General features: G+C 39.6%; 1 protein-coding gene across 2 annotated transcripts; it reads right to left on the minus strand.

Annotated features, from left to right (window-relative positions):
• Positions 1-24,232: 24,232 nt before the first annotated feature.
• On the minus strand, positions 24,233-467,808 carry NAALADL2 (N-acetylated alpha-linked acidic dipeptidase like 2). 2 transcript variants are annotated; one of them, XM_063306434.1, is made up of 13 exons: positions 467,333-467,808; positions 364,194-364,464; positions 355,290-355,409; positions 317,142-317,292; positions 246,458-246,601; positions 229,139-229,231; positions 228,363-228,568; positions 217,898-218,026; positions 175,748-175,894; positions 128,958-129,053; positions 61,597-61,690; positions 49,642-49,843; positions 24,233-25,719 (listed from the first exon to the last, which is right to left on the minus strand). In XM_063306434.1, the coding sequence occupies exons 1-13, from the start codon at positions 467,806-467,808 to the stop codon at positions 25,521-25,523; spliced, it is 2,328 nt and encodes a 775-aa protein (XP_063162504.1). In that variant the 3' UTR covers positions 24,233-25,520. The 2 variants fall into 2 exon arrangements, with proteins under 2 accessions (XP_063162504.1, XP_063162503.1); XM_063306433.1 differs by having other exon boundaries at positions 229,139-229,234.
• Positions 467,809-576,716: the final 108,908 nt, after the last annotated feature.

Genomic DNA, 576,716 nt, shown 5'->3' on the forward strand with positions numbered 1-576,716 from the left:
TGCCTTAAAACTTGATGGGCCTTGGTTTTGATTGCTACCCTGAGTTATATTGGAATACAACATGCAATTCTGAGCATCTTTTCTGAATGGATCATTTTTATATGTTACTTGTCTTTAACTCTAAAAACATGGCTTTAAAATAATAGAAATAAAATTATTCTGAAGAACTGTATACAAGGAAGAATATAGTCCTGACTTTCCACTGGCTTATTTTGAAGCTACCATTTTTATTTTGCAAGATCAGCAGACTTTCCTGTGCACTTATCTGTTCGTGAGGCTGTTTCTAGATTCCCTGTATTTGGGTGCATATGTGTGTGTAAATGTGTGTGTGTGTTTATGTCAAATTCCATATGGTTAGAAGTGAAGATTAATTTGTTGTTTAAGTTCCTTTCTCTGGCGGGCAAGAAACTGAATCATTTTATTTCAACTGACCTTGTCTTGTTGAGAGATGAATCAATGAATCAAGTTATAAATGGTGTATCATGAAAAAGTGATTTATGCTGGCTCAGTTCAGCTTTGATGTATTTCCTAGGGTCTTCTTTCCTGCTTGAAAGAAGGAAGAAAACAATCCTTTTCTTCTTAAGAATATTAAGATGCCCTTATTCGGCAAAACAAACAAAAGAGGATACTGGCATCATATCCATATCACAAAAGAACTTCTGCTAAAAATATTGCACCGATTAATTATTTCATATTGGACATTTTTTCATAATGCAATGTTATGTACTATGTAGTGCTTCACATTTGAAGACAAAAGTGGATTTCAGAGTGCGCAGGGATGCTCACATAACATCGGACTCCAACTTTCCCTGGAATCAAGCAGCTGTCTAGTGCAATCCCAGGAAAAGGTAGGGTTGGTTTAAGAAACTGAAGATGGCTTTCCACAGGGGATGGCAAATGATGAAATGTTGGTGATGTCATCCCCACGCAAGTGCTGCAATTTACAAATTTGCATCACCCAAGTATGTAAGGGCATCATTTGCATGATGACATTACTGTGCACGTCATTGCAGTTTGCTGTGAATGCTCCTGACAATACCTGGGATGCATAGATTCTGAAGCACCTTTTTGTCTTTGAATCCAAACCACCACAGAGTCCTAATATTATGTCCTATTACATAATAGAGAGCCAGTTTGGTGTAGTGGTTAAAGTACCCAGGCTAGAAACTAGAAGACTGTGAGTTCTAGTCCCACCTTGGGCAGAAAGCCAGTTGGGTGACCTTGGGCCAGTCTCTCTCTCTAAGCTTTAGGAAGAAGGCAATGGCAAACCACTTCTGAAAAACTGCCAAGAAAACTGCAGGGACTTGTTCAGGCAGTCTCCATGAATCAGACACAACAGAACAGATTAAAATAATAATAATAATTACCTTTTAAATTCTATTAAAGTGAAATAGGTCATTATAAAAAACAAGAGCAACTGCTTCTTCCTAAACTTATCTGAGATTATAAAACACATGGATCACTTTAGATAATTAAAAAATCATGAAGTTCCCTTTTTAATTTTAAACATGAAGAGAAAATTTCTTCCCGGATTGAATAGTTTTCTGCATCAGTTTTAGAAATCCCAGGGAAATGTTTTTCTTGTCAAGTTTAGGAAACTGAATTTCTTGGCAACAAATGTCTTATAGTCTGAACCATCTGTTTAAATGCTATTTGCATCTAGTTAGAAGAATCTTAACTGATCTCAAAGAGCTAGGCAGAGTTTGACCTGGTTAGTATTTGGATGAGAGCATACCAAGAAATCTCAGGATTGTAGCCTTGACTGAGAACTTGAAGAAGTCTCAGAAGAAGGCAATGGCAAACCACTTTTACAATTATTATGAGGTAAAGCTACATAGATGTGTCCATAGAATCACCAAGAGCTTATACCAGCTTGAATGAAACTCAACTTTATAGACTGATATTCTTCTCACTATAAGTTAAGAAAAAATAGTCTACTTTATTTCAACAGTTTCTTTTCCTGCAATGCTCTAATGGCATGTTGTAATAATTTCTCATTTGTATGTGCCATAATATCTTTGCTTGGTCAAAGAGAAGATAATTAATCACTTGGCTAAGGTGAAATACAAGAGAAGAGGCTTTGAGCACACTATGACTGGTACCATAGTGAGAGCAACTCTACCGCTGTCTTTAATTCACATCTCCCCTACAGATTTCTAATATTTATTTTAGATTCAAGGAGGTATTCAGATTTCACTCCCATAGCAACTTGGATAACCTGATCTTCAAGCAGACAGGCCCTGATGCACCAGGAGAGCTGATCTCATATGTGATATAGCAAAGCTTAGCAGGGCAAATGCCTTTTTTTTCACTAGTTTTGCACATGAGAATGAAAACAAACATGCAGAGCTTCATAAAGACATTCAAATATGTATATTGGAAGACAAGTAGCAAGGGAACTGTTATCTCACCATTATCAATCAAGCACTCTTTTCCCATCTGCCTGGGACAGAAGAAAAGAAGGGAATTCAAGCAATGTTTCAAGTGTTCACAATCATTTGGTCTATGTGCACGTTTAAGATTGGTAATACATTCTAGAGAACTTCAGATGACAAACTATGTTATAAAAATAGAAAGCCTTACCGAGGCATTTTCCCTCATTATGCGAGCAAACTAAGAACACACAGATATATACAAAAGAGGAATACAGATCAATGGAACAGAAATCCATTCAGTTTGAAATATTGCCTGATGCATCATTGAAATCAGAGCATTTTTACTTCCTCCATCTTCCAAATAGATGATTAGATTACTATTACTCTTCTGTGTAATAGCTGATCCCTCCTTCTTTTCAGCTTAGGACTTCCAATCTAGGTCTGTCCTCATTTATTGTGTGCAGGGCAAATTAAGGAAAGGGATTGGTAGATTCCCTGCTTTTTACCTTCCTTCCTTCCCAAATGTCACCAGCCAGCAGGAACCATCCATCCATCCTTTCCCTTAACTGGACTGGGGCTGGGGAGGAAGTGAGTTGTGACAGATGACTAGCCCCTTGGTTTAGCCAGCTGTCAAAAGTCACTTCAGGTTTTCCACAAGCTCTTGGTCATTGATCACTCTAGTTGGTAGAGGTGGCAGGAGAAGGGAATGTTGGCTCTCACAGAACTGAACCACAGAACTGGAAACTTGGCAGGTCAAAAAACACCCCCTCCATTTTCTTGCACCCTTCCCAGACTGAGGATCAGTTGGGAGGCCTGGGAAGGGTGGCAAGAAATAAGGACTCCATCTTCCAAATCTCCAAATCCCATGGAACTCTCCATGAGATTGGAGACCTGGCTGTTCCCTCTACTTTACCTGCCTCCTTTCCCAGCCTAAAGAATTCTATCTATCTATCTATCTATCTATCTATCTATCTATCTATCTATCTATCTATCTATCTATCTATCTATCAAATTTTGCCACTGCCCATCTCCCCCCAAAGAATATCACAAAGCCCCAAACCACCTGTCAGTGAAGCCCAAGTAATAGCTTACAGATGTTGGGAAGAGTATCTGAGTAGCCCACCAATCCTGACAACTGTTTTTCAGGCTACTCTTAAATATGGTTTGCATGATCTTCGAAAAACATCCTCTTTCATGTGGATAGTACACTAGTGTTTAAAAGTAGTGTGAAAAACATCAGGCAGACAAGGGGTTTTGTTCCATGCAATAGGAAATCTCTCATTTCACTGCACAATTCCCCCCCCCCCCCCATACACACCAGCTTCTGGCAACCTGTCAGCTGTTAAGTGGGCTGTTTTAAGCATGGGTTTAGTTCTGAAAGAGTGGTAAGCCCGTGTTTAAAAGGTGATGATAAACAGGTTACAGACAGAGGAGAGGCTGCATGTGTAATGAGACTCAATCCCTGCCACATTACACAGCACTTACAAACACACCAAAGTTCCACTTCCAGATGTTATCTGACTCTTATCATGTGAATTATGTGAATCCAGACTGCACCCAAAGGAAACCAATTTGGGCTGTTCAGAGACAATATTGCTTTAAAATGTGAATATCTAAGGAAAACATAAGACTGTCTCAGCTATGGGATAGGAATGAGAGGAAGGCAAAGTCATGTGGAAAAGTGTTTTGTGGGAAGGATCCAACTAAGGCTGATACACCTTCTCTATCTTAGGAAAAAATAGGATAGGAAAACTTCAATTGACTAAAGTAGCAGTGGGTAGCAGACATCAGTATTTAGGATCTACCTGGTAATGTCCATAACATAGGGAAGATTGCAACTTGGAATGTGAGAGATATAGGAAATGGTAAAGAGCATGAATTAACAAATTAAATGTATGTTTGTGAAACTAGGAGAAAGAAGAATAATGTAATAGATGTGAATGAAGGTTTGATCTTGTAAGTGGAGTTGATGGATGCAAGTAAGGGATTGAAGATATAGGTTTAATTTTGAATGAAAAGGCTAAAATGTATATTGGAAAGTAGAAAGTTATGGGCATGCGTGAAAGAAGAAATCCATAGACTGATGATAGCTGGATGTTATGCTCCAGTTAAATAGTGGCACTAAAAGAACCAGAGATGGGTTTTGAGAAAGAATATGTAATATTCTGAATCAATTTGATCCAAGGGGAGTAGGGAATGATCCTGCTACATGACATGAATGGATGAATGGGAATGAGATGAGAGAGTAAGAAAAAGTGATTGGCCATTTGAGAGGGAAAAATGAATGAGAATAACTGTTGCGAGTGATTTGGATAGAAATAAAATTCTGTTTTGGAAGTAGGTGAAGAGGATTAAATAAAGAGCCTTCAAGCAGAGTGAATGGAATAAAAAAAAAAAAGTAATGAGATGATTTTAGGAAGTAAGGGAATGTTCAAGGAAGGAATGACAATGATATGTTGAAGAGTGGAATTGAAATGAGTGCTAAATATTAGGGTCAAAATGAAAAAAAATAAGAAAAGGAAATTGTTTATGTGGTGAGAATGTTGGAAAAAATGGTAAAACTGATGGTGTAGATGAGGTGACTGAAGAATGCTAAAGAATGTTAAAAATATAAATATGGTTTGCTCATGAAGTGTTTGTGTGACTTGGATAATTTGTTTGTGAAGATGGCATCTGTACTTGATGATTGGAAGAATGCCATTATTGTTCCTCTGTAGAAAGGTAAAGCAAACAGGAACAAATCCAAAATCAATGAGAGGTGACAGTGAGGAAAATGTGAGAAATGTAGTGTGGCTTCATGCTAGACTGAGTGTACAGCAGATGTGTGTTATTAGCTGGCCACTGAGAAATATATGAGCATGAGACATTTGTTGATTTGGATAAAGTGAATAGGCTTGAATTATGGAATGTTCTGCATGTACAGCAAACCAAAGGTTGGTTATGAATATAATAGGAGCAACATATTATAGAAGTAAATATGTGTGAAAACATTTTCATCTTTTTTTTTTCTTTCTCTTACATTGTTGCACGCCCCCTGGAGCCTGCAGATGGGAGCAAACTACAAAACTGTAAAATAAATAATAAACAGCTCAGAGAAGCCTTTCTTAACCTTTTGATCCTGGAGGAACCCTTGAAATATTGTTCAGGCCTTGGGGAACCCCTGCACAATCAGGCTCAAATACAGGCCAGAAGTTACAAAATTATCATATTCATTTCATGGGTAGGTCTGTATAGATGCGCTAACAGTGTTCTTAAACTAAAACTAAAGAATGAAACTTACCTCTTTAATGTGAAGTTGCCTGAATTTGAAATAATTCTTTAAATAAATCGTTATCTCCAGGGAACCCCTAGTGACCTCTCACAGAACCCTGGTTGAGAAACCCTGGCTTAACACTGAACATAGAGTAAGACAAAACTGTGTGACGTTCCTTTGTTAATTTATTTAAAAATAAATGTATACAGAAAATTTTGGTGATATTAGAGATGTGTTTATTGGGAACATGGATGTCCATGTACTTTTGCATGTAGATGATATTGTGTTGTTGGGCCAACACAACAGAAGCCAAATGATTTACAGTGAATGTAAGGTGCAACAAGGAGAGTGGATCTGAAAATTTATGTAACATAGATCAAGATAGTTGTATCTGATAGAGAAAATTGAGTGAACGTAGAAAAACTAGAGCACAAGTAGGTGCATCTGTATACATTAGCTGAAAGTTCATTAAATATGGCAAAATGGAAGAAGTTTAAAAAAAACACAAATGCCTATAGAAAAGTAAAGAGTAGTATGTAGTCTGTTGCAAGGAATGAATGTTGTTGAAAAGAGAAAAAAATCACTATATATAGGAGTGTATTTCTCCCCACTTTATTATATGGATGTGAGAGTTGGGGATGTTAGCAGAAACAGAAAGTAAGTTGGGTGCAATAGGAATGGGGTACTTAAGAAGTATGTATGGCAAAACAAGGTTAGGGTCAAGAATAAAGAACATGTTGAAAGAATGTGGATTGGATACAAAGGTGAAGGACTTGTACACAATACATGAAAGTATAAATTAGAGAACTCTGCCAAAGCCATTGTATTGTACCAGCTTTTGTAATATTCCTAAAACATACTAAGTTTTAGGAATGTTACAAAGTCTTATACTAGATGAAAAATGTTTTTCCCTGTATCAGTAGTACTTGACTGCCTTTGAGAGGTTCAGATTTAGAGTTTTCCATGCAGCAATGGATTCTGCTATCATAGGCATCTGTTCCCAAGCATGATAATGTCAGAATGATATCACAATATAAACTCTGTCCTTTCATACTTTCACTGTGTCTCACTCAAGTATGTAAGGGGCAGAATATATATTCTGACATCACAATGCATATTTTGTCACTTACCCCATCTTCTCTCTGGTGGATGCCTATGCCTGCTATTCTCTACCTCTACCTGTGTCCCTATGTACACAGCACTAAGTACTAATACTCAGGTTGCCTAAGGGACTGCCTTCTCCCAGTTGTTTCTACCCGTCGAATTCGATCTGGTAGATTGGGCATGCTACGGATCCCCTCAGCCAAAGAACATTGGTTGGCGGGGACTAGAAGGCATGCCTTTTCAGCCATAGCACCTGCCCTCTGGCATATTCTTCCTTCAGGGATGAGGACGTCCCCAACCCTGTTGGCCTTTTGCAAGGCCATGAAGACCTGGTTATGTGCCTGGGCCTGGGGCCCTGAGTGTGGGAATGGCCCCGTTTCTTGGTTGTATTAACATCTTACATTGTTTACTTAGCAGCCATGTATATTTATTTTGGGTTGTAACTGTTTTAATTGTAATTGTTTTATTGTTTTATGGTTTTTATTGTCGTAAGCCGTCCAGAATCACTGGTTGTGATGGGCGGCTATAGAAATTGAAGGAATGAATGAATGAATAAATAAATAACGCCTATAGTCCATGACAATCAGATCAAAGAACTTCTAAACCTTGTGTGAAATCAACAGCATAGTCTGAGTGTAATAGTATCCTCCAGTTTTTATTCCATAGCAACTGATATTATTAAGAAGTACACATCCAAGCCATTCAGAATTACATTCTCCAGAATCCATATTCAGAATTATGTTTCCCAGCTACTGGTATTCAGAGAAACTTCCTTAGTAAGTAGTATTCAGATATGTGCTTGTCACTGAGAGCAAATTCCATTCTGCATTCTACCTCCTGAAAAGTCACCTTGCATTGCAACAGCAGAGTTCACATCATTCCCCCTCCTGAAGTGGAATTTATTTTTCTTTATTGAGGAGTGAAAGTTGCATGAGTGCATTGTTGTGCAGTGATCTTCATTGTATAAATTTATCCTGTACTTGTCAGAGAGGACACGTAAAGAGCAGTCCTGTCCATGTTTATACAGAAATCAATACAGTTTACTCCCAAGCAAAGAATGAAAGAAGCTGTTCACTGCAGTTGGTGCCTGATGTAGGAATACTGCAGCCTTAAATTCAGCACGAGCCAAACCTGCGTACTTAAAATACAGTCATATGGTTTTGAATTACACAGCCAATGGGCGTCATTTCAACAATAAATAATTTTGCTGCCTCATTGTCCAGTGTGTTGTAATGAGATGATTTGGCTTTTTATACCATCTGGGGATTGGGCCCTATTTGCTTTATCAAAAGGGAAACCAGGAAGGCAATTATAACTTTTATCTAGAAGAGGAGTAATTTTAAATTACTTGGATATTATAAGACAAATGAGCATAGCAGAGATTCCAGTTAATTACACTAATTGAAAGGGGTTATCTAGTCCTTGATTATTCTTGCCAGTGGTATAGTTTAAGCAATGAAGCAGGGGAAAAAAATGCAGAGAGAGATAAAAAAAAGTTTGTCAAATGTGGATATTTCCAAAAAGGCTTGTGTTCCTGATAAAGGTTAATCATCCTTGCATTGGCCATGGAGGTCTAAACGCAACTCAAGGGGGAGGTTTACCTGAAGGGCAAGTGTTGATTCCCAGGGTCTTGATCTTTAATCTAAGAAATGCTTAACCACAATTACTTTCTGAGAATTTCTTCTTTTTGTTATTCCAGAGGAATAACAGCAAAAACCCTTTGAGCCAGCAAAGGAAATTTGTATGGTGCAACTAAGGATGTCTGGATTTTGGCATTGGAATTGAGGCTTGAGACCCTGCCTTGGTGCCTGGTGTAGGTCATATTAGTAGACATAATGGAGCAGATGTGGAACAGAAATGTAATAAATAAATGCCTAAAGCTGGACTGGGTCACCTGTAGTGAGCCCTTCTGACCTATTGTGGCATGTCAGATGAGACTGCAGCAAGATAAACATGTCCTACTAACCATGACTTATTTTAACCACAATTCATTGAATAAGCCATGAAGGCTGAGTTTACATATTGTGTTAAGCCCAAACTGAGCATTATATCTGGTGGGATGTGTGGATCCTTCCGATGAATTTGCATGATCTGAAGATCCCAAACTATTCCAGTCCTGAAATGTGTGCTTTTAATTTCCTTGCACTGACCACTACTTAATTGCTTTTTTTAAATATAAGTTTTTTAAAATTTTTAAAAAGAAAGAAAAAAACTAACAAGAGCTAATATTTAGAATGAAGAAAAGAGAGTGAAAAAGAGAGAAGAAAAAGACAAAGCCAAAAGTGCAGGGGAAAAAAAAGAAAATATAAAGAAGTAGCTTTCAATTTTCTTTATAGCAGTTATACAGTAAGTATAGCTACAGTATATACCTATATGTATATAGGCAATGGCAAACCACCCCACTATAGTCTGCCAAGAAAACATCGCAAAAGCAGTGTCCCTCCAAAGGGTCAGACATGACTCGGTGCTGGCACAGGGGACCTTTCACCTTTTCCATACATAGATATAGATGTAAATTAATCTCTTACTCTATTGTTACCACCACTTATCTTCTATCAAGGTTGAATTGAGCCAATTGGGCTTTAGTTTCAATAGTGGAGAACTCTGTTGATTGGACTTTTTTTTTTCTTTTATATTACTTGAGAGATAAATTGACAGCCAGCAGAGATTTCAAGGCAGAGATGCCAGTTCTGTCAACAAGCAACATCTATTTTGTCTTCAGAGTCTTTAAGTGCAGGGCAAAAAATCCTTTGAAATGTAAGAAAGAAAGAAGCACTGAGTATAACATGTTATCTATCTATCTATCATCTATCTGTCTGTTTATCATTATCTATCATCTATCTATCTATCTATCTATCTATCTATCTATCTATCTATCTATCTATATCTATCATCTATCATCTATCATTATCTATCTACATTGTCTGTCTGTTTGTCTGTCTGTCTGTCTGTCTGTCTGTCTGTCTGTCTATCTATCTATCTATCTATCTATCTATCTATCTATCTATCTATCTATCTAAGCTTTATCTATCTATCTATCTACATTATCTATCATCTATCTATCAATCATTATATTTATGTATAGTAGCCACCCATCTCACATAAAAGTAACTCTTTTGGGTGCAACGTAGAAAAACTAGAGCACAAGTAGGTGCATCTGTATACATTAGCTGAAAGTTCATTAAATATGGCAAAATGGAAGAAGTTTAAAAAAAACACAAATGCCTATAGAAAAGTAAAGAGTAGTATGTAGTCTGTTGCAAGGAATGAATGTTGTTGAAAAGAGAAAAAAATCACTATATATAGGAGTGTATTTCTCCCCACTTTATTATATGGATGTGAGAGTTGGGGATGTTAGCAGAAACAGAAAGTAAGTTGGGTGCAATAGGAATGGGGTACTTAAGAAGTATGTATGGCAAAACAAGGTTAGGGTCAAGAATAAAGAACATGTTGAAAGAATGTGGATTGGATACAAAGGTGAAGGACTTGTACACAATACATGAAAGTATAAATTAGAGAACTCTGCCAAAGCCATTGTATTGTACCAGCTTTTGTAATATTCCTAAAACATACTAAGTTTTAGGAATGTTACAAAGCCTTATACTAGATGAAAAATGTTTTTCCCTGTATCAGTAGTACTTGGGGAAACTGCCCCTTCATGCTGACCAAGAGCAATCAACCATTTGGACTTTGGCCTAGTTTATGATAAAGGTTCTTATCTAGCTGCATCATATCATTTCTCTGAGAGACCTTTGCCAAGTCTAAGCCTAGAAGCTAAATTAAGAAAGAGAAAATGAGATTTACCACCTAGACCTGGAGCAGGGCACCTGGAAATTAGTACATAATTAAAATGAGCCAACACCTTGAGAAATTTAAAATGCAATTTATTGATAAACAGGTTGTTAAAATAACACATTTTTTTCAAATCCAGAATAGTAATCAAAGCAGCATACATTATATTCAAATTGTTATGCCAGTTTATTCTCTTGGAGGAAAAAAGTATAATTCAGGACAAAAATATTAATTACAATCAAAACTGCTGTCATTTAATGTATGCAACATTCCAGTTCTCCTTAATATTTGTTTGTGTATGTGTGTAATAAACAACATTGAAATATAAAGCATTGTATAAGGAAAGATATATGCTTTTTAATCAAAATATTGAACCATTTCAATAGACCAGTGTTATATTCTGTTTTATAAAAATACAGAAAGTAATACTTTGCTGAGAAAGCATTTTTTAAACTTCTGATCTCCAGATTCTAAAAAGCCATATTTTAAGTAGTTATAAAAATCAAACTTTCATTGCACATTGTTAAATCTCTTAATTCATTAGTTTCACTATATTGAGTCTATAGTTTCTATAACCAAAACCACATTTAAACTTTAAAATGGCTTGTTTATTAATTTGAGGATGTAGTACAAAACACAAAACATTTCAGCCTTTTATTAATAATTCTACATAGAAATGTGCATAATGCAAATGAGTAATAGCCAAGTATTACTCAACTCCTTTGTATAGACTTCCAAATCATGTGAATGATTTATGGTCATGTTGTAACTAATGATCACTCAACCCAGCATCTAGGATATCTGATTGCAGGTAAAGTACAGGTGGTTCTTGTTTAATGACCATTCAGCGATTGTTTAAACATATGGCAGTCCTGAATGAGTTGTAGTTATGACTGGCCCTCAGATTTCCAGCTGTTGCAGCATCCCCACAGTCACACAATTACAATGTCACAGCAAGCCTCAGCCACATGATTGCAATTTCTGACATTCCCTGCTGGCTTCCCACAAGCAAAGACAATGGAGAAGCCGGCAAGAAGTCAGAAGTCACAGTCATGTGAGGTCCTTGCTTAACGACTTGCATGGTCCTCACTTAATGATGGCAACTGGGACTGCCAGTATTGCCATCACTAAGCAATGCAGTCATGTGATGTTTCACTTTACAACCACATCGCTTAGTGATGGCAATTCCAGTCCCGATTGCCATCATAAACTGAGGCTCACCTGTATTAAAATCCTCATCTCTTTGTATTGGTATATTTACATGGGACAAAATATTGTGGAGAAACCTAGGAGCACATTTCAAATTTCAGATAAAGGGAGAGGAAACTTTGTCAGTATATGGGATAAAAGGTAAGTTTGTCAGCAAAATTCAAATACTTCCTGTAGAGTTTAAATTAATTTCATTTATTATATCTACTGTCTCATTCTCACGAACTGTATGCTAACAGTGAACTCAGATATTGATTTGCGATGGCTAGAAACTACTCTAAAAATACCATAAAGAAACAAGATGTTGATACTAACTTACTTGCATGGACAAGTAGGTTTAGCAGAAGTTAGAAAAAGGAGAGAATTGCCCCCAAGACAGCCCAGTGAGAACTAAGCATGCACACAGGATGGGATATCATGCAAAAGTGTAGAGTTAACAGAAACACAGTAAAGATGCTTGAGGAAAGGGCCTTCCCTAAATGCTCCCTTATTTTCATAGGTGGCCTTCTAATTCAATTCGATACAGTATTCTGCTGCATTTAGTACAACTTAGTTGAATCTGTGCACACAATATGATGCCACTGTACTGGGAATTTGACTAATTATCATTGCACTGTAGCAGTTGTCATATACCAAGTGGGGAAAACAAGGCATTATTTGGAGGGGAGAAAGAACCAAAGTAGAAAAGATTCTGTTTTTAGTAGGATCTCTGTGCTAGGTTAGCCACTTTGTACAAATTACAATATCATGGTTAGAGGCAATATGAGAATGTATCATAAAGTATCATAGCCCATTAAGTAGCTTTCTTTTCCAGCTGTGTATATGGATAAACCAACTAGGAACACAATGACAAGAAATAAGGAAAGTGATGTGCTCATAGTTTCTTGGTTATGTCCATTTTACTGAAAGAAAGAAATGTTTTTCATAAATGTTTCAAACTGTACATATTTCTCTCCTTGTGCAAGACAAATCATGAGAATCTCTCAGGGGAGCAGCATTAATTATTCCTGTATCCCACTGCAGGATACCAATTATATAGCATACAGTATGAATTTATCATGCATTGACTTTCAAAAGGTATAATTAGAAAACCACCATTTTTAATTTTATTCTGTTTTTTGAGGGGAGGGGAGGAAGAAAGAAGAGAGAGAGAGAGAGAGAGAGAGAGAGAGAGAGAGAGAATAATTTTCTTATTGCCCCTCAAGTCCATGAATGCAATCAACTTCTTTTGCTTGACTTCAGGAAGGTTGGAGAGGAATATAATCAACTACCATCCATCTTTCTGACTCTTTGCCCTTAGCTTACATTGGCAGCACAAGCTGGTGTCCTGATAGCCAGGCACTTGCAATCTTCATTTCATGGTGAGCAATGTGATCACTAGTAATCTGATATGTATGGACAATTACAATGAAATATGAAGTATGGTAATCCTTTCTAGAAACTATAGTGTAAAATTTCATATGAGCCAGTTTGGTCTAGTGGTTAAGAGAACGGGCTAGAAACCAGGAGACTGAGAGTTCTAGTTCTGCCTGAGGCATGAAAGCCAGCTGGGTGACCTTGGGCCAGTCACTCTCAGCCCATCTCACCTCACAGGCGTGTTGTTATGAGGAAAATAGGAGGAGGAAGGAGTATTAGGTATGTTTGCCGCCTTGAGTTATTTATAAAAATAATAAAGGTGGGATATAAAATTAAATATATATATATATATATATACTTATGTACATGAATAGAGATAGCTATAGCCTGCCTGCCTGCCTGCCTGCCTGCCTGCCTGCCTGCCTGCCTGCCTGCCTGCCTGCCTTCCTTCCTTCCTTCCTTCCTTCCTTCCTTCCTTCCTTCCTTCCTTCCTTTTTTTGGTCTTCTGTTTTATTGAATAAATAAAAGCACTCCCCCCACCCCAGTAATGGTCTGATGACACAGAGGCAGGGAATAAGAGGTTCCAGACTAATCAAAGACTCAGTTTTTTACATGGACAGAGGCATACTGTATGCAGGATCTAACACTTTCATCAAATTATGAAGGCAGTGTTGCAATGTCACAGTGCAAATTTTGCTGTTCCTACATGCATGCAAGTCACAACATGTGTTCAAAAGTGACAGACCTTGCTGCTTGAATGATTTTCCCTCCTTTGACACACACACACACACACATACACCCATTTCAGTATGTACATGTATGTGTGAGAAAAAAGGAGCAGTCAAATCAGATGAAACCAGATAAGACTGGATGAGCTGCAGAAACAACCCACTTTATCTCTCCCAAGCCTCTCATAAAGAAAAGGAAAATGTGTTTATAAGGGATTCAGTGCATGGTCAGCTGGTAGCCTATGGACTATACCTGGTCATCTTCATTTTCCCACTTTGCAAGCACACCTCCAAGTATGAAATAAGTGCCAATATCCTATGGAGACCAGTGCAAATGTAAACTCTGAAAAATTGATCCATGAGGGTCTCAGAACACCGAAAACATTTAACACACATCTTGTTTCAGTTTTGTTGTTTATTCATTTAGTCGCTTCCGACACTTCGTGACTTCATGGACCAGCCCACGCCAGAGCTTCCTGTCAGTCGTCAACACCACCAGCTCCCCCAGGGACGAGTCCGTCACCTCTAGAATGTCATCCATCCATCTTGCCCTTGGTCGGCCCTTCTTCTTTTTGCCTTCCACTCTCCCTAGCATCAGCATCTTCTCCAGGGTGTCCTGTCTTCTCATTATGTGGCCAAAGTATTTCAGTTTTGCCTTTAATATCATTCCCGCAAGTGAGCAGTCTGGCTTTATTTCCTGGAGGATGGACTGGTTTGATCTTCTTGCAGTCCAAGGCACTCTCAGAATTTTCCTCCAACACCACAGTTCAAAAGCATCGATCTTCCTTCTCTCAGCCTTCCTTATGGTCCAGCTCTCGCAGCCATATGTTACTACGGGGAACACCATTGCTTTAACTATGCTTTGTTGTCAGTGTGATGTCTCTGCTCTTAACTATTTTATCGAGATCTGTCATTGCTCTTCTCCCAAGGACTAAGCGTCTTCTGATTTCCTGACTGCAGTCAGCATCTGCAGTAATCTTCGCACCTAGAAATACAAAGTCTTTCACTGCTTCTACATTTTCTCCCTCTATTTGCCAGTTATCAATCAAGCTGGTTGCCATAATCTTGGTTTTTTTGAGGTTTAGCTGCAAGCCAGCTTTGGCACTTTCTTCTTTCACCTTCATCATAAGGCTCCTCAGTTCCTCTTTGCTTTCAGCCATCAAAGTGGTATCATCTGCATATCTGAGATTGTTAATGTTTCTTCCAGCAATTTTAACTCCAGCCTTGGATTCCTCAAGCCCAGCATGTTGCATGATGTGTTCTGCGTACAAGTTGAATAGGTAGGGTGAGAGGATACAGCCCTGCCATACTCCTTTCCCAATCTTAAACCAGTCCGTTGTTCCGTGGTCTGTTCTTACTGTTGCTACTTGGTCGTTATACAGATTCTTCAGGAGGCAGACAAGATGACTTGGTATCCCCATACCACTAAGAACTTGCCACAGTTTGTTATGGTCCACACAGTCAAAGGCTTTAGAATAGTCAATAAAACAGAAATAATGTTTTTCTGAAACTCCCTGGCCTTTTCCATTATCCAGCAGATATAGGTCAATGTCTTAATGGCATAGTTAAGGCCAAGCTACAAGTGATCTCAAGTGCTCATATTTAAAAGTGTTCTTGAATGAGTTCCTTTCATTTTTTAGAAACAATGCAGAGACTTTTTTTGATATGACAAAGGCCAATTCTTTTCCCCATGTTATTTTCCTGCCAAAATCCTCTCCTGGTAACTCCCATCATCTCTGAAGATGCTGTTTACTGCAAATGCTATCTTTGATGGCAAATAACATCTGGGAAACATTTTAGTTGAGAAATAACAAAAGGAGAGGAAGGTGCATTCCCTTCCCCTGTGGTTCTGATTTTCAATTTCTTCTCCCCAGGGCACTCCCTTTTTTCTGGAAGGAGAGGGGGAAGGAGTATATCAACCAGCTTCTAATATGATTTAAGCACTGTTTCCCTTAACTACTGCCTTGCACCTGTCTTGAGGGTTGTGAATGGGGAACTAGACTCAATGGCTATAACAATAGTTCGTATATCAGTGAAAGTTATGATACCCAATCTCCTCCTTTACATAATACTAAAGCAGCAAAGTTTAACATAAAAATCAAGTCAAAAGCTATCAGTGTCCAGGTGGCTACCCCTTTCAGAGATATGCAAAAGCCAGCTTTGTAAAACCTTTTGTGTTTTCAAAGAAGTAGAATGAACTCCTCTAAACCAGCCAGTGCTCCCAATACAACATTGCAAGCAACCGATCAGATTTACTGCACCTTTGGAATGCTATTACAAAAATTTCATTCTACCCCTTCCATTTAGTGTCTTGCATTCCTACAGTAACCCTATAATAAACAGGCAGTAAAGGAAATCATACCATTGCATTCTATGAAATGAACTTTAGAGTCACTAAAAATGGTTTTCCCAGGACTAGCTCAGTGTGCTAATATCTTTTCATTTCTGCTGATCAAGAGAGGATCACATTATAGACCCTACACCAGTGTTTCTCAACCTTGGCAACTTTCAGATGTGTGAACTTCAACTCCCAGAATTCCCCAGCCAGAATTCTGGGAGTTGAAGTCCATACATCTGAAAGTTGACAAAGTTGAGAAACACTCCCCTACACAGACTCCTCACCCCCAGTAAGATTTGAAGGTAATGTACAATTTAAAGTGGCGAACCTTGCATTTTTGCACTCTGCACTTGGGTTATCTTCTACAACAGCTTTTCTGATGTTGAGTGGGAGGCCCAGCATTTGGTCCTCCAGCCTAGTGAATACAGAAAGGGACTAGCTTTTAAGCTGAAATTGAACATTTTGCATTGCATATTTTGCATATTGTACATTATGTATACAGTATTGGGTCAAGCTACACATTATGCCCAATGTGTAGTACTGCAGTATATTGTGCTCATTCCTTATTCAAAAGGAAGTGTGGGACATCCAGTCTGGAATTCCCCTATGTATTAATAACCTCCTTGCTCTGGATAATGGTATAAATTTGCTACAAAACTTAACAAAGCATTGCTCCTGGAGAGTGTAAGAAATGTAAACAGCAACTACACTCAGCTATTCAATGATATTATCGCTGCTATTTGCCCCCACCCCCATGTTTCCCCACTTCGGCTCACCAATGAAGGAAAGGACCTCTTTAGGCCATATAAGCTCATTTATGAATAACTTCCCATAGAAAGAAATCATATTGAAATTGGAGATACTCTTGTCTCAATAAATATATACAGAATTATGCAATAAATCTACTGTTAAACAAGATGGACAGATTACCAAATTTGGAATCTACATGTTAGAAGCACACTAATTATCTAAAACCTCTACGCTAACATTGTTTATGCAGCTAAGTAGACAGCAATCCTTGCTCCTTGTTATTATTTCTTGGTCTTATATTTTCTTCTGTGTACAGTATTGGGTCACAGTACTTATAGGTAACTTCAGCAAAGGATCGTTACCTTGTCGTGGTGCTGGAGCTTGAGCACCTCAATGATGCCATGAGCTAAACCGTGAAGGGCCACCCAAGACGGGAAGGTCATGACAGAGAGGTCAGACTAAATGCGATCCCTGGGGAAGGTAATGGCAACCCACCTCAGTATTCTTGCCATGAAAACTAAATGGATCAGTACAACCAGAGATATGTCGGTATACCATCGGAAGATGAGACCCCCAGGTCGGAAGATGGTCAAAATGCTACTGGGGAGGAACAGAGGATGAGCTCAACTAGCCCCAGACGTGATGACGCAGCTAGCTCAAAGCCGGAAGGACGGCTAGTGGCCGACGGTGCTGGTGGTGAACGGCGAATCCGATGTTCTAAGGATCAACACACCATCGGAACCTGGAATGTAAGATCTATGAGCCAGGGCAAATTGGATGTGGTTATTGGTGAGATGTCAAGATTAAAGATAGACATTCTGGGCATCAGTGAACTGAAATGGACTGGAATGGGCCACTTCACATCAAATGACCACCAGATCTACTACTGCGGACAAGAGGACCACAGAAGAAATGGAGTAGCCTTCATAATTAATAGTAAAGTGGCTAAAGCAGTGCTTGGATACAACCCAAAAAACGACAGAATGATCTCAATTCGAATTCAGGGCAAGCCATCTAACATCACAGTGATCCAAATATATGCCCCAACCACAAATGCTGAAGAAGCTGAAGTAGAGCGGTTCTATGAGGATCTGCAGCACCTACTGGACAACACGCCTAAAAGAGATGTTATTTTCATCACAGGAGACTGGAATGCTAAGGTGGGCAGTCAAATGACACCTGGAATTACAGGTAAGTATGGCCTGGGAGAACAAAACGAAGCAGGACACAGGCTGATAGAATTTTGCCAAGACAACTCACTCTGCATAACAAACACTCTCTTCCAACAACCTAAGAGACGGCTTTATACATGGACTTCACCAGATGGACAACACCGAAATCAGATTGATTACATCCTTTGCAGCCAAAGGTGGCGGACATCTGTACAGTCGGTAAAAACAAGGCCTGGAGCTGACTGTAGTTCAGATCACGAACTTCTTCTTGCACAATTTAGGATCAGACTAAAGAGATTAGGGAAGACCCACAGATCAGCTAGATATGAGCTCACTAATATTCCTAAGGAATATGCAGTGGAGGTGAAGAATAGATTTAAGGGACTGGACTTAGTAGATAGGGTCCCGGAAGAACTCTGGACAGAAGTTGGCAGCATTGTTCAGGAGGCGGCAACAAAATACATCCCAAAGAAAGAGAAAACCAAGAAGGCAAAATGGCTGTCTGCTGAGACACTAGAAGTAGCCCAAGAAAGAAGGAAAGCAAAAGGCAACAGTGATAGGGGGAGATATGCCCAATTAAATGCAAAATTCCAGAGGTTAGCCAGAAGAGATAAGGAATTATTTTTAAACAAGCAATGCGCGGAAGTGGAAGAAGACAATAGAATAGGAAGGACAAGAGACCTCTTCCAGACAATTAGAAACATTGGAGGTAAATTCCAGGCAAAAATGGGTATGATCAAAAACAAAGATGGCAAGGACCTAACAGAAGAAGAAGAGATCAAGAAAAGGTGGCAAGAATATACGGAAGACCTGTATAGGAAGGATAACAATATCGGGGATAGCTTTGACGGTGTGGTCGGTGAGCTAGAGCCAGACATCCTGAAGAGTGAGGTTGAGTGGGCCTTAAGAAGCATTGCTAATAACAAGGCAACAGGAGACGATGGCATCCCAGCTGAACTGTTCAAAATCTTACAAGATGATGCTGTCATGGTAATGCATGCTATATGCCAGCAAATTTGGAAAACACAAGAATGGCCATCAGACTGGAAAAAATCAACTTATATCCCCATACCAAAAAAGGGAAACACTAAAGAATGTTCAAACTATCGAACAGTGGCACTCATTTCACATGCCAGTAAGGTAATGCTCAAGATCCTGCAAGGTAGACTTCAGCAGTTCATGGAGCGAGAATTGCCAGATGTACAAGCTGGGTTTAGAAAAGGCAGAGGAACTAGAGACCAAATTGCCAATATCCGCTGGATAATGGAAAAAGCCAGGGAGTTTCAGAAAAACATCTATTTCTGTTTATTGACTATTCTAAAGCCTTTGACTGTGTGGACCATAACAAATTGTGGCAAGTTCTTAGTGGTATGGGGATACCAAGTCATCTTGTATGCCTCCTGAAGAATCTGTATAATGACCAAGTAGCAACAGTAAGAACAGACCACGGAACAACAGACTGGTTTAAGATTGGGAAAGGAGTGCGGCAGGGCTGTATACTCTCACCCTACCTATTCAACTTGTATGCAGAACACATCATGCGACAAGCTGGCCTTGAGGAATCCAAGGCTGGAGTTAAAATCTCTGGAAGAAACATTAACAATCTCAGATATGCAGATGATACCACCTTGATGGCTGAAAGTGAAGAGGAACTGAGGAGCCTTATGATGAAGGTGAAAGAAGAAAGTGCAAAAGCTGGTTTGCAGCTAAACCTGAAAAAAAACAAGATTATGGCAACCAGCTTGATTGATAACTGGCAAATAGAGGGAGAAAATGTAGAAGCAGTGAAAGACTTTGTATTCCTAGGTGCAAAGATTACTGCAGATGCTGACTGCAGTCAGGAAATCAGAAGACGCTTAATCCTTGGAAGAAGAGCAATGACAAATCTCGATAAAATAGTTAAGAGCAGAGACATCACACTGACAACAAAGGCCCGCATAGTTAAAGCAATGGTGTTCCCTGTAGTAACATATGGCTGCGAGAGCTGGACCATAAGGAAGGCTGAGCGAAGGAAGATTGATGCTTTTGAACTGTGGTGTTGGAGGAAAATTCTGAGAGTGCCTTGGACTGCAAGAAGATCCAACCAGTCCATCCTCCAGGAAATAAAGCCAGACTGCTCACTTGAGGGAATGATATTAAAGGCAAAACTGAAATACTTTGGCCACATAATGAGAAGACAGGACACCCTGGAGAAGATGCTGATGGTAGGGAGAGTGGAAGGCAAAAGGAAGAGGGGCCGACCAAGGGCAAGATGGATGGATGATATTCTAGAGGTGACGGACTCGTCCCTGGGGGAGCTGGGGGTGTTGACGACCGACAGGAAGCTCTGGCGTGGGCTGGTCCATGAAGTCACGAAGAGTCGGAAGCGACTAAATGAATAAACAACAACAACTTATAGGTAAAAGTCTCCTTTTAGTCAATCTCTAGTGACTACAGAGAAACAGCCAGTCACTTTTTATTTTTTAAAACAATATTGAAGTAGCTTGTTGTTGGTTTTTCCAGGATTTCTCTTTCTCTCTCTCTCCTCACTTCCCTTCCAGCGTTAGATTTCCTGATAGTCTCCCATCCAAGTACTATGCAGGCCATACAAGTTTTTTGAGATCAAAGTCAGCTAGGTGGTATAACCTGCTGTGATGTAATCCATATAGTCCAAAGCAAAAGACTCCTGAGGTCACCTAATCACCAATATCTCCATGAAATCACCAGAAGTCAAGATGAACTTGAATGAGACTTTATCTTTTTATAGGAAAATATATAATTCAGGCTCATTTAAATGCATAATCAGCAGCTTTGGAAATCAAGTAATCAGAAGAAATTAAAAGACAATCAGGAACAGTATAAGTTCAACATCCAAGCAGTAAGTTTTGCCCATAGTAGAAATATTAAAGACAAAGTTCCACAATGGTGGATGCACTGGGCTTCAAAATCTGGACCACTTTATCTGAAGAAAGATCAGTGCAAACAATGACTCCACAACCCTCAAATGTAAAGCCACCTACATACAGAGACAACCATGCTGTCAGTGGCAGGAGGTCAAAACCACCACACTTGCCATCTTGCAGATTTTGGCCTTCCTGAGTGTGGCCATGAGTGGCAGCCTACCAGCAGCTGAATAAATCTTGTTTTCTGCAGGCAGATATGAACTGTGTAACTTATGCTTTGTCCTGAACCATAATGAAGGGTCATCACTGACCCCCAAAGCCAACTCTAGCCACTTGGATTTCAGTGACTGGTTAAAAAAAACAACAACCTTATTTGTCCAGGCCAAATAAGGGTATGGTGAAAAAAAGGTTGAGATTGGCCACTGCACAGCATGATGGAAACTCTGCCTGTTTTTTATGTGCAGAAAAACATAGCTCAGCAATAATCAGTTAGGCACTAGGAATACCCAGAATCCCGTATTTGCTTAAGATAGTGAAAGTGCTAACTGCAGAATGCAAAAGGACTAAGACATAACGTGTTTTTTCAGTCATGGCTAATGGAACGGACCAATTTCAGATGTAGTTTTTTTGACCCTTTGTTTTTCAAGGGTTGTTGTTGTTAGTTGCCGTCGAGTTGTTTACAACTCATGGCGACCCTATGTATAACAGAACGGAATGCTGTTTGGTTCCTGACTGTTCCAATGTTTGCATCCATTGTTGTGGTAACTGGATCAATCCATTGCATTGAAGATCTTCCTCTTTTCCGCTGGCTCTCGACTTTACCAAACATGATGTCCTGTTCAAGCGATTGGTCTTTCCGGATGATGTACCCGAAGTATGAGAGTCTAAGCCTAGTCATCTTCGCCTCTAGGGAACATTCTGGTTGTATTTCTTCTAAAACTGATTTGCTTGTTCTTCTGGCAGTCCATGGTATTTTCAATAATTTTCAAAGGTACCTTGTACTAAAATTCCATTACCATACCTATCCCAACCTATTTCCACACCCATTAATGCATATATGCTGTGACCCATCAGTGAATCAAAGCCAAATTAAATGTATTTAATTTGCATAAGTTTATAAATAGGGGCTATAACGCCTTCTCTCTTGAGGCTTGTCTTTGCTTCCAGCACTGATCAATAAACCAATTTATGCTTAGTGAAGGTGTGCTGATCTCTGGCTTAAACAAAGTTTCCTATGATGGGTGTGTAGGTAGGTAGGTAGGTAGGTATGTTGATAAATACGTTTTTTTTTTCTTATGTCTAAGGATGAAGAACTAAGGAGAGAGGGAGTGAGAGAGAAAGAGATGGGTGTGTGGCTGTTTTTGTGACTGTTCTGGCATAATAAACCATTCTGTGACTGTTCTGATTTTGTGACTGTTCTGTCAAATAAACCATAGATTTTAAGTTTTTCCCTTAAGTCATTCAAAGTAATTTACTATTTATCATGAATTTAGTGCCCAAATCCCAACTCCCTGGTATACTTATTACTTGTCTGACTTGATTGTAGTTTATGTTTTTTATGAGCCCTCTAAAATATTCTGTAAAAATCATGTTAGCTTATTTATTATAATTTTATTTTCATCCACCTTAAACACACAAATATATAAGCCATAAAGTTTCCTGGTTGTTAGGACTATTCATGACTACTTTCGTTTTGCTAGATACTGGCATCCGACTTACGACAGAGTAACAAAGAATGCCTCAGGAATCTGGATGACTGTTCAAGTCTTATTTTAAGGGAAATTTGAATTTATTACCAGTCAATACCAAAATGAATTCAAATGACATTGCCTAATATGATTTAGTAGCATCCTGCTTCATTGATGCCATCCAATAGCCTCAGAGGAGATTTCATTCAAAGCATGCAAACTTGAGGATGATTACTTAGCTGAAAAGACCACTGAAATCAATGGAACTTGCTTCCAAATAACTATGGTTATGAATTGTGCTCAAAGGCTAAGGAAGAGGTACACGATTCTGTTCTGAGTTAAGTGCACCCCTTGATGCATATGTGGTGTGAGGAAGCAGGACAAAAAGTAAATTTAACTTCTTTTCTTTAAATTTAAATGGAGCTTCCCATCCAGGATATTGAAGGTTCCTACCTCACAGAAAATGAAACAAAAGAGATTTTCCTTTAAATTATATTAGAAAGAATGAGGATGTGTTGCTGGCTGATTTTCTGCTTCTCTTTTTTTGCTAGCTGTCTCATTTATCTCTCTTGCACCCTCTCCCTCCAGTTTTCCTGGATTGTTAATAATCCCCTCTTTCCTGGACTCTTAATAATTCCCTCTTGCTTCATGGTGGTACATGTTGTATGTACGACTGTGATATTTATTAGGGATTTAGGGGAGTGGAATGGTAAAGAATATATATTATATATTATATTGCAACACAATATCATTTTAATGTGCACCTTGGTGTATAGTGGGATGACAATAAAAGTTTATCCTATCCTATCCTATATCCTATCCAGTATCCTCTCCTCTCCTCTCCTCTCCTCTATCCTATATCCTATCCTATATCCTATATCCTATCCTATCCTATCCTATCCTATCCTATCCTATCCTATCCTCTCCCCTGTATTCTATTCTATTCTATTCTATTCTATTCTATTCTATTCTATTCTATTCTATTCTATTCTATTCTATTCTACAGTATTCTATTCTATTCTAATTGAACAAGAGTCTCTGGAAAGCCTGTTTCCCCATCAACATGGATCACATATTCAGTTCATTGCTAGTTTAAGTGATGTTTTCTGGGGATAGCCCACACATGACAGGAAATGTTGCTATAGGTTCATGGAATCTTTCATTAAACTTAATAATGCTGTTCAGTGTTCTGGATCTGAAGGGGGGAAAGGTGATTTGAAACATGGGAGTGTGGATTTGGAGCATCCCACCTGTTGTCAGCTTCTTAAGGTAGCTATGTCATTTTTGATTTAAGGAGGTGCCAACCTGTGCAATATCAGCACCCATGCATATTTCAAATCATCCTTCCCCTTGCAAATCCAGACAGCTGCATGAACCTAATATTTAAGTCACATGTAAATAAATAAAGGCATTGGGATGCAATGTTACCTGTCACACAGTATTAAATTGTACATTAGCTTCATATCTTACCACGGGTGAGGAGTCTGTGTAGGGGAGTGTTTCTCAACCTTGGCAACTTTCAGATGTGTGGACTTCAACTCCCAGAATTCCCCAGCGAGAATATACATAGTAAAGCATATACATAGTAATGGCTATGACCTCATTGGGCAAGTACGTGCCTTGATGTCTGTGTTTCTCTGGTTTTGGGGATAGAATGGCGAGGCTACTGTATTTTCAACTGCATCCATTTTAGTAGGTCCTTGAATATTTTGACTCTTTTTACCCATCCCTTACTTTTTCTGGAAGACCTTCAGCAAGATGCCATCAAGAAACAATTTAATTTCAATTTCCTGGTCCATGTAACAGTTATACGTTTCATCTGTAGCTGTCTACAATATCTCATCAGTTTGGTATCCAGTGCATGTTCCTATCTGGCTGTAGTTAGGGATTATATTGTAGATAGATTGCATCACAATTGCTGGTCTGTAATTTTCTTATGGACCTGCACATGAGTAATATGGACACTGTGCATAAACAGTAAGAAAAAATTGTGACTGCTTTTGTTTCCTGTAGGATAACATCATAAGATTTCATTTTTCACTCTGCTTTATCTTGAGTCTTCTACAGGAGATCCAGCTCAATCAAAGTTCACTTGCAAGTCAACAATCAGGTGTTGGTAAATCAGGTGTTCTATGAAATCTGAAAACATCCATGAAAAACCACACATTATCAGATTTCATGGCTTAAATCCACAAATGGGTGGGATTGTTGCTGTTGTTGAACAGAAATCCCCAATGCCACATGGCAAGATATTTTTGAATTAAAGTTTCAGAAATGTTTTTTGCTGCAGAATGGTGACATTTGGCAAATGCTAATCAATGTACTGCATGTTGGCCTTATATTTAAAAACCTGGTAGTCTCATGTGCCAAATAATTGCAAATAAGTGAATAGATGGAAGCTCAGGTGTTCCACATAGGAAGATGATGGAAGTGGGATGGACTGTTCTATGTCTCCTCTGTGTGCAGTTAGAAATGCAGCAGGCTATTACAGGAAAGATAGAGCTCTTCAATCACTTCTACCAGTCACTTGTGTGGAATTATTTTCTAATTATCAAATTGAAAATCTTCCTCATTTGATTCTCTATCTGTCTGTCTATCATCACATATACCTATCCCACCACACACATTCCAAAATAGAAATATACAATAAATTGTCAACAGTGCAAAAGGCTGCTTTAGCATTATCTAGGCATACAATATTGTACCTTGAAAATAGGATTTTCCGATTTTCCTATTAAAAAATTCTCCTTTTTTAAAGTCGAGAAATCAAAGAAAGATTTCAACCTGATATCATTTCAGGTCCAACCCAAAGTCTTCCTCTGGGAAACGTAAACAAAGCTCTTAGTGGTGTGTGTGCAGACGCCAAAAGCTCCTCATTTGCTTCCCACTGAGGTGGCCTCAAAGACCTCAAGTCCTGCCTTGAAACAAACCTGAGCTGAATTGAAACTGTTGAACACTTTTGACAAGACAGCTTGAAGAGTCTCATTTGACTGATGTAGCTTCCAGTGCTCTGCTGCCTCCAGGAGTACTGAAAATTGGTGTGTGCTTTCATCTAGTCGATAAAGGATGTTTCTAAAGAAGAACCAAGGAAAACAGTAAATGCTTGGTTCAAGCAGATGAAAACAGATATATAAAGATCCACCTGAAATCATCAATGATGCCCTCAGGCGGCAGCCATATTTTACAAATTGCAAACATTATCTACTGTTCATACTAACCCTTGGCAAGCTCAGAAGTTGAATGTGTTCATTTTGTCTGATTTCCCAGAATTTTTCCCCTTCATTGTCCCATGAACATGTCTACAAGCATCATCAAGGAGGATGAACTATAAATGACAACATCAGCTCATGACATCCCTCTTGTAGCTAGGAATATCTTCTCCTTGAGAAGAGCATCCTCATCCCAACCTCAACAGATGTTACTCTTCACTGGGATATTTTCTTCCCTTTGTGCAATTTTACTTTGCCATTTCAGAGTGATTTAGCAATGACTTTTTTGAAATAGTCCCTCCTTAAAAGGGGAAACACGTGCCTGAGATAGTGCAACATCTGTAATTTCCATAATGGAGTCATCAGCTAAACTCTTGCACGAGCTTTAATATTTCACCTACAGCTGCATTTTTGTTTAATAAATATCCCATTCAAATTGAAGAGGCAGTTCCTGACAGGTTTTGCTCTTCAGATTTTCTCATTCATGCAGAGGCTAAGTCTGTAACCCATCTGGTATTTCACATGACAAGAGGCAAACATTCAAAAGAATGTTCCATGCAAATAGCTAGCTTGCACACAATGTGATGGAATGAGAGGGCAACCTTGGGGAATAGAGGGAAGAGATGCTGCCTAGGGAATGATCAGATGAAAGGAAGTCCATGACAGGGTAACGGTCTAAGAGAAGAAACTTTCGTGAAACCCACCCTGACCACTCAAGTGATAAATAGGGAGGGTGGGAGTTTTGCAAGAATCTTGCAAAAAGAATTGCAAGATTATTTTAATGTAGCCTTTCAATAAAGTAGAATTAGCTCATCTGGTGATGTTTCCTGTCTGATTTACCTGGAAGGGCTGACACACAGTGTCAAACTGATGTGTCTCATCCTTTTTCCTGTTCAACAAATGGAGCATTGTGTTTTGGTTAGTTATTGTGCATCAGTACTTAAATTCAAACTATTTGGGAGCCATTCTTAAAATCAAGCCAACCTGGACAAGCTTCAGCTAAGTAGACTTCAGCTTCTAGAATTCTCAGTGATACCCAAATTGCCTGATCAAATTTTGATGGTGTGATGTTGATCACATGGGAAAAATCAATGCGACCAGCCCTAATCAATTGGTTATACTATTAGGACAACTTCTGGGGGCATAAGAAAGACTTCCATGAAGCAACTCTTCCATGGTATTCTGCCTGGTTGTTTTTTGTGTTAATAAAATGTCCCAGTCAAGCCCTTCCATAATTACACTTTGAGCAACATTATTTTAAGTACTGCAAAATTAAACATCTTTTTAAAAGCAACCTCTATGCAGAAGGTTTCCACTAGGCATTGTGGTTCTGGATGGCAGCAGGTAATAAATAGTATCTTAAAACAGGTGTAATCATTACTCTAATTAAAGCAGTATGTAAATATCATATAAATCACTACCCAGAGGCATCTTTGGTTGTGAACCAAAGTGTGTGAAGTTGGAAAACAATTAAAATATACCTAAAAGATTGGTGAGCGATCACAGGTAGTGCTTTATCCTCAAACATATAAAAACAGATTTCATAAAGTGAATGGAAAGGGGAAAAAAAATAACAAAAGAAAGCAGCTCAGCCAAGACACTCCATTAGTAATTTAATTACAAGACAAGCCCAGTGGCAACTCCAAATTAGTAATAAAACTGCCAGTGATAGTCACCCAGAAGACTACCAGGGAGTATTTTCTGCAGATTACTATCAGAGCCATCTAATTACCATTTGAAAAAAGTGGGGTTGGCTAACAAAACAAAAAAAAAGTACAGGATAAATGGCAACTTGGGAAGTACACTTTAAAATGGTTCCTTTAGAGCTGCAAAACCAGAAATGGTTACCCCCTAAAAGCACTGAGACTTTCGTAACAGTAGCATTTAAATATTCTGTTGCTTCAAAACTCTTCTTGTATATTGATACACCACTGTAGCAAGATGAGAGAAGAAGTCTAGAATGGGAATGTAAGTTCTGACCTATGGCCAATCCAATAGATTGTCCAATGGAGTGGAAGAAATTTGTTTTGGGTGTTTTTCAATGCAGACTTTTCCCATTTGCAATTTTGGATACATAGCTGGGACTGAAACATAGCAATACTTTGATGGAAATATCCAAATGCTGACATTGAATTCTCCAACTAAGAACATTTGCCCAAAGATATATGTATGCATTGGGAAACTGTCTACCAAATCGTGAGTATTAGTAAAAATGGTTTACAAAACATATTATAGCAGAGAACATGAAAGGCAAAATTGCAAACCTTAAGAGAATTGTATATTTTAAGAGCAATTGTATACCTTAAGAGAAATCCACATAAACAAGCATGTATATATTTTAATGTGCATGTTTACTTTTAAAACAGAAATTGCATACTTATGTGCAAATTTAAGGCTGGAAAAAGCAATTTCATAAAACCAACTGACTGAGGAAAATAAATTCCTGTAAATAAGCCAACTGGATTGGCAAAATACTGATAGAACAGTTTCCTCCACCACAACTATGGGAAACAGCCATGTTTAGGACACATTGGAGTAGCTATGTAGCAAGAATTTTCTCTTCCAATACCTCAGATCTACTCCCCATTCCTCATTTGCCACTTCATCTTCTATAACAGGAGGACAAATTCTGCTCTTGGTTACTCAAAGCAGCCCTATCTAGTGCACTGGGGGTGGCCATTTTTCTTTTTCTTTTTTTAATGTCACAGTGTTAGATGTTAGTGAAACATAGGTACAAAATGATGTTACTTAAGACATATGAGGACCTCTGAAAATGGTCATTGTAAACAAGCATTTTTTTTTTGCATGCAGTGCTGAGAACGTGCTGAAAAAGAGTTGGAGTTTATAGGAAAACTGGCTAATTTTGTCTCAGGTCTAATTTCTAGTTATGGGACATTTTTAAGAAATATTCAGGAATCAAGTTATACCGCAAAGAAAAATTCTGCAAGGGCAAAGGCAAAATTTACTAAAATGATATACAAATCGGGTACACTTTCTAGTGGCAGAGCTGATGAACTTTTGCATGAAAGATAAGCATACACATAAGATAAACTGGAGAGCCAGTCTGGTCTAGTGGTTAAGGCTTCAGGCTAGAAACCAGGAGACTGAGTTCTAGTCCTGCCTTAGCCATGAAAGCTGGCTGGGTGAGCTTGGGCCAGTCCCTCTCTCTCAGCCCAAGAGCCAATCAGGCGTGTTATGAGAGTTCTAGTCCTGCCTTAGCCATGAAAGCTGGCTGGGTGAGCTTGGGCCAGTCCCTCTCTCTCAGCCCAACTCCCCTCACAGGGTTTTGTTGTGGGGAAAATAGGAGGAGGAAGGAGTATTAGTTATGTTCTCCGCCTTGAGTTATTTATAAAAATAATAAAGGTGGGATATTTTTTTTTAAAAAAAACTAAAATAAAATAATGGCCACCTAGCCTTCTTTAAGTACCAGTGACTCCTCAAGGTCTTGCAAAGTGGTCACTTTTAGAATTTCTCTTCAGGGTTATTTTAACTGGAGATGCAGAAAGTGAACATTAGGTTTTCTGCATCACATGATAAATGAGCTACAGGCACTTCAGTATGGATACCTGGAGTGGTTAGATCACTGTACCTCTAAACTTTCTATAATTGTTGTCTACTAGAACAGTACACAGGTCAATGAGGTCAAGAAGTTACTCTGAAACACCCTAAAGCATTACGCTTGCATGGATCAGCCTGTTCCACCTTGATGAGGTCTTTGCCTTATCTTGGGTGTGGTGAACTGCTTTGATGTGGTAAATAGTTTCATGGAGGCATAATGACCCATCTGTTGTGTGATCAGGACAGGGCAATGAGGCATTTAATTTTGTTGTGAAACTCCTGCTTGGCTTTGGTGTATACAGTAAGCATGGCACTTGGTTTTGCTTCAAAAGGGTGCTTTGCTAGAGCCATTGAAAAAGTGAAGCCTTAGAAAATATTGCACAGCCCTACAAAGTACAGCAAGCTTTTATTTTCAGGATGGTTTAACCTTTAGATTTAGTTTAAAAAATAAATCAGGCTGCCAGAAAGTAGCCATTTTTCTTTTTTAATGTTAGATGTTAGTGAAACATAGGTACAAAATGATGTTACTTAAGACCTATGAGGACCTCTGAAAGTGATCAGAAAGTGAGGTTTGCAAATTTAGTGCCCCTTAAAAGTCTCCACCATTGTTGTGAGCAAGATGACTAATCCTGTTGTCTCCCAGTGCTCAAACCTTCAGAAACCCCCTGTCCTGTGGTCTCCTTGTGAGGAGAACCACCCAGAGCATATGTGGGCAATCTCCCATCCTCTCCTTAGCTGGGGAGGTTTCAAGGAACTGGTCTACTCACTGGTTCCTTGACTTTGCCACAGTTGTTGGCTCCACTTACGCAATGCCATCTTCAGTTTGCCATAGCTCCCCCAGAAGTCCTCAGATAGGTTTACATTTCTACCTTCAAGAACTATCAGATGCAGAATGTTGTTATAGTAAAGATGAAAAAAATTGTCATGAGTAAGGATGGCGAGCAGGGGGCTCCCATCCAGACTATCAAGCGCATGCGTAGCACTGATGAATTGTTCAGCCATTCAAAGAGACACAGATCGGGACCGCCTTAACCCTTGGGGGTTATATGTCTGGGTTTTCCCACGCTTCTTCAGTTTGTTAGGATTCCTGTTAAGTACTAGCAATAAATATTAGAGACCAGTTCCTTGTCTCAGTGTGGTTCCTGGCTGTTAGGACATCAATCCTAACAAACTCCTACTCCCATCGAAAGAGGAAGGAACAAGCAATTAAGGAGATACGTTTAGAAATGTCTTCAGAAAACCAAGAAATGCTGCTCGCCATCCTTACTCATGACAAAAATAGCCAGTAGGGAAGACAGCACCATATAACCAGAGACATTGATCTCAGTGAGTGGAAGCCAGTCCTGGTAGGATTTATGTCTTCAAAATAAGGGTGTAAATGTCTCCTCCATACAAACATACATACATATATACATACATAGTCTAGCTTCATATGCAATAATGATATTGTATTTATGGGAAGGGATTGTGTAGAAAAGGCTATGTTGCAAGTTTATATTAGGCTTTCCAAATGATGCTTGGGCTATTGCAAAGACCATAATTTTTTCATTATGTTATTAAAATGACATCAATCCAGTTTCAGTTGACTAATCACTTCATAATATTTCTCTCCAACCTTAACTATTTTGATCACGCAAATATAATACACAGTCACTGTAATCCATTCAGAAAGATTCTTAAAAGGTAAGTGCAATGCATTATTGATGGCACTAATGAAATTACTATACCTATCACTCATCCTTAATGGGTCCATTTTAGCGACACATCATAACAACTTGAAAAGTACAGCATCAAACTGGGAAAATAATTAATATCTCCAGAGAGTAATTCTGAAGAAGATAATTTTTTTTTGCAGGACTGACAAATCAGGCTTAAAAAAATGAAAGGAAAGCAACATACAAAGGGAATTTTATTAAAAGAAGAAAAATAATTATAAGCCATTTATGTGACTGAAAAGTATTATTGTTGATGATCAAAATAATAGTTCTCTTCTCAAAATATTGTCCTTCATTAGCTTAAATGGGGATGGGGTATGACTCGTGAGCTAATCTGTATTGCATCCCATCTTCAATAAATCAGAAAAGGTAATGCCATACTTTTCAAAATGTTCTAACTACAATATTCTATAATATAAGAAATAATTTTATTTTTTATAATTATACTGAGCTATTTTGGAGATTGAGCTGAAGCACAATATATATACAGTATATGCTGTCAAATATAGCAGTTTTTCAGAGGAGAGCAAATCTGAGGCTGACCTTCAGGTAAGTGGATATTGTACTGAAAACACACTGAGTTTCTGCAACAAAACAAAACAAAAACCCTTCTTCAAGATCCCAGAACCTTCTGCTCCTAAATATCTGGACCAGACCAACAGATTTAGATTCATGTCTTGACCCAACAAACTAATTTACTTCAGGAGGACCCATTATAAATAATTACTATTCTGCTTTGTCCTAAGGAAGTTCAGCAACTGATGGGTCAGGCAAACAACAGACATTATGAATACAGCACAGAAGTCAGCCAGATGAACAGTACTGATTGCCATGAAGATAATGGTGGACAACGGTTGAACACAACAGTTACTGTCTTCCCTTAGAGATCAGTATTAATAGCACTAGTGACCAACCAGAAACTCAGTGAAGGTAGCACCAGATGATGTTTTCGTTGTGTTACCAAAGCCACAACATGGATACTAAAGGGCTACATAGCGACACATTTAGTATCACAGCTCATGTGCAAGAGTTAATCTCTGCAATGCAAAATCTTCTGGCTCTGCAAAATAACAATAATAATGTCCCTTTACATATGAAAGACCAGAAGAGTCACATGACCCCTAGGTGAGGCTAAAACATCAGTCATGGCGTGTTCTTTTCCCTGCCTGATATAAAATCAAATTCAAATCAAGACAACCACTGTAAAATTTTAGCTACAAGTTTTTAGCAATTTCTCTGTATTTTAAACTTATGTTTGTGTTCGTTGGCCTGACACCAGAAATAAATAAATATTTTGATTTGATTAAGGGATAAATACTGCCCAAATCCAGAATTTTGGTACGGAATGTCTCTAGTCAAACTTTTAATCCTGCCTCCCCATTAAGTGATTTCATGGATGAAGTCTGCTAAAAACATATCGCTTGTTCTGTCCCTCAAGTAGCACGGGATTGGATCATGTTCCATCAGCTACCATAGTTCACAGCTGATGTTTAAATCAGGCTGTAGGCAGAATTCAATAAACCTAAATAACGAAATCTAAACTAGTTAGGGTACCTAAATAATTCAGCATATTTAATTGGATATGAGAATTCACGAGGATTATTTAAAAGGAATTGAAAGGTTAGGGTTTTAGATTCCAATTTAAAAGCTACTTGCTGAAATGTTTTTTTTCCACTCCATTCAGAGACATTTGTATATCAATGCTAAACAAAATCAATAAATTGCAAATTACTGGAGGATTTGATAGACAATGATTTGACACTGACATGCAGGCTTGCTAATTAGAAGGCAAGCAGCATTGACAGAAACTATATTTGTCCACATTCAAGTATGTTCTTTTTTAAAAAAAAATCGTTCTCCCTCTCCCTGCATCTTTACTTACCCCACTTAATAAAACAAATCAAGTGCCAAAATGCAAGGTTATTAAGATTGTATAATCAGCTTTTTGCTAAATATATATTTGAATACTAACACAAGGCATAAATTGGGTGGTTGTTTGCTAGGCTAATAGCTCTTAGCATATCCTTTGCATTTTATGTCACTGGGGGAAAAGGAAAGGTTATTAAGCTATTAAACAGAAAGAGCAGGAAGGGCTGAAAACCCCTATCCTTATCTGCATGAACTATTTCAGTTGCTCCGAGAACAGGGCATGGAACTTCAGGTTTTCCTCCAGATTACTTGGCTGTTTGAATTTCCTATTAGCATTCAACAAGCTATTTGAGTGTCATTAAAAATGTTACACAATCAGTGCTTCCTATATTATCGACAGATAGTTGGGGCAATGATAAAGTTTCTTTAATGGAGAATATCTTCACAACTGAATCTCAAGCATGTATGTCAAAAACACAGATGAGAAAAAATGGATTTCTCTTTTTTTTTTTTAAATGATGGCCTGCAAAATAGTGTATGATAGGCGCTTATCCCTGAAATAGTCTGGATCTCAGGTAGCATATAATGTAACATAAAAAAAACCATTTCTACAGCCAGTTTGGTCTAGTGGTTAAGGCAACAAGCTAGAAAGCAGGAGACTGTGAGTTCTAGTCCCGCCTTAGGCATGAAAGCCGGCTGGGTGACCTTGGGCCAGTCGCTCTTTCTCAGCCCAAGAGCCAATCAGGCATGTTATGAGAGTTCTAGTCCCTCCTTAGGCATGAAAGCCGGCTGGGTGACCTTGGACCAGTCGCTCTCTCTCAGCCCAAGAGCCAGTCAGGCGTGTTATGAGAGTTCTAGTCCTGCCTTAGGCACGAAAGCTGGCTGGGTGACCTTGGGCCAGTCACTCTCTCTCAGCCCAACCCACCTCACAGGGTTGCTGTTGTGGGGAAAATAGGAGGAGGAAGGAGTATTAGCTATGTTCGCTGTCTTGAGTTATTTATAAAAATAATAAAGGTGGGATGAAAAGAAAGAAAGAAAGAAAGAAAGAAAGAAAGAAAGAAAGAAAGAAAGAAAGAAAGAAAGAAAGAAAGAAAGAAAATATCTGGGTCAGGAACAAAACAAGGCGTACAGTATATCAACTGATGCATTTCTTCTTTGCCACATTCATGGCTAAGGATGGGAAGAATCTGGAATCTTCCATAGTTTGAAGTAAAACATACAGTTTAATATACATTTTAATACACATGTTCAGATTAATCTGTGGATTGGAATATAGTGATTTTTCAGATGGTGGACTTGTCTCATTTGCAATGCTGTTCTTGGCTGAACAATTGTGTACAACATGGCATATTGTGGGCAAGATTGCAAAAAGAATGCATTATTTAATATAAATTGTTAATGACATAACAATGTGCATGTTACAGAAAATTGCACATTTTGTGTTTTTGTTCTTTAGAATGAAGACTGATTAGGAAATTAAATAGAATGGATTTACGACAGAATGACACTGGCTTCACTCCTCTTTCTTTTACTTCATGTCATAATTCCACAGGAACATTGCAAAAACCAATGTACCATGAGGCACAGAATCCCATTTCCTTGAGTTTCTCAGCTTTTTTTTTTAATTCTAGCCCTTATAGCAGCAGGGAAAACATGTCACATTTCAGCAGTTGCTGACCTATAACCCTCAACAACCTAACACAGGAAAAGTTGCTGCTGTTTGCCTTATGACTTTGAATACATACTTGAAAGTATGTTGTAAGTGTCTGCTAAAATCTCAAAACAAGTTGTGCAAATAAGTGAAAACTGAAGAGGATGAACATACAGCAATTGCAATGGTGGCCCATTAGCATCCAAGCCAAGTTCAACACCATGTTATTTTACACAAAGCTTCTTAACAATTTGGGACTGTGCCTGCTAGTACAGACCGAGTTGATTGATAAATTCATCAGAGAAGGTCAGTCCTGTTATCATGCAGTTACTCATGGAGGACCTTCTCTGTGTTGGCATCTGAACTCTGGAATGCTTTCCTTCTCCCTAAAATTCACAAGTTTCCTATTCGGTCCTTTGTTATAGAGAGTAAGGAAGATGACCTTGACAGAAATACACAAGAACCATTACCTAGGCAACGGGGGCTGAAACATTTTTTAAGCCCTGAGAAAGAGATAATATTTGGAAGCATCATGGGGAAACACCTCCCTGATTCACTGGAGCAGTGTTTCTCAACCTTAGCAACTTTAAGATGTCTGGACTTCAACACCCAGAATTTCCAGCCAGCATTCTTAAAGTTGCCAAGGTTGAGAAACACTGCAGTGGAGTATAAAAAGTATGGGGGAGGTACAGCATCACCAGACTTGCAAAATTCTGTTATTATAGCTTATCATAATAAAGTAGTTCTAGTCTTCCTGGAGATCCACCTGAATGGGGCTGATATTTAGGCACCTGGTGAAGACTCATTACTTTACCAAGATCTTTCCTACATGTATATTGAATGAATGGTTTCTGTTTTGCTATTGTTTTCCATTCTCCCCCTTTTAATGAATGTTTTATTTTATTAATTAAAGTTTATTATTGCATTTTATAATTTGACTATAAAAAACTCCATGATGCCTTTTTATGGGAAGTGATACAAGGAATATATTTAATAATCTAATGACTACTGTAAATAGTAATACTGTGGAGCTTTAGATTCAATTTCAGAAAGGTGTTTTGAAGTGTGTATAGGCCATGGGATCTCAGGAAAAGGCTGCTTTAAAGTCCTGTGGACAGATACTATGTTCTTGATCTCACATACCCCAAAATACTTTTTGGAATCAAATCCAAAGCACTGCACAGGACTAAGAAATAGCTGCAGTGGATTACCCCTTGTTAAACCCTCTTTCAGAACTTCTTTATCCCATTTCTTTCTTCCCTATGTCTTCTTCCTAAACACCAAAGGACAGTCTGTACTTCATCCTTATAAGGCATATTCAATCCTTCTTGGGCAACTAGAGTCAGGAGCTTCCTCTCAGAATTATTATAAAATAATGCAAAATTGTGAGTTTCCCCAAACCTGCTAAAATCATATGCTTATATCATTTCTGGTTGGATAAGCAATTACCTTCACATCTGAACTTCAAAAATAAGGTGATGGTAATGTCTTCAGAAGTGGAGAAAGGGGGAGGAAGGATGGTTTTGGTTGCTATATTTTCCCATATTTATCAACATGAATAGGGACGCGGTGGCGCTGCGGGTTAAACCGCTGAGCTGTCGATCGGAAGGTCGGCGGTTCGAAACCGCGCGGCGGGGTGAGCTCCCGTTGTTAATCCCAGCTCCTGCACACCAAGCAGTTCGAAAACATGCCAATGTGAGTAGATTAATTGGTACCGCTTCGGCGGGAAGGTAACGGCGTTCCGTGAGTCATGCTGGCCACATGACCCGGAAGTGTCCTATGGACAACGCCGGCTCCAAGGCTTAGAAACGGAGATGAGCACCGCCCCCTAGAGTCGGACTCGACTGGACTTTACGTCAAGGGAAACCTTTACCTTTACCTATCAACATGAAAGGCAATTCTGCATTGCTTCCAGCTGGTTCTTAAACTAACTTCAGAAATTTCAGTCCAGATTGTAAGGAATTGGCAGTGGGCAAAATTGGTGCTCAGTCCAGACTATGGGCACCACAAGACCTGACTGGTTGTTCTCCTGCTTCTTGTCCTCCATTCACTGGCTGGTTCCTATGTGGACCAGCCTACCAGTTTCTGCCTTTTCCTTTGCCACCAAAATCCTTTTGTGCCAGGTTAAAACTTTCCAATTAGCTATTAACTTTAGATGAAATTTGTTTTGTTTTTAGGCTTCAAGAGTTTCTCATTTTAATAATTCAGCTTGTCTACCGGGAGTATATTGTATCTAGAAGTGATGGACAAAGAGACATCAACAGTGATTGGTTGGAGATGATTGCATATTATTGTGATTATATGCTTGTTTTATTATATTGTGTTTGTATGTTTGTAATAATAGCTATAGTCAAACTCCTATATATTGCCCTAGGATATTTTGGAAGAAGGATGGTCAAGAAATATTTTCAATATAGAAATAAATGTATAACTTCCAGAAAGATGCTATGCAAAATTTTAGTTCTGTTCAAATAGGAATTAGTTCATTGTCTCATCCCCATTTATATTTCCTCATACATATTAATAATTATTAATTTATATTTCATGAGACAAAACCCCAGAAACAGACATAGCCTTCAAGCTTCATTTTGCAGCAGTTATGAATCTGAATTTTGTTGACAACATGTCAACAAAAGCTCCATGTAAATGCCAACATTAGGATGTGCTTAAAGTTGGTTTGATTTTCTATTTTAATATTCATCACTGTTGGCAGAAATAAATTCAGTGCAAGGTCCCTAAGTAATAATGACTAATCTGATAATGCTCTTACAAATGTCTGCTGTGGTTTTGCTCTTTCCTCATTATTCCTAATCATGCTGAATCATACCCTCGCTTAATAAATTTTAGGAAGAAAAAAACTGACGGTAATTTTGTTACAATGACTCAAATTTTATACCTGAAGCAGATGCCAAGAGCATGGAGATGAAAACTGTAATGAAGATTTGCAATTCTTTGTGAAAAATATTATGTTTATGAAAAAAACAGCCTCCTTATTTGTGGACCAGACAGCTATCATGAAATGACATGTGAAACAAAATTAAACTACTCCTGTCTTTTCATGGTTTTCTCTAGTGTTGCTTCTTTACAATGGAAACATTTACAAAGGAAAATGGAAAAGAATCAGTTTTATTTTACATAATTAGTTTATTTCATTATTAATTATACCAATTGATTCCCCACTTGGTGTTATGGATCCTCTAGGTTCTCATTCAAAGATCAGGATCAAAGCAGATGGGAGTCAAGCCATGAGAGGAATCTCTGAGAGTGATGAGCCAGGTACTTCTTGAAGTTCCAGCCAAGCCCTGAAGAGCTGTTAGTTAAGGAACACTGATCTCTTTTAGTCTAGAAGACATTGGAAAGGGCCAGGTCTGATAGCCAGAAGATGATTAAAATGAACAGCTTAGACTTGGTATCTCTTTACATAGGTTGTTTAACAAACCAGAATTCTTTTGAGACAATCATTCTACCTTTTGACTTATGGTTCTACATTCCATGAGTTCTGAGCTCTATAATAAACAGTATATAATATAAAAATAACCTTTTGCTTACAATTTACAAAATGTATTACAATCTTCATCTCTGCTATTCTGTAATTCTGAATGTGCACCCAACATTATTAAAAACAAAAAACAAACTTCTAAAACATTAGGGCAAATAATTTACAAGGTACACAACTTTAGTTCATGCAGAGATTTCCCTCAGAAATCCTGTCTCTGACCCAGGTTTGGATCTAAGACTGGTTTAACTTAAGTCGATATTGCAGTTTAAAACTTGAGTTTTTTCAGACTAATGACTGCTGATAACAGCTTGACTCAGATCCACTCCTGTTTGTTTTTGAAACTACCCATGACTTTACAATTAAGTCCTGAACATCTCCCACTGAAACAACTGTGCAGGCTGGTACAGGCCACCTCTCCATTCATAAAGCACTCAAACCAGTTAACAGTCAAACACAAAATAAAATGAAAGAAAACTGCAGGTAAAATGCAGCTTAGGAAAAAAAAAACAAGCTTAAAAGTCAAGGAGGAAGACTTTGACTTATTTTCTGAAGGTGGTAAGAATGGAATGTAAATACAGTTCCTGAGGAATGTCTTCCATATTCCAACAAGCTGGTTGTCACATATAAAGCGGTACATGGCAAGGTACAGGGTATTTGCTAGACCTCCTCTCTCTGATTGTTTCTGCTCACCTCATCAGCACTGGCACAGTTGACATGCTCAGGTCACTTATTTTGGAAGATGTCACCTTGTTGGACCTAGAGATCATGCCTTCTTTGTTATAGCCAATCTCAATCAATGTAGTTTTAGCCATCATGGGGAGTTGATTTCCTGGTCTGGTCTACCTATTGGGGCTGACAGTAACAGGGGCTCCCCAGAGATCCAGATGGTCCTGACCCTTTTGGCCTTTTGTAAGACATCAAAGTCCTGGATGTTCCCTCAGGCATTTGGGCTAGAAGATTAAACCAGCCCTGTTGGTGGATTTGTTAGACCCGTATATCTTATTATGATTTTTAAAGAGGCCTTCATCCACATGCACAAGAAATGGGGAATTGGGGTATGAGGATATTTGTAAAATAAAGATTTTGTGACCTATTGCAAAATTTTGAGTATTCCCAAATTTGAATATACTGTATATCTCACTCTATACCATCAGGATAAGCAACATCATATCTCAACATCAGAAATGGGGAAAATGTTGGTGGCAGGGGGAGGTAGGGGTGTGTGTGTGTGTGTGTGTGTGTGTGTGTGTAGACTGTTTTCTGGTCTTTGGGAATAAGCCATAGTGGAAAGAAAAGGAATGAAAAATTCTGGAAAAGGGCTTGTGTAAACTGAAGCAATCCACACTGCAGCTATTTGTTAGGCTGTGCGGGGCTTCTGATTTCATTCTAAAAAAGTGCTTTGGCGTGTGTGAGGGTACGGATGTAGCACATCTATTCACGTCTTTAAAACAGCTGCATCTTTTCCTGGGACAACATGGCAGGCTGGGAAGCACATCTAGGTAATCCAAAGTAAAGATGTAGGTGCCATAAGAAGTTGGAGGCAGGTACAAGGTTCCACACACATTCCTTTTGGGAATCGCATCTGAAGCACTGTGAGGCCCTCATGTCTGCCGTGAAATTCATAGAAGATATAGAAAATTCTGGGACATTTCATAGAATAGCAATCAATTTAAAGGGAATACTTCCAGGTTTTTCAGGTTCACAATAACTGCTGCTGATTATCTGGACAAACATTTCAACTCAAACTTTCTCAGAACAATCTTCACTTAGGAGCCTGTGAAGATGGCAGAGAAGCAGGAGGATGTTTTGACTCAGTTCTAACTAGAACCCACATTATATTTTCCTGCAGATATTTATTACTGGAAAAATCAGTAACAGTGGACAAATTACCTTTCACGGAAGCTTGTTTGTAGTTACTGATCTTCTCACTGAGGTATTGGCTACTGATTGTTTCTAAATTTAATGGCTCTATACTGCCACTTACATCAAGCTACTGTAATTAAAAATATTTGCAGTGAAGGATTGTCTTTCACATAGAATGAGTTACTTGGAGACCCTGAAGTTATAAGTATTTTTAAACTATTGATTCTCAAAAGGTCAACATCCTGGCAGAAAGGGTTAGCCATCTGAAGTAGCAAAATAACTTTTAAACAACTAAATTCTCAAGCTGAAATTCCCTAGTGATTCCATAATGCTTGCTAGCAAAAACTAAACCAACAAAAAACCCTGCAATATTTCCTCAAAAAACGTTAGCTAAAATAGCCAGCCATGCAGTCTCAGGCCACAGGCTCTAGAAGACCATCATGGATGAAGACTAGGAAAGAAGTATTTGCCAGTCTTATCAGGAGGCTGTTAACCTGGAACAAAAGGGTGGCAAAAACTCAGAACTGAATATGCAGCCAAGGACTGAAGCCAAGTAAGCAAAACACAAAAGGAGAAAGAGGACACCAGCACGGAGAGTTTTGCAGGAAACAGTTACTGCCAGGCCAGTAAGTGGTGCCATTCCAATCTCAGATATTTCTACACTTATGCATAGTATGGAAAATGGGACCTTAGTTCTCCCATCTGTCGCAAGATGATAAATATAATGTGACTAGGACTACTGAAACCTGATGAGATGATTGGCTCTTAGCACTGGAAGACTCCAAAGGAACAGGCCCAACAGAAAGGGTGGTGTTGTTGTACTGTGTGTTTATTACTAAGATGACCTTGGCTGATCTCCTAAAACTAAGGAGGCCTGGACTTAGTGTTTGGATGACAGTCTACTACACTACCTGTAAATGCCAAAGCATTAGACTAGATTGGGAATTTTAAAAAAAAAATCCTGGGAAACCTCACTGTACAGATGTCCATCTTCTTACTGTTGGACCTTAAAGTACATGGATACTTTAAGTTGAGCCATGCTCAACTCTAACAAGACTTTGGCTTTACCCAGACAGCAGAATGCTCTGGCAAGAAAGGCTCACTTTATGCACACACACAAACACAGAGAGAGAGAGAGAGAGAGAGAAATTTAGGAATCAGAACATGGAAATCCTGTTGAAAATGTTTAGGAAGGATTAAAAAGAGAAAGAAACAAAAGCAATGATGATTTTGTCAGAAGGAAGAACAAGGAACAAGGGTTCTGCTATCCTGGGCATGATCTTCATGAATAGAGAAAAAATCATTGAAGAAATGAAAGTGACTAGAATCCTGGGGAAAGCAATTATGTTATCCTTGAATTTATAATAGCCAGGTGAGGAAAAACTGAGAAGAGTCAGGCCTGTATACTGGACTTTGATGACATTAGAAACAAAAGGAAAGCCAAACCTAGTACAGGTCATTGGGAGAAGACAAGGGAGACCTGATAATAGAGTAGAAGCCTGCTGTTCTACTCCAAATGGCTCCAAGTGCATACAAGAAGAAAACAGAGAGCAAAATACAAGCAAGCAGTAACAAATTAGATAATCATGGCACCAACCAACTGGGCTAGATCCTACACAATCTAACATCTCCAAAATGTTCTCTCCCAGGCCAAAATTTGACTTCATTATGGAAGCTGTTCCACAGGAGAATTGCCAGTATTCTTATCTCCTATTCTGGATCTGCCTTCAGTGGAGCCCTACTGGTCGACATTATGCCGTCATGAAGGAGGGAACTGAAGCTTAGGACAGATGAAGAAGGAATAAGAGATAACATAGCTAAGTTAAACAAATTCAACTCTCCAAGGCCAGATGGATTGCATGCTGGAGTACTATAGAAACTAGCAAAGGTGATCACAGAACCATTCTTGGTAATCATTGAGAACTCCTGGAGGACTGGTGATGTCTTAGAAACTGGAAGGGAGCAAATTATATTTCCATCTTCAAAAAAGGAAAGATTGGGGAAACTATAAATCGGTTAGTTTGATATTTATACTGGGAAAGGTCCTCAAGTCTATTATTAACCAGCACGTTTGTGAGCACTTGAATAGGCATACCACAGTTACCAGGAGCCAGTATGGATTAAATGCAGACAAATCATGTCAGACTAACCTTGTTTCCTTCTTTGAGAGAGTTACTACTTAGTAGATAAGGGAAATGCCCTACACATAGTATACCTGGATCTCAGCAAAGTGTTCAGTAAAGGCCACCATAGTAAAATATGGTCTAGATCAGTGTTTCTGATCTGCTTGGGGATTCTGGGAGCTGAATTCCACACTTCTTAAAGTTGTTGAGGTTGAGAAACACTGGTCTAGATGATTCTTCTGCCAGATGAACTCACAACTGAGTGAATGACTGCACCAAAAGAGTACTCATTAATGGCTCCAGCACTCAGATACATAGAATTATTGATGCTATTATACTCAGCAGTTACTGAATAAGCCTCTTTTCTACAAAGTTTCATCTGTATGCTTAAATTTAGTTTTGCACCATTGTTGTTTTATACTGGTATCAAGAATTTTACAATTCATATTAGCAAAAATATGTGGGAAAATATCTAGGAAAAAAAAATGGAAGAACTATTTGCTTATCAATCCAACCGCCCATGTAGATATGTATATTCAACATAATTTGATTAGTGTTCCATACTAATTTAATTAATTAGTATGGAGTATAAATCAAATCCATTTTACTATCCCCCATCAGTGAAATGTCTTGTTAAAAAAATACAATCCATTACAAAATCTATACTCATTTCTGTCTGCAGCTTTCAGCATATTTTGCATTTATAAAAAAATTCTACTGTATATAGATTTAGCATAAATTCCCAACAGTAGCTATCTTTAACATAAAATACCCAGATGCCATTCCTTCTTACAAATATTTGTCTCAAATAGGTTTTTAAATGTAATGACCTATAATAGGTAACTTTCAAAAATCTATTTTATTTTGCAGATGCATGTTCCATAAACAATTGGATTTGGGGGTAGCTTCCTGAATGGACAAAGAAGAAGCTACTTCCTAGACAATCTTTTGCAGGATTTTATTGACAGTACTAAAACCACATGGTTCACCAGATGTAGCTGCATGTTTATTGTTACTTTTGTAATGGATACATAAGCAGCAGGGGGGTAGATGTGTATTCCTGAGTCTAACTCCTCATTTAGCATATTCCAATCAATAAGCACACAATCTAAGAAGGATATTAATGAGTTGGAAAGCATTAAAGGAGTGTGAGGATAATAAAGCATCTAGGAAATGACAGCATATTTAGTTTGGAGAAAAGACAAATAAAGGGTGAAAGAGATAGTTATCTGTTATATGGATCCTAAAAGCAAAAGAGGAGTGACAACTCATTTAAGCCCAGTAAAGACACTGGTTGAATCAGCAGGAAAATAGGTTTAGTTTCAACATTCAGAAGAAAGTCCTGCTTCTGAGAACAATCCAAAAATTCCCCATGAGGATTTTGAGGAAACATGTCAGTATTTTGATATTTTAGGTGAGGGATAGAGCCCTGAATCTAGATACAGTACATTTTCCCCATTCTACCTGCCTTCTAGAATTTGCCTACTCTCCTTCTGAAGCCATCTAAGCTAACACCCAACATTATGTCTTGTAGCAACCCGCACACTGATTACACACCATGTGAAGAAATTCTTCCTATCAGTTTTAAATCTACTAGTCAGTTTCACTGACTGGTCTCTTTTTCTTTTGCCCAAATATTTCAGGCTAATAGTCAGTGTTTCTCAACTGTTGCTGGCTGGAGAATTCTGGGAGTTGAAGTCCACACAACTTAAAGTTGCTGAGAAACACTGTAATGGGTCCTCATGAAACTATTTTCTATAGCTCTCTCAGCCACACTGTTTAATTCTGGAAGAAGACTCCTGAGGAAAAGCCAGGCCACTTCAACTTCTGTGTTGAGATATCATGATTATCAGTGAAATGAGAACTTCATTGTTAGCTACTATTCATTATGACTTTGTGGAAACAGAGATTATTTTGATCTTGTACTATTCCATGGTTTACTTTTTCCTCTGTTCAGCAAGTTTGGTTACAAAGAGTATAGATGTTTTGCAAAACATCTGCCAAATACCTGATCAATACTTCAGTATGGATCTCCCAACGTCCAGAGAGCCCAAATGCTAAGTAGGTAGAGGAAGGTGGTGCTTAACCCGCAATGTTTCTGGTCCACAAAAGCAAGATTCTACTGAAGGAGCCATGGAAGAACTTCTTATACAAGTTATTTGCTTAAGAAAGGATGGACAAGCTGCTAGTGCAAGCTTTCTGTCAGTTACAAAATAAAGTATTATTGTGACCAGAAATTCAGATGCTTGGCTGCAGGCAAGAGTGATGTCTACTGTTTGCACTTCATAACATTGCTATAGTTCAAATCACAAATAAGAGACAACAGCCAGTAATCTTTTAAGCAAGATGTCCCTCACTATTCCATTGTAATGAATGCCTATTCTAAAACACTATCAGACTCATGAGCAGGAATTCAAAGATACCTGATTTATTAAAGAATAGTATGCAGGATCACAGAGAAAGCTGAGAATGATAAAAGCACGCCAAATTCAAACTAAAAACCCTCGGTGCAAATGAGATCCCTCCCCCCGTAGAATCTTCCCAAGCTCACAATCCCAGGTGCTCCTAACAGCTTCTGATGGTCTGTGGGAAAAGTCCTTGAACAGAGAACATAACCCAAACACATTCTATTGAAATGAACACAGATACAGAGCTTGGTACAAGGTTTCACAGTAGCTCCCTCCCAAACAGAAATGCACGTCAGCGCCATGGCATGTGAAATGTTACGATGTATAAACTACATTGAATCAGTGAACATGACATCCATTTCTTACTAATAGCTTTTTCAAGTGTTCTTGTAGTCACAGAACACAATGTGCTGCATTTCATGAAAAATGTGATATAACTGTTGTAATTTTACACTCTGGAGCTACTGAATGCATACACTGAAGACATGATGAAGTATAAAGTGTTGCAATAATGCATACAGCTATGCATATCACTTCTTGGTTCATTGCTAAGAATAATGCCATCTTCTTAGTATTTGAATTTCAGGTTTTATTCATAGCTTTATTCAGTGGTAGCTGGTATTCACTGGGGCAGAGGGTATGGCAAAATTAAAAGGGACAGTTTGTTCAGCCACAAACTAAGGCATGCAAATTCAAAGCAGGAAGTGGTTGGGTTCACACAACCCTCTTTACTAAGTTAGTGAAAGACCTAGCAGATGTATTGATACAATAAGCTGGGTTAGTGTTAATGTTGGTTTGAATATGTGTAGCTTAGTGTACTATGAGAAACCAAACCCTCAGGCTGGTTTATGGTACAATGTATTGTTTGAAAACAGAAAAAAAAAGTTTAGAATGGTAGAAGGAGTTATGTCTTGATTTATATAACACTAGAAAAGCCTGTATTGGAATTCCATTTAACAATGGCAAAAGCAATTCATTATACTGAAAGACTGTGCTTAAATTTGTCTTCCAAATTCACAAAAAAATTCCCACCAAAAAAAGTTATCTGCCACATCCTTAGGGTCAATTTCTTTCAAATGTTGATGGTGGTATTTGTTTAGTGTGAGATAACAGATGATGCTGTTGCTGCTTCCCCCCCTCCCTCCCCCATTCCATCTCTTTCTAATACTTCTGCAGCCTTCCTGGCTCCGTAGACTTCCTGATTTGAAAAAGACCCATGAGAGGACCCATGTCTTCATGATGTCTTCTTCTGGGACTTAACCAAAGGGTGGAAAGCCAGGAAATGACAGAATACTCTCACACTTGGCTACCTCATAATGAAGAGCAGTGCAAGAACCATAAACTCAACACCTGGGGATTTTTCATCAAACTGAACAAGATTTTCTTGTTCAAGATAATTTTGCCTAAGCAATGTCTGGCATAGCACTGGTGAAAACAGAATGTCAGGCTAGATAGGGTAAAGGTAAAGGTTTCCCTTGACATTAAGTCCAATTGTGTCCATCTCTAGGGGGCGGTGCTCATCTCCGTTTCAAAGCCAAAGAGCCGGCTTTTGTCCGTAGACACTTCCTCCATGGTCATGTGGCTAGCATGACTAAACGGAACACCGTTACCTGCCCGCCGAAGCGGTAACTATTAATCTACTCACATTTGCATGTTTTCAAACTGCTAGGTTGGCAGGAGCTGGGACTAGCAATGGGAGCTCACCCCGTCACACGGATTCGAACCGCCGACCTTCCAATCGGCAAGCTCAGCAGCTCAGCGGTTTAACCCGCAGCGCCACCGCGTCCCACTTCAGGCTAGATAGGTCCTATTTTAATCCACAATCTTATGCTCTGTGGTTCCCAGATAAATTTATTCATACATTATGCTCTCCTGATGATAGTCTCCTCTGTGTCATGTTAACATCTGAACTTGTATGGCTGTGTCTAAGCTGAGCCCAGCTACGTCAGATTCCTAAGATGATCTTGGTAATCTCCAAAATGTAAGGAGGCCTGGACTTAGTGTTTGGATGATAGACCACTGGACTGCTTAAATGCCAAAGCAGTAGGCTAAATTGGGAATTAAAAAAAAAAAATCCTGGAAAACCTCATTATATGGATGTCCATCTCCTTACTGTTGGCAAAAGAATTATATGGATACTTTAAGTTAAGTCAACAAGACTTTGCCTTTATCCAGACAGCAGCATGCTCTGGCAAGACAGGGTCACTTTATTCCTTCTTTTGGGGGTTTTGCAACAGTGGTCTAAAACCTTCTCTTTTTTTTGGTATCCACTCCCATTTTATATCTGAATTACTGTCTGCTTGTTCTTTTGTCTTCTCTGATGACTGCATTGTATTATTGTTTTTATTTTTCTATTAGGCTCTTAACAGTATCATTTAAATGTATAAAAATGCCATCCAAATATTTATCTTTATAAAGAATAGAATAAATTACACTTGTCCTCATGAGATCTTGTTATGGACAGTGGCATATAAACATGAGAAATACATGATCTATGGTCATTCAAGCAGAAAATAATGGGCAGTTCTACTGCTACTATAGAAACCCCTTACTCTGGGGCATCTGAAGTGGATAATTGGAGAACCATCAAATAATATAAGCTGTTATCAGATATTTGAAGGGATATAGATGACACACATACTGATGGTCTCAGAATTAGACCTCTCACTCACACTTTTGCTCTCTATGGTAAAAGGTGAAAGGCCCCCTGTGCAAGCACCGAGTCATGTCTGACCCTTTGGAGGGATGCCGCTTTCACTACGTTATCTTGGCAGACTACAGGGGGGTGGTTTGCCATTGCCTTCCCCAGTTGTCACCTTCCCCAGCAAGCTGGGTACTCATTTTACCAACCTTGGAAGGACGGAAGGCTGAGTTGACCTGAGCTGGCTACCTGAGAGAGAATCCAGCTTCCGCTGGGATCGAACTCCGGTCGTGGGGAAAGTTTCAGTCGCAATACTGCCACCTACCACTCTGCACCGCACAAGGTTCCTTGCTCTCTATACATCTTGTTAATTTGATGTCCTGGGTGTCAGTTGTCAGAATTCATAACCTCCCCAAATTTCAGTGACTGCATTAATTACCCATAAATCCCAACCCATAAATCCCAACTGGGCTAAATAGATTAATGCAGTTATATGGTTCTATCACAGATCATCTCATCCTGTGTTTGGAATCACACACCACATAATAGCTGACAGTCTATCAGAAACAATAATGTTGGTTGCATAACTGGCATGTCAATAATTGTGTCCATTGTCCCAGTCCAGACCAATGCTGGAAAGATGACTGGAACAGTGTGGGCACTGGCCATATGTAGGCTATTGCCATGTTACTTGGGTAATAAACAAAGTAAATCAGACACAGAAGGATGAAATTATGCCTTCTGGTCTGCACGGGAAAATACTGTTACAGCAAATCTAATTATCAGTGCTAAATCAATCTTATCTTTCCTTTCCTTTCCTTTCCTTTCCTTTCCTTTCCTTTCCTTTCCTTTCCTTTCCTTTCCTTTCCTTTCCTTTCCTTTCCTTTCCTTTCCTTCCTTTCCTTTCCTTCCTTTCCTTTCCTCCTCTCCCATTCCCTCCCCCAAATATCTCTTTTTAAGAATTAAAACTAGGGAATCCAGGATGCTAGAAGGAGAAGTTGATGGCCAATGCCATCTGAAAAGCAATCCCTATGCTTTTGTCAATTACAATGACTAAGCTGAAAAATGTAAGTCCCAATGACTATATAGAAGACAGTCATTCTATTGGTTCCCCACACCCCTCGAAGAATATGTGCTTTATTATGAAAATATATTCTATCTTCACAAGGCAGTAAATTATAGTATTTATGGAATCTTAATGATCTAAGCACAGTTGGAGCTTGAAGGTCAAGGCAGCAAACGGCATCCTAAATTTCTGTTTACCAATGAAGCTTTGTATTTATTACAGCACTGTTTTTGCTGCTATAGTTAAAGGTCTGCCAGCGTTTCCATTATAAGCCACTATTTCAGAGGTTTATAACTCACTCATAAATCTCCACTTCGGGACAAAACGCAGTGCAAAACAAGGTTTCCAGTGTGGGAGTGTGGCTTCCCCCCCCCCGCCCTCTCTTTCTTGTTTGCTACAGTATATGGAAATTCTTATTTTTAAAATGTAGAAGCCAATCTGAAATATTCAAGACGCACAATCAGCTGTCACTAGATTCAATGGAATGTACATTTTTCAGAAATAGGAATCCAGGGCTGTTCAATCTGTTTTATGCCATAAGAAGGGAAAGCAAACCAAGTCTACCATTTTTATGCATCATTTCAACATTTATGGACACCTACAAATATTAACGACAGGATATTACAGTACTTTCTCTCCAGAGTTCTTAACAGAAGCTGCCAGATACATTTTGCTATGGATATTGGGCTTCTAAAGCTCTAACATGTTGAGTGGGGGAAACTAGACTGGGTGTGTGTGTTTTGTTTTGTTTTTTTAAATTATAATGACTAGCCATTGTAGCTAAATTGATCTTGTGAATAATACTTGAAAAGATTAGATGACTGCATGGTTAAATGATGTAGATGGCTTTGCTGTAGTAAGGAGACAGGCAATGGGCCATTCATGGGCTCTAACATGAGTGAATATACTTGGACAGTGCAGTCACACCATCCTGGAAAAGATGCAGCTGCTTTACAAAGTTGAGTACATAAGAAAGTATTTGGTCTCTGAAGCACTTTTCCCTCTTCAAATCCAAAGCACTGCACAGTCATACTACTATCACTTTTCATAATGCCTCCCCATCATCTGAGCTGCCATTCTTAGAAAATAATAACAACAACAACAATAATTAATAGCTGCAACCTAGTGGGTGTTTTTACAAAAGTGTGTCCCCTGGAAAAAAAGACCAAAATAAAGTTCCATTGATTTTCTTTGGTGCAATATATCTCAATAAGGGTGTTGTTGTACAGAACTGTGACAAAATTACATGCTAGGTCTCTTTGTTATCAGTTGCATTTCATTTAGTGGTATCTTGTTGAAAGACTGGTACACCAGATGCATAGCAAGGCAGCTGTAGAAGGCAAGCCAAATTACCATACTAGTTGACATAACAATATGAAGTTTTGCTTTTACCTGTAAAAACCTGGAGGAACACCTGAAACTAAGAAGTTTTTCTCAATACTCTGCAATATATCGTTCAACATCCTGATACGGGCAGGAGCTCTTTCCTTTGGGTCATTGGCTGGCCGCATCTCATCTGATTGAAACAACTCTGCACTCTCCCGCAAAGAGTAAGCCATGGACAGCAACTTGCCAGCATTCTGATGGTCATCGGCTAAGAAAGGAATATGATGCAAAAACAGCTTTAGGCTTACTGACATATTAGCTTACTGACTCATTTCATTACAATAATTTTACACAGTAGGGCACAACTCGGCAGGGGCTGACTGTGAGTCTGGGATGCTAAGCTGTCTACATTTGCATTTCTACACAAAGAAGAGGCTGACATTTGGAGCATATGTTGCTTAAGACATCAAGCGTATCTGGGATACTCATTCCAGACTAGTCTAAGCCTAGTATCTAGGCACTTCTTGGTGGTCTCCCATCTAAGTATTAAAGGGAGGTGCCATTCTCTTTCTTGACTACAGCATGGACCATAGTACCAGTAGCTATATAGCTTAGTTTACCTGTGTTAACAAATCTCTCTAAGCCATACCATAATAAACTGCAAGGAAAAATGACAACACATACAAATCTGTACCTATACAATCATTTCTTTTTCTGAATATAGACATTCAGTAGTTAAATAGGAAGCCTAAACCTTCATGGATAAATAATGTTTGATCTGTATATATCTGGAAAGCTTTGTATATATCTGTATATATCTCAAATCAATTTAAACTAGAAGCTTTGCAGTGTAAATATCCATCCATCCATCCATCCATCCATCCATCCACACATATATATATACAATGTGTGTGTGTGTGTATGTGTCTGTGTGTGCGTGCATGTACTCATGCATCATGTATGTATTTAGAGGGAGGGAGGGAGGCAAGGTTTATTCAGGTCATGGGACAGATTCCCTTAACTTCAAATCTATACCGGTTTACCAAGATATAAATTAAATTACCATGAAATAGGGAAGTTTGAATCTGTTTGCTTTAAAAAAACACACACACAACAACCTAAAATCTGCATTAATATTTATATGCATTGTTATGTACAACTTTGTAAATGCTAAACTTATATTTTCTACACAATTCCCCTGAAGTATGCCTTTATATATGCTGTTTTCCTAAATCTGCATATTTTGTATGCATTTTTTTTCTATCTGTTCTTCAGATATAATCATTCTTCTAATATTGTTTCTATCCATTTTCTCATGAACATGGAAGAAAGGAAATAAATAAATAATGTGTAGTTAATCAATATAAGGCCCTTGTACATAAGGTCATTCTTATTATAACCAAGTCGTACTAGTCATACATTTAAAATTTCTTGGATTTCATTGGCCTTTCATATTGCAAAACCCTTACTAATCAGTCATGACTGAATTCTGCAATCTTGGATAAAGTGATCTAGATAGATGTAAAAGGATTGATCTCCACCCCGCTCAAAAAAAAAAATTGGAAGCAATTCCTCTGTTCCCTCTTTTTTCTACCCATTTTATTCCCACAACAAGAACCCTTTGAGGTTGGCTGGGCTTAGAGAGAGTAACTCAACCAAAGTCACCCAGTGAGATTCCACAGCTAAGGATGGATCTGGATCCTTCACTGATGAATCCCAGCACTCATTGATTTTCTTTGGGGAACTGGAAACAGCTATTTTTCACTTTAACTCTGCCAAATTCCCCTGAACTGTCCCCGCCCCCTGCCCCCAAGTCTAAACATCATGGTTCTACTGAGTCAGGGGACTTTGGGAATCACAGAAGGGATGCTGGACCTCAATCTAGACTTTTTGCACCCCTGACTCAGAAGACAGGACTGGACTTGTTTTATATATTAGATTGCAGCCAGAGGTAGTTTAATACTGAATGAAAAATCAACCTCTTTTCTTTAAAATATTCATCAAAGTTGAATTATTCTGGGTATTTCTCTAAGCATACAGACATTGAATTGGTAGATATTAATGTATATTTTTTCACAGAAAAATGAAACGGAAGAGGGAGGAAATGAAGGAGAAACTTAATGAGCAGCTATATCATAAGCCCTAAAGCATAGCTCAATGACTGAGGAAGCAATCTTTTTAATGTAACTTGGGAGGAAATCTGACTGAAATCAATACTATTTCTACAACAGTATGTGTAGGATTCCACTGTCTACCAGTCTAAAGAGAACTAATGTGGTACAGATTCAAATCCACCTTTAACTGTGTAAACTCACAGGGTAACCTTGGGCTAGTCACTGATTTCTCAGACTCACTTACCCTACAGAGCTGTAGTGGTGCTGGAGAATCTAAAGGAAAGGTCCTATTTTCATTGCCTTGATCTTTTGAAGAATATTTGTCATCATCATCATCAAAAGTAGAGAGATTGGTGGGCTCAATTTCACTGAATGTAGTAAAGTGGAGGCTAGACTACCATCTTTAATTTGGATTCCTGTATTTTAGACTTCCATAATTTTTCTCTGTTTTCAATCACTTAGTGAAAGCATTGCATTCCAGACTGACTTCTGCTGAAGTAGAACAATGGTAAACATGAGAAAGAAACCTTATACAGCATGACATGGACATTAACACAAAAGAACAGCTTCTTGATAAAGCAGGAGAGCAATGAGTTATTTGGAAGTCTTTGGGACAGCTAGTTGCTGAAAAGAAAATCCAAAGGTGCAAAAACAGAATTACAGTGGGAACATGGAACATAAGAAGCATCTACCGTGAAAGAAGAAATGAATTGGCTACATAGTGACATCTTAGGCAACAGGAAAATGAGATAGATTGCATTGGACACTTTCAGTCAGAGGATCATACTGTTGTCCAGGACATAAAAAAAAAACAAAAAACAAAAAATGATATAGCAAAGTACTTGGGTACAATGCAGTCAATGACTGAATAATATCAATTAGAGTTTGCAGACAACCCTTTAATATGATTATTATCCAAGTTTATACTTCAGCCAGTGATGAAGAAGAAGAGGAGATTGATGGGTTTTATGATCAAGTTCAATCTGGAATTGACAGAATGTGCAAGCAAGATGTGCTGCTTGTGATGGGAGACTGGAAGGGGAATAGTAAGGAGGAAAACATAGTTGGATTCTGTGACCTAGGAAACAGAAATCAAGCAGGAGAATAACTTTTCAGTTTCTACCAATCCAGTGATTTCTTCATTGCTAGCAAATGCCTATATATGTGGAGAACACAGAAACCAAACTGACTATATTACTGGTACAAGGAGGAGGAAGAGATCAGTTATAACAACAAAGATGTGGCCAGAGGCTGACTGTGGAACAAATAATAAACTGCTCATGTCAGAACTTGAGGTAAATGCTTATGTCAGAAGTCAAGCTAAAGCAGAAGAACAAAGCCAGCTGGTGTCCACAATATGATATTGAGTATGTATCCACCATTTTCAAGAAGAACATCAAGAATTGCTTTGAGGACCTAAACCTTATTGAAAGGGAACCAGAAGAACTATGGAATGAAATCAAACACGATATTAAGGATGAATATGAAAAGACCCAAAGACCAAACTGCCAAAAACCAAGAAACAGAAGAAGGCAAACTGGTTGTCAATACAGATGGTAGAAATTGCTAAGAAGAGAAGGGAAGCTAAAGCCAAGAAAGGCAAAGGTCTCAGGGAGGAACATCACAAAGCATTTCAAACAGCAGTTATAAGAGAAGAGAAGCAATATTTCAACAACTTCTGTAAAGACACTGAAGATGGAAACAGACAAGGAAAGTCTTCCAAAAATATCTCCAAACTCAGAAGGATGCTCAAGCCATTTACTGGATGCCAATAGATAGATAGTAACTAATTCAAAGAAGACCAAAGAAAGATGGAAAGAGTATATTGAAATTATGTATGGTAGAGACGTCTACATCTAAAATAACTTAGAAGATATCCCCTATCTACAAGATCCTCTAGTACTAGAAGATGAAGTTAGCTCAGCCTTCCAGTCATTACCGAGTTGGAAGGCTACAGGAACTGATGAATAACTATACAATTATGACAAGCAACAGACAAATATTAGTAAAGCTTCTAATCAAATGATGTCAGCAAATCTGAAGAATGGTATAGTGGCTGGCAGATTGAAAGAAGTCAATATACATACCAATACAAAAGAAAGGAGACTTAACAGAATGCGCAGACTATCGTACAATATCATCAATCCACATGCTACCTAAGGATCATGCAGATTAGAGCTGTGCGTGGAAAGTAAGATGCCAGATGTTCATGTTGGTTTTAGAAAAGGCCAAGGAACAAGATACATTATTGCTGATGCATGATGGATAATTGAGAAAGCCAGAGAATACAAAAAAGAAGTCAGTATGTGCTGCATCAATTACAGAAAGGCCTTGGTCGTATGGAACGTATGAGGCTGAGGAATGTGCTTAGAAAAATGGGAATCCCAGAGCATAGATTGTCTTTGTGAGAAACCTATACAGAGGACAGAAAACCACAGTCCAGATGGTACACGTTGAAACAGACTGGCTCCCAGTTGGTAAAGGAGTAAGATAAGGCTATATCGTCTCTCCTTATTTATTCAAACTATATATTAAGTATACATTGAAAGAGGCTGGATTGGAAGAAGCATGGTTTTAAAACTAGAGGAAGAAACATCAATAACCTGTACTGATGACACTACTTTCTTATCTGGAAATGTAAATGATCTGCAAGCTCCAATAATGGAAGTTAAGGACCACGGTAAACAAAAAAATGGGACTAAGATTAAACATAAAGAAGACCAAACTGTTGACAAAAGGCATAGCAACCAGCCTTAGTCTATGAGGATATTGAAGTTATATTTACTATCAGTAGTAAAGGAATTGGCATTCAAGAAATATGCCACAGACTAGCAATTGGTAGGGTAGCAATGAAGGCCTTATTCAAAAGCTGTCACATGCTTATACCTACAAAGATCAGACTTGTGCAAGCAATGATATTCCCCATGACACTCTCCGGAAGCTATGTGATGCTTTTGAACTCTGGAAAATACCATGGATAGCCAATAAATCAAATGGGAGAAATGGGAATCCCAGAGCACAGATTATCTTTGTCAGAAACGTATACACAGGACAGAAAACCACAGTCCAGATGGAACACATTGAAACAGACTGGCTCCCGGTTGGTAAAGGAGTAAGATAAGGCTATATCCTCTCTCCTTATTTATTCAAACTATATATTAAGTATATATTGAAAGAGAAATCAAATAGATCATACAACAAATCAAGCCAGAGTTCTCATTCAAGATACAAACGATTGGGCTCAAATCATCACATTTTGTGTACATCATGCTAAGGCCCATAATGAGAAGTTCATAATGTTGGAAAGGCGGAATGAAAGAAAAGGACAACCATAAGCAATGTGGATGTGGATTACAGGAGTGATGGGTGCACAGCTGGAAGAATTGAAGGGCCTGGTTTAGGACAGATCATGGGGTCGCTAGGAGTTAACACAGACTTGATGGCACACAATCTATCAATCTGCTTTAGCTAACTTACCAATCGAAGAGAACTTAGGTAACTTAGGTGGAAAACATTTTACTTATGATATGGCTACCTCAGTTATATTCTAAAAAACAAGCCACCCTTAGTATACAGATGCTTAAGGGCAGAAAACATATTTTACAAGTGTTAAAAATCCATTGTTTCCCATTATAAGAGCAATTGGTTACACAGTGAAATGTTACTGCATTCAATCCAAATCTCTAGAATAAATATCCAGCCAGCATAGTAAGAAGGGCTGTCTAAAAACTAGTTACATGCAGCAATTGCAGTGAAATATTTGCCATATAATTCAGAAATCAACACCATGTTTTTTCCCTGGTTTGTTGTTTATTCATTTAGTTGCTTCCAACTCTTCGTGACTTCATGGACCAGTCCAAGCCAGAGCTTCCTGTTGGTCGTCAACACCCCCAGCTCCCCCAGGGATGAATCCATCACCTCTAGAATATCATCTATCCATCTTGTCCTTGGTCGGCCCCTCTTCCTTTTGCCCTCCACTCTCCCTAGCATCAGCATCTTCTCCAGGGTGTCCTGTCTTCTCATTATGTGGCCAAAGTATTTCAGTTTGGCCTTTAATATCATTCCCTCAAGTGAGCAGTCTGGCTTTATTTCCTGGAGGATGGACTGGTTTGATCTTCTTGCAGTCCAAGGCACTCTCAGAATTTTCCTCCAACACCACAGTTCAAAAGCATCTATCTTCCTTCTCTCAGCCTTCCTTATGGTCCGGCTCTCGCAGCCATATGTTACTACGGGGAACACCATTGCTTTAACTATGCGGACCTTTGTTGTCAGTGTGATGTCTCTGCTCTTAACTATTTGATCGAGATTTGTTATTGCTCTTCTCCCAAGGACTAAGCGTCTTCTGATTTCCTGACTGCAGTCAGCATCTGCAGTCATCTTCGCACCTAGAAATACAAAGTCTTTCACTGCCTCTACATTTTCTCCCTCTATTTGCCAGTTATCAATCAAGCTGGTTGCCATAATCTTGGTTTTTTGGAGCTCACTGACCACACTGTCAAAGCTATCCCCAATATTGTTATCCTTCCTATACAGGTCTTCCGTATATTCTTGCCATCTTTTCTTGATCTCTTCTTCTTCTGTTAGGTCCTTGCCATCTTTGTTTTTGATTATACCCATTTTGGCCTGGAATTTACCTCTGATGTTTCTAATTTTCTGGAAGAGGTCTCTTGTCCTTCCTATTCTATTGTCTTCTTCCACTTCTGCGCATTGCTTGTTTAAAAATAATTCCTTATCTCTTCTGGCTAACCTCTGGAATTTTGCATTTAATTGGGCATATCTCCCCCTATCACTGTTGCCTTTTGCTTTCCTTCTTTCTTGGGCTACTTCTAGTGTCTCAGCAGACAGCCATTTTGCCTTCTTGGTTTTCTCTTTCTTTGGGATGTATTTTGTTGCCGCTTCCTGAACAATGTTGCAAACTTCTGTCCGTAGTTCTTCCGGGACCCTATCTACTAAGTCCAGTCCCTTAAATCAATTCTTCACCTCCACTGCATATCCCTTAGGAATATTAGTGAGCTCATATCTAGCTGATCTGTGGGTCTTCCCTAATCTCTTTAGTCTGATCCTAAATTGTGCAAGAAGAAGTTCGTGATCTGAACTACAGTCAGCTCCAGGCCTTGTTTTTACCGACTGTACAGATGTCCGCCACCTTTGGCTGCAAAGGATGTAGTCAATCTGATTTCGGTGCTGTCCATCTGGTGAAGTCCATGTATAAAGCTGTCTCTTAGGTTGTTGGAAGAGAGTGTTTGTTATGCAGAGTGAGTTGTCTTGGCAAAATTCTATTAGCTTATGTCCTGCTTTGTTTTGTTCTCCCAGGCCATACTTACCTGTAATTCCAGGTGTCATTTGACTGCCCACCTTAGCATTCCAGTCTCCCATGATGAAAATAACATCTCTTTTAGGCATGTTGTCCAGTAGGTGCTGCAGATCCTCATAGAACTGCTCTACTTCAGCTTCTTCAGCATCTGTGGTTGGGGCATATATTTGGATCACTGTGATGTTAGATGGCTTGCCATGAATTCGAATTGAGATCATTCTGTCATTTTTTGGATTGTATCCAAGCACTGCTTTAGCCACTTTACTATTAATAATGAAGGCTACTCCATTTCTTCTGTGGTCCTCTTGTCCACAGTAGTAGATCTGGTGGTCATTTGATGTGAAGTGGCCCATTCCAGTCCATTTCAGTTCACTGACGCCCAAAATGTCTATCTTTAATCTTGACATCTCACCAATAACCACATCCAATTTGCCCTGGCTCATAGATCTTACATTCCAGGTTCCAATGGTGTGTTGATCCTTAGAACATTGGATTCGCCGTTCACCACCAGCACCGTCGGCCGCTAGCTGTCCTTTCGGCTTTGAGCTAGCTGCATCATCACGTCTGGGGCTAGTTGAGCTCATCCTCTGTTCCTCCCCAGTAGCATTTTGACCATCTTCCAACCTGGGGGTCTCATCTTCCAATGGTATACCGGCATCTCTCTGGTTGTACTGATCCATTTAGTTTTTACGGCAAGAATACTGGGGTGGGTTGCCATTACCTTCGCCAGGGATCGCATTTAGTCTGACCTCTCTGTCATGACCTTCCCATATTGGGTGGCCCTTCACGGTTTATCTCCTGGCATCATTGAGGTGCTCAGGCTCCAGCACCATGACAAGGTAACGATCCTTTGCTGAAGTTTTTCCTGGTACCTTTGATTATACTCATTTAACAATTGAAAATAAAACAAATGAGATTATTCATCCTGATTTAGAGAGACATGGCCTAGGAACTGGAATTGTAGGATAATGAAAATGGCTTTCTCTTTAGTGAAATATCATTTGCAACTTGCCCTCATTTTTTCCCCCTTCAAAGTGTTGTTGAAAGTTGTTTAAGCTGATACTGGAAATCATTTCTAAATGGTGTGTCCTACCAGTTTTAGCCCCTGTGATAATTTAAAGGATAACCCACACTTCCTCCTTTCAAGTACTGCAAAATTAAGCTTAATACGTTTGTGAGATTATTAGAACTGTTAAAACAATGCCCCTCACTTCTTGAGATAAAGAAAACTTGGGTTTGGTGACTTCAAAGGAAACACAAGAATCTGGATGTTTCAATGACCACTGTTCTTTGGGATGCAGGCCTTTTATTTCAAAAGTACAGACACATGGGGTTAGGAAATTAGAATAGATCTAAACTGTGATATAACTGAGATTGGTATTTTACAGCTAAGTATGGTTGGGCTTCATAAGTAGTTCCCTGGGACCACCATAGAATCTCAGAGGTACAAGCTAGAGTGCATTTTTTTTAAAAAAAATCCCTATAGTATGCAATGGCAAACCTCTTCCATATTGTTGGCAACCACATCATTCATTTACTTAGCAAGAGTTGAGCTCAACTCAAGGGCATCTTCATCTTTACCTTATATGGCCTATGCGTATATAAGAATATATTATCTTCCATCCCCTCATGGTTTTACACAATTTATCATCCATTTGGCATTGGAACATACACTGAGGAAAAAGCAAGATATAGCCACAAATATTGTAAGCTTTTCAATGTGTAATTTTGATGTCCCACAGTTCAAAGTAGGAGGAAATATGAAGTATTAGTCCATTTCTTAATCTAGAATATATGAATTAGGACATCTTGTTTACAGATATATATATTCCCAAGCATCCTCACTAGTAGACAATCTGTTTTTAATGCAAATGAAATATACCTCTGGTGTTTCAGAGTGAGGGCAGCAAAAATCCCTGTCTGTGATGTTTTTAATTAGTGTAGAATATACTAATCTAGTTCAATCAATGGTCTGATTTTGAACAAGCATTTTCCTATGTATTTCACTTATAGATTTCATGGGATATGTGTGCAAGTTCTAATTTTCAGCTAAAAGATTAATTTCATTTAGCCAATTATTAGTTTTAAAAAGCAAATTGCATTGTTTTTCTCTCTGCTTATCACAAAAAATATTTCTATTGTTAAGTATATAATAGCCTTTGTTGATTTGATCTCAGTTTTCTTTAGCTTTGATTAAAGGTTCATTAGGTTCAGTCACTTGATTTCAAGGAAAAGGGATTGTTTTCTGAGGCTCCTAATACCAATAAAATAAGATTCTTTTGCTCTGCTCTTTCTGCAATTATGTTTAATGAAACCTCTTACAGATGCTTACATCTCCCATTCTCTCAGTTTTCTATGCAGGTTCCTGTTTTGGACTGATTTCACAAAATTAAAGTTGTAAAGCAGTCAGTAGAACATGACTAAGTTTTTAGTACATTAAGGACCCTGAAACATATATTCAAGCAATGTGGATCACTAGGTGACCACCAAGATTGCAACCTCATTATCGTGCAATTTTTAGAAAGTTAAAGCTCGATGCTAGATTATATTATTCATGAAAATTTATTTTCCTTTATCTGCCTGTTTTTTATCTTTACCTTGTGCAATTTGCAATAAGCAACCAAAAGTAAAGTGAGTTGTTGCCCCAGGCCATTCTCTAGAAGAGAAACAATATGTATGTGAAATTAAGCCCAAACTCAGATTAAGCCCAAACCCAGATTAAGAATGCGATTTTTGCTTCCCTTCTGAAATGGTATCCCCAGAATTCCTTATGTACAGAGAAGATAAAAAGTTAATGTCAAGGACAATGCCCTATTATAATCAGGGACACAGATTCCATGAATAACAGCAGCCAGTGCTGATGCCAAATCAAAGTTACAGAGCATTTCCTCAAGGACAATTAATTAGTTGGGATGTCATATAAAGCAAAAGAGCAAAAATAGAGTTATGATCCAGTTTTGTGTAGTGGCTAAGGTACTGGGCTAGAAACCAAGACACTGTGATTTCTAGTCCTCCCTTAAGTATGAAAGTGGACTGGGTGATTTTGGGACAGTTACTCTGTCTGAGCCCCGCCTAGCTCACAGATGTTTTGTTGTGGGGAAAACAGGAAATGGAAGCATTAGGTATGTATGCTGTCTTGAGTTGACTACAAATAAAGGTGGGATAAAAATTAAATAACTAAATAAAAGTGTAGTGTGGACAAGTTCATGATTATGATATTTGATGCATAGTTGGGATTTGTTTTATGCATGTTCTATGTGTGTTTCACTGTTCTCTCCCCCCAAAAATATTTTTGGAACCTGAATACATTCATTCCTCTGGGTATATTTATTGGTCCATAAATAACTCTAGATTTTTTTCCTAGCAAAATGCTTCAAATGTATTAATTTTATTTGAAAGAAATCTTGAGACATGACTTGGTCCTAGCTAATTCTAGCTGACCTTGGCTGATATCAGAAGCTAAGCAGGGTCAGCCTAAGTTAATAGTCAGAGGAAGATCACATGGGAATTCCAGGGCTGATGACTAGTGGGATGTCAAAACAACACAATGGAAGAAGGCAATGGCAAATCTCATCTGGAATGCTGCCAAGAAAATTGCACCGATTCTGTCACTAACAGTCAAGGCTAACTCAGTGGTTAACTTCATTACCTTTACTCAACCCCATGGCAATAAAGGATTGAATGGTAAACCTAAGCCTTTGGTTTAGGTTAAATTAAACTAGGTCAATTAAACTAGGTTTACAATATCTGAACTGCAAAAATCTGGACAATCACTAGAAGGCAGCAGGAAAATACAGAAAACTCTCATTACTTCCATCTAGTAGTCCACTGGAATTTTGCCACAAAAACTGGTAGCTCTCATTAAGCTCAGTCTGAACTTTAGATTTATTTCCAAAAAGACCAGTCCAGGCACTCTAAACACAAAAAGGATCAGTTGTATTATCCTAGGCCTTGGGCCTCTCTTTGGCTTCCTTGAAGAGGAAAGATATTCCCATTTTATCGCCCTCTCATCCTAATGCACAGATCAAGGTCATTCATTTCTAACACAGAGCTTTCAAGAGGTGGATGATAAATCAAGTCGAGCAAATTATTTGGCATTAAATTATCCTGCTTCCTAGTGGCTATAAGAAGAGAGGCAAGTTGGAGTGATCTGCTGCCAATGTGAACTGCAGCAATAAATAAGCAAGATGGCCAGTTTTCAAACTGGGAAAATTACACAGCCTTCAAGAACCATGGAGTTCAATGCCCTGTTTTCTTTTCCTTTTTTCTTCCTATTTGTGACTTCACTGTATGGAAGGGGGAAAAAAACCTGCCTGCAGCCCCTAAAATAATATTTATCATTCCCTGAGATGTTTACAGTAATTATTGCTTAACTGTGTGTATATAAACCATTTATGTTTCTAATAAGTTTGCTAAAAATGATACTTAATTTACCACCAAGACACAAGCACTGACACACAGCACAAAAATATTGGGATTAATAAAATAGACACACAATGTTTGTTTACAGCAAAGAAAAGCAGAAACTTGCCATCTCAAGCAGAGGGAAAGCATTATATTTGCTGAAATTCCTTAGACCATGGCAGAAATTACCTTGAAGGTTCTTCTGAACTTCCAATGCAATATCCAGGGCATTAAAAGGCAAAACTGGCTTGCTAGCAATTTGCAAAATTGCTTCTCCTGTCAGCTGGAAAGAAAAAGAAAAGAAAAAAGAATCAGACAAGCAGATGCATTCTAACATAATCCACTGGGTACTCCCCAACAAATACTGAGCCCCTAAATAAGCAGGACTCCCATTAAGGTATCTGGACTGGCAGATAAGCACTTCAGCCTTAATGATGGATGTTTCACCTGGAATGGAAGGTACTTTTGAAGGCCAGATTATATGGCCTACACAGCTCTATTTTTCAAATGAAGGGACTGCCTGCAGGGCACAAAGGGAACTTTCATTTAAATGGAAGTGCAGCATAGTGTCTCACTGGCTCTTCATGCGTTTCTGCATCCAAATAAGCAGTATAAAACCTTTCTGGGCTATTAAGCAGTATATGGTGGGAGGGGAGGTGGGAGGGTGGGAGGGTGCTCAGGTTTGGATGGAGAGTGTGAGAACACTCACCTCCTGAGTGAGGAGTAGTGGGTGGGGTGCCCCCTGCTGACCAGTGGGAGAAGTCGAGGGGGTGCAGTAAGAGTGGGGGTGGGGGTTGGGATCTGCCAGTGCCAAGAGCATGAGCTGGTACCCTGAGGGGACCCTCCATCACCCCGTGATTGATTGAGTAGCATATGGTTGTGTGAACAAATGGAAGGGTCCCTATTTTTCCCCAGTGATCTCAAGAGTCCAGGAGTGGGGCTAACAGATTTTGAGATTCTGGGGGTTGTAGGGCAGGGCAGGTTATTAAGAGGGTGATGGGTAGGGGATGATATGGGAGCCAGAGGGCAGGTCATCTTAGAGGAAGACACCCCCAGTGTTTGTTACCAGTGGCATGTTCCTGCCCTCTCTGCTTGAACCCAGGCCCCAGACAGCAGACTTGTGGTTGTCCTGACTTTTGGCTGCTGCTTTGTAATGCCAGGTCAATAAATAAACCCCCCCCCCCATATGTGATTTGATCATGGAGGAGGGGGCAGACCTGGCATGCATTACTGAAACCTGGCTGGGGTGAAAGGAGGTATTGCTCTTTTGGAGATATGCCTGGCTGGGTTCTGAGTTTGGTATCAGCTGAGACCTCAGGGCAGGGGAGGAGGGGTGGCTGTTGTCATCCGAGAATCCCTAGTGGCTGTCAGGGGCCCTGCTCCACAAGTGGCCGGGTGTTAGGCTCCCGAGAACAGTTGGGGGTGTTGCTATTGTACCAGCCTACCTGCTACATAGCAACCTCCCTGCCTGAGCTGCTGGAGGCCACCTCGGGTTTGGCAGTGGAGTTCCCCAGACTTATGGTTTTGGGGGACTTCAATCTGCCTTCCCTGGGGTGGGCAACAGAAGCAGCTCAGGAGTTCATGGTCACCATGGAAGCCATGGGCCTGTTCCAGATTATTTGGGACCAACTCGAGACAGTGGCCTCACCTCGGACTTGGTTTTCTTGTCAGAGCAGTGGCAATGTGATCTGAGGGGACAGTTAGATCTATCTCCTTTGTCATGGTCAGATCATGCCCTGGTGGCCTTGAGATTCTCTTATGCCTCCTCCCTCCACAGGGAGGCGGCACCCATTCGATTGGTCCATCCCCGGCAACTGATGGACCCGGTAGGACTTCAGAGGGAGCTGGGGGTTATACCCGAGGACCTGCTGCATGGTCCAGTGGAGGGCCTGGCTGCTGCAGGCCCTGGGGGGCTTGGACAGGATTGCACCTGTGTGGCCTCTCTTGCCCACTCAAACCCAACACTCCCCATGGTTCATGGAGGAGCTGAGGGTTTTGAAGAGAGTTAAGAGACACCTAATGTCCTAACAGTCAGGAACCACACTGAGACAAGGAATAAGTCTCTAGTATTTTATTACTGCTGTGTTAGACAGAAAATCCTAACAAACTGAAGAAGCATGAGAAAACCCATACAGATAAACCCCAAAAGTCAAGGCGGGTCTGTTCTGTGTCTCTTTGAATGACTGCTCAATTCCTCACTACTACACATGCATTTTCCCCCCTGGATAGGGGCCCCCTCCTGCTCACCATCAGTGCTCATGATGCTGGAGGAAGACAAAGCCTGAACTCGACCAAACACAAGCTAGAGCCACGATTAAGGCCTACCTTGTGGTGATAAGAGTGGCAAAGCATCAATACTTCTCTGCTCTTATTGCATCTGCAGAATGCCACCGGGTGGCCCTGTTTAAGATTACCCAATCCCTTTTGGGGAAAGGGAACAGTTCAATCCTGCTGAACCCGAGGAAGTGGACAGGATCCTCCAGACTGTCAATGCCACCACTTGCCAATTAGATCCATGTCCCTCCTGGCTGGTGAAAGCAGCTCGGGGGGTGACATGTGGCTGGGTCCAGGCAATGGTAAATACATCCTTGAGAGAAGGGGTGTTCCCAGCAGCCTTTAAGGAAGCATTGGTACAGCCCCTCCTCAAGACGCCATTGCTGAACCCTACTATACAGGACAATTTTTGCCCAGTGTCCCACCTCCCCTTTTTGGGGAAGGTGGTTGAGAAAGTGGTGGCTTTACAGCTCCAGAGGATCCTGGAGGAAATAGATTATCTAGAACCCTTTCAGTCAGGTTTCAGGCCAGGATATGGGACAGAAACGGCATTGATTGCACTTATGGATGACCTCTGGCAGGAGCAGGATGGAGGCAGTCACCAATCCTTGCTCTTCTTGACCTCTCAGCGGCTTTCAATACCATCAACCATGGTATCCTTCTAGACCAACTTAGGGAGTTGGGGGTGGGTGGTGTGGTTCTGCGCTGGTTCACCTCTTTCCTCCAGGATTGGTCTCAGTTGGTGTTGATAGGGACCGAGAGATCCAGCCCACAGCCATTACTTTGTGGGGTGCTGCAGGGCTTGGTACTCTCTCTGCTCCTTTTTAACATCTACATGAAACCACTGGGCGAGATCATCAGTCACTACAGGGTGAGGTATCATCAATATGCTGATGATACTCAATTATACATCTCCATCCTGGGTGAAGTAAGTCATGCTGTGACCACCCTTTCCGAGTGCCTGCGGGCTGTGGGAGCCTGGATGGGGGACAACAGGTTGCAGCTGAACCTGGGGAAGACGGAGTGGCTGTGGATTAATGGCTCCTCGATTTCTGAGAAATTGTCATCTTTAGTTCTGGATGGGATCACACTGCCCCAGACAGACCCGGTATGTAACTTGGGGTCCTCCTGGACTCATGACAGTCGTGGCTAGGAGGGCCTTTGCGCAACTTTGTGTTGTGTGCCAGTTACACCCCTTCCTGGAGTGAGAGGCCCTTCAAATGGTCACTCATGTGCTGGTTATCTCCCATATAGATTACTGCAATGCGCTCTACATGGGGCTACCCTTGAAGAGTATCCAGAAGCTACAGCTGGTGCAAAATGCAGATGCATGGGCAATCTTAGGTGCTTCAAGATCAGCACATGTTACTCCTTTGCTCCACAAGCTTCATTGGTTGCCAGTAGGCTTCCAGGTTCAATTCAAGGTGTTGGTTACCACCTTTAAAGCCCTATATGACATGCAGCTAGGCTACCTAAGGGACTGTCTCATCCCTACTACATTAACCTGTCCCACCCAGTCATGCAGAGAGGGCATGCTACGGACACCGTCTGCAAGAGAATTCCATCTGGTGGGGTCCAGGAGGTGGGCCTTCTCTGCAACAGCTCCCACCATTTGGAATATCCTTCCCCTGGAAGTGAGGATGGCCCCCTCCCTCCTGGACTTTAGGAAACAATTAAAGACCTGGTTTTGTCACTATGCCTGGGGCAGGAGGGAGAACAGTCACTTCTTCCTTAGAGTGGCTATGTTCAGCTTGCGGGTCATAGAGAATTTTAAGCCAACAGGTTCCTACCATACTTATATTTTATTATGTATTATATTTATTCTATAGTTTTATATGGCTTTTTATAAATGTTTTATTGTAAAATACCCAGAGTCCCTTTTCCGGGGAGATGGGCGGTGATAAATTTGATAAACAAACAAACAAACAAACATGTTTGCATGAGACTCTGAAACATATGATCAGTAGTGCAGGACTTTTCAATGTGCTCACTTGTCAATGTTGTTAAATCCCTGTAGGTTACTGAACTTATAGATATCTTGTTAATTATTCTGCTTCCTTTAAGAAATGTATGTCCTTTGGGCAAAATACCAGACTCAAGGATGTGCAGTAGTTACCTTCTTGTCCCTTGCACTCTCCCCATAGCTAATCCAAGGTCATTGGGTTAGAATAACAATTAACTTCTCAGCACTTCCTACACAACAAAATACATTTGAGAATTTCAAAGAATGTGACTGTAACAATTTCACACTTTGAAGGATACCTATATCTCCTCTCTTGTAGTTGTATCACTTGTAAAGCAATTCTTCTGGGGTCTTGCTAGATGTCTGCATGTTTCAACTGTCTTTGATCAACATTCTATATAAGACCTATATAGAACCTATATTTTATTCTTGACCTACATAAGCCTGAAATGGCCGATAAGCACTTCTTTGGTCTTAGTGCTACTGGTCACCTGACTTTACCTCCAATGTAATGGGTTGCAAAGTGCAACAGATTTTACATATCTTGAAGCTGTCACTGGATGCTGTTTGCTTAAGGAGTAAATCACTGTTTTAATACTGGTATAGCAAATGACAATCTATCCTGATACTGGTACTGGTACCAGTACAACCTGACTCATTCATAGGCTGAGGATCGTCATGAGGACACAGCAGAAAAAAATATATTCCCAAGGCATATTTGTAATATGATTAGCTGCAAATGAAGAATCAAGTGACCCTCAGAAACTTCACTGGTTCAAAAGGCTGCAGCACATGCCTTTGGTCCAGAGTAAGAGAAGAATTAGTTGTTGTTGTTTATTCGTTTAGTCGCTTCCGACTCTTCGTGACTTCATGGACCAGCCCACGCCAGAGCTTCCTGTCGGTCGTCAACACCCCCAGCTCCCCCAGGGACGAGTCCGTCACCTCTAGAATATCATCCATCCATCTTGCCCTTGGTCGGCCCCTCTTCCTTTTGCCTTCCACTCTCCCTAGCATCAGCATCTTCTCCAGGGTGTCCTGTCTTCTCATTATGTGGCCAAAGTATTTCAGTTTTGCCTTTAATATCATTCCCTCAAGTGAGCAGTCTGGCTTGATTTCCTGGAGGACGGACTGGTTTGATCTTCTTGCAGTCCAAGGCACTCTCAGAATTTTCCTCCAACACCACAGTTCAAAAGCATCGATCTTCCTTCGCTCAGCCTTCCTTATGGTCCAGCTCTCGCAGCCATATGTTACTACGGGGAACACCATTGCTTTAACTATGCGGACCTTTGTTGTCAGTGTGATGTCTCTGCTCTTAACTATTTTATCGAGATTTGTCATTGCTCTTCTCCCAAGGTTTAAGCGTCTTCTGATTTCCTGACTGCAGTCAGCATCTGCAGTAATCTTTGCACCTAGAAATACAAAGTCTTTCACTGCTTCTACATTTTCTCCCTCTATTTGCCAGTTATCAATCAAGCTGGTTGCCATAATCTTGGTTTTTTTGAGGTTTAGCTGCAAACCAGCTTTTGCACTTTCTTCTTTCACCTTAATCAAAAGGCTCCTCAGTTCCTCTTCACTTTCAGCCATCAAAGTGGTATCATCTGCATATCTGAGATTGTTAATGTTTCTTCCAGAGATTTTAACTCCAACCTTGGATTCCTCAAGCCCAGCTTGTCGCATGATGTGTTCTGCATACAAGTTGAATAGGTAGGGTGAGAGTATACAGCCCTGCCGTACTCCTTTCCCAATCCTAAACCAGTCAGTTGTTCCGTGGTCTGTTCTTACTGTTGCTACTTGGTCGTTATACAGATTCTTCAGGAGGCAGACAAGATGACTTGGTATCCCCATACCGCTAAGAACTTGCCACAATTTGTTATGGTCCACACAGTCAAAGGCTTTAGAATAGTCAATAAAACAGAAATAGATGTTTTTCTGAAACTCCCTGGCTTTTTCCATTATCCAGCGGATATTGGCAATTTGGTCTCTAGTTCCTCTGCCTTTTCTAAACCCAGCTTGTACATCTGGCAATTCTCGCTCCATGAACTGCTGAAGTCTACCTTGCAGGATCTTGAGCATTACCTTACTGGCATGTGAAATGAGTGCCACTGTTCGATAGTTTGAACATTCTTTAGTGTTTCCCTTTTTTGGTATGGGAATATAAGTTGATTTTTTCCAATCTGATGGCCATTCTTGTGTTTTCCAAATTTGCTGGCATATAGCATGCATTACCTTGACAGCATCATCTTGCAAGATTTTGAACAGTTCCGCTGGGATGCCGTCGTCTCCTGCTGCCTTGTTATTAGCAATGCTTCTTAAGGCCCACTCAACCTCACTCTTCAGGATGTCTGGCTCTAGCTCACTGACCACACCGTCAAAGCTATCCCCGATATTGTTATCCTTCCTATACAGCTCTTCTGTATATTCTTGCCACCTTTTCTTGATCTCTTCTTCTTCTGTTAGGTCCTTGCCATCTTTGTTTTTGATCATACCCAGTTTTGCCTGGAATTTACCTCCAATGTTTCTAATTTTCTGGAAGAGGTCTCTTGTCCTTCCTATTCTGTTGTCTTCTTCCACTTCCGCACATTGCTTGTTTAAAAATAATTCCTTATCTCTTCTGGCTAACCGCTGGAATTTTGCATTTAATTGGGCATATCTCCCCTTATCACTGTTGCCTTTTGCTTTCCTTCTTTCTTGGGCTACTTCTAGTGTCTCAGCAGACAGCCATTTTGCCTTCTTGGTTTTCTTTTTCTTTGGGATGTATTTTGTTGCCGCCTCCTGAACAATGCTGCCAACTTCTGTCCAGAGTTCTTCTGGGACCCTATCTACTAAGTCCAGTCCCTTAAATCTATTCTTCACCTCCACTGCATATTCCTTAGGAATATTAGTGAGCTCATACCTAGCTGATCTGTGGGTCTTCCCTAATCTCTTTAGTCTGATCCTAAATTGTGCAAGAAGAAGTTCGTGATCGGAACTACAGTCAGCTCCAGGCCTTGTTTTTACCGAGTGTACAGATGTCCGCCACCTTTGGCTGCAAAGGATGTAATCAATCTGATTTCGGTGTTGTCCATCTGGTGAAGTCCATGTATAAAGCCTTCTCTTAGGTTGTTGGAAGAGAGTGTTTGTTATGCAGAGTGAATTGTCTTGGCAAAATTCTATCAGCCTATGTCCTGCTTCATTTTGTTCTCCCAGGCCATGCTTACCTGTAATTCGAGGTGTCATTTGACTGCCCACCTTAGCATTCCAGTCTCCTGTGATGAAAATAACATCTCTTTTAGGCGTGTTGTCCAGTAGGTGCTGCAGATCCTCATAGAACTGCTCTACTTCAGCTTCTTCAGCATTTGTGGTTGGGGCGTATATTTGGATCACTGTGATGTTAGATGGCTTGCCCTGAATTCGAATTGAGATCATTCTGTCGTTTTTTGGGTTGTATCCAAGCACTGCTTTAGCCACTTTACTATTAATTATGAAGGCTACTCCATTTCTTCTGTGGTCCTCTTGTCCACAGTAGTAGATCTGGTGGTCATTTGATGTGAAGTGGCCCATTCCAGTCCATTTCAGTTCACTGACGCCCAGAATGTCTATCTTTAATCTTGACATCTCACCAATAACCACATCCAATTTGCCCTGGCTCATAGATCTTACATTCCAGGTTCCAATGGTGTGTTGATCCTTAGAACATCGGATTCGCCGTTCACCACCAGCACCGTCGGCCGCTAGCCGTCCTTTCGGCTTTGAGCTAGCTGCGTCATCACGTCTGGGGCTAGTTGAACTCATCCTCTGTTCCTCCCCAGTAGCATTTTGACCATCTTCCGACCTGGGGGTCTCATCTTCCGATGGTATACCGACATATCTCTGGTTGTACTGATCCATTTAGTTTTCACGGCAAGAATACTGGAGTGGGTTGCCATTACCTTCCCCAGGGATCGCATTTAGTCTGACCTCTCTGTCATGACCTTCCCGTCTTGGGTGGCCCTTCACGGTTTAGCTCATGGCATCATTGAGGTGCTCAAGCTCCAGCACCACGACAAGGTAACGATCCTTTGCTGAAGGAAGAATTAGTTACTTCTCTATAATACACTCAATCCTGTTTAATAACCATTTTGTGATGTCTTCTTGCAAGTTCTTCCCACCTGTTGAGAATGTGTAAGCCGTGATCCAATATCAGGTATTTTTAACAATGGTATCCCATCTTTAGAACATCTTTTCCCAGTCCATATGCTGCTGTCTTTTATGAAATTTAGGCATAAGCTAAAAAAACATTTTTTCTTCTCTGAGACCTTTATTATATGACTCAGGGTTAATTTTGGAGAATCAGTATGTTCTACCTACAGCTGACTTAATGTTCAGTTAATGCTCTTAAAGTTGTTTTTTTCTCCTTTTCTATTGTTTATCTATAAAGAGGGAGATGGAAGAAAGGGAGTGAAGCAGAGAATGTATTTTTTTTTTTTAATCTGTAAGGTGCTCTGAAGTTACATTAAATATAGTTCATGCCTATACACTTTCTCATTGCTAGGAGGAAATAAACTAAAACTCATAAGATGTTTCAAGTTCCTTTGTTTCAGATACTGTAAGTGTTTGGAAGATTCAATTTTGCAAATAGCTCTGCATTATCTGATGTTGGAAAAGGAATATTTTTTTTATAACCTGAACAGATGCAACTAAAACAATATGAGATACCAAGGTTTTCTGGAAAGGAGAGATTATATAGAATGAATATAGAATGAATGAATGAATGAATGAATGAATGAATGAATGAATGAATGAATATACATATACATATACATATACATATACATATACATATACATATACATATACATATACATATACATATATATATATATCAGTTTATGTTTAGGCATGAGGGAATGATATTAAAGGCAAAACTGAAATACTTTGGCCACATAATGAGAAGACAGGACACCCTGGAGAAGATGCTGATGCTAGGGAAGGTGGAAGGCAAAAGGAAGAGGGTTCGACCAAGGGCAAGGTGGGTGGATGATATTCTAGAGGTGACGGACTCACCCCTGGGGGATCTGGGGGTGTTGACAACCAACAGGAAGCTCTGGTGTGGGCTGGTCCATGAAGTCACAAAGAGTTGGAAGCGACTGAATGAATAAACAACAATGTTTAGGCACAGCATGTTCTGTGTTTTGCTAATCTGGGCAGTTTGCAGAACAGCATGGTCTAGTGGATTAAGTGTTGGAGTAGAAGCAAGTTTAAGTCACAGTCAACAAGGAAGGTCACATTCTTTCAGCCTAACCTATCTCACAGTTTGTTATGGGTAAAAGTGGAAGGAATGGTGCTATGTACAGTAGGCTTCCTTGACTTCCTGAATGAAAGACAAGGCATATATTTAATAATTAAATAAAAGCTAGCCATAAAAAGCTGGCCAAAGAGTGGTTTTGTACTTCAAATTAGTGACTTTTTTTATCTGCGTCCTAAATATACTAGTCGTTCAACATATTCCCATTATCATCTTTTAAAACATATTTACAAATGAATAAGTACTATCTTCAATTTCCAAACCTTTTAAGATATTCAAAGTATATTCCCTATCCTCCCTCCATTCTTCCCCTCCACAAAAACACACTAGCAAACACACAACCTTATCACTCGTTTTGGAAGGAACTGAGCCTGTGAGATGAATGCATTTATTGTTGATTACAAGTTTTGTAAGATCAATATAACTGATTCACCACAGAATTCTGTTTATATTTCTGAGCATAATTTTATGTCTCTGGATAGAGATAATAGAACATTTCAGTTTTAAAGCTGATACTGTCTGAGAGAAGGAAGAGTAGGTATCTCCAACAACTACATTTCACTGCATTCAGATTAAAGTGTAGCAAGGGGAAGTCTTACAGTTAAAAGTATTTCTTTGTTTTACATTGTCATTATGTGTGTTAATGGAGTAATTATAGCTTTTATTAAAGCACATGTGTAGAACCTTAACCAGGAGAAATCAATCACAGGGGAGAAAGCTTAGAGGGTTTATTTTGGGTAAGGTGGATAATAATTCTGCAGAAACATACATCAAGTCCACATAATGCAGAAAAGACCACTGTTTTCTTCTTTATAGTCTTACTTTTAGGCTGTGCCATTGAACATTCATGCAAAATGGACAGAGTGCTCAAAAGCTGGCCTTTTGAAACACGTTTAGACATATATTTTGACTGGTGAAATGCCCATTCAGAACTGAATGGCTGAATGTAAGAAGTGATCAATGACTCAGTGATATCATTCTTTCTTTTTCTTTAAAAGAGATGCCTACCCCATTTATTTCCTGCATGGTTCATTGAGGTAAGCGAGGTGCAGTTGGAGAATCAATTATCAGTTGACTATTCTTTCTTATTTATTTAAACTTATTTATTCTCCCCTATGTCATCATTCCCTCTCCACATTGTATCTCTCCTGTTCTTCAGTAAGCATATGGATAATCCCCCTCCCCCAATGAGTAGAACACAGAAGAGAATCATGTGACACCTGCACACTAATCAGATGTGGTTATATGGGAAAGAACAAACAAGGATATGATTGAATCAATAAAAGAAAATACGTGGAGGGAATTTTAGTTAGCATTGAGGATTGAACAAAATGTATTTCCCAAAATCTGTTTATAACAATACACAGTCCTCTGATTTCAAGGTATTATTATTATTATTATTATTATTATTATTATTATTATTTTGATTGGCAAGGCTATCTGGCCAGGATATATCTTTAGGTTTTAAACAGTCAGTGTAACAAAACATTGCATCTGACAGGATACATTTTGGGTCAGCAGAGGGCTCTCTGAGAAAAGACAAGAATAATTTAAAAGCTACTGTGCTCCAGTAGCTAACCGATAGCATAGTGATCCAGTAAAGGTAGATCTTTCTGAAAATCTAGAATTGATCATTTCAGTAAATGCTGGTACCTAATATCAGTTCTTCTCCAAATAGGAAAACCTTTCCTTTATTTTATTCATGATTGAGAAAATATTGATCAGGAAATAAAAATGTTAATGGACAAACTCCTCTATGCTTGAATTGGAAGAAACACCCAGCAAAAAGAAACCTTAAAAAAATTGAGCTGTTAGGTTGCTCTTAAAATCATAAACCTACTTCGAACATTTTTGAGTCTTGTCATGTAGCAGCCTTCAGGAAAACATGAGATGATGACTTAGTTAAGATTGTTTGGAGATAAAGACATACAAATTACTTAAAAGGAAGAGGAAGAGAACTACCCATTTAGCCCTGTACAGAAATTAGATCTATAGAAGGAATTTCAATTTAAATAGAGAGTACAGAGTCGAGGGCACTACTTTATTTCCAACCCTTTCAAGTTGATCAAGAGAGTATAGTAGGCTATTCTTCAGCAGAACACACAAGCCTCCTGGGAAAGCGTCTAAATAAATTTAGTCAAGTGCTTTTACAAGCCCTCTTCAAACCTTCAACAATGAAACATTTGGGACTGCAGCAGGTGGAGTTGAGGACACTTGGAAAAGGTCAGTCCCCACAGCCTCAAGCACCTACAAAGATGACGATATGTACAACAAGAAAAAGCCTCGACTCTGAAAATGTTGCGATAATACCAACTGTACCGATGACAGCCCCTTTGAGATGGTTTAATATCTTGGTTTGTTATTAAAACTATGGATTAAGCAACATTTTGCTGGATTGCTGCTAGGTAGAAGTGTTAAATTTGAATCCTTTATTCCCAAAAACTTCTGATGAATTCATTGAATGCTAGACAGCAGAGAATGGTCACACACAAAAAGCTTTAAACCATCTGCCCAATATGTGGAAATCAGGGGTGAAGGTGAAGCTGACAGTGGGAGCAGAAGTAAATATATATTGGCTGGATGTTCTTGAAACATTCTTAGAAGTAACTTCAAATCCAGGATCTGAAGAAACCTCTTCCCTTGCCTTCTTTAAGAGGTGCACTAATTATGATAAAAGCTTTGTAAGCTTTTATCAGTGGAATCTCTTCTCATATTTTGTCCATCCATCCAATTTTAGAGTCATGTTACCTTGGTTACCACAAACAGATTCCAGAGTGACAGCAGTAGCATAATATTTTTAAACCCTAGCAATTATGCATAATATCGTTCCTATAAATCAGGGTGCCATCATAGTAATGCATGTGGTATTTTGAATTCTTGATTCTTCATAATCCAAAAATGAGTTAAGGAGAAATAACAGTAACAATACAATAGAGAAAAACGAGATGTCAGCTCTCTTAAAATATCTACTACTTGTAAATAAACCATAAGTTAAAAAATAATAGACGAGAAGGTCAACTACCTGACAGATGGCCAAGCATGAAGAAAACAGAATGCACAACAGTTTGGAAATAAATATAAAATCAGTTGTAAATGCTGGGCCTACATCATATACTGTAGCTCTCTTCAGTCATTTTGTAAGCATTCCAGATAAAAGAGAACTGAAAATACATTTACTGCTCCATCATTATATGGACATCATCCGGCTTCTCAAATGGAGGATTATTGTGTGCACATAGATTCCACTATTCATGGAGACTTTTTCTATGAACGAGGACCCCAGGAAAAGCAGGGATAGAAATGACAGCCTCCATAAACAGTCCAATATGCATTTCTCTGGTCTCTCAATGGGTTCTTCAATATCATGCATTCCTCCAGTCCTTGAGTTGACAGAAAACTAGTGGCATATTTTCACTGTCCAATGGCTGAGCTCTAATCTGCCTCAATAACAAGTTTTCCTAATGGTCCTGGCTTTACAGCTTCACTAGGAGACCATTTAAGGTAAGTGATTGGTGCATCCTCTTGGCTTCATTTCCTCTTCTACCCAGCATCACCAAGCCATTCTCATTACTGAGTGATGCCATAGGTTGTGACAAATGTGGGTGGGTGCTTGGCACAGAAGCTTTAGCTGTTTTTCATGTTGCCCAAGTGATAGACTGTCTGTGTGGAACTTGGATACAGTGTGAGGTGGGAAAGAGTTGTCACAACAGATCAAGACAGCTGTCTCCTGGTTTATTCTGGGCTCATCCTCTGCCTCATCAAACTGGCTATTTTGGGCATAGGTTTACCAGTCTTCCAGAAAATCAGTAGACTTTTGTTCAAAAATAGCCTGAGTGATACGTAGTTACAGATGCAATGGAGGGTTGTCAGGAGCATTTGGTGGGAAGGAGGATGGGGAGGGGGCATTCTATTCTGCCTCATCCATGCCCCTTGGTGGTTCCTCAGTTCCCTGGACTTGTTACTCAGCCTAGGAGAAGAATCTGGCAGAACTTTTATCAATGTCACCCTAACTACTAAACATCCCGAAGTGGTAAGTCCTGAAAAGAAACAGCAGTAAAGGCAGAGAGTGGCTACAGCTAAAAGCACCCAAAAATATCCCATGTAGTAAGTAAAAAGGTAATACACACAGTGGAGCTCATTAAGAGCCCCCGCCCCACCCCCAGCATCAAAAAAGTTGGCAAAAATAGTGGAAAATTGGTAATGCACTTATTTGAGATACAGCTAGCAAAATCTAGCTGCCTTTCTTGGTTGAAATCAACTTTCCATTAAAAGCATTACAAGATGCAACTCTTTCAAAAGACCACTAAACATTTTTTAAGGTTTAATTCTCTTTGAGAAGAACACCAGGCCTATACACGTCAGCATTCCATGTCATGCTTGAATGGTACTTTTCACTGCCCTTGTCAGACATCATGAAAGTAGATGCTTCTGTGGAAGGCAGTGGCCGATCTTTCCTGCATCTCAGACCACAATGATAATGGAGGAAGGTTTCTGTCATTTAGAGGGGAGGGGTGTGCTCACAAAACCCAAAAGTGACCAATGGGAACTAGGTAGATCCCAGCCCCTGACCAGGTCATTGTTAACATCATCAGTGAGACATCATAGAATTCTTGGAGAGCAAAACATGCAACAGAAGGGGAAAAAAAACTTTATAACCCAAAAAACTGAAGGAAAATGTAAACTGCCTCCATTATATCTGGGGATGAGATGAAAGCTGTTTCATGGGGAGTTCAGATTCTTTATTACTGTAGTCAAAGACCAAAGATACACAAACACACAGTTGGTAAAATTGCTAAAAACTATAAGCCACAGTAAAACAATATTAATACTAAGTAGTCTCAGTACAGGTTCTATATGCTAAATAACAATATTTAAAGGCATTTAATGAAATTACTTCAACCGTACAGGACAATAGGTATTGGAGACAGAAAGAATTTGAATGCCCCAGAAACATATTTATTAATGGGTGTATATATTGTGCTCAGATATCATTATAAAAATACTGTGTATGAAGAGATGAGCTATGGACAAAGCTGATCTTCATATCAGATTTACCTACATCTCCCTTCTAATACAGCTGTTGATAATGCATTAAAACATGCTGGCATAGCTCTCCTGTCTTTTGAAATTTCAGTTTGACTTAAATATCCAGCTGCACTAGAACTAATAGGCTGACTACCAAGATAAATCCCTCTGGGCAGATGAGTTTGTCCTTCTTGCCCCTCTATCCCTTAGCTCTCCCTTGGCCTGATCATAGCCCATAGCTCAGCCTTTCTAACCTTTTGACCCTGGATGAACCCTTGAAATGTTTTTCAGGCCAAGGGGAACCCCTCACCTTCAGGCTCAAATATAGGCCAGAAGCTATAAAATTATTCTATCTGTTTCATGTGTAGGCTTGTATATATGCATTAACAGTGTTCTTAAACTAAAACTAAAGAATGAAACTTACCTCTTTAATGTGAAGTTGCCAAAATTTGAAATATATATATATATTTAAATAAGAGGGAACCCCTAGTGACCTCTCATGTAACCTAGGGTGCCACGGAACCCTAGTTGAGAAACCCTGCTATAGTTAATAAAGTTTCTTGTGAATATTTGTATTGGTTCAGCCTTTGCATAATAGAACCTCACTGTTTAGCGTAAAATTATCTGCTAAAACTAAAGAAACCAAACCAGCAGAAAAAGAGATTATTTTGACCAATAATTTAAAATGTTAATCCTCATTTCAATTTCTACTGCAATTATACCTGTTTCTTTATGCAGAACCACGTTTGGGACACCATGGTTGGAATATGTTGCCCAAGGCACATCTGGATCAATAAAAAAGTAGGGTTGACCTAGGAGCATTCTGTAATACATAATTTGAGTATGGCCTGATACTGCCAGAGGCATAGAAGATTCTATCCAGATATACTGTATAATACTTCCATCTTATCTAGTTCATGCTCATTGTGTCATGTGGAAATGTCCTCTAAAAACAATTAGCAGGGCATCTTCATGCCACAGTCAGTATATGAGCTTTATGAGGGTTAACAAGAACAATGACAAAGCCGGTGGAACTAGAATCCTGTAGCCCATGTTTTCCTGTAGATTTATTCTCTTTCCAAATCACCGAAGAGAGTTTGTCAAAAAATGCAGCTTGAAAGGTCTCTGCAGGGCAAACAAAAAAGTCAAGATTGGCAACTGTGCCATCAAAGCCTTGCCTCCTTTTTACACATGCCCCATGGAAAAACAAGGTGGATCTTTGCACAACTTTTTGACTCCCTCTGCAGATGCTCCTGTGTAGCTCTCATTCTTTAAACATACTTAAACACCACAGGAGTTCACAGTTATGGGTTTTGTGTATTATTAAGAGCCTCACCAGCACAAATATATACAGTACTACATCAGAGTGAAAAATTGCATCGTTTGGGGACCTTTTCTCCCCTTAAAACTTCTCCATTGAACAAGATTGATACTCTCCTGCCACAGAGAAGGTTTAAGCTAATTCTTGGTTCAGCAGTGACCATAATGCAGCACTGACAAAGATCCTTAATTTGTATGACTAACGTTTCCTTGCAATGTTTTCTCCGACTCAGCAATGGCCAGTGTACATGTAAATAGTGGAAGAGAGCATCAAAGGCCACTTGTGCCTTAAACATGAAAATGTTCTTAGTCCAGGTGGTCTATTAAGTTGACAGGGCAGTTTTGGGGAACAAAACTCAATTGCTTCTCTTTTCTAGTGAAGAAGAAAAAAAAACTTAGGTACTGATACTTCTCTTCCACAGACAAGCTGGGATATATTTAGATAGTTCTATGCATACGGCACATACCGACACGCATATTACATTTTGGAGCATGATCCTATATTAATCTGAATAACAGCATGTTGCATTATGATATTGTCCTATGTAAACATTTATTTGAAGATGAGCAGTCTTCTTCAAGTAACAGAACCAAGAAGCACTAATTGTCTAAAGAAAAGCAGCAGAAAATGTTTTGACCTGCTTGTACAGTTTAGGAAAGTGACATTATTTTCAAGACAATGGAGAAATGTATTTGCCCCTACATATTTTCAGCAGTGGAGGGAATTGCATTTCACTTCAACCAAAGAAGAACATGTCAAAAAAGAGCTGGTTATAATTTTCAGCAGTGCTTTATTTTAAACCACTTGTGAAGTAGATACAGTTGTTGTTTTTTTTCCCAGAATGTCTTGCAAGGCCATGCTACCTGGAGCTTTTTGGCAGCACCAAGTGAAGCCAAAGATTTAAGGTGAGAAGCTGAGCCCCAGCTTAAAATATTTGAAATCCTTAAGGGCCAGATGGAAATAATTTAGTTTGGTCTGTATTTTAAACAAACTAAACCTAATAAACATTCCCAGATGAATATGCTGATCACAAATTGATTGTGCTTCCAAACAACACACTGTAGTTCTCTACTTTTTGTGATCCAACTATTTGCATAGTTTCGATACTGATAACATTGAATGCAAAATGCATATAGCAGGGGAAATTGAGCATAAATATAAATACAATTTTCATACATTTGTGTAGGTGTTTTAATTTATGGAATGATGAAGGAATTAGAACAGACCCATGCTTAAAAATAGGTAAAATTGACATGGTCTGTACATTTACAATTTAAATCTTGTTTATATCAGCACTGTATTGTTTGTATACATTGAGAACTGCATATGCTATTGATTCCTTTTGAAGTATTGTAGCTGTACATTTGTCAGGACCAGGCCTGCCTCTGACTCGGATTCGGTTTCTCTTTCTGAGTCAGAGGAGGAATTAGAAACTTATTGTGCTGGAGTTGGAGAAACAAAACTCCAGCATGACTCAGCAGAGTGGGAAGAATCCACAACACTGATTGGGCAAGATCCGGAGTGGGATTTGAAAACGCCAATCAGTCTGTGCCAGAGACGAGCTGAAAAGTGCGCAGAGGAAAAGGCAGCTAGATTGGCTGCAAGAGACTCCAAACAGGCCAAGGAATGGTATAAAAGGCAGCAGCGCAAACAGTGTGCTGCTGGAGACAACCATTCCTCAGGACCTGCAGCATCAGAAGAAGACTTCTTACTGGCTTCAGAAGCAGCATCTGAGCTCAAAGAGGAAGCAGCTCACAGCTTGACTTCTGAGGGAGGAATCTTCGCACCCACTGCACTTGAGGAATTGGCGTTGCCCGAGCATGGCAGCCAGTGCCTAGCGTCTAGCTTGGAGAGTTCCCATTTCTCTCAGCTGTGCAACTGAGCTGAGGGTTTCCTGCACCATCACCCATCAGCAGTTTATTGTAACTGTGTTTCACAAACCCCTGCAGAATTTGGAGATTGTTGCTCACCTTGCTCAAGATCTGAGTTCGTGGTACACACGGTGCCTCCAGCCAAGTCCAGTGGTATTCTGAGTCCCAAACCTTGTTCCAAGTCTCTTGCCCAGTGAATCCAGCCCAGTCTGGGGCTTCCAGCCGAGTCGAGCAGTATTCCAAGTTCCAAGCCTGGTTCCAAGTTTCCTGCCCAGTGAATCCAGCCTAGCCCAGGGCTTCCAGCTGAGTCCAGCAGTATTCAGAGTTCCAAGCCTTGTTCCCAGTCTCTCGCCCAGTGAATCAAGCCCAGTCCAAGACTTCCAGCCGAGTTGAGCTGAATTCAGTGTTCCAAGCCTTGTTCCAGGTCTCCCATCCAGCAAATCCAGTCCAGTCAGGGGCTTCCAGCCCAGTATCCAGTTCCAAGCTTTGGTCCAGTTCATCTTCTGAGGAGATGCAGTCTAGTCTGGTGATTCCAGCTGAGTCCAGCCTTGTCCTGAGTTCAAATTTTGTGCCTGAGATTTAATGTATTCCTGTTTGTTGATTGTAGCCTTGCCTACAGATTCCTTGAGCCAGCCTTCTGGTGTCATGTTTTACCAGATTGATTCCAGTTCGAGATCTGCTGTCTCCAATGCTCATGTCCCAAGTGGTTCAGCCTTCTTCCAGTTAATATCTAGAGTGATCTTGCTACATTGCTAAATCTTGATTATTCCAGTCTCATTATTCTAAGGACATATTGATTGTAAATAGTTCTTAATAAAGAGTTTAATTGAGAACTGGTTTTGTGCATGATCTGCACAGGACAACATTTAGGTCATGAAACATGTAAAACATATCTTAGATGATTGCTTAGAAGACTGAATAATACAAAATTGCTTTGCCTTTTGATAAGAACTTCTAGGAGAGAAAATCAGATTGTATTTTCATGCATTCTTCCAGACCTAGTAATGTAAAATATAGATCTGCATATATTAAAATCATTCATGATCGAAATATGCACTGCACTTAATATGTAGAAACAATCATTACAGGAACTTCTGGTTGAGAGCCATGATGAGCTAATTGTCCCTTTTTGTAGCAAGGCAGGGTTACAATGGAAATTGGCATGGGATGCAGGATCCTGGTTGCCAAAATGCTCTACAGATTAAGGAGAGATCACTGAGATAGCCCACATGACTCTGCACAGACGCTCCTCATGACTAAACCACAGGAACTGTCGTTTTGCTGTTTGCCTATGGGTCAAATGGCTGGGAGTTGAGGGAGGAACCATCTTCACTCACAGTCATTAACTCAGCCTTTTAAAGGACAATAAGCTTGACTGAGCATCACTTCTTAATCATTTTGATTTTCTTTCCCCGCTGCATTGTTGTTGTTGTTGCTTATTCGTTTAGTCGCTTCCGACTCTTCGTGACTTCATGGACCAGCCCATGCCAGAGCTTCCTGTTGGTCATCAACACCCCCAGCTCCCCCAGGGACGAGTCTGTCACCTCTAGAATATCATCCATCCACCTTGCCCTTGGTCGGCCCCTCTTCCTTTTGCCCTCCACTCTCCCTAGCATCAGCATCTTCTCCAGGGTGTCCTGTCTTCTCATTATGTGGCCAATGTATTTCAGTTTTGCCTTTAATATCATTCCCTCAAGTGAGCAGTCTGGCTTTATTTCCTGGAGGATGGACTGGTTTGATCTTCTTGCAGTCCAAGCCACTCTCAGAATTTTCCTCCAACACCACAGTTCAAAAGCATCGATTTTCCTTCGCTCAGCCTTCCTTATGGTCCAGCTCTCACAGCCATATGTTACTACAGGGAACACCATTGCTTTAATTATGCAGACCTTTGTTGTCAGTGTGATGTCTCTGCTCTTGACTAATTTATCGAGATCTGTCATTGCTCTTCTCCCAAGGATTAAGCGTCTTCTGATTTCCTGACTGCAGTCAGCATCTGCAGTAATCTTCTCACCTAGTCTTTCACTACTTCTACATTTTCTCCCTCTATTTGCCAGTTATCAATCAAGCTGGTTGCCATAATCTTGGTTTTTTTGAGGTTTAGCTGCAAGCCAGCTTTTGCAGTTTCTTCTTTCACCTTCATCATAAGGCTCCACAGTTCCTCTTCGCTTTCAGCCATCAAAGTGGTATCATCTGCATATCTGAGATTGTTAATGTTTCTTCCAGCAATTTTAACTCCAGCCTTGGATTCCTCAAGCCCAGCATGTCACATGATGTGTTCTGCGTACAAGTTGAATAGGTAGGGTGAGAGTATACAGCCCTGCTGTACTCCTTTCCCAATTTTAAACCACTCCGTTGTTCCGTGGTCTGTTCTTACTGTTGCTACTTGGTCGTTATACAGATTCTTCAGGAGGCAGACAAGATGACTTGGTACCCCCATACCGCTAAGAACTTGCCACAATTTGTTATGGTCCACACAGTCAAAGGCTTTAGAATAGTCAATAAAACAGAAATAGATGTTTTTCTGAAGCTCCCTGGCTTTTTCCATTATCCAGCAGATATTGGCAATTTGGTCCCTAGTTCCTCTGCCTTTTCTAAACCCAGCTTGTACATCTGGTAATTCTTACTCCATGAATTGCTGAAGTCTACCTTGCAGGATCTGGAGCATTACCTTACTGGCATGTGAAATGAGTGCCACTGTTCAATAGTTTGAACATTCTTTAGTGTTCCCCTTTTTTGGTATGGGTATATAAGTTGATTTTTTCCAGTCTGATGGCCATTCTTGTATTTTCCAAATTTGCTGGCATATAGCATACATTACCTTGACAGCATCATCTTGCAAGATTTTGAACAGTTCAGCTGGGATGCCGTCGTCTCCTGCTGCCTTGTTATCAGCAATGCTTCTTAAGGCCCATTCAACCTCACTCTTCAGGATGTCTGGCTCTAGCTCACTGACCACACCATCAAAGCTATCCCCGATATTGTTATCCTTCCTATACAGGTCTTCTGTATATTCTTGCCACCTTTTCTTGATCTCTTCCTCTTCTGTTAGGTCCTTGCCATCTTTGTTTTTGATCATACCCATTTTGGCTTGGAATTTACCTCTGATGTTTCTAATTTTCTGGAAGAGTTCTCTTGTCCTTCCTATTCTATTGTCTTCTTCCACTTCCGCGCTTTGCTTGTTTAAAAATAATTCCTTATCTCTTCTGGCTAACCTCTGGAATTTTGCATTTAATTGGGCATATCTCCCTCTATCACTGTTGCCTTTTGCTTTCCTTCTTTCTTGGGCTACTTCTAGTGTCTCAGCAGACAGCCATTTTGCCTTCTTGGTTTTCTCTTTCTTTGGGATGTATTTTGTTGCCGCCTCCTGAACAATGTTGCGAACTTCTGTCCATAGTTCTTCCGGGACCCTATCTACTAAGTTCAGTCCCTTAAATCGATTCTTCACCTCCACTGCATATTCCCTAGGAATATTAGTGAGCTCATATCTAGCTGATCTGTGGGTCTTCCCTAATCTCTTTAGTCTGATCCTAAATTGTGCAAGAAGAAGTTCGTCATCAGAACTACAGTCAGCTCCAGGTCTTGTTTTTATCGACTGTATAGATGTCTGCCACCTTTGGCTGCAAAGGATGTAATCAATCTGATTTTGGTGTTGTCCATCTGGTGAAGTCCATGTATAAAGCCGTCTCTTAGGTTGTTGGAAGAGAGTGTTTGTTATGCAGAGTGAGCTGTCTTTGCAACATTCTATCAGCCTACGTCCTGCTTTGTTTTGTTCTCCCAGGCCATGCTTACCTGTAATTCCAGGTGTCATTTGACTGCCCACCTTAGCATTCCAGTCTCCTGTGATAAAAATAACATCTCTTTTAGGCGTGTTGTCCAGTAGGTGCTGCAGATCCTCATAGAACTGCTCTACTTCAGCTTCTTCAGCATTTGTGGTTGGGGCGTATATTTGGATCACTGTGATGTTAGATGGCTTGCCCTGAATTCGAATTGAGATCATTCTGTCGTTTTTTGGGTTGTATCCAAGCACTGCTTTAGGCACTTTACTATTAATTATGAAGGCTACTCCATTTCTTCTGTGGTCCTCTTGTCCACAGTAGTAGATCTGGTGGTCATTTGATGTGAAGTGGCCCATTCCAGTCCATTTCAGTTCACTGACGCCCAGAATGTCTATCTTTAATCTTGATATCTCACCAATAACCACATCCAATTTGCCCTGGCTCATAGATCTTACATTCCAGGTTCCAATGATGTGTTGATCCTTAGAACATCGGATTCGCCGTTCACCACCAGCACCGTCGGCCGCTAGCTGTCCTTTCGGCTTTGAGCTAGCTGCGTCATCACGTCTGGGGCTAGTTGAGCTCATCCTCTGTTCCTCCCCAGTAGCATTTTGACCATCTTCCGACCTGGGGGTCTCATCTTCCAATGGTATACCAACATATCTCTGGTTGTACTGATCCATTGAGTTTTCACGGCAAGAATACTGGGGTGGGTTGCCATTACCTTCGCCAGGGATCGCATTTAGTCTGACCTCTCTGTCATGACCTTCCCGTCTTGGGTGGCCCTTCATGGTTTAGCTCATGGCATGATTGAGGTGCTCAAGCTCCAGCACCATGACAAGGTAACGATCCTTTGCTGCATTAAAAGTATTAAATCCCTTCAGAACAGCAATTTATACCATATTCACTAGGTGAGTCACCTTTATTTTTGGATTAAACAGCAAAAGGGTCCTTAGAATATGGACTTGTAAATTGAAAAAAATGGATTAAAGTATCAGATGGACTTGGTATCATCATTTCAAATGCCCGCAAAGAGCTTTGAATTAATTAGTAGGAATTTTCTTATGGGAAAAATGGCAATTGTTTTGAGTTTTTTCATGATAAGAGGACCTTGACAGTTGAACACTAGAAGGAGCTAGAGGATAAAGGAAATGGACCAGAAATCTATAATACAAACTTGGGAATATTTGTCTGCCAAGATTTTGACAAATCTGATTTTTTGACAAATCAGATGGATTTCTTGAGAAGATTGACAGAGCATGTTGTAATGAAATTACAGAACAAGAACAAGTTGCAATGGATGATTTTGAAATTACTTTGAAGGAGGACTCAAATGCAACAACTAATGAGAAAAATATGGGCAGACAAATGGAACTGATGGATTCCCAAAAGGAGATGTAAAAATATTGAACCAGGAAACTGACTTGGATGTATGTATGTATGTATAATTTGATATGCAAAAGAACTCTGTTAAGGTTTTGAAGGACTTTATTAGAAGTGGCAAACAAAAGGATAACCGTTACTTATTGGATATACAAAAGAAATCTGCTAAAATCCTGAAAGATTTTTGGCTTGAAACACAGATGAATAGAAGACTAGCTCTGGGACTCTTTTTGAAGGGGTTAAAACACATTTTTAAAAACTCAGGAAAGGAATACAAGGTTTGCTAATTTGACCAGGGCTAAAGGAGAAAATTAGCTACATCTGGTTGCCCTTACTGGACTTTTGCTGACAAAGAACAACTGACGAAGCATCTGGATTTTGTTTTTCTTTTTTTAATTCAATAGATGAGATATGGGGTGAAGAGACATTATGTTGTATTTAGAGAGTGATAAGCTAATAAGATTGTCTTTACTTTCTGGGATGAAGAGGGAAGCTACTTCTTCCTTTTTTTTCCTTTCCTTTCCTTTGTTTCTTTTCTTTTTCTTCATTTTTCACACTTTTTTCCTTTCCTTTTATATTTTTCTATTCATATTTTTTGTAGCCTGTAGGGCTTCCATTCTTTTCATTTATAATTTTTAATAAAATTATTAAAAAAAAAAAAGGAAACAGTCATAACAGGGGGAAGTTCCAAGCTGATATTGGCTGTCTCAAAAAAAGGCCAAGCTAGGTTATTAGTATTTGAATGGGACACTATGAAAAAATCCCAGGGCTGTAGACTAGATTAGGAAATTGAAAAAAATATTGTAGAACAAAGCAATGGTGGCTGACTGGAGTACTGTTGCTAAGAAAGTAATATAGGTGTTTTCATGCAGTAACCATACATCTTGAAAGACTATTTTAGGACATTTATGTAAAAAGCCATGTAAATTAAAATAAATTTCATATCCCCAGTCCCACCCCACTTTAGAAGAAGTTTGGAATGAAAATAGACTTTTTCCTCAGTTCGTTAGTTCGTTCTTTCTTTCTTTCTTTCTTTCTTTCTTTCTTTCTTTCTTTCTTTCTTTCTTTCTTCCTTTCTCTCATATTAGAATTCTGCTCTGCTAATGTGGCTAGTAAAATGGACCAGATTTATACTGGACTACATATCACTAACTCATTTCAGTTGCTGATCTCATCTCCTTTTGTTATCTTAGTTTTACTGTATTCTTATAGTTTGAATTTTGTTGTAAGACATCTTCAGAAGCTTTCCCCATCAGTTGGCTTATAAATCTTTGAGATCAGTAATAGATAAAACAAACTGCAAAAGACTTGTGATCAGGGTATATAAGATCACAGATGTCTCTCCGGCACTGAATGAATATAGAGACAGTCCAGCTATCAATAATGGAAAATATTTCCTTGAAATAATAGCAATATTGTAAGATAGGTGCCACACAGTGAAAATTAAGTCTCTTTTAATTGTCAGACTCTTCACTGAACATTTTTTCTTCCCTTCTATTCATGCATTTCTATTTCTTTTTTTTTTCATTGTGAAACTGCTAATGTAAAGAAGATTTCTTTGATCTCAAAAGAAGAGTTTTCCCTCAGATGAAATTATGGAAATAATTATGTTCGCTTATATTAATTAACAAAGATGTAAACCTGGAGTTAAAAAGAGCTAGGGCAGCAGTTTCTGCTTCCAGTACCTAAAATAACATTTTAATATTGCAATTATGCAGCTGTGAAAAATAAGCCACTAAGGCAGGATTCCCACAGGGATTTTCTGCATGGCACCACTAAAATGCTGCTACCCCAGAAAACTATGCTGGCTAAAATATGTGCTGAGCACACCTCCAGTCCCTATTCTACCTCATCAGTGAAGAAGAGTAGAGATCCTGTCCACAACAGAAATGGAAGGAGGAAAGAGGCAAGTGGTGAACAGATCCTTTGGTGTCAGTACCTGGCAGGAGAAGATTCCCAGGTCTTCCTTCGGTTCTGTGATCCCATGGAGTAATCAAAGGACCCATTCCATGCTACTTCTCTCCCACTTTCTTTACCTACTTGTCCTGGCATCCATGGCAAGAGACGTAGAGGGAAAGAAAAGGCCCATTCCGTCCTTCTCTTCCCACAGCTTTCCTTGCCATGGATGGAAACTCCTCTACTCCTGGGGTAAAGCTCCCAGAACTGCCAGATATTTGGGGGAATATTTCATACAGGTGTTCAGTGGTCTTCAGGAAGGTCAATGGTTGTGTGTTAAGAACTCTCCCCTTGCAGTGTCAGGACAGATTCACCAGAGAGTTGCTGTTTTCTCCTGCAGTACAGCTGCCCGATATCAAGGCTTTGGCCCTTAGTCCCCTGAAGTAAGGCTGACCTTTTATGGTGGAAAGGATGTCCTTTTGGTGCTTAGTGAACTGGCAGAGAAAAGACCTACTTGCCCCCTTCTCTTACCTCCTTCTCCTACTACCCACAGGTAGTATGAAAAGAGGATGAAGGGGTAAGGAAAAAAGGGGAATGGCTTTTTTTCTGCCTGTTCTCCAAACTCACAGAAATATAAGAATCAACAGCAGAAGACTCAGTTCCCATCATCTCTTGGGGAAAGCAAGTCTTTTTGATGGCCATCTTCCCTTCTTTCTCTTCCTGGTTTCCTTGCTGATTGTCATGACTGTAACAGAAGGAGGGTGGCTTATAAGAAAGACAGGATAAACAGAGAAATAGCTAAGTGTACAAACTGAAATTGAATCAGAGGTGTGACATGGCTGCTAAAAAGGAAAAAAAAAGTTTAGAATGTATCAATAGAAGCAAAGTTCCCCCAGTGCAGATAGTAACAGTTCTACTCTATTCCACACTACTTCGTTCTAAACATGAGTACCGTTTCCAGTTCTGGAAATTAGATATTAAGAATTATCAGGATCAAAGAACATCTAGTAAGGGACTAGAAACATACAAGGAGAGACTGTTTGGAGGGGTGATTTAGCCTTGAGAAAAGATGATGAGGGGTGGAATAACCCTTTCGAAGTATCTGAAGAAGATGCATGCCTGCATACATACATTCAAATCTGCACTTTACTCTTAGGTAAAGACAAGGAAGTGTTGTATCCCAATGGTTTTCTTTGGTTTCCCTTCCTGTAGTTTAGCTACACCACGAGTGGGGTGAGGATTTCTCAAGAAGTCTGTCTGGTGGGGAGTGAGGAACTGGATTGTAATGAAGGGTGGTGGTAGCAAAGAGACCTAATTTTCCAGTTGCTGTTCACCTCCAGTTTCAGGTCACTTCAGGGCTGAAGTACTTCATAGGGAGGGGCCGGTTCAACCCTGGCACACCTTATTACAGATGGAATTCCTCAAAGTTGCCAAACTAAATGGCCTATCCTATCAATATTAATAAATCTAACTCTGCAGGCTTCTCAGACTGACAGCTAGCAATGATAGAAGAATCAGTACTTACAATTCTCATTCCCAAAGCTTTTTTTATTAGTTTTCACTCATAGTCTCATGATTTAATCTATTTTAAGGAAAAAATAGAACAGATACAGAAGGGGATTTTATTAAAAAAAAAAAAGCGGGGGGTGGGGAGGCCAATCAAATATAAATTTCCTCATTGAAACTCAGCAGGAATTCCTACATTTATTTTTAGGCAGAAGCAGAAATGCCCAAAAAAGCTCTATGAACAATCATGCCATAATCGGACAAGCTCAAGGTGGGAATAAAAAGACCAATGAGCAGCCAATGAGGGGCTGAAGAGAAAATGCAATATGCAACATGAAGTGTATGCAACTTTCTGGCTGCATTTAAAGTTTGGGAATAAGGGATATAATTAAAATTTAGTGCCAGTGGAATTTGTGGAAAGAGATCAGGAGGGAAAAGAAGTGAAACCAAGTTAGAAAGTCTTCAGGATTGGCACGAAAGAGCAGAAACAAAATTGAAGTGGAAAAGAAAAGTGGAAAATGAGGAAGGGGGATAAAAGGAGGAAGAGGAGGAGATAAGCTGAGGACAGCATGCATCCATGGTAGATGTTTGGCTAGGAAGGCAAATAGGAGACAAGACAAGGAAGCAGAAAACAAGGAAGAGAAAACAAGACTTTATAAAAAGTTTAGGATGAGGAGGGAAATAAAGGATCTTCTGTCTGCAACTACCAGGAGTAGAATGTGCACTTTCAGCAGGAATTTCCCTCTCCTGGGCAGTGAAAGAGGAACAACCTAGAAGCAGGAACTAGGTCGTCCAAGAATGATCAGTGGAGGAAAGCAGTTGGTAGGGCATCATTGAGGAAGCAAAGGAGGAAGCTTAGAAGAGCCAAGACAAGCTTCAGAAATGGAAGAGGACAAGCAGAGTTCAAGTGATGTAGAGATGTGGTTCAAGCAGGAAACACTGAGACAAAAGACCAGGCAGAGATGTTTGGCATGACCAGTTGGGAAAGGTGGTCAGCCTGTTTAACATGCACTGCTACTTTAAGACCACAAACCTCCAATGAGGGGTGAGTTTCAAAGGGATCTTGAGGGAAGTAGGCACATCTTGAGCATAAATGAGTGAGTGCACACACAAAGATGCATGCACAGGGATGGGGACTATTTCCAAATTTCTATTGCATATGAGACAGTTATAGACATAAGAGATGGATCAGCCAGACTGATTTCTGATGAGGTTGCTTATTGTTATTCCTACTCCAATAAAAGAATATAAAAAAGGACATTTTAACAGGCTTTTTCCATCTTAACCATAGTTACTTATTTATTTGCTCCAAAGCCTGCAGGGGACACAGTACTATGGCAGGGTGGAGTCATCCAACATATAGGTTAGCATCTAATCAGTTCCTCAATTAGGTTTTCACTCTTGGGCTGCCCTTTTCTAGGGATGTGTTGCTTTATCTACACCACTAACTCTCAGCATTAATTCATTTGTCTTGCTGGGACTCTGAACATTGTAGTTGCCCACAAATTATGGGATGTTTTTTTCCTGCAGTGGTAAAATCCATTGAACGGTCTGTTTTTTGATTAAATATTGCAGCAGGAATATACTACATTAAAAAGCATACCAGAGAGCCTAGGAATTATCCCTGCTCCAATCTCTGTTCTTACAACATTATGATAGTATGTTCATTTCTGTGTTCCTCATTGATCTAATGCAAGCCAAGAGCCTAGCAACTCAAGCACATCTCCTTGTAGCTCACCTGTTCTCCTGCCTTTGCAGTTTACTAAGTATGTTGTGATTTAACTCCATTATCAGCAGACTGGCCCACCCACCCAAGTCAGCTCAAGGTGAATGGAGCAAAGATTGCTTTCTGTAGCATCACTGCTTCCCCTGCCCCCCTCCCCCCCCCCCCCCCCCCCCGCTTTCAACTAGGACTTCAGTTGCAGGGCCAAAAGAAGGGAAATGCCTTGCCTTTTCTGTTCAAAAGAAGATAAGAAAAGACAGCAGCAGTTTTTGTCCAGTAACTAGTAGCCTGTTTTGCAAAGACTTTGGTCTTCTGAGACATGTAACCAGACTATAATCTGCAAAACACAAGCACAGCACTAAAAATGTCGATTTAAAATAGTGTTTGGTGAATCACAGTTGGGTGTTAGGCTTAGAGAAAAAAGGCTAAACTCAAAGAGTGAGTATAATCAAAGGAATAGGAGGTAAGTTCATCCAAAAAGAAAAGTGAGTCTTCTGGAAGTACAGTTGTGAAGAAAAACCAGGGAAGATTACTTAGTATCCAAAATAAAATCAAAACTCTAATGCAGGCTAATCAATTACAGTATTTCCCGATCCTAAAATTCCGCATTTGATTCTTTCCTTAGTCCTGAACAATTCACATTCCATGTAACCTGGACAGGGCCTTGTTTTCTCTTCTTAGGTAGGGTCAAAGAAAGAAGCCTCTTTGGGGAAGCAGAGTTATGTTTACACAGGAATTTAGCCAAGGGTCCTCCCTGATTTTCCTTATTAGACATAAGCTGTTAGGTTACAGACATTTCTGTATGCCATCTAATCTGAAACAGACCCCTGTGGATTTACCTGGCAAGAGATAGAGACCTATATATTTTTAAAACATATATATTTTTTTAAAAAATATGATACTCTTCCCCCAGGAAAACAAAATGCTGATGGCACTGCAAAAACACAAGCTAAAATTTAAATTGAACATTAAAACTAAAACCAGCACCAAAATTACAGGCCTATAAACAATAATGCACAAGCAAGCAGCACGTTAATTAAAAAGGTTGCATTAATATGTGGGATTATTTATACAGTATGTATATATGTACATATATACATACATACATACATACATACAGTATATCTTAAAATATTAGCATATTAAAACTCCTGGAAAAATAAAAATGTCTTTGCCCAGAAGGGAGGGAGGGAGGGAGGGAGGGAGGGAGGGAGGGAGGGAGGGAGGGAGGGAGGAAGGAAGGAAGGAAGGAAGGAAGGAAGGAAGGAAGGAAGGAAGGAAGGAAGATAATACATGACAAGCATGCCTCACTAGATAGATTACATATTTCAGATCCCATGGGAATCATTGGACACTACCTGAAATCCTCAACATTGGACACTACCTGAAATCCTCTGAAGATGATATTATGGTTCAGATAGGAAACATTCCTTCCGATTCTGTTCTAACACTATCATTATTTTGTACTCTTGAACTTTTCATTCTTTAAGAATCACTGTGGTGTAGGATGTTGCATAGGACTTTGGGGACCCAGTTTCAGTTCGTCTTCAGCCAGGGAAGCTCACTAGATGACCTTGTGCCTATTTTTTTTTTTTAAGTATTTAAATGTACATCCTTCTACACATAAGCAAGAATCCAAGTTCATTTTGAGAAGTGCAGAATAGGTGAGCCACCCAGAGTCATTCTGATTTGGGAGGCATACAAATTTAATAAACAAATAAATAAAGGATAACTAATTCACAAGGTCCTGATGACATCATTATATATAGGAATTAGCATCTAGCAATATAATACTTCTCTAGACTGCATTAGAAAAGTTATTATGTAGTCATTGAAAAGGAAAAACAAAACATTTATGGTAAACAAAGTACAACATACAATATGACTGCTGTATTGCACAACTGAAGTTTTACATTAATGTTCCTGAACCTGATATACCCATTTGGATATATAATGGACTAAGTTCTTACCCAATAAAAGAGCATGTGGAATATGATTAGCCCAACTTCTGTTGCTTCCCCCACAACACTCACACACTGGGCATCACTACTTCTAATTATATCTGCTTTACCTTTTTGACCCAAGAGGTATGCAGAGAAATCTATTTTCATTACTTCCGCTATATATTTTAACTCCCAAAAGTTTAACTTTAAACAACTGAATACAAAAGGCACTGTCAAGACAGAAAAGAGATTAATTCAGCCTAGGAACATTGTGCAATTCTATTGCATTTGCCTAGAAGTAAACACCAGCTATTTCAAGAGGAACTAGGCACAGTAAGAATGCATAATTTTGTAGACTCGCTCACTGATCACTAACTCAACCATTATTCCTTTATTGTGCATTTTCCCTTTAAAATTCCTGATTTACTCCAAAAGCATATATAAATCTAATCCTCCACTGATACCAGTCCAATGCGTAGACAGCCACTTTCTCCTTCTTATTTCCTTCTTTATATTACTCTTACCTATGCAGAATCACAGAACATGAAGCTGAAAGGATCTTTGAGATGTTCTCTTCTGCTTCCCTTATCAATGCAGTATATTAATGCAGAATGCAGCCACAGCGTTCCTGAAAGATGGATGGCCAACCTGTATTTAACAGGTGCTTTTAAATTCTCATTGTACATATTAACAAGTTAGAGAAAGCAAGCACAGAATGCCTTCTTGACTTCTTTCCAACCCCTTTAAAATAGCTCTGCTGTAAATCACACGTTCAGGACAGAAGACAGAATGGGGCTTGGAATGAAAAAATCAGAAACCTTTCAAAGCTCTCTTGTATGGATGAGCTCGGGGAATTTTCTTGATTTTTTTTTAAAGTATTATTCTGCATAGCCAACCCATTGTTTAATGTGATCCTTCTTTCACTGATTTCTCCTGCCACACCAAATTTGGCTGTGTTCTGTTTACTTTCTTTTAAAACTTATCCTGATGAGGACAGACAGACAGAATTCCAAGCCCCTTTACACAATTTCTTGCCAACATTCTGTTGGTTTGTAAAGAATAAAAAGAAAAGTCTAGGTCAGTGTTTCTCATCCTTAGCAACTTTAAGATATGTGGACTTCAACTCCCAGAATTCCATGGCTGGCTGGGGAATTCTGAGACTTGAAGTCCACATTTCTTAAAGTTGCTGAGGTTGAGAAGCACTGGTCTGGATAATTAAACTGATGTTTTGTTTTTTACTAAGGGATGGCATAGTGTATTGGGTTATTATTTTCATTGGTTGATTAAGAATGCCAGTGATCTTGTATTATGGCTCAATTACCTTGAGCTGCCTGTGAATGTTACAGTTCTTGTAGACTCCCTAGTTGGTTCTTGAAATGTTTCGGATAAAAAAAAAAATACAGAAAAAATCTACTCCTGACCCTAAATCTTTTGTTTGATATTATTAGTGGAAAAAAACATAATAAAAAGAACCAAAAATTGGTGGCTTACCTTTAAAGTTGAGCTAGGGTTATGCACATCTTTGGAAGGGGTACATGACTTTGACAAAGGTCCGTGAATTATGAACCTTTGGAAACAGTTTAAATTATGAACCTTTGGAAACAGTTTCATGAAACAATTTGGCCCTTGTATATTTAAACACAAAGTGGCTGCATCACTTCAATGGAAGAAATGGGTTTTCAGATTTTGAAATGCAGCTTTCTATTTAAGACATGGGTTAAGAATGCATTAAGGAAAACCAACCACCCAAATGAATTTATTTGAAAGGTCTGCATACAAATAATTATATAAGATGGGAAATTAGTGCAAAGCTGCATGTAACTAGAAAAAAGTCTATGAAAGTGGTAGACACTGCCGTGTACCATAATGTGCAAAATAAAATTGCTATGAAAATACATATAAAACTTCATGCAGTGCTTTAAGAAACAGTAAGGTGACTTAAATGGGATGAAATTAACGTATGCTTGGCATTATAGAAAATATAACCAATTTACCCACTTCTTGCATGAATGGATTTCTTCATTTCAGAGTCAGACAGAGAAACAATGAAGTTCTCAGTTCTGATTCATTTTCCTTTCAGATAGCAGAAGCACAGTCTGTATAGTTTTCACTAAGGAAGGAGACTATTCTACTAGGTGTCTGGAATAAGATCATGTCTTAAATATGCTTATGTAGTATCTGCATATATCTCATAGTCTTCATAATACTAATTTCTCCTAGTTTGTGCATGTTGCCTGAGAGGTAAGGCATTTAATCACAACAACAATGTTTTTAATCATTCAGTTAATTAAAAGAGATGTGTATCAGCCCCTTAAGGTCAGGATACTGTGTGTGCTAGAGTTGCCAGAAGCAAAAAGGCATCTGGTATCAACCAGCCAAATTAAAGTGCAGCTATTTCATGAAGGGCTAAGTCTTCAAGTATTATGTCTCCAAGGGGGAAAAAAAAATAACTAGTTCATTTCAACTGTGTGTTATTCATATCTGTCTGTTTATATTGCCTTGGATTTTGATGCAGTTTTATAAACAAAACATTTTTAATTGTGCATTGTGTAGAAGGAAGCACAAGATAGTTTGTTCCAAGCCTTTTCATAATGGGATGATCTATTTCATTTTCATTATGCATGTAGCTTTCCATCCTTCTAATGGGAATTTCTTCACACCTCCTCCCAGCAGCTCCCTACACAAGAAAACAGCATTTTTTAAAATCATGTGTGGGGGGCATTTTTTTTTTTTTTAAATTGGCCATCACTTCAGAAGATGACCAAATTGCCCAAGACTTTAGCAAGGTCCCAGTGAGACCACAGAAGGTTCCATTAGACCGATTTGGTTCAGGATCACACATTCATTTCAACAGAGCTTTCACAGAAAGCTTTTCAAGAAGATTGTTCCTAGCATGATTATAATTGGGGTTACAGACTGCAAAAGAAAATACATTTCAAGGAGTTAAGAAAATACAATCTGGAGTTCAACATGTCCTGTTTTAGTCAGATCTCCATCTTCATTTAGTTTAGACTCTACACTAAATGCAAAATGTATCACCATAAACACTGTTCTTTGAATATTTGATGAAGAATCAGTCTAAAGGTACCAACCTGGAGGGAAGCATGCTGAGAATCAATTAAGGTAAGGTCTTTCTCAATAGCAGTAGGAGGTCTGTGGACCCCTTAGAAGTTCTGCCCGCCCCCCCACCCCACCGGCTTGTTTTAAGAAGAAAGTAAAAACATAGTTTTTATATGCAAGCCTTCCCCCCTTAGGGATATGTGATTTTAAGACTGCCACTCAGGCAATCTTTATGATTGTAACTGTGAATTTTATTGCTTGTCAACTCTTGCTGTTTGTAGATGATTTAAGTTAGTATGATGTTTTTAATGTTTCTTAGCATTTGTTATGACTTTATCCATGATGTTTGATTTATCAGTTAGCTGCCATGGACAGATTTCAGTGGGACTGTGTGGGATAAGTGGAAGGTAAAAAAGGAAGAATATCAAATGTGTATCTGTGTACGGTGGGGGGAAAGTGCCATGTGTATGATTGGGACTTGGATATTTTTCCCCTAGTTTTTGAGCCAATTCTTACATTTACTTTAAAACTTTATTTTAGTTGTTGCACTATAGTTTTCCCATGTTTCCTAAGTGAAAATAGCAGGAAACTGCAATACTGATTTTAAACAACAGTGAAAGAGCTCCAGGGATGTGGGAAGGAAGAAGCAGACAGTGGTCATAGGTGAACAGGTTGTTCATTCTAGTTTAGTGTTACATCTGAAAGAGGCCCCTATAAATTGATCTGTGAATTATTGTGCAAACAGAGTTGTGTTCTATTTCTGTTTAAATTGTTTCTACATTTGCATCCATCTCTACAAATCAGCATAGCCAAATTTAAGCGACTCTCTGTCCGCTAATCCTTGTATTACATAATACAAGGACTAGAGGACAGTTTAAGTGACTCTGTGTCCTCTAGCCCAGAGACCCCCTCTTTGGGGGGAGATGGGAGGTAATAGAAATTTGAATAATAAATAAATAAATAAATAATGGGCATGTGTAAAGATACAAGCCATAGCTTTATGTTGCAACTGTCCCATTAATTTAAGCATCAGAAACTCATATTTTACCCCCAAACTCTAAAAACTGACTGTCAAACCCTCATCATTTAGTTCTGCTAGCCTTTTAAAGTTCAGTAATTAGCTCTTTAAAAGGTTATGCTATTTGTTTTCCCCTTTGTTTTCTCCAGCATGTCCTTTTTTTAACAATTGTATCTTGACTCTGTTAAATCTTGTTGATACTCTGTATTTTGTCATATTTAATTGGAGCCTCTGACCCAAGCCATTTTTGCAGTGCTGTTGGTCCCACTGAACTGAAGGAAAATTGTGTAACATAGCATTTTCTAGAGAAGCTCAGTTCCTTTCCCACTTTAATAATAATATTATTATTATTATTATTATTATTAATAATAATAATAATAATGTAACATTTGGTAAAACAGAATACAGCTTTCTTTTTTTCCCCCTTTTTCCTAAAGAAATTAATGCTTCAGGTATTACTTTTCCTCTTGAATCAGAGTATTTTCTATTCTTATGAGAACACCTTATAAATAAGTTATAGTACATTACTAAAAAGTTTGAGAATATGAGAATAAAAGTGAAGTTCCTACTGGAACAGGCCAAAGGCTACAGTATATCTAGTCCAGTATATTATATTTAATTTAATTTAATTTAAAATTTAATTTAATTTAATTTAGGCATCACCAACTCCAACCAATTCTGGGCAGTGTATCAACAATGGACCAGAAACCATTATCCCTAGAACATAATCCTTCCAAACAAGATACCTTAATGAACATATTTATTCAAGGACATATTTGTAATATCAGATAGGTACCTTTATCCATATTCAAAACCCTTATGTACCTTAGCAGGTACCTTTGTATGTATGTAAGAAAATATAAGGAGGAAAAGTTGAGTCCTTGTGAAACTCCAGTCACAAGAAATGGCAGTATTTGGCCAACCTTGGCTGATACCAAAGATGCTATGAAGGATCTTAGATAGCTCATATTCTATGCTCACACTATTACTCCATCTCACAAAGTTAAAATTCCACAGTTCCAGTGATGAAAACTTTGTTCAGCCATGCAAAACTAAATCTGAATTCTGGGATGAAACCTACATGATCAGCAGAAATTTCTGTGATAACTCGAACTTTTTTTTTCACTGTTTGTAGACATGGAGGAGACATAAAAGACTAGAGAAAGAGATTTATGAGAATTTGGGCAGGGAAAATAGAAGCTGGGAGCAATCTAATTTTATTCCTGAAAAATCCTTGGAAGTGCTATATTGTCAATCCCAGGGTATTTGCTAATCTATTTCCAACAAATTGCAAAAGGTCCATTTTGCTGCCATCAAATTCCTTAAGCATCCCTTAGCAATCTCCATGACGGTCACAGGAAAAAAAAACAAAACCGCAGCAGCAACATGATGTAGATGTTGAAAGAATGGAACCTCTGAATATATAACCATCTTAAAATATTATTGCCCTCTGTATTTTTGGTGAATTATTCAAACACTCTTAAATGACATAGGGCCAAAATCATAAAAGAGAAATTATAACAGTGTTCATCAAGCTATCATTGCACAAAATTATGTAGCAAATAAAATCCCATAAAGATTTATGGCAGTGCTCCGTGCTCATTAAAAATAGCAACAGTGAGCTTTCTCTCCCCACTTGGCTTGAGACCACTGCCTTAACCTTAAACGTGTGATATGCTATTGAAAAGCTTTGTTCAACGGCCCTTCCCCCAATCTTGATCCTTGCTGTTTCAAATGACAAGTCATGCCCTCATAGGGTGATATGGCTGTGGAAAGCAAAATAATTATCCAACGGAAGGGACATAATATTTGTTGCATGCTGATGTGCCAGATTATATTTTCATAACATGAGCACCACAAGAGATTATTGAAATATGAGTCCATACAGAACCAGAGTTTCTATCACACATTTCCATGCAGTATGTGACACATTGTTCTGGGCCATGACAGACTGGGGCAAGTGTCACATACTTTGGGGGCTGTATATGGGTTCTTCAGATATTAAACCACTCAGTTTCATGTTGTGTATCTTTCCAATACAGTGTGAGGGATTGTTTTTCTGACAAGCACCACACATCTTGGGAATAAACACTTACGTACAGCTGGCCAAAGCATGAATAAATAGTTATGCATGAGACCTGAACTAAACATGGATGAGAACACCTGCTTTCCTTAATCCTGCTGCCACTTTGGAACTTTCTCTCACCATATTTTTCAGTCTCTTCCCTTCCATACATATGAAATTGGCAGAAGAAGGTTTCCTAGAGAACTGAGATGATTTCTCCAAAAGTCTTTTGAAATGAAGCCAAAGATCTGATGTTGAATTCTGGATAGAATGTCGATCAACCATTATTTCCAAAACAGAAAAAAAAAAAAAAAGATTTGGGAACATAAGATCATGTAAAGTTGCCAATATTTTAACAGAGCTGGTGAGTTTCAAACTCATCTACTGTGGTTGTATGACATTTATAACAAAGACCACCTGAATGTGTTAATTCCTCTTTTTCCCCTTATTTTTTAGGATTCCTTAAAAAATCATTCTGAATAAAGTTTTGTTGGAGTTCATAATGACTCTTGTGTGAAGCTTGAATTTAACACTCTTCTGCCTTAATATGTTCCAAATATCAGTTCAGCAGATTCTCTGCAGGTTCTGTGGAACACAACTCCAGGCCAGATTTCACATTCTGGCCCTACCTTGCTGTCTGCAACAAAACTTGCACTGCTTCACATTGGGAGATCTTGCTGCCCAATTTTAACAGATCTCAGGGGCTGTAAGTAGGCTGCTGGAAGGCTTGTGTAGTCCATGTCCTTTGGAGTGTCTACTTCTGGCATACAGTAGATTGTGGGCTATATGTTAAATTGGGATGTATGGCAGGTTTATCTGTCTCCAAGATGGATTAGGACCTTGAAATTATATCTGATGCCTCCATAATAATAATAATAATAATAATAATAACAACAACAACAACAGTAAGCCCACCACTATTTTCTTTTCTATGGATTTGTTTCAATGCTTCTAACGCCTGAAAAGTACAACTGTGATACACATATATAACAAAGCAATATTAAACTACAATGCTATTGGAAGGGCTTCCCCCGCATTGCAAAAGGCCAGTAAAATACTTCCTTAGACTTATGAACTGGCAGTTAACAAAACCTTGGTCTGTAGCAAACTGATACACAAGGACAAGGATGCTAAGAAGGATGAACCACAGTAAGGCTATAACCTCCATTTCTTGCTTAGAACATGAGTAATGTGGGACAGTTGTCTATCAAGATTTCTTTGCTGGTCCCGCACCTTCCACAAAAGCCAGGTCAACCACTTTTATAGCAGACATCATAGTTTATAATAAAAGCGGTTAGTTTTATAGCAGACAATTATGATGTCTGCTATAAAACTAATAGTTAATGTTTGAAGGACTATCACAATGTGTCTACTGTTGAAAGTTTAAAGCTCCTATTGCCTGATAAACAATTTTTAAAAAGTCTTGTGGGACTTAACAATATAAAGGTAGTCATGAGCCTTCATTCCCAATACATGCTGTCTATACTGCATGTCACCTTTTATCTTATCTTGATTATACAGTACTCATTTTCTCATTGTGCGTTTCCAAATTCCCACCAAGCTTTCACTCTGAATATTGATGGATGAGCTATGCAGTTATGTCTGTCCAGGTAGGTGTAAGACAAATAGCTAAGTAGGCTATGATCTTTGGGCAAATTGCTCTCTGAGAGCACAATATATATCAATGAGTTGTGTCAGCTTTCATATACACACTTGTCAGTTGCATTACTCCAGTGACAAAAGGACAAGTCAGAAGGAGGGCACTGAAGTTGAGGAGAAGGATTCAGTAGTGTCAGGAGAAATTAGTGAAAGATAGCTCAGGAAAAGCATGTGGTAATTCAGCCGAAGTACAGCTGAGGAGGAGGGGCACCACTACAGAAGGCAAAGCTAGTCATACTCGCAAACTACAAAGCACTTACTATGACTTTGGCAGTTGACATTTCCTATTATTAAATAACCTGGTTTTGTTGATTATAGATGACAACTTATTTCTTTCCAAGTGTTTTGATAAGCCCCATGATGGTGCTGTTCACTGCAATTCAGAAACTATCAGCAAGGGCATATTTATTGCAGGTAACATAATGATGCTGCAAACTCTCCAATCATACATTCTATATTGAACACCTGAAAATTATATATAATATTTGCCTCCATGAGTCTTTTCTCACTCCACCTCCAACTAGCACCTTTTATAGGCCCATAGTGGCTTTGTCTGTTATATTGGCACATAATAATTTGAACCAGCTACTAACTGAGGTGTACTTGTAATTGACAATAGTGCTAATGGCCTGCTTGTTTGATGTCTAGTATGCATAGGCAACTGGAAGAACTTTGCTTATGTTACCAGTCAACTATTTCAACCAAGTTGATCCAGCCCTGTGCAAAAGTTTTAATATTTGGCAACCCACTTCTACTGTTTCTTTATAATTGCAGTGGATGAATCCCACACATAGCAGAGGATGCACACATGAACAATGTACCATATGTGCTGGATTTTTCCATAGCTGCATTGGTCTTTCCCCTGGGTATCATAAACCACACATCTTTACTAAAATTGCATGAACTGAAAGAAGTAACATTTTTTTCTTCCTCATTGCTTCAATATCAGATGAACTTAGAATATGACATTACCTTAATGTTATATCATGTAGTGCCAAAAAGCAGTGATTTTGGGTGGAATTAAATTGAAGTAGAATGTCAGTAGTTATCTCCACTTATCTCCTCCTATTATGGTTGATGTAATGGGCAAGTTTGGTCTCCCACTATGATAATCTCCATAGGATGTAGATGTCAGCCTTGTGAGGTGGTCCAGACAAGAAGCACACCCACAAATACTTTGTTGTTGTTTATTCGTTTAGTCGCTTCCGACTCTTCGTGACTTCATGGACCAGCCCACGCCAAAGCATCCTGTCGGTCGTCAACATCCCCAGCTCCCCCAGGGACGAGTCCGTCACCTCTAGAATATCATCCATCCACCTTGCCCTTGGTCGGCCCCTCTTCCTTTTGCCTTCCACTCTCCCTAGCATCAGCATCTTCTCCAGGGTGTCCTGTCTTCACATTATGTGGCCAAAGTATTTCAGTTTGGCCTTTAATACCGTTCCCTCAAGTGAGCAGTCTGGCTTTATTTCCTGGAGGATGGACTGGTTTGATCTTCTTGCAGTCCAAGGCACTCTCAGAATTTTCCTCCAGCACCACAGTTCAAAAGCATCAATCTTCCTTCTCTCAGCCTTCCTTATGGTCCAGCTCTCGCAGCCATATGTTACTACAGGGAACACCATTGCTTTAACGATGCGGGCCTTTGTTGTCAGTGTGATGTCTCTGCTCTTAACTATTTTATCGAGATTTGTCATTGCTCTTCTCCCAAGGATTAAGCGTCTTCTGATTTCCTGACTGCAGTCAGCATCTGCAGTAATCTTCGCACCTAGGAATACAAAGTCTTTCACTGCTTCTACATTTTCTCCCTCTATTTGCCAGTTATCAATCAAGCTGGTTGCCATAATCTTGGTTTTTTTGAGGTTTAGCTGCAAACCAGCTTTTGCACTTTCTTCTTTCACCTTCATCATAAGGCTCCTCAGTTCCTCTTCGCTTTCAGCCATCAAAGTGGTATCATCTGCATATCTGAGATTGTTAATGTTTCTTCCAGCAATTTTAACTCCAGCCTTGGATTCCTCAAGGCCAGCTTGTCGCATGATGTGTTCTGCATACAAGTTGAATAGGTAGGGTGAGAGTATACAGCCCTGCCGTACTCCTTTCCCAATCTTAAACCAGTCCGTTGTTCCGTGGTCTGTTCTTACTGTTGCTACTTAGTCGTTATACAGATTCTTCAGGAGGCAGACAAGATGACTTGGTATCCCCATACCACTAAGAACTTGCCACAATTTGTTATGGTCCACACAGTCAAAGGCTTTAGAATAGTCAATAAAACAGAAATAGATGTTTTTTCTGAAACTCCCTGGCTTTTTCCATTATCCATCGGATATTGGCAATTTGGTCCCTAGTTCCTCTGCCGTTTCTAAACCCAGCTTGTACATCTGGCAACTCTCGCTCCATGAACTGCTGAAGTCTACCTTGCAGGATCTTGAGCATTACCTTACTGGCATGTGAAATGAGTGCCACTGTTCGATAGTTTGAACAGTCTTTAGTGTTTCCCTTTTTTGGTATGGGGATATAAGTTGATTTTTTCCAATCTGATGGCCATTCTTGTGTTTTCCAAATTTGCTGGCATATAGCATGCATTACCTTGACAGCATCATCTTGCAAGATTTTGAACAGTTCAGCTGGGATGCCATCGTCTCCTGCTGCCTTGTTATGAGCAATGCTTCTTAAGGCCCACTCAACCTCACTCTTCAGGATGTCTGGCTCTAGCTCACTGACCACACCGTCAAAGCTATCCCCGATATTGTTATCCTTCCTATACAGGTCTTCTGTATATTCTTGCCACCTTTTCTTGATCTCTTCTTCTTCTGTTAGGTCCTTGCCATCTTTGTTTTTGATCATACCCATTTTTGCCTGGAATTTACCTCTGATGTTTCTAATTTTCTGGAAGAGGTCTCTTGTCCTTCCTATTCTATTGTCTTCTTCCACTTCCGTGCATTGCTTGTTTAAAAATAATTCCTTATCTCTTCTGGCTAACCTCTGGAATTTTGCATTTAATTGGGCATATCTCCCCCTATCACTGTTGCCTTTTGCTTTCCTTCTTTCTTGGGCTACTTCTAGTGTCTCAGCAGACAGCCATTTTGCCTTCTTGGTTTTCTCTTTCTTTGGGATGTATTTTGTTGCCGCCTCCTGAACAATGCTGCCAACTTCTGTCCAGAGTTCTTCCGGGACCCTATCTACTAAGTCCAGTCCCTTAAATCTATTCTTCACCTCCACTGCATATTCCTTAGGAATATTAGTGAGCTCATATCTAGCTGATCTGTGGGTCTTCCCTAATCTCTTTAGTCTGATCCTAAATTGTGCAAGAAGAAGTTCGTGATCTGAACTACAGTCAGCTCCAGGCCTTGTTTTTACCGACTGTACAGATGTCCGCCACCTTTGGCTGCAAAGGATGTAGTCAATCTGATTTCGGTGTTGTCCATCTGGTGAAGTCCATGTATAAAGCCGTCTCTTAGGTTGTTGGAAGAGAGTGTTTGTTATGCAGAGTGAATTGTCTTGGCAAAATTCTATCAGCCTATGTCCTGCTTCATTTTGTTCTCCCAGGCCATACTTACCTGTAATTTGAGGTGTCATTTGACTGCCCACCTTAGCATTCCAGTCTCCTGTGATGAAAATAACATCTCTTTTAGGCGTGTTGTCCAGTAGGTGCTGCAGATCCTCATAGAACTGCTCTACTTCAGCTTCTTCAGCATTTGTGTTTGGGGCGTATATTTGGATCACTGTGATGTTAGATGGCTTGCCCTGAATTCGAATTGAGATCATTCTGTCATTTTTTGGGTTGTATCCAAGCACTGCTTTAGCCACTTGACTATTAATTATGAAAGCTACTCCATTTCTTCTGTGGTCCTCTTGTCCACAGTAGTAGATCTGGTGGTCATTTGATGTGAAGTGGCCCATTCCAGTCCATTTCAGTTCACTGACGCCCAGAATGTCTATCTTTAATCTTGACATCTCACCAATAACCACATCCAATTTGCCCTGGCTCATAGATCTTACATTCCAGGTTCCAATGGTGTGTTGATCCTTAGAACATCGGATTCGCCGTTCACCACCAGCACCGTCGGCCGCTAGCCATCCTTTCGGCTTTGAGCTAGCTGCGTCATCACGTCTGGGGCTAGTTGAGCTCATCCTCTGTTCCTCCCCAGTAGCATTTTGACCATCTTCCGACCTGGGGGTCTCATCTTCTGATGGTATACCGACATATCTCTGGTTGTACTGATCCATTTAGTTTTCACGGCAAGAATACTGGGGTGGGTTGCCATTACCTTCCCCAGGGATCGCATTTAGTCTGACCTCTCTGTCATGACCTTCCTGTCTTGGGTGGCCCTTCATGGTTTAGCTCATGGCATCATTGAGGTGCTCAAGCTCCAGCACCACGACAAGGTAACGATCCTTTGCTGAAGCCACAAATACTAGCTCTATCTTTATTGTAAGGTTACATTAACAGAATATTGCAAGTCTAAAAGTACATCTCTCCCCCCACCCCTTCACCTTTACAGGCCAAGAAACTAGGAGGGTCCCTTCTGAGACATTTGCCATTCCCCCATTCCTTCTCAGCTGCCTCTTCCTTCCATTGCCCTCCCTGCACTCTTCCTCCTGTCTCCCAAGGTCATCCCCACATACCATTACATCAGCAGACTGTAAAGAGTAAGGAAGATGGTCTTGCCAGAGATAGGCCAGATCCATTGCCAAAGCAGTGAGGAGACAAACATGGCTTGAGTCAAAAACAAGAAGAATGCATGCACAAAAGACTCAGGCAGTTACTTCACTAATTCACATGAGTATAACTGGGGATGGGGCAGGAGTAAAGTACAACCACACTTGCAAGATTCTGTTTCTATAGCCAATATTAATAAAAGTAGTTTTAAACATAATGTGGAGCTGATTTCTTGTTTTGTCTACATAGTGGCCTAACAGGGATGCAACTTCTCAATAGGTTTTAGTTCTCATTATTGATGGAAGATGCTTATATTGCCCTCCCTCTGAAATTACAGAGCCTTACCATGGACTGGTTTGCTCTCCCATCCTTATGACTGTATAACCAGTGAATTATCTTATAAACAAACAAAATCAGCCAATAAATAAATTACTTATTTTCTTGCAAATATTTCTGACCTCTACTGCTGGAAAGAAAGGGAATTTTTAAGCAGTTTACAATCTGAATGGCATTAATATGCATTTACAAGGCAGACTGAAAGAACTGCATTAGCAGAAACAGGATGGGAAGAGCTAATTAACTAGATGAGGTTTCAACAACAGATACAAAGAAATGTACTTTCAACAATTACACTTTAAAGCAATGTTTTAGTTTATTACAATGACAAGTATATTGCAATGAAACTTCTTCATTAAAAATTGCACCTTAGGGTCAGTTTGTCTGTGTTGAGGGGGAATTAGAGGGTTATTCATTAATTGCTACTTTAAAGTCTGCATTTAACAAGGCAAAATATCTCTTTTAGGAAACCAAAGTCAGCAAATTGTGCTTTTTTTCCTCCCCAGAGCTTAGAAGGCATACAGTATATTAGTTTCTTGCACTGCAGAAAACTACTGCACTCTGGTGAACAATTTTATTAAGTTCTTATTCATTAAGCTAAGCCATTTATAAACCACTTCTCATATCAAAGATATCTTGAAGCACTATACAAGAAAGTAAAAGCAACTTTAAAAGTACAAAATATAGAAATGTAAAATAATTCAGCATGAATGTATAAGAGGGTGGATGAATGAATGGAAAGATGATAGAAATATAAATATATATGTACGCATGCATATATGCATAAATACAAAAATGACAAATTGCTATATCTGAAAATGTGATGGATTAAGTTTAAGACTAGAAAAGACTAGAAAAATGGGAAATTGTGTGAAACCAGCAATGGCAACTAGATCCATCCATAGTGGGCATTTTTATAAAAGAATTATTTCACATATAAACCTAATTGGTCCTGATTGCACTGCACTGTGCAAGATGAATATGTTTAACTTTAGTGATATATTTGCTATATTTAAGACTGGAACTCAGCCAATTTGGAAAGTCTCATTCCCAATAGAATTTGAGCCTTGACCTTTCCAAATTTAGGACTGCTTATGAAAAGGTTTGCCACTTCTTCCAATCAACCTGTTTTCCAAGCTGGGCTGAAGAGTTATGGCAGAAGGACACCATCACACAATCTCCATGGAAACGTCTCTGTAAGACCTTTTCACCACAGCTACCAAGCATGCTGCCACAGTAGCATCAAAAGTACAAAGAGATCTAGAAAATTCAATTTTCCAAGGCACCTAATTTCATAGTAAAGAGTTAAGGAGTCTGAGAGTTCTACTCTCTTTGTTCACACATTTTTGAATGTTAAAATCCCCTCAGAACACACACACACTTAACATACCAATCAAGGTCTTAATGGACCCTAATTGGTCTCTTCAATTTTACAGTGGTGCTCAAAGTATCTACTCTTAATTTTCTATAGATTAATACAGCAAGTAATAGAAATTTTGCCCATACATAAATAAAGTGTCTCTAAGCCTCTACAAAACTGAAATATTTACTACAAGGGCCCATTAACATTTTCACAAAAAGAACTAGTTTAAAAGAAGTGTGCAAAAACATTTTATGTAAGTAAGAGAGAATCCTAAGGTTTAAAAAATTCCATAAATCTGTATAGAATACAAGTCTTGAATTACCATTTGTATTTTGTTTACATATTTCTAAAAACATGCACACTTCCATCATGAATCCTTTCTGCTGTACCATTTTCCTGATGAAAATCACATTCCTTATGGCTCTGTTGTAACCTTTTTTTAATGCTGCAAATTGCACTTGGGGGTTTAATATCTCATCTTCCTTAGTCTTTATAATGTATTGGTGATGGAAATTACTATTTGCAGGAGGGAAGGAACTGATTTTCTTCTTATTATTGCTACACTTCAAAGACATCAAGATGTAGCTAGCTTTCTGAATTTGAGTAGGAGGAGATGAGCATTAATGGACTTGATGCCTTCTATATGGTGAGAAGTGAAATATGCTGATCCCGGAAGAATTGATTACTCTTTTCTCCCAGGGTAATAAAGAAATTCATATAATGCACATCTAATAAATAATGCTAGAGGTTCAAAGAAAGAAGGGACTGTAAATCTAAAACTTGGCTCCATTTGTTTACAGTGAAAAACCGGCTGCCTTCACCTAAGTAATGATAATGCATGGATGTTAATTTGGCTCCTCATCTACAGCTCAGTGCTAATGAGTATGTAGTTTTACATATGGCTGCATTTCATTGCACTCTTTTGAACCCCCTTTATGAAAAGCTAGCCATGTTCCCTTGCACTTTGAATCATTAGCCAGATTTATAATTTTCATGGTGACAGATTATGACAGATTTCCAAGTATCTGAGTTCTTGATCTTTGAAACTTTACATACATATCTACAACTCATTAGTGATGCAACAATTCATAGTTCCCAGCCTGATGGCAAATTTTTATCAGGGTCATATTTTGAATGGAAGAAAGAGCGAAGGAACAACAGTAGAGGTGTCTATGGGGTCTGATGCTTTCCTCAAAATGATGACTGCAGTGCTGTGTCATTGCACAAGTTCCATGGCATTGTTCTGCAAGCTCCACCCCTTTTCTACATAAGATGACATGTATACAAGAGCTTGCACCACAGCATTACACCCTTTCAGCATTTGCTTCCCCCTACCTGTGAATGCCTCTGGACAATGGCTGGAGCTACTGTGAGCTGTTTGTTCAACAACATCTGGAGGGCCTGTCGGAAAGCATCAGAACAAGAGAAGAGGCCATGTCACCCTCCGATTTATTCTTTTCAGCAAGCTGCCTCTGATTCTTTGAACTAGTAGCCATTAATTGATCTTTCCTTCTAAATTGGTCTGATCTCTCTTCAATGTCTTCTGAGGACCTCGTCATACATTTCCCTGCAACACATGAATTCTCAAAGACAGAACTACATTTATGGTCCTTTTTTACCTCTACATCCTCCAGTTTGTTCTTCCCCCTTTCCACCTCAGTTGTAGATGAAGCTCTGAAAAGAGTTCCTATTCATGTTCAATTGAATGGGACTAGAAGCCTTATTGGGATCATGGTCACTGAAGACCTGTCTACTGAAGTAAAGAAGATACACCCTCCAGTTCTTGACACTCAGCATAGAAAACTCTGAAACTAGCCCATTGCTGAAAAATTCTCCTGCTTTTCTACCAGATTTCATTCCCTTTCATGAAGGACATTTCCATGAAATGTCCACAAATCGAGAAGGGTGTTTTGCAGGGTATTTTAAACATATGAAATAGTGTTTCATTATGCAGTAATCTTTCCTACTGTCTGCAGCTATTATTGCAATAAGTTTCAATTCCATCCCACAGTAAGTCATAGAGAATCCACAAATTGGTAAATGCATGCAGCCAGGGAGGCTTCAGAGTGATGGAAAGATCATGCAAAAGAAAACAACCCTGCCTGAAAGAGAGAAAAAAAAAAAAAGATCCCAAACAACAAAATAAGCTCAAAGATGCTCACAAGACAAATTTACAAGAAATTCTCAAGCATCCTGAGAATAAAGTAGAAGAACAGAAGTTGCTTTTGCAAGGGAAGAAGATTTTGAGAAACCGCAACACAGTTTTTGATCCTGTTGAGGTTTCTCTAGTTATTTTTTTAAGCCGACAGCCTATATTTCTCTATTTTTTCCCACTAAACCAAATATATATTCCACTAGGCCAAATATACATTCCATTATACTTTGAGGCCCTTCAGTTCTCTAAGTCCAGCTTTACTGAACTATGTCCACAATTCCTCTTCCACATGGATTAAAACGGAAGACTCAGTAGACTAAATATGGACTCAAATGGACAAAATCCAGTGGATGCCACCTCCATCTCCTTCCCTATGATGAGTCCTTACACATTCCTTAGAACCCACAAAAGGACTTAGGTAATGATACTTTAACACAACAGCACAACTTGGCTCCTACAAGGTACTTCAAGATGGGTTCCTCCAGCTCTTTGAAATCCATCGAGCTCCTTTGAAATTCACTTTAAAACAGGTCTGTTGCAAAGTCTTCACCTATTAGGGGCACTAAGGGCTGATTTCCTTCCTTCCCTCCTGGAGTATCCAGGAATAAAAAAAAGTAGCAAGCCTCTAATTGTGAATAACAGCTTTACTGCTTGCATTAAAGAAACAAAAACCATACACCTATACAGACAGTATCACACAAGTACAAAAATAACTTCAAACAACAATACACAAACTTTCCTTTTCTGTTTCTCACACGTACACATCAGACTGCGTTGTCTCTTTAAAGGTGCAACACATTTCAAAGGCCCAATACATATTTTAACAAGCTACCCCCATTGCCTTGCAGAATGCCCAAAGCAACAGCCAAGGCAGGAAACAGTTTTCCTACTTTCTTCTGCCTGTGTGTTTGATCCCTCCTTCTAGGTTTCATCTCCTCTATTCTGGCTTGTCTGATCTAGTCCATTTCTCCTCTTGGTTCTTTAAGATTCATTCCTTTGCCAAGCAATTAACTGGGCATTTTCCTTAGTGGTGGAAACCCACCAGATATTCTCTCCCCATTGGTCAGATGTTGTCAGCTGACAAATGCCTTGAAACCTCTCAAGGTGCCCTCCTCTCTGTTAACCACTGGGAGTGGAATTCTGGCTGGGTGGAGTGCTACAAAGAGAAGAGCCTTCTGTCCTCTCCCTTTTGCCTCTTGCTTACTCACAAGTAGTCTTTCTGACTGTCTTGATGCTGAGAGGAAAATTTTTATTACATTGGTTTCTTATCTTTTTTTAGACAGCCTATTTTGAGGGCCATCCATCAACCCATCCATCCTCTCTCTCTTCTTTCCTTTCCCTTTGTTTCTAGCTACTGCCCTGGATCTAGCTGGACCTGTTGGGCAGTATTTCTTTCTGTTCCATTGCCATGGGTTTCCTATACCCACAGCTCCACAGTTTTAGGTGTGGAGTTTTAATCCCAGAGTTTTGCATTCTGCGTCTCAACTTCTTGAGTCAAATCCCACTCTGTCTGGAGGTCCCTAGTTCTATTTTCCCTATTGACTCCAAAATGTTCCCTATTGACTCCAGCAGCCACTTTCTCTTTTCTTTAATCTCTCCCTCTTTTGCTCTCTCCAGAGATTCTTATCCCTGCTTTATCTGAACTTCCTCCAGTTACAGGCTTTGCAACCAGTTTTTACTTTCTTACATGCCCTTCTAGCAAAATCCGACCCATTCACATCAAACTGTTACTTCTTTAATTATTTCTCAACTCTACCGCAACCAACTGGGTTACATTTATAAGCACAAAGTAGCAGCAAAAATGTACTGGATCTCAGTCTATTAGCAATCATCAGAATAGATTACTAATGGTAAAGCATATATCTTTGGTTAAATGCAGTTAAGCAGAGCTATTGAAAACTTCAACTAAAAAATATGTGGGATTTTGACAGGGAGAGAATAACCTAAAGATAATTACAGTTGTAAAGACATTGCTCTTTACAATTCAAATAATCCAGTTCCATACATTAACTATTAATTTAGCCAAGACAAATAATAATAATAATAATAATAATAATAATAATAATAATAATAAATATGAACATATTTGTCATGACCTTGCTTTGACTCAAAAATTATTTTGATTTTCTGACTTCCATCTGATGAAAACCAGCTGTTTTTCATCAGATGGAAGTCAGAAAATCAAAATAAGTTCATACCACAATCCATAAAGTTCATACCATAATCACTGGACTGGAATTAAACAACTCTGGCTCCACCATGGGTTGGCAACCCATACATGACTTTCTCTTTTCTATAGCAACCAGAAACATGGGGAGGTGATCCACAAGAATATAGGAACCTGCTGTATATCTTCACACTATTGGTTTATCCAGTTCAGCATTATCCACACCAGGTATGCCAACCTGTGAGCCCCAAAGACTTATGGCATGGTGCTTAAAGACCTTCCAAAAGATTCTATTAACAGTTATCTTTAATATACCAAGAGGGAAGAAATACCCAAACAGATGAGAACTCACCAAATGAAATGTTATTTGGATATTTTAAATGTGTCTAAGCCATTTCTATGTCTTTGTCATAATTCCACCCATTTCTTGGCTTTGGCCATGCTGCTTTTTAATTAACTACACCTTTCTAGAGGCTCTGAAAGAAATTCTTCTGTCTTACCAGGAGATTCTACTGACTGATCCTGAGACAAACCTTGTGCTCTACCACTGAACTTGTCATGATTGCCTGTGGTCAGGTCAGACAAAATAAAGTGCTTCCTTAACTACAATGTAAGTAACTGATATTATGCACTGTCAAAGGATGAGATGATGACCACCACATACACAGCAAGGTTATTTCCATTTAAAACTTAGAGAAGATGCTGAGGTTTGATAACATCTCCAGGTTTCTGAAGCAGGATGATAAACCATAGATGCATAAACTTTGTCCCTGAGTCTCCCTGCCCAGCCAGATCCATAGATGGGTTCTGTAATGGTCTGATACAGATTCAGTTTGAAAAAAGAGCTCTGAATCAAATCAAATTTGTGAAAGTAATTGATTATTTGGGCTGAAGTAGCAAATCAAATGCTTCAAATCAATTAGGGAATTAGGAAGGTACCTTTTCTGAATTGATCTGAAAAATTAATTGGATCAACCTGATTCAACAAATTGAATCATGTTAATTTGCCAGTTACATTCCAATTGTCAGGTTGGATCAAATCAAAGCCATCTCTAAATCAGGAAGTGACCCATTTGCCTCTAACTAGGTTTCAGTAAGGCCATCCAGATAAGATTGTGAATAAGGCAGGCTTTATTACAGGCAGACCTGGCATTTAGCAGTAACAGCTGAAAGCTAGGGTCTCCAAGAAAATCAAAACCTGGTCTTTGGTTGAGGACAGGTGGCCAGAAATGGGAATTGGGCTCAAATATCCAATCCCTCTTCCCTTCCTGCCCCCCTCGCCTCTCACCATAACTCCATCTTCCCATCACCAGCCTCATTACTGAAGCTTCATCTGAAACCCCAGCTCCCCCCACCTTGGTCCTATTCTCTATCCTAATGCCAGGGGGTTCCCTATTAGTCAACCATCCCAGTCTCTCTCCATTAGCATCCTCATTCCCTCAGTGTCAGCCATCTAGGTAGACCAGATCAAGAAATCAACTCCACAAGAAGGTTAAAGTTATTGAGATTGGTTAGAATAATAACAGAATATTTCAAGTCTTGTTGTGCTGTTCCTCCTCCTCCTTCTTATAGTTCAGTGAATTAGGGAGGCATCTGAGCTGTTTCCAAATGTTATCTGGCTGTTCTGAACTTTAAAAATGCTTCAGCCCCCTTTGTCTAGGCAACTCTTCATATCTCTTTCAAGGTCATCTTCCTTACTCTCTACACTCAGTCAGTTCCATTTGACTCCCCTGAACTAACGCCTTGGTTGCACACAACAGTGAAAATGTTAATTCTGCAGCCACCCTCCCATTCCACCTCCAGCTAATATCCTGGCCCTGCTGTATCCAGGAATGATAGAAGAATCCATCCTCTAATCTTCCATTCACTCCCTTCTGCACCCCACTCTCACTGAGATTAATCAGGAAGACTTTTAGACTCATTGTCTGACATCACTCTCCAAGTTTTTAGAAAGATTCTAGCCTTATGTAGCCTTGGGAGGAAATCTTGTAAATGTAATCAGGGGTATCGTCCCTCACATATAGTCTCTGCAAGTGATTGATAGCTGTTTTTAACCAAATGTATAACTATGATTAACATCAAAGAGTAATGTGAAATGATACTGCAGGAAACTGATGGGGATCCACAGGCATCTATTCTATGTCACAGACTTTGCTAGTACTATTTGGAATTTGGTCCTATTTGCACATCCCAGCATCTCTTGATTTCATTGTGTCTTCTGCAAAATTGTATCCCACTTATCTGACAGTATCTCATCTGTGAAAATACTGCCTTGACATAGGGCTTTTAGACAATGGCTCTGGATACAAACTCTAGCAACCTTATGGTTTAATCTAGCACCCCTAGCAGTTTTCTATAGTGTTAGTGAGATCAGCAATACATCATGCTGGATGATGTGGCCACAATTCATGTAAGTCCTGAGAGAAATTGGCTATTCAGCTGTAAAGACTTCAGGGCATCATTGGAACAACTACTGTTCAAGAGACATATGTCAGTGCATTTTCCAGATGAGGGACTGAGAATGAATTTTGACTTGCTCGATATGGCATCTTGCTCCATTCACGCATTCCCCAATCTTTTATACTACTTTTTCAGCTATAATTATAAGTAGTTCTGAAAAATAATGACATTCATGGATCAATAATATTGACTGATTCTAGATATTATTATCTAGAATAGCATATTCTGTTTCAAAGAATATCATAGGTGAGCTTCCATGAAGACTAAATGTTCACTGTGGGAGAGAATTTGTGGAAGAACAGCATGAAATTGTAGCTGGTCCCAATTGCAAGACCACTGCCTATATTGCATGGAAATAGAGCAATCACTGATGCAGACAGTTCTTGAAATGAAGGAGTAAATGCCACTTGACTATGGTTGGGATGATGGAACATATCAAGTTCTCTCTATTTTTCTTGTTGTGGCCAAGTAGAAGACCCTAATGCACAACCCTCTAAACCCTAGATTATAGATCAGTGGGAGGCAATATAGTGTCCTTAAACATTTTGTGCCTCAACTCCCATCTATCTCAGCCATCATGGGTACTTGAAAAGGACTGTAAGATTTGTTATTCAGCCTTCTGGGAGCATCATGTTATCTATCTCTGGCTCAACAGGGAATAGATAAGCACTGATCTACTTCAAATAGACAATTTGATTTGAAAAGCTAATTTGGTCCAACCATCTGGGACAACATCCTGGTGGTCATGAACTCCTGACCCATCTCTGACATCTTCTAGAGAAGGCAAATTGAAGTCCCTGAGAATAATCAGTCTTGGGAACTCTACTGCAAGCTGCATGATGAGGTCAGGCAGGGAATCTACCCTGCAGCAGAGACAAAAGTGCAAGAGCAGCATTTCCTCATTGCCCCTAGAGCATAGCTTTACTGGTAAGGCCTCATACCTAGTTATCTGTCCCTTGATGCCAACAGTCTCCTGGATGACAACTGCCACTCTACCTCCCCTTTCTTGAGTTCATGGCTGGTACAAAACCCCAAACCAGGATAGGAGTGGTATGACCCTCTTGTTCCTGCTTAATCTTCAGTGGCTTTTGACACCATCTATCATGTTATCCTACTCTGAGGGTTAGGAGTAGGAGGGCACCGTATTGCAGTGGTTCTCTTCCTTCCTGAGGGAATGGTTTCAGTTGATGGTGTGATGGGGAGAGATCAAGCCCTAGTCCCCTTAATCAATGGGGAAGGGTGCTGCAGGGTTTAACATTATCCTCACTCCCATTCAACATCTACAGGAAACTACCAGGTGAGATCATCTGTCAGCATAAGGTCAGATTTCATCAGTGTGGTGTTGACATCCAACTGCACATCTCAACCCCTCACCAAATAAGGGATACTGAAGGAGTGTTGTGTATGTGTCTGGAAGCTGTCCAGAACTGGAAAGGGAGAAACAAATGGAACTCAAACCTAGCAAGAGGGATCCAAGGGCCTACAAATTCCATAGTGGTTCTGATACTAACACTGAATGGGGTTGCACTATCCCAGGCAAATTGGTATACAATTTGGGGTTTCTCTTGGATTCAGAGCTCCTGCTCAATGAGAAGGTGGCAGCTTTGTCAAAAAGGCCTTTGCACAGCTCCATCCTGTGTACCAGTTATGACCTTTCCTGGAAGGGGAGGGATTACACACTTTCACTCATTCCTTAGTCATTAGTGCTATTTATTTATTTATTTATTTATTTATTTATTTGATTGATTTCTATAGCTGCCCATCTCAGCAAGTGACTATGCCCTCTATGTGGTCTCAAGATACCCACAAAATGCCGCTACTTCAAGAGTTGCCCTGATTGGCAGTTGGCTTCTGAGTGCAATTTGAGAGGATGGTTTTCTTACCTTTAAAGCTTTTCATGGTTTAGGACCTAGATATCTACTGAACTACTTACATCTGTCTGTCCAGTAAGGTCCAGTTTTAGGTGGTTACCTTCAGAGTTCATGTAAAGTATGCTTTTTGCTTTTTGTTTTGTTTTTTCCCTTGCTGGTGTCCTTTCCTTTGGAATAGTATTCCCTCCAATGTGTGATCAGCTCATTCCAGCCTCATTAAAAAAAAAAAAGTGTGAAAATTAGGTTGTTGTTCCACCAAACTAAGGGGATTGTATTGTTGAAACTTCCTCTTGGATCAACATACTGTTTTAAACAATTACTGTTAATGCTTTAGTCATGATTCCCAGTTATACAGGATATTATTTTTATTTATTTATTTATTTATTTATTTATGTTTCAAATTTCTATTACCGCCCATCTCTCCCAAAAGGGGGACTCTGGGCAGTAATAGAAATTATTATTATTATTATTAAAATGTGATTTATGTCCTTTTTCAATCCCAATTACAAACTGGGGAGCTGTACACCACTCAGAGTCCTGCAAGCTCTGTAAACAAAGAATCTGTTGGAACAATTATGTGAATCAGTTTTCAATATTCATGTGTAAAGTAACTATAGCAGGCAGTGAATTTTACATTAGCAAACAATGAACTGAGGAGCAATCATAGGACCTTATTTTCTCTTGCATGAAAGAAAGGTAAGTCTGCATCCTCTGTTGGAGGTTTCCACAGCTGCATCATTCTGGAGTGGTAAAGCTAGAAAAGGTGAATGCAGTGAATATATTGAAAAGATTGAACTAGATCTCAAGAATCTCTCTTGAGATTCTCCCTTGAGCCTCTTCAATTATTGTAACCAAAGCCTTTAGGAAAACGTTGTGATCAAGTATCACTTGCCCTGTTCTATATATGTTTCATCTTTAAGTACTTATCAATGTGCTTAACTACTGCTCATTGAAGGCTATAGGGAGTAAAACTATTTTTCTTTAAACCTAACATACTTCCAGATACTTTCCACCTTATGTCCTTGTACCATTTTAATATATACAACGTAATAACCTGGTATGGTAAGAAACTTAGCAAAAAATTGTAAATTTAGCCTCTTCAAGACTAGAACATATAAACAGAGAAAGAGACAGACATTTAGTGCAGAACTTCACTGTATAGTAAATTTATTTTTTTGTTGTTGAAAAACATTTTGTTTTATTTTAATTATGCCTTTATGAATGACTGGCAAAGATGTACGCCAATGTAAATATTCCTTACTGGAATAAAAATGACATTTCAAAGCTCTATTCACTGAAGAACTGCTGTCCTCCCTACCCACATTTCCTCCACCTTAATGCATTTGAGAAACATTCATTTATGAGAAGCTGGAGCTGTTTTACTACCTTATAAAAATATAGGCACTTCTTCAGGACTTTCATATGTCATAAATACAAGCTTGTGTGTTGCTTGTTTCTTAAAAGGAAAAGCAAGAAACATTTTATAAGAGGGGGAAAAAATGGTTAGAATCAATAAGCAAGTGATGGCTGTTCAGACTGTGTACACAGACATTTAGAATTCCTGAAAGGAAACATAAAAAGGCTGAAGCCATTCCCCCATAGATGTGTCCAGCCAAATGTGTGGTGGTACTTAGAGTGCTGATGGAGGCAGAATTAGAATGCACTGTTCTGGTTCCCTCCTATTGGTTATACCTTTCAATAGGAAAGGTGAGTTTGAATAACTATCTCATAAACTAGTTGTACAAATCCATTTTCACCCAGGAAAAACAACATGCCTGTCTCATCTTAAAAAGATAGCAAGGTATTAACAAGGCAGAGCAAGACTTTGGGAATTCTTTCCAACCCTCTCGTAGCAGTAGCTATAGGAGGCAACTGTATTACATTCTGTGCAATGAAGTAATGTGTTGCCTCTGGACGTTTCTGGTCTCCCCCCATGTTGTATCTCTCTGTTTTGTGTTATGTATGCACAGAACTCTAGATTACATGATGGGGATGGAAGAGGGAGGGTCCTTACAATGGAGGAATTGGATTGTATTCCAAACCACTGTTCCACTGCCTGCCCCTTGGGCAGAATTGTAGGGATGCATGGGGGGGGGGTATTTTTGGTTATTGTTTCTCCACAGCACAAACATTTGGATCTGGCCAACTTTTGAATCTGAATTTGTTAAGAGGGGGGTGGTTTCTGCCATATCAAATTTGGTCCCATTCTGTTCCAGTTTGGAGAATTAGCCTGATAAATGTTGAATAGATAGGGCAAGTCCTAAGTCCCTTTGATAATTAATTCCCAACATTCTATTGAGTTGGAAAGAATAAAAAGCAATACAACCTAAAAAGGAACTGTTACACTTGTAATGTTTGGTACTGCACTATATAATGCATTAAACAACTTGTGTATATCTTATTATTCCTGGATCCACAACTGTCTTTTTGTAATACCTTCATACTCATTTATATAACTTCATTGCTAGAATTTTTTGGAGTGGGGTGGCTATAACAAATCAGGAGGAGGAGGAACTGTAAATACATATTTCACAGTAGGGACACTCATTTTTGTCAGACAGAAATCTTTCCATTACTAGCCCAGACCTGCCTTTTAATTCTTTAGTTCCAGCAGGGAGAGACCTATAAAAGAAATCCACCACACATTTCTATGGGAAAGAAATAACAGGACCTTCAAATGGATGAAGCTGGCTCTACCAGTGGACTGAGTGAGATGATTTCTCAGGTAGTAGAACAGGTAGATGAAATTGATGAACAGGTTAGCCAGCCACACTAATCCATTGTCCTGAAAGCTCTTCATAATAGGGGACCACGGAAGAGTCAAAGCAACTTAGAGAAGGTATATTCTCTCATGGCTTCCCCTTAGGAGTTCTCAAAGTGGTTAGCATTGGCTGCTCCAAGAATTGCGTTAGCATCCCTGTAATGCTCTCTGGGCAAAGTTTCAAATCAATCCTCTCTATGATACATTGTTCTGAGGAATCCTTAGAAAAAGGTATCTGGAGAGCTACTCTCGCCCTTATAGCTCATTCCGGTAAGGTTCACTCAGAAGAAATTACTAAAGTCCTGATATGCTTCTGCTAACTCCACATGACAGCAAGAAGGCAATTGCTGCCACTCTTTGGCTCACTTTCAGTAGGCCCTCAAGGAAGGACAATCTGAAAAGGGAGAGCAGCCAGTGATTGGACAAGGCAGAACTACAGTAGGTGGCCCTCCCACCACAAAATGGAGGCAGGTCAACTTGAGTCATCCTTGTTTTTTGTGAGGGCATGGTTACCAACACTGAACCACAATTTTTCACTAAAAATGACTATATAATTGGGGAATCTGCATACCAGAAAGCTTAAGGAAGGGTTAGATGCCTTTTTAAAAGTGTGTGCGGATTGCTGGTTAGTACTTGGAAGGGAGGCCACCTGAGAATTCCAAGGCTGTTGGCTAGACTGGAGAGATGACAAAACATGCTGGAAGAAGACAGTGCTGAACACTGCCAAGCAGACTTTATGGATGCAGTCACTGGGAGTTGAGCTTGACTGAAGGTGTTCTGAGAGATGAAGGGAAGGAGAGAATAGATCTTTAATTTTGTGGAAAACTGCCTAGAATTTCCTAGGGACAAATATTCCCCTTCAATTTCTGGCCTTAAAAATGGTAATAATTATAACAGTAGCCACAATAATGGAAAAAATCCATGCAACCTGTAAGATGAGTTCAATTTAGACTAATTAACACATCTTAATCAGGAGTTATTGATCCACATGCAAAGTCCAAAACATCAAAAACTAGCCTTTCCATGTGATGGGTATGGAGAATATAATAAGCTTGCAACCACTGTGCTGTCACCGTGAATTTGGGCATTTAGATTAATACTAGTAAAGAACTCATCAGTTAAATTAGTTTTGCTTTGTGTAGCTGCAAGTTCCTTTGGCATACCATCTCAAATGTTTCCATTATTGATGAAGTGAAATCAGCTCTGCATCTTCCTCATACTCCATTTCAAGTAAATAAAACTTTATTGAGCCCCCTCTTCCTCTAGGGCAGAGGTCGAATTTTTATTTTTGTAAAGGGCCAGATCCTGCCTCAACTCTGCATCCAAGGGTTTGGATGGCAGGTCTGCAGGCCAAGGAGTATGGCAGCCATTGGATGTCACCAGCTCACCAGCAATGAGGCTGCTGATAGGCCGCTGCCACCACCCAGGACACCCCCCTCAGCCCCTCCCCTTGCCAGGAGAGTTCAGCTGAAGCTTAAGCCTGGTGATCTGCCATCTGCCCACCCATCTGTTCTTAGGTCACGGGCAATACAAAAACAGACAGCAGGCCAGATTTGGCCTGCAGGCCATACTTTGCTGACCCCTCTAGGGAATTATAGTGAAAATCACTGGGCATTAGGTATATCCACACAATCATTTTAGAATTTAGATTGTATGAAGTTTTATGGGGGGGGGACTGTTCTGCTCCAATCTAATCAATAAGAGAAAAAATGTAAGATAGGAATGATCATATGGATCTATATTTTTAGAGCTGTCCACGTTTTGAAAATGAAAGAAGTGCTTCACACCTGGTATGAGCACAGCTACTTTCTACTAGTCATTAAAGCTTCCCATTTTGTTTCAGGCTTCTGGGTAAACCTGAAAAAAAAAAAAAGGAAGGTGTTTAAACAAGTTCACTTGTATGATGATTAAAGCAGTTTTTTTTTTTCCCCTCAGGCTCTCCCAGAAGTCTGAAAAAAAAAAGGCTGCTTTTATGAGTAGCAGAGAGGTGCTATACTTGTGCTGCAAAAAACTATCAACGTTCCAGAAACAATGAAGTTCTTGAAAATAGAGCTTGAAGCAGGTTTCCTCCAGGCATCACAGAGATGTGGCTGCTAGTATAATGATATAATGGGAGTAGCTACCAGATCTGGGTTGTAAAAATCTGGATGACCACTAGATAATAGCAAGCAGTTACAGAAAATGCTAGCTTTTTGATGCTGTCTAGCAGTTGTCTGGATCTTTTCAGTTCAGAACTGGTAGCCTAATCTTGAAGGCCACCAAAGGAATGATGTGAGCAAGTTGCAGGCTGTGGCTCATATACTTAGTCTTAAACCTTCCCTCCTACCTATATGGCTGCTTAAAAAGCCTGTCATTGACTGCTATTAACTATTTCATTCAAGAGTCTCTTTCAAATATGGAAACACTGACTCCAAAATGGGAAATCATTAAAACTGAACTCAGTTTTAATGTTACTTTCAGAAAGTAACTAGGGTTTCTAGGAATCTTCAGGAAAACTACATCCAAAAATGTTCTCTGATAGTTAAGTACTTGGAAAACTATAATAAAACCTCAGTTTAATAGACTTTTTTGGTTTGGACTTCATCCCCATTTAATGGTATTTACAATTGTCCATTAAATTGAGGTTAATAACACCATTAATTACACAAATAACATAAATTTGGTTTTAACAGACATTTGGATTTACTGAACTGCTCCTCCTCATAAGTGGTCCATTAAGAAAGATTTCATTATTCCTTTCTTTTGGGAGTCCAAAATCTGTTGCTGATCATTTCAATAATACTGACCCAAGGGCTTCAAACTTTTTAGACTGCTCCAAACCTAATCTCAATTTACAAGTATGTAAATTTGATGTCTTGCTGAAGTCATAAACTTTCTATAAAAAAAATTAACTCATTGAAATGTAAATGGAACAAGACAAACCATTAAGCAATTTATACAATCAAAGCTTTGACATCAGCTCTCACAAAAATATTTTCTCTAATTAAGATATCAAGCACATGAGTATTCACAGAATATCTGCCTTGCATTGGCAAGGATCCATGCTATTAAAACAAGTTTCTGGCTAACCTTGTTTTTTATGTGAAAGCACCCCCCTTTCCTTCCCAAAGGGGTAAATTTGTGACTAACACTCATAAACCTTCAACAATATTGAAGTATTTAGATAAAATAACAACAATAATAACAACAACAAGTATTTTCACTAGATCCCAGATGAAAGATATCAGGAGAAAACTGATAGGAAGAGTGTAGCAATGTCATTTTCTTTGTTTTGTCAGGGATCACACATTCGTTCTTGCTGTCAATATTAAAGTAGGGTTGTGTAAATCAGCCAAGATTCTTCAAATCTTTTGAGGATGGTGGCTTTAATTTACCAGCTTTTCAGAAATATAATTGGGCTTATATTTTATCAGCTATATCTATGTGGAATGAAAATTTAGCAGAATATCAACCTTTGTTTTGCTGGAACATCCAACTTTGCTGGAAAGTTTTTTATTTACTTCTATTAACATACTGCAAATTCCTTGAGTCAACATACTCAAGGGTGTTTCATTTCTGAGACTGCAAGCAACTAGACATGTTAGGTCATAGATTGGATTTTGATTTTGAGGTCCATCAGCCCTGAATTAACCATTAAGCAAAATAAGCATGTGCTTAGAGGTCCAAGGGAAGGCACCACAGAGTTTTTTCTCCTTGCCTATCATGACAACTCTTTCACTGTCACACAAAACTTTAGTTTTCAGCATGTATTGAATCTTAATGAATCTTGTCACTTAAGCAATGGAAGGACCGAGAGGCACCATGGTTAGGCTGTGCTTACAGCATCAGTTGGCCGTAACTGGCTGTGAAGTCCATGAATGCTTAACTTTATGGAACCATTCTAGTTTAAAAATAGGGAGCAAAATCTTCTATTGGAAACTGTGGGCAGAATCTGGAATAGTTATTTAAATCGATTACTTTGTAATGATTATTTTAAGGATTTTTCTCAACTTCAAATAGAATTTTGCCTCCCTATTTCACAGCAGTGTCAATTTAATTAACTTAAGCACATTTTGATGGCTTAATATGAATCAAAAGCTTTGGCTGCTTCCAAAAATCCTGAAGTACTTTAATCTCTGATGGAGTCAATGTCTGAAAATAAACCCACATCATATTTATATTAAAAACTTAAAAAAAATCAAACTTGGTATTAATGACATTTACAGGTTATGGACTAAATGGAATGTCCAATAATGGAATATCAGTGGTTCCAGGTCTTAAAATTGTCGAATAGGTTTCATTGGTTTTAAGATTAAAATTGATTCATCAAAAGATTCTATTTCAAATACACTGGATGCTCCAAAGAATGTATTTGAATTGATAGACACTGGTGGTGTAAAAATTTTGAGGGGTCATCGACTCAAATGATTTGGTACTGTGAGTCATTGACATGTTCATTGAACAATGTTTTAACATACATAAGTAGATTTATGGATACATATTTTAATGTTAAATACATTAATTTTATGTTAAATTATGTCCCAAAACTTTGGAATCTGATGATTTTTAGGAATTATGCTATACCAGGTGTTGGGTATTGCCAAGAGAAGTATTTGAGAAATTGAAAAAGTAGAATTACTCCTGATTTTAAGGACTGGACTCAAGAGATGTATAATTTATGTTTTTGAAAATAAAGTTTTATCTACTAATCAAAACTGATGCAATGTTTCCCTTTGGTATAGATTTCATGATACTGCAACATGGGATGTTGTCATTTATTCTTTTTAATCTAGAAACTTTTAAATATTGATGAATATTTGATGGATCCTTGATATGTTTTGTTCTTGCTTCTTTTCTTCTGTTTAGTTATTACTTTTTTGCTGTTCTGTATGTGTTTGCTTCTTTTCTTTTTGTGTATTCTTTTTTAAAAACTCATTAAAACAAATACATTTAAAAGATCGTTCAGATTTGATTCATGATTGTGATTTGAATCAATTTGATATGATAATTCATAAGTAAAATAAAATTGCAATCTCTAATAAATCACTTCAGTACTTTGACTCAAAGGTTCAGTTAAAATATCCTTCTCACTGACAAGATTCACACATGATTGTAAGAGAACCAGTTGTGCTTTCATACATAGAAGTGCAAATTTAACTTTCTTTGAACCTTCTATTGCTATTGCTAAGAAAGTAAAAATTATAAATTTGGGGTCTGTGAAATCACAGCAGATTTGTAGAGTTTGATTTAGGTTTGGTCAAAACAAGTTATTTTAAACAGTGGATAGCATGTAATGTGTTTGTGAAGGGTTTTGTTTTGTTGTTAGGAGTAGGGGAATAGTTATTTATTTCTCAAGTATATATGTCATCCCAGTCACAGTCTCCAGGCAACTTACATTTAGGAAATAACACCATAAAAACATATAGTACCTGGCTAAAAGTATAAACTGTATTTAAAAAATCAAAACAAAACAGTGCAGCCATGAAACTTACACCCTATTTTCAAAAGTCCCCAGGAAAAAGGATTGTCTTAACCTTTTTCTAGAAAGTAACATAGAGGATGCCATCTTAACCTCAGGAGGGAGGCTATTCTTTAGGGGCCAGGGGGTCCTTGAGATGATCTCCTTGTGACCCTCTACTATCACCACCCCAGCTTCTTAAGAAGAGGTGATCTGAAGTTAGCCCTCCTGAAAGAAACACACGGGATAGGCAGACTATATTTAGAGAAGACAGACGTAAGTCCTAGAAGCCTGTATAGGTCATCACCAGTACTTTGAATTATACTCACAAGCCTACTGAAATGTAATGCAGTGCTCACAAAACATATTATTATTATTATTATTATTATTATTATGCTAATATTTTTATCTTCCATTAGCAAATGGACCACTGCTTTTGGGGCCAACCTCAGCTTCTGAGTAGACTTCAGAGGCAGCCCCAAGTCAAGCACATTATAATAATACAATCCATTTCTCAGATTATCATACTTTGGACACATTATGTAAAGACCTAGCTCTCTGGAGAAGCCTGTAACACTGGGAAAGAGAAGAAGAAAAAGTGTTTGACCAGAAGCAAGGTGGAGCGACTCAATTACAGCAGCGATGGGTTGCTCCGTTGGAAGACCTGAAGTCCAGGTTAGGGACAGATCGTCATGTAGAATATCTATCTGTGTGGTCACTAAGAGTCAACAGTGACTTGATAACACATAATCAATCAATCATGTTGTCATTTATATTTAAAAAAAAAACATCAAGATTGTTTCCAGCCACTCACATTGATTAAAAAAAAAACAGATTAATGGCAATGGACCAATGGCAGAGGCTAAAAAACAGAGGTTTTGAAAGTAGAGAACCTGAGAAATCTACATTGTTGCAGGAAGCCAAAAAAATGAAGAAAAATCAGAAGGCAAGACTTGCTTTAGTCCTTCTGTCTTGAGGCCTGTCCTCCTGGGTGTCCTAGACCCCATCTATGTAGCACTATCAAGAAGCAAAAAAACCTTCCCATTCCTGAATCCATGTCCCAAAGTTTCTAACAATGAGCACAGTTTGTCAGAGGAACCAATTCTCAGAGAGGGGGTGGGCACCTCTTCACTGCATATATTCAAATAGAGGCTAAAGCCTGTATCTGGGATACTTCATTCTGAATTGCTTCCCTGAGCAAGGGTTGGACTCAATGGCCTAAATGACCTTTCCATCTCTTAGCTTTTTCCATCTCCATCTCTCATCCTTCTCTTTCTCCACAAGCAACAAACTTCCCCTTTGTAAATTCATCTGCATCCAGTCCCCAGTGATTTCCTTCTCCGGTCTACCAGATATATAGCCAGACTCCAACTATCATCTTGTCCTCCTATTTCCCTCCACCTCATCCTCCTTGGTCCACAATGCCCTCCATTTTATCTGCAGCAAGGCTTTCAGCCCTGTCTTTATCGTCTCTCTACTTCTCTGGCCCTTCCTGATGTGTTGCTGCCACATCTCCTGTACCCCTTTCTGTTTGCTATGATTTTCTTCCCCAAGTCTTTCTCTACTGGATGCATTTTATCTCCTGCAATTACTTCTGCCTTTTTTCCCCCCTTGCAGCTTCCCTCCCTCACCTCCAAATCTCTTGCCTGTCTCTAAAGCCTTAATTCTGTTTTTCATATCTTGCCTCCTACTCTTAAACCTAGCCTGGCCTATTCCTGTTCTTGCTTCTAAAGCCCAGTTTACATGTCTTCCCCGACCCTCCACCCCTCTTATTGAAAGAGTGTTGAGTTTTCCTTGGCTCCAGCTTCCTATATAGTGGTTTCTGTTATTGAAGGGAGCAGATGCTCTGGATTACTTAAAGTGAGTTAAGTTAGCCCCAATCCAGAAAGCTTTAATATCTCAGATAGAAAAGGGATTTTAAAAGCTGGGAGTGAATAGTTAGGAAGGAAGGAAGGAAGGAAGGAAGGAAGGAAGGAAGGAAGGAAGGAAGGAAGGAAGGAAGGAAGGAAGGAAGGAAGTCTTTTTCTGTTTCTTCTTGCATTTCTTCTTCCCATGATTTTTTCTCATTAGAGCATATCTTTTTCAAATTGGATTGTGCAGCAATATACACAGAAATCTTGCAAGGGTTTTCTCTAAAATTATATTGTACTACCAGGATTTCTTTCAGAGAATTACATCAGCCTTGTAATGAAATATTCAGTCCTTAGGTTCCAGCAAAAAAATTTAGTCAGCTGCCCATTTATTAATTTACTTATTTTTTTTACAGGACTGTGAGGTCACCTTTCATCAATTATAACTCATTATTTTTAATGAGTCCAACACATCAATAGAATAATCAACCAGGATATTATTCTATGGATGTTTGCATGGAACAAGTGATGAACAAATCGTTTATGTTGGTCTAGTTAGAGATGATCAATTATAATTGATGACTCTTAATTAAATGTGTAGTAGATATTCTTATCCACTCACAAGGAAAATCAAGATGAAAGTCCTCATCTGGCTGTATTGGCAGATCAGTATAACAAATCCAGACAACAGGATCATATTCTGAAGTATGGAAATAAAAGAAATGCAGTTTCCACAGGGATCACCTAGCGAAGTGAAGTTTCAAAAAGGCATACAATCAGTCCATTACTTGGCATAAAATTCAACTTTCCCTTTCTGCTTGTATATCTTGGCCACTGGAACTTGATACAGAGATGGCTGCTGGAGATGGCTAAAGACTGCTGACAATCTGACAAGAAATTCATTCATTCATTCATTCATTCATTCATTCATTCATATAGCTGCCCATTTTACAGTACATTGCTCTAGGTGGCTTACAGTAAATTGCTGTCTTTTGGCTTGTAACTCATCTCACAACATATAAATATGGCAGTTCCACAACCTTCTCTTCTAGAAGAAAAACAGGTCATTTAGAACTTCTGAGTTCAGACAGTGGGGCACTAGCTTATACTTTTAGATAACAATTGAAATAAACAATTGTGATGCTATTAAGTGCGCAAGAGTTGTTCTGTTCCAAAAACTCGGACTTATTTTCTGTTTAATATCTGAGGGTAGCACTGTGAGAGGCACATCTTTAGTTTCAAGGACCAAATTTTAAGGGGCACTTGAACTCTGGCAGAAGTTGTCCATGAACCTGGAATCTAGCCCCAGAGGGGAATGAATGGAGCATACAAGGGATCTTCAGTGCTGTGGAAGGCAGACACAACACCTTTGCTGACATAAGTTGGAGAACTGGAGGATGGACAAGGCTTGGATGTTACCGTTCTCCTTCCTTGCAGACTCCCTCAGGAGGCTTGATCAGTTCAGTTTTTATGACCTCTTCTTCTTTAGAGGCTTTGGAATCACCATTTTCTTTCAGATTTGCTTCTTTCTTGATCTCCTCTGGCCCTTCCATTTTCCTCAGTTTAATTTCCCTACTTCTTTCACTCTTCCTACTACTTTCCTCTTCACAGTTAGACATGTCTAAGAGCCTCGTACTCATATTTTCCTTCCAGCTGTTGATTATACGCAATTGGTTCTTTGGGTCCTGTTCTGCTGCTTTCATTTGCAGCTCTTTCCTCACGTTCATTTGCTTCCACTTCTTTCTGCTTATCCAAATAATAGGCTGGGAAAGCTGCCTGCAAAGATGGGGGGAAAAAAACCACAGTTCTACAAATGTGTTTTTCCTTTTCCCATGCTATAGATGTTTGTGCTCCTGTGAAAGCTATTTTTCAAGGCAGAAGATTCAGGAGATGTTGTGGGAATGATGGTGGTGGTGAAGGAAGAACTGAAAGTGTGAGTCCCTGCCTCATTTGCAGGCAGAGGCTGCAGAAGATGCTGGTCCATGTGAGCAGTGTCTGCCAAGCCATGGGATGTAGGAGCCAGTGATGCTGGTGTGGTATTTTCTCCTATGTTCCTTTTTCCATGTTGCAGGCTACTCTTGAGAGTAGAATGGTTCTGGAATTGAGCACTCAGCTATTGCTGTCTGTTCCTGTTTCCTGCAGCTGGTTTGCAAAACTTCTCTGCTTTCTATTCCACCCTAAAGTGTACTCACACCAGACAGAAAAGGCAATTGTGGAGGTCCACATTTTTCCCCCTCCTTAGGCCACTGCCTGGAGATTGCTATTGATACCCTGAACAACATGCAACTTTGGGAACCCTGGAAGGAACACGGACATTAGGCCCTCATCAACAGTGTTCCATTTTTAGGGTGGTCTTCATTTTTCCTTTGTCCGTTTGCCATTGGAGCAAATTCAGTTTCCCCTTTGACTTTTGCACACAGTATCAGTGACAGAATGGAGGAAGGGAAGCAAGAGAAACAATGAGGTATCATTTTTTTTAAAAATGAGGATTTGGCATTTAGAGGTTTTGATATCTGTGGACTTCCTTCCCACAAATACAGCATACTGCATATGCTCGATAGGACAAAGGGGAGATCTCAACTGTTCTTTGAGGAGCGTGGAACATAATCTGCAGGCCCAAAGAAGTTTAGCTTTAGAATCTAGTGACACAAACATGATTCAATACCACTGGCTCATGTAAAGGGATTAGACAAGGTTATGAATTTCTTTGCTGCCTCATTTCAAAAACAAAACAAAAAAATGTTTTACTGAGAAATTAAAAAAAACAAAACAATTCTGCCTGTATAACTGCTATAGTAAATGGAATTTGGGAGAAGTGCTATGTCGTGTTCAGATGCATTAGTCATAATTTCATTAGGTTGATCTCTATCAAGTGACTGGGGTAATTGTACCTCTTGAATGTCTGCCTGGACATTATCTCACCTAGGGTTGATCTGAAAGAGCAATGCAAACTGGGTGCAGGGACCTTGACTAATAACTCCCCAGTAGCATATGAGATTGAACAAAGCTCTAGCTAATATGACCAGAATGTAAGATCTTGTTCTTATCTATCTATTTTCTGGATTTTTGAAGCCTGAGTGGAAATTAGAATAATTCCACCTTAAATTCAGTGTAAATGCCTCTACATGGCCTTGCCTACCTTCCTACTTTGAAGTAACTGCTTTGTAGTTACTACTGCTATCCAACCATCTTCCAGGGGGATGCTTTTACCTGGCATCCTCCTTCTAACCCTGGAGTGCAAGATATAATGGGTTCCCGCAGCCCATAAACATGAAGTAAATTCTTCCCCTGGAGGTGAGACAGGCCCCCTCACTCCTGGACTTTTGCAAGAAATTAAAGACCAGGTTCTGCCACCATGCCTGGGGCGGGAAGGAGAATACTCACTGCTGGGGATGGCTTGCCCCCTAGAATGGCCCTGTGTTACCTGCAGTCTGATAGAGAACTCTGGACCATCTGGACTTTACCATTTTATATTTTATTCTGTATTTATATTTATTATATAATATTTATATTGTATTGTTATTTAATTTTCTTTTTATTGGAAACCTCCCAGACTCCCTCTTCAGGGGGAGATGGGCGGTGATAAATTTGATAAACAAACAAACAAATAAATATATTCCATGGCACTACTTCATAGGCCTATAGCAAGAGGCATGTGACTAGGAAGAAACAGAAACCTGTCCTTTGAAGAGAAAGAAATCTCACAACCAATAAATAATTTAAAAAATAAGAGAAAGAGAATGTAAAAAAAACTCCTTTTTTTAAAAAAAAAAGTTAAACAATGAAGGTTGGAGGACCTTCATGGTCCTGCTAAAATCACAAACACTGCCTTAAAAGAATTTCCTATAGAATGGTACAGAGAAGAATATTCCTTTGGGACAGATCACAAGATGGATATGGATATGAATATAGCAAAAAAGCTAATATCCAACCTTTTAAAGAACATTCTTTCAATGGCCCAGTAAACACAAAATAGTACTATCCATTTTTAAATCATAAGAAACATATTTTATATTTCTTAAGGCCATTGATTTTCCAAGACTGGATATCTGAATTCTTCATTCCATAAATATAACTATTGTATAAACTTCATCTCGTTTTTAAGTGCATATAAAATCGAATTTTTCCTGCATTCACTGTTTTGGTTTTCTGGAATTTTCAAGCTTAAATCTGGGGCTGAGGGAAGACAATCTAAGCTTTTCACTTTTCTCCACTTCCAAGCACAATGCTTTCTGTCTACCTGAGATCTCTCCTAGTTCAAATAGACAAATGCTTTTTCATCTGGACAAGAAAGAACTGGGTTGAATCTTTTCCCTACCATATGAGAAGCATGACATATCTTGGGAACAGTCTGCTTTTAAACTGAGGAGATAGGTATTGACCTTGTGGGTTAGAAGTTGGGAGGAGCTACCTTCACAATCACTCTCCCAATGAATGAGTGAACAAAAATATTTATATCTAAATTTGGAAGCCTCCTTATTCTGAATCCTGAAAAACAACACGTAAGCCTTGAATCTTAAACTTATTTTCTTGGGAGCAAGTCCCGTGAGGTCAATAGGACTTCCTTCTGAAAGAACCAGGTACAGAATAATACTGTTGATACATTTAAATAATCAATCAAACTGTCAATAAATGCTCATCAATAAATACTTTCAAACACCACTGAAAACAGTGCGTTATTATCCATGATTGGTTCACATGAAAGAAACACTTATATCCCTGTGGGATGAGACATCTTAATTGTCTTTACCTTAGTGATGGATTCGTGCAGGCTAAAAGAAGAATCCAGCTTTGTGGATGTTGTTGAATGCACAGGGAAAACAGCTTCAGAAAGAAAGCTTGCTGTCTGTGTAACAGAGAGAGGGAAGGAAAGAGAGCAACCTTTAAGACTTCATATTGATTTCCTTCTTCAGAAGCTTTATTGGCTTTTATCTAAGGTTTAAAGGATTTCAAATTCTTTTAAAGATTGTGCTGATGATTACACTTCATTTCAGTGATCTCGTTTACTCATTTCAACACACTGGTCCAGAAACAATGAACTACAGTTTTCTTTTTAAAACGAATAAACAAAACATGGTTGTAATGGCAACCGTTTTCGTGTGTGCATATCACTTGTTGAACCCATTTGCTGTATTTTTATACTCTTTTACTGAAAGGAGAGACTCTTCTCACTGTATTTTATACTTTTTTACCAAAAGGAGAGAACCATCTGTACTAATAATCTTAACATTTGATATTTAGCGCTGAGCTTTTGAATTAAGCATTGTGATGATTCACTATTTATTTATATAGTTAAGTACAATGTTTGTAGACCACCCCAATCAACGGAGACTCTGAGCAATTTACAGCAAAAAAGAAATAAAGCTAACAACAATATAATAAAAAATACAATTAGTAATGCAATAACACAGGGATTGCCTACCATTAATCAAGGTCAAAAGCATGATAGAATAAGATGGTCTTGTAAAGTATAAGAGAAATAGGTGAAACATATCTGTGGGAGGTAATATATTCCAGGGCACAGGACTACTATATATACTTAGGTCATCTTAAGTGACCACATTATGCAATCAGTGCTTTTCAGGGTTGTACAATGTGCCTTCTCTGTAGGTTGCCCCAAGATTGCCCCAAGATTGCCCCAAGATTCAGGTGACCCCCTCTCTGCTGTTGTTTAGAAGAGCCGTGAACACCTGGCTATTCACCCAGGTCTTTGGCGAGGGTGTGAGACCCCTTGTTTCATCTTGCTTGCCATCTTTTATCTTTATTTTTATTATTTTATTGTAATTTCTTGTTGATTGTTATGAGCCGCCCAGAGTTGTTGAGAGTCCAGTGGCATACAGGTTTAATAAATTATTATTATTCAAGATAGTTTTTATATATGTGAGCAGACTTAAACATGCCCATGAGCATCAACATAATGGGCAAAACAGGAAGTCTTGATTGCAACTGGTGCTTGTGCACCAGCTACATAAGGTGTCTGCAGTGGGGGGAAAAGGGGAGCAAATGACAAAAGCAGTGTCACATCATTGCAATGTAAGCTCTACCTTTTGTATGTGCATCAAAAGCCTTCAATCCTGCTGAAGCCTCTGATTATGAGCCATGTACCAAGCTGGTTTGCAGTCATTTAGAAGCAGAAATGAGAGATTTCTACTTGCAAAATATTTATAATAATCCTAAAAGTTTATGGCTGTCATTTGCTACTTTGGGGCAAAAATAAAGTTACTGTCATTTATATCCAGTGATTTCAATTTGGTACATGGAAAAAAATCATACAGGAAGCTTTTCATAAAAGCAAAACAAAAGAAGGCTTACGAAGCTCTGAAAAGAGCTGTATAGACTACAGGATCACATGTACAATAAATCATAACTGACAAAAGATTTGCAAAAAGAACTTAATGTGGATAAAATTAATAGTAGATTCAGCTAGAAGGAAGAACATCACAATCAATATATATTGGTTGTTGGTTTTTAGCAGTCATACCAGGAGCACTGAATAGAATTAATTAATCCATCTACATAGCCAACATAAAACATATATTAATGCACACAAAGATCTTGGAACAGCTAGCTGAAATTACTGAGGTTTTATTGTTTTCTCTCATTAAAATTTTGCATTTGCACCCATCTCCTTGATTTTACTCACCAGTAAACTTTAAGATTAAGACCTTTCCAAGCCATAATATATATTTTAGTTACCAAGCATTCTTGTTGATATGATCCTGTTGAAATGCTCAACATTTAGACTGAATTTCCTTTTGAGTTTGCATTTGATGGCTTACATTTTCTGTCCTCTTTTGCCACTTTATGGATAACTGCATGCATGTTTATCACATGTGTGAAACTACTTTTTTTTTCTAACTAAACAAAGAGGTATTGAACTCCTAACTTGATAGGGTAATAATGTTCTGGTTGCTACCTTCTGCAGCATTTTTATCTCAACAGTATCTTTTTAGAAAAGGGGGAAAAAAAACAGTGACTGGATCTGAACACAACATTCTGGATTTATACTGATGTGGCATGCAGTATTATAATATTAGCAGTGTGGAATCTGACCTTTTTATTGCAGCTATGTAGATACTAGATATTTTTTATTGCCCTAATGCCCAACCCCATTCCCTCTTGATGTGTATTGGTTTATATTTTGTTTATATTGAACAGAATTCCCCACTTTAATATCCATCTCTACAGTGTGAAACCCATAATTTTTCATTACTTACTGCAATCAGGAGAAGGCGAAAGAGAAGGACTTGTTGAGCTGGACTATAGTATGGTTGAGGAATGTTACTATATTCTGCTGGACTGCTGCTTATTGATCTTTCCAAAGTAGTTTGTCCCTATGTAATAAGCACCTGTATTTGAGGAACACATTTCTAAAAGTCTCCTGACAAAAGTCAGCTTTCAGATGCTAAACTCCTTATATTCACATTTACTTGAGATCTGAATTTAGGGGATGATTAATGTCAAAACGATGATTAATTTGTTCTTTACTTGCCAGAAAACTCTTTACTTTGCTGTGAAGTGTAGAAATGAAAGCTTTGGGCTTTAAAAGTAATATCAATGCTGCTTGAAAATTTAACAGGATTGATTTGTCATGCCTGGCATCTCACAATGTTCCTGCTTGCATCTGAGAACTTGGACTCTACCCTGGGGCTTTGATTCCTTATTATTTTGCTAGCTGAAAGAGACAGAACAGCAAACAACAACAACAACAACCCTTCTTCTTGAGGCATCTACCTCTTCCTTATAAAGAGCCTAGCTTGACTAAACATGTTTAGGCAATTGTGACATTTCAAGAGAAATATACATTTGCCAAAGGTCTCCATTGGCTTTCATCCTCACCAAGTGTCATGCATAATGCAAACAACTGCCCCACCAAATTGGCTAGCTTAATGTCAGTAGTCAATTTTTTGACCCATGTTCTCAAAATGGAGTCAATTTCTAAGCCCTTTCTTGATGTTTTACTCTATCAGTTTGCTCTTCTCTATGATTCACACCACTGGGCTTTCTGAAAAAAGATTGCTTATCTGATCAGGGTCAATCATTCATAGTTCTAGGATTTTTGATGCATCTGAACATAGTTCTCAGACTTTCCCTCTGAAGGTCCTGGTATAGCAAAGTTGAGAACTAATAGCATACAACAATATCGAGATTAAGCCACTTATTCTCCATGTATACAATGAATACCTACAGATAAAGCTCTGAAAATCTCTAGTGTGGCCAAGAAATGGAATATAGGATGGGAATATGTAGGTGAAGATGTAATTGTTTCTTAGTGGAAGGGAGTAAGTTTACCATCCTCACTATGCCTATCTTCATGATATATAAGAAATGGAATATAGGATGGGAATATGTAGGTGAAGATGTAATTGTTTCTTAGTGGAAGGGAGTAAGTTTAAAATCCTCACTATGCCTATCTTCATGATATATAAGAAATGGAATATAGGATGGGAATATGTAGGTGAAGATGTAATTGTTTCTTAGTGGAAGGGAGTAAGTTTACCATCCTCACTATGCCTATCTTCATGATATATAAGGACTGTGCCCACTGAACACGTTAACCAGATCATGTAAAGACCTAATAGATGCATTTGCGAAACATGCTAAATTGGCTTTGTATTAATCTTGGTTAGTTTTCTGGTCTATGGTGTTCTAACAACACAGACTCTTTATGTTTTAACAGATTCTGAAAACTCAGAAAATGGGTTAGTTTGGTAACTGAGTTAAGTGTTTTACAAAAGCACATTCTACAAGATTCTCAAGTAATTCAGTGACTTCTCTCTCAACAAAAATCTATTTTTTTTTTGTTTTTCAGTAAATGGTAAATACACCAGGTTCATATTTACATGTTGAGAATGTTCAGTCCCTCTTGTTGGTGCTGAAGAATTCCACTTATCTGCTAAGTCCAGGTTGAGGAATAACTTGTGACGGTCATCCAGAAGCTGAATGTGTGTTGTCTTTTGTATGCTCTATTTTCAGGGTGATCATGCCTTCAACAACCTCCTTGCTCAACTGCATAGATACACCTTTGGGCCACCTCCTTATGCCATTGGGGTACATAGTAATTCTAGTAAACTCTAGAAAAAAATGAAAACTAAAGAAGACTCCTTGTTCTTCCTGCACACAGTCCAGCACTTCCACTACATTTTTGAAAAGAGAAGAGGGGAACTTTACCAAAAAATAAAAATAAAAATGAGATTACCCCACATGGCCTCCTTGTGCATTAAGCAAAGCAGTCAGAATATATCTGTTCCCCTCTGTGTTTTGAGGAAGATGGGGAGATCAAACATTAGGTAAACTTCACCTACAACTTATGTTTGTTCTGCCTAGATTTTCTCTTTGGTGAAAATCCACACTACTCACAAGGTTATTATGACCAGCTTGCAGCAGCCTGTCCTTTCTGGGGTTTTATTAGGTATGCCAAAATCCTCCTCTTATGTCTCAGAGACCTCATCTGAATTCACATTTGGAGGGAATGATCAGAATAACAACGTGATGGACAAAGGTCATGAAAGAGCTCTGCACTGCATTTGTTTTGAGCAAAACAGATGCACGCATTAGGTGTAATAGAGATTTATAGAGATGTGAAAACCAATGCAAAACCTCCATCTGCTATATGTTTAAGCAGTTCAAGAACTAGGTAGACTCACATTCTGAGGATTCCAACAACATTCCTTGGAAACATGAAGAAACTCAATATATTTGAAAGCTTCCTAATTAATCATTATCAGAAGAATTAATGAGGTTATTTATTCCTTACTATTAATATTATTCTTCCTCTGCCTTTGTGTGTTTGGTAAGTGTGTAAGTAATATTTCAGGGGAAAGAATACTAATCTAATTCATTATTAGAATAATACTGCATGCCTGAGAGATGAGTCATTGTAACTTCATCTTTATTGCAAATGTTTGCAAAGACTTGGTACGCTGAATTTATTCATATATGGGAAAAATCAGAGATAGAATATTGCTGGGTGAGTCACAAATGCAAACAAATTGTCAGCACTGAATAGGTAACAGTCTATATAGAACTTGAACTTGCCTTTCAACGACCCAATTGCTAATTTATTTCCAATATTTCCAATGTTTCCAATATTTATATCCTACTCCAATCCTAATGGACATTGGATAGGTAACAATCCAAATTAAAAAAAAAATACAATAAGAGAAACGAAGAAAAAAGGAAAATATGTAACATGTAACATATTAAGCCACCAAGAAAAACTAAGGGGCAAAAACATGCTCAAAGAAGATGGTTTCAACTTGTTTGCAACATTCTCACTGAGAACCAAGCAATGCTTCTCTCCAGAAATCAACAAATCCCACTGCTGGAGTTTATGCAGAGGAAAAATGAAATTCCTCACAAAGCTTTTTATAATGTTTGCATCAGGTATTGCTGTCGCTTGGGCTCCAACCAGATGAGTCCGTTCAATCTGGAGCTTTTGTCAGAATGGTGGAATGGACATAGTGATGTGTGATGTGCTCAAGTTTTGCCCTTTACATGCATGTGTGCAATATTGCAACACATGCAAAAAGGGCAAAACTTGTGTTGTGACATCATGATGCACATTAAATCCTTCCCCCATCCCCACCTCCAACTTTTCCTTCACTCCAGATTCTTCTGGTAAGACCTGGGTTTGCTGACACTCTACTGGTTGAATCTATCCAACTCTTTCCTAGACCAGGATGATGGTGATGATAAGGATGATGATGATTTAAATTTCAGCTGGGCTCAGTATGTTTGAACTTACTTAACACTATTCTCAGCCTGGCCTTAGTATTAGTATTGTGTACTGTGGCCCTCTCCCCAGCATGACTGAGCTTTAAGTTATAATCTTGCATCCTTCCTTGCCTCGGCTGCTCTCCTTTTCTTTGGCTCTTAGCTGATACAGCTGTCTGCCAACATTTCTTAGACTCAGCCAACAGAAAGTGCTTTTAGTTATCAAAAGGCATGTGAGTGGATTATTTGAGGGACTGCCTGTCCCCAGTTACATCTATCTTTCCCATCAGGACCGGCATGAGAGGCATGTTACAGGCCGAATCTACAAAAGTATGTCATCTGCACCCACCCTGTGGAACATCATCCTCCTAGACCTTAGATTGCCTCTGAGCCTCCTGGGCTTTAAGAAGGCCCTGAAGACATGGCTCTACTGCTATGCCTGGAGGTCTGGCAATGGTGAGGAGCTCTTACAGTGGCTGTACTGAACTGATATAGGATGAATTCAGCTGCTGATCCTAATTTTCTGGGCTTTTTTACATTGATTATGGATAGTTTTTACACATCTGCATATTGGTTTTCAACTTGTTTTTTATTGGATTGTTTTAGCTATTGTGAGCTGCCCAGAGTTGCTTAGATGAGATGGGCATCCATAAAAATTGAATAAATAATAATAAATAGTGCATACACATAGACACTGAAAATTTTATATAAGCAGTGTGCCTATAGGACAGTCTATGTAATAGTCAGATTTTTTAATATCAGTTTTATGTCCACATTAATCTATTTGAAAAATACTCATGTACAGCTTATAATATGGGCTGTGTGGATAGCCCAATCGTTTTTTTTTTTGTTTCAAATAATTTTATTAACGATTATAATTACAATAAAAATACAAACTAAAAAAAAGGATAGAAAAACAGAAAGAAAGAGTAAAAGGTGCAAAGGGAAAAGAAAAAATAGGAAAATGTAAAGAAAAGAAAGAAAAGAAGAAAGAATATAGTAAGGAAAAAGAAAAGAAATATATAAAGAAATGACTTCCAACCTTCATCACAAATATAAACAATTTTAGTAACCTTTCACTTTCTGTTAAATTACAACAAATGATCTCTTCTTCCCATATCCCATCTCTTATCTATTAACCAATCCATAAAGCATTGTCATTTCAGTCCTGTTGGTTTATTTAATCAAGGTTAAAATAGATACATTGTTATTTGTGGATAGCCCAATTGTTTCACCCTTCATCTTAGATCCTTAATGGGCTGAATGTGCAGCAAACTCCATAGATTAAATCACATCTTCCTAATTATACCAGACATTCCATAAAAGCTGCATCCACCAAGCATCTACAATTGTCTTGAACCCAACTGAAAAAACATGCTCAGAAAAATAATACAATGGTTGAAACAACTGACTGAAAAACTGCATACTACTTGAACCCTCCAAGATTTCTTATAATTTAATCTCAAGAAACCATTTCTAGAGATAATGATACAAAGAGGTCATATTATTCATCCGGGTAATATAAACAATTGCAGAGCTATTACAGTGGAAATATTCAGACAAATGGATGTAGCATTCCCCAGATTCTACTACTTGGGATTTTGGACAGGCAGAAAATGAAATTAATCTCTGGTTTTCCCCATTCCAAGCAGTTCTGTCTGCACCATTTAGTTAATGAGGGCCTCTTCAGTCTTAATGCATAATTTCACTTTTGCAAGTCTTGAATATTTTCACAAGCGTGGAACATTGGATGTTGAGTAATCAAGGAAAGGGTTTTGCTTGCAGAAAGTAAGTGTGAAGTGTCTTGAGGTGGCACTGTTCAATTTATAGTGTTTTATTAAACTTTCCTACAGATTATTTGCCAGCTTTCAGGGACCATTTTAAAAACATTTCAAGAGTTAGCTAATAGCAGACTGGAAAGCTGCCCATACATGAAAACTATCCAATCTAGTTGATAAGACAAGGGTTTCCCTTCCTGCTCCTGGTTCCTAGACTGACATCTCTTGATCAGATGACATTGATCAATGCTTCTCTCCCTTCCAACAAATGCCTGAAAATAAACTTCTGTCACCTAACAGCTGAAGTGAAACACTGAAGGGCTGCAAGATAGATGGAGCAAGTCCAAAGAATTCATTGACAGATGTCACAGTGCTGGAAGCAGAGCCACCCACTTTGCCTTCTTGATAAGGAACAGCTTCAACACAAGCAGGGCAAAGGAAAGGACAGCCAGTTAAGCTAAGATTAATAAGATGATACAAAAATGTTGTAGAAAAGGAAGGCAAACTTTGCTAGGAGCTCCTTTTAACATGAGTGATCCTGTAGTACTAATATTTTTCTTCAAAGACAATTGCTGCTCAGTGGGCACAAAAAAGCCAGTGATGTATATACACTGAGTTTAATATGTGAGCATGAAGTATACTCTAAAATCAAGATTGCGGGCTCTTCTTCATGGCTGCATTAAAACGACAAAAAAAATAATAATAGGCCAGCATGCTTTGGTCTGCCTTCCCAATGTCAAGAATGATGGAATGATGAAATTCCTGAGGTTAAACAGGGTAAGCTCAAAGAAGTAAGAATTACACATATTTCACTAAGGTATCTTTAATGCTAGTCTGGAATAAAATCAGAATCTTGGAAACTGTAAAAGCAATTTTCCACCTGCATTTATAATTTGTTCATCAAGGCAGGTTCCATCTGAATGCTTTGAACTGCTTCCTCCCGAGTTCCTTGTCACCTGGGTTGAGTTGCTGTTTACAAAATAAGGGACCAAGAGACTTGCCATAGATCTCAGGATTGTTTCTCTCTACCCTCCCTTTCATTCCTTTCCCAGCTTCCCGGCAATTCCTCACACTAACCCTTATTCTACTTCAGTAATTTGCTCAGGGAATGATGCTGTCCTTATAGTGTTAATGCAAGAGAAATTAAGACAATCAGTTAGTGGATTTTCCTGACTTTGTATTTATTGTCCCATCAAATGTCACCAGCCAGTGGGAAAAATATCCACCAATTGCTGTCATTAATGTGGGGTATGACTGGGCAGGATATGAGTATTAACAGACAGCTAGGGAGGTGGGTTTAGCCAGCTGTCAAAGCTTGTTCTGATTTAGTGCACATGTTTTGCTAAAGTGTATGAAGACCTTTTGGACAAAGGTTAGCCGTATTCACAGAATACCACTATTTTGGAACAACACTACATCTGTGCTTGGAAACATGCTAACCTTAACCTTGACTTTTTCTTTATGTGTTATGTTTATGGCAAGCAAATAGTTAATTCCCCACCCTCTCCCCACCCTCTCCTTCCTTTCTTCCACATTCTCCAGCCAAGAGTGGGGTGGTGATGGCAGTATCTGGTCTCACCAACAGCCCTAGAGAAAATCATCATGGAGGGCAGTGCCAAGCAACTGGAAATGAGTGGAGATGCCGGGACCACAGATATAATTTCTTTTTAATCAGTCACAGAAGAGAAAAAGAACACAATAATCAAGTATAATAAATAATGAAACAAAAGTAGAAAGTAATTGGGAAGGGATGAAGACAAGGTGAGTTAATACATGTTGTGTCATCATCATCTTCATTGAATGAAGTGTCACAGATTTTGTGCACTGCAAGATTTGTTCCAGAAGAGGGATAACACTACTTATCCAACTAAAGACAAATGGGTTTTAGTTTTTTTTACATGTACAATATTTCTCTGAAACCTTCATACTTCCATTCTTCCATTTATTTACGTATGAAATGCCTTTTAAAAAACTAACAGCAACCACTTTCTTCCTACTATTTTTTTCCTCCCTGAAATGCTTGCAACTTTTGAGTAGTGTTCACATACAATGATTAATTCGGTTACGGAATTAACCCTTTTTCTGGATTTTCAAAATACACTGAACCAGAAACTAACCTAACAGGCTGTTCCTGCAGAACACACTAAACACACTATTATCCAGAATACTAAACTCTTACCAGGATTAACACTAACTTAACCTAGGATGCTGTGCAAGTTCATTTGCTAGGTTTTTACCCAATCCTGCTCAGGAATATCATGGCTCAATATGTTGACCTGGTTCCTCTGTTTGTATAATATATTGAACCATTGAAACAAAATTAAACAGGAAAGGTTAGCATCACATGCAAAGCCACATTATGTGCCCATGCACACATATGCAAACCTAAGGAAACTGAACATGCATCTATTATTTACGCAAGTTGCTTAAGCATGTTATGTGACTATAGATTCTATAGGTTTACTAAAGTAATTACAGGTAGTCCTCACTTAGCAACCAAAAGTGGGACCAGCAACTCTGTTGCTAAGTGCAGCAGTCACTAAGTGAATCATCACATGACTGCAATGATCTTATCACCTCACTTTCCCTTCAGTCATTAAGCAAATAATTGTGGTTGTTAAGCAAAACAACACATGACCATGACTTAACGATTTGCTGCGAGCCAGTTGCAAAGCACACAAATGGTGATTATGTGACTGTGGGACACTGCAACAGGTATAAATGCATGCTGTTGTGAAGTGCCAAAATGCTCATGACAACAGGATGCTGCGATGGTTGTAAATGCGAGGATTGGTTGCAAAGCTATCTTTTTACACCATCGTAACTTCAAACAATTAAACAAGGCAGTTGGTAAGTGAGAACTACCTATAATCCTTTCCTGCCTGCATTTTTTTACTTGTTTCCCTTTCTCAGTGATATCTTCCATGATACTTAAAGGTCTGCTGCTTCAGGCCAGCTGTGCCTCTTTCTTCTACCTGTCCATGCATTGAAACCTTACTATTAGGAAGTTGAAATACTGCAAGTATGAAACACATTTAACACAGCAGTTCCAAGAAGCCATGATTGCTTGAACAATCCATCATCAAAGCAGGCAGGAGTGAGGGTGGTGGTAGAACAGTTTCTTGAGGGAAAAGAGCAGCAGAATAACACAGTAGGTTGGGGAGAGCATCAGATGAATAGAGAACTTGATACTGGAACAGCGCAGAGATAAAATGTCTATCTCAACCTTCCTTTAAAGCTAACTATTATTTCTTTATGCATTTACTGTGGTCATTAATGTTTTCTCTTGCCACTTATGTTAAATGCTACCAAAATATTGCAGGTCTTGTTTGATCAAGACTGTTTTAGGATCACCCATAGATTCCCTTGAGCACTATTGACTGACGCTATGAATCCCATGGTTCTGCTCTAAATTCCCATGTGTAGGTTAGAGTGCTCCTGGATGGGAGGAGAAGACAGGATAGCTATATAAATGCAGAATCATTGAGACTCAGGCAGCATACAAATTTAAACAATGGTAATGACAAGAATAAACAGGTTATCCATTAATACTTGTACCTTATCCATTAACAACTGCAATGTGTTAAAACCCATCGTGTTTGTTGAGACCTTTTGGAATAGCCTGAAACCTTTTGATGGATGTGTTTTGGGGGACCAACTCTGAAAATCACCAGGTGGACTTCATTCGTGGATTTAACATCTTTGCTGAGTCCACCTGCAGCTCCTTCTGTCTCTTCCCTCTGAACTCTATTACCAAATCCCACAAGGCCAGAAAATAAATCTTTACACAATAAATCTTTAAAATTGCATGTATAATACACTAACTCTTCACTATATTTGTAACTTGTAACAAAAGATGATCTTGGCTGAAAAATACATGCCCTAAATTTAGGCAATAATGATAATTATTGATTGACAGTTAACATTTTCATCCTGCCTTTCTTTCAGCATTTTAAGGTAAGACACATGGGGTTTCCTTTTATTTTATCTTCACAGCAACAACTCTGTGAAGTAGGTTAAGTTGAAAGGTAATGATTTTGCCAAAGTTACCCAGAGAGCTAGATCTTTCCATTCCCACTCTAATAGCTTTGTCACTACATCATATTGTATCTGATCAGAAGACCTACCATCAGGTCTCACTTGGAAGACAATTTGCCCAAAGGCAAATTTTCAGGCATATGAATGAAAAAAGGAAACAAAAAAAACATTCATGATGCATCCATAACTTCATAAAAGCAAAAGTACAATAATGTGATGTAGTTTAAGAATATCAATTTTGAATTAGAGCCATCTCTACCAATAATCCATAGCCTCTCCAAGGATATTCCAGTAATTTCTTAGATCCTGCCCATTGTCTTCTCTTTCTTCTTCCCCAGTCTTGCCAGACAGAATAATTTCTTCTATCCTGTCAGATTATTTGTACAGGCACTGGCAGGGAGGAGGACAAATTTGACATGTGCATCACAATATCACAGTGAAAACTCTGCCCTTTTATACTTGCACTGTGACATCACAACACACATTTCATCATTTTGCTGTGAATGTGTCTGATTACATGCCCAAAATACATTATCTTCTTTTTGCTGAACATTGTTTCAAGAGAACAGGCATTCTTTATTTATTCCAGGACTCACTGATGGATTCTTCCTGCATTCCATTGTCCTCTCAGTAAGCATCTTCAGATCTATAATTCAAAGATGTCATTCTCTTCAGTATGCAACTTTCACAGGCATATAATCCCACTAGAAAGGCTACAGCTTTAACTATTCTTATCTTTGTAGTCACTGAAATATCCTTATCCTTTGTTTTTCTTGTCTAAGTTTGTCATTGTTTATTTCTCTGGGATTGATTTCCTCTTTACCTCTACACCAAGGAAGGGCACTAATAAAATAAAATAGTATTCCAGAGAGAGAAGGATTTATGCCTTAAATTGACTGTTTATTCACCAATGCAAAAAAGAGAAGATTTTTTTTTTCTGGCATTACACAAAAGTAACATCCATTGTTTTTCAATCAAGTTCTTTGCCTGCCAACAAAAAGTCATTGTGAACTGCCCTAGCAAGCAAATATCAGTATCACTATGATCACCATCATTATTTCAGTCCGTGGCTAGCATAAGCCCTAGCAAAAACCAGATCTTTATGCCAAAAAGCAGCATAAAACCACAATATTAGCAAAATAAACTAATAAAGAAACTCATTAACTAACATTTAAAAAACGAAGGATAAGCATCCCTATTGATTTATTTAATAGATTACAGCAGCAACTTATTTTTATTGGAAATGTAATATCTCAAAGTGTTCTGGTCAGCAGACACTCAAGCTAGGTAGGCTGTCCATGCTATCTTTTTCTCCATTTTTACTGCAAATGAATTATCCACCCACTCTGTCACTCTGTTCTTGGGGGAATGGAGGGTGGGGTGGGGGAGATAAAAAAACAGCCTTATTGATTGGCCTCTTTATTTCCTCTTCTACTCCCATTCAAAGGGACGTGGTGGCGCTGCGGGTTAAACCGCTGAGCTGCCGATCGGAAGGTCGGCGGTTCGAAACCGCGTGGCGGGGTGAGCTCCCGTTGCTCGTCCCAGCTCCTGCTCACCTAGCAGTTCGAAAACATGCAAATGTGAGTAGATCAATAGGTACCGCTTCGGCGGGAAGGTAACGGCGTTCCGAGTCGTCATGCTGGCCACATGACCCGGAAGTGTCTATGACAACGCCGGCTCCAAGGCTTAGAAACGGAGATGAGCACCGCCCCCTAGAGTCGGATTCGACTGGACTTTATGTCAAGGGAAACCTTTACCTTTACTTTACTCCCATTCAAGTGCTACTGCTGTCACAAAATGTTCTCCTCAAATATTATATTGTGTGTTGCATACTTGCCTTTTTCTTGCCATCTCCTGCAAGATTTTATCCACTGTGATACAAGCTAGCTCAAGCCAATCAATCTAATGAAGCCACATTGATTTTATTGTATAGTGATGACATCAAACTTTGAAACACAGGAGCAGAGAGGCTGGTAATGATCAGATTAAGTGTTTGCTATCCCCAAACCTTATGAGCCAAATGCAAACTGCTAATGAGCTTTCACTCCTCTTGGTTGCAATCATTTTCCTCCCTTCCCCAGAACTTATCTGATAGCAGCTACTGTCATGGGAAGATTCAGGAAAAGTTTATCTACGGAGCCTGCGACTCTCTTGTGAAACAAAGAACAGCAACTAAGCATCAAAGACCCTGGAATATATGAACTGATTTCTATAATTCTGGTTTCCACTTTAAATTAAAACCTAATAAGGCCCTATTTGAAAAACTGCAAGGATTTAAAAGACAATCAGCATAATAAAATATACAGCAGACACAGAGACACACAACAGTGCACATGAAATGAAGAACTTCCAGGGTTCCAGTGAGATCAACATTCATCAAAGATGCTAGGACTGTCACTTTCTTCATGCTGCCATACCACTTGGCACCGTACCAGCATGACATACTACAGCCTCTCCTTTCCTACCTTCCCAGCCCAAAGAAAAGAAGCACAAGGTGTCCTCCACATCCTTCTGATCATCTTCCTTAAGGATATACCTCCCCCACCCCAGATTCATTGAAGTGTTCATTTAATGAAATGTTTTGTGAAATGAAAAAGTCATTGATGTTCCTCTCTCCCAACAGTGGGTTGCTTCTGATTAGACTTCGATTGAGCATCCAATTTCCAGTCTTAAAATGAATTCTCTCCTTCTCTTTTTAATTTGGGCACAATTTTCTGCTGCCCTAAGGTCTCCTGGCAGTAATTAATTGACATATGAATCAATTAAATTTGGCCTCCAGATTGGAGGGAGTGGGGAAGAATTGTCTTTGATTTATTTATGGCATGTGTCAAAATGTACTTCTGGCTCCTTTGTGCCATAATATCAATTATTTAATCCTTTCCCCTAGAATTAGCTTCATCTTTTAGAAAAATTAACTGAGCAAACCCTTTCATAGACAGTACATTTATTGGGATATTCATGGTACATCTCATAAAGTAGTATTCTTCAAAGGCCCATTACATTCCAAAGAAAGAACTGATGGATATATACAATCAGAACACTAATTTTGAATTCCTCTTTTTTAATGAACTGTTTTAATAACCTTTGGCCAATTTTTTTTTTTCCAGTCTAACTTTTCCATAGTAAAACAGTAATAGACTGAATAATGTATTGAGGTCCTGTAACAAGATAGCCCATAGAATAATAATGGTAAGAATATATATTAGAATTACTACTGAAATTATTACTAATGTTATAAAGTATGCTTATTAATCAGTTTATTTTTCTGTTTAACATGAAAATCAAATCACTGAAATCAAAGTAAAAAGAAGTAAACCTGCTGAATTCTGAAGCTGGGTTTTCAGTATAACTAAATTAGCTCATTGAGTTCTACTGGCTGAAAATATTGCTAGTAGTTGATTTGTTTATTCAAGGCTTTTCCACACTGCCAAATAAATTTGGCCAATCCACAAGGCTTTAAGATCAACAAAATGCAACCAAATAAACACACACTTGATCTGAGCCAAATGGCCAAGAGCAAACAAACTGAAAAACTACACAAAACATCTAAACACAGCATAGAAATTGTCATGAGACAAAACAGCCTAAAATCAATCTAAAAACAACACTAAAATGACTTGGAAAAAGCAATAATTTAGAAGTATACGGAAGTTGAATTTAAAAGTCCTGCCAATGCTTGGGAATGGCCTTAACTAGCACCAAGAAAGACTGTGATTTCTGTGCTAAGCAAGCCTCTCTGGGAAAGTAATTTACCCACTCAAGGTTCAACACTGAAAAAGTACATATCCCTGGTAATATCAATCTCACCTTAGTTGAGGTATCTCAGAGTAGGTTGGAGTAGATATATGAAGATCTTAAAGTTCAGGAAATATATACAGAAAAGACCATCATTTAGGCAATGAGGCTGAAAGCTACTTAAGGCTTATATGCTAAAAATCAGCACTTTGATCTGGCTTTGGAAAGGACTGAAAGCCAATCTAGACCATAAAGCACTAGTATAATATGATCATATCTGCCAGTCCTTCATGACAAGAGATAAGAGACAGCTATAATATGAAATGAACTTGATTCCATTCCTAGTGATGCTCATGTTCCATAAACATACAATAACATGAGCTGGATCAGTTAAAGATCTAGCAGATGCATCCATACAACACGCTGAGTGGTAATCCTGGGTTTTGGTTGTTTTGGGAAATGATGGTCTTTTGGGGGGAAGGTGGCTTAGTGTATTTGTGATCCAGGCCCCCTTGGCTACTTTATGGAACACTGCATTGTGTGAGCCCACAAAACAGGTTCCTATAAGCCTTACTCAGGAGCCTGCCTTAACATGAGAAGGGCAGACTGCTTGCATACAAATCACTAGCCATATAACTTTCTTTCAGACCACCCACCAAAATGCATGGAAGCTGAAATCAGGTAGGTCTGCAGGCATGCTTTTCTCTTATCCTCTGTTGGGGCTTTTAGGGAAGTAACCTTGATGTCTACGCCCAGTGAATGGTAAATGGTGAACATCTGTCATGATAGCTGTTATTCAGAAAATGAGCACAGCTGAAACCTTATAGGGGGGCTGTGTGATTTTTAAGTACTGTTGAAAACATACTCTTTCATAGAAAGAGAAAGGGAGCTGCTGCCAAATTTCTCATTTTGCCCCAGAAGGCACTGGCATAGCTTCATGCCAAGAAATAGCACTTTGCTGCCTGGATGAATAAGTGCCATAATGTGATCATATTACATTATGAAAAAGTGGACAGCCATTGGCACATCTTTGCGACTGAACAAGAGAAGACTTTAATGTTAGACTCTTTCAGTGTGATTGTAATAAGAGCCCTTTCTTCTGAGGCTTTCCAGATAGGGCGGGCTACAATTCCCAATCATCTCGTACCTGCACGTCCACTCTCCATTGGTTGAATGCTGGCAGCTAGGAACTTTAGGAGATACAGGAAAAACCACCAGATCAGCAAACACTGTGATAATTTATTTATTTATTTTTCAAATTTCTATCACCACCCATCTCTCCCAAAAAGGGGACTCGGGTTACAAATAATTGGTCCACCAACAAATATAACAAGGTATAGCATTCTTATAAGAATATAACAATAAGCCAGTTACAAGGACTTGTTTTCCTTTTCCTGTTTGGTTTTTTGTCTTTGTGTGTGTGTGTGGGGAGGGAGGTTCATTGCTAATGATATGCAATGACTGACCTTGTGAAATCACACTGAAACAAAACAAAGCTCTGCAAAATGAAAGAACTAAAAGTTGGCAGACTCAAAAGCACATGAAAATAGGTGGTGCCACATAACAGAGAGCCAATTTGATGTAGTGGTTAATGGCACTGGACTAGAAGTCCTGCCTTAGGCATGGAAGCCAGCTGGGTGTCTTTGGGTCAGTCATTCTTTCTCAGCCATGGGAAGAAGACATTGGCCAACCACTTCCAAAAATGTTGCCATGTAAACTACATGGACTTGTTCAGCCAGTCCCCAGGAGCCAAGAATGACTTGAAGGCACAAACAAACAAAACATTTATTTTATAATTACCCCTGTGCTACTTTCTTTTACAAGGAAATAGAAATTCAGCAAGAATAAAACGAAGTGGCAGTTCTTCATATAATAAAAATATGCTGGTCTTTGACTGTAATAAAGATTTGTTTGTTTGTTTCTATAATAAAAGGAGGTTTTTCTTTCTTTTTACTCTCTCGCTTACTTATTGTTTCCAATTCAATGGAATGTTGAAAAGAAACATTTTGTATCTGTTGCAGCTTCAGGATTGTCTTCCCTATATAGGGTTACAGTAGTCCAAGCAAGCAGTGATGACAGCAAGAATTACCAGAGTAAAATATGGCTGGGTGAGTATTCAGTTTGTGGATTTGTTTGAAAGGCAATTAAACTGAATGAAATTGACTCCCTGAATCATATCAGAAAGTTGATTCAAATCTTCAGATCAAACACAATGTCTCCACATTAATTCAAATAACTTCAGATGCTTCTTCATATGTGCATAATCAGCTTTTGATGAACCAATATGATTTGGAATCAAACTTCCAAACAAATTCACTTAAAACCATATTTCTAATGGAATACATAATTTCATCCAGTAGTGCACAGTTCTCACAAGGTGGGTAACATTTAGAAATCTTGAGGAACTTTTCTACAGCTTGTTATTCTTGCCCATAGAAATTCAGTTGAAAAAATATTTAATGTTCAATATTTTGCTTGATGTGTAGGTTAATATAATGCTTGGGAATGGATTCTTGACAGATTTTTTTATCTTTTTTATTGTAATTTTTCTACCAAGCCTTATCCAGTTTGGCATTACTTCCAGCTCCCAAACCTAATAACAAATTTGACTCTCTAGCACAAAAGTTTAATCGCCTCTTGTTATAAAATTTCAAAGCAGATAACTCATTTTCTGAGCTACAAATGCCTATTTCAAAAATAGACTGGACTTTTTGTTATGACCTCAGTGATCTTGAGAAATAGAGCAAGTCTGAATAAATTGGAAAACTGGACCAACAGCACAAACAACATAATGTAAATGTATCAAACAGATTCAGTTATGAAGTGATGCTGCTAAGGGTGTTGAATGTTTTATTATTTTGAAGATTTTCAACTCAGCCCTCCCACTATTTGTGGTGCATATAATACCATAAAAAATCAATAAAACAGTACAATCCATAAAATAAGAAAACACTTCTTAAAATGATAGTAAATCACACAGGATAAACAATGGCCAGGAAAAAAAAAATCTAGCAGATTTTTACAGAAGGTAACAATTCACATTTCTTTTTCTCCTTTTCATTTTCAGTTATCCAGTTACTCTTGGAAAGAAAATGTGAGCCTTACATATTTAATGCAAAAATGCAATGGTGTGATGCAGTATACTTTCTTAAGTTTGCTACACCCTTGCCAAGGGTACAACCTAGGCTGATTTGATTACAAAGATTACTCTGATTCAAGGGAGTCAATCATTGAATTCAACCGGCCCCTTCCTTCCCCATTACATAAAGAATACCTGCGATCACAAAGCACATTTAACAAGTTTAGTTAAAAAAAAAACCAGCCGATACATTCATATAAACATGATTAGCTAAGAAGCTGAGGGACAAAAAGTTTTGGAGGAACTTTCGGGGGATGTGTCTTACTTCCTACTTCAGTCTACAACCTGGATTTTCCAAATGGTCTTCTATTGACATATTGGTCAGAGCTGATCCTGCTTAGCTTTCAAGATTGGCCAGGGTCAGACAGGTACTTTCTGTTTAGCTAAGAATTGGGTGATAGGTAAGCAAGGGTTTTCTGTTGGCATTGCAACTGCCTTCATTTTCTTTCTTTTTTTTTTCTCCTCCCAAAAAATTAAATACTTGATGTGGTTGGCATATTTTATTCCCAATGTTTAATCAGTCCATTATTTTTTTATAAAGGGAAGGGATACACACATACACATACATGTTCAAAATGACGAATTCTACCATTTCTCATAGAAAGTATTAATGTGAGTATATCAGTCACCCCAAATTTACTAGAAGCAGTGTTCAGATGGACACAAGTGTTTTTGTTGGCTTGTTTGTGTTTTCAACCTTCCTTTATATTTTAACTTTAACAAGCAGCATATTTTATAGTTGCTGACATTTATATCTACAGGGGTAAAGTCTATAAAAATAACCTCACTTATCTATATAACTGTACCAGGTCTTCTTTTCCTATCTGTTTCTCCCAAGTGTATGTGAATGAAATTGACTAGGCTTCAGGAACATTTTTCTTTTTTTACTGGAAATATTCCATTTATTTCTCCCATTCTATCCATTTTATCCATTTGTAAGAGACAAGATTAGGTTTACAAGTGGCAGCTAAGAATACTCTGCCCTTTTACTGGTCTCTTGATGCTTCCTGTTTTGGTTTCTAATAGGAAAAAAAACCCCCACAAATGTGAAAGCAAAAGCAAAAATAAACAGCTTTTGAACTTAAGCCACCATCAGGGCAAAATGAAATGCACCCTTTTTGCGACGTGGCACGTACTCTAAAAGGTCTGAAATGAAGTAATATCATTCTGTAATTTCTGGAGCTTAAGGCTTCACCAGTCTGTCAGCCTCACATATTAACAATGCACACAGTCTCTGTTGCAGGCAGTTTTGAAAATAATGCCTACATCAGAGAACGATGCCTTTCTGGTGTTGTCTCAAAGTGGAACCTCTAGCTGCCTAGCTGTTACTTGAGGTTGCTTTTCATCCACTTCACACTGCCTTTTGAACTTGCTTTTAGCCTCAAGTTAATGTGGCGGGGAGAAATATTTTTCTTTGCTAATTGACATAAAGTCTCCTTCAGGACCACTGATAACTTTTTGGATGCTGTGATACATCTGCAGGTGCCATGTCTTCCTGTTGGCTCATCACGTTTCTTGACTTCCATGCATTAACCCAAACACACATTTGGAACCAGTTCGTCTGAAGAAGCTGATCATTTAGATTCCCATAGGAAGGCTTCTCACATGGGAGAAGGAAGGAAGGGCTACTGGATGGACCTGGCATTGACGGGAAAATCTTAAAAACATCCAGGATGAAGAACTGATGTGGATGCTTGGAAAAATAGATAGCAACTAAACAGCATAGACAACAATGGCTGTGAAATGTTGCTTGTTGATTTTAATAAACAACCATCTGGGCTGATAAACATGAATTGGGTGGGGTAGTGTTGTAGTGCTCAACAGAGTTGTTGGGCACAGTCTGAGGAACCATGCTGAGGACCAGAAGAGGATAAAGGCAGCCAAGGGACAATGACTAACCAATGCAAAGGACCTGTTGAGGTGCAAGAAGATGATGCAAGATAAGAAGACAAAAGCAAACCAGCTGGGAAAGGATCAATTGGCGGATTGTCTGAGAGACAGAGAAACTTTGTCATTGATCTCTATAAGCCCTTCCTTATCCCTAGAATTAGGAAACAGGTAGGGTTAAAATAAAGTAGTATATTCATATGTTAAACTTGCATTATGACACGCACACGCACGTACATGTGTGTGTGTATTATGTGATGCAATTAGCTATCTATGCAGCACAGAAACCAAATAGGTTGTGTTGTTTTCTTGAGTCTGCTCTTTTTGGTGGTCTATATAAATAGAGGAAGAAAAGGTTTTGTACTGAATTTCAATCAAATTACCAGAATCTAAATATGCACCCATAATAGATGTTTTAATCTGTCTAGATATTGCCACTTCCTCTGACTCTTAATAATAAGTTTTGTTTTGTTTTTTAAATAGGATCCTTACTAGCACCAAGTATGTGTCCAAAGGGACCCTGATACCCATGGGCCTTAGCTTGTCTAGATTTAACCTAGGTACAGCCATTAAGAAGGCCCTTTATGCCTCTGATAAATATCCTTCAATAGATCTTTTTTTAACCTGGCATTCTCTGGATGTATTTGGACTTTAGCTCCAAAAAATCCTAGCCAGCCATTTTAGAAGCTACATGAAAAGATCCCATAAAAGGGAAAGAGGAACATTGGATGTCTTGTCCAGATTCATCCAACTTCTCTACAATATTTTGAGGGTTCTTTGCTTTCCAAGGACTGGACAAACCACAGCGTAGCAGATCTATGCACAATGCTTTATTGTGGCACCACCTCCCCCAACAACAGGCCATTGCTCTGGGTTGACTCCACCCTCCTAGGCCTTGCAAGTTGATGTAGCCACAAAAATACATCTTTAATACTCAGTCCTTAAACCAAACAAAAATGTCAAAGTCTATAAAGTGGCATACAACCTTTGCCTCTCCCCAAAAGTTCTTGCATTGATTGGGATGAGGTGCCACCTCAGAGTGGTTGCTGCCAAGCTCCAGGCCAAGCCCCAAGCTCTGCTTTTAAGTAGGGTTGCTTTTTGAGCACTCAGGCTGAGCTCCCAAGCCAAGCTCCAGGCAGGAATCCCACCAAGATATGCTGCTTACCATAGCTTGTGGTCCTGGCAATTGACTGATAGTCCTCTTGCCTGTCTGTAATAGCTCTAAATTTCCAGATGTCACCTCCCACTTCCTCACCTGCTTGCCATTTTCCCATCTCCTTCTCTCCTACACACCCATCCACACTCTCTTAGTGTTTGCTTTTGTAAGCTAAGGGCCTGGGTAGGGTAAGGCTGCCTCTAGATGATGGCACATTCTTGAGAACACCACAGTGTGGCTCAGTTAGCCAGGCAGCTGGAACACTGGCATGGATCCTTGTAAGTAAACTGTGAGTGAATGAATGAATGAATGAGCCTATCTCTTAAGTTTCTTGGGGTGTAAACTTTTGCAGCCGTTTGAGAAAAAGCTTGAGCAGTGTTGAACCTTGGGGAAGTGGGGTGGGAAGTGTTTCTGCCTGGCTGCAGCTGCTTTTCCCAAGTGCAGACAGCAACCCCAGCTGCAATTCCTCATGAATATCAAGGGATGTCTATAATGAACACATAACTGCATTTGCCAAGTTGTACAGTAGTTACAATCTTTTACACAATCAGGAACCTTGATTGTGCAATGTTCCTAGTCTGGTAGAGAGTGTGATTTTATTATACTATTATTGCAGAAGTGCCCACCAACAGAGAAAGATCTGGGGTAGAAGGCGTTGCCCTATCTCCCCTCCACACATAGGTTAGGTTTACACAGCTTGCCTGTGTGTGTTACTGAATTAACCCATGATTTTGTTTTGCAAAATATGTGGAACTGTAAATTAACTAAACATGCAATATACCCCAAACTAACCAAAGTCTAATCAAGATGGGTGCATGCAGCTTCTAGGTGTTCAAATGCCCTGGCTAACTGAGCTTAGAAAATCCAGCCAAGCTACTGCAAAGACCAGAGGTGTGGTGTGATGACTGAAAGGGTAGTAAGTTTGAAGTCCTAAGAACTCTCAAGCATCTCCCCAAAATCAACATTTGGTGGAATGTGGTTTCCTCCTAGGCTCCACTCCCTATGTGCCACTAAATCTGAAACAGTCCAGACAGCCCAAATTTTAACTGCAATGTTTATCAGAATGAGTCATTCCCTACTCATCAGCAAAACAAAGGGGTAGTTTGTTTTGGGTCTCAAAAAAAAAAGGAATCTTTAATAATGCCAAATTAGTGGTCTCATGACTAATATCCATAAAATATCTCTTGCAACGGGTCCCAGTGAGACTGAGTAAGTGTATAGGAATTTCCCAGAGCAGCCATAAAGCTGGCAGAAAAAACAATGTCATCTGTCTCTTGTTGATGTGGACACATTCTACCTGCTCCATGGAGTGTGCTCTTTATTTACTACAACAACTGAAAATACTCTTTTCACATGCAATAACAGGGAAGCAGACTAAAATGGATAGGGAACTTACTTCAACTTACAGTACAAAAACCTGTCTTCCAGAACATATGAAGCAACACAGAACAGTCTTCCTTTCCTTCTGTTAGAAAGATATGACTGAACAGAAGCCCAAAGTGAACTAATATAAAAATAATTGTGATATATTTTGTGCATGCATTGCCAGTTCCCAAGTAGTAGTAGCAACAATAATTATAGTAACAATAGCTTTTTCAGAGGGAGGATGTTCAAAGTTCATAAATATTCTCCAATCTCATTACATTGTCCATGACATTAGAAAGAACAGAAACAACATTGCATTTTTGCCCCAACTAGCCCCAACAATGGCTAGAAGGAAGGAGAGCATAATGTAAAGGTCTTCAGCAGTGGTTTTTAAAAAATCCCTCTTTGAAGCAATTTAGGGTTCCCCCTCCTCCCCAAAATTGCCCTTGCAGTTCACGATCTTTCACATAACAAAATCTGATGGTCTGTAAAGCATCATGATGTTGTCGCATTCACCATGTGAACATCAGATGGCTTAGGTACACTGCATAGTTATTTCCAGAAAACAGATGACCACAGAATAGTACTAAAGCAACAACATATTGATTAAGCAACACTGACTGCTCAAGAAACAAGATGAGCTTGTACTGGATAGCAAAGTGGAAGAAGGTAATCCAGGAAATATTTCTTCCACTGTCACAGGTATCCCTTTTATCAGCAGTTGGTACAAACCTTAGAACTTAACATGGTATTTCAGAAGTGTGATTAACTCATAGTTCAGGCTGATAACCTTCAAAGGCTCCTTATTGATGCAATGCTTGAGCAAGGCACACAGCTCAAACCACAGGTCAGCTTCTGTTGTAATATCCAAAACAGATCTTAAATAATCAATTATAATTTGAGAATGCACTTGGCCCTGAGCACAAAGCTGATTCAAGCATTATTTCTGCAGTGGGCACGTGTCATTTAATGTGGCCCTTTCCTGGAGCTTCACTGGAATGCTTCTAAAGGAGCACCATGTAGACAGAAAAACATATTAACTTTCCATGCCACTGTTGGAAAGTGGAACCGTTTTTGCTGTGAAGCAGTTGGAAGAAACACTTAGATCACCAGGGCCAAACTTCGGTTTCTAATCCACTGTCTAGAAATGGCTTCTTCTTGAACACATCTGGTGAAAGTGAACCCACCAATTTCAAGGGAACTGCTTCCCTAATACTGAATGTTGAATCTGAAAAGAAATGTTACATTTAATTTAGGACTTGCAGATGATCTTTGTTCTAGTTTGTCTAAACCATTCTAAAGCTTGCTTTAATAGTGGGATCTGTCCAATGCAGAGTAGACTAGAATTACAACTGTCTATGACTAGGAAATTGTACTTCTCTTGCCTCAGCCACATCGTATGAATCAGCATTCAGGTTTGATTTATAATCAACTACAATTTGAAGATTATTTTCATACATACTATCCACAAGCCAGCAATACATGTTAGGAGAAACGGAATTATTGTAAATGGCAAGGTGAATATTGTTACTGGAGTAAAGTGAGAACAGATGCTAACAAACAAAAACAGTAATACACCACAGAGATTACATGTGAATTAGGCCCCAAGATTATTTATAATTTCTGGGAAGTTTTTAGCCCTTACTTTATTTATGATGTCAGGAAATAAAAATATCTAAATCTGCTCTATTATGCTACTCAATTGCATATTTCTGACTGGTGCCTGGAGATGATCATACTTGTCACAGGGAGCCAGGAGAGAACAGTTACATTGTCAAGTTAATTCATGTAAGCTCATAAGAATACCTTGAACCCCCAACATTCTGAATATCTTCTTATTTAAAATGCCTCTGTACTGAAGGTCTCTGCATAACAATTGATTAAACTGCATTTTTATGTAACACCGTATTCTCATTATCCAAACAATTAGGAGGAGACAATTGAATGCAATCCCCTAGTCATGGACTGATTTCCCCAGTTTGATTAGGAAGTGGGTTTGACAGACTAAATAAAACATAATTGAATATCAAACCTAAAAATCAGAAAATGGTTCATATTCTTTTTCTTCCTGATAGTGAAATTCATTTTTAACTGAATCATAATGGAATACAAATAAACTGTTGCTACCTTCTTTGCTTCCCTTTGTAATGCAAACCTGACCAAAACAGTACCAGAGCTTCTGGATGAGGTTCTTCTCACATCCTAGCACTTTGAACACTGAAAATGGCAGCATGTTAAGTCCCAGGAACCTGGGGAATGTCGCTTTCCTACAGCATCTGGTCCTTCAGAGGTAGCCTGTCATCACCTTACAAGGAAGCTATAGTAATATAACATCCCAAAGTTAACGTCACTAATTGGAAGTGAGTCTCTGCTTTTCTGTGGCACCAGAATGCTGGTTTCCATTGCAATTTCCATGGTAGTTTTCCTTTACCTTCTACTACCTCTACTTTGGAATAGTGATCAGGTTAGCACCAACCCTGCTGACATTCAGGAAAGCAGTCTAGAATGTCTTTGGGGATTGATGGTGTGAAGGGTTTTCTCCATGAAGTAGATGATTATTGATGAGGACTATTTTATTCAGTAGGTCAGTAGCTAGGAAATTGATTAATATTGGTGTGGTGAAGGGAACAAAACAGCATCCTCATCAATAAGCCACAGCTCCTGATTGTAAGTGCCTGCACACTCAGGGTAAGCTTAAAGGCTGCTATGTTGAAAGGAGTTGGAGAAGAAGGTGAGGGAAATGCCACAGAATGGCAAAGAGAAGCCTGCAGAGGAGTCGTCTGCTGGAATTACCCTTATCAAGGCCTGTATAAACAGGCTCCCCTACCCTTCTGTACTGTCTGGTTGGGACCCAGCTCACCAGGCACAGAATAAAGCTGGTTCCTCATAGTAGAAAGCTTTACTTAGAAGAAAGGAAGGGGCCAGAGACTTCCAGAGAAGGGAATTGCCTTTATGCTAAGGCTGGAATGCCCACTGAGTCTGTTGATGTAAAAGGAGGATTACAGACCTGAAACGGCTGCTGCCTGACCCATTTTCTCCCTTGGTTTGATATTTTATTTTGAGAAATTACTTTTGAGTTCTGCTGACACTCCAAAGAGTCTGTTTTTGTTTTCAACCCCTGTTGCTGAATGCTTAAGGGTCTGAGGAGAATAAACTGTGGCTGGTGTTTTTTATCTGTTTGGAGTCCAGTGTTTGTTTGCTGTTACTCACAAGTCAGCACCACACCTCTCTGTCTACAAGGGACTTTGCCACAACTGGGTTTGGGGCTGTTTTTTTTTTTTCCCCTTTCCCTTTGATTCTTTCCATTTTACTATTGTATCATTGTAAGATGCTCAGAATATTTTTGGAAATGAGCACCATATCAACTACAGAAGTAATCTACTGAAGACATATTACCTTGCCTAATTCTCCATCACTCGTTCTTCCCCAAAGAATGAACTGCAGTTGCTTCTGTCTATATCATTACTGATCAGTAAAAAAATGAGCAAGTTTACATTACAAACTTTGGTTAAAATAGAGCCAGTTTGGTCTAGTGGTTAAGGCAACGGGCTAGAAACCAGGAGACTGAGAGTTCTAGTCCTGCCTTAGGCATGAAAGCCGGCTGGGTGACCTCAGGCCAGTCCCTCTCTCTCAGTCCAACTCACTTCACATGGTTGTTGTTGTGGAGAAAAGAGGAGGAAGAAGGAATATTTTGTATGTTTGCTGCCTTTGAGTTATTTATAAAAATAATAAAGGCAGGATATGAAATACATAAATAATAAAATAAAGAAATAAAATGCTACTCATCACAAAACAAAGCCCTCTGATGTCATGGATAAGCAGATCCGATGTGCAAGATTAACAATATCAAGACATTTTCAGTAGTAATTATGTGCCAAGTCCCAAGTAGGAGTAGCAGTAGTAAGTAGTAGTAGTTGATGTTCTATTTTTAAAGAACATAGTAGATTTTTGAGTCCCATAATTTCCAACATATCTGAAAACCTTAGTCTTTGAGGAAGCTACATTAGATAAATTTGTGGAGGGTGGGTCCACAACTAGTCACAACTAAAAATGGAACTAGTGAATTTGAATTTGGCAGACTACCAATGACCATTTGCTGGGGATCACATTGTAAGAGCCATCACTAGCAGAGTTATAAGAAGCTCAACTGCCTGCACAAATCTGCATTGTCCTCTTTACAGTTAGCTTTAGCCCAGAGATAGGAAAGCTACTGCTCTCTAGACTTCTGTTTTGGACTTAGCTTCTCCCAACTGCAGCCAACGTGACAAGTGAATATGTGAGCTGAAGTCCAATTCTTTTTGAGGCATCATTTTCAGCCAGAATCATGTAATGGTTGAGGTTTCAATTAGAACTAGAGAGATACAGATTCAAATTTCCATTTGTCCATGAAGCCCATAGGGTGACTTTGGACCGATTTCTCTGTCTCATTCTAACCTGCTTCACAGGGTTGTTTTGAGGATAATATGGAAAGAGAAATCATATGCACTGCTTAGCTCCTAGAGGAAAAAAATGCTATATAGTGTAAATATAACAAACAAATATAGTCTAATCCATAAATGTGTTTGTCCACTTCTTTCAGGTTCATGATCTGCCCCACTGTCTTGTCCAGCAAGCACCAATCTACATAATATGACTCAGTTTTCAAAACTCCTTATAAGTAAAAATAAAACCTAAAAAGATAAATTCCTGTAACTTAATGTCATTATAATGAAGGAAAATACAAAAAAATATCAGGAGATGGAATCAAGTAAAACAAAAGAAATCCTATACAGACAAGGGCATGCTAATTAACGACTTGAAACAGAACAGGTTGCAAAATTATCGTATATCCAGAATGGTGATTGTGGTGGGAATAAACATTTACAGGTGTGAGGTAAAACATCTGGGTTATAAAAATGTCAAAAATGTACTACCTATAAGCATTCTTTGAACAAAAAGATTTATTGATTGTAATGAAAATGCTAAATATCAACAGTGGTATGGACTGAAAACACCCATCTTCGTTCCTCATTCAGGCATTCCTAATAAAGGAATAAAAATGGGAAGGAGAAGGGCAGCGGACCACTCTCACCCAGCCTAATGACCAATTCTTTTTTGACTCTCTTCTTTCTACAGCTCAGCACTTCCAATCACATTTCCTTTTATTCTTCCAGAAGTCCTGTTTTTTTTTTTGTCCTTTGCGGTTTGAAAAGTACAATAAAACTTAGCATCAAGGCACAATGTGTACTGCCCTTACATTGCCTGATGCTATTTTTCATTTCTCCCTGGAGCAAATTGAAAGAATTATCTGCAAAAATGCTAAACCCATAATAACTTGTACAGAAGTAGAGAACCATTTAAACCAACTGAATTGTCTTCCTCTTAGGGGTGCCCACATGTTGGGGTCAAAAAAGTTAATATGGTGATCACAATGGTGCAGTCAAAGCTCCACTTGTTTTTTAGGACTGTCACACATGCAACACACATAGAAAACAACCATGGCCCCCATCTTGACTGTTTTGACCATACCTTGCTGACCCTCCTGCATCATCTTTATTTAAGGTAAACTGTAGATCTTAGCAGGTAGTAGCATCTGGCTAACCCTGTCTCAGCTCAGCAGTTAAACAGGGTTGACTCTGGCTAGTAACTGAGTGGAAGGACTTAAGGAATGCCAGACGGTAGACTGGACTGGGAAGTTGAAAAAAAAAACAATTCTAGATGGAGGTAATGGCAAATCACCATTATACCATCGCTAAGAAAACATGGTCTCTAGGGATCAATCTCAAATTTAAGAAGACTTAGCAATCTTTTCAAGTATCATCAGGTGGTATAGATGGTGAGGTACCAAAAATGATCTTTCTCATAATCTTAAACACGATCAAGATCTTCTGAGGTCACAGAATCCACTACATTCCAGCATTCTTGTAATTAGGTTGCCTTTCTTGACTTAAGTTTCATACAATTTTGGCATTCTTGCTCAAAATCTCATGAGATTTTGACATTTTCACTTGTAAGAGTTCAGGGACAAATACTGAAATATTTGTGTGTATGAGTGAGGGGGATGATTTTATTTTAGTCATAGGCCAGCATATAGCAATATAAAATATAATAAAATACAAATATGAATAACACAAATAAAATATAAGACAAAATTATGAACAGTAATTCTATAAAACCCATAAAACTAATCTAAATAACTTAAAACCTATAAATTCTATTAGCCTGTGAAAGTAAAAATAAAAAGAGTCATTTATCCTTGTGTATTAAAATTAACATTTATACTAAGGTGCAATAAATATAGTATGTAAATTATAAGATCTAGTCATACAAGATCTAAGAGATATAAAATACCAGGCTACAGATTCTATGTTATTACAGACAATTAAGCAGTAATCCCTTTTCAATATCTACCTGCAATAGAGAAGTATTCAAAGACATTTAGAGGCATTCAGGGAGACTGTATCACTTCTATCAGACAATAGATAACCAAGGTAAAATGAGTCTGGGTAGCCTGAGCAATTTCCTAATAGTAGTGTTAGATAGAATGCATGAATATTGCTGTCAAAGGAGCATTACAAAAGGAAAAAAAAAGCAGTACCCTTAATAGTGCCCATTCTACTCTGGCAAAGCTGTTGATTATAAGGACTTTTCTTATACCTCCCTTCCAGGACAACAGTTAGTGAAACAATAAATTGTTCCCCTGTCACAGCTCATCTACGTGTAGATGTTTCAATCTGCCTCAGATATCTAACCAGATTGAAACTGAAGGGATGAGCACCAAAGTAGACCCCCACTGGCACAAAAGATTGGTCTTTCTGAATTTCTAGATCTATTATTTTCTGCCTTAGCTTGACTTTGTCCAGTCAGGGCCTAATACTAGTAGAGCATCCTGTGTAACCCCAGTGATTCAACTTATGCAGAATGGAGCTTTTTCATTTGCTAATAAGTTCATCCCAAGATGTCAGAGAGGTGAGAGATTTAGTGCTCTCATGAGATTTTGCCATTTTGATTTATGAATTATCAATCAGTCAATTAATCAATCAATCAATTATTGTGGTCCCCTGAAAATGAGTATTATTTTACTCATGTTTACATTATGGAACACTTATATTTGAATTTTATTAGTGAAGAATAATGGACAAAAAGAATACAAAGTCAGTGGTAGTACTATACAGAAACTACATGCAATACACTGATTAAAATACCCTACGGTTGAGAGGCGTAGAAACTAAGGAAAAAGAAAAAAAAATCATATTTTAGAATATAAGAACATTTTCTTTAAAAAAAGTTTTTTATCAATTTTATCCATTTTTGAAATGCCTTTATATCCAGAAAATAAGGAGACGAAGCAATATGTTTCTTTACAGTTTAGATTTAATAAGATGTTTAAGGATTGAATTAATTTAATATAAATATCACCTGGAATGATCTGTGAGCATTGAGGAATAGATAGTGTCCATGCATGCTCCTTTGGATCAGTAGTTTTAGACGTCATTAATAACAGAATTATATATATACATACATATACATATATATATAGTTTCCCATGTCCATATGTAGTAATGAACTTTATATTATTCACATAAAATGATTCAGCTTAATAACATTGTTTTCTCTTGTAAAAAAACAAATCATTATCCTTAATGTTAGCTTATACACAATCCAGATAAATAAGCATCCAAGGAAAAATTTTAAGAGCACTTTTCACCATGAGTAGTATATCAATGCATTATTGCTTTCTACTAACTTGAGCAATCCTTTGATAAATGGTGGAAGAATTAGAACTAGTGTATATTCAGGAGGGAATAAAATAAAAAATCTTCACTCTGTATCTGCAAAAACAAATGGAGATTGTAAAACAGATCCATAGACTCCCTTTTTAAAAATAGAGAGTTAAATTCATATAAAGCATTGGCCACTTGGGGTACAAACTCTAAAGTACAGGACTTTCAGCATAGCAGATACCTATGAAATTTTGAGACCATGTTGTGGACACTTTTGCAAAATGACTGCTTGAAGTTGGGGGTTTTCTACAAACTCATTATACTGGAGAATATAACCAGTAAGATTGTGCAGTGTTTTGCTTCAGAGATTCAGTGTGGAAGCGATTCCACTGAATCTTCGAATCTCTGAATTTCTGAAACCAATAAAATGTGTCTCAATCAAAACAACTTTTCAATTTGACAATCTGTTTGGAAGCACTAAACTGAATTGATGATTAATTATTAAGGTTGATTTACACCCACCTACCAACTGATTGTAAATCATTGATTTATCAAGATAATACATGACATGGCTTTTCTACCCCTGTGCTTACATTTTCCTTTTCCCTTTTTTTCTTTTTTTGTGAGGGGGTAGACATTGGCCAACAAAATACTGGGATGCAGCTACTCATATATGGGATCCAAAAGCTTTTGGGGGTCCATTTTAGATTCACAGATGCCATTGGAGGCTGGAATTTAATTTGCTGTATTTTTATTTTTATTTTCCATATGGGGGAGAAGCATGGTGAGTATCGTACAAGATGTCTTTACATATTCTTTGTTATTCTTGTTATAGGTAACCTGTCATGAGTACTGATGGCGAGCAGGAGGGGGCCCCTATCCAGGGGGGAAAACACATGCATAGTACTGAGGAATTAAGCAGCCATTCAAAGAGACACAGATCAGACCTGCCTTAACTTTTGGGGTTTATCTGTCTGGGTTTTTCCCACGCTTCTTCAGTTTGTTAGGATTCTGTTTTATGTAGCAGTAATAAACACTAGAGACCTACTCCTCGTCTCAGCATGATTTCTGACTGTTAGGACATAACTTCTACTTAGTTGATGAAGCACAGAAGGGAAGTAGAACTTGAACTATTCACTATAGAAAGATGTCAACATCTGAAATCTCTGTAAAAATGCCTGAATTAATTCTCTGCATTGCATGTTAAAAAGTCTGCTTTAAATAAGAGTGAGCCTGTGGGGTACAAGGAGATTGGATGTCAGATGGATGTGTTAGGCTTTACTGAGATTTAAGGCATTCTTATTGTCAAACTTCATACCAGGGCTTGGCAGTAAATCTCAGCTTTTCAGGAATTGGCTTATTCAACAGAAGACTCTCAGACTAGAGTAGTCTCTTCTTGTAGACAAGAATGAAGCAATAAATACATAGATGATCTGCCCTCTATCATGCAAAGAAGTCAAGGTTTGTATATACAGTAGATCTGTGTTCTAAAGTTTAACCTCCTGGTTTTCCCAGTTCATAGATGTTTGATGGTTTGCTTGCTGACTCATCCATGTATTGCCTTGCCTGGCCTGGCCTGAAGGCCTGCAGGATTAGGGCCAACTATATGTTGGGGGGAAGGACAGGAGTCACCACCAAGAAGGCAAGCCACCTTGGGTCCCATAAGATGTCATTGTTTTGCTGAAGAGACCCTCTCTGTTAGAGCATGTGGGATGGTAGATACCCCTGAGAGCAGATGATCTCACAAGTAACCCAGTTCTATACCATGCAGGGCATTATAGATGATAACCAGCATATATGATCCCTTTAAAAACTTTGGAATCCTCAGAAATTAGACTATTTTTTTCTCTTTGGGAGACTTAAGGGACAGGTCTCTGCAAACTTCAAGAAAACCATTTACTCCTTCAATTACTTCCAAAAACAGGCACCAAAAATTTAGGCCTTCTTTAGCCCTTGGGTGCCACACAAATTAAAAAGAACAGCTCTGGCCACAAGGATGTTAGCCACCCTTGGTTTCAGTATTCTTGTGACTTGGCTCAGGCAGAGGAGAGCTGAGCTCCAGTGTTTTAAATAAAGAAAACCCATGTACTTATCACTCTAATATTATTGTGATGCTCCTGATAGACCAAGGATAACTGAGAACTTCTTTTGGAAGAAAGTAGTGGCACTTTTCAGAATTTTATAAAGATAACTGTTCAGGCCTGCCCCCCCTCAAGACAGACAGACAGACAGAGAGAGAGAGAGAGAGAGAGAGAGAGAGAGAGAGAGAATGAATATGAATCTACAGGTAATTCCAAATAAAATTGGTTAGCAATTCAGGTCAATTGCCACCTATGTCTTTGCAGGAGTGGAGCTCTGCTGTGAGATGTGCCTATGGACAGGGGCAGCCAATTCTCTCCCACAGCTAAACATTGTTTATTGCCTATTATCAGTGCTGGGCTTGCTTTCAACCCATCTTGATTCAGAGAGAGAAAAGGCCCATCTCTCCAAAGAAGGATTAACAGCAGGGCAGCAGAACTGCCAAAGAGATTGTAGCAGCTGGCTGATAGGTGGCCCCTGGTTTTCCTTTCATCCTGAGGTGTTTTGTTTTGTTTTTTGTTTTTTTTGAAATCCAGGAAATGGCAGTGATTCTTTCAATGGAATTTTGAAAGGGGGGCATGGGGATATGTGAAAAAGAGAAAATTAATATGATGGAGCTTGTTTTAATGATTGACTTTAGTCCTAATAGAAAGCTTTCTTTTTTTCCTCTCCCTCTGGAGAGCCATTAAATGACTTCTACATTTAGGAGCCAGTGGCAGAACTCATGACTCACTGAGTTTAACAATAGTTCTGTCTGTTTAACTGGCTTGCTGGTTGTGACTTGGCACAAGCCAACACTCATCCAGTGGGTCTTGCTGGGATCGTACTTCATTAACTCAATGCTCTGAACCACATGCATTTTGGAGGGGGGTGGAAAAGGACTTGGCTGAAGGATTCAAGTGGAGTCTTTGCTAAATCCTTTCTTGATGATGATGATGATGATGATGATGATGATGATGATGATCTGAACAGTCATAGTTTCTTCCCATGATATATACTGTCTGCAGTACAAAAAGCCAATGTTTTGGGAAGATTTAAAAAATTAAATCCAGGGTTTTGTTTTTTTTTGCTGAATTCTGCAAAGTGTAAAACCTCCCCAGTCAAACATAAGTCATCTAGTCTATCAAAAGTCTGATAAAAGGCTACTTGTTGCAGAACCATGGTTATTGTTAAACATTGGTCTACTAAAACAGGCCTGCTCTGAAGAAGAAAAGGAAGGCAGGCCGGCCAGCAGGCCGGCCGGCTGTATCTTGATCTAAAGATAGCTCAGAACTATCTGGGTTTTGTTTTCATTTTCTGCTTAGGGCCTTAATAGCATGGCCCATATCACCCAAGAGAGCATTGATGATGGATTCAAGCGATGTTGACCATTTGGTTTGCAAGATGCGATTGCACTGGTAATATATTTCATCATGATGTTGCCATTAATGTTGGAGGGGAAGAGACAGTAATCATGATTTCATATTAGTGATATATTGTGCAGGAGTGGAATGGAGACTGAATTATTGGAATGTTCATGATCTTCATGTATCTCTCTATAACTACAGTTACCTGCCGTTTCTCACTCATCACATTTAAAAGATGCCAGTTATTATGTGCTGCTAAAAGTGGGGGTGTATGTTCCCTTATGGCTTTATTTATTTATTTTTCTTTTAAAACTACTGTATGTTTAAACAGAAATATTTTAATCTACAGTATACCATGTCAATTTTCACTTTAAGGGTTTAGCATAAACCTCTTTATCATAACCCCCCTGCCCCCCAAAAAATCATAAGAAAATTAAAACTCTTCAGTAATTAAAGGTATTCAGCAATCTGGTCAATGCTGGGATTATTGTGTATGTATCCTGTTTCCTGTGTGTTTAGTGCTACCAGATCTGAGTTGCAAAAATCCAGATGGCCACTAGATGGTACCAAAAAGAAGCTGGCAATGCTCACTGTTTGATACCATATAGTGGTTGTTCAGATTTTTGCAGCCCAGATCTGGTAACTACAGTGTTTGTTGTTGTTTATTCGTTTAGTCGCTTCCGACTCTTCGTGACTTCATGGACCAGCCCACGCCAGAGCTTCCTGTCGGTCAACATCCCCAGCTCCCCCAGGGACGAGTCCGTCACCTCTAGAATATCATCCATCCATCTTGGCCTTGGTCGCCCCCTCTTCCTTTTGCCTTCCACTCTCCCTAGCATCAGCATCTTCTCCAGGGTGTCCTGTCTTCTCATTATGTGGCCAAAGTATTTCCGTTTGGCCTTTAATATCATTCCCTCAAGTGAGCAGTCTGGCTTTATTTCCTGGAGGATGGACTGGTTTGATCTTCTTGCAGTCCAAGGCACTCTCAGAATTTTCCTCCAACACCACAGTTCAAAAGCATCGATCTTCCTTCGCTCAGCCTTCCTTACGGTCCAGCTCTCGCACCCATATGTTACTACGGGGAACACCATTGCTTTAACTATGCGGGCCTTTGTTGTCAGTGTGATGTCTCTGCTCTTAACTATTTTATCGAGATTTGTCATTGCTCTTCTCCCAAGGATTAAGCGTCTTCTGATTTCCTGACTGCAGTCAGCATCTGCAGTAATCTTTGCACCTAGGAATACAAAGTCTTTCACTGCTTCTACATTTTCTCCCTCTATTTGCCAGTTATCAATCAAGCTGGTTGCCATAATCTTGGTTTTTTTGAGGTTTAGCTGCAAACCAGCTTTTGCACTTTCTTCTTTCACCTTCATCATAAGGCTCCTCAGTTCCTCTTCACTTTCAGCCATCAAAGTGGTATCATCTGCATATCTGAGATTGTTAATGTTTCTTCCAGAGATTTTAACTCCAGCCTTGGATTCCTCAAGCCCAGCATGTCGCATGATGTGTTCTGCGTACAAGTTGAATAGGCAGGGTGAGAGTATACAGCCCTGCCGTACTCCTTTCCCAATCTTAAACCAGTCTGTTGTTCCGTGGTCTGTTCTTATTGTTGCTACTTGGTCGTTATACAGATTCTTCAGGAGGCAGACAAGATGACTTGGTATCCCTATACCACTAAGAACTTGCCACAATTTGTTATGGTCCACACAGTCAAAGGCTTTAGAATAGTCAATAAAACAGAAATAGATGTTTTTCTGAAACTCCCTGGCTTTTTCCATTATCCAGCAGATATTGGCAATTTGGTCTCTAGTTCCTCTGCCTTTTCTAAACCCAGCTTGTACGTCTGGCAATTCTCGCTCCATGAACTGCTGAAGTCTACCTTGCAGGATCTTGAGCATTACCTTACTGGCATGTGAAATGAGTGCCACTGTTCGATAGTTTGACATTCTTTAGTGTTCCCTTTGGTAACTACAGTATATGGGTGTTATTGCATGAATGGAAGAAATAAAGCAACCTTATCAGTAAAGATTCACTGCCCCACATTTGCTGTGACTATGAGGTTGTGTTCATAACCCCATTGGCTGGTCCAGTAAATGAGATAATAGAATTCAGGAAACATTCAAGTTCAGAGACAGATTTATGTCTACACGCCTACAGTATGCTGCCACAAACCTTTGGAACCAACCCTGGTTCCAAACCCTGGAAAGAAGATCACATAGGAACCGTATCTCTTAATTTCTACAGATGAAAGGTAGAATATGAAGGCTTTAAGGCACTTTCCGAGTGCTGCGTGACTGTAGGAAGAGAGTCGATGCTCAAAATGAATGAGTTTTATTTTAGGATGCTGCAGTACCCTATATCAGTCTTAATTTGAGTCAGAAATGATACATTGTTTTTATGCTTGGATCTTTCATAGATACATCCTTAGCCCCTCTTGTAATCCTGAATAATTGTTGCATAGATTAAATGGTTAATGTTTAAAATGTGCTGGCATGCAAGGGCACTTCATTGCTCTGTCAAGCCACTGAGAAGCTAAGGCTTTGGTAGCTCCTGTGGTGCAAATCCATGTAGTTTGACCCCAGCTAGCATAACTTTGGGTCTGGCCGGTGAGCTTTGTTCAGCCTGGGAAACATCTGAACTGAAGTTTTGAGATCCTAAACATGAAGTTAACAGCCCTGGCTTTCATTTCATCCAAGTGAGAAAGGAGTGAAATATGTGTTCAGAAAACCTATTAATCCTATTGAGGGTTCATTTTGCATTCAGATGAGATGAAGATGAGACACCAGCTACAAGCCTCTCTGTTCAATGTAGCCCCAAAGGAGGCCAGGATCTGTGCAGATCTCCTTCCTTCCTCACCTAACACAGTTTTAGTTATTTATATGTACAAACAAGATGTTTGCACCAGATTTCCATCTTTCCAACAAAAGCAGGTTACAGATGGGGGAAGGCAAGGCCTTATATACAACTGACTGGGATTGCTGACAGCATACTTTTGATGTGCCATCTTTTGCGTGCTGGCATCTATGCATCACTTAGGCTGTATTCATACACAATGCTTATCCTGGTATTTGAAATAATCCATTCTCTGGATTTGCACACTACAGTGAACCATAAACTAATCAGGTTGGCTGGATGTTTGCAGCATATTAAGCAAGGGGGGAAAAAAGCTTAACTTTAACAAAACTTAACGTTATCATTTGAATGAATCAGCCAGATCTTTCATTCACCTGGTTAAGATCAGTACATGAGCAGTGCATGTAGTATTTTTAAAAGAAGTCCTCAGGTCAGCTTTTTTCCCCATTAAAATTAGCATAAAAACAATCTCCATATATCAATATAATTAATGAAAAAATAACAATTAAAAACTAGAGAGCAGTGAAACACCACAAAGCAGAACATGAATAATCACACTTCAAATTAAAATTCAATCTGTTCAACACAGGCTGCATTATAAAATGTGTCTCAGTCTGCCTCTAGAAGGTGAGCTGGAAATGTTGGAGTTCCTGAATAAGAACTAGAAGAATCAGGATACAGTTTTGCTGTGAAAAGTCTGCCAGGTCTAATCAAAAGCACGTAGGACTAGAAGTTTCCTCTAAGAGTCCTTACAAGTATGCAGAGGCAGGAAAAGAAGGTATTGCCAAAGGCAACTTGAAGAAATTATCTTCATTGCCAAAGATTGAACATAAACTGAAGAGGTCAAAGAAACTTACAAAGGGAGAACATTATTATTGGGTTTGTGGACACTTCCATTTGTGCTTAACAAACTCTCAGTCCCATATACATACATACATACCTACATACATAAAAAATTCTTTTCTCACCCCTATGGGTGGTATGTGTCTTCCTCAACCTCGGGTCTCTACCAGAGGCCTGGGAGTTTTAGGGTTCTGCGCTGTGTCTTAGCTGTTCCTAGCCCTGCACTCTTCTGGACAGAGAGCTCAGATGCTGTTCCTGGGATCTGTTGGAGACACTCTCCCAGCTTGGGAGTCACAGCCCCAAGTGCCCCTACCACCACTGGAACCACTTTGGCCTTCACTTTCCACCTCTTGAGTTCCTCCTTCAGGCCCTAGTACTTCTCCAGCTTCTCATACTCCTTCTTTCTGATGTCACTGTCACCTGGCACCGCTACATCTATCACCACCACTGTCTTTTGGTCCTTGTCTACAACCATGATGTCTGGTTGATTGGCCAGTACCTGCCTGTCTCTCTAGATCTGGAAGTCCCACAGGATCTTCAAAATGTAGCTAAGTAGAGGCTGGCTAAAACAATTACTGAATTACTGATCTGTAGCACTGGATTGTTGATATGTGCTGTTTGTTAATATTTGAATTAACATTTTTGTTTGTTTTGTTTAATCAACAAAGGAACAAGAGAGACTACTGTTTTGAGCAACATAGATTTGGTGTGTCCTGATTATAACTTAATTTCCCAGACTTCATTATGATTATGATTTTTGATATTACATTATATTGTCGATATTGCTGCTCATGTATTTAACTGTTGGGTGCTTTGCCATCTAGCTAAATAATACCTCTAGTTAGTTCTTGGGCAGGTCTATCCAATGTTTCTTCTCCTACTACTCCAACTTTATCCCTTCCAGTTAATTTAAACTCCATGTAATGCATGGACTATGTTCATACAATGCCCTTAACTAGACCTAGTTAAGGACTTAACAGATACTTTCACATTAATACCCTATACATGGTTAGCGTTAAACTTTATTAGGTTTTCTCTAGCTTAGTATATAGTGCAGACCAAACTATTTGGTTAGTTTATGGTTCGACGTATTACATAAATACCCAAAATGGATTAATTCAGTAACCAGCTGCAGCATGTTGTGTTAATTCATTGTTTTGTCACAAAGAAAACATTTTCACATTTGGATATGAGTGAAGAATTTAAATAATATAAATAAAACATACAGCAACAGCACATATTATATAAAAAAAATTATGTTTGGGTTTTTTTTATAAATTGGCTACTGATGGTTGTTAAATCCTTAAGTAGCAATAAAAATTGCATAGTTTTCTGAAAGAGGAGGGTATGAATGGGGCAGAGAATGCAACGTTGGAAAGTTATTTCATAAAGTGCCACATATTTAATAAGAAATAAACATCATTCTGGATTTCTCCTAAAGAGGACCTAATGTCCAATCATCAAAATTCTTCCATGAATTTTAATCTAAGAATCCTCCTCTCCAATAGGATTTTTTTAAAACTCTGACCTCTCCAAATTGCCTTTGTGGACTATGGCATTGCAGAATTTGCCAGTAGTCCTGGAGTATAATAATAGGGACATTTTTATGCCTTGTTTTGGAGGGGACAGCATTTATGTATGACTGAAGATATGGAAAACAACTTTTATGGTTTGGATGGTAAAATTAAATGTCCTATATATATAAAACGTATGATGAGTACATGACAAGAGAAAAGGCAAATATATACCCACAGTCCGCACAATTATATACAAAACTCTTGCAGGGATACAGCAGTAGCCTCATAACTGGATGTCCAGTTCAGCTATCCAGGTGACCACTTCTGGTGTTGCTTCATGCAGATCTTCTAAGGAGCCAGGGAATGCACATTGTGGTCAGTCTTGTACAATGTGTTTAATAGTTTGCATATCGGCACCACAGTTGCAACAAGGAGAATCTTTCCAGCCCCACTGATAGAGCAGAGGCACTCCTTCCAGTATCACATCTGATTCTGTTCAATTTCATCCAGAGTGAGGCAGGTTAAAGCCAGGAGGTTTGGAAGAGAGATCACTAATGACCAAGCCATGATGTGACAACTTGGACCATTCCTCTCTCCAGGCATTCTTAGGGGTTGAACTGGATAGATGTTAGGGGGGTAAAAGTCACCTGCATCTGTAGCATTCCTTAAGCTACACGTGCTCCCTCGGTGGTGCTAAATGGGTGACAGTGATTTGATGCAGCCGTACTGCCCCTTTGGGCCTCACGGCCATGCAATCAGGAGTGTACAAAATCAAATAGTCCCTTTGAGGACTCAACATTCTACACATGGACTTTTGGCCCTCAATCAATCATTAAATGTCCTGAAAATCTTACATGGTCAGGATTTGGACAGCTTCTATAAAATACTTCATTTTAAGTTTATCTCCATCAATAAATAACAAAAAAGTACTGTAGGGGAAATCCACCTTCATTTTCAGAGAATGTATAGCACAGTATTTTCTGAAAACAAACTAATAACAGCAGCTGTAATCTTGATCTACTTGTCTTATTATGGCAGCAGAAGAAAATATGTAATGTTATGAACTAAACACTGTTATAAATGGACAGAATAAAAAAGATGAATAGTGAATAGATAATCTCTGAGAATAGCTATTGGTTGTTTTGAAAGTCAGATCCTTCTTTAGATTATGGAAGAGTATAATGGGAACTACAGTAATGGACGTGCAGTCCTGTTTCTTATAGTTTATATAAACCAACCGTCTTGTTTGAAATAGAAATGGTAAAAATACAAAACTAATTTGGATCACCGTTCACTGAAAAAGAGCAAACAATGGCAGTGGGTGCACTGTCGGGGTACTCGATGGTCCAGATCATCTTGGAGAAGGTGTAGCTATGTGGTTGCTAAGATTCAACAATCATTTGATGGCACGTAATCAATCAATAATCAGTTAGGATGGATGAACAATTTCCTTAAGGTCCTATGTCTCTCAATCTCTAAATGCTCTAAAAATCTCTTTGCGCTTAAAAAAAGTGTGTGTGTGTGAGAGAGAGAGAGACAGAGAGAGAAAGAGAGAGAGATTCAGGAATTTTAAATTGTTGTATTAATGTGGAAAGCATATTATGAGATTAAAGAAAGAGAACCCAACATAGTCTTTGTAGCAATTCATTCCAGAGTAGAATACAACCTATTAAAAAGACGCTATCTACTGTGTATGTTATAGTAATTTGGGAGGGCAATTGTATTTGCCATTTAATACATTGTAATATGCACTTCATAGAGGTCTGGGTCTGTGAGTGTGTGAGAGAGATGCTGCCTTTTTGATAAAATTCCATAATACATTAATGTCTGGCAGAATTTCAGGCAAGTCGAGATTTGTGTTTGTTCTGCCACAGATATTTCATGTTTTTTTTTTTCTTTTTTTCTTTTTGAACTAAGCAACCAATGTTTTCTTAATCTTTCCAAATACTCCCTCTGCCAGGAAGGCCACTGTAACTCCAGGAAATCAGATACAAGTAAGAAAGCAACATATATTTTAAAAAGTTCTAAATCCTCTGTAAATGACATATGTGACTCAGGGTCACATTTTTAACTGATTAGACCTTCTTAAATTTGAATCTTATACTGCTGTGTCAGTACCTAAGTGCCAAATAGTATTTGAGTAGATTTGGGTGTATTTTAGAGGCTTCATAAGCCTTTGTCATCCGTCCTTTTATTTTGAATGTTTAGATGGGATGTGCCAATGCTTATGCAAATAAAATGGCACAATCCTCATCAATGCAAAAGGGGAATCTAAATATGTTCAGTTGCCTAAATAAATGAAATGAAATGAAATGAAATGAGCAGTATTACACTAGGCCAAAGACTGGTTCTGTGGCCTAAACTGACAAATATGCATAGGAGTGTGATTATTCTCTTCTTCTGTTGCTCCATAGCAGCTCGTATTCAAGATGATTCTTTGTGAATAAGGAGGTGGTAAACAGTCATCAAGAATAGTGACTACGAATAGCTTCTTTTCCATGAATTTGTCCTATCTCTTTAAAACCAAGAGTGGTAGCCATCAGTATATACAATGTCAGTGTATTCTGATGTTTCCTCCTCCTCCCAAGATACTGAAGCATCCTGAGGAACACTCCCGTTTCAGCTACTTCATCAGCACACACATCTCCATTAACCTCAGGCTTCTGATCAGAAGAGGGACAGAACGGCGGTGCAAAAGAGAAGCACCTCTTGAATTCCAATCTTGAGGCAAATAAAATTTTACAATTCTTCCAAGAAATCTACTCCTCTCCCATCCCCCTCCTCAGCAAGTTAGAGAAGCCAAGTGATAAGAAGAAACATATGGATAGTGTTTTGTAATATAGCTCCTACTCACAAATCTAATCTGCCTATAGTTATTGAAAAGTCATTCACCATGGTTATGGAGGAGGGAGGAGAAATCTTCATACCTTTATGCATTTTTAAAATAATAATAATAATAATAATAATAATAATAAATAGTGGGTGGTTGCAGTAGTGTATTTTGTTTGGAAATAGCTCTATTTGTCCAGAAACAAGACAAACACTAAACTGGGGAGGTATAGAATCTTGATCAACTGTAGGAGATAGCAGGAACAATCTCACCAGTATGCCTACAGCAGCATGATCATACCACATGTCTGCAACTCTTTAAAGCAGCTGTGTCTTTTTTGGGGAGCCAGGGCTATCCTCCACAGCTGCCATGTGATCCTGGACCAAATGTCTATTTAAAGAGTAGCAGACAGGTGCTATGTTTCCAGCTCCACACGCTCCAGTATTTAGAAATGAATCCAAAGCCTTGCACAGCATAATTAAATATGTGGTAGAAAATTGGGAATTTTGAACATTTACTAATTTGGTAAATGAGAACAATCACTCCCTTTTGCTACTTTTGACTTACTTTTATGCTGATGAGTCCAGATAAATTCTTTAACGTATTGGTATTTCCCTGAAATATCAATACTAGGTCTTCAAACACAATTATGCCAATAATATTTTTTCTTTAGATGAAACTTTAAAAAAATCTTACTTGAACAATAGAAACAATTGTGGGGTATTTTGCCCATTCATTCCCATACTAATTAACTACTTAGAGAAAGGTGAGGTTAGCATGGCCATGCTATTTTATCATTCTGAACAGCTGCGGATACAATTGCAGACATAAGATATCCAGAACAGGTTTAAGGGTAAGACAAAGTGAGGCAGCATTCTTAAACAACAGATGCTGAGGAGAGCTTTCTTGGCATGGGGATACCATAACATCTCTGCTTACTAGCTTTTTATAGGAGAGATGCAATAGACCTCTTCATATTCCCCCATGGCTGTGTTACTTATTATTATCATTAAATTGATCACAAGCTATACCATTTTCATTCTGCTAAAAATCTACTGCACTAATATACTACACCAGCTGGCATGAAGCCACAGATAGCCTGAGTAATATCTATCAGATTTTTATCCTACCTCAGAATGAAATACCTGCCCCATTTATCCTCACTCAAACCCTTGTGAGATAATTTAGGGTGCCAGGGAGTAGACTAGTCTGAATCATCCAGAACAGTCAAAGGATGAGTGAAAATTAGGAACCACTTAGCTCTCTATACTAGTATTCCAACACAGATGTATTTCACTAACCCAGAGCCCTCCAGATGTATTTAATTTCAATATAATGCAAGCTGGGGATTATGAAAATTGACTCCAACAATCTATTGTAATCACCATGGTCTCCAGATAAAGAAACTTTTTACCAAACCTAGCTGCCATCAGAAATATTCAGTGCTGGTATGAAGGGCTTCTATGGAGAACTGATATACCCATATTTGCTCCCACACATGGACTCCTTGTCACACAGAAATGCCTCCAGCACTCTGGAGGTGGTAAGTAGACAGACAGACAGACAGACAGACAGACAGACAGGCAGGTGATGGATGGATGGATGGATGGATGGATGGATTCCCCAAAGAAATGATATATTGCTGTTATAAGTCTTTAATTTTAATGTACTAATTTATGTAATAAAAGCTCTGCTTCTGTCTGCCATGTATTTTCTTTGTGAAGAAAGCTTCTCAATCAATAAAAATAGATGCCAGAAGAAAAACTCCTTTTTGATGAAACTGGAGCCTTCCAATTCTCACCTGTGCCCTATAGCTTAGTCAATACACAGTACCCAATTCTGAAACAGAAGCTGTGTAGAGCAGCTGTTAAGCGACAGAAGAAATGCAACTTGGACCACAAGCCTGTCATAAACATTGCACACTTAATCATGGAACATCTGCTTTTCCATTTCTTTTATGACAACCTCTGCCTTGTATTTAATCTAAAGCAGAATGATTTTCCTAATAGGTGCAACAGTGTTTTACAAATTGAAAAGTCTCCTCGCTAAAAATAAAAGACACCAACTACAGGCATTTCAATTAACACAACCATTTCTTATAAAATAATGCAGGGCAGGGGGCAGAATGAAAGAAGGAATCATTCCAACATTTGGCAAATCCAGAGATTGCTCTGCCTTTGTGAAATTTAATTATTGGCAAATTAGTAGTGCAGATGCCAACACAGAATGGATTCCAAGTTCCTGCTATTCAATCTAAGTTTTTCATTTTGGCAGATAATGAAAGTACCTGCCCCCCCCCCAAAAAAAACCCACTTCTCCAAAAGGACAATGATAGGACTTAGAGCACATTATCAAAGGTATGTTCCCAATATGGAATTTTGATTTTTACACAGCCATGAGACCTATTTGCACAAGAAAATACCTTAAATCAAATAATGTCCCATGTAGTACCAATCTTTGATGAATGACGGCAGTTTCTGTGAACTTCAGACAGGGTTTTTGGCAAGTTTATCTAGAGTGCCAGCAATGGAACTGGCAACTTTCTACATGCTAAGAAGGTAAATTATAGGCTTTCCCTTAAGTATGGAAAGAAGTATGGATGCAGCAACAGTCATGGATGCAGTTTAATAACTATAGTCTAGTGATCTCCTTCTGGCTACCCTCCAGATGTATGGACTTTAACTTCCAAAATTCTCCAGATAGTGTGGCCATTACTGAGAATTCTTAGAGCTGAAGTCTACACATGCAGAGAATGCCAGTGTTTCAAAGAACTGCTGTTGATTCTGGGTTAAATGGCTTTAAGGAAACACCTTCAGGCAGATTTCAATTTATATTGTGAATTCCAAGCACTATGTGCTGGATGCCTAATTTGTTTCCATCATGGAAGATCTCTGGATGGCTACTGGTGTGTGTGGACAGGGGTCTCTAGGGTCCTGAATCTGGCCTTAAATCCATTCCTTGCTGTACCTACTGGCCATATAAATTAGCATAAACATTAAAATAAATTTTGCTTTTTGTATTGGGATCATATCTTGCCTGTACTGTACACTTTTACTAACACTAAAGCAAAAGTTCCATTTTATTGGATATGAAACATTTTCAGATTTCATGCTGAATTGTACTTTGTGAAATCCTTAAACAACAACTAAAGATCTTAAATGAGGACTGCCAAATTAATGGTTCTTCTAATACTCTGTACCAAACAGAAGTCATATTGTTTTTAAGGCAAACTGGATTACTTTTACATTCAGCTCCATTTAGATTTACCCTTTAACTCGAGATTCATTTCACTTCCAGTTGGGGCCAAATAAGATGGAACACTGAGACATCTGTGATTAGCTTTCACACATTATTAAAAAAATATAGACAAAAACATCTTAATCATCTCTCCCGTTTGCTGGGAAAGCAAGGGAGGCAACAAGGACTGCTGGGAATCCCAATAGATGATTCAGATTATGACCCACATGATTTCCTCTTCATAAAATGTCCCTGGCCTTGGTAACTCATGCCTCTTATCACCAACCAGCTGGACTACTGCAATGCTCTCTACGTGGGACTAAGTTTGCAGATCACCTAGAAGTTACAGATGGTCATAAACACAGAGGCCAAACTCCTGGTGGGATACCCTATCCATGGGGAACTGTATCTTTATTAGAGTTAGACCATCATTTTTTAATCTCTCGTTTTTCTTATTTGTTTTTGGTTGGGTGTGTGTCTATGATGGTATCTAATGGAATAAATAAAGGAGGGAAGGGAATGCAGTGTTGGGTGTAAAGCATTAAACTTTTGCCATTATTGTCGTCCTAATCTTAATCACACACAGCAATGCTTGTTATTAAAGTTAAAAAAAAAAAAGGTTTGGACTAGGCAAGTGCAGACATCCTGAAATTGTTTGGCCCTGAGAAACACAAAAACAGAAAAACCTTAAGAATTGGCTTCTGGAGAGTAGCAGATTGAAGTAGACTGTTTTAACATGTCACCGTCATTATCATTATCATGCTGTAATATTCTACCCAAAAGACTTGAGTACTTAGATAATTATAGTGTACTTTTCTTCTTCCTATTTAAACTAGACAGCCATTCTCATTGTTAGTAGTATCCTCCTTTTTCTTTTTCCACCAGTGTTTTCCCCCTCATTTATTTTCCAGGCAGGGTGTGATTTGTATGTTCATAATCCCTTACATTTAATTTTAAGGACAACCAGCCACCTTTCAAAGAAAAACAGCAAAAATCCATTTTGCACACCTCATGTTACTGTGAATATCACAATTATCCTTCAGTATTAATCCTCCTGCTGCAATTTCCTTGCTATGCAGGAGACAGCAAGCATACATTTTCCTTTTCAATGGAACATGACATGTGCTTGGGAGGAACTGATGAGACCAAATACTCTGCCAAAAAACTCTTGTTTCCCCTGCTTCCCGCAAGAAATAAGAACATGAGTCAGCAGCTTTTGACAGCTACTGTACCTCCTTAATGTACAAAAATCTGCAGTGTAAAGCAGATTTTATTTTCTGATTAACCAATCTGGCCTAGTGACTTCATTTATAATTACCTCTAATATGGTTGAATCCTGGTATGAAAATTGCAAAGCTGGGACTCCAAGATGGTTGATGAAATAATCAGAATCCCCTTGCATTTGAACTGAGCTGGCATTGGATTCCATGCATCTCTCTGGCCCAAGACAGGTGAGCTTGTAGTTCTGGAACACACAAAATTCAGTGCAAGATTAGGATCAGGAAGTGCAGGTGCAAAAAATACATTAAAACTAATGAATGTGAAGCATTCCCAAGCCAGGATCATCCAACACAAGGGGAATTGTGATACCTAAGCTGCAGAACTAGAATCGGGAAAGTATAATTTGGACACCATTAATGGCATTTGAGCCAGTTTGCTGAACTTGCCCCAGTGTCCTGCTCATCTCCCCCATAAATGTGTCACAGAGTTGAGGAGGGAATACAGAGAAAAAAAAGGTTTGGGAGGAGAATTAATGACAAACAGACAATCTCAAATACAACAATGATATATTAAACTGTTATTTATTTATTTATTAGAAAGGACACCACCCCAGCCACTAATAAAATTATTAGGCTTTCCATCCCATTAGGTTTGTGATTGAAAAGTTGCAGCTTCAGGGCCTTCCTAAAAGAAGCCAGGGTCAGTCTCCCTAAACCTTTTTGCATGACCCAAGAGAGTCCAACACCTTTTTGATGCACCTGGTCAGATGCTTGGCTGGTCTGCTCATCATTTTTTTTTTGATGTTTTTGTTTTTTGCAGGTCAGCTCATCACTTTTGTCAAACAGCCTAAGACATGATTGGACAGTTCTGTTTAGCCTATGAGTCAGAAATTGTGTAGATTTGTCTTTGAGCAATGCAATCAGATTTAGTAAATCATTGTATATTGTTGTACGCTGCCATGAGTCACTTCCTGTGAGATGGATGGCCATATAAATTTGATAAATAAATAATAACTAATATTTAAATTGATTACCAAGTCCACTATATTCCTCACATCAGGACTCTGGTTCCTCAGATCTACCTTCCAACGTAACCTTTATTGAATCAGAGTTTCCAAATGCATCAGAAAGATAAGTAATAACTTATATCTGTATTATAATTGTATTATAATACAGTATAATATTTGTATATAATTGTATTATAATACAGTATTTACAGTATATAATACTGTATTATATCTGTATTTTTATTGTATTTTGTATTGTAATGGTTTTGAATTTTAATCCTGTTTCATTGTAAGTCGCCCAGAGTCCCCCCATAGGGGAGAGATGGGCGGTGAATAAATTTATAAAATAAATAAATAAAAATAAATAAACTTCACACTGTTTGCCAGTCTATCCTTTTATTTTAACATGCTGATTGGAATAATAACAGAACATGTTCATTGTTTAGTGGGTATCATTATATGCCAGATCACTTTGGAAGGTACCCAAAAATAAGAATTAACTTTACTTTTTTAGAAGCAATCAATCTAGTGCATGGAATAGTTAACCACACTATTTTTAAACAATGATTGGGTTCATGTGTTACACTATGCCATGCTTCGTTTTGTTTTGTTTTGTTTTAAACCAAGGCTTAATGAATAAAGCACAATTGACTGAGTCTGCATAACCTAACTAAGCCATAAACAGTTATTTACAAGTATGTTAAGCTATTCAGAAGCAAATCACACATCTTAGTCTAGAGTTGGACATGGTTAAGAAAAGGGAAACATTCCTTTCACTCACTGTAAGTGACTGCATCCATGCTGTTCCTTGGGAGAGATATGGACATGGATTGCCACTGGCTTCTTCCAAAATAATATTTACTTTTCATCAAGCTTACAGACATGGAATTCCCAGGTGATCCACTCAAATTCTAGCCAAAGCTGGCATTTCTTAACCTCTTACTTCAGCTAAGGTCAGCTGTGTACCACAACCAGCTATGGTGTTGTACGACTAGACAAGAGCACAATTAGAGGTGTGTTCTTATTCTTTGTATTCTTCAAGAAAACATTCAATATATGACTGTAAAACTCATATAGCTAGGCACAAAACACATTTCAAAATTCTGCACCAAATTTGTGAGCAGAAATTTTGGATGGGTAACTTCTCAAAATTTCACCAAAAAAAGAGGAAATCTTTAACATTTCTTCAAAGGAAGGATTCTCCCTTGAAAAGGATAGTTGTAGCAGTCCTGAAAATGCCCCACAGGACGAGTTCCCTCATGATAATTTGCATTGGGATTTCATGGAGTGTGGGAAGCCAAGGAGGCTGCAGACTGCTGGAAGGATGATTGAACAATAAAAAACAGGAGATTCACACACCCATTCTTTGTCCACTTCCTAGCAAAATAAGTGTGAGAACACTTACTTCTCAAAAATCTTCTTCCCATCTAAGAATTTCTGAAGCAATTTTCATCACATTGAATTAAAGTAACTAGAAAAACAGCTGGTGAATTGCTATGTCAGCACTAAAGCATAGCAACCACACCAAAGACTCTTAAAGTACACTGCAGTCATATCCATCTACACCTAGCAGTGAGTCCTACTCAGAACTTACTTCTGCATCGATATATGTAGGATTGCAATGCACATCTGAACTCATTTAAAATCAGGCCTTTAAATATTAGGGCCACACAGTTATGTCTTTTTCCCACCAGACATTTGCATTACAAAGGAATTACAGGCCTCAATTAGGCCCAGAGGAGGACACAGAGGTACCTCTGAGATGAAGGCATTTGTTTAGGAACAAGGTTTAAGTTCTTGACTTAAGATATTCAAGTCCATCCTTTTTGACACCATTTCAACAGCAGGAAAATAAATTCCTAACACTAATTTATTTGCCTCTACATTTTGCACATCTTACAGGCAATTTTTATTTATTATTTATTATTCAAATTTAATTACCACCCTTCTCCCCCAAGAGAGGGACTCTGGGTGGTTTACAATAAAATCAAACTCCAATCATAAACATTAAAATCTCATAAAACCAGACACATTACACTTATTATAAACTACAATAATAAATATAAAATCCAAGAGGGTATAAAATCCAAGCTGGTGGGAGGGGCTCTAGGGTGTGAGCCATCCCCAGGAATGGTTGCGCATTTTCCTGCCCCAGGCGAGACGGCAGAACCAAGTCTCCAGGGCCTTCCGAAAGGTCAGGAGTGAAGGGGCCTGCCTCACCTCCAGGGGCAAGATGTTCCAAAGGGCAGGGGCCACTGCAGAGAAGGCCCATTTCCTGGACCCCGCCAGATGGAATTCTCTTATGGACGGGGTCCACAACATGCCCTCACTGGATGGTCAGGTGGAACGGGCCAATGTAATGGGGATGAGATGGTCCCTCAGGTAACCCAGCCCCATGCCATGTAGGGTTTTAAAAGTGATAACCAGCACCTTGAATTGGACCTGGAAGCAAACTGGCACCCAGTGCAGCTCGTGCAGCAATGGTGTTATATGTGCCGACCTAGGGGCATCACAAATGGCCCGTGCGGCTGCATTCTGGACCAGCTGAAGTTTCCAGATACTCTTCAAGGGTAGCCCCATGTAGAGTGCATTGCAGTAATCTATATGGGAGATGACCAGGGCATGAGTGACTGTTCAGAGGGCTTCTTGTTCCACGAATGTGCATAAGTGGTGCACAACCTGAAGTTGTGCAAAGGCCCTTCTGGCCACGACTGCCACCTGCTCTTCAAGCAGGATGTCATGCACTGCCTACCGCAGAGTAAAACACTGACGCTGATTCATATGAAAGCAGGTTCAGGTTTATTTCTTACGTAGTATCAGTTGCAAAAAAAGCTGAGAGTGAGGAGAGCGCGCCGGTGCGGGGTTTAAATATCCTGCGCCGGTCAGTGCCCCCTCACCCTGGGTTACGTCATCCCCCCTTTGTCCTGCATGCTGTCTTGCCGGTAGGTGAAGGGTTGCGAGGCCCCAGCGGGTGCCCCGGGATCGCCCATCATCGGTTTCCTCATTCAGCCGGTGATTGCTGTCAGCTGGGCGATCTCCGTTGCGCTTGTGCTAACAGCTTGGGTGTGCCTCGCGATCCTCCTATCCTTTGTCTTTTCTTCTCTCTCTTTTGTGTTTTGATGGCTGCATGCTCCGGCTAGGGTCTGTGGTTTTTGTTGTGTGTGCTATGCTTATCTTGAGCCCCTTCCTCTGTTTCCTCGTTATTGTCATGTGTGCTGTTGTGCTGATGTCTTCAGCTCAACGGCACTCATGACATACTGCCCCCTGTCCGAATAGTGCCCCTCCCCCGGCCTTCCGGTTTTTTTTTTTTCCAGGCGAGCTGTCAAAATGTTTTTTTTTGTTTTTTTTTTAAATTTACCACCGGAGTGATTTCGCCCCTCCCTTTGTTCCGCCTTCTACCTCGTGTCCATCTAGGGTGTGTTCCCAGTGCGCATGCCCCGGCCACACCCTGGGCGTGCGCATGCTCCAGCCACACCCTGCTTGTTCGGCTCAGTTCGGCGAGGAAAGAGGCGTGGCTGGTCGGGTGCTGTTCAGCTCCAGGTAGGGCCCTTATCTTTTGTTTCAAGTATGTCGTCATTGTTGTGTGTGCATCCTGGGCGTTGCCCCCAGGCATGCACGGGTGACCATTGTCACTCCCTCGTGGGCCCGGGGCGGGGGGAGGGTGAGTCCCGGGGGGGGAGGTCTACCCAAGTCGCAGGCTTGGGGGACCCTTTCCCCTGGGGGCGCGGCTGGTGGGGGGGGGCCCGCAGGGAAAAAAGTGTTCAGGGGCCGGTTCGGCTTGTCGCCCTTTTGGCTTGTCGGGGTACGTCCGGTGGAATGCCCGGGTCAGGTCTGGCACCTGGACGTGTTGCGCCGCCACCGATTCCAGGTGGGGGAAGTGTTTCCACCTTACTAAGTATTGTAATGTTCCCCGTTGACGGCGAGAGTCGAGTATGTCTCTTACTTCAAAATGTTGTTGGCCGTCGATCATCACTGGGGAGGGCAGTGGCGTGCTCGGGTGCCATCGAGAGGTGGTTGCAGGTTTCAGGAGGCTGGTGTGGAATACCGGGTGGAGTCTCCGTAGATTGTGCGGCAGGTCCAGGCGTATTGCCACCGGGTTCACTATCTGTGTTACTCGAAGCGGCCCGATATACTTAGGCCCGTTTTTTCGAGGGTTGAGGTGACTTCAGGAATTTGGTGGATAGGTAGACCATATCCCCTGCCTGGAACGTCGGTTGCTGGCGCCGGTGCTTGTCGGCCTGCTCTTTGTAGGCCGCCTGTGCTTCCTTCAGCGCTGCCGTGATTATTGGCCACGATTCCGCAATCTTCCGTCCCCAGTCACTAGCATCCACTTGGGGTCCCGGGGGTTGCGGTAGCTCCGGTATGGGGACGAAGTCGCGCCCCGAGACTACTTCGAACGGGGTTTTCCCCGTGCTCGTGTGGACAGCGTTATTATATGCGACTTCCGCAAACGGGAGCAGTTCGACCCAGTCATCTTGGTGGTAGTTTGTGTATGAGCGTATGAATTGTTCTAGGGTGCCATTGAGGACCTCTGTGGCTCCGTCCGTCTGGGGGTGCCAGGCAGTGGATAGGGCCTGTTGGGTCCCCGTCAGCTTTAGGAAGGCCCGCCAGAATTTAGAAGTGAATTGTGTGCCCCTGTCAGTCACCACACGTGCGGGACATCCGTGTAACGTGTACACGTGTATCAGGAAGAGTTTGGCTAGTTGTTGGGCGGATGGGACCAATGAGCAGGGGATGAAGTGGGCTTGTTTTGAAAAGTAGTCTTTCACCACCCAAATGGCCGTTTTCTTCTGGCTGGGTGGGAGATGGCTGGGTGGATTTCTACTATGAAATCCATGGAGATTTCCTCCCATGGGCGGGAGGGCTCCGCCACCTTTTGTAAAAGTCCCGGGGGCTTACCTGGTGCCTGTTTGGCCCTGGCGCATGTCGGGCAGGACGCTACATAGGCTTTCACGTCCCGTCTCAGCGCGGGCCACCAGAATTGGCATCGTGTGAGGTGCAGGGTCTTCAGGAACCCGAAGTGTCCCGCTTGCTTGGCGTCGTGGGATCTGCGCAAGATCGTCTGGCGTTGCGAGTCTGGGACATATATTCTGCCTTCCCCCCATGCCAGGTCCTGTGCCATCGTCACCTTGTCGGGGTTTGCTAGGAGCCAAGGGTCGGTTTTGAGGGTGGCAGTGAGGTCTGCGCGTATCCCCCCTGGCAGTTGTGGTTGGTGCCGTCTGGTTACTGGTCGCCCCACCGTCGGTTGTGCCGTGGGGTTGGGCTGCTTCCGAGCGCCACTCCGGGTGGTCACCGCCATCCCCATCTGGGAAGCGGATAGGACCGTCCCGATCATGTCTGGGGTGGGCTCCTCGTCTTGGGGCAGTCGGGAGAGGGCGTCAGCTAGGAAGTTCTTTTTGCCCGGCATAAACTTCAGCTGAAAGTTGAAGCGGCTGAAGAATTGGGCCCATCTGACCTGTTTTGGGCTGAGGCGTCTGGGTGTTCGGAGGGCCTCGAGGTTCCGGTGGTCAGTCCAGACCTCGAATGGTTGGGTGGCGCCTTCCAGTAGTGCCTCCATGTTTCCAACGCTGATTTCACCGCAAAGGCTTCCTTCTCCCAGACGTGCCAGCGCCTTTCTATCTCAGAGAATTTCTTCGACAGGTAGGCGCATTGTTTTAGGACTCCTGTGGGGTCTTTTTGGAGTAGGATGGCCCCCAGGGAGAAGTCTGAGGCGTCGGCTTGGACCACGAACGGCCGTTCTGGGTCTGGGTGCGCAAGGATTGGCTCCGTGGTGAACAGCGCTTTCAGCCTGTTGAATGCGGTTTGGCACGCGGGAGTCCAATTCAGTACTGTGCCCGGGTTCTTGGCGCGTCGTGTGTCCCCCACCCCTTTAGTCTTGAGGAGGTCTGTTAGGGGGAGGGCTATATCCTCGAACCCCCGGGCGAATGACCTGTAAAAATTCGCGAAGCCGAGGGAGCTCTGGAGTTGGCGCCTGTTACGGGGGCGCTCCCAGTTCACCACCGCCTCGACTTTTGCGGGGTCCATCTCTATGCCTTCCCCGGAGATTCGGTACCCCAGGTAGTCTAGGCGTGCTTTATGGAATTCGCACTTTGAGGGTTTGGCATAGAGTTTCGCCCATTTTAGCTTGTCGAGGACTTGTCTGACTAGGGTCACGTGTTCCTCGTGCGTTTTGGAGTAGATAAGGACGTCATCTATGTAGACCAGGACCCCTTTGAACAGGTGCTCATGCAGAACCTCATTGATGAGCTGCATGAATACCCCCGGGGCCCCTGCTAGTCCGAATGGCAGCACTTTGTACTGAAAGGCGCCTAGGGGGCAGTTGAACGCCGTTTTCCATTCGTCCCCCTCCCTGATTCGGATTTGGTAGTACGCCTCGCGCAGGTCCAGCTTGGAGAATACTCTGCCCGTGGACAGGTGGGCGAGCATGTCTTTTACGAGGGGTAAGGGGTATTTATTGGATAGGGAAGCTGCATTGAGGCCCCAGTAGTCGGTGCAGAGCCGTAGGGTGCCGTCCTTTTTCTCTCGAAATAGGACAGGTGCTCCGACCGGTGAGCATGCCGGCTCTATGAATCCCCTCTCTAGGTTTTTGTCGATGAACTCCCGGAGGGTTGCCATCTCCTTCGGGGTCATCGAGTAAATCTTCGGCCTAGGTAAGGGGACATCGGGCAGCAGGTCAATCCTGCAGTCCGTCTTGCGGTGGGGGGGTAGTTGATCAGCTTCCGCCTCTCCGAAGACCTCTGAGAAGTCAGCGTATTGCTCCGGTAGGTCTTCTGGTCTGGTTGTGTTGTCCTGGGTTGCCGCCTCTGCTCGTCCCACCGTGGGGTTGGTCCTGCCCGCTGGAACTGGCGCCCGGTACTCGCCGTTGTTGAATCAGAAGGTGCGGGTCGCCCAGTCGATGCGCGGGTTGTTTGTTGCGAGCCATGGTATCCCCAAGACTATGATGGGCCGTCCTATGTGGGTTACCACGAACGATGTTCGTTCGGTGTGGGTACCCATTTGTAGGGTAACCGGCTCGGTCTGCCTCGTGGCTGGTGTCCCTCCCGCTGTTGAGCCGTCCAGCTGGTGAAATGCCAGTGGCATGGGGAGGGGGAGGCAGCGTAGGGCGAGTTTTGCGACTATGTCGGGGTGGATCAGGTTTTTCGAGCACCCCAACTCCACTAGTGCCGCGGCCGTGGTGGCTCCGTTGCCCCCAGAGAGCTTGATTGCCGCCATTATTACGGCGTTTTCGCCGCTCTGTCGAAGTGGTCCGCACCTCTGTCCCACCACCTGCCTCACGGCGCGTTTTAGGGCAGGCGGGGAGCGTTTCCCGCCGGCTGGTCTGGGTCTACGGCGTCCTCTCCCCCCCAGTAAGCATCCCAGCCTTCGTCCGGTGTCGCTGTGGCTCCGGTCATTCGGCGGTGAGGGGGTGGCGGCGGGTTAGTTGGTTTGAGGTTAGGTTTCGGTGCGGGTTTAGGAGCACTTGCTGGGGTTCGGTTGGAGAAGCAATCTGCCGTTTTGTGCCCCATTTTCCCACACCTCCCGCAGGGCCCGCGAGTGAATTTCTTCCTTGGATATGTGGAACCGGCCGTCCCCACGTGTGGTGCGGATACCTTTGGGTAGGTGTTGGTTTTGTCTTCCGTCGTTGCCATTAGGAAGGTGCGGTGCGCGTGTTCTGCTTTCCCCGCGAGGTGGATCCAGCCATGCAGAGTCTCCGGATCGTCCCGGTAGAGAGCCCATTGAAGTACTTCGCGGTTGAGCCCCCTTTTAAACATTTCTAGCAGGGTGGTCTCGGACCAGTCATTGATCTTCCCTGCTAGAGCTTTAAATTCGAGGGCGTAGTCCGGGACAGTGCGTGCGCCCTGTTTGAGGCTTTGGAGTGCGCTTTTAGCCCTCTCTTTGGCTAGTGGGTCCTCAAAGTAGCGCCTCATCTCGGTAATGAAAGCATGGAAGTCAGAGTGGGCGGGGGAGTTGGACTCGTACATTTGGACGTACCAGTCCGCCGCCCGGTCTTGTAGTTTGATCGCCACGGCTGCGATCTTGTCCGCTTCGGAGTTAAAGGAGTGTCCGTGCCGCCCCATGAACTCCCTGGCATTCATAATGAAGAACGACAGTTTCGTGGGGTTCCCGTCGAAGAAAATGGGGAAGTCCTTTGGGGCCCGGGCGTTCTGTGAGTCCCCTCCTCTCGCTTCCCGACTCCTGGCTTCATCTGCTTGGGCCGCTTGTTGATTCGCATTCGGCCCATGGGGGAGCGACGACCCGCTCGGGGTGTGGGCCTGCACGGGAATGTTGTTGGGCGGCGCCGGGGACATCAGCGATTGCAGCATGGTCCTGAGGTCCTGTAGCTGGGCCTCCATGGCCGCGAGTCTGGCTTGAGTTTCCCCGTCCGAAATCCGCGCCGCAGCTGGGGTTGGGTCTGTCAGGGTGTCCGCCAGGTTGAGCCGCTGGTGGGGTTCCGGCAGTCCCGTCTGCTGGTCCGCTTCCTCCGTTTGGGGGTGCGTCGGCTGGGTTGCCTCTCCGTCCTCCACTGTGCTTGCTGCAGTTGGGCTGCCGCTCCACGCCCGTGGCTGGGGTGCGATGTGGGGCGGGGGGGTCTCCGCTGGTCTCAGAAGGTATGTTGCTCCCTCCCGTGGCCAGGTTGCCTCTGCCGCCGTCTCCCTCTGGGGTTGGAGCTGAGGCTCGGGGTGGGCCGGGCGGGTGTCCGTGGCTCCTGGGGTCCGCGGTTCCTCTGGCCTCGATCGGTCCTCTTCCGCTTCTTGCCGTGCGGTTCGCCCGCTTTGGCCACGACGCGTTGGCCTCATTGCTCGTGGTCTTCTCGCCGTCTATTCCTCCCGCGGCTCGTTGTCCGGTGGGGCTCGGCGAGGCTGAGTTTGTGACTCTCAGCTTTATGTCATGCACTGCCTACCGCAGAGTAAAACACTGACGCTGATTCATATGAAAGCAGGTTCAGGTTTATTTCTTATGTAGTATCAGTTGCGAAAAAAGCTGAGAGTGAGGAGAGCGCGCCGGTGCAGGGTTTAAACATCCCGCGCCGGTCAGCGCCCCCTCACCCTGGGTTACATCATCCCCCCTTTGTCCTGCATGCTGTCTTGCTGGTAGGTGAAGGGTTGCGAGGCCCCAGCGGGTGCCCCGGGATCGCCCATCATCGGTTTCCTCATTCAGCTGGTGATTGCTGTCAGCTGGGCGATCTCCGTTGCGCTTGTGCTAACAGCTTGGGTGTGCCTCGCGATTCTCCTATCCTTTGTCTTTTCTTCTCTCTCTTTTGTGTTTTGATGGCTGCATGCTCCGGCTAGGGTCTGTGGTTTTTGTTGTGCGTGCTATGCTTATCTTGAGCCCCTTCCTCTGTTTCCTCGTTATTGTCATGTGTGCCGTTGTGCTGATGTCTTCAGCTCAACGGCACTCATGACACAGGAGTTGTGAGTCCAGGAGAACTCCCAGATTACGCACTGAGTCTGTATGGGGCAGTGCAACCCCATCCAGAACTAAAGATGACAATTTCCCAGAAAGTGAGGCGCCATCAATCCACAGCTACTCTGTCTTACCACGGTTCAGTTGAAGCCTGTTGTTCCCCATCCAGACCCCCACAGTCCCCAGGCACTGAGAAAGGGCAGTCACTGCATCACTTAGCTCACCCAGGATGGAGATGTATAATTGGGTATCATCGGCACACTGATGATACCTCATCCCGTGGTGACAGATGATCTCACCCAGTGGTTTCATGTAGATGTTAAATAAGAGAGGAGAGGGAACTGAACCCTGCAGCACCCCACAATGGAGGGGTCAAGGCTCGGATCTCTCCTCTCCTATCACCACCGATTGGTATCGGCCATGGAGGAAGGAGGTGAACCGGTGCAGAACTATGCCGCCCACCCCCAACTCCCTGAGCCATCCCAAAAGGATACCATGGTCAATGGTATTGAAAGCCACTGAGAGGTCAAGGATGCACTGCCTCCATCCTGCTCCTGGCAGAGGTCATCCATAAATGCAACCAATGCCATTTCTGTCCCATATCCTGGCCTGAAACCTGACTGAAAGGGGTCCAGATAGTCCATTTCATCCAGGATCCTCTGGAGTTGCAATGCCACCACCTTCTCAACCACCTTCCCCAAAAAGAAGAGGTGGGAGACTGGATGAAAATTGTCTAGCACAGTTGGGTCCAGCGATGGCTTCTTGAGGAGGGGGTGCGCCAGTGCCTCTTTAAAGGCAGCCGGGTACACCCCCTCACACAAGGATGTTTTTACCATCACCTGGACCCAACCACATGTCACCTTCCGAGCTGCCTTCACCAGCCAGGAGGGGCATGGATCTAAATGACAGGTGGTGGCATTCACAATCTGGAGGATCCTGTCCACTTTCTCAGGTCCAACAGGATCAAACTGCTCCCAGATAACAAGGTTAAAACATTCCCTCGGCATCTCCTCAGACCCTGTTTCATGCATGGAGTCCAACTTGGAATGGATCTGAGTGATTTTATCCTGCAGATGCTCAGAAAAGTATTTTCTCTAGCTTTTGCTACTCAGTCTTCCAATTACTGTAACACTGCCAGATTTTATCAGTCATACAGTATGTATGGCATTTCTGGTAGCTACAACCCATCTTTTAAAGGATGTACTCAGAGAGAACACTACTACTATGGGAATTAATTTTAATTAGAAATTGCTGCTTGCAAGTCTCTTCTTGACAGCAATTTGGTCAGCTTTAATTAAAGGCTCTGGTCCTCATTCTATTCTTCAGTAAACAACCTTGATGAATGTATCACAATACAATGGCTATACTACTAATTATGAGTAGCAAAATTTAATGGGTTTATCATGTACCCTCTGGCTTAGGGAGGTCCCTTTGTTTTCTTTCCTTCTTTCCTTCTTTCTTTCCTCCTTCCTTCCTTCTTAAAAATCAAAGCATAATCCCATTAATCCAAGAATCTGCTGGTTTGGCTAATATCACCAAACCCTTTCCTGAGTTCATTTTGTTTTCTTTTGTTTTTCTCTTCAATTCCTTTACCTATATTTAAGTTATATGAATAGCAAGAACATGGAAATGATACAGAATATTAGTGTTTAAGAAATAATCAAATTAACTTTTATTATTTAATTTATAATGTGGTGTAAACAGGTTGTCTTACTATTGTAGCATATCTATAGGCTATCGATTTTCACCTTCCCTGGCAATGAATACCTGTTCCTAAACCTGTTGCTCTGAGAGTTGGGGGTTTTCTTAAGGGTAGGACTCTAAGGTTCCCACAGAGCCATCCTTCCATCCACACTACCCCAGTTCCTTTCTCTTCCCCCTCACTCTGAAAAAGCAGCATCTGCACGATTCTACTTCATCAATACATTGAAAGCAGCATGACAGCATCACACCACAAGCTCCGTCCCTTTAACGCAAGTGTGTGATGTCACAGCACACATAGAAAAAAGGCAGGAGTTATTCTGCAAAGCTGCAATACCCTTCTTACCCTTCCCGTCATGAGCACTGACGGCGAGCAGGAGTGGGGCCCTATCCAGGGGGGAAAACGCATGTGTAGTAGTGAGGAGTTGAGCAGTCATTCAGAGAGACACAGAACAGACTCGCCTTGACTTTTGGGGTTTATCTGTATGGGTTTTCTCACACTTCTTCAGTTTAGTAGGATTTTCTGTCTACTGTAGCAGTAATAAAACACTAGAGACCTATTCCTCGTCTCGGCGTGGTTCCTGCTTGTCAGGACACCTGCCCCCCAACTCCAACCTTTGATTAGCAATTCTAATAGCCAATCATCACTGGTTGTATTGGTTGATGGATGAATCAATCAACCACTAGTTGATTAATCACTGAGAGATCAATCATAATCATTGTTGGCAAATTTCAATAGGAATTAATTATTTCGTAAAGTTCATTTGATGATTATTTTGTAAAATTTATTTTACTACAATAATCCTGTGATATTATTTCAAAGGGCCTCTGAAATAATGTTGATCTGTTTGCGATAGTGATGTTGACAATCAATACGACTTGTCACTCAATGTTTAACCACATAGTTCAACTTTTACTGCATTAAGTATCATAATATACTTCATATATTATGATATTTATAATATAGTCCCTCTGGTGAGAGGAGATGGGCAGTGACCAAATAAATAAATAAATAAATAAATAAATAAAATGGCCCCTTAAAATATAAAGTTGAGAAATACTGCCTAACTCTGACAAAATTACAAAGCAGAGACAAGTTGGAAGGAGAGATACACTAGATCATTGTTTCTCAACCTTGGCAACTTTAAGACATGTGGACTTTAACTCCCAGAATTCACCAGCCAGCATACTTTAATTTAGTATGTATGTATGTATTTATATTTATTTATTTATTTATTTATTTTATATCATTTAGTATGTTGTGTGAACACAACTGTAGTTTATTCATTGAATTAGAATTAGTGAGGCTTAGTGTGTCTGGAGGTCTTCAGCTGCAAGAAAAAAAAACATAGATGTCCATTACATTGTTTCACAATTATCTCCCACACCCACAAAACCTCTGGGCTCTACAGAAGCCTACTCATTAAGTACAACAGCCATGGTTTGTTTTACTGATGGCTCCTTGAATAAATCACAGCTGCCCTGCTCAGATCTGTTTAAGACATCCTTTATGGTTTACAAATGGCAATAACCTGCTTGATGCATTACATGGACCAAATTTCAAATAAATAATTAAATCACATGATTGTGCAATGCAGTAGGTGAATCTAACAATTGGTGATAATGTGATTTGTCTGATTTTGGTGAGCACGTCATGTCATAACCATCTGTGGATTATTCAGCAAGTGGGGTAAACAGGAACCTGTTGTTCCTGGTCTAGTCACATTTTTTTATAAAATCTATTATGTGTTTGACCTTGGACATAAACCACCTATTGGATTGCTTTGCTCAGAATGCAAGCACCAACCATTTCAAAAATGTGTTTTCTCTGCATCACCACGGTGGGTCTGCAGCACTTGACATGATGAATATTTGCACTTTTCACAGTGCACCGTATTGCTAAGAAATATAGAAGGGAATGCAGCCTGAATTTACTACTATCCTACTGCCCTTTTTAGTGTATTCCCATTTTTACATAGATATAAAAGCAGCCTTGAATGTAAGAGCATATATTAATACTTAATTTTTAAATTAAAATTATAAATATACATCTTGCTCAAAGAAAAAGTTAGGACTTTTCTTATCTTTAGTCGAAAAAAATGCTGATTATGAATAGCAAGATAAATAATTTTATGATCTAGAAAATTAATTTCCAATAACAAGGGATATTTAAAAGTTTATTATGAAATTATATAGTGGTGAACAGATTTTTTTAAATTATGCAATGGCATCATCCCTCTCGTAAGCAATGTTGATGTATTTGCGATAGTGATGTTGTTGATCACTACTACTTGTCACTCAGTGTTTAACCACATAGTTCAACTTTTACTGAATTAAGTATTAGAATATAAATGGCCCCGTAAAATATAAAGTTGAGAAATACTGCCTAACTTTGACAAAATTACAAAGCAGAGACAGCTAGGCAAGTTCTAGTAATGAAGGAGAGATACACTAGACAGTGGGTTCATTCAACATGCTAAACAAGAGTTTATTTAAGCGTTATTTATTGAATAAACCACAGTTGGCTGGCTTGGGGACACAATACTGATTTGCATACACAGAAAAGAACAGCTGGGATAACAGCAACTCTTGTCATTCCAGGACCTGCTGTTGTTTTCTGAAGTGATTGCCTTATTTTGCCTAACAGTAGGGCTGGCTTTCTTTGCCGTAGCAAAAACCACAGTTTACCAAACCTCTAATTGAAAGGATTCAGGCACCGGGGTAATGGATAAAATGTTTTGTTTGTTTTTGGATTAGCATGTTCCACAAACTCAGCCACTGGGGTCGCAAATCATGTTTATGGCCGAGCACAATGTAGGAACCCAACTGCTGTAGCTTCTACAACAAACAGTTGTTAAAACAAACCACAGCTTACCAAGTTGTATCCCCCCAGGCTCTGACAGCACTTCTGCCCTTGAACCATCTCATGAAATAGCAAGAGAAGCTAATTTTGCTCAATGTGTTCCTGATTTGTTGCTGCTCAAAAGGAAAAATAAATGCTCCCAATCCCATTTTCCTTACAACTATACCCACATTACACTTTCACTTTCATTCTTAGTCCAGAGCTTATAGAGGACAAACCATCTCTAGAAGATCCACTTCTAAGAGATCCACTTCCAGCTTCAGATGTTCTTTCTTCAGACAGCTCTGTGGGAAGCCATTTAGATTCCCTGGAATTAAACTATCCTCCAGAGCATCAAAGGAGGAAGTCCAACATGTCTGGAGAACACCAGATTGGGGAAGACTGTCAAGAGCATTAGTGTTACAATATTAACAAATGAATGCTGTGCCTCACAGTAGGCACAGAAGAACAAAATATTCTCTACCAACTTGGAAGTGGAAATAGAATTAATGTACCATAGCAGAAGGTTGCCTTCGCTTGTGTTACTCATACAGATGGGAAATGCTTGTGAAATAGAAAAGTGGCTGCCAAGCTATCTACTCCTATGAGTAGTTATTACAGCTGCCCTACAAACAGTTCAGGCTGTTCTAAGCTATTATCTGGATTCCTGAGCATTTCAGATGAATGAAATAATGTCTGTGTTGCAAATCCCTACTGCCTTGATTGATATGAATTGCAGGATATAACTATCATTGAAAAGAGCTTAATGGTATTAAACTTAAGTGAACAGTAATAATGAGTGATGTTCATTTATTTATTTATTTAATTTATATAGCCACCCATCTTACATACAGTATGTGACTCTGGGTGGCTCACAATAGGTAAAACAGCACCAAAGAACAATAAGCACAATACAAATAAAAACAGCAACAAAATTAAAAAAAAAAATGTTTGAAAGCATGTTATAAACCATAGAACATAATCACTGGCAGAGCTACAATTCTTTCATAACTTTCAGAAGAACCACTGAAGAGGCTCTATACCACAGCCAGAATCCCCAAGTATGATGGCAAATCCACATCTTCAATGGCCTGTAGGGTCAGGGCAAATCTAATCTCCAGGGGGATGATGTTCCAAAGGGTGGGCACCATGACAGAAAAGGCTCTCTTCCTGGGCCCCATCAAATGACACTCCTTAGTAGATGGGACCCGAACTGCTGGACCTGCTGGACCTAATGGGATGGGTATCTGGAACCAGGGAGAGATTCCTCAAATAACCCAGTCCCATGCCATGTAGAGCTTTATAGGTCATTATCAGCACCTTGAACTGCACCCAGAAGCATACTGACAACTAATGAAGCTCACAGAACAGAAGTGTAACATGCACTAATCAAGGAAAACACATAACTGCCCATGCCACTGCACTTGGCAACTGCATGTTGCCAGAAGTGAAAAGTAATGCAGCTAAGTTAATGAATTTGGTCCATACTTAATAGCTGAATTCACACTATACATTATTCTCTAAACCCTGCTTAACAAATCACCATTTTTTGTGGTTTTGCAACTGGCTTTGTCCAAACAAATAGCCTAATGTTTTTCACAAAATATTGATTCACACGCTACCAACTACTTTTTTAACCCAGTCTAGCATATTGTGTAAACCCAGTCAATATGGCTGAATCAAATGAAGTATCACCCTTGATACCACTGTCAGCTCCAAATTTAAAACTGAAATTACCCCATATTAAAAGATGGCAGGGACCAGCAACCTTTTCAGATGCCATCAAGCAACATTGTATAGGCACACACCCAAATAATTTTAAAAATGCCCAACATTTCAGATATTTCCAAAACTCACAAGATTTCAGAATTCTCTCAGATTTGAGGTATAACCCCACAAATGACATCTGGGAATGTGGAATGTTGGGGGAGGGGATACACACACACACACACACACACACACAGATATATATATATATATATATATATATATATATATATATATATATATATATATAAAATAAGAACTTAATTCCTTTTTCCTAGAAACTAGCTTTGATTATCATAAATTAACCAATCCACACTTAACTTTATTTAATGAACATGTGGCTATCCTATGGTTAATGTATCTTTGTATTATTGTGAATTTATGCAGCCTAGGCTTATAGGGATTTTACATCTAAAACTGGTAAGTGTGGTATGCAATAGAACTATTTAGTGTGTAAATGAAAAAGCGAAATGGTTGCAGCAAGGCTCAGGTTTTCCTGAGATCAACAATCACAAAGTTAAGTTACCTAATACAAAGTTAAGTCTTATCAGGAACCAGGTAAGTGCCAAGACTGAGAAAGAGATCTTCATGTTGATCTTGAAGAGCAGGTTGCAGTTGTGGCCAGAAGTGCCTTTGCACAACTTTGTATTGTGTGCCAGTTATGCCTGTTCCTGGATCGAGATGCCCTCCGAACAGTCACTCATGCCCTGGTCATCTCCCACATAGACTATTGCAATGTGCTCTACATGGGGCTACCCTTGAAGAGTATCTGGAAGCTTCAGCTGGTCCAGAATGCAGCCATGAGGGCAGTTATGCATGCCCCAAGATCAGAACATGTGACATCATTGCTGTGCGAGCTGCACTGGGTGCTAGTTTGCTTCTGGGTCCAATTTAAGGTGTTGGTTATAAGCTTTAAAGCCCTATATGGCATGGGGCCAGGTTACCTGAGGGACCATCTCATCCCCATAACATTGACCTGTCCCACCCAGTCATGCAGAAAGGGCATGCTGTGGACCCCATTGGTAAGGGAATTCCATTTGATGGGGTCCAGGAAGCAGGCCTTCTCTGCAGTGGCACCTGCCCTCTGGAACATTCTGCCCTTGGAGGTGAGTCAGGCCCCTTCACTTCCGGCCTTCCTTTGAAGACCTGGTTCTGCTGCCTCGCCTAGGCTGGGAAGGGCAATAGTTCTTCTTGGGGGTGGCTGGTCCCGTAGTGCCCTCCCTACTGAATGAGAACTTGTCACTGTTGGATTTTATATATATTTACTTTCTATTTATATTGGTTATTTGTATGATAATTTATGTCTTTTATAGTTTTAACTTCCAATTTTATTGTAAACCGCCCAGAGTCCCCCTTGGGGGGAGATGGGTGGTGATAGAAATTTGAAAAATAAATGAATGAATAAATGGATGGATGGATAGATGGATGGATGGAGCTGAATGGAATGGCAGCAACCAGACTGTTGTGAGAAATAATTATTATTAATTCAATTTTTAGCCTCCCTTTTATTTTGTACAACTAAAGCAGGATATATAATGCTCTCTCCTCCTATTTTCCCCATAACAACTACCCTGTGAGTAGATTGGATTGACCCAAATTCCCTCAGCCTACTTTAAAATAAAGTTTACTTTTAGCATAAAATGAATCATTAGTAAGCAAGATGAATTCCAAATGTATTTTTTCCCAGCAGTAATATTCTCTATTCATTGTATATAATTCACAACCTCAGATATGATGTTGCCATTTAAAATAATAATAATAATAATAATAATAATAATAATAATAATATATTGATATTATTCAAATTATTTTTGAAGGCAACTTGGGACTTTTCTTTATGAAACCTCTCCTTCATAGAGAAGATGATTTCAGTAGAGGCAAAGCATCAATTACAAAGCAGATTACTATTAACTCCCTAGAATATCCCCCAGGCCTAGGTTTTTCAAATACTTCATTAAAAAAAGTAAATAAAATTTTCAATTAAAAAGAGAGAGAGAACATAGCTATAAATCTCACATTGGGGATATATCTTTACTGATGGGGGAAAATGTAGGATTAAGGCAAAAGTGCTTGTGAACTTAGAAAAAAATCAGGGAGATGGAGATCCACACTTGAGGATGTTAGCACCAGTTTATTGTTACGTATTTTAAATCAATTGGCAAAATCTGGGTTTATTTTATTTTTATTACCTTATTTTTTTCTTCTTTATTATTACATTTATATCCTATCCTTCTTCTAAGAGTTCAATGGATACTCAGTTTATCTTCCCAGCAGCACCTCTGCCAGGTAGATTAAGCTGGTCCCAAATCATCTAGTCAACTTCATACCAAATAGGAATTTGAACTTGGTCTGTTTCATGATGCCAAATTCTAAGTGTTGGTATTCCCTTTGCAAGAGGTCATGCACTGGCCCAAATTCACACCGGAGTCTGCGCATAGTGGAATGTGGAACGTGCCACAGACAGATTAAGTATTAGATTGCCACCAATTATAGCAGCATATATGCCCAGCTTCTTCCTTATTCATAGTGCTCTTTATTCTCCATCAGACACAGTGTACAATATCATTTATGTTAATTATTAAGACTTCAGTCCTTTGCACACCTATGTGAAAACAAGTCCAATTGAGTTCAAAGGACTGTCATTTCAAGTAGACATACATATATGCACATTAACTGTTCTGTTTTCTTAATAAATCAGGAAACTGAAACCAGGAAGCATCTTCTGGAATTCTCCAACAATCCTTCCTAGCATCTTAGCTGGTCAAGCCTTGTCCTAATTTGTTTGCTTGCTTGTTTTATTTTTTGCAAATTCACTAATGCTGCCGTGAATTTTTTTTTAACCTGCCTCCACTGAAGAAAAGAGATTGCTCTCCTGTCCATCTACCTATACCAGTTGGTGCTTTTACTTTGGAGCAGAACCAATTTGCACATCAAAGGCACTGTGCCGAGCATTTTCACAAGCCTGATCTGGAACAGCTGCAGAAGCAGGCATCAACCAAATGTCAATCCATGGCTCCTTCAACCTCTCAGTAAACTGAAATGCCATACTGAGGCTGCCAAAGTCTGACTGCTCAACAAACTCATCACAAACCAACTGGTATCTTAAAAAACAATAGAAATTAGAAAAGCCTAGTCTGCATTGTGAGTCCCTGCAGAAATCTAGTTTTCAAAGGGTGATAAAGGAGACAGTGTTAGACATGTGACAGCAAAAGCAACATTAGTTACTATGCCAAAAGTACCTGACTAACTTGGTTAGATCTGATTAGTACTTGGATGGGAAGCCAACAGGAAATTACAGAGCTGGGAAATGAAAAAAATATATATATATATCCTAAAAGAAGGCAGCATGAACCTATTTCACAACTGTCCTGCTCTGGAATCTCACAAGTGTTTCAGACACAATCACTGATCAATTTTTCCATCAAATTCCATCTGGTTCTACCAAGAAGCAAAAACATGGCTATCAACTCCTTTTTCTAAAACTCTTCTGGATGCATAAGACAAAATACCATGAAAAACTTTTTGCTAAGATTTCCCACACCTCACTTTCTCCATGGGTTTACTCTGCCTGAAAATGTTACTGATGTTATGGAGGGCTCTTCTATATGGGCTGAAAAAATCAAGAGGACCACTAGATTTAAATGTTTCTGTATTTCTTTGCTGAAATATTTTGATTGTTGCTCCATCATGGATCATTACCTAGTAGCAATGAAGGGGGTTGTACATATCAATGATCCCCTGAGCTGTATTTCTAGGACCGAACACTTCCAGAAAGAATACTCATGATGGGCAGATCATATAAGAGTTGTCAAACTAAATAGGATCCACTTGAGAAGGGAATGGCAACCCCACTGTTTTGCCAAGAAAACCAGATGAACATTTAGTAACCAGACAATGTAAACATAATACTCAAAGATTAGCTCCACGGATCAGAATATATATAATGAGCTACTAAGGAACTGCAGCAGATAAGTATTAATAGCACTGGTGCTTATGATGTGGCTGGGCTGAAGCCAAAAGAATGTCCAGTGGTTGATGTGGCCAGAGACAAAAGGAAAGTTTAATGCCACAAAGCTATGCATACCAGTGGTAGGTAGAATGTCAGAACCATGAATCAAGGCAAACTTGATGTTGCTAGGACAGGAACATCAAGCCTGAGCATTGACATTCTAGGAAGCAGCAAACTGAAATGGACTGGAATTGGTCACTTCATATCTGAGGAACACCCAATCTTCTTTGCAGACAAGAAAATCGTAGAAGAAATGAAGAAGGAATCATTTTAATAAAAGTCTGTGCTCAGATACAACACAAACAAATGATGGAATGATCCCAGTTCAAGTCCAAGGCAAACCAATCATTATTACGGTAATATATGTCTATCATCCAACCACAGATAAAGACAAAGTAGAAGCTGAATAGTTCTGTGGCAATTAGCAATACCTTGTCAGCATTAAAAAAAAAAAAAAATCATACTTGTGATAGGAAACTGAAATGCTAAAACAGGAAATAAAAATAGCATCTTGAATAATAGAAAAAATTGGCCTTGGTGTACAAAATAAAGCAGGAGACAGACAAATAGAGTTATGCTGAGAAAACTATAGAAAATTCCACCTTCCAACAACCTAAAAGAGAACTACAGATGAGAACTACAGAACTTGGACAGCTCCAAGTTCAACCTGACTATACTCTCTGCAAGTAAAGATAGAGAAACTCTGTTCAGCCAGCAAAAATAACACTGGGTCATGAGTGCTGCTCAGATTATGAACTCCGTACAAAATCATTTATTCATTTATTCATTTATTTTATTTATATAGCCTGCCCCCTCCCCCATCTCATATGAAGTGACTCTGGGTGGCCTACAACACTTAATTTAAAAAAGAAAAAGAAACTATCACAATTTAAAAATAACTATAAAAAGGCACACAAAAAAGAGGAGATGATATTAACCATAGTAAGGGAGCCATCACAAAATTAAAACTTATTAAAAAAAATGCAATTGTCACTTGACATATCAGCAAGGTATGAACTTAACAAAATTCCATATGATTATGTGGTGAAGGTAAAGAACACATTTATAAAATTCATGAAGACCTCTGAACTGTAATTCATGACTTGATTAAAGATGAAGCAAACAATTATATCTAATTAAGCAATGCAAATAAATTGCCGAAAAGATAGAATATTTCCTTATGAAAATTACACAAATCAAAGGAACCTTTCTTTTGCAAAGAGAGGCATGAGAAGTAACAAAGAAGGCAAAGGTCTACTGGAAAAAGAAGATAAAGAGAAGAGATGTGCAAATATTTGGAAGAACTGTACAAGAAAGACTCCCAAATCAGTAATACATACAGAAGTCCCATCATGGAAGAAGCCAGAATGTGCATTTAAATGCACTCTAAAAATATTACTAACAACAATTGCAGGAGTTAATGAAATGCCAGCACAACTATTTAAAATTTTATAAGATGCAGTAGAAAATGATACTTGATGGTTGTAAGCAGGTATGGAAAAAACAGTGCTAACAGAAGACTGGAAAAGATAAATTTATGTTCCAGTACCAAAAAGGGGCATTTCTCAAACTACCAAACAATAACAATTATTCCACATGCTAACGTACTTAGGTTTTGCAGTCTTTTGAATAAGAATTGCAGATGTACAAGCTGGATCTGGAAGAGGCAGAGGCCCTTGAGATCACATGGCATGAATAATTAGAAATGCAAGGCACTTCGAAATAGACAGCTAATTTGTTTTACTGGTCATAATAAGGCTTCTGACCATGTACCATAATCTTTTTAAAATATGGGTGTACTGGGCCATCTCATCTGCCTAAGGAAGAATTTGTATGATGATTCCAGTTAGACTGGAGTAAAAGGAATATAATAGTTCAAAAAAATGGAATATTGAAACTTTTATAAGATTTTGAAATTAATTATAAAGAAAAAACAGCTCCTCATGGGAAATAGATTTTGTTTCAGTTTTTTACAAGACAACAAAGATAAGCAATTTCAAGATTTTAAAAACTGGACACTAGAGGGGACTAATGTTTTTAGGTTGAGGACAGTACTCCTGTAAAATGTTGAAAACATTGTAACAGTGAAAAAACTGAAGGAGACTTTTGAAGAATGGAGTCAGAAATTAGTAGCCACAATATCAGCGATGTCAGTAATAATGTCGCTAGATAGACTATCTCCAAAAGATGTTCTTGAAGAAATATCAGATGTAGAACGAATTTTATCTGACACGATAGAGTTGGTATGAAAAGTGGATTTACAACTGACAGGCCAAGAGAATGACTTAGGAAAGGATGTTTCACTGGATCTACAAAAGAAACTGGATGAGGTTTTAAAATTTAAAAGGGAAATGCAAATGATAAAACAAGAGACTGACTGGGATATTTTGTTTTTTCCTATTGGGTTTACAAAAGATGTTTGTTAAAGCTTTGAAGAACTCGTGCAATGGGACAAAGAGGAAATGAAGATAAATCAAATCATACAACGATATTTGAATGAACTGAAGTTTAAGACTGTTAGAAGTAAAACAGTAAAGGAAGGAATATAAAGAGTTTCTGCTGATACCAGGACTGAAAAGATGATGTTTTATGGATTTGTTTACAGATGAGAGATGTGGTATTGGTTGCAACCACAGAGGGGGTGAAGAGTCACTAAATTTGTTTCTACTTATTGTGATGAAGGTTGGAAGTCACTTTTTTATATATTTCTTTTCTGTTTCTTTATTATATACTTACTTTTCTCTTTCTTCTTTCTTTCTTTTTCTTGCTCTTTTTATTTATTTTTCTTTTCTTTCTTTAAGCTTAGTTAATTAGATTTTACTATTACAATCAAAATTCTTAATAAAAATTGTGTAAATATGAAAAGAAAAACTAACTTTAAATATTTTGAACACATAATGTGAAAGCAAAGTTCATTGGAGAAGACCCTGAAGTTTGGGAAAATCAAAGGTAATAAAAAATGAGGCTGGGGGAAGACAAAGTGGCTTCTCAGATGACACCAGCAAGAGCTTACAAGAATTGATAGAAGCAGTCATTGAGACAGTCTTTGCAAAATGATGTTCATCAGGTCATGAAGAGTCAAAAGCCAATGAATGACTGAAAAACAGTGGTAGTCATTAATATTTTTGCAGCTCAGATGAAGTAGCCCTAACCATGGCAATTTCCTGGTTTACAATGATAATCAGTGGGGAATATCAAGACTTAGATAACCTAACATAGATTGCCTTACATCAAATTGGTGGGCTTTGACTTAGTTTGAGACAAAATGATTGTTTCCTCCCTGAAGCACTGAATCTTTTGGTCTTTGCATTTAGCCTTGGAATGAATATATTCTTCATCTCAATTAACATCCATCTCCCATCACATCCAACTTTCCTTAATGCATCTGAAAAATGTGACCTTCTTTAGCTGCATTGTTGCTGAAGCTGTTCAATGTTTTCACCTTGTTAGTCACCTGGAATAGATGGCTAGCTGACATTCCCTTTAAGTCTGTTGTCTGAGCATCACAGGCTTACATCACTCTGTGAAGTATACCCCAAATTCTCAGTGCATTGACCAGAAATAAGATTGATGCCCCTGTAATGTGTGGCTTTTCAGGTCCATGTACTTGAGATAAGTTATTTGTACAGAAAAGAAGGAAGAGGAAGAGGAAGGAAGACTTACTTTGGAGCATAGAGAAAAAAAAATATTAAAATATAGTGGAGCAGAGGGAATGCTGTCCTGCAAGCAGTGAAAGAAGCAGCTGGATCGAGAGATCAAGGGGATGCTGCAGAATTATAGTTCTGTACCATCTGAATTATTGCATGGATTTGCCATCGTACATGTTTAACAGCAAAAATCATAAATTCCAATCCTCTGGCATTTTCTCCCCAACATCACATCCAATAAGGAACTTCTTATCTCTTTCAACAGTCTGCTGCACCAGATAATTACAGTGCTGTAATATTTATGAAGCCTGCCTTTCAGCCAAAGCACTTAGCATGGCTTAATTGAGATTCATAATGCCCTTGCAAAGTCGGTGCTAGGCTTTAACATGTGAGAACATATGGCATGAAAACCATCATTTTACGGGGCACTGAGAGGATTTTGTTGTTGCTTTTACACTTGATTTGCCTACCTTCCAAGAGTAGCCAACATCTGTGTTTTCAAATGAGGCAAATGGATTTGCTGGTCTGATTTAAAGGACCATTTCTAATGAGAGGGTCATGCAATGAAGTCATCTTGCATTAAGCTTGTCATTTCCAACATATGTCTCTGTTATATGATTGACTTCTCAGATAAGCCAAGAACACTTTGTACCAAAAGACGTTTTGTCTTGGATAGTCGTTTGAGTTTTTGTATCTCCCTTCAGTGGCTGGGGCTGGGGAGACCTTTCTTTTACAAAAGGAAAGCTTATCCCAAAAAAAAAAGGCTTTGCAAATTATAAATGCCTTCAGCTAGTTCAGAAAGGAATCTTAATAATAAAACTAATTTCTATTTTAACCTCCTATTTTCTAAAAGCTCTTTAAGGTAAAGGTTTCCCTTGACGTTAAGTCCAATTGTGTCTGACTCTAGGAGGCAGTGCTCATTTCTGTTTCAAAGCCGAAGAGCCGGCGTTTGTCCATAGACACTTCCTCCATGGTCATGTGGCCGGCATGACTAAATGGAACGCCGTTACCTGCCCGCTGAAGCAGTACCTATTAACCTACTCACATTGCATGTTTTCGAACTGCTAGGTTGGCAGGAGCTGGGACTAGCAACAGGAGCTCACCCTATCATGCGGATTCGAACCACCAACCTTCCGATCGGCAAGCTCAGCAGCTCAGCAGTTTAACCCACAGCACCACCACTACATTATATTCTTGGAGTCCTTGGTGCCCTCTGAGCTTGGTTGTTTGCTTGCAGACGTTTCATTACCTGACTAGGTAACATCATCAGTGCTGGTGAGTATGGGGTTTGCTCCCTGTTTATATACAGTACCTTGCCCTGCCCATGTTGGTGGGGGTGTGGTTTTCTCCTTGGTAGTTCCTTGGTCAGGGTATTGCTTTCTGCTTGATTGTTTGTCTGGTCTTCTGCTTGTCACCAGAGAAACCTGTCACCAGACAAGCAATCAAGCAGAAAACAATATCCTAATCAAGTGCCTACCAAGGAGAAAAACACCCCCCCACCAAGACTGAGAATTCTGGGAATTGCTGAGAATTCTGGGAGTTGGAATCTTCACATGTCTGAAGGGTACACAGGTTGGAAGCGGCTGCTCTGCATCTTCTGGAGTCCAGATGGGCCATGTTTGTTAAGATTAATGGGAGCTGAGGTCCAATAATTAGTAACAAACCAGTTGGAGAAAGGCTTAAAATTCTGATCTTATAAAAGGCTCAGTGTCCTGTCTCTCCTGTCCAAAGGATAAATTGGCTCTGAGAAGTTGCACTGGGGTGTCACATGTCAGCTCAACACAATTTGAATGTATATTTTCAAATACCCCTGATTCACACCCTCTTACAGATATTCACATCCTTTCTTTCTCTATTATGCACACAAACACTACTTTTCTTTGTCATCTGCTGTGAAAGCTTCTGAACATGAAAATAGGCAAAAAACATGCATCTTAAATATAATAATGATAATAAAAATAACAATAGTCCAAATTGAATAGGATTAATGCACCGTCTAAAGTCTAGATAATGAAAGCAGCCAATTTAAAATAAAGGCATACTAGAAAAACCACAAGTCATTTTGTCCTGTTTCTCTTTCTCTCTCTAGAGTATAGCCCCTTAAAGGTCACATTCTCTCTACTTCAGCTTCTTCTTAATATCATCCAATTCCCCCTTTTAAAAGGTCACAAATAGGAACTTCAAGACAAATTCTCTCTCTTTCAGCATTGCGGACAAATGAAGAAACAGAAGTACGGAAAAAAGATGATAGCATGCATTCTGCCCCCCCACCTTCCATTCAACCTAACATGGTGGAAGAAAGTGTGCAGTTAAACTATAAAACATCTTCTACAGAACATGGTTATAGTGCTTGGTATAACTGGAAATATGTACCTTCATCTTGTTGCACAGCCTCTTACCTTTGTCAGGATGAATAGGAAACTCTGTAGGCAAAGATATCTATTCCTAACCCCCAAAGATGCCCAAATGCCAAAATATGTGTCACAACATCATGATTAAAGTGCAATGACACATGCAAATATCTAAGGGGTGGAATTCAAGTTGTGACACTGGGATATATGTTTCATCTTTGCTGCCCTGCTGCCCCAGTATCACTCTCATGGATGCCTACAGACTGTAGAGGCCTAGGGGCAGAATGTTCATTTGAACACATTACCCCATGTGTGGAGCCCAGAACAATTCCCACCATTGCCCCCCATTTAAAAAGGCCCTGTCAATGGGGCTAAGCTAAAAGTATGATCAAGTTGCAGATATAGGTCAAGAAATCAAGGTAAGAGATTCACAGTTTTAGATCTTGGAAATAAGTATTTCCAGCCACTGTTGCTACCTTGTAGGGTTCCAGATATCCAAACCCTTCCAGGCTCTGCAAATAGTTATTAATTTTAGATTTATTAGATTTCTGTCCCATCTTTCATTTGATAGCTCAAGGTGCTTGTTCTAACTATTTTTTTCACCGAACTATTTTTTCACCCTAGGGATAGAAAGAACTGAAGAAATTCACTGGCTGGGTTTCCATGATTGAGGCCATACTGGACTGGATTGAAGTCTAGATCTCTCTCCTCCTAGTCCAACTTTGGTGTTGGAAAAGACTCTTGAGAATACAATGGACAACCAAGGAAACAAACCATTGGATCATTGAACAAATTAACCCAGAGTTCTCTCACTTAAAACAGCAGCCTGAAATTACCATATTTTGACTCATTATGCAAGCACCTAGCTCTCTGGACAAGTTTATAATACTGGGAAGGGCATAAAGAAATAGAAAAAGAGGATGACAAGCAGCAAGGTAGGTGGACTTAATTTCAGCAGCAATGGGTATACTATTGGAAGATTTAAGCACAATTACTACCCTGGCCATACATGATTCTGACTGCCAAGTGAAACTTTTCCCAGGAAGCTAAAACCTTCAGTCTGGCACTGCTCCAATATTCAACATTCTATTTTTCCACCAGATAGTACTATGTAGGGCTTACAAGCTATTGATCAGGATCATGGCTTAGAGCTTTTGACTTGTGGATGCAACTGGATCTTTTCTAGTCAGTATTCTCTTAACCAGGAATCCTAGATTTCATACTGCCATCCACTAAATCTCTTCCACTTCTGAGAAGGGAATTAATAGCAGCCACAACTGAGAACTTTGGATTCAAAACCTTGTTCTGCAACAAAACTAATTCAGAACAATTAAGTCCATCATGTTTTCTACCTCATAGCCTAATAGAACTGAAAGTGATACAATAATCCCATAACATTGTAGAAAACTAAACTAAACTATAATAGATCAGTAAATGTACTGATAGTAAGCATGGAATGTTGGATTATGCCTCCCAAAATTCCTAGCTGCTTTAGAAAACTGAAGGCTATAGTCCATCCCAATAGATCTGGTGGACATCAAGTTAGAGAAAGCTGCTCCAAAAGGTAGGAAACTGGGTCACTGTGATTTGAGGGTAGATCTTTTGCACTAATTTAATGTTTATCTGGCATTGTTTACATAAACAATTAAAACATATGTATATTTGCAATTGTTCCTGCCTTCCTTTTCAGCACTCCAAAGCTCTGGAGAAACACTCATGATCAGAATGGAGCAGATTCAAGGGATATGAGTCTTGCCCACCCCATGAAAATCAAATTGTGTTCTGAGTTACTACATCTTGCCTTAGGACCTGGGGTTTGGCCTAATCCAGGACATTAGTTACCAACTTTCCATTTTTATACCTGCAAGAAATGTCCTTTAAGTATGATCACTGATATCACATCCCTTATTCTTCTTGCAATATTTTATGCTACTGTAAGCTTACTGAAAAAAAGTTACCTGAAGAATGAGGTGCCTGAAGTAATAATATTCCAAAAGCCTGCAGTTAATGAGGCATGCTCTCTTACTTACTTGAGTTGAATTAAGCCATTTGAAACATTACACTTCACACTTCCTTCTATATGCATAGATTCTTGGTGACACTCATATTCAATTTATTGGAGGGAAATTCTTTTTGATTTAATCTAAATACTTCAAAGTTTGTCAGCTGCTCATAACCCCTGGTAACCAGAAGTAGCTTGCTTTGTTAATTCTTCTGAAATTGGTTGAATTTTTATGTTTCAGGTTTAGCAGCAAAATAACAACAGGGCCCATAACCAGGAGACCCTAAGGAAGAAAGAGAAATAATCTGGAGGCAATGAAACTGAGATCTGATTCCATAAAAGTGTGATATTATGAGTTATTGTGCAAAAACCATATAACTTTCTGTGAATTATTATTTCATTGAAGTCATGGGGCAAGTATCATCCAAGTTCATGAAGGAGAGACTTATTCTGCCATTAGGAAGAAAAAGGATATCCTGTTTGCTGATTGGCTTGGTAGCAACATACTCCCAAAGAATAACAGGAAAAACAATGTAAGATGGGCAACTGCTTGTTGAGAATGTGTTGTTGATGCACTCATAAATTCCATTTGCTTATTCTTGCTTATTCACAGAATAGGTACCCTAATGGCCTTGGTCATTCTCAAAACACTCTTCAACCTCAGGGAGATCTTTGTGGGGCTCAAATACATTTCTGCAAATAAATATGAACGGTAGAATTTTCTGCTGTAATATGCAGTATGGTTTTGTTTGATCCTTTGATTGTTTGATGGTTATGTTTCATAGTTACTGTTTTTATCGCTGTTGTGAGCCACCCAGAATTGTTTAAGATGGGCGGCCATACAAATCTAATAAATAAAAATACAGCTTAAAAAATATAGTAAAGAAACTTTATAAAAGTCAGGTGGGGTGGATAGCCTTATGGGTCCCATGGAAGCTATCTAGAGACATATTGGTCCCCATGGACATGACCTAAGAGTTTAAAACAGACCCAGAAGGGTCTGTTTTAAACTCTTGAGCATTTATTTATTGATTGGATTTGTCATGCTGACTAATTGTCAAAGGACTCAAGGAAGTTAATAAGGCAAGTTAAAACCATAATATAACAATGAAGGAAAAAAGTAGCAAACAATTGTCCAAGGAATACAAAAATGAAATTAGTAGTATTAGAATCCTAGGTAATTCATAAAGCCCCATGGCCAGATGAAAATGCCAGACCTTTTCAGCCTTCCTGAAGAATGGCGTGGTCAGGGCCATTTGGACCTTGGAAGGAGTGCTATTTTAGTGGATTGAAGGCACACTTCCAAGGTGAGCAACTCATTCCTAAGGCTTAATATTTCAACCTAATTTCAAACTCTTTCACAAAATTTAAGCTCAAGAAATCTGCTGGTTAGGAAGGAAAGATAAAAGAAGATGGTAAAAGAAGGGCTAATTCTACTTTTCTTCCTTTTTTTTTCTTTTTCTTTTTTCTTTTTCTGTGATCTCAGTACGTAACTTCCAATAAATTATCCCAGAGGAGGTAGCCTTCAGTAGAAAAAGGCTTTCCGGTCACCTCAAAAGATATATGCAGTTCCATATTAATAAAATAAAATGAGCAAAATAAAATAAATAGAGGAAAAATGGTATCTCTCCAGGAAATGGGAACTTTGGAAAATTAAAATGCAAATGATCTGCACGCTATAGTAATAAAAGTTGAAGAGCACAGTGAAATAAAAATGGTATTAAGAGTAAATATAAAAAGACCAAATAGCAACAGATACAGCCACCAGTCTTAGCAGTGACAATGAAAATATTGAAGTTCTGAATAGTTTCTGCCCTTTAGGATCAACTATCAACAGCAAGAGATCCAGTTCGGTATAATGGTTAAGGCAGGGCCACAACTAGCAGGGGGCAACCGGGGCATGTGCCCCGGGTGCCATGCTGGTGGGGCGCCAAAATGAGCACTGGGGAGGTGCCAAAATGAGTGCTGGGGGGGCGCCAAGGTGGGCGCGGAATCCATGTTTGCCCCGGGTGACACAGACCCTGGGTTGCGGCCCTGGGTTAAGGCATCAGGCTAGAAACTGGAAGAACATGACTTCTAATCCTGCTTTAGGCACAAAGCCAGTTGGGTGACCTTGGGCCAGTCACTCTCTCTCAGCCCAAGAGCCAATCAGGTGTGGTATGAGAGTTCTAGTCCCGCCTTAGGCATGAAGCCAACTGGGTGACCTTGGGCCAGTCACTCTCTCTCAGCCCAAGAGCCAATCAGGTGTGGTATGAGAGTTCTAGTCCCGCCTTAGGCATGAAGCCAACTGGGTGACCTTGGGCCAGTCACTCTCTCTCAGCCCAAGAGCCAATCAGGTGTGGTATGAGAGTTCTAGTCCCGCCTTAGGCATGAAGCCAACTGGGTGACCTTGGGCCAGTCACTCTCTCTCAGCCCAAGAGCCAATCACGCATGGTATGAGAGTTCTAGTCCTGCCTTAGGCATGAAAGCCGGCTGGGTGACCTTGGGCTAGTCACCTTCTCTCAGCCCTAGGAAGGAGGCAATGGCAAACCACTTCTGAAAAACCTTGCCAAGAAAACTGCAGGGACTTGAACAGATAAAAATAATAATCAACAACAGAAGTCAAGAAATATGCCATAGATTAGCACTTGGTAGCAATGAAGGCCTTGGAAAAGATATTCAGATGCTGTGACCCTACAGTACAAAGATCAGAGTGGTACAAATAATGGCTTTTCCTGTGAAACTCTATGGAAGTGAAAGTTGGAAGCAGGATAGAAAGAGTATTTATGCTTTTGAACTTTGGTGTTGGAAAAGACTCTTTTTACAATGGACAACCAAGGAAACAAACCATTGGATCATTGAACAAATTAACCCAGAGTTCTCTCACTTAAAACAGCAGCCTGAAATTACCATATTTTGACACATTATGCAAGCACCTAGCTCTCTGGACAAGTTTATAATACTGGGAAAGGCATAAAGAAATAGAAAAAGAGGATGACAAGCAGAAGGGTAGGTGGACTTAATTTCAGCAGCAATGGGTATACCATTGGAAGATTTAAAGTCCAGTTTGGAGATAGAATGTCCTGGGAAAAACCAGTATCAGCTTGATGACACATAATCAAAAAGGCCTCTCAGGATGTGACACATAGTGGAGACACAGTTGAGAATGTGGTAGACTTACATCTTCGAAGGCCTCCAAAGGAAACAGATTATCTGGACCTCTTACTGTGAGGTTTCAGCCTGCTTCTGACTCTGAAAACAAAACTTATTTGGAGTCAGAAGGGGAAAATGAAACCTATCAGCAATGACTTGAGGAATCTAATCTAGGAAGTGACTCAGCAGAGTGGGAGAAATTGCAGAAGAGGATTGGACAAACTCCAGAGGGGGATTTGAAGCCTCCAATCAGTGCTCGAGAGAGGAGATCAGAGAAGTGCGCAAAAGAAAAAGAAGTGCAATTGGCCAGTAAGGGGAAACAGCGCAAAAAGGAGCAAATAAAAAGGCAGGTGTACCAAGAGTAAGCTGCTGGAGACAACCAATCCTTTGAGCTTGCGGCACCTGTGGGAGAGTCCTTACCAGCATCAGAAGCCTTGCATGGAACCAGTGCCAGAGCCTTCTGCCTTTGCAGAACCTCCGTCTACATGGGTCACTCCAGTAGAGCCTCTATCTTCTGTCCCTGCTGAGCACAGCCTCGTGTCCAGCTCCAAGCCTCATCTCATCACTCCGGCATGATCCAGGTGAGCCTCCAAACCTCAGTCTTGCCTGAATGCTCCAGTCCAGTCCAGCCTTGCCTCTAGATCTCAGCCTTGTCTGAACGTTCCAGTCCAGTCTTGTTTCCAGAACAAGCTCTGCCTAGATACTTCAGCCCAGCATTGTCTAGCCTCTGTGTGCCCACCTGATCCAGCCTGCATGCCAGGATACCAACCCGAGTATCCATCCTTGCCCTTGCCACACACTCTAGTTCCTTCCAGCCTTGCAGCTTCCATCAGAGAAGTGGCCGGGTTCTGCTTGCTGCCTTGCCACAGCCTGACCCTGCAGTGTCGCCTTTGTGTCCTCTGCCACCTGGTTGGACTTAAATTGAACCACATATTCTAATCTATTGCAAGAACTTTTATGTGTGTAAATAGTTTGTGCAATAAAGAATATTATTAGCAGCTCTGCCTGGCTGTCTCATAGCCTGAACAGGACAGTTACAGTCAGGTTTCAGGCCAGAATATAATACTGAGAGGGCATTGATGAGTATTGGTGGGTTCACATGGGGGTAGTGTATCCACCTGGTCCTGCTCAATCTCTCAGCGGCTTTTAATATCTTCAATCGTGGTATCTTTCTGGGTTGGCTTTGAGGATTGGGAGTGGGAGGCACAGTTCTTCAATGGTTCTCCTTCCTCCAAGGCCAGGTGGTGTTGTTTGGGAGGGGAGAAAGATCTAGCCCTAGACCTCTGTTTTTCAGGGTGCCACAGTGCTTGACTCTCTCCCACTTTTATTTAACATCTACATAAAACCACTGGATCATGTCATCCATCAGCATGGATCAAATATCTTCAGTATGCTGAGGATATTCAGTTATACATCTAAGTCAGTAGATGCTGGCTGGGGAATTCTGGGAGTTGAAGTCCACATATCTTAAAGTTGCCAAGGTTGAGAAACACTGATCTAAGTGATGGTATAGAGCTGCCTTCCCAGTGTGTGAAGGGCATACATGTCTGAATGGGGCAGAAGTAGCTTCAGCTCAATCCTGACAGGACTGAGTGGCTGTTTTAGGATCCCCTGTATCCAGTCATTTGCTATCATTAACTCTGGCTGGGATTTTACTCCCACAGTCAGAGCTGGTACAATATCTGAGGGTTCTCCTGGATTCATGGCTCCTGCTCAAAGATCAGTTGGCATCCATGGCCAGGAGAGTCTTTTCACAAATATATTTTGTGCGCCAGATGTGTCCTTTCCTAGATTGGGAGGCATTGGATTATTGCAAGACACTGTACATGGGGATGCCCTTGAAGAGCATTCAGGTGCTTCAGCTGATCCAGAATGCAGCAGCATGGGCAATAGTGGGTATACCATAATACAGCTTCTGTATGAGCTGCACTGTCCCCCAGTGGGCTTCCAGGTGCAATTCAAGGTGCTGTTGTCACCTTTAAAATCCTACATGGCACAGGGGCAGGGTACTTGTAGAACTACCTATCCCTGATTGTTTCTGCCTGGTCCCACTAGATCTGGCAGGGTGGGTATGTTCCAGGGCCCCTCAGTGAAACAATTTCTCTATTATGGTGCCTGATTCATGGAACAGCCTCTACCCAGAGACATGGATTGTCCTGACCTTACTGGCCTTCAAGAAAGCAGTGAAGACATAGCTTTTCCCCTAGGCACTGGGCCCAGGACGTTGATGGAGCTGGAACAGTGTGGTTGTTCTATAGACGTGAGCATCTGGGAGAGTCTCAACATTGTGTTTTTAGCTCTAATAATTTTTGGATAATTGCATTGTGTTTTTATTCTTGTTTGCAGTCCAGAGTTCCCTTTTGTAAATGGGCAGATATATACATTTGTTAAATAAATCCATCAATCGCTCTTAGGAAAAAAGAATAAACATATAGAGGTGGAAAAGTGTGCACAAGCAAAATTACAAAAAGAACAAAGATAACCCTGTTGATCCTAAGGATTAGATTTAAGCAACAACTGCTTAAAGGTATAAAAGGAACAAGTGTAGTATCTTTAAAGATACTACACTTTAATACATTGCCCCACCCCCAAAAAAATTGCAGTTCAGGACACAAAATCCACTAGACTTCAGAGAGAAGATAATTTAGTGAGAACTATGAAAGATCTTCAGAAATAAAAAGAAAGCTCTTCAGACCAGTTGCTCAGGCATTTACAGAGCTGTCTGCTTCACCAATCCCAAAATGTGAAGACTTAATGGATATATTATAGATTGACCACACAGACACCATCACAAATTGGAGTCCTTTGAGAGAAATAATATAAATACTATATTTGCATGAAGAGGCATATGCCCATGGTCAATTATGCCCCTTTCAGTTTTTCATTCTTTTTAACATTAAATGTATTGTATTCTTTTTCTGCATTATCACAGAAAATCTGCAATATGCACAATCTGCAAATTGTGTGGCCATAGGGCATGCAACAGATTGGATGAAACCAAAATGGCATGGCAATTGGGTAGGTTGTGGTTCAAGATATTATAGGAATCTAGCCATGTTGTATGAACCAAGGATATTAAGAAACATTATGTTTGGCTGGTTGGTTGGTTTGGTTTGGGCTTAATGTGTCACGTGGATTCAGAAATTGTTCCATACATGATTTCCTTATGTATTTTTGCAGATACTTTTCCCTACTGCAATTTGTTTATGCTACTTTCACAAATATATGTATCTTTGAACATTTTTTCTAATGTACACACCTTTCTACACAGATTTGTAGAAAGGTGACACAAATGCCCTTTTCTCCATACAATTCATACTCAAACTGGCAGACTGCCTTACAGAATTTGGAGAAGTGACCATGTCTCATGATAATTTTATTTAAGCATGTATATTAACTTTATATGAATACCTGAAGATATCTTCATATGATATATAATCCTGTTTGTTATATGAAATTAATTTTGACTAATATATGTATTTTCTGTAGCTTTATTTATAAGTAAATCTAATACTTCCATACTACATAATTCTAAATGAATATATTTTATTTATTTATCATATATTTATCAAATTATATGGCTGCCCATCTCACACAAAGTGACTCTTGAATACTACATTCAAGAAGGAAAAAAAGGATTAAGTACTACATGGTTACTATTTTGCCAACAAATTCAGAAAAGATAGTAATATAATTTCATGCACATTATATACCTTTAACTAATATAATACAGAATAAAATCACTCAGAAATCATGTATTGCAAATTCATACTGTATTCGTCTTTTCAATGGTAGTAGCTCTGTCCATCATCACCATCACTGGCCAACCAAAGGGTTTTGGAACATTTCAAAGAGTAGGGAAATCCTGATGCTCAGGAAAACCTCAGCTGAAATAGGAAGCCTTTATATACTCCTCCCCACAAGGAAGATTTAATGGTTAGCCTAGATGGGAAAAGCCTGCAATCCAATAGTTAACTGCAAGGGGATATGTTAACCACATGGAACTATACACAGATTTAGACAGTAACATGAGGTATGGTTATTTCCCCCCAATGAAAGTGAACAAGTGAAACCCAAAGTCCACATATCCTAAAGTGGTATATACCAAAGTCCTTTCATTAGTTCAAATCATGCAGAGGGAGGGGGTTAATGTTTTTCTGTTCCAGGTGGCCCCTCCCTTGCTTTCTTCAAGTTCAACAGAACTACCACAGGTATCTTTTTAATATAATTCCACTCAGAACATAAGATATGAATGGAAGGTTTAGGAAGTGTAGCCTCACTTCTCTCCCTCCAGATTTCTCTCCATTTCCATTATTCAACTGATTAGTATGACCCTAACAGATGGCGCTGCGGGTTAAACCGCTGAGCTGTCGATCGGAAGGTCGGCGGTTCGAAACCGCGCGGCGGGGTGAGCTCCCGTTGCTCGTCCCAGCTTCTGCACACCAAGCAGTTCGAAAACATGCAAATGTGAGTAGATTAATTGGTACCGCTTCGGCGGGAAGGTAACGGCGTTCCGTGAGTCATGCTGGCCACATGACCCGGAAGTGTCCTATGGACAACGCCGGCTCCAAGGCTTTGAAACGGAGATGAGCACCGCCCCCTAGAGTCGGACACGACTGGACTTTACGTCAAGGGAAACCTTTACCTTTACTTTACTAACAGATGTGTAGTTTGGGAACCATGCACTCTTAAAGCCAGACATAAGTTAGCACTAGGTATCCTTCTGAGATTCTTCTCCTCCTAAGATCAGCTGAGAACACAGGGATGCTGAGATCACATAGTTTCTAGCTTTTCAAACACTACCTCTTTGATGCTTGCTTGAATTGTCCAACCCTATTTCCTTGGTAGGCACCTTTTGAAAAGGTGTCATCTTTCATGTAGCAGACTGAATTACACTACCTGACTTCTCTGTATGTGTGAAAGAGGGAGGGATGGAGGGATGGAGGGATGGAGGGATAGAGGGAGAAGGAAGGAAGGAAGGAAGGAAGGAAGGAAGGAAGGAAGGAAGGAAGGAAGGAAGGAAGGAAGGAAGGAAGGAAGGAGAAAATAGTCTTGTTTGTCATTGGAGATTGTATATGAAATCCCTTGGGAACCTTAATAATGTCATGATTTTATGAATTTTCTCATAAGTTCTGTTGAGTTTTAGCATCTAGAAAATAACCCACAAAAATATATTCTGACAAAGGAGCTAAGAAATAGGATAACTGTCTCCAAACATTCAGAAAGTCCTCTCAGAATAGAGTCTAAGAAATGGAGCTTTTAAAATAGATTGCGGCAAAACAGATTTTGAAGTTGCCATAGCAGTTATATTTCAAAAGGAAAAGAAAGGATTTGAAGAGCCTGACCTTTGAATTCTGAAAAGCTTTTACAGGGAAACTTTGAAAAACATAAACCCTATTCCTCCTACTTTCTTTTTAGGCACCCAGAAGATAGAATTTGAATGCTGGAAATGCGTTCCTAGGAACATAGCAAAGTCAATCTTAACTGTAATATCATATAGGAATTGATATCAGTCAGGACATCTAAACTTCTCCTTTTTAAACTAAGAAAAAAAAATTGGATTACATTATTATGAATAGTGACAGTTCTTCCGATTTAAATTTTCCTTTTTAAAAAATAATGACTAAATCTCACTAACGGCTAAGAAGATTTATAGGAGAAACTTGTTAAAATAAAATCCTTTCTAAGCAATGGAATATATTTTAAACAATAAGCAGCAATATCAAATGAATAGCTCTGGCACAGAGATTATTAAACCTGGTTTTCAAGTGAGAGTGGAAGTAGCACAGTAGCATTGAGGAGTGTTTTAAGGTGTGTGTTATGTGTGCATGAAAAAAAAAAGTCTAGATGGCAGCTGCAAGGATGCAATTCAAGCCCTGTTGCTTTTTATGTGCCATATGCACACCTCGTGTAAAAAAGGGCAAGGCATCCACCATCTTGATTTTTTTAACACCCTCTCATGGATGCCCCTATAGCAAAAGCAGGAGTCTTGCATCCCAGTTTGGACAAGACTGGACTATTAAGACATAACTATGACATCAAAAGAAGTAGTATAAATCAAGCTTTGGGTAGTGCGGTTTATTGTAGAAAAATGTAGTTCAAGATACTTCCTTTTTGGACACTGTTTATTGCTCCCTATTAGGGTGTGTGTGTGTGTGTGTGTGTACACACACACACACACACACACAAGAACCAGCTGGTTGACCTTGGGCCAGTCACTCTCTCTCGGCCCTAGGAAGGAGGGAATGACAAACCACTTCTGAAAAACTTTGCCAAGAAAACTGCAGGGACTTGTCCAGGCAGACTCTGAGAATCAGACACAATTGAATGGATAAAATTATACACACACACACACATACACACACACACACACATACACACACACACACAGACAGAGTGCAGGATTTTATTTTCCAAAACACCATATAGTGCACATACCAAACAGACTTTATATTTTCCAAATCTTTTATAGCACTATGCCTATAGAGAAATCCAAGCAAATACCCTATGAAACTACTTACAGTTTCTCATATTCTACAGAGAACAGGGAGTTTGTACAGTCCTCTAGGAAGGGCAATACATCTCCCTTTGTGAAATATTTCACTGTGGCTTTCCAGAGAGCCATAGTGGTGAATCTTGATATGGATGAGAATGCTGGTGGTCCTTGCTTAACGACCACTCATTCAGTGACCATTTTAACTTATGATGGTGCTGAACAAGTGGTACTTATAGGCATTCCTCAAAGTTCTGGCTGTTGAAGCATCCCCATGGTAATGTAATCACCATTTATGACCTTTTTGTTGGCTTCCTACAATAAAAGTCAATGGGAAAGCTGGCAGAAGGTCACATATGGTGACCACATGATGTTCTTGCTTACTGACCCACAGTGATTTGATTAATGATGGCAACCAGAAGTGCCAGAATTTCCATCACTAAGTGGTGCAGTAATGCGATGTCGTGCTTTACAACCACTTTGCAAAGTGATGGAAATTCCAGTCCCAATTACCGTTGTTAAGTGTTGACTACCTATGTAGGTTCTCTCAAGCACAGGACAAATGTGCTTAATCAAATAAATTTAAAATTTATTTGACTAAGCTCTAATTCTCAAGCTCTAATTAGTTATTGATTCAAATTGTAGAACCCAGAGACTGTCAGAGGAGAAAACATAGAATTTTTTGGATTGTTGTTGTTCTATTTACTGCAGAGTAATTTGCCATTTATTGTGAATTGCCATTTCTGTGAACTGTTAGGTAATTAGTCCTCACTCATTTCACTCATCATTTGGATATATTTCTTGGTTTGGACTTAAGGAAAGATTGCTCTCACATGACTAAAAACTGCTTCACCCCCAGTTACTAGTGAATTGTTCTGTTAAAAGTATCCTGTTAGGGCTTCAGAGACAGGAAGGATGCTGGGGAAGAGGAACATAAACAAACAAACAAATGGATATTTTGGCCTTCAGAAAGAGCATCAAGACCTGGCTCTGCCAACTACTTTGGGGATCCAGGAGTGGTAGGCAGCCCTGGGGGCGGTTGGTGGTTTACGGGCGCACTCTCTGCCTTTTAGTTTCCTTCTTTTATCTTCTATTTTCTTTATCTTTGTATTTTTATAATGGGTTTTATAACTTTTATTTGTAAGCTGCCCAGAGTCACCTGTGTAGTGAAATGGGCTGTGTATAAATTAAATGAACAAATAAATAAAAATAAAATAAATATTTTCATCTCCTTTATTTGTGTACACAGGGAATACAAACCATGCTCCTATTTCTGAATTTATATACTTGGATCCAGGTCTACACTGAAGACTCAACATGCATTGCAACAAGGATATGGTAAATGAGGTTCATTTCTCCATGTTACAGTTGTTGTGCATTCCTAAAACAGATCTTTCTGGATCTAGTTGCCAAAATCTCTCTTAACTTTAATTAGCAGAATCAGTTATGAAAAATGTCAAGCACTGAGCCTACCAATACAGAGGAACCCAGATCAGTTATACATATGCACTGAAACCCCAATCAAGTTCAGATCAGCACATGTGATCTGGCATAAAACATCTGTTGCATTATTTGATGGTTTCATTTATGAAGTCTATATGGAGCACACTAGCAGCTCCTATGTCTTTTGCACATCTGGATAAACACCACTGTAGCTGAAAGGAAATCCTGCAAAGCAGATGGGCTAGCACTGCAGGACTTGTTTTATGGAACAGAAAAAGCAACTTTTTTTCCAGTTGTGGGTCTTGAAAGTGTATTTCAAAGTTTATTTTTCAATATATTAGCAAGATGTCAAGGTTCCCAAAGTTTCTTTCTTGTTTTTGCTTTAGCAAAGCCAACCCTACTGACATATAAATTAATGGCTCAGTCAGAGTAACTTTTGTGCTTCTGAAAAGTAAATTTGAGACTAATGAATTAATGGTCTTATTTAGGGGATTTAATTTCCTCCCCAGACAACATAGACTTTTCCGTTATAGGGTGCCAAATAAATGGTGATTCATTAATGCAGCAAGCTGACAATGGCACCTTCGTTTATAGAACACTCAGAGACAGAAATGTAACTTGGCAGAATTCCCTGCTATAAAGTGGACAATAATTAGCATGGCTGAACAGAGTTCACACATGCTCATAGAGGTCTCAAAGTGTATGAATTCCAATTTGGCTTAATAACCTAAATATTTAGATCTGCTTTCTTCATTTATTCAAGGTTTCTGTCAGAATCCTCCTGGCAAGCACAGAAAACTAAGTACTTCCAAGCTGTTTCTGTGCCAAGACACATCAGTTGTAACAAATTGAAGACATGAAGATTCCGCGAAGGATACACAGTAACTCTGCTTTTCAGAATGGTCAAGTGTTTATTCTGGATGCTTACAAAGAGTAAGTATCTTATATTATTTCTTTCTATCTTTTATTTATTTATTTATTTATTCATTCATTCATTCAATTTCTATAGCCGCCCATCTCAACCAGTGACTCTGGGTGGCTATAGAAATTGAATGAATGAATGAATGAATGAATGAATAAAAGTGCTAGAGTACAAGAGGGCAGTAGACCCTTTTCAGACATGCTCCAAATTGAAGCATTCAAAACCACTAACAAAGCTGAAAAGAAGTAAATTAAAAAGGAAACAGTTAACATTCTAAAATGAAACACAGCATAAGACAACCTTCAAATCTCATTGGGTAAACAGAGCCAGTCTGGTATAGTGGTTAAAGCACCAGGCTAGAAACTGGGAGACCATGAGTTCTAATCCTGCCTTAGACACAGAGCCAGCTGGGTGACCTTGGGCCAGTCACTCTCTCTCAGCCCTATGAAGAAGGTAATGGCAAACTACTTCTGCAATCTTACGAGGAGGAGGAGGGTGAACCAATGCTTAAAAAAACATCTTTACACTGTAAATGTCTTCAAATGCCAATATAGAGTCCCCCACTTTCTTGGGGGAGATGGGTGGTAATAGAAGTTTGAAAAATAAATAAATTAATAAATAAAATGGAACACAGAGAAAGATACAAGTCCAGGTTAGTGAATTTCAGCTCCCAGAATTCTCCTCAGTGGCCATGCTGGCTGGGAAATTATGGGACTTGAAGTCCCCATGTCTGGAAGTGGCCATGACTATCAGACTGTGTAGGCCTATGGACAGTACTAGAGTAAATAATCTGAACTTCTATAAGGCAATTTACTATGTTGGTACAGGCATTCTTACTAAAGTGTCCTCTTCCTCCCTATAAGCTCTGTGAGAAATTTAGGAGAAATTTGTCCTACTGTATTTGTTATGTTCCAAATAGCAAGTTTTTCTATCATTCCCAACAAACAACAGAATTTGGTATAGATGATTGTTTCTTCTATTAATGTCGTTCAGAAGGAACCTTTTCTACAGCAATCTCACATGGTTCCCACATTATTATCTTGCAGCTGCTGCTACTGAAGCCTTTCTCCATTGTGTTCTGGAAGCAAAATGGTGGATGGATCCATCAAAACTGATAGTGCCATCTTTTCCACTTCTCATCAGTATTACACAGTAATACTGCTGGAAGAATTTTTTTGCCTCCTTTATCTTTTTTATGCAAATGTATGTACCCTAAATCGTCCTCTTATTAGTGTTGTTCCTTTCTTAAAGTTTAACAGTTCCAGATTTCAGAAGTGAGTTTTCCTTTTCTGTTTTCTCTAAGAAATATTATCTTGAGGATCTGATACCCCGTTATTTAATATCATGGTATATTAAATTTACCCTGGTATTTGTATTTGCCTTAGTATTCCATAAGCATTTCAGAGGTTAAATATTTAACTTATGAAATATTTATCAGTTTCAGCCATTGAAACTTTTGGAAATGTCCAAAAAAATTATAGAATGCCAATTACATTTGAATCCTCCTATCAAACCTACATTAGAAACATCATATAAGAAGTCACTCACCTTTGTAATCTCAGTTGCTAGTTGCTGAACCGAAGGAGATGCTGTGGAGTATAAAATTCCTTTGCCTCTTATTGGATCATGGAGACTCACATATGCCACTGCATTCCTCTGGAGAACTTTCCTGAGATCCTAAAACACAAACATGATTAATAAGCCAGTTCCTAATTAAGACCTGCATTCTTGTTGTAGTCCTTTGAAATGGAGAGAAGGGGGAACCCAAGTCATGTTTTTCCACGAACTTCAATTCCCCAAGTAATATTTAATTCAATTTTCATAGAATATCATTTTAGGAACTTGAAAGGAAGTCTTTATTTAATTTCTCTCTTGTGGGGTTATAATTCCATTTCTCAAATGAACAAAATGAAAAATGAGGCTGGAAGGAATTAAGAATGACTCTTAGTCTCTCTCTAAGCAGAGAATCAAAACATTACATCCTCTGAAAGAATAGAAAGAATGTTTTGTTTTTGAATAAAAAAATGCTTCTTTTCCGCATCAAACTTCAAATGTAAGAATTAGCAGACAAAGTGCTTGATGTTTCTAACCAGGCACCCATATTGTAGATGTGAGTGGCATCATTTCTCCAATGTTGTCATTTGATTATGTTTTTGAAAGCAAAGGCAGATTTCAATTATTTCCCATTGCCTACCCAGTAATGAACTGTTTGTTCCATGAAGAGGCTCTTTGCATTGTGCAAAAAAGGGTATAACATGATTATGTTTGATGCCAGGATGAGTTGAAGTGGAACTAAAGACATTTTGCTCTCAGGCAGTTGTAAGAATCCTTTTGATACCTGGTCACAACAGTACCCTCTCTCCATATTTTTCACAGCTTATTGTAAACCCATGATTCAGTTACAAGAATAAGGCTTTGGCAATGTTTCCACTTTGCTTACACTCAGGCCCAAAAATATCTGCACACCTTCCATGTAACTTCAATTTCAGAGCAGTCCAGCTTTATTGTATGTGGTTGTCTGTGAAATCCTACCATTAGAATTTGCAAGCGAAGCAGAAACAGCATCTTTGGTGCTAACAGTGGATATTATTAATTTATAAAGTATCTACTTAGAAAAAGCAATCCCTGCCAGTAGGGCCAATGGAAAGAAAAGTGTCCAGTTCCACTTTAGTTGCAAATTTTCTTTGAATCCCTATGAAAATTTGTACCTGTTTTTCTCCCTAAGGTACAGTTTCTTTACACACTTTACCTTATGTCTTAATATGTAAATGTGTGTCTGTGTGTGTGTGCCAAGCAAGTTTTTAAATTTTTGTCTACCATGTTCACAAATCAACCCGTTTTACTTTTCATTTTGTTTTAGAATTCCACAAACTTGGTAAAGGGGCCCAAGCCGAACTACATCTGTAGTTTATTTTCCATATTATGGAAAAAGAATATATCTATATATTATCTCTTTATTTCCCTCCGCAACCATTTTGCCTTGCTTTTTTTTTTAATGGGATTTTTAAATTCTGTTTTTATTCTTTTTAAACTCTTTTTTACTCTGCTTTTATCTTTGTTTTATATTTAATTTTTATTATTTTGATAAAGAGCTTTGGGATTTTTAAAATGAGAAACAGAATATGCTTTTGAATTAAAAAAACCTAATGCATAGAATCAAAAGCAGTGTGGCTAAAGTACTAGCTTCTCCTGTGGAAAGATAAGATATATAGATGATTGATTGATTGATTGATTGATTGATGCAGAACTTGTGCCAATCAGGACTTTCCTATCAGAGTATGTTATGAGTGTCGCATCATAACAGCAAGAGAGGCTAAGAAAGGAAATCTGTATCTTCTTTCAGTGTGTAAACTCTGAACCGAGGCTGTGATCCTAAACATATTTTCTGAGTAAGTGCCTGAGTCAATTATTATTATTTTTTTATGACCTTACTTAAACTAAGTCACTACACTGCTGCTTTAGAGAGGCAGAGTATAATATTGTTCGAAGTATATATGCCAATACATACATATTAAAATTAGTAATATTAAGGCTAAGCATGATTGCCGCCTTTGGTATGTTACTTGATTAAGCTAGCTAGGAGTCTTTTTTTTTTTTTTAACCTGTTCAGTTGTGTCCCTGCAGTTCTCTTGGCAAGGTTTTTCAGAAGTGGTTTGTCATTGCCTCCTTCCTAGGGCTGAGAGAAAGTGACTGGCCCAAGGTCACCCAGCTGGCTTCATGCCCAAGACTGGACTAGAACTCATGGTCTCCCAGTTTCTAGCCTGATGCCTTAACCACTACACCAAACTGCTGGCTGTAGCTAGCATTTATAAATTAAAAATTATATACTGAAACATATTGACTCAAAGCTGCCAGATTGAACAAATAAATGTCCATTACAGCTGAATTGCTTGGTTTCTTTAGAAAAGACATTAAACATGTACTTTTATTCTGCTTACAGTATCCCTATATTCCAATCCAACAGACAGGTACATATCTAACTTGAGTTTTATCATTGTTCATCCACTTTTTCTCTCCTGGAAGCTTTATTGTTTGATCTGACCAACAGGCATGTACCAATTAACCACCTAACTCGATTGTCCTTTTTGCTTATTTATCCAGTTCCCCCTGGTCAGTGATTGACTGACAAACTGTCTCATTAACCATTCTTCTATTCTCAGTAGATTCCAAGATGCATCTAGAAAATTATTTCCATTTACTAAATTCAACATTCAGTTGACACAACCTAGTGTCTGTTTGCTGTTAAAGAACATTTTAATTGACTACAAATTAGAGGAGGAGGCTCTAAAAAGTACTTATGATTAATCACCTGCATTGATGTAGACTAATTGCCGTAGATGGTCAGTTTCCATCTACATGTCTTTTAATATCTTATTCACTTTTTTGGGTGGTGCTAATTGTCACTTGCCACTGAGTAAATTGATGGGTTCAGAAAACTGCCTACACTGTTTTACTCAGCGATGTAAACATCTCAGTTTTACTATTTGAAGTAACATTTCCTGTCCCAAAATATTTACCTAAGAGATTTGTGTTTGTTTGCGTGTTCTGAAGAGCATCAGTTTCCCACTGAGGATCTGGAGACTAGAAATCTAATTTCCATTTGTCAGTGATAAAAGATATTCCACCAAAGTCCAGGGGGCATTCATTTTCTTTTTAACACCTAGGATCACTTCTGGAACTTTAAATAGGAGGAGTGGAATTGCTGGTGGCTAACAGAAACAAGGTGACCATGTCCATTTGCCTTAATTCTATTATCATGTATCTGAAAAGGATCATTTCATCAGATGACACCTTTACTCAAATGCTCACCTCATAATAACATGATTCAATATGTGTTGATTTCGTTTATTTCCTGATTAATTGAAAATAGGTAAAGGTAAAGGTTTCCCTTGACGTAAAGTCCAGCTGTATCCGACTCTAGGGGGCGGTGCTCATCTCCGTTTCTAAGCCTTAGAGCCGACGTTGTCCGTAGACACTTCCGGGTCATGTGGCCAGCATGATGACACGGAACGCCGTTACCTTCCCGCCGAAGCGGTACCTATTGATCTACTCACATTTGCATGTTTTCGAACTGCTAGGTGAGCAGGAGCTGGGACGAGCAACGGGAGCTCACCCTGCTGCGCGGTTTCGAACCGCCGACCTTCCGATCGGCAGCTCAGCGGTTTAACCCGCAGCGCCACCGCGTCCCTAATTGAAAATACATGGACACATATACACAAACATTAGCTAAAGATTAGGAATGCTTTCACTATTAATGTCTCAACATTTGTTAAGTAAGTACTTTATTTATAAAGCATCACCACCACCACCACCATAAGCAGAACCATGATAGGGTTACAAAAATTGTCTATTGAAATTTATGTAGAAAATCCAAATGTATTGTTTGCAAAAAAACAAAACCAAACCTGGAATTACATGCCTGAAAACTTGTTGCAAAATAAGGAAATCAACATTTTGTGGGATTTCAGAATTCAAGCTAATAGGCACTTAGAATATAACACACCAGGCATTACTGTTATAGAAAAGAAGAAGGTGAGGTTCACTGATGTGGCAATACTGGAGACAGTTGAATTGATGAAAAACAACTGTGCTTTGCAAATTGAGGTCAAAAGATTCTGGAGGAAAAAAAATAATTGTCATGCAGATCACAACTGAAGCTTTTGGTGCCATACCAAAGAGATTAAACAAATATTTAGAAAAAATTAACTTACTGGACTTGACACCATTAATTTTGCAAAAGGTGACCCTACTTATAACAGCTTACATTTTTCAATGATACTACCATGACTCTTAGATTCTTGTCTAAGACTCAAATCATTGGAGTCATCACCTGTAATGATTGCCCTAGCCCAAATACTCAGACTCACAAGAGGCTGCTTTATGAAATCTGATTTATTAAGGAACTAAAGGCAAATACAGAGAAAGCTGAGAATGAGCAAAAGCGCGCCAAATACAAACTTAAACCCTTGGTGCAAACGTATCCCGCCTCCCTCGTAACAGCCCCGCCCGGCACAGGTGCTAGCAATCGTCAGAGTTGCTAGCCTGGGAAAGTAACCTTGAGCGCAGTAGATAATGTAAATACATTCCAAAGCAAAGCCAAAAGATAACTACTCCCATCCTCCCGAGAAAGATGAAACACGCAACCAGTTAATGACATGCGAAACGTTACGATGTATCAAAGACATTGAAACGGCGAACATGACATACCGCCCCCCTAAAAATACTCCTAGGGACCGGGCTTATTGGGATAAGCAGAGTGGAAACGGGCAACCAGGACAGGGGAAGCCACATCTGGTGCAGCGACCCACTCCGGATGAGGGAAATGTTTCCAACGAACTAAGTATTGCAAAGTATTGCGAAGGCGTCTAGAGTCCAAAATTTCTTTAACTTCAAAGTGTTGCTGACCGTCAATCATGATGGGGGTTGGAGGTGGAGGTTGGCGATGCCAGCGGTCAGAAGGAATAGTCGGTTTGAGTAAACTGCAATGAAAAACAGGGTGTAAGCGTTTGAGGTTATGAGGCAAGTCAAGTTTAAAAGTCACAGGATTAATTTGAGCGGTAATTGGGAAAGGACCCACAAATTTAGGAGCCAATTTCTTGGAAGGTTGTGAGGACTTGATGAACTTGGTGGAGAGGTAAACCGAGTCCCCTACTTGAAATGCCGGCTGAGGGGCCCGCTTCCGATCAGCGTACTGTTTATAATCCAATTGTGCATCAGCTAGTGCCTTTTGAATCATTGGCCAGGAGTCTGCCAGTTGCGTTGCCCAATTATCCGGAGTGGCCGATCCGCCTGTAGGTTGCGGTAGATCAGGGATAGGGACAAAGTCTCTGCCTTGGGCCACACGAAATGGGGTTTGGCCAGTGCTTTGATGCACTGCATTGTTGTATGCTACTTCAGCAAAAGGGAGGAGGTCTACCCAGTTGTCCTGCTGGTAATTCACAAAAGCTCGGAGGTATTGCTCCAGAGTAGAATTTAAAGCCTCTGTGGCCCCGTCCGTTTGGGGATGCCAAGCCGTGGACAGGGCTTGCTTCGTGCCTAACAATTTAAGGAACGCCCGCCAAAATTGTGAGGTAAATTGTGTGCCCCTGTCCGAAATCAAGCGTGAGGGACATCCGTGTAGCCTGTACACGTGTACAAGAAATAGGCGGGCCAACTGACGTGCCGACGGAATGGACACGCAAGGGATGAAGTGAGCTTGTTTTGAGAAATAGTCTTTGACCACCCAAATGACTGTTTTGCGTTGACTGGGTGGTAGCTCAACAATAAAGTCCATGGAGATTTCATCCCAGGGGCAAGAAGGGGCAGCCACCGGCTGCAGCAGTCCCTGGGGCTTGCCCACCTTGCGTTTAGACATGGCACAAACAGTGCAGGAGTCAATGTAGTCTTTAACATCCTTACGTAATGTGGGCCACCAAAACTGTCTCCGAACCAGGTGCAGGGTTTTTACAAACCCGAAGTGACCTGCCAGTTTGTCATCGTGTGAACGTAGTAACACGTCTTTTCTGAGGCTTTCAGGGACATAGAGGCGATTAGATTTCCAAGCGAAGCCTCGGTCAAAAGTAACATTGTTTTTATTCGCAAGCAACCAAGTATCCGTTTTCAGTTCTTTTAGAAACTTTTGTTGCAACTGGGAAGGAATTGACAAAGCGTTCGGCTGGGCGGCGTCCGCAGTGGGTGGCTGCTGCGCGCGTGTTTGGCTACGCGTCACAGCCTGCATACCCAATTGGGGCGCTGTCCACAGGGTGCTGACCACTTCTGGCGCTGCCCCGGAGTCCTGAGGTTGCCTGGACAACGCATCAGCCAAGAAATTCCTTTTCCCCGGAATAAATTTCAACTGAAAATTGAATCGATTGAAAAATTGAGCCCACCGAACCTGTTTGGGGCTCAGTTTTCGAGGGGTACTAAGAGCCTCTAAGTTTTTGTGATCAGTCCATACTTCAAAGGGATGATTCGCCCCCTCCAACAGATGCCGCCAGGCTTCTAATGCGGCTTTTACTGCAAATGCCTCCTTTTCCCATACATGCCAACGTCTCTCAGTCTCGGAGAACTTGCGGGACAAGTAGGCACATGGCTTGAGGCACCCTGTCCCGTCGTGTTGCATCAACAATGCCCCAATGGAATAATCGGAGGCATCCGCCTGCACCACAAAAGGTTTTGAGGGATCAGGATGTTGTAAAATGGGCTCTTTGACAAAAGCTGCTTTTAGCCGCTCAAACGCCGTTTGACAAGCAGGCGTCCAGCGCAACAGCGCCCCTGGATTCTTTACTCTCCGAGTATCTCCCACACCCTTGGTTCGAAGCAGTTCGGTGAGTGGCAAGGCAATTTCAGCGAACCCCCTTATGAATAATCTGTAGTAGTTGCTGAACCCCAGGAAACTTTGAAGTTGCCTGCGGGTGCGGGGACTTTCCCAGTCCATGATAGCCTGCACCTTGACAGGGTCCATTTCTATGCCTTTATCTGAAATTCTATACCCCAAGTAGTCAATTTGGGTCTGGTGAAATGCACATTTAGACAGTTTGGCATACAATTCTGCTGATCTGAGTTTACTCAGTACTCTTTTGACCAGAGCCACATGCTCTTCCATGGTTTCAGTATAAATCAATACATCATCCAAATACACCAATACCCCTTTAAACAGATGTTCATGCAGTACTTCATTGATCAATTGCATAAATACCCCAGGGGCCCCAGCCAACCCAAAAGGTAACACTTTATACTGGAAGGCTCCCAACGGGCAATTGAATGCAGTTTTCCACTCATCCCCCTCCTTGATTCGTACACGATAGTATGCTTCTCTTAAATCAAGTTTAGAGAAGATCTTTCCCTTAGCCAGATGTGACAACATGTCTTTGATCAATGGCAAGGGATATTTGTTGGAAATTGAGACGGCATTTAATCCGCGGAAATTGGTACAAAGTCTCAATGTCCCATCCTTTTTTGGGCGAAAGAGAACCGGCGCCCCCACCGGTGAATTTGCCGGCTCGATGAATCCGCGCGCCAAATTTTTGTCCACAAAGTCTCTCAACAAAGTCAACTCCTTTTGTGTCATGGAATAAATCTTTGGCTTGGGCAATTGGGTGTTGGGAAGCAGTTCGATGGCACAGTCCGTCTTTCTATGGGGAGGCAACTGGTCGGCTTCCTTTTCGCCGAACACATCAGCAAACATCCTGTAATCTGCCGGCAAGCCTTCCAGAGGAGGGGCCGGGCAATGCGGAGTCGCAGCTGCCGCCACCCCCACCATCTCCTCTGGGGCACCCTTCCCCTCAGTCGCTTGGTAGAACCCATCCCTAAACGTGATAGTCCGGTAAACCCAGTTGATTTGGGGGTTTTGCTGCACCAACCAGGGCACCCCCAACACCACCAAGGGACCCCCTACTGGAGCCACGATGAAGGACAAACCTTCCCGATGGCTGCCCAGCTGCAAGGCTACCGGCCCTGTGAAATGGGTGACCGGTTTGCCCCCTGCCATGGACCCATCCAGCTGTGTAAAGGCGATGGGTCGCTGTAAAGGGAAAGTAGGTAGCTCCAAAGCCGCTACCACGTCGTGGTGCATTAGACACCGGGAACACCCCGAATCAATCATGGCCCATACTTCTACAGTCTTGGTTTGGGAGCCCAACTTCAATTTCACCGTGAGAATGCGGTAACTACCACTCACCGATGAAGGCTCGCGCCCTTCTTCCACCACCTGCCCTGCGGCGCCCCTTAAAGCAGGTGGCTGGCGTTTCCCGCCGGCTGCAGGATTTTGGGCTCACCCTCCTCCTCGTAGAACATCGCATCGTCTCCCACGGTTTCAGCCACCGCAGCTTTCTGCTTCCTCGGCAGGGCAGGGGACTTCGTCGGCGGCTTGCCGAGCCATTCCTCTCCCTTTGCCTTCAGGCACGCCGCCACTCGATGCCCCTCTTTACCACATCTTAGGCACAGGCCTTTCGCATACCGCTTCTCTCGCTCCTCGTCCCAGGGTCGTTGTCCTGGTTTTCCCCCGGTGCTCGATGGGCGGCTGGGCTTCACCTCCCGCCCCGATTTGGCGGTCTTTCGATGGGCGAAGATCTCATGGGCATGTTCAGCCCTCCCCGCCAGCAGGATCCATTCGTACAGCGTATATGGGTCGTCCCTCCCCAAGGACCAGCGCAGCACCTCTGTATTCAGGCCATCCTTGAATAGCTCGATAATGGTGGCTTGGGACCAGTCATCCACCTTCCCAGCCAGCGCTTTAAACTCCAAAGCATAATCCACCACGGATCTGAACCCCTGCTTAAGTTCCTTCAGGGCTCGCTTTGCCCTCTCTTTCACCAAAGGATCCTCAAAGTGTTGTTTCAATGCCCAGAGGAACTCATCGAATTTTTCCAGTTCAGGCGCTTCCGACTGGCACATCTGGACATACCAGTCTGCCGCCTTCCCCTTCAGTTTGGTGGCAATGGTGATGATCTTTGCCTTTTCCGACTGGAAAAGCGACCCCCATTCCTCCATGTAGGCTTTAGCATTCGTCAGGAAAAATGAGAGTTTGGTCGGGTCCCCATCAAACTTGACCGGGAAGTCTCTCATCCCGCCTCCCGCCGGGCTGCGCCCCGCCGCCAGTGCTGCAGGGGTTTGTGCTTCCCTGGCTCACGGCGGCGCGGGGCCCCGGGGCGGTCGCCCTGGCGATGCCGCGATTTCCATCTGGACCGACTGGTCCCCTTCGCGCCTCCGCACCGGCCGTCGCTGCTCCGGGGACTGCACATGGGACGAAGGGGTTGAATACTGTTGGCTTGATTCTTCCCGGACTTCCCGCAACGAGGTCACATCTAAGCTCAGCTGTTTCAGTATAGCTTCTAACGAGTCCATTTTTGACTCCAGCACTCGGATCCGATCCGGGGTGGGGGAGCCCTCCGTTGGCTGCACCTGCACCACGTTGGGGGATAATGGGTATCTCTGCCTCCAGGATGGGCCCCCCGCCACCGTGGCATCCCCTTGGGTCTCATCCCAGGTGACCAGCTCGCCCGGAGAATTTACGGTAGTCTCCGGGGCGGTTTTCAGACCCTCGGCTTCACCCTCCGACTCGGAGCTCGCCTCTTCTAGGATGGCGGACAGCTCCCCCCCCTGGGACGGTCGGTCGGGCCGCCTCACGGTCGAGTCCGGTTCCCCTTCTTCCATCATCACGATGTCGGGTTCTGTCATCGCTGGCGCTCTCACTCACAGGGTTAGACAACTTGTCTTTTCCTGGACAGGGGCCAGCGGAGTTAGGATCTTAGATTCTCAGCTTTATGTAATGATTGCCCTAGCCCAAATACTCAGACTCACAAGAGGCTGCTTTATGAAATCTGATTTATTAAGGAACTAAAGGCAAATACAGAGAAAGCTGAGAATGAGCAAAAGCACGCCAAATACAAACTTAAACCCTTGGTGCAAACGTATCCCGCCTCCCTCGTAACAGCCCCGCCCGGCACAGGTGCTAGCAATCGTCAGAGTTGCTAGCCTGGGAAAGTAACCTTGAGCGCAGTAGATAATGTAAATACATTCCAAAGCAAAGCCAAAAGATAACTACTCCCATCCTCCCGAGAAAGATGAAACACGCAACCAGTTAATGACATGCGAAACGTTACGATGTATCAAAGACATTGAAATGGCGAACATGACATCACCCAGTTAATTAGATTTAGACAATAGACATAATGGCAATTGACAAAAGCTGCACATCTGGGGAGCCTTTGAGTATCATGGGCCCCTCTTTTTCTTCAACTATACCACTGCTTACTCATTCATCCTTCTGGATACAATCACTGAGCATGTAAAGCAAGTGGGAGAGGCAACTCAGACTTAGTTTTCAGTTTGGTCATTGACTGTAGGTTTAGAGAACATCTCTGAGAAGGAAGAAAAGAACATGCTCAGAGAATAACTTTTAGCAAGAGGAGGCCAGGAAGATCCAAAGGACAAAGGACTTAGCAAATACTCAAAAGTTCTAATCCTTGGTATTGGATCTATTGGCAACTCCAGATCCCCTTGGGTTAAGAAAGAAACCCGTAAATATTCTTACCTCTGCCCATTCATAGGAACCAATCTTGCCAAACATGGTTCCTCCCCATGAGCAGAAAATGATGGTCCGCTGAGGCCTCCAGCCTTTCTTCACCTTCCTCATCAAGTCTTGAATAAGTGCAGTCATCACTGCTGTGCCATGAGCCCACTGCTCACTACTGTAACCATGCAAACTGCTGTGGTGGCTGCCAACTATGACATATCTATCTGAAAAACATGCACCAGCAAATGCTTTTACTAATTAAGCAGCACAAGCAACAGTCCTTCCAAATATTGATTGTATGGGTAAGCGTTCCCATTCTTGCCAGCTGTGTCACAGCTGTTGTTTGCCATAGTAGTCAGCGGGGTTCAAAAGTTGTTTTTATCTGAAAGCGATCTCAACATATTTGCTAACAACATAGTTGATAATGCAGAATGAACTTATCTGAACGGACATAGGGCTGAGCAGTTATTGCAACCAACTAAAATGGATCTAAACTGGCTTAAGTGATTAGATTTCTCTTGCATGGTTTTCAGCAATTCAGTAATTACTATATTTCTGGAAGTAACGCAGATATCTGGGCTCACCATACATAAAATCATTTGAAACAACCAGTGATCACAGTCTCTCACTTTCTGTTTGCTAAAGGTCTGGAGTAAAAGGTAGTTTCCTTTAAGCTAAATGTGACTTCTACAAGAGACTTACTCAGTCCAGAATAAGTTGTGTAACTGTGTTCTTGTTCACTCCGGCAAGTGACTTGCAGAAGTTAGCACCCAGAGAAATAAAGATAAACCTACCAGGAACTGTAGCTCCTTTTAAATACCCAACAACATTGGATATTGTTTTGTATGTTGGCTGAGTCTGAACATTCAAAGTCAGAATTTTCCTTTCTGCTAAGAGAAAAAGAAAAAAAGATTTTTGATCCAACTTCAAAGTCTTCAGAAACCTATACACAACTTTATTTGTCTACCCAAAGATACCTCCTGAATTTCCAAAACTCACAAGGATTTTGTTCAATTTTTATTATTTTATTTTCTTTGAAAAATTGATCTACTTTTAATCACCTAAAGTAAGTCATAATAAAATACATCTATATTAACAAACACCTAAGAAAAGAAGAGAATGGGAATGTATTCCTTTATTTAATGAATTTCTGATTTACCACACAATTCAGTGACTAGTCATCATAACTGTACAAAGGGTGCAATACTCTGAAAATGGAAACAGTGTGAAAGGGTATGAAAAAGATAAAATGCACATGTTACAACAAAGCCCTATTAACTCAAGGAATATAATTCATCACTGATGAATGAACAACACCTTTTCATTAAGTAGACCTCGTCGTAAACAGTCAATCCCACATGCTTAAGTTAGCGAATGGAGCAGTTCTACCATTCTGGCACAAATACATTCAATACCAACAATTATTTCTGCTTTATCTGTAGTTATAAAACATATTACTAATCAGACTGAAGCAATATCTCCTTATTACACTGTTGGAGGGGCTCAAAATATATCCATTTATCCAGGCCATTTAGTGTTTTAATCATTTAATCTAATGATTGATGATTTCTTGTTTTAATGATATCATTATATTATGATTGCCTTATTACATTTTTATAAGCTTCCTAGAGCCATAAGAGGATTGGATAGCATACACATTTTAAACAAACAAAAATGAATGAATGAATGAATTTACAAATGAATAAATGTCAAGAGGAGAGACCTAACCAAACTACTATATAATTCTATAGAAAATAATATTGAATACATTCTTGTGCTGGTATAGCTAAAAAGAATTCATTATATATTTGTAAGAAATACAACTCTGTCCACAAGAATCAAAATTTAAATTTCAAGTTAGATGAGCCAATTGTACTTTGAACATTAATGGAAGCTCTTTAGGTTTTAGAATAGGGTTGGATAATCTGAATAGTGGTTGCACCTTGATGTTTCTTTCAGTTTCTTTGCCCTCAACAGTGATTGGCAATTTCATGAGAATGTCTAGGGCCGGACGGTTGCCCATTTTTAGAACTCAGAGGAGTTTTAAGGGGAAAAATGGGTTAATTAACTTCAGCATTGATTTGTGCCCTGATTTTTGTATAAAGTTAACCAAAACATGCAAAAGAATCACAATGTTAAAAAATGGTTATTTTGCTTGAGGTGTTCTGGCAGACAAAAATTGGGTCTGGGCAGTTTGTGGGTTATTTTTTTTATTGTATATGTTTTTTTTATCTAAAATGTATCTTTTAGTGTGTTTTAGCGTAAACCACCTGGAGTCCTGGAGCTATTGGGCAATTTAAATTTTTTATTTTATTTTTTAAAAAATGGGTTGCCAAAGGCAGAGCCGCAACTAGGGTCTGTGTCACCTGGGGCAAACATGGATTCCGCGCCCATTTTGGCACCCACCCGCGCTCATTTTGGAGCCCCACCAGCATGGCGCCCGGGGCACATGCTCCAGTTGCACCCCCCTAGTTGTGGACCTGGCCAAAGGTGTCCCAGAAAGCCACAATCATGAAATATAGACCAAATTAGGAAACTTAAGCGTCTGTGTAAAAAACCGTGCCTATTACCTCTCTTGTACCTACGTTCTGTTATCATTTCTGTTTACTCCTCAAAGCTTCAGAGATGCTTTTAAAAAGAAAAAGATAGAGGACAAGTGCATGGAGTCCCTACAGTTAGGGCCAGTGTGGTGCAAAGGAAATAGAAATGGATGTGGCTAATTGGACAAAGACTCATGCTTACCGAAACTTGCTTCTGGATTGGGCAGCTAAATAGGGATGAGTCCAAGCAGAAGATAAGGGGGAGGGGGAATAAGTGGGTCAAACAGAGCAAAGATGTCAGCCAGCAAAATTAAAAGAAACAGAAGGGTTGATAGCTACAAAAGCAAACTCTGAAAGGGAGGCAATTGTAGAGATGGTAGCTGAAAGTTAGCTACTCTACATATTCTTGGTTAGCTAAAATTTCCCCTGCCCATATTTTCTTGATCTGCTAGGGTTGCTTTGACTCTTGAACATTACCTTCATGGAACCATTGCGATCTGAAGTTAAACCAGTGTTTCCAGTAACATTCTGAATTTGGTTTTATTACTAAGACTGGAATGGTTGCTCCACCTAAAAGCATGATAAGAGGCAAATAAAAGGGATCTGGGATAAGAGCTTTAAACTGATGGTGGAAATAGCTGTATATCAACTATTGTCCTATTTTCCATTTCTGCATGCCCCTTCCAGCTGGAGGTCAGCATGCCAGGCCTACTGAGCATCCACCGTTTAGCTCATTTCAGGTGTCTTCCCTCCCCCTTAATGCATTCTTCCCAGGGCTCTTTCTGAACTTCTGTAAAACTTTAGTACCATTTCATTTACGTACCTAAGCAATGCCACTCATAGCCTCAACATCAGAAATAATGATAATCACATCATTAAGCCAAAAGGATACTCTGTGGGAACATCATTTCATCTTTAGTCTCAGGGACAATTATCCCTCTCATTGTTCCTTTCCCCAATCATTTTATTTCTTGGTTTCATCCAACAAACATGCAGGAATGGTTAATTGGGGAATAAATTGCAACAAGGAAAATAACCTGTCTCTTTGTCTTTGTCAAAAAACCTTTCAAGTTCATGTTCCTAGCATCTGACTAATGAGTTTGTTTTAAATACTAATTAAATCTCCTCTCTCCCTCCCTCCCTCCATCTTCCCTCCCTCCTAGGCTAAGAAAACAAATGGCCTTATTACAGTCTGAAAGAGAAGCAACAGCAAATAGACTTTTGTCCTTTTTCTCAGCAAAATGTTACTAATAATACAACTTGATGCCAACCATAGTATCATCACAAGAATGGCAATAACTTTAGCAGATTTTTTACCTATTCAGCACCACCCTTGTTTGGACTGGAGGGGCAAGGCAGTAATAATCAATCTGAAGTTCAAGATTATACATCCTTGGATAGATGTTTATGGAAGAGATGCCTTTGGCTTTTGCATCTTTGACGGTAGCTTTGCCTTTTTAACCTGAGCAGGTTTCTTGTTGTGTGATATTTATTTATTTTATTTTTATCCCACCTTAATTATTTTTTATAAATAACTCAAGGTGGCGAACATACCTAATTCTCCTTCCTCCTCCTATTTTCCCCACAACAGCAACCCTGTGAGGTGGGTTGGGCTGAGAGAGAGTGAGTGGCCCAAGGTCACCAGCTGGCTTTCATGCCTAAGGCGGGACTAGAACTCACAGACTCCTGGTTTCTAGCCCAGCATCTTAACCAGTAGACCAAACTGGCATGTGCTGTACAAAGAATTCAAGATTTCAAATTTTTATTTTGGTCATAGACCGGCCTAGCTACCAAGACTAAATACAACATGGTATCATAAACAGGGAATAGAATAGTGGGTAGAGCTAAAGGGGCAAAGACTGCAATGGATACAGATAATAACAGAGTGAGAAAAGAAGGAAAGAGCAGAAGCCAAAGATAGAGAAGGCAGATCAGAAAGAACAATAAGCTGGGACAGAACCAAGGAAACAGGAATCCAGGATTCCATTAAGAGAGTTGAAGAGAAATTCATCTCATTCATATTTTTATGTACAAGGAAAATTGCAGAAGGTATTTTGTAGACCAAAAACAAAAAACAAAAAAACCCAAAAATCTTAAATTGATACATATTACAGTTTCAGCTTTGATTTAATCTGGACTTCCAGATCAGTTTGGAAAATCAATCTGTTCCATTTCAGGCTTTCAACGAAAGTACAGTTGAGCACAGGCAAATCAGTTCAAAACTAGGGTTAGAGTCCATGACTCTGTCTCCATCCTTCTGCTTGAATACCTTCTCTCTCACAGCATCCTGGTAGCTGGTTCCATTGTCACTTCACTTTTATTGCTAGATGTTTCTCCAGACATGCAACTGATGGTTTTGCCTGTATAATTCATCTAGCCTCCTGGTTCATCTGTCCTCCCTTCATGGATTTGAAAAATTCTATCATGCTATCCCTCAGTTTAATATTCTATTCTCCAGGCTAAACCATAATTCTCAATATCTTCACATAGGATTGTTTTCTCTATTTCTGATGAAGTCCATTGATCTCTTCTGTCCTCACTTGAGCTTGTCAACATGCTTCTTAGTGTGGTATCCAAACCTGCATAAATGTGCAAGGTGCATCCTTCTCTTCAGTAAGTTCTATTTACATAACAACATATTGTTCTTTGGCACTTCTTTGGCCTTGTGTGAAAATGCTATGTATATAGTATAATGAAAGATGCCCAGTATTTGCTGAAGTTTGATAAAAAAGCAGAGCTAATAGTAAACCTTTGGGTAGCAATGTATGAAGAGTGTACGCAGATATTCCAAAAGGGCATTATGTCAAGTTTACCTGCAAAACCATAATATGGTTGATTTATACTGAATGTTTTTCTACATTTCTGTTCCATATCACTGATTTCTGGTGGCTGGAAAATCAGTGATGTCACAAAAGGGCTGTAAAAAAGTAGGGAATACATTTCAATACAGTACAATACGCTGTTAAATACATCAACAGTCTGCCTTCTGTAATGACTAGTCCTAGTCCCTCCTTAGATGGGCAATAGTGGAAGAGGCTGCTCCTCACCAGCAACCAGATCAGGTAATAAAACACAAAGGCATATTGTACAGTGACATGACTTCATTTAAAAGCTCAGTATGCCTAACAAAGACTCAAACAGCTCTCAGTGGAGTATGGAGAAGAAGTAAAGTTTAATTTTCCTTAAATAGATCTGACAGCCAATCTCACTTTCCAACATTAGACATCTGATGAAAGTCCTGATAACTTTACCTCTTTCTACTGTATGCTCCAGGAACTGACAGGGAAACTTTAAATTAATGCAGCTTGAAATGTTCTCTTTATCTAAGCCATAAAGCTACTTCACAATAAAAGGACCAAAAGAAATCATTGCTGGTGTTAATAATTCTAGTTTAGCTCCATGTTTTGGGGAGGCTTTAACTTCAGAACCACAAAACTTTATATAACTAAAACATGCAATCTGTGTTCCCTTGCCACTGTTGAACTCAAGACTATGCATGGATATGATGTCATATGAATAACATAAACTACACAAAGACAGCATGATTAAAAAATTCACAATGGTGACAGTTTAATATACTGATACTTCATGAAAATATTGCATATATGCGTAAGATCACGTCTGTTGCTGGGTTTAATATTACAGCTGATAAAAAAAAACAGTTTGCACTGTATATTTAACCCAAAGATCAGCACATGGATTTTTTTCTTCCTGCCCAGACAGTAACTGGCAGTTGACTTCTATCTTTTAGGATGGGGAAGAGAGTAGAGCTAGAGAAAGCCATAACACAGAGAACACTGTATTGTTAATGACAACGTGGTCCTTCATGTGAATGATGATGTTCTTAGCAAAACACCAGGAGCAAACCTGTAGCTGTGACTGTTTCAAGAGATTCAGGAGATTCCTGGGGGAATCTTTTATAAATAATGTCTAGATTATTCCCAGGGAGCCTCAATGTAAAGATTTATCTGCTTAGTGTTCTTGCTGTGCTCATTGAGAATGCAGTCTATTGTACTGCCAAGCCCCCAAACTAATAAGCTAGCTTGGGAAGAGGAGATACTGAAAAACTCAAAAGTGTTTGGATGGATAAACATTTAAGTAGAACATTGTTAAGATTGTGACCAGGCATCCATAAATGTACAACGTGCCAGGATTATGATTTTGAATTTTCTCCCTGCCTTTCCACAATTCGGGACAGTGGAAGTGCCATCAAGCTGAATTTCAAGTGAGAAATCCAAAGTTCAACTTAGCAGCAAGTGAGCCTTTTCAGCCCACCTAACACATTCTGAGATGAAATCAAACATATTAATGATTAATGAGTCTAAAATTACTTAATTGCACTTCTGCAGAAAAAAAAATATACATGTATTCTTAATAGACTTTGCTCTCCCTTTTGAAGCTCAGGCTCTGTGGGCTACAAAGGTTTTCTAAAGAACTGGATACCTAATTTTATATATTCAGACACTATGAACTTATGGTTCTGAAAAGCATTGCTTCATCCATGCTAAATTGGTCTTGAAACTAAGAATAAAACCTCTGTTTAGCTGATGAACTTGGGGGAAGGTGTATATGTTATTCTCAACTCTCTGGTAAATATGAATGTCATAAGCAAATTTAAAATATGGACTTCCGGTGGGAATATGGCAGACTGAGCAGCTGTGCCTATGAGCTCCATGGGCAGAACCGGCATCGTGACAGTTTTTTCAGGCACAGACTGGTTTCTCCTGTAGTCCAGAGCATTTTTCTGGATTAAGGAAAACACTTGGAATTGACTTATTCATCCTTTGGATGGCAAGTGGCAGCCAGGAGATCATGGACAGTGTGCACAATCAATGGGTAAGACTTCGTGGGGAGGCTGGGATTTCACCATTTCTGAGCCACAGTGCAGCCCTTAAAGGGACATTAAGTCCAGCCACCCCATTTCTAAAGCACCCAATCTACTTTTTTTAAAAAAAGTTTTTATACCCTAAGAGAGGCTTTCTACAGTAAGAAGAAGCAGTCTCTCTTGGTGCTTATCATTATTCCTGGATTAAATTTTTAAGTTTTGGCTTGTTTTCTCAAAGACTATGGAGAACTGAGAATAAATAATTGCCTCCCTGTTATTATTTATGTATGGAATTTGAAGGATTTAATATTTTCCTACATGTTGAATTTGCTGTTTTGAATCTCTAGCTCTCTGTTCACTTTCCCTGGGAGCTGCTTGCTAGCACAAGTAGCTTTCTCCTGGTTCAATTTCACTCAGAAGTTTTTTATTAATTTATTAACTCCTATCTCCATGAGTCAAGTATCTAGGGGGCACCATAATATACTGCCTGAAACATGGACAATTTCAAGGAGGTTCTTTCAGAGTTCTGTTGTGAGCTTAAGCAGACCTTCAAAGAGATTTTTTCAGATTGTTGTCAGGCTATTCTGCAGAATATTTGGGACATTGGGGAAGGTATTATTTCTAAAGTGTGTCATCTGGCTGAAGATGTTATGGAAGAAGATGAAGATTTTGACAAGGATGTAGAACTTTCCACTGACAGTGAGACTGAAGTAATGCCAGATGAAGACTACATTTTGGTGCTGAACGGGTTAAAATGACAGTCTGAGCTGCAAATTACAAGGAGAGTCATTTTTCTGAGGAAATGTTATGGGAGAGAACAGAATCTGCTTTGTGGGAGGTGTTTTGTTTTTGTTTTTTTGTTTTTTTCTGAGAAGTTTGAGTTTTTAAGGGCAGCAGTTGGGCTGTTCGATTTTTGCAAGAAAAATGCCTTGGGTGTAATAGGGAGATTTGTAAATGTCTTAGTATATTTTGAAGTGGGGTAAAAATTTAAGTATGTATAATTGTATTGATAGTGTTGTTGTTTATTCGTTTAGTCACTTCCGACTCTTCGTGACTTCATGGACCAGCCCATGCCAGAGCTTCCTGTCGGTCGTCCAGCTCCCCCAGCTCCCCCAGGGACGAGTCCGTCACCTCTAGAATATCATCCATCCATCTTGCCCTTGGTCGGCCCCTCTTCCTTTTGCCCTCCACTCTTCCTAGCATCAGCATCTTCTCCAGGGTGTCCTGTCTTCTCATTGTGTGGCCAAAGTATTTCAGTTTTGCCTTTAATATCATTCCCTCAAGTGAGCAGTCTGGCTTTATTTCCTGGAGGATGGACTGGTTGGATCTTCTTGCAGTCCAAGGCACTCTCAGAATTTTCCTCCAACACCACAGTTCAAAAGCATCGATCTTCCTTCGCTCAGCCTTCCTTATTGATAGTGAGGTTATTACAATTTCATTTCTCTTTAATGATTTGGATTAAGATTTACTGGACTTTTTTAAGGCTTGTTTGAGTTGTAAGATTTATAAAGTATCTATAAGGTATAATAATAATCACTTGGTTTTTAGGTTTAATAGGGTTAAGATTATTGTAGTATTATTAATTATAAAAGTAGACAATTTATATGTTTTTATAATTTGATTTTTATTATAGTGGACAGAAATATATAGAATAGTGGTGAGAAGGAAATAACTAAAATACATTTATTTTATTTTATTTATTTATCAGATTTTTATCACTGCCCATCTCCCCCACATGGGGGACCTTGGGTGGTTCACAGTAAAAACAATTTAAAATTCAATAAAATTATAAATAATACTAATATTCCAATAAATATAAAATACAATAAAATCCAAATAAGGGCAGATCAGTTCAGCCCATAAGGGATAAGGCTGGTCCCTGCAGGGCTAGGAACTAACCATAATAATATATTATTATGTTGTTTTATGGGGGAGGGAGGTTGATATATATACATACACATGCATGTGTATGTATATATATACATACACATACATACATACATACACACACACACACACACATACATACATACATATATATACATACATATACATACATACATATACACATGCATACATACATACATACACACACACATACACACATACATACATACATACACATATACATATATAATCTTTTATATATATAAGGGGAAGGAGCAATTGCATTAGTGATTTGTATATGTGGTAATGGAAGGATTTATAGAAATAATGTGATCTTGGTTTGATATAGAGTAAGGGATTGATTATGGAAATTGCTGTATGTTCTTGGTAAAAGTCAGAAGTCACCTCTTTATGTAATCTACAAAATTCTTTTTTCTTGTGTTTACACTCTTTTAGGTTTTTTTTTCTTTTCTTTGTGTAGTTTTTTGTTCTTGCTGTTGAATGTCGGAAGTCACTTCTTTATGTAATCTTCAAATTTCTTTTTCTTGTGTTTCACACTTTTTTAGTTTTTCTTTTTCTTTTTTTTTTTAGTTTCTTTTTCTTTTGTGTAGTTTTTATCTTTGTTTCAAACTTAATAAATTCTTTTTTAAAAATAAGAAAATTTAAAAATACTGCCCCCTACTACACCTCTTACTAACACTGAGGAATAACTAAAACTAGTAAAATTTAAAGGGGTCCAATACTCTTCAAAATGCACAAACCTTTTCAATTAAAATTACTAGTTTTTTTTTTTCCTTGTGTCTTTTCATTTCAGAAATTGATTCCCTCCACATTTCAGCTCAACTCTTTAAAAAGTAGAGAATACAAGGTTATTAATTTATCCTTACAAATGTGTTTTTAACATGTGCTGTTTAAAAAGGACATTCTCTGTACAGCCGGCCAACAAGGCAGGAAAATATTTCTTACCACATCATTAATACAGTGCATTTATTTCTGCAAAATTAATTCTTGCTTCGTAATGTATCAAATAGATTATGAAGACAGTTAACTGCAAATCAATGGCTGCAGACAGAATGCTGAATATACTGTAAACTTTCTTATAGAGTGCTTTCTTCAGCATAGTTTATGGGAAAGAGAGAAGCTCTTATAACAGACATGATCTTTTGTCTCTTTTTTCATGATTCCTCAGATGTTATTTGCTTGCTTTAATGAAGTCTTTCCTCCCCACCTCCAAATATATTTTGATTGATTAAAAAGAAATCAATGCTCAGAAACAAAGTATGTTGTCCCATGTAAACATAGAAAACAGACTTCATTCCCTTTGGACCATTCCAAATGGAACAGAATCCTTAAAAATACAGCAAAGCCTTCCCGTTTGTTGGGGAAATGATTTCTGGAATAATGGTATCCGAGAAAATGAATATGTGCTGACATTTTGCTAGCCATGCTGGTTGCTTCCTTGGAGCAGATCTGCAACCAGACCAGGCAGTAGGTGTCACATCCTTAGTAGTTGTGAAAATCTAGACTAACAATTAAACCCACTGTTTGCTTTCATAGAGGTCAACAATTGTGAAAAAGGGATTGTAAGACAAAAGACCCCAAATCATAAAGAGACACAGTAGTTTAGCAAAATGCTCTTGTTGGGTCAAGTCAGCTGTGAGAACACTTTAAGTATAAGAGTTTTACTGATTGTATGACAGTGGTGACAAATTTGCTAGGAGAACATGCCACTAACTCTGTCAATGAACACTTTTATGAAGATCAAAACACAAAATTCAGTCTTCAAATTCTCCTTCAACAGAAATTTCATACTAGCTAAAAAGTAAAGTCTCTTTCAAGTCAAGCTCAGCTCTTGGTACATGAGCAGACATGCACATGTAATTTTCTTGGCAACAGTATGGAAGTGATTCATTATTGCTTTCTTTCAGGATGGTTTGTTGACTCCCAATTTTGGGCCTTTCTGATGGTTTCCCATCCAAACACTGACCAGGTATGATCCTCCTTAGATTTTTGGCTCAATCGGGACTTCCAGTGGGGACATGGCTGACTGAACAGCTGTGTCCACAAGCTCCACAGTCAGAACTGACAGCAGCATTTTTTTCTCTGGGGTGCAGGCAGGTTTTTTCCCAAAGCCCAGAGCATTTTCATGGACAATGAAAACACTCAGAATCATCCCATCTGTCCTCTGGAATGGCGATTGGCAGCCTAAGAATCGCAAACAGCATTCACACCAATCAGGTAAGAGTTGCCGGGAGGCTGGGATGTCATCATTTCCAAGCCACGCTGTAGCCTTAAGGGACACTAGGTCAAGCCACCCCATTTTTAAATCATCCTGTATGTATGTATGTATGTTATGTACCCTAAGAGAGACTTTCTACAGCAAGGAGAAACAATCTCTCTTGGTGCTTGTCGTTATTTCTGGGATTAATTTTCAAAAATCTTTTTAAGCTTTGGCTTGTTTTCCCATTTGGATATTGAAGAGGATTGAAAATAAATAATTTTCTCCCTGCTATTATTTTTGTATTGAATGTGAAGGATTTTACATTTTCCTACCTGCTGAATCTGCTGTTTCGAATCTTCAGTTTTCTGCTCACTTTCTCTGACGCTGCTTGTTAGCACACTTTCTCCTGCATCAACAACTTTTAGAGAACTTCTATTAACTCATTAACTCCTATGTTTTGCCAGTCAAGTATCTAGGGGGCGCCATAATCTCAGAGTTCCATTGTGAGCTTCACTGTCAAGCTGTTCTGGACATGGCAGAAAATATCAACTTTAAACGTTTCATATGGCTGAAAAGATTGTGGAAGAAGTTGATTCCAATGAAGAAGGAGATGTTTCTACTGACAGTGAAATTGAAGCTCTTGTTGTGCCAGATGACCAGATTTTGGTATTGAAGGAGTTAAAAGAACAGACTGACTTACAAATCACACATTCAGTTGTTTTTTTTTTGATGGAATGTTATGGGAAAGAAGAGGCCCTGTTCTGTGGGATGTTTTTTTTTCTTTTACTGAGAAGTCTGAGTTTCTAAGGGGGGCAGTTGGGCTGTTTGATTTCTGTACAAAAAATGCCTTGTGTGTAATATGGAGATATGTAAATGTTTTGGTTTATTTTGAGGTGGGGAAGAGAATTAAGAATGTTTATTTGGATTGATATTAAACCTTGTATGATTTTATCTTTCTTTAATGATTTGGATTAAGATTTACTAGATTGCTTTTAGATTTAGATTTGCTTGATTTTTAAGATTTATAAGATATAATATTTGCTTGGTTTTAGGTTTAATAGGTTTAAGATTGTTAGAGTATTATTAATTATAAAAGTAAACAATTTAAATATTTTTATAACTTGATCTCTATTATAGTGGACAAATATATATATATAATATTGGTAGGAAGGAAAAAAATAAATAAATTTTGCTTTTTGGGGGGGCAGTTGATTTGGAGGTTTATATATATATATATATATATATATATATATATATATATATATCTTTTAATATTGTGTTTAGTGATTTTTATAATGCACTAATAGAATTATTTATGGACCTAGAATTATTTATAATGTGACCTTGGTTTGATATAGAGTAAGGGACTGATTATGGAAATTGCTGTATATTCTTGGTGAAAGATGTCACCTCTTTATGTAATCTACAAAATTCTTTTTTCTTGTGTTTACACTCTTTTAGGTTTTTTTTCTTTTCTTTGTGTAGTTTTTTGCTTTTTTGTAGTTTTTATCTTTGTTTCAAACTTAATAAAATTCTTATTTAAAAAAAACAACAAAGATTTTTGGTTCAATCAAGGTCTGGAATAATCTTTCTCAGAGTTTTTAAAGAACTGCTACCTGTTAGGATGGGTAATACTAATTCAGTATTATGCATGGATTAGAATTGTGGCTTTTCTGCCAAAGTGATTTGGCAACAAGAGACTTGAGAAATTGTCTGTTAGAAGGAAGGTCCTTCTTGTTTGATAAAGTTGGGATAGACATACAGAGATTATATACTCATTGACCTTTGGAACTAGCATTTGAGAATTATCATCTAGAACCTGCAGAAAATAATGTTTGTTTTTCAAGCCTATTTCTGTCCTACATATCTAGGGAAGATATAAGTGATTTCCTGTCCACCAGAGCTAGACACAGAGTTTTTAGTAGGAGTCAGAATAAAAGTTTTTCTTTTCTTCAAAATTTGTTTGTATGTTTTTGGTATACTTTTTCCTTGTTCTTAATCTGTAGACTTTACTTTTTCACCCACATTAAAAACTGTATAGCATTAGTAGACTATTCCATGTCCCAATTCCTAGTCTATAGTCTACACTGATCCTCAAATCTGCTAACTGTCATTGAAGAGTGAAGACCAAGAGTGCTTCCAATTTGGCAAAATAATCTGGTAAACAGCTAATCATGTCATTAAAAAGTTCCTAAATGAAAATAATGTGTTGTTTCTTATTATTGATCTTATTGCATATGATAGCATATGTATTAGTAGATCATAAATTTTATTTTATTTTCCTTCCCTAGGTTATAGCTGAATCAACCAAGTGGACTTTAGTGGTTCATCTTTCAATATATTTATGCCTATCAGAATAGTCTCAAGATGGTGTGAAATGCTCCTACTATGAAAAATTAATACTCCCTCCCAATCATCTCTTCTTCTAAATTAAGTTTTTAAAAAGTACTGAGGAACTTCAGGGAATTGTATTCCTGTTTCAGTCTTTGAGGTGGCTTCTTTCCTACCCCATTCTCTAATTGAGCAAATTAAACTGGGCTGAAAATCTAATCCCTGCATTAGTCACTATGAAGAATGTAACATAAACAGTACCACAAGGAATATAGTTTAATCTCCAGTGTGTGTTCATGATGAAGCAATCACAGCCAATCCACGACATGGATAACTTATTCACATTTGTTCTCCTTCTTAGATCTTGTCAACTGGCTCTTAACAAAAGAAATCATTGTCCCACAGCATAGAGTGGAATCACAAATGAGCAGTGGGAAAAACTTGCAGGCATAAGTGAATATGGTAACTAAATAAATGGCAACAGGTGAATAACTCTGCTTTTGATCTTTTTTTTTTAGGAGAAAAATGTCATACTTTTCAGTGCATCTGAAATAATTACCTGTAAAGTGTTTTAAAACACATGATATAACTGGTAAGTAGAGCTGTTACATAATTAGGTATTTTCTTGATGAAAGGGTACATGGAAATAGTGCTGAAGCAAAAAAGAATGGTGTGCTTTTAGATAATAGGCATATCTATTACCCAAGACCTTGTCTTGAATGTTGGATCAGCTATAGTAATGCTACACAAAACTGGTAAACCCTTTCCTTTATCATAAATGCATCATTTGAACAATGTGAGATTCTCCGCTATCTTTGGACAGCTGTATATATGAGACACTATTTTAAAATAATAGCTTTTTTTTCCCCAAAAAAAGAAATCATTCTCTCTTTCCTCACTGAGGACAGAATTTTAAAATATGGAATATGCTTAAATTCTTCTCCAAGTTCTAGCTGATTTGATTTTTTTTTTAAAGTAACTTCAGTGCTATAATATCATAATTACTTGTATTTTAATAAGAATTATTAACGATATTATTTTAATTTCCTTGATAAATTGGTTTCTAAATATTCTCTGTCCACTGTTGAGTTTCAGAATAGATGTACTAAATACTCAAGATGCTAAGGACATAGTAAGGTAGGTTTAGAAACAGGATTTCCTGGCATTAATTTTGAGCTAAAATGTTAAACATTAGAGCTACAATTTTAAGCACAGAATGTATAGCATGTCTCTCTCTGTGTGTGTGTGTGTGTGAGTGATGGTTGGAACAGTTCTAGTATGTTTTTTCTGCCTATGGCAGAACAAAAAATGACAGCCCAAGCCTCATTTGTCTAATAATTGGGCAGGCCCTGGCACTGAAGATTAGGTGGCATGTTGGATAAAAGGACAGCTACCTAGTTTCCTTTGAGATGTGTGGGGTTGCAACTCCCTTAGACCCAACAAGATTAGTGGTCATAGTTTGTGAGCAATGTAGTCCAAAACATTTGGAGTATAGCAGGTTTCATATACATACACACACACACACACACACACACACACAAACTGCCACTGTTCTCATAATAAAGGATACATCCCAACCATTTGAAATGGCAGTTCCTTAATTCATGGCTCTGTTATTGTTGTTAGCATTTAAGCAAAACTGGAAATGTGTTAAGGCACTGAAGTGAGTCAGGAGCTGTGATTCTATCAGCAAAAGGAACCCAAAATCTTCCCCAAATCTTGTTTCTTTCTAGTAGAGCCTTTCTGATATCAGAATTCATCCGAGGAAAGCAGAAATGTAGGGGAGAAGCTGCAAGAAGTCCACACCCACACAGCACTTTTTTTGATGGATACAGAAAATGTGGGAATAAAATGTATAGTTGCGAGACACATGAATAAACAAACCAAGATTAGATAGCAAGGCCCACTCCCTCTTTGCACTGAAGATGTTGCCTAGTCTGAAAATGAAACATCTGCAAGAATACAACAAGGCTCAGAGAGCACCAAGGACTCCACAGTTCCACCCTGAGCTACAAATATTTGCTTCAATTGGTACAAGATTAGATAGCCCATTTGGTGTAGCGGTTAAGGCGCTGGCCTAGAAACCAGGAGACTGTGAGTTCTAGGCCAGTTACTCTCTCTCAGCCCAACTCACTTCAGAGGGTTGTTGTTGTGGGGAAAATAGGAAGTAGGAGCATTACACGTGTATGCAGTCTTGAGTTGACCTGCAAGTAAAGATGGGATAAAAACAAAAAACAAAGACTACTTTTATTGAGAGTGCTATAATAACAGAATCTTGCAAGCCTGATTGTGCTGGGGTTTTTAATCATGACTTGTCTGTTATAGAAACATAGAACATTATGGTCCCATTTTATACCAAATCTGATCATTGGTTCACCTAAGTCAGCATCTTCTAGATTTGGAATTGACCACTTTTTCCAGAGAACGACTGCATTCCCTCATGGATAATCTGATGGAGCTTCATGACTGATGGAGTTGAAGCAAGAAATAAGAGGGACCAGAATCAAAAGTGGTTTCCCACATCCTTTCTTTTCCTTAAGTCTATCACATTTTGTCACCCAAACATCAGCCTTCATGGAAGAAATGTGTAGTACTTACCAGATACTTGAACAAATTTTATATCATACTTTATTGATTAGCCATTAGACCATATTAGGATGCAAAATATAAAATACGTAACAGATACAAGACCATATATTAAAAAGTAGAATAAAAGACATAAGTAAAAGAAAATGCAAATCATTTTTCTGTGTCACCCATATAAATTTACTCCAAATGGATCCACATATGCAGTTCTCAATTATACTATTTTGTTCAAATAAAGGGCCATATTATATGCAATTTTGGAGTTCTGACCACACATGAAATAGGATGTTTTAATATAAGGATCCCGATAGGCCATTCATCTAATAGATATTGATCTTTCTCTTTCTTATACAATTGACACTCAAATGATATATGTATTATGTCCTCTATCAAGATCAAGACAAGGCTGTTTTGAGTCTCTTTCTCATGCTCCCCACTTTCCAAGGGCCAAGCACTTGTTTTACCTCTCCTTCTTCCTTCTCAAGGCCAGGGCTACAATAAATCTACAGGGAGGTATAAAACTAACCAAAAGGAAATGCATGGCTTAAAAAGTCACATCTGATCACATCTGATCTGGCAGCAGGCTCTTGAGGTTTCAGAGAGGTATCCCAAACTCAGTCTAAAGATCCTGGAAATTAAAGTTGGAAGCTTTTGTATTGAAAAGGTATCTCTTGATTCAACAATTTGGGGCAAAAAAAGTTGAAATAACTAAACATTACTGTAGAGTTTAATTCTGGGAGACTGATAACTTGGAGGCATTCTTCTCTTCTCCAAGTCCTCCTATTCTGTGGTTATCATTCTAGATAGAATGCTTATATGAAGAGCAGCCTTTTTGCCCCTCAAGCTGTGGATGCCTCTACAGCATAAAACTGGACATCATCAAACAGCCATCTCTGATAGATTATTCTTCATTGGGTATATAAGGCACTGCAGGGCATTCCGATCAGAATGCCTTTCAGTGAATCCTCCAGAGGCTCAATACAGTTTTATTATTAGAAAACATTAGAAAAGACTAAAGGTAAAGCATGATCTTCATGCTTTTATTGTGCATGAGTTTGTGTGCACGTACTAAGGAAAGTCATACCAGTAGTAAGATTCAAGTCGAAGAACATACAAACACAGATATTTATGTAGAGGTTTAAGGAAATGCCCAGGACTATGAGAAAAACTATTGCTTTGTTGCTCCCCTACTACTGTAAAAGTTTCCTTGATAATCTGTATTGTCCAGTAAGGGTTTATCAAACTGCACTGTAGCTACTGAAGCATCTCTTGGGTGAAAGTGCTTACAGTCAAAGGGATTTTTCAGTCAATATCATGCATTAGACTTTAATGCTTGGTACTAAGAGACTTGCTACTCCTGATATTTGATTTCCATCCACTGGATCTTGGCAGATATAGCAGCCGGCTATGAGTGACAGCTCTATGAAGCTTTTTGTTTGTTTCTTTTTTTGTTAAACTAGCCTATGGAATATGATATATGGAACATGCACACACATTAAAATGGCTTTTTTCATCAACTGCACTTCGCATAATTTGTTCCCCCCGTTTGGCAAGCTCTTCAGTTCTGCCTCCGACTTGCCTCTTCTTAATGAATATGGCTGCAACTGGTTGAAGACCCAATTACGTGCAATTACAAACAATGCATTTCGAGGACTTAAAGAACTTCCAACATTTAACAAAGGTAATCAAATTGAGAAATAGAGTGAGAGAAAGACAGTGTTACCTGCAAAAGGCAATCTCAGTGGCTGGCAAATTTCATTTTCACCAGCTTCCTCAAGGGAAATGAACAGCTTCCTGACCAGCGTCACAGAAATTGTCTGCACTAAGAGAGAAGTGAGGTTTGATCGGTGCTGTTTATAGCTTTCATCTTCAAGAAGTCCAGGGGTGGGGAGAGGAAGAGAAGGAAAAACAGTAGTAAGTGACAATCTTCAAACCTTTGTTCTAGATCCCTGCATTTGCATGGTAGAATTCTTAAATAATATCTGGGACAATAAAATCAATTCGACAAAGAGTGGTGATTAAATCCACATCACAGCTAGAGGGGTCTCAACAATTGCTTTTCTTCTTTAAAATAATTCTGGCATCAATACATATCCATAATAATAGTGTCAGGCTGTTTTGAAGGGAGGCAACTTTGCAGCAAGGTTACCTCTGTCCAGCAAGGGCTGCAGTATAAATAGTGAAATAATGTCCCTACACTGTATGAACATGTCTCTAGCATTTCAAATTTAAGACCCTTAACTAATACTTCCGCAATAGTGGGTTCTTCATCACCATATGAGATAGTGTCATAAAGCTCCCAACCAGTGTTTTTCAAACTTGGCAACTTTAAGATGTGTGGACTTCAACTCCCAGAATTCCCCAGCCAGGGAACAGAACAGATCCAGATTAGCCAATTACTACACTCAGATACTCTTAAATGAGATTAATGGTCATAGGTAAATTAATTCCATCTTTGCCATTAGGAATATATTTCTGATCTGGCAAATTTCTATTCCAATTTCCAGTGTTAAATGATGGGGACTTCTTGGCAACCTCACATGGGTTTAATTAGAACATAAACACTTTTCTGCCCTCATAACAAATTATCTGGGATGAAGGACAGACGATTGGTGGGAGGCTGGCTCCCACACTATGGAGCTCACTACTTCCAGATGTAGGCTTGGTCCCTTGTCCTCTAGTTTTCTGGAAGACACTGAAAGTGCTACTTTTTCAGTGGGCTTTTGCCTCCCAATGAGTAACATTGGATGACTGTTTAGTTTTACTGCAGTTTGGATGTTTTAATTTGGAGTAGAGGAGGGTTATTAGCTGATGGTTATTGTACTGGTGATTTGATACACCATCTGGAGTCAGTTGAGTGAGACAGCATAGAAATGCTGTAAAATAAAGAAATAAACATAATAATGCATAATGGCATTGCACATACCCACCCCCCACACACACCTCAACCACTTCATAACTAAAATTATTGCCAGAAACCCACAGTTTAGAAATACACTGACATTTTCTTTTTCCTAAAAAACCAAACACCTAAAAACAATTTCTTCCCCTCACAAATGTTTAATCATTCTCTGCCTGAACACATACAGGGAAGGGAAGTCTATCCCACTGGTTAGTTTCACTGTTGAAGTGCTCTGACTGCTAGGAAATTTGTCCTGACATACAGCTGGAATGTGCTCCCTTGTGACTTAAATTCACTGTTCTGAACTTTGCCATCTAGGATGATGTTGGTCTCCATTATTGCATACGTCAAAAGGGCTATCCTTTTCTCCTTCCACCTTTTCTTCTCAATGCTAAACATTGTCCATCTTCAGAGGACACAATTTCTACCCTCCATATCATCACTGTTGTCTTTTTCAGAATATGTTCCAGTAGTGATGATACATCAGTCTAAAGTAATGATGAAACCTCTATCTGAATAATTTCTGTGGAGTCCTGGGTGCTCTCTGAGCCTTGTTGTTTACTTGCAGACATTTCATTGCCAGACTAGGCAACATCTTCAGTGTGAATAATTTATCCTGGGGGTATAACACTGATGCTAAATAGGAAGGAACATTCAATACATCTTAATCTCCTATAGTACCATTACTATGAGTAGAACAGAAGTCTTACAACATGATATCCCTGAATGAATACCATGACCTTGAATGTTTCTCCACCCCACATTATTAACTTCAAAGGATGGTTGTTTGAATAGCATGATTGGTTTGAAAAGGGATCTTCAGGACTGGAGACAAAAGAATGGTAGAACTGAAAATAGAGAAGGCAGTTTGAGCTGCAGTCACAGTTTTTCTTTAGGTCTCCCTGAGAAACATTCAGCAGAGAGCTTTTTCCATCTGTATATCCTATACATTATGAAAAGACAATTTATTGTGCTTTAGTAATTTAGTAATCACAATATAGGGAAGTTTTGCTTTGTCACTGTTGAATAAAGTGAGCCATGTATAAACAAGGCCGAGAAACGGCTTTTCCTTTCACGTTTTTGTTAAACCTTTTAAATCCTCCCTTATTATGCCCTAGAACAGTATTTTAATGATCTTCTCTCCCCCCTTCCTTATTTTTTAGAAAAGAAAAAAAAAATGTCTCCAACATAGAACTGACTTTTAACTACATTGCTAATAGAATTGTATTACTTTTGAAATAACAGGACTGAATGGTTCATTAATTTTTCACCTTAAGCATAATGGAAATGTGACAGTTTTATGCTTTGAATAGACACTCCAAAGAAACCTATGCTGAGTTCTAGGAAAGTATACATTACAATAGAAAACAAAGTATGTTTTGTAGAATAAAACCTGTACAGATGTATTCTAGGAAATTATAACCTACAACAGCAATTCATGAATAAAGAATGTTTGGTAGAATAAGACTTTGGCTCACTCAGTGAGAGTGCACAAGCTTAATCAGCAATTTTCTGGACATGTTCAGTTTATACTTAAAGGGTATACTCTGAGTTTAAGCATTATAATTTGGGAAACAGGAGAAACGTATAATATGTGTGGTTCTCACATGTATCAAAATCCCATCTCAAAATTTTGTGACGCATGATTAGGTTTCAATTTCTTACACAGGCACTGATCATGTGCTAAAAATAAGTTGGGTTTTACAGTGGTTGTGATATATTTGGAAATCTCTTTTACTATATAATTGGGGGTGCTAAACTCTTTTGGATTTTTTTCCTTCTGCCTTATGCACAAGGCACTAATAATTATTGGAAAAAAATATGTCACATGGGGAAGCACAGATTTCTCCAATGAACTATAAGTTGTAGTTTAACTCATATACATACTGTTTCTTCTTGAAGAGACTATGAATAAAGTAGAGATGCAAAAACTAAGTAACACTTCAAAGAAATGATGGATAACCTCTGTCTCCAGAACTACATGGGTCCTCTAAGCCACTTTTTTGCAGCACCAAGAGTGCTTTTTAACTTCATTTGCCAAAATTCAATGGTACTATGTTTCATAATTTGAAGTGTGTGTGTCTTTGTGTGTGTTTAAAGCCCATCAAAATTGAACTTGGGGAGGGGAAATGAAAGAATTCCAGCCTTGCCTACATATGTCATGCACCTCTGTCAATTTTTTTTACATTGTTCAACACAATTGATCCTAAAAAAAAACCCACCCTTTTTTGGAAAGTATGTACAAGTGATCCAATCAGAATCAATATTCTGTCATAAGAATTAGAGATTCTTTTAAAGATTTTGCATAGATCTGGGTTCAAAATGTGATTTGGAGCTCATGTTAGCATCTCTATGGCACACTGAAGACACACTGCATCTTTTCCTGAGATTTTCTGGTTGCCCTTCACAGGTGACATGCAATGTGTTTGGTTTAAGGAGTTCCTGAGAAGTGCTATGTGCACACCCAGACATGCTCTAAATACAAAGCACAACAGGAGGAAATCAGTATTCAGAGGAAATGAACAAAAGAAGGTTAACTTGCCAGATAGAAATACAATGTAAGTGAAGCTACAGATGTTCTATAGAACTTCAGAAGGGTGTCTTGTTCATCATGGCAGAAAGAGTAGATGAAGCAAACAGCCAAATTTGCATGGATTAAAAGTCAACACAGAAATGCAAGTCAGCAGGAAATAACAATATGAGAAAAAGTTTCAAAATTTCTGTGATGCCAGGATACATATGAGCAGAATGGTATGCTGCCAATCTGCTACTTCCTTATTCAAACGATTGCTCTTATTAATAAATAAAACTAAGGATATTTTTATTATTAATATTTTAATACAAAAGCAAATCTTGCAGAAGCTAAAGTAATATCCCCTTTTAACAGAGCTGTTTTAAGGGCACTTTCAGAATTGTTTTCCAGATAACTTAAAATGGCTCATCCCGCTTCTGTAATAGCACAAAGATTTTCCCTGGGTGACCTGGTGTGATGTGCAATTTTCAAATGCACAAAGATCAAGAGTAAATTTAAGAAGGAAAAAAACCTTGTATTGATTTGAGGTATGGCAGAGTGAAATGGGCACTTTTCCTAGGGTGCCATGGACTTTTATGGCAGACTTAATGTTTAGTCCTCAGTTGGAGCATGTCATCCAACTATTTCTTTTTTAAAAAATTGCTTTGTTTAAAAAATACTAGATGCCGCCCTTCTATTTTCTTTTCAGATTTCCTTCATTTTTTTCAAAGGAAATAGAGAAACAGTGTAATGTAGTGTAGTGGTGGTGAATGCGACATCTCTCCTTCAAAACTGGCTTCTGAAACAAACTAGTTGAGCTTTATGTCTCCCATGGCTTCCAATTACAAGAGTGGTAAAATAAGACTATATTTTTTAGCTTTGCCCCCAAATTCTCACGTTAACAAAAAGGATCCAGAGAGGGAAAGGTACACTAAATTATGCTAGTCAGCCATTGATACTTCTGAGTTTGGCTTATGTAGCCCATAGTCATGATCCAAGATTCCTTTGTGTATCCAGTGAATGAATGGAAGACTCATATGAAGATCCATAGAAAATGCAATAAGGTATTTCTGACCCTTCCTAACATACCTCTTGGAAATTTTATGCTCAATTCTCAGTTGGATCCATTGAATTAGCTGTATCAATCAAATGGGATTATCCTGGAGTAAAAATGAAATGTTCACTTCAAGGTGCCATATATAGAGTTCAAGTATCATGCCACTAAAGTCTTCATGAGATATGCTTTCTGAGATCAGTTGCTCTTTTAGAAGAGAGCCAGTACCTTCACCTTTCTTAGCTTTGTTTATTCAAGTGTTTTCCATATAACTTTTCCTTTCCTCCCTATATATCTTGTTAAATTTATATTTATTCCTGAAAGGGGACCATTGTGATATCCAGGAGGAATATCCTTTTATGTATGCTTTGCATACATGGTAAATTTGACATTCTCAGTTTCAGTATGGAATGCAGTTAATTTCTCTAAGGAGATGCTCAGCAGATGGCAGTAAAAAGTGGAAATAAAGCACTTGTATCAATCTTTTGCAAACTAAATGCTAACTAAATATCCAGCATTTAGTAGCAAATAATTGCAGGTTTGTTAGAGTGGTTTTAAAAAATCAAGCACAGAAATCATATGCTAAACAACAAAATAACACACACACAAACACAGCATTGTATTTCACTGAAAACTCAGAATAAAGTTAGAGATAGACCTTATACCAGCAAATATGTGTCATTGATTAAAGAAAATCTTTGGGGTTTAGGGGGCTGGATTTCAGCAGATTATTGTTAGATCATTGATATTCCCTTGAGAAAGCCTACCCTTGTTTTTCATGGCACCTTGGATTATGCTAGTGCTTAACTGGCTAAAGTCAACGAATGATTTACTAGGGACAGCAGAAAGGAAAAAAGAAATGACAAAGAAGAATTGGTAGTAGACAAAGGGTTAAGTACTATCTGCTAGGTACAAATCCCTACATATAGTCACCACTCCATCTTGTATCTATAAGGAAAAAAAATGAAGTTGGGAATCCTGCATTATAGGGGAAATGATTTAGCATTATATCCCATCTGCTGATTTTCCCCTGCAAAACACAAATAAAGTCCTTTCCCACTAAATCATAAAGGCAATAACAAATAAATGAGTGGCAGAATTAATCTGTTGGGACTGAGAATAGTAGACCTAATTCCCCATCAGTAGGTTCTCCTTGATGAATATGCTCTACCTTACAGTACATTAGCATTGTAAGAATGAAATAAGTTTGGGAATGCTGCCGATGTAAAGTGTAGCTTATGCCAGCTGATCTCTACTTTCATAATCTGTGCCTTAAATGAACAGTTTATGCTTAGCATATTTGCTGGGGAAGTTTTGATGGAAGAGTTTTGCAGTGCTGAAAGAAACCCCTGGGATGGATAGTTGATTGTTGTTACAAAGAGGTTCTGCAGTGAAAGGCACTTCCACAAGCCTGAATCTTAAAACAATTGGTGCCAGGGATAATAGACACCGAGAACAGATCATACATCTCTGCATTTCATCTAGGTAATTGTATCCATAATTTTGTGGATACAGACACCCACTTACAGGACAGTTGCTTGGATCCTGTTTTTTAGCCTTTGCTTTCTGTATGTTCAGTTTGGAATTCCTGAAATATACCACTTACTTCTTATTTCTCTTTTGCTTTTAGATAACAGCAATTTATGGAAGTGGCAGTTTGAGGAAGACGCTTTGTGAAGGTTTTCAAAGATTGCATGACAGCAACTGGAATAGACTTTGAACCATAAGATTTTTTCTGAACTTAGTACAATAAACACAACCTGTGAAGAATCTCTTATTAGCTAGCATTGTACATCATGCTCAGCCATAAACAATGGCTGAGTTTACTCATTAGGCCATATTGTAGTTTGCTTAATTTTGGATTTGTGCAATGTGAGAATTCAGTTTCTTTTAAAGGCACAGTGCCCACCATCTACTACATCTAATCTCTGTGATTATATACATTTTAGAAATGTTCTTCTTGAATCGTATAACCTTTTGAATCCTTTCTGATTCAGGCAGCTGTAATCAAATACCTGACCAGTACAATCCAGGGTGCTAGAATTCAGTACTGGATTGAATAGGAGACTTATACAATTCATATATTAATTCCAACTGAGCTGATAAAAGCAGAGTTGGAAATGAATGTAGAGGTCATCAGACTAGACTCGTTATTTAGTACAGGACTATAAAGCTTCAGATTAAATATCTTTAGAAAAACAGTCTACCATCTTCTCAGTCAGTTAATCAGTTGTTGTTATTATTGTTACTGTAAGATCCTGCCAAAGGAAAGAGTTGTCATGAGTAAGGATGGCGAGCAGGGGGCTCCCTTCCAGACTGTTAAGCGCATGCGTAGCACTGAGGAATTGGGCAGCCATTCAAAGAGACACAGATTGGGACCGCCTTAACCTTTGGGGTTTATATGTCTGGGTTTTTCCCACGCTTGTTGAGTTTGTTAGGATTGATGTCCTGACTCCCAGGAAACACTCTGAGACAGGGATCTGGTCTCTAATGTTTTATTGCTCATACATAACAGTAATCCTAACAAACTGAACAAGTGTGGGAAAAACCCAGCCATATAAACCCCACAGGTTAAGGCGGTCCCACTCTGTGCCTCTTGGAATGGCTCACCAATTCCTCAGTGCTACGCATGCGCTTAACATTCTGGAAGGGAGCCCCCTGCTCGTCATCCTTACTCATGACAGAGTTTCTTTATCCAGTATTCATTTTCTTGTCCTTTTAACGATGGGCCAGATAATCCTACCTCAAAGACACCAACATTTGTAAAGCTGTGATGGACTTCTGCTATCAGGTTGTCAGTAAGGAGGAAGAGGTAGTTCTGTCTTTCCCTCTGTCTCCATTTTTGTAATTTTTGTCTGATTAATAGGCTTATTTTATAAGCAGATAGATCCATATTAGTTCCAGGGTGACATAAATTACATGTATGTATTTATTTGCTTGTTTATTTATGTAAGATAATCAATGATAGAACTTCTCTGGACACATTACAAGGTTTTTAAATGGTTCAAAGTATGTAAAACGAATGACAGATATGACAACTGGGGGTGGAGGGGCTCTGTTTTAGAGCTAATTTATTTGGGCTGCAAAACATCCAGATAACCGCTAGATGGGAGCAGAGGGTTTGAGTTTTTTTTAGTCTGTCTTCTGCAATCTAGTGGCTGACGAGATGTTTGTATTCTGTATATGATACCCTTAATCTGTACCTCTAACTGAGAGATGGAACAAAGTGCTAGAACTCCCTTTCTTATATATGTTTAAAGTACTATATATATGCCATCACTGCTTCTGTGATTCCCAAAAATCACTAAACTTCAGCCTGAGCATATGAGAATCCATGTCTAAGGTTTGCATTGCTGCTGAAGAGCAGTCCCCATTTCCAGAGCTTCATTTTCTTTTCTTAATAATCAGATAAATGTATTATCTGGTTATTAAGCAGTTGGGAAAGACCAGCCCTCAGATGGGGGTGATGGTGGCATAAATCAATTCCACTTCCCAGTTCAATATATTTATTTTAAAAATCTATAAGAGAAGAGTCAGACATGGTTAGCTGCCAATGGAAACAAAACAAAACATAGACTTTACTAAGTAGAACTTATTGGACTTAGCTATCAAGATTTATAAGGGTCCTTAATTTTTTTATTATACTTTTAGAATAATTTTCTGGGACTCTACAGCTGAGTCTACCTTTACTTACTGCTAGACGAAGTAGGTTCACCCAACAGTGATTTCCGGGGAGAAGGCAAAAGTAGTTTTCAAGGAGGGAAGTACAAACCACCCAGTCAAGGCCTTGGATGACCTGACCAGATGTCTTCCAGGTGGGAAAGGGAATCTGGATCCATTAAGTCAAGTTTTGTTGTTTATTTTTTATACTGCTAATCTGTAGTCACAAAAAATGTAATCAAAGTGGTATGGTCATCCTGTCTCAATGAATAATAGTGTTACTACCATATTCTCGATAACAGGCTGTAAGCAACATTGTATTTATTGAAGATCAGGCAGATCAACATATAAGGAAATCCAGAATCATTCGTATTTAACAAAAAAGTTCACTGTATGACCTTAAGCCAGGTCCTAATTTTCAGCCTAAGGATTGAAGAGCTACCAGGTCTGTGCAGCAATATTCATATGGGCAGCAAAGAGGTAGGGAAAATCTTTATTTGCTGTCATGTCATGGTGATCCATATTTTGCAGCTGGATCTGGCAATCCTATTCCCTTATGACAAAATAGGAGGATAAAGTACCATGTACATAATCTTGACCTCTACTGAAGACAAGTGAGACAGGAGAAGGAAAACAGTAATACATGAAAACAAACTGGTCCATCAATTCTACACTGACCAGCAGCAATTCTCCAGATTTTAGGCAGGAGCAGATGTTTTAGCTCACATATAGGTGCTAGAAAACTGTATGCAAAGGATGCCTTGTATCATTCTCCCAATATCCTCCCTCCTATGTAGACATTTTGGGCAGGGTGATTATCTAAGCTTTTTAGTGTGAGATCTAGCTACTGAAGAAATTATCTGTGTCCCGGGTGTTTGAAAATTCAGGATTCAACCTATTTTTCAGCAAATCCTGAAAATTGGTCTCCCTAGCCAAGGAAGCTTTCTATACTAATAAGACCTTAAGAACTTCTAGGTACAGTTAACCTACTAATCTGATCCATATGGATATCTGAGTCTCATTGGTCATAGAATGACTTTGACCTATCCATTTATACAATCTGACTCTTTTGCTCATTTGCCTGGAATGGTGGTTGTACATCTAATGGTGATGAACACATAAAATACATGGTGGTAATTAGTAGTAATGGGACTAAGCCAACAAACAGTGGTCTCCAGCATGTGCTCTAGAGTGGAGAGATTGAAAGCACGTGATCTTTTTATTCACATTTGTGTTTACAAGCCTAATGGAAATTGAAGGTGGAAACACATTGGGAGAAGATTAGAGGCCTTCAGGAATGTGATATTCATTCAAAAATGATAACTCCTAGTCAGGTACATTCCTTCTGTGTTTAAGAAATCTGCCAACAGAAAACAAAATCAGATATGCTGATTTAAAATTTCTGAAGTTTGAAGCTTCTATATTGCTGGAGAATCCCCATGTAATGTATAAAGTCTAATTTTAATACCATCCAGGAAGTTTACATGAGTTAAACTTATTGCTCTGAAATAAATTTCCTCAGTTTATTCTTTGTTTTTTTTAAAGTTCTTTGTTTAGTGTGGTACTTTTAGTTCTAATCTGATCCTATTTCATAGAGGAGGAGGGGGGAGGGAGAAAAATAAGTGGTGCCAGAAAGAGCAATCAAAGTAACTGAGATGAAGGTGTAAGCATTTGTGTGTAATGGTATGTGGGAAAGACCTTGAAGGACAGGGTGAAGAGATGCTGCCTAGGAAACAGTCGGATAAGACTGCATAATGGGTGGAGAAAGATGCTCAGAAGGGACCCTCCCTAACTTCTCAGGCTGTAAAGGAGATGGTGGGAGATTTGTATTTTGAGACTTGCAAGGTTCTGTTAATATAGCCTAACAATAAATTAGAATTAGTTCATCTGGTCATATTTCCCATCCGGTCTACCTGGGAAGGCTGACATTGGATGACTTAGCTTACAGAGTGAGAAAAGGTACATCAGAGAACCAATACCTCATTTTTATATTCCAAACAAAGCTTGAAATGAAACTTGGCATACAATATGGCTGGCCAGTAATGAAATGATCTTCCAAGTAAATTGACATCTACCAGTTATGCATAGCAACCTTGTAGAGTTTGATGGATCTTTTCCCTATCTCTTTCCTCCAGAACAAGAAGTGGGGGTGCAAGAGAGAAACACACCATAGTACAAGGCAGATAGTTGCCATTCATTTTCAACATTTACAAGGAAAAGGGGCAAATCAGTCGATTTGGGTTCTTCCATTGCTTCTTTCAGGATATACAATATATCACGTTCAGCTTTTCCAAGTTTTGTAAATATACAAAACTGTTTGTTGAACTGCAGATATTTTTTAAATGTCCATTCTAAAAAAAACATTGTTAGGAATTTTATCTAATTTACACCAAGTCTGCAAGCAATTTTCCATAATATGTGCATTATTAGCAATAATAATAAATGCGTGCTAAGCTTTAGTTGTGGTATTGCTTAAAAATGCCAGGTTCAATTTCAAATAGGAACTAAATTTCACATTTAGAATATTTCTCTCTGATTCCTGTTCTGTAGGCTTGGAAGGATAGATACAAATTGTCTCAGTCTAAGCTCACATAATGCACCATGTTTTCAACAATAAACATAATCTTGTAGCAATTACTCCCCGTTTCATAAAAACATGACCAGCTTTTGTTTTGCCACATTTCCTAATGCACACTCCTTTGAAATACAGAGAAATGGAAATAAGAATGGGGTGTAGTAGTGGTGGAATTAAAAATCTTAGGCACGGGAGAAATTAAGGGTAATGGGAATCAACAAGCAGTTATTTTCTTTTAAAAATTAATTGTACAAAGTTTACTTTCAATTACTGTAGCTTCAGCTCCTGTTGCAATCCACTTGTGATCATATGCCACTTGTAAATCTGATTACTTTTTAAAAGTGTACCATTTAAACTAGCTAAAGATCAGCCCACAGCCCACAGCCTGAAATCTTTCCTTTTTTCCAAACAAAAAAAGAGTTTTCACTTAATATGTAATCAGAACAAACACAATTATGAACCTAAAGTCCTTGGCTACAATAACTTTGAATTAGAAATGCTGACAGTTAATGTAATTGTGTGGGTTTTTTTTCCCTCTTTAGACTGTTATTGAACAGAATAAAGTATTGTGTGAAATTAATTGGACTCATTATGGTCAGTTTGAAATATATTCAATCTACTTCACTCACAAATTTCTAAGTAACTACTGTATCTTGCTGTAATTAGATTCAGAACCCCTTCTTGGCACCTTCAAATGGAAAGAAAGAAAAGCTGTTTATGCTATGACATGATGAAGTTGTTTTAGGGTTAAGGATTATCATCCTCCTTCCCCCAAATGCTAATACTTATGTTCATTCTGGATTTCAAAATGAAGCTGTTACTGAAATAGGATACAAAGCTATGCGGAGCTTCAAAATTGACTCCAGTAAAAGGCTGTGGAGTGTTTGAGGGCCCAAACATCAAACATTCTCTTCAATCATGCTTAGTTCCTGTGACTTCATGGATAGGTCTAAGATAAAACTTTCTTGGCATGTTATGGAAATAATGTTTCATTGTCTTCTTCCAGTATTTTTCAACTTCCCAGGTTATCGCTTGAATCCTATGATCTGAGATGGTCTCCAATCCAAGTATTAACTAGATCTGATCAGCTAAGTGTGCTGTCACCTGCTGTATCTCCAACCCAGTCACACATAAATCTGTTCTATCAAATATTCATTGTTCTGCAATTAAAATACATACACACACATGTTGAAAATTCACATTTATTTTCTTAACTTTACTCAGATCACATACAGTATTTGCTGCAGATATTTTTCTATTGTCCCCAATTCCTATTTGTACACATTTTTAACATTCAGTGCACAACTTTCCTGTATGTATGTATGTATGTATATTTATTTTTATTTATTTATTCAATTTTACCACCGGCCATCTCCCCCCACCCCAGAGGGAGATATGAATATCCTTCAGAGTTATTCCAGAAGATACGGAAGGAGAATTCCTTGGGATCCGCCCACTTCATTCACCTGGGATTCATTGATTTGGCTTTGTGTATAAGGTCCAGCATATTATAATATTATCTTATAATACAAGAATTAGTGGTTGTTGTGGTTGTCAGAACTCATCTCTCAGGCTGGATTCCTGATGGTATAATATATTTTGATGCTATTCTGTACTGCTCTGCCTGTTGTAACCTAGCATTGCATTAACAGAGACATTAATGGGAATGGTTGCTTGATGAGACAAACTCTTTTTCTTAGTAAAAGAGACCTGCTTTCCTTGGATCATTTAAATGAAGGACAGATTGGCACTTCTGTCATTCTAGCTATTCCTCTCCTCTGCCACCTGCTGGAAGTCCAGGAAGCATGTGGATAGAAGATTCCATATAAATCATCCACATATATTATACAGTTTTCAAATGTTGAATATTACTATTTGAGCAAAGCACCTGGTAGCACCTGCCATATCCAAACTGCAAAAATCAAGATGATCCTGAGATGGCAGCAAAGACTTATTTTTCTCTATCTCTCTGCTGCCATCTAATAGCTACCTGGATGTTTCCAATACAGTTCTAGCCCATAGGAGGTCTTTAACACTATATCACAGGCTCCAACATCAGCAAAAACAGAAACATGCCAGTGCAAAACCCGTAACCCAGCTACTGTATATAGTACTTGGCTATTTTCACATAATGTCTTTACTCAGTCTAGGTTAAGTCCTAGCAGATCTGTTTGCATAGTATGCTAAGTTTGTTTAGGGTTAAACCTGATTTTTGTGCCCGACTACATTATGTATGCTCAGGCTCTTACGATTCAATGTATCGTACAAACCCAGAAATTGAATGTTACATGCATGGAATTTCAAAATATTTTATCAAGATGGTTGACAATATATTTTTTCTTCTACTTATTGCCATCACACACTTCACCATGCTGTCCTTTCATAGCTACAGTATTTTCTGCACAATGACAAATTGATCATCTGGTCTGTCTTAACAAAGGACAAAATCATACGTGATGTGCAGCATTGTTATGCTGCCTGAAATGTCACGCTCAGCTTCGCTTCCACTTGAGGGACAGAACATGCTGGGAGAAGAAACTGAGACAACATTGATAGGTCCCATTAGTGACGCAAGACTTCAGGGGAAGGGGAACAGATTTTTGGATGCTTGCCCACAAGTTTGTCTTAATCTCAGAGCACTACTCAAAGAGTAAAGGAAGAAGAGAGGTACTTTTATCTCTATCAAGTAATAAGCTGAACTGCCTTTAGAAACTGTGAAGAGCTGGTGTATGGGTGGATGTATTTGTGCGTGTATAGGGGGGGTACTGCTCAAAATATTTCAGACTCATTATAAAGCCTTCCAATGCATAATTTTAATTTTCCTTGTGTTTATATTTTTTGATAAGGACTTGTATAATTTCTATTACTTCTTTCTTTGGTTCTCCTGAGTTTTCACATGCAGCAGGTGGAGATGGCCAATGTTCTCATTGTCTGTTGTAATTTCTGCCACCTTTCCTCCCCCAGTATCTGGGAGGGCATGGCTAGTTACTTCTGATATGACCTTGGTTGCAGTGTTTTCCAATGTTCCCCACCTTTACCTCTGTCATGGCAAACTCAGGGGAGGAGGCCAACAATGAGCAGCCTGCTCCAGAGTTGCTGGACAAACCATTGCCTGAGGATCTGCAGACAGTTGACGCCGGGCTGTCTGGTAGTCAACAGGAGCAGCTGCCATTGGTCTCTGAAGACCAGGAGTCTGAGCTGCCATGTCTCCCCACCACAAGGGCTCACCATGCAGAGAAGAGAGCAGAATAAAGATGTTCTGGAGGCTTCTCACAAGAAAGGAGTCATGCCCTCCTTAATGAGCAATGGCTCTACTTAAGGAGAGCAGCAAACTCAGCGCCCTCCATTGGCAACCACCATCTGCTAACCTAGACTCTGTATGCCTCAACTTGTGACTCCTGCCTTGACATCCTGTGACTTTGGCTTTGGGCCCCAGACCAACTGATAAATCTGTAACACTTGACCTTCAGACTTCGCTTGACCCTTTTTGTGTCTGCTGCTTTGGATTTATAACTCCCCCAAAGGCAAGCTTATTTGACTTTGGAGAATTATTTCATGGTGTGTGTGTGTGTGTGTGCTAATACTGTCCCTGTCACTTGGGCATTTGTCTCACAAAACTTACCAGTAAAGTTTGCAACCACGTCTCTTGTGTCTTTGTGCTTATTTGGCCTGGGACAGGACAACCTCCATCTTAAAGATTCAACACTAGGACTTAGAGCTCCATCTTTGTCAGCCCCTTGACAAAAAAAAAGGTCAGGAAACACACTACAGGGATTGCAGTAATGCTGCTTTATTGTTGAGTTGTTGTTGTTTATTTGTTCAGTCACTTCTGACTCTTCGTGATTTCATGGATCAGCCCACGCCAGAGCTTCCTGTCAGTTGTCAACACCCCCAACTCCCCCAAGGTCGAGTCTGTCACCTCTAGAATATCATCCATACATCCATCTTGCCCTTCCCTATGGGGAATACCATTGCTTTAATATAATAATAGAATTCCCCTCTGCCCCCTCTTTACACCATAAGGAAGCAAGGTGGGCTTATTCTGAGTTTCTTTCTCATGGACTGAGTTGTCTTTTCTTTTCCCTTAATTTTTCTGCATACCTTTGTCAAGGTTATATCTGCATTCTGCAACAGTCTTAAAGATTCAACAGTCCAGGTTGAAAACAAACAAACAAACAAAGTAATAAATTAATTAGCATATAAACGTACACCGACATTAACTATACTTAGCATATTAGGTGCATACAGCTATGAAGTCTTTAGCTGACCTGGTTAAGAAAGTTGCCTGAACCCAGTGTGTAAGTAATAGCTTAAAAACCACTTCAAATATGTCTACTTCCTTATGCAAATTCTACAACATTTTGCAAAATGAATTGGTGTCATGAGAATTCAGCCAGCATTCTGTGTCTGCTCAATACAGTCTCTTTTCAAGTGGGAAAGAGCTAAGGAAATTAATATATATTAATTAATCCAAAGCATACTTAACCTAATATTAGAAAATGAAAAATATCAAGTGCAAAGTAACTGAGTCATCTCTTTACTAAGAAAGCTGTTTCAGTGAGTAATGATTTTCAATAAGTCGTAGACACTCAGATTAATCAAATGATTGGTGATGGTAAACAGGATTCTTGAAAGTCTGTCAGTGGTGTGTTCATGGATCAATTATTAACCCCAAGTGCCTCCTCTAAACTGAAATGTAGCCCTTAACCTTGTTCAACTTCTGTCTGTTCATACCTCATGCTGTTGGCATTACAAGTAGACCAAACCAGAGAAAATCTATGTCTATGCATAATTCTCAACCTATTCCCTCAAAAATATGGAGTCTAAGATTGTTCATCTGAAATTTTAAAAATCTGGGTTTTTTTTAAGTACACACAAAATACCTTGAAACTCATTAAATGCTTCTTAGAAAAATGAATGGTCCAACTCAAGCAGTATTCATCAGTATTTAGAAGGGCTCAGCACAAAATCCTAATGTAGAGAAGATCAGGGTGATTCAGAATAGATTTTGATTCATTCAATTCAGAAAGTACAGTTTGACAGATTTCTTCTTCCAGGATATTTTTTCAACTTCCCAGTTTGGTCTAAGGTCCTAGAATACTACATGGTTTTCCAATCAAGAATCAACTAGGACCAGCCCTGCTTAGTAGAATTCTGAAATATAATTATACAGTCTTTAACATTATTAAATTAAATTTTATTGCTCTCTTGGGAATAGACTGAGAAATCCAAAAGATATTCCCAGGAGGGCAATAACAAAACACTTCAGTAACACTACCAAGAAAGCTTCATGCAGTCACCAAGGGTTGAGCACAACAGTCTTTAACATTATTATTATTATTCCACAAAACTTCATACTTCAATAACTTTCTAAAAAAAAAAAAAAAGAATGGTTTAATTGGCATTCCTTAATCTTCAACAATTACCTCCATGGCATTCAAGAAGAGACATCGTTATTCTTTGTCATCAAACCCTCCCTTGGCATAAAACCCCATCAAACTATTTGCCCGAAATTTGCTACAGATATTTCTCTGTACAGGGTCTATCATGCTGCAAATTGTGATACCTTAAATCTCAAAGTGAAAACAGCTACTGTCAATAGCTAATGTGTAATCTAAAAGCCCTAGCACCATTGTCTATATAATTTGATATTCTATGGTATATTACCTCTTAATAGTGGATCACACAAGTAAGTATCTTCATTCCTTTCTGACTCATCATCACCATCACAACTTTAAAATTTGAGAGGATGTCTATTTTTTTTTACAAACAGTCACATGCCTATTCCATTTACCATGTTCCAACTTCCCTTTCAATGTGATTCCATTCTGATAAAAAGCAACCCAGATCCCCATTGTTGCATAGTGTGAAAAAACAGGAATTTTCCAGACATGCACAGACTGTTCCTCTCTAAATTACAGTGATGTTTATTTGTGATAGGGTTTTTAGGTAAATAATTTGTGCTTATTTCATCTGTCTGTCTGTCTGTCTGTCTCATAGTACTCTCACTCTGTTAGACAGCTTCAGTACTTCCATTTCTTGAGTTTGATTTTAACCTAGAGAAAAGAAAGGAAAGAGAGAAAAAAGAGCTTTGGACCCTCTTGGAACTCTAACCCCTTTGTCAAGCTGTCTACCATGACAACATTGGGTCTTTCCATTCCAAATGTTGCCAGCTTGCTTCACAGACCTATCTTGCTCCTCCTGGGTCCTCAGCTGCAGATGAGCCTGGATTCACACAGCACACATACAGCAGAACAGAGAGCATGCATACAATCAACAACCACCACTTCCTCCATTTCTTCACACGTCTGCCCTTTTACATATTTTCAGGCAAAGATATATTTTCAAGCAAACATGTCTGCTCTCAAGTGTCTTAATTAGGCAGGAAGCTTCTAGGTGTCTTTATAATACTTGTGTGGTGCTGGCAAAGATGAACTTGATACCAGTTTCTAAATCTGTCCCAAGCAAGGCATCTAACCTATAACCTTTATTTTCTCCATGGTAGATATCAGAAGTGTGAGCTTCAATTTTCTTCTCTAACCCTTGATCCAGAATCCTGAGGAGATCAGATGACATGAAAACATTTGGTTCTCCTTCTGTGTGAAATGTTCAGTCATGAAATGAGTTGGGGTGGGGGGTTACGCAGCCCTTTAGTTTTGGATCTTATGTTTTAAGAGGGATCCTAAGAAATTGGAATCTGTCCCAAGGAGATTATCAAGTTGTGGGAAGCTCTAATCAGCAACTAAGAGAAGCCTAAGGGTAGATTGTTCTCTTCCGATATACGATGAGTAATCACACAAACAACTATGCAAAATTCTTCTCCGTCTCTAGTTAAGACTGCACAAGTTTCATGTTTGGAAATAGAAAGGAGTTATTTCAGATACTTTAGGAAACATTTCCTAATACAAGATAACTGGCAATAAATCTGACTTCCTCAGAAGCTAAAAAGTTTTACTTTGTTAAAAGTATTTAACTTCATGGGAGATATTAAATTATGTATTTAATTATCTAAAAAAATATGGTTAAAAGTTATTGGGTTTTGCTAGATTCTACTTTAATATGTGCCTGATGAAAGCTTGGGATACTAGATCTAAACAAGAGGATTGTTTAGAGAGTAAAAAAAAAAAAAAAAGAACCAAAGCACTGTCTGAAATAAATCAAAAGAAAAAGTTTATGACATAGAAAGAAACAAACCAACATCTCCAGTGTCTTGCCTCCAGATTCTGGCTGGAACTTTGGGAGTTTCAGCCTTAGTACATAAAGAAAGAACTTGGTTGGGGAAGCCAGGAATAAATATTTCCTACTATAATTCTAAAAGCCAAACGCAGTGTAGCTTAATTCAAATAAGCATGCCATCCTCATCATTAATTAAACTGTCCAGTTCTTTTTCTCTTGAGATAAGCCAAAAACATTACTGCTGAAAGCTAATATTTGGAGTTTAGGGAGTGGGGGTGGGAAGATGACAGAAACTCATCCAAATGAATCAACTCAGCAAATGTTCCATTCATCATTTGCATTTTTGTTTGTTTTGTTTTAACTGCTCTGTTATTATTGCATTTTTTATTATTGCAAATTGCCCAGGAACCAGCAGTCAAGAAATATACCAAGATTATCATTGACTGATTTATTTAATCCAATGTATACGGTTGCCCAAAGCCTCATTTGGCACAGAGTGGTAGGCGGCAGTATTGCAACCGAAACTCTCCCCATGACCCGAGTTCGATCCCAGCGGAAGCTGGAATCTCGGGTAGCTGGCTCAGGTTGACTCAGACTTCCATCCTTCCAAGGTTGGTAAAATGAGTACCCAGCTTGCTGGGGAAGGTGACAACTGGGGAAGGCAACGGCAAACCACCCCACTATAGTCTGCCAAGAAAATGTTGTGAAAGTGGCATCCCCCCAAAGGGTCAGACATGACTCTGTGCTTGCACAGGGAACCTTTCACCATATGGTTCCCTATCTCACACAAGGTGACTCTGGGTGGTGTACAATAAAACCAACAATTAAAACAGAATATAAAACCCTGTTAAAACAATTAAATAATTAACAAAAACAAAAACAAGATTGTGAGAGGGTTAATTCACATGTTCTATGTGGTGCAACCAATGCATGGGCACTCTTCTGCCAGGGGACCCCAAGGCCTGATGAAAAAAAAAAAAAAAACACATTTCAAGGGTTTTCCAAAAGGTCATAAGGGTTGGAGCTAACCTCACCACAGGGGTGATGATGTTCCAGAGGGCGGGTGCCACAGCAGAAAAGTCTCATCTCCTAGGTGCCATCAGATGGAATGCCTTAGCAGATGGGACCTGCAACATGCCTCTCCTGCTGGACCTGGTGGAATGGGTAGAAGTAATTGGGGAGAGGCGGTCCCTCAGATAACCTGGCCCCATGCCATGTAGGGCTTTAAAGGTCAAAACCAGCACCTTGAATTGCATCAGGAACCAAACTGGCAACCAGTGCAGATCACGGAGCAGAGGTGTAACATGAGTCCTTCTAGGAACACCCATAAATGCCCATGGTGCTGCATTTTGCACCAGCTGAAACTTCCAGATACACTTCAAGGACAGCCCCATGTAAAGCATGTTACAGTAGTCCATTTGGGAGATGACCAGGGCATGAGTAACTCTGAGCAGAACCTCATGATCCAGGAACAGGCACAACTGGCACACAAGGCCCTCCTGGCCAGGACAGTCACCTGCTCCTTGAGCAGGAGTCATGAGTCCAGAAGGATCCCAAGATTGCACATCAAGTCTGTTTGGGGCAGTGCAACCCCATCCAGTATCAAAGATGGTAGAATCCTGGAATCAGAAGGTCCTAAAAGCCAAAGCCACTCAGTCTTGCCAGGGTTCAGTTGAAGCCTGTTATTCTTCAGCTCATGCTCCCAGCATCATGGAGGACACAGAAGAACCCCCTCCCTTCCACAACCAATCAGCCACGGCTTCTCCAACCAACTGGTCTCACCATATAGTCAGGGTCACCCTCCAATCCATACACCACATAGACATGCACATGTGCCCCCACACACACATGCACACACCCAAACCCTCCAGCTATCACCTGAGAGACAATGGTTAATTTCTAACAAGGGAAACCCCACATCCTTCAGGATGTGGCTTCTGGAGCCAAAGACAAAATGGCCTCTGCAAGGGAGAGAGGGGAAATAGTGCCAGCCTTCTGGCATCAGCCCTCCACCACTGCTGCTGCCCCCCGCTCAGCCAGTCACACCCATCTGTTTCCCCTAAAAGGGAAACCAGGCAGTCCTCAAAATCCTGAGTAGCATTTGGTAGAGTAACAATTAAGACCTTGGAAAAGATATGCAGATGCTGGGAGGTGCATATTTTTACAAAGAACAGAATTGTGCAGGCAATGGTTTTTCCTATGACATTTTATGGAAGTCAAAACTGGACTTCAAAAAAACAGGATAGAAAAAGTATTGACACTTCTGAACTTTTGACACTTTTGTTGGAGAAGACTCCTGAGAATACCATGGATAGCCAAGAAAACAAACAAAAGGATCACTGAACTAATCATCCCAGAGTTCCCAGTCAAGGCATAAATGACCAGACTTCATGTTTTGGACACCTTGTGCAAAGACCTAGCTTTCTGGAGAAGTCTATAATGTTGGGAAAAGTGGAAGGAAAAGGAAGAAGAGGATGACCAGCAGTAATGTGGATGGATCAATTATAGATGCAGTGGGTGCACCATTGGAAGATATGAAGGACCAGGATGGGGACAGATCACCACGGGGAAAAAAAAAATCTAGGTGGTCACTAAGAGTCAACCTTGACTTGATGGCACATAAGCAATAATAATAATTAAAGCAAGCTTCCTAGGATCCAGAGAGTAGGTGGCATTCAAATAGTTGCAAAGAGGTACAGTATATGAACAAATACATACTGTATCCAGTAGTCAAAGTCCTACAGTTATAGGCACAGAACACAAGGCAGTGGGTTTCCTCATTTTCAATATATGGAACATTCATGGTTCTGAATAATATAGAGGAAATATTGCTCCTATGGAACTTTTTGTAGGCAAAGCCTCTCCAATAAAGCATCAGACTAACTGAACTTGGGTAATAAACTTTACAATGCTCTGTTGAGACTAATTTTAAAAAGCTTCTGTATAATAAGCGCAATTGAATACCTTCCAAAATAATCATTTTTATATAATCTACATTGACAATTTTACAGAATAAATTAGTTATGTTAATTTTTTTACAGTTTTGCACAGACAAAAACCCTGATACAATCGGCATCAAATATAATTAACTTTCTTCCAGCAGAATTCTTAACAATCAAATGTTAATCTAAAGTTATAACAGTGTGCTATTTCCCCCCACGTTTATTGACCTCATTATGCAGATACAGTATTATAGGTACTTTATTGTATTTAATTTCCACCAAAAGCAGAGTGACTACAAAATGGTAACCTAAAAATAAAATAAAACAGTTGTTAATGTTATGCATCTCTTTCTGAATACAAGATGCCTGAATGTACATTACAAAATAATAACATCGAGCTACCCATAGTTTGGGGAACTTGACAGCCAAGCAGCTCGCATGCACTTAATAATAAACTCAAGAAAAGGACATGGAAAATGTAACTATATTTATCGTGGTAAAGAAAAAGCAGCTAAAGACACTGAATTATTCTTTGCCAGATGTACGTGTAATTCACATGACCTTTTGCAAGGATAGCCATGGAAGGACAAACTGCTTTTTTCTCAGATTTCAGAAGGAAGGGAATTGGCAAGGCAGCTGTACATAAATATATCACAGGATATTCATGATGAAATTGCTCTTTTGCAGTCTTTCAGCTACAGGAAGCTAAGTCAGCCATCACAAACGAGGAGGTGGCCCTGTGTCATCTCCAGATTCATTGTTCTTGAAGAACACACTGAATATTACTTATGTATGTTCTTCTAATCCATGCCATAGTTTGAAATCCAAAATGAATGTTAAGGGGGAAAAATGAAATTACAACAGGCCTATTTTCCGTATACTGGTACCACTTTCAACATTTTCATATATATAGTCAGTCTTTTCATGTGAGTCTTGACTCCTGGTGACCAAATAAACAAATCCCTGCAGTTTTCCTGGCAACATTTTTGGAACTGTGTCACAGATTCTTTTTTAAACTGCCCAATTAGATTGACCCAGACTCAAGAAGGACACAAAAGCACTGGAACCTGGACGAAGTGGTTTCTTTATATCTCCCTATAAGGGAAGGTGAGACTTTTTATTTTGCAAAACAAAGGTACAAGTATTCCTAGTTTAATGACACTAATTGGGATGGGAAACTCTATTTTAAGTAATGTGGTCCTAAGTTGAAAAACCATGCCGCTTAGCAATGGCAGTTCTGGCAGTCCTGGTGTCAGTCCTTCCAGGTAAACCAGACAGGAAACACAACCAGATGAGCTAATTCTACTTTATTGTAAGTACATTAGATGAGACGCAGTGGCTCTGCGGGTTAAACCGCTGAGCTGCTGAGCTTGCCGATTGGAAGGTCGGCGGTTCAAATCCATGTGACGGGGTGAACTCCCATTGCTAGTCCCAGCTCCTGCCAACCTAGCAGTTTGAAAATATGCAAATGTGAGTAGATAAATAGGTATCGCTTCGGCAGGCAGGTAACGGCGTTCCGTTTAGTCATGCTGGCCACATGACCACGGAAGTGTCTACGGACAAACACCGGCTCTTTGGCTTTGAAACGGAGATGAGCACCGCCCCCTAGAGTCGGACACGACTGGACTTAATGTCAAGGGAAACCTTTACCTTTACCTACAGTACATTAACAGAATCTTGCAAGTCTGAAAATACAAATCTCCTGCCGTCACTTTGAACAGCCTGATAGATTAATGCGGATCCTTTTTAAGTTTCTTTCTTTCCCCATTATGCAACTGTGGGCTCCTCCCCCTTTTATCTGATTGTTCCCTAGGCAGCATCTCTTCCCCTCATCCCTCAAGGTTATTCCCACATACCATTGCACCAGGTTGCCATCATTAAGTGAGGACAGTGCGGGTTGTTAAGTGAGGACCTTATGAGACTGCCTCTTCCAACTTCCCTACTGACCTTACTTGTGAGAAGCCAGCAAGGAAGGTTGCAAATCATGATTGTTAGATGCTGTGACAGCCAAGTACAAGGTCCAGTCATAACAACCCCTCATTCAGCGCTGTCGTTAAGTTCAAACAGTCGCTGAACAAGTGGTCATTAAATGAGGACCACCTGTTTAAAAGTGATATATGAAACTTACAAATCTGTATGTGAGTGCTTCCTATTACCTTTAGCCTATATTCTGTTCCATTGCTATTATTTCTATACTATTATTATGACAATTACTATACTCTATACTATTACAATTACCTACATACTATGCTGTATACTATTATACATCAATGCTTCCTTCTTACAGAGCCTGTTCTGTCTTTTTTCCCCTCTCTGTGATTTCTTCTACTTTTTTCTGTTAATGGCCTGCAAATATCCTTTTTCTTTTGGCTGCTGCGCATCTCTGCTGGTGGCTGCAGAGCATCAAAACATATGCCCCCTCCCTTCTCCTCTCACACCCATTAAAGGTTGTTGCTTTGTTGGTATCTCTGCTGTGCTGACGCTGGGGAGAAGGCTCAAATGGGAAAGGCAGAAGGCAGCACAGGTGCCTGCAATTTTGTCAAGCAGCCTGCTCTTCCCCAAAGTGATTTGCTTTCTTTGCGGGATTGAAAGAATGTCAGTGAATGACCTAGAACTCAGATTTCCTTTCTACTAGTCAGAAGACCAAAGTGGCCTGTTTGTGTCTATGTGTATGTATATGTATGTATGTTGTTGTTTTTTGCAAGCGGGGGTGCCTTCAAGTCAATTTTTGACTCCTGGCAACTGCCTGGACTAGCCCTGCAGTTTTCTTGGCAAGGTTTTGGAAGTGGCTTGCCATTGCCTCCGTCCCAGGAGAGTGTGACTGGCTGAGAGAGTGACTGGCTCAAGGTCACCCAGCTGGCTTCATGCCTAAGGCAGGACTAGAACTCACTAGCCTGATGACTTTAACCACTACACCAAACTGACTCTTCTATATATGTATGTGTATATGTATGTACTGTATATATACACACTGAGATTATTCCAACTCTAAATTATTTAGAACTACTGAATGGAGCAATACTTTATTCAAAGCTCCAATTTTTCCTATTTTTTGAATGTTGAATATGTAGCAAAATTAGACTAACCTTGAGCCAGTGGAATAATCTGTAATTCCCTTGTTCAAATTGATCAAGTTCTGCTGGATGTTGCCAAATCCAAACACATATGTACATGTGGCTAGGATAAGAATGGAAAGACCCTGTCTATCACTAGGCATTATGCTAAAGAATCTCTTTATTCTTTCCACCTATGCTCAGAAAGAAATAGCTTGGTATTGTTTTCTTTTAGTTTGCTGGATTCCCCAACAAAAGGGCAAAAGTGGTCCTCACCTAATTCAGCCAGTCAGAGGAAAACAAGGATTCTTACTCAGCTGGGCAACCATCTTCTCTCATACATTTGCTTATTCACTCCCTCCCACTTCTCCACCCTTTTTTATTCCTTCCAAGCCACAGAATTTTGGAAGACATTAAGGGCTTGGGATGCCCTCTCTCCATCAGCACAATATTTCTCCAACAAGTGAACAGAATAGGACTAGATTTGGGGTGGATGGAGAAGCTAACCACAGTAACAAAAACTGAGTTTGAAAATGGGCCTCATTAGGCCAGGAGCTGCAGAGAAAAAAAAAAAAAAACAGAAAAAAAAATCCCCAATGCATCTCTTCAGGAAAGATAGTTGGATAATAATAATAATAATAATAATAATAATAATAATAATAATAATAATAATAATAAAAAATTATAAACCACCCATCTCACTATAAAAGTGACTCTGGGCAGCTTACAAATAAAAGAATCCCAGTTTGCAAACTCCTCTATTCTAAGCTGCCCCCCACTCCCTCCTAATCATCTGATTTAGAATTATGTTTAAGGGATTAGAAAGAATTCTAGCTCTCTGGATAAGGCTCTAATGCTAGGAAAGGTGGGGAAAAAAGAGAAGAAGAAGGTGACCAGCAGCATGGTGGATTGACTCAGTTACAGTGGTGATGAGTGCACTGTTGGGAGTCCTGAAGAAACAGGTTGCTGGCACCTGTACAGCGATGTGCAGAAAACCAGAAATAGCACCTGAAGCAGCCATGAGAACTTTGCAAAAATTGTGCATATGCTGCCTAATGGCCCCAGTAATGATTGATTTGATCTGAAAAAGAGAACACTGCCATACATCAGAAACACCTCGGAAACTACCAACAAACTATTACAACCGCATGGCAACACCATAGCACACAAACCAACTAAAGCCCTTCAGAACATCTTAAGCAAACCAAAAGACCCAGTAGCCCAAGAAGAAGAAACAGGAGTCATTTACAACATACAGTGTAAGGACTGTAGCAGCCACTATGTAGGACAGACAGGCAGAAGACTAGCAGAGTCCATCCACAAACATCAACTAGCAGTCGGAAGTCACAATGAAAACTCCTTAATCTCACAACACATCTCAACAATACTTTGAACTGGGAAACTGTGAGCATCCTAGACCAAGCCAATGCTAGGGAATTCCTGGAAGCCTGGCACTCAGACAAGTCAGCCATCAACAGGCACACAGAGGTAAACAATACTTACATACCATTCAAAAGAGACAATAGAAAAGCTAAAACACCAGAACACCTCCTTGCCAGCAGTCAACACCCAGATATGCAAAGATTAACACCAGGATTAACACCAGATGAAAAATCAAACAGCACAATATACCCTATCAAGGAACTATTAACTCAGTCAGTCAACCAAGCAGCAAACAACAACCTAATCAAGGAAATTCCAAGGAGAGAACAACACCCCCAACCAACACAAACAGGGTAAGCCACCGTATATAAACAGAGAGGAAGGCCCACTCCCTTTTTGCACTGAAGATGTTGCCTAGTCTGGCAATGAAACATCTGCAAGAGAACAACAAGACTCAGAGAGCACCAGGGACTCCACAGTTCAACCCTGAGCTACAAATATTCTCTTCAACTAACATGAAAATGTGTATAAAAATGTGTGTATTTGGGAAAAGTGTGCCCAAATGTACATCATCTCAGGTCATCTCATCTGCACCCCTGGTAAAAGGTGCATAAAATATACCAGAATCTTTTTCCTGGGTTCCCTAACACCCTTGGGAGAAGTTAATTTGCAAACTGCATATGAATCTTTGATCCTAGAATGATCCCTCTTAGTCATGTGGTTTCAATAGAAGACTAGCATAGATTAAAATGGACCCTTTTTGTATTTTGCTGTGGCAATCAATCTTATAGAGCTTTAATGTCCTAATTTAGCCCATTAAAGACTTACTTAGCAGCCTTTCAAAGAGTTGTTGGGAGCTGAGTGACATATAAATTAGAAGGAGGAAGAGGAAGAAGAATTTCGGCCAGTGATTTATACTGTTTTGACCATGATTCCTATGTATTCTTAGTTCAAAGCTTAATAGTGGTTCTTAGTTTTTTGGAAGCAATATATTTAATTTATAAGTAATTTATGAAAATTGTAATTCTGTGTTCTAGATTCATTGATTACTATTTTTATTTCACTATTTTTTATTTTACTCTTTTATTCTTTTTACTTGTGTTTTATTTCTCTTAGTTTACATTCTTTCTTTAGAACGCCTAATAGAAAAAATGCATAAAAATAAAAATCCTCAGTTGTTGTATTATTTTCTTTCCCTTAACAAAAACAGCAAGCAAAACAAGCCTGCCATCACTATGATCCCAACAGAAGATTCCCCACCAGTACTCTTTGTCTAATCTACTTTCTCAGAAAGACTCTGCTACCTCACTTCCACCTCACTGCTACATGGTGAGACCAAATGCTAGTGTTACGTTCAACAAAGCATTCTGTGCATTTTGGCTCAGAGCTGCTTTTCCCCACCAAGCAGACATGGACTGTGTTACCTATCACTTCATTTAGGTGAAAAAAAAAACCACACACACACAACCCGAAACTGCCCTGTTTTCAAAGGACTGCATCTCATCTTTTATGGTATTCTACTCCTTCCCCCATGTTTGAACTTGCACTAAGTAAGGCAATATGGGTGGCTTTCAGTCCCTCACTTCCCTTTTTAAATTAGAACAATCCTGTAGGACTCTGATGAGCTACAGCAATTCAACAACCTATTATTCCTATGCTTGATTTGTCTTCTCACTGAAATTGATTTTACTGATCTCAGCACATAAAACTGAAGATTCCGCTTTTTCTCATCCAAAGTTTGATTTGTTCAGTGGCCCCAGTGGAAGCAGCAACAGCCACAGTGGAAGAAAATATCTTTATGGTGTCCCACTAAAGTCTGGGTCTCTTGTGTAGAACTGCTGGTACCAATATGCCTGCAGATACTTCCTTGGGAGAATCTACACTATGGCCAGATTTGTCTGAATTGTGCAAAATAGTGGGCAAGAGATTCGTCTTCCTCTTCATCCTTGACTATCTCTTTTCCCTTTCCAGTGTTCAGGACTACATTATTTATTATGCTTTTCTCCTCCCTGTTCACTGATAAATACTAAGGCAATGTAGCCACAACAGGTTCACCATCTTCAGATTTTGTGACTTTTCTTGCACTCTTCCTTATATGTTCCTTGAATACAAAGCTGAGCAAAGATGGTAATGATTAGGACAATGCTTCAGGGCCTTGGATTTCTGGATTTCCTGATATATAGAGATTCTGGCCATTTTATTTTTCCAAAGTTATTGTTTCAACCACAGCAAATTCTGCTCAAGGCTGTGCTCGGATCAATGTACATCTGCATGGCACATAGACAACCAACACCTCAACATAAAACCAATCAGGTTTCTCAACTCCACTGGGAAGACTTTATTCCCCAAAAGAAATCTGTGCTGCCAGTGATATCCTAATCACCAATTGCAAAGCACATTTAGAATTGGGTGTTGTGGTATGTGGTGACATACAGTAACTGATTTGATTTGCCTCCCTTCTTTCCTTCAGGAATTCAAGGCAGTATACATAGCATTCCCTCCTCCTATTTTTCATATTTACCCAACAAGAACAACTATGAGAGTGGGTTGAGAGAGTGACTGGCTGAAAAATTTAAAGGTGATCAGTACTAGCCCCAAACAAATGGGCCTTGGAATAACTTGGAATGGGCCAAGTTATTGTGCTTCTGGAGAGGGAACACAAGTGGAGCTCCCATTAACCTAATCAAACACTGAGAAATTATTTAGAGACATCTGGCCAGCCTTATAAGCATCAGGCCCAACCTCAGGCAATGAATGTATTTATATAACTAACTACTGCTACTCTTACAGGACAATAACAACTATTTCCCACGGCAGATGTTTCACTATGCCTAATAGCAGGGCTGGCTTTATCCATTCAGCTCACTGCCTTTTAAGCTGAATTCACACATTTTTGCAACAGAAGAAAGATGGATAAAGGCTGCAGTAGCCTTATGAATCTATCAACAATCACTTGCAAATTTAGGAAATTAAACTCCTAATCCAACATATTATTTCTTTATTTAATTAATCAGCTGTTCCTTCATTTGATTCTGAATGACATCTGCATACCTATTGAACCCATTAAGGCAATTATTATAAGGGTACAAATTTGCAAGATTAATTGCCTGAGGTGACAGATTAGGAATACTTCTGGAGATAGTGCTGAATAGGGAGATTAGATGTAAAAGTTGCAAAGTTTTTCTATTCCATGTAACTGTACAAGAAGGCCTGCAAAGCACTGATTGAATCAGAACAAGAGAAAAAGGGGAAAGTGCAAACTGACCTTTGTGGAAGTTTTATTCTATGCCTTTACTTCAATGTCAAATCAGTTTCTTGTAGAAGTAAATGCTGATCAATTCACCGTTCACCTCAACATTTACACCCCTTCATGATTTTTAGGAAAGGCATCTTTGATGCAAGTTAAAAGAAATTGTGTGTGTGTGTGTGTAAAAAGCACAGATTCGTCACCTCATCTCAAAGGAAAACATGAAAAAAACACAGGTAGTTCAAAGGAAAAAATGTCTTTCATGTTACAGAAATAAAAGACAGTGGAGGAAATTATCACCATGATAGAAAATATAGCAGACATATCATTTATTTATTTATTTCTGCAATTTATATGGCCGCCCATCTATCCCAGAAATTCTGGGCAGCACACATGCAAAAATACAGAATTACATGAAAACAAAAACAAGTTAAAATTGCATTGAGGCTCTGTAAAAACCCAAACTACTGGACACAACACCCATGTCAACTCCCAAATTAACATTCCATCCCCAAAGTCTGGGGGAATATGAATGGAGCCCATTAGATTCTTGTCAACCAATCTTATCTATCTATCTATCTATCTATCTATCTATCTATCTATCTATCTATCTTCTCAGCTACTGGCCCTTCTAATTGGAATTTTGGAGTTTGTTGAAGCACAAACACAGCACTTGCCTGCAAATCATTAAAATACCCATGTCTTGCTTCCAGGATTGCATAGCTGCTCTGAGAAGGCTTCTGCACATTCTGAAGCATTTCTGAACTGAAGCTGAAACCTTAATATTTATTTATTTATTTATTCTCCCATGCCCCTCTATAAACTATGGGCAGCATATAAGAATGACTTTCCCTCTTCCCAGCATATTTTAAAGAAAACTCTTTCCTTCCCATAAAGCTTGAACCTTTAGGAAAGAGCTTCTCACTGATATCAAAGATAATTTACCCTCTTTTACATTTTCTAGTTATATATATAAAAAAGAATTATTTTGCTTCAGACCATCTGGGGGAGGAAGAAGAAAGAATTCTCTCTACTGCCTGGTGCAATTCCCAAAGGATTGTTTCCCCTCTGCACACACCTATAATTTATTAGGGGAAAAAAAGCAACTTCAAATATATATCTAGTATGGCTGTGGAGTGTTTAATATTGACCTCCAAAAGGTGCTTTACAACATGCAGGAACTCAGTTTCATCTATCTACAACAACTTAAAGTGTTTTTTCCTAGGATCTTGGAGCACAGCCCCAGGAAAAGATGCAGCTCCTTTAAGGTACTGAAGATAGGTGTGATGCTTGCATCCCTACATGTTGCAAGGCAGAATTTTTAGATTAAATCCAAAATTATGTACTGCCCTAGTTTAGTCGCATGCTCAGGGTCATGCTGCTAGATCCTAGGACAGTATTTTGGCTAGAAGAGCTACCAACCTGCCATGTCAGGAGAAGTAGCAGTCCTCTCTTTTTTGAAAATGTAACAACCCCTTGTATCCAACCACAAGCTTAGTAACCTCCAGTCTAGCCTTCTTAAAACATCTGTAGTGAGTTGGTTTTTATGCAGTTGGAAGCAAAAAACTTAGTTGAATCTGTTGGTAGAGTAACTGAGCAGAGCACTGCTCCTCATTTCTCAAATGACTTTCCCTTGGAGGGGACAGTAAGAATGCTATTCGGAAAAAATGGAATGAGTTTCCTCATGAGAACCTTCCTTAGGATTTAATGAGAAGCCATGGATAATGAATGAGAACTAGTAGAAAAAAGGCAGAAAAAAATTATCTACCTAACACTTACTATTGCTGATAGATAAAAAATGGCTTATTTTATATTTAGCTATTTGGAATGGAATCTCTTTCACCAATCAGCTTCCACCAGTTGGAAAAGAAAGGCGAAATGTTGATACTACTGGCTTAAGAGCTGGAGTTTCCACATTGTGAGATTACAGTAGGCAGAGAAGGGAAGACTTTACATAAGAGTACCTTGAGTTCTCCAGGAGATAAAAGGAAACTTATCCTATAGTGTTGTGTCTTCCAATTTGTCACAAAGTGTTTTACCACTTTACAGTATGTAATTCAATATGGACAAAGCCACAGTGTACCCATGAAAATTTCATCAAAATTCTCTTCTCCTTTGTAAACTATTTCTAAAACCAACTCCATTCCTCAACAGGAATGAGAATTTTTGTTATTGTTGTAGGAGAAATTTCCAGCCTGGAGCCAACTAACATAATGACTCAGTAGCTAAAGGCTATCTGCATCTGAACATACTTTTGAACCATCCCAAAAGAACTGAAGCTGACACAACTTCTGAAGCTTATCTCGAAATGAAGCTGATTTAATAGTGTGGCTCTCAATTCCACCCAGGGTAAGATGCAATCAAACATGCTTGAATTCACCTGCAATGTAAGTTTTTACTACAAATCTTGCAGTATTTGTGAAGACAAGGATTAAAAATGGAAGAAAAAAATGTAAAATGTAAAATAGCAAGTGCTAATTGTTAGTACTGGAGTAGAGACAGAGGTAGAACTACACTTGTTCAATTCTATGCCTTTAGAAGGATCTTGACTTTGTTTTAAAACTTGAAAGGGATTGTCAGGATGTGACATCCTGCCAGCATATCAGATGGGTTTTGTAGTAATTAATTTGCATGCTTAGGCCATTAGGAATGTTGATTAGAACTGTTGCTTACAGGGCCATTAGGAATGTTGATTGGCATTGTTGAGTTGAACGGCATGTCTCCAAGATCAGTTCAACAGGTGCTATCAAATTGCTGAGTGAAGTATTTACGACTGGGGGACTGGAACTGTGAGAAAGGAAGCAGCCTGGAGGGAGCGGCTGGTATGAAGGGGGTGATTGTATTGCAATTTGTGCGGGCTTTTATCCAGTCTGATCTTTATCTTGGAACTGATCACTTGTATTAATAAAAAGTTTTTTCACATCCTATGATGGCTTGTAGTAAAAGTCTCTGAGTTAATAACTAAAGGACCAGAATCATCACAGGGATCTGCAACCTCTAGTAATGAAAGGCAAGGAACACAGTGAAGAAATGGGAAAAAGATTAAATATAAAGAAGGCCCAAATTAATGACAATAGGTACAGCAGTCAACCTTAGAACTGACGATGTAGACATTGAAGTGGTGGATAGCTTCTGTCTTTTAGGGTCAATTATCAGCAATGAAGGAACAAGCAGTCAAGAAATAGACTCCAAAATATCACTTCTTAGAGCAGCCTTGGAAAAGATATTCAGATGCTGTGTGGTGCCTATAGTCAAAAACATCAGAATTGTGCAGGCAGTGGTTTTCCCTGTCACACTCTATGGAAGCAAAAGAGTGCTTTGAAGAGAATAGAAAGGATATTGATGCTTTTGTATTTCACTGTGGGAGAAGACTCCTGAAAATACCATGGATAGCCAAGAAAACAAATGGATAATTGAACAAATCAACTCAGAGATTTCACTCAAAGCACAAAAAGTCAGGCTCAAATTATAATTTTTTGGACATAGTTTACTTACTTACATACTTTGGACACATACTGTGAAGACCTAGCTTTCTGAAGAAGTCTATAATGTTGGGAAAGGTTAAGAAAAAAGAAGAGGGTGACAAGGTGAGCAGGCTCAACTGCAGCACCAATGGGTTGTTGGAAGACCTGAAAGAGCAGGTTGAGAATGTTATGGAGAAAATCAATCTATATGGTTGCTAACAGTTGACACCAACTTGATGGCATATAATCAATCATCATGAAGCACACCTCGTTTCAATGACAGCTTTAAGAAAATACTTTCTGAAGACACCTTCAGAGGAACCAAGCCACACATTACCCCTATAGTATTTTTTTTTTAAAGATTGGGCTTCACAATTGCCAGAACAATCACTGAAACTTTGATCTCCTGCCAAACATTTGTGATATTCTAAGTTGGAATCTGAAAGTGTGACCTACAACAGGGGCTGTACCAAATCTAGACAATTGTTTGCAATGAAAATTGGAGGCTGATCAGAGTTGTTGTTGTTTTTTTTTAACTCTGCTTCCTTACTTTATTCAATTCCCTGACTTTTTCAAGAGTCACAATCAATTTACATTGGGGGGACTGGAAAAGACAGTACATGGCCTTCAGAATGCCTTTGAGTCTGCATGCTTGTCAGATGGTGCATCTCTGGAATATTTTTACCAGTCTATTCCTGGTAAAAATGAAGCAGAAAATCAAGCTGTGATTCCTTTTGTGCTTCTGCATGTATGAAAATATATATATGAATTCTTGCATTTTCATGCACTCCACAGTTTCAGATGAACAAATTTGATTCACTTTTCCTATTCCACAAGACAATGGATAGCAAGTTAGTCTGAGGTACAGCCAAACTTTGCATTTCAAAACTGGATGGTTTACCACTGCTGCTTTGACCCAGCCGCTAGGGATAATTTTATACCATCTTGCAGAGCCTACTAATTGCAAATGCATTCAGTCTACAATCTCCATATGACAGTTACTCTAAACAGCAAAGCTCATGGCTAAAAACATTTGGTTTGATTTTTTAACATTTCTACTACTTCTCCATCCTTGATCTTTATATCACCCCAGCAAGTTATAAGCTGTAGAGAATCTGGAAGTTTGCACATCATTTGTATCAGTTTAATTAGTTCTAATAAAGACATTGTACAATTGTGGTTTTGGGGATATTTCTGGTTTTAACTCTGCTGAGTTTTGTGACAAGATTTCTTCTTGGCTCATGATCTGTCTTGTGTGTCAATTTGTGTATTTTGAGCAAAATGCATAGAAAAGATGTATTTTTTTGGAATAGAATATGTATAATAATAATTTTATTAATTAAAATATTAACCCACTTTTTGCATTAACAAATACATCCCACCATGCACATTTATGGGTAAAATCTATGAAAATAACCATTTTATATATATATATATATATATATATATAAATCAAAAGTAATACTTTCTTTAAAAAATGTGATTGTATCAGTTTTAGGTTGATTCAGAAATAGAATGAAATGGAGTTACAATGAACAAACAGATATGTATTTGAAACAGAATGAACTATCTTATCTGAACTGTAAGTGTAATACAATTGGGAAAGGAGTTTTCTATTGCTTCCTCTCATGGTGAACAAAGTGGTGGCGGGGGCTCTTTTTCTCAAAATACAAAAACAACTTGAAAAGACTACTTCAAAGGAGTTGCAACAATCCTTGTCCGGAGTCTCTTCAATAACTGAGCTCTGAAAAGAACATAAACAGGTACCTTGCAGAAAATGTATTGGAATTTTACACATCAACTACTCTGCAAACGTTTTGCTCTTCAGCCATTTCAGTCCCAGAAGGAAAAAAGAAATAGATTCATTCCATAAGGATTCATAAAATATTTCTAAAAGAATCCCTGGGGATATGTTTATTTTTATCCCAGAGAATTTCTCTGGACCATTTTCAGCTTTTATCAAAATTATATGTCTTTGTCCTAGAGAGTATAGCAGCTCTTTAATCCACTAAATTGCTCTCCCCTTCTGGTGCTGACATCCTAGATGAAGAAGGCTCTTTCAAGATCACTAGATATTGAAGGCAAATCACAGCTGTCACACCAAGAGGAAGGCTTGGGACCAATATGGCAGAAAGTGGGTTCATCACAAAATGAGACCAGCTACAGAGCATACATCATAGCAGAATAATTTAATCAAATAATAGGCAGCCAAGAGATTTAGTGCACTGACCATTGCTAATCTTCCAGGCCTCATACATATGGCCACTCATAGAACTACAGCTTAACATTGGCAGCTGATCACCAGAGATGCATCTTCCTATATGAAGTGTTTAAACAGCCCAATGCAATAGAAATTAATAGTAGGAGATAGTATGATACATCAGGGAGTTTAGTCATAGATATTAAGGAAGAGATCTATAAATGCAAATGCCATTAGTATTATAAATACTGTGTCAATTTTCTGAGAGTTACATTTATACAGTGACAGAAAGATGCTTCCGTATTTTTATCTCATTCTCAAGATGCGTTTGAATTTATTTTTTTTTAGCTTCAGATATCAGATAGACTATATACTCTGCAAGCAAAGATGTCAAAGCTCTATTCACTCAGCAAAAACCAGACCTTGTGCTGACTACAGAAAACTTAGTCTTACAATATTACAGCTTAAACTAAAGAAAACAAATAGAATCTTCAGACCAACAAGACACAACTCAGCAATATTTCATGTGATTATGTGGTGAAGGGAAAGAATAGATGTAATGGATTCGATTCCATAGAGTGCCTGAAGAACTCTGAACTGAATTTTGTGGCATCATTAAAGATGAAGCCAATGAAAATATCCTGCAGTGCATAAAGCAAAAGGGTTTGCTGATAAACTGAAAATAGATGAAGGCAGAAAGCAAAAGGTACCAGGAGTTGATTAAATACTGGAAGAAATGTTTAAAATATTGCTAGTGTGGCTTGTAAGCAGGTATGGGAAACTCAGCAATGGCCAAGAGACTAGAAACAATCAGTTTATATTTCACTACCAAAAAATGACAGTGCTAAAGAATGCTCAAGTCAAACATCTAGACTTATCTCATATGCTAGTAAGATAAAGCTCAGGGTTTGAAGTCCAGACTTCCACAATACACAGAGCGAGAACTGCCAGATGTACAAACTGGATTCAGAAAAAGCAGGGGCACCCAGTTTCACATTGCTAAGGGATAATGAAAAAGGTAAGGGAATTCTCAACATTTATTTGCTTTTTCCTATATTTATTATATAAAGGCATTTTGACTGTGTAGACACAAATTATGGATACACCTTAGATGTACATTATATTGAAAAATTGTAAAAAGACCAGGAAACAATAGTTAGAATGGAACATGGACTAATTAATGGTTAAACATTGGAACAGCAGTGCACCTAAGTTGCAATTTATCACCTTGTTTAATTGATATTCAGCATATATAATAATAAATCTGGTTGTTGTTTATTAGTTTAGTCGCTTCCGACTCTTCGTGACTTCATGGACCAGCCCACGCCAGAGCTTCCTGTCGGTCGTCAACACCCCCAGCTCCCCCAGGGACGAGTCTGTCACCTCTAGACAGAGTATCATCCATCCACCTTGCCCTTGGTCAGCCCCTCTTCCTTTTGCCCTCCACTCTCCCCAGCATCAGCATCTTCTCCAGGGTGTCCTGTCTTCTCATTATCTGGCCAAAGTATTTCAGTTTTGCCTTTAATATCATTCCCTCAAGTGAGCAATCTGGCTTTATTTCCTGCAGTATGGGCTGGTTTCATCTTCTTGCAGTCCAAGGCACTCTCAGAATTTTCCTCCAACACCACAGTTCAAAAGCATCTATCTTCCTTCTCTCAGCCTTCCTTATGGTCCAGCTCTCGCAGCCATATGTTACTACGGGGAACACCATTGCTTTAACTATGCAGACCTTTGTTGTCAGTGTGATGGCTCTGCTCTTAACTATTTTATCGAAGTTTGTCATTGCTCTTCTCTCAAGGATTAAGCGTCTTCTGATTTCCTGACTGCAGTCAGCATCTGCAGTAATCTTCTCACCTAGAAATAAAAAGTATTTCACTGTTTCTACATTTTCTCCCTCTATTTGCCAGTTATCAATCAGGCTGGTTGCCATAATCTTGGGTTTTTTGAGGTTTAGCTGCAAGCCAGCTTTTGCACTTTCTTCTTTCACCTTCATCATAAGGCTCTTCAGTTCCTCTTCGCTTTCAGCCATCAAAGTGGTATCATCTGCATATCTGAGATTGTTAATGTTTCTTCTAGCGATTTTAACTCCACCCTTGGATTCCTCAAGCCCAGCATGTTGCATGATGTGTTCTGCATACAAGTTGAATAGGTAGGGTGAGAGTAAACAGCCCTGCCGTACTCCTTTCCCAATCTTAAACCAGCCCGTTGTTCCGTGGTCTGTTCTTACTGTTGCTACTTGGTCATTATACAGATTCTTCAGGAGGCATACAAGATAACATGGTATCCCCATACTGCTAAGAACTTGCCACAATTTGTTATGGTCCACACAGTCAAAGGCTTTAGAATAGTCAATAAAACAGAAATAAATGTTTTTCTGGAACTCCCTGGCTTTTTCCATTATCCATTGGATATTGGCAATTTGGTCCCTAGTTCAGCATCATCTTGCAAGATTTTGAACAGTTCAGCTGGGATGCCATTGTCTCCTGCTGCCTTGTTATTAGCAATGCTTCTTAAGGCCCATTCAACCTCGCTCTTCAGGATGTCTGGCTCCTAGCTCACTGACCACACCATCAAAGCTATCCACGATATTGTTATCCTTCCTATACAGGTCTTCCGTATATTCTTGCCACCTATTATTGATCTCTTCTTCTTCTGTTAGGTCCTTGCCATCTTTGTTTTTGATCATACCCATTTTGGCCTGGAATTTACCTCCGATGTTTCTAATTTTCTGGAAGAGGTCTCTTGTCCTTCCTATTCTGTTGTCTTCTTCCACTTCCATGCATTGCTTGTTTAAAAATAATTCCTTAACTCTTCTGGCTAACCTCTGGAATTTTGCATTTAATTGGGCATATCTCCCCCTATCACTGTTGCCTTTTGCTTTCCTTCTTTTTTGGGCTACTTCTAGTGTCTCAGCAGACAGCCATTTTGCCTTCTTCGTTTTCTCTTTCTTTGGGATGTATTTTGTTGCCGCCTCCTGAACAATGTTGCGAACTTCTGTCCAGAGTTCTTCCGGGACCCTATCTACTAAGTCCAGTCCCTTAAATCTATTCTTCACCTCCACTGCATATTCCTGAGGAATATTAGTGAGTTCATATCTAGCTGATCCGTGGGTCTTCCCTAATCTCTTTAGTCTGATCCTAAATTGTGCAAGAAGAAGTTTGTGATCTGAACTACAGTCAGCTCCAGGTCTTGTTTTTACCAACTTTATGGATGTCCGCCACCTTTGGCTGCAAAGGATGTAGTCAATCTGATTTCGGTGTTGTCCATCTGGTGAAGTCCATGTATAAAGCCGTCTCTTAGGTTGTTGGAAGAGAGTGTTTGTTATGCAAAGTGAGTTGTCTTGGCAAAATTCTATCAGCCTATGTCCTGCTTTGTTTTGTTTCCCCAGGCCATGCTTACCTGTAATTCCAGGTGTCATTTGACTGCCCACCTTAGCATTCCAGTCTCCCGTGATGAAAATAACATCTCTTTTAGGCGTGTTGTCCAGATCCTCATAGAACTGCTCTACTTCAGCTTCTTCAGCATTTGTGGTTGGGGCGTATATTTGGATCACTGTGATGTTAGATGGCTTGCCCTGAATTCGAATTGAGATCATTCTGTCGTTTTTTGGGTTGTATCCAAGCACTGCTTTAGCCACTTTACTATTAATTATGAAGGCTACTCCATTTCTTCTGTGGTCCTCTTGTCCACAGTAGTAGATCTGGTGGTCATTTGATGTGAAGTGGCCCATTCCAGTCCATTTCAGTTCACTGACACCCAACATGTCAATCTTTAATCTTGACATCTCACCAATAACCACATCCAATTTGCCCTGGCTCGTAGATCTTACATTCCAGGTTCCAATGGTGTGTTGATCCTTAGAACATCGGATTCGCCGTTCACCACCAGCACCGTCGGCCGCTAGCCGTCCTTTCGGCTTTGAGCTAGCGGCGTCATCACGTCTGGGGCTAGTTGAACTCATCCTCTGTTCCTCCCCAGTAGCATTTTGACCATCTTCCAACCTGGGGGTCTCATCTTCCAATGGCATACCGACATCTCTCTGGTTGTACTGATCCATTGAGTTTTCACGGCAAGAATACTGGGGTGGGTTGCCATTATCTTCCCCAGGGATCATATTTAGTCTGACCTCTTTGTCATGACCTTCCCGTCTTGGGTGGCCCTTCACGGTTTAGCTCATGGCATCATTGAGGCACTCAAGCTCCAGCACCACGACAAGGTAATGATCCTTTGCTGAAGAATAAATCTGGATTAGAAAAAAAAAAAAAAAGATTGAATTCAAATTGCTGGAAGAATAATCAAAAACCTCAGGCGTATACAACTGATACCACTCATGCTGGAATGTAGGAGGACTTGAGAAATCTCTTAAGGTGAAATAAGAATGAAAAAGCTGGTCTGCTGCTTGATATTTTTGTGTTAACAAGCAATGCTACCCCAGTGCAAATAGAGAAGAAGTTGAAGTAGTAGCATACTTTACTTTCCTAGGCTCAAAACATCCCAGGGATAGTGACTGTAAGCTGTGAAAAAAAAAAAGAGGTACAGTAGCTGCTACTTTTAAGCAAAATTATGACAAATCTAAACAAAAGGTTGAAATTCAAAAATGTCATGTTGACAAGGCGTGTATTATCAAGGCCTGTGTTTTCCCAGTTGTAATGGAAATATTAATTATGATTATCTGTGGACAAGATTTAATTTAAGATCTTACTTATCTATGTGTAGGGGCTTTCTTGGTGCTGTATATGTGTTTTATTGTAATTTATTTTAATCTTTTTCATTTAGGTTTTTTTTTAACATTGTTTTGCATTTGTGGAAATATTTTTTTTTCCTTTTTTGTATATTACAGAATTTGTTTTAAAGAAGCTAAGTTCAGAGACTAAATCTACAGCAACTCAGCACAAACCTGCCCAAGATATGCAATGGAATCCTACTTTAATCATTCTGAAATCTTTGTCTTCTCACGCCTAAGAAGCACAGTGAATCTTTCCTTCCTTCCTTCCTTCCTTCCTTCCTTCCTTCCTTCCTTCCTTCCTTCCTTCCTTCCTTCCTACCTTCCTACCTTCCTACCTTCCTACCTTCCTACCTTCCATTCATTTCATGCCCTTTGCATGTCAAAAATCTTTCCATAAGAGCACACATATTTTCATGTGAAGTTCTCCTAATATATTTATATATAATATAATATAATATAATATAATATAATATAATATAATATAATATAATATAATATAATATAATAAAATTTGGTATGGATACAATTTTTGTAACATAAACCTTTTTAAAGCATTTCCCATTTCATTATAGTTTTGCACATTATTTGTTTTTTGGAGTTGTAATTTGCCATTCAGAATGATATATGTAGCACTTCCATGTTTCCTCTTAACAAGAACCCAAAGTCACTTGTTCCATCTTCAATAATTAAAGAAGTCTCCCTGGCCCTTATCTAATATCTTAACCATTACATTATCCTGGCTGTCCTTTATTGACTGGAAAACATATAACAATTTATGGAAGTATAAAAAAAAAAGGGACGCGGTGGCGCTGCGGGTTAAACCGCTGAGCTGCCGATCGGAAGGTCGGTGGTTCGAAACCGCGCGGCGGGGTGAGCTCCCGTTGCTCGTCCCAGCTCCTGCTCACCTAGCAGTTCGAAAACATGCAAATGTGAGTAGATCAATAGGTACCGCTTCGGCGGGAAGGTAACGGCGTTCCGAGTCGTCATGCTGGCCACATGACCCGGAAGTGTCTATGACAACGCCGGCTCCAAGGCTTAGAAATGGAGATGAGCACCGCCCCCTAGAGTCAGATTCGACTGGACTTTACGTCAAGGGAAACCTTTACCTTTAATCCTAATCAGCCCCGGATTAACTATTAAGCAAAATAAGCCCGTGCTTAGGGCACCAAGGGAAGGGGGCACCACAGAGTTTTTCCACTAGCTATCATGCCCTTAACTCTTCCACTGTCACACTCAACTTTAGTTGAATTAATTGTAATTGTATTTGCGGTGTTCAACTTTAATCTGCATTGTTAAAAAAAGTATTGTTTGTATATATTTAAGTAACTTTATCTATTACTTTTAATTGTTCTCATGACTTGTTTCTTAGAAACCATGTTCCAAATGTCTGAATTTGCCTTGCTCTATAATGTGTACTATATAAAGGAGCCATTCCTACTTATATTTAGTTAACTTCTGTTATGGATATACACTGTCAATTTTGTCATTGCTGCATATTCTCCACTTTTAGTTTCCCAATCTGACCTCATCAGCAAAGTTTCTTTCTTCCAATGTCGTACCAAATTTATTTGGCAGCTATCAACCTGTATTTTTACTTTGCTGATATTTACAATTGTGATATTTTTTTTCATCTACATTTTCTGGAATTATATCTAAGAAAACAATTTGTGTTTTCAGTTAAAATTTTATTTGTAGAATTTTCTGTAAATTTTGATGTACTTCTTTCCAGTATTTATGAGGTTTTTTTTTTTTTTTTACAAAACCACCACATGTGATAGAATGTTCCTTCTTTATAGTAACATTTCCAAGTTTATTATTCTATGAGTTGTCTATCTTCATAATTATTATTGTCTTGGTAATTATTGATGGAGTTATATATCATCTATAATATATTTTGCACCAATTTTTCCTTCAGTTATATCTTGGAGTAAATGTTAATGAATTTTTTCATAGCTCTCCCCATTATTGTACTATGTTTACTTTGCTGAAGTTGTGCATCCACTTTATCATACAGTTTTTAATTTGTTCCATCTCCCTCTTGTATTTCAATAACAATTTATATATGCATTCTAATAGATGATCCTGATTTTGTACATGTTTCAAATTCTGTCATCTTTCTCAAGGTTGCTCCTGCTTTCTTAAGATCACTTTTTATTTTTCCAGCAATTTGTAAATACATCAACCATGGTGGATTTCTACTTTCACTGAGCAGTTGTTGCTGTGTCTTCAGTCTATTTTCTGAGTCTGAATGTACCTTATTAGCATATGTGATTACATTTTTTTTGCTATAGTTATCCCTAAAATAGAAAGCATTTGACAGTTATGTTAATAGTAAAATTGCTGAATTTATTCTTGTTTTTAAAAGTTTCCATGTTTTTAGCAACTTTGTCTCATAATATGTCCTTCTGGGTTCTGTTCTTCTTTTGTTTCTTTGAACCATAAATCCCTGTGAAGTCCATTGGCTAGGCCAGCTCCTTCTATGATTGATATTCTGCTGTTTGGGGATTTCACCCACTCTGTTATCCTGGATCGGCAGCTTGCAAGATAATATAATTTATTTATTTATTAAATTTTTATCCTGCCTTTATTATTTTTATAAGTAACTCAAGGCAGCAAACATACTTAATGCTCCTTCCTTCTTCTATTTTCCCCACAACAACATCCCTGTGAGGTGAGTTGGGCTGAGAGTGAGGCACTGGCCCAAGGTCACCCAGCTGGCTTTCATGACTAAGGCAGGACTAGAACTCACAGACTCCTGGTTTCTAGCCTAGCACCTTAACCGCTAGACCAAATGCAAGTCTGTGAGTCTTACACAATTTTAAGTCCTACCTTCTTTTTTTCCTCACCTCATATAAATCCATTAATTAGCCTTTGCCAATCCTGCAAACTTGGAGATTAGAATTAGTGTCATTTAGAATAGACAGTTAATTCTTGGCTGGTATATTGTTTTTATTATTGCAATAATTCCTAACCATGAAAGTTTTACATTTTTCCACCCTTCAAGATATTTCCTATAAGGATTCTGAAATTTTAAATTCTTCCCCTGGATTCATTTCATTAAAAAGGTAATAAGAAGGGCCACTCCAAATTATCAAAAGGCGTTTCTGCATCTTTCATTATTTGTGCGGTCTTCTTTTTTATTATTGATATATTCTAATACATTTCTTATAAATCTACTGTTGTCTTTCATGTTACTCTTGGGAATGTAACCCATTTGATCTGTATGTATTATTTCAGAAATGTACTTCTTCAGATGTTCAGACAGTATTATAACAGAAGTATCTTATAAGCGACATAGAGAAATTGGTTTATATGATTGAGTTTTCTCTGGATCATTCCCTTCTTACTAGATCAAAATTATATACAGTATGCTCCCTCACATATCCTTGGTAAAGTTTGTATCCTTAATTTCAATCATTATCCTTAGAAGTGGTTCCAAAAGTTTTTCTCTAACTCTCTGTAGTATTAGGCTGCAATGGTATTCCCCGTAGTAACATATGGCTGTGAGAGCTGGACTATAGGGAAGGCTGAGAGAAGGAAGATAGATGCTTTGGAACTGTGGTGTTGGAGGAAAATTCTGAGAGTGCCTTGGACTGCAAGAAGATCAAACCAGTCCATACTGCAGGAAATAAAGCCAGACTGCTCACTTGAGGGAATGATATTAAAGGCAAGAATGAAATACTTTGGCCACATAATGAGAAGACAGGACACCCTGGAAAATATGCTGATGCTAGGGAAAGTAGAAGGCAAAAGGAAAAGGGGCTGACCAAGGGAAAGATGGATAGATTATATTCTAGAGGTGATGGACTCATCCTTGGGGGAGCTGGGGGTGGTGATGACCAACAGGAAGCTCTGGCGTGGGCTGGTCCATGGAGTCACAAAGAGTCGGAAGCAACTGAATGAATAAACAACAACAAGACCGCACTTTAAAGAGTCATCAGACAATGGAGAATTTATCAGGTTATTTAAATAAATAACCTGATATTTATAACCTGAGTCCCCTTCTTGGGGGAGATGGGCGGTAATAGAAATGTGGAAAATAAATAAATAAATAAATGTATCGCTTCCATCAGAACCACTCCCATTGGTTCACATTAGTAAAATAATAAAAAGGATGTATAAAGCTAAAACAATGTTACACCAAAACAATAATTAGATAGATACAGCCAATCATCCTCTGAATACTCTCCAGAAGAGCTTGGTTCTTACCCATTTTCATGAGGGCACCAGACCACAACTTAACCTGGCCTTGAGAGTGAGTGAGTGAGTGTTTGATACTATCAAAAAAGGGTTCAAATAAACTCTTTGGCCCAGAAAGGTTAAAAGGAATAAAAACATCAAGATATTTCCTCCTGAAAATGCAAATTTCTGAACAACGCCCTCTTCCATCACATGCCCAATTGCTAAAAAAAATTATGGAACCCTGCATTAAATGCAAATCATTCTAAATGTCTTATGTGGAAGCATAGACCGCTTTCTTAAAAAATAAAATAAAATAAAAATCCACTTTTAAAGTTGGCCAATCAGGATGTTCTAATACTTTTTCTGATATTCCAGATATATAAAAAAACTCATGCAGATCTCTCCAATCAGTTTCATTCTTCTGATGTTGTGTACAAAATGTTAGAATCTGTTTAGAACTTGTGTAATCATCCTTAGGAAAAATATTAACAAAGTGACCTGCATAATTAATTTGACAGCTATCACTAGGACTCCCTGCACCACACCTCCATAACTATGTCTTTCTTAAAACAAACTGAAATACCATTGAACAATTTCTTTATTTTTCTTTATATTTATTTTTGTATACAGTCAGTATTTTAAAGGTCATGGGGCTTTTAGATAATAGAGAATATGAGAGAATAGGGGATTTTCAGTCCTAGTAGATATCTGATGAATTTTAAAGGGCACCTGAGATACATTAACTTATCAACTCCTACACAAGCAGAAGCGCTCATTTTGCTTTGGCATTTGGCTTCAGACTTGTAACTTATATTCTCAAAGAATTATATTATTTTCTTTTGGAATTAAAGGGCAATCTCTTTTTTCAAAAAAAAAAAAAGTTTTTGTCTGCTGTCTCTGGACTGCCACCTGGGACAAAACTTATAAAAAATGAATACGGTTGTCACATCATTTTTGACTACCACTTATTTTTGTCTTTTGGCATGAATTACTCTCAAAACCTTTACAGGGTAAATACCTGTTAAGTGCTGTAAATACTATATCATCTTACCAATATCTGCTGAGTGATGCTGTATCTGAAACCACCCAAATTGTTGCCAAATTCCTAGATGAAGTACTTAAAAGGAAATGTAATCAAATTTTTCAATGAGTATGGCTCTTTCGTTGTTACTTTCATGACATGTTAATGCCTTTTGTATTTTATTGCATTTATAATGCCAATAAAGGTTTGATTGATTGAATACAGTTGTCACAATTTCTATAATAAAAAAAAAAAACATTTTGTTTCTATCAACCAAAGAAAGGTGACCCTTTGGGACTATGGTTGTTTTTCTTTCAGTGGGTAACCTGCTTAGTAGCTAACAGGCAGATGATGTTTTGCTTAGTTTTTGTGTCCTGATTGTCCAGGTTCTCCTTATATCTGCATATAGATATGTCTGAAATGTAATGTCAGATAAATAAGACTTCAGGGTTTTTTCCCCAAAATTAAGGACTTCATATTCTATTTACTAGCATTAAAAAAGTTTACAGCAAGAAAACTAAAACAAGCTATTATAATACATTGGGTTGGGTGGTGTTCAAAGATCTGAGATGCAGCCATTAGCAAGGAACTTACCCATTAGCCTTAACCTAGCTGCATCCATAATGCATAAGAAAGACAAGAAACATGCTAACTCAAGTCAATTGTACTTGAAGATGTATCTGCCTGCTTCTTTTGCATTTTGGACTCAGCAGTTGACATCTCTTTGAAGTGATGTGCTGTGAAGTTGATGAAGCACTACAGTTACAATTGTATGTGTGCATGTGTGAAAATAGATTGGGCTCTACTCAGTGGCCATATATATAGGTCATGCTACACCAACACTGTTGTGAGTTTTGGCTGAATGCAAAGCAGCAGGATGGTTTAACTGTTTTCACACTTCTCAGGAAGAGCAAATAAACAAAATACAGAAGTCAACAGACCTATTTCATTTTCCAGTCAGCCAAATCAACCCTATAATCTATGGGATGACAGATGTTGCAATTGGATCACTCTATCATCTGCTGACATCATGGATATAATACAGGTTTGGTTTGATTTGAAACACAGTGCAAAACTCAACCAACAACTTCAAGCAGGCAGGAAGATTTTCTAAGCACATTTGTGGCTTGAATAATGTTATTGGAAAGAAAGATCCCGCTGGAAACTGTACATTTCTAGAGATAATCTTTAGTTCTTCATCTTTGTTTGGTTTCAGCCTTGATGTTTTAAATCAGTTAATGGTTGTACTCAAATCCTGTACTCTAAAGAAGACTATAGTTTTATACTGTAGCTATGAATTCTTGGGTTACACAGTGGCTGGGTTTATACAACATACTTAACTTGGTTATTGATTTAACCCATGTCTAGATTGCCATAACAGGATGGATCCTCACAATATTCTATGGCCCTAAAAACTGCCATCAAGGGTTCTCTAGGTTTTGGACCCCAGAAATGGCAGCCATACCTAAACAATAAGTCAAGCTTATAAACCATTGTTTATAAATAACAATGGTTGATTGCATGTATATCTGTCTAACAAATGATTTGGGAAGACTGATATCAAAGTATAAGGAAGATAACATCTGAATTTTCAGTCTCATTTCATGAAATGTACTCAGAGCCCCACTGTCCATCGGTTCTATTCCCCACTTCTGAAGCTGGGCCAGTAGGATTGTCCTATTTAAAAAAATGGTGTTTCTTCAGGGATTTCATTTGGATGAGTCTCAGCCTCCAGAAATCAACAATGTTACCACCAGCCATAGCACATTCAATAGCTAAGGACACATTATTGTGTCCCAGAAAATCAATGGTGGAAGCAATTGTAACATTACCATGTTTAAAGCCATTAGCAGTTAAATGCATATTATCAGTTCTTAATGAATGTTGGTCTAATACCAGGTGCTAATTCCTCTTTGTGCCTTAATTACTCTTTCAGCCCCATTAATGATAGTATTAATCCATAGAGCCATCACCTGATATCAGCTGTGTTCTAAAAAGTCAAACCTTCCTACAGTAACTTCCTCATTGTACTGTCAATAAATGATTTTTTTTTTCCTTTACTAGACCAGCTCCAAAATCTCAAGGTCCATTTGCTTCATAAGGCCTTCATTTTTAGGAAGGCAAATTCCTGTTTAATGTTAGGGAAAACAACATTCCCAATGGGATAAACACTTCAACATTTAAACCAGTTATTCAGAGCGATGCCCTTTATTGGATATATACAAGTAGAGACTGGACTGCCAGCTGCTGCTGAGACTTTCAGTAGGCTTCCAACTCTGTGATTCTGTGAATGACAATAATGTCTTTCTAAAGCTAACACAATTATGCTGGCAGACCTCCATTTACTACCTAATGCATGTGACTTTCACCTCCCTAGGCCATGCATACATTGTATTCCCATCATGCTCTTCCCTTTCAGGGTAAGCAACATTATAAAAAAGTAGAACGGAATAATAGCAAGCCAATGGAATTGAGGAAAGAAGAAAAGAAAAAGAAGGATATACAGCTAAACCAAAAAATAGAATAAGCTTTCTTACATCCATCTGTTTCTTAAGCCATTCACTATACATCTCCATACTCTATATCACTGCAAACCATCCTTACTTTCAACACATCCTTACAGTGTTTCATACATGACCTTTTGTTCGTTAAGCCACTGTGTTTTTGAGGATTTCATCAACTCCATTCAACCATGGAAGTCTTTCCCTTCTCCTCTACTCACTCATTCTTCTTTTATATATTTGTTTGAATTCAATATTCATTCATTGCCTTTATGCGACCAAACCACAGGAGCATAATTTCTTTTATATCGGTCTGGACAAATATTTTATATTTGTACTCAGTCCACTTTAATTCAGAATCCATTCATTTGAGGTCCTATCTCTTCTTACTTTACAACACTCACTCACTTACTCATTCCTCCTACATTCACCTTACTTTTATGTTTCTCCTGACTTACAAAGCAAGCATGAAATATACTCTTATACACAGCCATTTTTGCTTCTTTTGGCAAACTTTCCTTCCATGAATATATTACCAGCTACCTTTCAACAAGCATTTGTATGTTTTAAAATGTCTCCCTCCACTTTCTTAATTTACGTAAGGATTCCACTAAGATACACACATTAATCTACTTGGTCTAGGGCTTTTCCTTTGCTTTGCCATGTATGCATAACTTGCAATCATTTACTCCATTTTCCTGTCAAATAGAACTACTTTGATACACTACTTTTCAGATCACTACTTCTTGTTTCATTCTATAACCATCCACATTCTCAGCCAAAAACAATCACCTGCATAGAAAACTAAATGCACATTCATTTTCTCAACCAACACACCTCTAATGGCCCCTCAACCAACACACCCCTAAAAGTATTCCTGATACATTTCTTCATAAATATATTAAACAACAAAAAGGACATCACACATCTTCATTGTCATGGATGGGAGAGATGTCTCAGAATTCAGCCAAACTCCAGTATGCAAAAATCTTCCTGTGAACTATTTTTTTTTCTTTGTTCATTTCATAACTCAAAGATAGAAAAATCTTTCCCATGCAAGGCTCATCATGTAAACAGCATTTAACTTAAACAGATAAGCCAATACTGTTCCCACCTCTTTCCTCTAGCTGACTTCAAAAAGTCTCACCATGCTTAAAGCAGTGTAGAGAGCCATGGAATGCCTTTGAGATAAATATTCAGAAGCCATGACAAAAAGAAAAAGGCAGAAGCATTCCTTTAGCTCTGGGAAAGGAGAAAATACTAGGAAGAGACTCAGGCTGGTTGCTTCCTGATTCAATGGGGTATAAGAGGGAGGACAGGAAAAATACAATTAGACTTTCAGAATTCTGTTAATACAGCCCAGTGTTTCTCAACCATGGCACCTTGAAGATGTGTGGAGTTGAAGTCCACACATCTTCAAGGTGCCAAGGTTGAGAAACACTGATATAGCCTATCTCAATAAAACTTAGTTCTAGTCTTCTTGTAGAATCTGTTTCCTGGTCTGGACAACCTCAAAGGGCTGACAAGCAGTAAATTATTTAATTACTTAATGTTATTCAGTCATTAACTTTTCACCTGCCTACACATAATGCTTCTACTATTTATGTCAGTGTGTGCCTAACAAGCTAGATCTAAGTCTGTATTGCTATTACTAAATTCCCTCCTTTGAGTTAATCAAGGGCTTTCATTACACTTTGCTGGCAATTTGTCAGGGCTAGCAGAACATTAATCTTACTCTTAGATCTTCTGTAGATCTTTTTCTCCTTTTCTGGTAAGATATGATCTCTTGAAACATGATCTTCCTCCAGATTCTTTTCAGCCCCAAACTCTTCTGTGGTCTTTTATCCACCACAGAACCTGCAAAACCTCAGCAGCCAAAACTGTCTAAATCTATCTTAGTTTGTCAGTGTGATCTTCTTTTATTTATTACTAGTTATAAAAATTTATATGACACCCAATGACTCTGGGCAATTCACAAATTAAAACGTAACAAGAAAAAAATACAAAAAAGAAAAAAAGAAGATAGAAAGGATGACAAAAAACTGCCAGGAATGGGGGGAAAAAATGAATCCAAAGGGGTTTGCTCACCCTCCCCAAAGGCCACAACTCCTAAACTTGAACTTCTTTCCTGCCAGTTCATCAGCCCATGGTTATTTTCTCCCCCACCCCCACTAAAAAGGTCTGATGCATGTGAAAAACTCTTAATTGTGGATTCCTTGGTGTTTTCTGAGCTCGGTTGTCCGCTTGCAGACGTTTCATTACCCAACTAGGTAACATCATCACTGCAAGTGTGGGGTTTGCTTCCTGTTTATATACAGTAGTTTGCCCTGCCAGTGTTGATGGGGGTGCCCTAATCAGGGACTATCAAGGAGAAAACCACACCCTGACCAACACTGTCAGGGCAAGCTACTTGTTATGGAATGTCTCCCTGAGGAGGGAGGTGGTATGATGGAGCTCGGAGTGGGTGGGGGAGAAGAGAATGCATTCCAGACCGATAAAAGAAGTTTCAGCCTGCTTAGCGTGGAAAGTGAGCGGGGGGGGGGGGGGGGGCTAAGAAGAAGGTCAGGCTGGTACCGCCTTAGTATCCTGGGGGTATTTTTCCCTTTGGCTCAGAGAAGGAAACTTTAGTCTGGCAAGATTCTGTGTGTGGTAGAAGCAATAAAGCACTAGAGTTAGAACTTCAACTCAGCATTGTTTCTTCACCAATTGTCCTGACACTTCTGTATATAAACAGGGAGGAGACCACATACTCACTCTCACTGATGATGTTACCTAGTTGGGTAATGAAATGACTGCAAGCAAACAGCCAATCTCAGAGAGCACTAAGAGTTCCACAGTTTAACCCTAAGCTACATATATTCTCTTCTATCAGAACTGTTACTTGTTCCAGCTTAAAGTTTTCGCAGAAGAGTTTATCGCCCTCCAAATAGGTAATCATGTAACAAGATAAAGAGTGCTTAGCTGCTCCATTCTCTCACATGTATCTTATGCCTTCCTTGATGCTGAACCATTCACCAAGCATTCTATTTACTCTCTCTTACGCTTTGCTTCCATCTTATACCATTCCTATCACATCCGGCAACCCACCTTCAGCTTAACATTCAACAATATATTCAAGCTTCCTCACTTTATTAGACACTTTCTCTGAATCAACAAAGTTACAATAAACTTCTCCTTGATGGGATTACCTTCTAAAATCTTTGAAGGGATTTCTGCAGTGCCCATAGATTTTTCTCTCTGTGCTGTACATAAAACAATGCTGTTTCGTCTACATAAGGATTGTAGGATCCTTATAGAAGGATCCCCATAGAAGGATTCCTTATATTAGGAAAATAAGGCTGGGATGTCCAGTAGGATACTTTGGTGGCAGCACTGCTTCCAATTCTACCCATTTATGTTTTGTGTCTAATGTTTCCCATCTCCCACACTGTTTCCCCTTTGAGGCTATAGGGGTAGAAGCTTTATTAGGTGTTCTCCCAGCAATTGCTTCCAGTGTGTTATTTTTATTTTTATTTTTTTGCTTGAAGATGGAACTATGCATTGGTCAATAACAACACTTTTAAAGAATTCCTTTTCTTGCCTTATTCTCTATTCAGTATAAGCATAGTTGAAACATGATTGTGCATTGTGCATCACATTACTGGTAATGTTCTCAAGAGGGTGTGAAAACTGAGTATTGAGGGGCTGAGTCACTGCACCTACATATCACCTTTCCCAAATATCTTACTGTTTAAAAAAAGTTAAAATTGCCTTTTACATAATGCCTTAACAGCATGCCATAATTGCTTTGCCATGCTTCTAACTGTTAATAGCCTTTCAATATTGCTTCTGTTATATTTAAATGGACAGAACATTATTAAACCCCCTTGTGGTTCTATATTGTTTTCAAAGGAAGGAAGGAAGGAAGGAAGGAAGGAAGGAAGGAAGGAAGGAAGGAAGGAAGGAAGGAAGGAAGGGAGGGAGATTTAGAAAATTGTGTTAAAGAGAAGTCAGGAGGTGGTATGGCTTCTGGAAATTCAAAAAATTACAGTTACATTTACATTTTTTCAAATAGTGGCCTTCCCCCTATGAATGTTACATCAGAAAGTAATAGACTCGGAAAAAGTGGAATCTTCTACTGACATAAGATAAACCTTTAATTCTTCAATGGCCTTCCACTTAGAGCTTTCCATATTTTCCTTCTGTGGTTGTGCATCTGGTTGATAATCACTGTACAGGTAGTCCTTGAGTTACAATGGCATTTGGGACTGGAATTTCCATCGCTAAGGGATGCAGTTGTAAAGTGTGATGTCATGTGACCACATTGCTTAGCAATGGCAGTCCCTGTAGTCCCAATTGCTATCATTAAGTGAGGATCATGGGTTGTTAAGCGAGTGCCTCCTCACAACTTCTTCTGGCTTCCAACAACCAAAGTCAGTGGGGAAGCCAGCAGGAAGTTGCAAGTCCCAGGAGGTTTGCAAGCAGACCAACAGGCAGATAAGTGGCTGCTGCTGGGTGGGGAAGGGTGCACAAGGGTGCATGAGTGGTGGGGGAGGTACAGCATGAACACTGCAGGTCTTGGGGTGGCTGCTTCCAGATGGGAGAGGGTGCGCAAGGGGCAGGGGAGACACGGCATGAGCGTGGTGGGGCTTGAGGTAGCTGCTCCCTGGTGGGAAAGGGTGCACAAGGGTGGGTGGGTGGCTGGCAAGGTACGGTGCAAGTGCAGAGGGGCTGGGGGGGGTGCTTACCTGAGCAAATTGCAACTTTCCCTGCTGGCTTCCCCATTGACTTTGTTTGTGGAAAGCCGGCAGGGAAGGTTGCAAATTGTGATCCCATGTCTGTGGGATGCTACAGTTGTCCTAAGTGTGAGCTGGTCGCCAAGCATCCAGACTGTGATCATGTGACTGCAGGGGTGCTTGTCAGCCCTCCCAGGAAAACCAGACAGGAAACACGACCAGATGAGCTAATTCTACTTTAGTGTAAGGCTACATTAACAGGATCTTGCAAGTCTGAAAGTACAAGTCTCCTGCCCTCCCTATTTACCACCTGTGTCATTAGGGCAGACCCATCCTCAGTTTTTTTCTCTGGCCATTACTCTGTTGCGGGCTGCTTTCTTTTTTATCTGATCATTCCCTAGGCGGCATCTCTTCCTCCCGTCTTCCAAGGTCACCCTCACATTCCATCACAGTGCTAGGACGGCTGGAACTTTGGGGGAAGGTCGTAACCAGCACTTGTTCAGTGCCGTCATAACTTTGAATGGTCACCGAATGAGTGGTCATTAACCAAGGACTACCTGTATTTACATAGGCTGTCCTCTTTTGTTCAATGCCTTAATTACAATTACATTACTGCTTCCTGTCCTTTTGTATTTTTCAAGGGCTGCAAAATGTCTGCTTTAGCTGATAATGGGGGCAGGACAGAATTGTGCTTCATAGAGGTTCCTTTTCCTTTCTATGTGCCTTTGAGTCAGTCTTGACTCCTGGTGACAAGTCCCCGCAGTTTTCCTGGCAAGATTTTCAGAAGCCATTGCCTTCTTCCTAGGGCTGAAAGTAATTGGCCAAAAGTCACCCAGCTGGCTTCATGCCTAAGGCAAGACTAGAACTCACAGTCTCCTGGTTCCTAGCCTGTTGTTTTTAACCATATACCAAACTCAGGAGTTCCCTTGGAGTTCCCTTAACTGTCTTTAAACATATTTATCTATTGTTATTGTTCCTATTTATGACTGCCAGGGCTTTTAGATTGCGCCATGGATGTTTTAACCGTATTTTTTATCCAATGTAAGTTGCTGAGAGTGGGACGCGGTGGCACTGCGGGTTAAACCGCTGAGCTGCTGAGCTTGCCGATCGGAAGGTTGGCGGTTCGAATCTGCGTGAGCTCCCATTGCTAGTCCCAGCTCCTGCTAACCTAGCAGTTCGAAAACATGCAAATGTGAGTAGATTAATAGGTACCGCTTTGGCAGGCAGGTAACGGCGTTCCATGTAGTCATGCCAGCCACATGACCACGGAAGTGTCTATGGACAAACGCCGGCTCTTCGGCTTTGAAACGGAGATGAGCACCGCCCCCTAGAGTCGGACACGACTGGACTTAATGTCAAGGGAAACCTTTGCCTTTACCTAAGTTGCTGAGAATCTTTTCTGATTGAGTCAGGACACATAGAGAGAGAAAGAGAGAGGGGGAGGGAGAGCAGTATTCAATTCACCCATATAATCTCAAAAATAATACTAGCACCATCCATCAAGGTATGCCAGATGACAACTTGAGCTCCTGATATTGTGTCAAAGTCAGGATCAGCTGTTCTAAGCAAATTTGAAGTTGCGAAATGAAATGGCTTCAACGGGTCACTCATGTAACAGCCCTTGTTCCACTGCCAATCAATCTTCTGTTTAGAAAGCCATATATCTATTTAGGTCTGGTTTCTAATTTATTTCCTCGACTTTGCATCTATTTTGTCTGCCCATTTTCGGCCTCTTTCCAAACTTTTCTCCCCAAATCCCACTTGGCATTTGAAGAAGTCTTGAAAATATTATCTATTAGTCTCATTTTTCAACTTCCACTCCAGTATCTCACCTGAACATTTTTTTTTTTTAGTTTGCTCTTAATTATTACCTTCTGCCAATTCATGTGTAGACTAGGATAGAAATCAGAATATTGTATTCTGGAATCTGCCCATGCCTGTCTACCAAAAGAGACCATCTAAATTCCACTTAGAGTACAATTCAGTGGCAATTCACTGTCAGCACTTTGTGAAAAGTGTCTGTCAATAAGAATAGTCACAGTGGCAATGCTAGCTGCTGAGAGGCTACTCCTTCAGTGGGACGGCCACTTGGAATAGGATTTATGATTCATTCAGTTAATTTTGATGTTCTCCCCAAAACGTAAAAAAATAAAAGTAACGCCTTGCGTTTCTTCATTCTGCCATTCTCATCTGGCTTTTGGATATATGAGTGATATTTTCAGGTTTTAAAAATTCAGAGGCGATTGCATCAATTCTTTTATAAACAGCAAATGACAGACTGACATCTCTCTCCTAGGATAAAGGAAAAGTGCCAGTTTAAGACTTCATCCTGTCCAAAATCCAGTACCTAATTATGCTAGGCAAGGGGATGACTGTCACTTTTCATTTCACTTTGTTTTTCTTCTAATCTTATGTACAGTATGTTTTGCATATTTCCATGTGAGTTTGAAATAATAATAATAATATTAATAATAAATCTTCCAAATGTTCACAATTTTTTTCTGCAGTTTTCTGAGATGCAGACATTTTTATTCACACTTTCCCAACATACACTGATTTTGGAAGTAGGAATCTGGTCGCTTCACAATGCCCAGCAAACCAAATTGATCTCTCACCAACTCTAAATTAAATTAGATAAATACTGTAAATAAATCTAAATTAAATAAACCCAATTCCATGCTATAACAGAAACCACCAATTCCTATTGTCATCAATCACATATGGACACACCCAAATGTTTCATTGTGCTAGAAGTCATGTTCTCCTGTTATATGGATGGATTGGATTTGACATGATACCTTTCTGGACAGTAGCAGCCAAATTACCATTGGCTGTCTAAAGTTCCCTGAAACAAACTGCACATTCTCACTGGAATAGCCCCTGGAGAATGCTAGACATCTACATAATCACACTGCAGACTGGAAACAGTTGAAATCATGGATATTTTTTTCTAATTGCAATGAAGCATCAAACACCAGACCATCTTCTGCTAGAAAGTATAGCAGACATGACTAAGAAGCCTTGCAGAGGATGGTATGGCCATTAATGCAAAAAAGGGCCTGCCTGTTGGAGCAGGAGAATCATGGGTCATTTGAAAGACTTTAAGACTTTCTAAATCCCAGATTGGTAATCTGAGAGTCAACAGGGTTGTGGGGGGAGTGTGGGGGAGCTCTTCCACAGGACCAGAGAAACATGATTGTGGTAAGAGGCAAACTGTACAACATCTTCTGCTTTGTCCTTTATTGGAGCAGACTGTTGTACACTGCAGGAGCTTGTTATGGCCAGCTCATGTGCACAACAGTAGAAGGAAATATGGCAGAAGAAGGAAAACGCAGAAACCAGAGAGAACTCAGCTGCATTTCAAGCATACCCACAAGTTGTTTTGAATAGACATCTTTGCAGTCCAGAAGAAGTCTGCTCCTTTTTTCTACCAGTTCTCATTCAATCCAATGAAAGATAATTTGCTTTTGAAGTTTTGTTCAAAGGAGAAGTTCTTGTGGTGTTCTTGTACTCATTTTATTATGAAGTAGCCAAGGGATGTCCATATCAATGTCCTGATTTCATGGTCATCCCTCCCACACACCAATTAACTCCAAGGAAGTCACTGTGTGATGACTGTTTCCATGGGGCTTCCAGGTGGGAAATATACTTAGGGAGGTTTCAAAGTGCAGAAAAGTTGTATAAAATAAAATAAAACCAGCCTCCTTCAACAATAGAGTGAGCTTAATCATTATCAGATAATGTTTAAAAAGAGAGAGAGAGGAAAAAAAGAAGTTTTCTTTGTAGACTTGAGAAGACTTGAGAAATGTAGGCCAAGTTCCAGCATATATTCACTCATACTTCAAGTCTAGCTGCAGTGCAAAATAATAGCTCTTCTCTTTTAGAAAGCAGGATCACAACAAGCGGAAGGTTGCAGCTGCCTCTAAGAGGGTTATTTTGGATATTTTTTATTTCCCAATGTAGTAGCAAAATGCTATGGGGGATGGCAGGGGCTACATTTGGCCTTGAATGTCATCTTGGTGTGGCCTTCAAGGTGCTGTCCTCCAAAACTGGGCAATGCAGGACAAAGCCTCAGTCAGAAATAACACAATTTTAATATAATCATAAGAAAACATGGAAGCCAGAAGCATCATCAGGGGAGGTGGGGGGTGGAGGGATCAAAGGAGTACAAATGACAAAGGGAGCATCACACTACAAACTCTCCCTCTTTGGTAATGCATCATGATGTTGCACATCTGTACAAAAGGGATGGTATTTACAACACAATGGGGCAATGCTGCTTTTGTCATTTTGATAAAAGTATTGGATCCTGCGAATGCTGCATGGTTGCAGCCAACAAAGAGAATAATTCTTCATTCTTCTAAAGGATCTCCCTCTAGAAGAAAGATCAGGAAACAACAGCTTTCTACGAAACCTCCCAGAGAGGAAGAACTTTAAGGGGAAATGTGTTGGGGAGGAGACTGTTATCCTGGGCAGCTTGCAGAACAGTACTCTATTAAAACCCATGCCATAAAAACAATAATTAAAACTTCAACAAGCAAATGAACAGCAAGATAAAAACAGAAGCAAAGAACAAAGGAAACTCCTTCAGAGCTATTCTCCAGCCAATGAGAATAGGATGGGCCATCTAATGTGTACTTGCATAGCCTCTCATTCTTTCTCTCATTCTCTCTCTCTCTCTCTCTTTTCCCCACTGTCAAATTCATGAATTCTAAGGCTAGCTAGCAGAGGTTTGGAGTAGTTATCAAGCTGAGCGAAAGGCTGGTGGGTTTATTCTTGCTTGGCTGATTCAGAATACACACCAGCAAAGGTTCAATTATAAACCTAATTACACCTTTAATTGCTTAAACAATCAGCCACCTGACTTTTTAGTGCTTGCTTCCAATGCTTTCTACTGCTTTGGATGCAGATGTGCTCACAGGTGTTTAGTAGCCTCTGTCTTTGAGCCATACCTACTGAGGACCTACAATGATATAATGTCTATCAGGACAATGACACAATGTCTACCAAGTTTAACCAGACCGTGAACTTTATCACACATTGAACATTTCTTACAAGAAATATTAAAGAGTCCAGAAGTGCATAAAGATGCCATCTAATGTATGCAGTCTGAGGAAGATATATTGAATTTGAGAAGTAATTTGACTATTTTTGTATTGCTATTACAATGAGTATAGCACAAGTTTTTTAACATTTCCTAGCTGAGGGTGAGCTTTCTGAAGCTTGCTTTGCCTTAAGTTAGAAATTGCATGAGATCCCTCAAATCCAAGACTTTTGATATGAGTCAGAGAAGAATTTGGGGACTTTATATCTCATCTCTCATACAGGGGTGAGCTTTATGAGCCCCCATTGTTTGTGTCTGAACCTGAGCTCAGAGAAGCTCACCAGTATCCCAAATATTTGCTGAATTAACTAGGTGATATTGTAGTGCCTGTTAACACTCATGAATTTATATTGAATGAGCACTTGACAAATGCTTGCCAATAACGTTTTCTTCTTCTTCTTTGGCTCACTCTGTCATGGTGTGCCCTGTTTGTGGTTGAATGCAAGCATTTTAGTGCTTATTCATTTATTTTTGAATCCTTCAAATCTCTTAAATACATCTTGAGTTAACCTTTACATGTCCATCCCTCCTTTGAAACAGAAATCTACATACTTTTAGTTTTCTCTCCCCCACACCCCATGACTTGAAAGTTTATTAAGACAGGATCACATAAAAGGAGAGAACCTGATTGATTTATTACATATAATTTATGGTCCAAGATTTTTAACTTCCTCCTTAACCCAGAGGCATTTCTACCCTCAGGATCTTCCTGAATGAACATCAGGAATCCTTAGTTCTTTGGCTTGTGAGCATTAGACAAGAAAAGCTACATAGACTTTTCTTATTAGACTAGGCACCTCCATGATCTGATCCTTCAGTTCTGTTTCTTGACTTGGTTGTTTCACTTGATTCTGGTCTTGCAGATCTCAAGTCTTTCTTCTCAACTCTTGGCTCTTCTGGGCTTCATATGAAGAAGTCTTAACACACATCACAAATGCATCATACAGTCTCTATTCATACATCATGATTTAAGTAAATAGAGATACATATTTCTTAACTGATTACTTTACACAATGAATCAAAAGGGCTTCAGAAGGATAAGACCTATGGCTTATCAAGTCACACATCCCTCCTCCTATAGTGACTAACTAGAGACTGTGAGAAGAGCATACAGGCATTATCTTTCCAGCAATTGGCATTTTACATAGCTATGATATCCAACAATCTCTAATCTCCAGTCTTCATATATCCCTCAACTCCCCTTTCCAACTCATTCTCATCCTATTAGAGACAATCTTTCACATCATGTAAGGGTATGTGAGAGAGGGTTTACAGCATGATAAATGCACTGTAGTAAGCAAGAAAGGAGTACAGCAGGGCTGTATACTCTCACCCTACCTATTCAACTTGTACGCAGAACACATCATGCGACATGCTGGGCTTGAGGAATCCAAGGCTGGAGTTAAAATCGCTGGAAGAAACATTAACAATCTCAGATATGCAGATGATACCACTTTGATGGCTGAAAGCGAAGAGGAACTGAGGAGCCTTATGATGAAGGTGAAAGAAGAAAGTGCAAAAGCTGGCTTGCAGCTAAACCTCAAAAAAACCAAGATTATGGCAACCAGCCTGATTGATAACTGGCAAATAGAGGGAGAAAATGTAGAAGCAGTAAAAGACTTTGTATTTCAAGGTGCGAAGATGACTGCAGATGCTGACTGCAGTCAGGAAATCAGAAGACGTTTAATCCTTGGGAGAAGAGCAATGACAAATCTCGATAAAATAGTTAAGAGCAGAGACATCACACTGACAACAAAGGTCCGCATAGTTAAAGCAATGGTGTTCCCCGTAGTAACATATGGCTGCGAGAGCTGGACCATAAGGAAGGCTGAGAGAAGGAAGATAGACGCTTTGGAACTGTGGTGTTGGAGGAAAATTCTGAGAGTGCCTTGGACTGCAAGAAGATCAAACCAGTCCATACTGCAGGAAATAAAGCCAGATTGCTCACTTGAGGGGATGATATTAAAGGCAAAACTGAAATACTTTGGCCACATAATGAGAAGACAGGACACCCTGGAGAAGATGCTGATGCTGGGGAAGTGGAGGGCAAAAGGAAGAGGGGCCGACCAAGGGCAAGATGGATGGATGATATTCTAGAGGTGATGGACTCATCCCTGGGGGAGCTGGGGGTGTTGATGACCAACAGGAGCTCTGGCGTGGGCTGGTCCATGAAGTCACAAAGAGTCGGAAGCGTGTCATGTTCCCCGTTGCAAGGCATATGTGCATCACAACGGGGAACATGCACATTAGGTAAGAGGAAGGGATAAGCATAATCCCTAAATCACTCAAGCACCCATATCCAGAAGGGAACCCCCAACACAATAGATAAGCCCTTCAGACCAAACTTAGCACCCATCAAGCGGCAAGGGGAACGCCTTCGCATTTCCCCCTGGGATGCATTCACACCTCCCTCAGGCACGCATGTCCACAGAGTAATGCCCAACATAATGGGAGCACCCATCAGGCAGTAGTTAACGCCTATCAGAAGATTGGGGAAACACCTTCAGGGGACGCACCCGGTCCGAAGACAGGGAGACAAAGGAGATTGCCGGGATCGCCCATCAGCTGATGCATCGAGGTCTCAAGCACCCATCCGGTCCTGGCCCAAGGGTAGAGAAGCACAACGTCCACCAGCAAAGTATAAACAGGGCACCCTGTCACCACATAAGGATTCCCGTCTTTCTCTTTGCACGCACACCGTTCAAATAAAACCAGAAATCCTTAGACCTTCTAAATGAGTCTGAGTCTTATTCTGAGCATGGCTGCCCTGACAAGCGACTAAACGAATAAACAACAACAGTAAGCTAGTACCTTCATCCTTGTATACCTATACAAAAAACAAAAAAACAAAAGTCTCATGCTTAGCTTATGGCACAGCAGCCTAATAAGCGTGCACATTCAAGATCCTGAAGTATCAAGGATATGTAGGTGAGGGTCTGAAGAAAATCTCCTTGTTTCCAGGCAGATTTTATATTTTGTCTTGAATGCACACACCAGTACACAGATATATATTTAGTTTCCACATGATAACTTCACACAGTCTGAAGAAGAAAAAAAAGCATTGATGCAGTCTAAAAGAAAAGAAATTAGAAACACACTTACATAGGCTCCTTCTAGGATCCCACTCCAGTTTTACTTTCTTGAAGGTTATTTTCCCCCATGAATAAATGCCACTGAAATCTATTTGCCTCATGTAAGCCAGTGGATGCTCAAGGGGAATATCTGTTTAATTGGGTTTTAGACAGATAAAATGAGAAAATACAGTATGGATGTCTAGAGGGGATGTGAAGGAAAGCCAGGAAATATGGAGGGATCTGATTGACAGGAATCTAACAAAAGAAATGCTGGGAGCCTGTGGAATTTGTCTAATAATTCAGAGGCCCACAAATGACCAGAGGATATGACCCAGAAAGCTGTTCGCTGAACATGGCATACAGTCTGGCTATTTGAACAATCTCCTATCTCCACTTGTTTCTGCCTGTCCAGTGAGATTGGGCAAAATGGGTGCTTTAAGCTCCCTATTGATCCTGATCAATGACAGTGTCATTGATCAGGATTCAAGAAGCATGCCTTCTCTATCACAGTGCCTGCCCTCTGGGACAGTTGTCACCCAGAGATCTGACCTTTCCAACATTCAGAAAGTCATTGAAAACTTGACTGTTTTTCCAGGCCTTGGGGCAGAGTTGTTGTTGAACCCCTATAGGCTGATTTATTGTTATTCAGAGTTTGCCTTCTGGATACTAATGATAAGTTTTCTCTCATTTTCTTACCAACCAGAGTCATTTGGAGTTGAGTGGCCTCTAAATTGTATTAAATAAACAAACAATCAAACCTGCCTATTGCTGTAATGGTGAACCATCAAGGATGCAAAGAATTCTACAGGAAAGGTTTCAAGGACCTATGTAGGTATGCATTCGGTTCCCACATTGACCTAACAGATTTGGAGAAGAGCATCCTTCTGCTCATGTTTTCAGCAGCTCACATTTGGATTGATTCTGCCTCTAAATTCAGAGGGAGCATACAATCACCAAGGTTAACAGCCACCAATCATTTTATCCCCAAACATGCTTGGTTATTTCACCTTTTGCTAAACAAAGGCCGTTATAGCACACAATCTCAATCAGTTCATTATTGCAAAATATAAAATATCTACTGGCCCAAGTCAAACTCATTGGGCTGAACTGCAATTTCTGCAAGACCTTCCTTCCTCTGCAACTAACTTTGCTGCTATTCCTAGGCTGTGCCAGCTCAAGTCAAAAGTGCTGCAACTGGGATGCTAACTCTTAATAAATAGGTAAATGCAGTTAACTTCCATTTTGCTTGGATATATTAGCAGAGTGATTTCTATGAATACATGCATACTGATGCATTGAAAGTACCAAATTAATTATAAATAATTATGATTTATAATTTATACATGTACAGTATTTATTTAAATATATTTAAAAAAATCTAAAGCCCTCCACTGGTTTGTTTTTATGAGATGATGATGATGATGATGATGATGATGATGATGATGATGATGATGATGATGATGGAGGAAAAGCAATCTGAAAAAATTACACAATACTGGGACTTGCAGATTGAGGCTGAACACTTATGGAAAAAGAAATGTGCTGTTATACCAATTGTGACTGGAGCCCTTGGATCAATACCTAAAGGACTCCCTCAATACTTGGAAATTTTGAATTTATCAGACCTGAACACCCTAATTTTACAAAAATAAAAAATAAAAAAAAAATACTGTGCTTAGAACTGCCTATATCCTCAGACACTATCTTAATAATTCTTAGGTCCTTGCTTAGGACTTGAATTATTAAGTTTTCACCAGTCTTTGACTATGAATTTAATTGTAGATTACTACTACTACTAATAATAATAATGCCATAAAAATGATGCAGCTACTGAAATCAAAATTTTGTGTTACACACTGCCTTGAAACAGCACACCAATAAGATCTATAGAAATATTGGGAAAGTCAAGATCATCCACCAAAGAAGATTTGAGGTCATAGGGCACCTGCATGGTTAAACTGCTAGGCAACATTTATTTATTCCTATTTTGAGGCTGCCCGACTCCTCAGTGACTCTGGGAAGCTTACAAACAAAAGAAAAGAAATTATACATATGAAAGAAACACAGCCAACAAGAAGACCAAAACTAAGCTGAACTAAGAGGGGCTCCATAATCCCAAACCTGGGAAAATAAGCAAGTTGAATTTCCAGGGAATTCTGACTGCAGAGTTCACTCCCTTAAAGGAATAAAGGATCATAAAAACATCAAACAGCAAAGACAATCTAATAAGAGTCAGAATATGTTAGAAACAAATTACTGGACTCATTAAAAGGAAGTGAGTATACATTGAAATCACAGTGTGTGTGCTTATGCAAATTACACATGATCTTCTCAAATTTTGCAGAATAATTGACTATACTCAATTTAAAAATGTGAAGGTAATGTTAATCCTGAGCTGAGTTTGACTCCTGGTGACTACATGTCTATAGACTAATGATTCTCTTGTGATCTCCCATTATTGACTAAACCCAACTCTGCTTACTTTCCAAGCCTACCAAAGTTGGATGTGATGTCTCCTTATTAAAGTAATAATATTAAGCATCACTGGAAATCTGTTATAAGGTGTTAAAGTGTTTTAAATTTGTCTTAAAACTTGGCTTTTCCCCCAGGACCTGGGTGAGACATTTCTAAGATTTTATATGTTAGACTGAATGTTTTCTCTTCCGGATGTACATCATTCTTTTCTTTGTTTTATTGTAGTTACTTTTTTTAATGTTACATACCACCCAGAGTCTTTATGGAGTTGGCAGCCTTCTAAATTCAACATAAACAAACACATTGTCAGACCATCACAATCTCCATTCCTATAAAGCAGTATAGAAGATTCATTTTTTAATATATAAGAATTTTATTAAGTTTCAAGCAAAGATACAAGCTACAGAAAAACAAAAATTTACAAAGAAAGAAAAAAACTAAAAAAGTGTAGAATCACAAGAGAATGTTTTCAAAATTACCAAAAGAGGTAACTTCCAACTTTTAACAGCAAGAATATACAACAATTTTCCATAATCAATCCCTTACTCTATATTAAAACAAAATCACATTATTTCTATAAATCATTCCATTGGCACATTATAAAAATCGCTACATGCAGTTGCTCCCTCCCCATATATATGTATATGTATATGTGTATATCTATATATATATGTATACACACACATACATACACACATACATACACACATACACACACACACACACACTCATACACACACACACACACTCCCTAATCGACTTCACCCCCAAAGATAACATTTATTTAATTATTTCCTTCCTACTACTATTCTATACATTCCTGTCTACTATAATAAAGATCAAACTAAAAAAACAAATAAATTGAATGTCATTATACTTGATAATATGACAATTTTAGTAATCTTAATCATATTAAACCCAAAAGGAAACATTTATTTTTTTTCTTATTATACCTTAATAATCTTAATCCAAATCATTAAAAAGAAAAGAAATCAGCCAAACCCTAAAAGCAATCCTGATAAATATTTTTAAACCCTTATCCCACTTCAAAATAAACCAGAGCATTTACATATCCCCACAATAAGCATAGAGCATTTTTCTTAAAAATATCAAACAGCCTAACTGCCCCCCCTCAAAAACTCCAACTTCTCTTCAAGAGACCTCCCACACGTAATAACCCCTTCTTTTCCGAGGCATTCCATCAGAAGCTCAGTTTCACTTATGGCTTGGAACTTGATCTCTCCATTAATTTTTTTCAACTCGCCTATCCAATCTTCATCCAGCATTTCAACAGAAGTCCTGATAAGCACCAAGAGAACCCACTTCTTCTTGCTGTAGAAAGCCTCTCTTAGGGTACACATACATAAAAGGAATATAAATTGGGTGATTTAGAAATGGGGTGGCCAGTCTTAGTGTCCTTTAAAAGGCTACAGCATGGCTTGGAAAATGGTTACATCCCAGTCTCCCAGCTGCTCTTACCAGTCAAATGCAAACACTGTTTGCGATCTTCTGGCTGCAAGCCAGAGGACGGATGGGGTGATTCCAGGTGTTTTTCTTATCTGGAAAAACACTCCTGGGCTTCAGGAAAAACCTGCCTGAGCCTGAAAAAAACTGCTGTGTTGTCAGTTCTGCCCGCTGAACCCGCAAGCACAGCTGTTCAGTCCCACCAGAAGTCAAAGCAGTATAGAAGCTTCCTGGGACTAAGAGGATGGTGAAAGCAAAAAAGAACAAGCAAAGTGTGACAGGTGTTCACATTCTGAGCATAAAACTATAGTAAAGCTTTCAAAGACAGAGAGGACATCAAAAAAGAAACAAAACATAATCAACAATAATGTAATCATATTCGGATCTGAAGCAAGCAAAGGGTACTAAGGTATCTGGAATGAATAACTCATCTTCAGGATGAATGGGACTGATGGAAGAAGCAAACTTTGATAGTTTTCCAGAATAAAACTGGTATTTTTCTCAGAGCATCCTTCTTCCATTCTTATTAGACTATTTCTTCAATAATGTATTTCATTGGAAATTTTTGGCAAGAGGATGAGGTATTTCTTGGATTAAGATGTTGCATTTCAGCATTTTAAAAACTGATAGCAGTTCTCTCATCTTCAAAGCTGTTTCAGAATTTCCTCATTTTTCTGTCCTCTTCCAAATACAGAGATAGAAATCCTATTACCAAGTGGCTTATCTTAGGAATGGAGTCCTTCTCATAGCACAGATGTTTTGCTATTTACATACTACGGAGTTTGGCAGTCTGGATACAGCTTTTCTCCATATCTTCATTTACCAAGTCATTTTCCTATCAGATGAAAGGTTTTGGTTTAAGAAATAACTTGGAACTACAGTATTCATGTGAAGCTAAACAATTCCTTGCCAGCAACACACCAGGTAAATATAGCAACCTGCCAAAAAAGGCACATCTGTCCTTTCATGTGTGTGTGTGTCTGTGTGTCTGTGCATCCAGATGCAATTTTTGTATCATTTTTTTTTTTTATGGGGTGGCAAGGGGCTCTTAAGTAACAGGGATGAACAAAAAAACATTTTTTTTTTCCTTTCTATACTATTTGCCTATTTTCAGGTACATGTTTGATTCATCCCGCTAAAATAAAAAACATTTTATGCCAAATTAAATTATCACATTGTTCAAGATTGAAAACTGTTTAGTCCTAATTAGGGATCTTCCTCATTTTCTAAAACAAAACAAAAATGAAATATGTTACTTTTTGCTTAAGGTCTGATAATAACATTCAAATGTTACCTTGATTGATTGATTGATTGATCACATTTATACCCCATTGCAGTCTGATGACTCTTGGTAGCTTACAGAATTAACAACAGTTAAAACATCCATGGTAGGGTTAAAAGAAATAATGACATTAAAAAAAAACCAATGAAAACAGAATAACAAAAAACACAAACATTTTTTTTCTTCCTAGTGTTTTTCTGACAGGTTCAGGGTCCACTTTTTTGGGATCAACTGAATATTGATCCATTCGTCATGACAGGAATTGACTGTCATCTGAACCTGATGGTGTTAAGGGCAGCAGAGAAGATAACTGGGATCTCACTGCCTCTCATCCAGGATTTGCATATACATGCTGTCTGTGCAGAGCTTGAAATATCATTAGTGATTCCTCCCATCCTCATCATGGCCTGTTTTCTTTGTTACCTTCTGGGAAAAGGTTCCACTTCATCCGATGTAGAACAACCAGATTGGGTAATAGCTTTGTCCCCCAGGCTATTAGACTCCTGAATACTTAATAAGTTGTTTTTTTTTTAAGTGGAATGTGGAATGTGCAAAGAACATATATTTTATAGTAATTATGGTATTTTTATTTTAGTGTCTGATTGCGTCTGTGAGCCAACTGCAACGAAATTTTATTTTATTATGCACTCGGTGTATGGTGTATAGTGGAATGACAGTAAAGCTATTTCTATTCTATTCTATTCTATTCTATTCTATTCTATTCTATTCTATTCTATTCTATTCTATTCTATTCTATTCTATTCTATTCTAATTCATGGGCTGAGAGAGAGCGACTGGCCCAAGGTCACCCAGCCGGCTTTCATGCCTAAGGTGGGACTAGAACTCTCAGTCTCCTGGTTTCTAGTCTGGAACCTTAACCACTAGACCGAACTGGCCCTCAAATAACAAAACAAAACAAATAAAACTATATGTGTATATACATGTGTGTGAATGTCTGTCTGTGGGTGTTCATGTGTGTGTACTACATTCTTGATGTAACCTACATTCTTGACACATTCCCATGCAAGGACAGCACACCTATACACATTCTCCCCCCTTGTGGCCTAATGTTTAATTTTCCTTCCTGCAGAAATTCTACCTGAAACCTATGGAATCCCCCCTCCCCAAAAGCCTTCATGAGAAAGACAGCACATCAAATCTAGACATTCAGCCCAATTTCATAGGACTGCTGTAACCATTTTCAATTAACTTTACTTTTCATAGAGGGTGCATAAAGCATTGTGGAGTCAAGCAAACCGATAAACAGCAGCCCATTTTTCAAACGTCACTGTGAAATAAGCAAGAATAAAGCTGGAGAATGCTACATTTACTTGTGTCACTCCTCAGGGCAATACTGGGAACAGTAGGTCAGGTAGTCTGAGATGCTGAGAAATTGCTCAATTCCTTCCCACTGAGCTGTCACAGCATTTCATGCTGTGAATAGCTAACACCCTTCCATGACGATGAGGCAAGTATTTCTGGTTTGCTTGCTTTTCTTATGCCAATCCAGTCATGTCGCGTCACAGCATTGTCACCTCTGCTGATTTAGTGACAATTCAAGAAAAATTTCCAGGGTATGGACACACCACTACAACAAATATTCTACCTTGTTACAATTTCACAGTTTGAGCCTTCATGTTTTGCCCCCTCCTTGTAGAACTAGAAGGCACAAAGAGGCTGTAAGACGGAGAAAAGAGCAAGAAGTATGAAAAACCTTTCACTCTTTAACCTGGGATCCTGTGCCTTTACAATACTGTAAAGGTCAAATAGTGTCTTAAAACTCCAGTTATGGATTCTGCAGTTGTGGTGGTTGGAGGGGAGAATCCATCTGCTTTTCTGATTTATTATTTAATAAACAAATTTATAAAGCCACCCAACTCACACATGGTGACTCCGGGCAGCTTGCAAAATTAAAAACCATAAAAACACAATAGACACCCCTCGGCAGCAGCAAACACATTCCTATCAGCCACTTGATTGGCTCCGAAGCAGCCTGGGGTCCCCAGGTCCACTGACAAAACCACGTCTTCAGGGCACTTCCAAGGACAGTCCTGTAGCATCCCTGAACCAGTAGTCCACCTTATCCATTTATTCTTTTTGTACTTCCTTCAAACTTCCCATAGTATTTTTTTCTAGTACATCATACATTCATATTACATGCCCAAAGTAAGTTATTAACTGTTTGCTAATCCTTGCCTCAAGGGAACAGTTAGTCTTTACTTCATCCAAGTTTGACTAATTGGTTCTTCTTGGAATCCATGGTACTCTTAGTAACTGTCTATAAATACATAATTTAAAGGTATCCTCCTTCCTTCTTTCACTCCTTCTCAATGTCCAGCTTTGATCACCATACATTAATACTGGAAAAAACTACTTCTTTGACTATCCAACCCTTATTGTCATAGAAATATCTTTATTTTTCATGATCTTTCTTTTCCAAGTTTGGCATTCTGTTTCTCCCTAGGATTAATATCCTCTACTTCTCCAGAACCCTGTCCTCTTACCTATTCTTGAGACCAAGACGACAAACTATCATCTTCACTTATTTGCCATCAACTATGAATTCACTATGTATTTTTTTCTCAATATTTTCACTTTTCATCTTACTTTCTTAATGTTTTCTCCTAAATCTTCTTCACTTTCATTAATAGTGGTGTTGTCTGCATATTGTATGTCAAATTATTAATCTGAAGTGGATATTTTAAAATAAACCTTTTTAAAAATGTAGCTTTAAGTATATTATTAATTGATATGTGCCCTGCCAATTATACGTAGGAATAGTTTTATTTCTTTTAACCACTATCAACTGTGAATTTGCTAAGTATTAACTTTCTCTTCTTAATATTTAACATTAACTCATATTGTTAACATTCACTTTTTACTTTCATAATGAGCTCTTCTAAGTTTTCGTTACTTTCTTCTAAGAACTTTGAGTCATCTGTATATCTCAAATTGTTACTGCTTGAAGTGAATATTTTAAAATATATATTTTTAAAAGTGTAACTTTAAACAAATATGAATGTTCACCCTACCAATTATATACTGGAATGAGTGTATGAGGTGCGATCCAGCTGATTGCTTCTCTTAGCAGAGATATATTCAGCTGATGAGGAAGGAAGATACAATTCTCTACCTCTCCACTGCAGCCCTTTCCTCTCACTGTCAAAATATTTTTGGCAGAAGTCCCAATCCCTCTATAATAATTCTGAGGGTGTGCAAGGCTAAGGGAAAGGAGGAATGGAGCAGAAAGTCCTGTTGTGCTGCCTAAAGTTTATGACGTTGGAATCCACACATGGAAGTTTGCTACATTTATATTGCCGATACCTGTGTTATAATGTTCAAAACTGTACAATACCAGATAGGTCATTTATATTCTGGTCTATATATTAGCCTATGTTCTCGTCTATAATTTAAAAAACCAGCAAAACAATTACTGTTGTTGTTGTTGTTGATCCAAATTGATGGGCCTGGCTGAAGAGGGAACTCAATGCTTTTTTAAAAAATGGAAAGCATGGCAAAAAAGCACAATTCCTCAGGATGGGGAAGGGGTGGTGGAAGGCCTTCTTTGACATGCCTAACAGATGAGCCTCTGAAAATACTGACATTTTAAAGGAATCTTCTGCTGCCAGCATGTCAGTCTTTCCAGGTAGACCAGACAGGAAACATGACCAGATGAGCCAATTCTACTTTATTGTAAAGCTACATAACAGAAACTTGAAGTCTGAAAATACAAATCTCCTGCTGTCTCCTTTACAGCCCGAGCAACTACAGAGGGTCCCTTCTGAACTTCTTGCTCTGCCCACTATCCAGTTGCAGGCTATGCCCTCTCTTATGTGACCATTCTGTAGGCAGGATCTTTTGCCCCATCTCCCAAGGTCTTTCCCACATACCATTAAATAGGTATTGTCAACAAAGGATGACACCTTAAAGACACCTTAAAGATATGTTTCATAGATTCCATTCTCCACCCATGCCAACATTAAATATTATTAACAAAGATAGACTTCCATCCACTAAGGATCTAGGAAGGTGTCACACCATCACAATACAAGCTGTTTTTCTTTTATATGTGCATGCAGTATCACAACTCATGCACAAAATGGCAGATTTTGAGTCATAATGGCACATAGTTGGTTTCATAATTTGCCCCCTTGACCCTGCCCTCCAGATACCTCTAGATCCATGAGGTAGGCTTATAAGAGTAGCTATACCAAGTTCTACAAACCATTTTGCCAATAATCTACCAGCAGAACAGTCAACACTTAGCAGTGATACCTTCTTTTTCTAGTGGCAAAGAGCTGCATTATGTCAGCACCTGATCATTCGAGCATTCACACAATCACAGTCAGGTGGCTGGGATCCCTTTAACTGTTTTAATGAAGCATAATGAACGGTACAGAAGGCAAGCTCCGAATAAAGATTTCCCACTCAAACCTAACTTAAAACTACATTCCCTTAGTTAGTCCCCTTTCCCATGAAACCATGTCACTCCCCCTCCCATCCAGATGGTATTCCTGGCATATCTCAACCCCATGTCCTTGATGTCCTCCGTAGCCATAATAAACCACTTCACACTCCAACTTCACACCCCCTCCCATCTGGCAACACAGGAGAAGGAAATGATGGGAGATGCTCCCATAAGGGTTTCTGTGAAACCTTTGATCGAGGGGATCTGACACATTATAACTTGCTGCCTGTCTTTTTCAATCAGCTACAACTTTGAAAAGGTGACTAGATTTTTTCCCAGTCTCAATCCAGGGATAATCCCTGATGACATTTTCCATGTAGCTAAAGTTAGACGAGAAAGAGAACTACCATGAAATCCATAGACAAAGAGGTTAAATGGGGTTTCCACAAAGACAAAGCCTCATGGGATTCTTATCATAGTGCACTCTGCATGAAAGAGTCTCATGCATTTGAACTGTAGCAGATGTATTCTTTCAGAAACTGAGGGAAATGGAGAAAAAGATTATTTATGAGCCTTTTGTTTCAGCTACAGTAAGGAACCCCAGTGGACATTCAGACTCTCAGTTTGTTGCAAGGAAAAGACAGTGTGGAAACAATTCATTTTTTGAGAAGACATATCTGGCCAAATCTTCTTCATACTTTCAATGTAACCCTAGGTACATCTGCTTCAAAAAAAACGAAACAAAACTATCATTTTTCCAATCTCAATTTTGTTTGGTACCGGTTGTGCTCCAGTCTACATTTTTTTCGAAGACTGTATAATCATATGTTTTCATATACATTTCTTCACATTTGACATACATTTATACAACTCTCTTTGAAATCATCTACCACCATGCAGACCAGATATGGTAGTCCTACCGTTGGCAGAACACTGAAAGTATCATTGGGGCTCATGTAAATTTCTGTTTTAGCTGATTTGGAATGCTTTGCGCAGAAGCCTAAAAAAAGAGGGGTTGCTTTCATGAATCACAGTTACATTCATGCAAGGTCCAAAACACTTCTAAATCATGCTTAAAGTGTGCACCCTGAACAATTCTGGTTTATGCCATTAACAGTTTGCCTATGATGCACAGGGCTCTGGGAAGCATGAAGGGGTAACACACATAGTTACAGACAGCAAAGCCCACACATCACTTTTGCCTTATGCTTTTAACTAACCATTTATTAAGTTAAGAGCTTACTGTTTATTTCAAGTTTAAAAAAATGGTCTTGGAAAAATACTCACCAACACTTGGATATCCAGGTGTTGAAGGGTCACCCCCACTGTTTAATGTTACCATAAATGCTTTATTGCTCAGGTTTTGAAACTTTGGTACATTGCAAGGGTCAGCGTAAAGAAGAGCACCTTTGAAACCTGCGTCTTCTAGCAGCGAAAGCTGAAAAAAACATAAAAGTGAAAAGGGGGAAATCAGCAAATACCTTATACTGTCATGTGTTTGTCTCTCTCCACTTCTCCAAGTGCTGAAAACTTGCACAGCCTTAGCATTTAGTGAGTTTGAGGGCACTGGGAAACAGTCACATTTATTTTTACATCCACAGGTCAAACAAAGATAAAGCAGTTTGAATACTCTTTGGTGACACTCAAAAGTTCACCGGTGCCACACTAAATCTTCCAGGAGACAAGCCAGAATCCTAAGATCATTACAGAATCCAAATACACATTTCTGACAGTTCCCTTCGGCATAAAAATAAACCAATGCAGATCCTTACCTTGGATCAAATGCCTCTCTTCTACATGAAAAAGACATGAGCAAAGGCCATTGTACCTTAGTTGTATTTTTACATATATATTGATATGGTTATGAACTGGAGACAAGAAGAACTCTTTTTCATTTCATTTCATTTCATTTTTAGGGCTGGCAGATGGAATTTCACCCTGTACTTAGCACAACTTTTAAAGGGCACCTTTAAAACATGGGGACAAGGCTGCTTTTTTAATATAATGTGACATATACTAAAAGAAAATAATACAATAAGGAAAATGTATATTTAGTTCATTTATATATAGTTTTCCTCTGTTGCATGTCTTTTGTTTTGTCTTAATAGACTTCAGGAACCAAGAAACAGAGAATACAGCATGCTGCTCTGTTGTTACACAACCCATTTAGAGAAGAAGGTGTTCAATTGCTAAAATTACAGCATGGCCTTAAAAGAGAAATCCTGTTTCTTGGCAACAAACATTACAGCATTCCTTCAAACCTACGCATTTTTGTATTAAATAAAGAAAAATGTTTCCAGTCCAACCAGTTGAAGCTCTCTATGAACTAGGAACATACAGACAAATTTTCAAAACTTATTCATGTTGAAATGATTGGCATTTCTTGGTGTTTCTGGAAGATGCTCAGTGTGTCTTCTCCATGCTTATTATTTGCAAGCTCAGATAGAAATGACTTCTGGACACAGAATATTATTAATATATGGAATTCACTCCCACAAGAGTGAATTCCATATATTAATAATATTCTGTGTCCAGAAGTCATTTATTCAGAGGATTAAATAGAACAGTTTTAGAAAGGGGGTTGGGTTTTTTTTGCTTGTATCAGCTTCCCCTGAATTTGTCATGGCTTTAGAGAATGGAAAACCATCATTACATTTTTCCTCTAGACTTGTCTTGTTTGGGATTAAAATGTATTCCAAACTTTGCAAACCAATATGTTAACTCTTTGTCTTGTACTTACTCGCTGCGTGTACTTAGGATGAAACATTTATGGTACGAATCAATGAAAAGTTTATTGTGCTAAAAGATCAAAAACATTAAAAGAAGCCAGCCTGGGCCTTTCTCCACATGAACCTAACAAGCATATGGACATGCCCTTGCAGCCTCCTCTGTCCGCAGCTGACAGTTACCTTAGCTGTTTCAGAGTGAATGTTTTTTTTCCTGTGGAACAACAAGGGAAATTGGCAATGTTCTGATATAATCAGATTATATTTCACTGTCCATTTGGTTGGTGTTGGTCTCAAGTGGTCCCTAAGGGTTGGGAACAGCCTAGCACCTATTGACTGTTGCTGGTCTCCTTCCCTTCAGTGCCTGGGCAGTCTTCCATACTACTCAGTTTTAGACAGAAGGAACATCTAGTTCTTTCAGAACAAGTTTTTACTCCATAACTTTCCCTCCATGCCAATCCTCATTCAGATACCTGCTGATCTCTGGTTCAGACAGCTGTATCAACCCATCAGCAGCTGATGGGGGGGGGTGCAGAGGTGTGGCATGATGAAGCAGGGGAGAGAAAGAATTGGCTTTCTCTCTGCTGCTTCATTGTACAACTCTCCCTGTGCCTATCATATCTTGTTCAGGCTGCTTTTGAATACAGGTTTAGCACTTTTCTGGAATTGTGCTAAACCTATGTCCAAAAGAAACCTAACTATGAGCTGAGAGTTTAGCATGATTCCAGAATATTGCTATTCCAAAATCTGAAAATAGGACTGCTGAGGAATAATGCTAAATCCATGTCCAAAAGGAACCCAATGTCATCATATGCCAGTCAACTGATAGTTGCCCCTACCCCCACCCCCACCCCTGCATACATCCATGCAAAACAGTTGTAAAGACGAGAGCAGGTTTTGAAGGACAACTAAACTTATCAGTCTAACCATTTATGAAAACTCGTCTCTTCCCTGGGCTCAGCCTAAGCTCCTATTAAGACAAGTTAATTGTGAGTTGTTTCTTCCAGGTTGGTGATGTTTGTGAAAGGAGAGGGTAATGAAATTGGGGGGAATCAATCAGTTCTTATCCTTAAAATCCCTTGTACACTATAAATAAGAACAACAACATTTGTTGATATGATGCCTTCAGCAATATGGAATCTCCAGTGGTAGCACTAAATGTTATGCTGTTATAGTTGCCTGCCAACTCAAGGATTGGTGGACAGCACTAATTCAGCCCATGGACAGTACTTCACAGCAACACAATATCAGCATTACTTACTGTATAATCAGATTTACTAGACATTTACAGAACTACAGTGCCTCCAGAAAAACCAAAGACCTAAAAATAGAAGAAAATAAAATTATGGTTTCATTCAATGTCACAGCACTCTTTACGTCCATAGATCCAGAACTAGCGGAATAATCCATGGCAGCAGTACTACACAATACACCCAACCTAGCCAAATACACTAAGATTGAAATCCCCAGAACCATGGACCTCATCAACCTCTGCGTCTCTTCCTACTTTCAGTTTGATGGACAAATATACCAAAAAATCAGAGGAACACCCATGGGATCACTATTCTCAGGACTCATAGCAGAGACTGTAATGCAGCATCTAGAAATTATAGCACTCCCACACATACAACCTGAAGTATGGATCCAGTACGTAGATGACACCTTCATCGTAATAAAAATGGAACAACTGGAGAAGACACATGAAACAATCAACAACTTCTTCAAAGGAATAAAATTCACAAGGGAAGAAGAAAAGAACAGCACATTACCCTTTCTGGATATCTTCATCAGCAGAGGAAATGACAGCACATTAGAAATGCAAGTCTATCAAAAAACAACTCACACTAAGTGTTACACTACCAAAGCAACAACCCAACCTCCCACAAAAGGAGCTGCGTAAGAACATTATTCAGATGACCACAAATGCACTGCAGCAACCCAAAACACCAGAAAAAGGAAACAGACCACCTATACAACATCTTCCATCAAAATGGACACCCACACATCTTTATCAAAAAGTGCCTGACCACTCAACCCACTACAACCCAACCAACAGAAGCTATGAAAAGGATAACACTGACATACATCAGAAACATCTCAGAAACTATCAACAAACTATTACAACCACATGGTATCACCGTAGCACATAAGCCAACTAAAACTCTTCAAAGCATCCTAAGTAACCCAAAAGACCCAGTAGCCCAAGAAGAAAAAAACAGGAGTCATCTACAACATACAGTGCAAGGACTGTAGCAGCCACTATGTAGGACAGACAAGCAGAAGACTAGCAGAGCCCATCCACGAACACCAACTAGCAGTCAGAAGACACAATGAGAACTCCTTAATCTCACAGCACATGGACAGACTCAACCATACTTTCAACTGGGAAAGTGTGAGCATCGTAGACCAAACCAAATCCAAAAACGCCAGAGAATTCCTGGAAGCCTGGCACTCAGACAAAGCAGCCATCAACAGACACATAGAGGTAAACAACATTTACACACTATTCAAAAGAGACAGTAAAAAAGCCAAGAAGGAAACAAAACTACCAGAACACATCCTCTCCAGCAGCCACACCCAGATAAACAAGGATTAACACCAGACAAACAATGAGGTAGAAAACAACACCCTAATCAAGGAACTACCAAGGAGAAAACCACACCAACACTGGCAGGGCAAGCTACTGTATATAAACAGGGAGCAAACCCCACATTCACTAGCACTGATGATGTTACCTAGTTGGGTCATGAAACGTCTGCAAGCAAACAACCAAGCTCAGAGAGCACCAAGGACACCACAGTTGTAAAGAACTTGCTAGTTTTTTTTTTTTTTTTCATATCAGGGTTTACATGCTGTAGCACAGAATTTTGCTATATTGTGTGTTACACTTGAGTGCCCTTCTGATAATCGGAAGGAGGCTCAGAAGTCATCTGGATGACCTAACTTTTTCAGACAATGGATGAGATACTTGTAGTATAGTAAGATGTGGACAACTGCTTTGACAGCAGCTGACACATAAAGACCTGTTAAATGTTATAGTTTAAAGAGCTGAAGATATCTAAAATATTCCCCATGTTTTCTTATGCTGAATAACTCAACACACACACAAAAATCTGACTCTGTTTTTCAAGTCAGAGTCTTCTTTCTTCTAACGTGGTAGCATTTTTGTAAAAGCAGTAGAATATAGTAGTCCCATAAGTATTTTGCCTTCTCTCTTCTAATCTGGCATGTATACTGAAAACAGAACTCTTTTTAGTCTACAGGGTTCACTGTTCAAACATATGGTCATTGTTTTAGGATTTATGCTAGCTATACATAGGCAATAATTTGATTTCTTTTTAAGGGGGAAAAGCCAAGCTGATTAAACTACAATTTTCTCTTTCTGTATGACAGGAGAAAATATTAAGTTTTAAATTTGAAGTGCAACTGTGCCTTGAGTCTCTGGTTGTTGACACTTGAGCCAACCTTCCCATCTGTCCATTCCCAAAGCCTGCCTTTAGAAAAATCATCTGTTCCTCTCAGTATTGCTGAAATCAGCCACACTTTAAAGATAGAGTGTTGCCATTCTGTCTGTCTCTCAGACCATTACACCATCTGAACCAAATAGGAGACATTTCTTTTTGGTATTCTCTGTAATCTGAAAGTGTCACAACAATAATCACACGGTGGTGGTAATGAGACCTGCTGTGACTCTTTTATTCTAGATTAAGTATTTTTTCAAGTTTTGCAAAAAGTCATTACTGTGGGAAAGTATGGGGACATGCTTGAATCTACTGCTTTCAACTTTCTGGTGTTTATGAAGGCCTGAAGAGAAACTGAACCTGTTTAGAGTGGTCCATACAATTGAGGACTATGTGCAGTTAAGTGACCAAGGGCATCAAACAGTTTCTGTTTCTTCTTAGAAATTCACTGGCTAAGGTCTTGTCAATTTCAGGCAGCAGGGCAAGCTGGCACTAATCAACTAATCAAAATGACAGAGCGGAGGTTGTTAACTTGTGGTTAGCACTTATTAGGGAAGGGTTCTGAAGACATATCAAAAAATTATGCTCTCAACCCACTGAACAGAATGGGAGTTCTAGGTTTTGATGCCTGCCTGCCTGCCTGCCTGCCTCTTTCTTGCTCACCAACCTCCCAGATGTATTGTTAGAATAAATGGCATTAGAGAGGACTAGGAGTGGTCAGACAGGTATGGAGTAAATAGCTGAATCTCTACAGCTGCATCCTTGATATACCTAAAGAAAACATAAGAAGATAGAGAATTCACATTGTAATTTTCCTGTTTGAAAATCCTGAACACCCTATCACTTCAACCTGAATTAAAAAAACAAAGTGGGTGCCTGGAAATTGTGGCAAGATTAAGGACTAACTCAACCCACATCACAAGTAATCCAAAAGAAGTTGGCACAAGAATGTATCTCGGTTCACAGTGCAAAATACCATTATCAATGATAATGAACCAAAGCCTGTCTTTCTTAGTTGGACAAAAGATGCGTTCCTGGATATGCATTCTAAATTCATGCCGAAGTCCCAATTAGAGCCATAAGGATCTGTTAGTAATCACTTTTTCACTGTACTAATTGGCAATGCATAAAATTACCTATGGGAAGCAAAGTGCCATTTATACCATCGGTAACAAAGAAAGAAAGAGAGGGAGGAATAACTGCTTTGCCTTGCAAGAATTTAATTAGATGTCACCCTGCTCTTGTTCTGTTGTTACAAGGCACTGTGCTTGTGTTAGCTATTATATCAACAGAGCCTGAATAAGAAGAAAGCAATGTACACATCTCTGTTTCTATAGAAATCTTTCAGCCTGTGCTATTTTAGTAAGTAAAGCAGCTGAGACCCATTTTGGCTCAGTCTTAATTTTGGAGCACTACATTAGATGTTTAATCATGCTGCCACTCTTCTCACTGGAGATGCTAGAGGAGGCAAAGTTCAATGAGATCTTGTAGAATAAGGCTGTGTTACTTAATGATCCACAGACTAGTACCTGGTACAGTAGCCATGAAGGCCTTGGAAAAGATATGAAGATGCCAGGATGTGCCTGTTCCTACAAAGATCAGTATGGTGCAACTTTAGTATTCTCTGCGTCACTTTATGGAAGCAAAAGCTGGACTTTGAAGAAGCAGGAGAGAAAGATTATCGACACTTTTGAAGTTTGGTGTTGGAGAAGACTCCTGAAAATACCATGGACAGCCAAGAAGACAAACAAATGGGTCATCAAAAAAATCAATTCAGAGTTCTCACCGAATGACCAATGACCAGGCCCAAATTATCATACATGGCCACCTTATGCGAAGACTCAGCTCTTTTGAAAAGTCCATAATACTGGGAAAGGTGGAAAGAAAGAGACCCAACTTGTGGCAGGGTGGATGGATTCAGTTACGTTTGTAACTGCACCATTGGAAGACCTAAATCTTAGGGGCAGATCATCATGGAGAAAATCTATGGGATTGTTAAGAGTTGACACCAACTTGATGGCACATAATCAAAACTTAATGATTCAAACATCTTAAAAGGGTGGCTTTCAAGAAGCTAGGCAGAGCCAGGCTAATGCTCAAGAGCTCCAAGATGATAGGGGAAATTCACCTGTGTCATCCTGTTCATCTTTTTATATCAAAGTAAACCATTGCACCATATACAGTGGAGATGGGACATATGAATCAGGGATAGGCTTTTTCAACTACAATTCCCACCTGCCCAACCATATGGCAAGTATTTGTGATAACTGGAATTCAAATAATACTGTATATTCCAGTACAGTATGCTGTTACATAACAATGTTTTCAGCTCTGTACACTCACTTTTTACATGGATGACATTAGAGAAGAATGATTTAATCTATAAACCCTTTGTGTGGACTTTTTCTCCCTAGTCTTTTCAAAAATGGATAAATAGTCTTTTGTCAAGATAAAACATGCATTCTCTCTTTCTGCTCTAAAACACATACACAAAGGAATCTCCTTAAATTCTCTCAAATAATCCTCTTCTCCCTGCATCGTCTACATTTAGAGTAAAAAAAATGTTATATGTGAGTGAAATGAGAATAGAAAAAAAAAAGACTCTGTTGTTTGATTCTGTGAGTTAACTATGTATGGTTCTCATAAATTATTGTTCTTAATATTAAAACTTCATTTCACTGCAATTTTTGGCTTCTAAAGTGGTTGCATTTCACTTGGCAATGGACAATCTATAGTTTCTCTCATGATCGCATTTCTTTTCAAGCCCAGATTAGTTGTGTCCTATTTCCACTCCACTTAAATAAAGCTTTTTAAAATTCTATACCAATTTGTAGCCAAGTTTTCCAGTGAATTTCCTTTAGACTACATCCTTCTTGCAAACAAAAATTATCTCAAGGATGCCCTTTTTTTTTTAATACACCTATTTCTTTTGTTCTCATAGGGATCTGCAGTGGAAGGCAAATAACGTGACATACAGATTTATATGCAATGTTCAGATGCAAGTATGAAATGCTATTTTCTTTATTATGCTACAATTGGAAGTCTAAATTGGGTTGCGTTGAGGCTGAGTAGGAAATTTTTCATCAGTCTGATTTTTTTTTAAAAAAGCCCAACTTCCATATGTTAATCTACTTTTCACTAATTGGTCAGAGATATCCAGTTTAGAAGGACAAGTGGTGCCATACTTAAATACTTACCATCAGAACTGTGAAGGATTAAGACTGGCATGATAACTTCATTAAATATGCTGTAGCATCTCTAATGGTGAAAAGACAATCCCTTAGATTTGGGGTCCAGGAAAGGATAAAGAAACCCTTTGGGACCCCTCTAGATCATGCATTCAAATCATGGGGTTTGAAGGTATGATGATTTGATATCTGGTTCACTCAGAAGCTATCTGTCTGGATGCAAGCTGGGACAATTTATATCGGTCCAATGGCTGAACTTGCTCGGAGCACCATAAAAAAGGGCAACAAGTTTAATTCTAATCCAGCCAGTAGTGAGATTAACAGATTGTCTCCTAAAATAAAATTGTGGCGTTAGTTCCACAAGTATATGTGGCCTGTCTTTTTCTTTTGAAGGAATGTAATAATTATATGGCGTGGTGGGTAGGGAGAGAAGGTTAGTTCAAGTAGAGCAGCATCATGCCCTGCATCTCCAAGTCAGTCTATAGAGTATAGAAACTCTGGAGAACCACATGCACTCAGGCAATGATATCTGCAGGGCAGGTCAAAATCCAAAGGTAGTGGGTGTGCATGTCTCTCAGAGCTCCACAACGTTGTGATGCTGAAACTCACCAACCTATAACAGTATTTCCCCCCTCCTGCCACCTAGTGTTGAATTATGTTCTATAAACCACTGGTTGGCTTAACATACTTCTCTAAAAAAATAAGTAACACCCACCAAGCTACAAAATTTCTTGAAAATTACATTGATGCCCCTTCAACTGATATCTTTGTATTGCCACCACATATCCAGAGACCTTCGAAGACTTTTTTTTCTCCAAAAAATTAAATGGCACCCTTCCCCTGCCAATCATTTGCCAAATTCCTCAGCCATTGATTATGCAATGCAAACATAATGACCAACAATCTGACTGAGTATTATAAGACCAATGTCCATTCTTAGCACTTGAGAATGCATCTTTGGGACAGACATCCTTGCCTCTTCTTTCTGGTACTTGTGGTAGATGGCACATTTTCCTTGAACTTCAGCAACAAGTTAAAATTGCTCTCTGGCTTTGCTAAAACATTTTCAGGTAAAAGCTTTCTGAACAGATGACCAGCCTTTTGCTACTTCGGGAGACAGATATTTCAGCTTGATGCTGCCAAAAAGACAGCAAATAAAGCACAAAAAAGCAATCAAGCAATCATTCATCAATATAAAATCCACATTTTTTTGTCTTTGCTATGCCAATTCCTCCTCCTCCAGCTTATTGCCTATTCTCAAGATAACTACAACCTAGAAAGTTAATGTGTTACTTAACATAATTAGAGATGGAATAATGATAGCAGCAACAACAGTTTTCTTAGATAATTAAATATACATGCTGCTAGCTTTCTGGACTTATTTTCAGGGACTTTTTATATATCTCAGTGTGCCAGTTTTATGGCTGGATCTTACTTATGAATCTGCAAAAGTCCAAAACATTCAATTCCAATTAAAAATAAAATTGAACTACAACTCCCTATAAAGAAGGGTTGATTGGACTCAATGTGTTTTACTTAATTTCTCTCAGAACTAAAATAATTTACTTCTTAATACAATCTAGGAAAAAAAAACCTTTTGTGTTGCATGAGTACATACCACAAAAATCTTTCACACAGCTATTGCTTCATGTCATACCATATATATTTTAAATACTCATGAAAGGGAGCATTCTTTGGGTAATTATAATTAAATCACCGCTAAGGACTGGAACAAACCTTTTAATATGCACTACTGGATATTAATGATATGCATAAACATTTGAAGTGGGAGTCAATTTGCACAGATTATTGTTATCTGAAGCAGACTTCTCCCACCTGGTGTCCATTTGATTCTCACTCCTATAACTTTCAGGTAAGAGTATTCTTTCCAGTATCCTGTGTAGCAAAATTGGGTATTTCAATTCCAGTGGGTTATAATGTTATGAAAATTAACCAGAATGAATTTATGATAGAATTCCATATACCCTAAAAGCTTGGGGAAAAAGTCCAGGGAGGGTATTGAAAGGAAAGTTAATTTCTGTCTAAGATTTAGGAATAGGCCAAGAGATCTATTTAAAAATAAAAGTTGGGGGGGGGGGAAACTGTCCTGCTTGCAGCAACCCCAAGCTCTTTGAAGAGTTGAGAATTCTTTTTTGATCACAGGTATGGCAACATCAGAATTAGCAGAGGTCTGTCAGTGTCAGGCTTAGCCCAAGAATGAGAAGGAATCAATCCAGCCAAGTTCAGTTCTTTATTTGCTCACACTGTATAGACAGAATCTTGCCAGACTCAACCTACTCTACTCTAACCTAAAGGGAAGTAACCTGGGAGGCTCTAGGGTGTGGCTACTCTGAGCCTCTTACTCTTCCCATGTTCCAGCTCTGGACTGTGTTTTCTCTTATCTTGTTCCCCTCCTTGGAATGTGCTCCCTCCTTCCTGAGAACCAGCTGAGTTACTGTAGCCCATCACAGTCGATTGAGATGGGTTGAATATACAATGCTGGGTGCTTTCAGCCTGGTCAAAATTCTTCACCAAATTTATGGGCAAAGGAGTTGCATTTGTGATTTTCCCAAGTTTCTCTAGGCAAGGGTGTCTTCAGGGAGGGTCAAAAAAGTCAACTTGGTGGCCACAACCAATTAATCAAAGCACCACCCCTTTTCACCTGCATCAGAAAAGTCATAATTGCAACCACAGTCATGTAATTGAAATCCTGTGCTTTTTTTTTTTTTCCTTCATACATTGGGGGCTTTGATTGCATGATTGTGGCAAAAGTTGACTTTTTTGACCCTCCCTAAAGTTATCCTTTTCTTCAGGAAAAGAAAAAAAAAATTAACAGTGATACACCATGGCTACTGAATAATCCCAATGGGAGACCTTTGCCCCTGATGTCTTCCTTCTGAGTATTGTCCTTCCTTCTGAGAAAGGGTGGGAAGCCACAGTGGTTGCAAACCACTAAGGCAGTGTATCTCAATCCCAGCAACTTTAAGATATGTGGACTTCAATTCCCAGAATTTTCCAGCCAGCATGCTGGCTGGGGAATTCTGGGAATTGAAGTCCACACATCTTAAAATTGCTGAGGTTGAGAAACACTACACTAAGTTAATTGGCACATAGCTCATTGGTGTCTCATAACTAAATAAGGATCAGCACTGAATATCATGAGATTGTCTCATCAATTATTTTTTCCTTTGAAAGCATTCAGAAAGCAAATTATTTTTCATCAAAATGGATAAGAACTGGTAGTAAAAATGGAAAAGAATTTAATTGAGCAGCACTAACCAAATAGTTAACTACCTGTCATAAGACAGGCACAGAATAATAGATAATGTGTATTGTACACACATTTATTTTTCTGAAACTTCAGCAAGTAAACTCCTTTATTTAAATGCTTTTGGTCAGGGCATTTTTCATGGGTGCGCTGAAGTGTTGGGTAGATTTACAATCATTAATGATGCATAGACATAAATAAATGCTTTTTGTTACAGTTTTCACTCTGAGGAAAAGTGCACCTCTCAATACTACATCCATCCCTACGTGAAGCTAAACCCTGTTTTCATCAAGCTACGGCATGGTTCTCAAGAATGATGGCTGTATATGACACATACAAAAAGCGGCACAAATTAATCACAATCAAGGGTAGGTCAAAAGCATGACAGTGCTCAGAGAGCTGAGAAACCCACACAGAGGCCTGACCATGTTTTGAGATTTGAATGAGACGTAATGTCCAGCCGGGAAGCATCTGCTCATCCAGCTGCTGTGCATACTGTGTGGGTGGCAATTTTCAGCAGAGAACAGTCTGAAGGGAAAGCTGTAGAAACAATGAGTCATTAGAGATGGGAAGCAGGATATGTGCCCTTAACGTAATTGAACATACAGCATCTCAGTTGTTATCTGGCTAAAAAAAACAGACTTGGGTACAACACTGGGACCATTGTGACCCAAGCTAAAGTCAACCTTAGAACTCCCTATGGAAACCCTAATTTGAGGCTATTCTCTCTCTGCCATCTCAATCCATAATGTATGGTTGTGGTGGGGACATGATTTGGGGAGGCTCGTGTAAAAGCTACGTACCGCATGACAGATGCCCATTACAGGTAGTCCTCACTTAACAACCGTTCATTTAGTGATGTTTCGGACTTACAACAGTGTTGGAAAAAACAACTTACGACTGGTCCTCACACTTATTACCATTGCAGTGTCCATGTGGTCACGTGATCACAATTTGGGCGCTTGGCAATCGGTTCACATTTATGACTGCCGCAGCATCCTGTGCTCATGTGATCACCATTTTTGACCTTCCCGGCTGGCTTCTGGCAAGCAAACTCAATGGGGTATCATGTGATTCACTTAATGACAATGTGGTTCACTTAACGCCCGCAGTGATTCGCTTAATGGCTGCTGCAAAAAAGGTTGTAAAGTTGGGTCAGATTCACTTAATGACCACTTTGCTTAGCAACCAAAATTCCGGTCTCAGTTGTGGTTGTTAAGCAAGGACTACCTGTAACTAAATAGACAAGAGAAGGAGGGAAGGAAAAAGAAAAGAACTACACATGCAGCCATAATGCATTACAGAGGATCTCAGGCCAATCTTTCCAAGGGTATAGCCTCTAAATATGAAGCAACTTTCACTTCAAGAATTCCCACTCAGGAAAAATTGTGGTCCGAAGAATTCTGGAGAACTCCATGCTCAGGAAAGCCCCTCATATACCTGAAGAATGCTCAGAATGCAGCAAGAAAGAAGTTGAATCCTTTGTTATCTGATTTGTGTTTGTGTGTGTATACACATGTGTGTACATACATACACAGAGACATACAATTGAACAATCCATAAGAAATTCTCAGCATAGCATTATTCATAACATGACTGTAAGTTAATTAAAATAAATCTGTTCCAATTACAAGGGGCCTTTAATTTCAGATTAGAAAACCCACGCCCTCTGTTTTTCAATGGTTGCTTTCTTTGTGCCTGCCTTTATAGCCATGACAATATAAAACTGACATTTAAAAATTGTCCTCTTCTTTCAGATGTGCTATTCTATGCAAAAGGCAGAAATATAAATAAACAAATAAACAAATGTACAAAGGAAGACGACCAGCTCTGACTGTATTCTTTGATTCAGGCTTACTCTTAAAATACTGCTGTGCATATTACATAATGTTTGGCTGTAATTCAAACGTCCTTCTCCTCAAAATCGTAACAGCCTTATATGCCATCGCTCTGCTAAACTCTTACAGAGGTTTCTCTGGAAATGAGCACGGACTGAAGCAAGCAATGTTTTGTAACTCATAATTTAGTCCATAATTGGTTTCAGCCATTGGCTGAAGCAATAAAACAATTACACCAATTCAGGGTAAAATAAAAACAGAAACAATCTACAGCATATTAGATAACCACGTCAAGAAACACGTCATATATCCCATTTACAATCAATTATATGGTCATCAAGCAGGAAATGTTGATGGGTTCTGTAGCAACCAACATCGTTGTTCAGTTAGGCATGCTATTAACTTATGGAAGCACTCATTCTGCTTCCTGCTGACTGACCAGCTCACACAAGCTCCATGTTCCTTCAGAGAAGCCCCCTTGGACTTTGCTGGGGCCTCCTAGCTTTGTGGAGGGCAACAGAAGACAAGAAAAGAAAGTTCAGCCAAATAGTGTATACCCTTACAATGCATTTTGCTTCCATTTCCAATTTCCTTGCCTGGGAAGGAAACTTGAAGCAGAATTAGAATGTTCCTGCTGAAAAAAAAATATTGACATAGGCAAGCAAAGGTGTCGGTCACTGTTCAGCTAACAGGAAACAGGATAGTGTAAACACCAACCTGCTTCCACACCTTGCACTAATATCGTTTATTTATTTATTTATTTATTTAATTGATTTTTCGAATTTTGCCACTGCCCATCTCCCCTGAAAAGAGGGACTCTGGGTGATTGATTGAGTGCTCTACTGAATGTAGCCTATTAACTTAAATTATATGACCCATGAAAGCATCAGAATGCACCTGCTAAAATCAGCAGTGAGTATGCTCTTGGTCCACCTCATCAACATAGGCATTTTTTTTTCAATTTTATACATTTTATTTTATTTTTTAAAAAATGGGCAGTCATGGGCTGCATCATTAGGACAATGATATAGTAACATAACCAGATGTGTGTGTTTGGTGGGGTGAGGCCTTTCAGACATTTTGACTGTTTTTGGTGGTGGTGGGGATTTTTCTTTGCCACACACAGTTCTGTTTCTTTTTTCTACATTGCTTGGTGCTTTACAACCATAATTCAGTAGCACGGCTTCTTGGGGGACAGGTAGCCACGTAAAGGGGGACTCTACACCAGGAATGGGCCATTATACATAGACTGACCTTTATGGTCTAGGTTAATATTAACCACTCTGGCTGGCAGCAGTTCTTGGGACATGAATGCAAGGTTTTTCACATCATTTGCTGCCTGAGATTTTTTTAAACTGGAGACAACAGGAATTAAATATGAACTTGTCAGCATTTAAATCAAGTATCCCAGCTCTAAATAAAGGTACTTGGCAAATGTAGTTCCCAAACAAAGAAGACTTTGCACACCCTATGAGTGTTAATATTGACTGTGTTTTTCCCAGGGACATCTTTATTCGCAGCTTGACCATGCCCCACATGTTCTGTCTGAAGTTAGCTCCCAAATAATTTTAGTCTGCCATTGTGCAGCAGATGAACTGCTTTGGAAAATAATTGCTTAAAGCTAGAAGCTTTGACAGCCACTACAGCAGTGTTTCTCAACCTTAGAAAGTTCAAGATGTGTGCACTGCAACTCCCAGAATTCTGGGAATTGAAGTCCACACATCTTGAAGTTTCCAAGGTTGAGAAACACTGCACTATTGTAACTTTGCCCCCTCACCCCCACCCCTTATATCTGTTTTGTACTAAAAGTAAGAGGGATGGTGTTTTATTCTCATAGCACATTTAGCACTGATTTAATCATTTCATGTTTGACAATTCTCTAAAGGTTTAAAATTGTAAATGGCTGTTATATTTTAACTAATGTTTGTAATGATAATGTGATGCAGGAGCCACACAGATACACAGCATGTTCTTCATTATGCCAAAAAGCATTTTGAAAACGTGTTACTTGCATTTACACATGAGTGATTACACTCCAATCCATTTCCCTCCCAGTGTACATTAGTTCCATATTTTTTACAATTATATACAGTGTAAATTGATAAAAATGAATTCAAGTTTCAGTGAATTAATTTGGAATTTTTGTTGCTGAGATTAGGGAATGGAGATATTTATTTAATGCAGCAAACAAAGATTAAAAACAAATCTTATCAATGAAGTTTATATCATCTCATCTAACTTCTTGCCCTACCACTGTCTATATGAGACAGTATTTTAGGATTAAGAAATTGTTCTGGATTTTGACTAGGAAATCCAGGTTTAAATACCCCCAAATCATAAAAAGATTATCAACAAACCATAATCTCACAATTTTGCTTTTCCTCATAAGACTGTTGGGAGGATAAATATATCTGCCATATATATTAGAAGTGGGGCATAAGATTGGGCAAAGTCTATATCTCAAGGTCAAGCAAGGTAATACAGAAAATGATTGAGATTTCTGCCCTGAATCAGAAGTCCTTTCAATCACAGACATAGAGAAATTGTGGGATTTGAAACAGTGACATTTACTCAGTTCATTTTTGCCCAGTCTCTTCTGAGTGTTTGTATGAAATGCCTGCCCTAACATAGTCACCAATTCATTTTATAACACTTAAACATACAAAAATATCAACTGAATTAATCCCTTGTATTTCAGTCTCAAAAGTCAGATCTACTGCATCATCACTTCTAACAAACTTCCCTTTCTTTCAGTCAATTGCTCACTTTTCTGACATTTGACATGGGTGTTCCCCATCGTAATGTTGCAAAATTTACCTTATTCTTTCTTAAACACCTAACTCATAAGCACTTCTCTAAAACACAAGAATAGATCATAAGCCAGTACAATTTAAAAATATCCTCCCAGATTTCTGTGAAATTTGGTGTGCTTTGTCCCGACATAGAGGTCTAGTTTTCATGTTAATGAGATTTACAGGTTTGCTGTGAAAATAAATTAGATGAAGGAACATACATAAAATATGTACTATCACAAACTGTTTTAGGGACACTCTGACCCTGTTTTCAAACAGAGATAGAATACATATTCTTCTCTCAATGCATATTTTTCTCTCAAAAGTCCTGTGACTATTGCCAGATTCCAAATATTTATTATACTTGAAACTTGCACTATTTTAAATAAAGTCAGCTATCTGAAGTGGTCTAAGACCTCAAATTCCCTCATTGGTGATTAGAATTTCCTAGCATAGCAATGGTGTGGTAAAATGATGTACACAATCAATCCTAAACATGCTTTCTGAGATGTATGGCTTTTCCTTTTAATGGCATATAAAAACAAATCCACAGTTTATCTTTTAGAATGAAATGGAATGATATAGTAAAAACTCTGATGTATCTTGGGTAGTAACAATGAAGGGACTTTACTAAAGCCTCATAATTCTATATATTTGAGAAAGCTACATTTAAAATTGTGTCAGTTATGGAAAGTTGTGTACAACAACCTATGCAGATCTTTTATTTTAGAAAAATCACTGAAAATTAGATGTTATAGGATATATGGGACTCTGTTATGGAGTGGATTTAGACTAATCTGTTTAAGCAGGTTTAAGGACTGTTGGCAGATGCTGGGAAAGCCTTTAGCCCAGGAGAGGTCAAAAAAGTCACACACCAAGCATTTCTATAAAAATAATTTATTTACAGAAAGCAAAACAAAAACAAAACATATTTAAAGGACTTAGCTCCCTTGGAGCAAGCCTTGCTTGGCTACATTGCCGGCAGAGAAAAAAGAGGAAGTAAGAACAAGTCCGGGCAGGTTTTCTCCCCCCCCCCCCAGGTGATTTGCATGAAGCACGTGAGAGGAGACAATCACTTGCAACCTTTTCACCCGGCCAAAATGACTAGGCACAATAGCAGCTTAATCTATTAGTAGGAAAACCTCAACAAGGACTGTTAAGAGAGCTCTGTTTGCCTAGATCCTTTTTCTCATTAACCTGGTCACACTGATGAGATAACTCAGTGTGTTACTGTTTCTAAATTATTCATGTTAATTTGTTGCAGCAGAAACAACCATCCCATTGTACCTTAAAATAAACAAAATAACTGTGGGATGTGCTTTTCTTAGCTACAGTCTACTTCATTGGTAAGACAGAAATAATTTTTGAAGGGAAGAAGGGTTAACTATGAGATCTGAGGGACATGGAAGACTTAAAGTTATTTTGATTTTTTTTTCCATTCACAAAACGCTTTTCTGTCAGCTTCATTCCTTGCATTTCCTTTTTTTCTTATGTCACTGTTCATGATTGTCTCCTGGCAAGGTTTTTCAGAAGTGGTTTGCCATTACCTCCTTCCTAGGGCTGAGAGAGAGAGACTGGCCCAGGTAACCCAGCTGGCTTCATGCCCAAGGTGGAACTAGAACTTACAGTCTCCTGGTTTCTAGGACAGTGCCTTAACAACTACACCAAACTGGCTCCTAAAGTATTGTGGCTTGGAATGTTAATGAATTATGGGAAGTAGAACTTCATCTGTGGAAGGATTACTGAATGCAAGAGCTGTAATCTGCTCTTGGCCAGAGCAAAGTTACATTCACCTTTAGGCAGGCATTGACAATGCTATATTATTTTCTGAATTGTAGCCATTGAGCAGCTACATATTATAAAATTATGGAATTATTAGAATTAGTTGGAATTCTACCTTTAGAATTAAGTATAACTGCAGTCCTACTTCATCCAAATGTATCATAGATTTATAGAGAATCATGAAACCACACAGCCTTCTCTAGAGCATACTACAATGCCCTTCTCTCTGCATTATTTTTAAACAAGCAATGCACAGAAGTGGAAGAAGACAATAGAATAGGAAGGACAAGAGACCTCTTCCAGAAAATTAGAAACATCAGAGGTAAATTCCAGGCAAAAATGGGTATGATCAAAAACAAAGATGGCAAGGACCTAACAGAAGAAGAAGAGATCAAGAAAAGGTGGCAAGAATATACAGAAGACCTGTATAGGAAGGATAACAATATCGGGGATAGCTTTGACGGTGTGGTCAGGGAGCTAGAGCCAGACATCCTGAAGAGTGAGGTTGAGTGGGCCTTAAGAAGCATTGCTAATAACAAGGCAGCAGGAGACAATGGCATCCCAGCTGAACTGTTCAAAATCTTGCAAGATGATGCTGTCAAGGTGATGCATGCCATATGCTAGCAAATTTGGAAAACACAAGAATGGCCATCAGATTGGAAAAAACCAACTTATATCCCCATACCAAAAAAGGGAAACGCTAAAGAATGTTCAGACTATCGAACAGTGGCACTCATTTCACATGCCAGTAAGGTAATGCTCAAGATCCTGCAAGGTAGACTTCAGCAGTTCATGGAGCGAGAATTGCCAGATGTACAAGCTGGGTTTAGAAAAGGCAGAGGAACTAGAGACCAAATTGCCAATATCCGCTGGATAATGGAAAAAGCCAGGGAGTTTCAGAAAAACATCTATTTCTGTTTTATTGACTATTCTAAAGCCTTTGACTGTGTGGACCATAACAAATTGTAGCAAGTTCTTAGTGGTATGGGGATACCAAGTCATCTTGTCTGCCTCCTGAAGAATCTGTATAATGACCAAGTAGCAACAGTAAGAACAGACCACGGAACAACGGACTGGTTTAAGATTGGGAAAGGAGTATGGCAGGGCTGTATACTCTCACCCTACCTATTCAACTTGTACGCAGAACACATCATGTGACATGCTGGGCTTGAGGAATCCAAGGCTGGAATTAAAATCTCTGGAAGAAACATTAGCAATCTCAGATATGCAGATGATACCACTTTGATGGCTGAAAGCAAAGAGGAACTGAGGAGCCTTATGATGAAGGTGAAAGAAGAAAGTGCAAAAGCTGGCTTGCAGCTAAACCTCAAAAAAACCAAGATTATGGCAACCAGCTTGATTGATAACTGGCAAATAGAGGGAGAAAATGTAGAGGCAGACTTTGTATTTCTAGTTGCGAAGATTACTGCAGATGCTGACTGCAGTCAGGAAATCAGAAGACATTTAATTATTGGGAGGAGAGAAATGACAAATCTCGATAAAATAGTGAAGAGCAGAGACATCACACTGACAACAAAGGTCTGCATAGTTAAAGCAATGAAATTCCCAGTAGTAACATATGGCTGTGATAGCTGGACCATAAGGAAGGCTGAGAGAAGGAAGATAGATGCTTTGGAACTGTGGTGTTGGAGGAAAATTCTGAGAGTGCCTTGGACTGCAAGAAGATCAAACCAGTCCATCCTCCAGGAAATATAGCCAGACTGCTCACTTGAGGGAATGATATTAAAGGCAAAACTGAAATATTTTGGCCACATAATGAGAAGACAGGACACACTGGAGGAGATGCTGATGCTAGGGAGAGTGGGAAGCAAAAGGAAGAGGGGCCAACCAAGGGCAAGATGGATAGATGATATTTTATAGGCGACAGACTCGTCCCTGGGTGAGCTGGGGGTGTTGACGACTGACAGGAAGCTCTGGCGTGGGCTGGTCCATGAAGTCACGAAGAGTCAGAAGCAACTGAATGAATAAACAACAAAAACAACAGAACTTCCTCTGTGGAAGGATTACTGAATGGAAGAGCTGTAATCTGCTCTTGGCCAGAGCAAAGTTACATTCACCTTCAGGCAGGCATTGACAATGCTATGGTTCTCTAAATTGTAGCCATTGAGCTGCTACATTTTATAAAATTATGGAATTATTAGAATTAGTTGGAATTCTACCCTTAGAATTAAGCATAACTGCAGTCCTATTTCATCGAAATGTATCATAGATTTATAGAGAATCATGAAACCACACAGCCTTCTCTAGAGCATACTACAATGCCCTTCTCTCTGCAGTCATGCATGGTAGATACAGTCAGACAGCCTTTTGAGACAGAAGATGCTCATTGTTCCTCTGATGAAATTGAAATCTTAGAACATGTCTTAATAAGGTATATATTTTATAAAGAATTGTGCTCCCAACAAATTTAACCCTTAATAGATAGACTGTCTGACCATTCAGACCAATGGTATACAGAGTTTTTCTTAAAAGATGTGCACCCTTAACTCACCTATACAATAGCTAATTTTTTGCCCAATCCATAAGGCTTCACTAAATTCAGACCCAACAAAAGTATTTTGAAATGATATTTGGTTGTTTTAACTGATAGGATCTGGTCTTGGATTGTAATAATACATGTTTGTTGGTTTGACATCCAGCCCTCTGTTCCCTGCAGGAAACCAGCATTGGATGATGGCTGCCCAGCTTCTCCTTGAACTTAACAAATGAATGGGAAACTGATCAACTCTTTAATCAATGTTTCCACTGTCAATTAGAATCTGCCTACCTGAAAGTTAAGGCCATTATTTCAGGACCTGAATTTCAGGGTGTCAGGGAACAGGATGTGATTTTCATTTAAGTGGCCTCCCCTCAAGTACATAATGAGCTCTTGTTACAAAGTTACATTTTATTCTCCTCTTCTCAATCTCTCCTTGTGGGTCTTAGTTTCCAGTGCCCTGATCAAATTTTTGTCCTTCTCTGAACCTGTTTCAAAGTGCAGCTGCCAGCTAACCAGATATAACAGGTAGCCTGGATCCAGCATACTGGGTCATGGGTTTTGAAAGCTTAATCTAAAGAAAACAAGATGGAAAAGAGTGATAGTTCCATGATACAGGTCTGATATGCTGCCAAGTATCTCAGCCAGCCTATCATTTTCCTCCTTAATGGATGCCAGAAAAGTTTCTCAAAGATCTGCCTCAATAGGACCTAACAACACAGTCCTATTTTCCCAACCAGAAATCCAACTACTCAGCTGCCATTAAGTACTAGTAAAGATTTCTTGGATTGAACCCTAACTCAAATCAGTAATTCTAAATGTTATTTCGCACATTATGCAATCCAAATTTAGGTTTGTCCTCAAGTATACATCCAGCAGGAGACTGGAGCTAATTGTGATGTCCTGATGTACATATCAACAGGAGGCATGTAAATATTGAATTCATGTTTTATTTTTAAGTATTCATTGGCCCTAAATTATACATGATAGAGACATGAGTGGAAGAAAGTAAGGTTCTTTGCAAAAGTTTTCAAAAGATAATTTCCCCCAGTAAATTTATATATTTTCTTTTTTTGTTGTTGCAACTCCACCTGAACACTGCTTCTTTATTCTGCAATTAATTTCCATATCCATATGGCATCAGTGCTCATATACAGCTTATGTTGTTCAATTATATTTATGACACATACTAATATGCATAGGAATTATATTCAGAGATTGTAGTGAAATTTAGAGGGGCACTTTATTGTGTTTGTCCCTGCTGATATTATCGTTCCATATCATTCTACCCTTTCTTTAAAAACACACAAACAGAGTAATAAAATATCCTGTGTAATACCCATCAGGATCTAAAAACCTACATGACTGGAGCTAGAAGATTTAAAAACAAAAATTATTAATTTGTACACATATAATGCTCATGGAGACTCATGCCTTGAGTACCTCCCAAGTGGACTACCACAATGCATTCTGCATGGGGCGGCCCTTGAAGAATATTGGGAAGCTGCAGCTGGTCCAGAATGTGACAGTGTGGACACTTATGGGTGTGTCCCGTACAATTCTGCTTAGCAAGCTGCACTGGCTCCCAGCATGCTTCTGGGTGCAATTCAAGGTACAATTCAAGGTGTGTATAGATGTCACCTATAGAACTCTTCATGGGATGGGGCTGTTTTATTTGTGGGACCATCTCTCCCCAGTTATTTCTGCCCTTTCCATTAGGAAGGAGAGGCATGCTCTGGTCCTGTAAATTAAAGAGCATCATCTTGCCAGACCCAGAAAGTGTGTCTTTCCTGTTGCTGTGCCTTCCATTTGGAAAACCATACCTTCTGAGATTCAACTGGTCCTGATTCTGGTGGCCTTTCAGAAAGTGTTGAAGACCTGGATGTGTTCCTGGGCTTGAGGATCAGTTTGTTAGTTGGAAACCATGTAGTTGTGGTTTTAAGTTATTATTCAGTGTGTGTGTGTGTGTGTGTGTGTGTGTGTAATCTTGTCTATCTTTATAGTTTTTATGTTGTTTTAACTGTTTTTATATGTTATTAGCCAACTGGAGAACAAAGGTTCAGCCTCAGCCATGGAAACTTATTGGGCCAATCTCAATTTGTAGGTAGGTAGGTAGGTAGGTAGGAAGGAAGGAAGGGAGGGAGGGAGGGAGTTTATAAAAATAATTTGCTTGAAATGTTAAACTAATACAAGTTGCTAAGAACTCTATTATGCCTTGAAGACTTGTTCATAAAATGTGATCTCACCATGCCATTTTGCTCATGATGTTTAAGGAATTCACCTTCTACAAATCATTCTGCCTAATTTCCAATGTTCCAAAATTAGAAGTGCATGCACATCCAAATTTTGTAAAATGTATGTGACTGAGTGTACAAAGAATTATATTCGGACTGGTAGGTAATGGACTTTAGGCTGCCATAGAACTTGCTTTTCTCTTTGGGGCCATTTGGAGGAATAAAGGAGGAGGAGAACCTGGATCCAGAAGCTGATTGAACTGTAACATTTGAAGCTCTGCATCAAATATCCACACCTCCTATCCAAAAGCGGACATGCTGTTCCTTATCTATGGAAGGGGTGCCACCTTTTTGATGGTAGGACACATACTTAACTTTTTGGAGGAGAGCTGGGTAAAAATCCAAAATGGATAAGACCACATCATGCACATGGCCAGCTGTTTTTTTTTTTTTCTCTGTTGAGGAAAAGTTTGTGGAAGACAATGGGTTTCTTTAGTTCTTTTTTAATTGTTACAATACTATTTTAGGGCTCATGTGACTGTTTCTATGTGTTTTCCATCTTTACCTTTTTGATAATAATGGTCAGAGATTGAAAAAAAGGGGATCCAATCAGGGCTGTTGGCTGCTTATCTTAATGTTGGGATGTATAGTGAATGCTTTTATGGGATTTATTTATGGGATATATGTGCCAACTTTAGTCCCACAGTTGTTTTCCTGCATACATTATTCATTTCCCATGGTGGTGTGCAAGCTAAACTTTCAAATGGTGCGATAATTAGACCCTTTTGATTGGCTTCTTCCTCCCTTAATTAGATTGTGGCTTTAGGTTGCTGGGAGCTGCCATATTAATTTCTCAAAGTGGCCAAATGGATTTCACTCTGTGGAAAATGTAAATGGAAGCTCTTGTGGCTAAGTATCTGTCATAAGTTACAGAGTGGGAGGTTGCCATTGCAATCTAAATTTAATAGAGTTGGCAGCATACCTCTAGGAGGTGGAGAAAATAATACAGAAGCCAGCATATTATTTTTACACTGCTTCCCCTTCTCCATCCAGACTGAGGCTTAGGGCCTTATGGGGACCAATGGAAGAAAAGGGAGAATTTTAATGTCCAGAAAAGTCCCCTCAAAGGCCTTCGTCTTCTGAGAAAATAAAGCTGAGGTCCCAGAGCAAGTGGCATTAAATTTCCTCACTGCAGTATTCAATCAAGCCGTCACTCACCTATGCACATAAACTGTTTGGGCTATGGGCATCTCAGCCCCTGCAAAGAAACAAAATCAATACATAATTTTCTTTAAGGGAAGGATGGTGCAATTACACAGAATAACATGAGAATAATGTACATTTTTAAGCCAAACAACCAAACTATCAACCTTTTAATCCCACAAAAATAGCAGTGCTATCTGATGTGCAATTAGGGTTTAAATCTTTAGCAGTTGGCTGACAAATCAGTTAAAAAAAAAAGAGAGAGAAGAAAACTACAGCAATGGCTCAGATTCACCACTCTGTGGGTTTTAAACCAGTGATGCCATCTCTGCCACCTTTTTTTCCTAATGGGTAGCAGGTTTTCCTCCCTTCTTGGTTACAGAATATCTAGAATATCTAGAGGTGACGGACTCATCCCTGGGGGAGCTGGGGGTGTTGAAAACTGACAGGAAGCTCTGGCGTGGGCTGGTCCATGAAGTCATGAAGAGTCGGAAGCGACTGAACAAATAAACAACAACAATATTGATTTCTAGTTTCTCAACATCTGGGAGGAAAACCTGCTACCCGTTAGGAAAAAAAAGGTGGCAGAGATGGCATCACTGGTTTAAAACCCACAGAGTGGTGAATCTGAGCCATTGCTGTAGTTTTCTTCTCTCACTTTTTTTTTTTTTTTTAGCAACAGGCCATCACCAAGATCTGTCCCTTGTTCTGGTATAACATTTTGAGGGGAAATTCTCCTCAGTACCTCCCACCCTGCTAGTTGAAATCCAACACAGCTTTAAATTAGCAAGCTATTAGTTTGGGAAGTGGGTAGGAATTTTGAAGCTACCTCAGATTTACATCCTGAGAGCTGCTTTTTGTTCTAATCCTAATTGTTTTTGAGAGAGGATTAAGTGTCATATTAATTAAATGCATTCTATTTTAGTGCTGTGTGGAAAATTTCTCCTGCATTTATTCTCTACCAGCTTTCATTCAATTTGATAAACAAGAATTTGTGTTTGAAGTTTCTTCCAAAGGAGAAGACAGTTTTGAATGCATTATTATGGATAAAATATGGTATTTGTTATTTCTTATGTTGTTCTTGATATAGACTCACAGTAAGTTGTAACCACTAGATATCTTTAGCAGTTACTAGGTGGCCAAGGGATATGTGTGAACATATTAAAGTATGCTTTTAGAAGTCTGCAGCTTCCCTACTATGCTTCCATGAAATCCCATCCCCTCAAAAAAAAAAAGTATCATGAACAAATGCCTTCCATTTTGGATTGGAAAGTATGGATGATTGGGGTTGGAAATGATGAAAAAAAAATGTGGAACAGAAGAAAACATTACCAGAAGCTATACTCTTTGATGCCACCAGATATCAAGATATCAGAAACAATAGAAATTCAAAAGAAACTTGAAGTATCTCAAGAATAAGGTTAAGAAAGAGAAGCCTCTTTTGCAGGTGGGTAATTGCAAGGCTGATGAGTTTATTTTACTGGCATGAAAAAGAAGTAGGTAGCTGGTACAGTGTGAACTGAAAAGTTATAAACTTAAGGTTACCTAGGTAAACACCTTGAAGCATCCCTGGAGTCTTTTCAGCAGCCAAGCTTTCATAATTAGATGAAAGGAATGGATATGGAGCCTGGGCAACCTTGGACAATCCTATCACATTTAAGGACTATAGAGTTGGGTCTTGGGTCTTCCTAAAACTTGTTAATAAGAAATTAAGCCAGGTGGTTTACTCTTCTGAAGTTATTAGACCAGAGAGAATAGCTCTTTGCTGGTTCACAGGAGATATTGACATATAATGGGCAGGAGTGCATATAGGTTCTTAATGAATCCCTGCAATGCACTGACTACTTTGTCAGCTGGAACACTTTAATATTATATTGAATAAAGATATGTAATGGTCAACAGATACTATTAAAGTGAGCAAACTGATGTTCCAATCAGCTACTGGGAATCCTTGATAGCACTGAACATCTCAGCTGCAAGACAAACCCTTGGTAGCTGAGCACAGCATCTTCCCAGACTTGGTCTATGCTGATGTTCAACCAGAGGGTTCCCATCTGTTACTTTTATACTTTATCTTTCACAGAGCAAATTTCCATATCATCATCTAGCATATAACCTTGTACAAAGTAGAACTGTTAGCTATATCAAAAACAAGAGAAAACATAAACAAGGATGAGGCTGAGAGTGCAGGATAAGATTAGCTAGAAATAAATCAATGAAGATTGCTTTAAAGGAGATGGGTGGAAAAAAGGAAGAAATGGAGACCAGACCAAAAAGCTTGCTAATTATCTGGCAATCAAGCATGATGAAATATTAATAATTAAATATTTGATTGATTGATATGGCTGCCCACCTCATCATAGTGACTCTGGTAGGCTGCAGCAGTTAATACACAACATAACAAGTGATAAATACGTAACTGGCAGCCAAGATGAAACAACAAACAACCATCAACATAACTACCTCATGGGCTCTATCTGATGTTCTGACTCCCATGACCAGGAAGACAGCCACATTTCAAGACCTAGAAAAGGCCAGCAGGGCCAGTCTAATCTCCATGGGACGATATTCCAGAAAGCAGGTGCCCTGACAAAAAGGTTATTTCTGGGTCCTGCAAGATGACATTCTTTAATTGATAGGACCCATAGCATGCCTTTTCTGCTGGTTCTGATGGGATGGGGAGAGAAAATCAGGGAGAGGCAGTCCCACAAATAGCCTAGCCCCAAGCCATGAGGCGCTGTATAAATGAACACCAGCACCTGGAATTGAACCAGAAGCATATTGGCAGTCAGTGCAGATTGGAAAGCAGAAATGTAATATGTGCAAATCAAGGAACTCTAATAATTGCCCATGCACTGCATTTTCATCCAGCTGCAGCATCCAGATGTTCTTCAAGGGCAGGCCCATGTAAAGCATATAGGATCCAGGATTTGATTTTATGCTTCAGGAAACAGCTTGTCTGGACCAAGATATTGATTGTGCACTTTGCTTCAGGGCTCAGAATGTGATTCACAACTCCCCATTGACAGGAATGAAAGGAATTTTTATTCTTTTTTTTTTTTGTCTGTAATATTTTTAAAATTATTGTTACTTTTCAAAAGAATTAACATTTTGGGAACATTAGATCATTTTGAGATTAAAAGTCCCCATCTCAGAGAAATGGGTACAGCAGTTTTGGATGAAGGCTGTTTTAAATTCATGATATTCAGCGGAAGACATAGCCTTCAGGTTTATGAATGAATGAATGAATAATCATTACACATTTACATAGCTGCCCATCTGACTAAACATGACTCTGGGTGGCATACAACCAATAGTTAAAACAATATATCAACTATTAAACACCTTAAAAATAAATAAAAATAAGGTAAATAAGATAATAAAAAAAGACTATGGGAGAACACCCATCTAAACACAATACAACCATCAGACAGGTCCCCAGGGGATCCTCAAGATCACTGGAAGAACCATGTTTTCAGAGCCTTCCAAAAGTCTAACAGGGATGAGGCTAACCTTACCTCTGTGGGGATGATGTTCCAGAGGGTGGGAGCCACAGCAGAAAGGCTATGTCATCTGGGTCCCATGAAATGAAGCTCTTTAGCAGATGGGACCTGCAACATACCCCTCCTGCTGGACCTGATGGGATGGGTAGATTTGATCAGGAAGACCCATGCCATTTAGGGGTTTAAAGGTCAAAAACAACACCTTGAATTGCACCCAGAAGCAAACTGGGAGCCAATGCAGTTCACGGAACAGAGGTGTAACATGTACCATCCTAGAGACACACAAAACTGTCTGTGCAGCTGCATTCTGCACCAGTTGAAGCTTCTGGATACTCTTCAAGAGCAGTCCCATGTACAGCACATTACAGTAATATACTCTGGAGGTGACCAGGGCATGAGTGACTATGGGTAGAGCCTCATGGTCTAGGAAACGGTGCAACTGGCACACAACTCAAAGCAGGAGTTGTGGGTCTAGAAGGACCCCCAGCTTGCATACCAGGTCTGTCTGGGGTAATGCAACCTTATCTAGGACCAAAGATGGTAAAGTCCCAGATCCAGAAGGCCCAAAAAACCCAAAGTCATTCAGTCTTGCTAGGGTTTAGTTGAAGCCTGTTGTTCCCCATCCAGTTTCCAGGTACCAGGACAAGACATCAACAGCATTGCTGAGTTCACCAGGGGCAAAGATGTGTAATTGGTTATCATCAACAGATCGATGATACTTCACCCAGGGTGATGGATGATCTCACCCAGAGGCTTCATGTAGATGTTAAAGAAGAGAGGAGAAAGTACAGAACCCTGCAGCACCCTACACAGAAGGGGCTGTGGGTGGGACTTCCCACTCCCAATCAACACTGACTGGTATTGGCCCCGTAGGAATAAAAAGAACCAGCCCAGTACTGGTTGAATCACCCACTCCCAACCCATGGAGCCGATCCAGAAGGATACCATGGTCAATGGTATCAAAGGCCGCCAGGAGGTCAAGGAGAGCAAGGACAGATGCACCACCCTTGTCCTGCTCCTGCCAGAGATCATCCGAAAGCGCAACCAATGCCATTTCGATCCCATGCCCAGGCCTGAATCCTTACTGAAAGGGGCCCAAATAATCCAGGACCGGGACCAGGGTACCTGAGGGACCATCTCATACCCCTAACATCAACCCGTCCCACCTGTTTAGGCAGAGAAGGCATGCTACAGACCCCATCAGTAAAGGAATTTCATCTAGCAGGGTCCAGGAGGCAAGCCTTCTCTGCAGTGGCACCCGGCCTTTGGAATATCTTGCCCCCGGAGTTGAGACAGGTTTCCTCACTCTCGGACTTCTGGAAGAAACTGAAGACCTGGTTCTGCCACCTTGCTTGGGAGGGGAAGAGTGATAGCTCCACCTGGGGATGGCTGGCGCCATAGCACTTCTTAGTGATTGTGTTCCATCTCCACTTGGATTTTACATTTATTTTTATTTGTATTTTAATGGTAATTTAGGTGGTTATGTTTTTAGTGTCATTTTATTGTAAACCGCCCAGAGTCCCCCATTGGGGGAGATGGGTGGTGATATAAATTTAATAAATAAATAAATAAATAAATAAATAATCCACTTCATCCAGGGCCTGCTGAAGCTGCTGTGCAACCAATGCCATTTCTGTCCTGGTTTTAAAAAGCAGGATTTATATGGATAGGATCCCTTTGGGAAAGAACTCCACATAAAAGATCTCTTTCCTATAGAAAGGCCAAGCAAGTACCAACAAAAATCTCTGCAGACCTTAGAAATTTATCTGATGCCAAAAGCGGCAGGTCTAGTTCATAACACATTGACATGATCAACTAGGAAGCAAATTTGACATTAAGATGATAAATATGGTTATTAAAGAAGAAAAGCAATTTCTCCAGCCATCAGTTTCCCTGACTAATTAATCTCTGATTTATCATAAAGATGCCTTAAAAATGAAATTGGAGTATCTCTTAAATCAGCACATTTGAATTCAGCAAACATTTCACCACCAGTCCTATATGACAGGAGACAAGGTCAAGTTGTACAGTGAATTACATGTTACCTTTTTTTCTTGAAGTCTATGATATAAACTCTTCAGCAAAGGATCGTTACCTTGTCGTGGTGCTGGAGCTTGAGCACCTCAATGATGCCATGAGCTAAACCGTGAAGGGCCACCCAAGACGGGAAGGTCATGACAGAGAGGTCAGACTAAATGTGATCCCTGGGGAAGGTAATGGCAACCCACCCCAGTATTCTTGCCGTGAAAACTCATTGGATCAGTACAACCAGAGATATGTCGGTATACCATTCAAAGATGAGACCCCCAGGTCGGAAGATGGTCAAAATGCTACTGGGGAGGAACAGAGGATGAGTTCAACTAGCCCCAGACGTGATGACGCAGCTAGCTCAAAGCGAAAGGACGGCTAGCGGCCGACGGTGCTGGCGGTGAATGGCGAATCCGATGTTCTAAGGATCAACACACCATTGGAACCTGGAATGTAAGATCTATGAGCCAGGGCAAATTGGATGTGGTTATTGGTGAGATGTCAAGATTAAAGATAGACATTTTGGGCATCAGTGAACTGAAATGGACTGGAATGGGCCACTTCACATCAGATGACCACCAGATCTACTACTGTGGACAAGAGGACCACAGAAGAAATGGAGTAGCCTTCATTATTAATAGTAAAGTGGCTAAAGCAGTGCTTGGATACAATCCAAAAAACGATAGAATGATCTCAATTCGAATTCAGGGCAAGCCATCTAACATCACAGTGATCCAAATATACGCCCCAACCACAGATGCTGAAGAAGCTGAAGTAGAGCAGTTCTATGAGGATCTGCAGCACCTCCTGGACAACACACCTAAAAGAGATGTTATTTTCATCATGGGAGACTGGAATGCTAAGGTGGGCAGTCACATGACACCTGGAATTACAGGTAAGCATGGCCTGGGAGAACAAAACGAAGCAGGACATAGGCTGATAGAATGTTGCCAAGACAACTCACTCTGCATAACAAGCACTCTCTTCCAACAACCTAAGAGACGGCTTCATACATGGACTTCACCAGATGGACAACACCGAAATCAGATTGACTACATCTTTTGCAGCCAAAGGTGGCGGACATCTATACAGTCAGTAAAAACAAGACCTGGAGCTGACTATAGTTCAGATCATGAACTTCTTATTGCACAATTTAGGATCAGACTAAAGAGATTAGGGAAGACCCACGGATCAGCTAGATATGAACTCACTAATATCCCTAAGGAATATGCAGTGGAGGTGAAGAATAGATTTAAGGGACTGGACTTAGTAGATAGGGTCCCGGAAGAACTCTGGACAGAAGTTGGCAGCATTGTTCAGGAGGCGGCAACAAAATACATCCCAAAGAAAGAGAAAACCAAGAAGGCAAAATGGCTGTCTGCTGAGACACTAGAAGTAGCCCAAGAAAGAAGGAAAGCAAAAGGCAACAGTGATAGGGGGAGATATGCCCAGTTAAATGCAAAATTCCAGAGGTTAGCCAGAAGAGATAAGGAATTATTTTTAAACAAACAATGCGCGGAAGTGGAAGAAGACAATAGAATAGGAAGGACAAGAGACCTCTTCCAGAAAATTAGAAACATCAGAGGTAAATTCCAGGCCAAAATGGGTATGATCAAAAACAAAGATGGCAAGGACCTAACAGAAGAAGAAGAGATCAAGAAAAGGTGGCAAGAATATACAGAAGACCTGTATAGGAAGGATAACAATATCGGGGATAGCTTTGACGGTGTGGTCAGTGAGCTAGAGCCAGACTTCCTGAAGAGTGAGGTTGAGTGGGCCTTAAGAAGCATTGCTAATAACAAGGCAGCAGGAGACGACGGCATCCCAGCTGAACTGTTCAAAATCTTGCAAGATGATGCTGTCAAGGTAATGCATGCTATATGCCAGCAAATTTGGAAAACACAAGAATGGCCATCAGATTGGAAAAAAACAACTTATATCCCCATACCAAAAAAGGGAAACACTAAAGAATATTCAAACTATCGAACAGTGGCACTCATTTCACATGCCAGTAAGGTAATGCTCAAGATCCTGCAAGGTAGACTTCAGCAATTCATGGAGCAAGAATTGCCAGATGTACAAACTGGGTTTAGAAAAGGCTAGGGACCAAATTGCCAATATCCACTGGATAATGGGAAAAGCCAGGGAGTTTCAGAAAGACATCTATTTCTGTTTCATTGACTATTCCAAAGCCTTTGACTGTGTGGACCATAACAAACTGTGGCAAGTTCTTAGTGGTATGGGGATACCAAGTCATCTTGTGTGCCTCCTGAGGAATCTGTATAATGACCAAGTAGCAACAGTAAGAACAGACCACGGAACAACGGACTGGTTTAAGATTGGGAAAGGAGTATGGCAGGGCTATATCCTCTCACCCTACCTATTCAACTTGTATGCAGAACACATCATGCGACAAGCTGGGCTTGAGGAATCCAAGGCTGGAGTTAAAATCTCTGGAAGAAACATTAACAATCTCAGATATGCAGATGATACCACTTTGATGGCTGAAAGCAAAGAGGAACTGAGGAGCCTTATGATGAAGGTGAAAGAAGAAAGTGCAAAAGCTGGCTTGCAGCTAAACCTCAAAAAAACCAAGATTATGGCAACCAGCTTGATTGATAACTGGCAAATAGAGGGAGAAAATGTAGCAGCAGTGAAAGACTTTGTATTTCTAGGTGTGAAGATTACTGCAGATGCTGACTGCAGTCAGGAAATCAGAAGACGCTTAATCCTTGGGAGAAGAGCAATGACAAATCTCAATAAAATAGCTAAGAGCAGAGACATCACACTGACAACAAAGGTCCGCATAGTTAAACAATGGTGTTCTCCGTAGTAACATATGGCTGCGAGAGCTGGACCATAAGGAAGGCTGAGAGAAGGAAGATCGATGCTTTGGAACTGTGGTTTTGGAGGAAAATTCTGAGAGTGCCTTGGACTGCAAGAAGATCAAACCAGTCCATCCTCCAGGAAATAAAGCCAGACTGCTCACTTGAGGGGATGATCTTAAAGGCAAAACTGAAATATTTTGGCCACATAATGAGAAGACAGGACACCCTGGAGAAGATGCTGATGCTAGGGAGAGTGGAGGGCAAAAGGAAGAGGGGCCGACCAAGGGCAAGATGGATGGATGATATTCTAGAGGTGATGGATTCGTCCCTGGGGGAGCTGGGGTGTTGACGACCGACAGGAAGCTCTGGCGTGGGCTTGTCCATGAAGTCCCGAAGAGTCGGAAGCGACTAAACGAATGAACAACAACAACGTGATATAAACTATTGGTTAGAATAATGACTCCAGAAATTCCAAATAAGGTTCTTTTTTGGCAGGAATAATAACTTATAGATACCATACATTGCAGAAAGCATCTCTTATAACTACATGCTGCTATAAAATGCAATGTAAACAATTTCCCAAGAGGGAAACGTTAAGGTTAGATTGAAGATAAGAGATATGCTTGAGAAATTATTAAAGGGATGTGTTGAGTTTATGTGTTCTGGATATATGTCTTTCAAGGACACTGAAAGGTCTTTTTTTCATCTTTGAGGAAACACAAAAACCTTTGGGGAAATGCTGTAAGTACCATATTAAAAGTTGTTGAATTGAGCTTGACTCCTGGTTACTATAAGGCCATGTAGTTTTACTGACAGTAAAATGAAAATGAAATGTTCAGGGAATTTATTTCAACTTCCCTGGGATTCTCTGATGATCAAGTACTAAGCAGAACTGTCAAATTTAGCTTTCTCATGATCAGCCAGATTCAGCTACCTGGACACATGCTATGCTACTTGTTAGCAAATAACTCTGTGAACTAAAATATGATCTGCATCAAATTTAGTTATGAATTATTAAAGTAATACAGATATCCCCAGAATCCTATGCTGACTTTCTAAATAAGCCCTTATGGAGCCAGTTTTCCAATGATAGTCGCTTCATGATTATTCATTTCCATGAGGTCATTAAAATATGGGCCTTGAACCTGTTTGTAGATTCTAACAGAGAGTAGAGCTATCGCATATCCTTGACAAAAGAATGATACACCCTTTACATTTGGGATGTCACACCCAGATTGTCCTCACATCACTTCTTAGCCTTTTGGCTACTATCATGTGTAGCATCTGTTATAATTAGTAAATATATATAAAAATTTATCAATAGTGTGCATCTCTCTAGAATACCAATAATTCACCATTATCTTCTTACAGGGCAATGGCAAGAAATCAGCTTTGTATAGATTAAAACCTTATCTACTTGCTTAGAACTAGAACTGTCAGCCAGGCTTTCTCCTGTGCCTTAATGAAAGTGGACAGGAAGGGGACAAGGATGTGGATCCAGTCAAAACTCAACACTCCCTTGCAAAAAGGGGGAAATGCCAGCATCCCTGAAAGAGATACTGGTTTGTTCCTCCTCCTGACCTGTATTGGCAATTACCTGACAACTACTGTTTTATATACAACCACCAATTCTTGGGGAAGTTAGTGGAGAAAGTGGTGGGGCAACAGTTACAGAGAATCTTGGAAGAAATTATCTGGATCTTGGCTGCCAGTATTCGGGCCTAGGCATGAAACTATATTGGTCACCCTCAGGGATGATTTATAATAGGAATTGGATAGATGAGAGTGGCTTTGGTAATGTCATCTCCAGTACATGTCTGCCTACCCTATTAGCGTGCAGGTCCAATCAGTAGTTGCAAAGGAGCGTAGGCCCAGCCCAAAATCATTCACAGTTGGGGATGGGTTATCTGAGGGATTGCCTCCATCCAATTACATTTGCTCATCCCATCAGGTCCAGCAGAAAAGGTATGTTGCTGGTCCTGTCCGCAAAGGAGTTACATATCAATGGACCCAGAAGAGGGCCTTTTCTGCCAGGGCACCCACCCTGCAGAACATAATTCCCCCCAAGGTGAGACTGGCCCCATCCTTGACATTCTTCCAGAAGTCCCTCAAAACTTGGTTGTGTCAACAGGCTTGGGGATCTCATGAGTGAGATGGCTGCATTGCCTGTAACAATAAATCTCTCTGCTACTCTCTCACTAGTAATAGTGATTGGTGTTTTAACTGTTTTTTTAATTGTTGACTTTAATGATTTATTTTAATTGTATGCCCAGAGTCATGCTCTGTGAGATGGGCGGCAATATAAATATGATATATAAATTAATACATACATACATCGTGTATTGTAAGCAAAATTCACATTTATGCAAGGCCCAGATAAATATGTAGATACATATTGACTGCAATTTCCATTATATCTGGCATTTAACAGAGAATTGTAGCATGGCCAGAATACAGCAGGAAGCTATATAGTCATTGAATGCTATGAATGATTAAATGTCAAATTGTCACCATTGCCTTGATTCCTTTTTATTATTTTTTTCAATGGTTACTTGCAATTTTAATCCACCATCAAACCCCTTTGTAGGAGGAGAATTTTAATTAGAAACCTACCCTCCATTATACCACTTTCATGCCATCTAGCTCAGTATATTTGACTGATTCATATATGACCAACTAACAGTTTACAAACCAAGGTGGATTCTATTAACACTAAGATGTAATCAAATCACCTTAGTTGGCTCTACATATTGTGCCAAGCTATGGTTTATTTACTAAGGTATATTGAGTGAACCAAAATGAGCTGGGTCTACAGAACACATGGAGCCATAAACCAATATGGATCACATAATATTGGCTATGCCAAAATCAAATAAAATACACTACACCTTAGCACAATGTGGGAACACAATCCTTGTGATATATATGCCATAGGAAATGATTTGTTGCTTCAGAATATTGATGGGAAATTTGGATTGCTAGGTACTTGGCTGATATTGTATTTCAGCTGTTTAATGGGTTAAGGGTCTGGGTTGCAACTCCTGCATAGCTGCATCATCAACATTATTGTGGTGGTGGTGGTGGTTGTAGTTGTAGTTGTTATAATTATTGCTATTATATTGTTGTTGTATTCCTGTTCATATACTGCTTTTTTGTCTTTGGTTATTATTCCTGTTAGCTTTATAATGAATTATGTAAACCTCCTTACTGTATACATGTGGAGGGAATGCATCACACTGTGCATCAACCATTCACTATCAGTGAATGGCAGTGTCATGATTTATATAACATTTTCTGGTTGGCAGGGACATGACAGCCATGCAAATTCCCTTACTGCAATGAACTGTGATATAGGTTAAGAGGGACAGCAACAAGCATCTTTAAATGGCTTAAAAATATGCAACACATTGTCTGAGCCCTCTCTGGATATTGCTTTTCTGCTACGCTTTATTCCATTACAGTTCATAGCATCCATTCTCAAGCAACCTATAGCATCTCAGCACAGCTGGAAACCTTGAATTTTGGAGAGAGTCCAGCAAACCTAGTAAGATTCTGAAACTTGAGGAGGTTAGACAGACAATGTGTTATGTTGAGCTTCTCCTTGGGGCATGTTTAAATCTACAACAGGATAAGTAATGATGTTGAAGAATGAGGTCTCTGTTTCTGATCTCAGATCACCTAACAATAGGAAACAGCGTGGTTGTCTATAACTACATGGCTCTTTTAACAATATATATTTATATTTATATTTATATTTATATTTATATTTATATTTATATTTCTTTGCTCTTTGTCTTCTTTCTGCTCCAGTGGCTTTATAAAATGATGCCACTTGATACCAAGGTGTGGGGGAAAATGGATTTGTTTCCATTGTGTATTGTCCTGAAATCAGATTTCTAAAAGGCAAGGTGAAAAATTTTAGGGGAAAAAATGCACAACTCCCTGAAACTGCTCTGAAATAGGAATTGGGAAGAAATTCATTTGGGTCACCCTGTAACACTCACAAAATTGCACATTTCCAGACCAGTATGTAAACCAAAATCCAATATTCTCCAAAATTTCTCTGAACATAGCATGTAATACGTCGTGGCGCTGAAGTATATAAAATTGTTACTAGAGAAAAGCGCATAGAAACAATTACATATGGGTGAAAATAACATAGAATAATATAATATATTAGAAAAATATATATATAATTGCAAAAATGAGACATGCCAGACAAAACTGTCTTGGAAATAGAAGCACAAGGATATGCACACATTTTTGGGTCACCTTTTTATGATTATTTTTATTTTCAAATTGATGCAGGCTTATGACTTGAAAAATGAAAAGCTGACAAAAACTGAGAGATTCAGTCCTGTTTCAAAATGACTACTGTTATATGCTTAATTCAGTGCTAATATTCCCCAGAACAGTTTCCTTTCTTGCTCCTATTTATGGAGAACTTTGGGTGTTTCAAGGCAGGCAATTCCTAGTGCGATCAATCAAAATACATTGTGCAGCTATTCCATTTTTGCTTCTTTCACATTTATTTAATGGAAAGAAAACAGATGGAAGAAGCAGTGGGATGCGAAGAAATTAGAAATGGGAGATAAGCCCTCTACAAGTCCATGTTTGAAGAAAGACAAATGTGCAATAAAAACATCATCTGCTATTGCTATAGCTCTCCTTTGGAGCATAGATTTTCTTATCATTCTGCCATAGATTTTCTTATCATTCTGCCCCATCATGCAGACACAAACATCTTAGAGTTCAGTGCCTTTCCTGAAGCATAATTGGCACTTTTGGGCCTTCAAGCTGTTATCCAGCTTTCAATTCCATCCATGGCAGGGATGCCTAAAATCAGGGGTATCTATGCAGGGAGGACAGTCCAAAAAGTCAAGATGGCTGCTGTGATCTTATGACTGAAGCCCTGCAGCTCTTCAATCATATAGTTATAGCTGCCATCTTGACCCACCTCCATGGATGCTTCCGCTTGAAGTTCTGCCCTTAAGGAAGTACAACTTATTTCTGAGTACACTTATAAAGAAATATACTGCATAAGTGAATTTGCATCCTTCTGCTTTTCAGTGGCTTTAAGGCTATCCATTTATTTGTTGTCACTCTGTTGAGAATGGGGTCCCTGACATAAGACAGAGTGAAACAGCTGCCTCAGGCAGCAAATTAAGGGTATCATAAAAGGGCAGTAAATTACTATTTATTTTGATGGTACTGTATTTTTATTGCAAGGGGTAGGGAAATAGGTATCAGAGGTGTTTTGTTTCTCAAAGACAGTTCAAGGAGACCTGCTTCTTCCTCCTTGCCCTGAGTCTCCATCATGGCTCCCCTGCCCAGGGTCTTCCAGCAGGAGCCCACAAGCGGCATCGCATCCAATCAAGATGCTTCACTTTAAACAGGTCCTCAGAGTCATATGTTATGAGATGACTATTATTCTCCTGAGTTGCTATAGCACAGGCTATCTCACTTACAATGCTCCATTTTGATAAGTCTCTCAAAGCAAGGAATTTGGGACTGATGTCAGTGGCAGCTGTAACAAAGCATGAAGATGTCATAATGATGATAGATGTATCATGATGTTATCATGCAAATGGCATCATGGTGTAATGACATCATGATAACAGATACCAGGATGTAAGTCACTTCATTTGCACAATGATGTCATCATTTCACCCCTTTTCCCCTTTCTTTGTGGATGTCGTTCAGACTGCTACATCAGCTACTTTCTTCTAGAGGCACTGGTATAAATGATATCTCCCTAGTATCTTATCATCTTAATGCCTTACTTGGATAAATATTTTATCCAAGTAAAAATTGTGAAATTGTATTATAAGCAACTAACTAAGAAACAAAACTAGATATAGATATATTAGTGATGAAAACCACGTGATTTAAAATTTAAAAAACAAGAGAAAAAGAAAAATACAATATTTTATAATATTTATAATGTTAGGAACTTTTTTTTAAAAAAAGAAAAGAAACAGTTAAATGCAGCTGTACCAAACCAGACCACAGACATTATTAGTCGCAATTCAAAAAAAATCAGAAACAAAAATGCACTGGGGAAATTCCATTAATTCCAGAACTAACCTTATATAGCAAAGGCATATGTCCAAGTTTCAAAAGAGCAATTTTGCTGGAGACATTAGTAAAATGTTTAATCCTGAGCAAATCTTCTGGACTCCCATATTGTACGTCAAAGACTTCAGCCTAGGAAAACAGAAAGGCAGATTATTTATTAGCAGATTCTTTCTCCATATATCAGGAATGAATAGACAGCTGGTATCCATAGACAGCTGGTTTATTCACATTACTTGGTGTGATAATCACCTGTTTGTCTTTACATGTGACTAAGCCCAGCTCCATGATGTTAATTTTCATTTATATGTGTTCACAATATTTTATTCCCATGGACTTCATTTGCATGGATACATTAATCAGCTAATGCAGACACATGCTAAGTAGTGTGCATTACAAGCTACAATGATACCACTATATTATTACCATTGCACTGTTATTGTTCTGTAGGTTTGCTTCTGTAAGCCAAGAGGTCCTTCCAGACAACTTCAAACAGGCTAATTCATAGCTTAGTGACAGAACCCTGGAAGGGTGAGCTAGGCTCTTAGATACAATCACTTGCTGACACAGAACAGCAGCTGGATTTCCCATATTCCCTCCCTGAGGTTCTCTGAATCTCAGCCATGTAGTGTCTGAACTCTTCCCATTCATTAAGCTTGTATGTAGTAGAACCAGTATCTTCAATGGATAAGCAGCACCATAAAACTGGAAATGGAGCTACATAAAAAAGGGATGGACGTACAGTAACAAGAAACTGGTTTAAAAGCAACCCGGATCACACTGTCAATGCAGAGCAAAGAGAGGAGGGAAATATATTAATCCAACCCTAAATCACAATCCCTTATTCTCGAATTGTGGTTTAAGGGAGGGATGGACAATCTTTTTCAGACAAGAGCCATGTGTTAGTTTTGAGTGACATGCCAGAATTCATATTAAAAACAAGGGGGAGAACAAAAGGGGGGAAGAACAATAATAAAATAAAAAATTGGTGGTGGTGGAGGGAACAAGGGAAAACATTTTTGAAAAAAGAGATTGTGGTGGAGCTCCCAAGTGGTATACTATCACTGAATTTCAGCAGCAAACCATATTGTTGAATTGTGGCAGCAAATCGTCCTGCCGAATTTCACTGGAAAATGCACCATGGCTCCAGCAAGCCTCACATCATCATCATCATCATCACCATCATCATCATCATCATATCATCATTCGAACTCTGGGCAGCATATAAATTTACTCACACAAATATGCATGGACAACATTCTAAATGACTAAAGAATGATTGCCAATCAGCCTCAAAATCCTGCCCAAACCTTTGTGATCAACCTGTGAATCTCTTTTCCTACAAAGGAAAGGAGATCCTTTGTGGTAGCAAGTGGGGAAAAAAAAAAAACTCTGAGTAGGTAGGAGGTATTCTTGCTTTAAAAGGTCAACACACTGTCTCTATCCAGTGGTGAAGCACCTGCCATATGTTCCCAAAGTTCTAAAGGGAGTGGTAAAAAAATCACTTATCTCTAATGAACCTTGAGCACCATTCTTCTGCTTGATATATGACTGTGTTTTGCAGGCCAGAGGGTTGTGCAAATTATTTTAATGCAATGTTTTAAAAATACTTGCTTAAAATATTTCCTGGGAATAGGGTGTTATTTCTGTTAATTATGTATGTATTCACACTGTGTTAATACACTTTACCTGGGCATACATACATGCATACCTACATCCAAAACACATTATTTCCTTTCAGGGTAAGCAACATATGCAAAGCAGAAAGAAGAAATTGTAAGCTAAAGAAATTAACAATGTGATAAGAAAGGTCAAAGGAAATATGGCTAAATGTAGGTTTTTTATTATTACTGTTGTGCCTCTGAGTCAAGGCTGACTCCTGGCAACTGCCTGGACAAGTCCCTGCAGTTCTCTTGGCAAGATTTCAGAAGTGGTTTGCCATTGCCTCCTTCCTGGGGCTGAGAGAAAGTGACTGGCCTGAGGCCACCCTGCTGGCTTCGTGCCGAAGATGGGACTAGAATTCATGGTCTCCCAGTTTCTAGCCTGATGCCTTAATCACTACAACAAACTGGTTCTCAAATATAGTATATACTAACATTATGCTAATTAATACCAACCTCATTGTACCAAAACCGTCTGCGTGCCTTTCTGTTCTCATGAACCATCTTTGCTTTGTGATATCCATGTATCATTTTATACACTGCCATGCTTCTTTCTTTTTCAGGATCTCATCACTGCAGTCCAACCATGACTTTCTCAGTCTTTTCCTTCCTTTCCATTGATTTATACTTTCTTCATATATTTGTTTTGTGTTTCCATCTTCATTCTCCTTATATAACCAGACTGATTCAATGTACTTTCCCATACTGATCATTCATTTTTGTATTCATTCCACATTTATTCTTGACCCAATCTCTTCTTGTTATACTACACATGCTCCTTACATACATCATGCTTACTGCCCACATACTTTATGCATATGCCATGCTCACATACTACTACATTTATACCGGTATTTGCACATCTTAAGTGCTAATCTCTTTTCTATTCATGTATAACTTGCATTTGCCCTACAGCTCCTTCCTCTTTGATGCACTACTTTTCAGATCCATAGTCTCCATTGCCCCATAGAATCTACTTAATATTCTCTGCAACTCAGCAATATTCTCAGCTAACAACACAGCATTATCTGCACATGAAAGTACATCTACCTTCACAACCCCAAGCAACATAGTTCTAACATCACCATATGCATTCTATTCATTAGGCCTGAGGGGACAAGGGAAGGTTACTTGGGGTTGTGTTTTACCTGGGGGAACTTCCTCCTGGTACAGCTTCTGCTATGTGTATCTGAGAGATATGCTTGTGAAGAATATCTGGGTATTCTCCTGTGAGAATACATGGCAGATTGTATGGTTCTCCCCATCTTGAAGAGAAGAATGGCTAAAAAAAGGCCATGGTTGTCATTTTGAAGGTGGAGTCCTCACAGCCAAGGAACACGCAAATCCTTGAATAGAACCTCCTGTATTTAATTAACTGAATTTAATTCCCATGTGCTCCCAAAGATTAACAAACAACAATACACAAAAGGAAATGCAGTCATGGCTTGAAAAAAAATCAAAGCATTCCCAACTGTATCTCCAGAAATTACACCAGTATCTATCAAATTTGCCTGGGAAAATTATTCCATCCCACTCTTACTGCCATAGGAACCAAAGGATGAGATTTTTTAAAATGGATTTTCTGCTTTAAGAAATCATGGTGCATTTCATAACTGTTTAGATGCACAATGTCTGGTAACATATGGAGACTTGGTATGCAACTTCCCCATAATTCACATGACTATAGTTTGTCTAAGAACACTTTTTTAAAAGCAAGATCACCCTGATTGCATTATCTGACATGCACATTTTCCTTAGTAGACTTTTACAATGCAAATTCTCTTGTGCTAATCTCTTTTAAGAAACAGTGGACCTTTGATTTAATGGACTTCAATTTAGCAGACTTCATATACAATGGACAAAGTCTGTCTGTATATTGTATGTTTCTGTACACTGGTAAAATCCCATTTGCCATTTTACATATGCTAAATATATTAAAGACTCATGAAAATGCTCAAGAAGAAATATTTGACTCCCACTTAATATATATCTTCATGGAAGTTTATGAAATGGATATCTGTATATACACAACATACCTGCCCTGTCACATTTAGAACTGCTGATTTTTAATCACTTTGCAGAAAGAACCAGTTTCTAAACCAGAGCAAATATATATAAACATGCATATTTTTAAAAAATGTATACGTTATTCTGGAAACAATTGTTTACAGGCATGTCTATTGGATGTGACTTTTTAATGCAGTTGTCTTTAACAAAGATTTGCATAGACACAGGACTGAACTAATTAAAGATGGGGGGGAGCAAAAGATATTGAAACAAAAGAGGACACTATTCCCATCTATACAGTAGATGCTACTCAGTGTTATGAAACTTCAAGGAAGGAAAAAACTCCCCTGGGGGTGGGGTGAAACTGAGTCATATATTCCTATGTTCCTGAAGAAAAAGGAGCACTACCTTCAATACTGAAAGACATGGCTAAAAACTACATGGGTTATGTAGTTTCTCTGGGTTCAGGGCTTTTTTAGGCTTAGTGTCATTTAATCAGCAAGGAGAATCAGCATGAAGTCACCAGGTGCTGGACTCAATTTCAGAGCCCAGAGATCACCTGCCTAGGGAGGTGAATGAAGCTGTGATCTTTATTAACCCATAGTCAAGAATCTTACTTCTTTATTTTCAGTTGGGTTTACAGGTTCAGAATTCAAATCTGATAGCATCCACTTCAATCATTTTCAGATCTCTGTTTTGAAAATTAATGTTTGGGATCTCAATTATCACTGAGGTGTAAAATAATCCAAATGCCAAATTCTGTTCTTCTGCATCTTGGAAAACCTCATGAGGTGGCAGCATCTAGCTAATCTTGTCTGATCTTGAAAAACTAAGCAGAGTTTAGACACCAGAAAAGCCCAGGTGACTTAGGAAAAAATCTTAGAAGGAGGCAATGTAAATCACTTATCTACAGTTGCCAAGAAATATAACATGGATGTGTTCATGAAGTCACCAGGTACTGGACTCAATTCAAAGGAGCATTGACTTTACTTTACACTTTGGAAAAGATATATAGAAAAATCTATCCCATTCATCATGTTTTAAGTATCCTTCTGGTTGTTTCAAGAAATACAGCTAACCATGTTCTACTCTGTGTTTAGACCATTAACTTTGCCTCAATAATCTGCTGTATAGGATATGGCTACCTGAGCTCAGTATGGTGATTAAGGTGATGGATTAGGATGGGGGACATCCAGATTCAAGGCTACCCTTAGCCATAAAGCTCACCCAGATGACTTTGGGACAGTTACCATCTCTCAGACCAACCAATCTCCCAGATTAATTGTGGGGGTGAATGGTGCTTTATGAACTTGTGAAAGAAAGGTAGACTATAAATCTAACAAGTAACATTTGCATGCAAATTGCAATCTTGATTTTTGTTTGTTTGTTTCATGCTGGACAAATTAAATTACTAACAACCAAATCAGAATAGGAGGTGGTGATTAAAAGTCCAATGCATCATCACAATCTGGATATTGTACTAGAATATTCAGAATATTGCTTATTCTCACTACTAAAGGCTGCTACCATCATTCAGAAACAGCATATGTAAACCCAGGCATCTAGAAGATGCCATGCAGATTATGTAATTTCTATCAGTCAAGTCATAATATCAATTAGTAAATTATATACAGAAAGTAATGACGCGGTAGCGCTGCGGGTTAAACTGCTGAGCTGTCGATCGGAAGGTCGGCGGTTCGAAACCACGCGGCGGGGTGAGCTCCCGTTGCTCGTCCCAGCTCCTGCACACCAAGCAGTTCGAAAACATGCAAATGTGAGTAGATTAATTGGTACCGCTTCGGCGGGAAGGTAACGGTGTTCCGTGAGTCATGCTGGCCACATGACCCGGAAGTGTCCTATGGACAACGCCGGCTCCAAGGCTTTGAAACGGAGATGAGCACCGCCCCCTAGAGTCGGACACGACTGGACTTTACGTCAAGGGAAACCTTTACCTTTACTATGATGCAGGTAAAGTCACCTACCCCTTTTGTCTCTCCCTTGTGGACACTTATGCAAATGGAGATAAAGGATTTATAATATCCAATGTCCACACTCCTTTGTTATCCAAAGTCTCTACTTCAGAAGCACACAATCTATATTCCTATGAAGATGTTCTCCCCCATGCATGCCCAGAGTCCCATTTTTGGGAGAGATGGGAGGTGATAGAAATTTGAAGAATAAATAAATAAAATAAATAAATGTACAGACTGTGGTAAAAATACATCATGATTTCACTCGATGTATGTTGGAATATACAAACATAAGTTATATAAGTATATTTTGCATGGGTATATTGGTCTATTATCCTCCATGCATGGAGAAGGAAGTCAGATTAGCACTTTCACTTACAGACTGGTTCATCTTAAATTTTCCATTAGACAAGTAAGACAAAGGAAGGGAAGAAGCAGGCCTACTTTTTCTGTAGGTCTCTTTGCAACTGGAAAACAATGACTGTGTTTCTTGCCTATTACTTTTAGTCATCTTCATATCCTGCTAATCAATCTTTCTTGTCCCATTGTATAGAGACACCACAGGTAATTGGAAGCATGGGACTCCAGTATAAACTATGATATCATGAAAACAACAAAATGTTGATCATGGCATACTGAGGCAAACCTGGCCTTCCAAACATGTAAGCTATGTGGTTTGTGGTTTGACATTACAATGGACATTCTGTCCTTTGCCTCCCCTTATCCCCCAGTATGCTTATGGTTCAAGAAGAACTCCTCCCTGCCACATTTATCTATGTGGTTCAAAGTGAAACTTGGGACAATTGAATTTCATTGCAGAGCCACTGATGCTAACATCACCAACATAGTGTATAAGGATTGCAAATTATATGCAATCAGGCCACAGTTTGCAAAAAGAAATCTTACTATCTGAATTAGCCTCCTCATCTTAAAGATATAAGTAGCCATGGCATCTTGTAGAAAGTTTGCATCATTGCAACATTGATTACATTAACTCAGATGGTAGAGATGCATAATTAAGTAAACTTAATAGGTCTTTGTCTCTAGTGAAAGCCCTAATTCCTTTTACATCTGCAGGTGGCTAAGTTTAATTATACAGTATGAACACCAGATGGATCTTCAGTTTTTGAGGCCTACAGATATCCGGAGCATACATTGCTCAAAAGCAGGTGGAGATGCTTGTAAATTTATCTCCCCATATGCTCTTGTTCTATGCACAAATATAGTTACAAATTCCTTTGGGCTTGGATTCTTCACATCTATGCTCTGTTCTGCACCTAAGACAAAATAAATGTTAAATACTAGTCTCAGGAAAGGTTGGGTATGTATAATCCTGCAGTAGTTTTAAATAAAAAATGGCTTTGTGAGCTCTACTCTCTACTGTAAGAGAACAAATAATAGCCTCATATAAATAAGGATGTTTTAGATTTGGGCTCTTACTGTTCAAGGCTGATGACCAAACTAGATATGTATTGTGGTTTACCACAATACGTATATGTGGATCGCTTCCTTTTTTTAAAAAAAAAATCACCATCATTCACAAATTACCTCATAAATGATTAGGCTTACAGAGAATGACATTGACAATTGACCTATCCAAGCAAGGAATTTAAGCATATGTTGGTCATACTGAGTGAGGGGGGGTTGGAGCGGGAGTGGGCAGTAGGCTGTTCTTAATTAACAATATCATTAGTAGAGGTCTCATTATTGAGAGTGCATTCTACTCCATGTTAAAAACAGCCATACACTGAATCTGGCTGGAAGGTGAGTGAGAATTTTTATTCAAGGATACATGAATATCTTTTCTTTGAATCTGATGGGACAGTTCCACATTTAAACAAGCAAAATAGTCATTGGCATATGTAGCTGACCCTTAAAATGCAAAGAGACAAAGGTTAATCTTTGGTTAGAGTGGTATAAACTGTGTATTCTGATTGATATACAGGAAGTCCTCACTTAACAGTGGTAATTGGGACTGGCAATTCTGTCACTAAGTGATGCTGTCGTAAAGCGTGACGTCAAGTGACTGTGCCAACTTATGACAGCAGATGCGGCAGTCCCAGTTGCTGTTGTTAGGTGAATCCTTCATGGTCACTGCATCCCATGGTCATGTGATTGCCATTGGTGACCTCCTGCTGGCTTCCCCATTGACTTTGCTTGTCGGATGCCAGCAGTGAAGGTGAGTTGCAGTTGTGAGTTGGTGGCTGAGGGCCTGAATTGCAATCGCATGACAGTGTGGACACTCTGACAGCTGCAACTATGAGGACCCATCATTAGTCCCCTCGATCAGTCCCATCGTAACTTCAAATGGTTGCTGAACAAGTGGTTGTTCAAAGAGGACTACCTGTATTTGCTCTGTTTAAAATAAGCAGCCTGGTAGTACTTTTTCCAACTAACAAATTTTATTAAAAGGCGTAAGTTTTCATGAACTACAGCACACTTCAACAGAAGCACTCATTCTAGAGGTGCTTGAGCACAAAACTGCTCACTCAGTTTACAAGCTTTTGTAGAACCTCAAAGAAATAAAATACTTGCCACAGCCACTAACTGACATTAATAGGAAAAATCCTGTCAGCTATGCTCCAAAATCTCATTTTGGGGAAGGCCATACCAGACAGCAAAGAAATCCATCATAGGAAGAAAAAGTGCTTGTATGTTGCTTTGGAGAGCATCATTTCTACCCAAAAAGAGGAACCTTCTTGTCTGTCCTTACAGTATATGATTCACAACACATGAGAAAACTATCAAAAAGGCCAACAGTCTGGGAGTTTTCTGGAATATTGGGCAGGGACCCTCTGCAACACTAGCTGTCTTAGTAACTTTAAATAAAGCAATCATATATTGAACTATATTTTATTTCTCTGATCAAAGGGTCTCCCCTTTAAAGGTAAAAAACAAAAACAGACCTCTGATTCTAAGGTGATAAGCCTACTTCCAATCATTTGGAATTTAGAGTGCTACATCTCAGGATTGCATCAAAAATTATACACATGTAATTTCTGAATCCCAAAGTATGCATTCATCCAACCTGCATGCATCTTAACAAGCAACAACTTTAATGAAAAATGCAAACACTTCCGTTACGTAAAACATAATAAAAAGGTACCATAACAGGAACTGAAGTAGGCTCTGTTCTAGGCTCTGTTCTAGGTTACCCGTACTTTAGCTTGTTTTCAGCCCAAAATATGATATATCCCTCAATAGGTTTACACCTAGATGGAAATTTGTTTCTTTCTGCTTGACTTTTTTTAGCAAAATAACACAAATGGTCACATTACCGTGAGAGTTCCTTTGGCAGAGTAAGCAGCATAGGAGTACAGAAGGTCTTGACTGTGATGATTGTGGCTGTCTTTGTTACATGGCTGTCCACTAGGATAATAGCACTCCCCGGTGTTACTCAGAATCACTGTATTTGGTGAAGAGCCTGGCAGGTCGAGCAAGACAGAGTAATTTATGAGCTGGACATCTTCAAGACCAGAGGATGTCCACTGACCCAGAAGTTTTGTTGCAACATCTCTATCTTCTTTTCCACTCTGCTGTATCAAATCTCTACAAGGAAGAATAGCAGATACAGTGGGTGAACAGATTGGCTTTTCCAATAAAAAAGGAGCTTTTGATTGTATTCAAAGGTAACTTGGAATCTAATTTTTTTATAAAACAAGAAAAGGAGGGAAAGGTTGCTCTAGGAATAGCTACTGGATGAGTTTACGTATTGCTCTAAGCCATGGTTTACTTAAGCATGATTGGGGAATAAACCCAATTATCAGAGTTCACACAACACCATATTAAACCCATGGTTTAAAAGTTACAATAGGTGGTTCCAACCAACACACTAAACCAAGATCTGAACCACACTGTGGCTTAGCATGATATGAAAATCCAGACATTATGTTAGACCAGTATAATAGCATAACAAAGACATTAATTTAATGGAGATAGACTAGGTACTAGAGAAGCTGAGCCAAGAAAACGTATGGATATGACTAAACCATGAAACCAGAAAGTAATGTAGAATCCTTGGCTAGATATTCCAAAGATACTTCTCATGAGCCAGATAAGGCAGATGTCAAAAAAAGTGATTATGGGGGAATTTTGATGGCTTAGGGAACTTGGACTCCCAGGGTCAGGAAACTATATTAAGGGAAACCATTGGTACCATTTTGACAGATGCTTTAAAAAGAAGCCAGGCACAATCCCAGTTGGAATAGAGCAAGGTAGAAGAATGGAGCAAGGTAGAAACCTACACCACAGGAAGAAGTTCATTCATGGTTTCTCAAAGAACTTTAACAATTGAAAGATCAAACATCCATCTTGCTTCTAAGAATTATCTATCTGATTCTACTTATGGTTAATAACAATGATTTCAACCCATATGATTAATTGCCTGCCCCTGATTTCTCCACCAAAGTTACTGTAAATTTATAATCCCTCTTTATAATCCTTCTTTCATTTCTATACCACATTGACCATGTTGTTAAGAAATATGCAAGGCCATAGTAGAAATTATATGTCACACCGTCACAGTCCGAGGATGATCTGTTTTCCCATATGTCTTTAATGTCAATCCAGGAATGGCACAATAAGCATCTATTCACGTCGTAGGTCAACTGAACTCAATCGAAGCGAATATTTGTAGCTGTCATGACCCCGTTGCAAGGCACACAAGAGCCTCACAATGTGGATCATGATCATCAGGAAAGAGAGGAAGGATACAATCAAATCAATGCTCAACTAATCACCCAAGCAACCACACCCATGAACTGATCTACAGCTTCATAGAAGGACATCACAAGGTAATTCAGATAAGCATCGATGACACAGAAGGACTCACGCCTTGTGCCCCGGAGGACGCACCTGCACCCATAGGACAAAGACGGCAGCCGGGAAAACGCCCAAACAACCATCACAAATCCCATCAACATCTAAATCCCCCGTCCGGTCAGGGGAATGGGGACAATGGAGGGTGGAGGAGCACGGGGTCCGGCAAGGGGGTATAAACAGGACACCATGCCACCACGCCTCCATTCCCGTTTTTCGTTCTGTCAAGCACTCCGTTCCAATAAACCGGAAATCCTTAATCCCTATTAAGTGAGTCCGTGACTTATTCGGAGCGAGGCTGACCCTGACAGTAGCTCAGGGTTGAACTGTGGAGTCCTTGGTGCTCTCTGAGCCTTTTTGTTTTCTTGCAGACATTTCATTGCCAGACTAGGCAACATCTTCAGTGCTTTTTTCTGGAGCGTTTGACACCCATATGTGGTACCAATCTGAACTCAACCTCACATTTCAATTCCTGCTCTCTCTTTCTTAGAAGATTACTTTTCAAAGTGCTGTGATCCTTCAGAGTAGTCTCCAATATAGAATGATGAAGTGAAGGTTGCATGACAAGTTCAGAGTAGCCACAAATCTGGTCACATGGGACTTTGCATTTGTCTTACAGTACCCATTTAATTGAAAAAGGCAAATAGAGGTTATTTTTAAACAAATTAGCATGACATTCACTACTTCTGATCTCTTCGGACACCATATAAGGTCCACACACATTTCAAGTGTAGTAGGCTTATGCTAAAGGCTTGTGAACTCTTTTCAAGAGGAATGATAGCCAAAGGTCAGCTCTTTGGACTTAATCTTTTCCACTTTATCTCCAATAAGTCTTCAAACACTCTGCACAAAATAGACAAGTTAATCCAATCACTAGTACATTACAAGCTAGTGATTTCATCGGCTGTGCCCTTTAATGCATTGACATGAACTTGGACAGTCCCAAAATGTGCCAAGTCATTTGATTAACACAAATGCTCCTTGAATATCCACATTTCCCATCAGTATTGGAAGCATTAATAGAATAAATAATGAAAGAAAATCCATCCCACTACAAACAAGATTGAGGTACTTCTCCGTCATAAGCACATTCTTTATTACAGGGGGTATTTTAAACGAAGATTACAATTATAAAATCATTCTTTTCATTGCAGAATGAAAGATGCTTTCTACTTGATAATTAAATGAAATGCTTTTGAAACTTTAGTGACAATATCCTTGATTGAATTTTAAAAAGCATCACATTCCTTATTTACTTCATAATTTATTTTCAGAATATTAAAATACAGATGCAAATTATGCCTTAAGCTTTATTAAAACATATCAGCAGGTATTAAGTGTTTTTAATTAGTCTTGGGAATAATGCAATCTTGCAAACAAATGCTAGTAACACTTCTAGCATGATTAGCTTGATGAACATAAATTTTACTTACCTGTGAAATACAGTATATCCTACCAGTCTAAATGGAAGTTACTTCCAAGTGAACATGTTCAGCTTGTTGCCCTGTAAGTAATATTTATCCCTAAAATTTCTAAGCAGCTCCCAACCCAGAATACAGTTTTCTTGAAAGTTTAAGTATTTGTTATGTCCTTCAGTTCTTAATCTAGAAAAAGTAAGACTTAACTAGATCCTTTTGAAAGCAACCAAGTCATAATTTGTTCCAATCTTTTCAAAGGAAATTGGCTGAGCTTCCCAAATGCATACATGTATCTCTGCTTTCTCACTACTTATTATTTAGCATTTGATGAGTGGATTCAAATATCCAAACATTGCTCATCCATGTTTAATCTAATGTTTGTTATAGAGATTGGACAAATCAACCACTACACAAAGCATAGAATTTTTAATTGAACATTAAGAAGACAAACTATGGAAGGGTCTTAATTATTTTTCATAAAGCTCCAATCCAAGTGTGATAAAGAGCTAAGTAGCAATGATATAGGTAAGGAGGCGGGCAGCAGGCAGGTCACATACAAAAAAATCAAGGTAATAACCCTTTACGCATGTCAGGACACTCTAAGATGGCGAAGTGACCGGTTAGCATTTTAAAGGACCAAAGTGCCTTTGTATGCATCTGTCTGTTAACCATATAAGGAAAATATATATATACATTAATGAGAAATCTTTTGCTACAAATTGTGCTTGGCATGTTTATAAATACTATAACCATCCCAATGCTGGTATCTCCTCCTGTGGACCAGATCGAATGATCATTGTTGAATACAGTTTTCTCTTTACCTGTTGGCCTTCTTTACTCATTGGGCATGGAATCACAATTCTACAAATAAGCCTACATGACCTGAATTATCCCACCAATCTTTGGCCCACATCCTCGGCCTATACATTCACATATAAGATGCTTTGGTAAGATGAAAACCGTTGGTTCAATCTATCCAGAGATATACCACAAGAGATCATTGTTCCCAATTTATACTATCAAGCTCCAGCAATTTGACTGTGATTGTGTGAGTCAAAAAAGAAGCTGGAAGGTTCCTGAAGGGGAGAAAGCAATTTGTCTGCAAAGCTCATCAGCTCACAACAATCATAATGCTAGTATTTCTTGTCAGCACAGCAGTGTGACAGCCCCTAAAAGTGGAAGGATACAACTTGTCTCTATAGAAAAATGAACACTTATAGAAACCAGCATTTTGATATAGAATAGGCATTAATGAAAAGTGTGATGGGGATGAATCCGCATGGCCAGCAAGGGGTACAGAATGATTATTGGAAGTTGAACAAATCAGTCAATTTCATTTTTGTGGAACTCCTAATATATGCATTTTTGCTACCAAATACACATAGTAAAGGGGGGGGGGTGTTCCAAAGAGGTGGGAGGAGAATCTGCATTTTCAGTGTGCAAAGGATCATCTTGCACTATTATTTCATAAAAGAGTCAAACTGCATATGGCAAACCAAAGCAGTTCTTGCTGCCTAATTTGGAAAGGCTTAGCTCTAACAAACAACACCATGACCACAAATGGTGAAGCTCATGGGTCAAAGATAGAACCAGGATTGATCAGAAATAAGTTGGAGGCAGTGCCTGAATGTGAATTAGCAATCATATTGGGATGTCAGTAATGCAGACTAAGGCAAGGGTGTTTTTTGTTTTTTTTTTGTTTTTTTTTGGGGTGGGGGAGAACAGGAATTACAGCAAGAAACAGGAAACTTTCTTGGTGGGGATCAATGGACCTGAAAGGACCATTCCTGCCTGAATGGATGTGCTCCATTCCCAAAGGAAGTTAAGCTTTATTCTGGGAATCTCAACTCTACAGTCATCTCTACCAATAGCAGGGGCAGGGGCAGAGGCAATCTTATTGGATTGTGCAAAATGTCATGAGTTACCCACTCCTAAAAGAGTCCTTATTTTGCCTTTTAGACAAATATCTAGGATGTCTTACATTTTGAATTAGTATACACCTGTGTTTCCAACCTTGGAACTTCAATTCCCAGAATCCCTATGGTGTCTACAGAATTCTGGGAGTGGAAGTCCACATATCAGGGAGTTGCCAAAATCAGGACCCACTGCTGTATCTACATATATTCATTACAGTTACCAGGTTCTTTGATACTCCTAGCTTTAAAAGTTTGGACTGGGAGAAACCCACTATGCATGCCCATGCATAGAACATTCCCCAGTGCTTAGGGCTATCATAACTAGGCTGCAAACCCCAGATAAGTACCACATAGCAGAAAAACCCAACTCTTTGTCATCTGGATTTTGCAGGCCTATAGCTATAATATTTTTACCCTCCACCTCAGAAATGCTGGAGAAAATTTCCCCCCAAATTTTAATAAAAAGTAACAAACCTAATTAGTAGATTAGAACAGAGCTATACATTAGATTTTACAATTCTCTGAACATTGAGAAAAAGTACATTCAGAAATATGTATTTTGAACGAAAATGCATTAAGCAATCAATACTTCAGTATAATTGTATATGAATACAAGAAATAACCAACTAACCAACCACTTAGGCAACTTTTTAAATGCACAGATTGATCAGAAATTGATGTATGGAAAAAAAATGCAAAGTTGACATGGTCTAAAATCATATTTTGACCATTCTTACTTGAAACCAACATTGAAAGTTAATTTGTTGATTTGATTCTGAAAATGCAGCCCCCCTCTATTGAATGAAGAAACATTTAGTAGCCAGAATAATCACAATCATTTGGATGGGCTGAGTCACACATTGAAGAACAGTGTGTGATTCCTCCCCACCCCTCCAATGACATATTTTACATGAATGTCACCTCTGGAAATGTATTTATTTATTTATTTATTAGTTATATTTCAAATTTAGTCACTGCCCATCTCACTCAGAGAGGGACTCTGGGCGGTTTACAATAAAACAAGAATAAAATACCAGTTAAAATACAATAAAACCATACAGCAATAAAACAATGCAATAAAAACAATCATCCTAAATAATATATTCCAAGGGAATAGTTAGTAAAAAGTTTTTGAATTAGCATATGGCAGCATCTTCAGGGGGCTAACCACCCCCATGGTTGGTAACCCCTCCTCATGCCCCACGCAAGACGGCAGAGCCAGCTTTTCACCCCTTTCCGTAAATCCTTATGGCTGAGTAGATGGGTGGATGATACTGAAATCCCACCGTAGCCATTTGGTTTATAATACTTTAACTGATTCCCACGCGATGGCACTGTGATATGCGAACTCGCTGTATCTTAACAACACCTAATACCTACTTGTGAGCCCTGTAGGCCTGCTGCTGTGAAAAGATATTTATTCGCATGGATTTCTATCTGACTGGAGCAGGAAAAGACCTTGGTAAAAACATTTGCAACCAACCATGGAGCTATTGTTTTCCTATAAAGGTGCCTTATGGGCAGAAATTCCATCACAAGCTGTCATCCTGGGGTGAAATATACACATGTGGTTGTGTGCCTGCTTTTCAAATATTACTTGTCTTTGTGTTTTAATTCCCTCCCCACTTTTCCATTGGGGCCACAACTTAAACTGGTGTTTTCCATTACCTTTTCCTGACGTCTAATTGCTGGAGAAATAACAGTAGGGAATTAATGCACATATGTGCTGCAAATGAACTGATCTTTATTTAGGGGGAAAGTGACAGCATGCTGTTCCAGAAAGAGAGAATGCAAATATACAGAGCATTCATTCCTATCATGTCAAACTCCTCTGGCACCTGAAAGCATAGCTCTTTTTCTTTTTTTCACAATCTCTTCCTTGTACATTTTTGTTCCAGGCAAAAGATACACAAGACAGATGATAAGCAATATCTTAACTCTCCTCCAACACAAAAAAGTACACAGCCTGATCCATCAAAAGCCAGTAACTGACATTTGCACAAAGCACTGCAATTAATCCACAGAATTGCCATTTAGAAACATAAATCTCTATCAATGAATAGCCCCATGCAAATGCATTATTCCTCCATCAAGGCAGATCTCAGCAACTATAATGGCACAAATCCATAAAGACTTTTAATCTAAATATAGTTACTTGGATTTCAGAATGTTCTGCCTATAATACCAAACATTCTTGGTGCTTTATCATCCTGTGGTTCTAAGCACACTACTGTCAGCCCAACTGTACTGTATACTGATTGTCTGGATCTCAGCAATGAAAAAGATCAAGATCATTTTACAGTGAACAGCCTTTCTGTTTCTGAAAGTAGGACAGAACTGTACCATTTGCTCCACTGGCCATCAAAATGCCCTGGGAAATCTCTCTAACTTGCAGAGCTGAGTCAGGCCAATATACATCAGGCCTCCTTGAAGAGTTTCAAAGCACAGCTTAACATTCCAGACACTCCTTTTGGAAGATGCAGGGAATAATAAGTATCATAGGTTATTGTTCTCAGGATCCTACTCTATGGTATTAAGAGATATTCTGGATCTGTACGTGAGTCTTTAGCTGAACTGTTCTTACTCCATATTATGCAGATATTTGTAGCACGCATACATTGTCATGGTCATTTTGAGGACCAGAAGGAGGAGAAAATTGTGATGGAAAATAAAGATAGATAACTCATTAGGGTTCATCCTTGGCTGTCCTCTTTACTCCCTGCATGTCCCCAGCTGTTCTTAGTTCAGGCATGAATAGGCTTTTACTGGATAGCTGTGCAATGTATCTTTTAACTGCTATGTTTAGTCTAAAACTACATTAAACTCAACTCAACTCTAAACTTCCTGAGGAATCTGTATAACGACCAAGTAGCAACAGTAAGAACACACCACGGAACAACGGACTGGTTTAAGATTGGGAAAGGAGTACGGCAGGGCTGTATACTCACCCTACCTATTCAACTTGTACGCAGAACACATCATGCGACATGCTGGGCTTGAGGAATCCAAGGCTGGAGTTCAAATCGCTGGAAGAAACATTAACAATCTCAGATTTGCAGATGATACCACTTTGATGGCTGAAAGCGAAGAGGAACTGAGGATCCTTATGATGAAGGTGAAAGAAGAAAGTGCAAAAGCTGGCTTGCAGCTAAACCTCAAAAAAACCAAGATTATGGCAACCAGCCTGACTGATAACTGGCTAATAGAGGGAGAAAATGTAGAAGCAGTGAAAGACTTTGTATTTCTAGGTGCGAAGATTACTGCAGATGCTGACTGCAGTCAGGAAATCAGAAGATGTTTAATCCTTGGGAGGAGAGCAATGACAAATCTCGATAAAATAGTTAAGAGGAGAGACATCACACTGACAACAAAGGTCCGCATAGTTAAAGCAATGGTGTTCCCCGTAGTAACGTATGGCTGCAAGAGCTGGACCATAAGGAAGGCTGAGAGAAGGAAGATCGATGCTTTTGAACTGTGGTGTTGGAGGAAAATTCTGAGAGTGCCTTGGACTGCAAGAAGATCAAACCAGTCCATACGCCAGGAAATAAAGCCAGACTGCTCACTTGAGGGAATGGTATTAAAGGCAAAACTGAAATACTTTGGCCACATAATGAGAAGACTGGACACACTGGAGAAGTTGCTGATGCTAGGGAGAGTGGAGGGCAAAAGGAAGAGGGGCCGACCAAGGGCAAGATGGATGGATGATATTCTAGAGGTGACGGACTCGTCCCTGGGGGAGCTGGGGGTGTTGACGACCGACAGGAAGCTCTGGCGTGGGCTGGTCTGTGAAGTCACAAAGAGTCAGAAGTGACTGAACAAATAACAACAACATCTCTAAACTAAAGTGCATAGAGAGCCTGCATAAGGCACCAGGCTAGAAACCAGGAGACCATGAGTTCTAATGCCAGCTTAGGCACAAAGCCACCAGGGTGACCTTGGACCAGTCACTGTCTCTCAGCCCTAGGAAGGAGGCAATGGCAAACCACTTCCAAAAATAGCTTGCCAAGAAAACTGCAGGGACTAGTCCAGACAGTCACCAGGAGTCGATACTGACTCAAAAGCAGAGGAAAAAAAGAAACAAACAACCCTAAACTGCATACATCTGTGCCAATAATAATAATAATAATCAAAAAGAAAAATACATATTTATTACTTGAATTATTTTATGTATTCCTTGCCATGTAATAACAGCAACTATTATTACTCATACAAACAGCAAACTCATGGCCACAAGAATCACGGTTCCACTTAGCTGAGCACATTCAGACTCACAGTCAATAATTGCAGTTGAGATTTGTTCACCATTATCAGTTTTCTGAATCTCAGTGTTCACATTGCTAATTGTATTATTGTACACTGCACAATAATTATTGTATCACTGTACACTGATTCATTTTTACAAATTAGTAATGACAATTTCCAGCTCTAGTTTGGCCAACTAACTGGTAACAAAGATGAGAGATAGGATCTAAGGTGGCAAATAGTCTGTGGCCGGTAAATGCAGAGAGTGGGGGTGAGATAGTGGAGGATGCTGATGGTCCACAAACAACAGTTTGGGAATTGCTTGTTTCTATCATTGATCAGACCTGATATCTGAAGTTGTCTGTCTGAAATTCTTCATTTATGTCACTGTTCTGCACTTGGCTATATTTAGCAGAATAAGGTTATACAACCAAACAAAAACAAACAACGGAGAGAAAACAGATCTTACAAATCAGTCAACATTTGTATTAGACCTCACCAGTATCTTTGAAAAGATGTTGACTTCTGTGCTAGAAGTGAGAATGCCCATTTTTAGATCTCTGCCAGCCTGATGACATTCAAAAATCAAGAAAGGCTCATATTCATGGGCCTGGATTGGCATCAGGAATGACCCTAAGGATGCTATTACAAAATTGGCCATTTGCTTTAGCCACTGGCTTTTCTTTCCTAATTTTTACTTAAAGCATTTAATTTAAAACATTCTTAACCCTTGATCTTAACTCTTCCCCCCAATGCCCCCCCCCCCCAAAGTGCAAAGCTAACTGGCTGTCACATTGCTCACTTAATTATCGAGTACAGTAGAAGTTGACAATTTCTGTCAGGTGGACTTTCTCCCCCAAGGTTCACTAAAGACTGTATATTAAGTTATTTTTTTTCTGCCTTTAGAAAAGCAGCTGTAATAGAGAAGAAGAACAGCCTTGGTCCCTTCAAATGTACAGTTTCCATTATGTCATGGACAGTTTAATCATTTGATTTTGGACATCAAAGGTTGTAAAATGAGATACACACTGAAATACATCAGAGCAAATACAGTATAAGAGGTGTGATTTACAGGAGGATCTCTCTCTCTCACACACACGCACACATAAACGCACACACAGACTCACGCCTCTCTCGCTCTCTCATAGGGATTGCCAGTGGATTTTGTTGTTATTGTTGTTGCTGGTAAGGAAGAGAGAAACACCTGTTTGTCCACAATGTGACACAGCTAGTAGCATAGGAAAAAATACTTCATGTTCCATCAGGGTCAGCTATTAATGGATTGTTGTTAATCATTTTGCTTTTTCTTCTCTCCTTGGTCTGTATTGTTGGTAGTCATTCAGAGTTGTAAATAAGTAAAATAAAAACAACCGATATTATTATATAGCCCCACAAGAGGTCCTCTATTTGGAGACAAAGAAGGAAACAACAGATAGAAATGCTGTTGGAGCTTTGGGAAGAGGAAGAGATGCTGTAATCTTATGCAACCTTTATAAAAAAACTTCTAAGTCAAGTTTACTCCTTGGACTGAGCAACAGGATGAATTTCAAATATGTTTCTTGGACAATTGGCCTGAATGTTTTAAGTTGATAAAGGTGTTGTTGTTGTTTATTCATTCAGTTGTTTCTGACTCTTCGTGACTTCATGGACCAGCCCACGCCAGAGCTTCCTGTTGGTCATCAACACCCCCAGCTCCCCCAGGGACGAGTCCATCACCTCTAGAATATCATCCATCCACCTTGCCCTTGGTCGGCCCCTCTTCCTTTTGCCCTCCACTCTCCCTAGCATCAGCATCTTCTCCAGGGTGTTCTGTCTTCTCATTATGTGGCCAAAGTATTTCAGTTTTGCCTTTAATATCATTCCCTCAAGGGAGCAGTCTGGCTTTATTTCCTGGAGGATGGACTGGTTTGATCTTCTTGCAGTCCAAGGCACTCTCAGAATTTTCCTCCAACACCACAGTTCAAAAGCATCGATCTTCCTTCTCTCAGCCTTCCTTATGGTCCAGCTCTCGCAGCCATATGTTACTACAGGGAACACCATTGCTTTAACTATGCGGACTTTTGTTGTCAGTGTGATGTCTCTGCTCTTTACTATTTTATCGAGATTTGAGAAAGGTACTTGTCCCATTATATTCTCTTTCTTATAATTAGATTATATTATATAGAAACCAGTCAGTAGGACCAGGGATATTGACTAGTGATGATAGGTATTTGCCCTGGTACAAGCAATTTTTAAATCATTTACTATGCATGTTTGATGATCGATAGCTCATATGTACCAAAACTCATACATGGAAGTGACACAACAGGTCTCGTGGCACCTAAAAGTGTAAGAAATTTATCATGGCATTAGCTCTTGTGGGTCACAGTCCACCTTATTAGATGTAGCTAATAAAATGCCTAGTTCACAAAAACGTATGCCATAATCAATCTGCTTGTCCCTCTAGATAATGTTAGAATGGTATTTGAAGATGTGTGAACTCTTCTGAAAAATCATTGCTTGAGGTGATAGGGTCATTTGTTCTGCAGTGTGATTTTGCAAACATCAAGCTCATTTTCACCTGTGACCTCAAGCAATTTACATTCTCGGGCAAATAAGTCTATGGTATTTTTTTATACCTCATACAATAAAATTAAGAGACCAAGAACAATAGATTGATAGGAAGTAAAATATGGAAGAGTTGTTTTCTTGTATCTCACCCATTTTGTACTTAAGACAGGGACCTTCAAAAATTATACAAAATGCATTATTTCTGCTTCTTTGCAAGACCAAAGGGAACATGCCAATGATTCAATTAAAAAAAAGTAATGGCATAATTAAGTCTGAATGGCATCTTTTGCTTCCAAAGACAGTTTCAGGAACTTAGACTTGACTTTGCAAATATCCGAACAGTGGAGCATTATTTCCTATTTATATCCAGAAAGAGCTTGGAGAGGAAGAGGCATTGTAAGTATAGCCACTAATCATATAAGCACCAGTTTCCCTAGTGATATGCTTTGTCAATTTCAAGTCCTCATCATTTCCCCATTTCACTGAGCCAAGAGGCTGATTAGATTCCATTGCTAAGTCCAAATGCATGTGATGTTATGCTGTTAGCTAATGGCCATATATTTTGGAGGGGGATTGTTAAATTGTATGATTTAGCTCTTTCTTCTGTTTAAATAGGGTCTTGGTCACTGATGAACACTAATCAGCCTAGTAATTAAAATCTGAGAAGGAGAGTGGAAAAGAATGGCAATTAAAAAGATGTCCTGTTAGTTCCTGAGTCAATGCAGGAAATTCATGGTGACCTCAATGTGTGTGTATTTTAGAAGTGTCCCCAGCTGCCTAGGTAAATATTCAAGATTTGGGTTTATTTATATTATATATAATATACACATATTATAAATTCACATATACAGTATCAGGCAATGGGGTAACATATACAGATACATTGGGAATGAAGATAAGCCTAATTTAGAACTTGATCTGTATTTGGCAGGTTGAAGTAGGGTAAATTTAGAACATCGTAATTCTCTACCCCTGATGACCTCCAAATAAACTTCTCCTTTTTCTTAGGACACACTGCTGATGGTTATTACTGCAACTACATTGTATTCATTCACTCTACAATAGCTTCTCCTTTGGTAATTTAAAACCCTTTTATGCCTTTGCAAAAGATATTCTAAGAACCTGATTGTCTGATAGAATATTGTTAACAGTTCAAAATACACTTCACTCTAAGCTGCACTGCATATGAAATAGCATCATGTAATCCATGTATATTCACTTAAATACATGCAGTTATATACATACACAGAGCAGGGAGCAGCTGCTGGCTAACCTCATCTGGGCTTGGAAGCTAAGAAGACTAGAGATGGGAGACCACTAAAATGTCTAGATCTAGGATAAAGAAGGAAGGCAGGAAGCAGGCAACGGCAAACCACACTGTCCAAAAGTCAAACTTGAAAAAGCCTGTGCCTTTATAATAAAAATATAGTGCCACTCAGAAATGTATGTTCTAGAGATATTGGACCAAGGACTACAAAGCAAAAGTCAAGGAAATTATATTTAACAAAATCCATAATTGTACAGATCAGGTCAAACCTTAGCAGAATTCAGAAAGATTATGCAAGTATTCTGTAGTAAAGATAACTTTTTTTTTTAACAGATTAGTTGTATTGGTTGGATTTTACAGATTGCCTGGATTTCTTCATACAGGGATATGCAAAATGGTCCTAAAGAATTTTATGTTATGTTATGTTATTTTTATTTATTTGTTTGAACATATTGGCTGCCCAACTCCAGTTCAAGATGACATCAGAATAATCCACAAAACAATATGAAATCATATTACACATGCTGAATGATTTTGTTAAAAAAATAGTTATTTATTTTATTTTATTTTATTTTGTTTTGTTTTATTTTATTTTATTTTTATTTATCAAATTTTATCACTGCCCATCTCCCCCCAAAAGGGGTACTCTGGACTGTTTACAACAAAAACAAAGTTTAAAATTCAATGCCATTATAAGTACAATAAATATAAATACAAATAAACAGTGAAAATATAAAATGCTATAAAATCCAGATGGCTAAAGATTGTATCTCAACCCATGAGTATAAAGGGCCCTTCTAGGGCATTAGCCATCCCCAGGAAAGACTATTCCCCTTCCTGTTCCAGGCATGCTGGCAGAACCAGGTTTTTAGCTTTTTGCAGAAGTCCAGGAGCGAGGGTGCTTGTCTCAACTCTGGAGGAAGAATGTTCCAGAGGATAGGAGCTACTGCAGAGATGGCCCGCTTCCTAGACCCCACCAGACAGAATTTTCTTACTGACAGGGTCTATAACGTGCCCTCTCTGCATGACCAGGTGGGGCGGGTCGATGTGATGGGGATGAGACGGTCCCTCAGGTACCCTGGCCCCATGCCATATAGGGCTTTAAAGATCATAACCAACCCCATGAATTGGACCAGGAAGCAGACTGGTACCCAGTGCAGCCCGCATAGCATTTTATTTTTATCCCGTCTTTGTGTTGTACGCCAGTTATGGCCCTTCCTGGAACAAGAGGCCCTTTGAACAGTCACTCATGTCCTGCTTATCTCCCTTATAGACTACTGTAATGTGGTCTACATGGGGCTACCCTTGAAGAATAACTGGAAGCTACAGCAGGTCCAGTGGGACGCGGTGGCGCTGCGGGTTAAACCGCTGAGCTGTCGATCGGAAGGTCGGCGGTTCGAAACCGCGCGGCGGGGTGAGCTCCCGTTGCTCGTCCCAGCTTCTGCACACCAAGCAGTTCAAAAACATGCAAATGTGAGTAGATTAATTGGTACCGCTTCGGCGGGAAGGTAACGGCGTTCCGTGAGTCATACTGGCCACATGACCCGGAAGTGTCTATGACAACGCCGGCTCCAAGGCTTTGAAACGGAGATGAGCACCGCCCCCTAGAGTCGGACACGACTGGACTTTACGTCAAGGGAAACCTTTACCTTTACCTTTTACAGCAGGTCCAGAATGCAGCCACGCGGGCAATCCTAGGTGCCTAGGTGGCACATGTAACACCTTTGCTGTGCGAGCTGCACTGGGTTCCAGTTTGCTTCCAGGTCCAATTCAAGGGGTTGGTTATGACCTTGAAAGCCCTACATGGCATGAGACCAAGTTACCTGAGGGACCGTCTCATCCCTATCACATTGACCTGTCCCATCCTGACACACAGAAAGGGCATGCTACGGATACCTTCAGTAGCTCCTGCCCTTTGGAACATTCTCCCCAAAGAGGTGAGATAGACCCCTTCATTCCTGGACTTCTGCAAACAATTAAAGACCTGGTTTTGTGACCATGCCTGGGGCTGGAGGGAGAATAGTCACTTCTGGGGATGGCTAGCTCCTTAGAATGGCCCTGTTTTACTTGCAGATTTATAGAGAACTGTTAGCCATCTGGTCTCCATCATATTTATATTTTATTATGTACTATATTTATTGTATAGCTTTATATTGCATTGTTTTAACTGTGTTTTTATTGTAAACCACCCAGAGTCCCTCCTAGGGGGAGATGGAGAGTGATAAATTTGATTAATAAAAATAAATAAATAAATATTTTTAATAAATAACTCAAGGTGGTGAACATACTTAATACTTCTTCCTCCTCCTATTTTCCCCACAACAGCAACCCTATGAATATAGTCAAAACATGTATTAGCTGCACTAAAATCCTGCTAACTTTTAATTTCTGTTTGAATTTCTCCAGTTATTTTGGATTTAGGATTATAGCTTTGAATGATACTTGGTGCAATACTTAATCATGTGACTCTATTCATCTTTTCTTTTTAATTCATTCAACTTGTATAATGTGATTTCGTATTGCTTTTGAGATTATTCTGATGTCAAACTGAACACTTATGTTATTCTTGTAATTGATAAGTAAATAAAACGAAATTCCACTTAACTCTTTGGCAGCATGAACCATACTGATGCACATTCTTGCCCTGTATATATGGTTGTTTCAGTCTGTTGCATGACAGAGAGAAAATAGACATGCTCAGAGTAGCTTTTCCACCTCATTAAAATATTGAGGGAAAAAAACCTGTCCACCAATAGACATGCTGGCTTCTGGCCATCATCTTTAGATAAATTAGTGCTATGTATTAGAGCTTTGTAGCACTTCAGATTTAAAGGGGAAAATGTGCTTCAGAAAGCATGAGGATATCTTTTGGCAAGCAGCTGCATCTGTTTTTGGAATAGTTTATTCATTCTCTATGGCTGCTGTATGATACTAACACAACATGCATTTTGCTTTAGAATAGCCAACAGGTGCTACAGGCATGTCTATGTGCACTCCAAAGCACATCTTCCCTTTTTTATCTGAAGTGCTTCACAGCTTCATTATATATTTCTTATCTTACTGTCATAGAGATTTACTCCCTTTGTGAGTTGTTCCTGCTTGAAGTCTTTCCTCCCACTTGTCTACCTTTCCTGGCTTGGAATAGGACCACAATGTCCTGGTCCACTTGACCCTTTCTTATCTAATCTAGATGATGGCTGTGATGAGAGCCCACAGCAAGAAACAATTAACTGGGGTAGCTTAGAACAATGGAGGTTGCAGAGTCTATAGCAATATTGTAAATCCTGGGCACGAGATTTTAGGTTCAGAAGAACAGAGAACAATCCTACAGCTTCAGTGCTGATGAGTTATTCACCTAGAGTAATTAGCAAAATTTTGTAAGTAGAGCTCCTTCTCTTCAAGTACTGACTGTAAAAGGGCCAGTTGCCTTTTTTCAGAGACACTATGGATGATGGTTAAAGATTTAACAGACATATTGGAGAATGCTCCTTGGGATCACTAGAAGACTGAAGTTAATTCCTTGAGGTCAGAAGGAAGAAGCCTGATAGAGGTTATGCAATCTAGGACTGACAAAAGGTCCTAGATCAGAAAGAGTGGAAACTTGCTCTGATGCTTCTTTAGCATTGCTGTCTCTGAAGGCTTCGCTTTCCAAACTCTCTCAGGCCCAAGACATAATGCATAAGAAGAGCTCTGGTGTATCATCTATTCTATGTAGTCCAGCTTTCTGTTTCCTAGAGTGGAAAAGCTTTTGGGAAGACCAACATCAGGGAATAAAGGCAACAATTCTTTGTTACATTTGTTCCCCAGCATTTGATACTCAGATCCATGCTGTTCCTAATTTCTCTAGTAGAACACAGAAATATTGAACTGAAGGGGAGCCCACCAGCTGTTTGAACAATTGGTTCCACTGCCAAACAGTGCTCACTTACTATTATTGTTTTCCTAACACTTAATCTGCCTTCCTGCAACTTAAATCCTTATTCTACGTTCTACACTATAGAATGAAAGAGAATAGATCTTCAATATTTCTTCATGGTGCTTTGTTTTATCCTACGATCATCTTCATTATTCTCTGAACCTGTTCCAATCCTCTCAATCCATCTCCAAGTGCAAGGTAGTGCTGATCAAAGCAGAATAGAGGCAAATTATTACTCCGTATGATATAGAAATCATACTTCTGCTGATGCATCTTAAAAATGTATCTGCCCTGTTTTCAGCCACACCACATTTATTCAGCTATTACTGTGGAATACTTGGTGCTCTCTGAGTTCGCTTGCAGACATTTCATTACCCAACTAGGTAACTTCATCAGTGCACTGATGATATTCCCTAGTGATGATGTTACCTAGTCGGGTAGTGAAACAACCAAGCTCAGAGTGCATCAAGGTCTCTACAGTCCAACTCTGAGCTACATATATTGTCTCCTATTGGGATCAATTACTACTCCAAGGTATTTTTTCACAAGGATTATTATTAAGCCAGGTATCTCCCCTGCTATATCTGCCCATTTAATTTTTGTTTTCTAAGCAAAGAACTTTGCATTTGTTTACATTAAATTTCATTCTGTTAGGTTTAGTCCATTCCTGCTACCAGTATTTCATTTTTTTTCTTTTGTAGGATATACTCCTGCTGCATTAATACCAACAGGGCATTTAGAGGGACCAAGGGCCCCAGCTGAACCTTAAAAAAAACAAAAAAACTGGTCTGCTCTAGGACCAGTGCATGCCCACAGAGACACCTAGTGCCATGTCCCCCGTTGCAATGCATACAGGCATCACAACGGGGAACATGCCTTTCCGGAGAAGGGAAGGAAAGAGGAAGGAATTAGTGATAATCCTTTAAGCACTAAAAGACAAATACCAATAAAGGACAAAGGAGCCATACCTTTGCCCTGACCAAGAAGCCATCATCCTATCTCCCTGACATCTCTGCATTACCCTGGGGGACAACCTGCGCTGGACACAGGAAGAGGACAGAGGTAATCAGCGCTAATCCCCCTGATTGCCCATCGAGACCCCGGAATCGCACCCTGATCGCCCATCAAGACTCCAGATCAGGACTTTGGGACAATGGGGGGTGGAGAAGGACCAGGTCCACACTGTGGGTATTTACCGGCTACCTCGCACGCCATGTACTCATTCCCGTCTTTTTCTGTGTATGCATTCTATTCCTAATAAACCGGAAATCCTTAGCCCTGACTAAGTGAGTCTGTGTCTCTTTGGGAATAAGGCAACCATCACACCTAGGCATTTGCTTAGGGCAGCGCAACGAGGGAACCAATTTTATAGGGATTACTAATGTAGAACTGTAAAACTTTGTAACATTAAGATCAAACTATATAATTGCTCTTACTATTGATATTTCCTGCTCACCTAGCAGTTCGAAAACATGCAAATGTGAGTAGATCAATAGGTACCGCTTCGGCGGGAAGGTAACGGCGTTCCGAGTCATCATGCTGGCCACATGACCCGGAAAAGTGTCTACGGACAACGCCGGCTCTAAGGCTTAGAAACGGAGATGAGCACCGCCCCCTAGAGTCGGACACAACTGGACTTTACGTCAAGGGAAACCTTTACCTTTACCTTTACTATTGATATTAAAACAATAAAGACTAAAATCTAGCAAAGTATATAAACAGTAAAATAGAGAAGCACAAAATGAGTGAAATAAAACAAAAACGGGCTAAAAATAGCTAGCAGGTCAAAAACTTTGGGCAATATTGTGAACTTCTCAAAGACTGCATGACATAAGGAATGCGCTGGTATCCTAAGTGGGCTACATGAAAAATTACAGGAATTGGGTGGCAGCAGAGTAGCAATGGAAGAGGCCAAGGGTGGCAGATAGCTGCAATGCTAGGATGTCCAAGGAGATACAGAAAGCCATCTTTGCTACTATCCTAGTGGTAGTTGTAATTTTTGCAGCCCAGTTCTGGTAACCCTAGCACTGATGTAACCTGATGCTGTTGCTGTGCACCCAAAAGACCTTTGTGAGCCATCACATCATTGCTCCCTTACAAGTCTCAGATCCTAGAAGAGATCTGCTCCTTCTCCTCAAATGTAGCCCCCCCCCCTCAAATGTAGGTTCTTTAACTGATGGCTAAACTTGGGGTGAGGGCGCATTGAGAACCTTGCCTTGGAGGCTATGACATTGACCCCCTTTATCTAGGGTGGTGGGGAGCCTTCTGTATTTGCACAGTGGCAAGTGTCAGAAGGCAAAGACTGGGAACACCAAAGGAATAGGCAAATTGATTTGTTTATCCACAACTGCTCCTTTAATCTTTCAGAGCCAGAGCTTTTAAAACAAATGCAGTCTCCCTTGAAGCTTCCATCTATCAAATGATTAAAATAAATAATAACATCCAACTAAAGTGATAAGCCATCTTGGCATTAGAGAGTTGTATCCTTTGGTCTTTCCTGTCCTCTTCCAGGCAATACTGGAATGCTACTGCCAACCTCAGCTTAGGAACTTTGCACAGTCTTCCTCCATGACAGCAGATAGTACCTGTGGTGCCCCACTGGCATTTCTGTTTGAGACAATGGCTCAATTCTCCATCAAGAAGCCTGGTATCTTCCCTTCAGCACAGGGCCCAACATCCCCTACTATCAGCCACCCTACACATTTTTTGTATCTTCTGCACAAAAGACATGGGTGGCTTCTATTTTTTCATCAAATACTTCATGAAAAACTTGGAAACACAGAGGATCCAAGACTGCTCCTTGTGATATTCCTTTGGGTACCTCTTTAAAATTTGGTCAGAAACCATTGAGGTAGCAACTTAATTACCATCCAACTTCACTTAAGTTCAGAACTTGTCCCAATGTGACAAAGCTAAGAGTTATGAGGTGCCCATGAGAAAGCTAGGAAACAATAAGAGAATTACCTATCTCGTATATATATGAGGCAATCCAGGTTTTGGACTGTGTTTTAAGGAGAAGGGAAAAGAACTTTTTTAAAATCTCCCATTTTCACACCAAAGCTTGCTTGTTTGTTTGCTTGCTTGCTTATTTATTTATGAAAGGCAAAAATAAAAGTTGAGGGCAATGGTGGAAAGGTTCTGCCAGAATATCAGATGTGTTCTCAAAATTAGAATGGCAAAGCAAAGTGTGTTTAGATAAAACCACAGTAACCAAAAATGTTCAAAGAAATGACAGCAACATGCAGATGTTCAGAACATCAAAGTAAAATTTTCAGGATGCTCCATAGTATTAAATGCATTCTACTGTGCAATTACCTGAATTGTTTTATCTAAGAAAGAAATGGGTCAGAGTAGAATGTGAATGTTTGATCTTATAGGCCAGATGGTAGTAGTGGTTGCTAGACATTAAAGAGAAAATGGAGCTACTCAGAAAATGCAGTATCAATTATGCCTTCGGATAAAGAGAGCAAAACTATTATTTATCAATGGCAAATGTAGCCTTCCTCCAAAGGCTTACTGTGTTTGCACAAAGAAATCACAAGTTTTACTTGCTGCTTACAGGGACTCTTTTGAAAGCAAACAGGGACAAAGGATGAGGAAACTAGGAACATCTACACAAGTTATATTCCGGGAAGGTCAGATTTACAAGGAAGTTGTATTTCTGTATTGCAGACAGTCCAGAGCATTGATCCGGGCCTCTTTTATTACTTTTGTACATCCCTTAAGGCAGAGAATTCCTCTACCAGCTCTCTGGTGAACAGATGGGTCCCAGGAATTAGATATTCGTTTTAATGGCCATTGTATTCTTAATAGTATAGACAGAAGGTACTGCTTTGCTGTATTTTAATATTGTGTTTTCAGATGCTTTTCTTCTCCTTCCAAGCTCAGAGAATAAAGAGCCAAGGTATAAAACAATCAATAGCCTTTTAGACTCATAACAGGAAATTTAAGGAGAGGATTTATAAACAAAAGGGGGTCTTCTCTAAAAAAAAGAAATGTGAAGAGCTGCTAAAAAAAGATGTACATTCCATATTGATCACAGCAGTTCATGTTTGTTCAGAAAAGTTTTCCTCTCCCTCCCATATTTACTTCCATAATTCTACTTATTTCAGGAGGACTATATCTCCCAAGTAATGAAGCTGACTATGCAAAGAGGAAGAAAGCCATCCAAGTCTTTGCACGATCTGGTCCAAAAAATGAGAACACAGAGGATAGATGCAGGGGTTGGCTCAGGACAATGAGATCTGGTTTAGTGTAAAGGTGATACAAGCCCGAAGCAAAGAAAAAGGATGGTGACTTTTATACATTGCCTAAAAAGAGGAAGGAAAAAGCAAAGAAAAAAAAGGGGGGGGGAGTGGCAGTTGATTTGCATACAATGAATACATGATAATTTATATGTATAAACACAAACTTAGAAACATGCAAACAAGAACGTAATTTAAATAGAAATGCCGCAGCAATAGTTGAGTAGATTATCAACAGAAATACAATAATATAGCATGGAAGATTCTACCAAGTGATTTGTAAGCAATGGGCATCCTGGGATGGAGGAACATTAGGTGGGAAGTCATAGGCAGCCAGGAGATGACCTTGGAGAAGGAATCCAGAGGCCATTAGGGAAACACCAGGTACAGAAGAAACATGGGTTAAGTCTAGGAAGGCAGGAGAATGTTACAAAGAGACCCAGAGTAGCCACACACACTTCATAGTCTACCTTGAAGGGCTGAAAGAAGGGATGCCATGTGAGGCATGACATCACTACACAAATGATGTGAATTACAGACATCTATGGTTATAAGGCTGAGAATCTCTTGAATATAACTACTGGTGGAGAGACACAAGACTCCCATCCTTGCTTCTGCTTATTTGTTATTAATAAACCAGACCTTAAAACTGAGATCCCCCTTTAGGCATTCATTCATTCATTCAATGTATAGGGCCACTAAATTGGCTAGAGACCAAGGCAGCTTACAAAGAAAGTTAAAAACTTAAACTGACAAAGCAGTTACAAAATGGTAAACTAACAGCTGTACCAGGGAAGGTAAAAACTGAAATCACAAACACTCCAAAGGGTTAAGAAGTTGCCCTGGTCCAGTAGTTTTTAAGGCCTTTCTAAAGGACAGCAGAGTCAGGGGGATAAGACCTCAGAAAAGAATGCTGTTCCAACAGGCAAGCCTCCTGGATCCCATAAGATTACATTTAAAAAATAATTAAAAAAAAATGATTGGACCTGGGGCATGGCAAACTTTTAAGATTTATAGGTGAGGCAGAGATCATTGCCTGACAAATATCTAGGGCCTAAGCCATGAAAGGCTTTATAGGTTACCATCAGCATCTTCAGTTGGACACAGAAGACAAGTGGCAACCAGTGCACCTTGCAAATTAGGCCAAAGTACACCCATAACCTCTCACCCTGCCACATGCTGGTCCAGCTGCAGCCTCTGAGTGGTCTTCAAAGACAGTCCCATGTACATCACATTGCATTAATCCAAAGAAGAGGTGACTAAAATATGAGTGACAATAAGAAGGAGCCCACAACTCCAAGAGCAGGCCCAACATTTGGTGTTGAGATATGTAGCTGGGTATCACCAGCATATTGACAATATTGAACCCCATGCCATTAGCAGTTTCATTAGATGTTAACCTGGAGCAGGAAAAGTGAGGACACCTGCAAGGGCTTGGGCTAGATTTCTCTCCCACTAAGACCACTGAGTGGAACCAGCCCTAGGAAACACTGCTGCACTGTGCCCCCCACTCCAATCCCTACAGCTATCCTACTAAGTAACTTGAGGGAACTTGATTTTGAGTAGGCATGGATAGGAACTGCATAGGGGTTTAGTGTAACCAAGATTGCTATTACAGCCCATACGTTCTGCTCTGTCACTAAAATATAGTATTTGCCAAATGGCATGTTCTATAAACTAGCAATTTGATAACTCGTGAATAGAGCATAATGAATTAGTTAATAGCATATTTAATCATTCTTGAACTTTGCAGCTAATTTATTTGTAATTATGGTTTAAAGTACTTTTCATAAATAGCTACTTACAACTTTAAATGGCTTCAAGACAACTAAGTCTGTTTTATATTAAAAAATAATGAAAAAGGTTAACATGTATTATAAGTTTTTTTTTTAAAAAAAAAATCAGATTTCTTACAATGTCTTGAACTTGCACAAAACTTTGGTTACAGCTTTGGTCCTTCCAAATTTGCTACCAAACTGATTTTCCAGAAATCTCTTCAAGCATGGGTGTGTCAGCAGGCTTGGGGATCCCATGGAAGTGGGGACCATGTGAAATGGCTATATTGTATCTACAGTCTTGAAGATACTCTCCCATGGTTTTAGTTATATTTGTGTTTTAATTGTTTGTTTGTTTTTTAAGTTTTACTTTTAATTGTTCTCTTTTTATTGTATGCCACCCAGAGTCACATTTGTGTGATGGGCAGCTCTATTAAATAAATAAATCTTTTCATCTAAGGTGTCATGAGTGCCGTTGAGCTAAAGTCATCAGCGCAATGGCACACATGACAATGACAAGGAAATAGGTGAAGGGGTACAAGATAAGTAGCCATCAACCCACAACGACTAACGGCTAACAAACAATAGCTAAACGGATCACGGAGCCACCCAAGCCATCAGCGGCAATACAACGGGGATCGCCCAGCTGAAAGCAATCAGCAGAGGAATGGGAAACCTGATGATGGGCGATCCCGGAAACCCTCACCCACCGGCAGGGCAACGTATTGGACAAAGGGGAGTGACGTGACCGTGAGCGAGGGGGCGCTGACCGGCGCGGGGTATTTAAACCCCGCACCGGCGCGCTCCTGTCACTCTCAGCTTTTTTCTACCGACGCTGTACCTGCCCTGCAATAAACCTGAGCCTGATTCGCAAACCAGTGTCTGAGTGTTATTCAGAGGGAGACAGCGCATGACATAAAGCTGAGAGTCATAAACTCAGCCTCGCCGAGCCCCACCGGACGACAACGAGCCGCGGGAGGAGTAGACGGCGAGAAGACCAGCAAGATGAGGCCGGAACGGCGCGGGCAAGGAGGGCGAGCCGCGCGGCAAGAGACAGAGGAGGACCGACCAAGGCCAGAGGCACCGCGGACTCCCGGAGCCATGGACGCCCACCCCACCCGACCCGAGCCTCAGCTCCAACCCCAAGGGGAGATGGCGACGGAGGCAACCCGACCGCGGGAGGGAGCAGCACGGCTTCCGAAACCAGCGGAGGACCCCGCGCCCCACATCGCACCCCAGCAACGGGCGTGGAGCGACAGCCCCACGGCGCTCAACACGGAGGAGGACGACGGAGACACCCATCAGACGGCGGAGGAAGCGGACCCGCGGCAGAGGGACGATGAACCCCGCCGGCAACCCACCCCCGAGGACGCGCCAACGGAACCGGCCCCAGCGGCGGCGCGGGCTGTGGACGAGGAGGCACGAGCTGAACTCGCGGCCATGCGGGCTCAACTGACGGAACTCCGGACCATGCTCCAGGCGCTTATGCCCCCCGCGCCACCCAACGATGTCCCCGCACAAGCCCACACCCCGAGCGAAGCACCGAACCCACACGGGCCAGCGGAGGACCAGCAGACGGCACAGGCGGCTGACACCACACCCCGGGAAGCGAGAGGCGGGGCCGCACAAAACGCCCGGGCCCCAAAGGACTTCCCCATCTTCTTCGATGGGACCCCCACAAAACTCTCGTTTTTCGTGACCAACGCTAGGGAGTTCATGGGGAGGCACGGACACTCCTATGACTCCGAGGCCGACAAGATCGCCGCCATGGCGATCAAACTCCAAGACAGGGCGGCGGACTGGTACGTCCAACTGTACGAGTCCAGCTCCCCCGCCCTCGCCACCTTCCCCGCTTTCATCAAAGAGATGAAAAACTACTTCGAAGACCCCCTAGCCAAAGTACGGGCAAAAAGCGCACTCCAAAGACTTAAATAGGGCACACGCACGGTCCCTGACTACGCCCTGGAGTTCAAAGCCCTCGCGGGGAAGGTCAGCGACTGGTCCGAGACCACCCTGCTGGAAATGTTCAAAAGGGGGCTCAACCGCGACGTTCTCCAATGGGCCCTCTACCGCGACGACCCAGAAACGTTACACGGGTGGATCCACCTCGCGGGGAAAGCCGAACACGCGCACCGCACCTTCCTCATGACAACCACGGAAGACACAAACTATGCCGGGAAAAAGGTACCCGCACCACACGGGGGGATGGCCGGCCCCATATACCCAAAAAAGAAGTTCAACCGGGAGCCCTGCGGGAGGTGTGGCAAATTAGGGCACAAGACGGCGGATTGCTTCGCCAACCGACCGCCGACCAGCGCGCCCAAACCCACTCCGAAAATTAGCCCCAAACCACCCAACCCGGGGCCGCCTCCTCACCGCCGAATGACCGTGGCCACAGCGACACCGGAAGAGGGCTGGGACGCTTACTGGGGGGAAGAGGACAATACAGACCCCGACCAGCCGGCGGGAAATGCTCCCCGCTTGCCCTGAGACGCGTGGCGAGGCAGGCGGTGGGACAGCAACGCGGACCACCTCAACGAAACGACGAAAGCCCCGTAATATTGGCAGCAATTCAACTCTCTGCCAGCAACGGAGCCACCACGGCCGCGGCACTAGTGGACTCGGGGTGCTCAAAAAACCTCATCCACCCCAACCTAGTCGCCAAACTCGAACTCCGCTGCTTCCCCCTCCCCACGCTGCTGGCATTCCACCAGCTGGACGGCTCTACAGCGGGAGGGAAACCAGCCACGCTACAAACCGAGCCGGTCACCCTGCAAATGGGCACTCACACCGAGCGCACATCGTTCGTAGTCACGCACATCGGACGGCCCATTGCAGTCCTGGGGATGCCATGGCTCGCGACAAACAACCCGCGGATCAACTGGGAGACCCACACCTTCACATTCGGCGACGGCGAGTATCGAGCACCAGTTCCAGCGGGCAGAAGCCACCCCACGGTAGGACGAGCGGAGGCGACCACACAAGACAACGCCGCCACCACAGCAGACCTACCAGAACAATACGCCGACTTCTCCGAGGTCTTCGGAGAGGCAGAGGCTGACCAACTACCCCCCCACCGCAAGACGGATTGCCGGATCGACCTACTGCCCGACGTCCCCTTACCTAGACCAAAAATCTATTCGATGACCCCGAAGGAGATGGCAACCCTCCGGGAGTTCATCGATAAAAATCTAGACAGGGGATTCATAGAGCCAGCATGCTCACCGGTCGGAGCCCCCGTCTTATTCCGGGAGAAGAAAGACGGGACCCTACGGCTCTGCACCGACTACCGGGGCCTAAACGCGGCTTCCCTGTCCAACAAATACCCCTTACCCCTGGTGAAGGACATGCTCGCCCACCTGTCCACGGGCAAAGTCTTTTCCAAATTGGACCTTCGCGAGGAGTACTATCGCATCCGAATCAGGGAGGGGGACGAATGGAAGACGGCGTTTAACTGCCCCCTAGGCGCTTTCCAGTACAAGGTACTGCCCTTCGGACTCGCGGGGGCCCCTGGGGTGTTCATGCAGCTCATCAATGAGGTACTGCATGAACATCTGTTTAAAGGGGTCCTGGTCTACATCGACGACGTCCTTATTTACACAAAAACGCACGAGGAACATGTAACCCTAGTCAGGCAAGTCCTCGACAAGCTCAGAAGGGCGCAGCTCTATGCAAAGCCTACAAAGTGCGAGTTTCACAAAGAGCGCCTAGACTATCTGGGGTATCGAATCTCCGGGGACGGCATCGAAATGGACCCCGCAAAAGTCGAAGCGGTGCTAAACTGGGAGCGGCCCCGCAACAGACGGCAACTACAGAGCTTCCTCGGATTCGCGAATTTCTACAGGTCATTCGCCCGGGGGTTCGCTGAGATAGCCCTCCCCTTAACGGACCTCCTCAAAACCAAAGGGGTGGGGGACACCCGACGCGCCAAGAACCCAGGCACAGTGCTGAATTGGACTCCCGCGTGCCAGACCGCATTCGACAAGCTGAAAGCGCTGTTCACGACGGAGCCAATCCTCGCGCACCCGGACCCAGAACGGCCGTTCGTGGTCCAAGCCGACGCCTCAGACTTCTCCCTGGGAGCCATCCTGCTACAGAAAGACCCCACGGGACTCCTGAAACCATGCGCCTACCTGTCAAGGAAGTTCTCCGAGACAGAGAGGCGATGGCACGTCTGGGAGAAAGAAGCCTTCGCGGTGAAATCGGCACTAGAGACATGGCGACACCTACTCGAGGGAGCCACCCAACCATTCGAGGTCTGGACGGACCACCGGAACCTCGAGGCCCTACGAACGCCTAGACGCCTTAGCCCAAAACAGGTCCGATGGGCCCAATTCTTCAGCCGCTTTGATTTCCAGCTGAAGTTCATGCCGGGCAAGAAGAACTTCCTGGCCGACGCCCTCTCCCGACTGCCCCAAGACGAAGAGCCCGCCCCAGACACCATTGGGACGGTCCTATCCGCCTCGCAACTGGGGATGGCCGTGACCACCCGAAGCGGCGCACGGAGGCAGCTCGACTCTACGGCGCAGCCGACGGCGGGACAGCCGGCGACGGAAAGAAGCCAACCGCAACTACCAGGGGGAATGCGCACGGACCTCGCCGCCGCCCTCAAAACCGACCCCTGGTTCCTGGCAAACCCCGACAAGGTAACGATGGCACAAGACCTGGCATGGGGGGAAGGCAGAATCTACGTCCCGGACTCGCAACGCCAGGCGATCTTGCATAGGTCACACGACGCCAAGCAAGCGGGACACTTTGGGTTCCTCAAGACCCTACACCTAACACGGCGTCAATTCTGGTGGCCCGCGCTCAGGCGAGACGTAAAAACCTACGTGGCGTCCTGCCCAACGTGCGCTAGGGCCAAATGGGCACCAGGCAAACCCGCGGGGCTATTGCAACGGGTGGCAGAACCCTCCCGCCCATGGGAGGAAATCTCTATGGATTTTATAGTGGACCTCCCACCCAGCCAGAAGAAAACGGCCATTTGGGTGGTGAAGGACTACTTCTCAAAGCAGGCCCACTTCATCCCCTGCACGTCGGTCCCATCCTCACAACAGCTAGCCAAACTCTTCCTCATCCACGTGTACAGGCTACACGGATGTCCCGCACGTGTGGTGACCGACAGGGGCACACAGTTCACCTCCAAATTCTGGCGGGCCTTCCTGAAGCTGACGGGGACCCAACAGGCCCTATCTACGGCTTGGCACCCTCAGACGGACGGAGCCACTGAGGTTCTTAATGCCACCTTAGAGCAATTTATACGATCCTATACTAACTACCACCAAGACGACTGGGCTGAACTGCTCCCGTTCGCCGAAGTCGCATACAACAACGCCGTCCACACGAGCACGGGGAAAACTCCGTTCGAAGTAGTCTCGGGGCGCGACTTCGTCCCCATACCGGAGCTACCTCAACCCCCGGAACCCCAGGTGGACGCTAGCGACTGGGGACGGAAGATCGCGGAAGCATGGCCAGTAATCACGGCGGCGCTGAAGGATGCACAGGCTGCCTACAAAGAGCAGGCCGACAAGCACTGGCGCCAACAACCGACGTTCCAGGCGGGGGATATGGCCTATCTATCCACCAAGTTCCTAAAGTCAACCCAACCCTCGAAAAAACTGGGGCCTAAGTACATCGGGCCGTTCCGAGTCACGCAAATAGTGAACCCGGTAGCAATACGCTTGGACCTGCCACACAACCTCCGGAGACTCCACCCGGTGTTCCACACCAGCCTCCTGAAACCGGCAACCACCTCCCGATGGCACCCAAGCACGCCACAGCCCGCACCGGTAATGATCGACGGGCAACACCACTTCGAGATAAGGGACATTCTCGACTCCCGCAAGCAACGAGGAACTCTACACTATCTGGTCAGGTGGAAACACTTCCCCCACCCGGAATGGGTGGCGGCGCACAACGTTAACGCGCCTGACCTGACCAGAGCATTTCACCGGGCATACCCCGACAAACCGCAACCAAGGTCAGCAAAACCAAACCCCCCCCCGCAGGCCCCCCCCGCCTCCCGTGCCCCAAGGGAAAGGGCCCCCCCAAGCCCGCGACTTGGGTGGACCTTCCCCCCCCCGGGACTCACTCCCCCCGCCCCGGGCCCACGGGGTGGTGACAAACGTTCGCCAGCACCCTCCCCCCGCCCCCCGGCCGCGGGGGAGTGGCAAGCAAGTCAACAGGGCAACCTGGGGGCAACGCCCAGGAGACACAACAAAGGCGACGCACTTTGAATAAGAAAAAGAAGGGCCCTACCTGGAGCTGAGAAGCACCCGACCAGCCACGCCTCTCGCCTCGCCGAACTGAGCCAAACAAACAGGGTGTGGCTGGAGCATGCGCACGCCAGGTCAGGACCCGAGCATGCGCACCATGGACACACCCTGGGAAGGCACGTGGTAGAGGGAGGAGCAAAGGGAGGGGCGACAACTACTCCGGCGGGAACTTTGAAAAAAAAAAAAAATGTGGCGTTTTGACAGCTCCACGGGGAAAACCCAGAAAACCGGGGGAGAACACTATTCGAAAAGGGGGCAGTATGTCATGAGTGCCGTTGAGCTAAAGTCATCAGCGCAATGGCACACATGACAATGACAAGGAAATAGGTGAAGGGGTACAAGATAAGTAGCCATCAACCCACAACGACTAACGGCTAACAAACAATAGCTAAACGGATCACGGAGCCACCCAAGCCATCAGCGGCAATACAACGGGGATCGCCCAGCTGAAAGCAATCAGCAGAGGAATGGGAAACCTGATGATGGGCGATCCCGGAAACCCTCACCCACCGGCAGGGCAACGTATTGGACAAAGGGGAGTGACGTGACCGTGAGCGAGGGGGCGCTGACCGGCGCGGGGTATTTAAACCCCGCACCGGCGCGCTCCTGTCACTCTCAGCTTTTTTCTACCGACGCTGTACCTGCCCTGCAATAAACCTGAGCCTGATTCGCAAACCAGTGTCTGAGTGTTATTCAGAGGGAGACAGCGCATGACATAAGGTCACAGAAGAGGAAAAAAGCATGAGTCCAACCTTCTGCTCAGCATCCCTGAGAGATCTACCTGAATATCTCTACTGTGAAAGGGAGCTACCACCTCTCTGGGTAATCAGTTTCACTGTCAAACTGTTAAGTTCTTTCTAATGCTCAGATCTTTCTTTTGGAAATTAAGGAACTGATTATGTACTATCAAGTTATTGCTGACTGCTAGTGACCACATATATTTTCTCCATGACACTCTGTCCCTAACGTGGTCTTTCAGGTCTTCCAATAGTTCACTCATTGCCATTGCCACCTTGCTGCTAATCATCCTCTTATTCTTTTTCCTTCCACCTTTTCCAGCATTAGAGCCTTCTTCAGAGGGCTAGGTCTTCACATAATGTGTCTGAAGTAGTATAACTTGAGCCTGGTCATTTATGCCTTGAGTGAGACCCTGGGTTGATTTGTCTGATGATCCATTGGTTGTATTCATGGCCGCTCTACCAAGTGTTAGTGTGCAGCGTATTTCTTGACTGATTGTTCCCTTACTGTTGGTAAGTCAAGGAACTGGGCATACATATATCATCATGCATTGTGTCTGTTAGAATCCTGGTAGGGTTGAATGAAAGACTTCAAGGAATAAGGGCAAGAGTTAGTCTGGGAAGTCACCAAGGATTACGATGCTCATTCCTTTGTGTCAGGAACATGCATAACATCATGCAGAAGGACATGAAATGTTAGCTCAAGAATACAGTAGATAGCATAAGACACTCATGTCTCCAAATTGGGAAAATAGGGCTGTACCAAAAATCTGAAGATCACTTACCAAAATTTGGTGGTTTAAGGGAGAATCACCCTGGTTGAACATTTGCAACATCTCAACATTTTTCAGCCATACCCCCCCCCCCTTGACACTGCTACTGCTCTAGTCAATGTCCTCCTTAAGGGTCTAAGCATGGCAGCCTTTCTTGGTTTGTTTGCCGTTTTTCACCCTACAGTTCATCATCACAAAGTTCATGATGATATATTCTCAAAATGTCTGCACTTTAAAATGACAGGATCCATCTCTTGGTAGGAAAACTATCACTATTTTTTTTTCTCTGACTCTTTTTCAAAATAAGCTCCCCAAAGATTGCTCTGATTTTTCACTCCAATGTTCACTTTAGAAGGGCTAGGTATAAATGCCAATAATTTTATTTTCTACCTTTACCTGGTCAGGAGAACATAATTTTTCTCTTGGTTCTATCTGAACAGCAAAACTCTAGGATAAAAATACAGACTCATACAAACACAGCTTAGAATTTGTTTACCTGCTGAAGAGATTTATTTACAGCTGGGATGGTAAGATTTTTTGCAGTAATTGGGATCATTTTTTAAAGATCTCCTATTAAGAAAATAAAGGGGTGGGATAATGCTGTGAAAACTGGCATTTTTGCCACTGAAAAATGTCTACTGGGCCCATAAAATGCTGTCAGGCCACAATTTGCACATTCTTAACGTAGAGGTATAATTGAACTGAAAGGAAGAATTAGACATATCTAGAAAGAGATGCGGTTTTGACCCAACTTGTGTAAATGCAGCAGTGGGCCTACCGCTATGCAAAAGGAACTAGCCCTTGGCAGATGAAGCTAAGAAATGACACCAAACAGTAAACTGTTTTATTATTATATTTTTACCACAATATGGAGGAATCAAGATAAGCATTCAGCCTCAGGTTGCAAGTTCAACAAACGTTAACACATCCTGTCCGAGGGGGGTTGATAGTTTCATAGAAATATATTAGCCTAATAAGGGGTATGGTTAAAATAAATAAATAAATAAATAAATAAAGATGGCAGCCATGATGGTGTGATCAAAATTTTGCAATTTTTTTCATGTGTGTCACATAAAAACCTCCTGGCCACTATCCTTTTTGGACATACCCCTGCAAAAACTTCTGAATGTAATAAATTAGAGGTCAGCAATTAGGTGCTTTAGCTATCCAAACTGCAAATGTTTTCATCTTCACTGATTTTTAATTATGTTACAAGAACCTATATAATTCACTGGAAACTTTTCAGAAGAGCCTTAATGAGAGGACCTTCAATCATGGATAAAATTCCTGATGATTTTCTTTGTATTCAGGCACAGTGTATAAGTGGCATGATCTTTTTAATTAGAACCAGCATCCTGATTCATTTTGACAATTCCCTGCTGCACACCTAAGGTGTGTGTGTGTGTGTGTGTGTGTATGTCTCTAACCACTAGGGAAGGGCAAATTACCCAAGGTTTTATGTGAATCTGCAACTGGATTTGAATCTGCAACTGGATTCTAATTTGGTTTAAAGGTTTAAACTGACTCTTTGGTTTAAAGAGTCAGTTTGATCTGATGAAAAATATGTGTGTGGTTCATCAAGGTCCATCAAATATTCAGATTGATTTGAGAGCTGCTGATTCAATTTGCTGCACTGAATCAATTCAGCAAGTCAGATGGCCTTCAGACTAAACTCTCAGACAATGCTAAGCACCTGCATAGCACCTGATTGTTGATGTTCAACCAACAAAACAATCACCAATAAGCCTCCCTTGCAAGTCACATACTTGACCCATGAGCTAAATGACATGAGTGGCCTCTCCAGTATAAGTGCCAGAATTCTCTGTAATGCACAGTGTGTTTTGTCACGTATATACTGATGCTCTAAAAATATTCTATAAATACAAGTTTAAAAGAACACAGCCTTCAGATAATAACACTGGAGTAAAAACCAGTATTTTTATTGCATAAATAAGCCACTGGAGATGGTTGGGTTTTTACATTTTTGTCTTTCCTATTTGAATTTCCCCATCACATCCTCTCCTTCTGACAATGATGAATGATGTTGTAGACTTCCCAAAATATGCACCCACCACAAAATAAATGCCAGATCTCAATGTGACTCAGGAAATCTGTGCTTCTTAAAAAGCTGACCTTTCAATGTGGCCTTGTCCCAAATGTCAGTTTCTTTGGTGCTTTCAAAATTCTCTACATCTCTGACAGGCAAGTGCCAAACAAATATTTCCTATTGTCTAGCCATTCAGTCTCATAGACTTTTGAAGTCATTTCAAAACCAATGTTTCAGGACTTCCTTTTGAGTTTTTCTAGCCTACTTGAAATTTTTCCACCCCTGGGCTGATCGGAATCAAATTCATTCTAAATAGGCACAAAGACAATAGCAACAAAATAGTCCAAATATAATTCAGAGACTACCATTCCATTTTACCAGGAGAATAGGAATTATTCTGGTGCTTCCTAGCTTCTCAAAGTGTTAGCCTTGCGAGGTAGTCCAGACAAGAAGCACACCCAGAAGTACTAGCTCTATCTTTATTGTAAGGTTGCATTAACAGAATCTTACAAGTCTGAAAGTACCCCTCCTGTCCCTCACTTTGACTTTCCCCAAAACTAGGGAAGGTCCCTTCTGGGACACTTTCACCACCCCTCCTCCTTCAGACTCAAATTTCCTTTATTAGACCATTGTCTAGGCTGCGGCTCTGCCTCCTGTCTCCCAAGGTCATTCCCACATAGCACTGTTTTCTGTAGAAACCTAAATCCACATGGTCATCTTTAGGACAGGCCTCACAGTAGAGTTAAGGCTAGGGAGTAATGGAATAGGTAATCACCAATTCCAAGGCTATAGGATAGTTTGGGAGGTTTAATATCTTCCCAGATATTTAATATCAATTAAGTATCTGGGAAGTAGTCAAGGACAGTTCACTTCTTCACTGTTGAAACAAAAAAAGAGCTTATAACATGTCCACCTAGACATTATTTTTACTTTTATTTGCACATAACTCTTCCGAGATATTTTACCATGCTTATTAAATGTCATATTACAAGCCATCAGCATTCTTTCAAAAGGCAGAGAATCAAATGATATGGAAACCCTTTTTTAAGTGTATATACCTACATTTCTAAACTATAGCTGTTGTATTTGGCAATAAAATGCATCATTTCAATGGCTATGTTGCAAACTATTCCCCACTGCCATGGTCATATGGACAGAGGGGGAATGAATTATTGCATTAGATCATATTTTAACATTATTTGCAAAGTAAATTGCTGAAGTCTGGGCTCAAACGAAGAACAGTGACAGCTGAGAGAACATGCACTGACTTCAATATGATCTTTTAAAAACATAAAAGTCACATTATGTGACTGTACTCATTTTATCCTGGACAGAACAGAAAGAACTGATGTTTGTCACTCTGAATGATCTCTGTTTGGGAATAAGTACAATCCATCTCTGTACCCATTTAATCGGCATTTGTTATTTTTGCAAAATATTGCAAAAGCTCTCAGCACCTCCTGATGACAGCATAAGAAACACAACCTGTGGAACACAGCCTGATTTCCTACCCTTTAACTTGCATAGCTGTGAAATATGAACCCCAGAAGACTTAGCTGCTTTACAGCTTCTCCTTTGAACAGGTATTCATTCTGTACTCGGTATCAGCCAAGAATGCTGGAGGGGAAAATCTGTAATAGGTTTCAGGTGTTGTTAAGACTAATTTTCTCACCGCCTTCCTGTACTTGCAAACCAGTCCAGGGTACATCTTGTCAGGCATGAATTAGCTCCATCAGAGTTTATTTATTTTTCCTGTTTTTATGCCTATATGGCTGTGCTGATAGAAGACAATGAATCTCACAGCACAGCTCCAAAGAGTAAGGAATTGCTGTTGGTCCTTGATATAAAGGATTTTTTTTTTTAACTTCTACCCTTGATTCTTTCTTTTATGTTAAAAATGTGTGTTGGTGTGCTCATGGTTGTTTCCCCTTCCCAGAATTTGCAACTAACTACATTTCAAAAGTAGTAGTTCCAATTTTAGGGGAAAAGGAGATGTAAGGAAGAGTAATTTTATGGTTATGTTGGGTTTATACCCCACTTTTCCTACAGAAAATCAGGATGGAGTACAGAGTGCTCCTCCCTCCATTTTTTTCCCCATAAGAACCAACCTGTTAGGTAGGTTGGGCTGAGAAGGAATTGGAAGGTTCCATGACTGAGGCCGGATAAGAATTTGGAATTAGTCTAACACGTTCATTGCTACACTCCACTGGCCATAGTCACTGATCAGTCTCCTGCTCTGTTTTGTGTGGGATGGAGGTATTAATTGCATTGCTACATTCCTGCTGATTTGCTCATTGGATCTTAAATGGTATACATTCAGAAATGGTTCATATAAATTTTCAAATTATATTATTTCCAAGCATGTCATGACATAATAGTCTACTTTTTTCATGCATGTCATGACATAATATTCTGGTCTGATATGCTCTTTTGCTTACTCCTGCACCAGTTTAGCTTTTCCTGTTTCTTTCTTAGATTCGTATTCTGTCAGTCTTATATTCTACGTTATGTGTCTTAATTATATCTTGAACAATTACTAATTAATAAAAAAATTAAAAAAATAATATTCTTTTTTTTCCCCAAGCATATCATGACATGATATTCTATTTTTTCCATACCTGTCATGACATGATATGCTAGGATGCATCTTCCTCTGATTGTCATCTTTCAGGAGGAAACTAAAATTATAACTACATACACAGTGATAGAATTAACTGTATTTCATGTAATGAAACATTAATTATATATAATTACATTTAATCCAGTTTAGTGTTCCCTTTCCCCCCTCCCTGACTTCTTTCTCCTGCTCTTTCAGTCTTCGTAGTTCAGCTGCTGGAGTGTCATGCCTAATTCTGGCTCCTGGGGGTTCAAAACCATTGCAGAACCCTTGTTTAAAACTTTAGCCAAAGCAAGGATGGCAATGCTTGCATCATCTGGGAGGCATTGCTCCTAAGAAAGTGGAGGTCCTCACAGGAGGTTCTCCTGGAAAGCTGTCCCAAGGGATTTGACTGACAATGGAAAGCAATATTAACTATCCACTGAAGAGTGGATGGATTTTGAGTTATGATTCCTCTTTTTTCAAGAATGAACTCAGTCACACATGGAATATAAGTCTCAGGTCTTCTCAATTGTTACTTACATCAGAAGTTGGTTTCTACAGATTGCCATTCTCTAGTCTCTTTTTGGATACTGCACTGTGAAAAGATGCACCTGCCATGGGTAGGTGAAATGAAGAGAATTACTAATCCATGAAGGAACATTTTAAAAAGGCACTCCAGGAACAAGTTGAAAGACAGCTTATAAAGCTCTCTAAAACACAGATGGACAAACTGGTTTTGTTTTGCTTTTCCTAACAAATTTCTAAAAATGGTTGCAAAATGCAATTGTAGTGATAGAGGCTTTCCCTTCTCAACCTTGTTACTAACTATAACAAACTCAGAGATTTCAGCTCCTATAGGATTTTGGGATGGATTAATCTTTAAAACCTAAATTGACAGCTTGTTTATTTAGATTCCACCTTTCCAATGTTGTTGTTGTCATCATCATCTCATAGTTCACACTTAATTGACAACAATCCCAAAATAGGGGTTCCAATAAAGTCATTTTGTAATAAAGCCATCTAAAATCCCCACATCTTCAAAACCTTTAAAACTCATTAATATTACAATAAAATCAGACAGTGGATCTGAGGCCAGTGGATATTCCCATTATTGTTTCATTATTGCTCTGGTTAGGACTCTGCCCTGCAACCCACACCTCTTTAATTCCAAATTAGCGAGGAGAAATATTGTCATTCATTGAAATATATGCACAGTATACTGACAATTTCAGTTCTGTCACCCAATTTCCTGTTTCTTTTTTCACTCATTCTTTGCAATATTAACCAAAGGGTAGTGATGATAAAGCACTGGGGAGAAAATTTATTGCATCGGTTTTCATTCTGGGGGTGTGCTCCTGATTTGGAAAACAATTTCTGCATCTTATTGCCTGTCTAATGGCAATCCCTGAATTTCAGGATTATAAATTGCATTGAGAATCTACCTGGATATAAAAGATCCCCAGATCCTAAGCGTGTCCCTTAATGCACAGAGGACAGTGAGAAAAACAGCAAGCAGGGCAAATATGCTAAGACGATAAAGCAGGACCTAGACAGGATTAATATTTAGCCAATGGAAACTATTATTTAAAAGTAGTTTGGTTCCATAAGGATGCTAGTTTCCAAAGAAACATGACTGAGCTGGAATTCAAAGAAATAGGACTATGTGGACGGTGGTTAATCCGTATCAACAATGTGCTTCAGCTCACAAGCACATAATACAAAGTGCCTCAAGAGGCATTTTGCAATTCTTTGTTGCACTGAGGCAAGGTGAATCTGCCTCTGTTGGCAGCTTTGCTTTCACAGAAGTGGCTTTTGCACATGTGCTGAACATGCACAGAAGCCACTTTTCTGAGGCCAAGCAAGGAGCTGTGATTACTCGGTTTCTCAGGTTAGAAGCAAAGGTCCCTGGAGGTTTCACAAGTCACTTTAAAGCAGCACTTTGCTCAAAACTTCACTGAAGTGAAATGTCTCCTTGAAGGTCTGCATAGTCCTAGAATTTAGTCCGAGACTGGTAAAATAAGATTTACATGTACAGGAAATGTGGTAGGCTCTTTCTTCACAGCCTGATTTCTTTTTTGGTCACATACTGTACTTTTTTTCACCGAGGAAAAAATTCTTCAGCAATTACTATACTCACTGTTTGCTAAAATGCCTTCTCAGAATTGTGCAGCCAACTTCAATATCAGCGTTCTACAAGGTAGAAATTCCTTTGAATCAGGCTCAACTACTTTTGAGTATATAAAAATGCTCATAATGGAATTATTTTCCAATGATATGGAAGTGGTTTGCTGTTGCCTTATTCCAAGATACTTTTTTTTCGAATTTCAAGTCAAATCCTTAGGATTTCCTGGTGCTTCCTATCCAAGTACAGTCCTGCTTAGCTTTTTGGAGACAGCCAAGTTCAACAAAGTACTGTCACCTGCTATGATGTCCAGGGAGCTCTGTTTATGAATTAATTTCATTTAAAAATGAGGTATTCTTACTTTGCCCAATTTATGATGACCACTATAGGACAGATGTTTGCAATTCTGCAACTGCCTTTCTGCAACTGCAATTCTGCAACCTCTCCCACTTTCCAATTCTATGGGTCATTCCAATTTTATTGCTTAATTAGATTAATTAAATAATGTGATCAGAACTATTCTTCCTCTGGAAGCACTGCTATTTTGAATTGAGAAGCTGCAGTGATGCATTGCTATAATCTAAAGAATGTTGCAAAAAACTTTTAGTATGTTATAGTTCTGGCCGGTATGTTGGATTTGGTGAAATCCTGGATTTAAATCTTAGCATAAACTATAAATCTTATTGGATTACATTTGATTAGTCATATACAATGACTGGGTTCACTCATCATACTAAGCCATGCTTCATTTTAATCATGCTTTGTTGACTAAGCCACAGTAACAGTGTTTGCACTGAGCCAGAATCAAATCAAATATGTCTAGTGTGATATCTCAGCCTTATAATTATCTTTGGGAAAAGGCTAAACCAGATATCAGCAACAATTTCAGACAGCAGATTTTATCACATAATTTTGAATATGGTCATGGGCACCTTGAAATGAAAATAAACATAAAACACATATACAGTATTTTTAACTAATTAAAAGTGAAACTTAAAATCTCCAGCAAGAAGACACAGTTCTCCTAATCTGCTCTATGATGTTAGGGTTCACACAAGATAGAGATTGCATTTTCAGGCAGTTCGAATTGGCCAGACTTAATTACTAGTAAAAATGAGGCCTCCCAATTTAGCCTACAGACATATCAATTTACTTCTGTATGCCAATGATGCAGTAATTCTGTCATTGACTTCCACTGGCCTTAAAAGAGCCTTGAGCTCATTTACTCATTATTGTATTGAGGACAAATTAATGATAAATTATTCGAAGACCAAGATTCTCACTTTCTCCAAATGCCCAAAACAGAGAAGCTAGAAGTTAGGTGGGCAGTCCATTGAGCAACTTAAGATCTTTAAATATTTAGGGACAGTTTTTCAAGCTTCAGGAAGCAGAAATGCCCACTTGGATTATGTATCTCATAACGCACAGAGATCTGCTTCAGCTATTCAAACTTATTATTTTGCCAGAGGAGCACAGTTTATTCCTATTGCAATTAAGTTGTTTGCAGCTGAAGCCTGAGCACAACTGCTATACAGGGCTCAATTAGGACCATATAACAGCATGATTACCTTAGAAAGAATTCAAACAAAATTTTTGAGAAGCATCTTCCAGGTTACCCGCTGTGTTCCAAATGCTGTACTTTGATGGGAAACAGGAGTCACTAAACTTGAATCCAATCTCTGAATAAATATCTTTATCTACTGGCTAAAACTGCACCACAATCCTGGTGGCCTGGCCCATCTAATACTGGCAGACAACTTCAAATTGTCTTAGGAAACAGCTGTCTAAATGAAATTGAGCCACTATGGCTTTTCTAGTGATGCTGTCTTGACTTTAGGGCTGGATCAAGCTAGATCAATATTAAGGCAAAGGATCTTAGACATAGAAGGCCAAACAGAAATGGCTGCTTTCTTTGACAACATATTTGTAAATAACCAAATTTTAGCTCTAGCTTCATATTTGCATCACATCACAGTTCCCAAATTCAGGACAGCTTTATCTTTAGCTCAATTTAATGTTCTCCCCACAGCTGTGTTGGAAGGGAAATACAGAAAAAAACCCTTATGAAACTGTGCCTGTGACATGGGTGCCATAGAAACCACAACCCATATTCTTTTGTACTGTCAGTTCTACAGGGACATTCACCACCAGCTGATTACCCCTTTTTTATCTAAATTTCCAGGGCACTCTGATAATTTTTATTTGCATTATGTGTTAGATAAACAGGATAAACCTCTCTCTCTAAAAACAGAAAAAAAATTGCTACATTATGTGTAAGCTTCACCCACAGTAGTCGTTGATGTTAGGGGTTAACTTTGCCTTGTTTTACTGAATGTATTTTTACTGGTCAATGACTGAAATAAAGTTTCTGTCTGTCTGTCTAGTTAAAATGAGGCGCAGTTTGGGAGGTAAATTATGAGGAAGTGGGGATATCACACATTCTGGAAGAGGATGAGGTTCCTTAAATTTGTACCTGGGGGGGGGGGGTTGAACCTTTGAATCTTTCACAGGTGTTGGTATGAAGGTCCTCCAACCTATTTCTTCTCCATGAAAGAGGCACCACTCTTTCTACCACATTTGTAAAGTGTTTAACAACTTCTTTGGGGGGAATTTTTGAGCTTATCATATCCTCATGAGATCCCTGAAGTTGCTCTTTCTCTCTATAATTGTCTTCATATAACACACTGATCCTTAAACAAACTACTGTACATGGGATGGGTTCATACAACAAACTAGTCTAAAATGAGGCTGGCTGGTGTTCAGTGTTGTCAAGCAAACACAGGCACTGTGTTCTGTATTATATAGACATCCATCACTATGAAGCCTTCTTGCTGGAAAAGACCTTGGGGGAATTTTCCTATGTCTTCCTCTGGGCTACAACTTCATCAACAGAAGTTGGGGAAGTTGCATACTATCATAAATATTACTGTGCAATGAAATATACTCCGCAAATATCTTTCAGCCATCTCATAATCAAATGCAAGAACCCTACACTGATGAACTTTCCCAAAGTTTTCTTATCTTCTGATTCTGTTTCAGAAACAAATTCTTTTTCACCAAGTTGAAGGGGATTTTTTTTTAAAAAAAGAAAATTTTGTCAAACATAATGAGAATGTTTAAAAAGAAATAGACACATTTTAGACACTGTGTTAGGAAACACTTGGTGGCTAATGAGGTGAACACTTTTGAGAAATATTTGTAATTAAGTCACCCTGATATTCACTTCCTTCTTCAGCTGTTTTTGCTAAGAAGAGAGTAGTGCAATCAGTTGCCTTTCCCCAGTCAAATCACATTAATTTTGGCATCTCTTTATTTCTATGTTGCCTTTTCTCCAGGTACTTAAGACATCATGCAAAACAACCCCTTCTCCAATTTTTCCATGCAAGAGCAGCCATATGATCGATGTTCGGCTGAGCAAACATGACCCTGCCTAAAGTCCCCAGTGGGTAAAGGTAGACTTGAACCTGGGTCTTCTGATCCATTGTCCAACACTTTAACTACTACATGCTCCCCTCAGATCACAAGCATTTCTTCATCTACCTGTGAGTGGTGGCTTGGCTTTGATCTCTAGGGAGAAGGCAAGGAACTGCCCAGTCACTATAACTCTGGTGAAGACAGTAGAGACTCAAACTGATTCCACTGGGCATATTTGGAACTCATGGATCTTCCATATAAGACACTTATATAGTTATTCCAAAGTTTATAAATTCTACAGCACTACAGAGGCATAGTGCCCAAGAGTTACCAATTTCAACAGGCTAAGCAGAAAATCCCACAAATGTTGCCTATGTGTTTGCAGACATGCCTACAGGATTTATGCCGTAATGTGTTTTGTTGGATTTTAACTCAATATGGTATATGAACTGAGCTATTGTGTTTTATAAACCAAGGTTTATGGTTTAGCATAAGGTGTGAACCCCACAAATTATATTTTAATCAACAAACCATGGACAAACATGTGCAAACTATGGTTTAGCATGACATAGTGCTTCCAGATTGCCTCTAGTAACCAGAATCGATCCATCTTATATGAAGTAGGAAAAATTGTGAATAGTTCCATACTACTGCAATATAGGAGGTCGTGGGTGGGGACACGGTGGCGCTGCGGGTTAAACCGCTGAGCTGTCGATCGGAAGGTCGGCGGTTCGAAACCGTGCGGCGGGGTGAGCTTCCATTGCTCATCCCAGCTCCTGCTCACCTAGCAGTTCGAAAACATGCAAATGTGAGTAGATCAATAGGTACCGCTTCGGCGGGAAGGTAACGGCGTTCCGTGAGTCATGCTGGCCACATGACCCGGAAGTGTCCCTAGGGACAACGCCGGCTCTAAGGCTTAGAAACGGAGATGAGCACCGCCCCCTAGAGTCAGACATGACTGGACTTTACGTCAAGGGAAACCTTTACCTTTACCTTACTGCAATATAGGAGGTCTGTGGCTAGGAAAAAGAAATGTGTCAAGCCCCACACATCTGAGAAAGAATTAAGAATTGCGAGGTTGGGGTAAATACAGTCTTTTAGAAGCTGAAGAACTATAAATAAGAACTCATTTATAGTGAGTTCATTAAGGTAGAATCATTTATCTGAATGATGTGTAATGTTTCTTCCCAGGTTTTTGGCCACCTGGGCTGAATTGCTGTTTGTAAGATAAGCTTTCAACAGATTCACCTGCTGTCTCTTGATTGCTTATGTCTAGTTTCCCTTCCATTCCATCCCCAAATTGCCCACAGTCTTTCCCAAGACACTTCTTCATTGCAGCCTGCATTTTTGGATTAGCTTTCCACAGGAAGTACAGCATGACCCACCCCTGCTGGATTTCTGAAAGCTGGTCAAAATAGAACAATTCTGGAGCACTGTTAAGGAACTAACTGACACAGTGACGTTGAAATGGTAATTGTTACTGGGATGCTGTTTCAAGCTGAAATTAATTATAATGATTTTACAGCTTCCTCATTTTAGTTTTTATTGCTGTATGTTTCAATTTTTGTAAACTGCTGAGAGTCTTGGGATTGTGGTGGTCTAGAAATATAATAAATAAAATTATGCACATTCATGACATCCTGCACCTTATTGGAGGAGATCCCTCTACCAAATGTTAGGACCAGCTTGAACTGCATATATAATTTTACCTCAGAATATTGATGAACAAGTCTAAATCAAAACTCAGATACATACCTGGCCTATACACAGATGTAGCTTTCTTTTATCTTGTAGATAAATGAATGTTCATTGCTTCTTCTACTTTAGAAAAAAACAAAACAAAATAAAACCCAGAAGGATTTATATTTGAAAAATTATAGCACAAATAGAAGCTGGGAATAATGAAACAATCGAGATGAAAAATTCCTTTGATCTCCATGGACAAGGGGAAAAACGGTTTAACCAGATGTTTAAGCATCATTTATTTTTAGCTGAAAAAATACCGTTCTTAACAACAAATGATCTGCTCCCTCTGAATAAGACAAAAATCAGGGAAAACCAATAACAAAATAATACCTTAAGGCTAGCAATTTAATTCGTGAATAGACATATTACCTTGTTAATTCAACAGTCAGTGGCAGAGTTTTATATCTGCCTCTAGGTATTATTAATACTTGGGTTATTTTCCACTCCTTTGTAAATAAAATTTTGCCAGCAGATGGAGTTCATCTCTTGCTACAATTTCTTTTATTATTATACCAGCATTCAGCCACCAACACTGCAGAATTCAGAGATGGAACACTGATCCCAAACAACAGCCGTTGTCAAAGTACAAAAAGCAACTAGCTGACAAAGACTGATTTTCATGTGAAATTGTATGCAGAAATTGTATGCAGTATGAGCCTTCCTAAATTATACTACTGCCCAATATAGATGAAAAATCAGCAGTGGTTCCCCCCACCCCCATGTTCTCTCAAGTAGTCACATACACCAATTTGAAACTGGGGGAAATCACAAAGCCTCGTCCTGATATCAATGAAACTCGTATCAAATTCAGACTTGGTCTGTATCGAGGTTTACTCATCTGTCCTCCTGCACCTTTACCGAAAATTATTTGAGCACCTTATCTGAAGATATTCTCTATTTCAGGGAGAATCATCATCATCATCATCATCATCATCATTTTTTTTTATCCCGCCTTTATTATCTTTTTTATAAATAACTCAAGGCGGTGAACTCCTAATACTCCTTTGTCCTCCTGTGTTCCCCACAACAACAACCCTGTGAGGTGAGTTGGGCTGAGAGAGAGGGACTGGCCCAAGGTCACCCAGCCGGCTTTCGTGCCTAAGGAGGGACTAGAACTCACAGTTTCCTGGTTTCTAGCCCAGCACCTTAACCAAACTGGCTATCACATTCATCCCCTCCAAACAGAGTGCCCAAAGGCAGAAGAGGACAGGTCCTTGTACTTTTATCACTGTACAATACATGACAAGCTACATCTGTTGGACTTCCCTCTTCTGCCCAGCTACTAAAGGTACAGAAACCTCATCTTACATTGCATCTGGCCCTTCTACTACCAAAGTTTGCTCTGTTTGTAGAAACAGAAGCACAATCCTAAAATAGTGAGTGTGGTTTATCTTCCCTTATATAGAGTAATTATGTATACCTATATCTATAGCTAAGACCGTGGAAGGTTCTGATAATGGAGTGGGGGGAAAAAGAGGACAGTGTAGCATTAGTTTTAGCAGCTGTAAAGAGCAAGAAAAATTCTGCCAATCTAGCTATTTCTTTTTATCATAAAGACAATGTGGTAAGAATCCCCCCACCTTCAAAGCAATGGTTTTTATTTTCAAGCCAACAACTTCAGTCTGAAAGGTACAACACCTCCTTTTTGTATCACATAAGAATTTCCATCTCCAAGGACAACTCTTCCCTCTCAGACTGCTTATAATGAATTAATAAAAGTTGCAAGCATCCAGAACTTTTTAGTGGAAAAGAAAATATGTTCACAAAAGAGGGAGGGAGAAAGGGAAGGCAGAACCCTCCACAAGGGTCACATAGAAACATTAAGGATGATGTAAATGAATCTATTGTAGGAAGGGAAGGGAATTCAAATGAGCTTTCCTGTGTTAAGAATATTGCTTAATTATCCACAACAAAGGGACACTTGTTCAAAGTCCTGACCTGGAGCTCTGTTATAGGCAAAGTTCCAGCTGGCTTCAGTGGGCCTTTCTGAATATAGTATTGATGCAAACTCGAACTGAGATTTCTTTATGAATTGCTTATTCAATATTATTTTATCAGTACAAGGGGAATGGTTTCCTAATTGCTGGTGTGTATAGCTGTAGATTTTTTGTAAAACAAAAAAAAAAGCATTTACTTCCTCCAAGCATTCTAACCTTTTTGACAGTCTGAGAACCAAGCAAAGTGTACACTGGAAAGGTGGAAGAAAGTGATAGAGCATTCTACCCTAATAATCATCTTAGGCTAAACAGGAAAGGTGATTAGGTAGGTAGGTAGAGAAGAGGATGTCTTCCTAGAAATGGTATAAATAACAAATACTAGGATGGCATGATTCTGGGTGTTTGAGTGTGGCGACCTCATCATCCAGTAGGGCTGTTATTCTTCAAATATTATTCAGAAATGCCTTGGATCTTGCATGAGCATTAATGCAGGCTGGTTTCTGTGACAGCTTGAAGGGACGGGAAGTAGTGCTGCTGCTGCTGCTTTAAGAGTTCTATTAACTTTAATGAGTCACTTTTCAAACCAGTGGCATATCCCCCCCCCCCCATACAAACCTGGAAAAAGGCTGCTTTAATGAGTAATAGTACTGAAGCGCTCTGGTCATGTGACAACCAAACCACAGCTTCTGAATCATTTTTAAAACATACAGTATACCACATAGTTATCTAGTAATTGATGTACAAGCTGGGTTTAGAAAAGGCAAAGGAACTAGGGACCAAATTGCCAATATCCACTGGATAATGGAAAAAGCCAGGGAGTTTCAGAAAAACATCTATTTCTGTTTTATTGACTATTCTAAAGCCTTTGACTGTGTGGACCATAACAAATTGTGGCAAGTTCTTAGTGGTATGGGGATACCAAGTCATCTTGACTGCCTCCTGAAGAATCTGTATAATGACCAAGTAGCAACAGTAAGAACAGACCACGGAACAACGGACTGGTTTAAGATTGGGAAAGGAGTACGGCAGGGCTGTATACTCTCACCCTACCTATTCAACTTGTACGCAGACACAACCTGAGACATGCTGGGCTTGAGGAATCCAAGGCTGGAGTTAAAATGGCTGGAAGAAACATTAACAATCTCAGATATGCAGATGATACCACTTTGATGGCTGAAAGCGAAGAGGAACTGAGGAGCCTTATGATGAAGGTGAAAGAAGCAAGTGCAAAAGCTGGCTTGCAGCTAAACCTCAAAAAAACCAAGATTATGGCAACCAGCTTGACTGATAATTGGCAAATAGAGGGAGAAAATGTAGAAGCAGTGAAAGACTTTGTATTTCTAGGTGCGAAGATTACTGTAGATGCTCACTGCAGTCAGGAAATGAGAAGACGTTTAATCCTTGGGAGAAGAGCAATGACAAATCTCAATAAAATAGTTAAGAACAGAGACATCACACTGACAACAAAGGTCTGCATAGTTAAAGCAATGGTATTTCCCGTAGTAACATATGGCTCTTCAGCAAAGGATCATTATCTTGTCGTGGTGCTGGAGCTTGAGCACCTCAGTGATGCCATGAGCTAAACCGTGAAGGGCCACCCAAGACAGGAAGGTCATGACAGAGAGGTCAGACCAAATGCGATCCCTGGGGAAGGTAATGGCAACCCACCCCAGTATTCTTGCCGTGAAAACTAAATGGATCAGTACAACCAGAGATATGTCAGTATACCATCGGAAGATGAGACCCCCAGGTCGGAAGATGGTCAAAATGCTATCGGGGAGGAACAGAGGATGAGTTCAACTAGCCCCAGACGTGATGACGCAGCTAGCTCAAAGCCGAAAGGACTGCAAGGAGATCAACCCAGTCCATCCTCCAGGAAATAAAGCCAGACTGCTCACTTGAGGGAATGATATTAAAGGCAAAACTGAAGTACTTTGGCCACATAATGAGAAGACAGGACACCCTGGAGAAGATGCTGATGCTAGGGAGAGTGGAGGGCAAAAGGAAGAGGGGCCGACCAAAGGCAAGGTGTATGGATGATATTCTAGAGGTGACGGACTAGTCCATGGGGGAGCTGGGGGTGTTGACAACCTTCAGAAAGCTCTGGGGTGGGCTGGTCCATGAAGTCACGAAGAGTCGGAAGCGACTAAACGAATAAACAACAACAACAAAACATATGGCTGTGAAAGCTGGACCATAGGGAAGGCTGAGTGAAGGAAGATTGATGCTTTTGAACTGTGGTGTTAGAGGAAAATTCTGAGAGTGCCTTGGACTGCAAGGAGATCAAACCAGTCCATCCTCCAGGAAATAAAGCCAGACTGCTCACTTGAGGGAATGATATTAAAGGCAAAACTGAAGTACTTTGGCCACATAATGAGAAGACAGGACACCCTGGAGAAGATGCTGTTGCTTGGGAAAGTGGAAGGCAAAAGGAAGAGGGGCCAACTTAGGGCAAGATGGATGGGTGGATGATATTCTAGAGGTGATGGACTCCTCCCTGGGGGAGCTGGGGTTGGCTATGACTGACAGGAAGTTCTGGCATGGGCTGGTCCATGAGGTCACAAAGAGTCAGAAGCAACTGAATGAATAAACAACAAATAATAGAAATAGTAATAGTAGTAGTAATAGTAATAATGATAATAATTTATTACAGGAAACAAAACATGAATTTCAAAATAATGAAATAAAAACATGAACAGAATGCTGGCCAGGAAAAGCATTACATGGTCAATTTCTATAAAAGATCGAGAAGAAAGTGGGTAAAGAGAAAACCTGGCAATGGCTTACAGATGTAACATTAAAAAGTGAAACTGAAGGCTTGATTTTGGCTGCTCCAGAACAAGCTATTCGAACTAATGCAATCAAGGCCAGAACCGAAAAATCATCAAATGATTCAAAGTGCAGATTGTGCAAAGAAGCAGAAGAAACAGTAGGTCATATACTCAGCTCATGCAAGAAGATCACACAAACTGACTATAAACAACGACATAACACAGTCGCCAAAATGATTCGCTGGAACATCTGTAAAACTTATCATTTTCCAGTAATGAAAACTTGGTGAGAACATATAGTTGAAAAAGTAGTGGAAAATGAGCAGGTTAAAATACTGTGGGATTTCCAAATACAAACTGATAAAGTCTTGGTGCATTACACACCAGATTTAACTGTGGCTGAAAAGAAGAACGTGTGGATAATAGATGTGGCAATACTAGGGGATAGTAGAATAGAAGAAAAAAATTGGAGAAGATCACAAAATATCAAGATCTGAAAACCAAAGTTGAAAGATTATGGCATAAACTGGCCATGGTGGTCCCAGTGGTTATCGGCACACTGGGTGCCATTCCAAAAAAACCTTGGATGGCACTTAGAAAATCTGTGCATTGACAAAATTTCCATCTGTCAATTACAAAAGGCCACACTGCTTGGATCTGCACATATACTATGCCAATACCTTACAACATCCTAGGTTCTTGGGAAGAACTCAGTGCCGATGAAGGTCAGCACCAGCTAAAGAACTGGCAGCTCTGATTTTATCTTGTTGTGTATATAATAATTTATTAAATTTATATCCTGCCCAACTCCCAGAGACTCTGTGAGGTTTCCAATTATGAAAACATTTAAAAACAGAGAACAAGACAAAAAAGACAAAAACAGCACAAGACAAAAGAACAGCAATGCCAAAGAAAATAAACCCAGAAGGGAACAGAAAGGAAGAAAGGGGCATCAATCATCCCCTTCACAGGTCTGGACAAACAGCTAGGTCTTTAAGACCCTTTGAAATACCAGTAGGGTGGGAGCCATTCAAATTTCAGGGGAAACCTCATTCCAGAGGTGTGTTATAAAGTATTCTATATCCTAGGAACATGCATAGTATACCCCACAAACAGTGCAACGTAAGAAGCTTCCAGAGATGCAATACAAAAAGGAGATTAAATAGAATATTGCCTGATTCTAACAACAGGGAATGCAAGGATAGAAGACGGCAGTTCTGTCCCCACAACCAGAAAGAAAAGTGAGTGGAGTGAAGATAATGTGGAATGATGGAGATTGATATGATTTCCTGCTAAATCACATTCTGGGTCTGAAGAATAAAGCCTTGGAGAGAACATGCTAACCTTTCTTCTTATTACAAGAATCTAAGATCTATCCTAGCCAACAAATTACTAACTTTCATCACTGATATGGAGATATAAGAGCAAAATATGAAACTACTGAGAATTATTTTGACCTCTCTTGGAAATCTAGCAGACATTGAACGTTTCATTAAATTGATTGAACACTGATAGAAAAAATTAGTATGGTTTTGGGGTTTTTTTTTGCATGCTACTATGATTTTTCAGGTGTCTGTAGCATGGGAAGAGAATCTATGAATTGAGAAAGATCTTAGTGCGCTATCACTCACTTTGTGTAGGGGGTGATATGACTAAGTGAGAGAAGACAGATTGGTCTGGTTGTAGACCCTGCAATTCCTCATCACAGATAGAACTCATAGTTATAAAGACTGAAGAAAGCTTCTTTCCGAACAAAGATCAACTTGCAAATGCAGGCCAAAGGAACTTTTTAAAAATTGAGACACCTAGAGAACTTCGAAACAATCTAGCCTATGTAAGTTGAGATAAGAAATACGTGTCACGGGAAGCATTTTGTTGTTTATTCATTCAGTCGCTTCTGACTCTTTGTGACTTCATGGACCAGCCCACGCCAGAGCTTCCTGTCGGTCGTCAACACCCCCAGCTCACCCAGGGACGAGTCCGTCACCTCTAGAATATCATCCATCCACCTTGCCTTTGGTCGGCCCCTCTTCCTTTTGCCTTCCACTTTCCCTAGCATCAGCATCTCCTCCAGGGTGTCCTGTCTTCTCATTATGTGGCCAAAGTACTTCAGTTTGGCCTTTAATATCATTCCCTCAAGTGAGCAGTCTGGCTTTATTTCCTGGAGGATGGACTGGTTTGATCTCCTTGCAGTCCAAGTCACTCTCAGAATTTTCCTCCAACACCACAGTTCAAAAGCATCGATCTTCCTTCCTTATGGTCCAGCTCTCACAGCCATATGTTACTACGGGGAGCACCATTGCTTTAACTATGCGGACCTTTGTTGTCAGTGTGATGTCTCTGCTCTTAACTATTTTATCGAGATTTGTCATTGCTCTCCTCCCAAGGATTAAACGTCTTCTGATTTCCTGGCTGCAGTCACCATCTGCAGTAATCTTTGCACCTAGAAATACAAAGTCTCATGGGAAGTATCTCCTTATATAAAACCAGTGTGGTGTAGTGGCTGAGATATTGGACTAGGACTAGGTGAGATCCAGATTCAAGACCACCCACAAAAGACTAGGTGATTTTAGGCTAGTCACTCCCTCTTAGTCTAACCTACCCTGGGGGGAGGGAGAAAAAGAATGAAAGAGGGAAGGAGGGAGGGAGGGAGAGAGGGAGAAAGAAAGAAAGCTACCAGCATAAGCAACTCTGGTTTTTCAGTTTGCTTTATTTGCTATGTGGAATTCCATATTCAAAGCAGCGACCCAAGTGTTTCTTTAATTAACATCAGGTTATGACTGCACATGGAACATTTCCAGGTCTTTGAATCCAACTCATGCCCCCAATTACCAGACTGCTAGAGGAGTCTGTCTGGCATGCTAAACTGCATAATTAATCACTACCTGGCTTTAAATATTTCATGTTTCCTGAGTGAATCTTTTGAGTCAGTTTTTGGCAAGTATGCATTTAGATCTGGATGTTTGGCCTATCACTATACGACAGGGAACGTTTGAAAGGTTCAGAAGGGATATCGTTGTTCATGTCATCTTCCTTATATACATTGGTAGTACGATAGGCAGAGTAATGTGCTGCATGTGTTCTTCAACCTGAAGAACAATTATTGACTGGTTGAAGCATATACGCCCATCAACTACAGCTTCAAGTGCAAACAGGGTGGGGCACCAACTAGAGTTTTCTTTTTGGTCACTTAGCCATGTGATAATGGTTAAATTTCCCATCAGAATAAGAGGGCTGCTTCAGTCAAAAAAAGGCAGGTCTTCATTATGTATCTCAAGGTTAAGGAACTAAATGAAAGCTGAAAGCCAAAGAAAGGTAAATAACAGGTAATAACAGGGTTTATTTCAGTAGGTACTCTTCCAGCCAGGTAGACACAAAAAGGGAACACAAACAGAACAAAATAAAGCAAAGAATTACAAAATAAAACCAAGGCCCAACAAACCAGCATCACTTTCCATAAAACAAATATAAGATGAAATTTAAGATTTTAATTTGCACCTAGCTTCCACTAGTTCCTTGACTGATACATGTTCCCTAGAGCACCCAGTCCTAGCTCACAAACAACTGAATGCTATTTACCTGGCTTCAAGCCATCCAGGATAGATACATCCCCACCCCATGGGCAAAAAGCACAACATGAAGACAAAAGGGAGCTGTCCCCTTCTTTTTAAAAACCTCAGCTGAGAGAGGAATCTTCTTGTCCTTCACTGGCTCTTTATTGTTTGGTTTTGCTGAGTTCCAATTGCCTCTACCCACTACCTAGATTGACAGGCTAGATTCTGTTTTTCTCTTTTGTGTCTGAACCCATGAGAATGAATTTTATCTCCATTTAGTAGAAAGATCTTAAGGGCAAGGATTTTGCATGAGACATCTTTTCAAAGTTATTTAATTTACATAACTTTGGCCAGTAAGTCATAATTAGAAAGTTGCAATGTTTTTGTTTTCCTAATTAAAAAAACATAAACATCAACGATTGGATTTATTTATTTATTTATTTATTTATTTATTTGGTCCCTTCAAGTCAGCCTTGACTACTGGCGACAATATAGACATTGTTCTGTCAACATTTTCAAGAAGTAGCTGGCCAGTTCTTCCTAGGGCTGAGACAGAGACACTAGCCCAAAGTCATCCAGCTGATTTCATGCCAAGGCCAGACTAGAACTGATGGTCTCCAATTTCTAACCCAGTGCCTTTAACCACGACACCAAACTAGCTCTCTTGGAATATAATATGAAGCGCAAAATCAACAATTTAAAACTGGGTGGGGCCTTAGGAAGAAGTATCTGCAGAAGCATAGGGGCAAGGGAAAGCAAATGACAAAATAAGTGTTGCACTGTCACAACACAGGCTCTGCCCCTTTTGTATGTGCATTGTGATAATCCATGCATGTATAAAAGGAGCAGAACTTGTGTTCTACCTTTACAACATGTGTTTCATCGTTCTGATGATATTGTCAAATTCTGTAAATGTTAGTAGAAAGTATAAAATAACAAAGTCTCAAAACATGGAAGAAAAAAGTTCCACTGACCCACCCCTTTATCAGGATGGTCAAAGAAAATAGGCCTGGAATAGGTGATTCAAATTCACCTCAACCAAAAGATTTGTACCATAGAGAGTGAAGTGAAGAATTAACACAGTTTACTTCAGTTAAGCATCTTGACCCAAAACCTTTACCTGTCATGTGCCAAAGCCAGAAGAGGCCTCTGCAAAGCATGGGCAAGCAGCTTCTGGGGCCTTGGGGAGAGCATGCCAAGGAACGCATATTCCCTAATATTGCTTGTCAAAACATGTTTATTCTTAAGAGCAGTGTTTCTAAACCTTGGCAACTTTAAGATGTGTGGACTTCAACTCCCAGAATTCCCCAGCCAGCCATCTTCAAGGTGCCAAGGTTGAGAAACACAGCTTTAGAGTTCAATCTACAGTGACCCTATTTGCTTGGAAAAAATAAAGGACAAACCTGAAAAAGGGGCAAATCTGAAGGAGGTTCATAACGTTAAAAATAATAATTGTTTATGTTTATAACTTTGTTTCCAAACAAAAATTCAAGAGCAAATCCAAGAAAATAAACAATTAAATGAAATAAATCTAAAGGGCAGCTTTCTGAAATAAAGGGCTGTCCTTTATAATAAAGGATGTATGGTCACTGTAGTTATATCCTGCCTTTCACCCAGGAACACAAGGCAGTGTACATATTGCTCCTTTCTCCTATTTTCCCCCATAACCATCTCCAGTTTTGGTTGAGAGAGAGAGTGCAATTGTCCTATGGACACTCGGTAAGCTGCCATGATTGAGGGTAGACTTGAACCTGGATCTTCCTGCTCCTACTCCAACCCACACTGGCTTTCAAAAACCCGGGGCAAGCCATGCCAAAGAGGGAAAGTGGTTTGTCTTCTACAGGGCTCACTAAAGTTGGAATGGGCCAGGAAGCATGGTTGCTTCACTTTGCTCTAACAAGAGAGGTGGCCGCCTTGTTGGTGAAGCAGCTTCAGGGGAGTGTTTCCCATTACTCTTCACTGAAGTAAGCCACCCCTCTGAAGATCTGTTCTCCATGAGTCTGAAAACAAGCATATTTTAAAGGATGTGCTAAAAGTAGTGCCACACAGAGAAATTCTCTGGCAAACCTTCACCAAGGAACAGCTACTTTTTCTGCACAAATGCCTATGGCAGGATGTCCTGCCCACCAGTGTCAGATACAAACCTCCAATAAACTACATGGCTGGATGGAAAAGAGCTTGACAAAGTGGCATAAAAATGATATGGCTAATGATCATGGACACTCGTCTCAGACAAAACGAATACCATGGATAACCACAAGGAGCAACTGGAATGTGGCTCCAGAACACACAAAGATGCTGACAACCACCATCAAGATGACATCTCTAAGACAAGCTGGAAAAAGGAACACCAAACTCCAAACCAAACTTCTCAAGTTAAACCTCAGAAGCAAAGAGGCACCTGAACCCAAATGGGTAGTCAACATGTCCAGCTGTCCACTAGCCATCATTTAAAACCACAGGACTTGCCACAGAGACCTAAGAAAACATAAGGCAGACCAGAAGATCACAGAAGCAGAACCAACTCAAAGCAGAGGACAGAGGCCCTCAAAAACCTAAAGAAGGACGAAACCATCACCATCCTCCCCACAGACAAAGGCTGAACCATGGTTATCATGAACAGAACACAATACAAAGAAAAAGCCAAAGAATTACTGGAGGACAGACACCTACATCCTTAATCTCACAACACATAGACAGACTCAACCATACTTTCAACTGGGTAACTGTGAGCATCCTAGACCAAGCTAAGTCCAAAAGCACTAGGGAATTCCTGGAAGCCTGGCACTCAGACAAATCAGCCATCAATAGACACATAAAGTTAAACCACACCATTCAAAAGAGACAATGGAAAAGCTAAGAAGGAAACAAAAAGACCAGAACACGTCCCGTCCAGCAGTCAACACCCAGATAAGCAGGGATTGACACCAGATAAACAATCAAGCAGAAAACAATACCCTAATCAAGGAATTACCAAGGAGAAAACTACACCCCCACCAACACGGGCAGGGCAAGCTACTGTATATAAACAGGGAGCAAAACCCACACTCACTTGCATTGATGATGTTACCTAGTTGGGTAATTAAACATCTGCAAGCAAACAACCAAGCTCAGAGAACACCAAAGACTCTGCAGTTCAACCCTGAGCTACCAATATTCTCTTCTATCAGAGAGAAATTCTCCTCCCTTTTTTCCCTTACTGGTTTGTTTGTTTATTTTTTGAATTTCTATGACTGCCCATCTCTCCCAAAAGGGGGACTCTTTTATTATTATTATTAATAATTAAATTTATATCACCGCCCATCTCCCCCAACCATTTAACCTAATGGTTTCATACAACTTGATGAAAAAGAATTTACCCTGTAGAATTTTAAAAAAAGGATATTCTATTTTTCCATGGGTTTCACAAGGGAGCCTAGGCATGTGTACGAATCTCTTTCAATTCATTATCCATTAACCAGCAAAAAATTCTTGACAGGTGGTCTGCAGTTGCTCTGCCTTTTCACACTTCCTTTACATCCCATGGAGCATTTCTAGTAACCCCATCACAATTAAGGGGGAATTATGCTTCCATAATGTTGTTGTAAAATTTCTTCTGCTCTAGGACATCCTCAGAGAAAGTGTATACCCATATTATCTGCCACAAATTCTATGGAGAACTTGAAATATTATTTATGCTCAGCTCTAGCTGAAAACATTTTCTTTCTATATAACATTGTGGTGTTTGAGCTTATGTTGATGTATGGGTTTTCTTCTAATTGTAGCTGGGACTCCTTGGGGCCTTTGGTGCACTTCAATTATATTTTTAGGGTATGCTTTGAAATCATAGTGTAAACCCTTTGAAATCAAACATAATTTTTTAAAAAAATATTATCCAAATTTTTGCAAAGCTTTTTCCATCAGGAAAAAACTCCCATCTGAAACCACAGGTAATGATAATAATAAAAATAATCAATATGCAATCTATGATTCAATAATAGGCAGAACAAAAGTTGAGGATGATGAAGTTATTCCTTATATAGAAACATGGGCTACATGTGAAAAGCTGCTGTATCTTCCTGTGTACTGCTAAACATGATTCAGGAAAGCTTCTCATCTCTGAGCCTCAGTGTCAGTGATTTAAGTAGCTAAATGTTTTCAGCAGTTGAAAATTGCTCTCCAATTTCTTTATTGGTCTCCTTAGCATATATATCAGAGGGGACAGATGCATTCAAGATGTCTTCTGGCAGCATATTACATCCTTTGCAGTTCTTGGAGTTGATTATAGATAATTTAATGAAATGATGTTGAAGAGGTCCATCTCCCAGTATCTTTCTGGGTTTTCAAAGGTTGTTGATTTCAGTTTAATGAGTGCTGGAGAGCATCTGGTAATTACACATCTGAGGCAGGCCAACTGAGAAAATAGCAGCTCCATTGCAAAGGGGCTGGCAAGAAGAAATCTTAAAAATGCTCCATATTTAGCATTTGGCATGCAAATTAAAAATGGGGGAGGGGGTCCAAAAGAACTGAGCCAGCAAATTGTATTTGTTTGACAAACATTAGAAGGCATCCTAAAATAAATTATGGTGCGTGTGTGCATATATGTGGGTTCCAAAATGCTCTTTGGTTCTCCAGATGCTACTAAAGAGGATTGCAGATGCCTGGCAAGGAAGCAAGGATCACCGAGGATGGGAAATGTAGCCATATGGACACCAAATCCATAAATTAGATTTGAGTCAATTCCAATTCTTTAACATGTTGGCTGTGCACAAGACACTGATCAAAGTCCCACAATCAAAAGGTTGGCGGTTCTAAGCAATTGCATGACTGGGCCCCAGATTCCTACATTTCCCGGTAGTGAGACATCAAGTAAATATGTAGTGCAGTAGCACATCCAAATTAAAATGGACTGACAGAGAACCAATTACGAGAGATTCAGCCGTTCACTAGAAAGCTATCATTTGCATGCTTTGTTTTACCTTTGTTTCTCTTTGATCGCTCATTTTGCCAATTAAAAGATTTTGAAACTCAGTAAGGAGATCACAACCAAACTGTAACACATGAGAGTAATGAAGGCATGGCAATTTGTAATATGCATTTGCGCAAACTATTTTGCAGTATTATAAAGTTCTGTACAGCCACAGATAACATTTTAGAAGCCAGGAATATTAAAGGATAGAATGCAACATTTATTCCCAATGTTACAGTAAATAAATTTGTGCTGATTTGAAAGCAGAAAATATGCTATAAAGGTTTCCATCTAAAAACACAGAACTTCTGCTGGAAAAATCCAAGGAGCACCCCAGAAGGTATTCTGCAAGCAAACATTCGAATTTTCTACTGAATATTGGTCCTGGAACAGCAACAGCTTTGAAAATCATCATTAGTAGTAAATCTTACAGCCGAATCCTGTTTATTTGGGAATAAAACCCAATAAATTGGACAACATTTAAGTCCAAGGAATCTTCTACTGAGGGTAGCATTTCATCAGAGATAATTTCTTGTGAGCCATGTGCCAGATTGTGGGAGAAGCCACAGAGAAATATGGGTGATGTTAAACATTTTCCCTTTGTTTTGATGTTGTTGTTTTTTCTCTTCTGGGCATCCTCTCCCCTCCACCCAATGCACCAGTCTGCGAAGATTATTTTGCCAGAAATCTTCCAGGCAGTTGCCAGGAGTCAACACTAACTTGAAGGCACATAATAGTAATAACAACCACCACCACCACCTTGGATGGCACTTAGAAAATCTGCGCATTGACAAAATTTCCATCTGTCAATTACAAAAGGCCACACTTACTATATACTATGCTGATAGCTTATGACATCCTAGGTTCTTGGGAAGAACTTGATGTGAATGAAGGCCAGCACCAGCTAAAGAACTGGCAGCTATGATTTCATGTTGTTGTGTATATGATGGTGGTGGTGGTGGTGATAATAATATGCATGCATGCAATGTCAGTATGGGTTTGTGATTTGGGTCTTAACCTTTCAGCCAGCAAAAAATCACAGCAGAAGAAATGTTAAACTAAGATTGGGTAGAAGTGAGAAGGTTATAAATACCAACTAATGGAGATTAGTTAATTCAACCACACAATTATGTCAAGTATTTACTCCCATCACCAAACCTAGAGAGCTTGCAATGGATGTGTGGGTTTGGGCATGTGGTGTGCATGTATGTATGTCACACACATATACTTGTCAGTGTCCCTGCCCTCTGGAGCAAAATTCCCTTCAAAGACCATAGAACCTGATCCTGCAGCCCTTTAGGAAATCTTTAAAAACATGGTAAAAGTTTATTACTGTCATTCCTCTTTTTTATGATGTGTTTTAATCATCTATGGGTGCTGTCTTAAGTCACTTATGATTAGGCAGAACAGCTCTGTCTGTCTGTCTATCATCTCCATGCATTGGTTGTGTTTCTTACAATTATTATAACAGACAATTAATAGAATTTATGGAGAAACACTTTTCTAGTCAAAGATGGAGTGTCAAGGGAAAATCTGCTTTGTTACACAGAACAGTTAAAGAAAGGTATTCTAGAGAAACAGGTTTGTAAATGCAACATTTCTTTTTACCAATACCTCCTTTTGTTCTGTACCAGCCAATGAAAAGCATGTAAGCTGAAAGCCTTTACTGCTGCATCATAAACTTGGTCCAGAGTAGCTGGGGGTACTATAATTCACCAAAGAACATTAGGACTTGCCTTGAAATCTGGGTCAGCAGTAAAAATAAGACAGAGGTGGAGATAAAAGCCTTCTCCATGACAGTCCAGGGTTCTGGCACCAGAGAATTACACAAGCCTGACCGAATGTCATGTTGAGGGTCTGAGTGCAGGGCAAGGAGAAAGAATGAGAGGAACACAAGTCCAGAGCTAGAAAGTTGTTTCCAACAGAGGGAAAAGGCCTGAAGGCTATTCTTACATAGCCTTAAGTGTTTGATGATGGCAGTGTTGCCCTATCCAGCCAAGGAGACATGCTGATTGCCTGTGCTCTGCCCTTCATATCAGCTAGCTAGAAGCCCTGCCAGAATCTGGCCCCTCATTATCTGAATCAGGTGCCACTTTCACATGGTCACTGCCACACAGAGCTGCCACAGGATCTTCAGGCTGATGGTCTCTCTGATCTGCATCTTCAGCCTCTGACTCACATGAGTGATGAGAACATAATATCTTCCTTCCCTTGCCACAAATATGCAGTTTTTCTTTCTTCTCCCAACCATGCCACTGATACATGGGACATTTTATAAACCCCACCCCCACCCCTGCACTTTCAACATTGCAGCTAAGCTTACTTACACAGAAACATAGAAGATACATGTCTAGAACAAAGGAGGGAAAGAAGGGCATCCCTTCCCAAGCAGCATGCAATAAAACAATAAAAGACTAAACATCAAAAGTCAAGTTTTGATTGTATATCTAATGATTCATCAAGGGAGGCTGACAATAAAACAACCAGGGAACAATTACAACAAAGAAGAGAAGGTAAAGCTGGAAGGCCCATATGAAATCAGGAAGAGGGGAGGTGAGAGACATAATAAGTACATAACACCATGTTGGATGGTTAAGGAGTAGAAGCAAAGTATGACAAATAAAAAGTCAAATAAATGACACTTGTTATGTTTCCTAGTCCTAAAGGAAATCGGGCTTTGAATGATGAGCTCATTATAAAATAAAATTTCATCAGTGCTTCCATCATTTTTTTTTCAATTCAGCAGAATTTTAATAAAATGGGAGTAATACTGAACAGTTGCACATTTTCAAATGTTTAAGATGTAAGAGTTTTACTCACCCCTCAGCCTTCACTCACCCATGCAAGGCAGCCCAAATGATGCAGTAGTTCTTGTTTCCAACAAAGAGTTATCATCACTTCCTTATCCTCTGTCCAGGAGGAACTGTCTCTGCCCATCCTGTAAGTTCAGACAGAGGTGGCATGCTCCAGGTCCCATCCAAGAAACAGTGTCATCTGACAGGACCTAAGAAGCCAGCCTTCTCTGTCACAGTGCTCCATTGGCCTCTGGAGCAACATCCTTCCACACATTTTGGCCCCCACTCTGACCAAAAGTGGGAACCAAAACCTGTTCCTAGCTCTTCCCCAGGCCCTAGGCTAGAGGGAATATGGGTCCCTTGTGTCCCTCTATTTCATTTTCCCCCAGATGCCTGCTGTTCTTGAACTGTTTTAATATTGCCAACCAGTCACAATGGCCTTATACAATTAATAAACAAATAAACAAGCATACAAATCTGGGATATATAAGTAAGGCCAAAAAAAAAGGGAAGAGGAATTAAGTCTTTTGGTCTTAATTGGACTTAGTGTGCAGATGATCAGTGTGCTGAGCCCTATGTTTTCTGAGGCATGTTACCAAATTACAACCCACCAAGAAAGAACCTGGCACCAAAATGTCTATTTAAAATAGTATTTACTTTATTAAGGCAAAGGTTTACATCAAGATGGCAATGGACAGGAAAACAGGTGAAGCTTCAATCACACTACTGTGGCTGTCATCTTGACATTTTTAACCATGCCCTGAAGACACCCCTGATTAAGACATAGTAAAGTAAGAGAAACAAAGGTGCTATTAGGCTTAGGGAAGAAGATTTGGATTCAAAGTGCCCGTGTAAACAAAGCAACAATGTTTAGATCCATCCAAAATGGAAACTGTGTCTCAGAGAAAAGTTGTTTTGAGAGAAATCATGCAAATCCCTGAGCATACCCAGAACAAAGTAAAACCTCTAACACACTCCATCTGGGTACTTAAAGCATATAGAAATCTGGGTGCAATGGATTTTTCTTGCTGAATTCTGGAAAATTGTACCACCATAACTCTTCCCCCCTCCTTCCCCCATGGCCAGATTTATTTATGTATTTATTTATCTATCTAATTTGTCCCCGCCCATCTCCTCCCATCGTGGGACTTTGGGCGGTTTACAACAATCGATTAAAACAATGACCATAAAATACACAGTATAAAAATACAATACTAAATAATATAAATAAAAGTAAAAATAAAGATTGCTGTTTCCTGGGAAGTTTTGAACTACAGAAAGCATGAAGCAAACTCCTCCCGGTTATTTAACCTTGCAGGGAGGGGAGAGTTGTGTTTGCTCAGGCATTAAATGAGTCATAATGCAGAAGGAATCAGGTTACAAGCCAATTGTGTATATGTTCTGGGCTAACAAGGATCTCTGAGACCTGGTCTTGCCAGTGGTGCTTATCACCTAAAACAGTTTAACCATTTTTTTTTTCAGTTAGCAGGATTTTAGAAAAATAATAATAATAACGAACAACTGCAGAACAACCTTCATCAAACTGGTACCCTCTGGTTGTTTTAGGGAGGTTCAGTCCCATCGATCTGACAAACGGGGGAAAGTAAAGTTTAATTAGTTGCAATCCTAGAGCAACCCAGAAATGGTGATCATTTATATCCTTGTCCTCCAAAAAGAGTCATCCCTTCATGGAAAAAAAAGTCAAATTTAAGAGGCTCTAATTAGAGAAGTTTATATGGAGAAATTATACACATTCATGGAAGTAGACACCAAATCTGGTGTTTATCACCATCTAGCTCCATGTTTCAGAGGAGGTGAACTTCCAAATAACCAAATAAGGCTATCCCTACCACTGAACAGATTGAGGAATAAGGATACACCTTAGGCTTCTTCCCTAAGATATTCTGTGGTTTGCATCAATACCTAATTTATTACTGCGAGGGTTAAAATATAATTCACCTGTCTAGCCAGCTGGCTTCCTTGTAAGGAATACAGGACTGAAGTGGGATATCTTTTCTTTAGATCAATCAAATGTCTGGTCTGACTTCTTGAGTCCCAGTAAGGCATCAACCTGAACACAGCACGCTGGGCTAGATAAGCTTTTGGTCTGATCCAGCAGGGCTCTTATATTCTTATGGAATTGATTGATTTACTTATTGGAACCTCCATTTGAACATAGATTTTAGTTTGGTTGTAATAACAAGAGAATAAAATTTCCCCTCTTTGGCCTTTATTATTTTGTAGACTCTTTCTCTCTGATTATTCTTTGATGATCTGATCAGGGAAACTTGCCAAATAAATTATAGCACTGGAACCTGTAAAGTCTGCCCATAGTAGTGGAGTACACATTTTTTTCCGTTCATAAAACACTGCAGAAAGACAGTCTATATGCTTTGGTGTAATTATTTGAACAGTTTTCTTCTGTGCAGTGTTTTAAAAATGTTAGCATGCACCACAGTCATTCATTCATTCATTCATTCATTCATTCATTCGATTTAGCATTATAGATTATTCTTGCTAAAACCTTCATTTTGATTTACAATAGGGATGACTGTAAAATTCTCCTAATCCAAACTTGTCAACAAAATTTTCAATAGTTTTCCTTTATCCTGGCCTGTTTTTTAAATGAAATCCAGGTCTTAAGAATCATCAATGGTTCTTTAAAAAAAAAAAAAAATCAAGTCTGTAAGAGGCCCAGATGTATGCAATTTACTAGTAGAGTGTGCAATGTTCTGAGTCTGAAATATTTAAAATTAAAAATATTTTCCACATCTCTATGTGCTACTAATTTCTGTTTTTTCATGTCTTTATTCTACACCCTCTGCAACCCTTGCTGATTGTGCTTTATGTTATAAGGAGTGGATTTTGTCTGGGATCAAAGGATTTCCTTTTTATTGTTTTCTATTTTTTAAGCGTAAGCCACTCAGAGTCATTCTAGAGTTGGGCAGCTGCTAAATCTCATAAATGAATTTCTACCAGATCCAAAGTCATACAATATACAATGGAACACGTAACAGTGGAAAATGCTATTTTATGTAGGAAAAATAAAGCACTGGTTTTAACTTACCATTTATTTTTTTTTAGTGATTGGATCTGCTGCCTAGTTTTTTTGTTTTAAAAAAACCAAACCAAATATATTAGAGATCCGTAATGAAAATTGTTTTTTTTTAAAGCAAGGATTCAGAGAGAACAATGTCATTCATAGTAACATTTCTGCCTAATTTCCATTCATATGCTGCTCTCAAGAACAAACAGATTTGTCCTTCATTCCAATTCAGCCATACCACGAAGCTTCTTCATTCATTAAATCTCTCTTCCCGTGTAGCAAAAAACAGGTAATTCTTGGAACAATCCAGCACTGTAATTATGCTGGGGACTTAAACACACTGTGAATTCCTCCCAATTGTTCCTCATTTTCTCAGGATTTCTAAGCTACAATTGCACTGAAACCAACCTTGCAATTTTTAAAATACTGGTTTCTCTTGCAAACAAGGTTTCTGTCTTTCAGCCTTATTTTCAGAGTGCTTGAGAATTCATATTGGTTGTCTTTTTGAGCTTACTTCATTGATGGAGATGACAAAGAATGCTACTGTTACTCATCTTTCTGTCACTCTGAAGGTTCCCTGGCTGCTCACTCTGCATAAGCTGGGGAAAAAATGGGAGATTTAACCAAAATGTTGGGAGCCAGAGAGTCTGCAGACCCTTGGAGAGATCATAATATAAGATAGCTCTTGGCCATATCATAACTGGGTAAGTGCAAAAATACCATACACCCCCAGGAGAATTTCACAGAAATGCTCTTCTCCTTTCAACCAATTTCACAAGCAAATTCTCTTCCATCAACCTGAATGAGTAATGGTAGAAAAAAAAATGCAGGAAAACTTCTCTACTCAGCACTGTCTTTAATAAGAAAAAAAAAAACATCCTTGGTACAGGCAGTCCTCGACTTAACAACCATTTGTTTAGCGACTGTTCAAAGTTACAACAACACTGAAAAAAGTGACTTGCCACTGGTCCTCGCAACTATGACTGTCACAGCATCCCTGCAGTGACATGATCAAAATTCAGGTGCTTGGCAACCGGCATGTATTACGACTGTTGCAGTGTCTCAGGGTCATGTGATCACCATTTCCCAGCTGGCTTCCAATGAGCAGTCAATGGGGGAAGCCAGATTCACTTAAATGACTACATGTTCCACTTAATGACTGTGGTGATTCACTTAATGACCGCAGCAAAAAAGGTCATAAAATTGGGCATGATTTACTTAACAACCACCTCACTTAGCAACAGAAGTTCTGATCCCAACTGTGGTTGTAAGTTGAGGACTACATGTAAATGTCTATCTAGCCTTTGCTTGCAAGCCTGTAAAGCAAGCCTCTCCCCAAAGCTTTGCAAAGACATTTGATCTCTTTCCCAGAGAGATTAATGGCTGTGGGAAGAGCAACCATCCCACTATTGATTTGGGATAAAGTTTCTTCTGAATGTTGAGGTATTTTTTTTTTTTCATGAAAGTCATCCTGCTTTTTCCTGAGCAAGCAGGAAGTGAGACAATAGCTATATGTGGCTCCTTCCAATTATGATTCTACTAAGATATTTTATTTCATGCACACTCACAACAATCTAGATCAGCGTTTCTAAACCTTGTCAACTTTAAGATGTGTGGACTTCAACTTCCAGAACTCCCCAGCCTGAGGAATTCGGAGAGTTGAAGTCCACACATCTCAGAGTTGCCAAGACTGACAAACACTGATCTAGATGACAGCAATTCATACTTTGACATGCTGTGTGTATAAAGGTAAAGGTAAAGGTTTCCCTTGACATTAAGTCCAGTCGTGTCCGACTCTAGGGGGCGGTGCTCATCTCCGTTTCAAAGCCGAAGAGCCGGCGTTTGTCCGTAGACACTTCCTCCATGGTCATGTGGCCAGCATGACTACCCGGAACACCGTTACCTTCCCGCCGAAGCGGTACCTATTGATCTACTCACATTTGCATGTTTTCGAACTGCTAGGTTGGCAGGAGCTGGGACTAGCAACAGGAGCTCACCCCGCCACGCGGATTTGAACCGCCAACCTTCTGGTTGGCAAGCTCAGCAGCTCAGCGGTTTAACCCGCAGCACCACCACGTCCCTACTGTGTGTATACTGTGGCCCTTTTGTTCCTAATTATACCTACACTTTCTGTCATGTTCCCATTTCAATGTGCTGTTAACATTGCAACGTTTCACATGTCATCTTTTGTTCCGTGTTCCTTCACCCGGGGTTTTTCCATTCCTTCACCCTCCGTTGTTTTGAGGGCTTGGAATGTATGTTTGGGTTTGCGCTCCTGCTCAAGGTTACTTTCCCAGGCGCGTCTAACGGCTTCTAGCACCTGGGAGGGGGAGCGCCCTGACGAGGGATGGGGCGGAACTTGCTTACAGGCAAGGCTTTTAAGTTTGTATTTGGCGCGCTTTTGCTCATTCTCAGCTTTCTCTGTATTTGCATACTATTCCTTTAATAAATCAGTTATCTTTAAGCCCGAGCTTGTGAGACTGAGTGTTTGGGATTAGGCAACCGTTACATAAAGCTGAGAATCATTTCATCCATTTTCCGCTAGCCCCATCCAATCGTTGGATAAGAGGGAACGCTAGCGATGACAGAACCTCAGCTTCGCGCAAGTGATGGAAGCGAGGAGGAGCGGGAGGCGGCCAGAATCCGGCCAGCGCTAACCTCGAGAGCGCAAAGAGCAGCACGTCGGGAGTTGCGGGATATCCAATTAGATGAGCTGCTGATATCCATGCAGGAGAGCCTCAGGAGTGAACATAGAACTGTTATGGAAAGAGCACCGGGGAGGGGGTCTCCACAATTATCCTGGGAGCCCGAAGTCCCCTTGTCACCGAGGGTGGTGGTAACCAACCAACCCCCGGAAGAGCCGGTCACTCCAGCTCGTATGAGGGCATTAGAGGATAAAATGGATTTAATAGTGACAATCCTTAAGGATCTACCCAGAGATGCAGAGCCCACCCCGGAGGATTGGGAGGAAGAGCCGTCACAGTACCCCAGGCATAGTACCCTATCAACCAGGGGGAGAAGCAAGACTCGATCAGCCCGTCAAGGGGGGGGGCGAGAGGCAAGACCTCCTAGGGATCGGCCACCCATGGGGGCTCGGCGTACGCTGACATTCGCAGAACCGCCACAGCCAGCTGAGCCGGCAAGAAACTTCCCACCATTTGGAGTAAAATTCGATGGGGATCCCACTACGCTCTCCTTCTTTATCACTAATGCCAAGCATTATATGGAAGATTGGGGCCGGAACTTTCGGTCAGAACATGGCAAGATCAATTTCATTGCCAACAAACTGAGAGGAAGGGCAGCTGATTGGTATGTGCAACTATGCCAGGCTGAGGCAACTGAGTTAGAGGACTTCGATGACTTTTTGTGGGCACTTAAACAGCATTTCGAAGACCCTCTAGCCCAAGAAACAGCTAAAAATGACCTGAGGAAACTCTATCAAGGGTCCCTCTCAGTTGCCAATTATGCGTTGGAATTTAAAGCTTTGTCAGGGAAAGTGGAAGACTGGTCTGAGCCAACAATAATTGAAATGTTTAAGCAGGGGCTAGAACCAGAAATCCTTCGCTGGGCACTAGGAAGAGATGATCCCAAAACGCTGTATGGGTGGATTCAGTTGGCGGGCAGCGCAGAAAATGCCCTACAAACCTATGCCCATACCAAAGAGCTTAGACAATCGCATCTTGCTAGAGGAGCGCGCACATCTGGACTTGCCACCCGCCCCAAACCGAAAACCTGGGAAGAGGAAAGGGAACGACGGTTCTCCAAAGGTCAGTGCCTGAGATGTGGGAAAGAAGGGCATCGAGCCACGTCGTGCCCGAGACGCCGTCCAGAGGAACGACAGACGAAACCTACGGTAAAGTCGCCTGCTCCTGCTCCACCGCGAAAACTGAAAGCAGCCGTCGCAGAACTGGACCCCCCAGAACTACCCTTCGGAGAAGAGGAAGAAGAGTTGCAATTCGAGCAGCCGGCGGGAAAAGCCTACCACCTGCCCTGAAGGGCGCCCTAGGGCAGGTGGAAGAAACCGGGCGTAACCACGATTCGGTGAGTGGAAATTTCCCCACACTGACTGTTAAAGTTAAACTGAGCTCAAAAACCAAAACTGTGGAAGTTTGGGCCATGCTAGATTCGGGTTGCTCCCATTCCCTTATGCACCCTGATGTCGTAGCGGCTCTGGAACTGCCCACGTTCCCTTTGCCAAGACCTATGATCTTCACCCAATTGAATGGAACTATGGCGGGAGGGAAAGCAGTCAATCATTCCACGGGACTGGTCGCCTTGCAGATGGGCTCCCATCAGGAAAAGCTGCCATTTGTGGTAGCTCCAGTGGGGGGTCCTCTGGTAATCTTGGGGATGCCTTGGTTTGTGCAACAAAACCCTTTTATCAACTGGCTGCATAGAACTGTGACTTTTGCAGATGGATTTTACAAAGTACCCGAAAAGGACCTACTGGAAGACATGGAGGGTGGAGGGGTAGTGTATACTACTGTGCAAACGCTTCAACCTCTTGAGGGACTACCCAATCAGTATCAGGATTTTGCTGAGGTATTTGGGGAAGAGGAAGCAGATCGCTTGCCACCCCACCGAAAAACGGATTGTGCCATTGAATTCTTACCAAACGTGAAATTGCCTCACCCAAAAATATACCCCATGTCTCCCAAAGAACTCACTACGCTAAGGGAGTTCATTGACAAAAACCTGGCTAGGGGTTTCATTGAGCCTGCTAATTCCCCGGTAGGAGCCCCTGTCCTATTCAGGCCAAAAAAGGATGGGTCATTAAGGCTTTGTACCGATTTCCGCGGGCTCAATGCGGTCTCAATATTAAATAAATATCCTTTGCCCCTGATCAAAGATATGTTATCACATCTGGCCAGGGGCAAAATTTTCTCAAAACTGGATTTGAGAGAAGCCTATTTTCGGATTCGCATAAGGGAAGGGGATGAGTGGAAAACAGCATTTAACTGTCCTCTTGGGGCTTTCCAATACAAAGTCTTACCCTTTGGGTTATCCGGAGCACCTGGGGTCTTTATGCAACTAATCAATGAGGTCTTGCATGACCACTTATTTAAGGGGGTACTGGTATACTTGGATGATGTATTGATTTATACTGAAACCATATCAGAACATATCCACTTGGTGCGTCAGGTACTGGCTAAATTGAAAAAAGCAGAGTTGTACGCGAAACTGTCAAAATGTGCATTTCATCAGTCACAAATTGATTACCTAGGCTATCGAATTTCAGCTCAGGGCATTGAAATGGACCCTGCAAAAGTAGAAGCTATTGTGGCATGGGAGCCTCCCCGTACCAGGAGACAATTACAAAGTTTCCTTGGATTCGCTAATTTTTATCGGGCATTCGCCCAAAATTTCGCTGAAATTGCCCTCCCCCTTACTGAACTGTTAGGGACGTGGTGGCGCTGCGGGTTAAACCGCGCGGCGGGGTGAGCTCCCGTTGCTTGTCCCAGCTCCTGCTCACCTAGCAGTTCGAAAACATGCAAATGTGAGTAGATCAATAGGTACCGCTTCGGTGGGAAGGTAACGGCGTTCCGAGTCGTCATGCTGGCCACATGACCCGGAAGTGTCCTATGGACAACGCCGGCTCCAAGGCTTAGAAACGGAGATGAGCACCGCCCCCTAGAGTCGGACTCGACTGGACTTTACGTCAAGGGAAACCTTTACCTTTACCTTTACTGAACTGTTAAAAACTAAAGGACAGGGGGATACGCGACGTTCAAAGAACCCAGGCGCGCTCCTTAAATGGACTCCTGCCTGTCATCAAGCGTTCGAAGCGCTCAAACAAATCTTTACCACAGAACCAATTTTACAGCATCCAAACCCCTCTAAACCCTTCGTTGTACAAGTCGATGCTTCTGATTTCTCCATAGGAGCAATCTTGTTACAATCTGACCACTCTGGCGCCTTAAAACCCTGTGCATACCTCTCTCGCAAATTCACTGAAACTGAGAGGAGATGGCACGTTTGGGAAAAAGAGGCTTTTGCTGTAAAAACGGCTTTAGAAACATGGCGACACCTATTGGAAGGCACTTCCAACCCTTTTGAAGTCTGGACTGACCATAAAAACCTGGAAGCTCTAAGCACCAGTCGAAAACTCAGTCCCAAACAGCTGCGCTGGGCTGAGTTTTTCAGCCGCTTCGACTTCACCCTTAAGTTCATACCAGGCAAGAAAAACTTTTTAGCTGATGCACTCTCCCGCAGACCCCAAGATGCTGGCCCAGGGCCAACGGTCCAAGGCACCGTCTGGACCGACAAACAATTAAGTTTGGCAGCGGTGACTCGCAGCCAGACCCGAACGCAATCAACGCAACCTCCAGCCGCTCTGCCTTCCAGCCGCTCGCCGCGCTTGTCAATTCCATCCGATTTGCAACAACAGTTGCTTTTCCACCTTAAAACAGATACTTGGTTACAAACCAATAGAAACACTTTAACCTTCACTGACGATCTTGCCTGGCACAACGATCGCCTCTATGTACCCGATGCTATGCGAAAAACCATACTCCAGCGTTGCCACGATGACAAGCTGGCTGGACATTTTGGCTATGTAAAAACTCTGCACCTTGTTCGCCGGCAAGTCTGGTGGCCAACTTTACTCAAAGACCTGAAGGCATATCTTACTGCTTGCCCTGTGTGTGCCGCGATAAAGCGCAAAACAGGCAAACCCCAAGGTCTCCTTCAACCCGTTGCCACCCCATCTGTCCCCTGGCAGGACATTTCCATGGACTTTATCGTTGATCTACCCCCTAGTCAACGCAAAACTGTCATTTGGGTGGTCAAAGACTTTTTCTCCAAACAAGCCCACTTCATCCCATGCGCTTCTATCCCCACCGCACAACAGCTGGCACGCCTCTTCCTCATCCACGTGTACCGCCTCCACGGTATCCCCGCCCGTTTGGTGAGTGACAGAGGCACACAGTTTACGTCACAATTCTGGCGGGCATTTTTAAAACTTTTGGGCACCAGTCACTTTCCACCGCGTGGCATCCGGAAACGGACGGATCTACAGAGGCGGTTAATTCTACACTGGAACAATATCTCAGGGCTTTTGTTAACTACCAACAGGACAATTGGGTCGACCTACTCCCATTTGCAGAGGTCGCTTACAACAATGCCGTTCATCAAACCACTGGTCAAGTTCCTTTTAAAACAGTTTTTGGACGTGAGTTTGTTCCTATTCCTGAACTTCCCCATCCACAACCGCTACCAGCTTCCCTTACTGACTGGGCGGACTCTCTCAAGCACTCATGGATTAATATTCAACAAGCTCTCCTCCATGCCCAGGCTACTTATAAATGCCATGCCGATGCAAAGCGTTCCCCAGAACCATCCTTTGCCGTCGGGGATAAAGTCTACTTATCAACTAAGTTTATCAAATCCCCACAACCCTCTAAGAAACTTGGCCCTAAATTTGTCGGACCTTTCCCAATTATTGCTCAACTTAACCCTGTTACGTTTAAACTTGATTTGCCTCACAACCTTAAACGTTTACATCCTGTTTTCCATTGTAGCTTACTCAAGCCCTACCTGTCGTCGGACCGCTGGCATCCACAACCCATTCCACCCCCTCCGCTCATGATCGACAACCAGCAACACTTCGAGGTGACATCCATCCTCGACTCCCGACGCCAGCGCTCCGCTTTACAGTACCTCGTCCGCTGGAAACATTTCCCTCATCCTGAATGGGTTGCTGCTCCAGACGTGTTTTCCCCTCGTCTGGTAGCCCAATTTCACTCTGCCTATCCTGACAAACCTGCTCCATAGTTTTTTTTTGGGGGGGCAATATGTCATGTTCCCATTTCAATGTGCTGTTAACATTGCAACGTTTCACATGTCATCTTTTGTTCCGTGTTCCTTCACCCGGGGTTTTTCCATTCCTTCACCCTCCGTTGTTTTGAGGGCTTGGAATATATGTTTGGGTTTGCGCTCCTGCTCAAGGTTACTTTCCCAGGCGCGTCTAACGGCTTCTAGCACCTGGGAGGGGGAGCGCCCTGACGAGGGATGGGGCGGAACTTGCTTACAGGCAAGGCTTTTAAGTTTGTATTTGGTGCGCTTTTGCTCATTCTCAGCTTTCTCTGTATTTGCATACTATTCCTTTAATAAATCAGTTATCTTTAAGCCCGAGCTTGTGAGACTGAGTGTTTGGGATTAGGCAACCGTTACACTTTCTCTTTCCTTAATTCCCACTCTTTTATCTCTGCCCTGCATCACCTGCAAAGCTGTTCTAGGAGAGTCTTCAGGAATAAAGCAGTCTAGCAGGCCAAATGAGAAAGTGATGCAGGATGCAGCATATTGAGTGTACATGGACTTCAGGTCTTTGATGGTCATTCCTTAAGAAATGAACACACAACCTCCAGGGATGTCCTTTTATTTAATACCAAAATAACTTGTTTTCTTATTGTCACCAAAAAGAAAATGTAAGACACTGTGTAGTGTGAAACATTGGAAGAAAATTGTGTTCCTTGCCATAAACCTTTGCCTAACAGACCTTCAGGGAGAAGAATGCTACTGAAACTAAAGCACAAAAAATGTTGGGGAAATGATGGGTCATTTTTCAAGCAGGGCAACAAGGACTAATCCATTAACCATAAACAGTGTAAGAAATCTTAACATTTCTTCTTCTAGCTATCCCTCTTCAACTGTAAACTATTCTCTCCTTTTGTAGGGATCAATTCTCTTTGTTTTTCTTCTGCCTCTCTCTCTTTCCAAGAGATGAACTTTAAGGACAAACTGGCTGACTGTCAGGGTATCAGCAGGAAGGACAAAAAAGCCAAGATGTGGGTTTGATCACATGGCCACAGCTGCCATCTTGTCTTTTTGACACTCTCTGCCAACATCCTTGATGGTTGCCATCGAAAATAGAGAAGGAGAAGTTGCTTAATCTACCAGTCCTGTACTATTTTTGCAAAAACTCACCCCTGCTCCCCCCCCCCAAATATATATGGGAAGAAAAGTATTTTGGAAGAGAAATTTGCATGAATTCAGTTTTAAATAGACCATTATGTACTTCCAATTGCATTTTCTAAGGCTGTTTTTCATAGTTGGAAAAAAAAATAAGAAAAGATATGCAGATCTCCATTTGCCTCTTTAACTGGGGCAGAATGCTATCTGTTTGCTTTTGGGATGTGCTGTGAAAGGCATAACCCACCCTGATGTTCTTCTAATTGGCTTCTCGATTTTGGGGTGCCTCAGGTGCCTCTCTCCCTTTCTGTTTACCTTTACATGAAACTGCTAGGAGAGGTGTTCTGCCAGTTCAGGGTCCAGTATCATCAATATGTGGATGATACCAAGTTGTACAACAAAACCCCAGGCCAGTCAGGTGATGCTACTGATGTCCTGTCCTAGTGTCTGGGGTCTGTGGAGGTCTAGATGGGGTAGAACAGACTCAGGATCAATCCTACCAAGACTGGGTGTCTGTGTCTGTTTGGGACCCCCAGGTCCAGTGATATTCTGTCTTTAGTCTTGGATAGGGTTGCACTTCCCCAGTGAAGACTGATGCACAATCTGGGGATCACTCTGGATTCCCAGCTCCTGCTGGAAGAACAGGTGGCAGTTGTGGCCAAGAGGGCATTTGCACAGTTTCATCTGGCATGCCACTTGCACCTCTTTGGATCAGGAATCCCACCATCCACTTATGCCCTAGTTAGTTCACACTTGGACTAGTGCAACACATTCTACAGAGAGCTGCTCTTGGAAACCGCTCAGCTGCAGCTGATCTACAATGCAGTGGAGCAGGCAGTGTTGGGCATACCACAGTATGCCCATGTGACATCTCTGCTCAGTGAGTTGCACTGGTTGCCAGTAGGTATTTCTAGGTTATCACCTAAAGCCTTCATGGCACAGGACCAGGTCATTTGAGAAGCCACCTATCTTCCATGGTTACTGTCTATCCTTATGATCTGGCAGAGGTGGTGCACTTTGGGTTCCCTCAGTCAAGCAAGGACCCAGGAGGTATGCTTTCTTGGTTGCAAGGCCTGCCCTCTGGAATGACATCCCCCAAGAAGTTTCTTTAGCTCTGAGCCTCATGTTATTAAGGAGTTAAAGTCTTAAAAACCTGGCTGTTCTCCCAGGCCTTAGGATAGGATGTTTGTGGAGCCCTGGGAGACTGCTTGTTATTCAATCTGCACAGATGCTTAGGTTCTTCTTTATTGTTTTCTTATTTTAAGTGTAAGTCGCCCAGAGTCATTTTGCAGTTGGGCGGCTTGTAAATTTACTAAATAAATAAATCAAGTTTAAGTTTCATCCTTTCAGTAATTTCACCTCATTTGTATCATGGCTTCTGTACCTGACACCTGAAATGCATCAGGGCTTCAAAAACCCAGCCACTATTTTATTTTCTCTGTCCCAAATCACCACCCTCATTAAATGAGGATCTAAATCACACAGCCTCATTAGATGTCCCCTATATTACTATTGATTTAAAAACTTATATGCTGTCCATTGAAAGCATTTTGCCAGGGCAGTTTATAAAGTATACATGCACATGCACAAACTACAACAAAGATTAAAATGCAGCATATGGACAATAACATCTTGAATTCCTCATTAGGTTAAACGCTTAATTGCAGTATATACATTTTAAATATTAAGCTATTTGTATATTAAAAGGCCTGGGGGAACAACTAGAAAGTTAATAAGGGAGATGCCCGATTCAGCTCACTAACAAAAGCATCACAAAGTGACAAAAGAGAAAACCAACTTGCAGGCAGCCGGTGACTACAATTACAGGTACTCCTCGCTTAATGACCACAATTGGGACTGGCATTTCAGTTGCTAAGTGAAGTGGTCATTAAGCAAATCTGACCCTTTTTTGCAATGGTCATTAAGCTATTCACTGCAGACATTAAGCAAACCACGTGGTTGTTAAGTGAATCATGCGGTTCCCTATTGATTTTGGTTTCCAGAAGCCAGCTGGGAAGGTTGAAAATGGCGATCATATGACCACAGGATGCTGCAATGGTCATAAATGCAAACTTGTTGCCAAGCACCCAAATTGTGATCACGCGACCGTAAGTGTGAGGACCGGTCATAAGTCGTTTTTTTTCAGTACTGTCATCTGAACCATCACTAAACAAATGGTTGTTAAGTGAGGACTACCATAGGGTATGGTGAAAAAAAGTGAGTATCCCTCCTCCGGTGCGAGGAGATGGGCGGTGACAAATTTGATAAATAAATATGGCAGCCATGAAGGTGTGACTGAAGTTCTGCAGGTTTTTTAATGTGTGTCATCCGTATTGTTGTGGCCACCATATTGACTTTTTTACAACAGCTTCAGTACACCCTTGTATATACGGTTACCTTGACTGGAGCAAGGCCATTTGGAGTATTTGTACATAAGAACACAGTCAATTCGAAGTGATAAAAGGGATAAAATCTGTGTACTTCATTCACACAGAGAGTATTATTATTTCTGGACATCATGAAAACATAGGAAAAAAGGTGTTTTTTTTTCCAGATTTCCAACAATCAGCCACAAGTTTGGACATTTGGGGAAAATATGACATTTACGTAACACATATTATTAGTATATAGGTTTTTTATTGCTTTAATATATAGGAATATAGATGGAGGAGGAAGAGGAGGAGAAGGAGCTGTAATAAGGTTAACCTTCAGATAGTACTGTATAAAATCTACATAAATTATATGTATATGGTCACTGTATATCTTTATATTTAAGGATGGATCATTCTGTTATTCCTCCAGACCACACTGCTCCAAGGGTTCGGGAATACTGTATGTGGGCAGGGATAGCCTCAGGGTAAGTTGAAAGGGGATCTTTCTGGTTTCATCCAGACATCTAAGAGATGTATTTTAGCCCCATTGCTTTTTAATACATATGTTAACTCTCTGATTAAGATTCTTCAAAGGGTAGGTTCCCATGGGCCTAAACTAGCTGACAAACACTGTTCAGTCCTACTTGATGCAGATGATGCTATTTTTCTCTCCTTGCCTTATGTAGGTATGAAGCCAGCTCAAAGAACTGGCATCTTACTGTAAAGAGGAGCAATTGGTTATTAATTATGGTAAATCTAAATTTACTATGATAAATAAAAGACAAAGGCATATGTGAATAATCAACTCTTACAAACTAGAACAAGTTAAATGTTTTAAATATTTGGGCAATAGTCTTTCAGGCTCTTAAAAAATTAACTCAGATTAATTGTGCCACTTCAACTGCCCAAAGGAGTGCATTAGCTACAACCAAATTTTATAGACAACAAGGGGCAAATTACATTCTAGTGGCAATTAAACTGTTTATGGCTAAAACAGTTGTTCAACCGCTGTATAGTATACAGCTAGGCATGTTTACAAACTTAGGGGCATATGAAACTATCCAAATCAAACTTCCTTAGGACTTTATTCTGTTCTCCAAAATGTACCCTAATGCAGTTTTGAGGCTTAAAGCTAATGTTCCAGGCATTAAGGGCCACCTTGAATCAGGATCTATCCTCATGGCTTAGATTCATGTTTGATCTTGCAGAGATGTCACTTCTGCTGTTAACAGACAACTACCAACCTTTGGTATCAAATTCATATGGAGGAATTAGGCACTCTTGCTTCTTTCCTGAATATATAGGCCAGTTGTGGAAGCCCAGTCAATAGTAAAGGAATGAATGAGGGATATTGTTCATCAGAATTATCTCACCAGCATCCCTCTGTTGCAGGAAACAAGCATGGATGGGCTTTTCCTAGAGCCCATTTTAAAGTTCTTCCTTTTGCATTGTTGGCAAGTAGATTTCATGAGACTCCTTATTCTCAGAGACTTTGCCCTTGTGGCTCAAGGGAGGTAGAAACTCTTGCCCACGTCTTCATACAGTATCTCTTCTATGATATCCCAAGACTTGCTTTGCTCTCCCCCAGTTATTTCCAAATTAGAAGGTCATACAGACAAATGTTATCTTATTATTTTTACTAAATAGACACACTACATAAAAACATAAGCAATAGTAAAAAATCAATAAAACTAAAACTGAACAAAACAATGCAACATATTCCTATGTTATTGCCACACTACTCAAAAATAAGCCTCATTACTCAAAAATATTTTCTCACTACTCAAAATAATTCTAGAAGATCAGTGGGGTTGAACTTTTAGCCTTAAATTTGTTGGAATTATTAGGGGCCAACTCAACATTGTCTCATAAGCATAAGGGGGTCTCTCTAGCAAATGCATCTCTATTGTGCTTGTGGGATGTCACATGGGTCACCTGATTTCCACTTCCTCCTCCTCCTTGGGTTTGGGGATTAACAATCTCCATTACCCTTCTGGCAGACCTGCAAGCAGGAGGTGCTGCGTGCAGCTCCTCCCCCTACCATCTTGCTTGCACATAGAAAGTGTCTACAAAGAACCAGTGATGATTAAGTGCTTTCTACTATGACTTGGTATGGGGATACCAAGTCATCTTGTCTGCCTCCTGAAGAATCTGTATAACGACCAAGTAGCAACAGTAAGAACAGACCACGGAACAACGGACTGGTTTAAGATTGGGAAAGGAGTACGGCAGGGCTGTATACTCTCACCCTACCTATTCAACTTGTATGCAGAACACATCATGCGACAAGCTGGCCTTGAGGAATCCAAGGCTGGAGTTAAAATCGCTGGAAGAAACATTAACAATCTCAGATATGCAGATGATACCACTTTGATGGCTGAAAGCGAAGAGGAACTGAGGAGCCTTATGATGAAGGTGAAAGAAGAAAGTGCAAAAGCTGGTTTGCAGCTAAACCTCAGAAAAACCAAGATTATGGCAACCAGCTTGATTGATAACTGGCAAATAGAGGGAGAAAATGTAGAAGCAGTGAAAGACTTTGTATTCCTAGGTGCAAAGATTACTGCAGATGCTGACTGCAGTCAGGAAATCAGAAGACGCTTAATCCTTGGGAGAAGAGCAATGACAAATCTCGATAAAATAGTTAAGAGCAGAGACATCACACTGACAACAAAGGCCCGCATAGTTAAAGCAATGGTGTTCCCTGTAGTAACATATGGCTGCGAGAGCTGGACCATAAGGAAGGCTGAGCGAAGGAAGATCAATGCTTTTGAACTGTGGTGTTGGAGGAAAATTCTGAGAGTGCCTTGGACTGCAAGAAGATCAAACCAGTCCATCCTCCAGGAAATAAAGCCAGACTGCTCACTTGAGGGAATGATATTAAAGGCAAAACTGAAATACTTTGGCCACATAATGAGAAGACAGGACACCCTGAAGAAGATGCTGATGCTAGGGAGAGTGGAGGGCAAAAGGAAGAGGGGCCGACCAAGGGCAAGATGGATGGATGATATTCTAGAGGTGACGGACCCGTCCCTGGGGGAGCTGGGGGTGTTGACGACCGACAGGAAGCTCTGGCGTGGGCTGGTCCATGAAGTCATGAAGAGTCAGAAGCGACTAAACGAATAAACAACAACAACTATGACCAGACTAGTATCCAGATCTACTGAATAAAAGTAAGCTATCTCTATTTTTCCTTCATCTAACTACAGCGTGAAGACTGAATTTATTTCTAAATGTAATTACGCTTAATGTGCAAGTTCCTTTTTTGGTTCATGCTTCTACTCTGCAAGATTGCTGTTTGCTGCTTGGAGTTCGTTTATTAACCTTTAAAAACTCCATCAAAATTTATGTTATACATAAATTAGGAGCCAGTTTGGTGTAGTGGTTAAGGCACCAGGCTAGAAACCGGAAGACTTATGGTTCTAGTCCCACCTTGGGCACGAAGCCAGCTGGGTGACCTTGGGCCAGTTGCTCTCTCTCAGCCCTAGGAAGCAGACAATGGCAAACCACTTCTGAAAAACCTTGCCAAGAAAACTGCAGGAATTTGTCGAGGCAGTCTCCATGAATCGGACTTTTTTTTTTTGTTTTTAATCGTATGGCATAGCAGTTCGGTGTTCATGCTGCTTTTCTTGCTGGGAAATCCTTGTGAGGGCCAGCAGCCAGATGTGTAGACTATTTAGCTGTCACAAGTCATGTTGCCCAGGGTGCACCATGAGGAGGCTAGTCTACATTGCACCGAGTTGGGCTGAGAGAGAGGGACTGGCCCAAGGTCACCCAGCTGGCTTTCATGACTAAGGTGGGACTAGAACTCACAGACTCCTGGTTTCTAGCCCAGAACCTTAGCCACTACTTGACTATTAATTATAGTTTAAATTTTGGATTTCTGGAATGCATAAGAATGTTTAAGAGTCCATAGCATTAAGGTCCCAACAAAAGTAGTACTGTGGGAGGCTCTAGTTCATGAGAAGCCCAAGCACATATAGTAGTAGTGTTGAAGTGTACTAAAGTGCACACAAACACATACACATACCATCAGAACTAGAGAATTAGTACCTGCCAAAAGCCAGGAAAAGACAACATCTTATCAACAACGACAATTATTTTATCGGCACTCACCCTTTCTCTTACATGCTTATGAACCATCACTATTTGAACATCTTAGTCAATGAATGAGAAGAAAGGATGAAAATAATAAGAAACATTAATCACCCAAGGCATGAAAGACAATGTCACACATTATTCACAATAGCAGATTTTTGCCATGTGTTATGAACTTTGAATTTACTAGAATATTAATTGTAAGAATGACCAAATCTGTCAGATTCGGTCTCACATTTCCAATCTTAAATTAGTTCCATCCAATTCAATTTCTGCGTGAATTTTTCCTCCCCCTGCAAAAAAAGGATGTAGAAAAATCTATCTGCCTTTCCACGCACATTTCTCTTATATCCATTACTTTTACCATCATTTGACTAAAATGCTATCATTTGCCTAAAATACACATTTTTGACAAGCCATTAATTCCTAACACGGATATTATTTTCATTCAGAACGTCAGATAGTAAGGAATTCTACACAATCAGAGCAGCATGTTCTCTTTGACTGCTAATTTGGTTTCACATCAAGTGGGAACTCCAAGAAAACTTCTTCAGACCAGGCAAATTTGATCCCAGGACATGTGTGGCTTTAAAGATCACAAACAATATAGGAATTTGCACCCAGAAGTACACTGGTAATGGTAGCAGCTATAATAAGAGTGGTGCTAAATGCTTCCAACTTGTATAGTTAGTCACAAAGATGGTTATATTATGTTGGACTAAGTGTAGGTTCCAAATGATCTTCAAGGCATACCAGATGTGGGCTGCAAAAATCAAGTGAACCATTAGATGGTAGCAAAAGAATGCAGACAACTAATAACCCTTTATTATCATCTAGTGGTCATTCAGAATATTGCAGCCAAGTTATGGTATGCCTATACCTTGGCATATCATAACATAGAGAGCATTACAGTAATCCAAATCAATTATGTTAAGGCTCATTTTGTACCGAAAAGATTCTTAATGGGTTGAATCTAGTCTTCATTCACACACACAGTAGGTCATTTCTATATGATTTACGTCTCAATCCAGCCTAATTGCTTAGAATTACGAGATGCTTAAAAAAATAGACTAGTGTTTGAAAATGCCCCAGAAGATAGTGTCATGCCAATGCTTCCTTGCAATCTGTGCAGGTTTTAAGTATTTTTAATTAAAAAAAACATTTTTAATTAAAAAAGAGTAAACTCTGATTTAACTGTTTTAAGACGATCTAAGTACTTGCTTATCAATACTTCTGTAAATACAGCCCATTCAATCATACCTTATTTTACTAATAGCCAACAGGGGACATGGAAAGGAATAGGGGCAGAATGAAAAAGACACCAAAAGAAAAGGAAAGGAAAGGAGAGAAAGGGTTAGCAATGGTAGAAAAGCAAGGAAAAGCCACATTGCTCTGAGTGGGACACTATCCAACAGTTGTTGTTTATGAGTGGCTCCAGGTGATGGTGACTTGTCAGCATAGGTCTCTCTTCATATATAATGGACTCTCCTACAAAGCTTGGCAGCTGCCCCCCTCCCAAAAGTATTGTGGCAGTGTTCCAAGTAAACAAACCCAGCACTGTTTGCATTTGATCTCTCTCCCATGTCTTCTTAGGGGAATCATCTTTAGCTTGCACAACTCCAGATGAAAAGCTAGCTCAAGTTTAAATGGCAAAGAACAAAACCCAGGACTGTCAACCTTCCCCAAAAAACATATGCTATCAGCTAAGAACAAAATGATGTGCTGTTTTTAATACCTGTGATTGGAGAATGGTAATAATTGTGGATGACAACTTGCCTCCTACTCATGAAATAATTATGGCTCTCTCCAATTTAGCATCTGTGTCGCCAGATGTTATTGTCAAACACGTACACAGTGGGCACACGTCCTGAGAAAAACTGGCCTTTCTCCCATATTCTTTGAATATGTCAGCAGATGCAGGTGGTTTGCTGGGATCCAATATCTGGGCCTGCATTGCTATGCAAATCTTGTAGACAGAATCAGCAGGGGAGGCAGAAAGCAGCAGGAAATATTAGGGTGCATCCACAGGGTTGGGAAATAATTGCATTTAGAAAACTGAGATGGACACTTTCTAGAATGATGCTGCCAGACAATGTCAGGGAAATTAACAGCCAATTTGGGAGAAATGACCCGAAAGAAAATGGCCGGAGCTATGAATAATATGTGTAAGGAGATCCTGTTACTGCTGCTCCTGATGCTAGCCTAGCATCAGTATCAAGAAAGTAAAAAGCATGGGTCTTTGCTATGTTGGCTCCAGATTTTGGGAGCTCTTTTATATTTATATTTATATTTATTATTTTATTACTTGGTTGTTTGGTAATTTATATATGAATGGTTTTAAATTGTTAATTTTATTGTAAACCACCCAGAGTCCCCCCTTTTCGGGGGGAGATGGGCAGTGATAGAAATCTGAATAAATAAATGGGATGGGATGGGATGGGATGGGATGGGATGGGATGGGATGGGATGGGATGGGATGGGTGCCACTACCTGAGTCTTCACTATGTTGGCTCCAGATTTTGGGAGCTCTTTTGCGGGACAGTTTTGGTCATTCACTTGTCCTCTTCTTCTGGACCTAATGTGCAAGTGTGGCCAAGAAGAAGACCACAAGAAAATCATGGCTGCTGCTGCTCCTTCTCTTTATTTTTATCATTCACTTGTCCAGAGAGGTCAGATGAACCAACAGCTATATTCCAAAGACTTCCAGGGGTCAGTAAAGGATCCCCACAACAAATTGGGGAAAATCCAGTTGTTCAGCTCCATTCCATGAAACTCAAGTCTGTCATTTATTTGTAGCTCTTTGTTCCTCACTGGAAAGAAAGCCAAAGGCAGCTAATGACATCATGCATAAATAGAGTAATATCAAGTACAATAGCAGAAGACAACAATATCAGAATTAACAGATCATAAAGGTACTTTGTTAAAAAAAAGGTAAAAACTGTCTTGGGTAAACCTGGAGCCATGGTGCCTTCCTGGATATATCCCTGTAATGTTCTTGCCAACAGTAGAACAATTCTTTGCTATTGCTTTCTTCTGGAATCTAGCTACGTACAGATGGTCTCCCATTGAAGCCCTAGGCATGGCCGACCTCTCTTAGCCAAGGCCAGCTAGGTACTATCATACATTGAATCAAGAACATCAAGAGGAGCATAGAATCCAGATTGTGGGAAATAATTCTCCCACTCTATCTGCCTTGTTCAGGTCCTATTTGGAGGTTCTGCACAGCCCAGTTTAAACTGGAGCAAGTCCAGAGAACAACTACCAAGGACTGGAAACCAAGTCCTACGAGGAACAGTAAAAAGATCTAGGTATGTTTAGCTTGCTGAAGAGAAAGTTGAGAAGGGGCATGATCGCTGTCTTCAAATATCTGAGGGGTTATCACATTGTAGAGGGTTCAAGCTTATTATCACTTGCTCAAAGAGTAAGACTAGAATTAATGGGATGAAACTTCAAGGATATAGATACAGATTAGACCTTAGGAAGAACTTCTGGACTCTAAGAGCTGTTAATCTATTGTATGTTGCCACATGGAGCAGTTTCTTTCCCTTTGGTGAAGGTTTTCAAACAGGCTGGACAATCATCTTGCAGGAGTGGTGTAGTGAATCCTGCAGTGTGCAGGGAGCTGGACTTGATGACCTCTTAGTTTCCTTCCACTTCTATGATTATAGGAATCCAAAACTTAAAATGCTAAGCCAATTAACAAAATACAATACTCAGAAACAATATAAGAGGATTATAAACTACAATCTGTAACCCTCTTGGATAACCAACATTCAAAACCATTTGAATATACTATTAAGGGAATTCCTGTATCCAAGGAGACCAAAATAATAATAATAATAATAATAATAATAATAATAATAATAATAATAAATAAGCTCAACCAGCAGTTGAATAGGATACAAAAAGCTACCATTCCCTAAAATCTCTCAGGCCAAACTTATTTTTTCATCAATGGTTTATAGAAAGGAAGAAAAAGTGAAGTGAGCCAGAGGATTCTCATGCAAATATGTAAGAAGTGACTTTGAAAAAAGCAAAAACAAACAAAACCCCCCAGTGTACTGGTAGAAGATATGTACAAATATTTGGAATTCTTGAATCAAGACCAGCTTGTATTAGAGAACATTATATAACACAATATATGCTCTTATTTTACTAGTTTTATATTTGATAATTCACACAGATCAGAGTGAGACTAATCTGCAAATCCCTAGTGATTTACTCATTCTAGATTTCTTATATCTGACTTTTTAGTAATGCTACCTAAAGGTGTTTAAATTTACCAAAGGCTTATTGTAACCCAAACATTTAATTCATCAATATCTCAACGAAGTCTTTTTTTATGCCTGTTTAGAAATGGGGAGGGCGGGGGGAGATGAAGTTTGACAAGTACCTAATAAACCATATCACACATCAATAAACTGAATCTAGCTTGACCGTTGCAGGTCACAGATACCTGTAATGACACCAGTTGACCTTCCTGGAAAGGTACTAGTGTGTTATACAAATTCACAATCCTTTTCTGGAGTCTGTAGGGTCCATTTTCAAACAATACACAATCGACATAAAAAGTCTAATCCAACGTTTTAATTGTTGTATGAAAGGCAAGAGTTTCAGGTTCTCAGAATTATGGAAGAATTACCTAAATATCAAGTTCTAGTACCAAACGTTATTTCTTTCCTATCCTAGGTTTCACTAAAAAAAAAAAAAAAGAGGAAAGAAGAAAGAGTTAGACAAGCCTTTCTCAAGCTTTTGACCCTGGAGGAACCCTTGAAATATTTTTGAGGCCTTGAGGAATCCCTGCACATTCAGGCTTAAATATAGGCCAGAAATCACAAAATTATCATCTTTGTTTCATGTGTAAGCCTGTATATATGCATTAACAGTGTTCTTAAACTAAAATAAGAATGAAACTTACCTCTTTAATATGAAGTGGCCTGAATTTGAAATAGTTTTTAAATAAATCATGATCTCCCAGGGAACCCCTAGTGACCTCTCATGGAACACTAGGATTCCATGGAACCCCAGCTGAGAAGCACTGAGTTAGACTATCCATAGTCAACACTTGAAAAGGACAGTTACACTAGACCCTGTAGGCAAAAATCTAGTTCAGAGATCAACTCGTTCAGGGGTTTAGGCATCATGGTATCATGAAGGTGCTGGCAGAGTTTAAATAATTCCAGTAGTACAACAAAGACTACATTCAAATCACCATTATTTTACAATCAGAGCTCTCCCAGCCAAAAACCTTTATAGCAGAAGTTGCCAACATCCATCATAAGACAGCTGGCACTCATTAGATCTAATTATGGCTACTAGTCTGTTGAGTAGAACAGCCTACAACAATAAGTACTGTTATTACCAAGATTATATCATTATCATATTGAACCTTTATTTTGTACAACTCAAGGTGGTAGAATGCTCCCACCTTCTACTTTCCCCACAATAACCTTGTGACTTGAACGCCACACTCATAGTTCAGAGCCCAGTTTCATTTTTGCAGAATCAGGAACAAAGGAAGTTGTTCTGTAAAGATCTCCAAGATATATTCTCTTTCCTGGGGAGTAATTAGTTCCTGTTCCTCCTCAGTATAATATTCATCCAAGGGAACTATGGGGCATCAGAGTTGGGAAATTACGGTCCTCCAGAAATATCTGGATTCCAACTCCTATCATTTCCAATAAGCATGACCAATTAGGGAGTTAGAATTATAAGTTTCCTAACCCTGGTTTACATCTTTGCTTTCAAGTCTCACTTTGCCAAGACAAGTAAAATTTGGAACAATAGATGGACAAAATAGAATTCTTAGTTTTTATATCTGTATGCGAGTCTTCTGAATAATATTTCTAATACAGTAAACAGACACAGTTTATTAACATACCTTGTGTTCTTTGTATAATTTTTCCCTGTGTAGCACTGACCTTATGAATGCAGGGTGAATTTTGTGTGCCTGTATATACCTAAAATTAATGCGACCATATGTTTGTTCAAAACAATATGCCCAGGTTTTCTGTTTACCTCTCACACAAAAACCCTATATAAAATTAATCAAAAGCAGGCATAAGTTGCATGGATATTTTAGAGAAACGAGATGTATTAATTGTAAGGTGCTAGCCTATGGCCCCAGAAACAGCATCTGAAGGATAGATCAGATTACTCCCACAATGCTTAGCATCAGAAGAAAAATCCAGAACTGTATCTCCCTTACAATCTCTATAATTCTGCCTTCTTCAGCATTGGAGGACCATTGTTGGCACTGGAGAAAATAATATGTAGGAGATATTGAATGCAGAAGATTCAAAGTTCTCCCAGTCCCAACACTCTACTTGGGGTAGAATGTCTCATCCATAATTTGTACTGGGAGGAAAATTAATCAGATTGCAACAAATAGGGGAGTGTAATGGGAAGAGGGAACGGCCTTGAAAGACAGGCGGAAGAGCTGCTAGCAAGATAATGGCCAGATGAAAGAAATCTGGCAGAACTGTAACCTGAGAAAACATCTCAGACAAGGCCCTTCCTAGTTCTCACAAAGATAAAGGGAGGGAGGGGGGAAGCATATTCAGACTTACAAAATTCTGTTATTATCGCATGGATCTACATGATTTTGATTTCCTAGTCTAGTCTGTCTTGAAGGGCTGACAGGCAACAGTAAATGCCTCATTCCCTTATGTCTGCTTTCAAACCTTATTGCCAGTGGAACTTTGGGAATGCTGGGGCATTTCACACAGGGACAGAACAGGTAGGATTATTTGCTGGTTGAATGAGACATTGCTGAAAGGTAACTATGGCCCCATCCTTATATCCCACTAACAGTGAGACCAAGAGACCCTCTAATGGTTTTACAGATCATGTCCTCATGATGCAGCCATTGTGCCATTCCCAACCCATTGTAGAGGTCACCTAAATTGTCCCTTCACTGTTCCACTTTAAAGTAGAATTTTCCATCTCCCGGTGTACTAAATATCTATAACTATTCATTCACCCTCCTGCTAGTGACACAGTCAGAAGATGGATCTGCCAAGCTTCTGTTGGCTAGTTAAAATTTCTATGGGCAAACGTCAGCCCCACTAGGTAGACCAGACCAGGAATAAAAGCTACTTTTATTAAGACTGGTTACAATAATCTTGAAAGTCTGATTGTGCTATTCCTCTTCCTCCTTATAGTTCAGTGAATTAGGGAGGCATCTGCCTGAGCTGTTCCCAAATTTTATCTTGCTGTTCTGAACTTGCTTCAGCCTTTGTCTAGGCAATGGCTCCTACATAACTCTATCAAGGTCATCTTCCTGATTGCTCTGGTCACTGGTTACTGCCTTCAATGGCCATGTTGGCTTTAGCTGCAGGACTTACTATGGAGGCATCTAACTATGTAATGCTGGTCAAGCACATCTCAAAGAGCCATTCAGACATTATGTCGGCTTCTTCTATACACTGGTACCCTGGTCTTCTGGAAGACAAGCAGACCTGTTATTAGTTTGACAGTTTTTCAAAAGACCTTTTGATCTGTATGTCATTAAAGGTTTTCTGGGAAGAATTATGATATCCCCACAGTAGAGGAATGGATTGTGAAAATGTCAGAATTTGCAGAAATGGCAAAACTGACCTCTTTGGCCAGAGAACAAACAACAAAAAAATGTTTTGAAAGACTGGAAACCTTATATAGACTTTTTGCTTAAAGAAGAAAAAAAATGAATTGATGATTTATGGATTTGAAGATTAAGAAAGATGCAGATTAAGGGGGGGGTGAGGGAATTTGCAAAATATTTGAGGAGGAGGACGGACAATAAGATTGTAATTATCTGTTGAAAACAAGTTTGGAAGTCATTCATATGTTTCTTAACTTTAGTTTTCTTGTTCTTTTCTTGCCCTTCCTTTCTTCCTTTCTGTCTTTTATCATATGAAAATTAGTAAAAATATAAATTAAAAAAAAAGTTTTCTGCTACTTCTGTGAATAAGGGTTTTCACAGGCTATGTTTCACAGGCTATGTTTAACTTTGGGAGGGAGGCAGTGCCATTTTGCATACTCAAATACCATTTTGCATACTCCATGGGCTACTTGTGGGTGCAGCAGGGGTATTCAGGAAGGGGTGGGGAATCACTTTCTTTCCTTTGGGGCTTTGATTGTGCAGCTGTGGCTGTCACCTTGACTCTTTTGACCTCCCCTGGGGAGCTATCAGCTTTGGCCACTTGCTGACCGCACTGCCATTCCTTTGCAGCAGTGTGATTTGGTATAGTTGGGGGAATGGGGTAAAACTGACAAGAATTTGGTCAATTTCTCCTTCAACTCAAGTAACAAGCCTGTTAAATCTCTATCCACAAATAGCTCAGCTGACAAGTTGGGGTGGGTAGGTACTGGACAGGCCAGGATGAAGCAAGAGGGAGCTCTCTCAATGCACTGTATAACTCCCTCCCCTTTTATCCAATACATCCCCCAATCCTTCATACCTCCTGTTGGTATTTGTTTTGTTTCTGCTTGGAGTAAGACTCAGACACCCTGGTTACCATGGTAATCAAGTATCAGCAGGGTGAACAGGTCAGACTTAATTGTCCTCAGGTTGGGGTGTGGAAAGGATGAGCAAATAAGAAAAAGCTGCTGACTGGCTGGAGGAACGTGCCTGGACTTGCTACCAGAAGTTTCAGTTTCTGTTCACAGCCTCTCTTCCAGCCCAGCTCAGCAGCTTGTTCTGCTCAGCATGTATGTGTGCGTACGAGCTTGTAAATATGTTTTCTTTCTATTTAAGAAGCTTTTGAGCCTATCCAGGTTTCTGGATAAAGAAACTGTTCATGTTCTATGCTTTCTTTAAATACACTTATTTTTATAGAAATGCCTGGTGTGTTTTTTCTGATCTCTCGGGCCAAACACTTTCCAGCACTCTGCAACACCTCCTTCACTCCATGAATAATCAAGTGGGCCATTTTTGGACACATCTACCAGTAGACTCATGCTGATAAATAGCCCGAGTGACAGGTTACTGGTTTAGAGCCCCTTTACACTAGCAACCAGTCTCTTAGGCAACTTGAAAGGTAACTAAAGGCCTCCACATCCGGCTCCTGTCCACACTAACCCAAAGGAGAGGGACTGGTGGTGGTTTGTCCCATTCACTACTGACACTGGGTAGGAGGTGAAACAGAACCCAGGACATCTACCAATCACTGTCCTTAAATCATCCTGCAGTAAAACTAAGGGCAGGATAACTCACAAATCTTGTTTTTGAGACAGATTAGAAGTTTGCTAATTCACTAGCTGCACTATTTATGTCAGCATATTTTGTTCCCATTTCAAGGCCTGGAGAAATGCATATTAACATGGCCATGAGGAAAAGCGATCTTAGGTGGCAACACATAGAAAATTGTGGATTTCATTTTTAAATTTGATAGATGATAACAACTTTTGAAAGGAGATTGGATAAAATTAGGGAGAGAACAAGTCTATCGGTAGCTATAAGCCACTGTGGGTACATAGAGTCACAATGTTCAGAAGGGATCTCTGACTATCAACTGCTCTTCCTATCTTGTTTGTGCATTTCTTCAGAACATCTGGTTGGCATTGTGGAAATCTGGGTGCTGACATGATGGATCATTAGCCCAATCCAGCCAAGGCCTGTTTATATCCCTTAATGGATTTGTAGCAAGGTTTGGGAGTAACTGTTTCTGAAATATTCCCCAGTCCTTCTGCCATCCTATGTCACTAGTTCACATCCTATTTATTTTGGTGCCAGAACTAAATACATAAACTCTGCTACATCTTAAGAAACCCATACTGCATGCAAAACAGAGCTACATACACATTATTATGGGCAATTTTCACCACATGGATAAAGCCAAATGAATTATTAAAGTCATCAACTTTTGCTACCATGCACACAGAGCTTTGACAGTTACAATGTTCCTGTGTTTATGTACCACAAAACGAGGGCTATAGCATTTGTTTCTTTGTTTGTTTCCATTTTTGTGACTCACAGTCCATAAAAATATCACAGGGTAGATAGTCATACTATTCTTAAAATACCTAGCACTAACACACACTAAGAAGACATTGACAATGAAGGAAGTCATGTCAGAAATAATATATTTTTAATCTGTTTCATATATTTATTTATTTATCAAATTGGTCACCGCCCGTCTCCTCTGAACAGAGACTTTAGAAATGTGCATTGGGACACCTTTTACTTGTCCTCCCTCCATCTTCCACCCCATACCTTTTTTATACACTATCAGGAAAGACGTGGAGTTTTCAGAAGAAGCAAGAAATGTGAACTTGATATTTAACAGCAAGAATAGCTAAAGCAAACTCTGAATAGACCACCGTGTGGGGCAAGGAACAGTACCTGTACAGACAGACATTTGGATGCAGGTGAACAAAGTCGAAAGACACGGCAAGGGAGGACCCTCAGAAGTTCCCATACATAGAGAAGAATAGTAAAGAACCAATGGGAAGGATGGGCTAATGTAAGAGAATTCATGCTGCATCCTAAAGATTTGAAAGAGAGACATACTCAGAAGAAGAAGAGATTCTCAGCCTCTCAGGGACCAGACAGACTGAGGATTCCCTGTTCACCCAATACCCTTTTCTCCATCCAGCATTGCCTGAAGAGATCAATGAAGCACCAAGACTCAGTCATGGATGGTGACAACCAAACAACAAACTTTTAGTTAAAGCCTTTAGTTAAATCAGGAAGATTTCCAAAACATCTCCTTCACTCCTACTATCCTTTCTTTCTGTACCCCTGAATTCCTCAGATTAGGATGCTGTATTTTGTAACTGTATGCCAATTTTTAACTGCTTAGTTTTGAAATCTTTTATTCAACTAAGTAAACAAACAAAAATGAATACAGTCTGATTTTTTTAAAAAAAATCTCAAAAACACAAGCGGGATGTAATCTGGATATACAAGTGGTGCGGCCATGCTGATAAAATGGAGTGGAAGCATAATAGCCAAGGGCATGAAACTGGTCATCCCCGTATTGTGGACAAACAATTACTGATCCCTTGGTGGCAACAGAATCCTCACTGATAACAAACTCACAGTCTCCCATCAGACAGCAAATGGTCACTTGATGGGAGTGATAAATCGAGAGTGCACAAGAATGATGATCCCGAGCAAGGCAGTTGTTTTGTCTCTTGTTGAGTTAAGATGGACAAGAATGCACAGCCAGAACAGAAAAAAATAAAAATAAAACAAACTAACACTATACCAAAATACTTTTCACAGTGAGCATCATTTACTCATAAGGAGCTAATAGAAAGGTCAGGCAGGCAGCAAATGGTCAAAATAAGACACCACCATGAAGAAAGCCCCTTCTTGATGCACCTCAATGTCCTTTAATGGTGGGACAGCATCATATGTGCTATAGAAAAGCATGGACAGATTGGTCTAGGGATAGTTGTTCTTAGATGCAAACTTATTTAGGGCCCACTCTAGATTAGGATTCATGCTTACTTTTGGTGTGGACATATGCCATCCTGAAATGTGGTTGTTCTTCTGTTGATGGTGAATCCATGTACATTCTCTCTCTGATAAAGGTGAAATACATGGTTTGGATATTTCCATATTGTTTACAAACTACTGTTGTATAGTGTATCTGCACTAACTCCTATTTCCACTATGTCACTGATACTTGGAGTCACTACTGACTAGAAACACATGCTTGCCCTTCAGATGTGTAGGGATAGACAGTCATCACAAGCTATAAACATAGGTGTTCCTCCTCCTCCTTCTCCTCCTCCTCCTCCTCTCTATAATGCACAAATTGCTGGTCATGTTTGAGACTTTGCAGAAATTGTTGTTTATTCAGTACTAAAGAAATTGTTAATAAGATGAATGAAAAATTTAAAGAACTGCTTGACATTTTTATTCTAAGCAATCTGCTGAAAACAAAGGAGGTGCTGAAGGAAGGAAGGAAGGAAGGAAGGAAGGAAGGAAGGAAGGAAGGAAGGAAGGAAGGAAGGAAGGAAGGAAGGAAGGAAGGAAGGTCTTTATTCTTTGAGAAAAAAGCAGGAGAAAAATACATTATTTTGTAAGAAATAAAGAATTCTGAAAACTCAGGGGTAGAATTCACCTCAGATTAATTTTTGAAATCTGCATGCAAATGCGTATGGTTAAAACATCTCTTCCATTAGGGACATATGTATTTAAAAATTACATTAATCATTACATATATTAGGAGACATTTTTGTTTGTTTGTTGATTTTATATGGCTGCCCCACTCAAAAAAAAGTGGATTTGGGCAGCTTACAATTGGATAGAAGCAGAAAAAGGAACAAAAACGCAGACACAACAAACACCTAGAACTGAAAAACAGAATTACAGAAAATGAAAGGATAACAGAATAACTGAGGCCATCCATTCCAAAAAAATCCTTTCATTCCAGGTGGTTTCATCTCATGCTCTGGCACAGTGCCTGGGATGTAACATATAGAAAAACAACAGCTGCAAATGAAAATGGGTGAGAAACTCACATAGAGAGACACATAAAACATGGCAGAATTTTGGAGACACTGAAAAAACTGAGCAGGACCTGTTAGCATTTCTATGTCAGAATGCCAAGGATGTGGAGATATACGAACACAGCGCATAACAAATGCACACATTATAGATATATATTATGCTGTGTATCACTTCAGACTTAAGTCCCAAAAGTTGGTTTGGAACTGAACCATATTCTTGTGGGCAATTTATTAATGTAGTAGAGGACTTTCCTAGGATTGCATGGCTACCCTCCATAATGACTACATGATCCCTGGAAAAGACACAGCTGCTTTAAAGTGCTATAAACAGTACTAGGTTTTCATTTTTGGATGCTTCAAAGCACTTTTTTGGAATGAAATCTAAAGTGCTCCATAGCTCTAAAATGTGTGTGTTCATACATATCTACCAACCCATAGTGGACCAACATGGTGGATTATGGTCCATAATCTTCAGTGAAGAGCCTTCATTCTGCCGTGGGAATGATTTAAATTAATATTAATGACAACAATGATGATAATTTCATAGATATACGGGCACACACACACACACACCAAGCAACCAAGCACCATTGTGTCTGTGCCTACCTCCATAAGTCCTTGCAGTCTTCTTTGCACAGTTGCAGAAGTGGCTTGCCATTATCTCCTTCTTCCTAGGGCTGAGAAAGAGTGACTGGCCCGAGGTCACCCAGCTGGCTTTGTGCCTAAGGCAGGACTAGAACTCACAGTCTTCTGGTTTCTAGCCTGATGCCTTCACCACTACACCAAACTGGCTCTCGTCATACAGCTCTGCATTAATTCTCTCTTGCTGAGCATTAGGTGAGGTGAACATTTGTTGTCCATGCAGAAGATCCAGGATCAGTCTCTTGCCTCCCTATTTAAAAGGATTAGCTGGAGGTGAAATGAAAAAAAAGATGGCCTGTCTGCTACAATCCTGGAGATCTTTTAAATAAGGAGGCAGTTGGGATATTTATTAATGAAGTTATTTCTTTCCCCTCATTCTAGGGTATGACTCAGCTGTCAGTTTAAAAACAGAACAAAAAGAAAACCTATATATTGATGTTTAAAAATTAAATGGAAACACAAAGCCAATAAAAATTAGGAAGCAAGGCCCGCCATAAAAACTAAGGATGAAAGCTTCCTAGTGTGCTGAAGTTTTGAAACTAAAGAAAGAGATTCAGGATCAACAGACCACCAGTTACAGAAATGGCAGCCAATTTGGATGGTATTGGATAGACAGGTTTGTAGAGGACCAGACTGTCTATGGTTGCTAATAATGATGGCTGTTTTCTACCTCCATAATCCTACTCAGAATGCCTTAACTACTGCTGGCTGGAAAACAAAAATGGAAAAGAATATCAGTCTCTAGTACAGAGTAAAGCACTTCCCAGAAGCAGCTGAGAGTATGTTAGCATGCTTTCAGCAGAGCTTGGTGTTATGTGCTTTCATGTTCTTTTGTCTCCAGTAACTTATCCAGAGTATATCTCCTTGCAGTTCAAAGCCAGGTGTTCCATAATATTGTTGTCACTGCTAAAAAGACTCTGTCTATAACCAGGGCCAAACATCTCTATCCCAGCTGGGACATGGAAAAGGGTTATTTGTATTAACTTAGAGAGCAGGAAGTAACTCCTGAGGAGAGATCAGTACTTGGCAGTCCCCACACATTTTGAACAATATCCACCAACTGTAGCCAGTGTGGCTGTAGAAATCACATGGAAGGCATAAGGCTAGGTTGCTAAACCTGCCCTAAGGGGTCCTGTACTCAACTCATTTAGGATTTTAAAAATGGTCAGAATCACCTTTGTGGGCTCACTGTATAATCCTCAATTGGATAGAGATACACATCATATTAAACAGTAAACCTTATTAAGCAGTGAACAAACCACAATGAGTGGATTCACTCAACCAAACAAAACTAAATCATATCTTTGTGCAAATGGCATTATGTGCAAATGCATTATCATAGGTAAAGCAGCAAATAGTTTTGTTTTTTTTTCTTAGTTAAATGCTATCAAGTTGGATCCATCTTCTGGTTGGGCAGATGTCCTCCATCTCAGCCTGTCCCCAGTAACAATCCACCTTTGTATAGTATAAAGCCAATTCCTAACATTCTGCTAAAATGCCTTGTCACAAAGAAACATAAACAAGAAAACTACAAAAATGCATTGGATTCCATCCAGGTAAATAAATTAAAAAAAAAAAAAAACAGCTTGAAGACACATAGTAGTCTATGATAGTGCCACCTTATCAAAGTTACCTATTGGATACTTATTGGTTGATGCAGCAATTAATTTCAGTTAATTGCATCCCATATATTATTATATTCCACTTGTACCTCTGGGTCATCAGTTTTCAAACACTCAAGAAATGGAAATTTAAGCATCTCAAATGTAGTTATATCCATCTATACCTCAAAAATAGGAATAGTCTGAAATGACTACAGTTGCAACCATCTGCAAGGTGCACTTATGGGATGGGGGGTGGGGGGTGTTTGCATAAACCCATGCTTCTTAACAGCAGATTCAGTTCACTGCTAAACAAGCTTAACTCAAGTTCCCACTGTGCCCTGCTCATATTTTTCAAAGCCTGCAGCCATCACTGTTCCTAGGAAGTAGAAGAATCTATAATAAAAAAAATCTTGTTTCCTAGCAATGGGAGATAGTTTTTGTGTGAGGTTTATTTTAAGTGGCTATTTAGAGTTGCATTAATGTGCTTTCACTTTCCTTTGTGGTTTGTGGTGATTCCTTATTGGGTAGAGGAGAAAATTGAGTACCTGACACCAGCAACTGCTTACACAGGGGAAGGCCTGCCTGTGCCTACCCTACATTAGATAGGAAGCGGCAGTACAGATGTTTAATAGAATCCCTGATCCTCGTGCCTAACTAGAGGCCATGCACAGGTGCAGTTGCCTTTACTGATTAGTGGTACTGAGATATATATCAGATTGTATGCCAACTTTAATTTTAGAACTGTTTCTGGTTATTTTCACATTATTAAAGAGAACATCTGTGCTTATTAGAAGGTTTTCATAATGGTGAAATGCAAAGAGAAATGGATGCTTTCTGATTCTTCAGAAAAACCCAACTAGGGGTTTCATGTCCCTCAAGCATCCATCTTCTTAGCTTGTAGCTGCATTTAGACATTACACGAATCCACCTTTTTGTTAACTGAGACTTACTCAGTAAAAAGATAATCAGCTGTAAAAAGGTGGTTAAGGGCTGCATGAGGTATGGGTTCACAGGTTGATCATCACTTTGCTAAATCTAGGGCTACCAATCTCAGCTGCAAAAATCTGGGAAACCACTAGGGTTTTCTACATCTCTTTGCTACCGTGGAACATCTGGATTTTTGCAACTGAAACCTGGTTATCCTAGCTAAGCCATAACTCATGGTTTACATGCCACAATGTTAAGCCAAATGTAACATACCCTACAGTGGCTACCTGTAAATTAGTCTGTGTTAATCAAACATTTAGACACATGGATATAATTTTATTCTGACCATGCTTTCTTTGCTATGAGAAATACAAAATCATCATATTTTGCACAGGGCTCACAACATGTCCTGCATGCCATGGTGTGAAGACATTCTACTAACCATTTGCAGGGGTCATGTTTCCATAACATCCTCCCCCCAACCCCACCAGCTCATCACCACCCTATTGCTGAGGTAGTCTGGACTTATTCTAAGGAATTCCAGCATGAACGTAGTATTTTCCATTGTATCCCAACAGGATTTCCCATGTGGACATTCTACAGTGAATAGAGAAGACCTTTCAGAGGATAGATCAGCACTGATTTTATTGTATGTCACCCAATGTCATCTTGTGTGAGTTGGGCAGCCGTATAAATGTAATAAATAAATAAACTGGCAACCTGCTTGGGACCACACCCTCCTATCCAGGTGCTAGGCTCCATTCCTCCATGGCCATTTTGACTGTGACAGCAAGATAGACTTGACACTTGCATAGCCTTTTTCTTCTTGGGATTCAGACTGAATGTGAGTTTTCAAGATTAATATTCCCTTTAGTATGCAAAAATAAAGGTTCTAGGGGACCTGCACGGCAGCTCTCTTCCCCCATTGTGGACAAATGCTTAGTTTCATTGTGTCATTTCTCCTGGGAGTTAGAAATGGGGGCAGGGGGGGTTACATTCAATATTTCTATAGCTAGAATTTTTTTGAAGATCATTATATGATACCCAGCCTATGAAAAAAAGAGAAGTGGCTATTCTAGCAGTACAGCTTCCCACTTTGAAGTTGGCCAATGGGGCTGTGGAACCTGCTTTTCCCCAGCTCAGCCTTGGAGAAGGAGATGATGGGTGGTAAGGCAGGCCACCTGCTCTCCAGCTGAACATGAGGGTCTCTTAAGCCTGCAGGCTGTGATCTCAGTTTTTAACTCAGCTTTCCGTCTAACTGAATTATGTTGGGGTAAACATGTAGGCAAGCTAGTGTTTTAAGTGGGAGTCCCAAGATTTTGTTTTAAGCAGAGAAGCCAAATTGTTTGGGGGTTGATCATATGGGAAGAGTAGGAACTTCTGATAAAAAAACACTCAGAAATTGTTTCATTCCTTTATTACCTTACACTTCCTTCATATTAGCTGCACCAACTGATTCTTCCTCTTATCCTTAACTGGATACAGGCAACATTTCATCACACAGCTGCACTTGGTAGGTGGGAACTTTTTTCAAAAAAAGGGTTGGCCTGAAAAAGGTTGGTCCAGAGCTTTCATGAATGCCAGTGTTGAATGATCAGCCTATAAATGTTCTTATCTAGCTAACCTTGATGGGGCTTGATTTTTAAGCAGAATCAGGTCTGGTTAAGGCTTGGAGGGGAGACTACAGAATATGAGGGCTGTAGACAAGCTGGGAATTGAAGAGACATTCCAGAAGAAGGCATTGTCAAACTAATTCCATGTTGTCAAGAAAATGGCATGGATGAGTCTATTAAATCACCAGTATTTGAGGTTGACTTGAAGGAGATCTTATCTTTATGAATTATTTCTTATAACATTGTGTAGTGGAAAAGCATATGAAAACTATCATATAAGAGCTTACTTGCTGAGTTGGCCTTTCTTAGAAGAATTCCAGGTTTTTATTTTTATGTATGTATGTGTATGTATGTGTATTCCACAGATACCTGGTATTAAATTAAATATATCTAGGATAGTACCTGAGCTTAATCAGAGTTGAAATCTTATAAACAGCAGCTTAAGACTATCATTTCAAACTGGGTGTGCACTATTAAATTTTCCTCCCATATACAACAACAAGCATGTTGGAGAGATTAAAAAGATCCTTGAAAAAAAAAGCTTTTCTAAAAGTATGTGAAACCTTGAGAATAGTAGTTAAGATACATTAGGATCTAAGTGATCTACAGAAACTCAGTGGGTGACTTCAGTACCACATGCCTCATAGGGCTACTGCTAGAAAAAAAATTGGAGGGGCAGGCTGTTTAAGCCGTTACTAGCTAGTAAAGATGAAGGGAAGTGGAATGGCAAATCTCAAAACAGAATCTAGGTTCCTGGTTGACTATCTTGACAGAACTCTCAGCAAGAATACTCCACACTGGGATTATTTATTTTACTATATTTTATTTTTGCAATTCCTGATAGTAAACTTTTAATATAAATATATACATGATAATTTACCTAATGGTTATGGGTGCTGATGACAAGAGCTTTAGGCAAATTAATACTCAGGAAATCAAACATCTGTTTCTCCTTCTGTCTTAGTATTTTTCTGTGGTATCTGTAATACTGGTTCAAATAAAAAAAAATTAGGGCTTATGTATACAAAAACTATTCAATTTGTCTGAGTTTTTAGTTCCTGCTGTTTGGCAGTGATTGGCTCTATTTTCTTTCCACTGTTTGCTTTGTTTCACAAAAACAATGATCTTTACCTGTGATCTCACTCTCATTAGAAATTTTATTTGCCATGCTTTCACACTAAGAAGCACATTTTAAATAACCCACAATTACCAGAGCAGTGCTGAGCTTCAGAAGAAATGTAATTTGAAGTAAGGAAATGCCAAGTGGCTGTTTCAGTGACTGCAGGGGTGTCTGCAAGGTGTGGTAAAAAAAGTCAAGGTGGTGGCCACAGCAATGCAATCAAAGCTGCACTTGATTTTTATATGTATAATCCCACCACTTTTTGACTGTACTCTGCAGACACCACTGAGTAAATGAAATGTATTATCTGCATTTCAAAGGCAAAAGCAGAGATTTGGGGAGAAAGGGGCAAGGTTTATAACAGTAAATAATGTGTTCTTGGAGTTTGTCTAGATAATTGTGACAGTCTAATATCATATGGCAGCAGAAAAAACATTTCAAGCCAAGAATTCTGTTCAAGACAGAAACCAAAAGTTTTAGCCTTTTGATGGAATTCCTTACCATGTTATGGCATAGCATGATAGATGAGTTCACATATGAAGCTAAAATAGAAATCATTAGAGCTTCAATGATACTTTTAATGAATCACCCCCTTGAAGCTCTTTCCACAAAGCAATGTGGCCTCCTGGTTTCTAACAGCAAGGATAAGCGATCATGCCTTACTCTACTCAGCTCCCCCACAGATCTTTGCTGAGAGGCACCTTCTCTACAGTCTACCTTGAAGTAAGTTGAGGACACCCAAATGGTTTTGTCAAGACAATCAGGATGACATTTTTGCAAAACATCCTGACTCCAAAGGTCAAATCTCTTTGTTGAAAAAAGTCCACATTGCTTTTCACAGGCTGTAAACCATTGTTTGCATATTACAGAGTGGGCTAAGATCTTAACCTAGTGGTGACCTAGAGTTGTAAATAAAAAGAAGTTGCATCAGGCAGGAAGGGAAGAAGAAGACCCCTTCCTGCCACACCCCTTGATCAAGGTACAATCCATTTTTTTATCCCTCTGGGCTCTGAAGATGTGAAGGGTGTCCATCTCCAATTCTGAAGGCAGATGAGAGGACAATCAGCAGCAAGGTGGCTGGCTTCAATTATTGTGGTGATGGGTGCACACATGGAAGGCCTGAAAGACCACACTGGGGATAGATCATCCTGCAGAAGGTCTGGCTACATTATGTGGTTCCTAAGAGTCAATACCAAACTTGATAGCACATAATCAAGATATCTAAATATTGAACATTCTGATCCTTCCATTCTGAAATTTGTTTTAACTTTGTGTATATAACATGAATTTAATTTTGTATTACATAGAAATATGTAAGTCACAGTAAGATGCATCCAGAAGTTGGGAAGTGGCTGGCAATAGCCACCCAGACTCACTGGGATCAGCGGCATACAAATTAAACAAACAAACATATTGCTTTCCTGGAAGGTAGGAAGCATACAGCAGCAAAGGGATTGTCCAATGGATGGACATGGTAGCCTGAAACTCGACAGGATTTTCTTAAGCCATCATGAACACAGGACAGGAACAGTTTAAGGGTACAGCGCAGATATGCCCAAGAACCTGAATAAACAGATAATACCAATGTTTGGAGCTTATTTCATTTACTTCATAAATGAAGTCATCATAGAACTCTAGAAAGACTAGCTTGTTTCATGGAGGGAGCTTTGCCACTCTAGATGCAGGGCGAGCATCTAGAATTGAAGAATCTGGGGAACTGAAGAAGGACATCAGCTGAAGAGGTTGGCTTAATCATGGCATTTGATTCTTATGGCAGTGAAAGCCAAGACCAGGGGCCAAATGTTATCTGTGTGTGTGTGCATGTGTGTGCATGCATGTGTGTGCATGCCTTTGAGTCAGTGTTGACTCCTGAGGACTGCCTGGAAAGCCCTGCAGTTTTCTTGGCAAGGTTTTTTCACAACTAGTTGGTCATTACTGCCTTCTTCCCAGGGTTCAGAGAGAGTGACTGGCCCAAGGTCACCCAGGTGGCTTTGTGCCTAAGGAAGAATTAGAACTCACAGTGTCCTGGTTTCTAGCCTGGTGTCTTAACCACTACACCAAACTGGCTCTCTAAATCTCCTACCTGTCATGAGTACTGATGGCGAGCAGGAGGGGGCCTCTATCCAGGGGGGAAAATGCATGCGTAGTACTGAGGAATTAAGCAGCCATTCAAAGAGACACAGATCAGACCCGCCTTAACTTTTGGGGTTTATCTGTCTGGGTTTTCCCACGCTTCTTCAGTTTGTTAGGATTCTGTCTTATGTAGCAGTAATAAACACTAGAGACCTACTCCTCATCTCAGCGTGATTCCTGACTGTTAGGACACTACCTCTTCCTTATTTCTCCCATGGTTTATCAGCTGGTTTGCCTTTTATCATGAGAGAAGCACTGTCCTGCACAAGGCTTTCATTCAAAAAATACCAAGGGAGCCAATAACACAGAGATTCCGCTAACCCTTAGCTTTAGCAGTTGGAGGCTGGAGAAGGGAGGGAGGGAGGGAATTGTTTTTTTGTTAGAATTTTAAAAGTAGTTTACTCTGTCCTGCTCAGTGTGAAGGCAATTATCACACCTTTACCTTACTCTCATGATTTTGGTATTTCCCCCAGAATTCAGATATGATAGACTAAAATCTGGAACTTCTGAGTCAAATCTGGAGATGGGATAACCCTGGCAAAAATGGCTAGCCTAAAGCAATGCACTAAATTGAAATCAAATTGAAATCAAACCACATTTATATTACTGAAATTTCAGAATCCAACCAAAGCTTCAGGTAGGGAATTGAGTAAGGGATAGGAAATATATACATGTATGTATGTATGTATGTATGTATGTATGTATTTCATGCCTTAGGCATGAAAGCCGGCTGGGTGACCTTGGGCCAGTCCCTCTCTCTCAGCCCAACTCGGTGCAATGTAGACTAGCCTCCTCGTGGTGCACCCTGGGCAACGTGACTTGTCATGGCTAAATAGTCCACACATCTGGCTGCTGGACCTCACAGGGATTTCCCAGCAAGAAAAAGCAGCATGAACACTGAACTGCTATGCCATATGATTAATATATATATATACTACACAGTATGTGTGTGTGTATGTGTGTGTGTGTTTGTTTGTTTATTTATTTCACACATACATGCATATACACACCAGTACACACACTGTTTTTGCCCTGTGGTTAAGTTGGGCAGAGTAGAATAAATGGGCAGAGAAGAATAAATATGATGATGGTGATGATGATGATGATGATCAATCAAAGACCATATTTGAAGCTCAGGGTTGAACTGTGGAGTCCTTGGTGTTCTCTGAGCCTTGTTGTTTTCTTGCAGACATTTCATTGCCAGACTAGGCAACATCTTCATCTTGCAAGAAGGGAGTGGGAAAGACTCAACCATACTTTCAACTGGGAAACTGTGAGCATCCTAGACCAATCCAAATCCAAAAATGTTAGGGAATTCCTGGAAGCTTGGCACTCAGACAAGTCAGCCATCAACAGGCACTCAGAGGTAAACAACATTTACATACCATTCAAAAGAGACCAAAAAAGCTAAAAGACTAGAACATCTCCTTGTCAGCAATCAACATCCAAATATGCAAAGATTAGCACTAGGATTAACACCAGATGAACAATCAAACAGTACACAATACCCTTATCAAGGAACTATTAACTCTGTCAATCAAGCAGCAAACAACAGCCTAATAAAGGAACTTCCAAGGAGAGAACAACACCCCCACCAACACAAGCAGGGCAAGCCACTGTATATAAACAGAGAGCAAACCCCACACCTTTCTCACACTGAAGATGTTGCCTTGTCTGGCAATGAAATGTCTTCAAGAAAACAGCAAAGCTCAGAGAGTGCCAAAGACTCCACAGATGATGATTATACAGAACCAGGTGAAATCACAGCTGCCAGTTCTTTAGCTGGTGTTGGCCTTCATTCACATTGAGTTCTTCCCAAGAACCTAGGATGTCATAATGTATCGGCATAGTATATGTGCGGATCCAAGCAGTGTGGCCTTTTGTAATGGACAGATGGAAATTTCTGTTTTGTTGTTCATTTGGCTAGCCTGGGATTTTATTTTGCCAGGGAGAAATGGCATATTTTCACCCAAATAGCTCACAAAGACAAAAGCTCCTGTACAAATTAGTTTGCTTAACATCACATATTCAGCCAGCTTATTGATTTAATCTATTTTCCAGATTTGCAGAATGCACTGAATCATAAACTAACCAGACCACTTTCTGGATTAACACAACATAGTAAGTCACATCACAGTAAACCACGCTAACCCCCTCCCAAATTAACGAGGGGGAGGAAGTGGTGTGAATGAAGTTGCTAAAAGACTTGATTAAACATGCAGTGTAAAGTGAGCCAGTGCATATATTATACCAAAAACAGAGATACTAACATCTGAATGTGCAGAGTGTAGGTTTCCATAGTGTAAAACACAATGCAAAATTAAACTTAATCACCACCCCCAGCACAACAATTCACACATTCAACAACATTCTGTCCATCCATAGTTTCCTCATACTTTTCATATATCCCCCCTCATTAGGTACAGTGATGGACTGGGGCATCCACAGGGAGATTTTTTAAAAAAGTCAAGATGGTGATCACAACCATTTGATTGAATCCCTGCTCCTTTGTACATGTGTGCAACACTCATCTGTGTACAAAATGGGCAGGGCTTCAGTTGTGTGGTTGTGACTACCATCTTCACTTTTTTGAAGCCCCACCCTACTCTGCGGAGGCTTCCCACCCTTGAAGTTCACAAAAGTTAGAAGGTAAGCACCCTAAGCAAAGGCTTAGTTAAACTCTCTGAAATGGTATTTTTCAATGAGCAAGTACACCTACCCCAAATCCAGTAACCTGTAATTCAGCCTCAGGAAATGTTTCTACTTTTTTTGAAAAGCCCAGCGGGAGACTTAATTCTCACACAGCAATATGATAGCAAATCTGAAGGTTATAAATACAAAGGATGGAGGGAAACAGACCAGCAAGAGGGGTCCAAGTAGTCTATTGTGTAGAGTCAGTAGGAAAACAAAATGCAAGACAGTTCTTTAAATAGGACGTGCTCTTGAATCACAGTAGTTGCTAAAATCTTTGATGACGGCTTCCTACTTTCTTCAATAAAGATTATTTATCTGTAGTCCCTGAGTTTTTTCTGAATTTCCCTAAGGGCTTCTCTCCTGCCTATGAGATGAAACTTGATACCTAAAGATATTGCTATGAAGAATCACTTAGCAACGTTCAATAAAACCTTGGAACTGTTTAATCAATGCATTCCACACCCACCCCATTGTTCAGTGACTATGTTCACAAAAAAAATACTTAACCTGATCACCAAATAAATCTATTCCTGAGATCTTACAATGCATTTTGCCATTATAGCTAAGCAAATAGGATGGGTTTGCACAACATGCTTTACAAAGATACATCTTCCAAGTTAATGCTAAACCAACCAATATTGTGCGGATGTTCCAAGTAGATCTTTAATGGACTTGATTAAATGCATTTTGTGAACACAGCCTAATTTCCTCTTTAAAAGATCAGCATCATATTTGCAAAATGTACACCTGGAAAAAGAATAATTATCAAACAATAAAAGTAATGCAAAAAGGCAATAAATAAGCCATTAAGTTGAAATATTCAGTGTTGAATAAATTGATAAAATCACTCCCCTGTATATACAGTGATGCTTAAAAGTTTGTGAATCCTTTTGAATTTTCAATATTTCTGCGTAACTATGACCTAAAATGTGATCTGTTCTCTCCACAAATCCTAAAACTAGATAAAGAAAACCTAATTAAACAAATGAGTCAAACACATTATACTTTTTCATTTATTTATTGAGGAAAATGATCCAAAGTATGTGAATCTTTGCTTTCAGTAACTGGTATGCCCCCCTTGGGTAGCAATAACTGCAACTAAATGTTTCCGATGACTGTCAATCAGTCCTGCACATCGGCCTGGAGGAATTTTAGCTCATTTCTCATTACACAACAACTTCAACACATGAATGTTGGTGGGCTCCTCACATGAACTGTCTGCTTCAGGTCCTTCACAGTTCTATAGGACTAAGGTTAGGACTTTGACTTGGCCATTCCAAAACATTAATTTTCTTCTGCTTTAATCATTCTTTGGTTGTATGAATTGTGTGTTTTGGGTTGTTTTGTTGTTGCATGGCCTACTTTCTCTTGAGCTTCAGTTCATGGACAGATAATCTGACATTTTCCTGTAGAATTTGCTGGTGCAATTCAGAATTCATACTTCCATCACTGATGACAAGAAGTCCTGGTCCAGAAGTGGCAAAGCAGGCCCAAACCATGATACTGCCACCACCATGTTTCACAGATGGGATAAGGTTCTTATGCTGGAATACAGCATTTGCCTTTCACCAAACATACCACTTTTCATTCAGGCCAAAAAGTTCTACCTTGGTTTCAGTGGTCCACAGAACCTTCTTTAATAACCTTTTACTGTATCCACATAGTCTTTTGCAAACTGTAAATGGGCAGCAATGTTCTTTTTGGAAAGTAGTGGCTTTCTGCTTGCAACCCTGCCTTTCATACCTTCTCACCATTGTTGTTCAGCATTCTGCTCTTGATGGCCTCATGAACATTCACAATGTTATGAGAGGCCTTTATTCCCTGGGCTTCACTGAGACTTCCTGGAATATTATATGCCTTGCTTTTGGTGTGATCATATTTGGTCAACCACTCCTGGGGGAGAGAGTAACAGTGGTGTTGAATTGCCTCCATTTGTATACAATCTGCCTGACAGTGGACTGGTGGAGTCCAAACTCTCTGGAAACAGTTGTGTAACCTTTTCCAGCCTTGTGATCAACAATTGTTTTTCAGAGATCCTCAGAAATCTCCTTTGTTTGAGTCATGATATATTTCCAGATACTTGGGTTGTGAAGATCAGACTTTGATAATAAATACCCAGAATTCTGTTCTTTAAATAAGGCAGGACCTCCCACAGTCACACCTGATCATCATCCATTGATTGAAACATCTGACTCTAATTTCCCCTTCAAATGGACTGATAATCCTAGAGGTTCACATACTTTTACTGTACACAAATAGGTAGCTTTGGATCATTTTAATAAATAAATGAACAAGTAAAATCTTTTTGATTCATTTGTTTAGCTGGATTCTCTTTATCTACTTTTAGTACTTGTGTGGAGAACATTGTAGGTCATATTTATGCAGAAATATTGAAAATTCAGAAGCGTTCACAAGCTTTTAAACAGTACTGTACAACATCTACAAATATATACCACAGGCCATTTCTACTGATATATATTATCACTATGTAAAATATTTTGGTGTAGAAAATGAAACATAGTTAATCATCCAATAATCATATGTCAATAGTCATGGTAGTCATATGTCATCCTCCACTGGTGATTTCTGTCCACAGATTTGGTTAGCAGTTTTGAAAATACCAATCTAGACCACCTTAAACTAGGATTAAAAAGTGATGAGAAAAAGTTACATTACAGAGACAGAGACATATTATCAGGCTTTCAACCCAGTGTGGCTGTTAAATCTTGCCTCTCCCCATTCTGAATTTCTTATTCTTAGCAGAAGATTCACACTCCAATCTACCTGACAGAGGTGTTGATATAGGGATGAAATGAATGATACTTCTGTTGAAGTATTTTTCCTCATTTTCCATGAGCTCCCATAGATAAGGTGAGAGATAAACACAGGAATAAATAAAACAAGATATTTTTGACAGCATCAACAAACTAAAAAGTAGAAATAAAGCATATACCTGAAAATGTCTGCAAGATCTTTTGCTTTGATATCTTTAAGAATATCCTGAATGATGGGAGGATCACTGGCTTCTGAAGATTTCAGTAAAGGTGGGCATTGTGCATGTCCATAGTAGCCTATCAAAACCCCCAAAATAAGTAAACCCATAGCAGTGCAAAATAGCTTAAATATCCTGCAAAAACTGCAGCAGTTGCTCTTTGGTGGACGCCGTGTATGGTGGGAGACATAATCTGAATCTTCCTGGAGCCTTTCAAACCTTCCTTTGGGAGATGCTGATGGCTGAATAGACTCCAAGTCAGTGTTCTGAGTACTCTCAGTTGATTGAGCGACTCCCCCATCCAAATTAAAATGGTCAAAGCTCAGGTCCTCCAGTTCTTTCTCCATGTCCCATTCTAACTCCAGGGAAGTGGCTGGAAGGTCATCAGTATCTAAATACTGTGCGCTCTGGTTTGCATGGACCTTTTGGTAAGCCATCCTTTTACGTGTATATAGACTATAAACTAAGATGAGAGCTTGAAGAAGTTGGGCACATTCAGCCTTGAGAAGAAAAGACCAGGGAAGCATAGGATAACCATGTTCAAATGCCTGGAAAAAAATGACACAGAGAAAGGTCAAGACAGGATACAGAATAAGAAATTTACATTACAGGAAGGCAGATTCTGGTTGAGGTTAGGAAAAAAATAAAACTTCCTAACTAAAAGAGCAGTTTATTTATTTATTTATCAGTTTTATACAACCGTCTATCTCACAAAGATGACTCTGGGCAGCATACAAGAAAACCACCAGTTAAAACAAATAAAAACAATTAAAAGCAAACAACAATATAAATAATATATAAATATAAATATATAAATGTATTATAAATACTTATATTTATTATAAATAAATATAAATACATTAAATGGTGTATCAATTACCCAGAGATTTGCTGGCCTCCCCTTAAGTGGATGTATTTAAGCAGAGTGTTTGTATAGTCATTCGTTGAGATGATAATAATTTGGATTCCTGCTTGGATCCGACTCTTAGAATGGGTGGCCTAACCTGGCCCTTCCCACTCTAGGATTCTAAATGTCAATGGCATATGTTTCCTTTCATATCTGGAATGTGAATGTAACCAATTATTTAAATATTCCTTAATGCGCTGGTGGGATATAAGCCCAAGACTACTAAGACATAGGGAGGTATCAGGATCCTTTCCTAAATGGATAGATTTTATTTTTACAGAATTGTCAAACATTTAATTTACAATGTATAACTGGAAAACTAAATTACTTTATTCTAACCATTGGCTAATTCAGATATCAGCCAGTTTCCATCTGCTATTTTCTGGCCAATAATGTAATCCCATCTATTTATCTCACTTACTGAACTAGCCAACCTTTTTTTCCCTTTCTTTCTCAATCCATTTCCTTGTGTCTCACTTGCTTTAAACTGTGAGCTTGTGAGTGAAAAGAGAAATGCTCTTTGGTTCCTTGTGACTACCTGAAGATATCCTTGGAATTTTCTTGGCAGCAGAATTGAAGCAGTTTGCAACTGCCTTCTTCCAGACTGCTTCTCCAATAACCCAGTCCCAGTTTTCCAAATCCTTACAGCCCTGGGATTTCCTGCTGTCTCGTACCTAATCAGACCTGTTCCTGATTAGTTTTTGGGGCATCAGTCAAGGTCACTAAATGATGCCACTGGCAGTGGTCAACCTTGAAGTACGGACTGTGCAATCATGGAATGATTATTTTTTTCCTTGGCACTCTGTTTGAAAGAACAGGAAGAGGAAATGGAAGAGGAGGAGGAGGAGAAGGAAGTATTGTACTGATAATAAGGGCAATAAAACATATCCTATTTGGGCATCTACAAAGAAACACTGGCTTATGATAGAAATTTCAGGGTGACATTCCTTGCTCTTCAATTCCTCAATAAAATGCCCTTTTGGATATAACGTTTTATTTTTTACCTGCATATAAATATATAGTTCTTCATGACTGATCAATCTACCTGGAATTTATTCTGCAGATCTAATTTTTTTTTGGGGGGGGGTTATATTTCCCCCCCTTCTTTCATCTGCCTCCCATTTTAAATGAATCAAAATCATGCCTCAGTTGGTATTCTTAGCAAAAATGGCTTCTTTAATGGCAAAGCGTAAGGGTGGCAGTTGCAGCCCATTTCTATCTTAACATACATGCCCTCAGAGTAGAACTCTGACCTCTAATCTAAACGTTCAAAGTCAATTCTCTACAAATCATTTCTAAACTGACTTCAGGGATGAGACTTAAGTCTCATTCATACTTCGACAATAGAGATTCCATCACAGAAGCAGTGGCAATTTAACGCTTTTCAAACAGCAGACAGACCCATCAATTAGAATGAAATGCAGATACAGATATTAACTCCTCAAAGTGGTGGTTATCTGAATGACACCTGCATCACAGCCTCCTCCTCTTTCTTGTAGCATATTAATAAATTTTCTCCATCTAAGATCCATCTTCCAGATAGCTTCACATATTGGATAAACCTACTTAGATGCTGCAGTGAAGAAAGGGAGGGGAACACATCTCTGAACAGTGGGGAAAGGAGATTACAAAGCACATCAAAATATAAACAAAGCCCGCTGCCTACCAACCTAAAGGAAGGGGGGGAAAGTATCAAAATGTATCTCACTTAACACAGCATTTTTTTTTTTTTTTTTTGGTCATGGTTAGGCTGAATCTTATGAATTTACTGATTTATGTGTATGACTGAAAACTGGTCTGGGAGCTGTTTCATGAAAAAAAAAAAGACTTTTTACTTCCTGATTTTGCAGCATGTGCACACTTAAGAGTGCACACTGTAGTAGATGCAAGGCAGACACGGAAACTTCTAAAATGCCTCCTTTATCAGAGCCAGAAGTAAAAGTCAGCATTCCATAACAGCTGCCTTCAGACCTCCACACATTAAATAGAAAACAATATATCAGATCAAATGGTGTAAATGTGGATGCTAAATGAAACTAAATAAACAAACCTAAATTAGCAGAGTCCAAGTGTGGTGCGTTTATGACAGCTTTAAGGAAAATTTCAGGCAATAGGATACATGCAGATCAGTCCTGTTTAATAACCTATCCATGCAAGCATTTCATAAAAATTATATAAAATTCTATGAAATGGTTGTTATCCTGAACAAGCAACAGCCTTTTTTAATACACTGGATATTACAGCTATTTCCCATTAGAGAGAAGATTCTCAAAGGAGATGCTCTCCACCAAACATTTAATTGGATAGGCTTTTCCAGATAGGATAAAGATTCCCTAAAGAGTTCTTATTTCCACAAGGGAAATTTGTTATTAACAAAAGCTCTTTCAGGAAGATTTTTTTTTTTTAGATTTATGTCTGTGATAGGAATTGGCAGAATACCTCAAAAAAAGTGTTTTCCCAAAATTCTCTTTGCCTTAAAATTCCATGGACGTTTTACACTGAGATTCCTGTTTGTTCTCATATATTTTGCTTCAGATGAAATCATCAGCTCAGAAAAGGGAGGAATATCCCTACCACTTTTTTTTTTCGGGGGGGGGGCTAATCAGACTAAGCATTCTTGGGGCTTGCTTCAATATTTCTTAAATTCTTCAGTTGAACCAGAACGTCCACATTTCTCTCAAAATTCTGTTTAGTGATCAATCTAAGTTAAGGAAAGAATAGTCACTTCCTGCAAGGGAGGGACTCAGGGGTTGCCAAAGATTTTGTAACTTGCCCATAAGACCCACAATCCTTTGCTTTGCCCATAATCCCACATATTGAAAGTTGCTGGCATTTGAATGTTATTTAAATACCAATAATGCCAATTGCACTTAGCCAGGCATCATACACTTTTAGAGCAAGAATCATTAACAGTGATAATAGTGATGACAACTTCTCTCCATCATGGCTTTTCTCCCATTTTCTATCCTCCCAAACTTGTTCCCCATTCAAATGGACTGAATACATTTTTCATATTTTTTTACCAATTGTGTCTTTGTACATTTCTGACCACTATAATATAGTATTAGTAGTCCAAAGTAGTTCCTACAGATATTTAAGCAGCACAGAGATATGGGTTTCCTTGGTTTGATTTTCTTAGCTTTGAATAGTGAACCAAATAGAGCAATCAACTACTTGCATTTTCTGAAGTTCATGTATCTGAATGTATGGCATTTGTTCACCATTATACAATAACTTTCTGAATGTATTCAAGAGCGTGCCAACTCATGTAGGTACAACAGGTTGCTATGACAACTGTTGGTGGTGAAACCTAGAGTATTTATTTTCGCAATGTATATACAGATATATACCTACCCACCTAAATGTATTACTTCTCCCCTCTTAGGATAGATAGGTGATAGACAGACAGACAGACTTTTATATTGTGTAGATGCCCATAATTTCAGAAATGTCATTAGAGAAACCTGATAGTCACATTTAGATAGCTTGGTATATCAATTATAGAAATGGAGTTGGCTGTATCAAAGAGATACCCGTGACCACCTAATGCAAATTTTCTATTTATTCATGCTTTCTCAAACGCCTTAGCTTCATTCTGTTCCTGATTCTCACCATAACTTTTTAAAAAGCGTTCTTTTTCCTCAGTCCATCCAGAAAGAAAATCATGTCCAGAGGCCAGTGAAAAGATGGATTACATGCTCTTGATAGGAAGGAGAAAGAATGCAAACGTAGTGGCTGAAATCCAGAGCATCAAGGTCAGTTCTGAATTTCAAATACTTGGCTCTACTTTAGTCACATTATATATTTCTGTAACACTACTCTCACTTCCACCTCTTCATGGCTTTCTATCATTCTTCTGCCAATTCACCTCATATTTAACAACCTTCTCAATTTCTAAAGCCCTCAGCTACTAAAACCTGCCCCATATAATTCAATGGAAGTGTTGCTAATGACATAAAAGATAATGTAATCTAAAGGATGTGTCCAAGGGTTGACATATTGTAGTGTCAATAAAGTTACCTAATGCATCAACAGTGATGGTTTAGTGAGAAGTTAGTCAAAGCAGCCAAGGAAACTTTCAATTCACAGTTGTTTTCTGAAATGAATACATTCCCAAGGACATCTCAGAATATGTTCTCCCTCTTCTCCATGAATACCCAAGTGAGTCTGCACAAAACAGTCAACAACTGGGAAGGATCTAGTGGGACAATCTAGGATCAAAGGTCACATAAACACAATGGCACCTGGAGATCATCCATACAGTATATCAAGCCAGTTTTAAAACTTCTGGGGATGTTCCCTTGCTCTACTTTTCCATATGTTCATTTATTTAGTTAAAAATGCACAGATTAATGCTGAAATAGGATGGAGCAGATGTATGAAGAGCATATGCAGAAATAGACTGACAGATCAGAAATAGTCTGATCTGTTGATCCCTAACTAAGGCATCGTATGGGCTGAGAGGAGAATAGATATAGTTGCAGTGTGATATTTAACATTGTTTCTGCCTGCCATCATGATTAGTACAACTATATATAAGGAAGTATAAGGAAGATAGGAATATTGCCATTCTTGAGGTTCCTCAAGCAAAAGGAAGCTGAACTGCATGGTAGCCAGACTTCAGAAAAGAACTCCCTGCACAGAGAAATGCCGTCATGTTGAACAAAAATCAACATCTTGTTGAACATAATTATTAGGTACAAGTCATTTGAAGGAGCGCATCAGTTGCAGTACCACTGTGACTGAAATGCCAATCTTTGAAGTGCCAAGGTTCCCAAAGCTTCAGAACAGCCATTTCAAGAATTTCCCAGGACATCTGAATATCAATGTGCATGCACAAATATATTTTAACAAGACTGTTGTTGTGGCTTCACTAACAACAATAGTGGGCACATCTGTCATGCATGCACTCACATGTGCAGACCACCTGAGAAAGACCTCAAAATGCTTGAATTAAAATTTCAGAAAGCCACATCAAAACTTTGAGAAGATATTCACACTCTGTATTTCAAGGAATGGTACTTCATCTAAAGCACTTCATTAACTTTTCTGGCATAACAGTCAAGCCATATTTTAATAATCTGGGAACTTGTGAAGACTGAGTTCGCAAGAGACTATAAACTATTGCAAAGAAAAGCAGTTATTTCTTTCCCATTCTTTTTAACTCTTAAAAAGGTTTAACTTATTAAAATAGCTGCAACAATAATCCTAGCAGAAATGACCATAGCCAATCAGCTAACAGCCCTTATGGCATCAAAGTTAGCCTGATTTTCTTTGACTTTCCTAAGAAGGTTCTTCACAGCAACACAATGTCCTTTACCAGTGCAGTCCCCTGACCTTCAGCTTATTAAACTCCACTTGTAGAAACAAAGCAGTCTAAATAGGGAATCAAAACTAGATATGGTGAAAAGATTCTTCCCATACACATAGAGTTTATTTTCCTTGAAGAATACAGTTATCATTAAAGGAATCTCATCCAAAGCTGTCAGTGTTTGTACAAGCTGTGTTTTTCTCTGGCACACATTCAAATTAAAAGAGGAAAATGTCCCCTACCTCTAACAATATACTCTTAGCTTTTGAAAATAGCTACACAAAACCATGTGGTAACCATGACTGAAAAAAATCAAGGATGAGACTGGTGAGTTTCATTCATCTTCCCACCCCCAATTAATCATTGCTTAAATCAAGGTGGTCTATTTAACTCACAGAGATCTAAACTGAATGAGCCAAGTACCTCTGAAATATAATTTATCTGTGGAACACGCTCTTATGCTTACTTTCTGTTATCTTCAGATGCTGCTGATGTTGTCTTAGAATGAATTGATTGGTCATCATAAGAAGCAGAATGCAGGACTGTAAGACCTTGGATCTGAAAGAGTCTTCAATTTTTTTGTTTTAAATATATAGTTAGGAGAACAAGGACATGTCACAGGAGAAATTTGTGGCAGAGGTAAAGGAATGTTCTATCAGTTTCCTGCTCTGGGCTTCCAATGAAATATTGGGCCCAAATATGTTTTTTCCCCTTCTAGATTTTTTAAAATCTGTTCAATTGTGTCTGACTCTCAGAGACTGCCTGGACAAGTCCCTGCAGTTTGCTTGGCAAGGTTTTTCAGAACTAGTTTGCCATTGCCTCCTTCCTAGGGCTGAGAGAAAGTGACTGGCTGAAGGTCACCCAACTGGCTTTGTGCCTAAGGTGGGACTGGAACTCACAGTCTCCGGGTTTCTAGCCTCGTACCTTAACCACTACACCAAACTGTCTCTCTCTAGATTTTATCAAAAAAAAAAAAGATTAGACATCCATCACTGACCATTATATTGGCTAAAATGTTCTCACAGCTGACACACAAATGAACAGACTATGACTATTCCACAGTTTGGAATTCACAGCTCCTGGTTTCTTTCCGAAGTAGAGCAATGGAACCATGGAAAAAAGAAAGAACATAGCATGACTTATTCCATATATCAGTGATGTTTGTTTTTTTTACACTCAAGCAGTGTCTCATTATTAAGAAAATTAGCCCTGATGTGCAATTTCCGTGTTATATTTTAGTTGACACCAACCTAGCATATTAGAAATATGAGCAGTATGAGCAACAAATGGCAGAATAGGATGTGAGGGCAATCTGGCTGTGACAACTGTCACCCCACAGATTACCAAGGTTGATTGGATTGATCTGGCTGGCTAGGTGGTTGGCCCCTTCTTCCCCAACAACTCCATGTGCATCTCTCCTCACACTGAAAGCTTGGGGGGGAAAGCTGACCATTCCAGATAGCAAGAGTATAACTTTCTTGGTCAAGAATAGACATATATATTTTTGGTCAAGAATAGACATAGATATATGTTCCTCTGCTAGAACCTCTCAACAAGCTCAAGATGATATAATATTGTAGGTTCCATGGCTCTATTGCTAATCCAATGCATAACTTCAATGTTTACCTGCAATTGGATTAAAAGAAGCTGCCTTATATCCATAGGCAAAGAACTGAATATCTGAATAAACATTTATGCTTCCCAACATCCATGGAACCCCCCTAGTTGAATGTCTTCTCCAGAAAATATTTCAGCAGATGTAGGTATCAGTTGGAAACCTGTCACAGTAACCTTTAGTTAAGCATCTCTATCAGACTTTTTTGTGAAAGGCTGATTTTTGTCATGCTTGTGCTATATTCTATCCTTCTCAATCTATCCTAGGCCATGGCTCCAGCATTATTGGCCTTTTCAGGCTTGGGAAGTGATTCTTACAATGTGTTGTAGCTGCGCTTATGAACTGCTGACTCTAAGCCAGGGTTGTGCAATTTTGCTGGTTGCCTTGAGGGCTATATACAACTTTGCATAGTATATGAAACAATGCATTCTAACAGTAGTTATGGGGAGGGCTGATTTGGGGAGGGTGGGTGGGAGATGTAAGAGGTGAGTGGATACATCAAGCATCTAGATGATAAACCATTTGCTCCTTAAAGCACCTCCAAGATCAAAAACAAAGGGAGGTGATTTTTTAATCTTCTCTGGGCCTCAAAAGGAATATCAGTTGGCTGTATTGTTTTATATTCCTGCCCCAAGATCAGTTTTTTTTTCCCCCCCCAGAATCAAACAATATCCTCATCTCTATTTTCTCCCACTTCAAGTCAAGCCATTACTTATTTAAACAAATTCTTTTGGGTTTCATAGCATTGGGGCAACCTCATCTGATGACAGTGAAGTGGGGGAAGAAACAACAATCAGTGGCATCCAAATAACAATTGCCAGAGTTAAAATACAAGCACAACTGGAACATTTGCATCATTTTAATAGAATATATATATATATATATATATATCCCCCCAATCTAGGGGCAACTATGGAAGAGGGGGTATCAAAAAAATGAAAATGTTTGTGATGTATGCAAAAGTAGAGGAGCTTTGATTACACAATCACAGTCACCATCTTGACTTTTTTGACACACACACCACAGACACCCCTGCACTAACCTTAGCAATCTGAAGCTAAATAAATGGCCTCTCTGCTTATTTCCATGCTCCTCACCACTAAATTTTTCAGCTAAGGCCTCTGTTCCACACGGCAATTAACTGCAAAATGACATTTCATTTTTCAAGATCTGTATTTTCCCACCCACACATGTAGATATGTACACTGAAAGGCACAATACTTTCAATTTAGGTGACACTTTCATAGTTCCTATTAGACAAATGCATCCAGAAATTAAAAATGACAAAGGGAAAATTGTACATTGAAGTATTTTAAATAACCATCAAAGGCAGTGACAAGCTTTCTTGCTTAAAGGGTTGGGTGATAAAAGAGGAAGAGAGAAAAGAAACAGACTAACAATCATGTTTAGTGGCCTTGGCATAAAACATTTATTCCCATTAGTGGGCATTGGCAGTCCCTAGGCTAGAGACCTGTGTATGTGAACCGTGTTAATCATCTGGTGTGAACATGCATACTCTGGAGACAACCGCAAAGTGTATGGGTACAGCAAAGGAAACAGACGGGCAGGTTGTTCAAACCACTCTGTGCTTGGCTTGTAACCCTTCAAGTGCATTAACAGAGGTGGATTCCTTACCTTTGAGAAAAACTAGGCATCCTTTATTTTGTTAATAAGCTAGCACACTCTATGACTCATGTTATGTACAACACCAATACCGGGATGCTATATTGCAAAGATCCTACCTCTCATCTTCCTCTCTCCCTCCTTCCCTCCCTCCCCTTCCTTCGGTTTTCCTCTACCAAGATAGGAAAGGCAAAATGAAACTCAGTGTGGATTGTGGGATCTTCCTTCCTTCCGCCCTCCCTCCTTCCTTCTCTCCTTTCCATTCCAGTCAGAACCAACTCTGAGCTGTGTACTATTCCCACCTCCTGACCTCCATAACTCAGATTAAAATCCATATAAATCCATAAAAGCTCATATAAATACAAGCAACCAACTAAACCTTAAAACCTTCCATTCTTATAGACAGGTCCCTGGGGCCTATTGGAACAATCAAGTCTTTGTTGTTGTTTATTCGTTCAGTCACTTCAGACTCTTCGTGACTTCATGGACCAGCCCACGCCAGAGCTTCCTGTCGGTCATCAACACCCCCAGCTCCTCCAGGGACAAGTCCGTCACCTCTAGAATATCATCCATCCATCTTGCCCTTGGTCGGCCCCTCTTCCTTTTGCCTTCCACTCTCCCTAGCATTAGTATCTTCTCCAGGGTGTCCTTTCTTCTCATTATGTGGCCAAAGTATTTCAGTTTTGCCTTTAATATCATTCCCTCAAGTGAGCAGTCTGGCTTGATTTCCTGGAGGATGGACTGGTTTGATCTTCTTGCAGTCCAAGGCACTCTCAGAATTTTCCTCCAACACCACAGTTCCAAAGCATCGATCTTCCTTCTCTCAACCTTCCTTATGGTCCAGCTCTCACAGCCATATGTTACTACTGGGAATACCATTGCTTTAACTATGCGGACCTTTGTTGTCAGTGTGATGTCTCCCCTCTTAACTATTTTATCGAGATTTGTCATTGCTTTTCTCCCAAGGATTAAACGTCTTCTGGTTTCCTGACTGCAGTCAGCATCTGCAGTAATCTTCGCACCTAGAAATACAAAGTCTTTCACTGCCTCTACGTTTTCTCCCTCTGTTTGCCAGTTATAAGTCAAGCTGGTTACCATAATCTTGGTTTTTTTGAGGTTTAGCTGCAAACCAGCTTTTGCACTTTCTTCTTTCACCTTCATCAAAAGGCTCCTCAGTTCCTCCTCGCTTTCAGCCATCAAAGTGGTATCATCTGCATATCTGAGATTATTAATGTTTCTTCCAGCGATTTTAACTCCAGGCTTGGATTCCTCAAGCCCAGCATGTTGCATGATGTGTTCTGCATACAAGTTGAATAGGTAGGGTGAGAGTATACAGCCCTGCCATACTCCTTTCCCAATCTTAAACCAGTCCGTTGTTCCGTGGTCTGTTCTTACTGTTGCTACTTGGTCGTTATACAGATTCTTCAGGAGGCATACAAGATGACTTGGTATCCCCATACCACTAAGAACTTGCCACAATTTGTTATGGTCCACACAGTCAAAGGCTTTAGAATAGTCAATAAAACAGAAATAGATGTTTTTCTGAAACTCCCTGGTCTTTTCCATTATCCATCGGATATTGGCAATTTGATCCCTAGTTCCTCTGCCTTTTCTAAACCCACCTTGTACATCTGGCAATTCTCGCTCCATGAATTGCTGAAGTCTACCTTGCAGGATCTTGAGCATTACCTTACTGGCATGTGAAATGAGTGCCACTGTTCGATAGTTTGAACATCCTTTAGTGTTTCCCTTTTTTGGTATGGAGTTATAAGTTGATTTTTTCCAGTCTGATGGCCATTCTTGTGTTTTCCAAATTTGCTGGCATATAGCATGCATTATGTTGACAGCATCATCTTGCAAGATTTTGAACAGTTCAGCTGGGATGCCATCGTCTCCTGCTGCCTTGTTATTAGCAATGCTTCTTAAGGCCCACTCAACCTCACTCTTCAGGATGTTTGGCTCTAGCTCACTGACCACACCGTCAAAGCTATCCCCGATATTGTTATCCTTCCTATACAGGTCTTCCGTATATTCTTGCTACCTTTTCTAGATCTCTTCTTCTTCTGTTAGGTCCTTGCCATCTTTGTTTTTGATCATGCCCATTTTTCCCTGGAATTTACCTCCAATGTTTCTAATTTTCTGGTCTCTTGTCCTTCCTATTCTATTGTCTTCTTCCACTTCCGTGCATTGTTTGTTTAAAAATAATTCCTTATCTCTTCTGGCTAACCTCTGGAATTTTGCATTTAATTGGGCATATCTCCCCCTATCACTGTTGCCTTTGGTTTTCCTTCTTTCTTGGGCTACTTCTAGTGTCTCAGCAGACAGCCATTTTGCCTTCTTGGTTTTCTCTTTCTTTGGGATGTATTTTGTTGCCGCCTCCTGAACAATGTTGCGAACTTCTGTCCGTAGTTCTTCCGGGACCCTATCTACTAAGTCCAGTCCCTTAAATTTATTCTTCACCTCCACTGCATATTCCTTAGGAATATTAGTGAGCTCATATCTAGCTGATCTGTGGGTCTTCCCTAATCTCTTTAGTCTGATCCTAAATTGTGCAATAAGAAGTTCATGATCTGAACTACAGTCAGCTCCGGGTCTTGTTTTTACCGACTGTATAGTCGGTAAAAAAAGACTGTATAATCAAGTCTTTATAGACTTAAAAAAAAAAACCCACAAAGGAAGGGGTCATTTGGATATCAGGCAGAAAGTCATGCTACTCTGACTTCTGCAGATGGCAATTCCTGAGCCCAACTTTCTCAATGTTATTCAGTAGGCAGATGTTACCAAGAGAATATTGCAGATATTCCAACCCTGAATCATGAAGGGCTTTAATGGTGAGAACCAACATTTTCAACTGTACCCAGAAGTCAGCTTGTATTTATTTCTGGTTAATGTGGCTCTCTGAAAAACTGGCAACTCAGTGATCTTCCTTTGTCCACACACACATTCCAACAGAGATTAAACCCTGGCAAAGGCTCCATTTTTAAGCCTCTTTGCTTTTCTGCGACAATGATATGCTGAATCCTTAGCACAACAAGAAAAATCTTCCTTTTTGTTGAATGCTATCCACCTTCCCAAAAGGTGGTCTATTTAGCAAGGTCTACAATATGAGGATAGAGTTTGATAACAAGATGTAACATGGCTAGCAAAATGAAGGTAGTTGTAATTTAAATAGCAGCTCGTGGATTTTCCTCTGGGCATACATGGATTGTGGTTTTGAGGGATTCAGAATACTATTCATTAAAAAAATAATAATCATCCCATTATTATTGGGATTATTCTGGTGGAATTATTCTAGTGGACCAGGAATTGTGCTGGTCCACTAGAAGTATACAATAAAACTTCAGTGAAGGAACACATTTCTAACTAGTGCTACAGCTGCTATAGCTGTTTCAACATTTCCGGATCTCAAAAAGCTAAGCAGGGTTAATATTTGGGTAGGAGACCACTGAGAAAACATTGGGCTATAGGCTAGACTAGAAAGCTGAAAAAAACATCCTGAAAGAAGGCAACAGCAAGTCACTTCTGAATTGTTATCAAGAAAACTACGTGTCTGTGAAGGCATCAGGAACTGTGATGGTGCACTCGAAGAAAAGCATTACAGCCCCTCCTTGCAAACTCTTCTCTATACCCATAGCTTACAGACAAGATAGACCAACAATCTTCTTTTAAATCCCAGCTGTGAATTGTGTTCTACGTCTACATACATTCTACATATGTCTGTCACCAACATCGCCCACCTTCCAAAAAGAGCTAAGACTGAGCTTTCCCAGAGGGCTTTGGGGGCCTGATGCCGTAAATTGTGTTTGGGCTTTCTTTGCCTTATTTTTATGTCACTTTATTGTATTGCATTTGTTTTTCTTGGGGGCCACCATGAGTCCTGTGGTTGTGGCAGTATACAAATTTGATAGACAAATAAATAAATAAATCTGAAACCCTGGCAAGAGAATATAGAGCACCTCTTTTCCCTTTCAAAGATCCCAGGTTCAACCTTTGATACCTCCAAGTTGGGTTGAAGAACCACTGGAGAGTTTCAATGAGTGGGTAATGTGGGCTGGCTTGAAGAAAGGCTAAATTCTTACGCTCCTATGATTCTCTCCTTCCCAATGCAAGTTTTTCCCCTCACTTTTCTGGCAAGATATTTTAATGAAACAAAAGGAGCCAACAGAAGTCTACAGCTTTTGAAGACTATGCTTGCTGTGTGCTGGAATTTCGCTCTTTTTTGCTCTGTGAGTAGATCAATAGGTACTGCTTTGGCGGGAAGGTGACAGCGTTCCGTGTCGTCATGCTGGCCACATGACCCGGAAGTGTCTACGGACAACGCCGGCTCTAAGGCTTAGAAACAGAGATGAGCACTGCCCCCTAGAGTCGGACACGACTGGACTTTACGTCAAGGGAAACCTTTACCTTTACTATATCTGTTGCAGTTGGGCTGATGTTTTACTTCCTGGGTTTTTATCATATTACTGAGAGGCAGTTTGGTCTAGTGATTAAGATGCTGGGCTAGAAACCAGGAGTCTGTGAGTTCTAGTCCCACCTTAGGCACAAAAGCTGGCTGGCTGACCTTGGGCCAGTCCCTCTCTCTCAGCCCAACTTGGTGCAATGTAGACTAGCCTCCTCATGGTGCACCCTGGGCAACGTGACTTGTCACGGCTAAATAGTCTACACATCTGGCTGCTGGACCTCACAAGGATTTCCCAGCAAGAAAAGCAGCATGAACTCCGAACTGCTATGCCATACGATTAAAAAAAAATCATTATTACTGCCTTGTTGTTGTTTATTCGTTTAGTCGCTTCCGACTCTTCGTGACTTCATGGACCAGCCCACGCCAGAGCTTCCTGTCGGTTGTCAACATCCCCAGCTCCCCCAGGGACGAGTCCGTCACCTCTAGAATATCATCCATCCATCTTGCCCTTGGTCGGCCCCTCTTCCTTTTGCCTTCCACTCTCCCCAGCATCAGCATCTTCTCCAGGGTGTCCTGGAGAATTATTTTATTACTGCCTACATTTTATTAAAGAAGAAAATTTTTTACACTCTAACTTCTTCTCAGATGACAAAAGCAACGTTTTAGACCCTCTGATGGAAAAATGGGATCCTGAGTGGCAAGCACAGCTTTTTTATGAACCCCAACCCTCCTGTGTGATTGGGAAGAGCCACAACCCAGCCCTACCCACCAGCAAATCTACAAATCTTTTCTTGGGAGAAAAAAGTCAATGTCTGCTAATTTGTCTCAGCTTTATCTGTATTACATAAGCCCCTCTAACTTCAGTTATTTCCTGCTGATTTACACCAGAAAGGAGAGATTTAGTTCTGAGTGTTTATAATGAAAGAAATACATAAGGCTAATAAAATATTTAAAAACTGAGTGACTACCTTTACAGTTAAAAGAGAATTTTAAAAGCTACCTTAGGAATGAAGATAGTTACCATAGCATCAACAGTTATTTTTTCCCCATTTCTGAAGCTTGTCAAACACTGTGTTTAAACAACAGCAAACAGAGGCTTACAAGAGATGAGATATTTATAGAGATTCAAGAGGAATTAAAAACTATTAAGAAAGCTTCCTTGTACTGATTATAAATGTTCCACATTGTTTCAATGTTTTATTTATGAACAGGGACATTATTAAAAGTAAAAGATCTCCAACAGCACATAAAAGTAATGCTGTTATGAGATTAAATGTCAGGCAAATGGAATGAAAATGTAATATTCCAATCATTATAAAATAGAAGTTATCTTAGTAGCATTATAACTTCAGAGTAGCAGTGTAAACAACCACGTTTATTATATTAAAGCAGGCAAACCTCTCCAGTTTGAGATGCAAGTCTTGATTGGTGGTGTTATCCTTTTATGAATATCCTCCTTTTCAGTCAGAGCTTTGAAATGCTACTAATAATATTTAGCATCTGTGTACGAAGAACATTCATTTATTTTAGCAGAGAAAACCTGGTAACAGCTGCATGATATACAGATGTGTCGCAACTGCATACTGGCAGAACATGGTAGAAGTTGCTGTCCCAGGACATCTATAGGGTGCCAGGCATGAGAAAGTTCAGATAATCATTACTAAAATCCAAGTGTGTTGGCCTGCACAACCGATTGGTTTTTTAGATGCTATCCAAATGTGAAAAGCCAATTAGCACTGGGTCAGAACGGCAGTTTTAACCCTCAATAACCCTGAGTTTGTTCTGGGTTAATCTACCTCTCCCAGTCAGATGTGTCATGAAAACCCAGAACAGAAGGCAAACAGAAGGTGAACTCTCATCTAGTTGCCTGCATAAGGTGGCCACGCAAAATGAAATTTCTCTAGAAACTCCTGTTTTCTGCTACTTTCAGCCCCAGGAAAGCCCATGGGATGTAAAATGAAACAGAAAGGTTGAGGGAAGGGGAATGACGTCTCCCTGCAGTTCATTTATTGTGTCTTTGACACTGATTGGGCCATCACTAACTTTTTTTTTTTTTTGCTTAATTTAAAAAGGAAAAATGATAGCTACCAAAAAGTTGGCTGGTTAATGGCAAAGATGGTTTCTCTGGATTTCCCCTCCTGCCACCACTTCATTGGGTAAGTCATTTACTTATGGATAGCAGTGCATTGGGTCATCCTTGTCAATCATCATCATCATCCCAGCAGCATATAAATTCAGCTTGCCTAAGATTGTCTTAATGATTGTTTATAATATTAGTAGGATTCTTTTGAGAGGACTGAAACTCTCCCAGATGGCAGCTTGCAGGGCCAGGTGAGTTTGTTTCATTCCTGCATGGGCACAAACTTGGAAAAATCATTGATGTGATATAACACCAACCCTCCAAAATCAATACCCTATAATCTACCATGGTGTAACAAATGTATGTCAGACATACATCAATCACCTTCATTTTAAAAATTCCTATTTTATAAATGTTTATGCATTTATGGAAGGATCCATTCAAAATATTTGGTTATTTTATTTATACACACACACACACACACACACACACACACATACACACACACACACACATACACACACACACACACAAACACTTATATACAAGTGTATGTGTGCGCACACCTGTTTTAAATATTCAAGGATGTGGAAATGAGATGGAATGAATTTGCAACATATCAGTATTGATTTCACCCCCAAATGTAAAAGACAGATCAGAAATACAAGGATCTATGCAGTCCCAATCAAAACTATCTTTTGCATTACTTTCTCCATGCTTGCTGGGGAACTCAGGAAGTTGAAATCCACACATCTTAAAGTTGCCTAGTTTGAAAAACACTTCCATAGACTTTCCCAACCCTCACCAATGAATTCAAATTGTCTTCTTATAGACTTTGCTAATAATTATAGATTATAGCTTGCCCAAGAAAATAGACTACATGGATTCTTTTTTTTCCCCCTTAATATTGTTATTTTATTAAAATTTAGATGAAAGTAATTGCAAGAGGCAGAATTATCTCGTGTTAATCCACCATCTGGCAGAGGATATAAACACCTCAATTATTTGGGCTGTAGTTTATTTGGCAAATCCACAGTACCATTACTTTCATCAGCACATATTAAAGTTATTTCCTTTTGATATCAAAGTCATTTCAGTACCAAAACTATTCCAAAGTGCAAAGACAGAAGCAGCAATGCTCAGAACATGGTGCTTTCAAGCAGTTCAGGGCATATTCATGAAAACTTTCTTGAGCTGCACCTAAGTGCCAGAAAACAAACAGAAGATCTGGGGGGAAAAATGATATGATATTCAAATATCATCATAGGTAACCTTAAACACACCAGGCCAGAGGTTGTAAATACGCTGGATTTACACACTGCAGTAGCTGTAATGTGGCTTATCTTTCCTTAGTATAACGTACAAATTATTTTGAGGCAGAAAAATCCACTTTGCCACCATGCTTTGCCATTAGGTTACTCAATGTAAAAATGATAATGAAAGGTAATGTGTGGTGTGTTTATAGTTTTTTTTAAAAAAAAATTAATGTGTGATATAATTTTGTATTCTGCCTCTAACCAAACTCTAGAATTTCAAGACAGGAAAAACAATCAAGAAACTGTCCACACTGATCAACATGATTTGCTTATTACCAGGATCAAAGGTTGGTTGTTCAAAAAATCAAGTGATGAAATCCACATAATTTATGTTATTTGGGGAACACATCAAACTACTGAGAAAAAGCATTTGATATTCCAGGAAATAAGGCAAGGTGTTTGTAGAGTATGGTCAAAAATGTCAACATGGCACCAGGACAGTGTGATCAAAACTCATCCTATTTTTAATGTACATTGTGTATATGACACACTTAAAAAAAACAGGCAGAGCTTCAGTTGCACCATCAGAGCCACCATCTTGACTTTTTTTTATCATACCCTGCAGACTCTTCTGAAACCAGGTATCATTAAAATATCCAGTGTAACTGAGCAGTTAATCCAGAGCCATGAAGACAAACCATAAGCACTGAAAGCCCATGCTGGCCCAACTGTAACTGCCCTCCAGCTAGAACAGACCAAAGAAGGCACTTTTTCACACAGCCACATGATTAGCATCTAGAAGTCATTACTGCAAGATGTGGTGATGATCACAAACTTTGGTGGCTTTAAAAAGAGGTTGGCTAAATTTATGAAGAGAGCCAGTTAGGGGAGGTGGTTAAGGCAGGAGACCATGAGCTTTAATTTCACCTTAGTCACAAAGCCAGCTGGGCGACCTTGAGCCGTACACTTTCTCTCAGCCCTAGGAAGGAGGCAATGGCAAACCGCTTCCAAAAAAAATTGCCAAGAAAACGGCAGAGACTTGCCCAGGCAGGCTCTGAGAATCAGACACACTTGAACAGATTAAAAAAAATAGTCTTGAAACTCAACATTATCTCTATGTTGGGGCAGAATGCCTCTAAATACCAGTTGCAGGAGAACAACACCAGTATGTCAACATCACCTACTTGTGAGAAGCAAAATTGTGGACTAAAATGGGTCTTGGCCATAGCAAGGCTGTTCTTCTGTTCCTCTAATGCACCAGATGAAATGTATCTTACATCTCTGCTTCCTGCTTCAAGAGATTTAGCCCCATCTTTGCTTCTGATCTGCCAAGTTTAATACTAATAATCTCTTCATTATTAGTCATTTTTTTTTCAGGAAAAGTATTGGCTGTGGTTCTAATCTCAAAATTCTGGTCGATAATGGACAGGTTCTTGGCCTTCAAGGAGGGAAGGATGAAAATGTTACAAGGAAATAAAATGACAGTCTAATCCTGTACATGCTTACTTTGAAGTAAATGTCACACCATTCAATAAGACCTATTTCCAAATAAGCATTCCTAGGAGTCTTGCCAAAGTGATGAAAAATCAAATATATTGCAATCCGAAATTCCAATTTGTTGCTGACTGCAACAGAAACAGTATTTACATGAACCTTTTTTCCAGCTGATTTGTTAAGAAAAAAATCTTAAGGCATCACACACACACACACAAACACACACACACACATTCTCTATCCTTCTTTGTCTTTTTCCCAGAAGTAACAGATTGATTACAGAAATAAATACCTTACTACTATTTTCTGAGAGAAAGGATAATTAAATCTGTGGAAAAACTGCACTCAACAATACTCTAAACAATCAAGAATGCCTGCTTAGAGGACCTGCTTCGCCCAGTCCATCTGCTAATTATAGTTGCTGCTTTTATTAGTACTTTCTTCACATTTATAAGGTCCACTTTTTTTTAACGGAAATTACAAATAATATTTCTAAAGCACATAAACAGATGGCATTACAGCAGGTAATCATTTCATTTTAAAAACTCTTACAGCATGCACAAATTGTTCAAGAGCTTAGGAAACAGTACGAATGTACATCTGGTGGCACACAACATTAGGAAAAGAGACTCAACTTTGCACTTGGAAGAGATTTTCCAGTGTGGCAAAATACCTGAGCCCTACAGATTGGGTCATGACGAATGAACACAATTTCAGCAAGAAGTTTAGGGTGATCAGTATGCTGCTAATGTTCTTAGTGGTTTAGATATTCAAGTTGTATCATTAAGCAGACTAAGATGACCACTTCAGGCAGCAGATACTGAATGGTGGTTTAAGAAGCTTTCTCAAATGTCCTAAAAAGATGCTGCTCCTGCACCAGTACTGAAGTTAGAGTTTTGAATTACAGTTGAGTCAATTTCTGTACTTGGAATTTGGGAGGATGCATAACCTTTTACGCTTTGCCTCAGGCAACAAAATCATTTGGACCACCTTCACTAAATATTACACTTAGAATGGAGAGAGTTACTTATCTGATGGATCACTGTATGATGTAGAATAACTCTGTGGATTGAAAGTATCTCATAACAAGCTGCTTTTGAATGTTTTTGGCTAAGAAACATGTCAGCATTGTTTATGCAGGTAGTCTTCGCTTACAGCTTTGTGACCAATCCTTGCATTTACGACTGTCGCAGTGTCCTACAGTCACACAGTCACCATTCGCATGCTTCCCAACTGACTTCTAACAAGCAAGGTTAATGGAGAACATGGAAGTAAAATCACAAGTTGAAGTCACATGATATCTCACAACCACAGCGATTCACTTAATGACAGAATGGGAAGTGATGTCGTAAGTCCATCACAGTCATGTGGTTTTCCACTTAGCAACTGCAGCACTAAGCATCATCATCACTGTCATTTTAAACATCACTATCACAAAATCATCAGCAGCAGCTTCATCATCATGGTCATCATTAAAAATGCAGCCACTAAATTTGCATAACTGAACTGGTTAATTGTGTTCAGTAACCAGCAGTATCTTCCCACTATTTTGATGGCTAACTTATTTTCCACGTCTAAAAAAGAAACTAAGTGATTAATGTTGCTTGCTATGCTAATAAAGGAAAAATAACAACATAACCCCCATCACAAGTAGATGTCTGGTGTGCCCTGAATTGGATTATGTCCCATGAACTCACAAAAACCTTGGGATAGATATAATGAATGTCACATAGAAATTACCCCAGAATTATTTGCTGTGACAGCAATTCTGCAGCAAATGGGGAAAGCGGTTCCTAAATGTTGTCATGAAGAGGCTAGAATTTATTTTGATCCTTACCATTATATTTTCCTGCCTCTAAGTTATATAGATAACAGTAGGGTTTCCAAGGAGATGCCTTCTTAAGATGAAAATAGGCAGATGATCTACTTGCTACAGGGTGAGAGGGATAGAATAGCTAATTGTATTAAAGCACTGTCGTCTACTCTAACGTAGGCCCCACAACAAAAGCAGATTGCATTATTAAGAATACAAAAAAAGTCTTCTGGTGGGAGGGCTAATTTGCAGCTATTTGGTAGTAATTTAATTGCACTTTTTAGCCTGCTTCCTTTTGAAATAACGCTAAATATAACCATACATAACAAAAGGTCAGTTTGGATGTGGAAACATCAGAAATTCCCAAGTGCTTTTTAAAAAGCCAACATTCATAGCTTGAAATGCTAAACAAAGTGTGAAAGTTTATTAGAAGGAACCTCATAATGAGTCAACATCCAGATAAATATTTGCCACTTGCAGACATAGTACAAATCAAGGTCTTAATCAGTCTGACAGCAGTTCAGCTCTGAGACGAGCCGATTTTAAAAACTGAACACCACGTTCATGAAGTTTTAATTTTCCTTTTTATGGAGGCTCCCCTGACCCTTGTTGAAAGATAAAAGTCAGAGTATCAGATTAGCTATGGCATCAAATCCATCAAGGGCTGGAATGTTCTATCTCTATCTCTCTATCCCGTAAGCCGCACTGGAGATTAGGAGAGAAGTCATGTCAATCATTCAGTGACTGCAGCAGCTTCTCATGTTGTTAAACAAAACAGGAATAAGTTTTTATGATAGCTCCATTTTGTACATCTAAATGCATGTTGTGGATCTGTGAGCAAGAATTAATGTTTCTTTAGTTAAACTTTTGTCTTGCAAAATGCCAGTAACTATATCCAAGAATAAACTGTACAAACTGTCTGATAAGAACTCTTTTTCTTGAAATTGAATAGGAAATAGAAGGTTTACTAAAGTAGGTGATGGGGAAAACAGACAATAAAGGCAAGGTAAGGATCAACCATGGGAACAGCAGACTTCACGCGGGCGGAGTTTTCTGCCAAATCAAGGAAGGCCCTATAACTTATTAGCGGGGAAAGGCTCTAAGTTGTTATGTGTGTGTTTCTCCTTAGAACTGGTGCAATAAGAACCTATAAAAACTTATTCAGAGTATGAATTGTTTTTAAATTTGTCCTTGCAGTTTGGCTGCAGACCACACTGTCAAAGGATTGGCAGCCACTTCTGATAGCATTCGACCGTCTATGCAAATCTATCAAGAATTTGTGGATTGCCCACTTTTGCTCTAAAGTTCGAGATCTTATTCATCCAGCACCCTACTCCACCCTATTTTAAGTTTTCCTTAGTCTTCCTATCTAAATAAATACATAAATAAGTATTTAGGCAGCAAGCATTGGACTACTCAAAAGATGTTCTAAGCAGTCAAGCCATTCTCAAGCCAATGGATTTCACACATTGTCAATATATGTAGCTAGAATACATTTACCTTAATGTGGAATATTTGGAAGCATTTTTTCCATAATACATACAGTATTTGTGTATACTTTCTCCTAATAGTTATATTACTATGGGCGCTGTTCTATGCAAATTTTAGGCATAGTATTAATTATAAGTCCCATTGCAAAATTCCCAAAAGTTCAGGGTTTCAACATCTGTGTGTATTCCAGTTAAATACAGTGCAGCCTATGGAAGTCCATCTAAGAGGTCAGTATTAATTTCTCCCCCATCCTTTCTCAGAATACATTTCAATATCCCCTTATTGTACAGTCCTAGTATATAAAGACTAAAGTCAAAAGCACTCGAGGAATAATTAGAAAGAATCAATCAGTTACATATGCAGAAGATACAGGAATTCAAATTTGGATGGTTGGCTACATTTAAAAGGTCTGCATGCACATTAAACCTACTTAAAATAAAAGCCAGTGATCCGCAACTTCAGAAAGAAGCAAAACTACCCCCTTGAGGATGTAGGTGATTCCGTTTCTCTATGCCATAGCTCCATTTCATTTTACAAGCTTTAACTAGAAAAGAAACAGAGGCAATGAACTCTGTCTTATCACTGGATTTGAATTGTGACCATACTCCCAACTATTCAAGGTGTCTCCTGAGAACACTATTTTCCCCACCTTTGTGCCAAAGAAGCATGAGAGTTAAAGCATGCAAGCAACCATAATGTTTCTACAGGAGGATTAGCTTAACAGTCTATACGTTAAAGTGAATAAATTGCATATTCGTTGTTAGAAATAGACCATATGCTAGAAAAGTCATTGGATCTGCTTCACTGGCAAAAAAGAGCGATACTCTACGATTAGAAGGCCTCAGCAGTTCAAAAAGCTTTAAAGCCAATCCAACAGTTATCAAATGAACTTTTAATGATACCTTCACCATCTGGGAGACAGTCCTTCAATGGCAGGAGGTTTGCATATAATAAAAATATTCATTTTAACATATTCCAGGTACCTCCTGTGCTCTTAAAACTCCTTACATTGGGTATTTTAGAAAGCCATGGGAGCGGGGGGGAAAGTCTGCAGAAGTAGGAATTGTGTTTTCACTTGGATTGCCATCTAATTTACTAATCGGTTCAGTAAAGGCATATTTTGATAGTTTAACTGTTTACATCTGAAAAACCATCAAAGCATTAGCATTTCCATTGTGCTATATTGCAATGTGTCAGTTACACTCTTACACCTATAACTCTACTGCCACCAAGTAAATATAATTCTTTCACTTCTGTTTAGATGTCAGCCATCTCAGGTAAGCCGAACAGGAAACATGACCAGATGAATTAATTCTACTGTATTGTAAGGCTACATTAACAGAATCTTGCAAGTCTGAAAGTACAAATCTCCTGACATCTCTTTTTACCACCTGATAAGTTAGGGTGGATTCTTTCTAAGTTTCTTTCTCTTTCCATTACTCAGTTGTGGGCTCCTCCCCCTTTTATCTGACTGTTCCTTAGGCAGCATCTCTCCCCACCCCACTCTTCCAAGGTCATTCTCATATTCAATCATATCATGCCCCATCAAATGTCAGCAAGTAAGATTTGGACTATTCTCATTTTGGAATGGCATAGCCTGAAGGCAGCTGATATTTCCCTAGATGACAATACACACACACAAACACACACACACACACACACATTTTCCAGCACTGTGACACAATCTGCACATGTGAAAATGTGTGTGCATTGTAGGGGAACTTCAATCCAAAAAGGATGAACTTAGAATATTGGCACACTTTATAAAAGGACTAAATGCATATTCTAGACACATTATTTACAAAATCCAGCAGCAACACCAATTTTAATATTACTTTCTTTGAGGCATGATTTTGATATGTTAGCTATAAAAATTCTAGTCTGATGCTGTGATCCAAAACTTACCTTTTATTTTTATTATTTTACTTTATTAGCAGATTTCAAGGCCACCCAAATCCTCTACAACCCTGAGTGGCTTACATATTAAAAAAATGCACATAAAAACACACATCTGACTTTTTTTTCCATGAATAAATACCAGCAATTCAGTAAATTTGGCTCCGAATTTAAGACTATTTCTTGCAAGTCCTGACCGATATCACAATATGCGCAACAGAGACTTGAAAATAATCAGCTACATTACAGTCCCTCCTGAAAATGTATTGCTCTGATGAATCTGACCAAAATCTTTTGAAAAGGCTACCCCTCCAGAAAGGCAAGTAAGTGACAATCCTCTCTTTAACTGATCCTTAGCTGGCTAAAATTCAGATATATACTGTCCTTGAACATGGAAGTTTCATTAACTCTCTTAGTTGCCGTAATTAAGAGCTACTGTGTTCACCCCTTTCCCAAACTATAATAGGGCCTAGGACAGAATTAGTTAGAAAATGTTTAGGAGGTAAAATACCAATTGTTAATGTAGAAACAATGTTCACAATTATTTTCAACGCGAACACTTCATCCATGCTATAGTGATCTTTGCTTAAAACTCTGGCAGAGAAGTGTCCCTGGATGTTTGATTTATTTATTATTTATTTATTATTCAAATTTTGCTACCGCCCATCTCCCCCAAAAGAGGGACTCTGGGAGGTTTACAATAAAAATGTTTTCCTATTATTCTCTTCCACTATGATGAAAGAGAATTTACTTTCAGGTGCTTTCAAAGGAGCAAATAATTTCTGAGAAGTTTGTACAGGGGATGTCTTTATTTAGGAGATGGCCCAAAGGGATGCCATTTTCCCCTGTTTTTCATTCTACCATCAGATTTCCAGTATTCTGCAGCCTCCAAGGCTTCAATTCTATCTCTAGAAATCAAGAGGAATCTTTATTCAATGGGCTTTTTCCATAATCTTGCTGCCTGTGAAAAAGTCTTGGAGAATTTCTCCTTCCATTGAAAAAACAGAGAAATCATCTAACTAGTTTCTCTGTACATATATTTTTTCAAGATTTTTTTTAAAAAATGTGCATTGCCTTTGTTTATTAGTAGTTATAATGGGACTGATTTTATGAACAGTCACCACATTTAATGTTAGGGTATGAACCTAATATAAATTAGAGCATTTCATGAACATTATTTGCAAATTGTTTTAAAGTGACAAAAATAAGAAGCTGTTAGAAGTGCAAAAGACATTGTTAAATGAGGTTTAAATATGAGAATTACTCAAGTGGTTAAATTAATTGTGCTCTGTTGAAATGAATTCTTGACAGATTTAGTTAGGATTATAATAATTCAACCCATTTGGGGGCAGGTGGGGGTCTGTTTCTTTCAGTGTTACTTGGATATGATTATTACACTTTTGCAAAGAAAAAACAATTGGTCAGATTAGTTGTCTTCATCCTTCTACAACTATTTTGTAATCAAGTAAGTGCGTACGCAGTACTGAAAACAAATGGGTGTATTTGTGTGCCTGTGTGCAAGAGATAAAAAATGGTGTCGCATTTCATAAAGGGCTTGCTTGGATGTCAACCAAAAAGAGACTGAGAAGATCTCATATGCTGAACCAATCTCTGTAAGTACCACTAGAAATCCTGTTACCATAATATTAAATAAGCATCATACCTAGGGCCCTGCAATGCATGTGGGTCCATGATTCCAGGCCATTGTTTTTAATCTGGAGGCTGCTATGTTGGGTAAGGATGCTCTAGCACAGTGTTTCTCAAAGTTGGCAACTTCAAGATGTGTGCTCTTCAACTTCCCAGGATTCTCCAGCCAGCATGGCTGGCTAGGGAATTCTGGGAATTGAAGCCCACACATCCTAAAGTTGCCAACTTTGAGAAACACTGCTCTAGGATAAGAGGAACCAACTGATGGCTCTCTAGTCTAGTCCACATGTAGCTTTCAGGCTAATTTGATGTGGATAAGAAGCTAACTGCAAAGCTTCTATCCAAAAGATCAATTTACTTCTCTTGTAAGACCTATATAACCCTTTCCACATCCTGGAACTTGGGAAGCAAGGATATCCAAAAGAATGAAAGAAAAAGAAAAGAAAGGTTGTATTTACTCATTTTTGGATCTGGCTCATTTTTGGATCTTTGCTTATTGAACCTGCCCTTCCTCTGGTCGTTAACCAATTACTGTGGAGGAAAATATTTATTGTATATATAATTTGGTTAATATTACATTAAATATTGTTTCTTTGCACTGGACCTGTCTACAGTATGTTAACTTTTGCATATGGTATTGACACTGTACGATACTCAGTGGAGGTCAAACGAAGTAGCCCACTTGGTTTAGAACACTTTGCGTGTGTTCATATGTATATAAAAGGGTCAACATTCAAACTTCGGTAGCTTCATGAGAGAATCAGACAACCTCTTAAACAGCTTTATGCCTTCATGACTGGCTGAGGGCTAAATTGTGTATGAAAATGAGTTACTCATGTTGGCTCTATTCTGTTTCCCACCTTTCCTGTCTCCCTCTCCTTATTGTCAGTCCAAAGAGGAGTTGTCTTCAGATGCAAGCAGCCAGTCTCTTAATTCACAGTGAGATGTTCAAGGAGATGTAAGAATGGGAAATATGTCTGTAGCAGGCAAGGCAAGAACCTGCAGTGCTTTAGCGAACTTTGTACCTAGAGAAAACTGTATCTACTTGCTATGATAATGGTTATAATGAAACTTTTATACAGTATTTGGAAGCCACTGAACTGGGAAGCAGCATTTGTTGAGAAGTACTCCTGGTTGCCCTAGGTCCTATTTATGACTTGAAGCAGCAATAAACCATATGTCAAACAAAGAAGAATCAGACATCAGTCAAATAGAAGCAGGTCAAGACTGGATAAGCAAGACTAGGTCATCAAGCTAAATGAATGCACACCAAAAATCCAGAAATGAACCAAGGTCCAGGTTACTTGATGCTTGCAACTGAGGTTGTTGACAACTGAGAGCTACAAGGCCCAAATTTCAATGCCACAATCAGGTTTCACTGCTACAATCAAGAGGTTCTGAAACCTTAGAGAGGTTCCTTATCCTGCAAGACCTTAGCTTTAGACATGCGCTCCATCTTCTCTCTTGGATTTTCATTTTTTGATATGAGAAAGGCAGGAAGAGCCTAGAAATTCTTCCACATCCACCAACACCTTTTTGGTAACACTGTTAGTCCTACCTCATTGCTCTTCACTAGCTCTGAGCCTCCAAGGTGCCTCAAACTTGACCTGTAGTTGTTCCACCTCTACCTCATTTTAAGTATTCCTCTAAAGGAGCATCACAGTCCAGATGGTTCCTTGGTCTGATCTCCATTTTTCTTATGGCTCACAATTCTGTATATTATGATTATTCTAGGTAGATAACAAAAGCCCATGCAAAGATTTTCTCAGCTCTGGAATTCCCTTCTAATAAAATCTGTCAAGGACCAAAGAAAGATGTCTTTCACAAATTAAGGCAGACTAGATAATTCATGAACATATCTATGGCCTGATGTTCATTGTTTAACTAAATGTTTTGTACTTTGGACAGTTCTTCCATTTTTCTAAGCAGTTTCATTATTCTTGTGCTGCTGATTAACCACAAAGTGCTATCCTTCACTTGGCACATGTGTATGTCTTTTTCATTCCATAAAAGAACCATCCATTCACCAGGATCCTGGAAGTGGTTTTAATTAAAAAAAAGAACAATGTAACCTAAGGTACCTGTATAAACCAGAAACTCTGCCAAGAAGCAAACAAGGAACTTGGGTCAAAATTTAACATAGAGTAAAACTTTCCTCTCCCTTGCTCAGCCTGCTTTTGTGCAATAATATTTAAAATGTGTCAGCAGCATAAATTAATGCCCCCAATTAAGAAACTTCCAAATTCATTAGGAGATAAACTCGGCCCTTCTCTAGAAATCAGGACCTACTCATGAATACAGAGTGCCCATAGTTTTCCCTTAGCTAAGTTCAAGAAATGCCTGCCTGATTATTTTGAACAGGCTTCACGGTGGAGCCCCTACTGTTAATATTTATTAGTAGCATTAATATTATTTAAATGTGTATACTGCTTTTCCTTAAAGAAAGACTGTAATTTAGAGAAACAAATTAAAAAATAAAAAGTGATGAAAAATTAACCCGTACTAATGTGGAAAAGTTGGTCAGTCTATAAATTTGTTTCATAGTACATTGTTATGAGTGGGAGTTGACACATTCTAGTCTTTGCATAAGGATAAGAATAACCAAAGGCCTTCACTTTCCAATATAAAACATCAAACAAATACTTTCAGTTCCACCCATATTTGGTATCAGAGGAAAAAACATTCCAGAAACACCTCTCTTTGTCCTTGCAGATTCAATACAAGAATAAATTAAATAATAATAAACTGCCTTTCTCTTGACTTTGAATTAACTTCTTGATGCAGTTGCCCCACTTTACACAATCGTAAATATGACCCTATTTAGAAAACAGAGAAATCAAGCCTCAAGACTCATAACAGAGACACGCAAGACAATTCTACAGTATATAGCACTATCTATCTATGTGACTTATGGCAAAAGTCGGCAGGGTTTGGAAAAGCTTCTTATCCTCAAGTGAAGCCAACTTACTGTTTTACACTACTGTATATTTGGTAACAGTCAGACATGACAGTTAAAGCAAAAAGAAATGCATTGGCAGCAATCAATAGGGATGATGATGATGATGATGATGATGATGTACCATCAAGTCAGTGCCTGCTCATTTGTGCCTCAGTTGAGAGGGTTGACTTGTTTGATGATCCATTTGTTTCTTGTGTCACTAGACATACAGACAGCAAAATATATACTAGGAGAAGACTAGAAAAGTTGCCTAGAGATTCAGCTGTTATCAAAGTGCCAGTCAAGTGACAGCAATAGGCTAATAAGAGACTTGATGTTGTGATGTGTATCGTTACCAATCATCTACATGCTCAGTGCTGAATGAGTGATTGTCTAGCTGGGGAAGAGTCCAAGTGGATCCCATAAACTGGGAGATTTAAATGAATCTAAAAGCTTGTGGAAAGAAGGAGAGTGAAAGGAGAAAAAAACAGAGGAAGAGGGGAAGAAGAAAAAGGAGCAAGAAGAGGAGGAAGAGGAAGAGGAATAAGAAGGGGAGTGAAATGATTAGAAAAAAGAAATCGGAAGTGTGTTGCTGTAATGGGCAGAAGGAATAATCTTGAAGAGCACGAGGAAGAGCTGCAACCAAGACAATAGTCAGATAAAAGAAATTTGAATCTGGGTCAGAACAGTAACCTGAAAAAGCACCTCAAACAAGACCCTCCCTAGTTTTCATGACAAAAAAGGGAGGGAGGGGGGAAGCACATTCAGACTTGCAAGATTCTTTATGTTGTTGTTTATTCATTCAGTCACTTCCGACTCTTCGTGACTTCATGGACCAGCCAACACCAGAGCTTCCTGTTGGTCGTCAACACCCCCAGCAACCCCAGGGACGAGTCCGTCACCTCTAGAATATCATCCATCCATCTTGCCCTTGGTCGGCCCCTCTTCCTTTTGCCTTCCACTCTCCCTAGCATCATCATCATCATTTATTTATTTATTTACTCATTTATTTGATTTCTATAGCCACCCATCAACTTCTCCAGGGTATCCTGTCTTCTCATTATGTGGCCAAAGTACTTCAGTTTTGCCTTTAATATCATTCCCTCAAGTGAGCAGTCTGGCTTTATTTCCTGGAATATGGACTGGTTTGATCTTCTTGCAGTCCAAGGCACTCTCAGAATTTTCCTCCAACACCACAGTTCCAAAGCATCTATCTTCCTTCCTCAGCCTTCCTTATGGTCCAGCTCTCGCAGCCATGTTACTAAAGATTCTTTATACTCTAACCTTATAATAAAAGTAGTTTTAGCATGCATGATGTTGGATTCCTAGTCTGGTCGACCCTGAAGGGCTCACACTTGCTTTAAGCCTCTGGAAATCTAGCAGGATTTATCTCCTTTTTTTCTTGAAACAGCCTGCAGCTTTATACAACAAGGGAAGGTAATCAGCCTACCAACTCTTGAAAAACCAGGTAAACATGACATCGGGGTATGTAAGGAACAGCTGGGCTGGAGAGAAGGACCAGATATGCTGTTGGGTGTGCTTGGAAGCTATATGAAGTAAGAATGGACTTCTTGAGTGCTTACCTGACTGAAACTGATTGCATTACTGTAACATATATTGTATTACTGCTCCTATTGAGTTCATATTAATCCCAACTACTGTCATGGGCTCTTCTTTCTTTTTTGCCAGCCATTAGTGTTATAATCTTGTCCAAAACATTTTTGCCCACTGCAGATGTAACTGATTGGGGCAATATCCTTGTTGTGATTATGGTGTGGGTACGTATATTTGCAGAAGTGACTGTCAACCATCAATCAATAATCCTATCCCTAATCCATTTGGCAGGGGGGGAAAAAAGCACAAGAGAGCCAAAATAAGTGGATGTAATCAGTTGGTTGGTGAAACTCCCTAACAGGCAAAAAAGGAACAACAGCTCTGTCCTCCTCTGCACATGTTCTTGATACTTTCCCTTGGTTTTCCTTCTATCACTTCAGTCTCTAAAAAAAGTACAATAACTACCAGTGCTGATATTAGGATTGGTAAATCTAAAGACTGACCTTAGATTGTAATAGAAGATCATTCCTGCAAAGATTTATGCAGTTAAGCCATTTTGCTAGGCTGTTAGCCTCTAGTGATGTTAATGCATTTTTATTTTGAGACCTTAAAAAGCAACAGACAATATCAAATGTAGCCTCCTATCATATATCAATTTACAAAAAGATTAGCAATTCAGCGAGATTGACAATGCCATAGGAAATTCACCAACAAGCAGAATCCAATTAATACAGATGATCTGTACTACTTAGCTGTTATAGTCCTAACAACTGGGAAAGCAAAATCCACACAGGTTGGCACTTCAGACATTCAATAAGTTCATCCTGGCTTTGCTTAATCCTTTTAGAGGATTTAGGGGAAAGAAGGGATACATATTACTCAGCCAAAAATGAATGAGGAAGATTAGCTTGCTGACCATCCTGTCTTTGACCTCTTTTCAGCCATTCAGATGAGTACTGACTTCTTGGGAAGAAAGTATGGTGACTATTCACTATATCTCCAAAGCAGAGTGCATGCTTTATATACAAAAGGTCTCTGGTTCAATCTTTGCAAACTCCAATTAAAAGAATCAAGTAGCAGGCCACAGAAAGGACTTGAGACCATGGAGAACTATAACAAGTCAGAATGGATAGTGCTGGTGGAAATAAATACGTATTAGATCTGAAAAGGCAACTTTTCATAATTCTCCTACTCCACAACTTCCACCAAGAACTTTTGCTTTACCCTGTGGTGGATTTCGGCACTGCCGCTGATTTCCAGGAAGGAGGGAGCACATTCCAGGCAGATAAAAGGATTCACAGTCCAGAGGCAGTTGCTGGGAAAGTTAGGAGGTTCAAGGTCGCTCCACCTTAGAGTCTCACGGATTATTTACCCTTGGGTTAGTTAGAATAGCTTTAGTCTGGCAAGATTGATGTTGGACTCAGCCCAAGAACAGCGAAGAGTCAGTACATTCAAACTCTAGTTCTTTATTTGCTTACACCATACAGACAGAATCTTGCCAGACTAAAGCTACCAGAAGTAGCTACCAAAGTAACCAGAATCTGTTTGAGAGATTCCAACATTGTTTGGGGATGGTGGACAACATAGCAAGATCCCCGCATATTCTCTTTAAAAAGAATTCCCATACATCCTGCCAATAATTTCATTAATATCTAGTAATTGGTATAAGGAGGACCTTGTACATTGTTATTTCATGTATCTCCACACATCTACATTTCCCCATTTATTTATTGTTAAATTCTCCATACTGTACTGTATTAGTAAGAAGTATGGTTATATTTTTATTTATTTGTCCTCTGTAGCATTTGCAGATTCGTGCTGTGTATAGGTGTTAAGAGATGAATGAACAGGTATGAAAGAAGGAGTACATGAAACTCATCCAAAGTAGCTCAAAGAAATAGATGCATCTGTTCTGGTTAGATTTTTAGCTTATGCAACTTGTCACAAAGTGCTAGAATTAAGCATTGGCAATGGAGGGTTCTCAAAATAAGGGAATGGTTCTTAAAATAAAAGATAGGTCTTGTGTGGGATATGGCACTCAAGTAGAAAAATACTAGGCAAGCTGGGATCAGGCAAATCTTGGAAGTTATAGAACTTTGGAGTTGTCATACAGAATGAAGTCTACATGGTGGTGATCCCATCATTCTTCTGGAACTCAAATCTATGCTTGACCAGCTAGCCTTCAAATTGGTTAGGTATGAGGGTATCTCTGTGTGCATTTGAATAAAGTATGTAAAGCTTTAAACTAACAAAAGTTATAAACCTTCATTTGTATCTATATGTTCTAAATCTCCAGATACATAAGATAGTAAGTAAAGGAATGGTAAAATACCTATTTCCAACTCTCGGTGTAACATTATTATACCCATTTTATAGACAAAGAACTAAGATTGAGAGATAATACCTTGCCCAAGGGCTCATACTGGCTACACTAAGACATTATTCTTCTAGCATGTACTTGGTTGAGTTACTGTCTCTCAGGTCAATTCCATGTAGAAAACTACATGGACCAGTCCATAGAGTCACCAGGAGCTGAGCTAAAAGCAAGAAACTCAGTAACTTGCTGTGTTCTTCTAAAATGTTTCTTCACCATCCCAGTTTGGCTTTCATCCCTGAAATTTCCTGATGGCCTCCCATCCAAGGATTAACCAGGTCTGATCCTTATTAGTTTATTTTATATCAGTCAAGTTCTGCTTGTTTCATTTGGACCACGAGCTTCAAAATTCAACCATTGCCATATTGTTGAGGAAGGAGTTTGCCATCCTGATATATCTGGAGGCCACCAGATTGGGGAAGCCTGTCCTAGACTATATAAGGAATGCTGTGATTTAGTATCATTTCTAAGAAGTGGAATGAGATTGTAGAGTGGATTAAATCATGCTAGAGTGTGGGTGATGGATAACGTTTTCAAGTATTCCCAACAGTTAAAAAATGTTAAATATAAATACAACTTTTACACAGCAAATGTCTAAATTTGGTCTTGTCTTTCTTTTCTACTTGGCAATTAAAGAAACATGCACAGAGAATTCACATGGGTGATTTCCCTCAACTAAAATCTGAACAGGTACATTCAATCTATTACTTCAGTTTTTTTTTCCTCCCACCTTCTGTTATACCTTACAGCTTTCCAAGTTCTCACTTGAGACCTCCATTCTTCTAGAACAAATAATCTAATCTTTATGTATCCCAGTGTTTGTATACTACTCCATCACCAGACTCTGAGTGATTCGCAATAATTAAAAATCAATGCAACCACACAACTCCCCCACCAAAACATCTGAAAAATAATTATAAATATTACAAAACCACAATATAATATTTTCTCTGAGGAAGGAAGGAAGGAAGGAAGGAAGGAAGGAAGGAAGGAAGGAAGGAAGGAAGGAAGGAAGGATGGACGGACCAGTTGCTTCCATATGTCTGGTGGAATGATAGCATTTTGTTCAGCTTCTTAAAACAACCCAAGGTGGGGGTATGCTGAAACTCAAGGAAGAGGGTGCTTCATAGGACCAAGGCAACCACTGAGAGGGACTGCCATGGGCTCCACTCCTCCCATCTCTCAGATGGAGGGAACCCAAAGCATCCTATTGGATAGCTATAGGGTGGGCAGATTCAGTTCAAAAGAGGCTGTGCATTGTTCAGATTGCAGATCAGCTGAAATTCTCTTCACAGTGTCTTCTGAAGTTTTCAAGTTAGTCTTTTGTCACAGTAGAAAGACAGAAAAAATCTTATTTGAGACAGTGTAAGAAACAGACTCTCCATTACTTCTTTAAAAACTTCAGGAAATCTACAAGGTTCATAGCACAAATCCAACCAACCAAAGTCACAGGAAAAGGTTGAAAAGGTATTATTCTAAAAGGTCACATTATCTTAATGAAGTGTCTTTTTCCTTTTTGACAACTTGGCAGCAATATTGGGGATATATTCATTTTAGTAGAAAACGAGTCTACCACATGCATGCCCTCTGCACTGTAAACAAAGACATTAGTAATTTCCTTAAAAGGTCAGACCAAATGTGTTATTTAAAACCAAGCATTTCCCTGTGGTGGATTTATGAATATGGTATGTCTCTAAGACTAGCACTGTTCTTCCCCCCCAAAAAAAAAAGCCACAATGTTTTTGGAGGGGGAGTACATAAAAACAGTTTTAAAAGCTTCCTGTTTTAGCCCACCCACCACTTCCCTGCATTCACCATTTCAGTCCTCTCTATTAATAACATTGTAATAAAATGTAAAACATTGAGTAATAAAAAAAGTTAAAAATAACTTTTTAACTCTGATATTAAAAACAAAAACCAAGAAAATATGGAGGCTCTGCAATGTTTCAACATATCTCAGTTTACAGCTAGGGATGTAAGATTGGATTGTAAATTGTTTGTGAATTGGGGTAACATATAAACCCAAGTAATGAAATGAAAAAAAACAAAGAAACAAAAGTTTGTGAGAAATACCACTAGTTGTATCAACATGTTTAATGTATCACTCAAAATTGTCATCTATGAAAGAATTCCTAAATTATTTCCTAATTTAATTTTTGACAAAATCTTATAACTTCATAGGGGTGTGTGTGTGTGTGTGTGTATGTACATGTACTGTATATGTTTGTGTATATATACATACATACATACATACATACATATTGTATATATTCACATCCTTGAATTTTTTTGATTCATAACATAATTTCTTGGTAATACAAGTAATGAAATGATGTTTTATTCCATATTTTTTCTGGAAGAACATATTTACCGGCTCAGGAATGCAAAAATTGGAGGTTCATAAATTTTATGTCAAGTTTGAGAAATTTATATTATAGCATAAAAAATATGTCAGAGAATAATAGCTCTTTCCTCAGGGGAACCAATTCGCCACTCCAATCCCTTTCCTCCAGCCATTTACAGCCCAGTGTTTGGGATATGAGCTCCACCATATGTTAACTCAGGTTAACTCATGTAAACGACTCAGAGCTAGGTATACACAGTGGTTTTCTCCTGAAATAAATATGAAAATTCACTCTCACCTTCAAAATGTATTATTCAGCCCAGCAAGACTAATATGTGTATCCCTGTTCCCTTATAGTGGCAAAGATGTCCTCAGGTGTAGAGGGAAAGGGAATGGCCTTGAAGGACAGGGGCCAGAGCTGCTACCAAGACAATGTCCAGAGAAAGCGGGGCTGAGCCCTGGCCAAGAAAATAATGTAGGAAAAATCTCAGACAAGCCCCTCCCTAGTTCATATATGAAAGCAGAGGGAGAGGGAAGCACATTCAGACCTGCAAGATTCTGCTCCTAGAGCTGTTACAATAAAAGTAGCCCTCACCTATATGGCATTGGTTTCTTAGTCTGGTCTACCTTGTTCGGCTGACATCAGATCATATTTGTTGTGAGCAGCAATCAGGTTACCCAGCTAAGTCTCAGAGACAAGCTAGAGATGTTCTGAGCCAATTGCCTCCAAACCTAGTCTGCTGCAATAGCAGGAAAGAAAAGGAAGTGACATGCGCTCAAATCTCCTTTTACATTAGTGGGAAAGAAATCCCTGATAATCCATATGAATGGAAAATATTTTCTGCCACTTCTGTGTGCACTCAGAATCTTCTGTTCTGCCTTTCAGTTCATTCCATATCTCTGGCCAGAAGCTGAGAAAATGTAAATGGTATCAGGGAACAAAAGGAGGAACAATTAAAATGAACAGTCATCACTTACTTAATAAATTGTATATATTTTTAATGCCTGGCATTTCAGGAACATTGCAAAGAAATTATTAACAGAGGACAAGAAGCAAATAGCATGCTTAAAAACAGGCAAAGTTAGTGCTTAAAAACTGTTGGTCTGGATGTTAAAGTATAACTTCAGGCAGTGACTACCTAAACCAGCCTTTTCTAACTTGCATGCCTCTAAGATGTGTGAACGTAGCTTTCAGAATTTCCAAGCCAGTTTGTCCACTGTTAGAATACTGCAAGTAGGCATCTATATTACTGAAGTTGATGATCACCATTGGCAGGAAGATATAAAGACTACAGGGAAATTTGCATCTCTTAATTACACTGCTGTTGCAAGGTGGGTAGATGTATTCTTATACATCTTACACATTCTGTACAACACATTGCTCTCAGTATTTAACTCTCAGTATTTCAGTCCCAACACATTGGGAGGATGTCATATCAGGAGAGGCTTCTATATATAGTGATATGGTCATCAAGGCATAGTGCTTTCTTCCCTTGCTACATCAAGTGGTGACCTGAATAAAAAGGTGACCTTGAGGAATTGATCCTTAGTGTTGGTCCCTTTGCAAACACTGAGGCAAGTTAAGTGTCCATAACTTGACTGCTGCTGTACCCCAGGTGTTAGAGAGGTATTACCTGGTCTAGTAGGCACAAATCAAATGAGAAAAAAATAGTTTTCTTATGACTGTGACAGGAAACCAAGAGAATATTGCAACAATACAAGGCAGGTCAATCATAAATCTTTCCCAGTTATGCAACTCTCCCTTGTGATGGGTGTCAGGCAGACACCAAAGAGCCACACGATGGACCCTGCTCACACAGTTGTGATATTCATTCTCAAGTTTTGGTGGTATAACATATTTCATGATGGGGACAAACCAGAACAGGTTTTAAAAATAGTAATAAATATTAACAATACACTACAAAGAAATGCCTACAGGAGGAATTTGAAGAAACTGTGTATGCTGATAAGACTGAAGAAGGATATGATTAATTCATATCATTAATCCTCTAATCCCTAAACCCAGATAAACCTACCACAACTTCTGTGTTTGCATACACACTAGACCCTCTTCTATGACGCCAACCCCACTTATAAACCAATGGAACAAGTCACAGGCTATGCATTTGGAGACCTCCCAGCTGTGTTAATCTTATCACTGAAGAATTCAGTGTTGATTTTTCTACTTTGGTTCATACCCTATCATTTAAGTGCCCAGGCTGTGACTGACATTTTCACTTCCCTGATCTTTATACCATCTAGGTAAAGGTAAAGGTTTCCCTTGACGTAAAGTCCAGTCGTGTCCGACTCTAGGGGGCAGTGCTCATCTCCGTTTCTAAGCCTTGGAGCCAGCGTTGTCATAGACACTTCCGGGTCACGTGGCCAGCATGACGACTCGGAACGCCGTTACCTTCCCGCCGAAGCGGTACCTATTGATCTACTCACATTTGCATGTTTTCGAACTGCTAGGTGAGCAGGAGCTGGGACGAGCAACGGGAGCTCACCCCGCCGCGCGGTTTCGAACCGCCGACCTTCCGATCGACAGCTCAGCGGTTTAACCCGCAGCGCCACCGCGTCCCTTTATACCATCTACTTGACTTTAAAAAAAGTTTCCCAATCTTATTTTTTACCTATATTTTACTGTTTGCACCATTTTTTAATTTGTTGGGTTTCACTGGTAAATCATACCCATAGACATCTGCTGTCTCCTCTATGAATATTCTATCATTCTATAAGTTTTTCTATCATCCTGCATTTTTTTTAAGATCTGAAAACTGTCTGCAATGAGGTCATGACATTATCCAAGGTTCACATAAACTTAGTTTACATCTTGGATGGGGTTTGTCTCCTCTGCTTATTGTTTATATCTCTTCTGCTTTTGACTATCTGTAATGAAGGAACATAATATTATGCTGCCTACAGCATTAATGCATAATAAAAGTATGCTGCTTAGTAGAGCCTTAATAAAAGTATTGTGATTTGTAATGTTCATTACAAATCCTGAAGTTGGGTTACTGGCAAAGGTCACAGATGAGGGACAATTAGCTGGAAAAAACTACTCAAATAATTCCCTACACTGTGCCAAAAAAATGAAGCATATTAGGGTTGAACCTTATGGCTTTCTTCACACAACAGGGGCTGGGTTTCCACAATACACTAAACCAAAAAATATCCAATCACAATTTGGTCTACCTAGTTAATTGTGTGACTCATCCTTCAAGTAGTTGCTCTCTGAGTGAGACGGGCAGTGAAGAAATTTAAATAAATAAATAAATCCGATAAATAAATAAATAAATCCGATAAATTTGATGAATAAATAAATAAATAAAGTAGCTGAAGGCTGTATTTACAGAGAAGAAAACTACAACATGCTCTCTACAATCCCATATAATAATGGCCTTAACTAGCATATTCTAGTTATATGTTAGGAAAATGTTCTATGGATAAGAATAACTGGACAGTGGAAACAAATACTTAAACTTCCCTTTGCTTAAGCCTGAAGAGCGATTAGTCAGGGATGCTTTCATGTGGACTCCTCTACTGAGAAAGAAGTTGGACCTGAAAGTCTACAGGTCCCTTTCCAACTCTATGGTTTTTCTGTGATCTCATTCTGGAGCAGATATGCGTTCATGGTTCTGGGCCCTGACCTTTTGGAATAGCATACATTTCTTTACCCCAAATAGCAGCTTAATGTGACAGTAGCTGCCTTCTTTTTTTCCCCTTTTGCTGTAGTTTCCTTGGCTTTTTAGAACTTTTAGGATTCTCTCTAGAATCTTGAACTAAAATATCTAGCCAAGAGCCCTTTATATAGTAAATATGGTGTGGGTTTCTGCTGGCCCCTCCAGAAATGGGAGTTATCTTCTGATCCTTATCTTCTATTCTTTCATGTTGTAAGATTTTACAGCCTATTACAAACATGTGTATTTCAACATTCCCTGAAAACCATTTTCTACTAAAGTTTAACTGCCCATAGCTAAACCTGAACTTTCTAAAGAGGCAGACACTCAAGAAAACTCCAATTCTAATTTATCCAGAAATCCACAGCTTTCATATTAAGAGCATATTAAAATAGCATTTTCTATGATATCTTCTTCATCTTAAAGTTTGCAAAATGGACTTTTCTGCATGTTGATGAATCTTAGTTTTGTAGTTTTGGAAAGCGAAAGAGAATTATATGGTTTTGCATATAGCTTTGTATGCTGATTTCAAACATCTAAACACCATAGCAAGCTATGAAAACTGAAGACAAGGCAAAATATCAGCTAAAATTTGTGCAGTTATTATGTTTAATTGTTAAACGACTTCTAAGATTGATACGGTTTCAAAGGGTTTTTCACGCTACAGGGACAAATTTGGAAGATTTCCTTTGAAATTAAATGGACAGTGAACTCTGTTGACTATTAAACTATAAATTCAACCCTAACCCTTCTTCTGTGACTGGTTTCATGGCCTTGGGCAACGATCATCAGACCATCTGCAAAAACAGAACAGACATCTCTACCTAGTACACTTGTCTGAGAAGCATTTTTTTTTTCCAGAAGAAACAAACAACTTAATGAAATGAGAGTTTAATTCTAATTTGTTACAAAAATGAAATCTTGAAGAAATGTGCATGGATGAGTATACTTTCCATTAGTCTCATTTGAATGCATCTGTTCCACATACAAGACACAGTGTACAGTATGACTTTGCTTCAGCAAAAGAGCAGATTTTACAGCTCTTCCTGGAACTGTCATTTCCACCAATAATTTTTAAGTGGTGACTGCTGATAAGGCCACCTCCCCCCACCCCCACAACGACTTCTGGGGAGAAAGAGGAGGAGAAGGACAAGGAGAATCTAGGGTATTTTGGGCATAGTTACTGGCAGGGTCTGCCAGAAACAGTGCTTTATTACTATTGTTGCCATAGGAAACTCCATCAGTAGCTAATCATCTCATTAAAACCCAGAACAAATGTAAATGCAATAAATGAACAATGCAATAAATGTTTTATTAACAAAAAAAGTGCAATAACAAAGCAAGGAAAGGAAAGGAAATCATGGTACTCCTCTATACTGAGAAGAAATAGGGCAATTTTTACTGAAAATCCTATCCGACTGGCACAAGATTTCTGCAACTCTTCTCCTGTTACTAGAGTTTGATAAATTGTAATACTCCAGTTTTATCATTTGTGGTACATATTATCTCACCTAGGCTTCTTTCAGATTAATGGCTCTCATGAAGGCCTTGGAAAAGATATTCAAATGCCAGGATGTGTCTGTACCTACAAAGATCAGAATCGTGCTCGCCAAGGTATTCCCTGTGACACTCTATGGAAGAGAAAGTTGGACTTTAAAGAAGCAGGATAGGAAGAGTATTGATGTTTTTGAACTTTGGTGTTGGAAAAGACTCCTGGGAATATCATGGACAGCCAAGAAAACAAGCTTGATGGGTCATTGAACAAATAAATCCAGAGTTTTCAAAACTCTGTACATGCCATCCACATGTACAAGGCACAAATGTATGAGGCACCAATGGCCAAGCTCAAATTATCCTACTTCGTACACATTATGCAAAGACCCAGCTCACTGGACAAGGCTCTAATGCTGGGAAAAGTGGAAGGAATGAGAAGAGGACGACCAGCAGCAAGGTGGATGAACTCAGTTACAGAGGCAATGGGAGACTTGAAAGAACAGGTTAGGGATAGACCATCTTGGAAAAAATCTACCTATGTGGTCGCTAGGAGTCAAAAACAACTTGATGGCACATAATTTTCAGATTAAAACCCTGCGTGAGCTGAATTACTAGAGGTGGATGTGAAAAGTTATAGGTCTGCATCAGATCAAGTTAAAAAACAAAGTCATGGTTTCAAGAAAGAACTGAATGCATTTATATAACCAACATTTCACATATTCTACCCGTTCTTTATCAGATGATAAGAATTTCATTTTAAGGCCACAAGCATTGTATTTTAGCCTATTATGGAGGGTGCCTACTTGGAGATAAGGAAATCAGTCCCAATTAATTTTCTGGATAGAGTATGATCGTGGTCTATATTGTAATAAGCCATTATGATACAGATGAGTAAAAATAACAACATTTGTAGAACTATTCTACCCAGCTTTGAAACGTATATATTTAAGTTAGTGTGTACAGAACTGCAGGCTTAGGATTTATAATGCAATACTACTCAGATGTCCTTTGTTTGTTTTTTTAGATTATATCATGCCTTTATTTTAGGAGTTCAAGGTGGCATACATAACACTCCTTCCTCCTGTTTTTCCTTACAAAAATCTTGTGACATAGGTTGGACTGAGATGGAATGAAAGGCCCAAAATCACTCAGTGAACTGCAGTGACTGCAGGTTGATTTGAACCAAGGTCTCCCCAATATTAGTACAACACCTTAACCACTACACCAAACTGACTCTCATTTTTGTTCTGTTACTGTATGTTCTGTTTATATCAAAACATAAATGTACATGGTAATTTTTAGGGCTAGAGCACTGGGGTTACTTCTTACCCATGGATTTTATTGTTATCATATGCCACCCAGCATCTCTAGAGCAGGGTAGTATACAAGTTTTTGTATAAATAAATGGATAAATAGTGTTTATCAAATATTAAACAACTAACCCCATACCACCAGGAAATTACATTCTAAAAATTGTCACAGGGAAGGCAACAGAGGATGGGAAAGAGGTTGAGAGAAATTTAGATAAGGTGTATTGATTTCAATGTTTTGTCTGTAGTGCTTTCAAATTTCTTGGGACTTCTTTTTTCACATTACCAGAGTTAATGTTTGTATTATTTCCTCCAAGTTCTGTGAAAAGTACAATCTCATCTGACTGTAAGGGTACAAACTTGATTCAAGAGTCAATCAATCGGGAGAAAGTTATTCTGGCATTCCAAAGCCTGGGAAGCCATGGGAAGATGTCTCCAAAAGCTAAGACAGCATGAATACTGCTGTCTTAGTAGCTGAGGGCCAATCAACAGTGTCCATGGGGCATGGGGGGGAAGGGGTCAAACAACTCAAGATGACAGCTCCAACTATGCCATCAAAGCCCCACCCTTTTTTTACCACACAGATTAAAAAGGGTGGGACATTGATTGTCTGGTTGTGGCTACTATCCTGATGTTTTTTTATTCTTCCTCCCCCCACACTCCTGATGGGTCCAATGAACCTGCTGATTCTCCACAGTGCCGGGACTCCGGAAAAATGGTGGGTTTGGAAGAAAGATTTAGAGAAAGTAATAGAAGAAGCATCAGGCTGGTATTCTGGAAAGTAATTCCAGGCATGAGTGGGTAAAAAGAAAAGGCAGAAGATGCAACCAAGCGTAGATTCTTTAGAAGGATGTTAGAGCATGAACACTCTCCTAAACATCCATGAAATGTAGTACATTATTATTCCCTTGTTACAGATGAGAGCATAGCTGATACAAGATTTGAAAAGTGAAAGACTTGATTTGAGTTAACCCCACACTCACTAGCACCGATGATGTTACCTAGTCAAGTAATGAAATGCCTGCAAGCAACCAAGCTCAGAGAGCACCAAGGACTCCACAGTTCAGCTCTGAGCTGCAGATATTCTCTTCTATTGGAGACTTTATTTCACATTTTTAATGCCATCTATGCTAGGAGAAGGTCCCACTGTCTTTTATTTGTTTTGTTATAGTGTATTTTTCCACCTTCCACTGGATGGGGAAAATCTTGAACCATTTGAAATCTCTTGGAAATCATACAACGTAACACATTTTATCCACATATGACATAACCAGAACTTGTTTATTTGTGAAAGTGTAAAGCACTCATAGTTAGAGGGAAGGGTAACACAGTAATCCTGTGCTTATCAGGAACAAGGTGAAGCAAAGTTAATGAAGAATTTTCAAAGAACCTTGACATCTCTAATCAAAGGGTACTATTGAACCTGGAATTAATAGGCATTATTCCAGGAAGAATTCATGATGACATTTAAATAAACAAATTATTCCTAACATTGTTCCTTGTCAAGATTTTTTTTTTATTGCAATCATATTTTAATTTCATGCAACTCTAATTTTGCTATTGTTAATTTTACTCCTTTAATTCTAATTTCCATCTATGTTCCACTCTTCTTCATGAAAATGCCCCAGAGTTTTGAGACACATCTATGTTTAATGAATATTTTATATTTGCACAGGTTTTCTCTCTCTGTGGAAAAGAAAAATAATCCCATCCCATCCATTTCACTGGCCTTTGGATATAATTTAAAGTTAGATTGCATTTGCTGCATTTGTTTTCTAAGAACCAGTTCAATATTCAAGAGAACTGAATGGTACATTTTTTTCTATATTTTCAGGCTACAGGTGAGAATTCCATAGATGAAACTATAGATCTTAATTAACACTTCAAATAGATAAGTATTTCTAAATTTGTTCAGAAGTAAATTTCATGTAGTTCATTGGGACTTAATCCAATGCCAAATTTGCTGAAATGTATTTTTTGCACTATGCATCCATTTTTATTTAACCAATAGTCAATACAGAAGAAGCCATATAAAGTATATGGATCAGAATAATGGGGTTCTGCCCTCCATGTGGTCTAGATCTGAATCCTTTGTCCCAAAGTCTTAACTGGATTATCTGGACCCTTTTCAGTCAGGATTCAGGCCAGGGTATGGGATGGAGACAGCGTTGACTGTGCTTTTGGATGACCTGTGGCGGGATGGGGGTAGTGCATCCATCCTTGCTCTTCTTGACTTCTTAGCGGCTTTCAATACCATTGATTATGATAACCTTTTGGACTGCCTCTGGGAGTTGGGGTGGGTGTTGTGCTAATTCCCTTCCTTCCTCTGGGTCTGGTTCCAGTCAGTGTTGATAGGAGAGGAGTGGTCCAGCCCATAGCCCCTCCTTTGTGGGGTGCCACAGGGCTCATCCTCTTCCCCCTCCTGTTGTACATGGGTGAAATGATCTGATGGTTGGGGCAAGGTACCAGCAGTATGCTGATGATACCCAGTTTTACATCTCCACCCTAGGCTACCTGAGTGATGCTGTGAAATCTTGTCTCAGTGCCTGGAGTCTGTGGGGCCCTGGATGGGGCACAACAGGCTTTGGCTCAATTCAAGCAAGACTGAGTAGCTTTGAGTGTTTGGAACTTCCAGTGCCAAGGATTTTCCACCTTTGGTTTTGGGTGGGGTGGCACTGCCTCAGACAGACCCAGTGCACAATCTGGGGGTCTTCTTGCACTTACAGCTCCTGCTGGAAGGGCTGGTGGCTGTTGTAGCTAGGAGGCCTTTGCACACCTTCGGGTGGTGTGGCAGTTGCTCCCATTCCTGCACTGGAAGGCCTTGCTCACTCATGTCCTTGTGACCTCCTGTTTGGACTACTACAATGGGCTCTACATGGGGCTACCCTTGAAGAACATTTGGAATGTTCAACTAGTGCAGAATGCAGCTGCATGGGTAGTCAATGATGTAGGTTACTCAGCACATGTAACACCACTACTACAAGGGCTGCATTGGTTGCCAATGTCCCTCTGGGTGCAACTCAAGGTTCTGGTCTTTTCCTAGTTGTTTCTACCTCTGATACAGTCTGGCAAGATGGGCATGTTCCAGGTCCCATTGTCCAGGGAATGCCAGTTGGTAGGGCCCAGAAGGCATTCCTTTTCTGCCACAGCACCCTCCCTATGGAAAATTCTTCTTCCAGATTAGGATGGCCCTGACTCTGCTGGCCTTTCACAAGGCCCTAAATATGTGGTTCTGAGGGTGTGAAGGGTCCTGCCTCCTGGTCATGCTAACAACCATCGATAGTGACATCTTTGTGGCTGCTGTGTATTTTAATTTTTGTATTTATGATGAACATTTGTTTTGAAACTATTTTAAGACTGTTCGCCACCCAGAGTCACTTGCTGAGATTAGTAGCCATACAAATGGAATAAATAAATAAATAAATAAATAAACCCTACTATTGGCTTTGTGAAAAATATAATTGAATATTAGGGCCTCCCTCCCTCCCTCCCTCCCTCCCTCCCAAATCAACTAGCAGGTACAGATTTATTTTCTTCCAAAACCAACTAGCTTGTAAAGATAAAAATGCCTTAAGTCAATGGATGGACTATACCCACTGAATTTTCTTGGCATTCATTGCAATTTTCTTGGCCTGCTTAGCATCCAAAATTAATCAAGTTTAGATAGCTCCTGCTAAAAGTCTGCCTCTTGAGTGACTGGAGGCTCCAGGTTCCCACCCACTTTTTGCATCCCTCAGAGCTCTCTCCAACTACGATTGCTGAACATTATCAATATGGTCTTTAGCTGTTTTGAAGTAGAAAATGGTTCAAACACGTCAAAGTCCTTCATTGATTATGTGCCATCAAGTCAGTGTTGACTCTTAGCAACCATATAGATCAATATTCTTCCCAACCTGGTCCTTCAGGTATTCCAACAGTGTACCCATTGCCACTGTAACTGAGTCCATCCACTTTGCTACTGGTCATCCTCACCCATTCTTTCCTTCCACCAGAATTATGGACGTCTTCAGAGTTAGGTCACATAATGTGTCTGAAGTAGGGTAATTTGAGACTTGTCATTTGTGTCTTGAGTGAGAACTCTGGGTTGATTTCTTCTATGATCCATTTATCCATGGTGCTCTCTGGAGTCTTCTTCAGTACACCACATCTTCAAAAGCATCTATCCCACATATAGGTAAAGGTTTCCCTTGACGTAAAGTCCAGTCGAGTCCGACTCTAGGGGGCGGTGCTCATCTCCGTTTCAAAGCCTTGGAGCCGGCGTTGTCCCTAGGGACACTTCCGGGTCATGTGGCCAGCATGACTCATGGAACGCCGTTACCTTCCCGCCAAAGCGGTACCAATTAATCTACTCACATTTGCATGTTTTCGAACTGCTTGGTGTGCAGGAGCTGGGACAAGCAACGGGAGCTCACCCCGCCGCGCAGTTTCGAACCGCCGACCTTCCGATCGACAGCTCAGCGGTTTAACCCGCAGCGCCACCGCGTCCCACTATCCCACATATACATAATACATAAAAAGTAGTTCTCAAGGGTCCATTCACAAACTCCCCTTCTTTGCAGGCAAGAGCCCACTCACCACCTCTCCATGAATACCAATGGTTCCCTGGTGAGAGCAGCTGCACTGCAAATAACAACACAAGTCAACATATAATTTATAAACAGTCTGTGTTGAACACATGTTGAAGATATGGTGGGTGAAGTTGTCAGCCTTACAAGGTAGACCAGACAGGAAACATGACCAGATAATTCTACTTTATTGTAAAGCTAGATTAACAGAATCTTGCAAGTCTGAAAGTACAGTTCTCCCACCATCATCTTTACAGCCCAAGAACTTAGGGAGGGTCCCTCCTGAGCCTCTTGCTCCACCTACTATGCAGCTGTGGGCTATGCTGTCTCTTATCTGACCATTCCCTAGGCAGCATCTCTTCACCCCATCTCCCAAGGTCATTCCCACATACCATTACATAAGTGGAATTGTGATCTTGCACAAGCTACCCAATATGACAAGTGTGAATAGAAAATGGTCTGGTCTGCTCTGCTCTATCTGTTGAGTCATGTCCAACTCTCAGTCACTTTGTGGATCGATGATCTCCATGCCTTTCTATCTCTTAAAGCTTCCTTTAGTTCCATCAAAGTCATTCCAGAATAGAAAATACAATATCTAAAAAAAAACAATAAATAAGTAAATAAAAATACAAAATAAATACATTAATGAAATAAAAATAAATGAAAATAAAAAATAAATAAATAAAAATAATAAATAAATAAATAAAAATAGAATAGAATAGAATAGAATAGAATAGAAAATACAATATCTAAAAATAGGATTTTATTGGGCTGGAGACCAGTTACCCCTAGCCCTTTAGTACTCCTAAAAATAAATAATATTTTTTAACCAGCAAGTTTGTGTTAAGGATTGTTGTTATTTTGGCAAAATATTTCAAGTGGTAAATTGTTCTATGCTGCCAGATAGACACACACCTAACCAGCTTCTAATAACAAGCAAAATATATTTATTGCTATTTATTTATTTAAAGGATTTGGTAAGCCTGAAATATGCTGTATTGGCTAATTCCTCTGGAATAATAATAATAATAATAATAATAATAATAATAATAATAATAATATAGTAAATTTATATGCTGACCAACTTCCAGTGACTCTCGGCAGTGTAGGCTGAGGCTGAGACAGGTTGAGCTCTTCAACTTCTGAATCTGAACACTCAGACTGATCCCTAACATGAAGAGATAACTTAATTTTGGACTAAATTTTTAGTACAAAGTTAAGTTTGAAAATGCTTTTCAAGATGCTTTGGAACTGTGGTGTTGGAGGAAAATTCTGAGAGTGCCTTGGACTGCAAGAAGATCAAACCAGTCCATCCTCCAGGAAATAAAGCCAGACTGCTCACTTGAGGGAATGATATTAAAGGCAAAACTGAAATACTTTGGCCACACAATGAGAAGACAGGACACCCTGGAGAAGATGCTGACGGTGGGGAGAGTGGAGGGCAAAAGGAAGAGGGGCCGACCAAGGGCAAGGTGGATGGATGATATTCTAGAGGTGACAGACTCGTCCCTGGGGGAGCTGGGGGTGTTGATGACCGACAGGAAGCTCTGGCGTGGGCTGGTCCATGAAGTCACGAAGAGTCAGAAGCGACTGAACCAATAAACAACAAACAGTTTGAAAAGGTCTTCAAAGATGGAGTGGGGTGGGAAAGCAAACACAAATGCAGATATAGTCATGATCTTATTTGCCAGACCAATATGAACCCCCGTGGTCCCATGCTGTTGCATACAGTAAGAAAATGTAGGGAGGGGTTCTTTGTTTAATTAGTTGGTATCTACATCTTCCAAACATTTCTTTAGTGATCCATGACTGCAGAAAGGTAGAGAAACACTGCTTTGGATGTCTGTTCTAACTACATGAAAAGACATATGGATGACTATCATTCTAGTGTTCTACCCCCTAAAAGCCAAAACCTGTTTAGAAGAATACCTCAAAAATGCCAGTGACTAGAATGCAATTAAGAAACTACAACTTCCAGTATATCAGTATATCCGATTCTACTGTAAGAATTCATACGACGATGATTGCCTGCCCTAGACCAGTCAGGGGTCAAATCCCCAAAAGTGGGCATTATGTTAGAGAAAAAGCCAAAATCAAGCCAGGGATAAACTCTAGTGAAAAAAAGAACGTGCAGGTGCCATGCAAAAACAGAGAGCAACTGCAGATACCGGCTAGCTACTGGAATCCCATTTTGTTTGTTTTAGGTAGAATAGCTTGAATCAAACTAGAAAAAGTGCAACTAGGTGTGGTTACCAAGACAACTCTTTCGGCATGAGCTCCAACCCCAAAGAGCTGGGAGGGAGTCCTAACACTAAGTAATGACTAAGAAGTAGTCCACATGTTGGAACTCTTCCCGTTTCTGTAATTTCATGCCAAATACATCCAGGCAAAAATGGGTATGATCAAAAACAAAGATGGCAAGGACCTAACAGAAGAAGAAGAGATCAAGAAAAGGTGGCAAGAATATACAGAAAACCTGTATAGGAAGGATAACAATATCGGGGATAACTTTGACGGTGTGGTCGGTGAGCTAGAGCCAGACATCCTGAAGAGTGAGGTTGAGTGGGCCTTAAGAAGCATTGCTAATAACAAGGCAACAGGAGACGACGGCATCCCAGCTGAACTGTTCAAAATCTTGCAAGATGATGCTGTCAAGGTAATGCATGCTATATGCCAGCAAATTTGGAAAACACAAGAATGGCCATCAGACTGGAAAAAATCAACTTATATCCCCATACCAAAAAAGGGAAACACTAAAGAATGTTCAAACTATCGAACAGTGGCACTCATTTCACATGCCAGTAAGGTAATGCTCAAGATCCTGCAAGGTAGACTTCAGCAGTTCATGGAGCGAGAATTGCCAGATGTACAAGCTGGGTTTAGAAAAGGCAGAGGAACTAGAGACCAAATTGCCAATATCCGCTGGATAATGGAAAAAGCCAGGGAGTTTCAGAAAAACATCTATTTCTGTTTTATTGACTATTCTAAAGCCTTTGACTGTGTGGACCATAACAAATTGTGGCAAGTTCTTAGTGGTATGGGGATACCAAGTCATCTTGTCTGCCTCCTGAAGAATCTGTATAACGACCAAGTAGCAACAGTAAGAACAGACCACGGAACAACAGACTGGTTTAAGATTGGGAAAGGAGTATGGCAGGGCTGTATACTCTCACCCTACCTATTCAACTTGTATGCAGAACACATCATGCGACAAGCTGGGCTTGAGGAATCCAAGGCTGGAGTTAAAATCTCTGGAAGAAACATTAACAATCTCAGATATGCAGATGATACCACCTTGATGGCTGAAAGTGAAGAGGAACTGAGGAGCCTTATGATGAAGGTGAAAGAAGAAAGTGCAAAAGCTGGTTTGCAGCTAAACCTCAAAAAAACCAAGATTATGGCAACCAGCTTGATTGATAACTGGCAAATAGAGGGAGAAAATGTAGAAGCAGTGAAAGACTTTGTATTCCTAGGTGCAAAGATTACTGCAGATGCTGACTGCAGTCAGGAAATCAGAAGACGCTTAATCCTTGGAAGAAGAGCAATGACAAATCTCGATAAAATAGTTAAGAGCAGAGACATCACACTGACAACAAAGGCCCGCATAGTTAAAGCAATGGTGTTCCCTGTAGTAACATATGGCTGCGAGAGCTGGACCATAAGGAAGGCTGAGCGAAGGAAGATCGATGCTTTTGAACTGTGGTGTTGGAGGAAAATTCTGAGAGTGCCTTGGACTGCAAGAAGATCCAACCAGTCCATCCTCCAGGAAATAAAGCCAGACTGCTCACTTGAGGGAATGATATTAAAGGCAAAACTGAAATACTTTGGCCACATAATGAGAAGACAGGACACCCTGGAGAAGATGCTGATGCTAGGGAGAGTGGAAGGCAAAAGGAAGAGGGGCCGACCAAGGGCAAGATGGATGGATGATATTCTAGAGGTGACGGACTCGTCCCTGGGGGAGCTGGGGGTGTTGACGACCGACAGGAAGCTCTGGCGTGGGCTGGTCCATGAAGTCACGAAGAGTCGGAAGCGACTAAACGAATAAACAACAACATGCCAAATACAACATGTATTTTGTTCCGTTCCAGAGAATGCAGCGGCAGCCACTTACTTCTGAGAGTGCCTCTAACAAGGGTCTTCAAAAATGCGCTTTGCCTTGACCTTCTAGTGAGGTGGGTCAGCCCAGGTGGTAAGTCAAAGTAAATCTTGTTCCAAAGGCTTTAGCAAGTGCCCTGGTCTTTCTGCAGCTTGACTTGCTTCAACAAATACTGGTTCTCATAAGAACTTTGTTCACATGTTGGAGGTGGGGAAACGTTTCAAGGGCTTGTGGAAACCTTCCCAGTAAAAAAAAGAAACGGTGAGCTTTCAACTCGTACCAGAAGAGGAAAAGCAGTACTCTAAACAGTGCACAGACACACTTTTTTTTCCCTTTCACAAGACACAATAAAACCTGTAGTGTCAAATCCTGTCACGTGATCACCCAGGCATACACACTGATCTAGCATGATTATGATTTTTTAATTCACTGTATATGGCCACTCACTTAAAAGCCATTCTGAGTGGCTAAAAATATTTTAAGACAGCAAAGAGATACAAATAATAACACACATAACCCAAATAATATAAAACAGTACACTCCAGGTTCAAAATCCACTTCGCATGATATCAAGATGGATCACACAACATCCTAGGTGATTGCCCAAAGGAGGAACCAGCCTTTTGGGGCATACTGAGGTGCACCTATAATTACCCACACTGCTGCATTCTGGACTAGCTGTTGCTTCCAGGTGGTCTTTTATCGTAGTCCTACCTACAGCATGTTACACTAATCCACGTTAGAGGTCATCAAGTGACCATGAGCAGAGCTTCCCAATCCAGACACAACTGGCATAAAAATAGATTTGTACAAAGGCCCTCCAAGCCACCACTGCCACCCACTCCTTGAACAGGAACCTCAAGTCCAGAAGAACCCCCCAGATTGTGTATCACTTTTGAGTGGGGCCATGAGGCCCCCTCCAGAACTAAGGATGGAACATTTCCAGAATCAAGTGACCCTAAAATATACTGCTGATCGATCTTGCTTGGACTGATGTGAGTCTGAGCCTCTTCTTCCCCATCTAGACCTCCACAGCCTTTGGGCACTGAGACAGATTAGTGCTGGGAAAAAGTGTGGGGCTAAGGAGAAAAGCCATTGGAAATACTCAGAAACTTTCTCTGTGGGAGAGGAAATGAAAAGGACCTGATATACTGGCAGGGGAGGAGAACTGGCCAGGCTTGGAGTAGTGCAGGGGAGAGCAGATAACTGGCAAGTTATGATGGGTTAGGCAATTTTAGCTGCTGAAGACTGCCTTTTCCACAGTGGTTCAAGAAAAGATGGCTGAATAAAATAGACTTTGTGGGGTCCTATCCAATGGGGGAAGAGATTGCATCATGGGATACTATCCAGAAGGGGTGAGACCATCACATTTTGGGATCATGTTCCAGAGGAAGCTCAAGGAACTATATCCTACTAGACAAACAGATTGTCAGCAAAGCATAATTAATGCCTTTGCTCTACTCTAAGTGGGGAGGGAGTTGAAGAAACAGTTTTCCCCATAACAGTTTAGACGCTATCAAAACCAGAAGTTTTTCTTTGCAGTCAGAGAAATAGTTAATTTAGAAATACTGTAGACTGTAGACTGTAAATCAAGAACTGCTTTACCACAATCCAACCTTGTTATAGCAGAAGTTGTGTAAAAAGGGAAATGGAAGGGGTGATCTAAAGTTCCTGCTGTTTACCAAAACTGGCTGGAAGCTGCATAATCCATTTTTTCAAGCTTCAAAATGGAACTAAGATGCTTTTCTATTAGCAATCTCTGTTACAAATAAAGGGAATGAAACTTGCAAGAAAGTATGTGCCTTGGACTTGTCTGGTCATTTCCTAAGAAACCAAAGCCTCATGACAAAGTATCTTTATTTGCCATTACTGAATTTGGACCAGTTAGTTTAATTTAATTTAGTTTAGCTCAAGCAAACTAGGATTTAAGTATAGTTTTATATCTAGTATTCAAACTTAATTGTAGATTTTGGTTTAGGACTGATCTGCATGTCAAGGAATTGTAGGGGGGGGGCAGGAATAGCAGGCTGATGCTAGCTGCAACTTGCTCTCACTGTCTGAGCAGGGCAAACACTGAGGCGTTGTAAGGCAAGCAAGCAAGAATGCCAAGGTGTCTCCTAAAATGTTTAATGCTGTGCAGTCTAAAACTAGTTATTTATTTATCTATCAAATTTGTCACCGCCCATCTCCTCCGACCGGAGGGACTATCGTTGTAGTTTGCCTTTTTTTAAAAAAAAAAGTCAAACAAATGTGAAGTTTTCCACTCCGAAGAAAGATCTCAAAGAATTCTGAAGAAAGTGACAAGTATTCATAAAGACTCAGCAAAACGTGTGAAGGGTGAAGTGTGAAGCAAGGTGTTCTAATCTCAAATCACCAGCTGCATCCACCATCACAAGATGACCATCTCCACCAGCAGCTTGGAGATATCTTTTTTTTTTTTTTAACTGAGATGGAAAGACACTTCAGTAAATAGTGTTGGATATTTTGCAACTGGACTTTGAAAGAAGAAGGAACCATTTCTTGTTCTTCCTCCGACATAAGAATACGCCAGCCCTGATTGTTCATAATATTTACTGATCAGTTTGACTAGATCATTATTTCTCACTAATAATCACTAACATCCTAAAATTGTCATAATGACTTATTTATGAACTGCCTTTCTTCTGATGTTCTTTTTATAATGAAAAGGGAAAAAAGAGGAGTTCTAACAGTAGTGATTTTTCTTTCTTATAATCATGATAAAAGAGCAAGTGATAAAAAAAGATCCCTATAAACAAATATAATTGAGATACAAATAAATGCAAATAGGAAGAACTCAGAAACAAACTGTGCCCTGCACACAACCTTAATTATAATTCTACTTTAGTATTTGCTGCAGAAGATTTGCACTATGTTTTCCAGTGTTGCAATGCAAATTACACCAATTAGATGGGAGACTGACAGAATGAGTAAGTTTTTGCTTATTGCTTTATAATTCTGTTATGCTAATTTAAAATACCATAGTCGTTTGAAACTCCTTTCATCCTTCACTGCCAAATTTTACCAAGGAACTTTACTTAAACATTTATAGTCTCAGTTAGAATTCTTGAAGCTGGAAAATTTTGATTTAGTTTACTTAGTTAACAATAGCTTAGCTCACAAATATAAAATACCACAATAGTGATATAAGCATATGATTAAGATAATGTTGGCAGCAACAGCAATTCGTACTAAAAGCTGAAAAAAATATCTGTGTCTTTGATTCTCCACTAATTCATTTCAGAAAATTCACATAAAGCATTTTGTATCTTTTATCACAGATACATGGAGCTCCAGCAGAAGCTTTGACCAGCATGAGGTAGGACATGGAGAGCTTATAGTACATACAAAGACTTGCCCCTGTATCTACTTGAATGCTAAAGTAAATTAAAGGCATGTACGGAAGAAAGGTTTTATGTCCTTCCTTTCTCAACAGATCTCATCTCATATTTTAGAGCTGCAAGTACTTTAGTAGGAAGGAAAATGTTCCTTAATCCTATCTGATAATCTAAGTACAGCAGCATTTGGATTCAAGATAGGAATCAATGGTGGGCATGGTCATCTGGCCGATCATAAAAATTTGTCTGTCCTCCCTAAGTTAGATATTTTGAACTAGAAGGATAAGAAATCTGTTTCTCAGAGACCCTTTTCTCATATTTAAAGATGAACAGTGTCCAGAAATGTTACAGTTATGATCCTTTGGGCCAGCTGAAGCTTCTAAATGCATTCAAGGGCAGCCCCATATAAAGCAGATTACAGGAACTAAGGCATGAGTGACTGTGAAAAGAGCTTCTCTGTCCAGAAATGGAGGCAAGTGGCACATAAGGTGAATTTGCACAAAGGCCCCTCTAGCCACAGCTGCTACATGCTCCTTAGGCAGGAGCTGTGCATGCAAGAGGAGCCTGGGTTCCATACTAACTCTGTCCAGGAAAGTGCTATCCCATCCAGAACCAGAGATGGAAGGTATCCAGTAGGTATCAGGGGGCCCTAAATGCCACAGCCACTCAGTCTTGCTAGGATTGAGTCACAGCCTCTTCTTCCCCATCCAGACCCTCACCACCTCCTGGCATGGGGTAAGAATCTTGACAGAATCACTTGTACAGCGTGGAGTGGAGATATACATCTGAGTATCATCAGAGCAGGAGTTAGTGCTATGCAAACCTCCCCACCCCAACTTTTGCTGATGCTGAAAAAGCATTTGCCTTGGAAGGTTACTAAGGCCACTTGCGATTGTGGGAAGCCTGGGGAAGTATGGGAAGAATGAGAGACATAAACAACCAGCAGATGGGAGAAGCATTCAATAGCAGCTTATTTCATAAAGAGCAGTTCAGTCCTAGTTGCCCAAAGCCCTGGAAGAAGAGATTTAAAGTGTTCACCTTAGTGAAGTCACTAAGAAATAAGACCTGGAAGTTCCTATTATAGTTTCCAAGATTTTTTTTTACTTTAGCCCTCATCTGTGCATTAAAACTCCTTTCTGAAATCCGTATAATCCTTGCTTCCTTGTTCATATTCTACTGACAATTTGTTCAGTGAAGATTGGTAATACCTGTTGTGCACCTGGCACATTTTTAAGGCCTCCTTGAAGGACCTTAATAATTGTAAGCTATTCTTTTACTATAATTCTACTGCATTCCTTAAAAAGGATAATGGGATTAGGGCCTTCCCTTGTTTGAGAGGTTCTCCCTGCCCTGCCTCCACCCCCAATTCATTCCTTGAAATATGCTCCTTGGAGTTATCTCCTTACAAATGGCCAAATAATATTGAATGCTATTGTTTCCATTTTACTCCTAATTCTCAATTTATATAACATTCACAGCAAGGAATATAGATTTAAAAGCTTTTCTGCCATATGGGTGTGACAAGCTCCATTGATTTGTCTTTTTAATTTCCTTAGCGCCCATATAATGAAGCTAGGATTTATTGGTGTTTATGAGCTAACCATTTGATTGTCTTCCCATCTGGGTAAACTGTGTTTGCATTTGTGCTATGTGCTATGTATGATATCCTATTTGTGGCTAATCAGTGCATTCGTTCAATAAATTCTGTTGCCAGGAGTGAAAGAAATGCAGTAATATTCCCAACATTGGATCTTTAGATTTATGATTCATCTTCTGCCGTTTATGTAGTTTTCACTACTTGTCAATGATTATTTATATATTTCCTACATGCATGGTTTTTGGGTTTTTTTTTTTTTCGTATTGGAATTCTGGAGGTAGCACTGTGCCATACAGATTTTCAAGATACCCCAACAGTTAGTACATTCTCATCTAGCCTCACTTGGATTCAAACACTGCTGCAAGCATTTGATGCATTCACAGCTCCCATCCCATCCCATCCCACCCCATCCCATCCCATCCCATCCCATCCCATCCCATCCCATCCCATCCCATTCCTGATCACTGTTGCATACTCAGCTCATGGCTGACTTTGAAGATGGACTGATCAGTAATTCAATTTGGTACAGAACATTACAATTTGCTTCCTGTTGTGATCATTATGCAAAGCCTATCTCTATATTGGCTTTCTATAGACTCAAATCAATAAAATCTTAGACGTCCTATTCAAGAAAGGGTGGAGTGTGGTTTTCTTAAACTTACGTAATTATGAGGCCTTGCTGTGTGTATGCCTGTTTTGTGAATCTTCTCTTTCACTGTACAATTCTCTCTGCGGCCTCCCTGGCTTTCTTTGCTTCCATTCCATCTCAAGGGAAGACATCATGAGGATAGTGCTCCCCTGTGGCCTTTTTGGACTGGAAATGAAGACATCCAATAAAGTTTCATAGTGATGAGAGATGTGGAACTGAAAGCGGTGTCAGAGTAGCTTCCTCCACTTTGTCAAGCAATAAAGTTAAAAAAACACAGAATTTTGAAAGAATGCCTTGAGTGCCCTAAGAATAAAGTAGAAAGACAGAAGCCTCTTTGGCCCTGTAAGAAAACCTTTGAAAAAAGTTCAAGGCAGACTTTGGCACAGCCTTAGTATTCTCATTCCAAGAAAAGGTTGACTGGAGGTCTTTGAAAAAGGAGCAGAACAGGTCACTAAGGTTGTCTTTAGTGTTGCTTTAGCAGTGGATATTCCCATTCTGTAAGAACTGTTTAAATTCTATAAATACTGTTTCAGGAAAGTTGGTTGCACCACACCCCTTAGAAAACCTCTTGTCTGGGAGGTATGGAAAATCTCTCGGCTTGTCCAAGCATCTGCAAGCTGTTGCTTCTACAACCTGCTTTGGAAATGAGCTGCAGTTTAACTTTGGCACAGCAGCAGCAGAAGACAACCATCATGTGAAATGTCACATCAGGCATTACATTTGTACTGTTTTTACATCTGTTTGTAACTGGATTTGGTTTTTTTTTTATTATTTCTCTATTATTCACTGATTTGAGGAATATTATGTTCCGTGGATGAGTGCAGAATATAATCCAACAAAGAAATGTCCCCTTCCCCAGTCCACTTTTTTTTTTCTTCTTCACAAAATACTTTCTTTGCAGAACTAAATGAATTAAGAGAAGGACAGCAGGGGGAAAAAAGGGCTGTTAGCAATGACATTTTAAATCTGCTATCAGTTTGAGCAGCAGCTAACGTAATGAGCATTTAATAACTAACCCAGCAGACAGGCATTCCCAAAGCCACCTATTCGTGGTGCCACTTGAAGGACCCGCACACATCGAATGCAAGACGAGGAATAGCACCTTATTAAACCAGCCTGTGAAGGCAACGAGGCATGAGCCTCCTGGGCCATGTTAATTATCCTAGGGTTGGAATCAGTAAGAGGCAAATCAGATGGCAGAATCAGAGCACTCAAGTCCCCAAGGTCCTGCAGCTATGGCACTTTCGTATTTCAGATGACAGGAAATACACAGGAGTCGGAAGATACCCCCCCCCCAATCTTTGCCAGATTTTTTTAAAATTTATTTCTCATCTTTAGGGTTCAACATGGTATACAGAGCACTCTTTCCTCCTATTTTTTTCCACAATCATAACTTGATGAGGTAAGTTGGAGTGAGAGAGATTTACTGGCCTGAAGTCATCCAGGGACCTTCCATGGCTAAGGGTGGACTTGAACCTGGGCCTCCCACTTCTAGTCCAAAATCTCAACTACCATACTGCACTGGTTCTACTGGAAGAAGAGGGAAGGGTGAGAGGGCTCAGTGTCATATCCACAAAAATTTCAGAAACTTAGTGCAGGAATCAGAACTAAACTATTCCTATCAAATGACCACCCCAAAGCTTACATTCTAAAGATTTCAGCAAGAGAGCTGAAACATAATTCAGGCTATTGTAGGAACTCACACTTTTTTTTTTTTTTTTTGCTAAGAACTGACAGAAAGAAAAGAAAATAATGTCAGATAATTTTCAGCTTCAGAGAGACCTAAATTATTAGAAGTGATCACAAATCTTAGAAGATGAAAATAGCCTAAATTAACCTTTAGAAATACATTTTACATTAAATTGATTTGATATGCAAATTTTAAAGACTGGATGAAACAAAGAATTGGAGATAATCCGTTTTGTCTAAACAACAGGAAATTGTTTTAATATCTGTATCAAAAATTTCAGTAGGTGTTAGACATTGGCTTGTTCAACACCAGCAAAACCCAATAGCTCAGACTTATTGGATACCACTGCATTTTTTAAAGAAAAGGACTGAGTGTTATGTTGCTGGAAATGCAATGTAAATAATGCCTCATTAAAACTGTTATATTTTGGGAAGAAGTCATTACACATATTAATTTGGCTTTCAGGCATGATTTAATACTTTTGGATGTCCATGTTCTTTTGAACCACATACTAATTACACAGAAATGGATGGCTGGACAACAGAAATGGATTCTATGGGCCCTTCTAAAAGACATGTCCTTCAACCATTGCAAAGATAAGAAAATGGCCCCAATTTCTCAATGGATTAAAGATCTGATGTTCCTTGCAACTTATAATTGAGTTGCTTACAAATATGGACAATTAGAATGAGATATGAAATTGCTGTGTAAAACTTTAATATAAAGATGAAGTAAATCCTCAATGTGCACACAAAGAGAGCTTTCTTTTTTCTTTTCTTTTTTTCTCGTTCTCTTTTTTTCATTCTCTGTTCTGTTTAATTAAAAGAACAAAAAATAAAAGAACAAAAACAAACAATGCCAGTGATTTATCAGCAAATAGAAACTGCCTCTATGAATAGGGTGAGTTGGAACATAGGCAGTTTTTGGTCTTCAAGCCTGCAAATTGCACATATACCTTGAGCAGTGCTGTAGGATATATTTCTGGAATCGTGAGAGGTACAGCTCCTTTTGGAAAAATTATCCTGAGTAATTTCCAGTTTAGTTTCATCCAGCACACTCCCAGTCCATCCCCATATCCAAACCAGAGCAAGCACGCATGCCCTTCAGTTTAGCTAGCAAAAATATAGTTTGGTGTTTATTAGAACAGAATTCTGTCCTATTTTGCCAGTTAATAGAAACAGTTAATTGGCCAAATAAGACAAAAGGCAGGTAAAATCAGCAAGGGAGACACACACATAAAGAATAAGCAAGAGGAAAAAAAAGTCAGAAGGCTTAATAACAACATCTATGTTTTTAATATCTATCTATCTATCTATCATCTATCTATCTATCAGCACAGAACTTTCCAGAGCCACTAAAAACAGTACTGTAAGTAATTAGCATGCACAGCTGCCCCAAAATCAGCTAGCCCCTAACCTTTTTATTTATATAACAGCAGCAAAAGAGAGATGGAAAATAAAACACCAGGTGATCCATCCTCTATTCTGCACCATTTAAAAAACAATTTGAGGATGGGAATGATGTATCCAATAGCTACAAACATCAATAGCTTATTGATGTTATCAATAAGTGACATTGCTTACAGGCCTCTGCATAGCTTATAAAGGCCTTTGGTTTGCTGTGGAGATACCTCTTTCACAAGTATCTTGTTTAATCTGGATTGCCAAGTGCATGTACACTTAGTGAAGTGAAGTGAAAGGTGAAGGTGGGAGAAAATTCAGAGGAAGAATTTTATATCCAAAAACTTCACACAGTCTGGCACTGAAGCACAATAAGCAGGATCTTACTCCAACCAATTGAAGAATACAATCTTGCATATGTTTCCTTTATGTAGAGCAGTGTTTCTCAACCTTGGCAACTTTAAGACTTCAACTCTCAGAATTCTTCAGCCAGCATACCTTTACAGGAAGGTGATGTTGACAGTTATATGTTAATTTAATTTAATTTTTCATAATTCTGGGCTGCTCAGCTCCCAGATAACTCTGCATGGCTTCACAAACTAAGTACAATATTTTTTTAAAAAAAGAACAGTAGTCAGCAACAAGTAGAACAAAAGTGGAATGTAGAGAACAACTTCAAAAGATACCACATACTTCTACTTCACCCACCACTAAAAGGAGATCTATCCAAACATTTACCCCAAATAATCAAACCTGATACCTGGGTTTCCTGGTCATGGTGGGTCTTGCTGGGTCAAGTCAGCTATAAAGTTCCACTCGTCTTCATTGTAGTGCCTGGCCTTTTTCTCCAGAATGACTCGCCTGGTTCCTAATGGTGGGAGTCACTCAGCTCATGCCACATGGCTCATAATGGCTTCTTCTAGCTCTTTCACTATTTCTTGACTGCACTACTGGAAGCTAGTATCTGTGTGGTCCTTGGGACTGGGAGATAGTTACATTCTTTCTGTTTGCTGGAATAGTACAGACATGAATGCCTAGCAAGATCTACCACAACAGAGCAAAGAGAAGAAGAAGCAAAAGCGTTGCACAGATGCTTGAATATAACCCTTCAGAATGTATACTATACATCTACCATTTACACATCCTTAAAGTAACAACAAACAAGGCCAAAACTCTGGATACCTAAAAACATGTATGTGTATATCAAAGTCTAGTCTCTCTTGGTTAATGGTAGATACATGAAACTGTGAAGAATGAGACCACAGATAACAAGGACAATCTGCAACTATTTATAATCTCTGTTCAAATTACGGATAGGTGGATGTGTGGAAGCTTTTGAATGAAATTCTACTCCCCTTCATTTTTAGCTAATAGCTTTTCTTCCTATAGTTTAATCCAATACCTAGGAATAGGCAAAAAAGATGCAGTAGCATGGTCTAATGTTCCCAATTTTAGCATTGCATGTGTATTTATCTAATTAATCTGATAAGACAAAGCAATGCTGTGCTGACCCAGAGGCCAACCTGCCCTCCTCAATCAGGAACACAGTGGTGGAAAGACATGGCAGAGCTCTGAGTGGGGAAGAAAGCTGTAGATTAATAAGAGATGGGGCAAATCATTCTCTATCAGTGTTTAAAACAATAATTAAAAAGTGCTACACAAAAATTAGGGGACCACTTCCTTGCAATTTGTACACTAACTATAATTACTGTTTTCCAACAACAAAAATATTGCCAGCAAATGTATTGATACTAACAAATACAATGCTAGCATCGTTTATCTCAAGGAAATGAAAATACTAGCATCTTAGCTACTTTGGCATCTGTCTAATACTTGATTTTAAAATATTATCTCTTAAGTTTCCTAGCAACAGATCAGCCTTAAAATAAGTGGTTATAAACAAGAATTTATTTAGAAATCTAGGCAGAGATCCAAATAACTACTTACTTGGACCTGTGCTCTGAAAGGTTTCACTTTCTTCTTTGAATGGCAAACATCTTCTGGCATTTCATAATCTACTTGTCAAGCTCTCAGTTGCAGAAAAGCTTTGCTACAGACTTTAATTTGAGAAATATAAATGTGAAGCTTCCTTGGGCACATAAAACAAATGGTACAGATCTTTGGATACAGACCCGAGTTGTACGCTATGTCTCCATAGTTATCTTAAGACTCGTTCATATGTTCAGTTCCAACACTGAGGACAATGAAATGACCTTTTTTTCTCCTAGGCATGCTGGTGGCCTAAATGAAAAAAACACTCTCCATGCTTAGAGCCTGCTTGTCACAATGGGGAGCCTAATTCTACACATGATTACATGTTTCTAGTTCAAGAGAAAGCATATGTGTGTATGCAAAGTACTTAGCTTTGGCAGATGTCTTACCATTGAATGCCATCAGAGAATAGGTAAATAAGGCCTGTTTCTCTTTCTCACTGCCATCAACGCCCCAGTCACCTCTCTAATTTGTTCTAGAGATATAAGTCATAGGTGAAGATGACTTAAATCTCAAGGATGAGCAACTGAGTGGTGATGGTAAAAATAAACAGCAATAGTAGAATATGTTTTAAATCAACTTATATCCCCATACCAAAAAAGGGAAACACTAAAGAATGTTCAAACTATCGAACAGTGGCACTCATTTCACATGCCAGTAAGGTAATGCTCAAGATCCTGCAAGGTAGGCTTCAGCAGTTCATGGAGCGAGAATTGCCAGATGTACAAGCTGGGTTTAGAAAAGGCAGAGGAACTAGAGACCAAATTGCCAAAATCCGCTGGATAATGGAAAAAACCAGGGAGTTTCAGAAAAAACATCTATTTCTGTTTTATTGACTATTCTAAAGCCTTTGACTGTGTGGACCATAACAAATTGTGGTAAGTTCTTAGTGTTATGGGGATACCAAGTCATCTTGTATGCCTCCTGAAGAATCTGTATAACGACCAGGTAGCGACAGTAAGAACAGACCACGGAACAACAGACTGGTTTAAGATTGGGAAAGGAGTACGGCAGGGCTGTATACTTTTACCCTACCTATTCAACTTGTATGCAGAACACATCATGCAACATGCTGGGCTTGAGGAATCCAAGGCTGGAGTTAAAATCTCTGGAAGAAACATTAACAATCTCAGATATGCAGATGATACCACTTTGATGGCTGAAAGTGAAGAGGAACTGAGGAGCCTTATGATGAAGGTGAAAGAAGAAAGTGCAAAAGCTGGCTTGCAGCTAAACCTCAAAAAAACCAAGATTATGGCAACCAGCTTGATTGATAACTGGCAAATAGAGGGAGAAAATGTAGAAGCAGTGAAAAACGTATTCCTAGGTGCAAAGATTACTGCAGATGCTGACTGCAGTCAGGAAATCAGAAGACGCTTAATCCTTGGGAGAAGAGCAATGACAAATCTCGATAAAATAGTTAAGAGCAGAGACATCACACTGACAACAAAGGCCCGCATAGTTAAAGCAATGGTGTTCCCCGTAGTAACATATGGCTGCGAGAGCTGGACCATAAGGAAGGCTGAGAGAAGGAAGATCGATGCTTTTGAACTGTGGTGTTGGAGGAAAATTCTGAGAGTGCCTTGGACTGCAAGAAGATCAAACCAGTCCATCCTCCAGGAAATTAAGGCAGACTGCTCACTTGAGGGAACGATTTTAAAGGCAAAACTGAAATACTTTGGCCACATAATGAGAAGACAGGACACCCTGGAGAAGATGTTGATGCTAGGCAAAGTGGAAGGCAAAAGGAAGAGGGGCCGACCAAGGGCAAGGTGGATGGATGATATTCTAGAGGTGATGGACTTGTCCCTGGGGGAGCTGGGGTGTTGACGACCGACAGGAAGCTCTGGCGTGGGCTGGTCCATGAAGTCACGAAGAGTCGGAAGCGACTAAACGAATAAACAGCAACAGAATATGTTTTAGGACCCACAGTTAAGTTCCCAGTTATGAGTTCCATTAATGCTCATCCTGGATTGGAAGGAGACATTCCCTATGGAAGGAAACATTTTTTTAAGGTGCAAGTGAACAACAGCAGCTTCTTCATGTTTTGGGCAGTCTCTCATCAGCCTGTCCAATAGCAAGCACAATTATAACTGTTGTTCAACATACCATTTGCTTACCTCTATCTAATGAACTGTATGCATATTTCCACCAGTTATGGTTGTGCATTAACTGACTTGTTAAAACCATAAACATCAATTCTTGGGCAAGTTCCACCACAAGCCTTATTCAATAAGCTTTTGCTGGGAACAGCTTATCAGTCACATATGCATATATATGCCCATAGGCATGCATAAAGAAATACATAAATACCATTTTTAGCATATTCTCGAATCTGTGTATTTAGACATATGTTATCCTTTGTGTGCTTCTCTTATGCTGATCTATGTGTAAGCCCTTAACCTTATATTATCCCCCACCCCTAAGAAAAGCAAGAAATAAATAGCAGGCAAAATGTTGGGGGGGGGGGGCTAACATTTTCCATTGGGACCACACAGTGCAGAATAGAAATATGAAATTGCAGCTTTCACAATTTCATCTCTCATGGTTGACTGCTTGAAAGCATTCTCCCTTAGATCTATATTGCCAGAACCCATTTCAAGGAAAACAGTTTTCTTTTTTCTTTATCTGCTGGATATATTTTAATTTTCTGGCTTCTGTCCAGTTCCCTCCTTCGTGTTTGACAAATGTGTTTGTTATTGGATCACCCCTTCTACTGCAGTGGTTCATTTATGTTATTTTACATGGCAGATCTCATTTTTCCAGCTAGTGAACTCACTCCTTTTATTTTTGTTTTATTTTGCTCTGCTGTTGACATGTATGTGTTGGTGTGTATACTAAAGCTTGTCCTAGAATATGTTCACACATTAATCTTTGGGGGGTTAGCAAGTTAAACAACACACGTACATTGGGTTGCATTGATGCTCATGAGATATTCAACTTCTAGGTTAATTCTTATTTAGATCTTTTTTCTCTCTGTGTTTTCCAGGTATTTAGAAAGTAATGGCATGAACTTTCTCATATGTTCAATAAAGGAAACCATTCACAATTCAAGGTAAATTTTTTCATATAGCTATTTTAACCAAGCACTCCAGAATCTGGGAATTCAGTTCTCCCTACTTAGAATACAGATTTTAAATTGTAATGCCACCTTTACCCTCAGCAGGTGGCAGTACCTGGTCAGTCTTGTCAGGGTTCAGGAGCTAAATAGGGTTTGGTCCAGTTAGAACTTGGATGGGAGAATTCAGGTAACGCTAATGCTGTAAACTAGGGAGGGAGGAGGGGACCAGAAGAAGGCAGTTGTAAACCACTTTTATACAGCTGTCAAGAATTTACATCAACATAGCCATGATGTCACAAAGAGTCAAGTTCAACTTGAAAGAGACTTTAGTTTTTAATCCTTTACCTATTAAAAAGTAGAGAGACCAGTTAGAAGAACTGTGGTTCTTTCTATTGTAATATTTTGCACAACAGTAAATTGGCCTGCAGATCAAGAAAAGTAATCTAAAATAGTACAAATAATTTCTGTGGAATGGAAGGGCTGCTATATCTGTTCTGCTCTGTACAGTCTTTTGAATTTTCTGTTATACTGTCCCATTGTCTCAGCCTTTTATGAATATTTTGTAAAAAGTCTATATAGAAAATGTTCTGCAGTTTTCTTCACATTTCTTCTAATATATGCATTTTTAGAGAACATTTTCTCTGTTATATGCCCTTTGGTACACAATTTTTCCAGAATGTATGCAAGTTTTAGAAATCTTTAGAAACTACATCACAAAAACCAGTGCTTGGATACAACCCAAAACACGACAGAATTATCTGAACTCAAGTCCAAGACAAGCCAACTGATATTGCAGTTATTCAAGTCTACGCAGACCGATGCAGACAAAATGGAAGTTGAACATTCTGTGGTAACTTGTAATACTTCGTCCATACATTATATTAAAAAAAGACATCATGCTAAAATCATGTGGAACAATGAGAAAATTTGACCTTGTTGTACAAAACAAAGCAAGAGACAGACTAATAGAGGTATGCAAAGCAGTACAAAAGGGCTTCTTGGTGGAAAAGGCCAGGCTGGGCACACCTCGTTAGCAATGGGAGCAAGAAGATGGTGAAGGTCAGCAGGGGTGGTAGAGCGCAGGGTGGCAGGATCTTGGAGTGGAGTGTGGTGAGGGCTTTCAGGGGTGGCTGGCTTCGCGCTGTGGCTCAAGGGCTTCTTGCAGCCCCACAGCCATGGCGTGCCAAGAAGCCCCTGAGCCACAGCGTGGCAAGCAGTCCAAGAGCCACACAGTTCTGGGGCTGCTTGCCATCCCACAAGGCAGGGTGCACAGTGGCCAAAAGGGCAGAGATGGGGGAGAGATAAGCAGGCGTGGGGAGTTGGATGCAGTCCCTTACCTTACTGAGGCTTGGGGTTGGGAGGGGCCAAGCCTGGAATGGCTTGGATTGGGGTGGGTCCTTGGCTAATGACCGTGAAATTTGCTTAACAACGGCAACAGGGATTGCTGGGATTGCAGTTGCTAAGTGATGTGGTCATGTGACATATCACTTTACAACTGCATCGCTTAGTGATGGAAATTCCAGTCCCAATTGTGGTCATAAGTCGAGGACTACCTATACGTATGGAATCACCAGATGGACAATGCTCAGTTCAAACTGAAGATATACTCTGCAAGCAAAAATGAAGAAGCTCTATTCCCTCAGCAAACAGAAGACCCAGTGATCATGAACAAAGTGTTGCAAAAACACAATTATATGAAGGAAAACAAAATCATCAAACCAAGACAGAGTCTCAGCAGTAGTTCATATGATTATACGGTAAAGGTGAAGATTAGATGTAATGGGCTAGGGTTGATAAACAGAGTGCCAGAAGAATTCCAGACTGAAACTTGTGACATAATTAAAGATGAAGCATACAGAAATATCCCAAACACAAAGGAACAAAATGGCTGTCTGCTGATATGTTGAAAATATCTGAAGGAAGACATAATGCAAAAGGCAATAAAGTTAGAAGAGAATTGCCTAAATAAATAGTGAGTGCAGATAAGAGTAAGAAGATGTATGGGATTATATCTAAATAAGCAACGCAATGAAATTGATAATAGCAATCAAATGGGAAATAGCAATCAAATGGGATTTATTCAAGAAAATTGCAGAAATCAAAGGAAACATTTGTGCAAAGATTGGTACGCTACAAGATAAAGAAGCAAAGATCTACTGGAAGAATAAGACATAAAACTAGCATGAATATATGGAAGAACCATACAAGAAAAATGTTCTCAAAATCGAGGGTACCTATGGATGACTCAGCTAGAGCCAATCATTCTGGAAAGGACTAAATGGGCTCTAGAAAATATTGCTAACAACGATGTCGCAACTGTTGATGAAATACGAGTAGAACTGCTTAGATTCTTACAAGACGATTCAGCTAAGTGATGCATGTACTTCAAGGGTAAGCAATTTTTTTTCTCTAAAGGGCTAGGTCCAGCCCCTCCTCTGTCTCCATGCACATGACAGACAGGTCTACAGGCCAAGGAGTGTGGCAGCCATTGAATAGCACTGGCCGGCTAGCAAAAAGGCTGCTGATAGGCTGACACTGATGCTCAGGATGCCCCAACCCCCTCCATTTGCCCTGCCCCTCACTCCAGGAGTTTGGTTGAATGAAGCCTGGCAACCTGCCACCCATCTGCCTGTCCATTCTTAGCTTGTGGGTGGCATATAAACAGGCAGCAGGTTGGCTTTGGCTCATGGGTTTTAGTTTGCCAAGCCCTGATGTAGCTTATAAGCAGATAGGGAAAACACAGCAGTGGCTAAGGGGCTGGAAAAGATCAATGTATACAGTATATCAGTGCAAAAAAAGGCAGAGCTAAAGGAAGTGCTCAAACTATCAAACAGTTGCATCTATCTCATATGCTAATAAGATAATAGGCAAACTGCCAGATGTAAAAGCTGGATTCAGATGAGACAGGGGCACCTGAGATCACGTTGCTAATACCCAATAGAAAATGGAAAAGTTAAGACTGTTCCAAAAAGTCACACACCTTTGTTTTATTAATTGCCTTAAGATTTTTGACAAATGGTACATAGCCCTTAAAAACATAGCTGTACAAGGCCACCTCATCTGCCTATTGAAAAATTTATCTAATTACCAGGAAGCAGTGACTGAATGGTCTAGAAGTTATCTGTATAAGGATAAGAACATATGGGGACTCTTTCCTCCTATTTTACAAAATATGATGATTTCCATGAAAACACTGCAAAAGTTCTTCTCTGGACTACAAATGGCTCTTCATAAAGGTGGCTTAAGGAATAAATAGATCAAGACTATGTTGTTGTCTTTTTTAAAAAACAAAAACTGTGGTAATCATAGGGGAAATTCTAAGATGCAGTATCCTACTTTCCATTCTGAATGATGCAGTTCTCAAGAAACCTATTTTGTTTTTATTATTTTGAACTTGGAGACCAAAAGCTTGAAATCTAATTGTAGTACACTTCAGTCTCACATATCTCTGTTTATTCACTATGTATCAGTTGTTGCCAAGAAAACTGGATAGAGACGGCCATGAAACCACCAAGAATCAAACTTGAATCAAAGGTGACATTATCTTTTTATCAGAATATGGCCAAAGAAATACTACAGAAAACTCTTAGAAGGTCATAGAACTCTCTAAGGAAAGGTCTTCATGTCTGCGGTTACAGCAGCTTGTTATTATTGGCATAATTTAGAGTACTGAACTACGTTTTAGGTGGTAGTGACTAAAAAAAAATATATAAAATTCTTTTCCAGACAGCTAATTGAGGTTTCATAATGTCAGCTACCTTTGCGAAGGAAGACAGTTACATCTCCTATCCACAAGTTCTGCTACTTCTCTGCTTTGCTCTCTTCAGGCTTCCATAATTAATACAAGTGGGGAGTTAAACAGGCTTTCTTTAAGCTTTGTTCAAAATCCTTCAGATACTCTGCATCAATACTACCCCCTGCCCCATTTCATTTGTTTTACTGTCTTAACTCAATTGAGTATCATAGGTAAAAATGACTGAATATGATAACTAAAAGTACCTTCAAGCAGCAATGCGAAATATAGAGAGTTGGGATATCAAGATTATTTTGTTTGAGTCTGTAAATAAACTTACAGTTATTCCATAAAATGGGATGGGAGGAAAGGAAAGGAAAGGAAAGGAAAGGAAAGGAAAGGAAAGGAAAGGAAAGGAAAGGAAAGGAAAGGAAAGGAAAGGAAAGGAAAGGAAAGGAAATAATCTTAACTGATGAGAGTCAAAAAAGGACTATAAGTTTGATGGAGAAAATAAATCAGTTTTCACAAGACAGAGGGACACAGCACACACAGTTATACAACAATAGATTCTGGTGACAAGGAAGTATAATAGCAGTGGCAGTGAATATACATCAATATCTCTCTCCATCTCAGCTGTCCAAAAGGCTGCAATGGGGCAACTTTTTCAAGATTCACTCTGAATTGAGGATGATCCCATAGATCTCTGAATCCAATACTCCAATGAACAAACATGAAAAAACATGAAAAAACACTCTACTGAACTCCCTGTTTTTTGTTTTTGTTTTTGAAGTGCAGCATGACACCCTGCCAAATCCCTGAACTACAGATCTTTCACTCAGTTTGGAGATAATGCAGATTTGAACTGAGATGGAAAAAATTGAGCAGTGGCCTATTTAAGAAGAACAGCTTCCCCAAACAATCCCCAAACTGTTTCTCCTGCAGGCAATGTGGCCATTAAAAAAATTAAAATAAAATCAACATTATTTGAGTCATGCATATTGGCTTTTTATGTACTGTTTTCCATTGGCTTTCACCTGCAGCCTTTAGAAGTAAAAACTGATAAAAAACTACAAATCTAGTCACATGTTAACAAAGTTTCCAATCTGAACTCTAAACTCTTTTTTAAAAATTGAGCAGAAGAGCTTTCCAAGATATGGAATTATGTGCAATTACTCCAAAAGGGGAGTTTTGCAGAAGGGGGAGTAAAATTGGAAAGCTAAAAAAATAACATTCACTGGCAATTTCTGAAGCACAGCTTTTAAAGCTTCTAACTTAAATCATTGCCACCAATAAATCATACTTTTAGACAAAGCACATCCATCTCCTTTACTTTTCTTCACTGGAAACAGTTGTTCTGCGAAAGTCCCATTTGTGTGTCTATTGTGTATGCTGATAACAAACCAAATACACACCTCATTTATTGTTACATTTGTTTTAGAAATCTCTGTGGATCCATCCCAATGTATATTGCTCACAAACATATAGGTTGCTCTGACAACTGAAAGCCTGTGCTTTCCCCATTGCAGTGCATGGATTTCTTTTATTTATCCAGGATAAATTTTTGCAGGTTTCTTTTGAGAGAAAGAGAGAAAGAGAAGCAATAGAAAAAACATTTGGAGTGGAACCTTATGTAAAAAATCCAGTAACAATGGCATACTAATGCTTGGAAAGGTGGAAACAAATAGAAGAAGAGGACAACCAGCAGCCAGGTGGATGGACTCAGTTACAGTGGTGATGAGTGCACCATTGGAAGACCTGAAAGACCAGGTTAGGGACAGATCCTCATCGAGAAAATCTTTCTATGTGGTTGCTAAGAGTTGACACTGACTTGAAGGCACATAATCAATCCATCAACCAACAGTGGCATAATCAATTTTAAAATTATATTTTATATTTATAGTTTTTAATTGTTTTAATGATTTTTAGTGATTCTGTTGTTTGATTGTGGTTGCCACCCAGAGTCACATATGTAAAATGGGTGGCTATATAAATTTAATAAACAAATAAAAATATGTTCTATTGATTTCAATGAGCCTTACTCCTAGGTAAGGGATACTCACTGCTGTGAGGCCACTGAAATGAATGGTTGGTTCTTTTGCTTAAGACAAATCCTGCTGAAGGTCTTTCTGAAAATTAAATAATCCTGTCATTAAATAAATTAACAGTAATTGTGTGAAACCTGAATTCTTTAGCAAAGCGTCAAGAGACCACACAAATATTCTATGCAATTACCCATGTAACTAGAAATGGATGGATACCATTTTGTCTCTTAAGTGATGTAGGCCTCATTATATTAAGTTCAAGAAAACTGCTTTTCTGCCACTGCTTATTGAGTACCAGAGAACTTTTGATTCCTCAAACTGCCTTGTGGTGGTGGTGATATTTTAAATGTTGTGAAATTACTTGACACAGTTAAAGACATGCCATACACGCATCCCTAAAAAAAGACACCTAAGTGAAATTAGATTGCCACCAAACTCATAACTGAGTTTCTCCTTATGTGGTCAATTTTCTGAGGCCTCTCCTAACGATTCAATTAGTTCCCTGGGTACATGGATAAGAGCTTGCTCAATGTTCTGTGACATATTACTGATTAGTATCTGCTGAAACCTTTCCTTGGTGAACTTTCTGTGCTATATGGGTTCATACAAGAATGTTTTTTTTTTAATGTAGTTGAGTATTTGGCATACACCATGTTCTTTCCTTCCTCATAGCCAGAATGTACAGCACACATACAGAAGTTAATTCAATGGTTATTTCCTTTTGCCAATCTTTCTTTCTTTCTTTCTTTCTTTCTTTCTTTCTTTCTTTCTTTCTTTCACACATCGCCCATTCCTTCAACTACCACGGGTATCTGATATCAGTAACTATCATAAAAACCTGATTACAAACAAAACACATAAAACACAAAAAGCTGGAAGAGTTGTTGTTGTTGTTGTTTATTCGTTCAGTCGCTTCCAACTCTTTGTGAATTCATGGACCAGCCCACGCAAGAGCTTCCTGTCGGTCGTCAACACCCCCAGCTCCCCCAGGGATGGGTCCGTCACCTCTAGAATATCATCCATCCATCCATCTTGCCCTTGGTCGGCCCCTCTTCCTTTTGCCCTCCACTCTCCCTAGCATCAGCATCTTCTCCAGGGTGTCCTGTCTTCTCATTATGTGGCCAAAGTATTTCAGTTTGGCCTTTAATATCATTCCCTCAAGTGAGCAGTCTGGCTTTATTTCCTGGAGGATGGACTGGTTTGATCTTCTTGCAGTCCAAGGCACTCTCAGAATTTTCCTCCAACACCACAGTTCAAAAGCATCGATCTTCCTTCTCTCAGCCTTCCTTATGGTCCAGCTCTCGCAGCCATATGTTACTACGGGGAACACCATTGCTTTAACTATGCGGGCCTTTGTTGTCAGTGTGATGTCTCTGCTCTTAACTATTTTATCGAGATTTGTCATTGCTCTTCTCCCAAGGATTAAGCGTCTTCTGATTTCCTGACTGCATCTACAGTAATACAAAGTCTTTCACTGCTTCTACATTTTCTCCCTCTATTTGCCAGTTATCAATCAGACTGGTTGCCATAATCTTGGTTTTTTTTAGGTTTAGCTGCAAGCCAGCTTTTGCACTTGCTTCTTTCACATTCATCATAAGGCTCCTCAGTTCCTCTTCACTTTCAGCCATCAAAGTGGTATCATCTGCATATCTGAGATTGTTAATGTTTCTTCCAGCGATTTGAACTCCAGCCTTGGATTCCTCAAGCCCAGCATGTTGCATGATGTGTTCTGCATACAAGTTGAATAGGCAGGGTGAGAGTATACAGCCCTGCCGTACTCCTTTCCCAATCTTAAACCAGTCCGTTGTTCCGTGGTGTGTTCTTACTGTTGTTACTTGGTCGTTATACAGATTCTTCAGGAGGCAGACAAGATGACGTGGTATCCCCACACCACTAAGAACTTGCCACAATTTGTTATGGTCCACACAGTCAAAGGCTTTAGAATAGTCAATAAAACAGAAATAGATGTTTTTCTGAAACTCCCTGGCTTTTTCCATTATCCATCGGATATTGGCAATTTGGTCCCTAGTTCCTCTGCCTTTTCTAAACCCAGCTTGTACATCTGGCAATTCTTCCTCCATGAATTGCTGAAGTCTACCTTGCAGGATCTTGAGCATTACCTTACTGGCATGTGAAAGGAGTGCCACTGTTCAATAGTTTGAACATTCTTTAGCGTTTCCCTTTTTTGTTATGGGGATATAAGTTGATTTTTTCCAGTCTGATGGCCATTCTTGTGTTTTCCAAATTTGCTGGCATATAGCATGCATTACCTTGACAGCATTATCTTGCAAGATTTTGAACAGTTCAGCTGGGATGCTGTCATCTCCTGCTGCCTTGTTATTAGCAATGCTTCTTAAGGCCCATTCAACCTCACTCTTCAGGATGTCTGGCTCTAGCTCACTGACCACACCGTCAAAGCTATCCTCGATATTGTTATCCTTCCTATACAGGTCTTCCGTATATTCTTGCCACCTTTTCTTGATCTCTTCTTCTTCTATTAGGTCCTTGCCATCTTTGTTTTTGATCATACCCATTTTGGCCTGGAATTTACCTCCGATATTTCTAATTTTCTGGAAGAGGTCTCTTGTCCTTCCTATTCTATTGTCTTCTTCCACTTCCCCGCATTGCTTGTTTAAAAATAATTCCTTATCTCTTCTGGCTAACCTCTGGAATTTTGCATTTAATTGGGCATATCTCCCCCTATCACTGTTGCCTTTTGCTTTCCTTCTTTCTTGGGCTATTTCTAGTGTCTCAGCAGACAGCCATTTTGCCTTCTTGGTTTTCTCTTTCTTTGGGATGTATTTTGTTGCCGACTCCTGAACAATGTTGCGAACTTCTGTCCAGAGTTCTTCCGGGATCCTATCTACTAAGTCCAGTCCCTTAAATCGATTCTTCACCTCCACTGCATATTCCTTAGGAATATTAGTGAGCTCATATCTAGCTGATCTGTGGGTCTTCCCTAATCTCTTTAGTCTGATCCTAAATTGTGCAAGAAGAAGTTCGTGATCTGAACTACAGTCAGCTCCAGGTCTTGTTTTTTCCAACTGTATGGATGTCCGCCACCTTTGGCTGCAAAGGATGTAGTCAATCTGATTTCGGTGTTGTCCATCTGGTGAAGTCCATGTATAAAGCTGTCTCTTAGGTTGTTGGAAGAGAGTGTTTGTTATGCAGAGTGAGTTGTCTTGGCAACATTCTATCAGCCTATGTCCTGCTTCGTTTTGTTCTCCCAGGCCATGCTTACCTGTAATTCCAGGTGTCATTTGACTGCCCACCTTAGCATTCCAGTCTCCCGTGATGAAAATAGCATCTCTTTTAGGTGTGTTGTCCAGTAGGTGCTGCAGTTCCTCATAGAACTGCTCTACTTCAGCTTCTTCAACATCTGTGGTTGGGGCATATATTTGGATCACTGTGATGTTAGATGGCTTGCCCTGAATTCGAATTGAGATCATTCTATCATTTTTTGGATTGTATCCAAGCACTGCTTTAGCCACTTGACTATTAATTATGAAGGCTACTCCATTTCTTCTGTGGTCCTCTTGTCCACAGTAGTAGATCTGGTGGTCATCTGATGTGAAGTGGCCCATTCCAGTCCATTTCAGTTCACTGACGCCCAAAATGTATATCTTTAATCTTGACATCTCACCAATAACCACATCCAATTTGCCCTGGCTCATAGATCTTACATTCCAGGTTCCAATGGTGTGTTGATCCTTAGAACATCGTATTCGCCGTTCACCACCAGCACCGTCGGCCGCTAGCTGTCCTTTCGGCTTTGAGCTAGCTGCGTCATCACGTCTGGGGCTAGTTGAACTCATCCTCTGTTCCTCCCCAGTAGCATTTTGACCATCTTCCAACCTGGAGGTCTCATCTTCCGATGGTATACCGACATCTCTCTGGTTGTACTGATCCATTTAGTTTTCACGGCAAGAATACTGGGGTGGGTTGCCATTACCTTCCCCAGGGATCACATTTAGTCTGACCTCTCTGTCATGACCTTCCCGTCTTGGGTGTCCCTTCACGGTTTAGCTCCTGGCATCACTGAGGTGCTCAAGCTCCAGCACCACGACAAGGTAACGATCCTTTGCTGAAGGCTAGAGGAGTATATATTTGATATTAGAGACAAAAACATTAAAAGGCTTAAGTAACAGGCTATGAAAATAACCCTGAGGAAGAGCTGCAGCCAAAGTAACAGTCAGGTAAGAGCCCAAAAGATGTATTTATTTGTATATTTACATTGGTCTTTTGGAATACTGTATCTGTTTCTGGGTGCTGCACTTTAAGAAAGAAGAAGAGGAATCTTACAGGTAAAGATTAAAAAAAACCCTGAATTTCTTTAATCTGGAAATGAGTATGTGGAGTAGGGATATGAAAACATGCTTCAGATGCAAGAAGGGCTGTCAAAAGAAGAAAGCAAACATTCATATTCTTCTGTCTCAGAGGGGCAGGATTAGGTCTAAAAGGTTTAAGAGAGAAGATTTTGTAGGAAGAAAAAGGAATGTTCCTGATGGCAAGAGCAGTTTTGTTAAAGAAACCAATTTTCCCCAAGGGGTGTTGGCCTCTTCTTCACTGGAGCTCCTCAAGCAGTGTATATCACATTGAACAGTGATCTATTAGAGATCTGCTGAATTTCCTGCCTCAGTCATGAATGGATTTTAATGGCACCACATGTCTCTCAAGTGTTGTGACACTGATCTTGTTCTATCCACTGGCATCCACTGAGATGTATTTGTGTGTGTCAAAATCAGCAAGATGTAGACACAGCATTGTGATGCCACTCCCCTTTTGTGCATATGACAACACTGCACCCACATTCCAAAAGGTTGGGGTTTGCATCCTAAAGTTCTATCAGTCATTTTGCTGATTCTGACCTTCCCCCTGTGGATACTGCTGCTTCTACCTTATGCCCTCCTCCAGAAGAAGTCTCTGATGTAAAACGTGACATGGATGAAAGTTAGCAAATCTTGAGCTCTACTGGTTGAGTCCTGAATTTCTTTTCAGGGTATAGTTAGAAACTAGCTAGCCCATACATGAAAATCACTACATTTCTTTGAGAAAGTTGTCTGCGAATATTGCCCTGAACAAAGAATTGGACTTCCCCAAACCGTTTTTCCCACCACCTTCCTAGCCCAGTCAAATCTCCTTAACAGTGTATCTGTGAGCACATTATCAAATCATTGGGTAAAAAATCACCAATTTTGGAATCTAGAGCCCCCTCTATTTTCTCCAGAAATATCTAATATCTCACAAGCCCTTGTTCTGAGCTGAACAGCCTTGGCATTAGTGATTTGTTCAATTAGCCTTTTTAATTGTCTTCCAAAGTCATTAGCACCCATTAACCCAGATAAGCATATTTGAGAACAGGTCCAATAAGGACAATTGGCAAGATAATCACCTAATGAACTGTGCAATCCTTGTCATTTTTTAAAAATATTATTGTAAATATGCCTCACAAGAGAACATTCTTTTTCCTGATGTGACTATTTCATAAAACTGAGAGACACAAACATTTCAAATTTCTGCTCTTTCAACTTGGGATGGAGATACCTTCTGTGACATCTGTCTGCCCACGAATTAAAATAATCACTGGGAGACTTTCTCCACATATACTTCCCCAGTAAGGGCGCACCCACACAGCTGATTTTGTCATGCTTTTTGCCAATCCAACACTAGGGATAAATCATATTTTCCCCATGGTATAAATCACATTATCCCCACAGGATACTGTTAACATGCACCCAAAATGGGCCTGGGTTCTGTTGGTATCTGTATACATGTAAGAGAACTTGCTAAGGCTGAGGGAAAAAAAAAGAGACTATTTCAAAATATCACTAATGAAGGGCTGATATTGTAATGCCAGGCTAATCAGGGAAAAGTGGAGTTAGTCCTTCAATTTCCTTTTCTGGGAAAAAGACTTTCAAACAACTCATACTGTAGATACCCTGCCTTGATGACAGTGGTGGGAATTTTGCTTACTCAGCTTCCAAAATTCTGAATCGTAACCCATTATTTCTTGACATGAAAACTGAAAGAAATGTTGCTTTCTTGGTCATGTTCTCCTGTTAGGGTCCTTACAATAGAACTTCTCCATGTAACAGTGTAAGGGCAGCAGTGTGTACTAGGCTAAGGCTTATAAGGTACTGATGCTCCATCCATCATATTTTTTTTCTATTTTTTTCCCCCCAAAGAGTGTCAACTCTTGACCTAATTATCACCAAGTGATAGCCTAGATTTCACAGTTTCTAACTCTATGAAATGAATATAGTGTTGCCCAGATTAGTGCAGCCAAGATGCAGCCACTATGTAGGTGTTCCCAGAACCAGAATTCAAGAAAGTATGAGTATTAGACAGGTTGAGTTGTGAAGCTGTGCTATTGTGGGTGCTATTGCGTATATCAACATCATTTTTCATTATTAGGGCTACCATCTTGTGGTTGTCTGAATTTGTGCAGCTCAGTCGCAACTGATGGATTAGTCTTGTTTGCTGAACAGTTGGAATCTGAGAAAGGGGTCTTGGTGTGTTTGAAGGAGACTTTCATTCTGAGGCACCAACCACCCTGCAGCTCTACAGTTGACCTTCCCTTCAAAATGCAGTGAATGAAGTATTGAAACTAGGGTTCTGGTCTTCCTCATGGCCAAGGTGATATTGCATTATGGGTACAGAGCCCAGTAAGTAGATTGAAGAGTGGCAATTCCAAAGCCAATTTGCTGGACAAACTGGAACTGAGCAGATGTAATGGTATGTGAGAAAGGCCTTGAAAGATGGGGCGAAGAGATGCTGCCCAGGGAACGATCAGATAAGAGAGGGCATAGCCCACAGCTGCATAATGGGTGGAGAAAGAGGCCCAGAAGGCAGGAGATTGTACTTTCAGACTTGCAAGATTGATGTCAGCCTTCCCAAGTAGAACAGAAAGGAAACATGATCAGATGAGCTAATTCTACTTTATTGTGAGGCTTTGTTGTTGTTTATTTGTTCAGTCACTTCTGACTCTTTGTGACTTCATGGACCAGCCAACGCCAGAGCTTCCTGTCGGTCGTCAACACCCCCAGTTCCCCCAGGGACAAGTCCGACACCTCTAGAATATCATCTATCCATCTTGCCCTTGGTCGGCCCCTCTTCCTTTTGCCTTTCACTTTCCCTAGCATCAGCATCTTCTCCAGGGTATCCTGTCTTCTCATTATGTGGCCAAAGTATTTCAGTTTTGTCTTTAATATCATTCCCTCAAGGGAGCAGTCTGGCTTTATTTCCTGGAGTATGGACTGGTTTGATCTTCTTGCAGTCCAAGGCACTCTCAGAACTTTCCTCCAACACCACAGTTCCAAAGCATCGATCTTCCTTCTCTCAGCCTTCCTTATGGTCCAGCTCTCGCAGCCATATGTTACTACAGGGCTTTAACTATGCGGACCTTTGGTGTCAGTGTGATGTCTCTGCTCTTAACTATTTTATCGAGATTTGTCATTGCTCTTCTCCCAAGGATTAAGCGTCTTCTGATTTCCTGACTGCAGTCAGCATCTGCAGTAATCTTCGCACCTAGAAATACAAAGTCTTTCACTGCTTCTACATTTTCTCCCTCTATTTGCCAGTTATCAAACAAGCTGGTTGCCATAATCTTGGTTTTTTTGAGGTTTAGCTGCAAGCCAGCTTTTGCACTTTCTTCTTTCACCTTCATCATAAGGCTCCTCAGTTCCTCTTCGCTTTCAGCCATCAAAGTGGTTATGTCATTTTCTCTAAAAAATAATAATATTGTGATTGGCCTATAGGACCTAACTTTTGGTTAACCATCTCTCTCTCTCTCTTTGTGTGGAGAGAGAGAGAGAATGAGAGAGAGAGATGGTTAACCAAAAGTTAGGTCCTATAGGCCAATCACAATATTATTATTACTTTTTAGAGAAAATGTTGCTATACTTAAAAATGTTCAAAGGTCTTGCTTCAAATGAGTAAAGAAATGTTTAGAAGAAAATGACAATCATTTAATGTAATTTATATAATAAATTGTCTATGGAGACTGATATTTGGTACACCCTGTGTGTGTGTGTGTGTGTGTGTGCACGTGCATGAATGTTCAATTTACATGGCTGCCCATGTCAAATAAGTGATTCTGGGCAGTTACCAAGAGAAAACCAGCAGAAAACACCAAAAAATACAAAATAAATAGACAATCAGCAGCCAAGATTTTAAAAAATAGCCACAGAAACAGCCATCAATGCAACCATTTTACAGATTCTGATCGATGTTCCAACCTCTAAGCCCGGGAACACACCCATGTCTTCAGAGCCTTGTGAAAGTCCAACAGGGTCAGGGGCCAATCTAAACTTCAAGAGAATGATGTTCTACAGGGCAGGGGCAGCAACAGATAGCACTCTTTAATGGACAGGGCCCATAACTTGCCTCTCCTGCCATATCCAAGGGTAGACATGTTCAGGGAGAGGTAGTCCCGCAAATAACATAAATGTTATATAATTGTGTCATACTATTAATAACAATAATGTGCTTTTGGTCTTGATTCTGTTCTCCTTTTTGCCGTCCCTTTTAAAAATTGTCTCTGTGGGTTTAATTTTTTTTCCCTCTCTGTTTAATTATTTCTACTTCTATTTTAATTGACTATAAGCCTCTTCAACATTTATAATAGTAATCAGAAATGGCGTACAAATATATATAACCACCCAGAGTCACTTGGAGGTGGACAGTGCAGAAATGTGACAAACAAACAAATAAATATTAAATGAATGAATGAATAAATCCCCCTTTATTTAACAGAACTTAGCAGCAAAGAAAACATTTTTCAGCAGCCTTAAAATGATGTGGCATGTCGTCTTTTTCTGGTTCCTTGATTATTATGGGCAATGGAGTTTGTTGGGGAAATTCGGCAGCCACGTCTTTTTGTAATACACTGTAAAAATGAGAGAGTGTATTACAACATGTGGCTGTGCCCTGAAGCATTTTTTTTTAATTCAATAGGAATATTGTGCTTTTCAGCTGCCTCCAACAGCCAGCCATTTTTTAAAGACAAAATAGAATTTAAAAATAAGGAAAAGCTTTCAGGTCACATAATAAATGCTTACAATTTCTACATGGTACTTACAACTTTTACTGCTTTATGACAGTGAGCATGGGCATATGTTGTAGATATGTGTTTAAATATGCAGATTCTCTATCTGTGCATTCATTTTGAACACCTAAGAGACAACCCAGGCTGTGAAAAAGCTTTTTATGTTGCTTGATTTTCTTATGCTACTCAACTTATTTGACTACCAAGAAGAGAAGTCTTATAATCCTTACATTAAGCATAAATATAGAATGCCTCCTTCAACAACCACCAAGTTGTCTTCTGTGAATTTGCTCAGTAGGGTTGGGATTACCCAGGAGAAAACTCAGTCTAAAGTGCACAGTTCCCACATGCAAGGCTTCCCTTGAGGCTGTACTAAGCAAGTGATCAAGCAGATGCCTGCAAAATGTGTGACAGAGAAGAAACATGCTTGACTGACCAAAAAACGGAATGAAGACCATCACAAAGTTCCTTATATTAAGTCCATGGAGGAAAAGAATGCTTATGGCTGATTCCTCTACCAGGCAAATAGCAAAAAGGGAACTAGAGAAGAGAAGATGAAAATGCAGGGAAAGGAAAGTAGCAGAATAATCTCATATTCCAGTAAAAAGAAACTCAAAAAGAAAGCCAAGATTAATAAGACACAGTCTTCTTATCCTCTGAGATCTAGGGAGCCATAGATCTTACCTTAGTCTGAAGGCAAGCTACCTAATATCCTGAAAATATATTGGGCTACAATTCCCATAAGCCCTAATCACCATGGTTAACAATCAGGGTTTTTAGGAGCTATAGCCCCAAATGTCTGTAGATACCAGATCTATGCATATCATGATCCAATTTTCATTTCAGAGAATTTATTTACTGCTAGAATCCAGCGAAAAAGGTCTCCTAGAAGATTCTTCCTACTTTCTGGAACTCTTTACCATAACACAACATTCATCTAGTCCAACTCTCAGATTTTAGGATCAAAGTGACAATTTGTCTTTTCCCATCATGGCTTGTTCAGCATTTGCTTAGTTGGAATTTGTTTAATTAGTTCTGACTTTTTTTTATTGATAATTAAAATTTAGATCTATATACTGCATTTGTTTTACTTCCATTTAAATTGGGCTTGTAGTATATTTTTAATCGGGCTCTTAAATGTTTTGATAACCACTTTGTATGCTTGTTTGTAGGCAAGCAGAATTATAGTTTATTTACATAATATAAACAAATGATCAATAAAATACATTTCCAGGAAGAAAGCACACATGCATGTATCTTTTTGTATCAACACACAGTAAAAACTGAGTTAAATATACAGGCATTTATAAATATTCTGTCATCACAATATAACAGAACAGACAGGCTAGCTAGCTTTTTGAAATGCCTCTCCACTGAAAATACTTCCCACCATTGAAATCTGTCCATTTCTTAGAATCTTCCATCTACCAAAAAAAATAAAACCTTTGATTCACTTTTGCATCCTGTTTGCATTCTGCTTCTGAGCAACCATTTTGACTAGATTCTCCAAAAACCCCAGATCTATTCTGCAGCACTTACTTCTTTCTTCCAGTGCTTCATTACTATTGGGAAAAGTCAGTATTTATTTACATATCTGTGAGGTGGTGTATAGGGTGTGGGTGAAAGAGGGAAAATGATTATAGATTAATTATTTAATAAGCCAGGCTTGTTTGTGAGATCTTTTTTTTTCCCAATTAATTTTTTCCATCTGGAGTCTAACATGCTGAAGGCATCTTCAGAGATAACAAAAATATGATTCTCTTTAGTATAGGAGGGGGCAGAGTGAAACTCTGTCAGGCTTTCAAGATTTGGTTATGCTACCCTTCAACAATAAAACAGAGTTGCAGTAATTCTTCTGCAGTTTTCTGACCTGGGTTACCTTGAAGGGCTGACAATGATTCTGATGCTGTGAATATGCTCATGTTGTTGTTGTTGTTTATTTGTTCAGTCGCTTCCGACTCTTCGTGACTTCATGGACCAGCCCACGCCAGAGCTCCCTGTCAGTCGTCAACACCCCCAGCTCCCCCAGGGACGAGTCCATCACCTCTAGAATATCATCCATCCATCTTGCCCTTGGTTGGCCCCTCTTCCTTTTGCCTTCCACTCTCCCTAGCATCATCATTTATTTATTTATTTATTTATTTATTTGATTTCTAGAGCCACCCATCATCTTCTCCAGGGTGTCCTGTCTTCTCATTATGTGGCCAAAGTATTTCAGTTTTGCCTTTAATATCATTCCCTCAAGTGAGCAATCTGGCTTTATTTCCTGGAGTATGGACTGGTTTGATCTTCTTGCAGTCCAAGGCACTCTCAGAATTTTCCTCCAGCACCACAGTTCCAAAGCATCTATCTTCCTTCGTCAGCCTTCCTTATGGTCCAGCTCTCAGAGCCATATGTTACTACTGGGAATACCATATATACATACCATAATACATACCAATACCTGGTTATGCTACCAGTCCTGGGGGTCCCAGGGAACCAGAGATGTGTCTAGATGGCTCCACTATTGAGGTGGATGTGCTCATTCTCTCTCTTTGTTGTTGTTTATTCATTCAGTCGCTTCTGACTTCGTGATTTCATGGACCAGCCCACGCCAGAGCTTCCTGTCGGTCGTCAACACCCCCAGCAACCCCAGGGACGAGTCCGTCACCTCTAGAATATCATCTATCCATCTTGCCCTTGGTCGGCCCCTCTTCCTTTTGCCTTCCACTCTCCCTAGCATTAGCATCTTCTCCAGGGTGTCCTGTCTTCTCATTATGTGGCCAAAGTATTTGAATAGGCTCATAACATGATCTAAAAGATTCCAATTCTCCCACTGAACTCAAAGAGTTGGGAAGCCCTGCTCTAAGCTATAAGATATAGTTTACAAACCTCATTGACTGAGCCAAAGCCAGAGATTAAATTACAGTTTATTATGGATGGATGATGTGCGAATTTCAGCCATTCTGTTGGCATTCTGTGTTTTAATAGCCATCCTTGATTCTTTACCAAAGGAGGCTGGGAAAGGGGGGTATCCACCAGAAACAACTGGCACTTCCCTTGCCTGCCAGTTTTCTTCTCCAGCTTTCTCCCTTATCCAACTGCCATCTCACTTTCCCCACCCATATTCCAGACAGGATTGATCAGAAACACACTTGTGGAATTTGTTTATGGATAAATGGATTTACACATTCTATCCTTCCAATTCTGCTTGGAGTAGTGCTGCGGTGTTTTGGAGATGTGGGGGAAACAGAATATAGATTGTTTTCCCAAACACAGAAAAAATGATTGGGTTTGCTCTTTTTTCTGAGTGGGTAAGCATTTATATCTGTCCAGTTGGTTAAAAGCTTCCGTGATGTGTGAGACAGCAGAGAGAAGATATAAAGAACTGTCAGGCCAAGACAGAACTCAATGATATTTGTCAGGATGGGCCTCTTCCATGCCCACTAACAGACCATTTTAATGGAGATACTTCTAATTACAATTTTAAGTAAGCAAAACACACACACAGGTTTGCATATGTACTGTGTGTGTGTAAATATACTGTATATATGTATGTATGTATGCATCAATCAGACTAACAAATTGTTTCAGGAGAAATTCCTATGTAAAGTATTTTTGCAAAATGGGAATCTAGTATTTGGACAAATCTGCTGTATGCCATACTTAGAGGGGAGGTTACTTAAAATTAAATGAATAAATATATAAACAAAAGAAAAAAGCCATGGTAAAGGTAAAGACTAGATGAGCTTGGATGCATTCATGTAGCCTCCTGAGCAATAATGCAGAAGGAATTTCCTGTCTTCTTCTGGGATTTTTTTACAACTTTTCTGAAGGTCTCTCATCAAAATAATTACCAGGTCTGACCCTGCTTAGCCTTTTTTCAAGATAAGTCAATATTGGCTAAGTGATGACAACTGCTGTTGCTGAATTTGATGTACATTGCTGAGAGATGGTCAGCATAGAAGTCAGTGAGGCTATGTGCTAGAGGCCCTTCAGATGCATAGGGTTTTGCTAGCAATTCTACAGGGACTGATGCTGCAACACAGAACTTCACTCGGTGTCTTGCCTCTGCCAAACACTGTTTGGTAATACCCATCAATAGCATTAACTGTTCCCAAGATACCATAAAGCAACATTTGACTCCGATGAATTCCTTCATCCTAGACAGCCACATACAATGCTCTTTAATGTTATATCTAAATCTCTCCTTCAGTCTCACTGAAGTTTTTTTTTTTTCTTCTTCTCCAAAAGACACGTCTGTTTTTCTGTCTTAGTTTTAGGATAATTCAGAATGTATTTCCATCTTTTGGACTTGCTGTCTCATGATACAGAATAGCTCTGCTGTTCCACATCCTCCCTGACTAACCTTACTTCCTACTTTGTAAAGGGTTCACAGGGACAGCATTCACATCAGTCCTCCAGTGGGATTTCAATAAAACATGCAAAGGCAGGCAGATCACTGGCCACTGCAGACCGTACAGGGGCATTCACAGACACTCAAGTTCTCTGGGTAGCTAGGACTTAGTTAAATGCAAGAATTCACACCCTCACCTACCAGAACTTCAACCAAATGTATTCTCCTTGAGAATACTGGGAAGGAAGGAAGGAAGGAAGGAAGGAAGGAAGGAAGGAAGGAAGGAAGGAAGGAAGGAAGGAAGGAAGGAAGGAAGGAAGGAAGGAAGGAAGGAAGGAAGGAAGGAAGGGCCATTCAGTATATTAAATGATAACGCTAAGAAATACTTATGGTATTTAAATACTTAAGGCATATATGCAAGTACAGATACACTGCCATTGAAACAGACTTTTATACATCTTCAAAAATAATACGGTTAAAGGAATTCCTCACAAAGAACAGACTAGCCATTTAAACATTTCAGCTCTATCACTCAAATATGTGTCTGTTTGTATGCATGTGACCCAGACAGAAAGAAGTAAATTTTATACTATGACAATTTACTGACAGCAGCTTCTGGGGATCAACTGTGTTCCATCTTAGCAAGCTCCCCAACATTTTCTAAAAGCCTTGGTGCAAGGATTCTTTCTTTCTCTCAGAATCTCTCTAAAATCAGCCTTGATTCTCATGTCAAAAATGCCAGCTAAGGATTCATGACTCAGTAAGCATTTCCTCTGAATGCAGGCAAATCCCCAACCTGTTCTCTATGTCACCTGCTTCTTGAAGGGCAATGACACTAGGGGTGCCACAAAATGAATAAAAGATGAAGATAGGAATTCACTTTTTCAGTGCCATAAAGCTGAAAACCTGGGAGGTTTTGCCAGGGATGGCCGCATCAAAAGTGCTTTCTCACAGGTGTCATCTTATCTCAGGTGGGTTTTATGATCCAAACCAAGGATAACAATTTTGTGTCCTTGGGAATCAAATGGTTTACATAACCTTCTTTCAGCATGCCAGGATTGCTGCCCTATATGATTTTATCATCTCATTATAATTTTCCAAGTACTCTGCTTGAAAATATGTATATTTGGAAGTGAGGTGAGGTGAGAAGAGAAGTACATGGATGATATAGACCATCCTGGAAGATACAGAGAGTAGCCAAGGGTTGTCTTCTGGTCAATGAGTGTTTTTTGATGGGCTATGACCACCATGGCACAAAGGTTCTGCATGGGCAAGTTTACATCCATGTGGCAGCAGTTCTGGAAATGCAGATTATATATACCAGTATTCCAAATGTGCCAACTGGCTCCACAATACTACTAATATGATAGGCTATCAGCATTCCTCTGATGAAGGGTGACCACCTGAATTAGTTATACCACCACAGATTCAAAAGACTTGGGCCCTAACACTGAGCCAGGACCATTTGTAATTTGAGATAACTGATTTTACAATTCTGAGACTGAATGTTCAAAGACTGAGTCTCTTGAGGCACACGCCATGAAAGAATCATGATCTTGGACTCTAAGGTCTTCACATGCCAACTGCTTAGCACTGTACCAAGGGTGATGGTGTGTCCAGTTTAATCCAGAGTTCTATTCCTTTAAGAGCAATTCTGGGAGTGAGCAAATGAAACTTACATTTTACATTTATTAGAAAGCGGTGAGAAGAAAAAAAAATCTAGCATAATTCAGTGTTTGACAAATGCATTACACTTGCATGTTCCATATAAGATAGTAATAAATTCAATCTTTCAATATATCAGAAGGGAAACTACTGCCACATTCTGTTAATGGTCCTCTATCCTTTTTGTTGAGATGGTCAGATCTACAGATGCCTTGTCTCTGTGCTTGCATCTCCTCCATGAAATTAAATAAAAGACATAAGCTGGAAGGAAGCTAGATGAAAGGTTGAAAGAGAGGTAAAGCTAGAAGACTCTGGGGATATGAGTCGCATAGAAGAATTTGCCTTATTAAAGATTTCTGTTTTTCTCTCTTTTCTTACTTATGAGTGGCAAGTTCTTTAGGGAAAAAAATAGTCTCAGAACCATTTTCTTGAGGATATTTCCAGATATTTCCAGAAGGCGTTACTGGGGAGCATGGGCTTTGGTTTCTGCACTATTCAACACTTTTCTAATTTTAGTAAATAATGACACTCAGTTCTATTTCACCTTTGTATTTCCAGAGAAAGTTTCAAAGTCCTAGATTAGTGCTTGATGTAAATAGTGAACCAGATGAAGCTAATAAACAAATACTATATTCTGGGAAGACAAAAAATGTTGGGAGGGGGTGCATTCCCTCTTTAAACCCAGTTTTATAATTTGGAGGGTTCTTTTAGACCTAGTTTTTTTTTTTTAAGAACTTTATTGATTTCCAAAGCATAGTTAAAATACAAAATGTAGAATATAGAGGAGAAAGAATACAGTACTAAAGAAAAAAGAAAAATTAGAAAAGTGCAAAATTAGAAAACAGAAAAAGAATGACTTCTGACCTTCTCCAATACAGATATAAATGCATATTGGAAAATATAATCATTAGTTAAACCTTAGTAAATTATTTTTTTATAAAAACAAACCATTTAATTGTCAAACCCCAAAATCAAAACTTCATTTTTTTCAGACACAAGCAAATAATCCAAAAGTGGTTGCCAAGTAGAGACAAATCCAGACACGGTATTTTCTCTCATCAATGCTGTTAGCTTAACCATTTGGGCCAATTCCATTATTTTAACCACCCATTCTTCCCCTGTGGGGATTTGTGGGTCTTTCCAACTTTGTGCATATAAAGATCTTGCTGCTGTATCATATATAAAAGCAAAGTCCCATTCCAATTCTCAAGTTGTTTATCCATCACTCCCAAGGGAAACAGTTCTGATTTCTCCTGTAAGTCCACTTTAAGAATCTTTTGAATATTGACACATATTTGATCCCAATTTTTTTTAGCCTTCTCAGAAGTCCACCAAAGATGATAAAAAGTTCCTTCACCAAGAGAACATTTCCAGCAACATACGTTTCCCCATTATACATTTTTGACAACTTATTGGGGGTTAAATATCAATGGTACATCATTTAATAAAAAATCTCTTTTAAATTATAATTCAAAGTAAATTTCAGACCTTTATTCCACATGTCCTCCCATTGTTCCAACGTAATATTATCTCCAAAATTCTTAGCCCATTTAAACATACATTCTTTAACCTGTTTGTCTTCTAAGTTCATTTGTAACAACATCTTATATACCTTTGTAATAACATGTTCATTGTCTGTACAAAGTTTCATTTCAAACTGAGTTATTTCATTGGCAAATTTAAAGGCCTTTTTGTCCACTTTAAATCCTTCTAACAATTGCACATACAGTATGTAAACCAATGACAAGTAAACTTTTAGACTTAAACTATTAAGCATCAGCTATAGCCAAAATGATCTTAGTATAATTAAGATTGGACAATTCCAGCAAAGAATGCTCTCCAGGCATACAAATCTAGTTATGGTGATTTAATCTTAGCCAGTTGGCCTGATTACTGTATTTTATTCTAGACATGGCTCCTTCTGCAGAACACTCAGAAATCTCAGTTGGTTCAGAATACTGCTGTGAAATTCCTCACAGAGACAGAATATAGGCTTATGGACAAATCAAAGAGCTGGTTTTAAGTAAGCTTTAAACTGCATGTTTCCAGGTTTCCTGAAGAACTAATTTCCTCCATGCCAACCTTCCTAAGAGCCAGTTCTTTTCATGGAGGTTCTTCTCACTGTCTCTTGAAATTTTCATAAGACGGCAATCTGCAAATTAATCTTTGCCGGGGCAGCTCTGGAAAATCCAGTCCTCATGGCTTCTTCACTGCTTGTATTTACAAGGACAGTTAAAATGTATTTCTTTGGGCTGCTGTGAAGTCTGCATGTGACAATGCTTGTTTTATTGTCTCGCTGCCTTAAGTATATTCCTCTGCAATCTTTTTAGGGATGAAGTGTAGAGTAAGAGCAACTTAAGATAAACAAACAAAATCCTTCTGAGGCTTAAGGATGCCAAAAAATCCAGGGCACATTGCTCAATGGAAGAGGCATGATGGAGTGACATGTGATTGTTTGTTTGTTTTACCCTTTGATATAAAAATATCCATGTTCTCCATCCATCTGCAATGGGGCACTTTCTTGGGGTGGGATTATGTCAGTGGGGTGGGATTATGTCAGTGGGGTGGGATTATATCAGTGAGCTTTCATTTCATTTGTTTGGCAGTTTCTGAAGGTGTAAGGAACTTCAGTGATAATATTCTGGAAAATTGTCGGTATTTTTTTCCCTAATTGTTTAACTCCTTTGTTTTGATTTAATAGCATCAGTAAGAGTCCTAAAAAATGTGCTAATAGCATATGGGTCTCTCTCTATATATATATATATGTGTGTGTGTGTGTTTGTGTGTGTGTGTGTGTGTGTGTTTATTAAAGATTTTTTAAAAGGAAGATAAAAACTAATACAAAGTAATATAAAGTAAGAAAAAGAAAAGAAAACAAAAGAAAGCAAAAAGAAAGCAAAAGGTGCAAGAAAGGAAAAAACCTAAAAGAAAAATAGAAAAGAGAGAAAAAAGATAAAAGAAGTGGCTTCTGATCTTCTTTACAGCAGTTACAAGTACAGTTATAAATTTACCTCTTACTCTATGGTTATGACATAACTCTGTTCTTTCTATACATCTATCCTGTCTAATCATCAACGAGTAGCATATAGGTCTTTGTGTCATATACTGGATTGTTCTTGCTTTTGTTGACAATAAGTCTTATTCTCAGCTAAGGCAGCCACGTTGTCCAACTGTGCCCCCAAGAATGTTAAACTATAACTCCCATACATTTCAGGCAGGGTACGCAGACCGGGATTTAAAGTAATGATAGTCCAATGTATCTGGGGTGCATTAGGCTGAGGAAGACTAGGATACAATGTCTAGGGAATAAATGCTCAATAAGCAAACATTTTGGAACTTGCCGCACAGCTTAGCTTGCCGTAAGAAACATGGCATTTTTTAAAATATGCTAAAAGGGAAGAAGTACAGCGAGTGAGTGTCTGAGGGGAAAGACTGATCCATTATCTTCTGATGCCTCAGTACATCCTAATTGCACAATAAGATTGCCTTTCCTTTACTAGTGTTTCTAGAGTGAAAGAACACTTATGGAGTATGTCTGTAAATCTGTCTGTATTTCTGTATCCATAGGATTACCTTCCCCTCCTGCTAAATTATTTTCTGAGGAGCTTTTCAGTCCTCCACTGTTGACGCCATTTAGGAACTATTAGTTGGCATACAGATTCACTCCTGCATACTAATGCACAAAGATTTTGCTTAGGACAGATTTCAAAGCAAAGCAATCTGATAGATGTCTCTAGTTTTTTTAGCCAAAATGTATCATGTTGATCCATTCAGTTATTTAATTGTAGGGGAATGAGTATATACTAATCAAATAGGGTCCTTTGTATATCTAAACATTTTTTTAATGTTTTACCTTTATATATATTTCCTCCACTTCAGATAGGATCCCTTCTATCCCTCCAACTTTAGAGTGATTTTCCTTGGGTGAAGAAATACTACAAATAAAAATGTTTAAATAGTCCAGGATATTTATTGCCGTTCTTTTTGTTTTTGCAAAAGTTTAAAATGCCATTTGATGTGAATGGAGACCACCATATTTTCCACCACTAATCCTCCCAGAAATGAAATACAACTCTTTAAGAATGGACAAAGATAATGGAATAATGAGAATCATACCGTATACTTAAGACTAACCTGAAGATTTGTAATTAAGGCTGAGAAGAAAATAGACACCCCCCTCACATGTCCTCCATCTTTGGTTCCATGAGAGAGAGATAGAGAGAGAGAGAGAGAGAGAGGGAGAGATGCAATAAATATTGAACCCAGACTAAGTAAAAATTAAGGCCGAGAAGAAAATAGACACCCCGCTCACATCTCCTCCATCTTTTATGAGAGAGAGACTACTAGTGATATTTGAGTTGTCGTATCTAGGAATAAGCTCCATTAACATAATTAAACTTAATTCAGAGTAGACATGTATAGGACTGAATTCTAGGCACGTTTAACCTCTACCTGGCTAGTTAGAGCTTTTCTTCTTTTTATTATGTTTAGTTTTCAGCCTAACTCCAAAGGTCAGCTTCGAAGGTCAACTCTTGAAATCACTTTCAAGAGATTATTTAATCTTATAAAAAGATACCAAATTTATTACAGTAGTTGTAATTATTTTATTTTATTTTTTCATTAAAAGCTTGTGTCAGAAGGTTGAACAGTCTCAGCTAACATTACATATGCACCTACTGTATCTAATTAGCAGATAATACTCTGGATGCTTGTAAGGTACAATTCAAAAGCCTTGCTTACAAAAGTGTTTTGTATTCGGCAAATAAATCTTCATGGCAATTAAATTCCTTGCTATCATGGAAATGCTACCATACTGTTGTAATAATGGAGGATAACTCAGTCAATGCGACTAATCATGAAGCTATTCTTTCAATAATTGTAGGATTTACGACTAATCATTATTAGATACAGTATGCTGTAATTCAGTATACCAAGTACACAAAATCTACTACCTTTCAAATAATTATGATTGATGTGACCTTACCCTTTAAGTGATTCATGTACATAACAATTCTCCAAAGCAGTTTAAATTAAACTCATACTGTATGCATCTACTTCTTAAACCCCATTTCTTTATCTAGGCTTGAAACAATTCGGAAAATTAATGAAGTACATTCTCCTCTTATTATGAAGAAGTTTGTAAGAGACTGAGATTAAGAAAGCATGTGTGTAAGTGGATCTCTATTAGATATTGCTTATAAGCCATACTTAATATACAGTAGCTCCACCATCATTTTGCTCAAGCTGTCATCGAGATTCTTAGCATATTCAGCTGGCTAGTCATTGCAACCAGTTATGCATTCATGCTAGCTATGCATTCTCAGAGTTGCCACCCTGACATATCAGGACAGTATACCCCACCAGGTAGTGTATTAAGAGATGATTTCACTTTCCTAGCCTATAAGAACTTCTGCAATTTAGAAAGGGTTTAACCATTAAAGTTTAGGCTTAGGACCAGCTTACATACCGGGCTGTCTCTCCCCAACTGTTTCTACCTATCCTATCCAATCTGGCAGGAAGGGCATGTTCCTGGTAGCATTAACTAGGGAGTGTCGGCTGGTGGGGCCCAGAAGGACAGCCTCTTCTGCCACAGCACCCACCCTTTGGAACATGGCACCCACCCTTTTCCTCTGAACTTAGATTGGCCTCATCCCTCTTGGCCTTTTCTAAGGCCTTGAAAACTTGGCCTTGTGCCCAGAGGCTCTGGGCATGGGTTAGAACCCAACCCCTGGTTGTATGGATGATGGATTAGATTGTGCCTGGCTGCTATGTGTTTTTATTCTTTATACTATGTATTTTGTGTTTTTATTGGTTTTATTGTAAGCCACCTAGAGTTACATAAAAGTGAGATGGGCGGCTATATAAATTGACTAAATAAATAAATAATAAATCTAAGAGAATCGGGTTCAGTGTCCATTATCCAATAGTTCAATGGACAGAGTATTGAGCTAAATAGACCTGGTTCAGTAGGCAACAGCTTCCTGGGTTTCTAACTTTCTTTGCTAGGAGTTTGCCTACTAATAAACTGTGAACAGTGTTTACCTAGGCTTCTGAGATCTCTTCAGGGAAATAAGAAATAAAGATGTGCTATATTTATGTATTTCATTTAGAAAATTTATATAGCCACCTGTCTTAAATATATAACTCATGGCAGTGAACACTTCATAGAAAAACAATATAAAAAACCCATAACCAATTAAAAGAATCCAGTACAAAAATCCACTGAGACACTACACAGCAATTCCATAAAAACAAACGTCCATATAAAGCCCTAAAGCTTGAAGACTTTTGCCCTGAGGCTTGGGGGAAAGCCAGGTTTTAACAGCCTTCTCAAGGCCAAGAGGGTCAGGGACTATCCAAATCTAAGGGAGATCTGGTTTCATAGGGCAGGCATAGGACAGAGAAGGCATAATGATTTCATATCATGACTAATACATAGAATGAAGGTATGTGATTGGTTAGATAGGTGCTGGCAATCTCCCTACACTTGCTCCACAGAGTAGTACCATTTTCCTGCTGTACCTTAGTCTTTATCTCAAGTTTCTAACAACAATCGGCATGCTCTACCATTCGGAAAAATCGCATTCTGGGTTTGCATCCCAGTTATGGGTGTCCTTCTGATATCCAGAGGTGACCCAAATCCATAGATTAACACTTTAAAGCAATCAAAAACATCCTTCAATCAAGAGATAAATATGCACCCTAATAGTACTACACATGGTTATTGCGAAAGTTGGGATTTATGCATGGAGCTTTTATCTCACCTCAGTCCATTCCAGTAGGCTTTTAGGAGTGTTCTTTGGGGTTATGCAAGTTTATAATATTGTGTTAGACGTTTTTCTCAAGCACATTTCTGTAAAATTGATAAGATATTGTAAATATGCTCAAATATCTTCTGCATAGATTTATAATGATGTATTTTACACAGTTTCAGGGTTCTGGGATCAACTGTAAATGCTTATTACCATCCAAGCTGCTGTTTAGAGTTTTAAACCTTATATAAATTCTTTGCTTTCATTTTGTGCTGTGAGAATAATATGTAGAATTAATCAAGATAATATTGTTCTTTTTAAAGGAGTTTGTTTACTCTGGACAAAAGAACTCTGTGAATAACTAAATGTGGATCAGAGAATACTTTTTCAAGAACATTGGCTATGATTTTCATAACTGACCAGTTATGTAATTTATTGTTTGTTCCATGTAGCACATGTAATGTTATTATCCTAGCTGTTTTTATTTAAGACTGGGTTACTGTATATTCATGTTTGGCACTGAAACAAGCACAGTAACAGTGGAGTAATTGTCTTTAAAATTCTGTAATTAGCCACTTTGAATGCTGCTAAAGTAGGAACTGGGATAACAGTATATCAAATAGATAGCCAGATAAATTCCAGCTATGATCCAGCAGATCATAATTCTCTTTTCTCTTTCTGCTGTCTCCTGAAACTCTGATTATCAACTCCAGAAGACTGGTAGATGTTCCAAAACAAGGCACAATATGGAACAAAAGGCTATGCAGGAAAGAAGCATTAATGAAACATCCATGTTGTGATGTGATGTGATGTGATGTGTGATGTTATGTTATGTTATGTTAGCAGAAGGTTGTGCTAAGTTGAAGATACTTTCATGACTGAAAAAGATCTGCTAAGAGAAATTTCAACTTAATAATTTTATTTTACTTGTACAGAGTCTTATAAGTATTTGGACTGCACCAAGACATCTCAATGATTTCAGCAAATATATCATTCTTATCACAAAGTGACATCACTTCTTTAGGATCCTAGCTGGCAAAAGGCAGGTACTCTATACAAAGAATGCTAGCCTGGATGTCTCAAGGAAGATTAAAAAGCAGGGCATGGACATAAGCAGTGACAGGTGAATTTCTGTGAATTTCACTTAAAAGTTTAGTATGTCAAGCAGCAGCCAATTTTATCTGTTAATTGCTTTTTATGTATCAGCCAATTTTATCTGTTAATTGATTGTTATTTACTTCCAGAATTTTCTGTATTGTTATTTTAGATTGTACATGTTTTCCTGGTTTAATTGTACAGGGTTGATTGTATGGGTAAAAGACACCAAAACTCATTATATCCTAATTCCATAGAGAATTAGAAGTAGAAGTATCCTAATTCCATAGAGAATGCAGAAGTAAATCCCACTGTGTTCAGTTCAGCTTTCTCTCAAGCAAATAAGTAGAGAGCTGAAACTCATACTCTTCAAGCATAATTATGCATCAATCCTTATCTTAAAATGTATAGGCAGGACAGTGTTATATTTCAGATTATTGATAATGTGAAGTATAGAATCATCTAAGCAACATGACTTTTAAAAAAATAAACGTTCTGAGGTTAGAGTTAAGCAGTACAAATTGGACTTCTCCCTTGTGAAAGAATAGGCTGTAACCATCCAATTTCCTCCTAATTCTAAAGAGCAGATAGGATTATTGTTCATCCTTCTCTCCTCCTCTCTTGAGCTGTGAAAAAAGGTGTAATCTTTCTCTACATCCTTTCAACAACTACATTACTGCTTTTCCCATGGAATCAACACAAGCTACTCAGAAATCCTTTACTGGATTCAGAACATTCATTTACCACCACTGATCAATAGCCCTAACTCCCAGAAATGAAGATCATGAATATTTACAATCCCTTTAATTGGCATTTCTGTTTATTAACATTTTTGACCAAATAGCTGATTACACATTTGTTTTAGGATAGCCTGTGTTCACAAAAAATAAGTAAGACTATAAGAACAATAGAACAATATTGTAGTTCAGCATTCTAGTCTTATAATGGCCAACTGGATGCATTTGGAAAGCTGACAAGCCTGAACTGGAGGGTAAGAGCCCTCTTCTACTGTGCTTCCCAAGAGAATTTAGCATACTACCTATGATTCAGGAAGTAATAAAGAGTTGTCTTCCATTAACCTCTCCAGTCCCCTTTTAAAACTATCAACGTTCACTAGTAAAACATATTTCCTTTTTTTGGTCTGAATACCCCTGCATTCAGCTTCAATGGATGACCTAAAGTTCTAATATTGTAAGGGAGGAAGGAAATCTCTCTGCCCATGTTATCTTGGTCAAGCATGACTTTATATAACTACCTTGTAGGGCCATGCAAAGCTTTCAAGGGGCCATTTGATTCAGTCATAATTACCATCAAATCACTCCACTGAAGCAGATCTGCCAAGCAACAGAAAGGCAAAACTGTAAGAGCCTCATGGAAATGTTGGGCTGAAGCTTCAAGTTAGCACAAAAAGCTACATCTGTGCAAGTAAGGACATTTTACTGAAATTCTGTCAATCCCATTGCTTCAGAGCAATTCACCAGAGATGATTTCTATTAGCTTAACTAGTTTTTGCTGTGAATACTGGCCTGACTTTTACCTGAGTCTTTCAACCATGACAATATAATTAAATGTTTTGGATGATCTATCAAGTGTGATCCATGAAGAAATGATGAGGAGACTTCTTGCTAAGAAAAAAAAATCAAATTCATATATCATAATATCCAGTTCAACAAGCTCATTGCCACTACTGAGTTGTAGCTTGCTCTAATCTCATTTGGTCATGTTTTAGCCACTAATCATGATGGGTATCATTAGGTTGGATGGTAAATTAGGCAACCTCCAGTTGAGCTCCTGGTTCATTGCATCCAAGATGGGCAAGTTCACCAAGAGGATGAGACATAGCAGGCACAGTAGTTTCTGGAGTGGGGAGATGGTGGCGGTGGCAGCAGCAACAACAGCAGCAGCAATAGCCTGTATTCTGCTGGGAGGCAAAAGGCAGCTGTGACTTGAGGACTGGTGGTGGTGGGAGAGCAGCGGATGCAGCTTGGGGGTCACCAGCATTAGAACAATGCTATGAGAGAAAGAGAGGGAGTAACATGAACTGCCACCAGCAATTGCAGCAGATCCTATACACGTCTCAGATGAGGGATTGGGAGGAGGCTGGGAAAGGAATGGAAGAGAGAAGAGACATAAACTATTAGGAGGTATCAGGCAAAATTGTTAACTTGCCGCAGTCTTAACTATCTCACAAACTGCAAGTAAGCCCATTGGAAATAAACTTGGAAGAAGTGTTTCAAATCATCCAGTGACTCATTATAAGGGAGGGTTTCCAAGATTCTGTACAAAACCCCGAACTAACATTAAAGATAAAATCTGGGTAATTGTTGCTTCCTTGATCTTGCCTAGTGGCATGAGGTTTGATATCTCCCACCTACAGCTTATGGAGAAGACCTGCAGGAGGGAGAAGAGCAGAGGGAAAAAAGAACACACCAATTGGCATGGTAGCAGCTATAATGGTACAAGAGGCCACATTGGCACCTTGGTCTGTGCCAAGATCTGCTATTGGGATGATGACTACTTGAGATACCTGAGCAGCTGAGCACTGCAGAACAGTGGACCTGGATATATTCTATCTCTGATTGGGTGTTCTCAGAAAAAAAAAAAAAACAATTTGCATGAACCAAACTTTTAACTGTGTTTAAGTCTTAGAGTCTATACCATTTTGACTACCAGTAAAAATTGAACGCGGTGGCGCTGCTGGTTAAACCGCTGAACTGCCGATCGGAAGGTCGGTGGTTCAAAACCGCGCGGCGGGGTGAGCTCCCGTTGCTCGTCCCAGCTCCTGCTCACCTAGCAGTTCGAAAACATGCAAATGTGAGTAGATCAATAGGTACCGCTTCGGCGGGAAGGTAACGGCGTTCCGTGAGTCATGCTGGCCACATGACCCGGAAAATGTCTACGGACAACGCCGGCTCTAAGGCTTAGAAACGGAGATGAGCACTGCCCCCTAGAGTCGGACACGACTGGACTTTACGTCAAGGGAAACCTTTACCTTTTAAAAATTGAATAGGGATGTCTATTGTATTTGTTTCCTATCAATGACCTTCCCAAGGATATCCCAGACACTGTAAGAACAGAATGTTGTCCCAGATAGGGTCTTTGATCAGACTGGGTTTTTCTAATGTTCTTACAAAATTGTTGAGGCTGAATTCTAAACCTGTCCTTGTTAAAAGTTGGAAATTAGGGGGCTCACAAGATTTCAGATCATTCTGCTGGAATTGCTTTTGCGTGTTGCTAAATGCAGTATGTATGTATGCACACACAGTTTACTCTTAACATGATTCATGACTCTTATGGTAAGGAACCAGGGCTCCTGATGAAGTTTTGGGCTACATTTCCTGCAAGCCCTGATCATACTGGCTGGAGTCTGATAGGACCTGAAATCCAAAATGTGTCAAGGATGCCAAGGTCCATACTCTAGCCTTTCAGCCTTATATGGTTGGTTAAGAAGTTATTGCGAGAGCCAGTTTGGCATAATGGTTAAGGCATCAGGCTAGAAACCAGGAGACTGTGAGTCCTCAACCAACACAAAGCCAGCTGGGTGATCTTGGCCAGTCACTCTCTCTCAGCCCTAGGAAGAAGGAGGCAATGGCAAACCACTTCTGAAAAACACTGCCAAGAAAACTGCAGAGACTTGTCCAGGCAGTCTCCGAGAACTGGACATAATTGAATTGATTTTTTAAAAAGCTGTTGAAGTTCATGGAGTAAGAACAGAGGAGGGGAAAATTCTTGCTGACATACTGGCTCATAGAGAGCATGTCAGTGTTTCCTGATGGTCCATAACAACTGAAATCCTTCTGAGAGTTAATGTTGGCAAGGCACATCCAGTACAACAAACTTAGGAGGAGAAATAAACATGCATTATTTGCTTTCACAACATCCTTGCTTCTCTTGCCACTGTCGAACCAAAGAGGATTCTGAGAGGCAAAAGAAACAGGAGTTGGAAAAGTGATGATGTGGGACTCTGTTTAAGGGGAGCATTGTTTAAGGCTCAGGTTTTCTTGAGAAATACATTATTTCTGCTCCTCTGCTCCTCTGCCCTTCCAGAAATAACTCATCTCTTTCCTCCAACAAAAATGGAGGCAGCCCACCTACTTTTCATATAAATATTTTTATCAATAAATTGTTTTGAAAATTGTATTTGGCCATGTCTGCAAGGTCAGGCAAGTCACTGTATTTCAGCATAGTTTATATTCTGCAGTACAGCAACCATTTAATATTTTGATAATTTAGTCTATAACGCATCGGAAAAAAAAATCACTAGTCTTTTATGATGAAGAAGGAAACTTTTCCATTGCAGGGAAAAGGTAATGATATTTTTGCCCAGCAAACATGACATTCGCCATCTCAGATCTACACCCAATAATCCTGTGAGACTAGGCAAAGCTCATTCACAAACAGTGATTCACAACACTTGATGTTAATGGCTACTCTGACATCTCAAATCACAGCTGTTTCCCAGCAGAAGCCAAAGGCAAAGAAATGCTTTTGAAACTAACACAAGAATAGATTATTAACACAAGGCTGCAAGGAAATCATTTTACAGTAAAATGTTAATTAAAAAAAAAGATGCAGACCCAAACAAGTGAAAATTATCATATTGATTTAGGCATCGTAAAGTGATACGTCTATTTCTCAGGACAGAAACTAATATCTGTTAGATATAGCAGCAGGCTAGTTTTCTACAATGTGATTTTAAACATATGATTCAGCTTAATGAAGATAATAGATGTTTTGTCTACCTAAGCAGTTGAAGCAGAAGGTAGAAGAGAACCCTAGACTAGTTGTAATATGACACTCTACAAGTCAATGAGATGGCTACAGAGATGCTGTGATCCCCCAGGGCCATGCAAATGGAAAGCTTCTCTATATTTCTGTAGGGGTGGGAGAAGATTAGCAGGAAGCATACACTTCCAAAATCATGGGAAATGTCAAGTGTAGTTGATATTTTACTTTCAATTCATTATAAATTCATTTCTCCCATTATAAAGGGGAGAAAAACAGTTGCACATCAAAGAAATGGAATGTATATAGGAGAAGATGTCTCTATTAGGCAATCAGAAACTGTCAATCGTCCTCAAGCCTTTCTCCCATAAAGACCTTGCTCTTATACTTACATTATACAGGACTATTGAACAAATAAGGAATGAGAAACATGAACAAAATAGAAAGCTGTAGCTAAGGAAGGTATGTTTTTGGCAGTGGTCAAATTGAAAGCTGGTCTCAGGCCAGGTTCATCCACTGAAGTGCGTTTAATATCATATTTCAATTAATGTACAATAAAACAATTGCTCCTGTTTAAAAAAAAACAGGAGGAAGGGTTCAGAATTATGAGGGAAGTAAAAGATGTTCTAACCCTCCTGTTAAATATTGCCTTTTTGAATTGTCCATGTAAAGTAGTGAAATTCAATGTCACATTAGTGGATTTCTGTTTGTAGAAGTGCATTATCTACAGTTCTTTTCCCCATACTACTCCCTGTATTCCCAGCCAAATAAATCTGTTCTGGGGTATCTCCCAACTCCTTAGAACAGATTTTGAGGTTATACAGGGAAATGCAGGAAGTCATGAGAGAATGACCTCTTTTCATTCCATTGATGGTTCCACTGGAAGGATAATTAATTGGATACTTCTACATAAAGTCTATTCTCAGAAAACCATTGTGTGAAGAAATTGTATTTCAGTATGTAGAAAAGAGAGAATCTTCTGTGAGAATAAAATATGTATTGACTAATTCAATTTACATAGACACCCATCTCACATTTGTGACTCTGGGTGGCTCACACAGCTAAAACAACAAAAGCAACAGACAAAATACAGATAAAACACCAAAAGCATAGAAAACCATTAAAAGGTAAAGGTAAAGGTTTCCCTCGACGTAAAGTCCAGTCGTGTCTGACTCTAGGGGGCGGTGCTCATCTCCATTTCTAAGCCTTAGAGCCGGCGTTGTCCATAGGACACTTCCGGGTCATGTGGCCAGCATGACGACACGGAACGCCGTTACCTTCCCGCCGAAGCGGTACCTATTGATCTACTCACATTTGCATGTTTTCGAACTGCTAGGTGAGCAGGAGCTGGGACGAGCACGGGAGCTCACCCCGCCGCGCGGTTTCGAACCGCCGACCTTCCGATTGGCAGCTCAGTGGTTTAACCCGCAGAGCCACCACATCCCTTAGAAAACCATTAGAACCAATTAAAACCATAAAACCATATGGATCATCCTTAAGCTTATGTCTAGATTTACAGAGTGTAGATCTTTGGTAACAGTATAAATCCATTCCTGTGGTGGCTTCCAACAATTACTTCAAGTTATCAAAATTATTTTTATACTCATTAATGACACAGAAACAGTAACCAGAAGGATAGGGAGATGCTACTAAGCAACAAAGTATCACAATTAACTCAATGGATCCAACAGATCCTTTTTCCTGTTTATAATGTCATGGCCCTAATTTATCTCATTTATATTAATGAATGTTGGGTGGCACAATTATTAGCATGATTGAAAAATATAGTAATGTTCTGTAAATGTGACTCTAATTGTTACAGTTAATGAGAAGTTGATCATCTTGAGTTAAAATACCACTTTGAGTTCCTGAAACAAAAGGAAAGAGTAAAATATTGTTGTAGTTCCAGTAGTATAATGTGTATTATTTTGTCCTTTGCATATAATGCATACTCAGGGTATCTATACTGTATATTACTATAGATAGATAGATGATAGATAGATAGATAGATAGATAGATAGATAGATAGATAGATAGATAGATAGATAGATAGATATAGACGATATAGATATAGATATAGTTATGTAGATATAGATATAGATTGTGTATGTATGTGTGTATGTGTGTGTGTGTGTGTGTATACACACACACACACACAATATCTCATTTCACCATAGCTAACTATACATGGGAATCTGAGTAGATTATTCTTTGTCCATCTACATTCTTGCCTGAAATTAATTATATTCTAAATGACATTAAGTATTAGGCATATGATTAGCTTAACAATGCAGAATGCACAATTCACTAGTCAGAGGATAGATATGGTCTGAGTATCATACTCCCTAGCATGCATGGGAGCATATGGCAGGGATAATTAAGTTTCAGTATTATTTCCAATTAATTATAGCGGTAATCACATTATCTCCTGTACTGGACTTGGAGGCTTATGAATATGTCTCAGAGTTCTTTGAGGTTAATGAACAGTGCAAAAGAATTTTATTATCTGAAGGTTGATTATATCAGTGCAATGGGCATCTCTTTTTAGATCCATGCAAATGTATTCCTGTTTACCTGAACATATGCTGCACTTAAAAGCTTAAAATCAACATACCTCTGACACCAGTTTTCCTATATGGAACAAACTGTAATTCAGTAGTCAACAATACTTCCAAACACACTCAGTCTGAGTATGATAAAAAACAGTAGAATAACATGCCCCCAGTGATAAAACTCATTGGCAAACTATTAATGAAGCAACAGAAAGAAAGGAGGTATGGCACTGTATATTAAAAATATTTATTTCAGAAATCCAAATGAATGAATGTGGACAGCATCTGGGTAAAATAAGTGATAAAGGTAAAGGTTTCCCTTGACGTAAAGTCCAGTCGTGTCCGACTCTAGGGGGCGGTGCTCATCTCCGTTTCTAAGCCTTAGAGCCGGCATTGTCATAGACACTTCCGGGTCATGTGGCCAGCATGACGACTCGGAACGCCGTTACCTTCCCGCCGAAGCGGTACCTATTGATCTACTCACATTTGCATGTTTTCGAACTGCTAGGTTGGCAGGAGCTGGGACGAGCAATGGGAGCTCACCCCGCTGCGCGGTTTCGAACTGCCGATCTTCTGATCGGCAGCTCAGCGGTTTAACCCGCAGCGCCACCGCGTCCCTAATAAGTGGAGGAACAAATAAAAGCATTGTCACTGATGATGCCTTCCAAAACTAAATTGCAGATGTTTCAAACAATCATGAAAGCATTTTGATTGGAAGTTTCAATTATCCAAACATGCGTAGAGAGATAAATTCTGGAAGCAGAGTCCTTTCAGGAAATTCCTGTTTTTTTCTTGCTAACATTTTTTTTTTCCTTTTAGAAAGTGGAGGAAAGAAGTTATCCTTGATTTGATTCAATCAATAGGGAACTCTTAATTGAAGGAATGGAAATAACAGGAATGTGAAGTAATTAAGGAGTCAAGCAATTGTGAAGAACAAGTCCTGCCAGATTAATCTATTATTATTATGGTTGATCGCATAGTCAGCCACATGTTTAGACTGGATTTGGCATTTTGTCCAGCTATCTATCTAACCCAAGGACCTGGGATAGGTAGATGTTGTTGTTTAATAATATTAAAGGGATCGTCACAGGATGTAAGCTGTTCCAAGTAAAGTTGCCTTTTGCAATTGACTGATGGTGATTTTGTCAATGCCAATGATGTTCAAGTGGTGCTCCAGATGTTTTGCAATTATTGGTACTATTGGTACTATCTTTGCTTTCTTTTGCCACAGTCATTCTACTTCTATTTGCAGGTCTTTATATTTTGTGATTTTCTCCAGTTCTTTCTCTTCGGTTCTGCTGTCTCCAGGTATTGCAGTGTCCACTATCCAGACTCTTTTTTGTCCTTCTCATCAACAGTTGTTAAGTCTGGGGTGTTGTGTGGCAGATGCTTGTCAGTTTGAATTCTAAAGTCCCAGAGCACTTCAGCTTATTCATTTTCTTTTACTTTGTCTATTTTGTGGTCCGACCAGTTCTTGCTTGCAGGCAAGTGGTATTTCTTGCAGATATTCAATGCACCATTATTGCTACTTGCTCAGGCTGTTGTTGGTAATCAGCCTGTGCAATCTTCTTGCAGCACCTATCCAGGTGGTGCACTGTTTCTTTGTAGAGAGGGCATTTGCTGTCTGTTGCTTTTTCTCAATTCTGGCTTTACATGTATTTGTTCCTAAGGCTTGTTCTTGTGCAGAGAGAATTAGCTCCCCTCTCTTTCTTCAACTTTTCTGCTCTTAGCCATTGCCAGGTCTTCTTGTTATCTGCTTTGCCTGCTAGGTTTGTTTTTGTTTTTTTAAAATATACTGGCCACGTAATACTTTGCCTTGCTATGTCCCTTTTCTATTCTTCATTTGGTCTTTCTTATAGGCCAGTTTGGTCTCTTTGGTATTCAGTAAGCCTTCATGGTGCACTAGCTCCAGTGCCTCTTCTTCACTGTCCTTCAGATATTCTTCCAATGCCTTTTTCCTTCTTCAACTGTCTGGTGTACTTGCAACATCCCATGCTCACCTATGCTCCTTGGTATATAGAGTCTGTCAACATCACTGTGTGGATGAAGGGCAGGATTCATTGTCATTATTTTTCTGCTCTTCCTCTCCAGGGCTTCTAATTTAGCTTGAGTCCAGCCCACTATGCCACCTGTATATCTAATGACAGGGATAGCCCAGATGTTAATCACCTTGATGGTATTTCTGCCACTGAGTTTGGACTTTCAGATCTCCTTCACTCTTCTGATGTATTCACTACTAACCTTCTTCTTGACTTCAGTGTGCTTGATGTTGTCAGCCTGAAGGATGCCCAAGTATTGTAGTGATCTTCATCATCCAGGCTCTTGATGTTATTTCCATAGGGCATCTTGATTCCTTCAGTTTTCACTATTTTTCCCCTATTGATGGTAAGGGGGGCACATTTGTCCAGTCCAAACTCCATTGCAATATCTTGGCTGTATATTTGGACAGTGTTGAGCAGCAATTCCAAATCAGATGGTGTTTTTTCATATAGCTTCAGATCATCCATGTAAAGGAAGTGGGATAGCCTGGCAGATGTTTTTGAGGTTTGATAGTCATGGCCTGGCTTGTTCAATATTGCTGACAGAGGAATCAATGCAATGACAAGCAGTAGTGGTGATAGTGAGTCTCCTTGAAAGATTCCTATGTTGATCTCAACCTCTCCCAGTCTATCACCATTGACCAGCAACTGTATCTTCCATTGTGCCATGGATCTTTGCACAAAGTTTCAGATGTTTCTATTGACTCCTGTTGTTTCTAGGCATTTGATTATCCAGTCATGTGGCAAGGAGTCGAATGCCATCTCATAACCAATCCAAGCTATGTTCAAGGTGGTCTTCCTTCTCTTACAGTTTTCCAAAATCATCTTGTCAATTAGGAGCTGATCTTTTGTCCCTCTGCTGTTTGAACGGTTTCCTTTCTGTTCAGATGGAAAGCGCTTGTTTTCAACTAGAGGCTGTTGGACTGCATCAGCTACAAGACCAGTTAGCAATGTGAAAGTTCGTGGTAAGCAGGTAATTGGCCTGTAGTTGCCTGATTCTGTCCCTTTTGTCGGATCTTTCATTATCCTTCATTTCAAATCTTCAATTTCACCTCCTTGCAGTATGTTGTTGAACTGCTTGGCAATGAGTGGGTGCAGACCAGTCAGATGTTTCAACCAAAAACCATGCAGTTCATCTTCACCTGATGCTGACCAACTCTTGATCTTCCTTGCCCTTTTCTCCACCATTTCTGCTGTTACAAGTTCTTTCATTTCAGCTTCTTTTTTTTCCCTTCTCTACTTCCTTTATCCAAGCTGCATTCTTGTTGTATTTCTTTGGGTTGTCCCACAGCTGCATCCAGAACTGTACTGTTTCTTCTTTGTCAGCTGTTGGCTGGTTCATTGTAGTCTCCATTGATGAATTGGTAGAAATGTTTCTGATTTGACTGAAATTGAAGATTCTGTCTATAATGCGCAATTCGAGCTTTGTATCTGCTGATTTTCTTGGCTATGGCTGTTACGTGCTGCTTTATTCTTTCCAGTGCTTCTTAATCTTCCTTGTCTCTAGGTGATACTTTTGATCAGGTATTCTTTGGTCTTCTTGTTCTTCAGCATCTGTTCTTTCATCTGTTCTACCTTGCTTGCATCTGATCTTTGCATGCTGACCTTATTTTCCAACCTGATCTTCCATTTTGGTGAGGCACTGTTTGGCTTTTTTTTCTTGTTTGTTGATTTTGCATCCAAAATCTTCAGTTATAACTGCAGCTGTGCTATACATCAGTTGGTTTGTTTCTTGCAGTAAGCTGGTGCTTATATTTGATATTACAGTATTGGCACCTTTTTATACTTGTGCTAGCTGTATTTTTTGTAACAAGCTTCAATGAAGGAAACGTTATTCTGTTGTTCTTGTGCTGTTCTAGATGCTCAATTATTCTTTGTTTCAGTTCTTGTTTTTCAGTTAGAGGACTTTGTTCTTTCTGAGGAGAAGGTAGAGGAGATGATACCTGTTTATTATTATTATTATTATTATTATTATTATTATTATTATTATTATTACCACTACTATGGGCCCTGTTCAGTCAGGGTTCAGGCCTGGTTATGGGATGGAAATGGCATTAGATTAGTCACACTTTTTGATGATCTCTGGTGGGAGTGGGATGGGGGTAGGGCATCCATCTTCGCTCTACTTGACCTCTCAGCAGCCTTAGATGCCATTGACCATGGCATCCTTCTGCAGTGGCTTAGGGGGTTGGGAGAGGGGGGCACTGTGTTGTCCTGGCTCACTTCCTTCCTCTGGGGCCATTCTCAGTCAGTATTGATAGCATACGAGTGGTCCAGGCCTCAGCCCTTACTTTGTGGGGTCCCGCAGGGTTTGGTACTTTCTCTGCTTCTGTTTAACCTCTACGTGAAGCCACTGAGTGAAATCATGGTATTCTTCTGGAGCTGCTTAGGGGGTTGGGAGTGTTGTCCTGGCTCACCCCATTGCCATGGGGTGAGATATCGTCAGTATGCTGACGATACTCAGCTGTACATCTCAGCCCATGGGGAACTAAGCGATGCTGTGAACTGCTTTTTGAGAGTTCTCTTGAACTTGCGACTCCTGCTTGAGGAGCAGGTGGCAGTCATGGCCAGGGGGGCCTTTGTGCAACTATGGGTTATGTGCCAGTTATGCCCTTTCCTGCACCAACAGGCCCTGCTCACAGTCCCCCACACCCTAGTAATCTCCCGTCTTGACTACTGTCACAACCTGCCCTTGAAAAGTACCTGGAAGCTTCCATTGGTTCAAAATGCAGCAGCCCGCATGGTTTTGTGCAAGTCCAGATTTGCGTACATGCCACCTCTCCTGCAGGAGCTGCTTTATTTGCCAATTTGCTTCCAGGTTCAATTCAAGATGCTGGTTATCACCTTTAAAGCCCTATATGACTTGGGGCCAGGTTATTTGAAAGACCGCCTTTTCCCAGTTACATTTACCCAACCTACCAGATCATGGAGGTGCTATTTGTTACGAGTCCCCCCCCCCTATTAAGGAAGTACATGTAGTAGGACTAAGAAGAAGGGCCTTCTCTGTGGTCACTCCCTCCCTGTGGAACATCATCCCTGCAGGGATAAGATTAGCCCCTACCTTGATACTCTTCTGAAAGGCCCTGAAGACATGGTTTTGCCAGCAGGCCCAGGGATCCCAGGTTGAGGCAGAGCCCATCAAGTGGTTTGTTTGAATTGTGTTGTTGCTGCCAGGGTATGTGTGTGTGTGTGTAGTGGGTTTTCTATTTGGGGTTTTATTTTTGTAAGCTGCCCAGCTTCACCATGAGTGAGTTGGGTGGCCATATAAATCTCTTAAATAAATAAATAAATAAATAAATAAATAAATAAATAAATACATACATACATACATACATACATACATACACACATACATACATACTATTATGTAACTTTCTGACCTCCTGAGCAGACTTTGGCAATGCTATAGACATAATATATACCTATACCTTAACTTCAGTACAACATGACATTTGACAAAAAGCTCATGACGGGCTTATTAACGAGGTGATTAAGTGTGGCTGGATGACATGACAATTAAGTGGATACACAGTTGGATCCAAAATCATACTTCAAAGAGGGCTTCATCAGTGGTTTTTCGTTAAATTGGAGAAAAGTATCAAGTGGGGTGCCATCAGGATCTGTATTGGATCTAATTATTTGGCTGAAGTTGGATATGCTTATCGAAATGGGGAGGGATAGATAATCCCCTAAAAACATCAACTGAAGTGTAATTTCCAAATTATGAGAAATGATAATTCTACTCAATTGTACCCTGGTCAAATCGCACCTCAGTATATTCAGTTCTGGGCACCATAGTTTAAGAATATTTCAGAAAAATTAGAACAGAGTTGGAGGAGAACAGTGAAGAAGATCAGGGGACCAGAAAAGGAGATCTATAAATTGATGCAAGGAACTGGGAATGTTTAGCCTTTGAAAAAAGATGAAAAGAATAACTCATATCTGAAAAGATGTCACACAGAAGAAGACTGTGTGACATCTCATTCCACAGCACTGGATACAGTATGTCTCTCATTCCACAGTACTGGGCAGAGAATAATAGGCTTAAATTATAGGAAGGCAGTTTTTGATTTAATCTAAGAATAAAAATTCCAAACAGTAAGAATAGTTCAACAGTGGAATCAGTGAATCAGTGAGTTAATGGGCTCCTCTTTGTTCAGTCTGTTCAAGCAGAAGCTAGACAATCATCTGTCTGGGATGTTTTGATTTGATTGCTAAACTTTGCAAAGCTTTGGAGTCCATTGTTTAAATTCTGTGATTCTACATCAGTATCAGAGAACCCAACATACCACACAAGCTCCCCCACCCCCACCTTTTTTGCACATGTAATGAAGGCTGCAACAAGTTTGAGATTCTATACAACCAGGAAGTCCATCAAATCTTCAAGTTGCATTTGAATCTCTCCAAAGCAATTTAATGACACCTGCCTTGAACTGATGCCCTGGGTCAATCTGATTATTCAGTTCAACATTTCTATTTGAAGGGACAATTTGCCTGAATCTCCTTTGAATCAAATCATTACTTCAAGATGTCACCCAGTTCTACTGAATACCAAATCAAATTACTTGTCCTTCTAACCTCTGTATTGTTTGCTTCAATTGACAGAAGTTTTCCAGGAAGAGCCCTTGATTCTTTCATTTCACCTGCTTTCTCCTCAGGGGTATCTGCAGAGGGCAGGAGGACAATGACTTTGAAATAACAGGTGCTGCTAGGTGATATGTGCCACTTTATGAGGCAACCTATTCCACAGGCTGACAGGTCTTGCAGGAAATTTCTCCTAATATCTAACCTGAATCTGCTTCCTTATTCTTTCATGCCACTGGGTCAGCCCCTGCCTTCAAGGACAGTTTTGTTGCTGTACTATTTTCCATCCTTATTCTCTTCTTTCTGATATATCCCATCAAGAGATGTGTGTGTTACTTATTTATACCCTTCTAGCTAGATTTATTATTATTTTTTTAATCCATTCAATCGTGTCCAATTCTTGGAGACTGCCTGGACAATGTCCTGAATGTCTTGTATAAAAACTTGATAGGAGTCAGAAAAGATCTGTTTAAAATCTTGATGGAAGTCAGAAAAAAATCTGTTTAAAATCCTCCATGTCTCAGGCCATAGATTATGGCGCCCCCTAGGAGCTTAACCAGCGAAAGTTGAAAATATGAAAAAGCTCTGGAGTGTGTTTACACAAAGTGAAAATGAGATAAGCAGACAGTTCCCAAGGGAAAGTAGAAACAGAAAGCTGAAGGTTTAAATCAGCCAATTCAACATGTAGGAAAATGCTAATATCTTCAGATTTAATACCAAAATAATAACAGGAAGACAATTATTTATTCTCAATCCTCCTTTACATTTGGAAGGAAAACAAATTTCAAAACTTAAAAAAAATTTTTTTTTTTAAAAAGTAATCCCAAAAATAATGCTAAGCACCAAGGGAGCCCACTTCTCCTTGTTATAGAAAGCCTCTCTTAGTGTACACACACTTAATATATATATATATATAAATGTGGTTATTTAGAAATGGGGTGGCCGGTCTTAGTGTCCCTTTAAGGCTATAGCACAGCTTGGAAAATGATGATGTGCCAGCTTCCCAGCTAGCTCTTACCAGTTGAACACAAAATGCTATTTGCGATCTTCTGACTGCAAGCAGCCATCTGGAGGACAGATGGAGTGATTCCTGGTGTTTTCCTTTATCCAGAGAACACTCCTGGGCTTCAGGAAAACCTTCCTGAGCCTGACAAAAATTGCCGTGTTGTCAGTTCCGCCTGTGGAGCCAGTGGGCACAGCTGCTTAGTCTGCCATATCCCCACTGAAAGTCCCTTGCCATTTCTTTTTTAACAGTTGCCTTCATTTGAATTCCTCGTATATTGAGCATTTAGTGCCATGTAGTTTATTGAACACGAGAACATTTTGAAAACAATAGTCCGCTATTGCAAGGAAATTCTGTTCCCCCTTTGAAGGAGTGCCAGAGGACAGTCTTATAATTGAAGGGACATCCAGTCCAATTTTGTTTTCTAAAAACAAAGGAGCATAAAATGGGAAAACAGGAGACTCAGAGTTGGCTATTTACAGTTAGCAATTGCACTGAAAATTGAGTAGGGAGAAATATTTCCTGCTCAGTGGTGCCCATCATAGTTGAGTTTACTGTATTCCCAGGGTTTGGCCATAATATTTTAGCACCTGTTAACAGGGAGCTCAATGGAAAGCCTCTGTCCCCATCTTGGTCCAAAACTTTCAGAGGCCTCAATTCTGACGTCTTTCTGTTAAAATGGCTGAACAGGAAAAGTAACAGGAAAGTATGAACAGATCAGCAAAATACATATATATGGGCACATATATCCCCAAACAGTCTTTGGAGTTGATCCTGCTGAAACATACTTTGAAAGGCATTTTGGTTTATCACCCAAATCACACATATCAATACTGTGCATGCCATCATGTGCTAACACTGTCCCTAGTCCCCTGAATTGTTGGTATTGAGTCATTATGTTGCTGGACAGCTTTACAAATTTGATGAATAAATAAGTCTTCTTCAAGTATAACAAGGAGTTTAGGAATATCATACAAATACTGTATACTGCTGCGTTCCTTGAGTTCCTTTTTCAATTGACTGACCTGAATATCAATCACACAAAGAATTCAGCTTAAATTGTTTCTTATATTTCTTATGTGATTACCCCAGGCCTCATAATCAAAATGTTTCCTTTTTTCATGCCAGTTGTATTTCTGAATGGTTGATAAAATAGCTTCAATTTGAGATTTCTCTGCCAACTTCTGGGCATTTGTCAGAACATTTCCAAATCCCTCATTTGACTGGTAAAATGTAGATATGATTTGCTTTCTTCAGTTGTTCCATTGCTCCAGATATATTCAATAGTTGCTCTTGTAGGGCTATTTTATTTCATTTTTAATAATCTTGCTGGTTTTTATTATGAGTTAGGCAAGGGAGGAAAGTTAGAGTATAAATAAACATCAATCCTCAAAATTAGAAGTGTGTAACATCTAACTAAAAATGTCTTTCTGTCATTTAATAGAAACATAACTGTCCCACTGTGGTGATGAGGTCAAATGGAGCCAGCTGTCCACTAACTAGATAGTATTTCTGTTTGCTGAAACTATACCTACAATACTGAATACAGAATTCTTAAGTATAAAAGTGGGATTATAGCTCATCTTTGGCATGAGGATGGCCCCAGGTTGAATTCCTTGAACCTGTTCTTGAAAGAATGAGGTAGGATGTATTGTGAAAGAATCAAGACCACTCCCTGGAGAGCTGCCGTCAGTCAAATCCTGCAACACAAGGCTGAATGGGCAAATAAATGTATAGATTTTGATGCACTACCTATTTTGTCTACTTCGGTTTTCCCAGACTATTTTGTGTACCAAAGTATATCTTCAGCCCTGAGACTACAGCCCAGACTGTAAAGTGGTTTTCAAAAAAATTTATATAGGTCCATGATTCTTTACAATGAATGCCAAATTTATTTGAAATTAACTTTATTCCAAACCACATAACCATGCATAATATATTGTCTTGCTAAATCTATATTCTGTTATTGATTGGGATATTTTTGAAAGCACATATGAATATTCAGAGCCTGCCTCTTTTCTCCCCTGTATATGGTGATTTTAATTACTTATCATGGCTGTGGTTATGTCAGCTAGAGGTTATATGTCAGTTGTATTTTATCATAGTGATGTATTATTTGAATCTCACATTTAAAATTG

Source organism: Candoia aspera, chromosome 6, assembly GCF_035149785.1.
Source record: "Candoia aspera isolate rCanAsp1 chromosome 6, rCanAsp1.hap2, whole genome shotgun sequence".
NCBI classification, from domain to species: Eukaryota; Metazoa; Chordata; class Lepidosauria; order Squamata; family Boidae; genus Candoia; species Candoia aspera.

Excerpts from the sequence above, each read along its gene's own strand:
- NAALADL2 (XM_063306433.1), bottom strand. The coding sequence starts at position 467,808 with ATGGCTTACCAAAAGGTCCATGCAAACCAGAGCGCACAGTATTTAGAT. Across the intron at positions 246,602-317,141 it reads ACCTGGATATCCAAGTGTTG|ATGAAAGCTATAAACAGCAC; the intron begins GTGAGTATTTTT and ends GACTTCTTGAAG. Across the intron at positions 175,895-217,897 it reads TAGCAACTGAGATTACAAAG|AACTACAAGCTCACCTGTCT; the intron begins GTGAGTGACTTC and ends TGTGTGTTCCAG.